Source organism: Xylocopa sonorina, chromosome 11, assembly GCF_050948175.1.
Source record: "Xylocopa sonorina isolate GNS202 chromosome 11, iyXylSono1_principal, whole genome shotgun sequence".
NCBI lineage: Eukaryota > Metazoa > Arthropoda > Insecta > Hymenoptera > Apidae > Xylocopa > Xylocopa sonorina.
In genome coordinates, this window is record NC_135203.1 from 8493044 (window position 1) to 9015715 (window position 522672).

The 522672-nt window shown below is 49.7% G+C and overlaps 19 protein-coding genes across 53 annotated transcripts; 9 read left to right on the top strand and 10 right to left on the bottom strand.

The window, feature by feature from the left end:
* Positions 1 to 657: 657 nt before the first annotated feature.
* On the top strand, positions 658 to 127946 carry LOC143429104 (irregular chiasm C-roughest protein). 2 transcript variants are annotated; one of them, XM_076904550.1, is made up of 13 exons: positions 658 to 839; positions 89785 to 90125; positions 106294 to 106526; positions 117783 to 117983; positions 118976 to 119103; positions 121161 to 121312; positions 122004 to 122320; positions 122852 to 123092; positions 124258 to 124413; positions 125090 to 125337; positions 126146 to 126384; positions 127301 to 127430; positions 127811 to 127946. In XM_076904550.1, exons 1-13 carry the CDS (start codon positions 673 to 675, stop codon positions 127907 to 127909), a joined length of 2652 nt encoding a protein of 883 aa, XP_076760665.1. In that variant the 5' UTR covers positions 658 to 672; the 3' UTR covers positions 127910 to 127946. The 2 variants fall into 2 exon arrangements, with proteins under 2 accessions (XP_076760665.1, XP_076760666.1); XM_076904551.1 differs by having other exon boundaries at positions 124270 to 124413.
* Positions 127947 to 138856: 10910 nt separating this feature from the next.
* Positions 138857 to 140085, bottom strand: LOC143429124 (GPI alpha-1,4-mannosyltransferase I, catalytic subunit-like). The gene has a single exon (XM_076904576.1). The coding sequence runs from the start codon at positions 140042 to 140044 to the stop codon at positions 138896 to 138898; it is 1149 nt and encodes a 382-aa protein (XP_076760691.1). The 5' UTR covers positions 140045 to 140085; the 3' UTR covers positions 138857 to 138895.
* A 311-nt stretch (positions 140086 to 140396) lies between these two features.
* LOC143429139 (cx9C motif-containing protein 4-like) lies at positions 140397 to 141271 on the bottom strand. Its single transcript, XM_076904601.1, has 4 exons — positions 141241 to 141271; positions 140985 to 141129; positions 140630 to 140766; positions 140397 to 140545 (listed from the first exon to the last, which is right to left on the bottom strand). The coding sequence occupies exons 2-4, from the start codon at positions 141040 to 141042 to the stop codon at positions 140528 to 140530; spliced, it is 213 nt and encodes a 70-aa protein (XP_076760716.1). The 5' UTR covers positions 141043 to 141129; positions 141241 to 141271; the 3' UTR covers positions 140397 to 140527.
* A 285-nt stretch (positions 141272 to 141556) lies between these two features.
* Emc6 (ER membrane protein complex subunit 6) lies at positions 141557 to 142639 on the top strand. The gene is made up of 5 exons (XM_076904600.1): positions 141557 to 141710; positions 141860 to 142020; positions 142118 to 142210; positions 142305 to 142324; positions 142420 to 142639. The coding sequence occupies exons 1-5, from the start codon at positions 141674 to 141676 to the stop codon at positions 142448 to 142450; spliced, it is 342 nt and encodes a 113-aa protein (XP_076760715.1). The 5' UTR covers positions 141557 to 141673; the 3' UTR covers positions 142451 to 142639.
* Positions 142640 to 142678: 39 nt separating this feature from the next.
* Positions 142679 to 145774, bottom strand: Eaat-2 (excitatory amino acid transporter 2). The gene is made up of 10 exons (XM_076904560.1): positions 145611 to 145774; positions 145154 to 145347; positions 145003 to 145090; positions 144727 to 144925; positions 144461 to 144671; positions 144122 to 144403; positions 143765 to 143998; positions 143499 to 143693; positions 143290 to 143424; positions 142679 to 143218 (listed from the first exon to the last, which is right to left on the bottom strand). The coding sequence occupies exons 2-10, from the start codon at positions 145225 to 145227 to the stop codon at positions 143008 to 143010; spliced, it is 1629 nt and encodes a 542-aa protein (XP_076760675.1). The 5' UTR covers positions 145228 to 145347; positions 145611 to 145774; the 3' UTR covers positions 142679 to 143007.
* An 8431-nt stretch (positions 145775 to 154205) lies between these two features.
* Positions 154206 to 157043, top strand: LOC143429135 (U7 snRNA-associated Sm-like protein LSm10). The gene is made up of 3 exons (XM_076904595.1): positions 154206 to 154391; positions 154473 to 154590; positions 156629 to 157043. Exons 1-3 carry the CDS (start codon positions 154219 to 154221, stop codon positions 156821 to 156823), a joined length of 486 nt encoding a protein of 161 aa, XP_076760710.1. The 5' UTR covers positions 154206 to 154218; the 3' UTR covers positions 156824 to 157043.
* On the top strand, positions 154826 to 156622 carry Nt5a (5' nucleotidase A). The gene has a single exon (XM_076904562.1). The coding sequence runs from the start codon at positions 154997 to 154999 to the stop codon at positions 156500 to 156502; it is 1506 nt and encodes a 501-aa protein (XP_076760677.1). The 5' UTR covers positions 154826 to 154996; the 3' UTR covers positions 156503 to 156622.
* A 130-nt stretch (positions 157044 to 157173) lies between the features above and the next one.
* Positions 157174 to 159750, bottom strand: Acat2 (Acetyl-CoA acetyltransferase 2). Its single transcript, XM_076904570.1, has 8 exons — positions 159597 to 159750; positions 159033 to 159154; positions 158729 to 158841; positions 158364 to 158563; positions 158062 to 158291; positions 157807 to 157995; positions 157575 to 157737; positions 157174 to 157500 (listed from the first exon to the last, which is right to left on the bottom strand). Exons 1-8 carry the CDS (start codon positions 159643 to 159645, stop codon positions 157382 to 157384), a joined length of 1185 nt encoding a protein of 394 aa, XP_076760685.1. The 5' UTR covers positions 159646 to 159750; the 3' UTR covers positions 157174 to 157381.
* Positions 159751 to 160089: 339 nt separating this feature from the next.
* LOC143429101 (uncharacterized) lies at positions 160090 to 303168 on the top strand. 25 transcript variants are annotated; one of them, XM_076904540.1, is made up of 18 exons: positions 167349 to 167502; positions 168088 to 168160; positions 281573 to 281641; positions 287360 to 287419; positions 288452 to 288520; positions 289043 to 289232; positions 289981 to 290342; positions 292091 to 292273; positions 293852 to 294286; positions 295844 to 296023; positions 296498 to 296805; positions 297329 to 297527; positions 297622 to 297743; positions 297833 to 298074; positions 298167 to 298290; positions 298421 to 298752; positions 302300 to 302556; positions 302642 to 303168. In XM_076904540.1, the coding sequence occupies exons 2-18, from the start codon at positions 168118 to 168120 to the stop codon at positions 302653 to 302655; spliced, it is 3189 nt and encodes a 1062-aa protein (XP_076760655.1). In that variant the 5' UTR covers positions 167349 to 167502; positions 168088 to 168117; the 3' UTR covers positions 302656 to 303168. The 25 variants fall into 25 exon arrangements, with proteins under 25 accessions (XP_076760654.1, XP_076760660.1, XP_076760657.1 ...); XM_076904525.1 differs by lacking the exons at positions 167349 to 167502; positions 168088 to 168160 and adding exons at positions 258338 to 258659; positions 259452 to 259714 and having other exon boundaries at positions 302357 to 302556; XM_076904523.1 differs by lacking the exons at positions 167349 to 167502; positions 168088 to 168160 and adding exons at positions 258339 to 258659; positions 259452 to 259714 and having other exon boundaries at positions 297332 to 297527.
* A 12666-nt stretch (positions 303169 to 315834) lies between these two features.
* Positions 315835 to 433002, top strand: LOC143428787 (protein Fe65 homolog). 8 transcript variants are annotated; one of them, XM_076903913.1, is made up of 15 exons: positions 315835 to 316164; positions 329860 to 329916; positions 343078 to 343430; positions 390471 to 390777; positions 426651 to 426803; positions 428383 to 428612; positions 428702 to 428853; positions 428928 to 429040; positions 429124 to 429322; positions 429437 to 429558; positions 429759 to 430021; positions 430089 to 430291; positions 430366 to 430542; positions 430636 to 430806; positions 430975 to 433002. In XM_076903913.1, exons 3-14 carry the CDS (start codon positions 343139 to 343141, stop codon positions 430783 to 430785), a joined length of 2361 nt encoding a protein of 786 aa, XP_076760028.1. In that variant the 5' UTR covers positions 315835 to 316164; positions 329860 to 329916; positions 343078 to 343138; the 3' UTR covers positions 430786 to 430806; positions 430975 to 433002. The 8 variants fall into 8 exon arrangements, with proteins under 8 accessions (XP_076760028.1, XP_076760026.1, XP_076760033.1 ...); XM_076903911.1 differs by having other exon boundaries at positions 430636 to 430774; XM_076903918.1 differs by having other exon boundaries at positions 428735 to 428853.
* On the bottom strand, positions 327919 to 329480 carry LOC143428937 (cytochrome P450 6j1-like). Its single transcript, XM_076904218.1, has one exon. It carries the CDS (start codon positions 329445 to 329447, stop codon positions 327942 to 327944), a length of 1506 nt encoding a protein of 501 aa, XP_076760333.1. The 5' UTR covers positions 329448 to 329480; the 3' UTR covers positions 327919 to 327941.
* LOC143428795 (cytochrome P450 6a2-like) lies at positions 339423 to 341003 on the bottom strand. Its single transcript, XM_076903928.1, has one exon. The coding sequence runs from the start codon at positions 340964 to 340966 to the stop codon at positions 339461 to 339463; it is 1506 nt and encodes a 501-aa protein (XP_076760043.1). The 5' UTR covers positions 340967 to 341003; the 3' UTR covers positions 339423 to 339460.
* A 3396-nt stretch (positions 433003 to 436398) lies between the features above and the next one.
* On the bottom strand, positions 436399 to 456087 carry LOC143428788 (bicaudal D-related protein homolog). The gene is made up of 5 exons (XM_076903919.1): positions 455568 to 456087; positions 441311 to 441643; positions 440076 to 440245; positions 439257 to 439575; positions 436399 to 438655 (listed from the first exon to the last, which is right to left on the bottom strand). Exons 1-5 carry the CDS (start codon positions 455805 to 455807, stop codon positions 438035 to 438037), a joined length of 1683 nt encoding a protein of 560 aa, XP_076760034.1. The 5' UTR covers positions 455808 to 456087; the 3' UTR covers positions 436399 to 438034.
* Positions 456088 to 459243: 3156 nt separating this feature from the next.
* LOC143429083 (coiled-coil domain-containing protein 63) lies at positions 459244 to 461948 on the top strand. Its single transcript, XM_076904480.1, has 6 exons — positions 459244 to 459652; positions 459732 to 460066; positions 460437 to 460660; positions 460744 to 461006; positions 461098 to 461387; positions 461496 to 461948. The coding sequence occupies exons 1-6, from the start codon at positions 459302 to 459304 to the stop codon at positions 461674 to 461676; spliced, it is 1644 nt and encodes a 547-aa protein (XP_076760595.1). The 5' UTR covers positions 459244 to 459301; the 3' UTR covers positions 461677 to 461948.
* LOC143429084 (coiled-coil domain-containing protein 42 homolog) lies at positions 461868 to 463454 on the bottom strand. 2 transcript variants are annotated; one of them, XM_076904482.1, is made up of 4 exons: positions 463201 to 463454; positions 462686 to 462974; positions 462354 to 462593; positions 461868 to 462269 (listed from the first exon to the last, which is right to left on the bottom strand). In XM_076904482.1, the coding sequence occupies exons 1-4, from the start codon at positions 463314 to 463316 to the stop codon at positions 461940 to 461942; spliced, it is 975 nt and encodes a 324-aa protein (XP_076760597.1). In that variant the 5' UTR covers positions 463317 to 463454; the 3' UTR covers positions 461868 to 461939. The 2 variants fall into 2 exon arrangements, 1 of the variants encoding a protein (XP_076760597.1); XR_013102503.1 differs by lacking the exons at positions 461868 to 462269; positions 462354 to 462593 and having other exon boundaries at positions 462860 to 462974; positions 463075 to 463314.
* Positions 463455 to 463619: 165 nt separating this feature from the next.
* On the bottom strand, positions 463620 to 465899 carry Slh (sec1 family domain containing Slh). Its single transcript, XM_076904478.1, has one exon. The coding sequence runs from the start codon at positions 465657 to 465659 to the stop codon at positions 463770 to 463772; it is 1890 nt and encodes a 629-aa protein (XP_076760593.1). The 5' UTR covers positions 465660 to 465899; the 3' UTR covers positions 463620 to 463769.
* Positions 465900 to 466125: 226 nt separating this feature from the next.
* On the top strand, positions 466126 to 469913 carry LOC143429078 (jmjC domain-containing histone demethylation protein 1). Its single transcript, XM_076904475.1, has 7 exons — positions 466126 to 466406; positions 466518 to 466797; positions 466865 to 467552; positions 467636 to 467960; positions 468086 to 468383; positions 468463 to 468758; positions 468832 to 469913. The coding sequence occupies exons 1-7, from the start codon at positions 466356 to 466358 to the stop codon at positions 469843 to 469845; spliced, it is 2952 nt and encodes a 983-aa protein (XP_076760590.1). The 5' UTR covers positions 466126 to 466355; the 3' UTR covers positions 469846 to 469913.
* A 1658-nt stretch (positions 469914 to 471571) lies between these two features.
* LOC143429082 (uncharacterized) lies at positions 471572 to 481389 on the top strand. The gene is made up of 3 exons (XM_076904479.1): positions 471572 to 471832; positions 478928 to 480310; positions 480788 to 481389. Coding segments are annotated over exons 1-3 (1641 nt in total). The 5' UTR covers positions 471572 to 471830; the 3' UTR covers positions 481044 to 481389.
* LOC143429079 (uncharacterized) lies at positions 472264 to 478179 on the bottom strand. 2 transcript variants are annotated; one of them, XM_076904476.1, is made up of 8 exons: positions 477618 to 478179; positions 475292 to 475538; positions 474664 to 474951; positions 473795 to 474114; positions 473467 to 473710; positions 472955 to 473240; positions 472607 to 472895; positions 472264 to 472532 (listed from the first exon to the last, which is right to left on the bottom strand). In XM_076904476.1, the coding sequence occupies exons 1-8, from the start codon at positions 477786 to 477788 to the stop codon at positions 472371 to 472373; spliced, it is 2007 nt and encodes a 668-aa protein (XP_076760591.1). In that variant the 5' UTR covers positions 477789 to 478179; the 3' UTR covers positions 472264 to 472370. The 2 variants fall into 2 exon arrangements, with proteins under 2 accessions (XP_076760591.1, XP_076760592.1); XM_076904477.1 differs by having other exon boundaries at positions 472955 to 473165; positions 477618 to 478176.
* Positions 481390 to 522672: the final 41283 nt, after the last annotated feature.

Here is a 522672-nt window from a genome sequence, read left to right on the forward strand (position 1 = left end):
CGTCGTTGCCTTCGTTGTCCGTCCGAGGATACACGCGTATCCTGATACGCGTCGTCGCGCGATCATCCCCCGTGGGCAGCCGACACAGCACGCGGTCCGGTCGACAGGGCGACACGCGAGTGTGCGGACGTTTTCCGTGAACGCGCGAATGCCGTGATGCTGCACGGCGGTGGCGAACGAAGATCGTCGGGGCCACTCGACATCGTCTCGATCGCTTCCTCCTGACAGTATGAGCCTCGTGCATCGTCCACGTCGATGAGATAGAGTGGTGCTCCGCTCCTGGGACGATGTCGTCACAGTGATACGCGACAGGCAACGCGCTACGGATAAGTCCCCGCGATTCTATTGCGTCCCCGTGCCCAGCGGATGGATCGGTATTACGCTCGCGGACAAGTGGCACTTTGGTGAGACGCGAACAGTGTGTCCGCGACGCGTGCAGTGAGTGATACGTAGCGGGAGAGTGTGAACCGTGGTACGTACTCTCTGTAACACGTGTGACTGTTCCCGTGAGGGGCAGATATCGGAGGTGTTCCGTCGCACGTACATCGAAGACGGTGGTTTCTGGACGCGGCCGTATCGTTTCCGTCTATCTGTCGCGGGATAATACGTATTATCCGCTGTTGTGCGATTGGTGGGTGACCGTTCTCGACACCGATCGTGGCTCCTCGAGCAATGTTGATACAGTGCTTTTCACGTTCATTTCCAGTGACGATGTTCGGATCTCTACCCGTGAACATCATGGATTTCTCTGTTTTCTACGTGGTGTCTACGCGGCGCGCCTCCACCAGGAATAACACGGATCCGGCGAGCAGTAGATCGAGGCGACGCGCGACCGGCAGGTGAGTCGGACATACGTATCTACCTTAATCGGTCGACGACTGTCACTCCGCACCGGTTCCGAGGGTTAATGACAGCTATTGTGGTCTCGAGCTGATGTCGATAGTAGTCCAGTATCTTGAACAGGATTTCCTGACCGGACAACCAGCTCCATTGATAATTTCCCGATGCTCGTCCGCGTGTAAACAGCCGCTGCGAAAACTATTTGCTCGTTTCGCGCTAGCATTTCTGCGTTGATCGGGACCAGCCGCGATCCTTCTCGATTCTTCGTGGTCGAACGCCAGAAAAATCGTCAAGCGAGACAACAAAAAATGACGCGAACTCAAGATTCGCCTTCGCTCGGGAAAATATGGCCAACGCGTAAATACTTTCTCGAGACGCATGTGTGTCGTCCCGATAAGACGTCGGGTGCTCGACGTACCCGCCGCGTGTTTACGTACACGTGTTAACGCAGCCGTGGTTGAGAAACAGAGCCAGTCGACCGCGCCTCGCGCGTCTACTTGCTCCGGTACAAAAACGACGATGACTCATTCCACTTACCGCCGCGTCGTTCGTCTGCGGATCCCGCGCAAGACGCGCGAATTTGCCCGCCGCGTTTTCCCACCGTCCGTTGAAATATTCACGCACCGATCGATAAGTCCGCGGTCGTCGCGACGCATCCACGCGAGGTTTGGACCGCTGCGAGGGCGGCGGAGGACGACGCTCGCGTCGAGGTCGCCTCGTTTTCGGCGATCGCCCCGGACGAGAGCGAGGCGAGCGAGGGGTAGCAGCGCGCGAGCGACAGGGTGGATGAATGTAAGGCACGCGTCGTTAAAGTATCGATCTCCGCCGGATAGGCGGCCGTTGCATACGGGGGCGCCGGAATTAAATGGCGCGAGAGAGAATTTAATGGCATCGGACCGCGAAGAAATTTACGCGGTCGATATGAAAACGCGTACCACGCCGTTGGATACGACACCGGCGACGCCGGCAAGGCGTGCTTTAGATCGTCGCGCCGCGGTGATTAATGATCGCGTTAATGCCCGCCGCATAATTAACGAGGGAAAGGATTTGTCGAAAGCGGTCTAGCCGATCTTCTAAATCGCGCTCGACTCCCGGCTGTTCGGGGAAACACGCGAAGTTGTGCAATTTCCAAGCGTTCTCCATTCTTGGTTAATCGTTGTACATAGGGGCGCGTAGGATTGTCGTTACTAATTAGCGAAACGTATCATCGTTTTCAGTGACAGTATCAATTTCGATATTAGAAGCCTTCGACGAGTGTCGCGGATAGAGACGCGGAAAATCTGCGGAAAACTCCGTCAGGATCGCCTTTGGATGGGAGCGAACGCGGAAGCTGGTATCTCGAGCGTTTTATTGCTCCGATAACGAAGAGACGTCGATCGTTTCAGCCGCGGCGGGAAAATCCTGATCCTTTTCCAGTCACTGGATTACAAAAGCACTCTAGCTGGGACGGTGTACGCCGCGCAGATGTTTGGCGAGGATACGCGGTGTCGATATCCGCGCCGTGGCGTTTCGAGGCTCCTTCGTAGCCGGTCAAATTTTAATTCCATCCGTATACTGCCGGCAAGATATTAAACGGAGCTCGAACGAGGGTCCCGTGTAATCTCGCCTTAAAGATACAGGATTAGGGGGCGCGCGAGCGGGCGTTGAAAAAGCCTGTGGGAGCCTTGAATAATTTCGGGACAAAAGCAACACGAAAGCCCCGGTTGTTCTCGGCTGTTCGCCGCGCGCGGACTCGAGCGTTTGCGGTACCCTTTTTGCTGCGGGGCCGCGAATGTCAATGCGTTCTCTGCGTACCGCATTTGCCTAATGCTCGAAATCCTCGTGACCCGGTGTCTCGTAATCCGAGCGTGTATTTTAATTGGCTCACCGCGGCTGCATTTTCCATGACGCGACGGTGAAATAACGTCAGGGAAGATGTAACCATGGTTTTAATTCCTTCGTTACGCGACCTCCAGTTTATTTCCCCCGCTCCAGCCCCTTCTGCTGCTCCCTCCGTAGCCATGGTTTTTGTTTTGACTTTTTGTTTCCTTCTCTTCCTTTTTTTTTCTATTTTCCTGCCACTCTTTCTCTCTCTCTCTCTCTCTCTCTCTCTTGTGTGCTATCGTTGATACGAACGTGAACGCATGCATGCGTACAGACAGACACACGGTCGAAATTCTCTTGCGCTCGTGTCTCGTAATCCTACGGTTTTAATCGCGCCGTGCGTTACGGAGGAGTTTCTCGTGGCGCCGATAACCCCTGTTGTACACCAGACTTTGCACGAGATAACAAACGAATGAAGATAACCCAATTTTCGCGGTCGCGCGTTTTGTCGACGCATTAGCTTCGCGTTTCCCGTTTTTGAACAGCGTAATGTAGACACTGGCGGGTCGACGACGAGAAACAACGGAAAGGAAAGCACAGCGGATCGCTCGTTTTCCGATACAACTTTTTTTCGACTACATACCACGTGTGCGGAAATTGATAAAGTTCGTACAACACGCGCGTACCACTATCGTCCGTAAATATTTGAAGATTCGATCAGTCGGTGGCAACGCCATACAAATGTTACCGCGTCTACAAACGATTAGTGGCAAATTAATGACAAGCAATGGCAGCGCGTGCTACTCTATCGACGAAATATAAATTTTCATTGCTAGAAAGAGGGAAAAAATTGAAATGAAAAATATAACAAACGTCCGTACCCTTCCCGCGAGGCAGCAGACGCAGGTGAAATGACGATCGGATCGAAATAAACTGTACTTTCTGAGCCAGTAACGAGGGGATGATACCTACCGATAAGTATTATCCGTTCGTTATCCCTTCAAAAATCGTCCATCGTATTTTCAGTGTATTTCGGCAAAACGGGAAACTGGACGAAACGTTTGCCCGTCGCGTAGCAACCAGAGGCGGGATTATTATTCGCTTTTATCTGGAAATAATGAATTGTGCTGTATGCTGCGCGAAAATCAACGCAAGCTCGCGAGCGATGGACGCCAACCTCTCTCGGCGAGCATCAATATTTTCATTTTCAATCGAGCCGATTCGACTGGCCGCGGCATCGAATTTTTTTCCTGTTTTGAATGGAATTAGAACAAATAAAAAATGGAGGAAAAACGAAAATAGGAAGAGATAGAGAGAGAGAGAGAGAGAGAGAAAGGGGTGGAAGAGACAGGGTAGAGCAAACGATAGGATAGGCAAGAGAGTCGGTATGGAAGAACGAACGTTATATGCAAAGGGAATGGGATATTACTGGGACATTTTAACGGCCAACAAAGACCCGTCTGCGCTGAAAATTCGAACTTGGATACGATCCTCTCGTTTCGCGAAAGTGCACCCTGCCCCACGCGCGCTGCTTCGAATACGATCGCGAGGAACGATACGGCGCGCTTGAATTACTACACCAAAGCTCGAGCTCCGCGAACCGTAGCAATTTCGAATCGAAAATAATCCTTTTATTCCCCCGCCGCCCGCTGGCTATGAATATTCCCTCGAGCACTTTCAGCGGGCAAAACCAAATCTTTTCACGGTGTCTCTTCGCGGATTAAGTTGAAACTAGAAAAAAAGGCAAATACAGCAAGAGACGGCGGACAGTGGGAACGTGGAAACGCGCGAAGGCACGAAGGTTCGCGCCGCGATACGAGCGAAGGGAAAATCCGTCGCGACGTTCTCGACCAGCCTGAAAGTTTGACCCGGTTTCACGAAATTATCCTCCCATTTGGCAGCGACGCAGTCAGAGGCTTCCGTTGCGCCGTAAAACGAACGAAAAGAAGGATGGCGGAAGCGCGACGCTCCACGGGGGCCGCACTTCGCCTGGCTCTAGAACGGACGGAATCGTAAAGAAGCATACGTCGCCGTAAAGCTAACGTAATGCGGTGGTGTGCCAATTTTTTTCGGTTCAGACCGACGGCGTCTGCCGGCGCGTTCTTATTTCGCGGCGCCATTTTTACTGCGTCGCCGGGGCACCGACCGCGCCGTTCCCGTCTATCATCGCTCGCGAATCGATATCGATGGGATCCGGATCCGCGTTATCGCCGTTGCGCCGCGCCGATTCGAATTAGCAAACCGTGCGCTGGCGCGTTATTAACGCGGCTCTAACTCGCCTTAACGCATTGCGTTCCAGACGCGCGCGTGTTTTCGCCGCGTTGGATTCCGGGGATGGATGATAGAGAGGGTTGAATGGCGGAGACGCGGCATAGCTGCGAAACGTTTCATCGGACCGGCCGGATGTATCGGTGCATTTAACGCGTTGCAAACTCGCACGAATTATGCGCGGATTCGAATGATACCGATGGACGCAGCGTTGGTAAGAGAAGTTGTTGAAAGTTTCAAACCGCCGTCCGCGATCGAGCTCCCAGTGGAAGCGGTGGGTTGTTTCACGGGGAAGGGAAAGAGAGAGAGAAAGAGAGAGAGTATGATCGAGTGTATATAGGAAAACGTTCGCTATGTTATTTTCGGTCAGCGGATTTGTAGAGCAGTTTTCAATCGGTCACGATTAAACACCGCTAAACGATGTTTCGAACTCTAACGCGATCTTCCAAGCTGCTAACTTTAATTTCATTCCGGAAATTGTTTCGATTTCGCGCGCCGTATCGAACGAACCAACATCGCCAGTGTTTTCCCGTCCAGCTTCTTCTCGTTCAGATATTCTCTATCGTTCCGCATTCGATCTTCCCTCGTACGTGTAATAATTACTCGTGCGCTTACTACAGCCCCTGAAATCTACGAATAGAAAAGAGAAACGAGCCGCGCAGAGAAGTAGATCGGCAGTTCTGTCGCAGAGATTGACAAAAACGGCACTATTGGAGCGAACATTGTAATTCGTCGGTTAGAGAGCGGCGGGGGTGGCGAACCGTGTAACCTCGAGCACGGAGGAACAGCCGAAGAGAAAAGGAAAATCGGTGGCGATGTTCGAGCCGATTTGTCGGCGCGAATTCACGGCCTCGAAGGAAGTGGATGATGATATAACGTTCGAGAAACGAAAGACCAGGCTCGAACCAGCGAGGCAGCACGTAACTCTTCGGTTCGCTCTGGCAGGGTTGGCTGCGAACCCAGCGGCAACCACTCCTTCCTCCACCCCTTGACCCAGCGCCACGGCTCTTCTCCGTCTACCCGTGGTCGATCGATTCGTTAAAAGTAAATAAAATTCACCCCCTTCGATCGACGGGCCCGGGTGGCAGACCCTGCTGGTGTAAGTGTCACTGTTCGGTGTAATGCAATAAATCAAGGCGTCAACGGGTAGCCGGAAGTCATCAAGCAAAGTCGGCCCACATAATTCTCCGTTTCGCTTCCGTGCTCCCTCCCTCGGCTAAGAGCTAGCCTTCCGGGTCTTCCTGCTCCGAGTCTTCGTCCGACGTCGCAGTTATCGCTGATTCCCCCCTCGCGAGATCGAACGAACGTAAAAAGGATCCATTGAAATGGATCGGTATGCTCGAGTTGACCCGGCTCGTTAAGGGGTCCATTTAAAGATGTTTGCCGTTGCGAGACGTTCTCCTTCGTGCCGCTTTACCGCTTTGCGATTGAAGAGGCGACGGTTGTTGATGGTTGTTACGTACCGTCGCCTTTAGTCGAGCAAAGTTGTTTCGATGCGACGGTTAGGCTTAAGAGACTACGAATTCGTCGATGGCCTAGATGAGTCAATTGGTCGTAGCAATTGTTCGGTGATGGTACCATGTTTCAATCTAATGATTTAACCGATTATACTCTTCGCGTGTCTATCTTTTTTTTTTGGTCCACGTGAGCGGTGGTATCACGTTCGACGCAATATTGCGTTCTCCAGCAACTTTTCTTTCGATGTCGTGTCTCTAAGTAACCAGTTTATCCAAGTTACACGGCGATGCGATTTAGTCTCGGTGGATTGTGTTTTAAACTTGATTACCGCCCCGACAGGCAGTCTCGCGCGCTCGTGAAATAACAGTCGTTCAACAAGTCGGCTTTACGGGGCGAATTCGTTTAGCGCGCGGCGAAAACACGTGGACTACGGCGGACAGCTAATAAGGAACCGCTTTATCGTTTCTGCTTGCGAACGAGGTGCGGCCAGCTCCTCTGTTTGGTTTAATATCCGCGAATTTCGCGGCTGCTCGATTTCCGGGCTCGTTTGAAACGTCGGATAGCGGAGAACGCGTCGAGCCCGCCCTGGATGCGATTCACACGGTAGCCGAGAAGACGAACGTTTGTTTCTTTCAACCCTTCGGGTTGTTATTCTTTCGCGGCGACAACCCGCACCGTGGCAGATATCGCGGCCAGTATTCCCGTCGATAAATCAGACCGCGAAACGAAAAGTCGAGAGTATCGCCGGGAACAACGAACCGTCGCGATCCTGTATCACGCTGGATGGTGCGAATAGAGTGGACAACCAAGAAATGGAAAAGTCGAGGCGAGAAAATAAGATGTCGCGATCATTGTCAGTGGTCGTGGAGGCGTTAAATCGAACGATGAGAAAGGGAGTGAAAGAGAGAGGGAGAGAGAGGGAGAGAGGGAGAGAGAGAAAGAGAGAGAGAGAGAGAGAGAGAGATGAGGGGTAGGAAAAAAATAAGGGCTGTCATTTGGAGCGAGGCGTGCCCTCGAACGTGGAACAGACGGGTCGACAACTCGTTCGGTTTTTCTGCCGTCCCCACAGAGCAGCTTGATCGCAGTTTGATCGCACCTTCCACGAGACATTCCAACGAAATTGAATCGATATTTGACGAGGGAGCGATTACACCAGGGATTGCCGCGACCGTTCAGATGTTTTGGACAAGATAACCCTTTGACGCGCGGTGGCTTTAAACTCGGGGGCCGCTAATCGCGTCTTTTTGTTGCGTATCTGGGACGACAGACTAGGAAATTACTTGCCTTCCGGATCGATCGTTTCGAGACGTTCATTGTGTAATTGAAATTCCGAAAAATTAAAGGTCTCTCTCCTCGCTCGAGACGAGTTACGTGACGCTCGCGTAAGAAAAGATCCGCGTTCGTATTAGACGTGCAGGTTGTTGTGTAACAGGTGGTTTCTCATAGAATGAAATAAAATTAATTTTTGCGGTCGAAGCCAGCGGCGGCGGACCATCCGCACAGTTCGTCACTGTCGGTGTTAATGGAATTACGGTCGCGGAATGCCGGCAATCGGGGGTTTGGTCGATTTCTTTTCGACCAGGGGAAAGGGGACAGCTCGTTGAAATTAGTTCCCCGCAATACGATAAATTGCAATAAAAGATTGATGGTGCGGCGACCGGAAAAACCGTCACCCCGAAAACCTATTGAGATCGATAGCCCGGCAAATATTTGCCAGCGCGATAAGACTAATACGATATCGCTTCGTTCTTTCCCTCTGACACTCCACGCTCTCGACGCGATAAGAAATTTCTGCTTCTTCTATTCGCGCGAGCGGGTCGAAAATATAAATTCATCCTGCGGTCGCATCGATCGACGAAAGGGTGACGGGAATTACCAATCCTCGCTCGAGCCGGCCGGTCAAAGGAGAGAGGCATGGCGACTCGAGGAGCAGCGGGTTCGCGTCCTTCCCTTACGCAGCGTTTCAATCGAGAAAAATTCAGCGTCACGAACGGTCTTCGAGCAACGAGATGCAAATGTGCCTGCAGCCAGGACGGAGAACTCGTAAGTCGAGCTCTCGAGAAGCGCGGCTCACGGTCGAAGAGGTAAAAGTCATCGAACGCGGCCGAGCTAACTCGATTCCACCCCCAAAGAGGAAAACTTGACCGAGGGGCGCACGGTTTGATATTCGTGGAGATTCGATTCGCGTCCTGCGATCGACTCACCTGGAGAGACTCTGGCCTGACTGCGTCTCCGTGTGACGGTCGAATGTGTGCTTTGAACGGTGGTTAAAGGGACCAGCGTCGAGGGGTTGAAAGCGTCGGCCGCGCGGATGGGTTTTTCGTCCGGGCAACGAGAGGATTCTACGCGGTTAAACGAGCCCACGTGCTTTTTAACGCGGTGCGAAACGACCGAGGGACTCGAGGAAGGAAAGAAATGTCTGTAATGGAAACGTAGCTAAAGGGAGGACGTCGGATAAAATTGACGTTCATTAATTTAATAATTAAGCCTGGTGCTACTGGTTCTAATTAAGCGGCGCGGGCGAGAGAGGCGGGCGAGCTTAGCCGCGTATCATCGCGCTATTCCGCGCAGACCTTCCTTTTAATATCGCTTTAATGTCTCCGCGTTTATGTTCATTAATTTCGTCTGTACGAGAGGGCATATTTTTCCGGTGATTAGCGAGTCGAAATGAACCGGGCCGTTCATCGGGACGGAGTCAATCTTCTCTTGACGGGGTGCCAGCTTTACGATCAACCCGGACTCTCCAACGTTGGATGACAACTAATTGTAATCGATTAATTTGCGAATACCAAATGTTCCCGCTACCACCCGTTATGCCCTCCTCATTCCTGCCCGCGCTCACGACCGCGCGAACAGCTCGCCCGCGTGCTCGTCCATCACTTCGTCCGGCCGCAAATTAATTATCTCGTAAGCATTATTTTAATTAACGCGACCGCCTCGAAAGCCCGCCGCGGCTTTTCTAGCTCGACCACGGTCCCCCTTTTTCCGCCGTACTCTCATTTCTTATTTTTTTTTGTACCCACCCTCTATTCCTCGTTCGCTCTCGATGGCTTGTGGGTGGTATGATCGAGCGATTTTCCCTCAGGTGTTTTTTTTTTCCTTTTTTTTGGCCCATTCTTTCTCGCGATACACGGTAAACGCGTATAAAAAGCAATTGAAAGGAGTGCGAAGGAAAGAAGAAATCAGGAGAACCGCCCAAGGATACGAGGACGACTGCTGCTGTTTGTAGATCGTGATACACGGTTTACGCGTAAACTGTATTATTCTTTTCTCTTGCCGCTGTAAACGTACAAACGGAATTACGCGAAGATAAAATTGACAGTAGCTGGGTAATCCGCGATGAAGCGCGAACGTACGCGCTTTATCGTTGCGAACCGTTCCCTCTCGGCTGCAAAGAGAATGATAATAGTTAAACGAAATCAAATAAAGCGGCCTGCACGTGTAACTCGGTCGTACTGTTGTCCCTCCTCGTTCGTCCTCCTCTTTTCCTCGTTCGTCCACTTCCGCTTCGCAGAGCGGAGGGACATCGCAGAGAGAAAGCACGGAGCACGCGTACGGCGCAGCCTCTCTCTGTGTCTCGTCATTAGAAGACGCTAATTGCGAGTTAGACACGAGGATCCTCCATCTCTGAGAACGACGTCGCTTTATCGTCGTGAAAGGAAAGAAAAGAAGAAGGTCGGCGAATCGCGAGCGTTTCGCGTGGACGATGACTTTGCGACGATTTACACGAGCAGAAAGGGGGGGGACGGGGCTGTGAAAGAATAGCAGAGTATGACGACCCGTTTTACAGAAGCGTGTCTATACGTAATACCGTAGCTACGCAATCTGTATTTCCCGCGAACCGTATAATATTACGATACACTCGCGTGTATTAATTGCAAGATACAACCGCAACGGCAGAAATAGATTCCATCTACGGTTATTCCATCGCTCCATCTCTTCGTTACTTTAATTATCAATATTTTTAATCCACTGATAATTATCGTGACTCGCGGCGCCAGCACGCAATCGATTATGCATATTAAACGAGCACGCTTAATTGAACGCAATTAGGATGAATGGAAACGGAGAGAGAGAGAGAGAGAGAGACAGAGGGGAAAGAATCCATCCTCTACCAGCGCGCGGTATTGTTGCAGGAATAATTCCCCTTAACGATACTAACCGCGGCTCGGGACAAGCGGCGGGGGTAAAATGGCGGAGGACAAGGGTGGTTAAAGGTTAAGGCTACCCTCGAAACAGAAATAAATGTTTGTACGGGCTATTTGCATAAACATACATTTTCTCATCGTACATTCCGGTAGTTTGCATAAATAACGAACCGGGAAATACGGAATGTAAAATGGCCCGGACACATAGTTTCCTCTGGCCGTGCCAGAACTCGCCGGTTAAGGGACATGACTCTGAATTAATCGTAAAGCCGCGGAGGAACTAACAGGGATTTCGCTTTCGCCGCGTCCTCGCGCGGCGTCCCGCTTTCGTTCGCCGTTCTTCCTCCTTTCCGGGCCGATTGATCCGGACGCGAAACGTTTATTGAATGCCCGCTTAGGGGTGGATCGAGCCGCGTTCGAGGACGCGTACACGTATAACGAGCATTGAATCAGCTCGCCGTTAACGTCGTAATCGCGACGCGGCTTTCGAGCAGAGACCTATTCGCAATTAGTGATTACCAGCGAATTAGATTATTGACTTGCCGTCGATTACTGTCTCTCTGCGCGGCTGTAATGCCTCGCTCGACATTCGAATGGAAATTCGTGCGTACAGCCGGCACCGACGCCACGTTACTTCCACGAATAATTCTCTGCGGAGCTTCTAACCACTGGGATAATTTCGTAGCTTCTACAACTGGATGCTATACAGACATAACGTACGATTAAACGCACTGCAGAACGTTTTTTCCCTCGACAACTGATCAACGCTTCCGATCGATAGGAAATTTCGATCTCTGTATCGACGTAATAAGATAACAGACCGTTGACAAGCAGCCGAGTTCCAGCTCGCTCGACTATTAACGCTTGGCGGATGGTTAAACAAGGGTAATTCGCAAGAACCCGAGGACCAATTACCACCCTACCGTCACCCAGGCGGTACATCGACGAAGACGGTTCGAGGTCGCGGCCAGGGTATAATTTTCCGACGGGAAAAAGAAAAATGAGAGGCGGTGTTGTTCTAAAAGTTGTTCGCAAGTCGCTCGGGGGTGGCACGCAGCCGGTGCTCCGATTCGATGGCGGCCGTCGATAGGGTCGCGAACCGTGGCCGTTCTCCCGGTGTTCCTGGAAAATAACGACGCCGCGGGAAAGTTGCACGATCGCGACTGGATGGCAATTACCGGAAAGCCGGTCGGAAAAAGCGAGCGGGGGCCAGCGTGGCGGGTCGTTTGAAACCAGCCCGCGGTAAAGTAACCGTTCTCGTTGGGGCGCGATAAATGGCGACCGTTTAAGCGTCCACTTTTTCCCTTCCTTCCGGCCGCGACGATAAATGGCCGAGCGTTTCGAGCGTCTTAGCATCGGTTTGCATTTCCGGCCGGGCAAGCTTAAGATCGCGAGACCCGACGGGCATCGAGGCAGCCCGTTCTTTTTTTTCAACGCGGCACGCCTCTTCCCACGCTTTCGACCTCCGGACGTCGTTCAATCCCTGGCTAATCCGCGACACTTATTACTCTCTTTCCAGCCCCCCGTCTTTGGATAGATCGATCGTCTCCCGGCGAATATTCATTTCACGAACACGGGTTCGAATAATCGCCACCATCCCCTCGATGGTGTTCTTGTCCGTTGTTTACCTCGTTTAAACACACCGCTCGTTTTCTCTCACCCTCTCCGGGTCTCTTTAAATATCTATTACGCTGCGTAATACTTGAGAACTTCGCGAACTGTACCGTTCTTTGGTTTTACCGTTGCATCATCGCCTGGCAATTTATTCGTTACCGTGCTTTCCTGTTCAAATGGAATATCCAGGCCAATCATAACCTTTTTCCCTCTATTTGCGCGTGTGTGGGAAAAATGCCGGTTACAGAGGGAACGCGAAGATACGCCGTTCGTTTTAACGGAACCGTACGGTTTATTTTAACAAAATCGAAAATAAAGTGAACAGCACGGAGGGAAAATTTGTTTTGAATCGTTTCGTGCTTTTATACGCATATTTGAAGTGTAATTTGCGCACTCGCGTTGGCTAATTATTGACGATCGACGTGATTTCGTATCGTTTATTCAAAAAAAAGAAAAAAACGAAACGATGAAAATTTACTTTTTCCTCGGCAACGTTTTCCCTTTCGCTGTTTAATTTCGTATACCCACTTTCCATTTCGAGAGAATTTTCTCCCGCTGGGGGTGCGGTATATCAACGCGCGCCGCGAGCCGACTTCTAAGGTCCGTCTTATCGTGGCAGCTCGCGTGCTCAGACGCGTTCGGGTAAATCGATCAATTGCCGTGAATTGGCCCTTTCGTAGTAATATCGCGGCTGGGTCGTTAATCAACTGGCAACTGCCACCCGGCCGGTGCACCCTGGTAATTTCGAGGGGACGGAGCGCCGCGATGGTCGCGCACACCGGCAGAACGCTCGCGAGCATTTCCAGCCGTTTCGTAAAACGAAGCTTGATTATTTTTTTGGCCCGACAGCAGCACGGGTCGATCGTTAAATTTCTCGCCCCCTCGTTCCGCGATTCGCTCGTTCCCCGCGCGTCGATACAGAGGTCGAATCGATTCGAGTCGTCGCTGGTCTACACACACGTAGACACGCGCATTCGCACGTGTGCACGGAATTTTCGACGCTTCGCGGGCGAACCGACGCCGATCGTCGTCGAAGCAACGTCTTCCGTTCTTTTATTCTCTTGCCGCCAGAACCGCTCGAAACCACCCCCCTCGCTGGCCGCCTCTTTTATCGTACTCACCCCGTGGCTCGCTTTCAACGGACGTATACGCCCGTCGATAATTCATTGGCCGTCGATACGCTACAACAGGTTTCCACGCAGTGGCCGCGACAGATCAATACGCTTTTACAATCGTAGCATGGAACGATAATTATTGCTACACGCGCGATAATTCACGATGATGTCCCGCGGTAGCCGCCAGCAAGCTACTATGCACGCCGAACGAGACGCAAAGAGGAAGCAAATTACAGAGTGCTTGGCCGCACGTACACACTGCACAGCTCTGCTCCTGCGGAGAGCTCCGGTGAATTCTATTTTATTAACGTCGACGTACTAACGCGACGCTGCTATCGATGCGACTGACGCTCTCGAATTTTGCGACATAATCTCCAGACCGAATTACCACTGCGTTACCCGGAGATCACCTCACCCCCAACGACCCTCGAGAGCTCGAGGGTGCTGGGAATTTGCGAGCTCGATTCTCTAACCAAATTTTAATATCGCTAATCCCACGTATTACAGCGAATTCCGCAGGATTTCGCGCGATCGTAATCGAGTTTCGCGCTGTCTCGCGGTTACCGGAAAATTTGCGATTAAAAGTTCGGACGTATTAGAGCAGTGGGTGTACGCGAGCTTAATCGAAGCTGCTACGTAAATGCTGGATCTTATCGGGGGTTCGTTTAACGGGGATTAATGTCCCTCGCCCGCTGCGAGGCTCGTTCCGCGCGTCAATAATCGAATCCTCGTTCGCGGATGACGATCGTCGCCGCGTCTTTTCGCGCAAACGGGAAACGAACGAGCCGTTTCGCTGATAATGTCCCCGCGATAAAGGCAAACGAAGATCCTTCCTCCCCGTAGACCGGCAGCAAACGGTGATTTATCAGGATGTACGAAAGGAAGGCGAGGGCCGTGCATTCTCCGGCAGGCCCCTTCGGTCTTATCCGTTTCACCGCGACGCCTTCCCCTTCGTAATCGACGAACGATTTACCCGTTCAGTCTCGATCGTGGTAACAAATTCCACGATCCATGTTTCGTTTACATCGCCGCGCGAACAGTTACAAGGCCCTACGTCCATTCCGTACGTAGCCAAGAGAAACGATCCAGTCGCTATCTAATCATTTGTATTCAATGCGAACCGGTCAAGTTGATTCTTGGATTAACGGCTCGGTTCTCGAAGGGTAATTATGATTCCCCACTGGCTCACTCTTCTCTTCCTCGTTCCTTCTTCCTCTCTCCCTCTCTTGGATCGTTTAACGGGTCGGTTTGTCGATTATTTCCCGTTTTCACCTCGCCAGGTAGTTTTTCACGGGACGTCGACGTCGCGAGGAATTATAACCGAGCACCATTCCACGTTAGATTGCGCCAGAGCTGGCGTATTTATGGCGCGGATCGGAAGAAAGTATTGCGGCGTTGCATGCGCGGCCAATATGCATATCGCGGTGAACGTATAATTAACAAGCTCCTGGAAACGGGATTTCAGTGCGGTAATCGAATTACCCGGTTCCATTTGAGGAACCGTGGCGAACACCTGCTAGTCGATAGACTATAGGACGTCATCGTGGCTCTCGATCGACTTTGCGACCGCTCGTCGCTGCTTCAGCTATCGGGCGACCTATCTATGCACCTTGCCGGGAAGAAAAAAAAGCGCACGTCGGCCAAGAGTTTGTAGGTCAGACTGTTCGTCCAGTCGACAAGAATTTGGCGCGACGAGCTCCACGAATTGTTTCTCTCGCGACAGGCAAACATCATGTTTTCCCATCGATCGTGTAATGATCGTCGATCGAGTGGCTTACGCGTCGATATCTTAGCGATTAATCGTGGCGATAGCGCCGATCCGGACGTAGCCACGAATCAAGCGGCAACGGTAATGCTGGTTAAGCGTTCAGCATCGCCGTGCAAATTAGATGTATCGAGGCAAAACGGCCTTGATCATCCTGCACAATTAGCTCGTCGGATCATCCTGGTTCCACAGCTCGCCCAAGTTATATCGAGTGCCATTGACGGTTTTTAAACACGCACGAAGTGAACTTGGGTAATTAGCATCGAAGGAGGGCTTGGCATTGAAACGGCAACGATCGAATCGCGCGTATAATTGGACAGCTTCTCGAGCCACTCCTATGTTATTAATCCACGACAGGCGATAACAGATAACGCTCGTGTAACGGGAAACATCTCGTCCAGCAACCGTTCGAATCACACGCGATTCCAAGCGCAACGCGGCCTCGTTTCGTTCGATTCTCGCCACGCGATACGCAAGTCCTCGGGCGCAGGAAACGCGGGCCTCTCGCGCTCGACGATCGATCGGTTCGATCGAACGGAAAGCAGAAAAGATGCGAACGGAAACGGACAGAGACAGAGCAAACGGTGCTCGCGTGGTAGAAAACGAGCAAAATTGCACGAATGGTTCTCCAGAAGTAAGGCGAACCGGAGGAGGCTAATCGTCGAGTGCGTGGAACGCGTTTTCACGATTGATTGGCTCTCGTCCGGTAATCCAGACCGTCGAACGAGAGCCACTTGGTGGCCGCAAATCTCTGGAGATGCCGAGCCACAGAGTAACGGACCAATTAATGCCGGATTAATGCGAATCAAAGTTAGTGTACGCATCAATTTCTACGCGGTTACCACGCTCGACGAGGGGGATGCGCCGTTGTTAATTACACGCCGTTAATTACACAGATATCCGCGGTGCACCGTGATATCGTGGAAGACGGTTCGACCGGGAGCAGAGTGGAACGTGCAGACGAACGGAACGCATTCGTTGCCACCGTCGTCCGATTATCCGTCCGCTTTTGTACAAGTGGAACTGGTTATGCCACGGGTTCAGACTCGCCGCACGTCTCCGGTACGCGATGTCCTCGGGGTGTGCCGTCTGTTTCTGGTTGTTTGATTTGCCTGCGAGACGGTCGAGAATCGGATGGCACCGGGCCCGGAAATGTATCCTACGATTATGGCCCTCCGTCCTCGTCTGCTCGGTATTAAGCCAGAGATGCCAGGGACAAACTGATCCGAGGGGCGAATGGTTCATGTAACTCGACGTTACCGGAATGGGATCCATCTCGGAGTGGTTCGTTCCAAGTTGCTGATTGTTTCGACCAAGTTGTTTTATTCGACTCTCTCTACATCTATTTATCTATGAAGGAACTTTATTGGCGTTTTGAATACCATTTACTGGAACGAGATTTTAGTTTCCAAGCTCCGTATATGGAGCTTCTTTTTTGTCGTTGCAACGTGTAATTGCTGCAAATTCATTCCGCACGAAATGCGTTTCGCGTCACGTTGTGCAAACCTCAGCTTCGCTCGTAGCCTGAAGAACTATTTCAAGTCGAACAAAACAACGAGTTCGCATGAGCAAAGTGGTTTCAAGCGAACACTTGTCACACGAGCCGTTTATCCCGCAACGTGTTCAGATAAATGGAGTTCTACGACTCTTCGAAAAAAGCACGCTTACCCTCTGCATCTCCCCTCGCACGGGGCTCCGCGGAATCGCATCGAACGGCGCATTCTACGCCGGCTGAATCCGATCTTATCGTCCCGTTCTCGTGCACGAGGAGAGCGATCGTCACATCCACCGGAGCAAAGGCAAAGCCGACGTCGCGTATCGCGTTTTCGCGAGAGTTCTCGAGTCCACTCGCGGCGGAAGAAGCGCGCGTCTTTTCGCAGCAAGGGTTGGCGGCGAGACAGGGAGAGGGACAACGCCGCGAAACTAAGCGGACGTCAGTTCCACCCGACGTACCCCGAGGATATTCGATAGCCCGATTGTGGAGCTAGTTTCTAGACGTGGAATAAATAGGGAACACGTCTGCACGCCGCTGGAACTCTCTGTCTGAAGATACACCGTACACGTACATCCACGTAGGTACGTGCGCCGCGAAAATTCGGCGAAAGTTCAGCACGCTGGTGTCTATCGACCTAGTGTCGCAGCGGCGTCGATAATTTCCAGGGAGCCCATCCCTCGAGTTCCCGCTAAGAGATCCCACGCAGGGGTCAAACGGAAAAAGGAACGAGTCGAAAGAAACGAGAGACACCGGATAATTAGTCGTCTAACGAATGAGAGGAGGTTTATTAGCGAGAAACCGTGGATGGTTCGATCGTCCAGCCTTATTTAGTTATACTATGCGCGTTCTTCTCGTCCCGGATAGGCGAGACCAGTTTTTTCCACGGCCACAGTCGTCTTCGATCATGGAACAACTAATGAGAGCGTCTCCAACCGATAAAGATAAGATATTCTCGTATTCGTAAGACGTCCTCCTTGTCCCATCCGCGGTCTCCTCGCGATCCTGGTCTTCTCCACCGATCCCGTGGGAAGACGGTTCTTCTCGGAGCTGTTCCTCGCCTTTCCCTCTTCCCAGGGACCGGCACCGGTTACTCATTGGCGAAAGTGGAAAGCCTCGAAGGCGCGCTGTGCGCGGGCAAAGGATACGGCCGCGAAACCGAGCGTAAAAACGCGAACTCCATTACGCGTCCCAGCGGACATATCCGCGTTTGGCCCGCGGGGAGGATCCAACGGCGGTTCGTCATAAAACACTCTAAGCGGGACACGTCGCAGAGTTTTTTTCTCGCCGTCGACGAGAACAGACCGGCGGAACGCGTTCGAGTTGGTTGACCAACTGGAAATTTATCGGCGCGAGACGCCGCGACGCCAGACCACTTCGCGTTCGCTGCTCTCTTCCTCTCGAGACAGCTTTACACGGCGCCGCGATGCCAACGCGACGACGCGCCGCGTTCCTTTGCCAAACTGCACCGGCAGATACATTTTTATCGTTGGGATAGAGAGCTGGGCGTGTTCGTCTCAGCCAATTTCGCAGTGTCACGGAGGGAAAGAATTGCGACTGTTTTAACATGGGTTTAATAGAGCAAATCGTACTTGTGCGAAGTTCGCGAGGGCACGAACAAAGCTCGCGAGAATCGAGAAATTAGTCGACAGGCGGCCAAGGTCCACCACCCCCCAACCCTCTCGCTTCTCCTCTTTCAGGCTGCGATCCATTTTCGTCCCTTTGTCGAGGCTCGTCCGATAAAATCTCGTCGAACGAGATCCGGTCGACGCGTTTCCTTTGATCCACTCGCAAGTCTTTTACCGGGAACTCCGCTGGAAAATGGGATACGTTTCCGGCGCCCGACCGCTGTCAAGACCGTGTCGCGCGCATTTTTATCATATCCCGCGGTGTTGGTTCGTCCGCGCGAACATTCCGCCACCGGACTCTCTCACAGGCCAAGCCAGCCGAACGAGGGAACGGCCTGCACGCCAGTTGAGTGCATCCTCATTATGGCCACGCTCGTGTAACCCTCGACCGTGTCGCCGAGAATGTGAAATTTTCACATCGGACTACGTCCACGTCACGGTTCCTACGTTCATTCAGGAATGTCTGACGGCTCGTTGGGACCCGCGTGGATTACGACAGAATTAAGTGAATGCTATGAAAACCACCCTCGTTGAATCCAATCTTCCGATCTACCATCTACTGGCTTAAGATTTAGTCGAGCGACATGGCTGAGAATATTTTTGGAACTCTGCATTATCGACTTCTTTTCTCTTCTCAAACTGATAGCAGGTAGTCTGCGTGTATATATATATACCTTCCACTATCAGTTTATAAAGTTTAATCGAAATCTGACACGGCTACCCCCGTCGATATTTCTTTTAGTAATTTCGCATACGCCCTTGGCGAAGTATCCTCATCTGTTTGGGCACGTCTACGTCGATTCAGGTTTCGCGGGCGAAAAAGTGTGTGGAAAATATTTGAAAGGTAATGCAGAGACGAGCGTCGCGTTCTCGTGTCGCAACAATCCGCTCGGCTCTCTTCAGCCAACGCGAATTCGTACGTCGCGAGGTTCGTGACGCGATCGAACGTATTCGAACGCATTCTTATTATTCATAGCGGTGCACTCGGAGCAGTCACCCGCTTGTACGAGCGAACGCGTGAAATTTTCACACCGTACTCGGCTTGCCGGGCGGTTCCGCCGCCCCTCTGCATCCCTCTCTCCGACGCGCGCTTCCACCGCCCATATCCGATTCTATTCCGTACGCCGGATGTTCCTGGCTAGCAACGCCAGATATCATTCGCCTTATTTTAGTCCCTCGACTACCTGCCATGAATTTCCACTGCGAAACGAAACCCCGCCTCGCCCCTCCGTCTAATGCGCCCCGTCCATCCGCCTCCGCTTTCCACGATATTCGCGAGCATCGAAACGCGGCGGTCAGAATCGGTCAAAGAGAGCGTCGATCGATTCGAGCCTTCATTATCCGTTCGCGCGACGGGTTCACCGTCACGGCCAGCCACGATTGCGTGAAATTTTCACCGCCGCTGCTTCCTCGTCCTCTGTTTCCCGCGTCGGATCGGTTCCTCCGCGCCCCGACGATACAGCCTCGCATCGGAATACGAGCGAATTCTCTTTGCCACAGCTGCCCGTCTCACCCCTATCCGCGTAATATCGACTTTTCGAGCGTGTGCTTTTGGTTAATGCGTCCGACGACACCTTGGCATTTCGCGCAGACACACACACACACACACACACACTCACTCTCGTTCTCTCTCTCTCTGTCTCTAGAAGCGTTTCTCGACAGCAACTCGTTACAGGTGCGATCCATTTGCGTCACCGTACCACGGGAAGCCCTCCTTGCAATCACGATCCTGTCACTCGAGAGGACGTTGCACGGGTTCCCAGGAAGAAATCCTTTACCATGCGATTGGTCAGGATGATCGAACGCGACCTCGATCGAGGGGTAAACCGATCATCGTTACGTCTTCCTCCTTCGTTACGTAATAACGATGCATTGTCTGGTCTTCCGAAGCATATCTGCTGAGAGCTTTTGTTAGCCCTCTTCCTTTTGTTTACCCTCGCAGGATTACATAACAATGATATCTCATCAATGCTCGACCTGCACACGTCACAGCCACGGCTTCATCGAGTGTCCGCGACATCGTTAAAAATTTCGCCGGCAATTTCACTCGATAACTCCTACAAAAATTAAAAGTATTTTGCCGGCCATGAAATTCGAAACCTATCCGCATCGCGTTTACCAACCGCTGGACCGTTCGCGAACATTTCTGGCTCTCGACAACTCGCCAGAACCATTACACCAATATATACATATGTCATCGTCGAAAAACTTCATTTGTTACGCTCGTTACACCGTCCTGGTAGTCCTCGTACACTGATAATTGGTTCCCCTGAATGCTCGCGGGGAACGTGATCCACCGACTGTTCCCATTGTACAGCCGCGGAGAGCTCGCTGCCAATCATCGTCGACCAGTGTGACACGCTGGCGAACGTGCACCGTTCGAACCGCGGCGCGAACCGTCTCGGATCGATCAGTCGAACCGTGTCACCGCGTCAAGACGAGCACCGTGGCTGTAACAAACGGGGCTAAAAACAATTACCGTGCCGCGGCGGGGAAACGGGCCGACCGCGTCGCAACCCTGCACCGTTGATCACGGACGATCGTAATTGCCCGCCGCGGCAATTAATAGTCAGACCCGGCCAGTTATGCGGGACGCGAGCAAACGGGCGAAAGGTAAATATAATTACAGTTGTATTATCCCTGTAAAATCGAGTCGACGCGCCGCGTTACGCTCCGGAGGATGGGTTAGGGGTACGGTTTCAGGGGGCGGCGCGGAGGGTGGCGAGGTCAGAGGGGGTACGAAACGTGAGCGGGTCCTCGAAAATTATGAGCCACCGCGTTTCCCGTAACCACCTTTCCACCCCGTCACTTCTCACCCCCTGAGCGGCCGTTCTTCATTCGAGCTGTGCCACCGCGCGATGCATTCACGCGTCGCCCGGCCGCGCGAGCGACTGCAACGCAGCTTCCCCTACTTTTCTACCACCGACCGTGTGGCATTGTGCTCTCTTTTTCGCGAATTTTTCTCAACCCCCTTTCGTCGTTTCTCTCTCTTTTCTCTCTTTTCCGGCGCGAAACCTTCTTTCGTCGCTGGCGCCTCTGCGGGGCCAGGTTTAACTCTTTTCGAGCGAGTAATTGCGCTTGGGTTGGCGCGAGGTATCGTACGGGTATTGCTTTTATCGGGGCTGCTCCGGTTCTTTGTACGGTTCCCGTTCGCGTGATTAATGTTTTCGGGCGTAGACGCTAGGCGCGCGCGAATAACTCGCCGACGAAAGTGGACGACGGCTATTTGACATTCGCTTCGAAGAATGACGCGCGAAAATGAAGTCGTTAAACGGGACAACCTGTAGGTTTCGAATGGCAGGCGGCCATATTTCTGCGGTTCGAAAGGCGAGGCGAGACGATGGCGTGTTAACGAAGTTCGCAACGTAGCACGGCAACGTTATCGCGACTCGTTACAAGGGAATTAAAACCGCGAGATAAACGAGTCACCTGCACGTACGCTCGGCTCTATAGAGTGTATCCCGGACGTTCTCCTCGGCAACCAACCCTCCGTTAATTCCGTGTAATTAAACCTTTCGATTTCGTACGTGGCCCCGATCCGACGAATTCCCCTGTCTCCTTCCTCTCTCTTTCTCTCTCTCTCACTCTTTCTCTCGTCCTCGCTGGGAAAGCCGCCGGTGAAATCAATCTCGCGACTTTTCTTCTCGTTCTGGGACGCGACGCGATTCGCCGCCGGATACGGGGAACTGCGGAGGCTCTCCGGTTGAACAACGACCACTAGAAAACCGGTGCTCTCGGTCTGATTACTGCTGTATCGCGAAAACTTTACCCTCGTTCCATCGAGCCAGCGTCGTCGCTGTTGCACCGCCGCGAAATTGCTGCGTACGAGCCGTTCGCGATCCGGTTCCGCGGGCCGACCGGTTATCAGGGTTGGAAGTTAAGCCCCGTTCGCACCGTACACGCACAGCCGTCGGAACTGTCGCGCGGGCAACATACCGCGATCGCAGATAGAAGCGTAATCGAGGGATCTTGAAAAGCAGCGAAACGACAGTCGAGAGAAATGAATTCCTCTCTGTTGATACGCGAGCGAGCGGAGCCGGTTTTCCGCGGCGCGCATAAACGCAGTACGGCTTTATTAATTAATTGCGACGGAAAGAAACTTTTAATGGTTTGTCCCGGTTTAATAATGAATAAATTAAGCGGCGTTGTTTGTCTAGCGAACGGGAGACGGACGTTAAATGTCGCGAGTTCCAAACTACAATACGGGGCCGTATTTTATGAATTCGAATAGAGAATTCAGAGCGGATACGCGGTGGAACGAAACGGTGAATGATACGAAAATTGATTGTAATACCCTCGTTACGTAGAACTTTTGCTCTCACCTGAATGGCGCAAAAAGACTGTTGCAAGTTTCATTGAGGCACGTTTGAAGAACCCAGGTTTCTATACTTGGAGTAGTCGATCGTTCATACTCGAAACGATTGCCACCCACCGTGAATAGCACGGAGAAGGGAACAGTTATCGGTCGCGTGAGTGTTACAGATCGCTTTAGAGCGGCACAATTCCCGAACACTCGAATCCCAGGGTCCAGAACTTTCGAGTCTGCTTCAAGTCCGCGTGGAATTATCAGAAAAGTTGGACCTCTCGGAATTTATACCACTTTTTTTTCCTTCGACCTTCCTCTCTCTCTCTCTCTCTCTCTCCCTCAGAACCCCTCCAACGGAAGCCCTGGGACATTATTACCAGCAAGGGTGAGACGAAAAGCATCCAATCCGGACCGAACCTCAACGGGATTTCTCGCAGCTGGTAAGACTAACCGTGGCGATTTTTCATCGCATTCTACGGCGTCTCGGTTAATGGCGGGGCGTCGTATAAATGAAACGGCCGGACGATTTCGCTGATTAACAGCAGGCAGTACGTCTCGGAACTTTGGTCGCGAGAACTTGCCCGGTTCCAAGAGTCTGTGTACACTTCGACATTCAGACCGCCGGAGCGGACCGTGGAGGCGGTCTGGCTCGCTTTCGTTCCCATTTCTTCCGGCCTGTACGTGACTTTTCACGTCCCAACAATGGTGCAAGCTGTGTTTCCGCAGTGGCACGTGAGTCGAAAGCGTTACGAAGCGCGTTCGAGTTCCGAGTGGCGAACACTGCGCGACCCGGCGACCGCTAATTCACCACGCGAGCGAAGAAGTTCCGCGCGCGGAACTCGCGGACGTCTACCCAGGCTGCGAAACACGCTACAGGACCGCTTATCTTCCTAACCTTTTTTCCCCGGCTCTGTCACCTCTGTTCTGGTTTTCTTCCCCTTCCGACCATCGCCGCCGCTGCGTTGTTTCCTCCGGTTACGGCGGGCCACTTCCTTCCGTGAAGCCGGATGTTGGCACTTGTTGCAGAAATTACGAGTTAATCCGATAATTAGCCGCGCAGGACCTTGCACTTCCGCTCATCCTTTCCCGTGCTCTTTGCCACGTCACCTACGCGTTCCTCCGCGTCCCAGGCCGCGCTGTTTCATCCGTGCCTCGTACACGTCTCGTGACCATTTTTCAAACGATCAACGACGCGATCTCACGGCGAGTCACGGAATACTGTCGCCACAGTACCACGCGGACTTTGCTCTTGCACGCTCGACATAATTTGCGAATCGTATCCTGGCATCCAACGCTGACTCTCGCGCGATAGAAACACTATCCTCTTTCCTGAACCCTCTCACCTATTGTTAGCTCTATCCGGCGCTGCTGGCTCGATCCTGCGCTACTTCCCAGCGTTACGTTTCTAATAACGATTGCGTTACGGCGGTCGTCAAGTTTCCCGTCTTATGGGCGAGCATTATCGGTTAAACTTCTCGTCCATTGCGGTGGAAACCTTCTTGAACCGCGCCACTGTATCCCACCTGGTCTGTAATCTTACTCTTCCGTTCTCTTATCTTCGAAATCTTTCGCGTCGAATTAGTTCGTACGTCGATACCGGGCGTCTCTATCGACGGACGCGAACTCTATCAAAAATCCATTTAACCCCGCGATATCGTATCGATGTGGCGTACCAATGGGCGTAACAGATGTTTCCTCGATTCGACTACTGTTTTCGTACGTACGTACGCTCCAGGCAGCTTTATCCGTCCTGGTAATCGGTACACGGGGCTGAACGCCAGGGGCAGAAATAAGGCCGCTGAATATCGGTCAGACTTACGGTCGACGATCCGTTTTCGTACGGCATTGAGAGATCCAGACGAGCACAATCGGAGCAATTTGCCACGGCGTAACCGATCCGATCCGATCAGCGGGCCCCCGTCCAAACGGTTACAGAAGTAGTCCGGCTTAATTAAGATCCGCGATTGCCAATTACCGCACAAAGGCCAGCCGATATTATTGGCATTATCGGGTAGAAATTGTGACGCGAGTCGCGGGGGGTAGCCGCAGGCTTCCTAACACGCCGATCCCTGGCCTCCTCGAGGAACCCTCGCGACCACGCTTATCAACGCTCCCTCCGCCGTAATTGGATCGTTTCGTCGCAGTTGGCGCGCGACCGGATGAACCGGAAAGCTCGTTCGAACGAACCTCTGCTTACTCCACCGCCGCCGTCCATCTCCCTTCTCCAACGAGCTGCTACGGTTTTTTTTAATTACGGTCTCGTTCGAAGTTGAGCGCGGAGCCAACTTCGGCGAGGACGGCTCAAGTTTTTCAGTAAACGTTACTGGGGAACGTCGCGGTAATCGAATCACCCGTCGTAGTAATTGATTTCGATTGGCAGCCATCTTCGTTCGTTTTCTTCTGCCGCTAACATTTCACGCGCCCTCGATGGAAGTTCGGATACGCCGCGGAACCTTTGCGCTGCGTTACGAGCGGTCTAATTTGTTTGTCTTGGAAGTAGTCGAGAGAAAAGCGCTTCGAGTAGTCTCGTTTCTCTTGCATCCTCTGAAAGTTAAGGCGATCAAAGTCGAGGAGAGCGCTTTCGAACGGAAGCCGTAGGAAGCGCCGGCAATTATCGCGATCCCGATTCGTCTCGATGCGAAACCTGGCGGCCGCGAAACGCGACGCGGTGTTAATCGCGCCGCGTGAAAGTTTACCGGCGCGTGGCAAGAACTCGCGGCCACGATCGAGGGGTGCGCGCGGTCGAGGGCCAATTAAAATTACAAAGAGGATCCGATGGGCGCGCGGGACGACGGCGGAGCATTAACTGAGCGAGACCTAATTCACCAGCCCGAAAGCCGGCATGTTCCGTTCGATTAAGCATATCCTCGTTTTCAGCTAGTTAAATTCCGCCGGATTTCTGGCTCGCAAAGGGCATTCCATCGGCCGTTTTCGATCCAGCTGATCCGCGAGTGGAAAGGGAATCGGCGTCCGTTCACCGGCGACGAGCCTCTCTCCTTTCCGCGGTAATAAAGCGATCTTGCACTCTAATTATCCCGGTTTCTTCGCAACCAAAAAGAAAAACCGGCGAGATGCCAGGTTCTGGTAAGAACATTCTGAACCTGATTCCTTCCTACCAACGGCAGCGGAATAAATCGCGTCGACGACTCTGTTTTCCAACGACGACCTTACCCTTAATCATCGCCAGTCGTGCACTGGCGTGCCCCGATCGATTCGAGCGCGGGAGGCTCGAATCAAATTCATTTCTATCTTATCGAACTTGCCAGCGAATTTCCTCCGTCGGGGAGTCGAATCGATTCATTTCTACCGGAGATAAATCGTCCAAAGCGGGAAATAAAATCACGACGGTGGACTGGCGCGGAGACCGAGCGCTCGTAAGTTGGAACTAATTTTTAATGCCCTCCCGCGGGAGAGGGAAGCGTCTCCGCGCGCGACTTTCTCGGTGCTCGTGTCTGGCATGATTTATTCAGTCCCGGCGTACGTGAATAAATAGCGGCTGGTGGCTCGCGAGAACGGCTTCGCGAGATCCGCTCGACGAATAAAAACACGTTGGAATTTCATAAACAACGAAGCGCAGCTCGAGCAGTTGGACGAGAAGCAACCCCCGTCTTCGGGTCCCGTATCGATTGCGCGGCAGGTAATACTCGTCGCGCTTGTTCAACGTAGGACCTGTGTTCGCAGCCGCTCGAGGAGATACTAAATTCAATTACGCGTTTATCGGGAAAAAGGAACGGGCCTGGATACGGTCCGTCGACGGGGAAGACGCCCGGGTAAATCCGCGAACCAGCTCGCGTCTTCGATGCATTATATCGACGTAATTTTCGGCGGAGTCCGCTGAATCGGCGAGAAATGAGGAAGATCAGGCGAAACGAAAGAGGGAGGAACGCGGTGGTATAAATAAAGTAGGCTTTCCGCTGGCTTCGCTGGAAATTGTTTCGGGACGAAAATCGTTGCGCGGGTACGTTGGTGTCGTCCGTGTTTAATTTTGGTTTTAACGGGAACGCGCGCGCCGGTTTTTGCGGATACAATGTTTCGAGTAACGCTGGCGCGTTGAACGGTAATTTACTGCTACGATTCGACGGTTCCTTCCCTCTTGTTGTTCGCCCGATAATGTAACGATATAAAATTTCAATAATGACGCGAATAATAAATGAAAATCGCGCGAATAAAAAGTAATTATTTCGGTGCCGGGAATGGCCGATCGAAGTACCGAGCGGCGAATTTATACGACGATATCGTATCGCGCGTACATAAGATAACAAAATTATTCGGTTCGTTGGTCAGGCGCGGGGATAATTTTAATGAACTCGGTAGAATATGAAAATCGAAAGGTCTTCGACGGACCGGAGTCGATAAGAACGATATTTACGAAACGATTCACCTCCCCAACGATCTAAGCGTACGCTCGGCTGATTCAACCCCTCGATAACTACCAGCAACGGGTCGCGTTTAAAGGGGATCCGCGCGATCCAACGGCGTCCCTTTTCGCGCGTTGGACGTTGCCCGGATTTATTCCCCGGTGCGTCGGGTTTAACTACAACTAGAAAACCGCCGCGATTTTTTATTCCCGTATCCGCGCGACTCGCGACACCGGCTCGTTGCTTTCGATAATAAAAATTTAGTGCAGTTACCGCAAACGCGAGCACCATTGTTGCCGCCGCGCGGACGTTCGCGCGAAATTGCATTCGATTCGGTTGACCCCCTAACCCCTCCCGTACAGGCCACCACGAAAACGGTGCACGCGATGTGTTTGCAGGTGTATTTTACGCCCGAAGGCCTGGCAGAGCCCGACCAATAACCGTGCACGCGCGAAACCCTTCGTTTATACAACGTTCGTTACTTTAAACGATAAACTTGAATTAATTCGTAGATACAGAAGTCGAACGTTCGAGTTTTCGGGGCTGTTTCCAAGCGTTCTCGAAGAAATTTAATAATCCTGGTACGTTATTCCACTCTATCGTTCAGCATCGAGATGGCCAGAAACTAGAAACTCCCAAAACCACACCTCGAGAAGCAATCATCCGGCGAACGAGAGACACCGAATCTGCTGTCCGCCATTGGATCGTGATGTCTGTCCCCGCATATATCGCGCGATCGGTTAACTTCTCCCTCCGGTGTGCACGGCTAGATATCGTTGTCTATACGTAGTGAGTTGCGGGGAAACTTGGCGCGAACAGGACTCCCGCGAGCTGAACGAAGTTTTCCACGCAGCCTCGCCGCGGACGCGTTTAAACGATACGGGATATACAGAGCCGACAGCGATACGACGCGCACCGCCGGTAAATACGATAATAGACAATGTCGGTGAGACAAGCTGCGCCGCTGTCGAGCCATAAATTTCACCAAGTTAGTGGCAGTTAAGAATTTATATACGCGCCCCCTCTCCCGCCCCCTGTCACGGATGCTTTGTTCCCCTGGTCCCGTCGATCGTTCCACGGAACCGATCCAGGAAGCTATGAAACTTGCAAAAATTAATCCTGAGGATGCTACGGTTTCACCGAGGATAGCTTCACTTCCTCCCGGATGCGGATATGCATCCTTGCGATTTTTACATATAGAAGATCCTAGCTCGATACGCTGGGAATAATTTAATGATCATTCGAGAGGACCGATTTCCTGATAGCGACTTTTTCATTTACATAATTGAACCGAAAGTTGTTCGTTGTTTGCCAGTAAGGTTATACCCGGGCGATGGATTCGAAAATCCAGTCTCCATAAATTTCTGGCGATCGATCGGCCGTTGGAAATACCATCCGGAGGATCAAGAATTGGTGCGTGTCCTGCGCGCACGTACACACACGTCGCGTCCCCTCCGGCCCGTGGCGATGAAGCTAATTGCAAGACGGATCGCGTGGTAGCCGTAGCTTCCGATGTAACCCCGCCGGTCGGCAGGGGCAGGGCGTTTGATCGAGCAACCGGCCGGCTCGCAAATCAGCGAGCGACCGGGTTAAATGTATGCATGAGTCCCGGTAAACTCGTTCCAGCCTGGTCCGGTGCGTCCGCGCCGCTGCTTAATTCAAGAGGCCATTTCGCCGTGGCGCGAAACACGCGTGATTGCTCTCCCCGGTTCACAGAATCGCGACTCCCACCGATTTCGTCGTGTACGAGCGTGCACCGCGTCGCCGTCTGGACGCTGATAACTTACTGACGCCGAGGGCACGTACAGAAGGATATCGAGCCACTCCGTAGCGAGATCGATCGACTTCCGACGAAAGTCGATAGCTGCGTGTGTCTGTAAAACGAAGATTACGGAGTCTGGCAAGTTTCAGAAGTTCGCGCGGACAACGTCGATTAATTAGACCCGACAAGCCACTCGCGTAGGGCTACTTGCAAAACGTAGTCGAACGGTTTTCCGATCTCTGGCCGCAGGTGTGTAAAGGTGCATGTCGAGATTTGTATCGCGATACATTAGACGCGAGGGGTCTAACGAGACGTGACGAGGATCGATTCGAAAGTACACGCGCCTGCTGAAAGGTCCGTCGTCGAGAGTGAAATGGCGGGGAAAAAAAAGAGGTTAAGAGAGACGGAGAGTGGAGCGTGCTTCGAGGTTGAGCGTAGGGAAGATCGACGAATCAACGACACGTCTTTGAGGATACCGGTCGAGAATGTCGCGAATGACCGTGGATCTTCGGCTGGTTCGAAAGAAACTCGGTCGACAGGTGAACGGGTTCGGAATAACCGGCGTGTCTTTGCCCTTCTTCCACGATCGAAGGACCCGGTGGTACATGTTGCATCGCCGGGCCACGGTCAAAGCGTAGCCGAAGCTTTGTCGAGGCTTTTGCGGGGCTTTTCCCGAGCCGGGCTTTTAATTAAGGCGAGATATCGGGCTTTTTCCTTTTTCCTACGGCCGGTCAGCTCGGCCGTTCCGGTGTTCGATAAATCGAGCACGGGGGTGGGCGCCACGGTCTTTCTCGCTCCCGACCAGGAATTTGTTACGTCCAGGGACAACGATAAATTTCATCGAGGCAAAAACAGCACGTGCTTCGTAAATCGCGAAGTGGTCAGAGAACCGGGAACGCGAAGCGTGTATGCATACCCCCGCGAGGGTGTGTACTCAGGTAGAACATGTTTCTATATTTCCTCTTGCGAGTATTGAAACAAAACGAGACTAGAGAAAGGGGAACAAGAAATGATGGCAACGCGGCTCGATCCACGTTTCCATTTCGTCTGAACGACGGGAAATTAACGCTAGCCGCGCACGATCGATGGATCAATTGGAAATACCCACCGCGAAGTGTACACCGTTTCCTTCCCTTTTCTTCCAGTCGTTTCACCCGTTCTTTTCTTTTTCTCTTCATTTCCACCTGCCTTGCTGTCCCATCGAATCGTTTCGCGGTAAAATTAGCAATGTCCCAGCCTCGTTTCTCTGCTCCTTTTTATTCCATGTCCATCTTTTCAACGAGGTATTCTTGCCCGCTCCGATGGTCCCTTTTTTCTTCCCCTGCCTTTGTCCGAGCCCAGGACAAAAGGAGAATGTAATTTCTCCAGCTTGCGTTATTTCTACGACCCTCTGGGCGCTCGCGACGAAAAGAGACCGCCTGATCCCTCTCTCGCACTCTTTCAACCACCGTGCACCCCACCCACCCCCTTCCTCTTTCCCTCGTTACCTACTCGATCCGCTCCCTCGTTTTCTTTTTTTCTTCGCCCCACCCTCCTCCTCTTTTTTCTTCACTCTCCATCTCTCTTCTCTTTTTGTTTCATCCCCCTTCTCTGCGCAGACGGGGTTGTTGTTGTCTCGGCTATTACCGTGCTCGTCGTTGTCGATGTCAAGATTCACGGAATCACTGGCGTCAAACGTTTCATGCTGCGGTGGACGACTTTTATTTCAGCCCGTCGACGGCTCCGGCTTCGTGTTCCGAAAGAAATCGCCCCCCGTCCCCATCCCCCGCTGCCTTTATCCGCGACTTGAGCCCTCTTTTTTTCCGCCTGCCTCTCCTTTAGCAGCGCCGAGACGGACCGTTAGAAAATATACCACCGCGTCTGTGTTTCGACTTTCGCGTAGATTCCACCAATCGTGAATCACTCGAGAATACATAACGGCGTCTTCGAGGCGCTCACCGTGGTGGTAGCTTTCAGTCTGGTTACATGAATGGCCAACTCGGCGATTCTCTGACAAATTCGACGGGAGGAGTGGGGGAGAAAAAAAAATGGGGAGACGCATTCAGGAGGAAATGAAAGGAATGATGTTTTCTGTCCGCACCTGAGACGCGAACCAAGGAAACAGACGTGTAAGAATCGTCTGGCGAGTGCATATTTCTCTCTCGCGTTTCAATATGTTCGCGTGATCGCGTTGAAAGCCTCGAAACGCGAGCCCTTTCGTTGTATCGCGATGAATGCGGCTCGATCGTATTACCATTACAATTCATCGTATCGACATTGATAGTCGTCGGTATTCAATGATGTCTTGCTTCGGTTACCAAGTGGATCATTGTTCATTTTTTTACCAATACACCCCGTGTCCTTCGATGTTTAACAAACGAATAGAAATAAAAAGACCTCCTCGCAAACCAGAGAAGTGAAATTCCAAGACTGCTAGGTAATCGACGTAGCATAAAATAACGTTAAGAATGTTCATCGAGAGCAGGATTTTTTCTACTCCACCTTTCAGTTTCTTGGAACACGATCACTTTTACTGTCCCGCAGATGTTTCATTATCTCACGCGTGGCGGGCGTTACGAAATTCCGCGTTCAAGCTTGACTGATCATGCACGACGCGTCTGATTGGCAAGTTGTTGCTCGCGGGACTAATTGGGTTTGGAAAGGCGTTTACCGTGACGCAATATCGTTCCTTCGCGTTCACGAGCGTAGCCACGCTCGAACCAGGCTTCTTTTGAGTTCCATTGAAAAAGAGAGAAAAAAGGAAAGAGAGGAGAAGGGGAAAACGCGGGCTGGTTGAAAAATGACGGGAATAAAGTTTGATACCGGTCGTTTCGGTCTCGCCACGCTCTCTACGCGGCCTCCTCCGCGCTCTGTATTTTATTTCGTCTACCCTGTCATCGATCAAGGCCCGCTTCTCCACTCGAGGCGGGGCGGAGAGCCTGGCAAAAGAGTAAACCTCTTGTACCGGAGGAGGAAATCGAGCGGAGAGAATAAATTTACACAATTTGCGAGCCTGGATCCCCAGTGCCGCGTGATTCATTAATCATCGCCGAGAATTCGAACCGGGATCCACCAATAACGCCATCCAGCTTGACAAATCCTTTCCCCCCTTGGAACCGTCCGTGATCGAAGTAGGTTGCGCGTTACCTGGCACATCGCTCACCTCCGACCAGCTAAGACCTTTTTTCCTCTCGTGATCCTGGACAGAATCCTGAAAATCACGTCGTTCGAAAGAACCCCGGGGGTGGCGTTTCTTTTTTCACCGCTGGAACCGTGGCTTCCGCTCCCGTGTTCCCTGTGACTGGCCGCCCGCAATCTTGACCACCGATATATAATCGTTCGCCCCCGGCCAGAAGGAACCGGGAACAGAGGGAAGTCAAAGGGAGAGCGTAGTCTCCTAACGAACGTAATCGATCCGAGAGGCAACGATGTCCCGAGGAGCCATCGTCGCCGTTGCCGCCGTTTCCTGTCCCCGCGTTTATCCTTCGAACGGATGTCGGCTACGCTTGTAAAAGGGCTGCAGCATCTGCTGCTGCGAAGAGGAGGCGAGGGGAACAGACGGGGTTTCAGCTGCACGCTTTCCCGCCTTTAACGGTGCTCGTAAAACATTTTACAACAGCCTCCTCGGGATCCGATTTTCCCTCGTAAGGACCCGTCAACGCGTCGCGCGCTGCCTGTTTTCTTTTCCAACCCCCTACCCGTGAGGACCACCGGCAGTTTCACCGGGGATGCGACGGGAATTGTCGCGCTCCGTCCACGGTAATGCGGCTGTCACGTAGCTTTCACGGCACACGTTTCCACAGTTTCTTCGGGGGTTGGTTAGGCGTTAATGCGGGAACAAAATTGTAAGCCGTGCGGAGAGGGTAAACTGCGTTGCAGTCAAAGTATGCACGCGCTTCGCTTTCAGGTTCGTTCGGTCGATCGTGTTGCTCGACCGAATTAAACCGTGCACGCTTTTACACGGTCCTTAGTCGGTTACTCGGAATTCAGTTTTAGCGCGGCAGTAAAAACGTTTTCAGACGACGCGAAAGATGCGCCGGGGATGCGATACTTTGCTGGAAATATAAAATTTGAGAGAGGTAAACAACGGGATATCTCTGGATGTTATGAGAACTCGTAGGGTCCGGCTAATTCAAGCCGGGCATCTATTTTACGCCAACAGGGGCTTATTCCGTGGATTCAGCCGTGCGGGAACAGGAAAAAATGTGCCGTTTCATTTGCATTCGTTTCAGCGTTCAACGCCTCCTCTTCGCGGCACGGAAAATAAACGTCCTCCGGCGACCCTTTCATCCGCCTGTAACGCGATTACGCGCAAGGCTCCGGTTAATCCTCCGGAGACCGCGCCGGGTTGTTAATCAAACTGGCCTACACTTTTAATTCGTTGACTCACCACGTCCGAACGCCGGCTGAAATCAAGTTATTCCGCGGATAATGAACGTGAAATTATGGCAATCCCGACGTCTGCAATTGAACAGGAGTCAACCGTCTACTACAGAGAGAGAGAGCGCGCGCGCACGCGAGAAAAAACCACCCCGTAATTGACGCGCGCAAAGCGAGCCGACTCAGAGTAACGTCCGGTAGTTGGACCGATAATTCCTCGCTGTCTCATTCCTCCGTGGCGGGCATTCTCCCCCTCCCTCTTTGAACGAATTAGCTGTCGAGAAAGCAGACGATATTTGTTCACCTGCGGGGTCGCGGGCCGTGACCAATCTGTGGTAACGAATCGATCGAGCAGAGAGTGTCTCGTTGCTCGTGGGAGGATTAAGACGCGGCTGGAGTAAAAATGCCGCGAATCCGTGGAGCTCTCGTGGAGAAATGGGGAACGATTGCACGGTCGTTAGGGATTGGGCTACGGCTGGTTAATTAACGGTAATCCTGGACTTAACCGGTCGCAGTCGAGACCGTTCGTGAAACGGTCTCCGTTACGCGACATTTCTAGACGATGTTTCCTATTTCCATCGCACTTGCGGTGGTTATGGTAACACGGGATATTTGTGCGGGGCAAAGAGCTTTGGATCGCGCGCTGGGTTAGAACAACGTGTCGCCAAGCTGGTCCAGGACGTCTCCGAGTTATGCGCTGGCTATTCGAGATGTTGGCCGGGGATAGGAAAAGAATCAGGTCGATTGAATTGTTGGGATCGGGGATTCCGAGCCCCGGATTTTTCGACTGCTCTAACAATCGCGCCACGCGTATGGAGGTCGCCGGGAGATTCCTTCTGGTCGAAGTGGATATTTGAGGAGGGAAGGTTACTATGGGACAAATAGGTTAGATTGCTCGGATCTATTGAATCGGTTGATATTTGCTCCTCTGATTCTTGATTTTATTTGCGCCGAGCGTGAGTAAAGGATTCGACGACGGCTACAGTAAAGTGCACGCAGCTGGCCGAGCGAAACGAAATAACGTTGAATAACCATAGGTCGTGGGATGAACTAGGAATTACACGGATATCGGTGCGTGTTACACGTGGTATCGGCGGGACTGCGTGAAAACTTAATGCGCGGTCGGGAATTGAATTTTTCACCGGCCCGTACGAATCAATCGATCACTCGTTCGTATGATTCGGCAAACACGATCAAGTGTTTGTTAGTTTCGTGTACATATTTCTCCATTTTTCAAACCACATTTGTATAATCTCGAAATTACGCTTCTACGATCGTAGAGCTCGATTTAACGGCAGATCGGTAGCGATAGAACGCTTGAAATAGAAGTAGAAGTTACTGGGTCAGACAGACCGGGCGACTGCTATTTCGCTAATAGACGATCTATTACAACGTTGAAACGCGGAGAAATACTAAACCTGGATCATCAGTATTATCCAGACTGGCGAGTGCAAACTCGAAATTTATCCTTCGATGACCCCTTGCCCTCGTGTAGGGACTCCAAAGACAAATCGAACGTCGATTCGATGAGAGAGCGATGCATTGCAGGGAATGACGAACGAGTTAAAACAAAGATCGAACAAATTCGAGGGCAGAATGGGAAGAGAAACAGAGGGATAGTAGCGCGCGGAGCTCGAGCACGAAGCGGAATCGAGTTAAGGTCAGTAACGTGGTTACAATTATGTCGATCTGATGGTAATTCATTGGGAGCAGCCGGGTGCGCTGCGGCACGTTTACGAGTGTGTCGAATATCGAGAACAGGGCTCGAAGACAGGCAGTTGTCATGAATGACCTGGTAATGACGATAATTCATCGCGTTCTATGTACGGCACGCTTATGAAAAGCTCGAATATCGAGAGGGTGCCGGCTGGTCCCCGTGGCGCGACGCGTACAACGTGCGCCGGAGTCGCGTACACTGAAAGGGTGAACCGAACGAGGGTGAACGGGGGAGAAAGAGAGGGGAGTGGCGAACAGTAGAAAGAGAGAGAGAGATACGTGGAGCCATCGACTCGGCCGGGCTCGTAACGAAATATCCAGCTCCCGAGGGCGAAATAAAAGCAAGATCGTTTCCTCGATGGAATACGATCGAAGGTGGAAAAGGAGCCTCGAAACGAACGGAAAAGCTGGCATTTGGAAATCGATACTTCCGATGTCGTTCAGAGACCGATACCTTCGTACCAACTTACTTCCTACCACGACCACCCGTCGCGAAAATTTTCCCGCCCACTCTGCTCTCCCAAAATTAACTACTTCCGCGCGTCACTGCCGCTCCAGGTTCTCTCAAAACTCGTCGAATCGAGGAACCGATGAACCTCCCTTGTTTCCCTGTCCTCTGTCTCTGCATCACTACTTCTCTCTCTCTCTCTTTCTCTTTCTACGTTACCCCAGAAAGTTTTCCTTCCTCGACTTCACGGACTTCCTCCAGCCTCGATACACATTGTTTCACCCCATTCTGCTTGGTTATTCTTCTCGATTTCTCGATCGACGACGCTGATACTCTTCTCGATGTAACTCGGGTCCCGTGATGCACAGCGAAGTACCAGACGTACCAGAGTCCGCGAGGAGTAAGGGAGAAAGATTGGTCCTAAATGGACGCGACGAAACTGGGTTACTCTCGGCGCGCTGCGCTCCGGAGGATCGTACAGATTTAAGTTATCGCCACGGGGACCTCCCAAGACAATACATCAGTTTCGATCTATTGTGATTCGGTCTTTTATTACCGTCTGTTCCCGACCGACTTCCCGACAGTCTCGACGCAACGGTACCCCGGCGACGCGTTCATCCTTTTACGGTCCGCCTCCCAGTAAAGCGACAGGTGTTAAAATTTCCCGACCCTCGACTCGTTGACCAGGCATCTGTTCAAGGTCTGTTTGCACGCGCTCGCGACCGTGAATGTCCTTGACAAACTTGTCCAACTGGTTTTTAAAAACAGCTCTCTCGCTGCACCCCTCCGATGTCCTTCTTCGTATCGAACGATTTCCAGGCGATCGGACCTTCGTTACGCCTTCTAAATTTAGTCGCCTCGCCGCGAGATGGTCCCTTCCGGTCCGTCTTCATCCGAATAATTCTTAATTCAATTCTACGTCTCATTATCGTCTCCTGTCTTCACGAGGAATATCAGTCTCTACCTGTTTATTCATTTGCGAGTACGAGCTCACCGCGATACGCGGAGTTGGTACCCATACCGGGGGAGGTAAATTAATACCACTTATAAAGCGAACGATAACATTAACAACTTCCGTAGAATCTCTTCAAACTTCCCATTAGAATTCTCGGTTACGTTTCAATTTCTCTCTCTCTCTCTCTCTCTCTCTCTCTCTCTCTCTCTACATATATATACCGTGCTCATTTCCCTCGATTCCCTCGAACAGCGTCCCGTTCCTTGGCGCGTTCTACGAATTCGTGACTCTCGCCTCGATCTCAGGCATAGATGAGCGTCTAGCGCGCGGCGCACGCTCGATGCGATCGATACGCCTGCCGTCCCTTAATAATACACGCGGCCCGATTTATACAGGCGGTTCGCGCCGCGCAGGTATGCCGTTTGATAACATTGTCGGTGAATATCTAATTCGGCCCGCGTTTCTATCTCGGCCATTGCGTTCGATCGCGACGCGATGCGACGCGAGGCGACGTCTGCGCGAGGCCTCGCGAACCCCGATAAGAATTCCGCACACCGACGCACACGCGTCCGATGTTAATTACGCGACGTCGGATTCCCGTGGTTCAATTATCATCGATAGATCTCGAGGGGGAGATCGAGGAGAAAATTCGTGGCGCATCGAGGCGAGACGCTCGAGTTGGTTTCGAACTCTCGAGCTGATTTAATGAGTCGAGTGGTCGCGAGACAAGAGGTGGTTTCGTTGCGCTTTCCCAGCAGCGTCGAGCGACTCGAGGATGCTGCGGGAAATGAAGAAAATCGAGGGAACTCGAGACACGGACGGTTCGCCGTGGAGCGTCGTCGTTTTGTTTTCCTACCGTGGCGTTCGAGTGAAATTCGTCGTCGAATGTAGGGCGCGGATCGAAGAAAATCAGCGAACGAGACGCGAGGCTTCCGGGAAATCTCTCTCTATCGCGATAACCGACGATGTTCGCTTTTGTAACCGAGAACGCTTGCCCACTAACTGGGCTAACGGAATAATCGGGCGTACTTGACAGGTTAATCCGATGGATAATGAGGACAAAAGTTGAGAGAGAGAGAGAGAGAGAGTCTGCTCAAACCGATGTTAGGCGAATAATTCAGCGTGGCGGGTGTCTGGCATCGTTATTGACGTGGCAGTAACGCAGTAATGGATTCTTACTTAGTAATGAGGCTAACGCTCGGATTTCTTTCTGACCGCGAATATCAATTCCACACGAGTTCCTTTACCCGTTCGGAACAATCGTACGGAAATTATGGTGGGACTGGACTGAAAGAGTCGTTTTCGAATGATTAGCCGGAATGCAATGTCAGTCGGGCGTAGGTACCTCTTGTGAAACCATAAACCGAGCTTTGGTCGGACGGCAGCGTATAATCGATCGGGGGCATTTCCCAATTATCGAATTAGCGTTTTCCTTGTTCCTCGCACGATCAGTCTCTCCTTCTCTCTCCGCGTGGAAATTCCCAAAATTAGTCGTCCCTGTATCCTCCAGTCGTCTGTACTCGTTCTCTTTCAATTCGCCTCTATCAATTACAGGCCGGAATTTCTGCCAAGTTTCCACGCTCGCCCCCTGTACGTATCTCGCACACGTACCCAGCCGCACTGTCTCCTCGAAGATTCTCGATTCGCCCCTCGCCAGGAGAAAATGGTGGAAAAAGTTTCCCATGCCCGTAGAAGCTAAAGACCTATTCACGGGGACTCGTAAAACGAAAGAAAAGAAGAACGGAAGTAGGGAAAGATGGATAGAGAGGGGTCGTTCGCGTTTTACAGCCGTCGAGGGGGTGCGTGCCGTCGCAGCGTAATCCAGCCTGATAAAATTTATCGCACGCCGGGTGTTTCGTGGAAACAAATCGAAAGGAGCGCGATTAAAAGAGCGAGCCGAGGTGGCTTTCCCGGCGCGGTGTCTATTCGCGCGCTAATTCACTCGCGAGGCGAGGGTGGTACGCGCGGCGGTGTCGACGGGCCTCCGACAATTGCCCCGGGAATGTTCTAATTGAAAGGAAATAATCCCGACGACGGTTTTTGTCCGCGGTCCCGCGCTCCCCCGACGGCGCGCGACCTGTTCTCACGCTTCGCAGAGACACATGGGATCTCTATTTAGATTGAGACGCCCTGTCCCATTCCGACGCGTCGCGCGGGACCGCTGCTCCAGCCTGCGCCCACCGGCGTCGACTCGAGCGAAGCCTGCGAGGTCGACGCGCACCTTCAGCTGCTTTTAATTCGAACACCATGAGCGGCTGTCTCAAAGCCGAAAGAGGGGAGGGGGGAAAGGTTGAGAGATCAACGCGTGTGCGTTCACGAAAGGGTGGCGAGGAATATTCAGGAAACAAATTGCTTTTTGTGCCGTATACGCGTCCGGTGAATGGGGAGAGGGATGAACGAGGAGGAAGAAGCGCGACGCCCAGCCTCGGTGTCTTTCGAAAACGCTTTTAATTTACCGTCACCCGTCACGGAACGCTCGCGCGTGTCGTCGCCGCGTAATGTTCGCCCGTGGACGTGCTTATTTTTCGCGTCGAACAACGTTTTAACCAGGCGGTTTTTATACCGCGGTAAAAAGCCTCGTAGAGACTTGAAAAGGGTTGCTTCGTGTTCCCCGGAGCTTTTTCTCTTCCTAGCGAAATGGGGGGGAGTAAAGGAGGAGGGAGAGAGCGAGAGGGTGCTGTTGGGGCCGTCGTCTGTGAAGGCTCGCGTGCGCGCGTTTATGCGCTTGCAAACAATTTTTATTCGTCCAGTAATTAAAAAAAGAGAAGAAAAAGAGCGGGGGTGGGGCGAGAAGGAAATTCGGGAGGGAAGAAAAATAACGCGACGCGTAGTTCGGAGCACCGCGAAGGGTAGTTTGCGTCGCGGAAATCGTTTCGTCGCGAGAGCTCGACAACGAATGGAAAAAAAGGAGAGGGTGGAGGATGGGGTTGGGCAGGGCGCGAGGCAGAGTGCCAGTGAGCGGAGCGTCGTATTTCGCGGCGAACCGACCCCTCGACAATCGATACTCGACGCCGGTCTCTCACTCTCTCTCTTTCTCTCACTTTCTCTCATTTTCTCTCTACGCCTATGCGGACCGCGATTTCTGCCCGCTGCCGACGCGTCTGGCCAAAAATACTCTCGGCTCGTTCGCGCGGTTGTTGATCCTGCAGACGCGTCGGAGATCGCGCGATTACACGGTCTGTGCCCGCGTCCGGCCGCGGTCTGCAACGCGTGCAGACGCGCGCGTAAGATTTCCGTTACCCGGGGTGTCGAGTGCCGCGAGGGCAACGCAAAAACCGGCCGGGATCCCAGATTTTCTAGGGTGCTCCAACGAAATTACGTTCGAGAGCCCGAGCCGGCACCACGTACGCGCGCGATAATTGGAGAACTCCGCGCCGTCTGGCAACCCCAGACTTTACCTCCTGTCTACGAATTTTTCGTACCCGATGGCTTCTCCATCGATCGTCGCGCCGATGCTCCGAAATCGACAAGCAGAGCGAATTGTCGCGCCGCTCCTATTTACGGAAATTGCTGCTGCGATAAAATATGAATTCATCGCGTGAGGTACCTATCTGTTCTATCGTCTCGCTGGTTTTTTAGATACGATCGTGTTCTATCTGTACTCCGATGGAATTCCATTCCGATCGGATAGGTAGTCACCACTTTGTTGCTCGTTATTAGTCGTCGTTAAATATAAGCTAGGAGACAATGAAGATTTCAATCGCGGATACTGCGAGTCCGATTTTCTCGTTCGCGCGATTTACTCGAGGCTCGCGTCAGCTCGCGTTTGCCTCCGTCGAAGGGAAAATGCAGAATTGTACATTACCCCGAGCGGGATTGATAAAATCTGCAATCTCGGGACGGCTCTTCGCGATTCACCCTTCATCAATCTCCTCTTAATAGTCGAAACTTTACGGAAGTCACATTTCCACCTCGCGATCCTTCACGGTCGATATATTGCGCCGCGTTACATTTATTGCTGATTTTTCCAGACTCGACAGCGTCGATTGTATCGCGGCTCGTTCGTCACGGCGCACGTATTCGCGGTGCCTTCGTTTGCTCGCCCCCTTCTTCTGCTTATTGATTCGCACTCGTCGCGGCGCAGGCCGTGCCGTAATAAACCAGACACCGTTATCGTATTTACTGCCGTTTTGATTGAATATCGTTCTTGTCGCGCGGACGCGCCCAACAAACCGCATTCCCCTAATCTTCTGACGCATTGTTATTGCCAGGCATAAATACCAACTAACTTTATATCCGTTTCGAAATCCCCGGGAGTAAGCGGTCGCGAGTTGCCCGAGGAAAGTCGGGCAAAGCCACCAAAAGACACCAAGCACCAACGTCGCGTGCACACCGTACACTCGATCCAACGAAAGACACTTCTCAACGTTCCGCGAGTGAGGGCATTTCTCGCGTCTTTAAAACCGCGGCGCTCTCCCAGGATTTTTTCCACCTGGTCGCACCCTCGATCTCTCGTCTCGAGACGAGGCGGCGAGCGGCAGCCCCTCGGCCTTCGCGTTTCATTTTCCGTTCCGGGAACGACGGATCTTCGAATCAGGATTAAATTGGCTCGAATTGGCTGCGCGGTGGCCGAGTCTCGCGCTCGGTGCGATCGGCTGATTCTTCTTTCAGACCTGGCGCGACGCGGCGGTCGAAGTAGCTGTTCCGAAGGAAGGAAAAGGGCCTCGGGGCAAAGCCCCTATAATCCGTTTACGCAGGGGTGGGGGGGATCGGGTGGGACGGGCACCCTGGGTGGAGCAGCAAGGAGAAAGCTAATAATCGTGCACTTTTCATCCGACTAGTCGCTGCGCTTGCAAAACGCGGATCTCTCCTCCTCTCTGTCCTTCCTCCTCTCTCGTTGGCCCGTTCATCCGTCCCTCCTCTTCGGTTCCGTCTTTATCCCACGGTTGTCTCTCTTCTCCCGCCGCTCTGGTTTATATTTAAAACGGCGGCCGTGCGTCCACGGAGGATCTTTCGTCGCGGTCCCTTTTAACGCGTAATTGGCTTACACCCTCGCATAATAGGCGGGAATTACTCGTAATTATTAGATGTAAACTGATTAGCCGGGGAATTCGAGTCGCGGCGCAAACCAGAAAAAGGAGGACGGGACGGTGCCCAGGGGCGGTCTTCGAGAAGATCGCAGAAACGAGGCTAACGAAGATCGACCAGACCTCGATGCCGTGTTACGGGGACAGGTAAGCCGATAGATTCCCCAGGGAGCGAACCAACGATATACCGGAACCGGTGGTGAAGAAAAACGTGGAAAATTCACCGTGTCGCGTTTTACTTAGCTCGAGTTGAACACGGTTAACGTGATTCGCGTTACGTCTGCGCGGAGGGGTGGCTTTCGAATTGGGGTGCTCGATAGGCAGGGTCCATCGATAACAAATTTATGATGCATCATGCCTGGCAAACGTGCACGCATGCACACGCGTACGCGAACGCACGGTAAACATATGCTGGATACGTTCGACACCGGTTATAGCGCCGGGCTGACGATGAATACGCAATAATATCATTAATCGACGGTGTTACACTTTATTATTCCGGCAGTAAATGAAACCGGCCTGTCAAGCTTATCGACGCCACCCCTATTTTACGGATTCACCCATAACTGCTTCTTTTACGAGCGATGGCTCGTAAACTTTATAAACACCCATCAAGCTTGTATTCATGGACGACAGAGAGGGAGGAGAAAAAACATCAGGTGGTTACCGGCTTATTCTTTAGTACCATCCGGTTGGATAATCGAAACGTAATAACGCGATCGCGATTTCGTAATCGCATTATCCACTTTCTTCGAAGGACCCGGTCCAATTCGAAAGTAGAATCGATCGATTTCTATTAGCATCGCGTTGGGATCCTTGTTATCGCGTTACCATTCTCAACGGCCCCGATGTAATAGTTATTTGCTCGGCACACAACAGTTAACGATCCAACGTTTCCTTTGAGAAGAACCGGAACAGCAGCTCGTTACCAATAATCGAGCGTGCAGAAGCGGAAGTCCGAGCGGGCCGCTGGTAATCAGCTTCTGATAAATAATTAACCGGTTCGAGAGCGGGGTTCTTTTCGAGCCGGGTCATAATGGCGCCGAGGGGCCGCGGGGGCGTCCGGGGAGGGTCACGAATTCAGTTTGTCCGGTTGAAAGGCAATTAACGGAGATTGTTCAGCTGCGTTTACCGTCGCCATTCATCCGGAATTTCGAATACGGGCCGCAAGGTGGCCGCACGAAAATGGCCAGAAAGTCAATACCCCTCGCGAACCGAGCGGTCGCGTGAAAGATTGATGAAAGTCCCGGAAACTTCTCCGGGAACATTTGTCCGCGGCCGTTTCGTTCGCGTTTCTTGAAACCTGTCTCCGCTGAACGAAGACCGTCCCCGTCCCCGGGTCGTTCACGAGCCACGTCCGAAAAACGAACGAGGATCCGCGAGTCTGTTCGGACTGTGAACACGCCTCGGCGTCAGGAGGGGCGAGAGACGAGAGGACGAGAGGACGAGCCCGTTAGCAGGGCTCTTTCGAGGCGACAAATGAACGAACGTCCCTGCCACGAACCGACGCCGGCCATTGTCTCGTCCAGGGACTTCCGGTCCGCTAGCCCGGCGCCATTGATTTTTCTTCGCTTTCATGCGAGCGGAGAGTAGTGTCCCGTAAGACACGCGGCAAATCGACCAGCATCTTGTTCCTGGCTTTTGTTCAGCGCCCGTTCGTACGCCCGTCAGGTTCGAATCGTACGATAAATCGTCGCGGTGACTTTTTGCTCTCGAATCTATCGAATCGCGCGATCTATTGTACGAGGCGGGGTGGGAGGGTTGCTTTGTTACGCATAGCGGATCGAAGGGAGCGCAGTCGAGGTTCTAAATTAGAGCACGGATTTACAATGAATCGGGTAGCTCGCGCGGTTTTCGTATTTATTCGCCGTAACACGATGGCGAGGATTTATCGTTTGTCGTTTAAAGAAGAAAACGGGGGATGCGCGGGAGGGTTGTAAATCGTCGAACGGTGTCGAACGGTGTCGAACGAACTCCAACGAAAGCTCGAGGAATTCGGTCGTATATACGTGCGAGCTGTTCCTTTTCTTTCCAGTTCCGTCTCTTCTCCTCGTTCGACCGAGTCGACTCCCTTGGCTCGGTCTCGCCGCATTATCGATGCAATCGCGGCGAGACTGCAGCTTGGTCGTTGCACTTTTCCACGAAGACACGTAACCGCGACCGTCGAAAACTTTCTTCGGAAACGTCCCGCTTCGAACGTCGAAACGGCACGACGGAGAATGCGGACGGGCGAAATACCGACCGTCCGTCCCGTACGTACGATTTTCAATGCTAATTTCAGACACAACTAGCTGCTTCGCTGGCGGGTTGCTCCAGTTACCTGTGAAATGGTATACTCGCTGGCATCGTACAATTTCCGTACAATGGATGTCTGTTGCCACTCGATTCAGGAGAGATATCCACGGTACGTAGAGACGGATACGTGGTTCGCCTTCGCGGGAGAAAATTTTCGTTTCCGTCGCCATCGTTCTATTTAACCAACGGTTGCAATCCTTATTTTTCAACGCTATTTGCACGTTGTTAATACATTACGTTCCGCTGTTTAGTCTGACGGCTGGGTAAAAGAAAACGCATTTCCCTAGGAAGGAAACGAGACAGGAACGGGGTCCTAGAAAAGCTTCAGGTGGCTAAGGAAATATTCTGTTTCGGTTGTGTTAGTAATTTCAACGCGGACAGTCGACTTTGGACTAGAAAAGAGGCGAGTCAAGGGGATTACCACGACTCGTTGCTTTTGTTCGTCGTTTTTTTTCCTTTTTTCTCTCTCTCTCTCTCTCTCCTCTTCCTCGGCCACCCCTCGATTTCTACCCCCGCTTTCGAGGTTTCTCCACTCCTTTCCTACCTTGCCTCTTTCTCCTCTGATATTTTTCTTCTTTTTTAATTTGTACGCTACTGTAATATCGCGGCTCGCGCGCAGCCAGAGCGGCGTAAAACCGACTTCCCCGTGGCAGAAAATCTTTTAAGGAAACTCGAGGCGCGACGGCTAAAATCAGCGGAGGAAAAGCGTTAAATTAAACCTCCGGGTGCACTCGAGTCACCGCAACGTCCGACTTAGACACAGTTTACTCTTTCTAATAACGAATCCCCCATCCCGTGTTCTCTTTCATTCCCTCGTCAAATCCGCCACCGCCGCCGCGTTCCTTCGCACCGGTGTTTTCCCTCTTCGTGCGTCTAGAAGGCGATATTTCACGTCGAAAGGAACAACGTTGTCGTTGGTCTCGTTTGAAGTCGACAATACGACGGGTATACAAAGCGGTGCGTGGTTCTGGAAAATACTTGGGAAATGGCACGTGAAAACCGTCGTTCCCGTGAGTTGCATCTGATTACGCGTCTCCGTTTGTGCGCTCGCTGTTTTATTCGTTCGTTTTGTTTCAGCGCGGGCCCTGTTATGGGCTACGCGAGAAGGGAGAAGCGAACCAATTAATTCTGGCTAACGACGGCATTAGTAGCGATCGATAATGAAAATAACAATGAAGTTATAGTAATAGTAACGAACGCGATGAAATAACAGGGACAGGCCGATGTGAAAAATGGCACGGCGAGAAAAACGGAGAAATATTCGCGCGATATTTTTTGCTTGCCGGCAATTTAAAAATGAAATTTCGCCGGCGGAGCAGTTATTGATCGTTTTTAAAATTCATCGACGGACTTGAATGCCCCGCGAATTCTCGTATTGGCACATTTATGGAGATCGGGTGCGCCGTTTTTTTTCTCTCTCTCTCTCTCTCTCTCTCTCTCTCTTTTCGCGCTCGTCCTCGTGCGCATTAAACTCTTATTAAGGCACAACGAGACAATAAGACACCGCTGACGCGATTCCCTCCCTCGCGGTGCTCTCCGTGTACATCGAGGCGAGCGGGGGAGTCGCGACGATCCGATTACCCCTGGAACGAGGATAGACATTTCTTGTCAGCGGAGAGTTTTTTATCCGGCGCTCATTTACCCGCTCCGAGCATCGCCGGCTCGAGAAATATTTCCAGTAATGCCACGCAGGATTAAATCGACTGCGAATAATTGCGATACCTGGCCGTTGTCGCTCGAAAAACCGTCGCACAGACGCAGACGGGAATGGGGTCGTCTAAAGAGGCTACGGGGGTGGGATTGAGACCGAGTGGGAGAGGAGAGAGAGAAAGATACATATTATTCCGACGATAAGAGCATTTTACGTGAGCCGTCGTTGTTCCTCCTTTTCATTCTTTTCTTCCTTTATTTACCCTCGGCCGTTCCAAAGAATAATTTCCTGCGCGGAACTACACGCTCCCCCTCGTCCCAGACGCCTTCTCGGCTACCCCCGCGCCGCGGACCCGGCGATCGATATATTCAAAAGGAACGCCGGCACAATGCGTGGATTCACGTGTATCGCCGTGACCAGTTCAGCGAACTTTATTTTTCCGGCGAACTAGTTCCCGTAATTGCGCCATCCGGCTCGGATGAAAAACGTATCAGCCCCATTCGAAAGAGCGCGGCCAGACCGCTCGTGAATATGTGGAAACGAGCTACGGAATTAAATTGAGTTTCCCTACCAGAGGTCCTGTATACGTACGGGTAGGTGTACGTGTCCCGGCTCGTTCTTAAGTTTAATACCATGTCGTTGGTTCACGTGAAAGACCGGCCGTGAGAGAGAGAGCGGAAACGAGGAGGGATTCCACCCTGATATTAAAGGGATCTAACGCCCGTTCGGATTTTGTACCGATGATATATGATGGGACACGGGACCAGAAAAATTTCAACGCCTACTCACGGCTGTTCCGTGTTTAGCGTCGGATCGGCTGTCTTGAGGAGAATTTTCGTTGGTATCGAGCTTTCCATGCTTGGGTACAACGAGTACTCGTTCGAATTTCCATTCGACGCGTGGCTCGCGTTTCGCGCGCCGCGACTCGAAACCCAACGCGCACGGGACTTTTCCGGATCCGCGTGAGAGCGGGCAAAGTGAAAAATGAAACATCTGTTTTCCTCGCGATTCGTTTAATAGAGCTGCGTTTTTCATCCTTGTACACGTACGGTCTTCATTGCGTGTGAAAATGCAGTTACTGGGAAACAAGTAGCGGACTTTTAACTTCACGCGACACTATCCCGTCCTCTGCGTAATTTTAAATTAAAATTCGGAGGGTCGCGAGAGCCCTGCGATACCCGTGGAAAGTTCAATCGTTTCCCTAAATGAAAAAATATTGATAAAAGTTCGAAACGCGAGGGTATTGTTTCGAAAGCTCGTCGCGCCATCCGGAACACGATTTTAAACACTTTATGGTTGGCAGTCGATGATCGCGTAAACACGGAAAACCGATAGCGAGGCGACGGGAACGCGTCGAAGCTGCGATTCGTATCGGCTGCGAGTCGCAGATGGTGTCACTCCCGTCGTTACGAGCAAACACGATGTTTCCCGTTGGATGTCTGCACGCTAGACGCTGTCACGATTAATGTCGCGCCCTAGGCGCGCCCAGGGCACGGTGTGCGTGTACACCTTCACGAACGGGGGTCGTGTACGTCCGTGGACAAGCGGACCGTTTAATGGAATAAAAAAAAAAAACAAAATTGGCCGTAGGCGGTTTCCGGGACAGGGAGGATCGCGATCCATGATTAAACGATGGTACTCGATCCGGTCGCGTAACGATAATTGTTTGGCCCCCTTCCAAACGGGAAGAGCACCGGAGGCAAACGATACGTTGTTACTGCCTTAAACCGTCCAATAAGGCTCGAGTCGGAGGTTCGTTAATATTAAGCGACAAAGGGGGGTTGGAAGAAAGAGTAGGCGAAATGGAATAACGGTTGGCAGAGTTTAAAGAAGGGAGCAGGGCGCAGGATGGCCAGGCTTGTTCCCCGGCTGGAAGAGGGCGGGAGGCGGGCGAAGTTAGCGTCCGCGGGCGTCTTGCCGCTTACACGATTGGAACCTTGTCGACACACTTAATCCGGTATGCTCCCGACGTCGTTATCCTGCGGGGCTTGATGTACATACGATCCGGAGGATATCCCGTCGTATATCTGCGTAACCGGCGCATAATCGTCTTACTGGCTATACATCAAGGCGGGGTAGAGATGAAGGCGGCCAATGGGTTCAAAGGGACTAGCCGATGCGTTTTCGCGAACGGTACCTACCTGCTCAAAGCACCGGCGCGGTGCAGAGAGTACGGGTCGTGTACATGATCTCGACATTCCTGGCGCCGTACAGCTGGCTAAATGGAGTGGCGTTAGCGCTGGTGCAGCCACGTGGTGCGGGTTACTGGTCTAGAGGGGGTGGCAGACGAGCGGAGAAAGAGGAAGGAGCTGGGCCGCGATGAGGGACGGAGGGCGAAGGCTACGCTAGGGTAAACGAGAGAGAGGACGAGGTTGGAGGAGACGCGGGCCAGGCGACGGTGGTCGGAGAGAGAAGTCGGTCAGAGGAAGTAGGGAATAGAGGTCGAAAGGGTGCAAGACAGAGAGGGTTGAACTCGTTTGGGTGAACATAGCTGCGAGTAGAGCGCTATAACACTCCCTAGAGGTGGTTCGTAGTGTGGGTGGATGATGGTAGGCAGGGTGGGTCGGGCAGCGAAGGGGTAGAAGGGGTACGGTTGAAGCGAAAGGTGGGGTTGCCGCTCGATACCACTGCGGCATGGCTAAAGTTGAAGCTATACCGCTACGTCTGTCCCTCTCTCTTTCTCGCAACCCTCTTCGCCACCCTCTGTCTCTGCCTCCCGTCTCCGAACCGCGCCGTTTTCTCTTTCTCACCTGATTTCACCGTCCCTCTCTCGCTGTGTATATTTACCTTTTCGCTTCTCTTTCCCTCCGTCCCGGTCGCTCGTTCTCTCCCGGCCGGCTCCTCTTTCTCACGACTCCCTCGCCTTTCCACGTACACACGAGGCGCTATAGTAAACGGCCTACAGCCTTTGCCCGGTATCTATCTCCAAAATCTACCCTCCGCCGCCGCTCCGTCTCTCCTCTAGCGCTCGCGACCGCCCGTCCCATCCCTTCGAATCCCTCGAGGGGTTCTACCGACTGCGCTCTTTAAACAACGAGACACCTTTCCCTCGGCTACGTCTCAATTCTCGCCCGGAAGAGGCCCGATCTGCCTCCTCTTCCGGGTAACCTACACACACCTACACACGCGCGGAATCCGTTCCCCGTGTACAACCATCGCGATGTCGAATCTCTCCCTCTCGCACGCACTCCGCTTCGGTCCTCCCTTCCTTCCTCGATCACGATCTCTGGCTCTTCGTCGCGACGGCTGTTCGCCCTCGTCCTTTATTCCTTTTCGATCCTCGCGAGCTGTCCTTTCCGTGCAGTTCCTACGGAAGAGATCGATCTCCCGTAATTTCGAAAGCGAGCATCGTCTCGAGCACCTCGTTTATCCCGTTTCGCCACGGATCCCTTTGTTCGTCAAACAGCGACACCGATGATATCTCGCGTGTTCAGCTTCTTCCGGTTTCACTTGTCCCGTGCAATGACAGGAACGCGGAAGAACGTCGGAGACGACTTCGAACTTCGAGATCCACGTCGAATGTGACTAATGGGATTGAAGCTCGAAAGAACGGAACGTTTCCAACTCTTCGCTACGTCGCAGACAATCAGTCGACGAACCGTGTCCGCGCGGTAGCGTGGAAATCCCAGCAGAACAATGACGTTTGACGCACTGTAAACGCGAGCGTTGGAAAGGGCCACGCGTCTAAATGCGACACGGCCGACCGCCAACTCACCGTGCCTGAAACAGGTCGGTGTTTGCGCGGACTCGTTTGTTTGGGAACGGCTGTTTGCCCGGTGACGATCAATAATTTGATTGGCCGCCACATTTTCGTATAAATTAAACATATTTACAACGCAACGCGCCGCTGCGAAGCCATAAAATCGAAGGTATTAATCATTGGCCCGCGGCGGCCGCAACTTCCATCGTGGATCCTTTTCCGGTCCCTCGTTCCCTTTCGCGCGCGAACATTCTCCGCCCTCCCCCTCTTTCTCTCTGGGTCGCCAAATTTATCGGGAATTTATATTTGGGGAGTGTAAATTATACCTATGGCGTCAGGTGTTCGATTATTTTTTTTTTTTTTTTCTCTCGCAACCAGCAGTTTCGCCCCTGACCGTAAAGCTCGCCCTATTTTTCACGGACACCCTTCCCATTGCCGTTTCGAAATCGTACGCTCTATGCGCGCACCCGCTGCCGCTCGCTCGCGATTATTTCTGGCACAGAAACTAATAGGGGTAAAACTCTGCTAATGAAATTCTCACGAATTAACCAGAAATTGCCGGATCGACGTACAAATTCGGTATACCTAACCGGAAGCTTTAACAAATCTCGTTTAATGCGTCGCGATCGAATCCCCCCGTGGAATTCGCTGTTACAACATTTACGCGTTACAAACGAGCCTCCGCTTTCCCATCGTCCCTCTCTAGCCGCCTCTGTCTGACCCGCGCCGCCCCAGCCACCGCACATTTTTTTCCCGGCCGTCTCGCGCACGTTCACCCTCGCTTTTGCTTACTCTCACTCGAATTCTGCTTCGATCACCCCCTCCATCCCTTTCACTCTCTTTCGCCCACTCGCGTTCTTTCACCTCCTGGCCGCAACCGGTTCTCTTTCCTCGCCTTTCCCTGTCTCAGCCACTCTCCGCGGATCCCTTTATTCCTGCCAGCAGCGTCAAAAGGTCCGAGAGCCCACCCACTCGTTTTCGTGGACGTACAACGGCACCGGGTTCTCCCTTTGTTACGCATCCGGAACCGCGATTCCTCGACTCTGGCCAGTTGCTTCCTTCCTCGACGCCCACCCTGCGGCTCAGCGAACGTGCATGCACGCACGCTAATTATACGTCGCGATTCGCACAGAGTACCTGGTTAATTCCATTCGCAGGCGAAGCACACGGGCCTCACGACGTATGCAATAAAGCGGACACTGCGATCAAACAGCCCTTAGGTATCCTCGAGGGATCCGTGTGACCCGACGACAAGTTCAAGGAGCACGCACCATGCGCTTTCGAGAGAAACGCGATGAAAACGAGATACAGGGTGGGGGAGGGGGAGGTGAAAACATAGTCTCTGATGGCATGTGAATCGTTTCAGCCCGCTGTAACCGCGCATTAAGCCCCCTAATTGGTTATTAACCCTTTCGCCACCGCTGCAACCGGCAGAAGTGGCATCCAGCGGTGGAGTTACACGAGACGCGCTGGTTAACGATTTTTCCGATTGAAACTCGTCGATGGTAATTATGTATAATTACGGTAATTAGGTATTATTTGGTAAAATTTCCGTTGAATATTTGGTGTTCCAATGGCGCGCGTGTTATACATCGATCGTTCGTATTTGCCCGCGGTCTACAGCGATCGCGTCACAAAAAGCAATTATAATTCCACCCTGCTTAGTTTAATTGTCCTAATATTTGGGATGTTCGAGCGCAACGGCCGTGTGCATCGATAAAACCGTCCGTGGAATAATCAGGTCGCATAAATCGATCTGCTTCCAGAGCCTTGGGAAGCTTTCCGTTCAACGGGATATTCTTATCCTAGAAAAGCCCTGGAGCTCTGAATATGGATACCACGTGTCGCGAAACGATTCGAAAACTATAACCAAACAAAACTGGATCCGTGTACACCGGGTCTTCTCGACCATAGCCGAGCCCATCCGTCTGTAGATGAAATCATTCTGTCGCGCATAAAAAATGAACGATAATCCGTCGCGCGGAATCAACGATGCGTCTGAATCGAATGAATCATAGATCCTCGGAAAGCGGAGCCCCGATGCACGCGCAAATTCGAACTGCCGCGCGATTTATTTCGCGGCGCAACAAAATCGTCGGACACACCGCTGCCAGAGCGGTCGATTGTTTCATTTTTGTTTTATTCCCCCTCCTTTTTTTTTTACGCGCGAGCACGGCTGTTTCACTTGCCGGAACAAAGCGAGGGAAACAAAAGCGACTAGCATTTTGCTGGCAAAGGTAAAGGGGTGAAACGGTGGTAGCGGCCAGCGTTGTTTTCTTGCTCGTTATATTTCCAAGCGCTTTACGCGTCTGCTCTCTCTCTCTCCCTCTCTCTCTCTCTCTATCTCTCTCTCTATTACTCGCGCGAACGATAGTCCACCTACTCCTTCGTTCCACGGCCTACGACGGCTCGATGGCGATTAATAATTTTTTCATCGCGCTTCACCCGGCCAACGGATCTCAAAGGGAGATAACGCCCAGTCGTGGCCGCGCTGGGAAAACCGCTGGAGCAAGGGTGTGTTTCAGCGCGACTCTGCGGAAAATCTTGCAGAGTGTTTCCTCGTTGAGGCCACCGTTACTCGGGGTGAAAATGTTTTTTCCGCTCGATAGAGGGCGGGTTGGAGTGCTTGCCGCGGGAACTCGATTACGAGTACGCGAATAGTTGTTTGTACTCCGTGAAAAGAGTCCTTCTGGTTTCTTCTGTTTGTTAAGATTGCGTTTAATGTTACTGGACCGAGGCAGACCAACAGCGTTCGCGCTCGCGTCGAAGCTCTAGATCCATTTAAAAGACCATCGATAAATGTGCTTAAAAATATGCGCACGGAGTGGAATAATTTTCAGAAGAGCTCGAAGAATATGGTAAGTCATCTACAATAGCCGTGGAACTCCGTTTCAGAATGAACCCCGAGCGAGGTCGCAGAATCACCAAGTCCTCCATCCAACTCTCTCGTCGGAGAACGTTCGCCAATCAAGTTCTCCAAATTATTCACAGCATCGATCTTACCCGAGGGCGTTCGGTTCGAGCAGCCGCGCGATATTTCGCCGGAAATTCCTATCGTATTTTTCTTCCCCCGATCCGTTCGCGCGAAAGATGATGGAACGATCGTGTCACGAAGTAAATCACTGGCTGCCGCGGTAGAAGTTGGCCGGTTCCGGTGATCGATCACTCAAGGCTGGCCGGGGAAGGTGGCCGAAAACGTTCTTGAAATATGCAGCCGGACAAATATGAAATCGTCGCCGTGATCAATGCGGTGGGGAACGGTTCGCGTGGCGTAGCGCGCGCGCCTTGTTAGCGGTGCTCGTCGAACCGTTTAAACGCCGTTTTCGGCCCAAAGGCCCGGGGTGCGCGTGACACGCGCGCCCACCGCCGACGTGTTCCATTACGGTGACAGTGCGCCTATGGACATCGCATTGCCGCTCGTTTCCACCGACTTTGTATCCAACAACCGGCTTCCGTCAATCCGTGTCACGAACACTCGCTAAGGTCGCGCGAAATTGCTCGATCGCCGAGCCTGCCTGGCCCGCTGGAAGAAATATGACGGGTTTTGCGAAACTGGCGTCGAAGTTGACACGCTCGAGGGTCACGGTTGAGGAAATTGATGGAACTCTTAGGAGGCAGAGACGCGTAACCTCGACCACCGCTTTTGGACCTTGGTGGGATCCAGCTAACTGTATTTCGAGGGGGCGTGAAACACCGCGGACGAACCTAATCTAACCCAGCACTGCTCGTTTCGACGCTTCGATCGGTTACAGTTCTCGATTCGAAAACGTAATCGTAATGAAAGGCTCGATGAGGGGGCATAATTGATCGCGTTTGCCACCGGCTATTACCGTTCTCTCGCACGCACCCCCGTTATAATCCCAAAGGTCATAAATTTATTAAAAAGAGGGCAAATATTTTTTTTAGCAGCAAAGATATGACCCACCATGTATCATGATACGCTCGTGGCCGTAAAGAAGCGAATAAAAATTAATTCCGGCTGGGTGGAGAGCTCCTACCTCGCTATTTTCGTTCCACCAATTATACACGGGCGCGCGTTCGTTCCCCCGTTCCATTCTTCGGACCGAGGGAAATTTCTGCGAGCATCCTGTTCGCGGGATTTCCAAGCATCAGCAACACTTCAGCCGGCGTAAAGAAGAGAGTCGACCGTGCGTGGGTGTTTTCGCGCGAGGAACAGCGTGGGAGAGAAACGCGCTCGAGCTGGGAACGGGTGAAATATCGACAAATATTTAAATAAGCCGACGAAGACGGATTCTATTTTACTCTCTGTCGCGCAGCTCCCTACGGACCGTCTGTCTTCCAAATATATTTACAGTTTATCTAACCTTACCCAACCTAACCCCTAAATAACACGTGTTTATAAAATGGGCCAGAGTGCCTCGTGAGAGCGACGAGGGATGCGGCCGCTTTTACGTGAAAAACTAAACTGCGACGAAATATGGCGGGGATGGAGGGCCGCTTGGAATCTTCTTAGACGTGTAAGCTAGTGAACACTTGCTTCAGACATCCTGGATGCACTGTGGCGGACGCGTGCCTTTGAGCTCGCATCCCAAGTTTCGCTTGTCAATTTTCCGTCAAACTGTTAGCTCATTCAGAGGATCCACTTGTTCGTCGCTGTCTTGTTTGATCGCACGTATACACGTGGTATGCACTTACTTTTAGTCGAGCTACGTTAAAGCTGGTTCGTTAAACTTGCATCAAGTTTAAATGAAATAATATATTGGTTTAATTCAGAGTAGCCGTACAAACGTTCTTTTACTTATAGTCTATTATAGGAAACTTTTCATTGGTTCACTGGTACGACTTCGTTCGAAGAGTTCTTTTTTAATTTATAGCAAAGGAATAATCGATTTATCGAGCTCGCATTTGGGAACAGTTTTTTCGTATTAAATCGTCGAGAGTGTTTAAAATTTTATCCACTAATTCAATTCACGTGACGCTCCTGTCCGATTTTGAAGTATCGACAGTTTAACAGAACGCTCATTTATAATGTCACAGGGATTACGGATATAAACTAGCTCCTTTTTTTTTCAATGAGAGACGCTAGTTCGCGATTTCACATCGGCAGAAAGAAGAGGGGTCGATCGTAAACGTCGCCGAGATCCTCGTCATCTTTCGAAACGTTTTACGATGTCGTCTCAACGATCCGACTCGGCTCGGTGCTCGACTAAACGAAGCTTTTTGCCGCTGCGCCTCGCTCGCCAAGATCGAAGTGCACTTTAATAATCCAAAAATTAGCAGCTGTTCCTCGGTTACCTCCGTATCGATTTTCCTCGTTTAACGCTTGGGCTAGTTTCGAGGTCACAACTTTCAATCCACCCTAATCGGTCCGCGGGAACTATCCAGCCAATTATTAATCCACCGATCACTCGAGCTGATATTCTTGAGGAATTACGTTGCCAGGTTCCATCGTTTCGATTCAGGGAGCATCCACTGTACTCGTTCGAGAGTCACCTCGTTCATTACGCGAGATGAACCTACTCGAACGAACAATACCGAAATCCCAGCTTGTTTGGCAATACTTCCAATTTATCCGGCAATTCCCACTCCCCTCCAAGTGTACTATTTTATTTGCAGCTGGCAGTTAAGTAAGCTCCTCGCTTTCACATTAATTTTTCCTGGAAAATGAATCGCTCTCCCGTTGCGCGGTGTATCGAAAGATTCATCGCCTTGAAATCATGAATAAATCAATCCGTCCATCTACGCCTCTCTCTCCCGTTGTACGGAGAAATTTATCGCGTTGGCATCGCTAACGAACCAGTATTATTATTAATTAATACCGATAAACTCGGCTTTCCTTCGATCCCGTACAATATTCACGACGAGCAGCAAATCGGAAGGTATTCCGTGCGATCTAATAACGCCGGACTCGCAGTTACGAGAAAATGCAGAGGTTATATGGCCGGTGAAATGGGAAGGGAAGAGAGAAGAAGGAAAAAAAAATAGAGGAAAGCGCGGGAAAAGGGAACGGAGGAGAAGCGAGTAGGACGAAATAGCGAATTCTTCGATTTCCCGGTTGAAAGGGCAGATTTCTCCCCGGGCTCTATTCTATTTTTACACGACGACCCCCGCCCCCAACTCCCCCAGCCCCTGTAGAACTTTGGACGCATTGTGCATTGTTCAGCAAGTTCGCCGCGGCTCATTTCGAGCAAGTTTTCACGGCTTATTGGATTCGCGGGTCGCGCGTCGCGACTCCGCTTCGCGTTCCGCCGCTCGCGTAGCCCGGAGGAATAAAATTTCCGGTGGAACGAGGCGGAACACGGCGTCGAAACTGAAAACGGTGTCCATGTGGGACAGTTAATTCCCCGAATCGTCTGGACGACAATGGGCGATTTACAATAAGCTGTGATACTTTCGAAAGCTTTCGCGACTCCGCTTCCATCTTTGCAATCGGAAAAATTTAACGATTCCTCGCGTTCTGTACGAGATCTCACGAAAAACCGAGCGTCTCGTTTAATTCGCGAGGTGGATCGTTCGTTCACCCCCCCGTCCATTGATATTCCGTCGATTGGGAACAAGCGGCGGTACAATTCGGTCGTTTAATTAACCCCTAACGATCTTCAGCGGCTACGGTGCCCGCGGCGTAAATCTTCCCCCGTTGATTGCCCAGGTTCGAGCTCCCGAACTTTCGCGCTTCCGGTACAGGAAAAACAGGAGGAGAAGAAACCACCGTGGAATTTAGGGGCGGGTAAAACATTTCGCCGGCGCGAGTTGAAGCCTCCGAGTGTTCGCAGAAACAGAATGAAATGTGAAATGTCAAGTCTACGGTATATATCTGGTCTACTGTGATCCAACCGGCTGTCCAATAATAGACATCGTTCTGTACGGGCCGCCTCGAGAATTCGCAGGATGGCGGGGCCAGAAATACGCGGCTCTGCCGAGCCCCCTGATAAAGATTGTCGCGGTTTGCATAATTTATCGGGCGCCTACGTTCGGATTACCCGGGACTATATACGCCGCGAGAAAAACCACGGCGAGCGCCGTCGCTCGAACAATACTTCCTCGTCCACCCTTTGCCAGAGCCGGGACACTGGTACAAAAGAAAATGGACTACGAGCCAGTCCGCGGTGTCTCTCTCGTCCCGTTGACTCTCGTGCCCTTTTCAAACATTATGAAGTTCCTAGTTTGTAAAAAATTCAAAATCCAGCCGAGTTCTCCGCCGTCGTCTAACCGCCCCCTACTCGCTTCCCCAGGCCTCGCCTCGAACGTTGTTCTCCACAAGTCGCGGCTGTGGTCGTCAGGTTTCTCGCACGTCGCTGCTCGAACGTCGCCGTCGAGGAAACGAATTTCCGAATTCCGATCCGACTGCGACCGGGTTTCACGGTGGTACGCGCGCAGCGTGTCGAGTGTGCACGTGCCGCGTGTGACGGTGGCGTCTTGTAACGCGAGTCCTGAATCCGGGTTAAAAGCTGTGTACACCTCTCGCGCGCGAGCTGTGCACAGAGTCTGGCGAGGGAACGGAGAGAACGAAGGAGCTTCTAGACAAAGAATTCGCGAGAGGAAAAAGGGAGGAAATGAGGCGCGGCGGGGAGGTAGGTAGGACGGGACGGAAAATCCGTGAAAAGGGGAGAAGAGAGGCGCGACCTCCGGCTGGATCTCGCGGAGAGTGGCGACATGCGGGGATCGAGAAACAGAGCAAAAGGAGGCTGGCGAGTTTTTTGAGAAAACGAGAGAACGCGGCGGGGTTTCCTCCGCGACGATGGGACTGAGACGTCGGGGGTGAGATTAAAAAAGACGGCGAGAAAGAGGCCAGGAAGGCTCGAAGAGCGGAAAGCAGAGGATTAATAGAGGGTGAAGAGGAGGCTGGTTCAGACGGGGCGAACGCGAGGAACACACGGCATCTGTGCCGCTGGAGCACTCGAGCACTTTTCCCCGACTTGGCTGGCAAACGTTTCGGGACTCGCGCAGAAAATGTTTACCGGCGGAAGGCGGACTCGCGCGAGTGCCTGGATCACTCCTCGCCCTCTCCTCTCCCTGGTCCCCTTCCTGCCCCGTGCGCCGCGCAGGTTTAATACCGAGAGACGCGAAACGAGAAAAGTGCGGGAACGAAAAGTGCAAAACTGCAACCGATCCGCGGCCGACTCGGCTCGACTCGGTTAGAAGTGTGTTGATATTCCGGCCGTAATGAGCTCGTCGAACTTCTGCGTCTGGTTACGCTGTTCGTATGTGGGTTAGAGCCGTAGCTACGTGTTTAGGAGGTGGGACGTGGCGGATCGGGAGGGGTGTGGGCGCGTTGCGTTCGTACCTACATCCACTTCGTCGAAATCCATGGGATAAGCCTGCGACGACCGAGGCGTTTCCGTGGTTGTGAGTACCGCCGCTGTGAAATTAACAGAATTTCCCTCGCCAAACCCCGCCGCCTCCTCCCCGTGCAACGTCTCAGCCTCCGTCGCTAATTTAACCCCTCCAACCCCCCTCCTTTCTTCATTAACCCTCCACTGTGTTTCTCTAATTCGTTTTACGGGGTAATGAAAACTACGGCTGAAATTGCGCGACGTGACGCTTTGTCTTGGCACCCCCGAAAACCGAGCACCGAACCCGAAGTTACGAACCATTTCGCCGCTGCATCGTAACGCGAGAACGACCACACCTCCCCCCGTGCCCGCCCCGTCCCCTCGAGCGCGGCCATTTCGGTTCACGAGGAGTTCCTCGAGGTGTTGCTCGTAACGAACCTCTTTGAGGCGGTTCGACGTTATCGGATGGAGCCCCTTGGAAGCACAGGCACCGCGGCAACAATTTTATGCCCGCCTGATTTGTGGAAATATTTAGGTTAAACTGCCTGCGGTTAATTTTCGTACGGTGGGGTTTACTCTTGGTAGCAGGAGTACCGTGAGATGCGAGGGAGCACAGGGAAAATGATACAGTTTATTTTCTCAAGCGTGGCAACGTAGAATGCGGGAAACTTTCGCAGCAGTAGAAACGGAATAACGCGCGTTCCGAAAATATCGTATGAATTATAAATGTAAATTAATTAGACGCCGGTACTTTAGCCGGTTGCGTTACAGCTGTCTGAGAGGGAACTTCCTCTCTGTAATTTACAGCTTGGACAGCAAGACCCTCTTATCGCGTGTCCCAAAAAACTAGGATGCGTGGAATGCAAACCGTTTCCCACTCGACCGTTCAATTGTCCCGCGTCCATTCCGTGGCGTCTGAAACTAAATTTAACCGACCTCCTTCCCCTCGCGGTTTCCTTGGCGTAAACGCGCGCGTTGTAAAATTCCTCTCGCAGGGCCATTTTCCACGAAACGCGAGCGGGGGTCACCGACGCGCCGATGCATTCTTTTCGTTCGGTCCGTCGCGCTCGTTTCACGTATCGCGGACGCGTCCCGCGCCGCCAGCCACCCTTAATTTCCTCCTTTTGTGGCGCGAATGAAATCGCGCGGCGTGACATTCAACGCTGGCTGTGGTAGGGGCCGCGGGTCATCTCCGGGTTCTGTTTAGAATACGCCGCGTTTCTTTTGCCCCGCGAGCGAGCTGGAATTTTTACGAGTGGAATTCCGAAGCCCCGACTGCCGATGCTCCCCTCCGTGGAAGACCTGCCGCTTTTGTCTCCGCGCGTCGTTAATTATAGTCTGACCACGTACGCGGGACGTTCCACTGCGGTCGAGCCGCGGAGAGGAAGAAAAAAGCGTAGTAAACGAACCAGTAAGAAGAATAGCGATGCCTCCACTTTTTTCCTCCTTTTCCTCCTTTTCAGAACGTTATTTTCGTGGAACGCTCGCGTCGAGCAATCTCGAAATTTCCACGCTCGGCGTTATTCTCCTTGCGTCATATTCGTCCCGCGGAAAATTGGTGTCACCTAGTTTTCGGTGACACGTCGTTCGATATGTTAGAAACTATCTTCTGGGACGTGCTGTTAAAAATATTCCCCGAAAGGAACAGTCGAGCCGACGCCAGGAAGGAAGATCTCCCGTTGTTCGATTTATTATTGAGACGTATCGCTTGCTGATGCAATAAATATCGATTTATTCAAATTATACGGGCACGTCGTGACATTAAACGTGTTCAACGCTTCATTTGACAGCGTACTATCAATCCGTGTTGCATTTCGAGCAGTTAAATCAGCGTGAACAAGAGAATGTCTCGCTTATTATTGATACGTGTCGCTTAAGACCGTGGTAAAGATCTATTGGTACCGATTCCACGGTGATAAACCGATACACTGGCGAACAAACAGTGAAAACGGACGTAACATCTCGTCTAGCTCGTCCTCGTAGGTGGCTCAGTCTGATTTGACGAAATATCGTAGCAAGTAGAAGGCTGGGGAGAACGTTCGATGCGAGGGATCGCTTGGCTGGCTCAACGTGTCGATATCGGTCGGCACCTTTTCAATTAAATCGACACCGGCGGCAGACACAAAAGTACACCTATCATCGGCACCGAGACACCTCTAAATCCTCCAGGAGAGACAGGAGGAAAGGAGGCGTGAAAGAGAAACATAGAAAAGGGTGGCCTTTATGTACGCGCGCGTGCACCTATGTACATATTCCTATGTATCTGTACGAACGCGTACGTGTATCTACATACACGCGCAGCGTGAGAGTGGAGGAGATAAATCGTTTAACGGCAGAGACACCCGTCGCGAGCGGATCTTCGCGATTCATGGGGATCGAGCCGCGTTTCCGCTCGGCTCGTCTGCTCTTCTCTTCGATAAAATATACTTAAACGACGCTCCGTCGAGCCTCTCTCTCTCTCTCTCTCTCTCTCCCTCTCGTCCTCGCTCTCTATCGGTTGGATCGTGTCGCGAGAAATATATATATATATCGCTATTGGCCCAGCAAACACAGAAGGGAAAGAAAGACAGCGGAGCAGACCTGGGCTGGCAAAGTTTACCGTGCAGGATCGTGTGTGTGTTCCGGCCGCCCCCGGGCCGTAGCCGGTCGCGCGGAATTTTCTTCGAGTCGGCTGAGGAAATTGAGGGCGAGCCGACGTCATATCCCCGGCGGAGCGGCGCAATAAATATCCATCGGACGGGCCAGGTGTTAAGAAAATGGATCAACTTAGCGTCGCGGATAAAATTGAGTGCAGCCGGCGAGTGCGTTTGATTTATAGCCCGATCCGTGGGATATTACTCACTCGACGCTGACGCGCGTCTTTTGCCTGACCTTACGACGCCTCTTCCTTCTCCCTTTTCTACTCCGTTCCATCCGGCCGCCACTGGCTCTTTCCTTTCTTCTTCCGCTTGCCTTTCTCGCGAGGCGCGTTATTATCACCGTCAGCGCCTCCAGAAGGAAATAACGCGGTTTCTTTCGCACGTCCCGCTCGAAGCGCAGACGTCCCTGCGCCTCCGATAATTTATCGCGCGTGGAACTCGCGCCCATGGTATTGCTAGGCGCCGCGTTATTGCTTTCTTTCGCGACAGCTAGACGACGGTTTCAAAGCGCCGCTGCGAGTCGCGACCGCGAACGCCGTGGATAATTCGCTCGTATAAACCAACCACTGCCCAGCGATCGTTGCAAACGACCAGGCGCTGCAGAGCGCGCGCGTCGAAGCGCGCCGCGCGAGGAATTAGCGACAAAATGGCAGGTAATTACGGACGGCGGCCTGAAAAAAAAGTACGCCGCTCGGTCCGCCGTTCTGGTTATTATTCCAAGGGTGAACCGAGCGGCGTGATTAAATCAGAGCCACGGCACGGCGCGCCTGCTTTTGGAAACACAACGAGAGCCGATGTGTCGCAGGCTCCCTTTGAATTCGTCGTTAAATCATACGCGACCCCGTTGTTCGTTCCACGGAGATTAACCGAGTTTGATGACATTTTTTGTCCGCCACGGTGGATACAGTTTGAGGATAACAAAAGGAGCAAAAAATCGTGGACTTTGCTCGAAAAATTAGCTATCCCAAATAGACGAAAGTTTATAGAAAGCTTTTTTTTCCAATCGATAGTCTGTTCGTCGTAAGAAAGATTGATTGCACGCGTTACGTAGTAATTTCCCTCTCGTCAAACTCGTCGGTACGATACGTGCAAGGTTCCCTTGGGCTGTGTAAATAACGTAAACCGTGTACTATAGACGAACACGCTCGTTTAGTAATAATAATGGCGAAATTGGTCAATTTAAAGCTGATTTTGATTTCATTGAAAAGATCCATATTTAGAGTTTATTCATCCAAACGCCGGGAGGGTAGAGACTGTAATTACGAAATTGTGAATAACACACGTTGCACCGGCATGAATCTCTGGCTGTTTGCTTTCATTCTTATAATTCCTGCGCGCGCGCGTTAAAACATGACAAACGAGCGCGCCATTCGTCACCGCGATCGTTTCGGGGTAATCACTTTTTCAGAGCGAAAGAATAAAAATTGTCCCCGCCCCCGTCTGCTGCTCAACGCTTCGTAACTAGACGTCGACGATGTATCTCCTGGTGGCACGAGCTGAGCCAGACGTCGAAAGAAAATTTCTATCGATCGCGACCCTCGCGGAGTGGCTCGAGTGCCCTCTTAGCGGGGGTGTCAAGTCGCCCGGGGTCGTCCCTGGGCGGCGTGTAAAGGCGTCCCTGTGCAAACACGCGTGTTTTTACCGTGTCTGATATGTCCTGACGGTTACAGGCTCGTCGCGCGGAACGTGACGCTGTAACAATCGTTGTAATCACCCCTCGGTCTGCGGCCTCGTTCTTCGACGGGGAGGACGCGGCCGCGACGTCCTCCCCTGTTTTTTTTTTTTCCTCCACCGACCACCCCTAATCCCCTAAGCGTGTCTCGTCGAGTAGTTCTCATTGCTCATTCATTTCGGTGCTCCCCGCGACACGCGCGTGAGGAATCTCGCCGGCGAATTCCGGCGTGCTCGAGACACGTTTCTCTCCACTTTCATTCTCCTTTCGTTTGCGAATTCCCGCGGTTCGAAAAGAGAAACGAGCACTCGAGAGAGAAAGAGAGAGAGGAGAAGAAACAGAACCCTCGTCGAGGACAGAAATTGAGACGCTCGGGCTTTCGAACCAGCGAGTATATTCGCGATGGTTACAAATCGGCTTTAACCTCGCCGGGAATCGGATCCGCCGTCCAAGTAGTTCAGACTTGTTTCAGTCAGACCCGGAATTATAGAGAATTTCCGGGGCTCTTTGAAGATCCACCAAAGCCCCTATCTCTCTGTCCACGTTAGATAGCGGGAGAAATGCTAATTTAGGACGTTTTCTCCTTCGATCACGTATCCCCTAATTGCATTCGAGTGTCATCGACTTACAGAGCCTGCTGTCGACTGTCGTGTTATCGTCTTATTATCAGAGCCGGATAAGACGAAGCAGTGGTCGATCGTTCGTTATCCGCTTCGCTCTGCGAGGAACGAACCAAACCACGATTTCGAGTCCTTGTCCTTTCCCAGCTCTCGATCCGAAGGTCTCCTCGCTCGGCGCGGAGAATCGTCGGAAAACAGAAAGAAGAAAGAGGAGGGAAAAAATAAAGATTAGTTCCGCGGCGCGGAAAGGAGTTAGCGTTCTCGGTTCAAAGGATACCCTTTGACCGTTAGAGGGTCGTTCTGAAGAACGTGACGCTTTAACAATCGGCTAGGTGACCCCTCTCCCTCGGCGGTGTCCTTTTTCGAAGAGGAAAATTGCGACGTGTCCTGGCGGGGACGTGACGGGCACTCCTGCGACCCTTTTCGTTTCTCTTACGGGTGCCGGGCACGATCCTAGCTGCGTAACCCTGTCGTTTCTTTATTCCGGCTACGTAGTGTCTCGAGAGAGCCGGTTACACTAAATGTTTCTTCTGATATCGACTGTCTCGATAACGACGGAACGAGTGTCGTTCGCACGCGACTCAAATGGAATTCACTTTGGTGGGCGAGTGACCCCCCCTCGACAGCGGGGATCGGCAAGTGGCTTCCTCGCGAGACTGCTAATAACAGGTTCGTAGCTTCGACGTGTGTATCTCGGGACGCGGCATGCGCGATGATGAGTAGCCTGTCATCTTTGAGAATTGACTGCAGCCGCCATTTGAAACGAGCGCCAAGGATCACTGCTACTCCACAGGATGTGATTACCTTTCCAGAACCCTCCTGTACGCGTTGCACAAACGCGAGCAATGATTTGGTCCCCATTCAGGCTCGTCGGTACCATCCTTATCCCGGTACCATCGTCGATTCGTTTGATGGCTTCGGTGTGTATAGCTCGTCGTAAATTATTCCTCTCCTCCGTTGTCCTCCTCAGAGATCTCGTAACGCGTTTAGCTTTCAAAAATTGCGATCTCCTCCACAGAGTCGAGTCGGAAACGGCGACGAATCAAAAATTCCTTTTCCACCAGGCAGACCGTGCCAAGCCCGATAACCTCCGAGCATATTTTAACCATTACGGAGTAGCTTGGCACGTTTTAACGTAGAGAGCAGGTCTCCTCGAACGAGAAAATTGCGTCCCATCGCGAACGTGACGCGTCCTACACCACGTTCTTAGCCTCGCCTGTCCCGTTCGCTTCTTCTGCTCCCATCGGAGGGAATGAAAATCCCTGCGCGTCGTGTGTCAACTCGCAGACAGGCACGCGAGCCTGCTCAACATCTACTCGACGGCCTCGTTCAGCCGCTGGCCAAACGCCGGCTGAATTTGAGTAATTAAACGGGAACGGGCCGATGTTATTGGACGGGCCAGCCGGAACGGCTTATCCAAACGGCGGAACAACCCGCGAAGAACGTGTAACCTTGGCAGCGAGTGCCACCACCCCACCGGGTCGGCACGAATCTCGTAAATTTTCGCCGGCTGGATTATTAAATATACTCCTCGCTCCTGGCTCGCTTGCCAGGACGTTATTTCGACCTTGAACCCCCCGCAGACGTGCTTCGCGAACAATTCTCGGGGGATGTTTAGCGAGAACCGCGCCCTTTAATGTAACGTACGTTTGAAACCGCCTCGCGGATGGTAGAGAGGTTTAATTAATGGTACGCGATTCCAATTTTGGGCTCTGGCTTGTGTGTCTCGAACGGAATCATTGTGCTCGAGGACACGAGGAGTTGCTGCAACGATATCTGAGCTAATTACTTCGGAAAAATATTACTAAGATCGTGGATTCTTTCAAAGGAGCTCGTAATTCGCTTCGATGTCAGATGATTCGAGCACTCGAGAGATAGGAGCGCGAAACAAATTTAAGGAAACAATCTTCGGTTAAGCCCCTTCCCCGAATGACCATTTCACTTATGCTTCAGTCAACATCCCTCCAGTATTGACACTGTTTCCCAACATTACGTATGTACTTTGAAGGGTCGGAGTCCCCAAGCTAAACCCTAACTCGAATCTCTGTAGATCCTACCCTGCTCCGCGCGGGCGGTCCAATCAAACTTGCGAGCCGTCGAGAGAAACGGCGTGGCCTCTTAGCGTTAGCTCTTCCGCTAACCAAAGCAAGATCCACCGAGAGTCATTGGGAACGGTTAATTGAACTCTTTTCCAGCTTGGAACACGCGTCTCGCAGCTGTTAGCTCGCTTCGACGCACTCTGGCGAACGGAAACTACCAGCTGCGTGCACGGACTCTGAAATATTCAGCCATCAATTAATCGGCTAGAATAGATCGCTATCAGAAACCGCCAAGAGCGTTCGCTTCCGTTCGAGACGCTTCCGCCAAGCGAGCGTTACCCGAAAGGAGCTCTCCTCTTCATCCAACATTCATCCGTGATTCATTTTCGTCGCTTACCCGTTTTCTCGCATGAATTCGTAATTCTTCCAGCCTGGGATTCTCCGACAACGCCAGGCGAGCAAACAAACCCTCTCCGTTTCACGGATTCCGCCCTGATGCCCGCGAGACCGCAGCGATTTCTCAGAGCCGCGTTATTCCCTGCTGAAAAGGCAGGCCGCGTCGCGGCCGTTTCCGACGATAAATCGACGGCCAAAGAGACGCTCGCGGGCTGAAACATCCGGTTTCCCCGGGTGGCGCCAACTACGCCCGGAGGCTGGGAAGAGCGCGAGACACGATCGAAATCCGTTAGCCGGCGCGAATCGAAATTCAACGGCGGTCCACGCGCACGATTCGCGTAATTAAATGCTCGCCGCGTCGCGAGCGAACCAATCTTTTTTTTTTTTTTTTTATTATTTCCTCCATCGAGGCGTGTGAAAGTCGAGCGTGAGCGCGTAACGCGATGGTCCGCCAATCTTGCAGGCGTTATTTTCGTTGATCGATTTTCACGATTTTCTCGTGCCCTCGGTGCGAGTACGAACCTAGAAAAGCAGCGTACGTGCGCGTAGAATCGATACGCGGAATCGCCGCTTGATTTCCATAAAATATCCGCGAACTCGCACGAAGACCGTAACACGGAGAAAGCATCGCCCACCGGTCGAGCGTGGCGACGATTGAATTAAAAAGCGAAACCGCGGAGACGCGCGCCGCGTAACGGCGATACGCGAGCGGGAAAAATCACCCTCGTCACCGGATATCTTTACGGTCCCCATCTGGCCGCGAGGTGCTTTCGCGGACGCCTTTACGACCACCGCGAACGACGCTATCCGTTCTCGCGATACCGCGCGGCGAATAGGATCGCGTGTCGCGTGGTGGAAGCCACTTCTCGCGAAGCGGAATAGCGAGCGTCCTCGGCCGGGGTACTCGAGGCGCGTCTTAAAAGCCATCCGGCCCGAAAACAACGCCGCTGGATGCATCGCGACGTGCTAATTTTCCCGTTGCACCCTTCAATGGCGCGCGGCCAGGCTCGTAACGGAGTTTTACGGTGTTGATGGCCCACGGTAAAGGAATGTTATTACCCGGGTACGTGATTCGGTTATCACTTAGCAATTTCTCGGTGATAAAAATGCTCGTCGCGTTTGTTCCGCTTCAGAGGGCTCGCGAGGGCCGCTCGAAATGTAAAACGAGCGTGATAAACGATCTGTATTTAAACGCATAATGGAACAACGACCCTGTTACAGCGGCGTGTAAAAATATTTGTACGCCAGTGCATTTATTTCAGAATTTACCTACCGATTAATCATGTCCAAGTAGATTAAATTTCCTCTCGTTTAACAGAGGGCAGAGAAGTTCGTGAAAATCGGATGCAAAAGGCGAACGTACGCGTTTCACGCGTGCGCGCGCGTGTTTTGTTATTAACCTCTTTATTACACACCCGGAAAAGAGGATCGAATGAAAGTAGAGCGCGGAATAGGACGCGTAATGGCAAGTTGCAGCCGGCGTACTGTCGTGACCCACCTCGCCCCTGGCCAGTGCTATAAAAAGTAAACCCGTGCATGTTTTTTCTAACCGTTCCGTATTAATTAATACTTTCCGCGAATCGCACATTCGTAACAAGGGAATCTCTCGAAAACGAGTGAATAACTGGAGCCCCGGTCAGTGTTGTTTATCAAACGGGAGATAGCGCGTACGGGGTTGGTTGCATTCCACGTCGAGTATACCATGAAGCATTCAGCGGGCCGCGAGCAGACGCAAAGCTTTTAATAACAGCGATCATCGGGCACTGGGTTGGTATTCGGAGGAATTTTTAACGAGCTGCGAAACAGGGCTATGCGCGCGGGCGGAAATTTATAGCGCGTTCGTTTATTAACACTGAACAAGATTTCCCCAGGCTGCGATCATTGTTTATGCAAAAGACGGCCGCAGAATGTTCGCGCGGCGGCGGCGGCGGCTGCTGCCTCGTTGTCGGCGCGCGTCGGAGGGCTGCAGGCGTTTTCGAGGCCCAATTAACGGCGTGTCGTGCGGTCCGCAAACGAGTTTTCGCCGCGTGGAGAGAAGCGTCAAAAGGTGGCCGGCTTGTCCGTTCAGCCCTGTAACGTAGTTACGCGTTAATTGCGAAAACCGCTCGGAACGGGTTAAGAATTACCAGCCCTGCCTCGAATCGATGGAGCCGGTGTGTTGATCGACCACGCGAGCTTCCGCATTCAGTGTTGACTCGACGACCGTTTCTGAAGAGACTCCTTTCCTGCAGCAATCGAAAGATCGGTTAACTCCATCCCTCGAAGGGAATAAACTGGGTGTCTACCCCTAAATATTTCGTTTCGCGGACTCGTTCCGCGATTTCATCGTGGATAACTGCTTTTCGCGCTCGTCGAAATTGGTGTGCCGGCTGTTTCAAGATTTATGGATCGCGCTCTGCTCTCTCGTCCCGCTTGGCTTTATCGGAGAGAATCTCTCTACTCGAGAATCCGATCCGATTTACGTCAAAGTGAAGCTTATACATAAGAGGACGCATTGTTAATCGGTGAACAAAAACGACGATACGCCCGCTTTATGCGCTGCTGGCTCTTGTAATCCGGAGTGCATCAACTGGATGCTTGAGGGGAGCGCGAGGATATTCGACTCCAGGGTTCCGTAAATTGTTTGAACGCGGATAGCCCTGCGCTTAACGAATCAACGTAGAACGAGTAAAACTCGACTCTGAATGCACCAGCTTCTTAATCCAGTCTTGGATTTCACCGTGAAAAATTAATAACTTTGCCATCTGTTAAGCTTGATTGAGGAGGAACGGAAAAAGATTTGTGGCGGAATTTATTAACACCGTTTCACTTTAAAGCGGGTAATTGCATGTCATTGAACGACGAGACGCGGGACAGTGGCGAAGTAGACACTCGTTATCACAGCGAATTACCTTCCGTCGACGTACTCGCCAGCGAATGACGTGTACCGCGCGACAGCCGCGGCTCAGGATTGGCAGCGCAACAATTTCTCGTCCCGGGTCGTTAACCAACCCCACCGACGAGAGTCCATGGTTTTCACGTTGACAGACGACTATGGCAACGGCGGGGGCGCGAGGATGACGAGGACGAGGGTCGGTTTGAGAGTACGCGCGTACGCTGAAAGATTCATCGTCGTGAGGGAAACGGCCGGGAAAAGGGAGACCGGGCGGGCGCGGAAAAATGGTGGAACCAAAGAGTTCCGCTGACGGATTCAGCCGTGCTCTGGGCGCAAACTCGGGGCGGTCGTCGAATCGCTCGGGTGTCTTCAAGAATTCAAGTAAAGTGTCAGTCTCGACATCACTACGGAGTCGTGAACATTTCCAATGTCCCTGAGAAATTCATTCGCTACGCTTCAAGTTCCCCGCGTGTTTAATGTTGCATCGATGTTCTCGAGCCCTCGCTGGCGGACGGAAGCCCAACCGAGCAACGTCCGCCAAGGCGAATATAAGTATTCCAAGTAACGACCCGGTTCTAGCTAATTTAGCCGGTCGCGATAACAAGAATAACGGTCGATAATAAAACTCGAAGTCATAACTCAGCCGTGTCACGGCATAATAACCATTACGAGACCCTCGTGGAAGTCGCGAGACTCCGCGTCCACGGTTTCTCTCTTGTCCCGCATAGAAACACCGTAAGTGGTAACGTTCTCCACCGGTTTCGTGGTCCTCCTAGGCGGACGAGTCGAAGGGCTGATCCGTCCTGCGTCCTGCGTGGGGAAGCGCAAACGTCCCGGATCCTCGGGGTGTGTAGTGTTTGCTCGCGTTACACGAGCACTCGTATCGGCCTCGGACGGGGTAATGGGGTTCGAGACGGCGCGGCAATCCGGAATTCCCTTTTCCACCCTTCGACCTACCCCGCCAACCCCTCTGGGACTCTCCCACAGCCGGCAGACGTCTCTGCTGCTTTCCAAGCTGGTTAGTTTGCCCGCGATAGATTGCGAAAAAGGAGAGGTCTCGACGCGGGTCTCGCCGTCCGAGGGATTACCGCCGATGGAACTTTGGATCGTGTCTGAGCGCGGCTAGTTTGCCGGGCTCTGCGGTCGTTCAGTGATTTATCGACCAGCGGAGGGTTCTTAACGATACGATGTTCCAGCGTTTAGCCTGTTTTTCAGCCCCCCCATCCGTGTTTGCCATTACAACACGGAGGGACGAATCAATTAGATCGCAGTCGGAGACGTTCACGTGAAAGAGACACAATTTTACGGGCCAGCTGTCCCGCACGATTCGCCGCAGTTCTCAAATTCCTGATGCGCCATCTGTCACGTAACACCACAACGCTTAGGGTTAATTTCGACGATGGTCCGATTTTATCTCGAGACACGCCGCGCCCAACGAAGCGTGGTTCCGTGAATTTCCAAGCAAGCATCGATCAGGCTAATTCAGAAGCCACGGCTGTCGCCATTCCAATCGACTGTTGCGGATCCCTGTTGACGCAGTCGGCGCAATCGTCGCAGTTTGCACGGAGCAGCAGCTACCACGGCTGACTAGTGCCGTGGCGAACTACTGGAGTTCGTACGGGTCGCTTAGGGCTTCGTTGGTACGCGTTACAACGTGCGAGTCGAACGAGCGGTGGCCTCGACCATTGTTCAAAAAGCATCCGTAGAGAAATCAAGGGTTTTCGGTAGCATCGACGGAGAGGGGGTAGGAGAAAAAAAGGAGAGACGAGAGCGGATAGAGAAGGTCGAGAGAAACAGACACACGGGATCGCGCATGGAGAGACAGAGAGGATAGCGGCAGCGCGCGTTTCATCCCGAAAAAAGCGTAGGCAGCCGCAATGCGTCGAATAATGCACCGATGAGGAAAAAAAGCGGCGGAGAAAGGGGAAGAAGAGCGAATGTCACGCTCCGCGAACTGCTAGCTCTTTTTACTCGTTGCACGCGAATGCATTCCTGTCAAGCATACCGTGCGCGTGTGTGTTATGTGTTCGAATAAATTTGAATACGAATGAGCGCGATGAAAAAGAACAGAGGGGGCGAGAGAGGGTAGAGATTGTGGGTGGGGAGTGGTAGTTAGAGGAAGGTGGACGAAGAGGGAACGAGAATCGGAACGTGGAAAGAGAGAGAGAGAGAGAGAGAGAGAGAGAGAGAGAGAGAGAGAGAGAAATGACGAAGCGGGAACCGGGAAAAGGAAAGGAGAAGAATATATCATTGGTGGAAGGAAGGGAAAAAAGTGCGAGATATCGAGTGGTTGTTTCTTCCCAAACCAGTGGCCGCTATCTTTCCTACCTTCGGGGAAAATTAAAATAAATCGCGGCACACTTGGAAATCGACAGTCGAAACCGGCAGCTGCCAATTAACCGACTGCCCGATTCTTTGCGTTCCGGGCTCCCCGCTTGCCGGATTTCTATATTTTAATTGGCGGTAGACACCGTCCCCGGACAGGATTAGCCGTTACTCCAGACTATGAAAGATCAATAAAGCCTAGCCTGCTCGTGGCACACTCGAAACCTCGCTATCTTCCGGCTGGCCGTGGTATTGCTCGACTTCCTGCAAGATTGCGTCCGGTGTACGTCAATATTTTTCTGTGCCACGAAAACGCCGCGGGAGGGTGCAAAGGGGTGGCAAAGTAAATGGACGAGAGGGTAATGGCTGTTCTTCGTTTTTTGACCGAGCGTCGCGCGGAAAGTTTCGACACCTAATAAGACTCTGTTTTCCGTCCGAGGCAGTCGAAAATCATCCCCGTTTGAAACATTTTATCCGCCAACGTCTCGTAAACAGAAGCGTCGAGTAGTTTCGAAGTGAACCGGTACGCGATAACGCGCGAAACGAAAAGCGCATCGGGGGATGAAGAGGAGGCTGAACGCGGACTAGTGAACTGTCAAAAGGGGGGTAATTGCTCGCAGCGGAAAGGACGAAAAATGGGCGTTGCATTTAAATGCCAAAGCGAAGAGTGATAAATTAATCGACGCCGGGAGAGCGAGTTAATTGTTCCCCCCGGCGGTAACAAATGGGAATGCGGAGGGCATTATCGTTAGGCCGGAAAAAATATCGCCCGGATAAAACTGTGCGCGGCCGGATTATAGAGATATATATTTAATTAGCGGCAAACGCGCGGCCTCGATCCGCCGGCAACGAGACCGGGGGACTCTCGTTCCATTCTTACCGCAGACCCTTCTGTTTCACGCTGTTCCACGTAACAAACACGCGCGTGCACGCACGAAGGGGGTTGTTAGGTATCGTCGGGGCTACGAGGGTGAGAGACCACCATATTGCGAATGTGCGTGAAGGGTGATGTATACCTGAACACGTTGTTTCCATTTCGTTCGACAAAACAGACCGTCCCCTCGCGCTAACACGACTGTGTACACCGCCAATTGGAGACTCTTCGTCTCGCATAAACGCAGCTACACCGCGGAGAATTGACGATCCAGAATCTTCTTGGCTATCGAATACCGATAGAATAACGACACCTTGCCGGAGGTGCGTTTCTACTCCTCCGGCTTATCCCTCGTATTTTCGTATCGTTCGATAGACCATCGATGCTATCCCCGTTAGAAACTCTCGTAAGATATCGTGTATTTTCGCCCGAGTATTTTCTTCCCAACTACCCTCGTTATCCTTTCTCCCCGTCCCCGGTGAATTTCAGGGCGCACACGTTTTCGAAACGAGCCCTCATTTCGTATGCATACGAGGGAACTAATTAGGCGTCTACCTTAGTCGCGAACCGGTCTGGACTTCTAGCCGGAATTCGCTCGACTTCGCAGGTCCTGATTCGCGTCGAAGATCACTGGCGACTGATCAACGATTCCCAGAGTACGCGCGCGGTGCTGTCTTTTAATTAACCAACGGCATCCTTGCCGCGATTTGCATACGCGCATACAATCGCGTGCACGTTACCAGGTTGCGCATAATCTTCAAACGAAGGAGGAACTTCTCGAGGAACTATGAAAGGATAGCGTTCAAAGGGGAATCGGATGCTACGAACGTTTAAGAAGAATGTAAGAATGGGAGGAAAGTGGTAGGAACAGTTGTAGGCGCCACGTACGATTCAGGGAAGCGGTTCGTTCGTGCCGAAAACAGGGATGTCCCGAGGATCGATGCGAGGAACGCATAGGAGGAGCCTCTGGCACACGGGTCACCAGCGGCACAGGAAACCGGTGAAGGATCGTCGAATGAAATCGCGCCGCGTGCGACGATGCAGAAAACTTTGGACTCCTTAACCTTAAGCGGCAGGAAGGCACATTCTGCCGGCGGAGGGATCCAGTTGCGAGCAGCTCGTGCGTTAGAACTTCCGAGGGGGTAGGGCGGTCCTTTGAACGGCGAAACGATTGCTCCCGGACAGGTGAATGGATTCTTGGCGCGTGACGAACTATTTTTCATCGCTGGTACAGGGTAGGGTACGAGCATCGAAGGGCTAATCGAATAGAACGATCCGAGCTGGGGGCAATATTTTCGAGTCGAGCCGAATTCTCGCGGTTGGTGACGGATACGGCGAATTAATCGGGTTACACGAATGCCTGGAAACCGTGCGGCGAAGTTAGTCGGAAGTTCCGGTGGTCCCGCCGCCGCGGCTGTTCCATTCGAGATAAATTATTTGATCGCGCGACGGGTTTAATGGATCGACGGAATTTTTCGTCTCGATAAGCCCCGAACGAGCCCCGCTTGTAATTCCGCCCGAAGAAGAAGGGCAATCGAAATTTTCGAGCGATGTAATTCCGTGGGCGGGGCGGCGATCTCCTTCCACCGTTTCGAACGATCGTGTGTCCTGGCTGTCGATGGAAGTGCTCGTGGACAAAACGCGAAGGAATTCCCTTACTTCTCTCTGTGCTCGAATTGGGCAGACGAATTATCTGGCCTCGCGTATATACGTATATACACGCTCGTGCACGGCACAGGAAACTGGAGTAAAGGGACGTGTTCGAATTCGACGTCCTACCTTATATAACGTGTACGTATATAGCCTCGATCTGGATACGAGAATACGAAACTGGTATGGTAAAATACGTGCGGTCAAGTGTAGCTTCGAGTTTAGAATTGTCGGAGCGGAATCGCTATGCATTCCGCGTCCCTCGCAACGGGAGTAACGTTGAAACACACCGGGCTGTATCGGGGACGGGAATAAAAATGTATTAGGAAACGTATATCCGCGAGGACGGAAGGGCAGCCAGGCACGACGATGGAGAAGACAAAAGCTGAAAAGGAGGTGGAGGCGGCTGCGGCGGCGGATTTCTCAAAAGGATCCATATACCGAGTTTATTCGCGAAAGCCACGATGAGCTCACGTCCCATCGGATTCTATGGCGCACGGTACACAAAAACCGCTGTCCTGTTTGCACAGCTCCTTCGCAGTGGAACCATTTCCTATCTGGTGCCGCCGCAGCGCGTCGTCCTTCGTACGGCTGCGACCGCGTCGTCCGTTCGCGGCCGTCTGCGTACCACGGCTCCACCTTTGCCGGACGGCCGGTATACGAAATTAGAAAATGCCGTCACGCCTGCGAGCGGAAACAATTATTTCGCGCCGAAGTCTCATGAAGTACGTGCGATGACTCGGGAAACGTGGCGGCACCGCCAACCCGCGCAGCTCCGAATAGCTTTCCTATTGCTTCCTGTTTCCCTCGCGCGACGTTTCCTCCCCCTCAGCCCACGCTGTTCGGCTTGTATCACGGTTGAAAAGGTAGCGGGGGCGAGCGCCGCCGGAGCATTTACGAATTCCTTGCCCGGGACATCTCAAAGACCGTGGAGGAAACAGGAAGAGCCGGCGACTTTCCTGTGTCCTCCGCGTCGCGCTCTCCCGCGCGGCGACTTCCCACGCCCGAAGAGTTTACGAATTCTGTTGAAACAATCGGACCCACGCGATCCAACTACGACTGCATCAGCTCGTAGACGAGTTTAAGTTGCCTCTTCGAGCGAGTCCTTTGACCCTTCGCTTTGCTCGCATTCCCTTTCGTTCGCTATGCATAAATATTGAACTCCATCCACCGCTGTCTGTTGGAACGAGACCGATTGACAGGTCGTCTAGGTCGTCGGGTCGAAGCTCGTGCTTGGCGTCTCGCGGTGTTTAAAACGAGCAGCTCGTGCGATTTCAATGAACGAGTGGACGCCGGTCCACGGCGATGTTCGAAGGTGATAGCGCGAGCAGGCACGCGGCGGGGTTCCGTGAAACATATCGAATCCCTGACCACAACGGGTTTTAATGGCAATCTCGAATATACGATCTTCATGCGAACTTCTCCTTTTCACGTGGTTACGTAATGGAGACGCCGCGTAACACGGCCCCGGTTGGGTTTATTTTAATAGGGAGCCCCGCGAGTTAAAACTTTCATCGATAACATTGCCTGTTCCAGCGGACGGTTATAAAGTAGTTAAGTCCCGGGCTGGTGTGATTTATGGTCGACACAGCAAATCTCATTTCGCCCCTCCACCCTTCTACCCGGCACTCTTTCTCTTTCTCCGTTCCTATCTTTTTATTTCCCGTTTATTCGTTTCCTTCTTCTTCTCCTCCTTCTTCCTCTTTCTTTTTCCCTCCTCCCGGCTCTTCCCGTCGCTGTTACTCTCCTCTCTTTGTTCCTGTTTCCATTCCCGCGCGCGCACCGATACGAGCAATACGCGCGGCAATTTGCCGAGCAACGCTCCGGCGGGAGCTCAATTTGGTAGCCGGGATAGATTATCAATCATTAAACAATTCCCCCTCCGGGCAGCGCGCGAAATCATAGACGAAATACCTCGACGGAACAGGACCTCATTAATCTTTCGACCGACCGCGCGAGATAAAAACGTTCCCGGGGCGCATCCTCCTCGCGCCGCGACCGGACGCGCGCGGCTATCCGCGTGCATCCGAGTTCATCGCGTTTCCCGGTCGAACCCGTGAATACCAAAGCAGCATGTTCATTATCGCTTCTCTGGACGCGTGAGCGCTCTTCGAGCAAATAAAATATTACCAAGTCGAGGGGGGTAAAAATCAGGGGTGGCTCGAGTTCTGTAAAACATCCGCGGGTTCAGCATTTTCTGCAAATGAAATTGAAACTTGTTAGCAACGAGTGGCTCGATAGGGGCAGCCATGTATTTCAGACGATAAAGTTGCATCAATTAGGAACGACCGTGTGTCCACGTTGGCCGCAGAGGACGCGGGCGTTCCGCGTTTTACGGCTTAATATCTCGCTTCGAAGTTGCGCGAAGTAAAAGAACGAAACGAGACACGCTCGCCAGGCTCGGTGCACGCTGGACGTCGCGACGTTATTTCTGATCCGGAATAATGGGGAGCCTGTCTCTGGGACCGTCTACGCGTAGACGGCGTGGAAGACGGAATTAGCGGCGAGCGTGGAAAGAGCGACGGTCGTCGGGCGCAGTGGAAACGGTCCGCGCGTTGTCAGACGGGAACGTCTACACCGAATCTGCCGCTATTCTTGGAGACCCTCGAGCGTCTAGTCGCGTTGCCCCGCTCGTATATCGTGCGCAGAGATTCCCGCGGTATCCTTTGTCCGAATTTACACGATGCAATCGCGAACAAAGCCGGGGGATGATCGCGTTTTCGTGCGATTCGTAAAATGGTCCATCGGCGCTCTGGTTTAATAAATCGCCGGAGCGCGGCTGTCGGCTGAAGTCGCGTGATAAACTCTCGTTAAACCGGTGGTTCCATTTTCGAGTTGGAAACGTTTCACGCTCGTTCGCCGTCTCCGTTCGGACGAAGATCGTGTTCATCCAAGTCAATGAGGCCATTATTTCCGCGGATCAATCGAACGGGTTTTCACCCAGCGTCGGGCAAAAATGATCGAGCGGCGCGGGCGATTTCGCGGCTCGAATGTCACCAGACACAGAGACAAACCGGGAATATATTTCGCCGCGGTCGTTTACCCGTTCGCGCTACTTTCTTTCGTACCCGCGTTCGTTAAAGGAATGCTCCCGTGGTCGATGACCGGTAACCATTTGATTTCCAATGTCTCGCTCATGATTTATTCATGCCGGCTGGGTCAGAGGCGCCTCTGGGGTGTTACGCGATACGTTAAATATTTGTAAATATTCATCGTAACCGAATGCAATACTTGCTTGATCTCCCCGCGGGGTTATCCGTGTTAGCAGCCAGCCGGGGGAGGCGAATTATCCACGGACATCAAAGCTGACGCCGGACACGGGAGGCGTACGACCGCGAGGATCAATTAAATATTCAACGATATCGTAGCTGAGTCTCGTGACCTAGAAACGGGCGATTGACGCGGTGGTAGAGCGACCGGGTGCAACTAGTCGTTGTCGCTCTCCTTTTTTCCCACCCCCGCACGTGGACTCGTTTCAGCGGAATTACGCGCGGTACACATTGCATCAAATTTCGTATTCACCATCGTCGAGTTCCGCCAGGCGAAAAAAAGAATGGACACTCCTCTGTGTCCACGGGCTTATTTTTAATCACTCTCGTAATAGAACGGGCGCGGACGAGAAAAGGGACGGAAGAAAGGGGCGAGCGAGAGGGGACCGGGGTGAAACTGCGAAAACTGGCGAGAGGAAAGGCAGCCGTGACGCGGGCTGACGTAATCTTCCGAAAGTCCACGAATTATATTTTTTAATTCCCGCGGCCTGTCCGATTATGTCCAGGGATACACGTACATACCGTTGTCCCGTGTTCGTTTCGAATTTTATTCGCGTTTCTGTCACGAGCTCCCGTCTGAATGTACCCCCGCCAGTTTTCGACGTTCGAGCACAGGTTACAGCCGCAAAATGGTGACTCGACGAGAGTTCCGCTAAGAGTCTCGCCGAGAAAATTCCCTTTGGGCCGGGTATCCTAAAGGAGGCGACGGCAGTATACTTCGTTCATCCTCTGGAGATTGTAAACAGTATAATAATGACTGGTCTTATTACCAAACCGGCAACAGGAGACGAGAGTTTCGCGGAAACTTGCTAAGATCCGCGGAGCAGTTCGCGCCAGCGCGGGTGAACGGGGCGGAGAGCATTTCTAATTAGCAATGCTAACGAAAATTGGCGAAATAATGAAGGCCGAAATCCGTATCGAATTAAGTACCGTTGGATGCGCGAACGCGTTATGAGTGTCAGCACGAGTTGCTCGAGATTTCGTTTAACTCTCTCAGGAACACGAGGATCAGGCCCCCCTTTCTCCCGCGTCCCCCTTTCCCACGTTCCTCGTACCCTCCTTTCCCGCTGTCTATCGCGTTCGCCTCGACGAACGCGGCTTCGACCGCCGGAAGGAACAAGAAATTAATAGTAGTGGCTGCTAAGCAAAATTGTGCGCGGTATTACCTTCTTTAAAAGGTGCGCTGATTAAGAACACTCTCGACCTACTTAGCTCTTTTCCCCAGAATAAAATAATCGTGAAATTAAACTCGCGATGACTGGGCTATTTGAAAGTTAAATCCGCGCCTTGACGAGCCAGAAGGGCAATCGTGTAACGTAGCTAAATGTTCCCTTTTTCCTCCTCGTTCCATCCACCCGTCAACCGCGACCCTCTCTTTACCTCTTTAGCCATCCTTCGGGTGGCCTTCTTCTCTTTTCCGCTGCGAGGTTCATTGACGCGAGGGGACGCTTTTTACGCGGCCGCGTTTCTTCTACGAGGTCATAACATCCGCGGAAGGAAGACGAAGCGGAAACAAAGTTCCCGCGTCCCCGTGTTGAGTGCTCGCACGGCCGTTATTGTTCGCATAAATAAATACAGTATGGATAATAGAAGTGCCTAGCCATCTTCGATAATGGAAGCCTATTTATCTCGCTCTTCTTACACGATCCGCCACGCCGTCGGCCGAGAGGAGTTCTTTCGCTTTGTCCCGCCGCTTTTTGTCCCCTCTTGTCCTCCGGATGAGGCGTTAATTTATTACCCGGTAACAGGATTAGCCTCGCCGTTCAACGAAAGAACAATCATTCGCATCGCGTTCGCTTTTAACCGGGTACACGCGTACCAACCCCCGCTAATCGCTTCGCAGGGAGAAAACGCTGCTTCACGAGCGTCCTGGGAACCAGAAATTGCGATTAATTACCCAGGGCCGGATCTTTGATAAGTTTTAACGAGGAATCCTTTTTAATCGCCGCGCGGAAAGTCGTTACTCGAGCGGAGATTAGCGGTCGCGATCCGTCGAGACGGCGTCCTCGCGAACGGGCTTACGAGTCGAGGACCTTCGCGAGGCCAGTAAAGCGTGCTTTCGCGGCCTGCTGCCTGGCGCGAACAAGATTATCGGCCCACCGATTGTTCCACTTACCGATGTAACGATGTTATTGTTTGATCAATCGTTGTTTGAACAGCGGCGACGCTGCCCCATCGAAATCGCCGTCCTACCTTCACGAGCAGCCCTCGTCGATCCTTCGTCCTTCACCTACTTCGTTCGAGCTGCTCGGTTCGTTATCGAGCTCGTTAAATATCTTGAAAACCGCTGAACCCGCGGATCGATCGGGACACTCGAACAGGGTAGAGCTCGCAGGTGATTCGTTCGTTCCACGGGAAATGAAACGGAACGAAGAGAACGACGCGTTAATTCGCGGGCACCTGCAGTTGATTAAGTGCCAGACAGAATGAGAGGGAGAAAGAGAGAGAGAGAGAGAGAGAGAAAGCGAGAGATCGATTTCATCCGAGATTATGTGAAAATTGAAACGCGCTGAAAAATTGTGACAAATATCCTGCGACGCAGGAGCATAGGTTCGCAGCGGTGTTGCGAGGATCACGACCCTTATATATTAGAAAATAACACGTTGGAGCATGGCGACACGTCACGAAATCACTCAGGTTAATACGCAACCCTCGTACGGGGTAAGGCTGAAAGTTATTCTTTTCAAGATTCTTAAGTCAACCACAATAAAGGATTTCCACGCGGCAAGGGTGCGCCCCGATAGTTTGTCTCAACCTTCCATCATTACGATCCGACGTAAGCTCCTTACGTCGGCGTAGGGTGGGCGCGATTGTTCGTAGATATCCGCCTCTAGGCTGCTAGACGCCGCAAAATTGTATAACCGGTCATGCGTCAGACTTCGGGTCACGAGACGCCAATCTCCTGGACGCTTAATTAATCGACGATTTAATATAATTAGCCTGTATCGTGGCGTGGTTCAGAGTCGACGATCGAAACGTCAGTCACAGAAAGGACATCCAGCCGACTGGATCGCCGCTTAATCAGACCCACTTGCGTGTCGATACTCGTTGATTATGCTATCGAAACGACGGCAAACAGAATCCAGAGTTCAGTATTTGGCTCGGGAATTTCGCAAACAGCTCCGATTGATTCGACTTACACCTGGGACCCCAAACAGCGACGCGACAGCAAGGAACCCGAATCCTCGACACGACGAATCGCGATAGTTACGAGAAAGCCGCAGCGATACGGTAAAATAATTAGCGACGTAAATGGTGGTGCGCGGATCGTAATGGAATAACGAAGCGGCAGCTACGATAATGGAGTATAAAGGTAACACCAGACGGGTGAGCGTGACGCGCGCCGCGCGGCCGTTTAAGCAGCGAGCAATATAACGTTGGACGTGCAATAATTTTATTCCGCACGCAGAACTATTTCATAGTTCCGGGTACGGATAAGGGGCGGACGCGGGTCGCTCGCGTCCCCCCTCGCCAGGCGCCGCGTTAAATTTTCATCCCGCTAAGAGAATTACTCGCAACGAGACGTTGTCTCTGTTTCTATTCAACCCCCGCGTTTATGAAAATCACGGAAAGACGGTGTAATTATCTCGGGACAGCTTCCTCGGGCCATACAAAAAACGAGGACCGAGACCATCCTCTATTCTCTCTCTCTTTTTTTTTTCTTCCCACCCCTGGCACTTTCCCGACCTTTTCCCTCCGGCTACCTTCGTCGCGTACATCCGCGTATATACGCGTACGTGTCCACGCGTATACGTACATCGCGTACGGTAATCTCGCATAAATCACTTCTCTCGCGGACGACGCGCCGCGCGCCAGTCATAGACAATCTCCCATTTTTCCGGTCTCCTCTCCCGAATTCACGACGCGCGCGCACCCCGAAACGCGCGCCCTCACCGCCACTGGCGAACGCAGCTGGGGCCGAACGGCGAACGAGACGCGTCCGGCTGTTTTTCGGCGAGGAAATTTATGTACGCGCGAGCCGAGGTGGCAGCGCGCGGCCGTAATGAGGAAATATCGTTTCACGATATCGATCCGCGCGGCGAAAGGTCAACCCTAGAAGGGGCTGCCGGCTGACAAACCCTCGGGCGCACGGCCGCGCACGTACACGCGAGGGGAGGCCGTGTGCGCGTCTGTCGCCCCCTGCCACATACGCGATACACGTACCTACGCTCCGATACGGCCGCGTCTCTCACGGATATTTTGATTCTCTTAATGAGTCAGCCTTCAGGTGATTAAAGCGAAAGCACGGTGACAAGTGCTCGCTGGCAGATCCGCGTTTTCTCTCTTTTATTCTCTCTCTCTCTCTCTCTCTTTTTATTTCTGGTCTCTCTCGCTCTCGTTCGAGCCAGGTTTCGCGCCAGACGATGCCGCCGTTTAAATATGAATTAACCGATCGATCGTCGACGGGTGAGCGCGGTGTACGGAGCCCGAAACGCGTGGAAGAGGATTTCGCGTACTCGTCCAAGTCGAGGGGACATGAAAATTCAAGGCGTCAGCCTGATGTGTGCTCTGGATATCAAGGGAGTGTTTCATTTTACACACATCGAATATTCGATATCATGTGTCATGTTCAGCTAAAAGTCCGTATACAACTACATTTTCGAGCTAAAACATCTCGAGATACTTTATTACGTGTCGCTTGAACTTGCTTCCCTAAACGATCCTATATCAGAAGTGAAATCATTAATAGAATTCGCAGTAAATTACAGTTCTCGGGAATTTAACTTTTCTCGCGGTAATTGGTACGATGTATGTCGACTGAACGTGAACGATATGGTTCTCGATTATCCAGCCGTACGAAACCGGTATGCGCGCGGCTATCCGGGACGTTTTCGCGACGAGACAGTCTACCGTTTGGAAACTGTACAGAGCACTCCATCACGGGAACTGTCATCTTCGTTGGTAGGAAGCCTCCCTTAAGTGTCCGGCTATGGTTCCCCCCGCAGGATGATCATTCCATCGCAGCGCAAATATTGAATTTACATGGTCGTCGTCTCGTTTCTGCATTGCAGATGTATGGGCTCCGGGGATGTGAGCCGCGTGCATACGTACGTACACGCGTACACGGGCATGTACCGTGCGATCGTGCATGTGCAGGCTGAGCGCGCGTAGAGAGGCTCGCGAAGCGCAGAGGGATAGAGACCGTAGGGGGTACTGCAGCGGCGTTTACTGCCTCTTTGCGACGAGGTCTCGCGGTCTCGTTGTATCAACTTGTGTCTAATGAAATCTGATTCGCGGAACGAATCCCTCGCCGGTTCCGTTGCGATTCCATTTCATTGCAAAGCGTCCTCGACGAGCCGGCGACCGTTCCTTGAGTGGCCCCGTTTGTAATATCACTCCGCGTTGTTGCTTCTCGCCCTTCGATAACGACGACATTCACGGGATGCCGGTAATTTCCGAGCACGTTCGCGCTCTGAAACGACATTTCAGACGCTCGTCCGCCGCCGAGCCCGCTCGTAGACGCGTCTCGTCGCCCGCGCGTTTCAAATAAGTAGGCGCGCGGGCGGGGCGTAAACGCTAATTGATTAGTTTGTGATACCAGAAACGGGAAGATTGATCAATTGGATTGATAGGCCGCGGGGTTGCGCCAGAGGCCCCGGGTATTTCGTTTGCCTAACGACCAAGCTGCAGGAATAGAGCCAGGTTATCTGGGTCACCGACTGGTTGCCCTTTCCTCTCCGGTGAATATTCGAAAATTGCAGCCGCCTCCTATAATTTGGAATATTAAACTCGGAAAAGGGGGAGAGTCTAGCGACGCGGCTTGAATAACCCCCATTAGTCGGCCTTTTCGCCACGCGCGGCCGTTCTAGTTAGAGGAACGGAAAATCTTCGGAAAAACTGCGCTCGTGCATTACTCGCGCGTGCATTACACGCTCCCCTTGTGTTTATTCCGTACTGAAACAAGCTGCGTCGTCCCGGCGCTTTTGTGCACCCTGGAGTATTTCAACCTTTCGAGCTTATAGACACTCCACCCTTTCGGATACATCATTTCCGAGAGTCGCTAAATTAAATTAATCTCGCGTCATCCCCCAGCGATCGTTGCACTCGCTGCAGGTGTCTGGACGTGGTATCTTAAATTCTCTGAAGGTAGACCTTTTAAATTAGAAAAGAGCGAATCAGAATTCGCGTAGATGGAAAATGGTCGAGCAATATGGAAAACAATGGGAGCGTTCAAGTCTGGAGGCAGTGGAACAGTGGAAAGTGGCGTGCGTCTATGAAACGATCGATATCCGCTTCGCGAGTTCACGATCTTAAATCACCGAGCGCAGCTCGAGCCCGGACAGGCGCAAGGATTCCCTTATTGTGAGGCAGCGAGCGTACTGTCACGGTGCATAACTTCGATATTATATGTGTCCGGGACGGTCGCTCGCTTTACCTCGCGACTCTCCCCCGTTTTCCTGTAACGCGGCTCGGCCCTGTCGAATGACGACGGCCAAGAAAAGGATACGGTTAGCAGCCACGGGATGTTTTCCCGTGCATAAAAGGGACACGTAACGCGCTTAAGCTCCCGACATACGCGCGGTATGGGCCACGGAATCCGGGCCGCATTGTCCCGAGGCCTGTGGAGCGTCTTGTCAAGTGTCTCGTTCCAGAGCACGGGGACATGTAAACGGCAGCGCGAATAAAATACCCGGCCGTGGATTTAATTCTTCTTCTGGCCTGCGTTCAATTCCGCGCAGCAACGAAGGCGAAGCGGGCTCGCGCGTTTTCTTGCTGGCATTTCTTCACGGTCCAACGTTTTTAACCCTCCCGCAAACAATGCGACCGCCACCGACAAATTATCATGTCGCATGGAACTGGGACAGACGGCTCACCTTTTGACGAGAAGAATATGAAAGTTCGCTCGACCGCGTCGCGGCGAAGATTTAATTTCCACGAAGCGTTTCGTTTCACTAGCGGAGCGTGTTACTCCGTGGATATTTTTGGTTGGGGTCCCTCGTATATTTTTTCCTCTTGCCTTAATAGGGGTTATTTTAACGCCATGAATGGAGCATGTGACATTTACTCGTGCCCGGGGCGACTAAAGGGTCAGGGGGTAATTCTTGAAAGGGCAGACTAAACCTGTCGATCGCCGATAAAACGGCGCACCCCCGATCTCGTACGTACCAATGAACCGTGTCCCGTACCCTGTGTCGCTCCATATAAAATCACCGATAGGAAAACAAAGCTGTCATTAAGAAGGGAATTCGAGCGAGAATCGTTGCACGGTCGATCGTCCCCGGGAACGGTGTCAACGGAAAGAAAGCTCGCGGGGAGAAAGGTCAATAAAAAGGAACTCGGTCGTGGCGCGGTCGCGTCTCGGGACAAACGAGACCCTCGAGCCAGCCGCCGTTTTTCCGCTCGTTCTTTTCACCCGCCGTGCTAATTCGTGGCACGGTTAGGCCGCTCGAGCGAAGATCGAACGCGCGCATCTTCCGTCCGCTCTGCTCTCCCGCCAGAAATCGCGCGAACCGTGTGTCACGCGCGGTACCATCGCCAGCGGAAGCGAAGTCAGGCGAAGGGTGAACACCGGCGTTTCGAGTTTCGTCGAATGTTTATGGACACCATAAAAATAGTACGCAGCCGGTGAAACCGGTGTCGGGTCCCATGCGTGTTTGTACAACATAGTCGTCGTTTAAATAAACAACGAGGCCGGTCTGTGTAGCGATAGCCGATGTAAGGTACCGCGCCACTTCCGGCGCAGTTGCATCGCGCCTTGCGGAATATGGCTGCTGGTCTCGACCTTAATTAAAACGGAATCGAATGGGGCTAGCAGAGAATTCTCCGAGGAGAACATCGAACTCTGCGACGCCAGCGTCGTTTTTACGAATCGAGAAGCTTGCATCTTGTTCCCGTTGAGATTAAGAACGAAAAAATCTCAACGCTTTCTAACCTGTAGCAACTGTCGATGCAACTTGCTGTGCGCACACCTCTCTCGGTCACCAGAGATTGTGTCTCGAGTTTTCGCGCAGAAACCCCCGGTGATATCGGCATTTCCCATGTACAAGGCAGAGGTATATGGAAGTACACGGGGTTGGCGTACAGGGACGGGCGTCAATTTGGCATTGTGGGGCCCGTATGCAACGGCGGGCCGCACACGGCCAATGTTGATTGTTGTGTGAGCACACAATGCATCCCCCGGTTGCAACAGCCAGCCGCATCTAGCAAGCCTGCGTACGGCCAGGCCTGACAGTTTTCGTTGTGCCATGAATACTGATACGGACAAACAGGGTTGCCGGAAAACGGTTACGCGATAATAAATCAATTTTCCGGCGACACGTGCGCCTTGGGAACCGGTTGAGAGTGGAAAAAAAAGGACACCGTAGCCACGAAACCATGCTGAAGCGATGATGTCGCGACGATGCTCGCTAATTCGAAACGTTTCTATCCTTCGCCCCTTTTTCGAGTCATCCGTCAAAACGGTAGGCGGCTAATAGATATTTAATCGGAATTCGTCGAACCGATTACGGGTTATCGCTCGAAGGAGGGGGCCTCGTACGCCTCAATAAAAATGATATATTCGAGCCGGTTCCTGGAGCTGGTTCGCCAGTTTTTCTGGCGTCAGCTGGTAGCCGGCGCGAGTGGCCATTTTCAGAGTTCGCCGGAAATCGGCCAGCCCGCCGAGTTAAGAAAGTACTAATGGCTTCGTTAATGCCCGCGCAATCGTCAGGGGAATAGAGCCGGAATTTTCAGCCACCCCGCGAGACCGTGATCCTTGCCGCGTAATATCGGTGTTCGTGTTTGCGTGCACGCTCGCGGATGCGGTTTAAGCACACGGGTACTCCCGAAGCAGTTCCAAAAATTAGAGACGATACACGCCGGCTCGGGAGCGTCTCGCGGGGGGTGAACGCGCCCCCGTTCCACGGACGATGCGGAGGCAACGCGTTGCGACTGCAACGGACTGTATGGTCGGGCAAATTTATTCATCGGATTATTCAAATTGAAAGAGGCGTACACGGCAGAGATATTGCGGTTTCGTAGTTATCTGCGGTTGGCGAGCCGAAGCCGAATCAAAATAGAAGGGGAGGCGAAGGATACACTGTTGCGGACAATGAATCGATGCGTTCGAAGGGTCTGCTGTACGCTGATTAGAGTTCGGGATCCGCTGTGCAAATTTTACAGGAGATACTTCCTACGAACGGGGACAGGCTATCCTCTGCCGAGTATTAAACAGTTCGCTTCCCAATGAACATCGTTCGAAGCTAATCGTACGCCCGACACGTTGCCCTGAGTAACATTAGGTGTTGCCGTCATTTAGCGCGTCTTGCTTAAGATACATTTTCACCGCGGATATGGTGTGACCCAGTTTCGCTGGAAAATTATAGGATACTCTATGTAGCATAGAGTAGCAACTGCTGTGATCACTAGCCGGGGGACCCATAGTTTCAGATGAACTCCAGACCACTAATGCCAATAGCGCGCGAACTTCCCAGATGATCACCCATTTAGGTACTACTAACGGTGGCCGAACGTGGTCCAACTTCGATGATCAAACGAGAATCGAAGTTGTTAGCTAATACAGTGCCGCTGAAAAACGGGCACGCCAAGACGTCCGTGGAAATCCCATCTGTGGACGAGCCGTCGATGATAGACGCGCTTTGCTCGGCTGGCTAGTGTCAATCCACAGTTTAGCAGCCGCGATAAAAAAAAAAAGACAGATCGATCGTTGTATCATCGTTTCGCCGTTACAGAGTGCTCGAGCGAAGTGGGAGGAATCGAGCGATCGAGCTCAACTGGTATATTACTAACGCGTTTCTGTCTATCCTCCGACCATCGCGAGCTGTCCGATCGGTGCTCCCCTGTTGCAGGCCAAACCGAACGTTCCCAGAAACACTGACCCGTGGGACTCGTACCTTTGATTCTGGGTCACGCGATGACAAATTGATCAGAGCCGTAGGTGTCTCCGTAGGACGACTCGAGGACGGCCACGGCCGCGTATCCGGTGACCCGTTCAACCCTCCGGCTGACCTCCATTTCCAGCCGTCAGACGCAGCCGCCGCGTTCGCCCGTGTGTATATACGCGGTGCATTTTTCCAGGCGGAAAAACGCGTCGCCATTATCGAGACACGGCGAGATTACATAATTTCCGTGGCGAGAGTGGCGTTCTCCGGCTTGTTCCGGGGGACCACTCGATCGCGCGCGTTGCACCAGACGCGGGCCTGTGTTCGTCGCTGCTGCTGCTGGTGGACGGACGGGAAAAAAGGTACGGCAGGAGTTGATAAAAATTTCGATGACGCGCGTAAGCAGCCGGGTGACAAACGAGTGCGTTTGTTTGACGGCGAGCGACGTTCCTGCCGCGCGCTGATAATTGCCGGCGGCATTCAGGTGTAATTGTCCGGATGAGCAGCGGCCAATTAATTATCGGGAAGCTCCGACGTGAGCTGCCCTGTTTTATCGCCGGTGCATGATCTACGAATATACGGCCTGGCACGATACGCAGAGGGATCGTGTTTGCTCGTACAGCAGGCTACTGGGAAATGAATGACCCCCGGTATTACCATCTTAAAATCATTATCGCTTCCGCGCTCCTTGTCCAATTAGGGAGCATCGATTAGGATCCGCGTTCCAATGTCCTGGGAATGACAATGTTTATTTCGATTATCTTCAGCCCGGTGATTTCTGTCGGGGATCCTGCGACAACGTTCGAGTTTACGACGACACGTACGAAACTAATCGCACTGCATCATTTCGAGAACGGTAGCTTCTCTGCTGGCGCAAAGCTCGTCGAGAACGATGAACAATCGTCGCCGTAATTACGCGGCGAATCCCCCCACGTTCCGATCGGTCATTTATTTCTCGGGGAACCTAGCGGTAATTGCACGGTGCGGGGCTAGAAAAAGCAAGAGGCGGACCACTGGGCGCGTGTCCCGTATAAACCGCGCGAAATTTTAACGCGAGCCAGCGATATATAAAACAAGGGGGCGTGTGATTGAATCCCATCGATAACGGCAGATTGCCGCGCGCACGCTACTCGTTTCGATTCAACAACGTACAATCGTCGACGGATCGTGTTTCGATAGATTTGAAATCCACACTCGACTTTTGTAAGCACTCCCCGCTGATGTATAGCATTATCCTCGTTACGCGTCGCGTCGAAACTTTTAATTACCTTTCAGGGAAACGTCGCGTGGTCTAACGAGTGTCGCGCATTTTTCCGCCCAACCGTTTCATCTTTTTACTCCCATTTCTCTCGCGTGCACATCGGGCCAGTAATTTATTTCGCAAAGTCCCAGGACTTCATTAGCGACTCGACGATCCATAGGTTCCCGGCGGGACGCGATCAAAACTCGCGAACGCAACGGAGCCACTGTGTGTCGACGCTCGTGTTCATGGATGGTTATCTGCAACAGGAGAAAATCGTTGATTTGCGAGCCATCGTTTCCACAGATTGGGACATCGACGGAACGAACGCAGCGCGCCCGTTTACGCCGACAAGAAATAGTAGTCGGGAGACGATAAATATCGTACAATTTTTACCACTGCCGATGATTATTTATCACGCCATCGAGATGCGACGCAGCCCCTGAATTATAATGCCCCGTCTGTTAAATAACGATCTGCCGTCGTTGCCAACGATACCTGCTCGGATCCCGATTGAGATTAATTAAAAATACGGACCGCAATTATAACGAATAAAACGGGGCGGTCCGGTGATCGACTTTCGAGGGCCGGAATGTAACTTCAAACTCCGGTTATAACGGCTTAGTATCGATTCGCAAGAAATTCGATACCAATTAAAATCCGAATCATCCCCCGAATTTCACGTTAACACCGGCAATCGAATCGGCGATGCGGACCGTTCGAGCCTGCGCCGCGACGAAGGCGGACCCCCGTCCGCGTTGGAAAAATGAGCGCTCGTAACGGCGCGATGCGGTCTTTCAATATTCAATATCAGACAGCGCTCGTATGGCTGTCGGTTCAATCCAAATTTCATCAATTTCAATATCAACAAACAAAAAAAAAAAAAAAAGAAAAAAAAACACCCACACACGCGAATTTTCCCCCGATATTTCGTTAACAGACTATTTCGCGACTCGCCTACAGGCTGATTCGTGGCCAAGTGGGACGAGTTTATTTCCCAGCGTCAAAATAACCGTTCGAACGTTCCATACGGGGGAAAAAAAAAGTAAAAAACAGTCGCCTCTCGATTTCGAGAGATTCGACATCCTCGCGAACTCTTTTGTCCCCTAGCGTGCAGGCTCCGTTACCAGGTGCAATCAATTTGTGTTCCTCTCATTTTCTTCTTCCTTTTGTCCGCGTTTCACGCTTCCTCTCCCCTGTTCGAGGGTAGAACTACAAAGTTCCAGACACGGTGGCTGTCTCGCGCGATATTTTCATTCCTCGCGACAAGACCCGCGGATACGTAGGAATCTCGACGAACGCTTTAAAGTGCCGCCTATCGATTCGAGCTGCAAAGCCGCAGCCGATCCGGGCATTTGTCAACGACGACAGGAAACGTGGCCCACATAGGGCGCGTCGCCGTTTGTCCGGACGCGTTTCAGAGTTCCGTGGCGCGCACGGAACCGGGCAGCGACCAGCAACGGCAGTAAAAGTGGGCACAAGCGCAATTATTATTACGTCCATTAGCCGTGTATTCCATTGAAACGGTGTTCGACCGGTAGCGACCAGCCGAGGTTATTATCCTATTGAGCTCGTAAGAAGCAACCGGCCACGCGATGTCGTACGACCGTCTTACGACATCCTCTCTCGGTTGGGCGAGGGAACATGGCGCGACAAGAACCAGAGCTGTCTCCTCGTCGCATTGTTCAACTTCGCGTCCGTGAGGCTAACAAGCGAGACGTGTCGCGCGCGGGAACGAGAGGGAGCGTGTACCTCTCGAAGGGTGCGTGCATCGCGATTCGCGGAAGGACGATTCGTAGGATCGAGAGCTGTGTGCAGTGGAGTTGTGGTATCGCGATCAGACGCGACGAGACGATCGATAAATAACGATCGTACACCGTTTGGAATCATACCGATCGACGGTCGATCGGCGATCGCAATCTAGTGCGTTCAGTGCGCGAAACAACGAGCGTCTCGTGATGAAGAGGCGGACGATGCAGACGCGACGTGGCACGATTCGAGCGTAAGCCGACCGAATGAAAGTTAATTGAGAGGTCGATGAAACGATTAAGCGGACGGTTCATTGGCTGACTGATGCGCTTCTTACTCGAGTACGCGACCACGTTCGACGCTATCGTGTTGCTCGAGGAAGAACCGGACGGGGGTTGGAGGGGCTGCGGAATTGCCGCGTAGATTGCAACGCGAGGAACGTGCTCGCGTGCGTTATTAAACGGATAGACGTTCGATGTCGCGATGCGACGGTGGCTGTCTATGAACACCTCTATTCGATTCGAGGGGAACGAGTGAACCTTCCCGCCGATTCGGTGGAGACCCGGGCATTCGCGATGAAGAATTTCAATATCGATTACATTCGTCGCCTCGAGCTATGAATGTAATTGTTGCAGCGACGGTTGAACGGGAGGGAGAGGGTGAATTGATCGAGTTTTATTAAAGTATCTTTCGATCGTTTAACGTGTATCGCTCCTGGCTCCCTCCTTTTCCCTGCGAGATCGTCCCCTTTGTCGTCGTAAAGGGGCCGTCGCGCAATAATTGCCAACAGCGGGTGCATTTTTTTCCGCTGCAACGACGAAACGGTATTACCCTCGTAAAGGAAGCAAAATAAAAAAGGAAAAACAGGAGATGGAAAGGGGGAGGGTAGGGGTACGAGAAAAACTGGCAAGGGAAAACGTCTCTGGCAGTCATAATGGCGGCATCACGTGCGCGACCGGCTATACGCCTCTAAGAGCGCAATAATAAATTGCTGTACAGGTTATAGTTTTATCGTTCCATTTACGGGCGGCGACTCCTTGGCCTGTGCTCTCCCGTTTCCAAAACCGATGGGACTATAAAGATAAATAAGGACGGCTCGAAGGTAAACGGTCGAGGTGGCGTACAACCGTCTGCAAGGTCGTTAAACAAGGCTTCTGCTGGTGAACGGGGCGGCCCGCGAGAGAGTCGGGTGACGCCGGTCGAACGAGTGAAAAAGGCGGCGAACGGAAGAAAAGTTAAATAACGAACTCCACGCCTTTACTTTTTAACGACAACCCATCCAGCCGGAATATTATTGCGCCGCTGTAAGTGCGTTACGAGCCCCGCGCGCCGTTAGTGCCGCCCTTATTTCGCCTTCCGATCCATAATTCGGACATTGACTTTCCCCTCCCGCGATCCACTCGAAGCGATAATTCAGGACGCCTCGGTTTCGCGCGATCACTCGTAGCGCAGCGTAACGCGGCGTACGTCGCCGCGGCTGGGGTTCCGACAACGATGAGGGTTCAATTTATGACGCATAACAGGGAAACGCAATATGTGGGCACGTGGCCGTTAAGTTGATTTGGCCAGCCACAATTACTGGAATTCAACCACGCGCTTCGTTCGCCAATCGGTTATTTACCATTCCACGACGACAGCTGCGATTAACCATCGTTCCATTTTTCATTTTCCAGCACGAGGACAAGGGTCACCGCACGATCAACGCCGTCTATAATCTGGCTATCGTTGCTACTGACACTGGGAACGAGGACGACGTCGTCGGCGACGAACATGACGAACGTGTCACCGCTCGCCTCCACTGTGAAGCCGATCACGACCACGGAAGTAGTTTATCAGCGATTCGCGATCGAGCCGATGGATCAGACCGCGGTGATTGGCAGCCGAGTGACGCTTCCTTGCCGGGTCCTCGACCAGAAGGGACCTATTCAATGGACAAAGGATGATTTCGGCCTAGGCGCCGTCAGGAACCTCACGGGATACGAACGTTACGCCATGATCGGCAGCGACGAGGAGGGTAAGTGAAATTTACATTAGTTAAGCAGATAATTAGAGCGAAAACGCATGGGTCGCAGCGTATACAGAATCCAAGGGTTGAAATTATTTTTTGGTAGCTGCAGTGGCGAACATTCCTCTAGGATCCTTCGCCTTTTCTCCCTGCCTTTTACACTAGCGCAACTTTTAATCTGGTGCTTCAATCGACTCGAGAATGCATATTTCCCGGGACCGTCCGTAAAAAGGAAGGGTAGGGAGTGTTCCATTTTCCGACGTGTTCGTTGCGTTTAAATTACACGGTGTCCTTAAGGAGAGCCCGGGCTCCTTCGTAGGCATTCGCGAAATTGCTTTCCCCTTTGTCGCCGGCTAGGAGACGGGAAGGAACAGCGATATTGGAAAATGCTTATGTGCACGAACAAATTGGAACTTCGTATTTGCAAGCAAACGGGACAAGAGAACGGCCTGGCCACCGTTCCCTCGCCTCTTTTATTTTCGCGTCGTACACCGGGGATCTTTCCGGTTTAAGCTAAACTCACTTCTGCGGGGCGGCGTGTTTAAAGTTTCTCGGATACCGAGCCAGCCGCTGGGACCCACCTAATTCCGAATTTCACGGAGCCGTGATAAACCCCGCCGAAGTCTAAACTCGTTCCGCCGGTCGGGCGGAAAGCTTCGTTGAAATAATGACCACCCTAACGAACTGCCCCGTGGAATTAACCGCGGGATCGGCGGGGCGGGCCAGCAGAATTCTCGATATAATCGAGGTGAACGCGTGCATACAGATAGCTGGAGAATGAAAAAATGGGAAGGAGAAGAGTGGAGAGAAGAAAAAGAAAGAATGGAAAACGCGCAGACTCTTTTCATCCATCACGTTCAATCGACGTTCGCGGCGGAGGGGAACGAGTGGGAATAGATATCCAGCTGGATGACCGGGAACAGACGTACCCGGGTGCAAAGGGTTGAACATATTTTCACAGGCGGGCTAGAAATCGAATGAATCTCGATGGAGGCTCGGTCGCGTTCGACCGACAGCGCTATTTCCTTCGCCGCTCGTTTTCCCTTTTTCCACCCCCGGCCGCCGCGTTCGCCAGCGGCGGACACGCAGCTGCGATGCACGGCGCGCCAGTTTGCGCGGGCCAAATTCAATTTCCTGCGGCCACCTATTGATTTTTTTGCACCTTTTCCCTCCTTCTCACTTTGTTGCGTCGTCCAACTGCAGAAAAAGGAACAAATTCGGGAACTAACCAGCCGGGGGAAGAAAAGTACGGAGTAAATGGCTGCGTTTCAGAGCGTCGCCCAATCATCCCACGAAATTCGTACGCCGTTGGCAGCGAACGATCGGACAGAAAAAATCTCGCGAACAAATTCGCCTGAATAAACGTCGCCTTTTGAACTGATGAACGTACGGTGACTTATGGACGGGGACGAGGGTATCGGAGAAACCGGTTGGTAAAATGGGGGAAAAAGAAGGAAAAAATGCTGCGAAAGAGAGGGAAAACGAGAACTCGATGAGGTGTCGGTGGGTAAAAAAAAAAAAAAAAGAAAAAGAAAATCAAATGGAGGCCCTCGGGGCGTTATTTAGAATAACGGTGTGCTCGCGAGGCCGAAGTTCGAAGCCAGAAAGTCGCGGGGAGTCGATAACGCGGTCGTATTAATGGGCCGCGAGCGGCAAGTTAAATTGCCTTTCTAACGAGTTCCGAAAAATGTGTGCTCCACTGACGTAACATTTGCTCGTCGGTGTTCGACGGCTCGCCCGGTGCTAGCCTGGAGCCTGAACGTGGCATCGACGAACGCAGTCATCAGCAGCGAAAGGAGGGCCGAAGGGTGGCCGGGCGAGAAAGGGTGGAATTAACGCCGATTCACGGGCAAAAGTTTTCTTTCGCCGCGGCGTTCGTGAGATCGCAGTAAATCGGTGAAATTGAAAGGGGCCCCCGGGTTTTTTCTCCTCTTGTTTCCCCTTTTCTCTTTCTTTTCCGTTCTTTTTCCCGAAAAGCCGTGTTCCCCGCGAAAGCGAACGGGGAATTGGCCAGGGTCGCGCCACAGGGCCGGCCAGAGGATGAACCGGCTCGTTTATTCTATTACCTGCCAATTAACCGGCGCGCGCGCACCGCAAAGAATTCCTTTGGCAGAACACGGGAACGGGGCGACCTAATCGATTCACAGCCGCAGGCTATTTTGCGCGGCGTTGGCCCGTGCCGTCCCGTGGATTTAGCAATTTCTCCGTGACCGACGCGCGGCCGCGAATCTATGTCATCGCGTCGACTGTCGCGTCGATACGTAATATCATAATATCGCGGGGTGAACGGCAGCAATACGGGAGCAACATCGCAGCCGTACGCTCGCTGTTTAACGAGCGAGCACGCCGCGCTGCGTTTCGTTCAACTCTTTCGTCTCTACCACCCCGAGCCGGCAGGGTGGAAAATTCGCGCCCCGCTTCTCTCTCTACCCTGCCTCGTGTCCGTGTCTAATGCCGCGAAAAGCGCGGCTGCAAAAAGCTGGCAGCGTTTCGAGGTTTATCCAGTGAAAAATTTCCACGTTCCAGCGCGATAAAACATCGGCTGGCCGGTCGGTACAGTGTATACGCGTATTGCGGGGAGGGTAGAAGAGAGCTTTAGCCGCGCAGCTACGGCTCTTCCACATACGCTCACCTTTCCCGTCTATTTGCACGGGGGTGCGGCACGTTTCGCGCGACGAGGATTAGCCCGACAGCCGATTCTACGATACACCGTGTACATACCGTATCGATATATTATATAACCGTTGCGCGCGTGCAGCTTGGAAAACCGGTGGCGCGGTATATACGCGCGTAGCTACCCTCGTGCAGCGAGAACGCGGGGGCGAACCGCGGGCGAAAGCCTCGGCGTATTCGGCACGCTACGAAGCCGGCCACGCTCTCGTAACAATCAGCCCGGCTCGAAACGATAAGATTCGCGGCAGGCGAGAGGCAATTTAAACCAACGGCCCTCCTGCACCCCCTCCCGCGATGCACGGGGTGTACCACTGCTAACTCTATTACTCGAGCCGTTTCCTTCGCTTTTCGAGTTTCGAGACGCGGCGAGCGCACGCCGGGGCTGCGATTCGCGGAAGTTGCGTGCGTGGCCCAGTTGCACGGCGACCGATAAAAACGTTTCCGTTTCCAGCGTGCCACTTAGAGCCGATGTATCGGGGTCAGCGTCGTTTCACTTCTCGTTCGCGTCGCGTTCCCTTCCGGTCGAAAAGAATCTGCTGGCTCGTGAGTGATAGGATTAAACGAACGCTCGAAGCCTCCCGGTTTTCGATTCGTAGAATAACGTCGCGCTAATTGGTAGGGAGCGTCGCTGGGAGCGTTGTTATTAGCATAAAAATGCGACCAGCCGGGACTCCGCTCCAAGAGTTATAGATCGTACGGCTGGTACTAAAAATTCCATCGCGCGCTCCTGCATGGGAGATGGAAGATTTCCATTCGATCGCTGCAAAAATACTCGAGACTATAAGGCCAGCTGTGACATTCTATTCTTTTTTCGCTCGCCGCTAGATTCCGTTAGCTACGAGAGTATCGGTGTTATATACGTTCAGTCTCCATGGCACGATATTGCGTGCGATGAACGCACACGTGCACAGCGAAATCCGCGTCTCGTTGCGCGCTGCACATCTTGGACGATCGAGTCCCATTGCTCAAAGGCGACGTCCACCAAGTGCCATGCCCGCAAAATCGACAAGGGTTCACCAGCAAAGTTTTCACCGTTTAATCCCCCTTTAATTCCGTCGGGATTAATTAATTGAGAAGTATTTCGTTGCAACGAGGGAAGAACTGTCGAGATTCGGCGGCGTGAATTCCCGATAGAAACACCGTGGAACCGAATCGACCGTAAATTGCGACGCGTTCTATTTGTTTTCCCCAACCAACACGCGGACCCGCGATACCGTGTATGCTTCCGCAGGCACGGAATCGTGCCTCTGTCGGGGAAAGGAACCGCGGAGAAGGGAATTTCTGCAAAATAGGTTCCATCGAGCATAGAAATCCCGATTTGTTCTGCAAATCGTACGATACAGTGACCGAAACATCCTGGCTCCTCGACTCGAAACTTCCTATCAAACCGGTAGAGACGCGGGAACAAATATTTTCCCCGCGTCTCAGCGCGCTAGCTATTTACCCGCTGGCATACTAGTCTCCCAGCGGCGGGTATCGAGATTTCGGGATCTGTCGATACAAGCGTCGCATCCGGAAGTCGATTTCGGTTAGTCGAAGGCGCGCGATACGAGAAATCGTCCCCGTCTGTCGCTCGATACCGAGCCAGTTGTAATCAGACACTCTTACGGATGCAAACATCCTTACGCTCGAAGGCGCGACGGAACTTCCGGCGGCTAGAATCGTGGCAGGACCTTCTCGCGACGTGCCCGCGACACCAGTTCACAGAACAATGGACTCTGAATCGTACTTACGCTCGAGTTGCTCTCAATTTGTGTCTGCCCCGTGGATCGGTAAACAAGTGCAGTCGCACGCGAGTCGAAGCGACGTCGAAACTTGCCCGGCGAAGTAGCAGCGGGCGGTCGACTAACAAGTCGATGCATCGACGCGATCGCGGCCGTTCGCCACGGTGGCTGGCTTTCTGGCTCGTCACCCGGGTGCGACGCGGGATCAGGCGTCGTGTACGTGTCCCCGCTTTTAATTGGCGGATTCGCACGTATCCGAGGATACAGGCGACGTCCGCCGCAAAGTCTCTTTAAAAGGACACGGGGCGCGTGTCGCGCGACCGCGCCGCGCCAACTTTAAATTAGTTCCGTAACATTTGCCACCGCACGGCTAATGCCCGGCCGCAATCGAGATCGATAGGGTGGATCGAGAGCGTTCGAAACGACCGCGTTACAGAGCCGTGAGACGCGTTAATCGCTTGGCAGCCGCGTCGATCCGCAACCGGTTGCCCCACCGGATGTCCCCCCGATGTGTCTCTGAACTGGGATTAAGCGAGGCAGGACGATCGGGAATATAGGGACGGGTAATAGCTTGACCGAGCAAAAGTGAAGTTTCTGAGAGGAGTTGCGGTCGCGGATAGTGGGATTTGTAAGACACTCTGCCGGGCGATAGGTAGTTTAAAGGGTGAAGAATACAGGAAATGACCGCGATGTTTTGATGGAATAGTTCAGCGGAGCTACATTTTACAACGTTAACAGTAATTTGTTTCCATAAAGGATAGCGTAAAGTGATCTATAAGTCTTCTGCCACGCTGGTACTAACAAAGACGACGATCGTGCGCGCTGCGAGAGCTCAATTAAATGTATACGGTATCCTCGACGTGTCTTACTCGGCGGATAATTAGCTGATAATTTCCATGCAACATGCACAGGTTTCGTGATCGTTTCTCTGGTCTCGTCTAAAGAGCTTTGGAACAGGGACTCGATCGAACTCGTATCGGGTTTAACGCAAGAACAGATTCCTCCGCAGCGGCCTCGCAACAGGATGCGAAACCTGCACGACCGGATTCGTCGCTTTTCGCGGAGATTGGCGAGAAACGATCGAAGAGGGCCGCTATTGCGCCCGTTCGTGGAACGATGCGAAAATACGAACAAATATGGAGCAACATCCCTCTCGCTGAAGCTGTTTCACGGGTGATGAGACTGGGAGGAGCGATCTTCCCCGGCCACTTATCCTCTCGATCGTCGTTTATTTATTAAACGAGACCCGCGGATAGTCGGATCATCGAATGCTCTTCAATAAAATAAGAAGCCTGGAAATCGCAATTTCCTATAAATAAAACAGTCGCCGCTCGTTAATTTCCTGGAGCCCCGGCGTGCTCACGCCCGTATTCGACTTTGTATCGATCAAGCCCCATTAAATACGTTTGATTAACAGCAACATCTTCGCGTGCGCCCGGTTAACAGTAGGATTTGTGGCCGACGCGGGCAATCTGCAAAGGCGACCCGGCGCGGGCATAAATTCTCCGCATCTGGCACGCATATTAATCGGTGGCTCCCGGTAGCCTTAACGCGGTAATCCGGGGATTTTTCGATCGACCGATTGCGGTATCAATTATACGCGGTCCCGAGCAGCTCAGACAGTGGCAGGGCAGGCGCGAGCGCTGGCAGAAACGGCAGCAACGTCCTCCTCGACTGGGTAGGTGCCAGCCGGTTGCAGGTCGCGCGCAACCTGCACGACCGGCTCCGCCCGCTTTTGCAACCGACTCGATTAATCGGCCTTACCGGTTTTCACCGCGCGCCTCTCCACTCGCCGGCGGCTCTCTCGACAGGTATCGCATCCGCGCGCTGCGCCTTACACGTTTAAATCACGATCTTTCTCGTCCTGTCCCGCCTCCCCTTCTCCCCACGGCCGCTATACGAGCAGCGAGGAAAATTATACGGAGAGCCGGTATGAAACAGGTGTAGAAAATAAAAAGTATCCCCCAGCGTTGTTTAAATCGCCATTTTCTTTCGCCGCGCCGATGTTTTCTTCTTGCTGGTCCGTGGCTAACGAGGAAAACGATATCCACAAGGAAAAACCCTGGACAGATGAAACAATAAGAACTGATTGGGTTCCTGCGTCATTTAACCGGCACTCTCGATCTCCTTTCGCAGCCGTCATGAAATATACAGTCAGTCGTCTAAGTAATGAATTACGGCCAGGCTTTTAGACCTGGGCGCGAGCAAGATATTCAAATGAATTTAGCAGCAACAGGCTTTATTAAGATGGAAGCAGCGATTAATCGAAAAATATCCAGACTGCGAAGCGAGGAATTACCGTGATACGAATCCAACAGGTTTTAATGGTAAAATTGCATCAAAAAAGATGGAAGGGTGAAGTGCAACGCTGACCGATCCGGTCGTTCGACTTGCTCTCGATCTCGTCTAGCAATAAAGCTGACGATAAACAAGTCGCGTGTTTATTGCTAACGTTTAATACCCGCCGCGGTGGAGAGTCACGTTCGCGTATCGCGGTTCATCCAAATACCATTAAGTCGTTAACAAATATCTCTCTCGAATCACCGCGATCTTCTTTCTTATCCGACCCATTCATTTGTTCTATTTAACCGAGCGCCAGCGAGGTTTGTTTCTAATAAAACTCGAGGCAACGATCCCGCGGTTAATTCAGTTTCAGATTCAAAACCACCCGATTCGAAATAATATCCCCACTCGAGCGTTTGAGGGGATGGAGCGTGCTCGGGGCGAGACAAAAGCTCCATTTAAGCGTTTCAACGCAATTTCGTGACTAGGCCGGGAAATAAAACGTGAGAGGGGTTGGGAAACGGCGGCGGATAAGGGTGTCTCGTTTTCGAGATCTCAACGACGGCTCGCGGCAGAGGAGGCGGGTGAATTCCGTCGCGACTCCACCGCGATTAATCGCGGAATCTCTTGGCGGAGGTGTGGGTGGGATGCTGCCGGGTGACGAAGAACGAGCCGAAAAACAAGGAATTGCGAGCTGCAACAATTGGTCCCGCGTATAATGGGTCCGCGACGTCGTTCTCGCAGATTCGCCGCGATAAAGCGTCGTTGGATGTCGAGCGGTTATGGCGCCTTTCCGCGCCGCTTCTATGAACGTTCGCGGCCCACTTGCAACGCGATTTCATCGAGATCTCCATGCATGCCCCAATAGTCGGAAGGTGTTCGACACTCAGTGACCGTGACGACCATTTTTCCGCGTCCGCCCTGTACAAATTCCGTGGACATAAATCGGCGGCGATAAGGGAGGCGCAGATTGGTATTGCAGTCAGGTACGATTCGTGGCTCTAATTATCCGTTATCACGAGCGTCATAAATCTCCGGACAATGTCCAGCAGCGACGAAGCCTGATCTTCAGAAGGCATCCGTTATTAGATACACCGCGGCTGGCAATATTCCGGCAGCGTAACCGTAGCGCGCGCCTGGTACGATATCTGATTAATATCGCACGTACCCGAATATGGCACGTGTTCGCTGGTGGCAACAATATTTGGACACCCGATAGATATCGGCTACAAGCGGATGGTATAATTGCCGGCAGCCGACACGTGTCACGTTCACGATCGAACATTGCATGGATCCGTCGACAAAGGGGGAGGGTGGTCGATGACGGCGGCACGTGAGAAGGAGCAGATTTTATCATCGTTCGAAAGGAGACAAAAAAAAAAAGAAATTAGATTCGAAAGAAATGAAATTCAGAAAAATATGTAGACGCACGGAGAGTTTGAGTATAGACGACTCTGGGTTCTATAAAACCTCCCCCGAATTCACGCCACAAATCTCGCGCGGCGGCAATGGCCAGTGTTTTTACCAGGCGAGCAGCTCGGAATCGGTAGGCAACGTTATCTGAATTTCCATTACTTTCGCGTAAGTTATCCCATCGACGTTGGTCGGGATTAAAAAACCATCGCGGTGGATCGACGTTCCGGGGGATCGTTTAACGGGGCAGGAGAAACGGATGTCTTTATCTAACGTTCGCCGCGAGAAGTTACCGGAAGAAATGGGGCAAAGCCGGGGGAAGCCTTTAATCGCCGGGCGGCCGCGCGGCACCGTTTCCAATTCCCGATTTTCAGGGTTCGATGCACGACGATGATCGGATCGACAACCGCGTTTAGCAGCCGGGGCTCGTGTCGTCGTGTCGGCGATCAACTACCCTCCTCCCGGCGAAGCGCGCGTACCTCGTTGCGTTCCAAGTACAGAGAGCTATGCCAACCGTGCTTTCCTGAAATTTACAGACGCGATTAATGTCACGGCCCGCACGACTCCGTTCCAGCGGTGGCTTGCTCGGCTAACAGCCGCCTGTAGGCCTAACCGTTACTAATTTCGATCGCGAACGCTGCGGCCACGTTGCGCGGTCGTTTCATCGATACGGAAGGAGGGTGGTTTCACGGTTCCTCTCCAAACGCCAAGCCATACACTTTTCGCTTCGTGGATTCATAAATTCATGGTCTCGTACTCCTAAAGTTTCCTATTATAAAATGTTCAAATTTTCATACCCTTAAACTCGCACGGCCGTTCTAATTTCCCGTGCATCGAACTTCTAAATTTTTAAATTCGTTAAATTCGAATACAAATGTTGAAACTTTTGAAATTCAAATTGAAACTTTTCAACTATCAAACGGGGCAAATTCAAAGCTGGTTCGGTAATTTGAAATTCGTATAGGGGGGAGCACGTCTCGGCGGTATGGCTGGCGGAGTTTAGCATCTTTTTCAAGCTCGCATCGATCTCGAGCTGCGAAAATAATGCATGCATCGAAAGCTACCAGGGAAAATACGACGGGCACGATCGACGGTTAGGGTGTTCGTCGTGGACAGGAAAAGTAGAGACGGATTGTCCATTGTCTGACGCACTTCCCTCGCGAGGTAAGAAGGGCCCGTGTCTGGCTGATTCTACTGCATGCATTATTTAAGGACCGTTTCGTGTAACGCTTATAATGCGCGGGCGTACGACGTCGGCATGAATATTTCGCAGGGCCTGTCATACAGTAGGGAATTTCGTATTATACGTAAAATGATAAACTTCGAATGAAGTTGCTGATAAATTTATGCCCCTTATTCAGGATGCATTAATCCCCGTAACATATTCTCAGATTCATTTTTAAACCAAAATACACACCCGCAACGTTTTGTTAAAACGTAGCGAGGAGGGCGCGTCATTAATTTCGTGTATTTTAACACAAGCGAGTTATAAAAAAGTTATGGGCCAAAGGAGAAACGGAATATTATAGCGGGGTATTATATTCGTAGTCAGACTCCACCTAAAATGAAGATTTTAAGGATTATAAATCCGAAACTTTTGACGCGTGCTCGAGTAAAACTAATTCAGATTAATAATTCATTAATTTTAAATTCCATTTAAAGTTCGCGTACAGAGAGAGAGAGAGAGAGAGAGAGAGAGAGAGAGAGAACACGCGCGCCCCTGGTTGCCCTCTTATACGAGAAGGCCTGAAAACGGTACCAGCCAACGTTAAATGGAAAATCGCAACGATAGCGCGTACGCATCCGTGAAAGGCTGCTTGTAACCGGGTTAATGAAAGAGCCTGTACACGCCATTAACATGCAACCTGCCTGGGGATCTTTCGCGATGCATTATCAACGGTTCGCTGATTTGTTCTCGCTGGTAAACGGTAGCGCCGCGTCGGGTCCGACGCCGCGTATGTTGTAATTATTGCGCGGTTCTAGCTTCGGAACTCTCGATGCGCCGGATAACGTCGCCGATGAAACAGTTAGAGAGAGAGAGCCGGGGCTGCCTTTTAATCTGCCGGTTAAATCGCGATGCGATCGGTTAGCCGCGAAATTAGCCACCGATCGATCCTCCCGTCTATTCTCGCGATGCTAAATTCACGCGATAACCAGCGTGAAAAAAGTTATGCAACGTTGACTTTAACCTCCCCAGGCCGGGCGAGTAGCGAGGGTGGAAATGGCGAAAGCAGAATTATCGATTTCACGTGGACGCTCGTAGGCCAAGAAATTATCGTGGCGAAATTTACGACACGAACCTGCTCCTTATAGGTAAGGTCAACTGTGCATTATCGAGATCCGTTTGATTTACAGTAGCAATAAAGGCTACGCGTAGTACGTACACCACCGCTGGTATAGACGTTGTTTGCCCAGTTGTGGCACCAAACGGTCGACGATTGTGCCAGCCCGGCCAGAACTACGTTCCTGATTAAAGGATTAGTGGGTTTGCGCCAAGAGATTCCTGATTACACACCGTGATATCGGAGATTTCGAGCGGGTTATCGACTGCCGGCGAACACCCGCGACATATGCGGGGGCCGATTCGATCATTTCTTCGCGCTTCCCAGTAGTAAAAACTACCGTTCGAGCGACCATCGATTACGGCTTCGCGGTTACCACGTTGACAGAAATTTAATGGACATCGTCGGTTCGATCGACTCGTTGCGTACCTCATTTCCTGTGTAACGCGAGCTATATCGCGATACAGCCGTGAGAATATTAGCATTTCATAACGACTAATTGTCGATCGCTGAAGGAGTTGCGAAGAAACCGGCCGCTTAACAGGTCGTTAAGGAAACACGCGATGTTACTGTTTCGTTTAACAGCGTTGGTAACTCCGCGACGCTCTTATACGCGTCTAACGGGTGTACATCGCTCGCAGTTTCATCAGCGTCGACCGACGAGATAGCCGAAATGAATTTTCCGTTACTCTATTAAGTATTCGTCGGTTAGCGTTCTTTCTTTTTTTCCTTTCTTTCCTTGCTTTTTTTTCGTTCCGCGGCGTTCCATTTTATTTTAATGGAACGCTGACGATGTAATTATACCTGGCGGCGGAAAAATCTGAAATAGTGTAGAAAAAAGTGTCGGGGGTAAAAATAATAGAAAAAATGGGGACACGTGCAATAAAGAAGGAAAGGGACGGGAAACCAGGCGGCGGCCGCGACGCGACACTGCGGTTTCGTTCACCGTGGCGAGATTCGAAACGATAATGCCATATAATTCCCGGTGTACGCGAATGTAACGGGAAATTGCGATCCAATTAACCGAAATAATAATGGCGGTAATAGCTGCGCTGATTGACATACCGCCACGGTAAATCTGGATTATTAGTATTCGTATACATATATATATATATATAAAATCTCCCGCGTATTGGTAGTCGCGTACGAGCGCATCCACCCCCCGCGTCATGCACGCTGACTCGCGCACGTCCGCTGCGGAGAAAACGCGCGTCGCGCGACTCGTTCGTTTTCGACGTATATTAAAATTTTCCGTTTTCCGATTATTGTCCCGTGCCATCGAAATCTGACCAGGTAAAGTGGCCTGATTTCGGATTCGACGTTTCCGGATATTGTGCGCCGGACCCGCGCGCGCGTTGTTCGTTTCCCGCCCGGGTAAAAGAACGGTCGACCTTTCACCTCGCCGTGAGGCGCCGTCGTACAATTCCTGCTGGAAATTCGCCCCATTTCAGGCAAATCGAAGACCACGGAGGAAAGATATGGAAACGTGACCCGGGGAAAACCGGTGAATGCTGCCCAATCGTCTTTCGGCAGCGTTTTAAAGTGCTCGTCGCGTTTTAAACGATCTCGAGTTTGAAACGATCCAACCCTCCCCACCCACCGTTCAAGCTTGAGAAAAGGGAATCGTCCGTGATTGGTTTCCTGGACAAGAGAGCTCTAACCAATTGAGCAATCTGGACGGTGGATGGATTTCTTGGTCGTAAACCTTATATTCCGAATGACCTGGCTCGGTGATTCCTCGGACGAGTTAATTTTATCGATTTTCTGGACGACTCGACGGTAATTGGTCGCAATTACGGTCAGATCGTGGGCCAACGGGAGAATCGTGAGCAAACCCTGGCATCATCAAGTGGCTGGTGTATTAATGTAATTACTGTTTCAAAAACGATCCCTTTCTCAAGACTCTCGAGTGCTGCTCTCGAGCTTCCGAGCGCGATCCTGCGGGATTGAAATAACACCGTTCGCGAACGTAACCCCGTGCTATTCGATTAACCGATCCGCGTGTCACTTCGCTCCGTCTACGTACACCCCATCCAACTCGATAATGGATGTCGCTCGTAAAACCTGGGGGATACGGTTGAAAACAACGTTGACAGCACGACTAGCGAACTATTAAGACGCGTGGGTTAACCCAAACGCGGAACATCGTCGCGGTACGTTCGCCAGGATCCAGCCAGAGCTATCTATTCGTTCCAGCCTGACGATGCGCAATTAATCATAGTTGTCTGTAGTGGAGTGCTCGTTACCTGTTCCGTGTAATTAAAATTAATTATGCCCGTTTGTAACATCACCGACCGCGCACGGACTAACTAATTGTTCCTGATGCATTGTGTCGCCGCATCCAGTTAGTCGTTAAACCTCTTCTCCAGTGCCTCCCCTTCGCAAAGGGTTGCCGCGTCTCTCCCGCTTAATGCACGTCTCCATTCGCCAGATCCCCTCTGCTTCCCTCCCGCGCTCTTTCTGCCCTTTATCCAAACACTTGGTCGGAAATTTCTGGAATTGCGTCCCTTGGAATTCAGAATTCCTCCACCTCTCTCGGTTCCCCGTTCGCCTACATCGAGAAGTCGCCCATTCCACGCCGCGCCTACGAATAGCCTGCGCTCCGCCAAGGCGTCAAACTTCCGCCGGCAAGCGTACTCCGGGTTTAAGACGCGGCCAGAGGGAACCGCGAGGATATTGCTCTCCGCCACGAGCAGCAAACCGCATAACGATACTCGCGATCCCCTCTTTTCTTTTTTACCGTCGACTCACGCTGGCAAATAAGGAGCGACATTCCCTGCTCCGAGAAGTTGCATCCCCGTCGGAGATTCCTGCGAGACTTCCGACCGCTCCAGTGGCCGCCAGTTTTGTTTACGAGGAAGTTACGCGAGTCGCGGCAACTTCTAGCCCCGGTTCCTTCGTGTCATTGGCCTTCGTCGTGGTCGTTCGTGAGGAACGCGAGACCCGCGTGCGCGCACAACTATACGTAATTACCGAAGCAGGCGGAGAGAGACGCGCGTCGCGGCAACGGTGCCCGCGCATCCTGCCCACCAGGAGTTGCCAAAAGTTCGCTGAATGGGCTACGGAGGAGCGCTAATTATTGTTCCTCCATAATGCAACGGAATCCCTTCGAGCCGCACTCGTGACGCCGGTGTTATTTTTGTCTTCCGCCTCGGGAGAACGTTGCAGTACGAGGAAAGGGTGGCGCGCCACCCGTGAATTCTCGAGAAGGGGATGCTCTAACTTTCCACCGTCGAATCGATTGCATTTCTGGGCTCCGACGGCGACGGCGGAATACCCCGCCGGCATGAATAGCGAAGGTAAAGCAAATAAACGGCGATAATGAAGGAAAATGAGAAAGCAACTCGTGTTTGTTTCCCGCGGTGAGGTCTCTCGTCTGTGTGCGCAGTAAAACGGGCGTCTTTATCGTCGCAATGATACGTTTCTGCGACCAATTTACAGCGTTATTGCCAGGCTTGGCCGTCCGCGAAACAACCTCGCGCCTGAAACCACCCCTTTCCTTCCACCGGCGCTACGCTAATACGGATCTCGCGACGAAGCGTACAAGGTGTACGGGACGCGACATTTATTACCTCTTTGACTCGCAAGCTCTCCGTAACCCTTGCGAAATTTACGTTTCGTGGAATAAAGGAGGCGAGCGTGTCGGATGATCCACTTTCAGTGAATTCTTTGCGTCTACTTAGAGGGATGTTACGATCTTGAGAATAGGATGCTGTTTGGCACGGTTAATATCGTATGAGGGTTTTGAAAATGCGAAACACGCGACTCTCGTTGGGAGGAAACGCGCCGGAACGTTGCTGAATCATTCACGAGATCGTCTGGTTTGAGAAAGAACGAGGGGAACGTATTGTCTCGCGTATAAACTTGTTTGACATCTCCTTACATCCTTTAAGGATGGTTCGCAAGAGTTGCCCCGGAGAGTTCGACTTCTAGGGCGGCCCAAGGTTATCCTCCCCAAAAAGGGAAACGCTCGCGGCCGAGAAGATACGAGTCCCTCAAGACCACCATCCGCGCGCCACGAATATTCAAACTTTCGACGGAGAACAAATTACAAACGATGTTCTTGCCCCGGTACACCCATCGATTTCTAAATGTGTACGGGGTATAGCTGTCGAAAATCCCTTAATCGTTCCTGATTAACGAGCCCCGCCGACTTCTCGTCACAAAACTGGCATTGTCGATTTGCACATCGACAAAGGTTCCATTCGCGCGAGAATCATGGGGAGACGATCGCCGACGCCGGACAAAAGCGAAACTACGAGAGCGAAAGTTTGTTAGCAAGGACGCGATTTATCGTCGAAACGATCGCTCTGTGCTGCGTACGAGTGAGACGATACCATTTTTCCATTCGCAGCTGGCCATCAGCAGCCTTGTTCGCCGCAGCGTTCCACCACCCCGTACCACGCGCGAACGTCAACCCCCATCTCCGTTTCCGGATCGACGTCCGCTCGGCAGATCGTCCGGTTGTACGTTCGTTCGTTTCGGTTTCATCCGTTCGTTGGAGCCAAAGCACAATTGCTTCGTCGCGCATGCCGCGGAGAGAAGTGGCTCGTGAAAGTTACATGAATGGAATGAAAGAAACGCCGGGGCGAGGGAGAGAATTGGACGGACAGACGAGACAGAGGGGTCAGGATAGGTGGGAGGGTTAGACAGAATGATAGATGTCTAGATGGATAGACAGATGAGTGGTAGGGGTGCGGTCGCGGCAAATAAATCACGCGGCAGACGAATTTACTTGGACGCGATCGGTCGTTGCTGGCGGCGATAATCGGCGCCAGGGGTACTTCGCGCGGAGGAAATTCGAACGCTTCCAGACTTGGACGCGAATCCTCCTCCTGATTCGATCGAGCCACCTGGAACGGATCGGGGGATGACGGTGCGATAACAGCAGGAGGGATCAACGGGTGAAACGACGGATGAAACGACGGGTGAAAGAACGAACCGTGAAAGGGAGAGAAACGGTACAACGGTGATGCAACCGGCGCGGCGACGGGCCGTTCTAATTCCCGTCGATTCGCGCGCTTCATAGTCGCAGCATTGTTCCTGACAGCTTACACGTATACGCGGAGATTTCAAAATAAAACCGTCAGTCGGAGAAATTTCCTATGTGCGGGCTGGCGCGATACGATCGAGCAGACGCTCGTAAACCGTTAGTTTCAATCAACGGGGGTAAATGGTTTTCTATCCGCTCGCGCACCAACCCCCCAGCGGTCCTGCTGTTACCTTCTGCGCTATTTCTCGTCCGTACTACCACCGACGTTGCTGATACTCTCGTTCGCGTATAAAGTGAAAATCTCCGGCCGGTTCAATTTACTCGCGGCGACCACCTCTCCGAAGCGTTCGAATTCCGCGCGCGCACCCTGACGCCCTGGCTAAAAATTCATCGCGCCCGACGTGTGCCGACTGGACAGCTCGATTAGGTACCGGTCAGTCGAAGAAATGGATTTCGGTTCGGGTTACGCGAGTACACGCGTGTCGGATCTTCGTTACGCTTACATCGTACCTCTATTTCCACACCGTTTTCCCACCCCCCTTTGTCAGGCAAATGGAAGTGCGTTCAATTAACGCGCGAAGATCGTTCGAACGTTGAACGAAGGTTAGAGTAAAAGAATGACAGTACGTCTAACGGCATGTTTCGCATATTTTATCCGTGCAGACGTTCATGTACCATCATAAAATCCACTTAACTCCAACGGTTCGTTCATGGTTCGCTTGAACAACCCTTATCTATATGTATAAGTCGCATTAAGAGTGATGTAGTGTACAGGAAGTGAAGAACATCGGGTCTTTCTCGTGTTCCAGGTGATTTCTCGTTGCACATCTATCCAGTGGAGTTGGAGGACGATGGCACTTACCAGTGCCAGGCCTCGCCTACGAACGACGGCCAGCCGGCGTTGCGCTCGAGATTCGCCAAGCTGAGCGTGCTGGTTCCGCCTCAGAAACCCAAGATCCTTCAGGGCGACTTCCTTATCACCACCGAGGACCGGGAATTGGTGATCGAGTGCGTCAGCGTGGCTGGCAAACCGCCTGCGGAGGTAAGGCTCCCTTTTCTCTTTTGCTTTGAATATCGATTCGACCGAATAAGTAAGAACCGGAAGATTGCACGAGGATTTGCGAACGCTGCCAGAGCGAGCAGTTTGTCGGGGAAGATAAAAGGGAATCTGATAGAAGGTCAAACGTTCTATCTTGCCAGGCATCGAAACGAGCAACGGTGTGTATAGTATAGCTGTTCGGAATAAGAGAAAGCTTTCCAACCGAAAACCGAACCGTGGAGGATGTTAGCCGTTACTCGGATCGAAACACCTTCCGTTCTCCCGCGATAGTATCCTTAACGAACGCTCGGAGCTCGTATAAAATTTACGCATTCCACGAAAAAATTCGCATAAATCCCCTTAGAGGTTGCGAAGCCTCTGGCGAGGAAGCCAAGGAACCCGTGACCCCGGGACCATAAAATGAGAACTAATTTAAAAACGGAAAGAGAACGCTCGGCAACGTAAACGCGTACACAGGAGCCGCAATAACGCGTTAAACCGCATTACGTCGGACGCATAATTACCGGGACAAAGGGTTTTTCCGTTCCCCGAGCGAGCTTCACAGAGAACGGGTTCTTTGTACCGCGAGCACCGTGGGCACCGAAAAATCTTCTCATAATCGCCGCGGGGGTGGAAGTCTTGCCCGTGGCTGACTCCGCTCCGGTTGTACAGTCAGTCAGAGGCCGCGATACCTTTTTTCGCGATGGATATGTTTTGGCGTTCGTCTCGCGGCGATGACGCGAGGGAGAGGCCGTCGGAACGCTTTTAAACGGGAAGCGGCTACGACGATATGGAGGCTTGACCGACTTCGGATTCGCTTCGAGGCTCGAACAGTCGTCGTGCTCCCCGGATCACGTTAAAGGGGGGGAGAGAAAAAAAAGGAGAAAATAAAAGGAGAACGCGAACGGGATCTTTGAGGGTTGATGCAGCAAGGCCGCGTGCATCGCGGTGGAGGGTTGAAGGAAAAAGGAAAACCGGCGCGCGAACTAAAAACTGCGGGAGAAAAAGCGGCCACCGCGTTTCGAGCCGTCCGTCTTTTTTCTATTTACTTTGACGGTGGTGTTTTTTTGCTCGCGTGCGTGCGCGTTACTGAAAACGGTGCCGTTGCAAAGAGATACCCTTTCGATTCCGCGTAGACGCGATGACGGTCGAATAATGGTATCATTAATCCCTCGGCGAGCTAGCGGCGCACGTACGGTGCTGTGCACTGAGGCGGTGACGGTTGCTACGATCGAATTATCGAATTATCGGGTACGCGAGCAGGAAAGACGATTTGATGGGTGCTACTACTCTATAGGATTCCGAAGCTGAGCTTTTTGGTCGTCGCAGGGGTATTAAAAATTGGATATAGAAAATGGGACGTGCTATCCGAGAGTCCCGATTTTCACTCCCGTTTCAACGAACACCAGTCTCTGCAAACGTGTACGAATTTTACTGTAAAACAAGTTTGCATTAGCCAGACAAAAGTAACTTGAACGCGGGGCGTTTTATCGGCCATGTCGCTGCAAAAACTATGCGTACTACGCGAAGTGGAGAGTGATATAACAAAGCTTTCGAGCACCGTATTTAACATACATATTTCGCTCGTTAAAAGTTACAAATATTCAAACGTTTCGGAGATAGCTAGTCGTAACGAAAGCTCGACGAGGTCCAATTTAATCCGGAAGCTTATTGAAACTGTGTCGTAATAAAGATTCGGCGCGGGACGGGGGGGCTGGAATATCGATGATGCGACGATAATGCGCCGACCGATTCGCGACACCGCGAACAATTTCGCGGCGGGCCATCCTCACCGCTAATTCACCGTTCGTTCGGCTGCTTTCGGCCGCGACTGCGAGCGTGTTAATGCAGGAATCCGCTTTTGATCGCGTCCGCTCCTTTCCGCCTAGATAAATAACGAGTCGCGACGATTGTCAACAACCGTCGGTGAATCGAATCGCGAACGACGCGAGCCGCTGAAAAATTAATTAAATTCAGCTGGCGACCGCGCGCCCACGGTTTTTAATTAAAATTACGCGAACCCTCTGATTAACGCCGTTACGCGTAGATTCGCGGAACGACGCCGACGGAGATACGACGCTCGAACGCTCGCAAACATTTGCCGCCGTTCTCCAACGTTCTGACCGGCCGTTCGAAATTCGACGATTCACCGATTTAGCAGTCGCAGAAAGTTCCAGCGTCGAAAACGAATCGGCCACCGGGCAAGATATATTCGCGTCTCGCGAATATCTCGCTGCGAGAACTCGATACGTGAATAGGATTCAATTATCGCCGACTGCCGCGTAACCGTTTCGCCGCGGCCATTCGATCGGTGTCTGTACGGTTTTCGTAAACATTATCGTCCCGCGAACGAGGAAAACGCTGGTACCGGTGGTAGCTACGGCGTGCCCCGATACGATCGCCGATGCGATGACTCTTGTTGTTCGACGTGCTCGAAATTGCCTCGTTACCAACGAGATCGGCGGAATTTCGAAACTGACGCCGGAACGGAGCCCCTCGGCCTGCGATCGGCTGCGGCGTTACGTGCTACGTAAATTGAGAAGGCGATCGAACTTGCGGTCCGTGGATCCGTTAGACGGTGGTTGTGGTGTATCTGGTGCAAACGGTAGAGTGTCGGCTGGAATGATTGTTTCCGCCTGTTTTCAATCGGCAGACTCTTGGCCCTCGATTACGATCAGAGAATAATTGCGAAACGCTACTCATTCTCCTCTTTTCTTTTTAAGCGCACTCTTACCATTGATGCGCATCGCAGTGAATTGTCTCGAGTCGCAAAAATCCGCGAAGAGTCGAGTACCGTAATCGCGGCGCCAAGATGACGGTTTGTTCTCTCGCGACGCCGGAAACTTGCCGATCCATGGACGGCGATTGTCGCTCGCGTCGAATGGTCCTCCGGAATAGCCGCGCGTGTAATAAAAAACTCGAAAAAGAAGATCGAGGGGTGGGAAACGAGCCCGTTCGGTCTCTGTTGGCCGAACAATCGCGATTACAAATAATGCCCGTACAGCAAAGAGCGCGTGGCATCGATTACTGGCTAGGTAGATTCTACTGATATCCGGGAACAATTTGCGTGCTACAGCTCGAACGACCTCGTGAATTATTTTAACTTGGCTGCGATAAGGTCTTCCGTAATGGCGAAGGAATTCACGACTGGGCGGTGAAGGGGGTTAGAACGAATTGGAAGAGGGAAGGTTATACGGTGGAGGGAAACCAGTTTCCTGTACGAAGATCACCGGTATAATTAAAAATAACCGGTTCGTATTCAGCCGATAGCAATGAAAATTATTCATTCGAACCAGTCCTTTTACGTCGAGAAACTACGCTAACGCGTCGACTTGATGTAATGGCCGCGTCCATATAAAGGCGATAATAGCTATTAGTCGGTACAAAATGCCATCGCTACGAAGAAGGAATCTCGACGATTATTTATAGTGGTAGGTTGTTTCTGCAAATAGACTAGCGCTGTTCGGTAGTCCTCGATCTTGAATATATAAAGAGCGTATAATTTACAAATTATTTCGAGTAACTCGCCTTGATGGGATTCCAACAATGTATCCCATCGCGATTCATATTGCAATTTAACGAGCGTTCTCGTGTTTTCAAGCAATCCGGACGCGAGTTCCGTCGATAAACGCTTCATCGGGGGAACGAACGCTCGACAGAGTCGATAAAAGTTCCACGAATTTCCCCGCCAGGCCTCGACAATTTTTTTCATCAAACTCGTCTCGCCAAGTCGTCGAGAGGCGACGCGATAAAAATTTAACCCCCGAGTTCGCGAGAAACGCGCTCCGATCTCTCCTGGAAGCAACGTTCGCGTGCCCGTTAATTAGCTATTCTGGTGCAGCCCGCGATTAGAATATGCAACCGCGTACAACATATTTCGCTGGAATCTAACCGGTGTGCAATTTACAAATTACCAGCGGATAAATAAAACGAGCGAACGTTCGAGCGTTCATCTTCGTCGTCCGCGTAATTTCGAAATTAATATCGAGCAGCTGCTCGTATTTTAACCGTTCCGTCGACTCGCCGTGATTCCGGTGCAGTTTCAATTATCGCGTGGCGCTCCCGCGACTTTTCCAACCGGCGCCAACGGCGTTCTCGAACCAAGCAAACCGGCGCCCGCCACCGGCTCCTCGACCGTTCTTCTCCCTCGGCTCGAGAGCTGGCCTCGACTCTTCTCTTTCATTTCCCCGTAACTTCTTAGTTTCCGAAGTTTCTTTCATATTGTTGCGGAAAGTTGCCGCGAGAAGCATTGCCGAGTTTCCCCTCGAAACAAAATTTTAATATCGCTGTCGCGCTCTTAATTCTATTACGGAAGGGGAGAGGAGGGTGGAGCGGGGCGGGATCAAAGGAAACGTTTTCTCGGCGACCTCTCGACACCCCCTCCGATCCCATGCAAATAGGACGAATTTAAGGAAAGAAAAACACCGCGGAAGCTGATGCATACATTCATAAGGGACCGCGACGGTGGTTTCATTAGATGGAATACCGGTCCCGAGAGCGAGAAGCCTGATAAAAATTAGCCGACCCCGGCTGCGATACCGGCGGGGCTAAACGAACGTGATTCGTCCGAGCCCTGGACGCAAGCCAATTGCACCCCGCGAAATGAACGCGATATTTGTTCGCCACCGTTCGAACGAGGACATTATGCGTAACGCTGCAGCGGATATGTCGCGGTTAAATGTTGGAATATGTTAGGCGTTCGAGGTATGTCTGTATGTTTGCTGAATTCCACGGGGTTGAACTAATATCAGCGATTCGTTGGGACAAACGTGTAATTGTAAGTTTGGCGTTTTTCAAATCGTTGGTAGAGAAAAATTGCCACCCGAGAAGCCGTGCCACTGATAAACGATGTTATACTACTTTGTCTGACTTATATCGCTTGTACTCCTTTCTGTGTTACCGTAGTTGTACTACTTTCCGTAGTTATACTACTTGCGCGCCTTTCTGTGTTATACTACTGGCGACACTTTCGTTCCAGTTGAGCACTTCATTATACGTATCGTGCCAAAAGACGTGCTGAAAACGAAGAAGGATTTAGGAATATTAGAACAGGAAAACTTCGATTATCGATGTCCGATCTCCATTTCGTTCCTCGATCGACCCAGTCGACGAGGCCAGGGGGTAAGAAATATTTCCTTAAAAGCGGAACGCATTAACGTCGAGCAAAAACCGTGGCCCATCTATAATCAACAACGATCACCTCATCTTTCGAGGGGAAAATGGAGGTCAAAAACGGGGAGGGTGAGAAGACAAGAAAAAGGAGGATTAGCGAGGGAGGAAAAAAGTGAAATCAAACACAGACTGAAGCTCGCGATTTCCCGCGAGACGGTCGGGATTTTTTCTTTTTTTTTTTTTATTACGCTCGCTCGCGCTCGGGCGCGTAATGCATTTTTACAATAATCCGAGGAGAAATCTGGAGCAGCGGAGTGCTGGAGCGCGGCGGGTGACGTTCGGCAAACTGTCGCGCGAGTTTAGCGTTGCACACTCGCCGCGGTGGCTCGTGCCGTGCTCTCCACACGACCGATCCGTGTGTGCCGTGTGTCGTCGCGTTAGCGAACTTCTTGCCACGGCTTTTACCGCTAAGGCGGACTCGGCGAATTCATGGGAAAAACCCGTTTCCATTCGGGGCTGTCGTCGCTGGGTGATGTCAAGCGCACACGCGCGCACTCGACGCGCGATGGTGTCGTTTCCCGGCCAGGGAGACAATTAAGCACGCGCGTCCCAAAGACGATGGGTGATTATACACAGCGTGACACGCGTGTGTCGCTCGATGAGGTCCGGCTGGATAATTAATGCCGTTAAGAAAGACTGGACAGTAATTTTTCCGTGGAATAAGTGATTTCTTTTTCTTCTTCACGTCTTTGTCACTGATGGCCTCGCTTCCTCGTATCCATCTAATGAAACTCGATGAGATTCATTCGTTCGTAGGACGGCTGGTCGCGTTCTGTTATCCCGCGATTGGTTAATGAGGCGACATCGTCCCGGCACGGTTGGGAAAATGCGCGCTGTTGATTCGGTGGGAAGTACGCCCGTGTCGGAGCCCGTCCGAAAAAACCGCGGGTGAAACATGGAAATGCGGCCGCGGACAAACTATGGCCGCATGCATTTCCATAAAATTCGCAACGTTCCGACAGCTGGGTCGATCTGTCGGGTCGCCGAAAGCAACCCCTCCAGCCGAAAGTTCTAATTCGCCAACTGTTGAAGTAGAAAGCTGCTCGTTAGGAAGCGACGCAGAGCCAATTTATTCGATCGAATTAGTCGGCGGGGCGCAATTAAACGCAAAGCCGTCTGAGGCTGGACCGGGCAGAAGGGGTTAGGGGTAACGGCGAGGATCGTCGCCTCTGTTACCAGCTGTTCGTTCGATTCGACTTTGTCCGTTGTTCGTGATTCGAGCATCGGCATCGAGCATCCTTGATTACGAGCCACCTATCATCGATTGTATTTATTCGCTGATTTATTCAACGCGTCGACACCAGCGGGATCTATCGCGAATGATATCGCGGGATACTCCAGTCGATTCTGCTTGTTCGTTGGACCGCCTGGCTAATAATTTCCCGTGGGTGTCCGGGAGCAAACAACGATCCAAGAACGAACCGGAAATCGGGTTACGCGCGCACGCGCGATCGAAATAGACGGGATCACCGGTTTCCCTTGTCGCGACTATTTAATTATCGGTCGACGACGCTGAGCGGCTTGGCGAGGAAGAATGAAAGGCGAAGAAAGAGGCTCGTACTGGGTGGTCTTTGAATTGCTGGTGGGATCGCGCCACCCCGTGCTTTGGTTTTCCAATTAATGTCGATAAGGTTGACGAGCGACGTAGCTTCGTACGGATGCACGTGACACTTGAGCGTCGCTAATTCGACGTTTCCGACTGGTGAACAGCTGACGGGAGTAACTTCGTCTCGTCGTGAATTGGTAACTCTTGTTTACGGCAAATTGTTTGAATAAAAGCTATAGCTCGGCGCTGTTGGTGCGTCGGAACAGTCGCGGTTGAAACGTAATGGCATTTCGATAGTTTAAAGCGCAAACACTGCGGATTCACTTTTCGTTAAAATCACTCTGCACTCTATTTATCTTTATTGTATGATATTTCCATTTTTGTTCAATTTACTCTGAGCGTATTCTATTTCTACTTACCCTCTCAACTGTTTGTTTATACTGTAATGTACATAGCTCACAGAATGGACATTTTTAGACGCCTACATATTTTTTTAACAAATCGATTTACGATACGGTAGAATAAATATTGCGAATATGGATGTGTAATAAATATAGATGAAGTTATTTAAATATAACTTGGGGTTCGCACAAAATTAATTCGATATTAATTTGATATTAATTTAATTGAACGTCCGGCGTGCTCGCCGAATCCAAATCCATTGGAAAATAGAGTATAATGGTCGGACATATTTATGCAAATAATCGCCAATCTCCAAACGTTTCCGAGTTGGCGAAGAAACTTTGCCAAACACGATTAAAGGCTGATACGATTAAAATTTTTGATAATCGCGATTCTACTAGAATTACACTGCGCATCTACCGCGCGAGGCACGCTGAATATTTTAGTTTGTTACATGCCTCCATATTCATTATTATTCAACTACAATCGAATCATGGAGTTCGAGTGTTTCGCGAACGCTAACAGCCAGCATACAATATTTCCATTCCCAGCCATCGATTTGTATTCCACGTACGATGCGACCGACATATCGCGTGTGGCCCCCTTCTTCCGCGTCCTCAAATATTCAAAAGCCAAGGAAACGCAACCGATTCCACCGAATCCTCCCTCTCATTGTGGCGAGCTTGCTCTACGCACTCCTCTTTCCCGGTTCTTAATTAATTCCACAAAGGAGCATAAAGCACCCCTTAACGAACCGGCGCGAGAACATTAGACGAGATTACTCGGTTAAGCGGAATTATAAAAATATAGAAGCGTTAAGGGTGGCTTGGCTGGGAATAAACGGGAGGAGCCAAGGTTACGGTGCGGCGCGAAGCCACCGTTTCGCAAAAAGGGGGACGCGATCGGCTTGGCGGCGTTCAACGCGATATTTAGGTCGTGAAAATTCGCCGGACGGAAGAATCGGTGAACGGGACGAGCGGCACGACAGGGTTCACGGTGCATTTATTCGGGGTCGGAGTGATCGATCGACCGACGCGACAGAGAGCGGCCGTTTATAATCGCGATCGCGCGCGCGTTCCCCTGGGGTGTGGTGCGGGTTTTCTTCGAACGCCTCCGCGGATGGAATATGCGCGGCAATTCGAATCGCATCGACGCTCGGTACAATGGGGAACAGTGGCACGCCCCACGGATCCGTGGAACTTCTAATTAGAACGAATGAAATCGATTTACCCGCGAATGTCGCTCAGAAACGCGGCGTTAACCCATCGGCGTATCTAAATGAAGAGACGAGCGACGATTTTCACCGTCGCCCAAGTAACCCCGCATCGAACGATCGTCGTCAGAGAAGAAGGGAGCTTAGAGGGAAGACAAGCGACGGTTCTCGTGCGAGCTCGACTTTTGTTAGGGGGGAATTAGTCTTGTCGCATGGCCCCGTTGCAGTCTGTGCCATCGGACGGGAATAAGGACGGTGTCCTATTATTTTTCCCGCGCGACGCTTCGCGCTGCTATTGTTCGCGTAAGGACAGGGATATTCATCGGAGGGATGGCCACTCTGGCGCGATCGCCGACGTAGCTGGAATTAAGTCGGCGACCGTCCTCGAGGAAGTCGTACGTAAGGGCGCGAGGCGAGAGTACGTATATATTCCCCGGTCGGAGATGCAAGAAAAGTTCCTTTGCCAAGAGGTGGAGCCTCCTCATCGAATATTCATCGGGCGAGGAAGGAAATTTCAAAGAGCGTTCATCCAGTCCTAAGGATCTCGCGTCGTTATTTCTTTATTTCCCCAGTTTCTTCTACGCCCGTTTCTTTTTCCCCCCAGCATCTCGCTCACGCCTCCCTTTATTCTCACCCCCCCCCCCCGACCCGCGACCTCTTGGATGTAATTGCACCCGCGTTTATTAAAATTATAACTCGGCTTAACAGCCGGCCAGCCGTGCGCACGATCGCGGTGCAAGTGTCGTAAATAGTGTCGGCAGTGGAGCGGGTCGGAACTCGCCGGTGATATGAGAGTGCAGGAGCACTGATGCAGCATGCCTAATTATAGACGATACGATCGATTCGCGTCGGTGCAGCCACGGCTACCAGCGACGGTACAGCAGCCGCTACGGTGCACGGAGACACGCGCAAATACGAGGGTGAGCGCGAGCTAACGCGGCTGCATACACGCCTAGTCGTGTTCGATCGAATCACCTAGACGAGTAATGGGGGAGAGCCCGTGGAAAACTGTGCATCGATGCCCGTCGAGCAGGCAATAGCGGGATTTTTTCGCCCCCGGCTTCTCCGGTGAGCACACTTTTATTATCTAGATAGCCGAACGACCGTCTCGGCGCCAGATTGCGTGCACCTACATTTTTCCGAGTTTCCCCCCCGTCCCCTATCTGCGAAACTGCTCGAAACTAGTGCAGGTTTACGATTTCCTTCGCAATTTTCTACCGTTTTAATCGCGTCTACTCGTTAACCGCTAATTACTCGCTGACACGTGGTTGATGAAAGTTCAACATCCAAGGAATCGTCGGTCTGCTTCGCCTCGCGGCAACCGGTAATCGTTTGAAATTTCCTCTATCCGCTGTTAACGTAGAAAAAATCGTACGAAAAAAGATCCGCCCCGGTGCATCGAGCCTTTAAAATTTACTGTTAAATTAGCGCGGAAGAAATCTCATTTGTGGAAATGAAATTTTTTACCGCGATTTGCGGTTAATAAAGTATTATTTTTCCACAAACATTTAAAATCCGACGAGCTTCAGCCATCCTCTCACTGAATCACCGTTTTAATAACGAATACGCCCGGCTCCGCGGACAAGAAAGCGCACGCATACATAATAAACCGTACGGTTTCAAGAATATCAGCCGGAAGCTAGGAATCCGACCACGAAATCCTAGATTAGCATCGATTACGCGAAACTGCGGAGTAGCGGTTCTGACCGGAAACATCGGTATCGGTGTCGAGCCGCGTTACACCGGAACCGCGAAACTTCTAATTAGGACCGTTTAGAACGCATGCCTCGCGCACGATATCCGAGCCAGGACCGCCTCGCGGAATCGAGAAATCGAGCAAAAGAATAAAGTTCGATCGTGAAGAAAAAGAGAAAGTGACAGAGTCGTCATCGTTCGATATATCTTTGCGCCTTGGTGAGATCGCACAAGGAGTGCGATCGTAGCGAAGGTTTTCAATCCAGCGACTTGCTAGACGAATTAATTCCTGGGAAAATTCGGAAGTTTGGGGAACGAATACCGTTCCAGCGGATAAAGCTGGAAGGCCAGCAGGAAGCTAAAGCCACGAAGATCGAACTAGCTGCCGGCTCGTTCGAAACCCGATCGCGGAGATCGATCGTACTCGAATTATTGAATAAGATATGACAGGCTTCCGTTATAATGAATTAACTTCCGACATGCGGTGAGTTCGCCCCGGCTCCTCTAATGCATTCTTCGTCCCGGGGCCCCTGGTAGGCTGCTCGCGATGGGAAATTCGAGGGATCTCTTTCGGCGGAGCGTAGACGGCTTCTTTAAATTAAGGATAAAATAGCAGAATATATAGTGGCGGTAACCGTTCGTTATCAAAGAAGTGGACGCGGAGTTTGAAATGAGGAAAGTTTGAAACAGAGAACTGCTGGTTTTTTTAAAGGCCGTCCGCTGCGGTCGAATCAGGATTGAGGGGTGGCCCGTCGACGGCTCGACGGCTAATGAGATATCTCGATTGTCGGTTCGGGTAGGCATAATTGCCCAGAAATAAATGAATAAACGAAAGTTAATTGCGTGAAATTGAAAGCACATTAATACGATAAATGCTTAGTATGTTAACGGGGATTTACGATCTGCATTTAATAACTGGCGAATTACGCGAACACTTGTAAATTACATTCGGTGGAAATTTAATTAATTCAATAACACGTCGCAAAGAAAAAAACGATTACAATTGAGGTGGGAATATTAAAAGGGAGAGGGGTAAGGGTAATGCGCGAAAACATTCCGGCGTTCGCGTCACTCGGAAAAATGTTCCAAGGACCCGTTAGCGTTCCCCCCCATTACAATATCACTTTGTAACTGCCACCCTTCCAGCTGTAATTCATCATCATTAAAGTAGTTACCACACAGTGTACGTAACACACCGTCTCTAGCTGCACTTATCGCCATTTAATTGCAGATCACGTGGATCGATGGCCTCGGGAACGTGCTGCACAGGGGCATCAAGACGACGAAGGAGCTCTTCGACAGCGGCCCTCTCTACACGGTGAAGTCTGTGCTAAGGGTGATGCCGCGGAAGGACCACGACAACACGACGTTCACGTGCCAAAGTCAGAACGCGGCCGACCGCACGCCGCAGAACGCGAAATTGCGCGTCGAGGTGAGTGGGAAACGAAAGAGAAACCGGAAAATTGGGCCATCAGCCGGCGTCGGGACGAGGCAGTTAAGACGGCCGGATGCCTTGGCTTTTTGCTCCATTCTTTTTTCCGTCGACTCATCCTCGAACAGGACGAACGAGATTAACAGAGACGGCGCGCGAACTCGGCCAGAAACGCGGTAACGAGCCGAAGAATAATTAATGTCGCGTCCTCGAGGAACTGTTCCGCGACGTAATCGTCGCGGAAGGGAGGCCCTGGCCCCCTCCCGCCTGCTGTCTGCGCTTTTGCTTTCTTTCCCGCGGACAATGGGTCTTCGTTTCGCGACTCCGCTAAAAGGGTGGAGAACCGAGAGACGCCGCGGGTAGAAAAGAAAGGGGAAGATCGCTTGGTCGTCGCTATCTCGAGGATGTTAATGATTTACGATCGCTAGGTCTCCATTTTGCGAGGGGGTAGCGCGTAGAGATGGGATCAAGTGCGAGTGTAACGAACCAAGTATTTAGCTCAAGTATTCGTAAAAAATGTTCCGTCTACTTCGTAGTACTGTCTTCAATTTTCAAGCTAAGCTACATTTACAAAGCGCTCGATCCAGTATCCCGTCTGGCCTCATCGAATCGCTTCCCTCGAAGTATTCCTGAACTGTACGGAACAATCCGGTCTCGTTTAAACCTACTTGCGCCAAACTTGATCCCATCGCTAAGAGCGGAGCTCCAGCACGGGGCACGGTACCGAGCGACGTCGCATCGCGTCGCGATTCGCTGTCCGGGACATCGTTTACTTACCGGCTTGTCAGCGCGCGATATTAATTGCCGCGAAATTACGTCCGACGACGGGAAATAAAGTGCAACGACGCCGGTGGTATTCCGTTAGTCACGCGAGCCGATCGATCGAGCGGATGGTCATGAAAGTTTGAGCATCGGCTCGCGTGACGTTTCGAGCATCCGGCCCGGCAGCGGTGTTTCATTGGCTTGTAAGCATGCACATCCCCCTGTTCCAGGTTCGCTACGCGCCGAAAGTGTCTCTGAGAATCCGCTCGGGCCAAGGGAAGAACGGGCGCATCGTCGAGGGCAGCGAGCTGCGCTTCAAATGTCGCGCCGAGGCGAACCCGCCGAACGTCGAGTACAGGTGAGCAGGAACGCGGCTGTTGCCCGCGATGATCGATACTCCGGCACGGGAACGCCTCGCGAATTCGGCACGTCGTTGTTGGTGCACGATCCAGGGTATCGGTTTCACGGTTGCGTGTCTGTCGACGATGAGTCGGTACACAAGGAACACGGACGAGTTGCAAGTGGAAGGTGCTCTTTCTCTGATGGGTCGCTGGGGTTTCATGCGAATTGCCGGGCTTGAAATGGACATTCTTGCTTTGGATGGCGTTTCGCAATGCGAGACTTGGCCAAGTGGTCCGTGATGATAAACAGAGGTCGACTGTTTAGAGAGAGAGTTTGTAAACGAATACTGTCAAAGGGGTACAATCGTCGAAGATGCCATTCTTTTGATTGGTACTTTCGCCAATTCCTCGTACGCTCGCGATGTACCCCTAAAAGAGTCGAATCGAGAGGCCGAGGAATCGAGGAGCCGAGAATCACTTTCGAAACGATCCTGCAAGCCATAATATTTGCCCCAACGATTCGACCGTTCTCTTTTCATCGATCGACCCTTTGTTAAAACCCCCCTTCTCAAATCGGCAGGGAATTGTTCCTTTTTCGAGCTGTCGTCCCATGCATTCTAATCCAGGCTGTTTCACGCGAGGAACAGAGAACGGCTCCCTCCGCTATTGGTCGAAATCGAGTAGAACGCGGACAAAAAGGCGCGCGTGTACGCGGTCACAGATTTGCTGGCTCGGAGAATGTTTAATTCGTAGGTTTTTAGCGAGGGGCAGAGAGAAAGAGAGAAATAGAGAACGGGAGGATTGAAGAGGAGGAGAGAAGTGGCGCTTTATCGAACTGCGGAGCAGGCTGGCACACGCGGGGACAAAAGGAGAATTAGCAAGCAATCAGCCGTGCCACGGAGCAAGCGAATAATTGATGCTCGTTACAAAGAGGGGACAATGCAAAGTTTAGGACAATGTTAGCCGGTCGTGCGTTGCATTACGCGTTGTCTTGTTGCACGCCTCGATAGCTTCGCGATCCCTCTCTTTCTCTCTCTCTCTCTCTCTGTACGCGGTCGAGTACGCAAACGTTTGCGTACGTGCATCAATCGTTACTGTTTGCCTGGCGAGTTCGATAAAAGAGAGATCGCGAAACGAAAGCGAAAGCGAAAGCGGACCACCGCGTCAACGGGTTGCTTTAGCTTTCGTGTCCCGCGTACGGCTCGAGTATCGTGGACAGGCCGATCCAACGGAGGCTTTGAATAGTTTAATTTAAGGTGTAACTCTCGACCGAACGACCACCTGTATTCGCGTGAAATCGGAACCGTAAAAGCCGAGGTAGCACAGCACGGCACGGCTCTTTGGTCTGTTTACGATGGAAGTTTCTACGACGTGTAATTTCGCGAAAATAATAAAACGAACGCGTACAGCCACCGAGGGGGATGCAGAGTGCTATTAGCGACACGACTTTGATGAGGCCGGAACGTGACCCCCCAGCACACGTAGCTAACAGAAAAAGAGTCGAGGTGGGATCCTTTCCAAGATTCACGAGCTCGCCAAGTTTCGTGCCCGTTCCATTCAGTCTCCTCTGTTCGTTGCCTCCTCCGTAACGTATGTGAGCACGCGATTCGGCCGGCTGAAAGAGCCTCCTCTCCCGTTTATTGCCATCCGAACCGATCCTCGCGGCTCTTCCCATCGATTGTAACAGCGAACAAGGATAAATCTTGCGACACGAGCTTCAGAGAACGAACATAAACCGCACTGTCCCGAGAAGCGCCGTTTCCTAGAGGACTCGCGGCTAATTCGACGGACGTTATCGTCCTTTGTGCCTCGGCTGAGAGCTCGTATCGATCGTGCCACGGAAACCGACCGTAGGAAAACTGTGACCGCGTGTAACGCGAGGAAAACGAGCGCCGCGAAAGAAATGGGGGGACGAGACGGTGAAAGAAGAGTGAATTTTTGAAAACGCACGATTATCCTCCAGCGTTTTTCGGTCGAGTCGGTCGATCGATGCTAGACTGGTTTTTACGGAACGCTCGCGCAAATTGCACGGCAATTACACGCTCGTCAACTCTCTACTCGTTTTGTCCGACAGGTGGTTCATCAACGAGAAGACGGTGATCGGCGACTACACCACGGAGATGATCATACACAACGCGACCCGCGATCTTCACGACGCGATCATCAAATGCGAGGTGCACAACGACGTCGGGAAGAGCGAGGACACCGAGACCCTGGACATCACGTGTGAGTATCCGAGGGGGTTCGCTTGCGCTTGCATTCACCGAGAAAATGCAGCTGGTTTTATAGACATTCTTCTTGGAATCCAAGCAGAGTAGAACAGCTCGTTAACGCGTGTTCCTTCTGCCAAAGAAAAGTTTTAAAGGCTAATAAACGCGCTTCCGTTATAGAGTACAGGCTCTGACAGCTGAATAGTTGCGCGACTAACAGTTGCGACCTCGAATTTTTCCTTCCCCGAAGCAAACCTTAGACTTGAAGCTACAGCCAAGATCGCGAGTGCAAGAGTACGCCTTAATATTCGCTGACTCGACCCCTCTTTATCCCGTTCGCTCGAGCAGAAGAGCGTCCGGACGCCCGTGACGTTTCGTCGCGTTATTTAGCCAAGATCTGGTCGACATCAGCGAAATTCCGGATAACGGTTGTCAAAATCCGTGGCGTGGGATAAATTGGACTTCTCAGAGGGGCATTTTTCTGGCATATTTTTCGAGTTGATCCTTCCCCGGACGTGGTCTCGATTTATGACTCTCCTCTCTCCCCGTGGCGTGAGTGGCAAGCGTGATCCCGCGGCGAACGGCCGTTCGGTAAATGGGACGGTCTCGCGGCGCTTAGAGTCCGAACAATTCTTTCCGTAGCCCTTTTGCCCCGGTTGTCGTATCAATCTCGTGGCATTGTCCGAGGTCAAAATTGAATTTCACAGACGGGCCGCAGTTCCGGCACCCGCCAGTCTCCGTCGAGACGCAGTACGGGGCCACGGAGATCTTGCAATGCGACGTCGACGGGAACCCGACGCCGGAGATACGCTGGTACCATTCGGTGGAGGACTCGGAGCGACAGGTAGCCAGCACGCCCAACATCAGCGTGGCGGTGAACCACGAGACGGCTGGACGGTACTTCTGCAAGGCCCACGTGCCTGGTTTCCCAGAGCTGACGGGCTACGCGAACATCTACATCCGGGCACCGCCTAGCATCGAGTCGCAGAAGGTGCAATATGTTCCTGACGAGGGTGTCGTCAAGGTACGTGTCTCTCGATCGCGAGTTTCCACATTTCTGTTAATCGTCACCACCGATATTTGCTCGTTCGATTCTCGCACGATTTATACCAGTGGTAACTGTTACGTTTCGCGACACGAAGCGAAGCATTTATCGGGAACACCCGAGAACCACGGTTAGACGGCGAAAATCCGCCAGTCCCGAAGTCGTCTGCGTAACAAATGGTTTAGAATAGCCATGCGAAGCGACGGCTATTTTTCGAGGGAATCGCAAACCAGCTCGATGAATACCTATAGACTGAACGCAACCATCGACTAACCGCGTTCCAGTCCTTTCTACTTTTTTTTTTTTTCTTCTCGTCCACCAGACCTATTCTTCATTTTTCCCGCCATCTCTCCCCCTCGTCGATATACAAACGCGACGCGGCACGGTTTGGGAAAATGGAAAAGAAAGAAAAAACGGGACACGGAATATCGGTCGATTCCGGTGATAGGGGCAAGCGACGAACCAGAGAGGCCTTTTTTTATTCGACTGTGCTACTCCTCGATTTCGCAGGTGAAGTGTACCGCGATATCTGTGCCAAAAGCGGACTCGGTGGTATGGAGCTTCGCCGGTCGCGAGCTTAATTTCTCGTCGAACAATACGCCGTTCTACGTGCAGGAGGAATACACCGGCGAGAGGGTCGTCAGCACTGTCACGCTGCTCGATCCTATATCCACGTACTTCGGGGATTACAACTGTACAGTCACGAATAGCTTCGGCACGGATTCCGTCATAATCAAGCTGACGGCACACAGTAAGTTCATATCCATTATAACAGGCCGTCATTTCTCTCTTTTTCCATCTTTCCTTCATTTTTGCTACCTATTTCTCTCTCTCTCTCTCTCTGTATCTCTCTCTTTTCTCTCTCCCTTTCCCTCCTACTCTCGTTCTCGCTATATCTCTCTTCATCTTTCGGACTATGCATTTTTTCCGTCTCGCGATTTCGCGTCCTCGCAAAATTGTCACGTTTCCGGCCTCCTGAAAACGCCGGAGGTATTCGTAGAGCGGATTCTCCACGGACGGAGAAAAATGTTCCGTTTACCGAAAAATCGGATCTCGCGCGGTGATGAAATTACTCGCGCGTTCATCCCGCGTTCCGGAAACCACCTCGAGATCGACGGGATGGGATACGCGGACCGGGCCGCTGTTCCGGTGAAATCACGACGCGTGCGAAAATAGCAATAACGGGGGCGTCGCGTGAAACGAGCGGCGGTGATTTTGCATTTTTTGAAAAACACGTGTCAGTATCTGATGCGTCCGATCGGTTTCGTCCTGCCGCGTTGACAAGACGAACCGTCGATCCGCCTGTCGCCCGGACGGGGCCGTAGTAAAATACGAGTCGAAATATATTTTTTCCGTTTCGAACACGGCCGGCCGGTAACGAACGTAACGAAAACAAATGGCGCTCTAAGTCTCAATATTTTCGCGATACCCGTCGGCCGCGTAACTTTCGGTCGAGGCTTGCCAATTTTTCCGCCATAATTCGCATCGATCTTCCAACAGGCCGCTTGGCGATCCATCTGCTCGTCGACGTTCCGCCGCGCTAATTCCGCCGGCTGGTTTTCTGCATTCCGCGTCCGGCACGCAACGTGTCCGGGCCGCGTTGTAAATCCCGCGGGATTCAATTAACCGGCGCCTCCGCGGGCGAACGCGCGCATTTTCCAACGTTTTCCTCCTCGTCGTTAAGCAGTCGCGCGCATTCGTGGTCGCCAATTTTATTTTCGCCACGGCCGCGGGTATTGATCGTCGCGCAATTTCCAGAGGAGAGAACGCGGGAATATCTTCTGTTAACGTTTACCCGTGATAGCGATTCGGGAGAGGTAAGAGAAAACGAGTCGAAAAAGAAAGAAATGAGAGCGACCACGTTTTCACTCGCCGTGTTTTAAACAGCCGAGATTTTAACCAGCCGTGACGCTTAGCGTTGATTCCAGTCGATTGGCAACTGATACTGATCATCGGTGGACTGATCCTCTGCTTGGTCCTGCTCGTCGTGATCATTGTACTCATTCTGCAGTGCCGCGATCGCATCAAACAGCCGCGGCCCAGGACTGCCCAGACCCAGGAGACTGATATGCGTGAGTGAAATTAACCTCAGGTTCGAGTGAATTAGAACGTCGTCGGTTGACCATGCCGCGCGTTTCCCATTGTTTCTGCCGTTTTCTCGTCACTGCCAGTTTCGTAATAATTACCAACCACCAACCGAGGCGGCGAATTCTTCGTGGCGACGGACGAGACGCGAGCCTTATCGTTCGGCATCGGTATCGTTAACGACGCGGAAAAGCACGTGGACGCGCATGAAGGATAGCTCATTGAATGCAAACGAGCCAGACACGCACCAGCTGGTCTTGGACCGATCACAGGGTGGAGTCGAAGCGCGACATCCAGTGCCCCTTCAACGCCTTTCTAAACCGTTTGTTTACGGTCGAGCCCAGCTGGTTCTTTTCTGCATCGATTACACGCTTTGTAGTTTCGCGACGAAATTATCTGCCACCATTATACGCGTTCGGTTCGATTGTGCCTCCGCGATAACGATCGACTCCACCCAGTTGATTATTATTCGCCAGCACTCCGTTTCGCATTCTACGCGCGTAAAAATTCGAAACAATGGAGAACGGCGGCGAGATAGGGGATGCAGTTTCCGCCTGCGGTCTCTCCGATGTTCGCCCGAGTTGTATGATTTTTATTTTCGTATTTTTATTTTGTTTGTTTCTTTTTTTTTTGTTGGTTCTGTTCCGTTTCGCCCAACGACAGAAGAAACAGACTCGAACGCGGATCGATATCGCGAGAGCGACAGAAGCAGCAACCTCTCGGATGTCAAAGCGGATATACGAGCGGGATCCAGTGTCAGCAACGCGGAAAGCGTGACAGCGCTTGACAGCGAGGGCGAAGGAAGCACGAGAGGGGTGAACGCTTTGGCGCTGGCCGGACCCGTCCCGAATCCCCTGGGCTACCGTTACAGCGCCGACTACACGGAACCTTCGTTCCCGCCGAAGAATAACGTAAGTGGTAGAACCGTCCTACTGTCCGACGTAGCTGGCAGTGTACAGCCAACACCGAAACCTCGTACGTGTGCGCTAAAATTTCTCTGTTCGCAAGTTCGCGTTTTACGCGCCCAGGATGCCAAGAGCCGGAGCCAGAGCTTAATCTAGTTTATTGCAAGGAGGAACCAGCCAGCTCCAAGAGTGCATATTAAAGCGCAATCTCTCCCCCTCTCTCTCTCTCTCTCTCTCTCTTGCTCCTCTCCATTTCTCTCTCGCTCTCTTTCTCTCCGGAGCGTGCGCTCTGTAGGACCGTGTAGATTTAATTTGCAGTTTTTAAGAATTTCCCAACCCTTCTTCCAAATCCGGATACCCACGCAGACTTTACCGGGGAGGGGGGGTCGGAACATTTGGAATTCGACCACGTCTTAGACTTTACCTTCCGCCGTGATAATCCGTAGCGATCCTAATTTCTGTACACGCTGAACGAATTATAATGTTGAGATCCGGGAAAATTGCCGGGTCGCTGAACCGCGGCAACCCCGACCGTGCACGAACATCTCACGGGTCGATGCGGCGCGCCCTTATATCGTGTCGGAAGAATTAATTTCGCGCTCCACGTTCCGGTCCTGGTGTTCTCTACGTATCGCGGAAAGGTAAACCGGGCAGCGCACGGTTCCCGTTAAATTGTTGCGCGTATAATTCCGATCGCAGCAACGAGGAAGCCGCGCTCGCAGAGAGGGCGAACCCAACCCCCCGTAGGAATTCCCGCCGATATCGATTTGAACTTGTCTCTAACGTTGGACGGTGTTCCGTTTTCCTGTTGCAGGACGGCAGTAACAATAACGGTTACGTGCCGTACGTAGACTACACCCGCGACTATATGCCGCCCACGACGCAAGGAGTGGGCGCGTCACGGGAATCCTTAAGCAGGATACCATCGGGCGGCATACTAGCCTCGAAGAAGATCGGTCTGAGTTCCGCGAATTTGGGCACCACCACTCCGCAGACCACCCCAGCGTCGATCGACCCGCGTTTCTCCGCAACGTATGGAAACCCCTACCTCAGGTAAACTTCTCGGGGTCTTGCTCGACCGCCTCCGCAGCCGCGTCCGTATCAATAGGAGCCCGCGTCGCCTCTGTCATCGAGACCGCAATCCAGTTCAGACACGCCGGATAACAGAGGAACCTTTGGCCAACTGTAATTGTGTTTTAGCACAGTGATCCTAAAGAGACGCGCGCGGATCGCCGTACAGGCTCGAGGATTGAATTATCGCCGGGACAGTGAGACGCGGTGCCCCGTCAATTGATACCAGACAGAATAGGATCCGAGCGGAAGGACGCTTCGACGGGGCTGATCGAGTAAATCGTAGAAACGCGTTCCCGGAATGTTCGCGTGGAATTACGCGCGAGTAACAACGAATGCAGTTTATAAAATTCCATCCAATGAAACGAAATTTCAGTTTGTTGCTGGTTAATTAAATTGTTGCCCGATCGGCTGCGGGGTGACACAGCCGCGCGAAATATCGTAAATAATGGACCATAGAATCGGTGAATTTTTATTCGACGAACTGGCCCGATTACTTGGACAGTTTGTCCAGCTGCGACGAGTAAAAATCGTATACGGCACGGGTACCGATATACGGGACAAGTGTGCGCGATTTCGTGAATTTCCAACAACACCGCAAAACGGCGCGCAGTGTTAGCGTAGCAATATTTACGACGTATTGATCAACGGTTTTACCGTACCGCGCGCGGAATCGTTTCTAACGAATTAATTATATACCGTGTAAATTATGAATCGTCCGTCTTGAATATTTATAACGTCGGTACGCGCGGAATCCGCGTCCCGTTTCAGTATTAATTAAGCAAATCCGCGGCGTCCCGAGAGCGGAGGTGGCCCGGCTCGGTCGCGCGCTCGCTCGCGACGCTCGCGCGATCGATTGTCCTGATCGTTTCTTTATTTCCTCTGTTCCGAACAATAGAATGTCAGCGGCGGAGCAACTGAGACACGCGCCGCACACGGCTGTGCCTGGAGTAACGCCGGCACCACCGCCCTACACGCAAGCAATGAGAATGAATAGCTTGAATACCTTGAACGGCGCTGGACCGCAGGTTAGTACAATGACAGTGAATGTGTGTCAAATTCCTAGGCGCAGTTACGACATCCCAGGTACATTCCTGCGCTCACCTCAACTAGTTCCGATCTTGCTCGAGATAGTTTCGCAATCAATTGATTCTAATCGGGCTGATTAAACCGTAACAATTTTTCGCTTCGTTATACACCGCCTACCGTCGTTCTCGAGCGGTGGGTGTTACGCTGGAAAATTCTTGTCGTTCGTAAAGGTGGAACCGTCGACCTTACGTGGGCGCAGCTAGACAACTAGAGACTGTCCAATAAATCTAGATACGCGAGAATGTAAAATATATCGCTACTGAAAGTACGCGAGTAATAATTGTGGCTAATCTCCAATCGATTTTAAATGATCTTGCAGGCTCCACTGTCGGCGCACTACATCACAGGGGGGCCAAACGGAGGAGTGGCGACGGTAAAGCGCACCTCGGCGGTCGGGACGTTAGCGACGCACGTATGAGGCCAGGAGGTCTATCCGAACTAGAACCATCGACGTTCGGGCCTAACTAGTACCGCCTTCGAACACCGTCGAGCCGTCGAAGGTGCTCGCGACTCGACCCCGCGATCGAGCACGCTGAGGTCGTGCGAGGCGTTCCTCGCTGAGACCTCGCCGAGGAGCAGCTGTTACCGAAGCTGCCACGACACAAAAGTAAAGAGTCACCACGGTGGTCGACAAACTTCCACGATGGCGTACGAGGCGGAAGTCGAGCGATTGCTCGAGGAGCCAAAGTCCAGACACGAAACGAAGAAGTTCCGCGTGAAGGGCAGAGCGCAACGGATGGCTGAAAACGGAGAGGCGCTTAGGTACATCGAGATGGTGTTGCGACAGCTACGGAGGGCGAGCAGAGACCATCGACAGCTCGTGGAGCAGCGTCATCGGGTGCCGTTACCCGCGACGTCTGACGAGCATCTTCCGGACGAGCTGGACAGCCAAAGTTTCGCGATTCCACGCGGGCAACGTGTTTTCGAGGAGGACCGTATCGTTCGCGACTCTCCGGGGACAGTCGAGAGGTTGCGAGAAGTTGAAACGGCCGAAGAGCTGGTCGAGTACCCGAGCGTGGACGTGGCGACCAAACTGCTGACGAAGAGGAAGACGTACTCCAGAGGCGTTCACCTGTTGGAGACGATGCCCAAGAGGATCCACGAGAGGATGACCGTGGCCAGCAGGCAGGGTCTGCGATACGTTCCTGCGTACGAAGGAATTGACACTACGATTATTCAATGAATGCCAGCTGGACGTAGCTAAAGTTTAACCGTGAACGTAGACGCGTGAGATATACCTGGCGAGCATCAAGACTGCTCGCAAGAAGCCGTGCTCGTTGCAGCTGGACGTAATTCGACGGATACGGCAAGATCCAGCGGTGATCGCGAGGGATGCTGTCGATGTTCGAGGAATTGCTAATACGGAAGCGGACATCGAGTAATAAGGAAGAACAAGAGTAACCGGTTAAACTCGTCGCGATGGATCGTCCAGCGTCGCTATCCGTAAAGGGCGCAAGATTCCTTTCCACCGACTCTGGTACGGGCAGTGCATTTTTCTCATTCGTTGGAAGTAGTCGAGTTCGCGCACCAAAAAGTCTGGCACGAACGGTGAACAGTGTCGTCATGAAAGTCAAAGCAACGTGCTCGTCTTTCGCTGAATGCAGATTAGTCCAGGAAGAAGGAAGATCGCGGAGGGGTAAAAAGAGATCGGATCAGAAACGCCGATGGTGATGATTCGACGGTTCGCGTGGGACGAAGGACGGTGGTTAGGTTCGTAAATCGAAGGAGCTCTTCGGAACGAGAACAGACCACTCGGTATCGACAATCTTTTATTCGCATACTTTAAATAGATCTCGATAAGCATTTAACGTTCGTTCGAAGGCGTAACGAAAGTGGGAAACAAATCTCGTCGCGGGTTGTCGCTGTCGTAGTAGCAGTCTCCTTAACGAGGGGGTGGAACGTCACAGGGTGTACGACGAAACGGGGACATCGAATAATATGTACATAATTGTGCAAACGCGACGGAATTTTCGACGGTTATTTCGCTTTTCGAGCATGTGATATACGTAGACGGATGTCCGGTCGTCGGAGTAACGGGACGTGATTATTGATTTCCGTCGCCGTTAACGGACGGACAACGTCTCGGCTGCTACTTCGACGTTACTGCGTCGCGCTGCATTTTTTGTTTTTTTTTTTTTTTAATTTGTAGAAAAGAGAAACGTTAATAATTAAACGGGAGCGAAACGAGATTCTCGTCGATCGCACGGCTTGTCTGACAAGGTCGATCGCGATCTCGCGCGTCTCCTTCCGGTTCGTGGACTTTCGATCGGTTTCCAGCGATCGACGAGCTCCACGGGCCGACCACGTTGTAAAATAGATAGCTAAAATGATTAGGTATATTATATATATATATAAAAATATATAAATATATTATACACCTGTTGTCAATACGAACATAGGGCCTATAGTTTAGTGGCGCTACGAGAGCAAAACTCTATCGAAATAAGTTGATTCGTGGATGGAACAGCTTCGTGTAAATAACATATTGACGATATTAACGAACAGACGATCGAGCAGTGGAAGCAGCGTGGTTAAATGTTAATTGGTCGCGCGTTTCGTTTCGAGGGAAATGAATGGCCAGCGCGGCTTAAAAGGGGAAGAAAGAACAAAAAAAATTGAGAATAATTCTTCGCTTAATTACGCTCGTTATTGAGTTGTCCTCGTTTTTCCTCGAAAGCGTATCGGTTCGTTCTTTTTCCGTTCGTTCGCAATATCTGTAGCTCATTGGACGAGGATCGGGAAACGAAACAGAGGTCTATCGAATTTTCCTCGGCGATGATCTACAGAACGGCCTCGAGTTAAAGAATCCTCGGGTTTAAAATGAGAGAAAAGAAAGAAACGCGACAATGAAAGAAAAAGCGAAACTAACAAATGCACCGCTGGCTTACGCCGCGATAATGTACAGCGAGCATAATACCATTGATTACGATAACGAAACAGGGTAGCCTATCAATTATTAAAACGATTTCGAAAGAGAAGGCTGCACACTATACGAACTGAACGGGGGAAAAGGAGAAAGAAGGAGAAGAAGAAAGAATAGAACGGAGCACGGAGGAAAACGTGTCGGTGGCGACAAAGGGATTCGAACGAACGATGACGAGCGATCGTCGCGCGTTCAGAATTTAAGAGAACGAATATACATACATTTGTATCGTCGAGAAGATAGATATCTTTATATTGAGACGTCTGTAACATAATTTCTGTAAATAACTGGAATTATTGCTCACCGTATCTCGTAAGATTTAGTTAGTTTTGTAACTGTGAAAAAAGAAAGCAAAGAAAAAAGAAAACACTATGTGCATATCCGATTCCGCGCGGGCAAGCTTCGCGGGCGGACAGTTCCATCCTCGTGAAGTTCCCGGGCCTGTCGTCGTAGATCGAATGAAAAATGAGAGAAATCAGTATTCGTAACGTAAACACTTCCTTCCTATCGAGCACTCGTTCGCACATTCCACGATCGACCGCGATCGTGCGCGGTTCGTCGTCAAGAAACGATCAGTTCCTCTGTTCGCGCTCGAATCGTCGCGTCGTGGTGAACGCGCTGATCGAACCTCGAAAACGAGATTGCACAGCGTAATATTTGACGGTGCTCTCGAACATCCTCGATTCTCCCGTGATGTTCGAGCGCGCGTTCGTCTCGTCGCGACACCATCGACCAGCCATCTCGACGGAGTCCTCCGTTTCCGGGCTCGTGGAACTGTCCGCCGTGCAAGTCCCCAGCTTTATTGTACATCAATCATTCTGTACAATGTTCATCCTGATGTTACTGTTAACTACTTAAAAGAATGGGAGCGCGAGCGAGAGTGAGTGAGTGCGAGAGTGAGCGAGAGAGAGCGAGAACGAGAATTTTTCGAGACTTTTCATTCGAAACGCGCAACAAATCGAAGTCCTGCGCGCCCGCGCTCGCGCCAGACGGATCGAACGGGATCCGGAAACGGCGCCTGCGCTTGCGCGCACGATCGCACACACGTCACGTGTACATGTATAAATGCTTGGTGGAATTTCGAACTCTGTACAGATTTAACGGGGGGTGAGAAAAAGGAAGAAAAAAAGACAAAGGGGGAAAACGTAGGTACACGTGTAAAACACGCCTCGGTGAAGCTCTTTGTCCGGGACGAGCTGATCCGCGGTAAAACGAATATCGCGGTACGCGATGTTCACAGAGACGGCACGAGGCCGAGAGAGAAAGAGAGAAAGAGAGAGAAAGAGATCTATACATACAGACACACATGATTTCTATTGTAACAGAGACGTAGGCTAACAAAGTATACTGCGGGAAGTAATTACAATCAATGTACTGGATGGTCCGTGGCGATGTTAAAATTAGAAAAGTTTATGTCGTTTGAACCTTAGGAATTTACGCCTTCTTGCCACGGGGCCGTCCTATACGTATTAATTGGTTATCTGTCAATTATTAATTAAATTATATCGATTTCTTCGCCTTTAGTCAAGGAAAGGAACGAGAGAGCCGTCGCGAAGTTTCCCCCTCGGCCGTCCTCGATCGATCCTGTCGCGCGAGCTGCACTACCGGGCAAACATTCTCGTACAAAGACTGTTTCTCTTTTTCTTCCTCCTACCAGCTCGATTGGAGATACCGAAAAATCCAGTAAAACCCACTAAAAACTTTCTATGTCCGGAGCTGATTTGCGCGGTAATGTGCCATCGCACTCGAGATGTCGCCGCGCGAACTCTCCACGCGAAGCCTCCCAACGCTTCAATTCCGGTCTAACGGGACGCTCGCGGTGGAGAACAATTACCGATGACTTCGAATAGTTTATTTTTCTATAGTGCAATCATTTCGTTCAGTGTGCAATTTATCGGCGTCGTTGTTTTTCATCGAAAGTTTATGATATAAATATTATATATAAATGTATATTTATATCATTTGACGAGCGGCTCGACGGGAAAACTTGGCGCATCCGGCTCGGTCACGCTGTGCATTGTAAAGCGCGAAATTCTTAGGCAATCTGTGACGTGTCCTCCGACGTACGATCTGTAACTACGCGCGGAAATGAAAGAAAGAGAGAGAGAGAGAGAGAGCGAGAGTGAGAGAGAGAAAGATGAAAAGGGGTAATAGAAAGGGGAGAGAAGATATTGCCTAACGGGGTGAGCGAGGGAAGTTTTTCAAATTTGTTGATACATTTCATACTTTACGATTAGGGATTATATGGCCTATTACTAACTATTTCGCAAAGTTTATCCGGCGACTCGATCGTTTTTTTCTTTCTTTTATCGGATCGCGCTAGGCGACGATGCGAGCCGCGGTGATTTACTCGGGACAGTAGAGCCCCGTTTCGAAGGGGGACGAGAAATGGATACGGGATGGAAAAGGAGCAACGTTTCGATTCAATGGGACTGGTGCCATACTATTATTCATCGTGTAAATAACGCTTTCACGCTCTCACAGGTTTGATGAGGAGAACGCCGCTCGCGTACGAGCGAGAGGACGCGGCGGGGGATGGATCGTGTCTATCGATCGTAGAACGTCGAACGTGAATCACCGTACGGAGTGTACGATAAACGCGTATCTTGGAAACAATCGAGTCGTCCGCCCACGCGTTTCGTGAAACGGAAAGTGACTTTTTAGAAAATGAACACTTTTTCGCGTGCTATCCGTGAAAGCTGCGTTTAAACGCGTCGCATCGATAACTGAGTACAGAAACGAGAGAAGAGAGTGAAAGAGAGAGAGAGAGAGAGAGAGAGAGAGAGAGAGAAAAAAAATGATATGAAACTATTTCGAATTCGACTGAGCGACATATAGGAGATACGATATATACCCCCATATTTTTCTCGATGTTAAGCTTTTTTCTCAGAAAACGCGTTACGCGGCGCGTTGATACAGCCTGCGGAGAAGGAATTCATGCGAGTCGTTGCGAATCTTTCCAATTATCGGCGTATCGTTTGTATAGCGTATGAACGGGGATGATCCGATCTGTCCGCGATCGTAGTTATCGCACGAGTATCGTAAGCAAGAGAAAAAGAAAGGAAAGAGCAGGATGGTCGGTCCGAGGCGACTTCCGGGCACTTCTGATTCGGATCGATCGACTTGCGCTTCGAACTTTGACGGGACGACGGTTTTCTATTGATCGCCGTAACGATAACCCTCTCGATCGTGTTGTCCGTTCACGGGAAACGAAGCATCTGGATAGCCTGTTACGTTTTTACAGAAACAACTTTTTCAACGTACACCGTCTGTAGTAATCTCGACCAATAATTTTTGATACGAACGCGCCAGGAATTTATTCGACTTTCGTATACAACGTCTCGAACAAAACAACGCTTGGGAACAATTTAAACGGAAACGCACTCTTCTCACATTCGCCTGTCCCACCCCTCCGATGCTAAGGTCTGTCACGCGAAATGATCTTTCTCGTCAACGTAATCGGTCCGCGCGCATCGGTAGCACCCTTCGATCCGTTTTAACAAAAATACTAGATAGACTGTTCCACCGCTACGTTACCGCATCGAGCGAAGGTAGAAGCGAACGAAAGAACGAAAAGACTGTACGATTCGAAGCACTCGTATCGAACGATCGCGATTCGTGGTAAATCCGCGCGCGAAGAGGTCGGTGCACGAGTCGCGTGACTCCGTTTCGGAGCAATCTCTCATACAGAGAACGGGAAAAGGAAGAAAAAGGGACACACGACAGAGCCGTGGTAATAATTAGGAACGTTTCGCGGTATCTGTAGAAAGATCATGTTACGACGAACACGTTATTGCCATTATTATTCTGTCGTCCGCGTTCCTCTTTTTCTTTCTCCGCCATCATTTTTCAAACGGTACTCGCGCGCGTCCGCCTCCGGCACCGCGACCTCACCACCGAGGACCCCGTTCGCCCGCCCGCCCTCCAAATGATCGTTACATGCATAATTAAACAATGGAATTTCAATTACGCCGCCGGAGGCGCGACGAAAACTTTCTTCCAACACCGGTCACGACCGGCTAACGAACTCTCGTAAAAGTTTGAAAAAGTACGCGAAACGTCCTCCCATCCCGCGGCGGAGTTGCGTTTCGTGGCGGATGACCGCCATGGCCAATTACCCTGATAATGTGTGCTCGTGCGCGCGTTAATTACGAGAAACGATCGACTCGCAGCCGATGAGAGTGGGTGAAGATTGACTCTGGCGAAGGGTAACTCGATCAGAAAGAAATGCACCAGGAACTCGAGGAACAGCTTCGTAACGCGATCAAACGCAACAACTTTTGTCGCGAGCCCATTAAAGTCTCGAACGCGAATACCGCGCGTCGAATTGGCAAAGTTCACGACTCGAATCGCGCCACGGATCAAGTCCTCTCGAAACGCAATTCCGCCTACTATCTACGATATCAACGATCCCCTCGAACCCTGTTCGATAACTACTTTTTATCGATCCGTTAACGCGTTTTCCCCAACTCGATCGACGATACGGCGTTTGATCGGACGAAAGAGAAGGAGAACAGTGACGGTGGGTTCGCGTACGCGCGTTTTACAAGCCGATACTCGGTGCGTTGATACTTCGTCAGCGAATCGATCGTGTTCATCGATGCTCCTTCGACGGGGCGAAGCGGAAGTACGCCAAACGGACTGTAGAATAAATTCGCGATGGGCGAAGGAAGGGTGAAGAACGGTACACGTGTAAATATTTGGTGAAGAAAAAAGAAAAGGAAAAAAAACACTAGAGATTTGACTATGAGCAGCGAAAACATCCTTTTTAGTGTACATTACTTTGTATGATAATAGCCTAACGAAAAACGTTTAGCTAGACACTTTTTTGAGATCTCCTTAAAAAGACGAGCGAAGGGAAGGGAATAAGAGAATCGCCGTTTCTGGGGTTTAGGTTCAAACGATCGATCCATCGATCTTTCTATCGCGCTGCCCGACTGAGAATCGAATCGCCCGCGAACGCGATACGGAAATGGACGGGTTCAATTCAATTCGGCGGTAAATTTCGCAGCTTCGGTTCTCGCGATCAAAGGGGATCACTTCGTCCCTTTTTATTACACATTTAGAGGGGGCAGAGTCCCTCTTTTAGCATAACAGAACTCGTCGTACGAAGAGCCTTGGCGCACAAACTTAACGTTATCCTCACTGTAACGATCGTATCGCGATTTTCGCAGCGAGTCCTCCGAATTGAATGAAAAGCTTATCTAGGCGGGGAGGATATCTTGGGAAAATCGGCGTACAATCGCGTCCTCCTCCACGTTCTAACAGGAATCGAGTCAATTTATCAGAATCGATACATTTTTTATAACCGCGTCGTAAGAGATTTGTAAACCGCGTATGAAGGAACGTACGCTTCGAGAATCACACGAGTTTGATCGCTAATCTCCGTATTGGTCCGATCGCGATTCGATCCCGAATTCCTCGCATGTACCTGTAGCGTTCTAAAGATCGGTCGCGGAAGCGGCGTCCACGGGAAAGACCACGCATCGTTCGCACAAGATCTTCCGTTTAGCGAGAAACAAATTTTAGTAAAGACAGAGAGAAAGAAAGTGTGTGCGTGTGTGTGTGTGTGTGTGTGTGTGTGTAAGAATGAAAGAGCGAGAGAGAAAGCAATTTAGAATGTAAGGGAGCGAGAGAAGAAAAAAAGAAGATAAACAGAGATTTTTCCTTTGAGAATCGATTAACAGTAACGCAAAAATCTACCGAGTCTTACTCTTCGATATCGACAGTGTGCCAATGAAAAACCTTTTATTCCGAGTTTAGCTAACGTCTGTCGCGTTTTTTCATTCCCTTTCGATCACTTCGTGACACGCACGCGCGATAGATATTACCGTAAGGATATGTAAGTACAAAGGAGCGAAGAGAAGAGAGAATAAGAAGAAGCTTTCAACATTTTCAATGTTTTCCGCGTCGAAGTAGCCGATAGGTATTAAACGGGTACCCTCGTAACTGGTGTACACGTGCTCGGTTAACATCGATTTTCAAATTTTCGCCAAACCCACCCTCATACGCCCGCCTGCCGCCCCTCACTAGTACCATTCACCCTTTGATCGAGTTTTTCTCCTTTTTCTTTCCTTTTTTTCTCTTTAATTTAATTCATTCATTCTTTTCCTTCCCGTGGAACTAAATTTTACGAGACGGGACACGTTCCTTTTCTTTGTTTCTTGAGTAAGATAAACGAAAAGAAATAAAAGAAAAAAAGAAACAGTACGGAGGAAAGAGAAAAGAAAAGAAACGACAAGACCAAAGAGATGTTTATTTTAATGTTGTGTATATTAATTGAGTTTATGTCGTATAAATTGATAATGCATTTATCAGTGCGTTACAACGAGTGCTTTAATTATTTTTTCTCTTTTTTTGTTTAACTATTATTAGTTATTATTATTATTATTCGTATTAAGTACGTATTCTTATACATATATATATATATATATATATTGGCATGTTTTCTTAGATAAGTATCTATCGTCTACTACCGTAATCATCGCGATCGATCGGCGTAATCTTTTTTATTTGTAAGGTGTACATTTTTGTTTACACGGACTAATCATTCATCAGACGTCATTACAACAACACCAAGAGCAACAACGATTCTTCTTCTTATTATAATTATTTATAATTAATTGATTTACGTGCTAATTAATTAAGCAGCCAGTGCCGTTTATTTTATACTTCTCGTAGAGTGTAATGTGTATCACTGCTGTTATCATATTTTATTAAATCTTTGCCATATAATAGCCCCACGTAGTCTCACGTTTTCACCCCTCATTCATGCCAGGCGATCTTCTACCGCGTCTGCCTCGCAACCCTTTCTCCACCCGCTTCAATATCCTTGCCACCTCATCTTCCTCTTGCCTCACCGTGCACCAGCACCGCACCAGGATTAAGTCCGCCTCTGAATGCATCCCTTTTGGTTTCTCACGCTCTACAGACTGTTCACTTGTGTTATCATTTTCTTTCCGTTTTTTAGCAAAGGACTTTGACTTCGCAAGAAGCCAAAACGAGAGCAAGAGAGGGCGGAATGAACAGAGAGAAAGAAAGAGAGAAAGAGAGAGAGAGAGAGAGAGAGAGAGAGAGAGAGAGAGAGAGAGAGAGAGAGAGAGAGAGATAAATGGTAGAAAGTGGAAAGGTACGGACAAGACAGAAAAATGGTCTCACATCGAGATGTATCGTTGCTTCGCAGCTCTGTAAAACGCACTCGAGCACGCATATCCTCTCGCGAGCAGTTGAAAGTCTTTCGCGAAGCCGGGATGTTCCCTTCTTTTTCCTTACTCCCTCGGAGACGCGACTTCTTCGTCTTCTGTCCAGCGTGGCAAAACCGATTGATTTCTATTCTCATGTAAAAAGAAGGAAACTAATTCTAAACCGAGATACGCGTAGCTTCCGGACCGTGGCAGCTTCGACGCGTAAACGCGAGACTTGGAACAACCGTTCAGAGACTCGTGACGATGGGTTCGGCTGAGGAAATCAGGCTGCACGGCTCGGAACCCTCGATTTCTTCCGTTACCCCTCCTTGTATTTATCGTGGCTTTCGTCCTGGCCGGGTAGGACCGACTTTGGACAAAAATCAACTCGTCTGTTCACCTCGAGGGATACAGATTGTTTCACATAGCACAGATACAGTTCGATGAGACTGTAAACAAAAGCAATGAAAGAAAATAATGCTATTTTTATATGTTGCATCGTCTGCCATGGTGACCTATAGTTGTACGAAGTGTTAATTGAGTTCACTCCTTCTTTTCTTCTGATTTGATTCGTGTGTCAATTTCGAGCCATTTCGTCTCGCATTTCGCATTTAGATACCCTACATTTCCTATATTTCGAACGTTTCTAAACGCGACTACATAGAACGCGGCATCGTATTCGGGTAATCGGACCTGAAGATACACCGTTCATTTCAGCCTGACCGTGATTCGACCGATGATATTTTTTTACACTTTGTAAATGACGTTGGTATCGTTTTTTCCGAATAACGTTAGAAATTGTGAGAAGCATTCTCTCGCGCGACTCGCCGAGGAATGTCCCGGTAAATAATAATATCATCACGTTAGCAGCTTAGAGATAAACGACGGAGATATTTCTGAAGATGATCCAAAGGATGCTCTTGCTCACAATTGATCTAGATTACTACATTAAGATTTACTATTATTGTATTATTATTACTATATCTACATTCCTTTTAAGAATCTACCACACTATTACTTTACGAAACCATCTGTAAATAAGTATTTTGTATTCCTGCAAGAATAAAATTACGAATCATTAAACAGGTTATTAATTACTCCCACCGCTGCCGTTAATCGCGCCTTGTCAACACCTCGGGTAAGGTTGGACATTACTTTCCAGGCTATAATTTTATATTTTTACGTGATGCTTTATTCAATGATCAATCGATAACATAATTTTTGATTTCATAAAGAGTTACGTACAGAGATTAAATTTAATAATTAGTAAGTTTAATTAGTTTCCTTTAATTTTTAATCAGTATTTATAATATGCGATAATGTCGTTCAGAATTTTAACATTGACGACAAAGAAGAATAAACTAGCAACCCAGATGTACGTAAAGGTGTTCAACCCTTTGAACTCCAATAAGTAAGCAGCCAGCAACCAAAGGCTCTGGCTGAGGATCCAAACGAAGCATAGACATAACGATCTACGAACGCTCAAACCGATTCGCGGGAGGCACAATGGTAGAAGGGATAAGTACCAGAAAAAGTATTGCGATGTTAGTACCGGATTGTACGTGACCATTACCATGGCTTGCGTGAACATTGCAAATGTTAACAGAGACTTGCTCGAATATCTGTACGACAGCAGCAATAACAGCATCAGCTGCGGTAAGAATGTGAAAATTTTCTGAATCAGATCAGGCGATCGATTAGCAGTCAGATAGAGCATGTAAAAATAAACGGAAAAATTGTGTTTGGTATCTTTTCGTATAACGTGATAAATAAGACTCTCGTAAAGATATTTATAACCGTATAAATAATAATTCAAAGCGGTCAAGAGCGTTATCAACGATAAGCAACTGAGTACCAATTTCAATTGATTCTTGTTTGGCATTAAATAATTATTATCGCGAAGAGAAAAGTACATCGGTATACTAAACACTATAGGATACAATCTAAAATGAACCGACAGAGCTTGCAGTAAACCTGCTAGAACGAATTGATCCTGCAGGAAGAAGTACAAAGTCAGCATAACGAGAAGGACCGCCACGCTATCTGCATTTCCTCTGGTTGAAATTACGATTACCAAAGGATTATACAGCCACGTAAAGGCGCAAACACGTTGCAATTTTTCGCTACAGCGTTGCAAAGTTAGAATTCTTTTTATCAAAATCGTTACAACGATATCGACGAAAGAGAATAAGATTTTACCGAAATTTTCATTTATAATGATATTTGGTGTCAAAAGTAAAGCTAACAATGGCGTGTAGCGGTACGTGTGACGTTCGAATGGCGATGATCCTTCTACCATGTATCTCGCAGCATCGGTGAACACGTTATAATCGACATCGGTATACGCGACGCTGAAGGTTTTATCGTGATAATTCGAGTAAAAAACTAACATTACTCGAAACAAAAAAGCGACGATGCAGTGCGTCCTGAACGATAATCCCACCATTTTTAATGATTCAAATAGGTTTCAGTATCGAATAAGATAGTTAAATAAAATTCTATCCTCTAAAGTCTCGTATTGTTGCTGGCGGCAGCTTTCATTAAACATGCCTTAAATTCATTAAATTCAATTTCACAATCATTCTTTTTCAAATTCGACTTTGCCAATACACACGCGGCATACTTAGCTCCAGATTCGTGGCATTGTGCAACGACAACTGGATATTTCCTAAATCGTTCCCTCGCCTTTCTCACCGCTTCCATGTTTTACTACAGATTAAATACATCCTGTTATTTACTACATATTAATGTATTTGTATCGGCTACTTATTGATACATTACTTGAACCAAAATAAACTACGACTTCTTCTTTCTTGGGGGAATCTCTGGCTCGTATCTTAGGGCATTTACTTCATAGGCAACATAAATCGCTATGCCTGTGACAATTATTATCTGTAGTCTCCGACCTGCCCGATCAATCATGATGTATTTATTTTTGAGCTTTTTTCTGAAATCAAAGAAACCAAATAAACCAGTATACAAGTTTAAAAATGGAACAATCGCTTAAAAGAATATTAAGTAGCATACATACATAATCTACTGTATTATGCTCGTATTTCTTGGATGTATCTATACCATCACATACTATAGATACAGCGGAATGTACAATACAGCACCGCCTAATTTCCTCTATTACTGTTTCGCAACGTGAAGGTTGATAGACGTTATCTAAAATTAGACAAATAATTGGTATTAGTTAAACAAATAACTGGTATGCAGTGAAATATTGTTGTCTATGCATCATATAATATTAATACTAGCGATTATCTTGTGATAAAACTACTTTGCTTTGGAGTTAGATATTAAAACAAAGGACAAAGGTAAATTAAAATCAATAAAAGCCAATCTTAGAACTTGAAACAAAAATACATGGAATTGTTATAGACCTTTTAAACACTGTTGCAATTTGCAGGCCAACTGTTTACACGGATCTGGTGTTGTCATGCAATCTCTGAATATCCCTGTAACGATCTCCAAATGCTAAGACTTACGTAATTTAAGGTTAGAATCCACTGTGCCGAAATTAGGTCGCTAAAACGCATAAAATTAACCATTTTAATAAAACCTGAAGGACTACAAACAACAAAAATATTAGATTCTGTTCAGATTATTACCTATGACTATATTTAGATTATTACTTACGATAAAATTCCAACATAGGCGTTGCTACTGAACGTACCACGATCATAAAGATTAAACCAGTCTTTCAGCAATTCACTTCGCTGTCGATAGCGATGTATGAGTAGTTTGAGCGTTTCCCTCAGAGATAGCGCCATAGACAAAAAATTAAGTATAATAAAACTGTAATATTTATTTTACTAATGTTCAATTTAAATGCTGTTCACGATTAACTGCCATCATTATTTACCTTATCACTTTATTTTATATAAAGTAACACGAATAATTAATACAGAGAGTTTGTAAAGTTTGTAAACTGTGCGGTAGAGAACTATTATATACCTTGTTCGTGCTGTGACACATCAGCAGAAGAATTTTCGTACATAGTTTAGTACGAATATTGTCATATTAGGTTAAATTATAGAAGCAGTTTGCTAATATCAATAAAAGTACAAGAATGTTGGGAAAAATTAAAACGAAACAGGAGAAAGGAGGTAAATCTATTAATTAATCTGTTATTCCTTCGTTATTTGTTAGAGCAGGTTATTTTAGGTTATGTTTTTTGTTTAATAACGCGCTATGTAAGGTTAACGAAGTGGACATAAAGAAAATTTTAACATTGTTCCTACGATTTATTTTTCAGAGATCATTGCATACAGTGAGGCAGCTGTGGTAAATAATGCTGCTGTAGTAGAATACTGTAGGATATCTATGGCAGCATTATCTGGCGGTACGGCTGGTCTATTAGGATTAACCGGACTATTTGGTTTTGGTTTTTACATCTTTGCTGTGTTCGGATTATGGGTAAAAAGCAGATTTAAACAATTTGCATTTAAGTTCCATTTGGGGAATTGTAACAGTCCACGACATTTAATATACTTCACGCAAATGTTTCTTATAGGGGATGTTATTATTAAAAGCTGGAGGTCAATGGAAAAAATACTTTATCAGTAGACGAAGTCTTTTGACTAGTGGGTTTTTTGGAGGCCTTTTTGTATCCTTTATAATGTAATGAAAAATTAGATTCAAGTATTAACTAATTGTTACAAGTGTTTTCCTTAACTAAAATTGTTGCAACGTTGCAACAGACATATGTACTGTTCTGGACGTATCCTTTTAAAATATTCAATTAATCCTTGTTTAAGATTTGTCAAAAATCGAACAGTTTTGTATTTCTATATTTTCTTTAATAGGAAAAATCAGATTTTTATATGGTATGGTCCATGTATACTGATAATAAGGATATTTAGGTTTAAGGGTTTATATTTTTTAACTAAACATGTCGTTAACTAATTAAATATATCACAAACAATTGCCAGTTGCTGGTCAGAGTAATAATATTGTTGAGAAAGCACTACGCGATTTATTGTATATGTATGTACATAGAATGCTGTCGAAAAATACATTTATTCCATCTGTTCCACCTGTTTGACTCCGTTCATTATTATGCTAGTCCCAAAGTGCAACTGTACATAGAGTTATTTAAAACATTAAAGCGTCTATCGTGCCGCGAGAAAGCGGCCAAAAATAATATTGCTTTGTACTCGATATGCTCACATTCTGTTGCGCCCTATACATCGATAGATGATAATTTGCTTGCAGTATTAAAAAAATGAAACAACGTATCGAATACATTTATTCGATCGAGAGTCCAAAACTTTATTGGCAGTGAAAGGATAATATTTTATTTGCCTTAGTAGTTTAGATTAGTCAGCGCGTGGGTAAGCACAATTTTCTTTTATGTTAATGTTGAAGAAATTAAAAACGGCGGAAGGACAATATTCTTATGAATCAGAGCTTCGTTTCGGAACTTTGCTCAGGATTAGGCTGCACAGTTTCGTGCTGAACACTCTCCGATAGGTCCACAAGAGGAGTTCCCGTTTCGAGAACTTCTAACTTCTTGTCTCGGTCTATTTTATCCAACTCGCCTTTGCTCAAATGATAAACTATCCCAGCCCCGTATCCATCACCCAAAACGTTGATCGAGGTCCTGATCCGGTCCCTTTGGATAACCAGAAACAAAACGTCACGGAAATATAAACACACTGTCTCGTTGCTTTAATTCGAACTTACAACATCCAATCAACCGTAAAAAGCAGAGAAACGTCGTTCGTCGGTAGGCCCAAAGCTGTGAGCACGATTAACATCGTAACCAAAGCTGTGCTGGGGATGCTAGCTGCCCCTATACTCGCCAAGGTAGCCGTCAGGCTACGTAATCGAAGAAGAATCATAAATGAATGAGAAACTTGCAGACATACTTTTCTAACATCGATTATACGAACCTGACAGTTATAATTTCGCCGATCCCTAACGAAATTCCATTCATTTGAGCGATAAAAATCGCGGCAACAGCTTCATAAAGAGCCGTCCCATCCATGTTCACCGTAGCACCCACCGCTACCACGAATCGCGTCACGCGTGGATCAATTTTGTTGTTCTCTTCGAGGCATCGGAAAGTTATTGGCAAGGTAGCGGCGCTGAAATCATCAGAAACCGTGTCGAACAATTTAGACGGTGATTAAGGATGGTGGAAGGCACGAATTATTACCTCGATGCCGTTCCCAAGGCCGTGATCCAAGCTTGCATCATGCCTCTGAAGAACACGGCGGGATTCTGTCTTGTTAAAAACCAGAATATACACGGTAGAGTTATGATAGCGTGAATCAATAAGCCCGACAAGACCGTCACCATGTACAGACCCAGCATTTGTGCGGTAATCGCCAGATTGTTGATCGACATTATTTTCCCAGCTATCAGACACATGATTCCGAACGGAGAGTACCTTCGGACATTAAGACTCCAATCTATCATCCATTTATTTTGCTCGTCGAATCGCGAACCGATCGAGGAACGAGGGGACCAAAGGGCGGGCCCGTGAAATTGATCTCCCGTCTCGATCACTCACCATATCACAATCATACTGACGAGCTTCATGATTATTTCATTCAGAACCACAAAGAAGTCGACCATCAATTTTCCCTGCGGGCCGATCTGTCCAGCGAGAAGGCCGAACGTGATGCAGAACATTATCATGCCCATCACGTTCGTCCCATCCTTGTAGATTAACGTCGGCTCTAGGATTTGATTACTTCGATTCGCGCTTCCTATGACCACGACATCCTTGGTCACGTAAGTGGTCTGCACCTGCTGGAAGCACGCCTGCACCAAATTGTCCGGGACCATGTTTCTACAAGCGATATTCGCCGATGATAGCTGACGGGACTCGTTTACTCGTCTGACGTACCTAATTATGTCGAGCATCGCGTCTAGCGTCGAAAATTTCGCGTAGCTCGTCTTCGGCGCGGTTATGGTACTTTTGATCCGTGGATCGCCAGGATGGATTATCACGACCATCGTGATGCCGACTATCACCGCGAGAATGGTCGTCACCATGTAATACACCAACGCTCTTAACCCCATCCTTCCCGAACCCCTTGGATCCAGCTGCGCCATTCCTAGAAAAGGAAGAGCTCAGAAACCAGCGATTGATTGCCTCCTACGGATAATCACCGGAGATAAGCGACGAAATGATGAGCGGTAATATGAACATCTTCAACGAGCGCATAAGGAGCTCTCCGGGGAAGCTGACGAGAATAACGACTTGAGGCGAGGGGTTGGCTAAACGGCACAGAAATCCCAAGACAAGACCCACCAAGACTCCAGCGATCGTAAAGACCAAGAGCATATTCGCTCCTATCCAATCCACCACCTGCGGTCATATTTAAAATCAATTTAAGGGGATGCTCGTGGAAGTATCGAGGGAAGAAACGTGGGGGTACGACGAACTTTTTGGAGTCTGTCGAGCGGGGTCGCCTGATTGCGAACTTTTTCCTCGTCCACGGTGGTGATCTTCTCGATCTCGTCGGAGCATGACCTAGAAATTTGCTGGTATCAGAGATCAGCCCGTAAAGAAAATGCGCAGGTTCGCAAATCTTACGTCTGTGCTTCCTTAACTTCCGGCGTGCCCCTGAGGACTGCGACGGCTCCAGATATACGGCGGCTAAGCGACATCGCGGTCGGTTTTGTAACACGTCACTTTAAGACTTCTTGAAAAGTCTTCCTCTGGGCAGGAGGAAGATCACAGAAGGCCACTTATAGTCAATCATCCCGCGGCTATCACCGCTATCGTATCTGTACAAACCACAGATCATCGCCTGTATAAATTGCCATTAACCATCGTTCACTAAGTTCTGATTGTAGAAAATTGCTTCGTTTAAACGTTCGAAGGCAATTCCAACTGAAAAGGCTTCGCGTTCTCCTCGTACGACAACGAAAATTTCGTCTGAATTCGTTTCTTAATCGAACGAAGTTGGGAAAGGAGTGCTGAAAGGCATAGCGGGAACTCGACAGCTTCTTAGAATACAGAAAAGTAGATTTCTCGCAAATGATCACACCTGAGCCTCTGGTAGTTGTTGCACCGCTTCAGTATCACTACACCGAAATGACGGAATCGTATAACAAGCTAAGCGACATTCGTAACCGTTGGTTGGTCCCGGCAGGTCTTTTACGCGCAATGGACTGCCGAGTGACTACTGTATGATCGAATACACGGGACTTGGTATCGCGTCGTTACGATCTGCCATCACGTAGATAATGTGCCCCATCCAGGAAGCTGATTAGAGTTCGCGAGGGGTCAGAGGGTGAAGAATCGTAAGAGTAAAGGGAGACAGATCAGCGAGCGACGAAGACAGTCGGGCACAGGAAGAGGGCACTCATCACAACGGGTCGCACGGCACTGAATAAGTAGAAGGGAGAAAAATGTGTACCACGCGCGTCACTTTCGTAGAAATAGACCCGTCTTTATTGAATATTTATTGGTTAAATTGTCCTGAATGGAGAACTTCGAGCGATTCATCCCTCGACGCGCAACCCCTTCGAAAAGAGATTAACATGCGTCACGATAAAGCTTTCACGTTTGTTAATTAAATGATTTTTCAGCATTTTTCTGCGTTAATAGTAGGGAAGATGTGTCCGAGAAAGTGTGTAAACAGTTAATTAAAAAGCATCCCTGCATCATAGTGAGTTAATACGATACGAGTACATATTGCAGTATACCCAAAGCAAAGGCGGGGTTGCAGGCTTATATATACGGTATAAAGCATGGGCACGTGCCACATTGAAGACTCGTTAATTTTATCGAATCAAAGGCAACAGAGTAATTTGTGCTGCATCGGTAGACTGTAAAGTAAATTACGATTATATCTATCAGAGTGGCGATATTAATTTCCCTTATTCGGATATAGTTTGATCAAGAAACTTTACTCCGTGCAGCCTTGGCCAATATGCAGAATAGTGGAAAATGCATTGATATAGAGCAAATCGTCATGTTTGTACGCGATTCTATTTATTGAATTAACATGATATTAAATTATTTCATTTTCCATTTATCCAGAGTATATATTACATCGTAGTGCACTTTGCCATTGCATCCGAATTCAGAACGGAATTGGAACTTTCGTGATGGATTATTTCGAAAGCATGTAGGATACAGGCCAATTTATAGAGCCCCTGTGTATATCCGTTGGGAGGTAACCTAATTTCTTCAGCAATAATGGCTATAAGTGACTGTATGCAGACTAATATTGGGTTCACGACGTATCGTGCAATACGTCGTGTGTCATTTCGAGGCAGTGCTCTATGTTTCGTTACCCTTACTGCGCCGAGAAATCATTCCAAAGAGTTAAAAATTTATAGTTACTGAGAAAGCCATGTATATTTTTTTCAACACGTATAATAAAAATTTTCTATCATTCTATTACCTATACGATTATCCCTAAAAATTGCTATTTTAGATCAATTTAGACCAACCAAATTTATGGCAGCCATTAACTTCGACTACTTGCTCCATAATTTGCTGCTATAGCAGCAAAATTGATTTTGTTAACTTGCGACCTTCAAGAGAGTGGGGGTGTACGGTAGTGGGGAGTGGGTGTATATACAGTGCTGGACAAAAGTATTGGCACAGCATGATTGTTATGATAAAAATGCTTATAACTATGAAACAAATTGTTAAAAAGGAAAAATTTGTTTACACGTTTATTTATTTATTATTCTAGATTATTATTTAACAGAAACAGTAATATAAATAAAGTGATATGCGAAATAATAACAAAAACATATTTATTGAGCGTTTTAAGCATGGACAAAAGTATTGGCACAAATGATTGAAAGTACTTAGAAATTAAAAATTAATATTTGGTTGGCCCTCCATTCCTCATGATAACTTCCTTCAATCGTTTTGGCATTGAAGTTACCAATTTTTTTGTAAAATCCGGCTCTATATTGTTCCATTCTTGTAAAATAATAGCTTTTAATTGGTTTTTGTTTGTTATATTATATTTTCTAATTTTTTTTTCTAATTCATTCCAAACATGTTCGATGGGATTCATGTCTGGACTCTGGGGTGGGGTATTTAATGTATGTGCGGTATTGTAAACGATCCATTGTCGTACAATATAGGCAGTATGTTTTGGATCATGGTCTTGTTGAAAATAAAAATCACGCGGGAGATTTAATTTATTAGCACTTTTAAATAAATTTTCCTTTAATATATTTAAATATACATATTTGTCCATAATCTCATCTATGAATACTAATTCGCCAACCCCAGACGCTGCAATGGAACCCCATACCATGACTCCACCTCCTCCATGTTTCACAGTGGCTTGTAAATGTTGTGGATCCATTTCCGTATTTGGCTTTCTCCAAACTAATACTCTGCCATCTGATTTAAATATATTAAATTTAGTTTCATCTGAAAATAATACGTTATTCCAGAATGTGGGATCCTTTTTTATAAATTCTTTTGCAAATTCTTTTCTCATCTTCCGATTCTTCTTGGATATGTATGGTTTCCTTCTTGCGACACACGCAGAATATCCCGCATCTTTTAACACTCTCCGTATAGTTTTCGAACTTACTTCTTTTTTATTTTCTTCATTTAACTTTGCTCTAAGTTGTGATGAGTTTAATTTACAATTTATTTTCACTTCCTTTACAATTTTCCGTTTTTCTCTAACTGTTAACTTTGAGGGACGTCCACTTCGATTCCTACTTTTGAAATCTGATTGATTCTCAAATCGTTTTACGACACTTCTAATAGTGAATCGACTTCTATTAACACTTTTTGCTATTTCACTATAAGATTTTCGCATTTTGTGCAAATTTAATATTATTTTTCTCTCTTCACTTGTAGTTTCTTTCCCTCTTCTTGACATTGTTGCTTGTTATATTTCCTATGTTGCTAATCGACTGAACTTAAGGATGACTGTTAGAAAAAATGACTATCAGGGAATCCCCTACCTATACCATCAAGTGACAATCGGATTTTTTTCGGAGAGATACAACTACACTAAATTTTGTATAATGTGCCAATACTTTTGTCCATGCTTAAAACGCTCAATAAATATGTTTTTGTTATTATTTCGCATATCACTTTATTTATATTACTGTTTCTGTTAAATAATAATCTAGAATAATAAATAAATAAACGTGTAAACAAATTTTTCCTTTTTAACAATTTGTTTCATAGTTATAAGCATTTTTATCATAACAATCATGCTGTGCCAATACTTTTGTCCAGCACTGTAAGCAGTACAAGGCTGTCAAGAGTCTTTTGGCCGTTTGGACGCCGTAGCGAGAAGGTCAGGGTGAGGATGAGGTTGGTCGCTTCTGATGGCTACCTGTGGAGAGGCTAAGGATGCTGGACACTTGTGGACACTGGTGGACACTAATGGACACTGGTGGACACTAGTGGATACTGGTCGACACTGGCGGATACTGGTCGATACTGGTGGACACTGGTGGACACTGGTGGACACTGATAGACACTGATGGACACTGGTGGACATTGGTGGACACTGGTGGATACTGGTGGATACTGGTGGATACTGGTGGATACTGGTGGATACTGGTGGGCACTGGTGGATACTGGTGGATACTGGTGGGCACTGGTGGACACTAGTGGACACTGGTGGACACTGATGGGCACTGATGGACACTGATGGACATTGGTGGACACTGATACACTCTGGTAGACACTGGTAGACACTGGTAGACATTGGTAGACACTGGTAGACACTGGTAGACACTGGTAGACACTGGTGGACAGTGGTGGACACTGGTGGACAGTGATGGAGTAGCCAAGGGTAGTGAATAATGATGAACGATTGTGGACAGCAGTGGACAGAGCTGACAACGAGTTTTGCCTGTCAACTGGTAAGTGAACAAAAAATGGGTCCCTGCGTAGTCACCTCCACGGGGTGGGCCTGGGCCCTTGGTAACGTTTTCGAGAGATTGCGCTCTCGAAAACGATATCATGCTAAGGACTACGCACGTAGATTTAAGTACTGATGTAAATTCGATACTAGAACTACCAAAGCATTTAGACTGATTGTCTTATCATATATTAATATCATATATTATCATACATTAATTGATATCATATATTAATTTTTAAAATTTTCTATAATTTTGCATCAGTTCAAATTTTCTTTTCACTTTTTATATTCTATTCTTTGCTTTCCCTTTCGAGTAGTTTTACCTTTTCGCATAACTATCATTCAACTTTGTTCGCATGAAATCGAAATACTTTTATTGCGGGTAGTTCTAATGTCGAGTTAATTGTAAAATTTGTACTGGATTGTATATTGTACAGTTAAGCTAGAGTTAAGCTAGATTTTAAGTTAAGTTAAATTAAAATTCTCGCCGATGGATCGCCGATGGATCGCCGATGGAGCGCCGATGGATCGCCGCTGGATCGCCGAGGGATTTTAATTATACATTCTTTCATTTGTTTTATATGTATGTAATTCCCCTATTCCTTTCTTATTTCCTTCTAATAAAATTGTAAAGGAATACATTTTCTTATCCGAAGTGAAAGAGCCATTTCTATAACCCATTACCGTCCGTTTATCAAAGTAGAACATAATTGTTCTCTCACAAATCGGTTCGCGTTTAGTCTATACTGATGAAAATGCGTTACATACTTCCTTGAGCATTCTTATTTTCTGCTACGTGAAATCGCTTCACGTACTTTTCTTTTATTTTCTATTCGTTCGAGATTTAGTCTTCCATAGCCACGCAGCGAAATAGTCGATGCTCAATCAAACTGATGTGGTTTTCGGAGCCCATTGAGTTTTCGCAGCCCTTGTCGATTGGTACGCCCGTTGGGTATAGGCTTACGACTTGGGTATAGGCTTAGCACATTGGACGCGCTCATCGCGGGTTCGTTCCGAGTAGCTCCTACCCCGTGTCGCTGGGGTCTTCGGACCTGCTGTAAGACGACTTGGGGCGGTCTGCGAAGTTCGTTCTCGTCGGTGGGCAATGCGTCCTACTGCTAAGCCTCGCTGAATTCTTGATGGTAGCCGCATTCACCATTGGGGAGAGCGTGGTATCAGCTGTTTCGTTGTAAGACGTGGCATAAACTTAATTTGCTCGCGATTCGCGTCGGGTATGGTTCACCTAGTGACTAGTGTTGAACCATCGCGATAGAATGCTCTCGCGAGAATGTGACGCAGGTTTATTGGTATTTGTTCGTTTCGGTCGCGTCGCGAATTTTATCTATTCTTGCTTCAACTTAGCTTCATTTATTAAATTTAACTTAATTTTCTTGGTATCAATATCTTTTTCAATAGAAACATAGAATTTAGATTATCGCATCGTATTCCCTTTTGCGAAACACTTGAATTATTCTAAAGTGTTTGTAGAGTCACTTTAGAAATTTCACTTTGGGTATGAAAATGGCAGTCCTAGTCATCCCTTTCGTAAAGTCCATACTACAATCTCTAAAATCTATGTAAGGAGAATGTATTATGGAATCCGGTTTGAAATTGATAAGTAGAGTCAGTCCTCGGTACCTTCTGTACCGAGAACACCTGAATGTAATGGAGGGTGGATGGGATTAGGGAAATTAGGGATGGGTCCCTGCGTAGTCACCTCCACGGGGTGGGCCTGGGCCCTTGGTACCATTCTCCAGAGACCGGTCTCTCGAGAATGGTACCAAGCTAAGGACTACGTGCCTAGATTTAAGTCGAAATTTTCCAAGTCCTTCTCAGGACTTTGAAAATTTCTATTGGATTGTATTTTGTAATTGTAAATTGTATAATTGGATTGTATTTTGTAATTGTAAATTGTATAATTGGATTGTATTTTGTAATTGTAAATTGTATAATTGGATTGTATTTTGTAATTGTAAATTGTATAATTGGATTGTAAAATGTATAATTGATTATGGTACAGTTTAAGTTAAGTTAAATTAGGTTTTCGCCGATGGATCGCCGTTGGAGCGCCGTTGGAGCGCCGAGGGATCGCCGCTGGATCGCCGAGGGATTTTAATTATTATATATTTATGGATTTTAATTAGATATATTTATATATTGTATATGTATGTAATTTCCCTTCATATTCCTTTCCTAATATCCTTTTCGTAAGGTCCATACTACAATCTCTAAAATCTATGTAAGGAGAATGTATTATGGAATCCGGTTTGAAATTGATAAGTAGAGTCAGTCCTCGGTACCTTCTGTACCGAGAACACCTGAATGTAATGGAGGGTGGATGGGATTAGGGAAATTAGGGATGGGTCCCTGCGTAGTCACCTCCACGGGGTGGGCCTGGGCCCTTGGTACCATTCTCCAGAGACCGGTCTCTCGAGAATGGTACCAAGCTAAGGACTACGTGCCTAGATTTAAGTCGAAATTTTCCAAGTCCTTCTCAGGACTTTGAAAATTTCTATTGGATTGTATTTTGTAATTGTAAATTGTATAATTGATTGTGGTATTGTTTAAGTTTAGTTAAATTAGGTTTTCGCCGATGGATCGCCGTTGGAGCGCCGTTGGAGCGCCGATGGAACGCCGCTGGATCGCCGAGGGATTTTAATTCGAATTATTTTTCTATATATTTTATATTATATATGTAATACCCTTCTTCCCATCTTCTCCTTAGTCATAGATATTTTTATATATATTATATATGTTTTATATTATGTATGTATATTATGTATGTATATTTTGTATGTAACACCCTTATTCCCATCTTCTCCTTTCTAATAAAATTATAAAGGAATCCATTTCCTTATCCAAAGTGAGAGAGCCATTTCTATAATCGCGTTTAGTCAGTACTGATGAACATGCGTTACATTCTCCCTTGAGTATTCTAAGTTTCTGTTACTTGAAATCGCTCCACGTAGTTTTTCTTTTCTTTTTTATTCGTTCGAGATTTAGTCTTCCATTTCCACGCAGCGAAATAGTCGATACTCAATCAAACTGATGTGGTTTTCGGAGCCCATTGAGATTTCGCAGCCCTTGTCGATTGGTACGCCCGTTGGGTACTCGACTTGGGTATAGGCTTAGCACATTGGACGCGCTCACCGCGGTTCGTTCCGAGTAGCTCCTACCCCGTGTCGCTGGGGTCTTCGGACCTGCTGTAAGACGACTTGGGGCGGTCTGCGAAGTTCGTTCTTGTCGGTGGGCAATGCGTCCTACTGCTAAGCCTCGCTGAATTCTTGATGGTAGCCGCATTCACCATTGGGGAGAGCGTGGTATCAGCTGTTTCGTTGTAAGACGTGGCATAAACTCAATTTGCTCGCGATTCGCGTAGGGTATGGTTCACCTAATGACTAGTATTGGACCATCGGGTTAGAATCCTCTCGCGAGAATCTAACGCAGGTTCGTTGGTACTTGTTCGCTTTGCTCGCGCCGCGAATTTAATCTTGCTTCGAATTAGTTTCTTTTCCTAACTTTAGTTCAATTTCAATTTTCTTCCATCTTCTTGAATATCGTACCGAAGAACACTTTAATTTTTCTAAAGTGTCTGTAGATTCATTTTAGAAATTTCACTTTGTTTAAGAGAATGGCATTTCTTATCATCCCTTTCGTAAAGTCCATACTACAATCTCTAAAATTTATGTAAGGAGAATGTATTATGGATTCCGGTTGTTTGAAAGTTAGAAGTAGAGTCAGTCCTCGGTACCTTCTGTACCGAGAACACACAGATGTAATGGAGGGTGGATGGGATTAGGGACATAGGGATGGGTCCTTGCGTAGTCACCTCCTCGTCGGTGGACCTGGGTACTTGGTAACGTTTCCGAGAGATTAATTAATTTCTCGAAAACGATATCATGCTAAGGACTACGTATTACATTTAAGTTATTTGCGATTCACTTAAAATTTTCTAAACTGTTTGCAGAGCTTGGAAACTTTACACTGGATACAAATAATAATTATTGTCTAGGTAACACCTATATTTTTTCCTCTCCAAATTGTAGAGAACACAGCAATACCTGTAAATTTTGCACGATTAATATTACTGAGCATACGATATGATGTTCCATAAAATAAGCACAGACGATATATAAGATAAACCCAATTTACCTACGTATCTCAAAGTACATCTATACGATTTTATCTATACGAAGATTATCTATACGATATTAATTATGAATATTGCAGTACATTATGTACTGAAATACTCGAATTCTTATCGTAAGAACAAAATTATTGCAATAAATCTCTTTCTTTCGAAGCAAAATTCAGCTATTGGTAGAAAGGAATATTTTAACTTACATTTCTCTGTATTTCGCTGCAAATTTACATCACGAACTAGCATAACACGTTCTGTAAGCTATATTTTAGTACTTGTTTAACAATTTAGCTATTAAAACACGTTTTATCTAACTTAAAAATGTTAAAATTGCGAAAAGAGACGCCACCGGCATGTAAGCTTGGATTAGTCTGCAAAAGTTTTGAAAGCTTAAACGTGATTAGTCGAAAATGAATAAGAAATATACAATGCTTAATTACATTGAAGTAAAAAAATATTTCTACTTAGAAGCTCTAATTGTAAAAAACTTAATTCAACTTATAATTAGTATGTTTTTATTTCTGTCTGTATATTTAATGTAACATATTATTACATGTATTTAAAAGCTATAGTTATTTTTGTCGTACTTCTGCGGTTGGCCATACTTGTCATCTGTCTCTTACGAATATTTGCGGGCATTATATGTGTTATATGTGTAAATGTGCATCTGTTATCATGACATTAGTATCAAAACAAGAACGATATTATTTCTTCAACAGCCTCGCTATTTTACTGAAAGCTGTCGAAAATGAACGAACGACCGTCGACCTTCGAAACGAAGCATCAATTTGCGGGATCGTGGAGCACGCGGATGCGTAAGTAACTTTCGTTCACGTTTACGTGTCTTATCATTATTGGCCTAGTATTAAACGAACGTTTTACTTTTTTTTTTACAGTTACATGAATGTTGTAATGAGAGATTGCGTCTTCACAGATCCTAGAGGGGACACGTACAGTTATGATATGTTCTTTGTTCAAGCGAGAAACATCCGTTTTGTTCATATTCCACCTAAAGTAAGTAATTGTTTACTATACTAGTGTGCATGGTTTTTAATTATCGATCGTAATATTACGTGCGAACTTTATTTTATACGTAAACCACGTTCTATGTGTTAACAGTGCGTTAAATAAAATAGGTTACTTTTTTAACTTAGCGTTATCTATTGCATAACACTATTTCACGCCTTTTATACGATACATTTTCAAAGTGAAAGTATTACGAGAAGTATCGTCATCGTTTGTTGTGTACGCATATCATTACGTCGTGTCTAGGTATTTTCGAATTCATAAGTTGTATTTTGTATTGTGGGTGGCTGAAATTTAAAGCGAAAGTAAAGTACAGCGAACTTCATTTTTGTATAATATTGTTTGCACGCGAATAAAATGTACATAAATATAAACATTATATGTCAAGTGTTACATGAAGATATGCACTATTGTGTATGAAATGATAAGAACTTGGCATCCACTTTATAAGTCAGTGAAAGCTTTTTTGCCAGTGCAGTGTATTTTATGGCACAAAACTAGTAAAAAAGTAAAACGTTTTACATACTTCTGGTCACCAGTAAATTTAAGATATTATAGTACAACAGTAACAATTAATCCATTAACACGAGCCAACATGAACGTATTCAAATTTCTTGATTATGATTGTATTGGATTCGACTTGGATAATACACTTTTGCGTTACAATGTGACAAACATGGTTCATTTAATGTATGAAACTTTAGCTAATTATTTAATAACTGAAAAGGGATACGATCCCCATTATTTGTCGAGACCTCTGGAGGACAAAGATTTAGACTTCATGCAGAAAGGATTAGTATTAGACTTTGAAAGAGGGAATATAGTTAGGATAAATGCTGATGGTACAATTCAAAGAGCTTGCCATGGGACTAAGTTATTAAGTATTGAAAGAATTAGAGAGATATATCCCGAACAAAGATGGGATGCTACAGATGATTTTTGTAAAGACATGTTGTCAACATGGAACGGTCCTGTATCAATGAAAATGAGAAGTTTATTAGATTATTTCGATATCCCTTCATCTCTCATTTTTGCAAGATTAATTGATACTCTTGATAAAAATCAGAAAGGACCATTGAATGCTTACAATGTTTGGCCTGACATGTTAGATGGATTGATCGAAATGTTTGATAGGGATCATTTTGAACTAGAAAAAGGACACTTCTTTCCTAGTTTGAAAAAGAATCCTCATAAATACATGCATAAATGTACTATAAATACTATAACATGGTTACGAGAACTAAAAAAGCATTGTATTACTTTTCTTATCACTGGATCAAATGCAGACTTTGTTGATTTCACTGCTTCCTATGCTATTGGAGAAGAATGGAAATCATTATTTGATATTATTATTTGCTATGCCAAGAAGCCTGGCTTTTTTACTGAGAATCGTCCATTTCTTCAAGTTATAAATTGCAGAGAGGGTGATATAGTAGAAAATAAAAATTTGAAACGAGGTGGGATGTATAGCCAAGGTAATTGGAAGGGCCTTGTGGAATTCTTTGAATATGTATCTGGAAAACAAAATCCTCGTTGTGTATATGTTGGTGATAATCTGGTACAAGATATATATGTACCAAATTCGAGTGTACAATGTGATACAGTGGCTGTGATCGAGGAACAAATGTCTGAGGGCATGATGCACCAACGTTTGTCACATCTGGATGAAAAAGTGTTAAATTCAACATTTTGGGGCTCTTATTTCTGTTTAAAAGATTCCAAAACTAATATGGACTCTTTATGGGGACATGTTATAAAGAAGCATTCGAAGCTTTGTATTCCAGAAATAGATTTAATTGCTCAAGAACCATTAGACAAGTCTTATTTATCTTTCAGTGAAGATGGAAAGAAATATGATGGATATTATCCTGCAGTACCACTTAGTATATCTGCATTTTAAATTCATAATTTTATTTTGTGATAAAGATATACTTTTCATTGAATAATAACTTTGAATTTTGTTACCATATCCGTGTATAGCAATATGGTACTACCATCTTTATGTATTATGTATTCTTAATTTAAGATACGTATAATACCAGCTATCAAGGAACAATTGCAACATTTGCTAAGGCCCAGGAAGGATTTGACAAGAACTAAAAGTACATTCAGAATAAAACGCACTGAACAAACACAACGAGAAGGGTTAGCAGCTGTGAAGAAAATTTTGGAAGAGAGAAAGATTGCAGAGCAAAGATCAAACCAAAGTGAGACCAATTAAGATTTCAATTGTTATAAACTAAGATTTTTGGAATATATTTATTTCCACAGTTTGATTTTTCAATTATACAAAAATAATGTCTATATAAACATGTATTGCACAAAATACTGTACAAGTTTATTGTAAAAGTGATTGCTTTGTATAATTGTAAGTACAATTTGTCAAATATGCTGTTAAAAATTAATACCAAGAAATAAATATAGTTAAAATAGATCTATTCAGTTATATATATTTGTGTTAGCATTTTGCTAACATATTTTATAATAATGTAAAACTGATTTTATTATAAGCGTATGTTTTTAACATATTCCATCATAATTTTGTATCATTTTTATAACAATATTATCCAATTTTTATTATAATAGTATAAAAATGTTTAATCACTCAACAGATTCATAATCAAATATTATGATATAATAGATTTTGTGACGAAATTTACAAGGATAACAAAAGTTGTACGTGGTATATCCACATACTGTTCTGTTCTAAAATAATTGCCAACAAAACTGTCACCTTTGTAGTATAAGTACATAATCTAATTACTAGGTTAAACGTTTGTTATTTTCTCTCAACAGCAATTGCTACTCCCATTCCTCCACCAACACATAAGGCAGCAACACCTTTACTTCCACTAATTCTTTCTAAGGAATGTAACAAAGTTACTAATACTCGGGCACCTGAAACAAAATATATTTAAGCATAGTACAATCATCATACATACACAGCATGCTTACAGATTTTGATGCCTTACCAGATGCACCAATAGGATGGCCTAAAGCAATAGCACCACCATTTATATTGACCTTATTAGGATCTAAACCGAGAGTTCTGATACAAGTTATCGATTGCGCCGCAAAAGCTTCATTCAATTCATACAAATCTACTTCCTCTTTCGACCATTTCGCTTTTTGCAACTAAAACATTGACATCTTTCTTATTTTATGAATATTGCAACTTATTAGTAAACCTGTTATAACACTAACCACTAATTCAACTGCTGGTATAGGACCTACACCCATAATTCTAGGTTCCACACCAGCTTGGGCAATTGCAACAATTTTAGCCATGGGGGAAAGTCCTCTTTGTGCAGCAGTCTTTCTCGACATTAAAATTACTGCTGCTGCACCATCGTTTATACCCGAAGAGTTACCAGCAGTAACTGTCCCCTCAGCCTAAAAATTGTTCATTATTATATGATTATATTTGAGTTTACAAAGAAGATATGTAACTAATCATACTTTCAGAAAGGCAGGCCTTAATTTTTGGAGATCTTCAATTGTTAATCCAAATCTTGGAAATTCGTCTTTACTCAATGTAGTAGATCCTTTTTTAGTTTGCACTGTTACAGGTATAATTTCTTTACTAAAGTAGCCCGCAGTAATTGCATTTTCTGTTTTTTGCTGAGATTTAAATGCGAACTCATCTTGTTCTTTTCTACTTATATTACAATCCTTTGAAATATTTTCAGCTATAAAACAACTATTTATATTAAAAAGATATGTATTACAAAGAAAGATGCATTGATTTATAAGTCAAATACCTGTAATTCCCATATGAATTCCAAGAAATGCATCTGTTAAGCCATCAAATATCAAACTGTCAACTAAATTGCAATTTCCCATTTTTACACCATTTCTTAGGTATGATACATGTGTAGCCTGACTCATGCTTTCTTGTCCACCAGCTACAACTATTTGACTTTCTCCAGTTTTTACCGATAGATAACCATTCATAACTGCTCTAAAAATAGAATTTTTTTGTAAAATAAATAATAATGAACTATAGTAAAAGAATTGATATTTTAAAAAAGAATAACTGATAATATTTATATTTTATATAGACGTCTAATGAACATTCTTACTTATATATCTATACATATCCAGAAGTTTCAAGTCATATATTTACTTTAAACCAGAGCCACATAACATGTTAACTAAATGAGCAGGTACAGATGTAGGAATGCCAGCCTTCATCGCTGCTTGCCTTGCTGGATTCTGTCCTTGACCAGCAGTTAATACCTGTGATAAAAAAGTTTTGTTATGCACTTTGCAATCTACAACTTCTTTGTAACTATTCAGATATGAATAACACATATAATTCTTTTTCATACATACAAAAATATACAGAAAAAAATATTTAAATGCAGGATGATGTGGTTACATTATACTATAGAGAGTATACATGGAAATAAATAGGAATTTTAAATTACCTGTCCTAATATTACTTCAGAAACATCTGCAGGTTCAATATGAGCTCTTGCAAGGCTTTCTTTAATAACAATGCTTCCCAAATCTGATGCTTTCACCGACGATAAGGAACCGCAAAATGATCCTAAAGGATAAAAATAATTTTAAGTTAATTATTCTAAGCGTTTTATGTGCTATATGCTGCATAAAAATTAAATGATAATATTTCTACCTGAAATATTTATGGATTTATAGTTTATATGAAACATTTCACATTAACTCAGGTATCTTATTTATATAAGAATGATTTAAACTATGGGTGCATGCATATCGAGGTTTTAAATGTTTATTTAATAAATAAAAGAATATGATTTATTGGCCTCTTTGATTAAAACAGCAATAATAATCCATTAACAGAACCACATATTAATGAAATGTATTGTAGTTATGTTTAACATAAGAGTTATTTTTAATTATAAATTTCATTGTTTACATGACATTTAAACTGGGTTAATACTACACTATAAAATAAATTTCTGTATTTTTTATTTTTATAAGATGCAAGCTTGCAAGCTGCCAATTCATACCTATGGGTGTCCTGACTGCTGATACGATTACAACGTCGCCGTCACTCATCTTGAATACTTGTTAAAAGAGTAACGTCTGAATCTACAGAAAACTGAACGAAGACTACCGCCACGAACCGATATAGCGGAAATAAGTTAGCAGTCGAACTGGTATATAGCGACGTGTGCCAGTAACGGCTTAACAAAGTATGTCAAATGAAGTATAGCTGCATTCTTTCGTGGACAGTACCGTGTACGATTTGTCGAGTAGATTTTAATACATTTTATTCATCATTAGATAGCAATGAATAAACTTTTCTTAATTTTAAATTTGAACAGAAAATAATCACATTGTAACAATGTGAAATTTCAATTTTGCAAACTCGTAGCAGCAGGGAAATTATTCTTGCAAGCGAATTATGCGATGAAGTTTCTATTATATTTTACATAATTATTCGTCTGAATAATGATCTCTACAGCGGGATATTCGTTGTTTCAGATGCGATACGGTCCTGACCAACGTCACCGGCTGGCTGACTTCTAATTCAGTGTACAGGTGGCGCTGAACCACCAATCGTGGTGTCGTGGTAGTGCTCGTTTGTTTTTTTACCCAGCGTGCATTGTGAACAGTGACTGGTGCTAAGATGGCCGACAACAAGGAGGAGATTTCGGAGCTCGTCGAAAAGCGAGGTATTTATTGCTGTTGTTCGATTTACTCGTTGTGATTGCCGTTTCGAATAGAAGCTCGATACACGGCGGGTCCGTCGATGATCACGAACAGGCGGTGTGATCCGTAATTGGCATAAAAATCACGCCATCTGCACGCACGGTGCCTCAGGAGGAATGATCGCGAAAACCGTCGTGAATATACTAACGAAACGGGCTCGTCTCCCGTCCCTTTCGCAATATTCACGGTACGCGCGGCTAGTTAACCTAGGTTAGATTGACAGGAACATGCCTGTCAACGCGACGTCAGTTTCGACTAGTGGCAAACATGCCACCTTTTGACAGGCTACGTGCACACTCGGTTGCACGACACCCTTGGTACGGTGTGCAGTACGTGCGAGCAGACAGAATACCGTGCTCGTTCTCGTGTGTCCGCCTAAGCGCTATGCTCGTTACTCATTAAGGTCATACGCCGACGGCCTTGCAATTCGCACCGTCGTTCAAGTAATCTCACTCGAGATTACCGTTATCTCTTACCGCGAATTTACTGCCGGCTGATTCGTCTATAACACCTATAACCCAGGTACCCCTGCTGCGCGCGTGTTGTCTACGGGTTAGGTTTTCGATCGCGATTCTCGAATATCGGCCGCGGTGGACGAACCGTGGCCAGGCGAGATACAACGCGTGCCGAGGCTATCAATCGATTATAATAGCAATAAATAACACGGCATCGCGTTAAATCGTTTTATGGCGAGAAGCGATTGCCATCTGACGTTGCGCCTCGTGGAATTTGGCACTGCGGATACACAGTGCGAATATCGCATTCAGATAATTGCGTACGTGCTTGATTCGCGAATTTCCCTACTTTCAGCTTTGATAAGAGGACGCGCGATATGTACGCTCACGTTCTACGTTCTAGCTTTTGTTTTCATGTCAGAGAAAATTACAGTATTTAGTAACACGTGGTGGTGCCCCTGTAGATTATTTTACGGTCACGTTATATGCAACAATAACCGATCGTTTGATTCGTAATCTTTGTCCAGCTGTACGTTTACTAGACCAGTGTATGTTTAACGTTGTCATTCGCGAATCTATACGTAGATTGACGAACCGATCATTTGTTCGGTCCGTGATTATCGTTCATCGGCCATCTACTGGCTTCCACCATGTACCGACTGTTGTTCCACGGGGTCGTTCGATGGGTAATACGTTTCCTTTCCGTACGAAGACGATATTTTCAACGTGAACCATGGGCCCACGGGATGCGTGATTAGCATCGCGAAGTGATCAATCGTGATTTCTGCTCGTCTCTGCTACATAATGCGATTAACTGTTCCATGCATTATGCGCCACGTTCTACGGCCGTGTGCCTCGTTGCACGTCGAACCAGTTCCCATGCGTCTTTATTAGATTTTTCTCGTCGACGTTTCTCTTCGTTTGCCCCCTTAAATACGGATCAGTGCTGGCGTGCAGGCATCTTGGCGAACACCGAAGAAGGATAATCGAGCCAATCCATTTCGGCGTGAATAGCTGGTCGAGGCGCGCCCTTGGTATCGCGTGACCGTCGGTTCAATTCTTCGCAACATTTTCCCCATTTAATATCCGTTAAATCCATTTCGATGTTCTATCGCCGTTACCTCGTTTCGACCGACGATTCTAGAAACATCCTGATGATAACGATCATATGCGGAGTAACGGATCGCTAATCTCGGTGAGCATTTCGCGTTCGTATGTCGTTTCAATGAGCTTTCCCAGTGTTTCCCGCAACACGTGCTCCGATTGTGTACACTCGATCTGCACGTTGCACTTGGTACCGTCCTTAACGGCAATTCTGTGTTGCAGTTTGAAAGTTGAATTATGGCGACAGTTATTAGTCGTTATTTAAATTTCAAATTTGCTAAGATTTATTCGCAAACATTCTTTTTTTTGCTGCTCTGGAATAAGTTAAGTTATACGCTGACCGTGAGTTTTTGCGGGAACTGAAGTTTATCGTTGCATCGTGCCGACCAGATGGCATTAGACATGCTCCGTCGAATTTTAACGGAAGGAAGTCGGCCATTTATACACGCTTCTTCGGTTTTATCCGAACCCAAACCGCCGGCTGCCCCAGTGATGCGGCTTGTCAAGCTGTCCTCGATGCCGTACCGTAAAAATCGCTTGTGTCGCACGTGGCATCGAGTGGATATTCACCTACTGTACGTTCGTGCATTGCGTAGGAAGGCCTGCGAACCGCGAGCAACTAGTTCGGAAATAAGGTCGCCGGGTTTATGAGTCGGTGGCGTTCTCAATTTTGCCCAATAGCCTAGTTAATGATCGCCACGTAAATTATCTTTTTCCGGCTCGCGCGAAGCCCACCAGGATTATTCGACTCGATAAGTTCGATAGTTTTTTCCTTTTTCCTCTCCCCGGCAAGTTCCATCTACAATCTCTAATAACGTAATTGATAGGAACGGTTAATCAGCGACTAAATAAAACGGCCAAGCTTAAATCACGGTCCAGCGATCTGATTGGCCAAATTCGTTCTTCCTAATTAGCGGTAACGAATGCAGAATTATACGCGATTAAATCATAATCCGAAATTACCATCGTGCCCGTTATCGTTGCACGGTACGCGATGAGTATCGCGCGAGGTACGTATTACAATGTAAACGTGACTCTTTTCATGCGACGATGGGGCGTCAATAAGCGAGTAGCAGAGGATAGATATTACTCCTCGATCTGCTCTATTTGCCGTTCCGTTCGCGCGCGCGGTTGGTACGTGCTGGCAATAGCAAAAACAACGCTGCGATCTCCTATATTTTCTATTAATATTTGGCGACGACGGCGTAGTTTGTACGCGACAGACGGCCTCGCGTAGACGAACGTTCGTTAGATCAGCCGTGGAACATGCTCGTCCCACGTTCCCCCGAGGTTTCGAGGTTTTCTCGTGTGTAAATAAGCTCGAGGCGGTCGCAGGATGCAACAGATGACGGAGGATACTTAAGTAGGTTGCATTTATTTATTCGTGGTGGCGTAGAACCGCGTTCGGTAACGGTACATCATTGTTTTGGCGTGGTCAGAAGCCGCGTTTTCAACGTGAGCACGACGTATAACCGCCGTTGAAACAACTTTTCTCCCTGTTTTAATCCCGTTGCCGGTGCCGTTCCTTCCTCTCCTTTTTTCCCTTCCCCCTTGTTTTTCTTTCTTTTTCCTCTTTTTTTTTTCACTCCGATTCGTCGCATCCTTAAGCGGGCAAATTATCGACTTTCGAGGGTCCGGCAAGTATGCGTGCCGCAAATGATCGCCTCGTCTCGTTCCACTTTAGCCTCGAATGATTGGTATATGTACGCGTAAGTACGTATACGGGCGGTGAATCGTTGTTAAGCAGAACCGCTGATAATCCGTTCTTTCCAACCGACATGTAAACAGACGCTTTTCATTCAGACGTCCATCGATATCTTCTTCGTATTACGTTCAGACAGTCTTCGTGGAATCGCAGACATCGGTCATTCATAAAAATTCACGGCTAATTAGCCTAGATATCTTAATATTCAGAACGAACGGGGACGCTGCGCGTCGTCCTTGCGTTTGTAACGTTCCGCCCGGTTCGCCAGGGCCACGTGGGGGATGTAATAAACAGGAAACGATGTAGAACGCTTTAAATTGGTCGGCATTTGCGCGACACAGAATCGGCAAAGGGACCAGCACCGACCGTTTAACAAATCGTCCCGTTCTATTGATAAGTGCCTAGTCAGTCCGTAGAGACGTGGCCGCAGTTCCACCCGCGTTCTTCCTGCCCTAGTGGAATCGATATTGCACCTCTCTTGGTCGTACCCCACCGTGGTTTTCACGGTTTTCTACTAGAACTTGCCTTACCACGTCCGATCTTGAGGATTACGAGATGGACGTAATGCTTTTTAACTGGTATACACGGTTCCAACTACGTGGTATATCTAGCCACATGAAATTGTAATTATATAGGGCTTAATTAATCGGTATCTAAATGTTAGATTAATTTTTATACAGAATTTACATCTTCCTGTGAATAATACGAGAAGAGTAGGCTTTCCGTACCTCTGAAGATATTCGCGATCGAAATCAGCATTTCGTTCTGGCTGCTCCGTATGTGGTGACCACTAATTACGAGTGCAACGTTGCACTATGTAATACGCACTAATTATTTTAACACCGTTACGTAATCGTTGACCGACCATCGTTTTCGATCATCGTTTCCTAGCTCGCCAGGCGGTTCGAAGATCTCTCAGCGTGGCGAGAAAAAAAGCGAAACTCCGTATAATCGCCATGCTAATTAAGGTTATGACTAGAATCGTCAATGTAGGAATAATAACGAGCTCGTTCGTTTCATGCGTTATTTCATTATCCCTGCACTCGGTGGAGTTTTAGTGCGACGACCTTTGCTCACGAACGCATGTTCCTTCAAGATTCCGTTATGCACGTCGAGTTGATATAATTCGAATTCCACAAATCGGAGCAACATTTGCATATTCTTTAATGTTTGGCAATACCGTTCTGCTTGTTTTTTTCGCGTTTCTAACCCGGTTCCATTTGCTCAGTGGCCTCGTCGGCCTTTTCGATGCCATCGCGACGAACGCCTCTGTCACGATCGCTCGATTCGATTCGAGATCCCAACGGAAATCCCTCGCGTCGCCGTCGAGTAGATATTTCGATTTTGATAGGACGAAACCAATACGTTTGCATGCTTTGAATATAAACAGCTTATTTCTGGACGAAACGATCCTCTCGGTGCTAAACGAACGCGGTCGGAGTACAGGCCTTCGTCAGTTTTGCAAAACTTCGCGTCTGGTGTCCGCTCAAACAGTTTTTGAAGCATCTTACGTAACTATTCTTACTCCCATTCGTTGCGTTCAAATACCCAAATACGTTTTACAATTGCCCGTTTAATTTTAGACGTGATCGAGTGCGTTGATTGCGTAACAGTTTGTTCGTTTATCGCGTTTAATTGCTCTCGAGTCATATCGCGGGAGCCGCGAAAGTCCGCGCTCCTGATTCGCCCCGATGTCGTCTCGTTCGCAAACAAACTTCCGGCACCAGTGTATCGCGGGCAGGTAAGATAATTATCGGCGAGCGTTTCGACGGAAAGTTGAAAGAACCGCTAGCTCCGATGCAGGAGAGGAACGGTGCCGACGATTGGCCGTTCGCACGATTTATTAGGACTTAAATTAGCGCATGCGTCACATAGAGGCGTACGTGACTAAACCGGAACTTTCCTTCCACGGTAACGCACGTGGATCACGCGGTATGCAGCCACGGATGCGATCTCTCGTTTAGCCAGGTGCCCGCGAGAAATCGGTGAAAATTTCGCAGCTCTCCCCTCCCAATTTCTGCACACACCTCACGAGAAACCTGTACGCTCACGTTTTCACGTGTCACGGCTATTAAAACGTCTCGCGATCCTGACGATTTCTGTGCCACCGATCCATTCTGTCGTTCGTTGTTCCTTCCTACAAACCGATTGCGAGCCGAAAGATCCGTGAAAGTTCGCTTCTACGTTTCGATGCGCATGATGATTCACGATGACCACGAAAATCTTCAAGTCGCGTTCTATTTCAAGCGGAGTTACGATTAGCCGGTGCTTTATCAGACTTTGCATGAACGTGCACACCTATCGATTAATGGTAATGTAGCGTTATGAGTCACAATAAGGTGTTTACACAGATTTCTGTGTCGGTGTTGGGTCAGCTCATTTTAGCCGAGGTGTAGGAGTAGCTTTTACGGATCAATGAAATTGTAAATTTCACATTTAAATGGTTTTATCAAGCGTCTCTGAAATCTGTTTGGCCTATTCTTTCTGGTTTAAGCCACGGCGGGCCTAAATCCTGCGTGACTGTTACGATTCGGTAAGTTTGGACATCACGCGTCGCTGAAGTTAGCTACGTTACGTAAGCTGTATTTCAGGAGAGCTGAATAAGACTGGTGAATTGAACGAGTTAGCCTGCGAACCTGAGGCACGCGATAATTATAGTCGACTCGACGACCAGCCACGGTGATTGTATTTTAACCTGACTAATATTTTTTCTCTCGCGACGACGTTTTCTCTCCCATCGAAATCGATTTAAATATGTCCCACATGGTCTTACGTTTCCACGGAGGTGGACAAATACAAGGAAACGTCTTAAGGGAAGTAAATTTGACCAGATGTCACGCGTCTTAAGAACAGACCCAAGATTCGACGGCTTGTACGCGGCTTCCTGCGCGCGTTCTTGACGCATTGCTTGAATCAGTCGTTGGCACTGTGCCTGTTCAGTGTCGTCACGAGCCGTCGCAGGCCTCGTCTGAAAAAAGAGGACCCTCCTGCATCCGTGGACGGAACGCAACCTTCGTGTATACCTTGCTGCTGCACCCTTCTGCTGCCAAGTAGAGATTCCACGCGAAACGTTCCCTCTACTTCCCGTTGGTGCTCGCCTCGATCGACTTTTGCCCACCCCCTGGGAGGCGTCCAGTTCATCGCAAATCGACGTCCATCCGATTCGTTCCGGGGACTTCGCGTTGGTCTTTTGGCGAAAGTACGGCTACCTAAAAATTGCCACGCTCGGCTGGGTCTGTTCGACACGACCGTTTGACCACGAAAAAACGTAAAAGCCTCGATGTATCCGCGGCGAGCCATCGAACGGTTCATCGATCCCGGCAAAAATTCAATTACCCCAGGTCTGAGCGCGCGTACGCTGTACGCGGAGGGTCCCGATATGGTTTGCACAATCGAGCAGGAACGTACAGCGCGGGTTTTTTACTCGGATGAGCTTGAAAAAATTTCATTCCACGTTTTCGACTTATCTCTGCATGCGGAATGATCAGCCATCCCGAGTTACCTTGGGATACAATGGGGAGGAAGTGGTGAACTACCGTAGAAATTTCTTTAAGCGAAGGTAGCAATCGTTCCCGTGGCCCTTTGTGCAGCCGCTCGTGGCGTCGCGACGGCCACGTTGGTTCGTTCGCGAGGGCGGAGAAAGAATCGCGAAGGTGAAGCGGTCGGGTGGAGGGACGCAAATAGGGACCCTGGTTTGAGAGGGGGAGAGAGCGTGGTGCATCGACTCGAGGAGAGAAGGGGGTTGATTCATCGTGGAGGCCGCACTCGGCTTCACGCAGTCGTAGAACGAATCTCGTTCATCGCGATCCTGGACGAGCGGGACGGGCCAGTTACGCGTCGTCTTCCACGCGAAAGTCAAGGACGCGAGTCGACGGAATTCCGGCTACCGCATTCTCGAGACACGCGAGAGACAATCGAGAAAGTAGTCGTTCGTTGGTACGGCTCCGGTTTGGCGTTGCTTTTCTTTATTTGTTTTTTTTTTTTTTTATTTTGGCCTTTTCGATCCTGCGGTCCGCGACAGCAGAGGAAAGAGAAGACATGACGTTTCCGAATCTTTGACCCTAGACTCTTCTTTTTTTTCTCCTCTTTTTCTTTTCGACGAATCGTTTGAAAGTATCGTGCACGCGATCTAAGGTTATCGCCTTGTCAAGTTCACGACGCTTCTGAGGAGTCGTCGATGGTCGTTAGGTTGCTCGTGAATCGATTATGCATACGAAAAAGGAAAAAAAGAGCGGAGAACGTCGTGCTACGGGGCTGTAGAATCGAGCCATGGAGTTACTATGACAATGTGTTGCCCACACGTTATTCTAAGCCGATGATTCATCGTTTACATTCGAAGCGTCTAACTTTCATATTCAATTTGTCCCGGTTACCTTTTTCGGTCAACCAGTTGCTCCTCACGAGCGTCGCGTCGTCGAGATTTTCCTCGTCTTCTCTTTCCTCTCTGCGAGGCCATTCGACGGGCCGGAATAATCGAGCCACCGTTCTATTCAATTTTAAATGACGTTTGGTGTGAAACAGTTCGCCCAGGCTGGATCGTGAGTGCTCATAATGGTCGTCGCGATGCTTGCCGACTACGGGCAGCCTGATTTAGGTACGTGACACAATAACGTCCCCGTTTATCCCCGTGTAAACAGATTACCGTTTCTTTTTCTCATTAATTATCCTCTAACAAGACCCAGTTATACCATGGCGTTCCAAATTGGAGGAAACGAGCTTGAGTGGCTCACGTAATATGACGCAATTATTTTATGCACTGGAGCCACGCGATTAAATGGTGACGGGGCGGGCAAACAAATTTGAAGTTCGTCATAGAACCCATCGAAAGGAAGAATGGCACGATGGAAGTCGGCAATAACGTAATCGATCGTTCGCTGGCATCGCGATCGCGAGACACGCGGTGCTCGTTCTCTCTCGACGAGTATAGCTGGGAAATTGTTAGTTAGAAGGTAGCAAACTCCGCGCGAAGCACGTGCTTGGAAACGATCGATCCTTTCCGAGAACGCGGGCTGTTTCCCTATGCAAAATGTACTCGAACGGTTAGATTAAAAATGGGATAAGAAAGGAGGACGCCTCTCGGCCGACCGTTATTGTTCGAGTGGAAGGCTTTATATTCGCCGGCTGAAAAGCTGCCACCACGAAATTCGTCGCGGCGTATTTGCAATCCCGCAACGTTCAACCGGTCCTACGGATTATGCCGTTAAATTGCACAGAACGGGCAACGGTATAAACGAAACGAGCGTTCTCTGTCGCTTAATTCACCGGTATGATAAAAGTACACAGCGAGCTGCTTAGCTCTCGTTGGGAAACACCGTGACTCCGGTGACATTGTTACGAGCCACGAATCACTTCCAGGTACAGGGGGTCCGTTGCTACTCCGACTAATCGATTTCACGATAAAATTCTCCGTGTGTCGCTAGTTAAGAACTGGTTCCAACGAGGAACAAAGGCCACGGATGCCTGTACGCCTCTGTCCCCTTGGTATTATCGTGCTCTTTAAGGCGAGGCCGAGTCGATTTCCTCCGTTCGTTTTTAGACGCCGTTCCGCCGTTGCTTCCGTAGCTTTTAAGACCACTTTTCGAGAAACCAGCCCGTCCGTTCGAACGTGAAATCCTCGGCAAGTTGTACCGAAATAGTCTACGCGCATTCCACACAGATTCGGGTGCTCAGGTTTTCTATAAATACAGAAACATCCGCTCCGTTTTGGTCACTGCGAATAACATTTGACGAAGCGAGCCCCGATTTCCCATTGAATCATCACGGCGCGACCGCCAAGCGAACTTTTCCGCATCCCGCGATCAAACGAGACCTCGCGCGTTAAATGAATCACTTGGTCCCTGGCCCGGTGCCCTGTGGCCGCGATGACGTAGCTCTCGAATAAACTCCTAATTCAACTCCCGGCGATTGTTCGAAGGCGTCGCACGTGCCCCGCCCGATGATAAACGCAGCGCTGTCGTAACGCGTGCTCATAAACCACGGCCTAGGTCAACAACGGAAACCGTAATGTACGTATTAAAAACGTGCGCGCTTTTCTCCGGCCAGGCCCCCCTCGTCCCTGTTCGCCCCGTTTGCTCGCAGGGTACACGCGTTTCACCGCGTCATTGTTCTTGCCGCTTTTCACTGGAACGCAGCTGGCGTCTTCCTTTTCTCTTTGCGCCGGGAAAGTGAGGATTTTGGCACCGGGGAAAGCCGGAACCTAATTTGTGTTTGCGTACCATTCACGTCCCGAAGGTGTCAAAACGACTCGAGGCGAGCGGCGGTGTTTCGCCTCCGTACCACCTTATTTGACTGGCGGGGGCAAATATTTGCCCGGCGGGTTGTCACGATCCGTGGTATCGCACCTCTATCTCGGAGTTCGTAAAATTTGATAGGTGCCGCGACCGCGGACCGGACGTTCTAAAGCGTGTGCATTGTCGCTGGGCGATACACGGGGCATTGTTCGAACGGCGCTTTTCAGACGCGGCCAGAAAAGTGCAGCTGCCTTTTCCTTTTGTACGGCTGGTTCTCCCGCCGGGGTCCAAGTTCCGCGAGATCACAGATTACGCGCCCTCGAAACACCTCCGAGTGCCACCGCTCCCGCTGCGGCAACCTTAACCCTTTGGTGACTCACGGGACTTTGTTTCCGATGGTGTAAAATAAGTACCGGCTATAACTAGCCACTGGCGCGGTCCCTTGAAGCGAAAGTGCAACCCAGCAAATCCCGTTCTCCGTCGCCGAGCAACACGGTTGATTCAACAAAACTGAAAGCAACGTGTAAATTGCCGTTTAATTAAAATGCTCAATCGAGTTGAACATTGGAATAAGTCGACACAGTTTCTCCTTTCGTTTACTTCGGTTTAGCTCGCTGATTAACGAGCTGCTGATATCCAACCACTCTCACTGGTTTCTTTTCACCTCCCTCCGCGACAAAGAAAATTTAATCGAAGGCAATAATCTTTCTCGTTGGAAAAAAGAACAAAATTTTAAGCATTTTCGTATTTACTTCCTTGTAGCAGGAGAGGGTTAATTTATCCTCTTTCGGTTTCTCGTCTCCGCCAGCAACACGTTCGTCCTTTCATGTCGCGTTTACCCTCGATAAGCGATGCCTCTTTGCACGGCTCCTTTCGGAGTAAACTCTCCACCGAAAGCGCGGGTCGTTGCGGCAAACGGAGCACCGATTTAATCGGCGGTCGGGTGAAAGGTCGATGCAAACGACAACCATTTCTTGTGAATCGCCGCAGCGATGCAGCGGTTGCGTCGTTGTCGCTTTCCACTCCGTCGAGCCTCCCGATAGCAATAATTAACCGGCCCCGGATAACGTCACGGCGAAGAGAGATCGGTGTACTTCGAATTCGGTCAGGAATTAATCAGCTGGCCGTCGATTCGCGATCGTTGGACGCTCGACGAACCGTGGCTGGTCGTGGCACAGTTTCTGGCTAAAAGTCGATCGATTGATCGGCCATTCCTGCGCTTGATCGTCACCTGCCCGTTACTCCAATTGCATTTGCGTAACTGGCAACGAGCCGAAATCGTAGAAACGATCGCGAATGCGTGGCGCGAGCCTCGCCTCCGAAGGTTCGCCCCGGTGATGGGAGGATTATTGTTCGACAGCTCGTGGGGAGAACACGCGTTCCGTGGCATAATCACCGGTCCCGCGGCAGCATAATTGAATATTAAAAACGCGTATCATGGATCGCGGGGGCGGCGTAATCGCGAGTTCTTGCGATTTGCAACAAGCTGGATTGACGCGGGAAAGGTTGCCGGGTGCATAGTGTAATTGTTACCGTATCGTCGTGTCGTGACTGTCTAAACTTCTGCCTATTCTGGGAATTCACTCGCGGGGAGTAATTCAGAGTTGAATTGGACTAGTTTGTTTACGGCGGTTGGAAAAAGTATTCGCGTGTACTTGCTCGTAGTAATAAACAGTTGAATTGCGTGACGTTGCAAAATAAATGGCAAGAAGTTTCGTGCACTTGGGTCCGATTAAATAATGGGTAGGTAAAAGTTAAAAACAAATAATAACCACGTACAAAGCTACTACAGCCGCCGTTTTCCTCGACATCGATAAGTGTTACGCGTTTTCCGTGTCACGTTTAATACATGGCACCGCATATGGCGTTCCTCCACGCAAATCACGCGTTCCCTCTAACCGCGTCTTTCAACAATATTGGTAGGACATTTAGCGGAAGCCCGCGAACAATAACCCCCGGTTTACACGTCAATTTCTAGCCAGGTGTAAATCTGCATCCAATTATACCGAGTTGGAACTGAACCTCTGCGCCGCGAGAGGCGAGGAAATTTTAGAAACGCGGCGGGACGCGCGTACCTGCCTGTGAAACACGCGCCGATGTAACGAAATTCCATCGAATCCTAGTTCGCCGCGGAACACCGCGCGCTCGTCCTAATGGTTCTCCAACGAGCCACGGTTTAATTGCAGTTGCATAACCGGAGGCGTTTCTCCCTCGAATATTTGAACAGTAACAGGCGGAGAAAGGGAGGCAGGCAGGGTTCGGGAAGGTATGGAAGGTATGGAAAGTAGCCAGCAGGGAAATCTCGAACGGGTCGCTGGCCTTCGGCTTGTTTTCGATAATAAATTGATTTTACGAAGGCTGCCCTCGCGGCGGTGGCGGCGGTGGCCGCGGCTGGTCGCCGTTCGCGTTACACGGTTGACCTATTCGCCGAGCTATTTGCGTGGAACGCGCAACAAATTGCTGCGCCTCTCTCGTTAGAAGCCGACTAATTCGCCGCGAAATGCCCGCTCGTTCGCGCGTTGCATTTTTGCGTTGCATCATCCCCCGGCTCGCGATAAGACACGTAACAAGCACGAAACGCTTCGCGCTCGATTCCACTTCCTTTTTCACGGCGTTTGCTCGGGAAGATCGGTGCCGTCTATGGGAGACCTTTAAGTTCGGACGCGTTCACCGGCCGAAAGGGTTGCAAGGAAATGAGCTGTCGCGCGCGCTGCTTATGGATATCGAACGCGGAAACCGAATGAATCGAATCCTCGAGTGTGGCATACGTTCCTCTGCGAGGGTAATCCCTTCGTGGTATCCGGCGACCACCGTGAATCGTGGCGTGATACTAAACGCGCGATCTCTCGAAGCTGAATTGATACCTTGCGCGTTTACGATGGCCCGATCGCCGTGTAAGGAGCTGTGCGAGACGCGCGACGATCACGAAGATCCGCTTCGACCCGCATTCGCAGAGGCTGCATAAATTTACCCGGCGAATCGCGTTGGCCGTCTATCTGTATCGCGTTAGGCGGGTCGCGGTTGGCCTCTGAAGTCTCCGCGTAGAAATCGCGGTCACGATCACGTTAGGGTCACCGGTTGGTTTCGTGTCTGTAATGTATAATATAATAGAAAGTTCCGCGGCGGTATTATTAATTGGCGTTATCCGAGCCCGTTTTTGTACGTTTCTCATGGGCTGGTCTCTCGGGGCTTTCTAAACTTCGCGAAAGGTGTGGCGGAGCTTTATCAAGCTCGATCATCCGAGGTGGTGTTTTATGATCCGGCTGTTAGTTCGATTACTTGGGTTGGAGCTGATTATTAAGGTTAATAATGTGCCCGCCCGTCGATTTACGGGAAGCACTTTAACGTTACACGTGGTTTTTCCTAAGTGCTTGTGCATCGCGCAAATAACACCTAACTAATAAATACCTGGCCTAATCTAATAGATTACGTGCCTGGGAACGACGTGCACGGAGTCTCCCGCACGAAACAAAAGTTATTGTATTGTAAGAGACAAAGTTGTATTCGTGTAAATACCGTATACGCCACATAATTTCATCAAATATAGGAAAGAATGACATATTTACCGTGTAAATGGCGGGACGAGTGTGTTTCTTGCTAATCTCGTTTATAGCTCGAGCTAATTCAAATATACCTTGTCTATTCCAGGTAAGCAAACAGAAACATAATCTTGGAACGTCGAGACGAGTTTAACTTGCCAGCATGTGGTGAGTAGAATACCCTATTCCCCGATGACGGTCTACATCTTCTTCGTATCGTCGACTCGCGAGTTACGGTAATCCGTATCGGTTGCTACGTTCATCCTATACCAGCAACGCGATCTCTGGTTCGCTCCGAGATTCGCTAATTAAAGTTTCATCCTGGCTGGTAGTTTTTCTGTTTGTTTATACGGGAGCTCATGCTGCGTGAAGAAAATTAATGTAATTATCACGGTGCACAGCAGCTTAAGCGATCCTGGCATCGGACAGCCTGGATACTCGCAAAAAGCAACCGATGAGATTCGACGATAAGAAAAGTTTGCCCCGTCTTAATGCTTCGCTCGTGGTTACCGGAACTAAACCTGTGCCGTACTAATTTCATACGATGTTTACATCCGTTACGCGACGGATTGAACGCGACGAAAAGATGGATCGTTTTTTTCTCACTTGTTTCGTGAGCGTATGAAACGTAGCAACATCAGAAGATACTTCGTTCTCGTGTTATGGACAATTCGCGAGGATTAATTCCAAGTCGATCGTACGATAGATGGGTCGAAACTGATAGAACCGTAAAGGGGTTAACGAACGCAATTTGCAAGCGTCTCGCTGCGGTTTTTTGAGGCTATGGGATAGGCGTGTACACGGACGAGACTTATGGGCGCGTGACAGTGCGTACAAGCTGCAGTGGAAGGCTTTAATTCCCGGGATAGTTTCTCACGACACACCGGAGGTGGGTCACCGAAGGTGCGTTCGTATCAATGATCGCAGAATCCGTGCCTGGGGAAAACGGCACAGACTGGCTGGTTATGCTCGCCCAGTAATTTCGTGCAGCTCCCACGTGTATTAATCGTATCCTATTTGTGTCTTGATATTGATCGTTAGCGCTGAAAATTCATCACAATTGCCTCTGTCCGTTGATCAGGCCGCCGTGCTCGACAGTGAATTATGGGGAATGAAAATTGGCGAAAGCCGACGCGCGGTGGAACGGTATCCTAATCAATTTGTTCGATTGGAATGGCTACGCGCGTAATTCACCTGTATATCGCCCGTAAATTAGAGCTATCAAGACGCTTGAGATATCGTGTAAACACCTTGAACGATTTGTCTGTGTACTGTTCCTGCGGCTGTAGAGTGTCCCGGCTACCGTAAATGTTCTCCAGGCCTCCGAAGTGAACGTCTTGATATTATCATCACGCTATGTTGTGAAATTTCTAGTCATTTTTTTTATCTATCAACGTTTTGAAATTCCATGGCAAAAGCTGTGTTACCTCCTGTAGCTGTGGATCGGTAATTCGAAGGAGTTGGTTTCATACGGGGTGTTATGAATGACGAAGGCCCGCGTACGCTCGTACCCATTGACTTTTCTAAGGGACCGTAAGAGCACGTAATAGTTGTACGAAGAACGATCTCTTGTTAAACCGCGTTCGCGAAACGCGAGCGAGTCACGCGGCCAGGAATCGCATTAAGAGGCGCAGCAAGCCGTTTCGGGCACTGATTAGCATCCGCGAATGAAACGGCTTTAATTATTCCCATCTCGAACGATTTATAATTCACCGTGACGTGTTCACGTGTAAGCGCGCCGCGAGAGGTACGTGCTCGCGAGAGAAACGGGTGGTCGATCGCCGATGGAATTCTTCGATTTCGTGGTAGAGTGGTATTAAGCTCCCCGCGGAAACGATGAGCTTCCTTGAGCGTGTCCGACTAATTTTCTGATTCGTATTCTCCGCTCGACGATAAGGGGCTCGTTAAATTCCGTTTAATTGCACGCCCAACTAAAATGGCTCTCGTACTTTTCCTCGACCTGGCCCGGTGTTTGAAGGCAGGTTCGTAGGGTCGCTACTTCGCGAATAGGACAGGCCTACCGTCGGCCCACGGGGTTTAATTAGCATTGGCACGGACGCGCGCTCTTTACCACTTGTTCCGCGGGCCTATTTTCATTTAATGACACGCCGCAATAATTGTAGCCACGTCGGGAATTAATTAGAGTGTCTCTGAAGATAGGAGATAACCGGTCGAACGACGTGTCCGTTTATAATCCGCTTTCCCAGATCGCGGTCCCCGATAGGGTGTCGGTTATAATTCTAATTAGCCATTCGGCAATTCGAAACAACACGGTCCCGTTGATGGACACGTTAACGGTGCCGCGTTTTTGCCAGCTCGTTCCAACCAGAAAACACATGTAACGATAGCGTTTAAATTGTGCGCAACTGGATTTAATCGCTATGTCCCGTACCATTCATCGGATCCTTTCGTTTTTGTCCCGTTCCACGCTCAGGATTTTTGCCCTCCCCGATTCAGTAGTCTGTCACGTGTCAGATCGAAGATAACAGTTTCGTAATTTGTAACACTTTGAGGTCCCATTGACGCTTAAGTACGAGATTATCGACGTCCTAAGACATTGTTCAGCCGTTGAAACGGCTAAACAGGTATCGATGAATTCACGATTGGTCTGTCGATAATCGACGAGAGCCGTGAATAAACGTTCGCTCGATAGCACAGGCCATCTAATTCTCGAGCCAGCTGGGTCCCGAGATTCCGAAACCACCCACGTGTACGCGAACTTGCCTCGAGGCTTTCTCCTCGACGGACCCTTGTGCAATCGTCATCGCGGATCAAACGCTGACAAACGAGGAAACCCCGGGGAACGCTTTCCGGTAACGATTCGTCTGGGTCGTTCACCTTCGCGGACTACCATTGTGCCGGGCGATATTACTTATTCAGTAACGTGGACAGAATGCGATTAAACTGTTTCTGAAACGACGCTGTGCTCGATCTGCGAGACCACTTTTGTTTGACCAACACTTTCATCGCGGTACTAACAGTCCTGGTGCATTCTACATTAACATATTGCATTCGATCGACAACGAGGATAAGGTGCGAGATACAGCGTTCTAAAGGAATCGACTCGAGAGTAGAAACGAAGCGGCAATGAGAGTCTGGTGTTGTACGTGACATCCAGGGCACGAGAACCGTGCCAATCGAGCGAGCGTTCGCAATCATCGGTGTTCGTCACGAGGGTTTTTCACGCGTCGGCCAGAACGAATCCATCAGGCGTCGATCGGCGTTCACGCTCGCTCTTCCCGTTCTCCGTTCGGTCGAAAGACGCGAGGAAAGGCAGGATGGACGACCTCGCCCACGTTCCATTACTCGATTACATAAACCTGGCGGAGCTCCGTGGAACGGCTGGAACGAGCGAGTTACTCAGCCGGCCGACGCTGCGACGTGTGGAGGCCAGCGATGTTAAATGCAAAGGCCTACTTAACGTCACTTTAGTTAGCTGGGTGTGACTGCCTCCGCCATAGCCACGATCCTTCAACCTATGCACCTCGATGTCAATGAGCGACATGCTAATTTGCCTCGGGCACTACTCTGGCCCTTTTCATTCCGTTCGCCGTCGAACGGCTATTTCCATTCCATCGCTGATTTTCTATGCGCTCTTTTCCTCTCCGTGATCTACGACGATCGCGGTTGCATCGTGCATCGATCTTCCACGAATTCCTGTTGCAACGCTGGGAAAAGTTTGCGTTTGGAACGTGACCGAGCGATGTAAGTGCGTTGCGTGGAAACGCAGAGATAAGAGTCTGCCGTGTCTCGTATTTTTCCGATTATAATCTGAGTAAAAGTATCAGCGGACATCGCCCGATCGACTGGCGTCCAATCGTCTTCCAACGATCGGTCACCGGAGTTACTCGTAAAATTGGCTTGTTACACTTTGTTGGTACCGCTTTGTTGGCTCCGCTGCCGTATCCGAACATCGTTAATCATACGGACACGTTGCATGCGGTGTCCGATAAAAAAGTATATGGACCATGGGCAGACGTTGCTCGAGCGGGAAAGGGCCGTGCGAACGGTGCTTTCGTGGACCGATCGCGGCGTTAATTACTCGTCCAGATTCAGCTCCCATTCGACTTGTTTGTCCGGTTTATGGGTGGTCTTCCGTGAGTTAGACACGAAGCTTCGTGTATCGTATCGCGAGGGTAACTCGACTCTTCGCGGGCACTTGTTCGATCCCGTGAAAAGTTGACGCGCGTCTCCTTCTCCGTCCCTCCATGAGAGCGAGCGTTCTTTTACTGCTAAAGTCTGCGTTTTATCCAGTTATGCTGTCTGCCTACAAGCATAATCGATGACATAACCGAGAATGAATATATTCAGCGTAAAAGGGTATCCCCGTACAAATCTAGCGCTGGCTGGAAATAATCGGAAACTTTCTGATTTATAACCATGAGTCACGCTTATCTCCTGTCCGTTTATTTTGACTGAGAGTACCCTCTGCGTATCAGTCGAGGTTCTTTCGCGCGGTTTATAGCGGTAGCTCGATAACGTATCAGTACGAAGTTGTTAGAAATCGTGCTGGTCATTTCTTGCCCGTTCTCGATCTGGCACTGGCAGACTCGCGGGATTCTCTTTGCCGATGCTCAGGCGAACGGAAACATTGGCGCAGGAGAGGCAACCTCCCGTTCAGCTTCGTAGAGATGCCCGTTTTCGGTGACTGGTTGACGTCGAGGAGGTGAAGGTCGCTAAGCAATCGAGCCATTGAAACGCGTAAAAGTTCCCGGTGGCCCTGAACGTGGAATCCGGCCGGGCGAGTGTGACTCGAAAGCCAATGCCTGACGATGCTAGGGGTCCATGAAAGTTAAACAGAACTTCGTCTCGATTGGCGTGTTTCGAGCGAGCGTAGATAAGAAATGTTGTCGGATGGCTCTGGTCGGATGGATAATTAGTTAGGCGCACCGTGGATAATTAATAATTACGGGAAGTTGTCGCAACTCGGTTCGACGGTAAGATTAAGCGTTGGGTAATAACGATTCAATCAACGACGTGCAAGCGTTATCTTCGTAACATGTATTTAAAGTAACTGTTGGCGATTACATGATAAGCTAGGGGAAAAAACGAATCGATCACGGTGTCGGAGATCAATCGGATTCTCTCGTCGTTTTTCTGCGGCTGGTGTGCTTGACTGGTAAATGCGATGATAATTAGAACTATGGCTGTGAAACGCGGACAATATAGGTTACACGTGTTATTAAGTTTCATGTATTCGAAGTCGGTTGCACGGGAGATGTATCGAATAGCTGCTTCGAATTGCTGAGATGATCGAAAACGATTGGAGGAGTTGCTAAGGAGGATGATGATACGTGACACAGCGAACGATAGGACATGTTGGCGTTACGCAAACAGCACCGATCAAAGCCAAGGAAAAGACACCGATGAGACTTGGTTCGCGACGATGACGTGTACGCGATAAAATGTTTCCACTTACGTAACCGCGGAAATCGTGCATTATACTTGTGCACGCGGCTAGTCGAACAGACTCGCGGCAGGTAAAGGCTCTCCACGTCTGTCCGTCCGGTTCACCTTTGCTAGGACGGTCGGTGCTCTTCAAGGTCGAGGTGAAGGCCTCTCGTAACCCGTCGTCTCGGCACTCGGTCTAGGTCGTCGGACCGGATGGACGAACCGTGTTTTAGCCACGTTCTTCTACTTCGAGTGCCATCCGTTGCTCCTTTTCCACGTTGTCTGAAGATGTTCCTCGATTCGGTCTCATTATAAAACAGGAGGACACCCGGCCGAAAACGTTTCTCACCGTTTAAACAAATTTAGAGTGGCTTGGTGCTTTCTAGAAACTGCCTCCTTCGTCTGTCTTAGCTTCTTTTCGGATGACTCTGTTTACTCGCAGTCCTAAGTTAACAGATGCTACACAGAAATGCAGACGAGGCATTTTAATGCCGCGATCAGAATGCGCGATGGTAGCCAAAGCGATATCGACATTATTCCTCGTAAATTGGATTAAGTTCGCCAAAGTGTGAAAGTCTTTTACGTAACGTTGTTCTATATCCGCTTGTTCTAAATAACGCTTATCGAGAGATCGGCATTCCGTTGAATCGATCCTACGTTCCATTATGCAGATGTTAGTCCTGGTTTTCTTCCAGTTCCACCTCGTTCTTCTGATTCCACCTGGCTACGATTCGCGATCCAGCCATATCGATTGGAAGCGTAGAACGCTAGACCGGAGGAGTTGTTTTGTCCCTGTTCGGTTTTTATCTATCGCGGCCGATCGACCGATAAATCTCTTTGTTAAGATTCTCGAGCCACTCGATCGGAGGTGCCCCGTGTACCACCTGACGTGTTCGCCACGCTGCCTTTCGTGTCTTTTCTTATAGAGACCCGAGAGGTCGACGCAACAAAGATCTCGAGTTTCCAGTAGTCATCGACGTGATGCATTCCTCCAAGAGGTATCGCAATGACGCGTACCCACAAAGCTCTTCGTTCGACAAGTTGAAATATCCTTCCACGTGTTGCGGGTAATTCAAGTCGAATCGCCCCGATGGATTTCCTGGTTTATGAGAAATTTCAGCCAGAAGAAGCATGATTGGTCGACGACGAAATTTTTACGCTTGAACGGTGTTGAAGGTGCGACAACGAGACAGGCATGGAAACATGAAATTATGTCGTGTATCGCGTACGGTAAGAAGCAAACTTCTTCCGTGGCATAACCGAATCGGATCGCGTAGTAACAGGGTACTCGTGCGCGAACCGAGAAAAATCTCAGCCAACGGAGATAGTCGAGACGAATTCTTTTACGTGCGGCTCGAAATAATCACGCCCGCGAAGAGAAACTGTAACTATGTTGAACGAGCCGGCTACCGCGAGTACTGGGCGTGACTGGTGCAACGTTACCCGATCCCAAGGACGTCTGTCGTTAATTCAATTCAGTTTTCCCATCCACCGTCATCGACGTTGCTTCGTGCCCATTTTTCTTCACGGTCCATTAACTATCGTTCAACGTTCGTTCCACCCGGCGAAAAAAGTTTCCCCTCTCGCCATTTCACCGCGACGAAATAAATTACTGGCAAATGTGAGCGTCGGGTATTTAAAGAACGGGAAATCCAATAATCGCTGGCCGTTTGACATTCTCGAGCGTCGCGAGGTGAAATTGGTATCGGATCCGGCGGAATGCGCGATTTGACAAGCAACAAGCGGCAGCCTCGCGAGCCCCGACCTTTTCGAGCCGACCGTTTCGACGAATAATAAATGGTTATCGCCACTATCGAATAGCATTAAAGGATTATGAAACGCGGCATTAGGCCGTGCATCGATATATCAGTCGCGCGGAGAAAGCGTGGAAAATTTTTTCCAGCAACGCCGTCACCTCGGCTCGCAACTCTCGTTTAATTTATCCTGAAAATAGTTTGACGAACGGCCTGCAACGGTCGTGTCTCTCTTTCGTTCCACGGGGCCGTGAACGCGTCGGGGTTCCGCCGCGTTTGATCGAAGGGGTTGTTCGCCCGCGCCATCGCGCGTCAGGGGCCATTCATAGGAAATTTATATCGCCAAGCGAATTTTTTTCCGTCTACCCCCGCGAACAATGTTCCCTCGTCTGGTGATGAAAACCGGTTGCACACGCCAGCCACTAGATCACTGTCGGGCATTAAAGCTATTCTCGAGATTACGAACAATTTGAACGCGGCGAGTTTGTCTTTGTACTTTCACTTTGACTCTTTACTGTTATGGCCCCGGGAAAAATCGATTGGTCACGCCTGTACGAATCGAAATAATTTTTTTTTTTACGCCAGCTCCGACATTGGTTGATGGTTTTTGTACGTGAAACGTTCCTCTTTCGGTTGTTTTTTGTTCAGGGTGCGAACGAAAGGGGGCATCGAACAAGGTATTCCGGCTAATGAAACGTTCTAATTAATTAATGGGTTCGCCAACGCGTTGGATGCGTGGCGGGTATAACGTATGTAGATTAAATATAGCTCCGGTTTCATAATGAACTGGTTGAACTGTGATACTTGGATTATCGTCCGCGGGAGACGTTGAAATCGTGCTCGAGTCCACCTGATTCCGTCATCTGAAACGATTCTGACTGCAAGAATTTATGTAGGAACATCGCGTTCTCTTCGCTGGACGTTCAATAAGATATACGATCGATTTCACGCAGTTGCTCCGCGATACCCTTATCGATCGCTATGTAATTTATAATTATCTCTGAACAGCTCCTGTTATCGTCGTTCTATCGCGTTTTAATCCGACGAAGAATTCCTCCACGCACTGGGGAGACTCGTTTCCATCGTAGTTACTAGAACGTTCGTCGAAAATGTATCTCTGTTTCTTGTTACGATGAAACCCTGAGCAGTCGGAAGAAAAACTCGTTCGCATAAATACATGACAGGTTATTGAAAACAAATGAAATTTTTAAACCAACATCCATGCCTCGTTGTGGATCAGCCTCTGGGCTCTGTTCTTCTTCGATCGAAATGAGATAGCACCGAGAATAGCTTGGTTCACTTCATCGGTGTACAGAGTGTTCACTTTTAGACTTCTATTTAGGCTGAATCAAGACGATAGATGTTTTAAACGTTGCTACGGTACAGTGTACAAAAATATAATTATCTTAGAAACTCTCATTAAATTCGTATCTGAGGTTCGTGAAGATAATGGTACTTCAAGGCCGGGGCCACTAGATTTTACCATAAAAACGTGGATTTCATTGAAAAAAACAAGGTTAACACTTGAGCAACGAGACCCTGACGCCTCCATCTATCTTTATCTTCCATCAACTCTATCTTTAACTCGATGTATTCCCCAAGAACGAGCCACTCCGCCCACAGAAATATTACGCGTCCCGACAGTTTCTTCTCATTCTAACCCCATCTTATCGCGGATGAAGTTCACGCTGCGCCTCGTTCAGAAAGTCATCGCCAGGCCGGCGGCGTCGAAAACTGTATCGCGGTTAATTCTTTCCGTTCTTCTTAGCGAGGGGGCCTCGAAAGGAACGTAGGCCGCCGGAGTCAGGTTCTGGAAAGCCCAGACGCGAAAATAGCCGACACGCGGGCGAATCGCGTTGCCTTCCACCGAGAGTCCCCGCGTCGTGTTCGCGAGGTTCACCATCGCCGGGACGCTCGGGAGTCAGCCTCGAGTCGACTCGAGCGTAATTCCGCGGCGCGGTATGCGCTCGTCTCCCCAGCAACGTGGCTCTCAAGGTGCACCCGCAAAAGAAACTCGGCTGTTTCTTTCACTCCGACAATTCGATGTAATCGGCCGCGTTTACGCTAATAATATAACGAGGCCGTTTAGAAGCTGCCTCCGCGGTTTCGATTATCCAACGAACGAACCGGTCACGTCCCTCCCGCGATCAATTACCCTTTTTACGGAAGACGCCTCTCATTCCTTTTAATTGTCGCCTGTTCCTGTTTGCCTCAGGGGCTCGGCTATTCGATAATAGAAAAATTACGAGAATAATGCGCGTGTTCCGCTACAATGTTGAGAGCAACCTGTTTAAACAAGACGGATTAGAACCGCTTGTTGCCCCCGTCTAATAACAATCTATCGATACCGCCACAGGTTTAGCAAGCTAGGTCGCCATTGGCAGGAAATAAGACGAGCGATTCCCGGAGCGAGGGATAAATCATGGTAAACGACCGTGATCCAAGAATAAGACTTTATCGCGACACCGGCTAGCGGGATCGGAAAAGCCCTGGGACCGGTAGCCAGGTTGTAACTCGGCGTAACAGTAATGACGATTTACGAACGATAATTACCTCGTCGAACGGCTTCCACGATGAGGCGCGCGCGTTCTGGCCGACGATCGGATCGACACGCGAACTCTTATTGTTCGTCAAATCGGGCCCGCTGATCGTGGACGGAGCAACGGCTGCGTCTCTTTGTTGCTCTTGCTCCGTTTTCGCCCGTTTAATCCCAGCCCCGTGCTCGCGGTCAGAGGGAAGTATTTTTAAGAGGGACGATCGAAACGGAACAAGAACAAATCGATCCGCGTGCTTCGACTTAGCTGCTTAGCCGGAGATATTAGCGGCGCATCGCGCGAGCGCGTCCGAATGTATATCGCGGACGTGTAACACGCGTTGAACATCTCGAAACGCGCGCTCGCGCCTCCTCCTGCTCGCGCCTCTGCACTCTTTATCCGCGAGTTCCGCGTGTTTCCGCGCATAACAACCATGCTCGTTCCTCGCATGAGATATCACACGAGCGGGTACGCGGGCGCGCGTACACACGCACACCAGCCGACTTTGTTGTAGCCTGTGTCGGCGAGGAACGCTGGGCACCGCGATCAAACTATGCGCGCGTCCTCCCGGTATATTTAGCCCCGGTGAACGATCCGCCCGGAATTTTGTCAGATAGCTGCCTTTCGAAATCGCGAGACTTCCCGGTGGACGAATCCCACCAGCCGTTTAGAACGTTGGAATTTTCTCGGGGAAGTTGTCGTACGTGCGGCTGGTTAGGTGGCCAGCGACAAGAACGACGTTTTATTTTACGGAAAAAGATACGAAACGAGCCCCGCACGGTTAACGCGGCCGCTCTAGTCGTTTGTTTTGCCTCTCGCGAGCTGCTATCGAGGTGAGAACCTGGTTGATTCGACTAAATCGAAAGCAAAGCGAACAGTGAAAATTACTCAATCAAACTGTTCAATTAAATCATTTTGCTTTTTATATTATGTTACGTACATTGAATCAATCGCATTTACACAAGGCAGCCTGCGTTCGTTAACGCGTTCTCATTCACACTCGTGCTCCGTTGGCTACCGGCCGTCTCACTTCACGGTCATGTAAGACACGCCGAATTTCAATTAGCATTATCCGCGAATTCCTCCTTTTCCCACACCGAGTTCCGCCTCCGTTGCAGTTTCAACGACCTCAGTCGATGGCTTTCCACTCGGGGCGCCATGGAAATAGAAACGCGAGCCCCGTAATTGACGCCCAGCCCTCCCCTTAACTTAATTAGTCCTCCTCCGTCAGTTTTTCCGTCGTTCCTGCGGTTCGAGCTCTTCCTAGAATTCTTTCGCGTGGGTTCTACCGAGAGAAGCCTACTCGCGTCCAGCCACGCTCGTCCACGTTCCATCGTCGTCCGTTTGGCCATTCCTCGCCACTCGATTGTCTTATCGACGTATCGCAGGACTGCACGCGGCCGTATCGTTCCCTCGCGACCGCTTTCCACGCGTCTGGTCCACTTTTAGCCCGGTACCAACGCGGAGCTGTCCGTACGAAACGGCCAGTGAACGCACCTAGAATCCTCGCTGGCAGGATAGGTTAGGTCGAGCTAAGGGATATCGTTTCCTTGGAGGTATCGACGCGGCGCGTATCCGTAGAAGGGGACACGCGCTCGAGGATTTTGGCACGGGGATAATTACGCCCGGATCCACCGGGTGCAATAAATTAGCCGGACCCCTGGCCACGTCCGCGTACCCGTGGAATTCACCGGGATACCGCGTCTTCTGTTTTTCTTTATTTTCGTCGGGCCAGGTCCGCCGGTCCACTCGCTTGCAAACCCGTAATTTGCCCGTTTAATCCGGCCACGGTGCAGAAGCGGCGTCGTGTTACGCTGCTCGCGTTCCTGGCCCTCCGTGTTCAACGCTCTGTATCCTTTTAGTACCGTGAAACTTTGCACGCGTACGAAATTACCAGTCGACTCCAGTTCTTTCGTTGTGCGCCGGGGTAACATTCTCGATTAGAATCGAGGAGCGGAAATTGTAAATAGGAACTGGATCGATGCGACCTACCTTTTGCGCGCGTTGCATCGAGCGAAGGTGTTACAAGCAACTAGCCAAGATAAACGCAACTCGAAACACGCCAGGTTGTACGTCGACGTACAACCCTGGCATTGTTAGGGACGTGTTGCAACGTTGTTCTACGCGTTAGTGAAGCATTTCGATGCTATCAATTGCATGATACCAACCTGTGTTAACCCTGTAGACAAGGAACGCTGTCGGAAGATAAACAAGATTTCTTTTCCCGTCGTTGGATCCTGAAGTTGCATCCACATCACCTGCTACGTGCTAGAAGATCGAGCGTACGTTCTCGTTTACGAAATCTCATGTGTTTCATACGGACGATTTTAAACTCGAGCCCGGGGAAAAATAATGGGCTGCGGCCTTCGTAACCCGCGTAATCGATAACCGAGGGAATGGAAAGTAATGGAACACGGTAGGGCAGAGAGTGGATCGGTTGTATAAAAGGACTCTGAAAGGACGCTGGTGCGTTCACCTCGTCTCTCTCTCCTGGACAGTCGATCTGTCGCGTCCACGTGCTTTTATGGTATTTCGCGTTTCCTCTCCCTGCCCTTATGGAATCTAGCGTAGCCCGTCCCCAGCTTTTTCTCCTTCCATCCCTCGATATTTACGTCCGCAAATACGTACGCTTCATCCGCGGCAATCTCGACTATTAACGTCTGCAAAGCGTTCCGTTTGATAGCAAAAGCGAAAGAAACACCCCTCGATTCGAGCATGCCGGCTCTCAAACGGCATTCTCCGGCTGTCTTTTATCAGGGAACCGGCGTTGCCGCGTGTCTCTTTTAAATTACATTCCTCGCCTGGCCGCTTCCGCGAGTTCGAGAGGCGAACGATTAGATTTTGATGGCACGTCGAACGCGAGGGAAATCGAAGGGATTTTTATCAGGCGTTATCTTATTAGCGGCCGTGGGACGAGGATCGGAGCGGAGCTCGCGTGAATTGAACGAGTCGTATTCCTAGCGGTCGTCGATGATTCGCCAACGAGGATCCATCGGGAAGCCACGAGGTCGAACACATAAATCGATCGATGGACGTGGCAGCGTCGTGTCTCGAGGCCCCTGGGGTGTACTCGTTGGAGCACCCCGCATATACGAACAGATTAGCCCTAAAAGCAAACCACGGGCCGAGGTTAATATCGACTTTGCACGCTCGACTCTTGCCACCTCGGGAATTCCAATCGGCGCTTCTAATTACTCTTATATCGGATCTCTTATGCGATCGTTAACATTTTTGGAACCGATAGAGAAAGCAACTGCATGCTCGAATACTTCGTGGCACGAGTAATACCAGTGAACAATTCCTAAGGAGTAACTTGTATCGTGCAAAGCGTTGCATGTAGCTGAGTTATCGGGTTGAATTTATAGTCTCGTACATAGGCTCCCTTATGAATTCTAAACCCTGGGGCTGCCGCTGGTACACGTCCGTCCATATACAACCAACCAACCCCATTCGATCTGTACAATTCACGGAAAGTTCTCGATGATAAGAAAGGAAATCGATGCCCCCGTGCCACGCCACGAAGATCTTATTGACGTCACAAAGATGGCGACAGCCGTGACGTTAAAGGTATAAACCGGGAGGAAGGTAAAACGGCAGGAAGCGATGCCTGGAGGCCCTCGTGGCTGCCGCATGGTCAGCCTTACCAACCCTCGAGCAACACCATCTTCAGGTTTCCCATAGGAACCTGGCAGTGGTACCGCCGTGGAAACGGAGAATGCCAACCACCCACCGATGTGTCTATCGACCACAGACGCCATTTGCCGGCGCCGTGCTCCGTCGCGACGCCAAGTTCACTGCGCTCCCCCTTTCGACCGACAGCCGGACTGTGTGCGTTTCCACGCACGAACCGCGACACGATCTCCACGCCTCTGGTTCATTCTCGATAAAAATTCCGTCCGACTATCCTCTCGAGCGACCGATTTCCCCTCCTGGTACGGTCGAAAATCGTCGCTGCGGCATGTGGTGTTGTAAGAGGCTCGATGCCTCCGATTGGCCTGTCACCACCATCGTCCGAGGTAACGCTTCCTTTTTGCACGTCGCCTCTAACTTGGCCACTTCTTTCCGCTCGGCAACTCGCATTGTCCGAGGCGAGCTTTTCACCAAAACGCTTTTATTTCTCCTCCGGCTTCCACGCTCTCTCTCTCTCTCTCTGTCTACAGCAGTCTCTAACTCTTTTCATGCCCCGGTCCGTCCCTTCGCGGGGCGTTCTTGGACTTTGACAAATATCCGTTCGCACGAACGAAGCGCTTCGTTTACTAAAATTCTCGTATCGTTCGAGGAGCTTCTCGCGAATGCTTCTTGCTTTCCACGGGGTGCGTTCTCTTGCTGCTATCGTCGCCACGCTCGGTCAAAGTCGCGAATCTAGGATAAGTTCTGTCGCGTTCCATTATCGAACGTATGCAAGTGTCACGGGTGAAATTGTGAATGGGGAGGAAAACGTTGGGACATTGAAAACGAGCCGGGAATACAAGTTTATAGTCGGAATTAGCGTGGTTCTATCGATCGGTGGGAACAGCTACACGCTGCTGGAGGAACGTCCGCAAAAACAAGTCGTTCGACAGCTAAAAACTTAATGCGGCTCCGTTCGATCTTGCGGCAAACGAAGCCCTATAGGCAACCCCGGAAAACGTTCGGTTAATCGCATCGTTCGTCCTAATTGCTTCATTCGATTTAATTCCACTTGTGATGCAATGCGCAAGGCGTTGTATACTGCTGGTTTCCCCTGTAATTTCCGTAATCTCTCGCTAATCTTTCATTGTTCGCTTGCGTATACGTATACGCGTTCGTCTAGCGTGTGCAACAGATTTCCAGCAACATTGGAATTGAATAATTAATGTGATTTTAAGAGACTCGAATGGTGTGTGCCGCGTACATTCAGTATACGCAAAATTAATCGTGAACCGTTTGCGGTTAAAGGTTAGGTAACACTATCTGAAATCCACAGACGACGTAACGCGTATCTCGTTCAAAAATAGTCCATGCGAATGGTAACACCGACACGTATCGAGTTTTGTCATTCATGAATTCATTGAATTGGAGGAAAGAAATTTTCTCACTCCATTCGAAATGCAAATAACTTCGTTCTCGACACGTGATCCTGTTTTCCTCCAATTGGACAGATGGTGCAAAGGTTCTAAACCAAAGTGCAGTTCCAAATGTAGCGAGTGCTCGCGTGACCAGCAGCGTAAAGCAGTAGGCCAGACAAACTATTCAATTTTCCATCGGAATATGAAAATCGTAGAACCAGTGGCAATCCTGTTCGTTCTCCACTCTTTTCATCGACTCGAACCCATTGATATTAAAATATTCCACCGGCTGGTGTCACGTTTTGCAATCGGAGCTTCTCGCCGTTTCCTTCGTCTCTGGAAAGAGCTCGAAGCTCTACGAACCAACCTCGTAAACCGTAGCTACCGCATTTAAATCGACCAGACATCTGGGACGCACTTTTGGTGGGCTCTGAGACTGTTTTTACCGCCGTTGGGAAGAAAAGCCAGCGATGGTCGCGCCAGTCACTCCTCTGAGTCACCGTTCGACGACTGACGCAAGAACAGTGCCTCGTTGTTGCGCTCGTGCATCTTCTTTGTCACCAATTCCCGGACGATTATGTTCCTCGTAGAGATTCCTCGACCACCGCGCATCGTGGATGAACCTCCTACCGGGTAGCCTGGCGATGGATAATTTATGAGGCATGCCCCTGGCGCACGAAATGAAAATTGAACGCCAAGACGGGTGGTATCGATCGCGGGCGGTGCAAATTCGAGGTGACTCACGCTGCTCCTCCGCGTTCACAATAATGTGACGCGTGTCATTGAGACATTAAATTGACACACTTCTGCGTATTCGCCAATGGTCAATTACATCGGACGTGGCCGGTTGCATCGGGCGTAATTGGATGAAGACGTACCTCGGTAGTCTGCGAGTTCTCGAGACGTTCGCGTTAAAAGCGTGCTCGAGTTTCTTGCACTTGCCTTCCTGGCCAAGTTCGACTTCTGCAGGGGATGGAAACTCCTTTGGCATCGTCCACTTTCTATCCCTGACAACGCGGTTAACAGGATTTCCAGGAAATTCGAATGGATGTCACGGAATACAAATGTTTGATCGCAAGAGATTGGCTTGCGGGCTCGAAATGGGGCGTAAAACGTGCGATTATGCGGCACTGCTGAATTTTGCCTTCGATCCAGTCTTTCTGCGTTCCCATTCCGAACGGATGCTACCTTCGAAGAGAGGGGCGATGGAAAGAATGGAAGAGAAAAAGAACAGAAGAGTGGCATAGCTCGAGGATAGGATATGTAGAGCGTTAAAGATGGTCGTTGAACATACCTGAAGGAGCGGAGAGCAAAAGTCACGGTGCAGCCATGAAGGCTTTCATTGATTCGCGCTGGCGTGAATCCTCGCGGCGCGGCTCGCGCGTAGGGAAAAGAAACGTCGCGGTAAAAATAACGACTTCCGTTACGAGCCGGTAAAAGTATTTGGCACGCCAGTGACGTCATGTCCGTCGTCTGAAGGCGATGCCATTTTTCACGCTCGCCGGGGTTATTTTTGATCGACGAACGCGATGGCGCCACTCGTCGACCGAGCTGTATTGTTTAAATAAAATTGATTGTTGCATAACTTCTCGTACCTTTGCTCGATCTTCGATCGTTGATCGTGCCCGAATAGAATAATGAAATCGGAGCGCATAAAATCGCCGTCCATTTATAAAAACTTTTGCGTCATATGTCTAAAAACGAGGATCGATTTATCGCGCGATTAAATTCCGCGAATATTGAATAGGAAGTTGATATATTGCAACATCGAAATCAAATTTGCTCGGGTACCCGCGCATGCTTGTCCATCGGATAAACGCCGACATTCATATTCGAACAATCTGCTCGTCCGATTGGAACGAAGTCTCAGCTCGATAGGATTCGATCCGATACGCTCCTCGAGGATCTCGTTGAAGGCGTCGTGACTCGGGCCTGGCTACCGTTCCCCGTGAACTGGCTCTGATCTATAGCGAAATCTTTATCACGTACCAGATATCGTTGCCCACGTGTTCCAGCCACGGCTCTTTGAGAACGGACTTTACAAGGTTTCTATGCAGATATACCCGCGTGCCCGCCTACAATGCGCTGTTCTATTCATTGTACGCGTCTCGTTGCGTACACGATCGATAGATTTCTACATTCTGCCTCGATCCTGTGCCTCGGCCAGCCGAGCCGCCTTTATGGGACACCTTTTTCTCGTTCCGCTCGTTCCGGGCCTAACTGTCCCCTTATCTCGTTTCTTACGCTACTCTTGACACTATTGGACAGTTACTCGCTTCAGATATTATCCTGTCCTTACGCTATTTGCATCTTATTACCGTATCGTAAATGATAATTACCGGCTCCTTTTCATATTAAGTACGGAAGTTCTAATGAGTCGCAACGCTCTGACTCATCCGTGATCAAACAGAACGTTCGCCCAAAGAAACGTGAAACCATGCGTTTCCAGCTCGAATTGTTGGAAAACACCGTTTCTTGTAGCTTTATTTTAAAAGTCCCGTTCTAATCTTATCTGCCGACGAAATGGCTAAGAGAAAACCGTGCCCGTTTACGTATGCCACGGTAGTTCAACGTACACGTATCCCGGATCCGTTTTTCATTGCCACGCGGCGTGATTCTCGTTGCTCGCGGAGCCATCAGAAGAAACGCGTCGAAATCCCATCGTTTCTTCGTTCATTGTTCCACGGATCATCGGTAACGGTGGAAAATAAAACGCGTCGCGAGTCACGGAGAAAATGGAGCACGGTGCGCACCGTGGTGCACGCTCGCGAGACGTTATCCAGCACTTGGCGATACCGGACGGATCGATCGTGCGAGTTCACGAGCGTCGCGGTGTCTACCTTGTTCACGGACACGTAATAATAATTACATCGTGACAACGCGGGAAAGATCGAGGTCGTCGGTAGACAGAACGATCCCTCGAAACGTCGCTCATGCCATATCGGTGCCTCGATCGTGGAAATGCGATTCATCGTCGACGATCGTCGAAAAGACCCGCGGAAGGTGATCGTCCGCGGATCTTGTAAACTCGGATCGATCCCGTAGTTTCGCGATGAACGAACCGCTAAAGACCGTAATTAACGTCGATCGGTGGCCGATAGCTGTTTCCTAGCATCGATCTCAGATATCTTCCTATTTGAGCTAACATCGAGGCACATAATCGAATCGATTTCCAAACGATACCCCTCGGACTTTTACTCTTATTTAGTTTTATTTAGTATCGGCGAAATACTAAGGGGTCGTAATTATTGCCACGTTTCTGGCCAGGCGAATTTATAGCCTATACACGTGTTCCATTCAGACGGAACAATTTCTCAAAGCACACACACTCCCGGGTACGTATCGAATTGGATGTCGTTTCGAAAGCCGGGATAATGATACGGTTCAGTGAAACACGAGGAAGGAGAATCGAAAGCGTTGCACGGCTAGCGTTGCCCGTTCCCATGATAAGTCCCGCGGGGTGGCACGCCAGCTTTGACCAGGCCGGATGAAAGGTCCTGTCTAACGCGTAATTGTGCGGTTAACGGAGGAGTAACGACCGGTTTGTAATTAGACCGCTAATGAGTAAGGTTACCACCCTGGCTTTCCGATCGCTTCCTTCCTCTCGCGCGATCTGTCGCAATCCGTTCCTCGAACCGCTGCCACTGATGTAAGACTCTCCAGGCCTCGCGTTCGAAACCCATGGAAACTGGCAAAGGCGCGCACGCGGATTCAATTTCTTGCCCAATGGCGGTTCTCTTATTTTGCAAATGTATCTCGCAACAACGTACTCTTGTGTCCAACGCGGCATCTTCGGACGAACGTTTTAAGGGGAACAGTAGACCGTGAAAGAGCGTTGCAGAGGATACGTAAAAGTTCTGCTCGACGCTGTTGGAAACCGGTAGACGCAAAGTCGGTTCGGTGGTTAAATTATGCAAACGCAACCGTTTCCGATAGGAAACAACCGAATGCACTCAGCGCGCTGTCCGATTAGTATAATCGGGCCCAGAAAACGGCTACGCGATTATGGTTAATTAAGCTGACCCCGAGGATGCCGGGTCATTACGGGCGCACACGCGCTGTCACGATTCCGGCAATAATCGTTAGAAGGTAGAAGGAAGGCTCCTCGTACGTATCGGAATCGATGCGAACGTTCATTTCTTTTTTGCTCGCTCGTTTACGCTTCGGGCCAGTTCTCACGTCGCTCCCTCGCGTACGCGACGGGACCCGGTGCTTTAATTGTTCTCGCTTAACCGGCGAGAGCCGCTGCATGTCTAATTAAAATAGCGATCGCGCCAGACAGGCGTTATTACGGGTAGAGGGAAAAGAAGGTTTTAATCGCGGTGGTAAATCTCGCCGCGGACAAGGATGAGGACCGAACGACGCGGACGACTGCCCGCCCGGCTCGTAGCATACTTTTCGAAAGTGAAGCAGGAAAAAGGTCAGTTCGTGGCTGGCTCGAAGGATCGTGTCGCGTCATACCCCGTCGAGGCTTATTGAGGGTCCGCGCTTTTACAACCGTTAATTACCACGGTTTGCGCTCGTATTTCGTTCCCTTTCTCCTCGAGCCGTTACGTCCGTCTTTCTCTTGGCTCGCGTTGCGCATTTTCCATCCATTGTGCAGTCGTTGCGCTACGAGTAATTGCCCTCCTAACTCGCGCCACGGCATTAGAATTCGCCTCGTCCTCGCGCGGCCAGACGACCGCTCGGCGTTAGGTAATAGTCGCGAGCGACTGTCGCCGCAACTTAGGCGCTTTACGTGTTCCTCGGATCCAGAAAGGTTTCCTCTCCGCTCGCCGAGCGGGTTTTAAAGCGGGCTTTTCGTTCGATGGAATCGATGCATCGCAATCGTTCTCCGCGCAGTCGAGGCAGTTTCGCTGTAACGCGATCGGAGAGCGCGATTTACGAGCTTGATTCGCTTAAGTCCAGTTTTTGAACCAATTCCTGACACATGATCGCGGTACACGCGTCTATGTATTTATTTAAACCGCCTTCGTTCACGTTGGTTGCCCGCTAGAAGAACCGTCGGCTACTAAATCCACAACCGGGTCACTCTGCGGACGTGTATACCAGAGTTTAACAGATTTAATCATAGAACGGTAAATGGAGCGTCGCGTTACTCGAGGAATTCCATTCTCTTCACTCTCTAATTTCGTTCAGACTCAAAATTCTCGGTGTCTACAGGCGAGAAGTTCTAAAGCAACGCATCCGACGAGGATCGCGGTTATACTCGCGTCTCTTCTCACAAAGGAACTCAATTCCCTGCATCGAGACTCGTTAAACTCTCCGTCGAGTGATCTCGATGAACGACCCTGTTAAAAGTTAAATGCCTCCGTCCCCGGTCCGTGTGGTAAACAAAAGCACGGTGAGCCGAGGGTCTTCGAGGCAGGGACCCGCCGGAGGAATAGGATAAACGAAGGGAACGCGAATCTCGCGGGGCATGTGGCGGTTCTAATTTTACGTACGGGTGGGTACGCCTCTCTCGATTTCACCCGACAACGGCCACTCTAAAAGCGGCCTTTTGGGCCGAGGCGTGACTACGCGCCACGGTATTCAAATGCGCGAGCAGCTTCGCGTTTTTTCCGCCACTCCGACATGTGGCGTCCTGTTCAAGGCGCCAGGCCACGCCGACAAACTGGAGGCGCTCGAAGTTGCTTTGCGGATGGTTGCCCCGACTGTCGGTATGGAAGATCACCAACGTATCGACAAGTGTTCTACCGGTGCTAATCGGCAATTAACCGCAGCGCCGTACCCGTTTATCGAAAGGGTTATCGTCCGGTACCCGGAGCTTTTGATCTCACCGCGGGAAAACAATGCCCCTGATATGAATTTCGAATCGTGGGCGCTTCACGATTTTTTCTCAACTTTCGAAACGAATCACTGTAACGAGCACAATGCTCCATTGATCCAAACTTTGCCCACTCGAAGGAATTTTCGCTGAACAATACTCTACAATATCTCGTCTGTGATTATACTTTTAATTATTTCATTACGGGAATGGCTAATGGCCATTGAATGGATAAATTGCGAAATTCAAGATTAATTAACGGCCTCGAGGATTGGCAGGAAGCATTTTATTGGTACCACACGCGCACCCTACGATCCACGCGTTCGTTACCTGATCGTCGCAATATATTTGTTCAAAACCGTAAAAACAGGGACGATATCGCGCGTTCGACGATTCGAACCGTATGTTTTTCCACGGTAACAAGTAATTCCGCCACGACGATCGGTGGACCACGACACTATAAACATAGCGGTTTTCCAGCCAGTTTACGATTGACGAGTGTCCACAAACGATTCAATTAAATTTCCCTTCAGAGGAGGAGGATGCAGTCCGGCGATTTGCGGGTGTATCATCGTCGATCGCAAAAGGGACGTGCTCCTCCTCTTTCGTTCTGTTCGACTGGCTCCGTTGCGATCGGCAAACATCGAAAAGAAACGACGCGCGAAATTGTTGGTCGCGTTCGTTTACTTCCTCGTGTCCCATCGTGACCAGGACTATTCGCCGATCCGACAGATCGTAGAAGCGCTCGTTCGAAACTCCCATTTAGCTACTAATCGCTCCAACAACTCGAAGTCCTCGGATAAACTAACTTTCGCCTTTCCCTTTTGTCTTTTTTGTTGCAGGTGAGTCTTCGCGGTATCGAAACGATCGATCATACGTTCACTGTAAACGGAACACGTCTGTCCAGGAGTCAGGTATAAAACCGACGTAAATTCCGAACGCGCGTTCATCTTAGACATTGAGCAAACAACTTAATCGGACGGGCAGGCTACCACGCGTGTTATTATCGTTCCGGCTTGGAAAAAGTAAAAGGGATTTGCATCCACGATCGCGCGCTTTCACCGTGGATCCCTCGACGTTCAGAGACGCGTCGGCGAGGATGCCGTCGGAGAAAATAGCTACGGGGCCGTTTGACATTTACGCGTTTCATCCTAATAAGCGTAACGCAATAAATACCCCGCCGCAATGAAACCCACCGATGGAAACGAATTGCAAAACCTGCGTATACGACTCTTCTTCATCCTCGCGTTCAGCTGCCCCCTAGCCTTTGCAGGGCGGAAAGCTGTTACGAAGATCACCCGTAACCGTGAAATAATGGCCCCTTCTCTTTGGTAACGCGAAATCGCTACGTGACTTCTAGTTTCTTCCTCGTCCAAGCCGGATTCCATTCGTCTGGCGAGAGGTGATCATGAACAGATTCGACGATTAACCGGATGAAAATAGATTTGGCTTGGATTCGCGGGCGAACGCGGGTTGTTACGCGCGTCACGTTCTTCCTATTCCGTCAGCATTCGAGAATACGTGGAAAGCACACGTTCAACGCACTCGCCGTAAGTTTTCCTTGGGTTTAATTAGTACATCGCGAACTTTTCCTTTTAATGCCATTCCAACGTGCCACGGTTGAAATTCCAAGTAAATCACATCTTAACGTTCTTTAATTACACGCTGCTGTTGCTCGCGCGTTACGAATTAAATGCTCGTACATTAAGAACGATAATTTGTGATCGGTAGCGAGCGTTCCTTGTTACTCGCCACCTTTTTCCACTTTTTTCCGACATAGATGTTCGATATCGGGATAGTAATCGCGTCAGAGGGTCAAGAAAGAAAGCGAGCGAGCGGCCCGTTAATCACAAGTCTGGTAATTAAGGTCACATGGTATCATTGGACGGAATTCCGCGGATTATTCATCGAGACGGATACGCGACGCTTTCTTCTGGCCGTTTCGCGCGACTCACGGGAGCGTCGCAGTTTTTAGAAAACGCGCGTTACGTTTTCGATCGCCGTATAAATTTTATGCGTGCCTGGAAAAAGCGACTTTCTCCGCCGGCCCAGATAAAAAATGCGATCCCTACTTTTTGTCGTTAATAATAAAACGAACCCCCTACCACGTCGAACGGAGCCACGGTGTAGCCGAGGAGCCGTCGTACGCGGTTAATTATCACCGTGCTACGGAGAAACGGTTAACGCGATTCGAGGCGACTAATTAACCTTAATTACGTTCGTTAATTGCCGCGTTAACCGACGCAGAACGATTATATTCGCCAGCGTAACGTCTGAGCCCGCTGTTTCCGCGAATATCGATGCGCGCGCTCGGCCCTTCGTTCGGTCCTCGCGTCGAGCTGTTTGCTCTTGCCTTCGCTTCGCCCGATTTCCCCGTGGATTCGTCGTCCGCGGTTTACCGCGCTCTGATTCGAATGATCGAAGCGCTAGGGGAAATTGCATCGATCGCGCGAGCCAGCCGATCCACCGAGTTCTTTTGTAGTCGCGCGTCTGTTTGGATTGCGAGAAAGCGAACCGTTTTTCTACCTCGGCGTCCTCGATTCGAGTTTAATCGTCTCCTCTCGCCACCGGCCAGCGCCGATCGAAACGGATTTCGTTCGTTAAAAAGATGCTCCCTGTTCGAGTCGACACGGAGGATACCCGTTCTCACGGTCAATGTCGTTTCGTTTAATTAATTTTACGATTCAATTTACGTGATCCGGGAGCATCGCGCGATGCCACTGATCTTTTCTTAACGAGGAAGTCCGTATTTACAGGAAATCCACCGAGTACAGTGTTAATCAGTTCGATCAATTCGATACGTCCCTGTCTCGGCGTTTATAAAACAGTCTATGTCGAAGCGGTGAAACGTTATCGTACTCGCGCAAACTTCTGTTGGTATTTAATAACAGACTCATTGTACGAGACTGCATCGTTTGCATCGCCGAACAAACAGTTTGCCAATATACAGCCGCTCGTAGAATGTTACCTTGCGCAAAGCACGCTCGACGATTCAATTAAATCGCGCGGTATCGCCTTCGCCGTCGTGGAATTCCGAGCTGGTGGTACGATTTTTATATCAGTTTGCGAAACTCCGCGCAACGAGGCGCGAAAGGGATGGGAAACGTCGGACGCGAGTACAGGAAAAGGGAAATTAGAGAAGGAGCACCGCGCTGGCTGGAGGATGGCACAGCGTCGTGAAATAGAGACGCTCGGCTGTCGAACCGGTCGATTGTTCGGTCGAGGGCAGAGGGCGAGCGTCGATCCGTCGTGGCGAACTCGCGCCATAAATTTCGAACGGTTCTCTCGCGTCCTTTTCCTCGCTGTAAGTGTGACAAAAGATCGGACGGTTCGCGCGCGAAGTTTCTCCTGACGGGGTTGCACGGCTCGCGGATTCAGGCCCGTAAATCACCGCTCGAGATCGTAATCGATCGATGCCGGGCAACCCGCGGCGGACGGAACAAATTGACCTACTTAACGATCGCCAGGTTTCAGCGATACCGATCCTCGGGAAATCGCAGCCCCCTGGAAGTTGCTCGATTTTATTGAGACGTCGCGGCTCGTCTCGCGCTCGTCACGTTGGGAGACGGCCGTGAAGTAGTGTGGCGCGGTCAAGGAAAATAGAGATTTGCTTCGTAACAGCGTAGTCACGTCTCTGATTAATGGGTCCCGCTGGTAGTTTCTAGACCTCTCGTTTCGCGTACCTTTGAAATATTTAATCGACCCCCTTTCCAACTTTTTCGCTCGTCGCGTCTTGTCGTTACGGTTAAGGACCGTCGTGCATACCGTAGATTCCCGAGCCTCTCTCTGTCTCCTGGTTCCGCTCGTCAATTCGGACGTGCGCGTTTGACGTGTCACGTGTCCGTCGACCCGAAGCGACGGTAATAACGAGACTCTCTTAAGTAAACCGTCATAATGAACCCTCCACGTGTGACGAGTGTCACGTGAAATCAGGTCAGTCCTTCTGTGCAATCACAGAGGAATCGAATATAGCTTCGGGGACACAGCGACGTGGAATTGCGTCTGGCTCGTTCGAATATTTGCACCGAGCTCGACGGAAAGGAATCGAGAGAGACTACGTGGAAAGATTTGCGTATTTTCCGAGTCGCTGGTGCGCACGTGGCGTCAGTTACGTTCGGATTACTCGGTGCACACGTCTCCGTTGGCTACGCAATGGCGATCTATTAAGGGACAGCCGAGTAACTAAAAGTCAGGTGCAATCGATAACAGGCGGTATTCTTGTTACGATCTCTTAATTGCACATGCGCCATAAAAGCTTTGGAGAGATAGGTCACGGTTTCCATACGCGCGTCGCAATTGTGCGGTTCGCTCCTTTGAGCGGTACTACGACTCGACCAAACTAAATCAATTCCATTCCGAGGCTGTCCGCAAACGACGCCGTACGTGCCAACTTCTGACGAGAATACCCTCCGACTCGTCGCGTGAATTTCATACCAACGATACCGCGCGATACTCTCTTCGCGAAGTTCCCTTTCCCGTGAATTTATTCCAAGGGGAGCTATTTGGAAGTTGATTTCAAGGTCAACGGATGCATTGCGCTAATTTGCGCGCGACGTTGAAAAAAAAAGCCATTCGCGTTTGTGTACCCTCGTGTCGCGTAATTGATCGATGCCATTTCGCACGTACGTACGCTTCGAGCAACCGCGAGACGGCAAGCTGTCGTGTGAAACGCGCGCGAGCCGCGTTCTCTCTTTTTGCTTCGACACGCATTCCACGAATGTGTTCCAATGAAATTTTTCTTCGGCCAGCACCTGTACGAGTCTGTTTTTATCGGACGAGCACGAGCATCGGCGTTGTGCTTCGAGCGCCGGTCGAACGCAAGTTTTTTACTCTCTCGAGCTACTTTTTTCCTCTGGTACTGGATCTACTTAAAATCGATGGAATCTCGTTCGACTCGCGGAACAACGACAAGGGGAGCTATCGTGACTCTCCGGGTGCACGATCCGATGGTACATTGTTACGTCGCGCGCCAACTTTCGAAACCGTCTAATTAGTTACACTTTCAGCGAGGCGTCGTAACTAGGGCGGTGTAGCATGGGCAGGCATGGGCACAGGGTTTTGGGGGGTTGCGCACTTGGCACGTGCACCGACGGAAATCTTATTCCATCCGTCTCTTTGTTGGCCTTTCGTTTCGATTGCGTCTCACGTTCGAAAGAAAGTTACGCTGCGTTATCGTGTACGTGACGCTTCTCGAAACTGGGCCGCGCGCAGCATCGATTGAGAAGTACCTCGAGGAGACTTAATTCTCCCTTGTCCAAGATAAAAATGTTCTCGTGGTAACGACGAATGTAAACTTTTCTTTACTATCCGTAGACCCTTCACTGTTCCCCTAGTGCGATTCGTGTTCGTTCACGTGTCAATTTCGCCGTAGTATAACATATTATACAGCTTACTACCCCTCGAAGCAGCCCCTAGAGAGGGTGACTCACCAAATTCCCAAAACTGATCTAATCCAATCCCCATTCCCGTAAGATAGCCATTTCCGCCTGCAGGATCCACCGAATTTCTCCCTGCTCGTCTGACTCATGCATCGCCACATCTACTTGCGCCGTCGCGCCACCAGTCCGGTCGTTTATAGTTCTCCAAACGCGCCATGTCTCGTTGCTGGTTTCTTATGCATAAACGCTCGAGGCGAGATCGTTGCCACCCAACACAGATGCTTGTTAACCATACCGTAGACGTCGGAACTCGCGGTTATCTGCGGGCTAACGAATGGCTGTTCTCGGTTTAATTGTTGAACCGTGATTCGTTGCTCCAGTGTACGCTCTCCAACGATTTCCAACGGTAGTCGCCTCTCCTTTTTCTTCCCGTCGTGTTTTTTTCTTTCCCTTTTTTTCGTCACGAGCTAAATCTTGACCTCCGCGTTTATCGTACGCCAGGAACAAACGAACGTTGATCACACGGGTACAGGCGGTCGGTCGATGGTTCGGCACGACCAGGCATTGTTCTCGACCTTGCGTTCTTTCAGCGACATTTTTCCAGCGTGCCGCGCGAATAGCGTCCCGCAGGTGGATCTAGGATATATTTCCTTCGAACGGAGACAGACCGCGATCGGTATCGCGGCTCTGTTCGCGTTTTATCTGACCTTAAATCCGGGGCCTCCCCGTGGCCAAACGTTTCTAGACGATCCGGTTGGGTATCGGGCCTGGTAGCGTTCTACTTCGTAGGATCGTTTCGAAGAGAAAGTCAGCGGCGATCGTTTATTCTATATGTATAAAATTAGCTGTTTCTTAGCTCTGCCCCACCTACGGAACAATGGGGGTCCAGGTTGTCGGGACGACAATGGGGGACACCGGCGAAATCCGGGATAGATACCGGATCGACGGTGTCAATAAAGTCGGATATTATCTTCGTGCTTCCTCGTGGTCGTAACAATGCCTTCGGTCCCGCTGGTCGTTAGGCGCATTTCGCGGGTTACTGGGACGTGCCGCGGTCGTAAAAGCTGTGCACGATCGGTACTTCCGCCGCGATTAGCCGGATCTTGTCTTGAATTGCAAAAATTACTCGGTTCGTGGCTCGTTTGCGCAACAAATACGTTTCACCTGCCGTTGTTTCGCTCGATGCACCGTCCTCTCTCCATCCTGGTTTCGCGCTCGCAATTCGACCCGAGCTCTCCTACAGACGCAATCCGACAGTCTTCACCGAAGCGGACAAAGCGTCGCGTTACTCCAGCGCAATCGCAGATTACCCGCACAGTCGAGTAGTTTCCTTCCGCTGTTGTAACGCGTCCACGCTCCACTTTGGTCTCGATCTGAAATTTACATCGATTGGATCAGAAGATCTGTTTTTTTCCATAGTACTCGCCTCGAAACGATGGAGTTTGAAGTGCCTGTCAAACTGTAAACTTGCTCTTCTAATATTTCTTGTAATCCCCCAGAGGATTACACGTAGCACACAGCTCTTCAGACTCGTACACTCGTGTCAGAGTTAATCTCTGTACGAGAGCGTAAAAAATCGGTGCCAACGCGACTCTATAGTTTTCTATTCGAAAGACGTTCCGCAAATATAACCGTTCGTTGGAGGGTCGCCGGTTTGCCGCATGCAGTCGTCGTTACGCCCGACCGTGGAGCAACCTCGGTGGCTAAGATAAATTCAGGAAACCCTCCTCCGTCCTCAAGGATACGCCCGCGAGTAAACAAACGTTCTCGATGGGCGAAAACGCCGGTCCCACCGTGGACGAGCGGAGCGGATTGGTGACGTCGACGCGGTCGTATCGACCCTCCTGGGTCGGGCGCCGGGTGCCGTCACCCTGGCAACCCCTCGCCCGTTTCCTTTTGCATAGCGAAGCCCGCGCGTCGCCAAGACGTGCGGCGCCACGCGGCCACGGGATCTTCTCTCTTGATAGCTTCCCTTCATTAGCGCTGGGACTATCTGGCCCGCTCGAGCACGCTCTCCCGACTTCCGTGCCGGCGTTATCGCGGCCACTCGAGGGTACATCGGCTTTCGCGTCTTTCAGGAAGCTGCGACGAACGGTTGTTGCGCGTTTCTTCAATCCTCTGCTTTCCTCTGTACTTTCCTCTTCCACCTCTTTCTCTCCCTCTCACTCTCTCTCTCTTTCTCTTACTCGTTCTTTATCGTAGCGAGTAATTAAAAGTCGAGATCCCAAGGTATAGGCTGCTCTTTCGTAGTCGTATTCTGGGTCACGATCAGATCGGTAAGAGAAATGATATTTCTAGAGAATGTACCTCCACCAAGTCGCTGATGCGGAGAGATGCAGCGATAGCGATAACGAATCTGAACAAATCGCCGGGAATGGTAGATTATAGAGAGCGCATATTTCCGTTCCACCGCGATCCCAGCCGGAGTAAAAGGAAAAGAGTCCGTAATTCGAGCCCGGTAGTGACTAATACCCCGGACCAGCCGGCGAATGTGTAACGCGCGGTGAAACGCGAATTCCTTATCACCGTGGGTGAAGCGCGAATCAGCGTATCAGCCGGTTTCGCTCGCTTTCCGCGTGGCGAGCGATCGAACGGGGCTAAGTTGAGTCGAGTAACGATCATCGCAATTTGCCACGAGGAACGCGGGGAGACCCGCTCGATGATCCCTCTAATTGAGTCTGGACTTCGCGGGCGACCCGTGTAATCTGATTGGTTATTTATCGTCGACCCATGAGGTAGCAGAAAGCGTCGGCTCCGCCGAGGGCAAGGCGTGCGTCTCGAGGCCGGCGTTAGACGGGATCCATTATTCACGATATTCCAGCTCGATCTACGCGCGCACTTCGAACGCGCCTGTATAATAAGTTCCTCGCTAATCGCCTGCAACCTCGCGCGAACTTGTCCATAAACTTAGTCGGGAATGTTTCGCTGGATACTATTCTCACTGGCTCGTACGTCTCTCGTAAGTGCTCGTAGAATGATGCTCGTATCGAAAAGATGGAGGGAAAGGTCAGAAAGAACCGGGTCACTGACTTCCAGAGAGATTTCCCGTTCGATGGCAAATCAGAAATATGAAGTAGACACGCGTTCGCGTATCCGTGGTCTCTCGAAGCTGGTGAGCCAACGAAACGTTACAATAGTCCGCGTGGATTTTCACCATAGACGCGGATCAAAGTAGGTCGTTGTTTCCTCCTCTTTGGGCATTCGACGCGATCGAGGATGTAATTTAGAACGATGCTCCTAATTGCTTCCGATTAGGCTGTCTCGTAGTCGCGGGAGCCCAGCCCAGATAGAAAGATGGGAATTAACATGCCTCGGACTTAACGCAGGTGCAGCAGGAAGTCGATGAAGCGAGCAGCGCCGGTGCGGATCGGGTTCGAGCGTGGAACCTGGGTTCGCACGGTCCACGACAGGGTCGAGTCAATTTATGCGACGGTCACCAGCGACGCTTTGCGGGGCAAGCGTTCTCATCTAGGCCGCGTGCATTGTTAACGATAACATCGATCGACCCTCGAAACGTCACGCGAGATACCCGTCCGAGTGGCCCTCCTGGAGTGCGCTTCTGGTTAATATTCGCTCCTCGAGTTGTTTATCTCGAGCAGCTAGATAGCTGCTCCGAGATGCGTCAAGGTGTATCGATTTATCTGAGCGCGCTCGAATTTGAATTGAAAAATGGTCGATTCGTTCGACCGGATGCGAGAGTGATCGGTGATTCGTTGGGAAAACAGTGTCACGGACGCCGCGAGGGCGCGAAACGCCTCCGCGCGAGCGAGACGAATGTCAGGAACGCGCGATGATCGAGCGTTACTTTTAATAGAATCGGACGCGCATCGGCGCGTGCGAAGCGGGAAATCGATGGCGACGTGCACACGCGGCTGGAAAATTTATGGTAATCCCCCGTCACTTTTCGCCACGCTTCGACTTTTTTTTTCACCCTTGTGTACCGTGCTGCGCGACCTTGTCGTATTGAATCTTTAATACGAGTACTTGGAACCACTTCCCTCCGAGATCCTCAATTTTATCGTTGCCATACAACCGTACCGTTTGTCGAGACACGTTTTCATTCTACCCATGAAAACGATGAACGGAAAGCTGAGGCTGAGAGCACGAATCTCTTTCGTTGGAAAGTAAGATCGTGTGTCTGGTCAGTGACAGGAATGATCTACTCGGAGGCGACGTGTGTCCAGCGTCATCGTCGAGGGAATTCACTCGAACGGCCGACGCGATTCGAATAACACGAGAAATGGCCAGGAAACGACAAAGTATTGAAGCAGAGCAATTCGTATAACGAGCCACTTGAGAAGGAGTTTCTTAGAGCTGGCTGCACACGTGAAACACGCATCCTCTCGTCTAACAATGATGCGCAGTGTGCTTTGACCCGGTGAAGTGGTTGATGGGAAGCCCCCCACGTGTAAGGCCTGAACTGGAATGCAGCTTGAGTAGCTGTGCACGTACGCGGCCGCTTGTCAACCTTAATCCGTTTACCAGCGTCCAATTTCCCGTGTACTTGGGAGGAACGACGTCCAGCGACCATTGGAACGTGGTCCCAGGATGGAATCGTGGAAGTTCGCGAGTATCGGCGAGATCAGGCATTCCTGAAGAAGCAGCGAAGCACCGAAAAGAAGCCCGCGGAGACACACGTGGCGTTAATTAAGCCGCGACGAGTGAATCTCGCCTGAGGCGCGACGCACGAAACCCAAGGAAAGCCATAGCTTCGTCTCACGTGCTGAAATGCAAACGCGAGGCGAGAGAGTCACCGTACCGTCCGCTCGAGACATCTCGTCTCGAGATCGGACCGTGCCCTCTCGTCTCGCTTTTCGAAGAACTCCGTGTGGGCCTCGACGCGTCGGCCAGCTTTCACTGGGTCTCCCTTTCGCGCTTGAAACAATCCTTTCGTTGTATCCACGCGACTACTTCTTCCCGTCCACTAAAACGTATGGTAGCTAATTTGCAATTTCGTTTCTCCCTTCTATTTTTTGATGTATGAGAGTACTGCGCCGTCGTTTTCGTAGTATTCTCGACAGTTTTGATGCATCGCTCATTCGAACGAAACCCAGACGTTAAATCAATAGCCTCGACGTCCATAAAGATCGCTTCGACGATTCCACGATGCTCGTAACAATATACATTAAAAGCGATTGGATATTTTAGCGAAACAAGCGACCATGGAACGACGTCGACTCGCGGAGAAGAAGCAACACTGTAGTTCGCTCGACGAAGCGCGTAATCCGCATCTTTCCACGGGAGTCGCATCGATCTCTCGGCGCAGCAAACACACAGGACGAGTCGAAGCCACGGTCACGTTTCTCGCTTCCTTTTTTTCTTCTTCTCTTCCCCCTGCCCCGTCTTCCTCGCTGCCCTCTACTTTCCGTAGGCGTTAAACGCGAGCCAAAGGATGCCGTCGATCGATCGAACCTATCATCTGGGTCAGCCTCGCGCCGCTTCCCCACGTGTACGCGTCCCTTTTTATTATCCTTTCCGCTCGAACCTGTCCGAGGATTCCATGGTCGCCTTCCGTTCGCTGCTTCCAACCGCGCTAACGAACCCGCCCGGAGATACGGTGAGCGATTAATCGACGAACACGTGGAATTCGCGTCGATTACCCTCTAATTAACGACGGCTCGCGTTATCCCGCAGTCGGGACGCGTACTCGCTTCCGTTCTCGCGGCGAGCGATCGATCCGATTTTCGCGTCGACGATCAACGATTTCGTTGGAAAACCGTGTGCGTCCCGTGGTGCTGCAAGAAAAGCTTCCTCCTATATCGGCGATATAATCACGCGAAGGAACGGTTCTCCGAGAAGGTGAAAGCCTAAAAAGGGTAGCCAACCTCCGTCACGCCTACATCCTGCCCGGAATGTTTGCGGTTTAGCAAATTATTCCATGCGGCTCGCGTGCATCCGGAAAGATAAGCCTCCGAGAATCCGCGCCGGCGAATATTTCGAGCGAGAGACTCTCTGTCTGTCCCCCTCTCGAATCTCCCCGGAACGATCCCACATTTTTTTTCCGAACCGCGGAAACACGCGTCGCGTTTCTTCGCCCGTGGCGAGCGAGTTTTTCTATCGAGACGCGGCAGGACGTTTCAGAGTGGAACACGGGAGCGAGGCTGAAGGGGTTGTTTCCCAGCGATAAAAGCAGAGCGAACGGAGCAATTTAATCAAGAAGATGGAACTGGCTGCCACGTCCGTACAATCCTTTAGTCTCTGCTGGAAGGAAAGTGGAACGGAGGCGGGTCCTTGTTAAGAATTAAATGGAGATCTTCCATCGGTACGACGCGATTCCAGTGGCCACCGTTACGTCGTAACCGTGTATATAGTCGAGATTTACGTGGATCATTACCGATCGGACCTGGGTAGTCGCAGTTGTCGTCACTTTGTCAACTCTGTTATCGATTAACCACCCCGACGACTGTTTCAAAGCTGTTTTCAAAGCGAGCGATAAAAAGCATAATTCAGTTCTCCTTTGAGCCGTGTAATCGAACGTAGCACGAGAATGGAAAGTTGATCGATGCTTTCGATTCAGGTTAAAGACTCTCCTAGGTTGTTTGCCGGTTATTTATCGAGGCAGTTCCGCCGTCTAGTCCCCGCGTGCCGCGGACGCCGGACAATTTTCCGTCCATTTGCTCCCGCGGCGATAATCGCGACGGAACCTCGCGCCTCGTCGACGAATCGACTTTCGAGAGCAACGAGACACCGCCAGGCCGCTGACCGGATGAGATGCGATACCGTGTGGATTAATTCCTCGAGATTAAAGACACAGGGACGATTGTCCGTGGTCTCCACCCTCGTTGCGTTTCTAAGAAGGAAACGCGTCTCTGCTGGACGTCAATTTTTTACTTTCTTTTTTTCTTCTTTTTTTTTTGGTGAAACGAGAAACTGTAACGTAGCCGCGGGCAAATCCGTTGAGATTAGACCGCGTGGACGAGAGGAAAGAGAACTGTTCACGCTATCAGGAGCCAGTTGAATTTGACAGGAGACCAAGAGTGTCTCCGTTTGCAAACCAAATTCCAGGAGCCTCGACATTATCGTCGCCCCTGTCCTTGATCCAACCACCTCCACGCGCGCAGACTCATTTAAATTCCTCGAGCTTTCGTTCGCCGCGCAAGTTTGCCCAAGAGGTAGAGAGAAGTTGGACGAACGTGAACGTCGATCCCGTTTCGTTTAGCCCGTGAAAAGGATTCTTATTCGCGGCGCACACCTCCCTATAAACCGAGACAGAGAGGTGGAAGGTCGCGTTCGATCGTGAGTGGAAATCGGGAGAGTAGATTTCGCGCCACCACCCCGGAATTTTTCATCCCCTCGCGAGCGTTCTCCATTCTTCGACGCCGTGTCGCTTATATCCGGCGGGGCTCGCGCAACACCGCTTATCCTCGCGATCTTCCAGCTGGTGTTACTCGCGAGCCTCCGCCTCGTTCCTCGCCGGAAGATCGTTTTTCCTTGGTCCTGGCTGCCGCTGCTCCACTTTCGCCCGACCACGACCGGTCGTTTAATTTGCAGAGAGGCAAGAACTCGGTGCTCGCGGAAGCTATCGCGCTCGAAGGCGAGAAAAGGAAGGAGACGTAAACGCGAGGCAACGGGAAGGGGTAAAAGAAAGAAAAAAAAAAGGGAAAAAAGGAAAGGTGCCTTTGTGCCCTCCTCGCTCGAGATATTTATTACAGCGGAACGAAGTTATTGTCCGTCGATACCCCGGCAACGATCGTAAGAATGGAATTATTCGCGTACCTTTCGCGCCTTCCAGGAATCGACACGGCTCGACCTACATTCCTCTAGACGGAGGAGCGCCATTTCGCCTGGCTGGGTCTGTTTTCGGTCAGCTCGGGAATTCGCGAACGATCGGGTATAAAAGGGTGCGTGTGTCAAAGGATCGATCGTAACGGGATCGGATAACGTTTGAGTTAACTCCCTGTAATCCAGATTAGCAGCACCGGACGCTATGGCGAGCGTTAGTGGGGCGTATAGAACCGTGCCAATTCGGTCGGTTCTCGCGATCATCCGAAGACAAATGGGCCGATGTTGTGTTCGATAAAACTGGGTCGCCCATCGATTCCTTTCGCTCCGCCTGTTCGTTCTCGAATTTCCTCTGCGCGATTCACGCGGAAATGTTCGCGCCTTCGTGCGCGTCGATTAGCAATGGAAATCGCTCCGGCTACCAGAACGCGCTTAGTTCACCGTTCTGACAAACTCCTCGCCGGATCTCGCGAGCCTCTTTTCCCTCGCGCAACGCCGCGAGATTGACTCATTTATCACCGGGTAGCGGAGAAAAGTGCGGCTGGCTGACGACTTATCTGTTCCGTCCCGCGAATAATCGCATCGTAGATTGCGTATCACCCCGTTGCCACTGGAAAACGGTTCTGCTCGCTTTCACCGCGTGCCATCTGCTCCGCGAGACGAGATCGCGGTTACCCGCGCGGCGGGCGGCCCTCGTCTTCTTTTATTTTAATTATTTTCGCGTCAACCTTGATTGCTCGCGCCATTGGAAAATCGTACGCTGGCAACGCGATGGAACGGCACGGGTCGGGACGCGGTGGCGAACGCGGGACCAGTTCGCGATTGCCGTTGGATTCTAATCCGAATGGACGCGGATTGCCACAGAGCTCCGGAAAGGATCCCGGGTTGCGCGGTTTTCAAGGTACCGCCGCCTTTTTTACGCGATGCATCGACCGTCACGTGTACAGACAACGAGTCGGGTTGCGAAACAGCCCGTGGAAAGCGGACGCAGTTGGAAACGCGCGGTTGTGACACATCCTCGGGTAGAAAACGAGCGAGTGTTATTAAAACGTTCGCGGTTACGAATCGGTGTTCGTTCGTTAAACGATCGTTCGCTAGGAGAAAGTTACGTGACGTAAGTTTTCGTAGGACCTGCTTCTGGTTCGTGTGCGCGACGCGGAAGGGGACGTTTTTCCTCGCGTTTCCCTCTTTCGGACGGTGTGTTACGCGCGGTCGCTCGTACGGGGACCACGAATCGAATCGAACGGGCAGCCTGTTCTCCGCTCGCAGGGGAGATCGATTTTTGCGCCAGATGTACGCTCGTAAAAACGCTGGTAACTAATCCGAACGGTACACGAGGAGCTACTTTTGGCTCGACGTGTCCTCGTGGATTGCCGTCACGTCCCCGTGGTCCCTTTTCTGGCTGATCGCGTACCGGGCATCGCAATGCCGTAATATCGAAGACGGGACCGCGAAGTAACGGGCATCCGCGTGGCGCGTCGATTTAGCGATGATTTAATCCACCGCGCGGGAACTTCTCTACGTAGCCCGTTCCTTTCGTTTACACCTCTGTGTACCAGAGCCTTGGCACGATCGTCGTTTTACCGCGTTCACCTATAGCAGCAGCTATGAAAGTTCCAATACGCGGCTTTCTCCTAAGATTTTGAGCTCCCGTCAATCTCTTTACTGCCAGCAATTCGGGCCACGAGTCGACTCGCCCTTTTAATCGTATCATTTCCAACTCATCGAACCAAAGATCACTCTAATTAATATTAGCAAAGCGTCATAAAGACGTCATTGGTGTATTAAAGATCGCTCGAAAGTGAGCGGGGGGATCATCGAGGTTACATTGCGTGGGTTTAAGGTCGTTCAAAAGGTCTGGGAAGTCATCGAGGTCGTGTTATCGATCGATCGGTTGCTCGTTTGAGTCGGGTCGTCCAAGTTCACGGTCATTCGGTGGCAGATAGAGTGGAAACTGTAATAGAGCCGATTTCGACTACAATTCGTCTTGTCCCATACCCTAGACGGACCTCTCAGCCGCGGTACCATAAATTAGAGAACGAAGAAGACGTCCGTCGATCAATTGGCATCTGTCGGTGGCTCGTGCGTTTGGTTCGAGCCATCTACGAGGCCGCCTCGTGTCAGACGAGTCGACTGCCGGACTTGGCGTATTAGTACCCGTAAAGGGGCATCGATCGCCATTCCAGCGACTTCGTACGCGAGGCACGCACGCGGAAGATCAAGCCGCAAGAAGCGCCACCGCCGCGCGGGTAACAGTATACGAGCGATGGAACTTGGGTAGGAGACGCGAAGCACGGCGGTTTGACTTCTCGGTCGATACTTTTTCCGATTTCCACGAGGCGTCCCTCGAGGGAGGCCTCAGAGTGTTTTCAACCAGTCGCGGATACATATTCATGCCCCAGCTAACCCTGGCTCCCGTTTCAGGCACCAGGTTAACTCTCGGTAGTTTCGCGCGACGAAACTTTTACGCTCGAACAACTCCGCGACCGAATTAATCGAGTTCGATATACCTGAAATCTCGGCTAGACGGCTCTCCACGGGCGGGTTCTAACGCGATTGCGGACGAGTCGATTAATCGACGACCAGGTAGAACGGACGTTGTGTTCTCAGCCTTCAATTGTCTCTCGGATAATAGGATTATCAAGTATTCGCTACCTGAACGAATTCCATGGAACGCTGCTACATAACCGCTCTGGTGCGAAGCTATTCCCTATCGGGACGATCGTTGCGGCTAACGCATTCGTTTGCACGTTTGAAACGTTTCGCGGATAGCGCGAGCCGTTTCTCGTTACGGGGGGGTAGTTTCCGGCGCAGCATCGCGAAACATTCTCCGGCCGTAAAAGCGAGCTTCTCGCAAATTGCTTACCGCGGCGAGCTTCTCACTCGACTGGCTTTCCTTCGCCGCCACGCTTGCTTTATCTTCGTCGAGGAAATCGTTGCCTGCCTCGGCGGATTTGATCGATCGGTCGAAACCGTTCGCCATGTTGTCGCGACCCGATAAGGGAGCGCAATAAAAAGTTGTCGGAATATTTTGGTGGCCAGTATCGATCCGTGTACAGCTCTCAGACTGCTCAAGTGAAAGTTGGAATATTGTGAATTTTATCGAGGTAATTTTTATTACGATATCGTTGAAAACCGTAATGGCGGACGTTCGAGCGAATCTATTGTAAAACGCATCAGACATACTTGGAGCAAGTGTGTTTAACGGTTCCGTTTCTAATGTGTGTAGTCCTAGAAACGAATTCTATTACGATTTGATATATTTTTCCATCGGGTCAGCGAGCTTGACTATACACTGGTTGCGTTTGTTGTATGAATATGTATTCGCGCGGTGGTGTACGCGTGTTAAATCGCACACTAATGGCCTCAACTTTGAGATCGCTTCCCTCGCTATTAAGTATCTTGATACAGCAAACGGCTATAATTACCGTTTAACTGTAATTCCATCCACAAGTAATTGCCATTTATCCGTGCGTAGAATAATGTTACGATCATTCTCTTTTTTACGACACCGTTAAATCCCCCGACCGTGCGCTTACATTGTTAAGTCGGACAATCGATGCGAGGAAATCAGATTACTCGCAGTTTAACAATTGGAAAGCCTGAAAAACCGTCGATTCCTGAACAGAAGGGTTGAAAAATTTCAGCTCGCGGTGGATCGCCGAAGGGTGAGGCGAGTCTCGGATGGACGATGAACGGTGTCGGTTTCATAACACTGTACAAAGCTTGGAATTGTCTTATTGATACGAACGGATCGTAGGCGGCGGTCAGTTTGCAGCAGGAAATTTAGCAATTATCGGAGCACCTCGCTCGATACAGCAGCCTGGTTTAGTAAGAGGATTCCCTTTGAAATCAACTCGCCCATTGAATTTGGTCTCTCATTTTTCGCGTTGCGTCGCAGTCGTTTATCCGCACTACTTCGAGGTTGGCCGTGCAGAGGAGCAAGTAGATTCTAGGCGATCGCGTTCAAACACAGTGCTCAGGGATACGCGTCGGTGGGAATTATTTGGAGTAGACGGGACCGCGACTCGCCTCTCGGACCCTGAACAAACGAAAAATCCATGTGTGTTCGCCGCGCGACCATCGAATGGTGCGTTCCGGTGCTCGGGAATTTCCGCCACCCCTCGGGCATGGCTCGCGAGCGCGTCGCGACGCGGCGTCATTCAGTCGTACGCTGACCGCCACGCGCAAAGGATCGCGTTACGTTCGATACCCGCGCCTCGCCACGAGTCACTCCCGGCTGTCAGCTCAGCTGTCGTCGTTCTGACAGCGAGAGTCGCGTCTCGCGTTTCGGTGTTTACGATACGCGCAGTGAATCAACCGGTACGCCCGTCGATCGATCGTGCTTCGCTTAACAATTCGGCCTCGATTCCCGCTCGAATCGACTCTGGACTCGATCGTACGCTCGTTCGCTCGCTCGCTCTTCTGGCGAACACTCGCGAGCTCCTTTTGCGAGAACACGTGCTCGCTAGGCGAGTCGCATCGTCCGGTGCTTTGCTCTTCGACTGTGTTAGCAAACATACGGGATCTCGCACAGGGAATACAACATCAGAGAAGAAGTCAAAGGTCGCCTGTGTCTTCGATGGACTGTGTGTCGAGTGCACGGAACAGTGTCGACGATCGTGTCGAACAGTAAACATCGTTGCCGTACAGCTCTCTTGGAGGCATCCGAACGAAGCTGCCGCTCCACCCGCCTTGGAACGAATCGAACGAGGCCACTCGTGTACGCGCGTGGTTAATTCGTAGCAGCCCGCGTGGAGGGTCCACGCGTCCCGCTCGTCTCCTTGCTTCCAGCAGGGTTGACTGACCGAGCGACTCGCGAGATCGCACCGCTCCGTTCTGTCGCGACGCGGCACGCTCTATCCGGCAAGTGAAAAAAACCGGGCCGACCGATACGAACCCGCGGGGCTGAACAGGGTTTCAAGGCTGCCCACGCGAATCCATCGGACCGTTCGAACCGCGCCAGCCGAGACGATACGCAATTAGCGATCGACAATACCGCTTGCCCGGTAATTAGCGTCGTATTAATTGGACCGCGAAAGCAGCTCGCGCCGGCGGACGCGATGAAAGAGAAGAGGAACGCCGCGAGGAAGAGAGGCTCGCTCGAATAACCGCACCGCGTGGCTTTCTCGCTCCAGGGGTCCCTCGTCGCAGACGAAATATTTACCAACCGAACTGTCAGTGACCTCTCTGCTCTTCTCCCGTAGGACTCGCATCCATCCTCGGAAATAGACTCTGTTTAGTTCCCGTGTAACGTGAACCGAGTCCCCTATCAGTGTCGATTCTTCGAGCCAACAACAGAGAACGAGCGACTGACGTATACGAACCCTCTGCAACCGTGAGAACAAAAAATCCACTGGAAACTGAACTTTGAAACAATCGAACGATCTCGTTAGTGCGTTACGCTCTAATTCCTGTTGATCAATTATCAACGGAATCGGAGGAGAGACGGATTGAAAGGTTAAAGGCGAGGGGTGGTGTTGTTTGGGGTGGTCGGTCGGTCGCGTGCAAAAGGGTGCCCGGCGGTGGTCAGCGTGTCGGGGATCGGGTCGGAGGATGCGCCGTCGCGCGGCAACGCGATATTCGGCGAACGCGGGGATAGGATGTTGACGGCCCGCTCTGGGCCTCTTGGGCTCGGCGTCCCGCGAACCCTGGGGCCCGCGGAGGGGAGCGACCACCTCTTCCTGCTGCCGGAGAGGGCATTGATCATGGACAGCACCCACTTGAGACAGGACCTGGCCGGTCTCGACTTCAACTTGCACCTGAACCTGCTCCGCACCGCGCCTCGCGGCAACGTCTGGCTATGTGAGTCCCCTGCCTCGCCACTAGGTCACTGTCTAACCAACCCGACGAATCAGAGCCCCGCTTTTTCCCGTGCAGCGGAAACACGCGGGGAGAGATTCCGGTTCGATGGGCCTCTCCGTTGTCGTGTCTCTTTCTCTCTGCCATTCTTGAAGGGAATCGCGTGGACACGAATTCGCAGACACGCTCGCGGTTCGATTGTAAACAATTTTTGCTTCTTCGATTTTCTGATAATTGTTCTTTTTTTTATTGTTTCGTCTAATCAGATACGCTCGGTTAGATTTCGCGATAAACAACGATACGGATCGATATAGTTAATGGCTTCGATTTACGACACGTTTGTCACGCGAGGAATGGTAGGGTGGCTCTTTTGTTCTTCGTGTTTACTCCATTCTGCTCGTCTTTTCGAGAGGATTTCACTGCGCGCTGTGTAATCAAGCTACGCTTGTTCGAATTGCTGCGTTTTTTGTTCGAACAAATGACACGTTTGTGGTAGCTGAAACGGGGTGTCGGTTCGAACAGACGGTCTTTGAATCGCGAGCGAACGTTTCTAGCTGCTCGTTCCAGATGTAGCTGTTAAGAACGAACCACGAAAGAGCGTACTGGTTGTAGAGAATTCTTACTCGTTCAGATTATAAATAATACCGTTAATGAGACGTTCGCAGGTACTCTCGTTATCAATCGATACAGTCTCATTCATTCTGAAAGTCGATTTAATCGCGTCCGTCTTAGGATGTCAATTTTTAGTTTAGCTTCTGGTTATTTGTCAGGAGCAAAGAGGCCTCTTTCATCCAAAGGACATCCTTCTTTTTCTCAAGCTTCTTTTGCTCGAACGAAGTAGTCAAAGGGTGTTTGCCTCGTATCCCCCTCGTAATTCTTGCCACTTCATTACCTTGACGAAGGCGCTGGTCGATACCAGATGTCGGGGAAAGATATATCCCAAATGGCCGGCCTTTGCTTCTCCTTTAACGACGGATGACACGTTGGATCCCTCGTGACCATTTTTCATTAATTTCCGTTTCGTTACGCCGTAGATATCGTTATCGAGGCATTATAAAAGTGGTTCGTTACGATATTTTATCGGTTTCCACGTAGATCCGCGATATTGTTAATGGCAATCGAGCGTATCCACTGGTGGAAACCTCGCAGCGGATGATTCACCTTTCAGAACGGCCCGTCGGTTTTTAATTTTTGCTCGTTTCGCTCGACCACCTGGCTAGAATAAAGGAACACGACGCCAGGCAACGGGTGCTCGAAAATGAAAAACCTCGCGTTGGCGCTTGCGAGAGCACTGGAAAACAAGGATGCGCGTTACTGGTCCATGAAAGTAGTCGCGCAGAGACGAAGAACTCTCGTGTTTCGCGATCCCTCGAAACTTGTCTTTATCGCGCGTATACCCGACTATAATCTCGCCAGAATCTTCTACGAAATCCAAACGGTGTATGGATTTTATTACGATCGAGAAATAACGAGCTTTTAAACGGTTACAACAGGTACGTTAATCACCAGCAGCGTAAGTAGGTGAACCTCTATTGCGAGCACTTCGCAGCCAAAACGTGCTCGTAAAATTCAACACGTTTTCATCGGTGGTGCTCGTTAGGACGCTATCATTTGTATTCATCGCCGGCGACCCCGTGGCGTGCTGCCTATAATAGTTTTCGCCCCGACATTCGTTCGCGGTGTTACCATCAACGCCTGTCAGCATTGATAATTACCGCTGCCATAAACGCGCTCCACTTCTTTCCTCGTCGCGTTAACAGAACGCGCTGCCGTTGGACTATTTCCTCGTTGGACCCCTCTCGCGGGTACAGTTAAATCGCTTATCGTACTGTGACAATCTGGCCGTTTTTAATAGCTCGCATCGCGACGCTGCCCAGGTGGCCGATGCTGTTCCAGGAACTCGCAATCTGGCTTAACTGCAGCCAGCAATTTCAGCTCGCGCTCTTCTAATAACTATTAACGCTCGATTCGTCACGTATCGACAAGGGGATCGAAGACACAAGAAAACAGTAGCGTGGACTTTCGAACGGCGAGTTAATTTCAGTTGTGTGGCGTGTTTTACATCATACCGCGCGCGTCACGAAGAACGTACGCCGCCTTCGGCGTGCTCTACCGCTTTTTCGATCAATGCCACGTTCTCGAGTGATTTCCATTTTTCCCGGCGACGCGGCGCGCGGAACAGCGCGCGTGGAATTCGCGCGAAACGCGGTTACGAAAGTCGATTCGGTGCTCGTTTCTGGCTTTTTCCCTTGTTAAACACGATCGAAATTCGATACGCGTGATATATCGGACGTGAAAAATCTCTCGAACCTGTTCACGCGTTTCTAGCAATTCCGACGAAATTAATCGCAATATTTTGAAACTGTTGCATGCCGCTCGATGGACTGTGCCGCAGCGCATGCCAATCCACGGCTCGACTCGATTACAGATAACTCGCCCGTGCAACCGTTCTTTTCCTTATGTAACGCGAGAAAGGTGAAAAGCAGTCGACGGTTTTTCTCTCCTTTCTTTTTTCACATCGCTTCTCACCGATCGCAAATAAACCGTTCAGCTGTGACGCATCGTAGGAATGTCTCGATAAAGAACGCGTCGCTCTGGAAACGTGAAATCGACCAAGACTGTCCATCTGTCACAGCTGTGTATCTCTTCCGATGTCGCGCATTTTTCTTTCTCCTCAACGCGAGAATTCGCAACAATAGCGCGAACAACGACACCCGATAAGGTTCTCACGATAAAAAAACTTTATCTCTCGTTACTCTATCAACTTTGTCTCTCGCTCTCGTTTCACACGGAACGTCCGATCGGCACCGCGCGAATTAATTCCCCCCACGTCCATTTCCACGATTTTCACCGACGAAATCGCTGGTGGTAATCGATCCGACGTTAATGCGCTGCTCGCCGAATTCCATCGAGACAGCCGCAGATATTAAACCGAGCGATGCGTAATCGTAACAAAAAGGGGGGAACGTTATTATTCCGTCGTCAGAGAGAGAGCGCGCGGGTGGCGTGACATCGCCGATCGGTGGACGAGCGGCGTGGGAGCGCGATAATTATTAACAAAGGCTCGTTATTAGCCGCGCTTTGGCCGCGCGAAACGAAGTTAACCGAGCGCGGAGTACAAAGGCTCGTGCCAAAGTACCGAGATACCGTGTTTTCCGTAGCACGGACACGGCTACGATGCCTCGTAATCGCACATTTTTAATGGACGGACTCGACTTTGAACTCCGTTCGCGCTCGTCCCCGCGGATACGAACGCGAGCTCCCCTGATTTCGGGCTTAGAACCGGTTCACGATCGAGCTCCACGGTGTAACCTCGTTAAAAACTGGCGTCATCTGTTTTATTCACTTATGCGACGGTCAGTACGTTGGATCACGTGGAGAACCGTAATCCCGTGCAATTGCCACGCGAGGCGTACCGAGAAATACCAGGTGGATACGTAACGTTGATCCTTCGCGAAGAACAGCAGTTGAATCATCGTATTTATCGAAGTCTAATCGAAGCCGAGCAGCGAGATTATTCACCGTGTCGATTTCCGTTATCTTGGTCAGTTATCTTAACCGTGTTTGCCTCGTTGTCTGCGATGCAGTGTCCTAGTATTCTTTCGAATGTCGAAATTCGCGTTTAAAAGTTGAATTCGTCGAACAGCGCGTATCGAAACCGTGCGCGAATAGGGGTAGTTTAGCGTCGAGACTCCGGGGGCAATTAACGCGACGAATCCCCGTGAATATTCGTCACGAACTGCTCTCGATCCGCAAATACAGACGAATGTCTGCGAAGTCTGGCTAAGCTGGGATTTTACTACTTACGTGATATCTCTCTCTCTTTCTCTCTCTCTCTTTCCATCGCAGAACTGTAGAACTTCCTCGAGCGATTAATCCCCAGCGAAATACGGATATTTGGACCTCGTTTACTTATCCTCGCTGTATCCATTACTTTGGACGTCGAGCGGGGCCCGCTGGCCCTATAAATCGTCCAACTTCCTCGAAGAGTTACCTGGAATCACCGCTATTATCAGTCTCTTCCCGATACTTGCTACGCGAACTGTTTATTTCAACCCCCAAAGCATCGTGAATTCGCGTACGCGCGCTAAAAGCGTAGAGACGCGAAGGGAGAGGATAATGTCAATTGGATAGGCTTAATTAAAGGCGTGACCTTAACTCGAGACTTGGTACGGGTTACGATGTAACAGGTTTAACACGCGCTCTAGCTATTCATCGAAGAAATTCCGTGTCCTTTGTCGTTTATCCCAGCCGATTGATCGCGCGCGATGGATCGTGTCCCAGTCGTTGCTAATCCAATCGCTCCTACAGTTATTCACTGGCTGGGTGCGACTGTCGATTATGCTCGTTTGTCGCCGGTTCTCCTGGTCGATTCGCGTACATCTCGGAAATGTAGTTGGCTGACGGAAACTCGATGGCGTTTCTATACCGCGGAACGCGAGGCTAGATAAATTTCAAGAACTGGGCTAAATTGGTTCTGCTTCCGAGAGTGAGCCACGATTCCTCACGTGAGAAATTGGTAAGAATTTCATCCTTTTAGTAGCTGCAAGTTCCCGGTACGCTCTGAATGTTCCGAGCGGAAGACAAGCCCGCGTTTAATTGGATTAATTTCGAACACGATACCCGTTCGCCGCGGGCGTGTACACGCCGGAAGAGCACGAAACGTACGGCCTTCGACGACACTTTTCAACGACCAATTTTCACGCGAAAAATAGTCGAGTCGCCAGAGTGAATCGAGTGAAACTTTGCTCGCGATATGTTCCACGTAACCAGATCTCGATTCGCGTCAATGCTAAATTGCAGGTTGCGACCCAGATGTTTGCATCTCTCGGGATAATTAGCGAATCATCCATTAAAGACTGCTTCGTTTATCGATAGACGAACGATTAAGTATACTCGAGGTAATCGATGAGCTGAAATGGTCGAGGCGGTTCGAAAATCTGTAGTAATTCCATTATTCCAACAATCTCTCTCTCTCTCTCTCTTCGATGGAATAATTTTGTAGCAAACCGCGGTTAAAACAAATCGTAACCAATTCCCCCGTTTTTGTTTCAGGTGAGTATCCTTCCGAACAGCACGGCACGTCGGGTACGTGAGTATCTGGTCCGTTCGTCTCGCATCAGTCGGCGTAAAAGAAACCAAGGTCCATCGAATTTTCAGCTATCGTAAAACGTAACGAAGCACGCCGGCACGGACGCGCGGATTCCTTGTGCGCGTCGAGTATATCGACCTGGTCCTTCGCCTCGGTCGCAATTAACGCGCGCAAGGGGTCAAACGCGATAACAACGCCGGCCGAATTCCGTGGCTAACGATGTTAATGAACGTATCCACCGATCCGGCCACGCCCCAATTTACCCAGCCTCGATTTCGACGACGGAAATACGCGGCTGATGATCGATGAGTTCGTTTCGGTATCCTTGAAACGTTCCGTCGCCGTTACACAATCTCGCGTTACGTGCGCGCGCGGTATCTCGGCCGGAACCGGCGAGGCGCGGTTACCGAAATGATCGATCCAACGCGGGAACGGGGCATTCCTCTTAATCGGTCGGGAAATCGCTGATCGCCCGATTATTACCTGCGTTATCGCGAATCTATATCCGTGGAAAGCGCTGGTGGGTTACACTCTCGTTCGGCTCGGAAACACCGATCTGGACGCGTGGGACGGCCTCGAGACGGAACGATCCACGGTACTGACACTTCATCGCGATGGAATTCTCATTAAACTCGCCCGCGATACGATCGTATCGCTTCGAGTTTCACGAGCAGATGCTCCGCGAAGAAACCATCGGAGATTGGCGAACTTAACGAACTCGTTCGTTCCGCGTGCGGTTGTGCAGAGTTACGCGGAGAGACGAAACGAGGAGGACCTTGGTTTCCCTCGAAAGTATTCTTCTATCCCATTTCGCACGAAAACATCGAACGTAACCGAAATGGCGTCTGGTTTAATTCCATCCACGATTCGAACATCCATTGCTCTCGAACGACACCAACGTCGTCTCTCGAATCCTTCCGGTCGAGCTGTCGATCTAATGAAATTCTCGATACCTCCGACCTCTTTGGGGCGTCGATCACCGCGCTGTCAGGGTTTATTCAACGAGATTGATAAATACCTCCTATGGAGGAGTCGAGGGGTATTGTCAATGGGAAACGTGCGCGACTCGGTGGATTTAATCGGCCAGCCTCTTCCATCGGCGAATTCTTGACGAGTCAAGTGGCCAGACGTTTTCGCCTGGCGACGATAGAACCGCGATGATAAAACACACCGCTGTTCGACTTGGTATCCCGCGCGGCTGTCTCGGTGACATTTCGTATTCGCTTTTTAATGGCAGTGCGCGACTCCTCGAAACGTGATCGAGAGGAGCGGAGTCGGTATCTAGCCGAGGATCGTCCACGTATTTCCATGGCGCGCGCGCTCGTCGATCGGCGTTCCACAGGAACGAGGGAGTAATTCGTTTAATTATTCGCGAACGAGTGATCGAACGTGCCGATCGAAGGACGAATGGCAGGAGCATCGATGTTAATTACGAAGAGGCGACGCGATGCACCGCGTCGATGCGGCGAGAGTGTGTTAATGGCGGCTTTTGAGAAATCCGGGGATTTGGAAGCGGCTGTCGGAAATATCGATCGAGTTCGCGATTGGCCCGGCTTAACTCGAGCGAGGTCTATAAAATTGCTCGGCGAACAAGAGCGATTTTTCGTTTCCCTCTGTTCCCGGCAAATTGATTGTTTTCGAGAACCAGAGAACGGCTGGGTGTATCTTTTAAATTTCAATTGAAACGCGGGAACCGAGGCGATTGTTACGGGGATTGATGGAAACGCTCCGCGGCGGCCATTTTGGTCTCAATTGCTCGCTGCTCGGCGGACGCACGGGTGTGATTATGAGAATAGTAATACAGATGGACGCAAGGAGCAATAATAATGGCTATTTCAACAGAAATAATAATAGCTAGCTCAACTTTACTTTCACAATTCTCAAAACTGCCTTTCACAACTCCAAGGAAATACAGAGTTGCGTAAACGTCGTATACTTTTATGCCTCCGCGTTCTCTCTTTCCTCGCTTCAACTGCTCGTCTCTCGGATGCACGCTGATGCATCCTTGGATGGACCAAAACCTTGGATTCTCGCGTGCACTCTCTTTTCGTGCTCTAATCTTAAACTATTCGGTCCAGATGCTCTGTTTTCACGTACGTAACACTCGAAACTCAATGGGCTAGTAGTGAGCGTTCGCGCAATACCCTCGTCTCCGCAATTTCAACGACACACGGGTACGCACTTGCACCGCAGAGGCATATATATTTGAAAATTACCGCAGATGGGACCTCGAGATTCGCTAATCCTCGTAACAAGCCAAAATAGTTGAATCTCGTCCCACTCTCGAGGGATATTTATTATACGAAAGATGCACTCATCGCGATAGGCTCGCTGAACTGCCAACCATCGTGGATTCCCTTGCTACCCTCGTACAACCAGGAATATATTTCTCTACGTCGAGTCGCTTTTAAACGCTGCGTATGCGATGCGTAGCCTGATTTATAGATCAGAATTTGGGCGAGGCGAGTCAGCTGGTTGGATCAATACCTTTTCACGTCGCCGTCGTTCCCAAGATTCTCTCGAGTATCGAAGTGTTCAACCCGGAAAATAAGAAAAGAGGACGCTTCTGCGTCGTCCCACTTATGCGTAATAGGATTTCGAGACGTCGCGTCGATAGTGGTCTCTTATTTTACCAGAAGCTTGCTTAACGCGTTGTCCACGTTGCTTTCTCCAGTTTCATCCCCTTCTCATCGAAGACTATGAATACCAACGCTGCTTGAAATCACATATTTCCACCATCATCCTCAAAATGAAGTACGATTCTCCATCGGATGTGTAGCTGTTCGATTGCTCATCGAATGACGAGCGATTAGATGAATCGTCTCAGTGGTCTCAGCGCATCGATTCAATCGAACTGATTTATCCAGGAGCAATGTACACACTAATGTTAAATGGCGGAGAAGTCGGTCGATCGTTTGGAGACTCGAATGCCGCGCAAATAGGAACGGCGAGAGTGGCCAAGTGGAAACGGCTCGCACGTAGCCAGACACGGCACGCTCGTTCGTTCCGTTTGGCGCCGTAAAGAATTCCGTGTACGAATCGCGCCTCGTAGCGCGGCGTATACGCTATTCTTCGCTGCGAATCCTCGATGCATCGACAATGAGCCATGAAGCCGGTGACTCACTCTCGGGTATAATAACTGCGTTAATAAAACTTCCATCTGGCAATGGTTTTAGGAGCGGTGGAGTTGTTTCATTTAACAGGGGCGAGGGGTGAAAAGGGGGTTGATTTTGTTTAAGGCGTCCTTTCGTGTTTGATTCGGTTCTACGCGATCAGTACTGTGCAATCAAAGGGGAAACACAGAGGATAGGAATTGATTAAAGTTTACTTTGCTGGGGATAGACAAATCTAATCGCGCGGACACTTTTCTTCTTTCATCCAATTTGTCCGCTCGCTTTGATCAGTCCCCATTGCTTTCAATTGTGTTACAGTTAGAGAGGACTTTTTTCAACACTTTCGAAAGTCCCTTTCGTTCGTCATTTTCACTACGATTTCACTCTCTCTCTCTCTCTCTCTAGTCCTCAGGATCCGTCCACGTCGCGAGAGAAACCGAGCGATTTTCTTGCTTTCGGCATTCCCGCGACGAGCATAAAAATCAGGATCGTAAATTCGGAAATGGAACCAGGTCGGTCTACCATCGGTGGTCACGGTAAATGTTTCACGTGTACTTGCACGAAAACTCGTCCTACCCCCTGTACGAATTCCAAATTAGAGGATGCGGGTCGTCTGAAAGTTTCACGACACAATTGCCCCGGTAACGTCTGCGTAAAGTAGCAGAGAAACAGAGAGATTCTCTAGTCACGCATAGCTCGTCCTAACGAAAGATAGGCTGCAATATAGCTAATTCTTGGCTGACACACATCCACGGTCCACGATGTTAAATCAAGAAGCTCGCCGCCAGTTACGATAAATCGCACGAGACCACCCAACAGTTGATCCGTCTCGCCAATCGCTATCCTTTGACTTCGCCCGGACGAAAAAGGCACTCGATAAATCCTCCATTAAGAAAGCCACTCGGCACCCTGCCAGGTCCCCGCGCTGGCACCGCACTCTCTTTGCGACCGACGATCTCGAAACCCCTCGACGCGTAGCTAACCTTGATCTACCAATTCCGCGTACCACGGTTATCGATTACTACCGTACGCGAGGCCACCCCTCTAATCGTTCCCCTCCGGTTCGTTCCTCCCCGTAACGTTGGCCAGCTCGGTTTTTCATCGCGAAACCGGTCGAAAGTGGCGTGGCACCGCGTCGTCGACAGCGTTTCTAACCTGGACGGATGGAATACCGTTCCTTTCGGGTTCTCTCGTCGCTTCGAAACGAGTTTGCCCGCGTTCTTTGTCTCCCCCCCGTGAGGATTCCTTTTTCTTACGCGAGCGCGCGCAAACAATTTACGCGGAATCCACGGGGTCGGATCCACCGTCGCGGAATTTCCCTCGTAACTCTCCTCGCCTTCGCTTTTTCCCGGCTTCTTTGTTCCCGTGAAACGTTGCCGAGTTGAGGTTTCTACCCTCGACGCGGAGGTCGTTAATGGGCCACCGTTTTCTCGAAATTCGCCCATCGATCCGCGTCCCCCCTCGGATGCCTCGAGCGATACTCGACTCGTGCTCGTTCAACCCCCAGCGGCTCGAAAGCATCGCCACCCTCCTCGATTGTCTCGATCGGGGCTGCGAAGAACGGGACGACCCGTGCTCGCCTTTGTTTCTTTCGTTTCACGAGATTCGTTTCCCGTGCATTATGCGGAATATCGTTGGACTCGATCGAGAGAGGGAGAGAAAGAGTCGATTTCAGTTATGATCAGTACCCCGAGGAGATTCGCGGCGCTTGTATGTTTTCCGTGAACTTCTGCAGAGTTCAGTTGAATTATAATTACCTCTTCAGATCTATATCTGTTTCGAGCATCGTTGGACGTATTGGACGTAGCAATTATTTCTGCGGAGACTCGGTCTCTTTTTTTTCATTTTTTTCCGCGAAACCTTGGAGCATCGTATAGCATAGCGTTCAAAGTTTGCTTGAAAAATAACACAATTATCCGCGGTGATTCGCAGCGTTCGAGCGTTCTCCAAGAATTCCGTTGAACATTGTGCGAGTCCTGAAAGATTGAAGCCAATTTATTTGCGGTTTCCCAATACGACGCTCAACGAAATATCACGAAGACCGGGCTGGTCGACGAGCAGCGGTAAAAACACTCTTACCGTTTTCCTCTATAACTGCGGAGAAGCCCAGCAAAAAACGACACGGCTAATGCCAAGTCCGCGAGTATCGTGGAAAAATCCAAGCGTCGATTCGCGAACCGTCCTCCGTGCACGTGGTAATCCGTGCTTCTCCGCCAGTCGAATATTTTCGCTTTTTCCAACGCAGCGCAGGGGTCAGCGGAGTTTATCACAAAAGGACCGTCCTCGAATTTGGCCGGCGGACTTGGTTTTGCGGTCGGAAATCGTATTGTGAGGGTCCAAACTGGCGTTCTCTTTCTCCACTCGGGAAAATTTGCTCTGATTGGGTGGCAGGTAGAGACGACTACGCGGAGCCTATGCGCGTACCCTTTCTCGTTCGTTTCCTCTGTGTACGCGCGCCTGTGTACCAGCGATCGTGAATGGGTGCTCGTGGGTGTCGAATCGATACCACTTTGTGTAATACACCGTGGATAAAGCTCGAACCGTTTCAGGTTACCTGCGGAATCAAATGGAACCTCTGGCGATGTCAGAGCGTATTAATCGCGAATTACTCGCGTACCGTCGAATCAATCGATTAATTCGTTTGGCGAAAGCGTTGGATCTTGCGCGCGAGTGGAGACGGAACCGAACGCCTCTGTCGCGTTCCCTCTTCAACGTGGAATCGAGGATGTTTCGTACTTGCGATGCTTGCACATGCTCGACGTATCGGGAATTTTTCCGTCCTGCTTGATTCACGCTCAATGCGAAAATGGAAATTCTCTTTCGAACGGGACTTCGCGATCATTTGCAGAGCTCGTACGCATTCAACCGCTGTTCAGCAGCCGTCATCCTTGAATCGAGCATCGGGAAACGTGCAATCGTGCGTCAGTGTACGGTTGTCCGATGCGTGCGTCTGGATTCGCTGATTATAGGGACTGGTTTCAATGCATTCATACGTTTTAATCAGGATTTAACGGAGGATCATTTAGAGAAGTAATTCTGTTACTCGACAGTCGGTGATATCTTTGAGGAGTTCTACGGTCACTGTTCTACGAAACGACGCGATGTATGTATGTCGACGGCTCCTGAGATATGCCTCCGTCACGTACGTGTTAACATCACAAATTACCCGAAAGTAAACGCAGTCGAAGCTCTAGCCGTCGAACGTTAATTGGACCGTAACGAACGGGCTTTTTCAATACAGCCGATAATTAAGTCGACGCGTTAAAATGACCCATTTCCATCGACAGGCCGCGATACAGTCGCGACTCGTTGCGGGATCTACGATCCTCTTTTCCCTCTTTCTTTTTCTTTTTTCACCCCAAACCACGTATCCATCCAACGTTTGAACCGCGGTACCAGCCTGCTCGCCTGTGACCTCTCGATTCAACGAGGCTCTGCGCGAAGCGGCTACCCTTCGCGCGCCCTAATTGAAAAAAATCTCTATCCCGCCTCGTATTAACCCCGCATTTTCCCTGCGAAACATTTTCCATCCAGCTGCGCTTTGATCGCTGGCAACAGCTACGGCGTGTGTTCCGACCGAGCGAAGCCTGGATCGGTCGTTATGTAATCCGTCGTTGAAAAACGTACGCGAGGTCGTACGTGCACCGCTCGGCGTCCGGCGATGTGTAATTTCGTTTTTCTGCGCAAAAGCGGCCCGGCACGACGACGATAATTCGTCGGGGATCGATCGTGAACCCGGACTGTGGGATAAAAACGATGCTCGCTCGAGTGGTGAATCGAGAACCGGTTTGCGAACGGGCCCAGCACGTGCCCGGATGACGAGGCGTGCATGTCTCCCCAGGAGACCTTCCCAATTTATTCCGTTCCCTCGTTTCGACGAACACGAAACACCAGACTAACCGCACACACGCGTGTGCGATCGAAAATAAGCGTGTCTCTCTCTCTCTCTCTCTCTCTCTCTCTCTCTCTCTCTTTTCTCTCTCTATCTCCCTTTCGCTCTACGTCAGGGTTAGATCACGATTATGTCTGGGTAGTCGCGCAAGGTGGAATCGCTGGGAGAGAAGAGAAGAGGAGGTGGTAGAAGCGAAGACCGAAAGGGCTTCTTCTTCGTCTTCCTCTTCTTCTTCCTCTTCGACTTGGAATTGTGCTGTTTTAGCTGCGGGGGCGAGACAGTCCGCCCACGTCGTTACACGACTCGTTCGTCTCTTTGCGCCGTATATTATGCGCTTTCGCGTTGCCTTTATCGCGGCGTTCCCGTCTGACCGGAGATTAAAAGCTTCGTGGAAATTGCTAGAGTAAATCGAGAGGAAAGAGGCTGGCACTGGCTGGTTTATGAATAAAGGCTTGGCTAGAGCGGATGGTATGTGATAGACGGGCGTAACCTATAACTGTACGATCCGCTCGCATATTTTTGGCAAACGGTGTCTTCTCGCCGATTGTATCCATTCTTTACGGAAGTAGCGATTTCCAGAGAAGCATTTGACTCTCGAAATTGATTTCCAGGGTCGGTAAGTCGACAAAGTAGTTCCCTGCAATGTTTTTTACCTCATCTTCTGCACCATTGGATGCTGGTAACTCTGCTCTCGTATTTACTTGTAGTAGGCAACTATTCCTTAGAATGTGCTGTTTGTAGGTAAGGCAGAACTTTCAGAATACGCGGTACCGACAACCAGGAAGTAGCATCCCATAATTAATCATTATTACCCGAGGTATAAGTAGGTTGGTATCAACTTCCGCATCTACCAACCGCTGCCATCGCATCGCGTCGCAATTACGCGTACCACTGCAGCTCCGTCGCGTGAAACGATCACGTACGAAACCATCGAGCAGACCATTGGTCCCAAAGCAACCTTTTCAATTAATACCAGAACATAAAAACCCCGAATATGTGTCAAAGAATGCGCGCCGATGTCCCCGTTTCGTTTCTGCCAGCTTGCGCAATCGTTCCTCTTCTTCATTATGCATAATCCACGTCAACGAGCTAATTAACTGTAATTAGCGAGCGTCTCCGTTACCAGGCCGCCTGACCTCGAGTTTCTGGGTGGTCCCCGTTTTCCTCCCTCGATCTGCTTCTCTTCTCAAGCGAAACCGCGTCACGAGCCTTCCATTTTCCATGCTCGCGTTCCGCGTCTCCGGTTTTTCGTTAATTTCTTCCGCGATCTTCAGCTTCGACGCCGTTCCCCAGTTCGCGATCGCGAGGTATTTTAAGAAAATTAACGCGCTAGCTCGCCTCGATCTCGTTAGCGACGCGAGGGATATTAATGGTATTAAAATTGTGCACGTAACCGCGATTCGTTATTCATTCCCGCGGCCAGGGTTCTTTTGTCGACGGGGACGTCTCTCCTCCGCGGAAGTCTTCCCCGCCTCTTCCACCTTTCTTATTGTTCCCAGGGAGAACTGTGCCTCTCGACGACCCGTGAGGCCGCAGAACTCTCGGAACCACCCCGACGAACACGCGAGAAACAGCCGTCCGACTCTGCCAGGGGAATTTCCCAGCCGATCCGCGCATCAACGGCACAGACACGCGTTCGCCGTGACTGGCTCGATATCATCGAATTAAAATCCGACGCGCAAATGTAATTTCGCTCACCTCCCCTTCTCCGTTCGATTTCCCAGCCTTGTCAATTTACCTGGTTCACCAGCACGTAGTTTATCGACACTCGAAGGGCCGTTCTCCATTAACGCGTACCATTCCCGGTGGCCGAGAAACGAGGGCTTCGATGGAACGTTTGATTCGACTGATAGAGTTGCATCGAGACATCTAGTTGGGGAAGAACGATTCCTTCGTGCTTGGATTTGATTTTTCCTCGAGCAGTTGCTTCTTTTTTTTAGATAAGGCGCGATCTACGGTAGGTGTGAAGGGTATGCTATATCTGTCAGCTGCGCAGGTTCAATATTTGCAGATCTCACGCGGGAGTTGACAAGATCGAGGCTACGTCGTATATTCTCGATTTTATAGTACTTTCACCGCATCGGACGTTGAATGCCAAGTTGATACTATATCAGCGAATATAAACGCGCGTCATCGAGGAAATATGCGCAGGTGAGCAGTAGCAGCAGCAGCGCACGTGGCCTTCGAAGGCACGTAGAACGCGCGCCCGCAGACACGCACGTCCGCAATTTTCATTCCACGCGACCGAAAGGCATCTACATAATTATCCAGTCGCGAGCCGGACGAATTACCATTGAAAAATAGCGTACGAGGGAAAAGAAATAGGAAACCAGTCCTCGAGAGCGATAAACCGCTGGCTGGTCGCATTCGAGCGCTGGCTCGCGGTCTGAGGAGCCCGTGGAGAACGTTTCCGGCGGGCGAAGCCGGGCTTTTCCGTTCGCCGCGGGGCCGGGAGACGCACGCACCGTGTGCAGCGGCGAGGTTGACCCACATTCCGCGCAAAGCTTCGCTCTGCTCTCGAGCACCATCACCTGGCCTCTATGCTGCATCACGTGGCGCTCAGAGAACGGGCAAAGGTAAAGAGAGAGACAGAGACAGAGAGACCAGAAACGAAGAGCTCGCGTTGGTTGCTCGATTGTTCGCCACTGCAGCTTTTGCTCGCCACGCGAGACCCGAGAGCGAATTGGAAAAAAATCGCGAAACACTTCTCAACGTCGAAGTGGCTTCTCTCGAGCCCGTTCTTCAATGCCTGTTCGTTGCCGCATCGATAAGCAAAGCCGCGTTCCTCCGCCATCCGGTTAAATCGTCGCTGGTAACGAGGTTGTTCGTGCGGATTGATCCAACGATGATTGCGGTCGTGGTTTTGTTAGTATTTCCGATAAAAGAAAAGAAACAGCGTCGAGAGACGTGCATTTACATCACGTTCCAGTCGCGCAACGTAACATTATGGACGCTCGAGCAGGAAGTCGTCTTCGACAATGTCGAGGCACTCAGGCTTCAGAGCGGGAAACGCAAGGCTGCTTCCGGGACGACGATTCGCTGATTGTTGCGTCACGGAGAAAATTGGAGGCTCCCAGGCTTTCAAGGAGAGAAGGTCGAGGAAAAAAGGCACACCCGCGGCTTGCTGTCAGCGTTCTCAGAAGTTGGTAACGCGATAGTAGGTTGTCGAAGTTGTAAGAACGATCGTCGTAATCCAATGCGAGCTCGAAGACATTTAAACCGCAGCGATTCTGTTCCACCCGGCCATTTTTCTTGCTCTTCGCTATACCACCCATCATTAATACCCACCAACTGTCATTTCTTCCACCCTAAACCCCCTCGCAGCCCCTCCACCTGTTCCTTTCCTACTGGTTCCCTCCATAAGATCGCAGACAAAGTTATTAATTATAGACTGGCTGGTTGATCCTGACCTTCCTCTGAAACCAATCTTGTATCGGTTACAGACCAGTGTTAATGGATCCGTTTCGATGGCTGCCATGCGCGGTATCGTGAAATTTGTATCGCAATCGCGAAATCACTAGAAATAGAACATTCCTCGCGCGAATGACGCCGAGGATGACTTCCGTTGGAGCAATACGCGACGCTCTACCCTCGCGAGGGTTGGTAGTCACCCTTCTTGTTCCAATTCCAACAATGTTAACCAGTGGCCTTAGCATTCGTGGCGATCTTAAGAAAATTGTTAAAGAAGCATTGAAGATGCTGAAATAGTTTTTGGTTACACGCTTCAAGCCTTCGTTTTCAGCGCGATGGATCGCTTGCAAATATAAATTCCATCTTGATTTTCTTCAGCAGCCTTTCATCTTGGCGAGAGAAAAGTCGATCGATTATGCATACCAGCGGAAAGGAAGGCATCAGGGGAGACCTCGGCGCGAGCCATCTTCGCATACTTTTTATTTCTCCCGACTCGTCCAGCGATGCGGAATCGATGATTTTCCGTGAAATTGATTTCAGCAAGCTGACAAAAATTTCTTCCGGTGTTCAACCCTTCGAGAACGCGGTAAAGGCCTTTATCCACGCCTCGTGGATTAAAACGAGAGAGTAGCTCGCGAATCTGTTAGCGTCTTACAACTCGGTTGGTTAATATTTGAGGAGCCGTGAAACTTGCGCGAGTACTCGGCCCAAAATTCACGCTTGCCTTTAAACTTGCAACTCGAAATCGACCCTGCTGCTGGTACCGAAGTTCCGCTCGGCGGAGATTTCAACCCTTGTCGTCTCGCGTTGTTAATTTTCGCGACAACGAGGCGAGCACGCTTCGTCACCGCTGCGATCAAACGCAACCAATTACCATCCGTGTTTTCGCCCACCAGTCCGCCGGTAATCGCCGGCGAGTAATTAGTTGATCGCGAGCGTTAACGATCGAAAACTCGCTCGCCACCAGCTGATCGCGTAATCGATGGGGTCCCCGTTTTGATGCTCGTCCCAATCAAATCTGTTACACTTGTTGAGGGCACGAGGTTTGATTGATAGCAGGCTAAACGACGCAGGATAATCGAGTCGTACGTTATTGGTTGTGAATAATTCATGCAACAATTTCACGTTATATTAATTCGATAAATTGTATATGTATTAGCACGAGTAGTATTTCAATGCTTCCGTTACGGGCTGTGGATATTATCGGATAAAGATCGCCGACCTAATAAGCTGAACTCATTGCATTGCTTGCTTACTTTGCATTAAATCGCGAAGCATTTGGATAAAGCAGAAGCAGATATCTTAAGTAATCCGATTCCATCGTTTTCGAACTCGTTTCGCTTGGTCAAGCAGAGCCCAATTTCCCGCCACGGGGTTTCCGAAATCGAGCTCGAAGTTATCGTTCCACGCGTCTCGTAGATCGAGGCTCGGTCTCCGTAAATAACACGCTCGGTTAGAAGCGTGGCCAGGGTTTCGAGAAGCAGCTTCCGTTTCCAGCCATCCAGACACGCGTTTGTGTCTATCGACAGGTTGGACGTGCCTCGTGCCTGAACGACTCGCTCGTGTCCGTTGCACATGCACCAGCCACTTTCCAAAGATGTTACCGATTTCGTCGGAAAAAGGAGTCGTTCACTTCATTGCAGAGAGGATCGACGATACTCGCTTTCCCGCGGTAATGACTCACGATGGAAGGAGAGACGTAAATCTTCGCTGCGTTCGAAGAAAACGGTGATAATTCATGAATGTTCGTAGAACGTTAATCATAGTTTTTCTAATTACCACTCGGAGAAGAGGCGATCGAAAGACTCTACAAACGAAGCGTCGATTGTGAAACACTCTCGTGAATCACGCGGAAATCGACGCGGTTGATCGCGTCGAGGAAACCAGGACGAGCCTCGTGCAAGTACCGTCTGCCCCGTACGTATTCGTCTTAAGTGCCTGATATAGCTACGCGACGGAGTCAATTGACCGTGGCGATCGACGAATACATCACTTTTCCACTCTGTCACGTTTAAATAAAACACCGCACGAATTCGTGGAACTCTCCATCAGTCGTTCGACCATTTTTTTCCTTCTGCTGTTTTAATCGATCGATCGAACCCCACGTTACAATCTGTTACTTTCCGTTCGAGTTACGCTGCCACGCGTGCAGGGGTTGCAAGTACGAGGAAAGTCGATCGAGAAACGACCGGAGATGGAAGTCGAAGGCGGTGCTACCGAGAAAACCTTAAACCGCCCGTAGCCACTTAGGAAGACGACTCCGTTGGTTACGGAGCCTTAACGCAATTAGGCGGATCCCGTGCGTCCCCGCAACGGCTTCCGATTCTTCTCGACCTTTCGCAACTACCGAGGTCCATGGAAACCGTGTCTCGGTTGCCTTACAGCCCCGAGAGGTTCACCCAGTTCCGCAGACGTTCGTCGCCTTGTATTACGTAGACTCCTCGCGCGGAATGAACGATCAACACTTTTCCACTTCTGCTAGTAAATTACTAGGTCACTTGAATCTACTCGCGACGAAGACTCGAAAGCTAATCGTCGGTTTAATTTTCGTCGCGACGCGATTTCATCCCCTAAATCATCCCCTTTCGAACGAAATCATCCCCCCAGAAAACGTTCGCTAATCTCGAATCGAATATCCCGAAATGTTCAGTTGGAAATATATCTGGGGTCGACGAAATATCAGTCGCGGAAACGAACGCGCAAAGAGCAACATTTAAACAGCGTCGTTTCCTGTGCCTCGAGTCGGAACAAAAAGTATCGGAGGAACCGGTGCCTGCGAAAAGGGTAGCGAACGGCCGGAGAAGAGTGGAAACGCGCATCGAATTGAAGGTTTCCGCGTGGCAGGAACATCTGACGGATTACTGGTTGCACAGCTAGCCGGTTCGAGGAGTCCTCGAACAATGAGAACTCCGGAAATACACCGGGCTAGTCCGGTGACTATTAAAACTCAGCCCTGTGCCGCGTACCCTGCGGAAAGTTTAGCTTTATATCGCGTCCGTTTGCGATTTCATTCAAACGGCACGGATACCGACAATTTTTCTCCCCCATTCTTCTCTCTCTTCACTCCCATTTTTTTTTTTTTTGTTTTTTTTTTCAATGATTTTTCAGATGGATTCGTCGGAGGAAGCATATCGTCGCGTTTCAAACACACATATCGGCGATTCTAGATTTGGGAAATAAATAGCTGTCCGGGTTGGCAGGATGGTGCACAATTACGAGCGATCGATTCGCACGAGCTGGTTGAATTTTACGCGGAACCGTATATTTCCCCATTTTTTTCCGAGCGTGAAAATATGCACGGTTTCAATTAGCGTCCAATTTCAGCGGCTGCTAAATCGGGGATTGCTTGCGAAATTTAATATCCCCATTTGTAGTGTCTTCGATGTGTAACGGCGACGCGTGTAGGCACGCGTAATCGAATCGCGGGCTCCTGGTGAAAACGGAGCTTCAAGCAACGCGGAATTCCATCGTTTCGCCATTCGAACGTGATGGACGCGGAGCGCGAGAACGATACTCATCGGCGAGCGTCGATGTCTTTTCAGAGAGTTGCTCGCGTGCAGTTTCACGCGTTTGTCCTCGACGCGGTATTTAGTAACGGGTGAGTAGAACTTCAGCGAGCCGAGCTTTTGCCATCAGCATCGCGTCACGCGCGGTCTCAATTAAAAAAGTGTCGCTGGTGTCTCTGGTTGTCGATCACGCGCGAGCTACCACCGCGATTATGTCGATCCGTACGCGACAATGGAACGCGTTCTGTCCTACTTCTTTTACAACGTCGATCCTTTTGTTTGGGACCACACTGGAAGAAACTTTTCATTTCCTAAATTCAATCTGTAGGGCGCTCTTAATATTATCAATCGACCGTGAAAACGCTTGAGAACCGATTACATAACATCGCGAAGTAGCGCAGTAACATCGATCCGAGGTTAATCACGGCTGCTGGGTCGAGTCGCGTTAGAAAGCTCGTATCCCATGCACTTTTCAATTACCAGCCTCTAGGTCAGCCGAAAAAAAGCTCGCACAAAGCGCGCAAGAGTGCGACCCTCTCGCGTACCACCCTATTAACGAACCTTTTACGCGCCGCTGGTAGATGCGAGCCCTGGTCGGCGATGTCTTTGCGACGATTCGACGTTTCGCGGGCGAAAGGTGGTTTAACGGCGAAAGGGTTGTGAATATCACGCCTCAGGACTTTAATCGCAGCTGCGGTTACGTTTACTTTCGCGAAAGCAGTTCCGATCGCTGTGATAAATTTCGACGGCAGATTTATAGGGTATCTACATTGTTAGCGACAGAACTCTCCGTGACAAGCCGTCAGCAGCTCGTTCCGCGGCGAGTTTATTTTCTCAGAGGCACGCTCGAGCGAAAGGGTTAATATCGTACGCCGCGTTGCGCGATGGCTACCGTCGCCAGGAACCCCGACGAGATTCCATAGTAATCGCAGAGCTCCGTTATCTCGCGTTTCGTTATTCAGAATAAAAGATCGCCTTTGCGATCTCCTGTTGCTCTTCTGTCGATCGGCTACGTCCGCTACCGCGTTCTCGCTCGATTTATTAGCTTTCACGGTTATTACGATTTAACTGACCCGCGCGTATCCGCGCGAGCTTTTCCGCGGGAACGAAAAAGGCGACTCTGAGAGGGAGAGGGCGAGATAGTGGCAGATTTTCGAGAGGAAAATTTGCATAGTTACTCAATTTCCTCCGCCGCTATTACCCGAGATTGTCACTCAGCGTTTACTTAATCCGATTCCAGGATTATTTCTCCGGGGCTGGAACTTGTCTCGAGAGATCGCCACCTTTAAGTAGATCCCTCCTTCCGATACGCTCGCGCACAGAAATGTCGCCAGTGGGATCCAACGCGCAATGGTTGGGTTCTACCTCTTAACAGGGTCTCAATCGACGATTCTCCAAGATAAATACCGCGATCGTAAAATCGAACGATTCCATCGCGAGAGAGCTAGTTACTCATCGCTTCCGCCATTAAGAATCGCATCGCTGTTGGAAGGTTCTCTCGAAAACAAGACACGTCCAATTTACGCTGTTTGTTCTTCGAGAATTGTCGCATGGATCGCGCTCGTCGTCGTGCTTCCTAATTACTACTACCAACACTTGCACTCTTTAACTCTGCGTGCGAATGGAGTGTCAATCTAGAGTGCAGATAAGAAGTTCCACAGATCTCGAGGCTCGATTCGGACGCAAGATCGTCACGGTATAGTCGTGAGAACTCGACAGCTGATTTGCACCTCTTACTTTCCAGCTACAATGAACCCGATACCCTTCGAATTCGCGATCTCCTAGTTTCTCTACGACAGGGCCGCGTTGACGCATCGGGCATAACGCGTCGCTGATCAACCGCGTGAATCAGGTCGATTGTGTAACCGGCTCTCATAGTTCCCTCGACGTGTCGTTTCGTTTTAAATCGTCCAGCGCTTACGTAAAACGGCGAGGGTACGAGAAAAATACGAACGCGCCAGGCGTAACTCTCTGCAATTTCCTGACGTCATCCACGCCGTTCCTTCTTTTGCTCTCTCTCTCTCTCTCTCTCTCTCGTCTCGTACACACCGTTTACGATCGGTCTCGCGACCGGTCGAACAAAAGTTTCACGAAATCGCTCACGGAATGCGACGCGCGCGGAGCGTCTGACCAACGCCGATCGTTTTCACTTTCTTGCGTTACCACCTCGCGGGAACGACATTCTTTATTTGGCGGCCCGTGTTCCAGCGATCCCAGAACTGGTTCCACGTCGTTCCTCTCAGCTACCTCATTCGCCGTTCGCCTTCGTTTCTCGTAAGAAAGAAAAAAATAAAGAACCGACGTTGAATACGCCACGGTGGCAATTAAACTTGGCGGTAACGAAATAACGATCTGCAAGGGAAGATTAACCGGCGAACGGGTTACCGAGTGGACTTTCCACTCGTCACTCTCCTATTTTCTTGACACGGAATCGTTTGACTCTTGGCCCCGGTGGTATGCAAACGAGAACTGCGTTGACGTTAGGATCACGGCCGAGGGAATCCGCATACGGGCGCGTACCTCGATTGCCAGAGCAGCCGCTTGGCAAACAAAAGGTTCCGGGCACCCGTCCCGGTCCAGTAATTCTTACGAGCCATTAGTGTCACGTTTATACGTAATGAGCAGCGTGTATAACACCGCTACCAGCGTTATTCGCCGGCTCGTCGAGTGTTTCCACCGCGTTCGCGGACACTCCTCTAGATGGATTCCCCGCGACTACCTCCGGCTCCTTGTTTTCCCTGTTTTCGACGGCACGGTTTTAATTTACAACAGTTTTAACGTCGCGCCTCGTTGTACGCGTGCCTTTTTGCAGAAATAAAATTCGTTCTGGCGGAGATCGATGCGCGGATGTGAAAAGTGCGAAGAAGTAGACTGACGGGTTACAGTTGCCGACAAGGATGCGCTTCGAACTCTCGGCTATGCAAAACGCTTCACCGTGGCGCACGCCTAAACGCGGATAATAACCGGATCGTATCGTTCGACGCGTGACGTGCACGTAGCCCGTCGAGTTATCGGAAATTGAATAATAACCCGTCGCTAACTAACCCCCCAGCGGTAGCTCGTTTCTTCGCGGCATATTTTTTCCGTTCTCCACCCCGACTGGGCCCGGATCTCGTTCGAGCTTTCCCCGACAGCTCGCGAGAATCCCTGGGATCGCCTCTGGACATTTATTAAACGAGCGGTTTTAATCGCCTGGCGTGGTAAGCCGTTCGAGGGCCGGTTAAAAATTCACCTGGGTTGGGTCTTTGGTCTGCTAACAATGGGGAGAGGTTTATTTTAACCGAGAGTTTAAGGGTTCCGCTCGAGTCCGACGCTCTCGAGCCGAGCGTGGAGAAATTTTCTGCTCTTGAATGCCCGGTGCATCGAGCAGTCGATTGATGTTAAAATTGACCACGGTCAGGGGAGGATCGTAAAAATTGGGAAGGTAATGGCTAGGTGAGCGCTTAATCGGTGAACAGCTGTGTTACTCTCGCGTTCGTTTCCTGTATTCAAATTGGCTGCGAGGACTATTCCATGCAGGAAACGTCCCTCCCTGTAATAATTACAGGCAGGAATGGCGCCGACTCGTTAATCAGAATGACTGCTCTATTTACATCGACGCGATGCTATGTATTTTCGTTCTACGATGCGAACGAACGCTGAGGAAAGAAGCGGACGAAGAATCGTTTCGGTTTCCGCGCTGACCGCGGGGTTGTTCGAAAACTTGGACGAAGCGATTAGGAATAACTCCGATTCCGTAATCAGGAAACTTTCCATTCGACTCTGATTCCATTTCGCTCGGAGCGGCTCTCGACCCGACTCTCGCAGCGTAGAAGTAAATTTTTATGGTGAACGATCCTCGTGAAAACTCGAGGCGCTCGAGGCGCGCGATAATATTCGTCCGGGGTCGAGTTCCCCGCGAAGTTGAGAGTTAAGAACGGGTACCATTCGCTGGCGATCGTTCTGAAACAACAACAGGACGAAAACAGTCGCGGATTAGAATTTTAAATGCCGCGATATCGGCGATCCGTGAAAACGAGGATTAAGGACTGATGGTAGGGGTTGGTAGCCACCCTCCGGGGCATGAAACTTCCTAATGGGTCTTCCACGAACTTCCCGGCAGCCGATGGATCTCTCTAAGTTCACACTTAACCCGAGCCACGGTAGCGTGCTACGATTTTTCGGCTCCTTGGTAATTACCTTGATGGCCTTTTGTCACCGTTCCAACCGAATTTCCCCGGGACCATTAGCATCTTCCGCGAGAACAATTCCACCGGTAAATAGTGATAGACTCCGCCTACCGACTCGTCGACGAATGTAAAACATCACGTTTCTTATTCTCGTGTGATGGGGAAGAAGGAAAGAAAAAAATTCTTTCAATGGAGCTTATCGCTTGGCAAGCTTGAAAGGCACTCGGTTCTCGCGGGAAGCGTATTCTAATCGCGGGACAATCTTGGAAATAATCTCGTGTCGATAATGATCCCGTGATCAGAGGTCGAGGATAAAAGGAAGGAAGGAAGGAAGGAAGGAAGGATGGAAGGCGGGGTGGGTTTCCTTGGTCGCGTCCATGGTCCGGCCACAAAGGCCGGATGCCAATCGGCGATGTCCGCGCGGCGCGCAGGTGGACGCGGTTCTAATGCCGGGGACGCTTTGCATCGCGCGCGGCATTGCAAGGCCAGCCAGCCGCAAGTAGTAATCGTCCGGGAATACCGGACGAGGCGACCAGTTTCCGAGCCGTAGAAATCGACGTAGTCTCGAGACGGTTCCCGGGTGTTGCGTAACCGCGCCGATTCTCATCTGGCCCCGTCAACCTGTCAGCCAACCGCCGCCGTGCGAGACCGCCCGGTATTCTTTCCGCCGACGATAATACCTCCGGCAGCCGGAAACAGAGACGATTCTGTCTGCCCCGCGGTTACGTAATTACTCGTCCGCGGTAATTGTTTTCCCGCGCGTACGGAGGGCATTCAATTCCAATGGAAGACGGCGATAAAGGTTTTATCGCGCCGCGATTCAGCTCGTAATCGAGGCTAATCCTCGATAGCTCGCCGATACTCGCGAATACCTGGCGAGTAAAAGGAATACGCGGAACAGCGATCGGTTTGGAAGTCTAGCGGTTATTAATTGATATAAATTGGCTGGGTCGACGCGGGTATAGGAGTTGTTCCAACTCTGACGTTTGATAAATACCAGCAATTTAGTTGGTGAAAGGAGAATCCACCGACGCGTAGGGATTCTTTGGGGGAAAAAAATCTCTTGCGCAACGCGACGATGAAAGGGCGATGTAAAAACAGGTTCTAAAATCTGTCTTTCCAGCTTCTCGGCCGCGGAGAACGAGGAAATTTCTCTCTTTTCTAAAACGTAGCTCGCTCCTCTGGTAGAAAGTCAGCCGCAAAAAAGCGTGTCTTGTCGCCTCGGCCGGTGCTCGATTTCCTCCGCGTGTTTCCACCCGGCCTCGAGGACGCTCACGGCGAGACGAGCCTCCGCAAAAGATTTCTGCGACACGGGAAAATCGCCGGCAGGTTTTGCCAGCTGAATGAAAAACGGGGTCAGCTCCTCGAAGCGCTGCCTTTTCAGTCCGCGAACAGCTCGCCGCGAGTTTCTTAGCTCGTCGCCCCTCGACGTTACACGAGTCCTTCCATTTCAGGCGGTACCACTTCTTTCGCGCTGCCGTGTCTCATGGTCATTAACATCGAACGAGGAGAACCCGTCGCCTAGTGTTTTTATAACGCCGTATCGAACCGATCGCATCAACCTTTACTCCGTCGCGAGCTGCAACCGGATCGTCACCGTTATTTACCTAATTACGAGGTAATTGGTCACGACGCTTCGTCCACCGTTCGAATCCTCACCTGTCGAACCGTCGAGACTCGAACGTCCGCGTTCGAAGTCGTTCCCAAGCCGGATTATTTACAGTTGATCCGCGTTCATGGATGATTTCCGATTTCCACGCATCGACGCACCCGTCTCGCGCGCCATCCTGGCGAACATCGTCCGAGCTTCCATCCCGCGCCGCGGAGGTTATCGCGCCTCTGGCTCCTCCGCGTGGAAAACGACTAACCCGGAAATTGGTTGGTAATTTTCGCGGGATTAGAAAACGCGGAGTAATCGACGGTTACCGTCGAAGCCCACCGTCTCGACCGTGAACGTCGAGGATTACGAATTGCACCCCTATCCAGCCATTGTACAGATAGCAGTAGCCTGCCAATGGGGAGGGAATGAAAAGAAAAGAGGCAGTACGACCTCGCTTCCGTTCTTGTTTATGGGGGTCAGGGGGCGATGGTTGCTTATGGTCGATTCGCGTTTTACGGATGATTTCCGATGTTCACGGTCCGATGCGTTACTTGTGTGCGACGCGATTATCCGGGGATATCGGTCTGGCCACCACGACGCGATCCTGCGAACCGTCTATTGTCAGGGGTCGTGCGCAGGCTGTGGTTTATGAAGATTGGCTTAATTGCTTGTTAATCGCGATACCCCCACGGTGTGAACGACAGCGAGCGTGGGTAATTACGGAGCCGGGCTCGACTCGGTTCGCGCTCGTCCCGTTCGTGTCTACCAAGTGAAAGTCGAGGAAAAGTAACGATTTTTCTCGCGATTTCAAAGTCGACCAGGATACATCGAGGAGCGCAACATCGATGCCACGCGTTATGCCTGGAAAGCTATTGGCGCGTCGCCTCTGTGGAACCTCGCGATTGCCAAAGCTAATTAACGATCGCCACGACGCCGATTTCTCGCTGAGAATTACCATACCCCTCTCTATTCATTCGCATCGAGCAACGCTCCGTCCGCCGAGGTCGCCTCTTAAATCGAGCGGTTACACTTTTCCACGACGGTTTGCCAGCTTCTTTACGAGCCACGATCGTGTTTATCCAACCGAAGAGATGCAGCTCGTTCAAAGGATTTACCGAGAGGGAACCAGTTATTTGCCATCGGGGTGGTTCGAGGATCGTTTCGTATCGCGATACGCCGTAAACGATACAACCCGGGCTCCGCGAGGTACACCTCGTTCTCCGTGGCCGTCAATAGCGATGAAAAGGAAAACTCGGTTGACTTTTCAGCTGTCTCGCTCCACTCGGGCCGCGAGAACCGCCGCGAATTCGCCTCGTTATCGTTGCCTCGAGGACGGGAACCGTCGCGTAATCAAGAAAGGCTAGAACGGCCGAGAAACGTCGAGGTAATTTGAATATTCGAGGCGAGGCTCGACCGCGTCATCTCTTTTTATCGACTCGCGAGGTTAACCGTGGATAATGAGCCATGGATCGATGGAATATTCATTGACGCTCCGTTTCGTCTATTTTTAAATGCCTAGAGCGCCGCGTACGCGACTGATCACTCACGGAGAGTGATCTACTGTTTGCTCTGAACTGGATCGCGATCGTTTCTCGAATGAAGACGCTCGAGAACGCGAGATAAAATAGATTTAACGAGCAAGTTGCCGTTCATCGAGTAGAGACTGGGGTGCTTCGCTCATTTGCAGCCTTAATCTCGACGTCGAAGTAGTTGCCGCGGTGGCAACGGAAAATTGCTTCACGGATAAAAGAGGAATATTATTTCTCGCAGTTCGTTCCGTCGCTCGACAATGGCCCCTAATGGAAATATCCCCGAAGCAAACGCGGCTAGTTATACAACCGCCTTCCGATATATACGATTGTTTATGCAGCGCGCGAGCGTAAAAATATTAGCGAGGCGGATGCCATTACGAGACGATAGAAACGTCGCAAGTTCCCCACTACGGGGAATGGCAACGACGACGATAAGCGTGAACGGCAGACAGACGGCACGCTGTCGAAGGTGTACGGAGAGCCGACAACTGTCCGTCGTCGAATCGGACCGATAGAGAGTGGGAGAGGCTCGAGGAAGGAGCAAGAAAGACTTGCGAGCAAGGAAGGGACCTGTGGCTTCGCGAGCAAGTCAGTCACACGGTCGAGCATGTTCCACGGGGACGTCCGTTCGTTACCGCGATCGCGACTCCGTTTGAAAATCGATACCAGTCCGCGGTACCGCGTTCCCAACGACGCGTATCCCTCGTTCTCGATCGATTCGTGCCGGCTACTCGATTTTTCCTCGATCAGACGAAATCGGAGCAACGATACTACTCCAACGAGAGAGTCACGTGGCTGTTTCGATGTTTACCTCCGTGAGCACGTGTGCCCGCGTGTGTGTGCACGGCCCCGAGGGATCGAAACGAGGTGGACGGTCACGGTGAGTCGCGTGCCAGCCGGCGTTTCCTTCTCCTCCTCGTGTGAAAACTGCGCCCACGGAATTTCCGAGGAGAAAGGCGCTTTCTAGCAGCCGCGGCGAGGACGGTGGCGATTTTCCGACGGGACAGCCGGATCGATAGCTCCCGCCTGCGACCCCCCGCGCGCGTGCACCAAGCTGCGCTCGCACGCGACCTTTAACGCGAGCCATCAGCCGCTAAACAGCCGATTAAATTTACATGGTGACGCAACGGCAGCCACCGCTGCTCGTCGACGACGGGCTATGAAGAAGCCAGTCGCGAGCCTCGCGGCGAAAAGAGGCGGCTCTTTTGCGCGACAATCCCGCGTCGCTCGGCTGGCTTATTCGCAGCGAGCGATCGTGCCACTGTTCTTCGATTCTTCGATAGTTTCCCTTCTTGCCGCGTAGTTACTGTCAAATTTCAAAGGAGAGTGCGATTCCGTGTGTAACAGTTCAGTATCCGGTTGGTTTAGTCGCTGTTGGAGATCGGGTCGCTTCGCTCCGTCGAAGCGCGCCAAGCATCTCCGTCCTCTACGAACTGTACACGGGTGTAATCCGTTTGAAGAGAGAACGATATGCGAATGTTTGGTGATCGTTTCTATCGTTCGTGCGAGAGTTAACGAACATTGGTCAGTGATGAGACTCGGATGACATGGGAGCCAGCGACATGAACAGAGACATTCCGAGCAGCACCCTCGCCACGCTCAGGGGGATCCTGGTGAGCTCGCTGTCGAGGGAGAACCTGGGACCGCACGATCTTACCCTGCAGGAGAACGGAAGGCATCGACCGTACAGGAAGGTGCACTTTCGCGAAGGTACATTCTGAGGTTGCGTCCGCCCGACCGGTAGTCGATGATCATTTAAATATAAATGGAGGAAGCGGCGCGCCCATCGGGCTTCCATCGAGGCCTCGCGTCGTTGTTGCTCGATTATCGAACGTGTACGGGGGTGGCGTATCCTGGAGCGGTTCGTTCTAAAGCAACGATCGCTTCTGACGGATATTCGACGCTTCTTCAACTTCAAATGGATCTTTCCTCCATTTCACGGAGAACTGGACGTTTTCACGCGGCAAAAATCATTCTCACGATTACGGCGCCCGTCGAAACTTCCGTTCAGACTGGATTGCGATAGTGCTCGATGCGGCGCGTAACACCAGAAGCGGAGCGAGTTGGAGAGAAAGTTCGACTCCGCGGTGTTTCGATCGTTCGATAGCGAAAATCTAGGGAAAATCGGACGCGTGCTCGTCGAGGTTCGCCGCGCTTCTGTCTCGACCAGCTCGTCGACGCGGTTCCTGCGATCCTTTCGAGGCACCTTCGCGCCTCTCTGCTCGTGGCGTTACTTATAGCCCCGGACTCGCCGGATTTGTCATCGTTCGATTCGTTATTCCGTCCACGACGCCAGAGTCGTCCTTACGAATCGAGGATGCCCAGCGACGAGACTTTCTAGCGAGTCGTTAAGAAACACAATCGAGGCGTGGCCGGTTGCGCAAATCTCTTGTCCTGCGGACGGAGTTCTTCGTTAGAGCGATTCGAATAAAATATCCGCGGAATCTCGTTCGTCGTACGGCCTCCATGGTCCCGATTGGGGAAGGTTCTTTAGGGTCGGAGCGAGTTTTCACGAGAAAGAGACGGATACACGCCATTAAGCGGGATTTAACTCGTTCCGGAGGTCTTAGCCTGAGCCTAGCTTAAGACACACCCACGATTACAATTCCTTTTGCTGTTTTAGTTGTTAAGAGACGGTACAACGTCTCGCGAGGGGAATCAAGGGGTTCTCTTAGAAGTGGAATAAGACGATCGTTCTTAGCCAGATGGTTTTGTCTTCTTCTCGAGGTATTGGGACGCGGTTACACGTAACCATCGATCCCCTACGATGTTATTTATTCGAACGCTTCGACGAAAGACGCTTAAGCACCGCGCGTAACGGGCCGCGAGCCAAACCGCTGGATTTTTCTCGTTAAACCTTAATGAAAGGCTTCAGGCGCGTGTAACGTCGCCTCGACATTGCCCGCCCTTACGTACAAGCGTCGTTTCCTTTCCTGTTTCGACGTAATTGCCGCACGCGGCTCATCGCTCGTCTCGTGACTAATAGATCTGCCAGCTCTGCTGATGTCACGCGTTGAAAACTCCGTCGACGCGTTCGACGCCTCTGAACGAGTGTTTGATAAACGACCGTCCTCCTCCGTTTCTCGCTGTACTTTAATAAGTGAACGGTGTTTTCCCACGGATCATTTCGATTACCCCGCTGATATTTCGATTGGTCGTCGAGGGGTGGAATCATGAGATTCCGTGCGGGACATCGCGTTTGAATCGCAGGAAAATTCAGGTTCATCCTGTCCCAGCCATCGAGAGACTGGTTCTCGCGGTCTGTTCCTCAAAGTTTGCGGCCGGTTTGATTGCTTTCGTCGACCCAGTGGCTCGCGGTTACTCCGATACCTTCTCCGACGAATCCAATCGAGATTTGATTACGCGTGAGGGTTGGGACGCTCCTTCCTTTTTTTTTTTTTTTTAGAGAGTTTTATCGGCTTCCTGCTCGAGGGAAAAAAGGTCGTCGCTACGTCACGGATTTCGATTACCATTCTTTTGGAAAATCGCCGGTGAACAAGAGAGCGGATATAAAAATATCCCCGTGGAAACGTGCATCGACGTGAACGCCCTCGTACCCGCGACCTTTCTCTCGCTTTCACCCAGATTTCCGCGCGAAAGGTTAATTGAAATTAGCAAGCTTTTATCTCTCGTTAAAATTCCATTCTCACCGCTATTAAACGACGCTCGTCCCTGCTGCGTAACGTCGTCCCGTCCGTTCGTCGACGTTCCAGCCGGAACCGTGTTAGGGGTTGAAAAGTCGGAGTCGCGTCGCGCGACGCTCCGCGAAAGGATCGAAAGAGGGGTGGTTCGCGTGACAATCGTTCGAACGAGGATGACCAGACGCGAATCGCGTGAATCAGTAACCCTGAGATGATCAATCGACGCGTGTACCGATTTATCCGGTAATGAATAATTACCATCGCGTGGTGCGACACGCGTAAGCCCCACTGCTGGGCGTGGAATACAAATATATCCTTTCGTTATCGAGTTCAACCCCTACAGGCAACTCTAACTTTCTTCTAGCTTCTCTCCCTTCTTTCTCCCATTGTTGCGCGAGCGATTAACGACCGACGCTTTCTGCAACGGAATTCTCGGCCGCGTTGCAACAAAGCTGCCTTTATCCAGCGGTGCATGCAGTCGAATGCGTAATAAAACGTGTGCCGCGTTCGCGCTCGCGCTGCGCCGACTCGCGAGGAACATTTTAATTACTGATATCGACGTTTCTTTTCTGTTACAGGTGAGTACCCCAGGCGTAAAGCGTGGCTACGCGGTCTGGCCCGGGTGGTACGTAGAGTAGAAAACGAGCCAGGGACGCCGATAAATTCCCACTCGTGGTGGAGACTATCGAGGGGGGTGACAAGTGAACCGCGACGAATGAGTTCATTATGCTCGCGCCGCGTCATCGCGTTTAATATTTAACGCCACCGCGAAATCGGGCTAATTGAGAATTTTCACCGCCCGATCCCGAGCGAACGCGTATCCGCTGGATCTCTCTTCCTGGTTGCCGGTGAAAGCTTTTTTGGCAACGCGCAACTTGTGGAGCAATCTGCATGAAATTCGACTAACGTCGAGCGAAAAGTCTATCTAACGAAGTAAAAAGAACGCGGGTAACACCTTAGGAAAGTTACCCCGCGAAAACGGTGAACACGAGGAATGCGAGTACCATCAATGAAACCGTGGCGAATCCGCGATGCTTCGCCTCGCGAGCGCAGATTCTCGAAACTGATAGCCTATAAACAAGAGTAATTGCTATTTACAATCGGATATACCAGACGGAATGTTACCGGTTGTATCTTATCTACGCGTCCGCGGAACGTCGAATACGTACAATTAGCAGTCGCGCTGGTCTCGACATCATCGGAAACGCTTTCGTCGGTGAAATTTTTCTACAGACGACGGAAGTGCCGGCGTAAATTCACCGTGTGTACGTTCCGCGACCCCTTTACTCGCCTCCAACCCCCACGGCTGGCACGTAATAACGCGTTCGCGGGAGATTGCGCCGCGGATGCAGGCGCACGCCACATTCTCGTTATATTTCGTATGCACTTTGTCATGCGGGCGAGGGGGCTCGAGATGGTACGAGAGGAACCTCGCGAGCGTGAAGAAGCGCCCTCCTCCTTGACACTTTACGCGATGGCCCCGGCTGCGGCTAAGGGTAGCTGGTCCGTGACGAGGCAATTAATTTCGCGTTCGTCGAACGTTCGACAACCGGGGCGAACGTTCCTTCAGTTCCGCCCGCAAAGCCTCTCCGTAATCCGCAGCCTGACTCGCGTTCTCTTTATTTCATTGTCGTCTCGAACGTTATCAACGTGCAAACCGTCGACTTTTAACGAAGAGGAAACGGCGAACCTCTATCGCGTGACCGCGAATTTCGCGGCGTTTAATTTCCGATAAGAGCACGCCGATAACATCGGTTCACCGACTCATCAGTCGTTAAATAGCAGCTCGCGTAATACCCGACCTGCATTTTAACCGGCACGATTTACGACGTCCGCCGTGGTAAATAATCGCGAGAGATTAAGATATACCTTATCGCTGAGTCAGGCGTTCACGATATTTCCCTCAAAGTGCTCGCGTTTTATCGACTCGATTGCTCTGTTTTCGCATCGTTTTCTGCTGCGATTACAAGCGGTAATATACATATTTGTGACGACCTATGATAAAACAGTACGTTCTTTCATCAGCGACATCTTTGCGCACACATCTCTGATGTTGGAAAAAAAACCTGATAGTTCACGCAGGGCGTAAAGTATCGCTCGATTGATTGACACATCGCGATATGTTGCGATTGGCACGATGATTGACGCCTATTCGCGAGATCAACCCCTATCCAGCGTGATCCATCGCAGAAATGGCACCCCGTTGGATGGACGCGCGATACGTGCTCCGTTGATGTCGTTATCGGGACTTGCTCGCAATAGTCGCGCATTTTTATTCAATCGACGACTCGATCGCCGAGAAGAAGACGCTCGAACGCGCCTTTTACGGACGATTTGCCAGCGAAAGTAATTTCCACGGCGGAAATTCGTCAGGAATCCAACGCGGATGAATAATTCATCGGCTGTGGGCTCGATCGCGTTCACCATCCGTGAGATCGTTCTTACCAGGCCCCGTGACAATGCGAGGTCCCATGTGTCGCGCCTCCTAGCCGCGCAATATCCGCTCCTGGCACCCATAAACCGTGGCAATTTGACCACCCTTGCGTGATTAACGTCCCGCCAGCCGAGTTTCGCATGCAAGCTGCGACACGCTCGCGACAACATTTTATGGACGGTTTTACGCGATCGTTCGCAGAGTTGCGTTGACCTTTACGAGTGTACGAACAAGAAATATGACGGGGTCTTAAGCCGCGGCACAGTGACCACCTTGATTGATGCGACGACCCTCGGGACCATACTTGCGATATTCTACTTTCTTTCGAAAACTGTCCAGCTAAGAATGTGGTACGTGGAAAGACTTGTTCAGTTAACCTGAAGACCGAATATCGAATCCTAAACTTTGAAAGTATAGCGGTGGGTGCACCCCATTGGATACTCGAACGTAAATGTAAATTCTCACCCAATCTAGCCAATTTCTCTCAACGACTGCACTCGATGAAATTTTCCCTCGAACCAGAGACCCTCGTTCAATCCCCGTATCAACGATTGATAAGGTCACGGGTTCATCTGTCCCGCTTATCGAGTCGCGATGCTCTTAATTCGGCCGCGGGAACCGAACGCTCTTAACGAACCCGTTGATTTCGCGCTATAGACCGGAAACGAAGGGTAATTCCCACGTTCGCCCCGGTGGGATGCTAGCATTATTCTTATCAGCGGGTATTGGAGCCGGGTCGCGCTGCGTGCACAGTCGGCTGGGGTGTAAGTTCATCTTGTTGAATGGTGAATGGCCCGATGGGTTCGTTTATGCATTTTAATCCGGGCATTGTTGGCGCGGCCGGAATTCGTGAATCGCAAACGAGGACACAATATCTCGCGAGACCTTCCGCGCGTTGAATCGAAATCCGCGGCATAAACGGATCAGGGAGATTATCCTGGATATTCGTCTGGCTGGGGTCGTGCCACCTCTCTCGCCATCTCGCTCTCGTCGATCCTGACACTCTCGTCTCATCCCTTCAACGGATCCGCGTCGTTCGGGACGAATCTAGTTAGTACCACTCTCTTTCTTTCCCAGTTTCTTCTCTTTCCTCTGTTTTCTTCTTCTTTTCTCTCTTTGTTGTAACCCCGTTGATGGATGGAGAAGGCTCCCAAGGTGGCCAGTGAAAGTTGTCGGTGGTCGTCGTGGCGACGGAGGCAGGGATTTAGCTTCTTCTCGGAAGCAATTTCGAAAACGATTCCGCTTTGAGAACCGTGGTAATTGAAAAGTCGACGAGGTGTCACGGTCCAACGCGTTACAGCTGTTTATAACTGTGTCGCCCCGCGGTGTCCGCGTTTCATCCGTTCAATTTCATGCTTTGGGAGTTGCGTTTAACTCGCGCGCGCGCTTTAAAGTTGGAGCACGTTTTGCATTAAACTAAGCAAACGAACGGTCGATTTTTGCCAGAGAGAATTAACACGACCCGCTTTAAAATCGGTCCCGCCTCGCATATTCGTACGTAACCGCGAGCTCGGATGGATCAAGGAATCGAATTTAAGTACAGATGGTGGAACGATAACTCGATACGCGCGAACCAGAGCGAATGTTTAATACCGCACAGGCTAGCCGTTTCCTCGACTCCTCGACAATCACGATTTCACGGAAGAGAGACTCGAATAGGAGCCACCAGCGGCGTAGAAAAGTTAGGCGATCCGCGCCGATCCGTCTTCCCGAGCGCCGCGTGTTTGGCGAACTCCACCACCTACGGAACAAAGGCGCCACTTCGGGGATAAGAAAAGTAATCGCGGTTGTAACCAGTCCGCGAAAACTTTTTGCCGCGACCACGCAAGAATCGACGCCCAACCGAGTACCTCTCCTACCCAGAAGCCGAATCGAAACGCTTCATACTTCGTGATTTCCGGTTCCTCGAGCACCGAACTTTTCCAACTCGTTACTTATCTCTCGACGTGGACATTTTTAGGGAACACGGGCGGACCGCTCGGAACTTTGCTAGCAAGACTTTTGACCTCCCTTGGAGAACGTTTAAATGCCCGCGGTGCTGGTACGAACGCGTTCTAACGTTTCGAAAGATTGCTCGACGTACGCCGCCGTGCTAATTTCCATATGTATACGCGCGCAGTCGTTCGAGCCGCGTTATAAAACCGTATCGTAACTCTCGCGGTCGTAGATAAGACCAGATATAGTAACCGCAAAACGCTTCTGCACGTTGCGCTTGGCAAACGTTTGCACTGCGCAGTGGTTCTCGTTGCAATCGTGTAATTCTCGAATAATCCGAAGTGAAATTCGCGAGTCTGTATCGCGACGGGGCGCGCACGTGCGATCGGGTGTGGTAACGCTTGAAAAGGGGGTCGGTGGTACGAGGCGGAGTAGAAAATCGGGGAGGCCAAGTATTTTGAAGACAGGCCAAATTTCTCCACGCCTGTCCGCGGCGTGTTCGCCTTGGTACACGGAAAACACGGTCCAGAACCACCGACCGTGGAGGGTAATAAAATTTTCCCTCCTCCCGGACGGGTGCAATTCCTGTCCCTCCTTTCGATTCGCCGCATGTACCAGCCGGGTTCCCGTTGGTACGATTCCAACTGGGCGCCGAAAAAGTCGCCCGACGACCGGTGGATTTACCGATGTCCCAGCGACGACTACTTTTTCGCGACTCCGTCTCTCGTGCCGTGCAACACGTACACGCTCACTCGTTGTTCATTCCGCGCACTCGATGAGGGTTACCCAAAATAAATCCGAATCAACTCCCTGGACATCGTCGCGGAACTTTCATCGAGAAAAAGCAGTGTTCCTCCGTTAATTTTTTGCTCGCGAGAGACGCGTACGATCGAGGGGAAATTTGTTCCTGGAAGCTTTGCATAACCGTTCTACACGGTATTCGATCACGCTTCGACGCGAGCACGGTGGACGTTAACGGGATCTCTCTTACTCTCGCGTTTCACTCGAAATCCTAATTACCCGTGCACCGTTTATTGACGGCGCACTTCGCGCGGATAATTAGCCCGTCGTTTCTGCCTTCGGGTTTTAGATCGCTCGGAAGCCGCGTTAGCGTTCGCCCGATACATTTCCATCCGGGGGGTAGTAAACGGGGACGGAGATTATCGATGCTCGTTACTGTTCGTTTATTAACGAAAGTCGACGGTTTCAATATCGCGGTGGGAAAAGTAATACGAGTTCTCCCTGGTAATTTCTTTTCTCTCTGGCTGATGAACGCGTAGAAAGTGGTTTCCGTGTACGTAATGCGAAGAGTCTGGAAGGAGCGTCGTCGCGGGATACTCCGCGAGGGCAAGGAATCAGGATGGATTTTAATTAATAGTCTCGAAAGCAGGAAACACGGGAGGCGAGTGGATAATAAAAGCATAATAGAAAAGTAGGAAGGGTAAGGAAACGACGAGACGTTTCGTCGATGCAATTAATCGTCTCGAATCAGGGGGTGGAAGAGATGGTGTATTGTACGTCGAACGGTGACATCGAAGCGCATCGGTGCGCTCGTTGGCTCGGGAGTCTCGCGAAGGAACGGGGAGAGCAACCGGGAGGAAGAATGCTCCCTATGCTCGATAACTCTTGACAACTGGTCGCGGGGCTTGGGTCCGCAGAATCGGCCACAATGCGCGCGAGAGAGAGAGAGGAGGAACAAAGGAGCTGCGACGTCGACATTATCTCGATCGAATAAAAATGCCCGGTAGTCCTTCGATACACTTGACATAAATCTCGCGAACGATAAAGCGGCGGGGCTGCGGTAACGAGCGATACGTTCGATCGTTAATGCCACCGCCATTCGACGGGAAATCGGAGCTCTCTGCCTGTCTACTGTGGTGGTACTCCTTGCCCATTTCGCGGGAGTATTTCGAACGGTGATTTCGAGCGAGCCGTATCGAAAGCACTCCGTGTGCGCGCTTTCCTCTTCGATTAAAGTCGACCACGGATGCCTCTCGATCTTAGCCTATGGGTTTTGCAACGAAAAACCGCGCTTGTTACAGTTGAGACGGTCTTAAAAGGAAAAGAAATGGGCACCTTGGTTTAAACCCTGAAAACGGCTCGTGCCTCGAATGCCTGGGCACTGAATCCTGAAGATTCATGTAAGAAACGGTCCATCTGAGTAATAATCCGCACCCAAGGGGTGCAACACCCCAATCTTTCACTGGAACCGATCGAAAATTTATTCGAAAAGGTTCGCGACCCAACGTAGGGCGAAGTGAGTTACAGCGAGAAGTTCGTCCAGTAACTTTTACCCTGGAACAAACCTCGTATTACCTCGTGCGCGAACGAATCGCCGCCCTTATTCGCGTTCCGAGTCTCACGGATCGATAGTCGATGATCTAGTCGAACTGTGCCAAGCGCCACGGTCCTGCTGGAAAGATTGGACCTGTAATATCGCGGAATATAGGGCCAGATCGATGGGACTAGACGGACGCGGAGACGTTTGGCTTCGAGACGGATCTGATAGCGGATCGAACCGGAGGCTTTTACCTGAAATTCGTTTATCGAGTTCATAGGGTGCCGCGTTCTATGGCGCTCGAGGTGCATACGGCTGCACCGTAAATTTCATCACGGCTCTCCTCGAATTCGTGGAACGTTCCACTGCCGTTCTGCTATCAATCGTGACGCGTGTCCCGTCGTTTTTTCCCCTTTTCCCTTTATGACAGTCTGTCGAAATCCTCCTGGTGGAATAAAGGGAGGGATCGGTGGATCGAATTGTTCGTCTGGCGCGTGCCGTCTGACGTTACCTGAACTTGTTCGGGAATTTTCAAGGAGCTCTTTTTTCCTTGCGGTTGACTACATTTCCACGTCGTTGAAGTCGATAATTAAATCGATCTTCCTAAGCGACTGGAAACATAAGAATGTACGGACCATCAACTTAAGATTCCTGGCGGAGAAAATGTAATTATAAACGCGGAACGAAAGGCAAAGTAGCTAACGACGTTTTCTCTGCCCGAGTGGTACGCGCGGCGGAGAACTCGCTATGGAGAAACCAACGTATCGCGTCGGGGCAACGGATCGTCCGTCATTCGTGTAGACAGCGTTGGCAGAGTCGTCGTGTACCGGGCGGTTTCAATTTTCTCGAGAACTCTTTTTTCGACGGGTGGGCGCGGCGCGGCGGCCGAGAAAAACGCGGCTCATCTTCGAAATATCATTCTGGCCGGCGGCCAAGGGCCGCGTCCACTTCGAGAGTGCATTTCTTTGGTCTAATCAGACCACCGTGGACGATCAATCGGCTCGAACCGGGCCAATAGGCGCGCGGGAGATAGAGGGAAGCCAAGTCGTGCGTGCGAAGCACCGTTCGGGGACGACGAGTAATAAATTTCGAGTCGCCCTGTTGTACTTTTTGTCGCGGAAATTAGTTTGAATCGTCGCTGGCCACGGTTACACCGCGTTGTGCTCGAAAGTCTGAGCGCAGCGAAGGGAGACGAAGAATTTCCAGCTCCTTTTTTTTTTTCTTCTGAAAGGAAATCGATTGCAGATGAATTCCTTCGCGTACGTATATGGGAAGGAAGGACGGAGGTTCGTCAGAGTCAGACGTCGACGAACGAGACCTTTCAAGGCGGATCACGGGAGGCATTGAGAACGGAACACGGTCGATGTGGTTCGTATCGCGGGCGGAGGGTGCCATTGAAACGGGACGTGGGTGCCAGCGTGCGCGTGCAGCTACAAAGTCGTGCCAGTTACAGAGGCTGCGAGAACTTGTCAACGCGTGGCCACGCGCAACACCGCGTGGCAAATATAGTCGCCCCAGTCTCCTGTACTAAATTCGATCGACGAAAGAGTTGTCACAGCGCGCGAAAATAAGACGCGAGGTAATGAAGCGAGTGCACGATAAATCACGGACAGCCGGTGTATACGAAACTCGTCTGGAAGCGAGGCGCGAGCCTACGAAGAAAGTATGATCACGCTGACGTAGATAACACGGTCGTAAGCCCTAATTAGAGGGATTAGAGTGATGCAGGCGGGCCGAAGGAAATGGGAAATCGATGCGCGGAAAGTGTGCGTTCGGAATACGGGATATAGCGTGCTGGAAATTACGGTAGATCCTCTGGTAGACCGTTGTACAGATAAAGTTTAAGTATCGCCGTTAAATCAGATTATTCCGGGTGTGAAAACTAAGGAACACGAAGAATACGATCGTTCAAAGCCCCTTTGAAGAGCTTGTGTACGATGATGTTCGAGAGGAGAGAAAGGGAGAGCGATCTGGGAACGATAGGAAGGAAAACGCCGTCAAGCGACATCGACTCTGTCGATTTTTCATCGAACAACCGAACAGCCTACCTAACCCTCTCCACTTCCGATTCGTACACAAGGGGATCCGATTGAGACCTCGCGGCGTGCTGCACCCCTTTCGTTCTGTCGATGTCGTACTGCCGGATAGGCGAAATTAATCCTCGATAATTAACCCCGCGCGGCTGTACTGCTCGAGCTCGAACAGCCTCGAGGCTCGAGCGTCTTCCACTCGATAGAATTTTCAGAGCGTTTAGAAGTTCTCGTGTTTTCCTGAAGAAATTTTAGATAATCGATAGCCTTCGTTTACACCGGTTCGACGTCGTCACACTTTATGTTTCACCGTGATTTCTCGACTTATACGAGCGTATTTGGAAAAGAGTTTGTAAAGTTTCGTGCAGGAACGTTTGACGAAAGGTAATTCCCCAGCTGCTGCGAGAATGTTTCCAGCGAGAACACAGTAGCCGAGGATCTCTCGCGAGCAAATATTTAAGCGGACGGAGATGAAACTAATTATTTTCGAGTACGGACGCTCGTTTGATTACGTTCCATCTCGGTTTTCTTGCTCCACTCGAGGAACACCTGGGTTCAAATCCGTTGAATTCGTTCCAGGAGAAATGATCGATAAATCGGACCCGTTGGGTGTCCTTCTGGTCGCTGTACGCGCTGCGCCGCAGCCTGCTGGATTTCGATCGGTACGGTTTCTCGAAATGGACGTCGAGAGAGAGCCTATCCAACTAGACACGCCCGGAATTTCGGCAGACCAGTGTGTGGATTCCAGTCATGTCACTCACGAGAGCAATGTGGGCGAGTGGAAGAGACGTGCTCAGGGATCGACGAACGTTTCGTCCCCCGTTGAGACGCGATACCGCGACTACGGGGTACGATTCGTAAAACGACCAAGAATTCGTTCACCTCTGAATTCGCAACGAGCGATCGCTACAACGCGAGCATTCAGAATTTTCCGCTAGTCTCCTCTTGCCAGTCGTTTTCGTTAAACGTGTTCGACTCCCAGGGTTTATTCCTTAAAAATGTCAGACGGAGGTCCGACGCTTGCGCGCAGGGTCGCAGAGCTTCCGCATCGATGGAATGTTTGTTCTCGTAGTTACTATAAATAAATCAACAAAAGGTAATGGGTATCGGAGTGCCAATTAACCGGCGCACGCGAAGGGGTTCGATCGCGTTTGCCTCGTAAATGCGGCTGTTATCGAAACGGCGGCCAGCGAATTGAAAATTTGCTCTGTCGAAACGGCTTCTATGCCTGTGTTATTATTGGACCGCTGGACTTCTCGTTTTATTTCCACTAGGAACCCTTTTTTGCCTCCGGAACACAGGCGAATTCGGTCGAACGATCTTCCAGCGTATCCTACAGTGCTGGCGCATAAATATAATCAGCCAGGAAATGTGGAAAGTGCCTTGCGTATCGTACAGGAACGATCATCCTGATGAATATTTTAGGAATTAACTTCTGACTTCAGTTAACGACGAGAGAGATCAAAGGACAGTCAGCCGTCTCAGCAGACGTTTGTCCTCTTATCGCACTCTTCTTTGCACTCGTGGCGAGCGTGGATCCACGACGGAGACGATAAACCCTCGTACGAGTACGAATCCACGCCGCATCCGACCCGTAATCTGTCAAGGGAGTCGAGAGAGTTCTCCTGGCGGATTCCACGTCGTCTTCAAGGTTATCGATCCTCGGAAACTCAACCGGAGAGAGGATCGTTGCGAGAAACGCACCAGCTACCTCCACTCCTTGTCGGGGTGAAAAGGTTCGCGCGACCCTCCCAAATTCCTGCTTCTCTTTCGCCGCTCGTTTCAAGGTCACCCCGTGCCACCACCCCCGGGTCGCTGCGAAAGTTCGACCTGAGTAAAGAGAGGGCGTGAAACTCGAGTAGGGTCTCGTTGGGAGCATGCAAAAGTGGACGTCGTTGAAAGTTTGTCGGAAAACGATGTTCGATCGGGGATCATCCGGCGAGTGCAAAGTAATTCCTGGTTCGGTGCGACGAACCGATATCCTCGGTGTGCTCCGCCGCTCAAGGTCACCAGCGCGAGTGTCCACCACCCTCGCGACACGAAAACATCCGGCTGCGGGGCGGCGTAACCGCACAATGCGGCACAATTCGTACGGTGCAACAAAAAAGCAGAGAGAAACGAAAGGAAAAGGAAACGGTGGACCGAGCGCAAACAGAGGGCGACAAGCATGAAATATAATAAAGCATCAGTTAGGATAGCAGTAGCCCTAGGGGTAGAGAGTTCGAGGGGCAACGAAGAAGATGGGCAACCGGTTCAACGAAGAGGGAGGAAGACTGGCGAGAAGGGTGGACGAAGATCAACCGACGAAACGCGGAGGTGGCTACGAGCACACGCAGTCGAGGAGCGAGAGAGCGAAAGGAACGCCGCGCTCCAGGGTAGAAGGAGTAACCTAATCGGAGGTGGAGGGTTGACCATTTCGGGAGTGTCGGAGGTGGCGGCGTACGGCTGATCGATGCAACAGCAGCGCCGCTACGAGCCAGAGAAGGGTAGGAGAGGCGTAGCGTGGTCGGTGGCAAAAGGGCAGGGGTAGCGCGTCCGCCGACGGCGTAGCCTCCCTTCTCTCTGCTCTGTGACGGCCGCCTCCGCAACCCTCCGGTTCCCACCCTCGGACCGTTGCACGCGTACTAACCGAGCGGCGCGCGTTCGACTCCGTGCACGAACCCCCACCCAGAGACCAGTCGTCCACCCGCCGCTCCTCCGCGAATTTTCAGATACGGGGGTTGCTTCGACGCGACACGATGCGCCCTCTCGCTCCGTCCTCGCCTCATCGCCGTCTATTAACTTTCTCGCTCGTCCCTCCGTTACTGTACCGACTCTGTCCCACTCCCTCTGCCGCTCCTGCGCTCAGTTCTCGCCTGAAGACCGTGCGGTGTACAGGTGATCCCGGCTCGTGCGTGTTCACGACCCTCTCTATGCCCGAGTTTGTCCGGCCGCTAGTCGGGATGACGTGCCGCGTCGCCACGAGGAAGACGCGCGCTCTGTCCTGCCGCGTCGTCGACGAGGTGCGCTCGCCGCTCTCACGCGCCCCTTTCTCACTGCTGCTGCTGCTGCCGCAGTTCCTACCTTGAGGAACACGCGTCTCGTCCTTTCTCCCTGTGCCGTGTGGTCGCGCTTCGAGGCAAATCTTTCCTCGACGGGCTCGCTCCTCGAACCCTCGCCTCGTTCGTTCGTGAGTTGCTTTTCTTTTTCTTTTTTTTTTCTTCCTTTTTTTTTTTGTCTTTCCATCTCCGTTTCCTTGCGCGTTCTTCTCGAGAGTCAGACGTATCGCTCTTCCACTCTGCGTCTGGAGGTCCTGCGACCGATGTGGTGATCGGGAAGCTGATAGGTTAAATGTGTACATATGTGAAGCGAAGTGACTGGATGTTCGAAGCCTGTCGTCCGGAAGTTAGGTCTCCTTTGATGTTTCGATCCACGGAGAACCACGGCGATTGGATTCGCTCGGGATTTCTGCGCGATGTAATAATCTGTCGGAGATGAGTTTTCGATCACGTGGGTGGACGGTCGGCGAGGTGGTACCTGCTGCGAGCTATCTCGAGAGGCTTGCGCTAGTCTTTGACGGTGTGGAGAATTTTTGCAGGCTATGCGTCTTCTTGTTGCCAAGGTGACGTTCAAGTTACTTGCTCCAGTGTTTCCTTTTAACTTTGCTTCTCGTATCGTCCGCATAATTATCAATTCTTTCTCATCGCCATCGCATCAGCCGCTTGTTCGATATTTTTTCTCGATGCACGGACGTGTATCGACACATTTTTCGTCGGAGCTGCATGGTTCTTCGATCACGTGGCCGCAATGGTGCAACGTCGTCCTCCTCTTGTCGTTCTCGCGAATTAGTGCGCTCGAGGCGTTTCTTTCGGGAGACACGCGTGATTAATATGATTGATACCCTCGCGAATTGCACGCTCGCGTATCTCAGGGCGGAATGATTTATCTCTCGCGCACGTAGCAAACGGTAAGCACCGGTATTACGGCTGCTAGGTGATTCTCACGGTACCCTCTAAATAATAGGTAGCGTTAAATTAGTTCAGGCTTATGGGATGTGGTTGCGGTAACGTCTCTGTTGTTCTACGAACACTTTTTTTTCTCTTCTTTCGTGAAACATACTCCGTCCACGTGTCTTCAAATCGATTTAACCACGAAACGAATTTAATCGTTCAGGCGACGAAACGTGTCGATGATTCGCGAAATTTTCCAGTCTTTCGACGATTCAGTCACTCGTCAGAGGATTCAGGAGACAGAGAAAGAGAGAGAGAGAGAGAGAGAGAAAAAAAAAGACAATGAGCCTTCTAAGATAACCGATGAAACCATGGCTGGAAAACCGGAATTACAAGCTATGCGCGTCACACGTCAGAAGAACGGTACCATTGTGCTCCATTTCTAAGGCTGACGGAAGCTCGATGATTCGTTCGCCGGCTGGCAAGGCCGGCTCGACGTCGATGAGCCTGCTTTTAGTCGGACGCGTAGATTAACCATGCCTCGCGAAGCGAACGAACGCTTTTCCTGCTTCTTCCACGCTCGACTCGTATCGATTCCATCGAATCCTCGCGCGAAACACTTTTATCGCTATTTCTGTCGACGTTTCAATTTACTTGGAACGTGCCCCCGCTGTCTATCCACCCCAGATACTTTCAACGATCAGTTTTACTACAGGAGGACGCTTATCTCGTTAGCCAAATTCCCACGCATCCTCGAATCTCGATGTCTGCGGTCGGATCGGCTCCCTTCGGCCGTGTCTTCGCGCAGCAGGTTACCGCGGTTACCAGCGATACTCACGTCATCGACGTCAACAGCGTCAACGTTCGTCGAAATTAGGGATCCCCATTAAACCCGCAAAGGTCACTGGCCCAACCTACCCCGCTGGATAAGGTCGTGCCAAACTCCAACGACACGAACCGTTAATCGCGGAATCTCGTTAACGTAACCACGTCGAAATGCCTACCAATCACGTCCGACAGGGTACATTGTCGCGGGACCATTTTCCAGTCATGCGTTATTCGAATCGCGTGCACCCGCATTCCTTCTCCGTCCGGCTCGCTATTAATCTGCCTCCGATTAGTCGCGCGAACTGCGAGCACGAAGATGAACTCGCGCGGAATCTCGCGCGTTTCCGAGCGAACGATTTTTCGAGGCGCCCTTAAGTAATCGTTTCGCGCGAGGGTGCTCTCGGCTGTAGAGGAAGGAGCGAGTTTCGAACAGTCAAAAGGGACGATCGATGGTTCCGTGCATTGTCTGCCGCAATGCCGGAATGGATTAAAGCGGCAATTGTCTCGAGAATTTCCGGGATACCGGTATCGGGATAGAGACAACGGACGTCATCGTCGACGCGTTCCGCGAGCGGACGATTATCGGGCATTGTAACGCGGCCCAGCTGCGTGTCGACGATTTTATCGAGCACCACCTTAATTCCCATCGGTAAATAATTCTTCCGGATCGATCGTCCCCGCTGGGGCACCGTCTCTCTTGTTTTCCATTTGTATTATCTTTGGATTATCTACCTCGAATGCGTTTCGCGTTCATTTTAGGAACATCTGGTTATTCCGCTGCGTTTGTACTCTTCGCTGCGTCTCGATTGCCAAGGTAACTACCAAAGGATTTGGTGGAGGATTACAAACTTTCCCGGTACCAGGAAAACTGTGTCGTTTTCAAAGTTTTTTTCTTTCTCGTACAACCCAGATACCGTTGCAACGGTATACGGTTCATTGTCGAAACGTCGAAAGTAGTTTGAGAACAATGACGGAAGTCGCTTTTTTCGTACGGTACCAACAACACTTTTCCCTCGTAGAGGCTCTTTGATTCCCATGATATTTGTCTGCGCGTTCGCGCACGCTTTTGAACGGGTGCGTTTCAACCCCTTCGTGCCAGTATTGATACAACCACCGCCAGTGGCGAGCTCTTCAAATATCCGCGGAACGCCGCGGATGTATATCCAGAAGCGGGAGACCTTCGCATGGAAAAAGTGCCCGACGTTCGCTCGCCATCGTCGCCTCCGGTGTTTCCAACGTTGGCGTCGAATAATTGATAACCGAACCGAAATCACCGCGATGCAAACGAGTCGATGCACTTCCGCGCAGGGTGGCGAGCCTGTCGTGCATTGTTCGAACGGTCGCGACAGCTCCCGTTCGAGGCGCTATCGTGGCCGAGGGCATCCCAGTAAATTTTCAAACGGCTGGCAGCTGGCCAGGCGTTTTTATTACGGCGTACGGCTCACGGAACGTTTCCTGGTCGTCCTCCACGCCGGCTAACTCCGTTTCCAACCCCTGCGTCGCCTGCTGCCGCTCCTTGTACGCGGCGCACGCTCGCCCTCTGCTTTATGGGTGTACGGCTCGAACTTCTCGATCGAGAGTTTCCTGGGAGCGCGCCTTAGCTTAGCACGGGGTGCACGTCGACTGGGCAGGATTTGTGGCCAGCTCGTGAGAGAGCCCCCGTGTACGTCAGGGCGCCTACGTGCGAACTTTTTTATCGAGCACCATCTTGGTGCGCGTTCTCCACTGGGCTGCCAGCCGGGTGTGTTCACCCCGCCAGTTGAAACGAATTTCCTAGCTCGCAACGCGCCGTACCGTTTAATTATTTTGAACCCGTCGCACTCCTGGGAGATAACGTTATTATCGCTGCGCATGTTAGCATTCGGAATGTAGGTTAGCTAGCGTGGATCTCGAGGAACGAGTCCATCAAGCTGAACTGGGTCGTCGAAGCGATTCCTCGAAGTCGACCACACCTCGCATCCCCGCATTTCTTTCCTCCGCCTGGTTGTGAACCCCGTCGTAAACCCTTCAGCCGTAGACGCGACGTACGAGGATGTAGTGTCGGTGGGACCGCGAGCTAGACGGGCTCCCGACGAGCAGAGAGAGAGAGAGAGAGGAATGACGATCATCACCGAGGCAACTGGCCGCGATCTGTGAACGTGCACGAGCAAAAGACTGGACGGCGTGTGTCGAGTGTCGTTCGAGGGGATCGTGGTGGACGGTGGTAGACGGTTAACGAAGAAGGGGGGTGGTCCGCAAGGGCCACGGCCATGGGGGAGGCAGCATGTTCTCCGAGCTGTGCAGGGAGACTTTGCGGAAGGCAGCCGTGTGCTACAGTTCTGGTCGTGCAGGAAGTCCATCACCATCGCCACCAACGTCTCCGCCGCCATCTCCCGCCAAAGAAGCAAAGACTACTGCCAACGTTGACCTGGCAAATGTCCGTGACGCCTGCCACGAGGCCAGAGACCCGGGGACCAGCGGCAGAAGATCGCCGCAGCAGTCTTCGTCGACGGGAATCTGCACGACGGAGTTCCGTGGCTACACCGGAAGGAGATCGCCCACCGCAGGCGACTCCAGGGAGTACGTTTACCATCGCCAACCGCGGAACGCTTGCCTGTCTGGTATAGGACGACACTTTGCGTCGATTCCGATCTCGGCTGGATTTATATTCTTGTTTACGCGGTGCGTTTTATGAACGCGGAGGGAATCAGAGCCGGGTTAGAGCGACGCGGTATAAAACACGCTCGAGTACATGGGTACTGTGCGAGAGTCCACTTGAATCCATCGAACCGGTTTCGTTACCGGACTCGTAATAGCGATCAACTTTACTTCTGACAGAGCACATCGCACGGAAGTATATATTTTTATCAATACCGTCGTTATTCAGTTGGCCATTCGTAGCTTTTATCGATTCAATGGTACTTTTTTTTTTAAATTCCGATGGAGTTATACTCTTTGGCAGACGATTGACGACTTTCGCACAGTACACAGTATCGCAGCGTAATACCGGGATAAAGCGACGAGCACGCGTACGAAAATCCTCGTCTGAAGGCAACAACGAGCGCGGGATCGAGCACGATGCGAATCTACTTCCACCTGTGTTCGCTCTAAAACAATTAGTCACGCGTCTATCGCGTTTTCGTTCTCTGATCAGCACGAAAGTTACCGAGTCGAGATCGAGTCCCGTGGTGGATCCTAGTACCGGAAATTCGATCGTTTTTTCACGGTAGCTACGGGGTTCGCGATTACCTCGCGGCTAATCCGCGTCCCTCCCCCCCCCGTTGGGAAGCTCGAGGAGCTCGTTAAACGATCGAATTTGGCCGTCCAGACGAGCGTAGACGCGTAAACGTATTCCCGTCACGGAATCCTCAGGAAGCGTTCAACGGTGCCCGGCGAGTTCGGCAAAAGATTGGTCTGCCCCGAGGCGAGAGACGGGAAGCGGGCCTCGTTTCCGGCAGACTCGAGGGACGGACGATCGGTGTCCCCCGAAAAGGGACGGCAATACGAGGAGAACAGGGGATCGAGCGGAGGATACGAGTATGGCCGGCCAGACTCGAGGATCGGTAGACTGTCCCCTGGGTCACCGGGATCGTCGCCCGAACCAGAGGACAACTCCTCAACTTCTGGCGACGAAGGTATTTTCTCAGTCGTTCATCTCTTTGCTCGTGCACGCGCGCGCGGACTTGGAGAGAATTCGGGAAATAAGCGAACCAAGGGAGACGCGTGCGGAGGGGAAAAATGTTCTCGCCGTATTTTCACCGCACGACGGTTGGTTTACGCGAACGCGTCTAAACAGCTCGCGTGTAATGCGATCGTAAAATTCGAGCGAGGAAATTAATGGGACCGATAATAGGTTTGCACAGAAACACAAGTAGTTACGCAGGACAACTTGTCCCCCGTATCCGTCGTCGGTGCCTCGTAATTAGGGACCGAAATCGAATTTGCGGGGTAGCGGCGGTCGTAATAGTTCCATCGAGGCAAATTAGCGACGCAGCGACACACGAACCGAACTCCCCGGGGTTACCAGGGACGTTGGTTACGCAATTTCAAGCGTCTTTTCTCGGGAGCCGGTTCACGTGGCGCGCGATGAATATTGGAGGACGCTGGTTGGTTACGCGCGCGGATATTTCGCGAAAAATTCCGAGCATTCGCGAGAATCTGGGCTTTGTTTGCGCTGTGTTCGTGCATTCGTCGCCGGCGCGAGAAAGCTCGCTCGAAAAATCCGACCCGACAAGGGAAGATTACCTACTCGTGGAATTGCCCTACGCTCGCGGAACTTTTCGCGATTTCGCGAAACAACGGAGGACCGCGAACGTCCACCGGCTCTTTTTAATCTGTTAATACGTTTCTTCGAGCTGGTGGTATACACGGGAGCGCTTACGTTTTACTCAGTCCCTGATCTTTCCTGCGCTTTGAGCGATTTCCTAGAATAGAAGAGCAGATCAAGAGTAGACATTTATCCTCTTATCAACTCGCCTCGTCTTTCCGTGCGTTTTTCCCTCCTCTCCGTGTGGGGACTTCGTTCGCGAGCGAGTCGAAAGTTCCTTTTCTCGCGACGCTTTCTTTGTCGGACCTCCAACGACTTTCCTCCCTTTTATCGAGCTCTTCCCCTCGGCGGTCGTGCTCGCACTGAAAATTTGTCCCGTCCCGGGAAGCGAGGAATTTCGTTCGACAAAAGTAGCCTCGATGCTACCCTTTGACCGAGTGCTCAAAGCGCTACGAGCCGCGAGTGAATCCATTATCAAGTCTCCCTGGGGCTCTCCTCCATTTGTATCGCGCGTCTTCCCGGTTTTCGATGTTTCTCCGCGACTACATCCGCTAATTAGTAACAGACTAATATCTTAAACAGCTTGTCGAGAGTTTCATCCGGCTAATTCACTGAGCGAGTGAATTTCGGGGGTGCTCGTCCGCGAGTCTCGTTTCGTTTATCGTGTTTGCGTTCAAGTTTGCGATATCTCTGGATCATTTTTGTGTGTAACTATTAAAAGGAATAGTCGTGAAAATTTGTACGCTGGAATTTCCGTGTTCGACGTTTGGTTTTCCATCGAAAATGTTCGTGAAACGAATCCACTCCCAACGCGACCGCGTTCCGTTCGCGATCAGCTCGATGAAAAAAACAGAATTGGGCCAGCTACGTGAAATTTCCTCACGCCGGACCGATACTTTGTTTGGCCTAATTTTTCCGGCGATCACTTGGCGAGTCCTCGCGGCTAGCAAACGAAACGGAAAAGTTTCGCCCCCGCAGAGGTGGTCGCGGTTCTCCGACGTTCTCGAGGATGTTCGCGGAAACACGACAAACAATTTTTTCCCGACGCCGGGACGTGTCCGCGTATCGATTTTGGCTCGTAATCTCGGCGAGGATTATGCGGAAGTGAACGATACACCGGCGTGGTGAGGGAAATCAATAATATCGTGGGCGATGATGCGCCAAGGGGTACAGCGAAATCGCTTTGTAATTGCTCGGTACGAAATGACACGGTAAAAGTTGTCGATGCAGTTTTCTGAAACGTTCGCAACGCGTTTCGTTCCGTTCTCGCGCGCTTTTAAGACGATTAAAATCACCTGCCTCTTAAATCGCACAAGGTAAAAACATTTTATTTTTTCGCGTCATCCTCCGTCTCGTTTGCTCGAGGAACGACTTTCCCCGGTGGATCGCTCGAATTTCTCGTTTCCGGACTCCCCACTGATCGTTCTCGGTCACGAACCAAAGGCAAGACACGAGAACCGCTCGGCTGTCGAGTAAATCCGTTCTTAACGCGTCAAATTAAACCGTCACCGTGTTATCCGTCGCGATACGCGACCGCAGCAGGGCCTTTGAACGTTTTTCCTGCCCTCTCGACTGCGTCGCTTAATCTCCGGAGGATTACAGAGGGTAACATCGGGGATGACCGCGCGTTCGCTCGAATCTGCCTCAGTTGTTCGCGTAGCCGTTCCGACGACCGATCCTCCTCGTTGATTCGATGCTAATTGTTTCGAAAATGAACACACACGCGGCAGATTTCCGAAGGTGTCGTGCACGCCTCGCGCGCGCACGAACACGCGGACACGTAGGGAGGAAACGGTAGTCGAACGGGGGTTGTAGAAGCCTGTGAATTATGGGCGTTACCAGGTTGGTCGGCTCGGTAATGCGGTCTCGCAATGCGGCACGATTCGCTTCCTACGATTCGCGTCGTTTAACGAACCTACTTCCGCCTGGCTCTATCGATCGGAGATTCATCATAATCCACCGGCTAGGAAGTTTGTTAAAACGCAAATGCATCCACGGCCTAGCCAACGGCCACTGAGAAACGCCACCCTTCCGCGGCGTGGAGCTGGGTCGAGCTTTGTCTTTGGAATGCAAATACGCGTTACGCACCTGGTGAATATTTATGAAATATACGTCGACGATTCGCTGGTGGATGGTTACTTTTCTTGCTCGTATCGCGTGCTATATTTCTAAGAACCTGATGAGGATGCTTGAAGAGCTTAGAGAATTTCGTCGAACCCTTCAGACTTTCGCGATACCCGTTTCCACGTGGGACTGTTAATAGCTGAACAAAATGCAAGTGGAAGTGGCTAGAGCGAAATGAATATCGATCGCCAGTAGGCGGTCTTCCTCGTAACGGTCCTGTTATTTCATCGAAGCAGCAATTTTCTGGATATTCTTTAGAGCGGGGCAATTAATGATGCCCGGCTAAAATGGAACTTTTAATTACGAAACAACACAGTACGAAATTAATATCGATCGTGGTGGGTCCCGTGGTCACGAGGAGAGCGATTAAAATCATATCCACCCACGCTCCTAACCGAAGGCGTCTGCGTCGGTTCTCCGTTCTCGACAAACAATCTCCACGTTGCCCGACACTTCGACCGTTGATTCTCGGCGCAGAGCGATTGGAGTTTCGCGGCTTGATTGAGGATCAGGGAACCCGTGGACGCGACGACCAACCGCGCTCTTTCCATGGACTTGTCGGGAATTCTATCGAAGTTCCCGCGACACGAAAGGGATTACGATTGATCACAAGCCGCGAACGTATTTCCTTCGCCTCGTTGTCCTCCTTGAAACGGAAGATCCTCGCGACCCCGTTCGCACGAAGATCGCTCGCCCCGTACAATTTTTCTCTCGTTCTCCCTTCGATTTTCCGACGACAGGCTAGGTCCGCGGAAAATCCCGATACGTTTCAGCTTGGCAAACACGCCGGGCGTCAATATCCATCGCAGCGTCACTGATACTCGTTTTTAATTGCACGCTGTATCGCGCGTAATCCTATATTAATTGCCCTAATCGCGCGCGATGAACGAGGAACACGAGGAGGAGGCGTACGGAGGGTTTCAGTGTCGCGTAATCTTGCGGCTTTACGACGAATACACAGAAATAAACTGTGGGTCCAGATGATACGGAATTTTTCCTATCGTTTTTTTTTTCCAATGGACAGAGGAACAAAGGAAGATGCGGAAGGCGTGACGATTCTCTTAATGGACAGCAGGGAGGAACGCAAGGTTAGCAGATACGGTATCGCAAAAGGATCGACCTTTTTCACGGCTCCTCGGATGATCGCTGATCGCACAGATATCCATCGTGGAAGCATTTTTCGCTACCTAAATTTCGCTCGTAGTCGCTGGGCAATTCGTCCCGCCAGTGGCGTCGAGGATCGAAACGGATATCGAAGGGTGAGCCCTCCCGCGAAGAGGGACGCGGTCTCGGGGGTCGTTTCGAACGCGACGGAAAGCAATAAGTCGGCGGTCGTTGGCGAATCGCTGACTTTGGTCTGGCTTCTTCGAGGCGGGCGAGTCCTCACGGGCTGAAGAGGGAAGCCTTTTCTTCCTCTGCTGGCACACTCCAGCCGCGAAAGTGCCGAAGCTGCCTCGCGGCTTGCCAACACGAAACACTCGAGACCCTCTTCACCGCCTTGCTTTCGTACATTCTCTCTCTTTCTCTCTCTCTCTCCTTGAACCGCGTACCCCTTCCTGTTCCGCGGTCGCGACGATTTCAGGAGAATCGTACCTGTCCGGAATAAACGGAGACCGAAATGCATGTACGCGAGCTTCCGGTCGCGCCTTATCTGTCTTCGCAGTAAATTCCCGCGGAAGTCTGAAAATGATTGGTGGCGGCTTCTGTGCGAGCTGGCCGATATGAATCACCGCGGTGAATATCTTTGGAAACGTGGAAGCGAGCGGAACATTTTCCGAATAAAAGTTGTTTCGCACAGAAAGGACTATTACGCGTTGTCCTACTAACACTAGAACTATACGATGGAGGGATTCTATTACTTTGTCATTTGCTCTTAAGTATACTACGGATGCAAGGAAAATTTAATGGATACCAAGAAAACAATTGCTCGTTCCTTGTTTCCAGGACTCTGATAATAAGCTCTCGCGAAATGGGATTGAACTTTTTGATACGAAAATCTCTATCGAGAACTGGATCAATCATTTTACTTAGAACAAGTCTAAACTGTCACCTAAATTTTGTTTTTCCTCTACTCTGTTGCAGGTGAGTATTCCACGCGAAACCGGTTAAAAGCTGCTCGCTCGATTCTCAGAAGCAACCATGTGCGGATACAACGGAACTTACGAGGCAACGAGCAAGGAAGTACATTGAACTTTCGAACAAAATTTCGTTCCACGAACTAATCGCCAGTCCAGGGAGGCCACTTGCGAATTTTCCGGGCTCCTCCGGTCATCGTGCCAATTTCAAGAGAGCCAATTTAAAGCGACTCTCGCGAGTTTCCTTCGAAGGAGACACGACGGCAGCAGCCGTCCACGCCTCCCAAAGGTTTTTAACGAAAAACGGCGCCCATTGTTCTCGCCGTGATCGTCCGTGGACGGATGTGGCGTCGTTCCATTAATTGGAGCAGGCTCGCCCGCGAGAGAGTACCAATTAAACTTATATCTCGCGACGTCTTTATCGTCGCCGGTGAATGCGGTCGCGTGCCTGAATTCCCGGCTAAATGAGTTTCCCGCTCATTGATTTGGTAACGATACCGCGGTGAAAATTCCCTCCACGCTTCGTCGTCCCTCGCGGGCGCGTTCGTTCCATCGAACGGCAAAATCGTGTCCGTTTCGCGCGGATAATCAGCTGCGGGAACGTTAATCGGGGAATTGGCACATTGGTACAGTGCTGTCTCGAAGTTTCGATTCATCGTTATCGATGAAAGTGGCACTAAACCTTTGGCATTAAAATATTAACGAAAGATGAAATTCATCGTCGTTATTTATAGCAACATAAACGATGATTCGCGAGGAAGTTAATACTTCAGCCACAGTTAAACGAGCCTCGCAATTTTGCGTTTCATCAAGATTTCCTCCTGGAAGTTTTTCCTGTTGCGCGTACCTTTATGTAACTGGCACTTCTTTTCCTCGCGCGATGAATGCATTCTTAACCAGCGTCTCGTAAACAGTGGGGCCGTGAGGGTAGCTCTCGCCACGGAATAACAGAATTCCTCCGTGCACGTCTCGAATGCTAATTAACCGTGGCAACTGCTAATTAACGATCCGTGTTACAAGCCCGGTTACAAACGCGCCCGTTAACGACTGCGCCGAAGACGTCGTTCGAGGACTTCTTGCCAGCGATCCGGATCGCTGGACTCGTTTCTTTGCTCGATTTCGTTCGCGCCCTGTTTAACCAATCGTGATGCTCGTTCTCAGCCCATTCGCGAGGAAATGGAGGTACGATGGAACGATCCTTGCCAACTGATCGCCGCGAGATTATTACAGAGTTAACTACCAGCGGAACCGGCCTGGAATACCAGCTCGTGTAATATTCGAGCAAATTGCGGAACGTAGTAAAAACCGTGAAACGTCGATGGATATCGAATTTATCCTTTCTGAATCGCGATTAATTCCGTTTATTCCCTCTGGAGGATGCTCGGCCTCGATTCCAGGTAACGCGGACTCGATCGATTTCCCGCGCTCGCATCGAGAGATCGCGTCTGCAGCTCGTGGCTAATCAAAAACAGCCGTCTCGAGTCTCCTGAATGGTGGTAATTGCTAATCGTGGATGGCTGCGCGCGGATTTCACCGGACACGGAACAGATGGTACGCGAAGGCGAGTCGCGGGGGACTTCGATCGATCGTCGTCGACGGAGGATGCATTTCGTTAATAGTTTCCTTCCCTTGGTTACCGGCATTTACGTGGAAGGGAATGACCCAGAAAGTCTCTTTTCGACTACCAGATTCCAGCGACGCTTTCAGGCTCGAGTCCTGCGAGGTTGCCCTTTCGAATACTCACGGAGTATCGATCGCGTCCTTTCCTCCATTTTTTCTCTCGCCCTCTTCTTGCACGCATTCAACCGGTGTCGCACGAAAATTGCACCACGGGTAAAAGCTTTTACGATAGCGGCTATCGCATTCCGCGACCAGGCGTATCGTTAACCCTTTCGCGTGTACGATCGATGACTCTGGTCTTCGCATTCTCTCTACTCTTTCTATTACCTTTTTCTTTTTAAAAGAGGCCTCTATTTTCGAACGACGAAGGAAGCAGGACGACTCGAAGCTCCGTCGCAGACGGAGCATCCTCTCCGCGGTGTTTTAATTAAATCCGACCGATGCACACGAGGGCGGCCGTACCCTGATACGTGCCCAACATTCCACGTGGTTCACGCTCGCGCGCCCTCTCGTCGCTCCCTGTCGAGGGCGAAGGGTGCTCGTCGCGTAGCCGTGACGGAAACGCAGCCAAGATGCAGACGTCAAAGGTGTCCTCGTGCGAGGATGACGCGTCGTTGACCGACAGACTGTGCTAGAAGTGGATCCAGTTGCGAACAGGTTGCGGTGGATGAATTTTTATTCAAACATCCCTCCCTTCCCTCTTTCTCTCACTCTCTCTCTCTCTCTCTCTCTCTCTCTCTCTTTCTCTTTCGCGCGAAATCCCTGTTCCCAATTTCCCGTCCTCGCTTTCCTCTCGAAATTGCAAATTACATCGACACCGAGGGACTCGCGTCACGATCGAGGCGTTTAATTTTCCATTAGAGGGCTATTCACGGAGCAACGATCGGCGGCGGCGCTTTCTCGAGTTATACCCGCGCTCGGTATTTCAGACACGCTTGTCTCCGTACGATCGCGCGGCGCAGGCCTTGTTAATTGCCGATCCGAGGCGACGCCCGTTGCCAAGTGATTTACAAGCAACTTTCGTGCTCATTAAAGCGGTGTAAGCACGCTCGACGACGTTGTAAACTGTCGCAGCGTCTTATTCGCGCCACGTACGATCCGACTGACGGGGAGGCGACCGGTCGCGTGCTTGCCGCTGTTTAATAAATTTTCAACGACGCTCGACCTCGATTACAGGTTGCGTAAAATGCGCGGTGGCTAATGGAGGGATAGGGCCGTGGACGATTAACGCGCGTTTTAGAAGATTTAACCCGAGACGGGACTCCTATTTACCCAAATGAGATCCGCGAAAGAAGGAGAACGAGCGTAGGCCGCAAATTTGTTCGCGCGCGAGAGAGAAACGATCGCAACAGAAAATTAAGGCCGAACGATAACTCGCGCGAGTATTCTTGAGAACCGCCTCGAGATGGCTATTCATCACTCGAGCCAGCACAATGTGCTCCCTATGATAATTACCGGCTGCTTTTCTCGTTTCCACCAGTTATCAATCATTTACGTAACGCAACAGATGCGGTAACGAACGCAAGCGTCATTAATAAAAAGTAAACCCGACGGCTGTCGAAGAAACGTACAACTCTTTTACTCACCCCGGTCGATCGCGCTGAATGCTCGAGGCTGTTTCGCAGTCCTTCGCATTTCCATCGGTTCCTCGAACGGTCTACGTCCCTGTCGCAAAGGTTCGCGTTCCATCTGGAAATCGAGATACATATTTAGGAGGAGAGTTGATCCGATTCCGCTCAGCGACGACGACGACGACGTTCGCCAGCTTTCCGGGGTTTTAATCTCGCGGCTGAGTATCGTCGACGATGGCGCATGGACGGTCGTTAACCCGGATAAACCGGGGCTTCGAAAAAAAGCTCGTTCCGCTTAATTTCGCCCCCTTTACCTTCGCCCCCTCTCGCCACCTCCCCGACTTGGCATTATTTTTGCCAAGGAGGCTACCGGCGAGCCAGTCTCTCGTCTACAAAAGATACGCCGCGGTGAAAAAGCGGTCTTATCAACCGCAATTACTCCGCCGGACTAGGGTAGAGACATGTTCGTGCAGCCTTTATTTTCTGGCACTCGAAACAACCTGAGAAGAACGCCGGTTTTTCGCGAGTCTGCTGCAGCGAATCAGATACACACCGTTGTATATGTTCGCGTAGAATTTGGAACGCGCTCTGATGGAATCGTTCGGTGAAAGTTCAAAGTAGACGAGAAAGAGTGTAATGTCGCGGATGATAGCCAACTGTATGGGGAGGATAGTCGACCGAGCACGATGGTTAAGCCAGTGGATTCTAGCTGAAAAAAATTCTGCATAATTAATGTCCCTGGAACGAGCGTGGGAGGATTTCCTCGAGCGCCCGCTCTCTGTTTGCGATCTCGCTTCCTGTTTTCCGGTTTCCACGATGCCGTTTACTCGGCGCAAGTGAATTTTCATGCGGGAAATTCGATCCCCCATTCATTTCCTCCTGACTGAATTACCGGTCGATTCGGTTTGCTAAACTTCTTGTACAACCTTCGTCTCATTTTTCTGCTTTCTTTTTCCACCTCGCGTAATATCGTTGCTCGCTCGAGGAGAATAATCTTGCTTTATACGCATAAACGGCTGAACCGACAACACGCGATATCACGGGCGGGGGAGATAAAATATGTATAACAGCAGAGCGAACGGGGCAAGATTTCTCAAGCATGAACCTTGCACGATATGTACCCAACTTCCGATTCGTGTCCTCGCAATGATCCTCGAGCTCTCATTTCGAGGGATCACGTATCCATCCGGGGTATTCGAGTTGCTCCCGATCTTCGACTGGAATCGGTCGCGTGCTTACGCTATTTTCGACCAGCGGATGGTCGAGAGCAATAATAGGCTCGCCCTCCGTTTGAAGCATTCGCAATATTGCCGGCGGAGGTAGCCGTGGCTTACATGGAACTTGTAATGAAATTCTATTGCGTAGTAACTCCCGACCGCAACCCCGGGTATCCTTTGCTCCCTCTTTCTGCTTGACATGCGTGGACACACGTGCACGGAACCGTGTACGATCCGGCGCCAGGACACGAGCGTGTCCGCTGGGTAACATGACCTAACTTGGTGCGACGCGTTGTCCGTCCTTCGGAACGAGAGGTGATCGACCGTTGCGGTCTTCCTTATAGAAACTTCGCGCCCGAATTATGCATCGAGTATTCATTCTGACCACGGAAAATATGCTTCTCCATAAATTTCATATATATTTATTCTAACGCCTTGAAGAACGTCTTAGAGATCAAACGGCAGATCATCGATATCGATGAACATTCTTGAGATCACGAGTCTCGAAAGATTCGCCAGTCAAAGGAAACCAGATTACCTCGAAGGGTTTCAGGGAAATCTCGCTACCGTTTCAACCTCGAACACCTCCTCAATCTTTACCTTGTCATCTTGTCCGCCGATCGAGCGATAGTTCCTAATTAGGTTCGCTATGCGCGAACAATGTCCGACGAGATTCTTGCCAGCGGGTATCGCTTTCGTCGACGGGAAACGCCGATGCATCGAAATCCTCCGCCCCCGTGCCGCAATCGTAGAGTATCTCTGGTTTTCCACCGTCAGTTTTCGTAACCCGTTAACGTGATTCGCGAATGCCAATCGTTTCCCGTTCGTCCAGGTTCGCACAGCCTGTCGCTGTTCCTTTTACGCGCCTCTTCCACTGGTCCGACACGTTAAGTCCGCTACCACTGGCGCGAGGTAACGCGATGAAAGGAGCTGGCTCGAACCGAGGGAACTCGATCTCCAGAACGAAGCAACGTTTTATAGGAAATCTCGTCGTTCCTTACTTTCCACGGAGGTATCCTTATTGAATTTTCACCGTTCGTAATCTCCGCTCAAATAAAATGCCCGCCCACGGGGTTGCTTTCTCGATCGAGGGTGACGCTTAAAGAATTCGAGCGATCCATCATTCCTCCCGACCGCGCGCGATTCGCCGCGACGATCGAACCGATCCGACCCTCCGCGGTGATTCCCGCTGACGGAAGCAATCGGTCGTCGATCGCGGCGAGTATCTACGGTTATTAGTATCGACACTCGGCTCTCTGGACCAAAACGATTCGAGCCAGAGTAAAAGTGGTATTGTGCCGTGGGATATTGCGAAGCAATCGTACGTAAAATCAGCCAGGGGATGGTATTCCCTGGCGCGGCTGACCGGTTCGTATCGACGCGGCGCCGGGAGCGATATCCGACGTAGGTGTCAGAGATCTCGTAAAAGTTCGCGCCGCCTGTCCCGTCTCGCCCTGAGATTTTTTTATCGGGACAAGCGGACGCGGTGCTCTCGGTGATTGGCCGTAATTTATATGTAGATCGTGTATACGACCACCAACCCCTCCACTCCCCCTATTTCTAACGAATTTTCCTCGGATACTGTGCTCTGCATATTTACAAGCCGCTTTCCACCCTCCACGTTTTTCTCGTCCGTCGTTCTTCTTCTCTCTCTCTGCTATTTTTTGTCATGGAAAACGCGAACAGCGCTTTGGAAGTTTCCCCCGCGGGTAACGACGAAGCTTGCGAGCCCTCGATACGATCAAACGTAAATGAGAGGGTAGAGAAAACGGCGGGTACGTACGAGCCACTCTGTAGCACTTCTCGTGTCGCGACATTTGTTAGGACGCTAGAGAAATTCTTCTTGGGCGGTGAATTAGGGAAATGCGACGGTGGTATGAATATTTATGGGATCGCGGCAATTTTTGTAAACCCCTCTATATAAGAAGGTGGGCTATAAAAGATAATTAGTTGCTCCAATTTACTTAATTTACAACTTTCGTTTATGGAATCCACCACCGGCTTTTTATTCAGACGTTCAGTTCGAATGAACTTAGATTATAAATACGGATGTATGAAAAATCTCTGCAGCTTCGAAGGGTTCTCGTCCATTATTCAAAAATCCCAACAGGATAGGTCCGCGGTCGGTCGAGGTCGAATTTTTCAATCCCACGGTTCCAAACCCCACGCGGGGACGATTCCTCGCGATGGAACGGCGTTCTATGGTGTTGGCCAGGGTTTGATACCATTAATCAGCCGGACGCGGACAGCAGGTGGAATGGCAGATGGACTTGGCTGGCGCTGCAGACCGTCCGACGCCTGGCGGCGCGATGCTAATGACCCGACAAATTTTCCGATTGTTCCCCATCATCGAGGCGATCTCTCGTCCCTCTTGACAAACGACCTCGAACACAATGGCTCGCGCTTCCGCCCACGGAGTAATCTACCGCTCGATTTTTCACCGCGCCTCGTTGCTGGAGTCCCTCACCCAGAATGGGAGACGGAAGGAGTCGCGATCAATTTGTGGGTCAGAGGGAAGAGCTTATCAGCTTTACGTTCCGCGCGACTTGTTTTATTGTGTAGTAATTATTGCGCTGCCGTCGCTGGCTGTTCTTTGTTGGGTCTCCAAGGATGTGCTCGTGGAACACTTGCGATTGAAGTATCGCTTCTCTCTATTGAGAAGAGACAATAGCGTCGGGGTTGAAAGAAATCCTTGACCATCTGGATTACATATTTTTTTATTCGTATCAGTTTCTGTGGAAATTCTTCGCACAGGTGGAATGCAAACGTTTATCATCCCTTATTGGGGATAGATTTATATATTTGGATAGCCATTCTTCCGAAATTTCCCCGTACACGTTGAACGCGGCATACCAACGGGCAAGTTCCGATCTCCATCAAAAGTTAGGGGTTAAACGCGCGGCTTTAGAGCGAGTACATGGGACAGAAACAATTGGCCCCGCAATTAGGGGATACAAAGGGCTTCAACCGAAGGAGAACAGCTAGGCGAACAATGCGTTTCAGAGCGTTTCAACGCAAACTCGTGACAGCTTCTTCGAACGTACCTTAGGCGCGCCTGTGCACGCTCAGTTGGTTTACACGACTTGGTACCAGAGCAAGTAACTTGGCGGGTCGCGCGATCGAACCGTGCGCCCAGACACTTGCCGAGAATACACGGTTTATTATTCCTCGTCCCCGTTGGCCATTTTTTAATCAACTGACCTAATTCCACCGTGCAGTCTGACCCGTTTTGTCTCGCGGCCGCGAGAGGAAGAAAAAAAACGCGGAGCCTCTTACGGTAGCGACTTGCCAATTGAAATCCGCGACAAAAGAAGACGGAACGCGACTGATGAAGTGAAGGAGCCGCGGAGGAAAGGGCTGCTAGGTCACCTTTGTGGGACAGGACCCAAGTAATGGACGGTCTCATCCAGAATCGCCTCTTTTTTTTTTTTTTTTTTTTTATTTCTCAAGAACCCTCTTTGAATCGAGCACGAGGACCTGGCCTTCTCCGTAACTGGAAATCGAAAGTAATAACCAAGCTTCTCAGGGTGGAAAATTAGGAACAGAGGAAGAGCCAGTCGCGGCTCGCACCGATCTGCTTTGAGACATTGTAGGCGATTCCATTCGCGTGGCGCGGTTCTCACGCGTGGATGAAAACTTTCAGCTTTGTTTTCTCTGAGTTAGAATCGCGCGGCGGTACCAGAAACAGCTGCGTTTCATCCCCGTGCAAAAGCTCCATTTCTTTGTCTCTGTTTCGCGCACCCTCGAGAACTTTCAACTCGTTTAAGGTAAATCCGTGGATATTTCGCGCGCGCGTGGCAGCTCGAGACAGGGAGGGGTGCTCTCTCTCTCTCCCTCTCTCTTCCTCTTTTTCTTTTTTTGTTTTCTTCACCGGACGGAATGTGGAACACGAGCGTACGTCTGTGTACGTGCAACTCTTTCTTCCATCGTAACTCACGCGCGACTGAGTGGGTGTTTGTGTTCGCGATTTCGTCGGGAACGCGCGAAATAGGTGGATCCGTCGCGCTGATACGTTCGGGAGATCCGAATTCGTTGGCGAGGAATATAAGCCCACCTTTGTCTCGAAATATTCAACGATACGCGGCGTAGCTTCCACGCCAGTATTTTTTCTTTTTTTCTCCCCCGTTTTTTTCTTTTTTTTTTTTTTAGCCTTTCTATATACCGTGGCTCGCGTCCCTCGCCCACCCCCCGTTTCCCGTTCACGGTTTCATTCCGTAACGAATAACTCTTCTCACGACGAAATGAAAACTGTGTGGTTCCTCACGGTTCGCGGAATTTTCATCGTCGGCTCTATCGGTCGCGAAAAATCCGGTGCCCTTGACTTTTGTCCCTCCCAGTTAAATTTTCCATTTTCCTCCCCCGGTTTTGTTCACCTCTTCGCGCATCTCTCATTGTTCCCACGTATGCGACGATTCTCGTATACTTTCTCCGCTGAAATTATTCGGTTGTACACCAAAATTACTGATCGCAGATAACGCGATAGGACTCTCCTATTCCGTTCGTTTCGTCGAGAGACGTCAGCTCGCGTCACAAGGAGTCGAGTGCTTTTTCGGATATAAATCAGCCCATATATCCCACTGTCTCGAGCAGTCGAAATCAGATGCAAACGCGTCTCGCGGCATTAATTTCAAGCTATCCACCGGTTAATACCTCGTGCATCGTGACGTCTGCGAATCCTCGCACTTGGACGCGGCCGACACTGATTCTCGATGCGAATAGACAGCCGGATCAAACGTCCGGCGACGATAGTTGCGAAATGAAATTACTCGCCGCGCTCCTCGAAGGACAATGCGTTTAGCCGTGTGACACGCAGGTGGCCAGAAGATTAAACCGAATCCAGTGCACGAGGGACTGACGTCCATTCAATTAGCACGTAATCACGCTTTACGCGGATCCGGATAGCCAACGCGTACGTCGAAATAATTTCAGCCAGACGGGGAGAACTCGTCTGCTCTAATTGAATAAATCAGTAACAATCCGGGAACACTTTGCGCAACGGCGCCGCGCGGCTGTTCCGCAAACGCGAACTTTCCTGCGGCGCGGCCGAGAAAGCGTTCAGAGAACGTTCGCCTACACGTTAAATATTTACCATCGCGTACTTTTTCCCCGACACCGCGCAGTGTCGGGGGTTCGCGCGCGTTTTTTTACCCCCGCAGTCTCTGCGGTCGTGAAAGTACTCTCTAAAACGGAGCGCACAGTGAGTTCGGACGATAAACGTCTCTTTGATTTCTTCTGCGCGCAGTGCTTCGAAACAGAAGCCAGGAGCGAACTGAAACTTTCTCTCGTGTGTAAGACGCGTTCACCTTCACTCTCCGCGAACCATTTAATTAAGAAAACTCCTCGTTTTCATTACGCGTGTACTTTCATCTTGGTTGTTAAAAGACAGCAGCGTTGGCGTTGGCCTTTCCTCTTTTTTTTTCTGCGCAAAACGCGTAGCCGTTAGCTCGCGAATTAATTCGTAATTACGGAACAATTAAGATCGAGTGGCAGTTATCCGCGACTCTATCAGCGGACGTCCAACTGTTTTTACATTAAAGTTCCGCCGCGCGGGTAGGATAGCGTGCACGAGGGGGAGAAATCGTTTGCGGATGCAGCCAGCTTTTTTCTTAGGCGTGCGCGCCTGAAAAACTTCAATCGCTTTTGTCCCGTTGCAAGGAGGAAATTTGAAATTACAATCGGTCGGGGCGGCGAAACGAGGGTCGAAAAAAATTCCGTCTTGGCGAACGGGCGTCTTGCGGTTCTTGTTCGCCGGCCATTTGTCATTGCTTCGGATGCCTGTACGCGACGATCCGTGCCCTGAGCATGGATAAATGTCACGACGACCGCTCTGCCTACGTTTTAGCTCCCCATTTATACTCCTCGAGAGAAAGAGAGAGCGAAGCTCGCGTGCGGCTGTCTGCCAGTTAAAGAGGGACAACTTGGGCGGAGCGTGCTCCGATTCTCATTACGGGCACCCACGCGTCGTTCATAACACGGAAGACAGGGCTGATCGGATCGAACGACAGATTTAATTCGGAGAGAACATTTAATCGAGGAAATAGAATCGAATAGAATTTTATTATCCTCTTGTAGAGGGAGAAAGTAGGTTCTACTTGTATTCAAAGAGTTGTACCATTACAGTCCTGACAAGAAGTTATTTCAAACGGCAAGATTGAAACTTTTATTAAAACGAGTCTACGATCCTCTTCTTCGTTGACTCTAAGAATCTCCTGCTCTCGTTGCTTGCCCAAGTAACCGGATAAGCGACTACCCTTCTTCCTCGCGACTCGTCAAGCGACTCCGATTAATGCAACCGGACAGAAGAACGCTCGCAAGCGTCGTCCCGGTTTCTCGCGATAATTACGTTACCGAAACCCATTCTGCGGTTACACCCTTACGCGTTCTCGCGTACAGATAGCGGTCACGGTCATCCGATTCCGGCCGCACGTTCGCACCTTGGAAAAATTCGGTTCGCAGAAGCTGGTTGCTCGCGTTACGATGCCTCGAGCTCGCTCATGGATTAATTATCCAAGGAACGAGCTGTGCTCGTCGATCAGCTGCGATACGCTCGTTGATTACCGTCGCGACGCTCATTCGTTCCAGTGAACAGGTCGCGTAAACGTCGTTGCCTGTTGATTAGCGACGCGCGCGAAGTTGTCGCGGTCGCCATCGTCCACCCCGAAATCCAGGTCACTCGTGTTGTTTTCGCGTTCGAAAAACCTCCGCCCAGTGAAACGGAACACGGTTTGCTCTCTGGTAACGAGCACGAAGCTTGTTTACAAAGTAGCAGCGGAGTCTGTACGTTTTAATTATTCTCACGAGCGCGTGATCGATCGAGCCAGGCGTCGATGATTTCATTCGAAGAGAACCGGATCCCGGGTCCAGCCGCTCGCGTGCACGTCCCATGGATTTGCGTGTTGCAGCTTAAGCGGCTTTTCGCGGACGGATAGGGGGCTCCGCGTCGTCGATAATTAAACGGCAGTGACGTAAAAGGCCAGCCCGACGCTTTCTTACCCGTCTCAACGTCGAGGAGTAATTAACTTCTCCCCGCGGCTATCCGGGAGGTTCGCGTCTCGATTTTGATTCCACCCTGGAAACTCCGCCTCGTCTGATACGTACAGTCCTCTTTTTCGCGTCCCGGCTCTACTTTAAAGTATCGTAATTAATCTGTGACCGGTTATTGGTGCTCGCCCAACGTGCTTTTGCAGATAACAGGAATCGCTCCCGAGAATTTCGCCGGTGGAGTACGCGATACGTTAACCGGATGATGAATTGCAAATGGTCGTGCGTCAAAAAAATTGCCGCGTAACGTCCATACACGGGCGTATATAAAGAAAGAAAAAGGGAGAAAAAAAATGTACCGCGACTTGGTCGCCGGGCGAATCGATTAATTTCCGCTGACTACGGCTCGTTAAGAGTCCCTCTTGCTTTTCCGTCCGCTGTCAGTACTTCTTCGTTCCACGAAATATGGGACGCGCGTTTAATTGAAATCAATCTCGTGCCCGCGATAAAATTGGACGGAAAAAACGTGGCTCTCTTTCTCTCTCTCTCTCTCTGCTGTGACCAATATAATCGTTCGTCTCTACGTAACAGTTTTATTGTTCAGAGAAAATATTTGCGATTGATAGAAGTATACGAGGAACGCTCGCGACTTGTTGATCGCGAATACCCGCTAAACGAGGTTCCCCTGTTTTAACTCTTGGATACGAAATCTCGCGGGATACATTTTTAAACGATAGGACAACGGATCTGTCTGGTAATACCAAGGACGTGAGGACCCAGGTCCTCGTTCAAACACGTAGGTTCATCCACGCACGTCTCGGGGATTAGCCGTCGATCACGGTTCCGCGATGTGTCCCTTCGAGGCTACAGAGTGTACACGCTGGCCAGCTGGAGCAAGTTCAGCTGACGCCCTTGCTAAACGCGTTAGCCCCTGTTTGCCAACTAGTTAAACGGTTGATATTTGCTGGCCGGTCCTTGCGACCCTATTCGAGGCATAGGTCGCGGACAAGCGGACCGTAACGGCGTGCAAATGAACTCGCCCTTTCCCAATCCGGAAATGAAACGGCGAAGAATTAACTGGTCGCTGGGACGTGTTCACATCCGCGCCCCCGCCGTTATTGGCTTCATCAACGACCCTCGTGCCCCGCCTATATGAATATTGCACGTGTGCGGTAGCCCATGCGTGCTCGAACGTTTGATAATCTTCCCAGTCAGGCTTGGAATATACGGTTCGACGGTATATCCGTAATTTTCCAATCGGTTCCGAGAATATCGGAGTTTCTATGAAGCGACGTCTCGAGAACCGAGTAATATCTTTTAAGGGATGGTAGTTTAAAACCCGATAGAAAAGAGAAGCTCTGTTGCGTGTAAGTTACAAATAGTTAACACCAGTTGAATGCCACCCAGTGGTCTCTAATCTAATCCTTGTCGACGTTCAAGTGTACACCGTGTACTACACTCATTTTTTCACACTTCTCTCCTCCGACCGCTTGTCCAGCGAGACGAATAATTGCGATCGGCTGTAAGACACGCGAGGCTCGATACGCCCGTAGAGTAGAGAGGCGTCGCGAAAGGTACGCGACGATTGCACTCGTTGGCCCCAATAAATTTCTGGCGACGCTGCGATAGCGTGCATGCGACGCTCGCGTTAACGGGCCACCGCTGCGGAACACGTTGCGACGCTCGATAGTCCGTCACGACGGTGCGGCTTCGTAAATTCGTAGGGGTTACGGATGCGGGATCGCCTCGGGTACGCCACGAGGGGATCCTTTTGCCCGCGACAAGGATTTATGGACCGCGAGCCGGTTGTCGCCGCGCGAGAATTACGAGCCCTTGGATGCTCGACCAGAAATCGCATTTGACGGACATTTACCGACCCTGCGATATTCTCGAATGCCTCGTCCTCGCGAGTCTGTTACTCTCGAAGAGATTTTTCTCTTGCGGAGGCTGTTCGCGCATTTAACCTCGCGTTCTGACGATTTTCCGATACTCGTGTTCGCTGCAAGGTGTTCGCAATTCGTTTTAATTCGTACGCTCGTAGAAACTTCGCGAGGCGTTCGAAGGGATCGACTCTATTCCTTAAATCGGACTCTTTTCACGAAAATACAGTGAGGCCGCAATTTGTCAAGTTATCGCTATGTTCGCGAGTGCACTCGACGAACGCGAGCGCACTCGAGGCTGAAAACGTCGACGAAGTTCTCCGGAACGGAACCGGAAAAATTGCGAGCCGTAAGGTGAGTGAAAATTCTTCGCGCCCTCGGGAAACATTTTAATTTTACGGAATTATTTCGGTGTCGTTAAGCATTCCAGCGCGGCTGGAATTAATGCCGAGAGGAGGACGAAGTTGGTAGCTGGTTCGCGTGCCCGCGAAAGCGGACGCCGAGCAGCAGCAAGGACGATTATTCGCGATTCGTGGGGCGAGCCAGTAAATCAGAAGATTATTTAACGCCGCGAAAGTGCATCGCCGAGGTGTTCGTACGGGTAGACGGGAGGCGGGAACGAAACGTGCTCGTTAATACGAGTGGTCCCGTCTCTCATGTTTATTCCTCTGGGTGTTTCCTTTTATCCCTCTGTGCTACAGCTACCCCTGTGCGGCTCGCGACGATCCCTTGCGACGCCTCTCGACGCGTCGCTTCCTTTATGCATTCACACGTGAAAAGCGATTTCACTTTGCTCGCCGGATTCGATTCCGTTCGATTTCCAACGTTTCGCCAGCGCGTGCACGTCCGTACAAAAGGGAAGCGATCTCCTCTGCGCCTCCAGCCACCAGTTTTATTATCAACAAGCCGTTTAACAGCGTTCGAGTGCTGTTTTTCCAAGAGTTTCGCTCCGAGCCCGATGATCGTCCCGTCGAAAACACTTCACCCGGGTACCGTTGTTTGTCCAATATCGTCTGGTCATTAGTTGCATTCCTGGCAAACTGACGACTCGACCAATAACCGATACCCAAATTGTTCGGGCGCAAATTGAACATCCGCGGACGGTCTAAAACGTGTCCGCCTCGCGTGTCGTTGTTACCTGCCAGCCTCCTCGTCCGCTCGCTCTATTCATCGGGATAATGAATGTCCCTGACGTGCGAGCCGCCGTCGTTAATTCACGGTCCCAAGGAGCGCGTCCGGACAAAGAAGAAGCGACTTGTCCCACCCTTTTATACCTCGACGTGTCGGACTGGCAACGAAACGCGGTTCCTCCGACCTAGGAGCATTCTTTCCACGGGCCACCGCTTGCGTCAGCAATCTCCTTGGTCCATCCATTGAAATTACTGCCGCGCCCCCGTCAGAATTACGGCCTCGCAGCTTTCATTATCGCGACCCGACGATCCGCGTTAGTGACGTTTTAATAGCTCGGATCTCCGACCCGGTGGAGGTGGTGGACGTAGTCCTCGGACGATTTTTCGAAGGGACGGCCAGCACTTAGCGGGTGGAACTCCTGGCTAAGGAGGGTAGCTCGATAAAACGGTGCTCCCTTAATGCAGTCTACGGTCCTCGTTGATCTCCGCTAGCCCGCCAATATCGGCCACCCGTAAATCGGGAAACTCTCGCCGCTCGGCGACCGTCCGTGGAGACCGGTGTAAATTTCAACGTCGCAGCCCGTTCCACGTAGCTACCCTCTTAATATTTAACGCGTCGAGTGTCGTGTCGTTATCGTGGCTCCTAGCGAGCTCTAATTTACGCTGAAACCGTTTACGCCCCCGTAACAGCCCTGGCGTATAAATAGTTGCAATCGTTGCGCAAGCTCCGCGCTATGGAAGCCAGGATTTCCGACAGATTTTGTCGGAACTAGCGAAGCGTTCGCTGCAGGGTATCCGTCGAGGGCGAGGGGAATTAGCAGCGCGGAAAGGAGTCGCGTTAAAGCAACCTCATCGGTTCGAGTCCTCTCAGAGGCGTCACCCTGTCTTGCGAAACGCAGGAAACGGGCAATCGCCTTGGATGACGCTATTAATCAGCCCCGTGCAACTCCCGCCACGAATTCCTCCACGGGCGATCCTTCAAGATAATATTCCGCTAAGCTCTCTCTGCCAATATCCGGCGAATCGATTTAGCCCTCGCACAAATGATCAATCTTCTTCACCGTCCACGACACAGGCGACTTCTACGCGGACGGATAATGGCGGCGGGGAATAGGCTAAAGGTGGAAACGTCCGAGTACGCGTGTCTCAACACACCTGAGCTTGAAGCCTAATCGTAGTCAGAATAATACGGTGCCTGCGCGGGAAATTAACCTGGGACCGTTCATGGTAAACGCTTATCGGCGTCCGCCATGGATTTGTTGAACGAAACTTGCAGCAGAAACGTGGCTGCACGGACGCGACCACGAGCGGAACGGAAATTAATCAATATTTAATATACATTGAATGACCCAGCAGTTATTAACGTGTGCGTGCGCGGCACGTAATCGCGTAATTAATTTCTCGCGACGAGATTCTTGCCGGTTATACGGAACGGGGCATAATGGCGGCAGTTCCGCGAACAGTCGAGATCGATTAAATTGCATCCGCGTTCATTGTGTCTCGATCAATTGACCGCCTCGCGACTTCGCTGCACGCATTGGTTAGATGCGGTGCAGTGGTAGACGGAGTATTCCTTGCGTTCTCCAAAATGGCGCGCACCGTGAATTCCATGCCGCGCCTCGTCGTTCTACCCTCTGCAGCTCTACCATATCCTGTCGTTGTTGCACAATTTTGTCGCCAACCAAATGGCAATGATATTAAACAGTATATTCACGCGTCATATGTACGTGACATATCAACTTTCAAGTGTTTTCGATTGGCACGCGTAGAAAGAATAGTCCGGGGAAAGCTAGTTCCTCGCGGTGAACAGCAAGCGACGCGAAACATCCGCGTAGACGTTAAACAACGGCTAAGTGTTTGCCAAATAAGAATTCGAGAGGTGTGCATGGCGAAGCTAGAGCAGTTGTCGATCGTCTGTCAACGGGGCTCGTAGAACGGACGAGTTAACAATGGTGGAACGCAAAGGAGAAAGCGACCAGTGAAAACTGTTACGTAGTTGGGTAACCGCTTCATCAGCCAACGATTGTACGTAAAAATGTTCCCGTGGACACCTGCACGGTTGATCTAGCGCGGTGAGCCGAATAATTGGGACGATGTCAGCGGTCTGTTTGTCGCGTATCTGAATTTCTCAGTCGATGATGCCTCTTAGACGCGCAGAGGGAGGTTAACGAAGAGACGGTTAATAAGCTTGTTAGGGAGGCGGACGAAAGACGCAGGCATCGCGATAGTTAGCCTTATATGCAGAGTCAACGGATGCGGCGGCATAAAGGGAGCGCTGTTCTCTCTGTTGTTCTCTGCCGCTTTCTCTCTCGAACAACTTTGATGAATAGTTGGTCGTCAGTGGCCGAGGCTAGACACGATACTCGGCTATATTTAGAGATACGCGACCTAACGCTGTGAAAAGGAAACGCGAATGTCAGCGAAGGGAACTTAGGTAGCCTGGCTAGTTCCTCGGAATATTCTCAATGGACCCTCTTTCTCGCTGCAAGCGGACCGTTCCATTTCTTTATTTTAACGAGCAGCGGCAAACGGAGGCGCAAGTGGATAAACGCGTTGCGTAACGGAACAAGGTACTCCGATCGCGTGTGCTACGCGTGGAACTAAAATTTGCCTTCTTTCCTGTTGCAGCTGGAGCCGCTTCTGAGGAAACTAACCAAAGGTCCAGTTCTGCACACAATCGCCACTCTCTCACGAAGGGTAAGCAGTCGAATCAGCGTCTGCGGCGTCGAAATGTAATCGTGGGCACAAGCATACCCGGCCGATCGTTTCGAACACCGCCGCGATGCTATGTCGCTTATCCTATTCTTTATCGACTCGTTTTGCACACGGCACACGCGGATATCGCGGGAAATTATGCACACCTCATGCATGGTCGTAAATAGTTGGACGCGTACCGCGCGTTGGTACAAAGTGCAGCCGGTTAGGCGGTCCTCGTATGTATGGCATGTCGACGGGAAGGCGTATCGTTTCGTTGTTCAATTTTGTCGTTGAAAACATCTGGCAAATGTTTCCCTAGTAACGCTGTTGCCGCGCAACTGCCACGGCGGGTCCTTTCTCGTTGATCAGCGGCTGTAAATTCGTGAACAAAAGCCCGCGGTTCGCTGCGAACGCGGAGAGGGATCCGGCGTAAACCTCGCGATTATTTCCCGTTAAAAATGGGGGTGGGTTCCGGATTACGAGTGTCTACAATCTACAGAAATACTCAGGTCAGTGGTTACCGCGAAACGGCGACCCTTGCTTTAATTATTCGAGAACCGAAAAAGAGACAAAGACGCGAGTTATTGTACGACACCGCCTTTTGATCGAGTCAATACCTGAATTGAAACCTGTTGGCTGTCCATCGATCGCGCGACTTCTCATCGCTACGGTGTGCAATCGAAAGGTAGAGAAGCAGAGGAAATTCGATAGAAACGATCGAACGTGAGAATCGCGCGACTCATACTCGCAGAAATTTGATAAAAGATTGACGCGCGTTGATCCTACGGATTCAAAGCCTGGAATATTTGGCTCGCGCGAGATAACGAATGCAATATCGCAGCGTGAGCTGTAAAACGACAAATGGATTTAATAACGTTTTAATTCCGTCGATCGCCCCGGGTGGCGTATCTCGGCTCGAAAAGCCAGAAGTTCGATCAACCGTAAGGGAAGAGCGTCCATGGAATTGATAATAACGCGCGGGCATTTGTCTGGAAGGATAACGAAAAATCGTTGATCGTCGAGGCCTGAAATATCCGTTCGAACGTAGAACGCCTCCATAGAGAGGCTCGAATCCGACGATGGATCGCGATCGAAACGTCCACGCGAGGTGGAAACGTGGAAGGGACTCGCGACGGTTTTTTGCGCTTTAAATGTCAACGAAGAGATTTGTAGTCGAAGCTAGGAAGCGTAGATAGTTAACCCTTCGCGGGCCGGTGGTTTCGCTGTGAATCCACCATTTCGTATTATCTGCTCTAGTGGTTCCCCGCGCTTGAAACGAAACTACTTTTACCTCGCAACTTGGAGCACTCTTTGACGATGTTCCGCAACGACTATTTCGACGGTTACTTCGGTGTATCTCTTTTAAAGGAATACAGGGATTCGTCGGAGGGCGAATGTTCACCCTCGATTATCGCGAATCGCGCAGCCCCTTTGAAACGGTTCCGTGAACGTTTCGCGAATTAGCGAAGGGAAAAATTATAGGGCAGATTCCCCGATAATGTAATTAGAGTCGTGTTTGAGAAACGTTCAGCCAGGCGTTAAGCGCGATGGCAATTATCAGAGCTCGAGGCCAGAAACGGAAACAAAGTCGCGACGGCGCGGGATCGTTGCACACGCGAGGCTCGTTCGCTCGTTAAATATTAGTAGAACACTCCGCGGTGGTGCTAGGATGAGAAACCAGGACAATTTCGATCGTCACCCGCAGACTCCCGGTCCGCCTCCATTAAAATGGAATACGAGCCACTCGACGCGCCGCGTTTAAACGGCGATGGGCCTGCTTGCCTGTGCGCCAAACGCGTACGCGTCGACGCGACGATACTAAATTCGAACTAGTGGCTACTCCACGCCATTTAAAGACTCCCGTTGGTGCTCTCAGAATTCGCGTCAATTCGCGTTCGAAACGAAATTTCAATTGGCCGCTGTCGAGCAGCGAAATGAAATGTTTGGAATTATTGCCGGATCGGCGAGGGATCGTGAAATTCAATTCGAACAATACACCGGGAACGAAACGAGCGGACGGGAGCCGCGAAAGGGAGGAGGCGTATTAAAACGTGACGGTTCTTAGCTACGCGGTGGATATCGGGGACGCGGATCGATCACGCATTCGATAATAAATCATCGATCGTATCCCCCCCGTGGACGAGCGCGGACGGCACTTGGCATTATGCATTATTCGACGGCGAATAGCGTGAATATCGTACCGATGAGCCAGAAGGGATAGGAGTAGCTGAAGGAGCAACGGATGGAGGAAGGGTGGTTTCAAGTGGAGAGGCAGTCGGCTCGAGAAGTGCCGCGAGGACAGAGAAAATAGTAAGGACGCCCGGTGCACCGTGGTAGATGGGAAGAACAGATTCCTATTGTTTTCCGACCCACTTCCTAACGCTGGAAGATTAACAGTGTCCCTTGGCTGTATCTACTGACAGATTTTTCAACGGACGGCCTGTGCGCGACGATGCTTTTTGCGACCTTGCCAACGCGAGAATAGGAACGCGCTGACCTAAAGAGAGGCGCACGTTTCAACGCGCTGCGGACCGCTGCGACCGGATTATCATTTTTTTGTTCGCATCTTCGAAAAGATATTACGTGTCCAATTCCACGATTGCGAACGACGACGGGAAACTGGGACGCTCCGCGAGTCGCACCCTTTGCGTACGAACGCCGAGTCAAAGGGTTAATGTAGTTGTTGGGAACAATTCCAGCGAAAGTATTCCATTTGCGATGATATCGCGATCAAAGATAGAACGGTGATGCAAAGAGCTTTTTGTATTCACGCACGAAGTTCCCACTTTCTGAAGAACCAAGATACACACCCGGCACGTTGTTCCACGCGGCGCATTGTAATGCAACGACCCAACGAGGCGCGTTCCTATTGGTAACAACAATAGGCTGGCCTACGGATGCTCAATTGGCAGTGTGCTCTTTGTCGCTTCTTTTCCACGGAAGAAAAGACCGCGTCTATCTGCCGCTCGGTTTAAGAACACGCGTATCACCCTTTTACTTGCACCCTTTTAAATTGTATCTCGCGTTCCAATGGTAAGCTGTGGAAATATTAAAAAGAAAGAAAATAGAGAGGCACCAATTAGGTATACCTTTTAAGAGGACTTCATTTTTCCTCCTCATCGATTGCTCCCGAGAATATTCTACCATCGACCTACTTCCGAACCTTCGTATTTTTGCGAAGAGAGCAGTTCACGATTGTTACCAGTCGATAAGGGGTTTCAATTCTCTCCCCTAAGATGACGAACGAGGAACAGAAAGATGATAACTCCGACAATCCATCGAACTTTCAAGGAACTCGGAGTCATCGATAAGGTAAAGAAACTGGCCAGTTGAAATTCAAGCGAAAGCCAGGTCGATCGAGTAACAACTGCGCCGGTAATCGTAGATTACGGGGTCTGCCGCCCATTCAACGACCGGAAGCACCCGATGAAACTCGAAATCTGCAGCGAGACGTTCCTCTCGAGATAAGAGGTGGTGCTCCAGCAATGGCTGGAAACTATCGCGGATCCAGGGCTCTCTTGGTCGACAATTGGGTTTCTTCGCGTCGAAATTTCAATTCCAACGCGGCCTACGGTATCCAGATGAAAAGGCTGGATCTCCATTGTTTTGCGATTCACGTGCAGGCGACAGAAGATTATAGCCCAGTGAACACGACGTGTGTATATCCCACCGCCGAGGGCCTCTCGACGTTTTTCGACCGTTTTCGCGGGAAACGGGTTCCCATTGTAGCTGGAGACCGATGTAATTTCAAATCAGAGTATTTTTCCCCCCAACTACTACTTTCTTCGTTCCTCCCTTCTTTTTTTTTCTACCCTCTCTTTTCTTTTTGGTTTCTCCTCATCCGCGTAATCACCTTGAAGAGGCCGCGCTCTCATTTATCCTCGTTTGTATACGTACGAGTATCCCCGACGAGTTCTTCGAATTCCAGCCCCGATGAGCCACGATGCGGCCTGCGAATGGTATTGATTCGCGTAACGCGCAATCGAGACTGCTCCTCTATCTCCTTCGCGAAAAAAGTAGAGCGTTGATATTAATTACGTGGTGCACTTATCGGGCGCCACTTTTTTCGATATGCTTTTTTTTACCTTTTCCTAATTTGCTGACGCGCGCCCCCTTGACAACCCTCCGTCCCTATTCCACGTGCCCTGCGACCGATACAACTTTGTATCCAGCAACGTCGAAACGCTTTCTATTCGCCACCCTCCCACGCGGGTTCTCCGACGCGCACCCTTTCTCTCGCCAACCCTCGTCCGCCTCGCGCCCTGCCTCGCTCTATCTCGTTCGATTCCGCATCCGCATTGCTAATGAAACGTCCAATTAACATCAACGGTTGCCACGAGGCCGTCCGTCCACCAGTCGTGTCACTCCTCTATCCCCGTCTCGCTCTCACACTTTCGCCTCCTTTCTGATATTTGCAATCACCAGCCGGAAACAACATCGGCAGCTAGACGATCTTCCTCTGACTGTCGTTCGATGGAAACGAGGTAGCAGCCTGGCGAACAGCTTGCCACTTTTATCCCCCTTTTTCGCTGGTTATCTGCTCGAGTCTTTTAAGCGGCGCGAGGTCGAGAAAGCGAGACACGCGAATCGTAAGTAATCAAACGGTGGATACAGAGAGGCCTCGGCGCAATCAATAATCGGTAATAATTCTTTCTCGTTGGCTCGTTCCTTGCGTTACCTCGATACGAAGTCGATCGGTGGATAGCGCATCGTCGGCAACAGTCAGCCTTGGGCGCACAATGCGATCCGTGAAAGCGAGGAAACAAAACGAAGGGGGATTTAAACAGTTTCCGATGGAATAATTGACCGCGCGATAACGCGAGCTCCTCGGCTTCCATTCGCAACTCTGCGGACCGTAATCGAGGTGCTATCGCTTAACCAAAGAACAGCCTCCTCCCTGCTCGCCTTCTCTAATTGCACGGCATCGCAAGCTCGACGCCTATTCAACGGACCACCGTTCGTTTTCCAATTATCAATTATTCCCGACGACGAGGCGCTGTCCCGCGTTTTTTCTCCCCTTCGCTCTGACGAGATTTGCAATCAGCCGGCGAAAACATCCGCGTCGAGGGAACACGAATCGACAGCGAGTGTTGAAAATAAGCGGGGTGGCGTGCAATTAACGACGATCGCAGCCGCGAATCACGCGACGCTGTATCGTTAGAGAAAATGGGGTGCAGTTCGGTCAGCCAGGCGAACTGCCGCGAATCTCGAACGCGCTTCCATCAGGGAAATCCGCTGGTTGATCCTTTTCATTTTTGTGACGTTATCCTTCCGTTATATGTCTGAGCTTTTTCAGAAAAATTCGTGGAATTCTGCGTCCCCGTTAAATCGTGAATTTTTGATGCGTAGGCGTCCACGACGAGGGATTAGACGGAAAGGTTGAGCTATCCCGGTTTGCGATTTTTTTAAAAGTCGAGCCTGTAGCTTTTGGTAGTTAGACGACCTTTGTCAGAGATTTTTCACGAATTCAATTAACCTCGCGTGTGCACAACTGCAAAAACAGGTGAATCGAACGGACGGTAGTCGGCGAATACTGTTTAGTGTGTCGCCTGCGAGGTCGCACGCCAGAATTGGTCTCTGTTAAATCCGATAAACACGACAATCGGGGCGCGTGTCGGGAATAGGAATTGGACGCGCGATTCGGCGCGTACGGCGAAGGGGGTGGTCTGTTTGGACAAAGAATCATGTAGGAACGAACATCGATTTTATCTTCCGCAGAGCAAACGATGCACTGGTTCGCCCAAATCGGAGGTGACGAGACCTCGCCCGATTCGTCAGGTAATAATCAGCTTGGTAAATAGACGACGGGTGGTGTGCTTTGCCGGGCCCGTCGCGATGTTTGCACGGAATTTAACGGTCTGCGTAACGAGTGCGTATTAATAGTAATCCGCCATCGAAATTGGAAATGACCGCATTCATCAGTTGCCCGAGTTCCCAGACCCTGTGTGATCTCGTATTCACGACGCGCGTCGACGGTGCACGCTCGTGACCAACCACCGTTGCGCGTTTCCCCGTTTTCAAAGCTTGGCGCCGCTTTAACCAGTTTGAGACTACTAATAAAAAGTACACGAATACTTGGACGTTAACTTCGAACTATAAACCCGGAGCGAACCGGAACGTTCGACGAAAGATACGGGAGGGAAATTTATTTTTCACGACCTTACGCTGCGGTGACACGGGGTAAGAACCGGGGGTATTCACATCGACTCGTAAAAATTGATTACCTTTGTCGCTGTAATCGAATCTACGCGATGAGATATTCCCAAAGAGGCCACGGTTTCCGACCTTTCATCCCCGTAATTACGTTTCGTTAATTTCGTTTCGACCACGCGGGAACTTGGCCGGTAAAGCAAAAGGTCAACACGCGTTTAGAACGGGGGTGGGTAGGAGTTCTGCTTCTTTATAGGCGCTCCCTTAGGACGGAAATACACTGTTCGGTTCGATCGAGCGATACGATCTATTCGACGGAACCGAAAGCGAAGTGAGTGAAACATTTCGTTCTCTCAGCTTACAGTATCGTAATTTACTCTGTCCGCTTTGCTCTCGATTTAATCGGATCCACCGTGTCGTTCGATCGAAACGAACCCAAAGATGCGATTCTCGCCCATAGACGCCACGTCGAGTGCATGACGCATGTTGTTTGAATTGTTTGAACCGTGTCGTTTAAAACGGCAGATCAGTTGCTTTGGATATTTGTACCTTTGTGGTGTGTATCCGCAGCCGCATGCTTGGCAGTGTGTCGCGTGTTCTGCCCCGTAATTACCCGAATCTCACGTGCGTACGCACATATTCTCGCTTTCTTCTCGACAGATGTGAAGCGCCGGCAAAGTCTCTACGACGAGGACTCCCTCGACGGTGATCATCCTACCGACAACGAAGGTATCACGTTTTCAAGGGCAGCGTCGAGACTAACTTCCCTTACGTCGTTTACCCCCCGAGCGGTTCAGACCTCGCGAAGAGATATCGGAACTCGGGAAGTTTTCAATCCGCTTCTAGTAGCAGAGATAAACCGATATTCGCTGATCGGCTTTGAATAGACGGGAGATTCGTTCGTTCGCGCGTGCATTCACATTTTGCAAATTTCTTTGAGAGATCTCTATACTACGTTCACGAGTGTCGAGGCGAGTCGGTAGCCGTGAGCGAAAGCGCGCAACGACCACGCGCAGTGACTACGAAAAATATTCCAATATTTAAAAATCTACTTTCTCTAGTCCCTGCGAATCCTGTCTGCCGACTCGTCTTCTCGAACGTACCATAGACGCAATATACGAGCTACCCTTCTGGCACAAAGAAAACTATCCGGAAGAAACGATTAACGATACCGTCGTATTTGATGAAAAAGAAAAACGCGAGTGGCCCGTACGGCAAGCAAATGTAATCGATCACCGCGGTTGTTCCCAGGACGGGAGTCGACGGGAAGCGCGAAAAACGTGGACAGAGCGAAGCTCGTCCGTGAGAGACAGAACGAGGAGCGGCAGCGGAAGTTGGAAGAGCTGAGACAGCAAGCCCTCGCAGCGCAGCGCTTCCGGGAGCAACGGGAGGAGGAACGCCGAAGGCGCATCGACGAGCTTAGGTCGCGCGATAACGACAGGTTTGTGCTTCCACTGTATACCAATCTTCTAATTACGAATTTAAACCCTAAATACCACGATATTCTGATTGAGCCATATTTTTTCTTTTCCTTTTTTTTTTCCCACCACTTCTCTTTTTGCTTCGATGAAATGAAATATGAACACTGAACCTACATACGCGGGAATGGGCGGTTTGAAAGAGGCGGTGCGTTTTTTAAGCCGGCTTTGCGTTTGGAAATTGGGTTATTTAATACGAGCGAGTAGGCGAACGATAGCCTGCCTCGAGGGTCCAGCTTTTTCCGACCCTATGACACGCGAATTTAAAACGACACGGAGAACCACATTGATGTGTTTAAACGCTCTTTACGAGATTACGTGCTCTCTACGAGGTTATAAGTTGACCTGGTTAATACGATGCCCGGCTAAACTGTTCCTCCGCCGCCGCCGCCGCAGAGAAGCCCGGGGAATTACCGCGACACCTGCATAAACTTCACCCGCGGTGAAACCGCTTTCCGTGACCGTCTAAAAAAAGAATAGCAGCCTATTACGTACGGAGAAAACGTACTTCCTCGTTCGTACGCGGTGCTTGTTCCCCGCGAGAAGCACCCTCTTCAACATCCATGCGCGGTTTTTTATATCACTTTCAAATCCGCGAGCCAACCGTTGCTACGACTGAAAACGCGCGGGTATCGGTATTTGAATCGAAAAAGCAGACGTGCACGTCGACGCGCGCCACTTCTGCGAGCAGTGCGGAATTACGCGTAATAGAGGGGTGCCTTTCAGACGAAACCAAGTGGAGGAGAAGAAACGGGCGCTATGCGAGGCGGAGAGGGAAAGAAGGGAGGCGATCCTCCGGAAGAACCAGGAGAGAGAGGCTCGCATCGAGGCGAAGAAGAAGAACGAGAGGTCGCACATCGTGTTCGCGTTCGGTAGCTCCACGCCGAGGATGCTGGAGCCGGCTGACACCGGTGGCTCCACTTTCTGGGGTACGCGTAGAGCAACCTCTACCACCAACGTAATGATGTTCTCGGCCGCGCAGCCATTGACGAGGAGATCCTCCGAGAGAGAGCTCGACGGTAGCAAGAAACGAGCCACTTCCGCTGGTGGACTTGACCGGAAACCTGGCGAAGGTCAGTGAACGCTTTTTCGAACTCTGGAGGATGATTTTACTCGAGGATTCGTAGACTCTCCCGGTTAAACCGTTGATACGCGCGATCACGCGTGTTTAACTGAGATATTGCGACAGTCACGACAGACGTCGACGAAATCAGGGTTGTTCGATATCGAGGAAAATTAATTGCATCACTCGCCACTTTACGCACTATTTTTACATGAATCAAAGCTACGCGATGGTATCATAAAAGAGAGTGATGTAATAAACATTCTCGGATAGCTGTGCAATTTCTTATCCGTGTCTACTATCTCTGTTAAATGTTCTTTCGATCGTTATTCGATCGAGCGATTAAAGCCTGATCGACCTCTGCCGTTCGCATTGTTAATCACCAGTCGTGACTGAACGATGAATAATAAAACTATGATCGCGAGAGCTCGTGTAAGGAAAACGTAATCGTGAATATCGTGTTGTTGGTGTGAGAATATTCCTGTTTCCACGTTGGCACCCAAACTCTTCAATTGCCGATGGTTGAGACGTGCAACGAAGGCCGCTTCTTTTCTCACTGCGTTCTTTTCCACACAGCGCTTCTAGTGGTTATAGTTGCGCAATCGATGCGCCGCAGCGCGTAACGCATGGATGCACTGGCGTTCCAGAACGATTACGCAAAAAGGGAAAAAAGAGAGAGAGAGAGGGAGAGAGGGGGGGGGGGGGGGGAATAAAAATGAAAGAACCGAACGAGATGTTTGTATTTTGCGTGCGTTGCTTGGCGCTACACCTTTTTTCAGTTATCATTTCAGATCGTTCGCGATTGCGAAAGAAATAAACACTAAAAGAAGCTAACGATCGCCACGATCGTATTCGAAGTCGAGTTAAAGTCGCGGCGCTTCATCTCCCCTCGATGAATAATTGCATATGAACGATGATATTTTTACCGCTGAACACTACACATCGACCACCAACACACGACCATAATCAACTACACGATATCTCGTCACGAAGCATGAGAGATCGATTTCTCTAGTGTCGCTTAGATCGATATAATCCGCGATCGTAATACTCTCGCAAAGTGTTTTATATATTTTTTATCCTTTTTTTTCAGGTTGTCTATATACAATGTTTATTGGTGTTGTATACTTTTCGTAGCCAGACCCACCGGTTTTAATTTCCGCCGCGTTTCTTACCGCCGATTCGTAATCAACGACGGGCGAGATTATCCGACAGATATTTTTCTTTCCTTTGCCATTACATCATGTTCTTTTGCCAACATAATTTCTGTTCATTTACACACACGAGAAGCACCTCATCTTCGCTAGCCGACTTCTCTTGTAATCCGTACACGTTTATTACAAAGTACAAGTGTCCAGAGTACATAGACAAAGAGAATATATGCCTGAGTAAATGTAATTTGACTAGAGAATTGTAATCTTGGCCAGGATAGAGATAGACACCCTCTCGTTCGGTAATCAAGATCCTTTTACATCCGCTCTATTATTTATCTCTGTACTTACTGGTGGTGGCTCTGTCAGGCGAAATGTATTGTAATTTTATTTTATTTTTTTTCAAGTACCTGTGAATCGCACTATATCTAACTCATGCTAATTTCCCCCCTACCCCTTTGTTTATCTATCGAGCAACTCCACCCTCTTGCCCACCCCTGACAAAAAAAAAAAGAAATAGTAATTTAAAAGAGATACGAAAAGAAGAAAAGAAGAGAATTCGATTGGAAAGTGCCTAATGTTGCAGCGTTCAATGGTTTGTTTGCAGATATGAGAATGTCCTCGTCCATGTACGAGGTGTTCAATTGGAATTCTAGCCCTGATCCTCCCTTAACCCCCGCCAAACATAAGAGAGCCAGCCTCTCTCTGCCTCCTACAACTGACATCTTTGCCATCGATGATAAGTCTGATAGCGACACTAGGCGTCCGACGATTCAGCGGGCTGCCAGTGGTGAGTCCTGAAGTCTCGAAAGAAAGCAAAAAAAAAGCAAAAAAAAAAAAAAAATGCGAAATTCGTCCGCAACGGGAAGATTGTTCTTGTGTCCCACGATCAGCTATCGATACCTATATTATCCTTGTCTCTCGTTCATTTGGCACATCGGGATATACCGTCTTTTGCAAAGCATGTCACTTTCGTTTAACGCCATAAAATCGTATCTGTACACTTCCGCCAACGTCGTGGAACACCGACGATCTGTTTCGCGACCTTTTTAGCGAGAGTCGCCACGTTTAATCGCGGTATCGCGGAAATTCGATGCGATTTGTCGATCGTTGAGTCAGTGTTGCACGACGCGTATCATTAGTTAGTCATTTGCATCCTAACGCTGTAAAAAAGTTTTGTACTAACGACACCAACGTTGTCCACGTGTATCTTAATTGGGCTATATACTAACGGTACTAGATAAGTGTTTTAGAAAAGATACTTTGATTTTTTTTGTTTTTTTTTTTTATTTTTGACAGCTTCCTTCCTCCTGTTTTGTAGCGTCATGTTTTATTCGGTGCGTGACGGTCTCATGAAATGGAAATTGATATCGAGAAGCTGAGGTGCCTCGATCGTCGACTGTGAATTTAAAGCGAGACAGGCAAATGTTTTAACCGTACTTTTCCACGACATTTGCCTTCTCATTATGAAAGACAAGCATACACTCATATCATCCATAAACTGATTACATCATCACATGCTGTGTTCAAGTCGAGTTTCAATTTTAATAGCCGATCGGGCTGAACATTTTTTACGAGCGTTCCAATTAGTCGAGTAAAGCGCTTGTATCGAAGATCTCACGGATCGAATCGATTTTACGAAACTCTTGGAGCTTGCATTTTTTTTTTCGCAACAGCTTCTCTCATTTCCCATTCGACGTTATGCAGATGGTATCGCGGATAGAAGTCGACGCGCCGATTCGAGTGCCACGACACGAGACACACTTTCTTTTGTATCGTTACCGAGATAATGCATGCGTAGTTTTATTATCGCTTCGCCGACTATTATCCCTTGCATGCGCCGCACCGTGTACACCGCTTTTGCAACGTCGTTCGTACACGTTCCCAGTACTGCATTGTCTTCCGTATATTATCGTAACATCCTCCCTCGATAATGTATCAAGCGTGTCGTCTGAACGACACGTGGTAGTAGCTCGAAATTTCGTTTCTGGTAGCGTAGTCGAATGACGTCTGAGTTGAGTTGTACGAGCACAAGATTTCTTCTGCCGCTTCGCACAAACGCACACGAGCACGGAGAAACGTCACCACGTATACACGAACACAGATCACACAGCATGGAGAACAGCGACCAACCGAGAGCATAGTAATCGAAAAGGGAATGCGAAACGTACTCACACACACGGTAGACATTGACAGAGACACGCGCGCACAACACACAGTTTGAATCCATGCGAGATGGAACGATTTCTTTTTATGTTTGCGATGTTCCGAGGATGTACGCGTATACGTGTTACCAAACCCCCTGTATAGTGCGCAGTCCCGTTGGTCGCTTCTCGCGCTTTCGCTTCTAAGGGAAACTCCATTGCAGGTGAAGAAAGCGACGGGACACCGGGAACCCCTAGCTCGGTTTATCTACGGGTGAACAGGAGGCGCACCGACCTGATGCCAACGATACCGTCGCCACGTGATGGACCGCCCTCGTCCGGTCGTAGCTCCAGTGCGAAGGCCTTCACACGCTCGCCAGGTAGGACTTACTCCATGTCCAGGCTGGACCAGCTGGCGCAGCCTAGGAAACGTCCGACAGAACTTAGCACACTGACGGAACAGCAAAGCCAGCCTCTGAGCGCTTCTAGCATGAGTCGCAGCATGTCACATTTAGCTGCGTCCGGAGGCAAGAGCCTCAAACGCTCAGATAACTCTCGTAGCATGGGTACATTGCCGGGCGCGGTCCCGATCCCGAGACCGACCAGGGCCGAGAGACTCCGTCGCAAGGCACGCGAGCATCAGAGCCAACAGCAGCAAGGTAAGATCGTTCTTGTGCACTCAACTCTCGCCGTGTTAATACTTTATTTAACTCTCATTTAAATTCCCGATCATCGTAGCAGAGAGAGAGAGGGAGGGAGAGAGAGAGAGAGAGAGAGAGAGAGAAAGAGAACATGTAAATAATAATTCCGTACCGCTGGCCACCGGTCTCTCGACGCCATTATCGTTCCGTTTCGTTCCGTACCGGTAACTGCTACACAAAACCTCGCAGACAGTGTTAATTGGCTTCGTACTAATTCTCGATTAACTCACGGTTACGCGGTGGATAAGAGACGTTCACGCCGATCTGTACACATATTTGCACTCCGATCGTACTGTGTAACTTGAGTTGGGTGCACATGTGCATGCGTACAAATGCAGCGAGGAGCCATTGTGAATCAATAAGACAGGAAATCGTAGCGTTCCCCGGTTATTTCTCGCGAGACGGTGGATTGAGACTCATGCTTTGGATGCTTGCACATATCGGACAAGGAAACTAACCAAACGAATTATATCAAAAGCGTCTCGCGCTTCGCACACGTTTGATTGTGTCCTCTCTTCAATTTTATTCGATTTTTTTTTTCATTTTTTTTTTATTCTCATTTGTTTATTTTTTTTTTTCTTAACAATATCGTACACGCGTGAGTGCATGGAATTCTTTTCGTGTTAATTATTGTACAAATGGAATTGATTAACAAAACGCTCCTGCTAAGAAAAACGATCTCAGATCTCACCGGCTTTTCGGTACCAGAGGTGAAGGTGCGCTCTAACGTTCTCCGGTAAGCCAGACAAAATTTTATATATAAGTATATGATATATATGTATTTTTTTACCACGTATATACACACACGTTTTACGCACGATACTAGTATCAAGACTATGTGTATAGACGAAAATTGCAATCGTATTTAGTGTGCAATACACTTATCGCCCCTCTTTTCGTTCTTTGGTTCTTTTCTTTCCCGCTGTGTTTACGAGGTATCATCAATTTATTTCGTTCCCACTTTATTTCAGCCTCTTTTTACCTAAGTTACTCTCGATGTACATACCTACATCTTCCACATACGAACACGGTCAATAATATATTTGGTGGCGGTGCTTGTTTTCTCTTTAATTTCGCTGTTTGTATCACTTAATATATCTACGTCTGTTCTCTAATGGAGACAAAACCCACCAACCAACCGTAAGCAAACAGAAAAATAAAAAAAAAAACGTATCAAACGAAAGCGAATACGATTAGCTTGTCGAAACGTACACACAATGAGTTCCCGTCAGCATTGTGCATCGCCGCGATCTGACGTGATAATCCTAGCGAATAAATACCACGGGTACTAACGAAAGAAAGAGAGAAAGAAGGAAAGAAAGAAAGAAATAAAGAAAGAAAAAGCTAGAAAAAAGAGGAAAGCGACTTCCCATTGAAATGCCGCGGCAACGCGCGACGATTGCTGCCGCGCGTTTCACGGCGGTCCTGCTTGTTTAATGTTTTAACGCGCGACAAACACACAAATGCATAAAACACGTAAATGAAGAGATGTTCACCTTGGGTGGGTACGCGTAGGCATCCGCAGCGGGGAGGTGACACCGAACAGCCCATCACGACCGCACAGCTCCATGAGTCAGCAAAGCGCCAGCAGTGTGGGCAGCAGTAACGTCAATCTGCGTCCCCGTACAGCTGCCCCGCGTCGACCGCGACCTGCTTCTATTGCCGGTACCGGTGTTTCGGTCACAGAACGTCACAGTGAGCATGCCTTCTATTTTTTCAATACCTCTCTTCTTGTTCAGAAAAGAAAAGAAAATGAAAAGAAAAGAAGAACGCGTACACGAACGGATCGCGCGGCGAGTGCTCGCATCGCACGGCGTACGGACGTGCGGATTCGAATACAGCCCGCGAACAACTCGGACGCGTCGACTCTTTCTTCGCCAACACCTTTGTTCGTTGTTTTCTTTGGAATTTTTTTTCTACTCACGACTCTCTATCGATTTATTGAGTCCGTATTTCCGTTACAGATCATATTTTCAATTCGTTGGATTAGTCACACCTGTTTTTCTTCTATTTTTTTTCTTCTTCTTTTTTTTTTTTTTTATTATTACTACGTTAGTTTTGTCTCTTCTTTTTGTTAAGTGTAATGTATAAATTGAGATTGCACATTTAAATACGCGAGTACGTGGGGATTAGCGCGAGAGTCACAAGTGTCGCTGTCGTGCCGTACAGATTTAGCGGGCGAGATAAAGTCGATGAAGGATTCGAAGCCGCCACTGCCAAAGGTCCATAGCACTCCAAAGAAACCGTCTACGCCGAAGGCGACGGAGATCAAGAAGCCGACGGAGAAGCTGGTGAAGAACGCGAAGGCGTCGCCGCGGATAACCCCGAAAGCGACGCCGTTGCAGAGCCCGGGGGCGGAGAACGCACCGTTGATACGCGGCAGCACCGGTGAGATAATAAAGACCGAGCTGAAGGAGGACATCAAGGCTGAGGACAAGCAGGAGGAGAAGAAAGACCAGGGCACCGAGAAGACACAGGTACGCGACCAATTTTCCTGCGCCCTTAAACGAACGAGATTTATTCGCTCGTGGACAGACGAACGTCTCGAATTTATCTGGCGTGGTTGAGAGAGTGTATACGCGAGTTCGAAAGGATCTAGGGTACGATGTACGATAAGGAACCGTGTGCTGAGTGAAGTGTTTGGGTCTGTATGGAAGGAAAACCGAGAGCATGTTTACTTAAAGAAATCTCGTGAGAAATGCATGGCAGCCTTTTCGAAGGAATCGGTGACGATGTGTGCGAGAGTATCGGGACGAACGCGGTGCGTGCCTCCGCAGAGTTAGTCGAGCGAGAGAAGCGAGCAGATCGACGTAGCGCGAAGTGCATTCGGACTTTCACGTAGTATTATTGCGGAATATTCGTTGCGTCACTCTCGCATTTGTACCGTACGCAGAATTTCCGTGCCACCGATTACTCGAGCGGCGGATACAAACGGTTTATGTTCAGCTTCGATCGGGTTTAGTACGCCTCTACACGTCGGTCGACTTGAATTGATTGCAGCAGGAAATAAGCGCCGCTGAACAGGGTAGCGAGGAAGTGAAGAAGCCAGCGATCGAACAATCCAAGCAAGCGAAAGACGAGACCAATTTGAACCAGGAGAATCAATCAGCCGCGCGATCTCACGAAATACCGAAAGCCGTCAAGAAGGAAGCCGAAGCGAAGTCTGAGAGCAACGTAGAAGAACAGGTCGACATGACAGGTAAACGCATCTGGAGATAGCGGAATATCGATCGAGGGGGTCGTGCGAGGATCCTGATTTTTTAATTTTTATTTTGTTTCTTCTCATTTCTCAGCCTCGATGACAGCGAAGATCCGGATCACCACGGAAGAGGAAGCTAAGGCAGCTATAGCCGAGCGTAGGAGATTAGCCAGGGAACAGGCTGAACGGGAAGCCGAACTTGAACGCCAACGACAGGTGCGGCCTCGAATGGTTCTTCTTCTGCATGCATAAAAGAGCGCATTGTTCGTGGACAGAAGAGACTTGACAAAAGAATCTTTTTGTAGGAGGAAGAAGCCCGTTTGGAGGCCGAAAGATTGCGCGCCGAGGAAGAAGAACAGCGCCGCTTGGAGGAAGAGACGCTTCGTTTGGCTAACGAGGCTCGGGAGGCCGAGGAACAGAGGCTGAGATTGGCGATCGAAGAGGCGAAGCGCCGCGAGGAGGAGGACAGGAGAAGAAGAGAGGAGGAGGCTCGTCAGAAGCAAGAGAAGGAAGAGGCTGAACGTAAGGCGAGGGAAGAAGCGGAAAGGTCGGTTGATTTCTCTGAGAGATTCAATCAGATTTTATTGGATCGAGAGAGCCGGCTGACTATTGATGAGACGCGTGATATTCTTGTTACAGACAGCGAATCGAGATGGCGGAGCGTCTTAAAAGAGAGGAGGAAGAGAGGCTTGCCAGACGTAAACGCGTCGAGGCGATCATGCTTAGAACTCGAGGCAAAAACCAGAGTAATACACCCACGAAGGTACTGTCGCTGATTCGTGTTCGTCGTTCGTTCGTTCGTTCGTTCGTTCGTTCGTTCGTTCGTTCGTTCGTTCGTATCGCGAACGTTTTATCCATGGAAAAAGGTATTTACGATTCTCTGCAATGACTAGGGCGAAGGCGGCGATGGCGATAAATTGAAAGAAGACAGTCCTAACGATGAGAATAAAACGGCACCGGGTAGCAAAACCGAAGACCTTATGACAGCCAGTCTGATATCCGAGGCGACACAACAGTTCATTAGCGGTGAACAGCGAGCACTTCACACGGAAAACAATACTACTACGGACATTGTGCACAACGGCACACACAGTAACGGCATTAACGAAAGTAAAATTGTATTGGATAATAATCAGGGTAATGTGGAAGGAGAACTGAACGGTCATCATACAAATCACGGAAACGGTATCAACAGTCAATCGATTACACTGGACAATGCCACCGTGTAAGTATATAAACTTCAAAGTTACAGATTTTGTAACGTAACATTTACATTAACATAAGAGCTGCATAACTGACGCGAACCGTATCACCATAAAACGACAAATCCAAGGTATAGCTGGATTTCGCATCGATAACAAACAGAAAGAGAGCAAAGCAACATTACTAAATAAAAAAAAAAAAGCTAAAGGTAACATCGAAGAGCATCTCAAAGAATTGTAAGTTCATTTGTTTTCTAGATCATTCGACAATAATATTATTACGAATGCCCGTGCAAAGGCTTATGCCTGACTAGCGTTATTCCGGCACTCACACATGTATACAACCACGCTATATATAGAGACATTGATGAAATTTCCTTTTAGACGTTTACCTCGGCTTTTTTCGTTTGCGATTCTTTTGAGGCGCGTCCTCTCGCTGTAGGATAAGAGATATTTTTTCAGAAACGAAACAACTTTTCCAAACCTGAAACTCGTACGAATTCCTATGATAGCAAACATTTTAGAACGTTATTTCTACTAAATGCAGATTTTATCTAGACTTTTGTGTGAATACGTATATAAATATATATAAATATATATATACATATAGATACATATACGCGATGTATATCTATTAAATGCAATTATAGTTTCTTTCAGAAGGAAAACTGTGGCTAATATAACGATGTAATTACTATAATATAAATACTTGCACAATACTAGCCATTATATACGTAAAAATATTGACTGATTTTTAGTGCCGTTCATGAATATGTACAAACGTGTTCGCCGTATAAAATATATATAAAAACATTTGTAATGTGTGTGTTGCAATCGTAAAGGAATAGATGAAAATATACGAAAAATCTAAATCAGGATACGCATCACATGTAATCACCATAATTCGTAAAACAAAAAAAAAAGGAAACGCAGATTCGTAGTTATTAAAAGAGCGGATGTACTTGTGCACATTTAGCTCGCCGCAAAAAGTAAAATAACTCTGTACTTTAAATGATTCAGGGTAATACTCTAGTCATTTATATAACGAAGGTTGTTTATAGATTCACAATGAATTGATAGACACGCACATGCAATGTGAACTATAAATGGCAACCTGTGTGTGACGTTTGTATTAATTTATTCGATTTCTAAATTACTCTCTATGATATACACCGCTTTTCATCTACATACAAATACTTAATCCCACGCTATCGTTGCTACGTTTTTAACCATTTTTTCCGCTTTTGCAAGTGGAAATTAAATCGCTGAACGAAATGGCTAGAGTGTGAGCATTGCTTTCCAAATGAATATATAATAGAATTAGAGTACGTGCCACATTAAAGATATACATAACGAGCATAATGTATGATTTTATGGCTAGAATTAAAAGAAAACATATAAAAGAAAGAAAAAATGAAGCATAGTGGAGCAGTCGTGTTTAATTGCTGAGAAAAGTAATTGAGGGAAATGCGAAAAAAAAAACAAAAATCGTGTACGTTTATTCTAAAATACGAAAGCACGTGGTATGTTGAGAATCAATCGTTAAACGTGTATATATAATGAATTTTGTTGTTTGAGATGTTTTTTGTGGTGTTCGTATGATAACGGCAAATGACATTTGATAATATATGTACGCTATTATATGTACACTATACATAGTGTTGTTTAAATAACAAAATTTATTGTGCTTTCTCGTGATTCACATCGGATCGAGTCGCTTACGAAAATCATTTCGCTCCGTAGAAATTATACCTTGTACGAACTATCCATTTCATATACACGTATATGTGAATAGTTCGTACGTATGAACTATTATTACGATGCAAATGATTTTACATATATATTGTACATTGCAAAAGTAGTCAGAGCAATGGTTGACAGATATGAAAGAAATTTTATGGCAATTAGGTATTTACCGCTACTGAAAGTTCATCTAATCGCACGATTATATCAGTAACTAACAATAAATTATATAGGACATTATTACACGATATCATCGGTAACACGAAAGGTATAAAGAATGTATATTATATTACTTATTATACTTACATATATTTTATAATTTATATTTAATCGTCTACTAGTTAAAAAGTATACTATTTTTAGGTAGACTCGTCTCTGAAGGAATAACGAAAAAGTTTAACTTATATATTGTACGGCGATTCTTTTTAGTAATATGTTAATGGCATAAAACATGTAATATGTTATACGAAGCATGGAAATGTTAAACGACTAACAGAGCTATAGCGTTAAATATCAACTAATCAATAATAAATTCAGTGTACATAATGTAAAGAAAGATAAATAGCATAAATTTAATGACTCATCTAAAAATTTTGTTCGTAATTTTATCACACAAGCTCATCAAAGATACAATCACTTCGTATGTTACTACTTTTTTTTTTCTTCTTTTTTTTGGTACTAATATAATTTCGCAACTGTGTACTATGCGTGCCATCTTTGATGAGCTACTTACTTTATCTTTCCTCCAATTAGTTTAACCATTTAAGCTGGTCGTGTGTATGCCTTAAGTACAGTTATTCATATTAACGTTTCTTCTTGCCGATTTTATTACCACCAGTGCATGTTGTGAATTAATCGTATCGATATGATGTGGCTTGTACTTTTCTTTCTTTGCTCTACTTTGTACATGTTTTCTTTTGTGTTTGTACCGTATATCATCCAGCAGTACGTGTCAACTTACTGTCTACTTTTGCTATGTACTATCAACCTTCACATACTTTCAAATTACTCTTTCGTTGTACAAAGATAATGTGTTTCACGCTATCCATTCCACAATTCCTATAGGAAGTTACCTAGACTCACTCGCTATCTACGATTAAGGAAGATTCGAAATAAAAATAAATCTACGCAGATCAAAACGATCGCTGTCGGTCTTACCGATTAAAAAACCTGCTGTATGATAGTATTATGTATATATACATATCACTCACACTACTCCAATTTTACAAAAAAAAAAAGACTCTACGCCAATTATGTTTAATATACAGTTTACGTTACGCCATAGAATTTTATATAAGTTTACAAACATATGCGAATGCTTCTTATAGCTGCTTTACAGTATCAAAGTAGCTGCCTCTCGAAACGTTAGCCCAGCAATATAGTGCTGTTGCAAGATTAACAAATGTCGTTACGAATAAAGAGTCGACTGTACGGATAAATTACCAAACGATTCTTGTCTAATTAGAATGATTTCACGTAGGACAGACAATCCGACGAGATTCAGCGAATAGCGTATAGTCGTTGATTCCTTATTTCCTCTGTCGTTCGTTCAAATTTTATAGCTGACTTAGACACTCGATGAACATGGCTTTTAAACGAAAAGTTCCGAGATAGTCAACTAACATACACGATTGTACGATTAATGTATATATTAATTTTAGTAAGATTGCGTTCGAAATATGCCTCGTCTGTGATTGGCTTACTAACCAACTTAGTAACCGTAACACCGCCGTTAGAAATTACGATACGCTGACGCAGTAGTATCATCTAGCGTTAATACTCGCCTATTATCTAGTATTTGTATATTTCCTTTCGCTGATTTTATAGCAAACAAAACAACGTGACCAACAACCTGTTAGACCTAACGGAATTCGACTCTCTCAGTAATAGCAGTAGTGGCCCGATACTTCAACTGACATCGAGCTTGGCTAACGAAGACACCCTCAACTCGAATTTAAACCCAGCGGCCATGCCGTTCACCCCGATGGCCAACGCGTTCATGCCAACCGCCGCAAACGCCAATGCGAATCCGTTCCAGGATTCTTTCATGAACAACAAACCGCAGGATAATAGTCAAGTACCAGGTACGTAACGGTGTTTACCATTCGCGACGCTAATCTACATGTGATACTACCATGTGTGTGTAACGCCATTGTTCTTCATCTGCAGATCTTTTATCATAATGCGCGTATTTAAACATTCTGGTGAAAGGAAGAGAGGAACGATTTGGATTGAGCGATACCTGCGCGTTGCTTAACGAACGAGCGATCGAATAATGGGTACAGATTAATAATCGAGATGCGGTCGTTCTATGAGATGATGTAAATAAGCGCTATCGATGTGTAGAAACGAGGAGATCTAAGTAGAGAACTGGGGGGGCACTACGTCAGAAAAAGGATAAAAAGACTACCTTGTTCTTTAACGTTGTCACGAGAAATATGTAAAATAATATATAATGTTAATTAATAATATTATGCAACAGAGAGAGGGAGAGAGAGAGAGGGAGAGAAAGGGAGAGAGAGAGAGAGGAGAGAGCAGATAGGCACTCAGTCCGTTATAGTATGCTATTAGGTATAAATCTAATCTTTTAGAGGACCTTTAAAGGGAATAAGGCCTGTTTATAACATACAGTTTAATTTGAGATACGCGCGTACATATTTTGTTGCATTAAATTTCAATAAATTAATTTTACACACGTCTACACACAGAGAGAGAAAGAGAGAGACACACAAATACACATACGTAACGTACCACGAAGTTTATGAAACGTTTTAATCCGGGGGATACGATGGAACGAGATTTTATCCGAATTTCACGCGGACACGAATCGAATCGATGCGAATACAATTTTCAACGCGTAAACGAATGCGTAAAACGGCTTGACGAACATAGCACAAGATTGCGAAATTGGTTGAAATATTTTACGAAACTTATATCTGCCAAAATGACGTAGGAGGTAAGCTCCAATGATTGTCCTTATATAAGAGATATAGTATATATATAATATTATCTTATAGAATTTGAATATAGAAAATGGATCTATATGTATAATCATATCTAGTAAGATATTTCCTGCAGATATGATGTAAAAAGAAAAAAGGAACACATTTCTTCCATACTACATTTTGGGGCGTGCGCTCACTAGTCAAGCAATTTTACTGTTTTTTATCATATTCTTCTTTCTTTTCCCCTTTTTATTTTGTTTTCTTTTTCCTATTTTTTTCTCTACTTTTTGTTGTTTTAGAAAAGCCTAATATTGGTACTTTAGGTATCCAGTAGATTTCATTACTGTTACGTTTTTCGCGGATCTAACATAAATTTTCTAGCTGTGATGACGACGATGACGAAGACGGCGATTGCTTTGTGAAATAGCCACTGCATACGTTTACGGAATAAGAGACCGATAGCTACGTTACTCTGTCTGTAAATGATGTTTCACTAGCTACGATAGACGATGAAAATGCTAATCGACACGGTTGCATGTTTCAGTCGTTAAGTCAAGTAAATTAGCGTGACGATTGCAATGGGAATTCTAGCGAGAGGAGCTTGTCAAGTATTTCGTTCGGATATCGAAAACGAAAACACGAGGAGCCAAGAACATCTAGGTCGCGTTAAGTTCTCCATTAATTAGTGGTGGCTATTCATTATATAGTGGTGTATCACATTAGTATACAGATAGAAAAAGGAAACGATAATTTAAAAACTGATGTTATCGAGGAAACATTGTAATTGGTGTCTAAGATATGAGTTATTCGTTATTATTGTGGCATACTATTATAAAATCAATATCATTAGCATGCTTTTGTGTTTAACACTTGCGCAATCGCAGGTGCATAATAATGTCTGATCTATATGGTTGTTTGTACGAAGGGTAATAAAGCATAAATCCAATTATCCTAATTTCCGAGTAGCAGAAGTTAAAAAAAGAACAAGTCGGGATCGAGGAAATTGAGATGCATGGGAAGGGATGTCACTGATTGTTACGAACTATTGTATACCGTTTGTTTTCTTTTTCTTTTTTTAATCCTTCCACGTTTGTGCTACACATTTGATATCAAGGAGTTCCCCTGACTTCTTTACGCATATTATTTTATTGGGAACGAGTTTGCGATGAATTTTACGCTGCATGCTTGGCTACCGGTTCTTTTCCTCGGAATTATTTAATTTAAGGACTTTGAGCACATATATGTATATGTACGTGTAACGCCGCAGTGTTTTATATCGCAAGATGATTTTCTATTACGCAAAACCTAAGAGTTAATATTTTAGCGAGGACAAAGGTGAAAAAGGAAAAAAAACGACATGTATTTTTATCGAGAAATTGTAGCACACTGCTGTACAGAAGAATATAATCCTAAGACACTTTAATTGCCTAAGCTTCTTAAGCGTGTAGTTCACGATACCGTGAGGGAATTCAAATCAGTTTTACGTATTAAAACTCGATAAGTCTGCAAGAATTATTTTTAACCGTTTAAACTATGGCCGTTGCTTTGTCGTGACAGAGAAATGCAATGACTATGTATCGAGGTTATTTATTCAAACTATTCTATTCGGTCTAACTAAAACTATTCTATAAGGACACGTAATTAATAATAACTATAATAATAATAATAATAGTAATAATAATAATAATGATAATAATAACAACAATAATAATAATAATAATCCCAATACATACGAACGAATGTTTCTAAACATACAAATACTGAGAATGCTAAATATCATCAGTCATGTCTAAAAATACTTCGTATTGTATAAATGCTTGTATGTAATAAATACTTAATATTGAATACAGGCATTATTCAATGACCTACAGTTACGCACGCCACGCATTCAGCCTTCTAATCCGCCATTTTAAAGGCGGCGATGAAAATATGTAAAAAATTGCAGGAACATCAAGGGCGTATTTTTCTATTCATTGCCAAAGGAACACACGCCATATCTATTTTCATTTTAAAGCGTAAGCACCGGCAGATCCGCGGGATAACGCGTATCGAAAGCAACAAGGTATGAAATATGAAGCACCTACGAGCCTGTCTGGTGGATACGGTTCGTCTCTGGGGTGCAACACTCGTAAAAAGTAACGCTCGTGTCTGCAAAAATTTTCCGTCTGCTACCCGGCCGAAGCCTGTTCGGGGAGAACGCTTGTCTCCACGCGAAGCAATCGTATCCACAGGAAAGCGTTTCCATCTTTCTTCGAAACTTACTAACTCCGACCGTATGGCACCACCACCCTCCCCTATCCTTTCTATTATTCACATCTGTCTCCGAAGCATTGTGCGCTCGCATACCTTCCCGCTTTTCCATTGCCCCGTGTCCGTTTTTATTTTCTATTTATCTTCGGAGCGTAGACGAACACGCGAGGCACACCTATTTCAGACGCCTGAACGTCCCCGGCTGAAATCCTCTCCCGTTTCAGCTTCAAAGCTCGAGGAGGATTAAGAGACTCCACGGTATGCTGTGTATTATAATTCCCTGCATTGTTCCGCCGGTGTGCAAGGTAGGCTGAAACGCTGACGCAACTCTTTCACCCCTAGGCCGTTTCGCGATACTTTCCCAAGACGGGGCCTAGCCCCGAGAAGAATGGAATCGTTCGTGGGCTTCGTAATCCAGCGTTGCGCCCGGTGTAAATTAATTAATGGAACGACGTAATACGGCGGACGCCCGCGCTCCCCCCGTGCCCCCGTTATTGCGGCCGAAAAGGGCGGAAAAGGGATCGCCGGTGGAAAATGAGGATTTTAGATACGCGCGCGTTTTCCAGCGGGCGCATAATTCCGGAAAATTAAACCGCAGCGCGAGATTACACCGAAAACTTTCCGCCTTCTACGCAGCGTAATTTTTTTCACCAACGGCTTCGTCTCCCGGCTCCCAGCCGCAGCAGCCCAGCTAACCGGGGCAACGTTTAGCGAAACTTGATTCTTTACGAACCGTCCTTTTTCACGCTGAGAAACGCGCGTTTACTCGCGCTGCGGAACGTGCTCCGCGCGCGGGTCTAATTGCCGGTTGAACCAAATTAGACCGGACCACCGATTTATCCTTATTATCGGGACAAACTTAGAAGTATCAGGTACAGCAGCCGCGTTATCCGACCGGTTAAAGTCGCGGGGGGTAGTAACTCATCGTTTCGAAAATCCGTGGCGTTAATTCTGTAACGAATATCCAGCAATTTGCGCGGGGTTGAACGGAGGAGCGCGCAAGCCGCGGGTATTGAAATTTATGAACGAAAAGATCGCGTTCGCGGAACCGTTGTACAGGAGGAATTTACATTCCGTGCTCGTCTTCGCGAAGCGGCGACGATTTATTCCCTGCGCGAAATATTTGTAGGCGAGTATTCAGGAAATAACGACTCTGGTCATTAATTTAATTTCGATCCTTAACGTGTATCCGTTTCCTAAGTGTTCCCACGATCACTCGGAATCGTCGCGACGCGTACTCCCAGCGAAAGACATTCTCGCGCGTTAGCGAGTCCCAATAATTATCTACCAAACGACAGTTAATATTCTTCTCCTTAATTTATCACGGAAACCTGGATCGTTCCGTTTTCGAGAGGGGTAGAACGGTATTCCGGCGGAAGGCCTCGCAGTCAGGGGTGTAATCCAACAGTCTTGGGCTCGCACATTCACGTGGCAGGCGAGGGCGGCAGGAGGGGTGTAATTTGCGGCTTGTAATACCGTGCCCGTCGTTTGTAACCTGTTCGGGATACGCAAGTACGGTTAAGGGGAAGAGAAGGGAAACGAAACGGGAAGGCGGAGAAGGAGGAAACCGAGGTAACCGCACCGTCTCATCGAGGGGATGTTTTCCACATCTGAAACGAGCGAAACCACTCCACGTTCGTTTCTCTGCCATCAGAAAATACATCGCTCTGTGTTCCATTGCTTTCTGTCGCTCCTTTCTATACATGTTGTTTTAATTGCTCTGTACAATAGACACTGTACACCCGCGCACGTAAAACACCATTTGTTTTCGACCATTCCCTTTAAAGAAAAGAGAAGGACGACACGAGGAGAGAGAAGAACAGTGCCACGCGAGGGAATTCTATCGGCTTTGTCCCGCGATGCAATCTCTATGTAAATATTTTTTATCAAGCTGTGGCTCTCTCCCTATTTCGGTAAAGATAAAGAATAAATAAGAAAGATAGGGGCGAAGGAAACAGCGAGAGATTCAAATGAAATTCCGTATTTCGTTTTACGGGCACGCTCGATTTAGCGTGGTAGTTCAATGGCGATGAGCCGCCGGTCGGGGATGAAAAGGATGCAACTTGCGAGGGGATGCATTCATTTTGCACGGGTCATAAGACCTCCTTGCGATGCTACAGAGACCCCGAGACTCTTCTGCCGAGGTTACCGCACTTCAGGGACGAGTTATCCTCCTCATCGACCACCAGGAATTCCCGCCGAACATTTCCCGGCGAATTCTCGAAGAAACGTACGCACCCTGAGAGGCTTCGTTGCTAAAATCGGCCGTATCTCCGTGCCAATTTATGCCTCAAACATTGATACCGCAGCGCATGCAGCGGTTTAAAGGTTGATCGCACGCGAGATCGTAATTTTTCGGGCTCATAAATAATTTCATAAATTTTATCCTTTTGCTCGTCGTTCCAACAGGAATATAGAACGAAGAGTTGTCGTTTAATAAATATCCGCTGCAGGCACACTCGACGAGCGCCGGTGACTGTTTCCCCGAATATCTATAATCGATAACGAGAGCTGGGAAAGCAAGAACTTTACGTTTCCCAAGAAAATGGAACAAACAAAATAATATCATTTTCACGTTGGTATTTATAACCTTGGAAAATAGCACGAAAATATCGCACTGAAGTATCCACTTCCTTTGACGCAGTACGGTGTGTTTGAAACAGAACAAAAAAAAAATGGGGATTGCAGAGATGAAGCTACAAAGAGCAAAATGCATCGGCGAACTTTTTCCGTTTACGCGTGGATTCATTCGTTTAATTATCTTTCCGAACGGCACCGCGGTTGGCAAAACATTAATTGTTCAGTTGATTGGAATGTCTAACGAACCCACTTCGAATTTCTCCCGCTTTACGAGCGCGTCTAAACTTTTTAATGGATCCGCATTCCATTTTCTCCTCTCATCTTTTTTCCCTTTCTCTCTTTTTTATTTTACTTCCATTTCCATCAAGGTAATAACGAGTCACAATGCTATCTCTCCTCCGTCGGGGCATCGGAAAGCGGAATTATTACGAAGGATGAACGCCGCTCGCCACCCTCCCCTGAACACGTACCCACCCACTCTCTCTCTCTCTCTCTCTCTCTTTCTCTCTCTCTGTCCAGGTCTATCGATCGTCCGGTTAAATCGGTGACAAAACAAGCGGACGCGTACCGATTCAATTTGCCGGCCGGTGGAAATATTTTAATCCGGGAATTTTCCGGGTAAATTAATTCTCAGCCACCTCACGGGTCACGGAACCTACGCTCCGTTTCTGTCTCGAGCAGCCCCGGGACGCCGTAACGGTTCCCATCGATTGTCTCGATCTGACGGATTTCCGGACAATCCACGATAACACGATCGTACGCTGGAAATCGTGGACGCGCGGGATCGTGGCAGGGAACTTAGTTGTATTGGATCGAAGCCAATCCTGGGCTACCGGCCGATTGACAATTGGCGGTGTGGGAATGATTTCCGATGAGCGGGCCGAGAGAAGGACAGCCCGGCGGAAGGCGAGTCGAGGACGGAAGAGAACAATGACGCGGAACAGCGCAGATATTAAAGGGGAAACATGAAAAGCGGCGCGGATTTACCTTCCTACGCGAACCAGACGGCTTTTTTACCGTCCCTATTTTATGCTAGAGAAAAAACTTTTCAAATAAAACTGCCTTGCAGGATATGCCCGCAGGGATGAGACCGTGAACGGTACCGGTACCAACTATTGCGGCCGCGTATTGAAAAACGTTTGTACTCGCGAGCACTTTGTTCGATTTAAACAGTGAATACGTCAACCGGGACACGAATAATAAAATGTTTAAGAGCGCGGCTCTACCGAAGACGGGATAGTCGGTCAAGTGGCGTCGGTAAGATCCGATTAACGAACGGTAAAACGGAAATGCTAATGCGACCGGAATATCAAAGGCGCCCTTTAAGCCGTGCTGGTTTTCGAACAACAGAGATAACGCGTTTGCGCCCGAGCCAATCCGCCAGTACCGGCCAGCTGACAATTGCCGGCGTGGCAATGATTTCCGATGAGCAGGTCGAGAGAAATAGAACCGCGTGAGAGGGGTGGAGGACGCTAGGGCGCGAGGGCGTGTTGGTGAAGAGGGAATTCGAGAGGGTGGAAACCGGCCAGGAGGAGAAAGACACGCGAATAAACGTACGGAAGAGAACGAGAAAGGGACCGAATATATTCGTTCGGCATTTGTGGTTAGCCGCGCACGGATTGCACCCGATTTCCCTCTTTCTACCCAATAATTTTGCAAACGGCCATTCAACCCTCGTTTGGTCTCACTCTCCGCGTTCTCCCGGCCCTCTTCGTTCATTCTCTGCTCGGGCGTGATGTTCGCGCGCGCGGTTCGCAGCCTGGCCAATGGCGAGTGCCGAGGATGAGAAAAATTCTGCGAGAAAAGCGTGGCAATCTTTTTTGTCCTCCCGCGCGCGCGCGTGTTTATAACGTGTCGCGTTCGCGTTGATACCGTAGGTGTGGTTTAAAATCGGAGATGAAAGCGGCCGCTGATGGTTTGTAAAAGATTTTTTGGTACAACGTACGGCGCGGCCGGGTAAACCGGCGCGCGGGGATTAATCAAGCGTTATTCGCGAAACGCGTGGGCGTGCTCGTCGATAAAACTGAAATATACGCTTGCTACACCTACGGATCATCTTGCGTGTTTACAATGCGCGTTTCGATTATTCTTACTGTTGCCTATTCATCATCGGGGAACGAATGAGAATAGAAATTACGTCTATTCGGTATGTAATTAGCCCCATATAGAATTTTGATCGACCATGATGAAAGAAAATTACAAAATTATCTTCGAAGCTGAGAATTACGTTGGTATGCAACCTCGGATGGGTTTGTACGCGACCGAGTAAAACGGTTATTTCTGCATTTCCATTTGGAACAGAACACTGTACGCGAGACAGGTAGATGAATCTTTAAGCGAATCCGACTCGATAAAACGTTTTAAAATGAAACGTTAAATGTATGCGGCTCGATAGTTAAGCAGGTCGCATTAGGAGCTATAGAAGGAGATCGTGAAAAACGAAGCCGTCGAACGAAACGAGCAAACTCGAATTTCGGAAAACATTGAAGTATTAAAGAAGTTCTTTTAACTCCCCAAATTTTTCCAATTCGACGGGCTTTCCAGGTAAATCCGTTTACACGGTGAAATGGATCGTCCTATGTGCGAAACACTCCTACCACTGCCGGATATTTGCTCGAGATTCGCTCGCGTAATTACACGTCTAAATCTTCCACCCTCGGTAGACGTTGGTGGTCTTTGTAACACAACGACAAAGCTCTAGTTGCGGCTGGGAATTAAAAGTGAACCGGTGGCTGGATCGTCTTTTAATTACATTTTTTCGCGTTATCTTCGTGGCCAATATAAGTCCGTCGAAATAGAATCGCTTGGAAAATGATAAATTTATATCGCAACCACTGTTGGTTACTTGCGTCGCTATGAAGGCAAGATTCGCAATTGAACTCAACGATACAATGACGAATGCTTACTGCGAAATGCCTCGAGACGTCGTTGTTACTCTCGATTGCGATTCATCGCAGACTCAAGAAGTGGAAACGCATCCAGCCTCGAATCCAAGGAACAAGTAACGTTGCATCGATCGAAGGAGAGCGGTCATAAATTCAAATGCACGCCGGTCAAATCCAGAGCCAGGGGCACCGGAAATAAATTCGAACAAAATGGCTAGGCCTGCAGGGCGAGGGAGTGGGTGGGCCAAACGACGACGATTCGGCGAAACTTTCTCGAAGGGAAAGTTAGTTTCTCACGATTAGAGTTTCACCCCCTTCCCAGTACCACTACTTTCGCTTCCGCTAGCTCTAAACCGCCTCGAGGATCTAGATAGAGGAGGTTGGTCTGGCCGAATGAAATTTTAATTTTTGATAAGCTGCTCCCTTACCAAACCCACCCCTCCACCCTTTCGGACCCTCTCTAACTCTCTCTTTCTCCCTATCCGCTTCTTGTCCGCCTTCTCTCTCATCTCCTTCTCTCGCACAAAGATTAACACGACCAGGGTTAGATATATTAAATATCACTGAAATACACGAGAGTTAGCGGTAAAGGGGTTGCCCTGGTAGACCAGAGACGCACAGACAAGCCTCTTGAATGTTTAAGACCGACTGCAGAGTAAGGAACCATCGGGTTTCGTAGTTACGCTCAAAGAAACGAGCACCCGCGAACGAATAAACGGCAGTACGTACCGAGGCACGAATGTGCCGCGAAGTTATGCAAAGTTTGCGCAAGAATTAATTGCCAAGGCTATGAGAAGATAAAGTGCGTTTAATTAAAGGAATAATCAATAATCCTTCCGGCTAGCAGTGCTTTTAATGAACAAACTTCTTGAAGTGTAGTCTGAAACGGTACAACTACCCGGAGATTTGCGTAATATTTTTCGAAATTAATAGTTCTGACCGGCTGGAAATTCCCCGACACGGAGGCGAGCATGAAGAGGCCGATCAACTGAACAGAATGCATACGTCGATCATCCTTTGAAGCATTGTTTCATCAATTTAGACGTAACGAGTCATGCCTAACAGAGGCAAATAGACGTCGATGCTCCACGAGTATCCGACGATAAACAGAATCTCTAATCTCGCCTAACACAAATGAACAACGATGAATCCCGCGTGAATCTGTGCTTATTCCATCGCACCAGCAACTCTCTTCAGTTATATCCGACAGCTATCAGTGTCACGCTTTGAACCGAAAATTCTAATCAGCAGAGAACCATCAGTCGGTGGTTGCCGGTACAGACGGTGTTGCGGTTCCACGACGATGCTGGTAGGAAGCTGAAGCCGACGCGAGAGGAAGAGCCGCGCGGACCGTTGTCTGCTAGCCTGACGGAGCGGGGAGGCAACAAGAGAGGACAAAGAGATGAAGCGTGAAGAAAAGAGCGAGGCAGCGTGGCGAGGGGCGAGAGGAACAGAGAAGAGCTTTCCGTAGTCGGCGTGGAGATACGCGTATGTTGAACGTACGAAAGCAAAATACAACGAGGGAGGCGAAGTGACGTAGAGGGGTGGTGACGGCAGAAAACGTGGTAGGGGGATGCGTTACGTCATGTGTGAAATTACAATCACCCACCCCTAATACGCTCGCCTTGACTCACCCCATTCTGTCCGCGCACGAGATCGTGTGAGCGTGCACGTACACTCGTCTGTTACAACTATTTCTATAAGTACGTGTTATTATTACACGCATACGTCAGTGGAGTCGCGTGTGTGTACGCGAATTGCACGGTCGCATTGTTCGGTATACCGTGTAATACCTGTTTATACGTATACGCGCGATAATTAACACAGTGTCTGCGGTAGAAGTGTGCGCCGTGCGATGGGAAGGTCCGGTGCATCGGCCCTGAAGAACGTTTGGTAAACTTTGACGTGAAAATCTGGACGCGACCCCGATCAGGCTGCCCTCGCTTGTACGAGCCGGCTTGAAAATATAATCGTTTAATGTCCGTGCACGCTTCCATGGTACAACCCGGCCAGGTGAACCTAATAAATTGATACACCGGACAATACAATGGCTGTTAATTTCCTGGCAAACGTACCGGCGTGTTAATTAATTTTATGCAACTTTAATGTACTCGAGTACGCGAGTTTATCTAATAGCTCGCACTTAACGTTTACCGTGCGGTAAAATGTTAGGCGTTCCGTGCCACGATCCATTTTTTATGCTCCACTGCCTGTTCGCGACGCGTGGTACCACCGGCGGTCGTGACGCATCGATCGAGGAAGTATCTTCGACGATTCAAAGATTCTCGACCAGGTAGCTTCACGGTCGATCAATAATCAGTGCAACTTTTTATCGAGAAGACTGCGTTTAATATTGCAGCTTCCGATTTCAGAATGTTCGACGCGAAATGCACGCGAAGAGCGGCCAGCGCGAATGAGATTAATAAATATTAGAGGGACAGGGATACTCGAGGGATGCGTGTGATTTAAAGAGGTCCATGCCACTGACTGTTTTAATAAATAAACGGCCACCAGAGTAGCAGTACGCAAAATTACTTGGGAAATTGTACCTTTTTTTTTACGAGTCGACGGTTAATCGTTTCTGTCCAACCTACCCACCAGGATAATTAACAAGTCTGGGATGCTCGGATATTTCTAAACGCCACGGACAGGGGAGGCCATAGATAAGGTACGTACTAGAAAAACGTGCGATATTATTTGAGATTTCAACGCGTGTCTCTTGCCAAACGTTTCCCCTTTGCGTTTCTATTTTCATTGATAAAAAGTAATTTCGAATAACCCGCCCCAGTGTATCAAACGCGCGACTTAATCCCGACGGGGCGAGGGTTGAGTGCCTCGCTCGCTGCCAACTTAAATTGCCACGAAAATAAATTTTTCGAGTAATTGCAAAACGGACGGAAAAAAGGAAAAGATGGGATCGTTTAAATTAAACCGACATGTATCATTTCGTAGTAATTACTGCGTAACATGTTTGCCCGGCGATCTGACGAAAATCTCCAATTTAACCTGACGCTTGGCGCGAACGAACGCCTGCCTCGTTATTTTTATGGTGTTTGAATTTAACGCCGTTTAACCCCACGCCCTCTCTAAAGTCTCGCGAGCGGGCTTGCTTAGCGGTTAACGGCGCGATACGCGATATCTCGAACGGCCTCCAGCACGTCGCATTTTCGCGAAATATTACACGGTGGTCCCATCCGAAAAAAGAAACGCTATGCGAGATACGCGTAAATTGCGGATACACGTAGCTGTTCGTATTGATTTTTGCACGCCTGTCGTAGGAAGCGCGTGCCACGACCCTGCGACTCACTTTTGTGACCCTCCCTTCTGGTAAGTACACAATTACACGTACCGCTCGTGCCACGCTTTCCGAGCGCATTGTACATTATAATCATTAACGGGACATCGATTATTCGGCAGAACGCCTCGCCAGTGCACACGTAAACTTTTCAATTTCCTGATTGTTCAAGACTTCATCGATTATCCGCCCTCTCATTAAATGTTCACTTCGCACTGAACGCCTCGTGCGGGTTGTCGTTTGATAATAGCGACATTCGATCACGTTGCAGCCATTACGACATATCGAAAGTTCCAACAGCATGTGTGGTATTCAATTTTCACACTGTATTGTCACGTTTCTCTCGAAAATATTGTTCGCGATATACTAGCGAAAACTACGTCGAGCGTGATGGTGCTCGTTTTAAATAAATGTATCGTTTTCGAAGAATCATGTTCGTACCAAGTAATGGAAAGAGTCTGATGTCGTGGGAACTTTCGGTATGACCCAATACCTTCGTACTCGAGATGCGATCGAATCGGAGCAACGAATAACGAAACATTTGAAATTGCTCACCCATTGATGTCTTCGGTTGTTTTCCCACCAGACGAGCAGAATGTTTCTCCCACGATGAATTTTGACCTGCTCCACATTCTGGACGCATATTTTTGTCCCAGTTGCATTCAGCCTCCTATGGTTATGTGCGAATGTAAACGGTCCTGATATCCTACAATCACAACATGTACAACAATGTTGAATTATATACTTTCATCGATCGATATTATCGTTTAAACACGAGCACATTACCTGTCCCTCCGGCGCGAAACTTTTTTTTACACGGTCACCGCCGCTTAAGCGATAAATAAAAGAAAAACCGCACCGAATATCGATCTATTGCAAACCGCGCGACCGCCATTACGATCACTAATACTCGAGTTTGACAAGTGTCTAAATATATTACAAATTTTTCCAATATTAACGATGCACGTGATTTCAACGATCGTGAACATCTTTAAAAATCGAATCAACAATTTTACAATCTATTCGTTTACATACAAAGTGTTAACCAATTAAAATCAATTCAATTAATAATACCGCGTATGACTCACGAATTGTATAGTTTGAACTTGCATCTGGTCGAAAACCAGCCGCGCGTGTAGCTCTCCTAAATAAGCATTAAAAACAGTGGTAATTGACGAGTGGTTATTTGCAACGAGTGCCATAGTACGTGAACGGAAATCGGTGTCAGAAATTTGGAAGGATCGTTCCGATAGTTGCTGCGAAGGTGATCATGGAAATTAGTGAACAGTACGGTCGAAAAACCAACATTCCGTGATGCGGCGGCGAATGGTGGGGAGGAGGGACGAGTGGCCAATAGCGTTTGCGCGGGAGAATGGCACGTAACGGGGGACCCATTCGTCGGGGGGGATCGCAGGAACGCGGTCGCATCGTCGCCCGGCAGCGCCGCGACGCCCTTGAGGCGAACTAGACGTTGTTCTCCGTGTTCTACTGCAAGCTTTTCGGCGTTTCTAACCTTGTCCTGGCGCTGTGTGTCGCTCCCTTCATTCGTACAGTGTTACATAGTGTCGTGAATTGTCTTTTTTCGCACCTCGTTCTCGCGTCCGTACTCTTTGTTTTGTGTCAACCAGTTCGAGGTGAACCGTCCATTTAGTGAGCAAAGAAGAGAAAGAGGAGTCAGCTGACGCGGGGCGACTTCCCTCTGTTCGTCCTGCGAGCGAAATACTCCAAATTAACACGGTAAGTGTCTATTTTTCATTACGTGCGAATATTTCCGAGCTTAGCCCTGTCGTTGGCAACCGATTTCAATCGCTGTCAATCGTCCAGCCTCCCGGACATTTAAACGCGATGCTCTTTAAATCGCTTCGCTCCATAGGTCCACTCGCGTGCTGCGTATTTCGCGCGAAATATTTGAAGGAAAAATTGTGGCCTTTATAGAGTTATTAATTGAGTATTAATAGAGAGCTTTATTTTGTAACCGATATTTTCCGTGTGACGTAATTTTGTTCGTTACACAATCGGAAGATCAATAAAGACATCGATGCTCGATATCACGCAAATTCGCGTTCAAACGTATTGCGATGTACGCGAATGGCGATATTTTATGGACTCTAACATGTTGTGCGTAATATTTGCGAATTCTACGATGAAACGTAGCATCTTATAAATATGACACGACTTTAACGTGCCCTGAGGTCGTTCTCTATTTTTATATCGTATACGTGGCAAAGGTAAGAAGTCAGTTGTACTTTAGAAGAACAACGTGTTTTTCTATAGCGAACGACAACATAATTTTCTGTGTATGTCCTTGACATGGTTAATTCGCCTGGATAGTCGATAAGATAAGCTGTCTACAGTTCTAAGGACACACTGGAAGTGGCAATCTTGAGTCGAGGGCCATCGCTAAGTTATTCAGAATTCTACATATTTTTGCTACGTTTGGTTTTACATCGATACGTCCGTAGTTTGTTTTGCGCAGTCGAAGATTGCACGAAACAGGGTAAACAAAATGTTCGTCCGCAGTAACCACTGAGCGGCGATCGATTCTCTTGAATAATATTTAGATAGTTTAGCATCTAAAGGTCAGCTAACTTGAGTTGGTTGTGAATTTTTCTAACACGATTTTCCCTTCTGATATTTTTCGCAATACAATGTAGATTTTACGGTTCACGTAACGAGACCTTCCACTTGATCATCGTTCGACATCGACTACATGTATACTTTAACGGTATTTCGACATTTCTCGCCAACTATCTCGCCGTGCATCCCAGAGAGCGCGAGACTAAATAAATCGTTTAGAAAAATGACTCTAATGACGATCGTGGCGCCGACAAAAGGGTAGAAGCGACAAAGGGTGTACAACCACGGTTTCACGTCTCCCACCTCTTTTTCTTTTCATTCTCTCGTTTCCATTCTCTCGAAGCGTCGAACGTGTCTCTTGCACAAACGCCAGTACCGCGCGCTCGCTCGCTCCGTGCATTATTTTTTGCTTCCACCCTTCGTTCTCGTCTTTTTCCCATCTCCCTTCTTTTTTCCTTCTTCGTGGCACCGAGGGTGGATAGACTGGCCGCGGATGTTTTTTCTTCCCCCGGCCCTTTCCCACCATTTCTTCTTCCCCGTTCTCACACTCGTTCTTGCTCCTCTTGTTTCGCCCATCTTCTTCCCTCTTAGGCCTTTCCTTTGTCTCCCTGTAAACCTTGCGGTAGTTATGCGACGTTCGGCCCAGCCGCTTCGTTGGTGGGGTTGGAAAAAGAGGGAAGGGGGTTGGACTCGAGGTTGTGTAGGTGGGGTGCTACCAGGGTTGAGGGTTCGGGAGGAGAGGATACGGTCCTGAACGTGACTTGGATGCAATATTTAAAAGCGGCACAACGTCAATACTCCACTTTCTCTCTCTCTCTCTCTCTCTCTCTCTCTCTCTCTCTATCTCTCCCCCTCTCTCCAACTTCCTCTCTCTTTTCCCTTCTCCATCTCCTTCTACTTTTGATTCTCTTGTCTGTGTTCCTTACTTCGGCGACATCTTTGCGAGCCCCTCTACGATCGGTTACAACAAGACGATCCTGAATCGGCCGCTTGGTCTGACCTTAACCCGAGATCATCCCCTTTTTCTCATGGAGAAGAACCCTTCGCTCCGACTCGAAGGGAGCCTAATGTTTCCTGAAATTCGTTACTTCGTCCCTCGACGCGTCAGTGGTCGGGTGGACGGTACCTACGAAATTTCTCCGTTTAACTTTCACATTCTTCGAAAATCTTATCCGGTCGTCCTTTGTGTCGGTGGGGCAGGAAATTAGCCGAGGGTGCGACGCAAGCAACGAGGGTTGTCGCACGGTCTCGTTCACGGTTTCATAAGGAATATAATGTACTCGCGGCTATTTCGGGCCACCCATATATTTTCATGTACGGTGCTTTTTTTTTTATCAGATTTCACATTTCACTTTCGCGACAGTAAATTCTTGTAGCCACGTGAAATTACTATATTAAACGGCAGTAAATTCAACGTACTTGAAGCAGATCAATCGATAGATATGTAAATGCAGAAATAAATACGGCAACGCACAAATACTTTTTGGGACCGTTGTAAGGATACGTGTAATTTATCGTTCAAGGTAATTCATTCGGGATGCCGCTTAAATTCTAGACCACTTCGACGTGAGAGTTATTGCCGTGCTCGAGTCCTCGCTAATATTGCCGCTTCGGGAATATTTTATCAGTTTTTGACGCTGCTCGGTAATTTATTTCTAATGTCTTCCTCTGTGGTGGTCGATGGAGGAGCGTTAAGGTGAGACCGGGGGGTGGAGCGAACGGTGTGATATAAAAGGGCGAGAAAATGCAGGAAGTTATGACAATTATGAGAGGGGAAGGAAGAAACGTCTAGATGTGCGACGGTTCGTGAAATGAAATCGGGACGAGGGACGATCGTTTATAAGTTCGACAGACGGAATTCCTCTTTTCATCCGTTTCCTTTTCCCTTATTTTTTCTGCGCCAGGCCAAAGCATCGCTTCGGTAAATGGACCTCTTATGATTCAATCAGACATTGCGAAACGGAGGACGGGGACGGAGAAATACATTCGAATGGTGGCAGTCGATTTTTCGAAATACTATTAAGGGAAACAAAAATCTTGAGGTTCATTCGATTATATCGGCGATTCGTTTTCTTTCTCGTACCTCCACCCCTTTGTCGTTCGATCAAGCGTAATGTCACGTTCTTCGACGCTAAGTCCATCGGGAAATTTTCCAGCGCCGCATGCGGGTCACGAAGAGAAAGATCCCTGTACCGTACATCTGTGTACTGTGTTCTAATTAAGAGGAAACTATAAAGTTCGTCCGTTTCATACTTGCACCTTACCTCAAGACATGAAAAGATCTTTGTCCAAATTTAGCAATTTTGCTCTATCATCAAACAGACTATTTCTCTTTCGTTTATTTCGTTCTTGTTGCACTGTTTGGGACGCGTTAGGTGAATTTTTAATAACGTCGAAGCGGATATACGTGAAACGTTGTTTCACAATGTTTGACGCACATCAAATTCAACACATACGCATGTAACACATTTTAATTTCACGGAATATTCCACGAATTACATCACGAGTGTTTGTATTACATTTTACGTATAATTTGTGACTACTCTGCCGCTCGTGACATTTAATACCCAAGCGTGATTAAAGGCAGGGCATTTCAATTTAGGCGTTAATTAATTCTACAGGATCTACGTATCCTTTATTTTCAACTGTGCAGTCGAGCATAGTTTGGTAATAATATAATTTTAGCGTTGTTATCGCGTTAATCAATATCACAGGCTCGTGGAAATGTCTAGGACGTCTTTTACTACGTTGATAGTTAACTAGGGGTTGCTAAGCTGATTATATAATGCGGCCCTGGTACGGCCAAGGTTGAGATAAATTTATGGCGACTGTTACAAGACGCAGCTTCTTAGAATTCTTAAAATTTACAGGCTTATTTCTTTAGCGTACCATTAGAGGGAGCTATTCCGTGGTAGAGAGGGTTAATGCAGCAGGTGAAACGTTACCACCCTCTGCTTGGCCTTATCCAGCACCTTTCACCCGCGCAATTCGGCATTCCCGGTAATTCTCGGCTATCGCTTTATCCGAAATTTAATCTCAATTCAAATCTCCGTATTTGCAAAGAAAACATAGGGAACGGGAAATTATTTTCAGACGGTTCCCCGGGGATATCCGAGGGATTATTTCAGAAACTTATCAAAGGCCAGGGAGCACGTAATTGGTTGCGATGCAGGAATTGCATCAAGCGAGTTATTCCGCTTCTTCCTCCCTCTCTCGACGTGTAACGGAACGTGTTCGAATTTCATCCCCCGTGTACGGTCTGTTTTTTCTTTTTCTTTACTCCGTCTTACGCCCACGCCCTTGCCCTTGACTTTCTCACCCTCGCTGTCTTCGGATACCACCTTATCCCAAGCTTAATTCGCGAAAGGAACGGTCGATGAAGGGCGTGTCTGGATGTTCAAGAAGATCAGTTAGGAGGAAAGAAAAATTTCGGGGCTGCCTAGAAGACGCCATATCTTATGATTTTCTTAATCAAACTTGAACGTTCCATTCGTAACGCGTAGGTGGCAGTCAATTTGTTACCAGCCGGCTGTATTATTATGTCTTTTTTTACATATTCACAAGGCATACTTGAACCGCGATATTACAGGTTCCCGAGTTAATGTCGGTAATGCATATTCGAACTTATTCACGACGGTTTAACCAAGGACTATCTGTAATCAATATTTGCGTACCGCTTTCACGTGCAGTACTAACTGCTATTGACCGGAATGCCACTTGGCCTGAGCGTCGTCGTTTCCTGCGATAACGACCCTATAAGGATTCCGAAAGGGATCTTCGAATCTATAGGTTTACACTTAATTCTGATACGGTGGCCACACTGGAAACCCGTTTAGATGGTAACTGCTCCGTGATGTTGGATTTATGAACTTACCGCGCTCCTATCAAATTCAATAACGGCGCTAGAAATTATGATTTACGAATGCTGAACTCGACCAAGTACCACCGCGCTGAAAAACCTATATAGCGAAGACCCGCCTCGAAAATTTAACGGGACTGTAATGTATGGAACCGGGAATAAATTCTTTTGTTCCTCATTAAGGGATCGGAGATGGGCCGCGAATAAATTCTCGGCGCCCGATCCGTGTGCACGTAGAACGCTCTCGGATGGGGCGAGTGAATTATTTATTTTAACGTTGCTCTAATTACGTATTACGGCCTGGTAGTAGGTATGTAATTTAACCGTTGAACGTACCTACGTCGCGGTAAGAGTTTACGAGCCGTACGTTTCAAGCGGCTCTCCCAAGAATACAGCAGTGAATAGCTGGCTTAAAGTGTACAACAATACGGAACAGTGGATACTACAAATCCATCTGAATGGCATGGAAATGCAAGATAACGCGGTGGTTAGAATTCGCCATAGGCGGACCGATTTCCTCTTCGGTATGCGTCGACGATACTAATTTCGCAACTTGTCTCCGAACTCGCTCCATCAACCCGTCCAGACTTTCTCTCCTTCGGATGGTTTACAGAAAGCTCTTCATGTTATGTTACCGTGGGGTGACCTAACAGAGGGTGTCTCCCGAGAACTTTCGACCTGGAAATTCAATTTCCATCGCGAGGTTCGCAGCAGTGTCTCGCGATCTTTTTCCTTCTTTCTCTTCCGCCGGTGGGTTCGCCTCCTTCTTTCACGAATCTTATCTCACCCGGGAGACGCGAAATACTTAGACGGACGATTTTTACCTCCTTTTACATCGCGCGTCAAGGCCGAGGGGGGGTCGCGAACCAAGAGGAAATACGTCTGAAAGGACGCCGCGGGGAGGAACGAAGATGCGCGTGGGCGGCGAGAACAACGAGGAAACGAAGCCACCAGGAGCATCGCGTCCGTTTCAAAAATTCAGAAACATTGCTTCTTATGGATCGCATTTTACGATTCGTTTCTAGGTAACGGCGAAAGGGGAAATCGATTTCCAGCTTGACTTTATGGTCGTGTGTAATACAAACTGGATGATAGGAGCGTTGCCACCGACAGCTGTCAGACGCATAAAATACCTTCGACTGTTGTACTCGATATGGGCGGCGTATAAAAGTTTAAAAGGCACAAGAATTCCTCGTTGCGATCGAACGTATGCTCGCGTAACAACGCGGCTTACACAGCTCGGTGATCTTTTTTGCCTCCATGCCGGATCATACCAGATAACGTTCGAGCCCCGTATCTCGACGTTAATATCCGAGCTAGATTGACCGGAAAGGGAGGTCGTGTCTCGCAGAGGGGAAGGAATACACCTGTTACGCCGTTGAATGAATGGGACCGGCCGTACGTAGGTATGCATATGCATATCCATACCTAGGTACGCATGGTTACTCGGACAGAGACACTTCTTCGACACGCTATCCTCGAATGAATAGCTGGCCGCGGGTAGCACGAGAGTGGCGGGCGCTCGCGGTCGTTCTTTTGCGGCTTCGTAAATAATTTCCGAGGTAAAAAGGTATTCCGTAGCTCGGACAATTTCGGCACCTTCATTCAGGCGAAGTCCCCATTGTAGCAGGACCGGCTTATCCTCCTTTCTTCCGACAATATTGAGGTTTGTACCATCCAGCCGGTTCAAGGGTGATGCTTAAAGGCTGATGTCCTATCGCTATCCTAGTATCTCGGCGAGACTAACTGGCGGGAAGGGTCGGTTGCTCGTCAGTGTGGCGTTGTTACGCGCGTGTGCGGGCGTGTACCATCTTTGCTAGAGAACCAGCTACAGAGGGATAACACCAGTTTATGTCCCTGGGAGGTCGTAAAGATACCAGCAGACGTGCCCTCGCCTTTTCCTTCCTCTTTCTACCGTCTCGAAGCTAACACCGAATCCATCCGGCTCGCACACGCGGCGAACCTACGTAACAAAAAATCGGGCGCAACGAAATTGCCCTATCGGCTTGTCTCTTTTCGCACGTAGCACGAAGATCGATCGATTCATTTATTAGCACTGGCCGTGGGAGGACGATAAATAAGAGAGGGAAAATGAACGGTCTATATTAGGTTTCAAATGAAACGGGATTTAGCCTCGGAACGAATTTAAAGGATATCCGCTAAGCCGCCACGATTGATTACGAATTATTCAGAGCGGACGAAAATCGCGAAGCCGTCTCTCTCCGGTTACCCTCGAGGAGTTTCTTCGATACGCGATGGCTGGGCTGAGGACGCCGCTTTATCGGTCAGGAAATACCCGGCGACTCGTGCATTGTGACTGGCCGAGATTAAAGCCATTGTTTTCGCGCTCGCTCGATTCGAATCACCTAAGGGAGGGACCAGAGAAATAGGAACTTGTTTCGAAGTAACCCCTGACCGTTCGTTCGCCGCCACATAGTGTATCGGGGCTTATGTACACCAGCTTCGTTAATTTCCGGTAATAGAACCACGCGACTTATATCAACGCGATACTCTCGTGTTATAGAACGACTACGGTCTCGCGGCGCCGATAGTATTCCATCGATGTTCAAACAGTTATCCGTTTCATCTCGTTATTGTTCGGAAGATTCGTTTCATTCTCGGTTCACCGGCCGGTCGAGTGATCGATGGTTTGCAAACTGACAACATTTGCTCGCGCGGACCCCGCTGTTATTACGAATTCCATCCCGGTCGTGTGCAAACCGAACGGCAAAACGAATAAAACGATCTCTCCATTGAAAGATACTCTCGGTTGTGTTGCGAAAGAGCAGCACGCGCGTCCACGCGAGGCTTTCGCAATGGCGGCCGTCTCGCGACCGGGCGGTTTGCGCATTTTTCAACGCTCCGGCCAGACAGGGAAATATCCACCCCTCGAACGGGAAGAGCCGAGCAATTTAACGAGGGAATCGTCACGCCGCGGATGTCGGGTGTCACTAATTCACGGATTGACAAGAACAGAAATGACTTATTCTCTATAATCTGCCAGGGATCGGCCGCGTGCTCTCGCGAAAGTTTCGCCGGCTAAATGAACCCCTAAATCACTCGGAGACGATTTATTATCGTTATTACGCGTCGTCGCGTGGTGGGAGGCTGCCGGAACCAGAAAAGCGGGCAAAAAAAGAAAGGGAAACGAGGAATAGATAGGCAGAAGGAAAGAGAGGGTGGGACACGGGATTGGCGTCAGTGTTTACCGTCCGTTCCCGCGGGAATCAACCGTTGGTAGCACTGAATGGCACTATCTGCTTCACCCCGTTCACTGGTTCGCAGCAGCAATGTTTCAAACTCTCTCTAACCTTTTTCGTTTTTTTTTTTCACGCGCACTCCACTCTACTGCCCATACCCGGGTTTCATGCGTACCCGTTTCCCCTGGCGCTGCTGGTGGAGTCCCTCCCAAAAAAAAAAAAAAAAAAATTTCCGTTACAAATCACGTTAGATATAGGAAATGAAATTTTCCATCGACCCGCGCAATTTTTGCATTATACGCGTTACCGGCGGCCTTACGCGTTACAGGTGAAAGCTCCGGCAATTTTCACACGGGAAGCTTTCTTTCCCCCGGATAAATCCTTTATCGGGTTAGCGTAATACGCTATTTAATAACCTCCGCCCCTCTATTATATTTGGAATCACAGCTTTCCGATTTCCGCAGCCGGAATGGGTGTCCAATTTTCGAGGTACAGCTCCCGGATATTTTCTATAGTCGTTACGCCGCGCCGTGTGCGCGTACGTGTCCGTGTGTCGAGAGTCGCTGACGCGGATTATAGGAAAGAGTGCGCAGGGGAGGAAATCTGTGTACGTATATATAATCGAATGAACAGCGGTAGCGGAGGGTTAAAGAAAGAGGGGGCGAGAGAAACGACGCCGAGGGGGACGGGAAGGGGGTGGATTCTAGGAGGAACACTGAAAGAGAGGGATCCTTTCCAGGGCGATGCCTAGCTCCTAATTGCATGCCAGAGAGTGACTGCATCTCCTGCCATCCCTCCTACCTCTCCTCCTCGTTTCCCTACTATTTTCACCCTCTCTATCGCGCACTCATTCTTCCTCTCCCGCGCGGTGAGAGTATTTGCAAGCCACCCACCCCGCCAACAGCACGCCACTCCGGAAACGTGGCATAAGAAACGTTATTGCGCCACTCCGTGAAATTTCCTGGTACGACCCTGTCGCTATCCCCTTTCTCCGTTCCTCACCCTCGGCGACGTGCATTCGGAAAAGGCGGCGAGCAAGTATATTACGCCCTGGCTTGACGTTCTTCCGGGTATCCTTTCAACCGAGATGCTAATATCGTCGAACAAGAGTAAAGAAAGAAATACAACGCCGTGAACGAGAACGGGACCAGGCGAGAGAAATGGTTTCGCATGGTCGTTTGAAAAATTTATCTTTCATACGTGGGGTCCCATTCGAAAGCATAGGTATGCATTACGACTCTGTTCGCGTGGAAACGTCTCCCCGGGAAGTAACCGATCGAAAGGTTATCGCTTATTTCTTTTCGCTCGTTTTTTACCGCGAAATTCAATTTCCTCCCCGAGCAATTAATATGTAACGACGACCGATGAAAGGGGTGGCAACGGGATAAGATCTAGACGTCGATACTGGACAAGTAACAAAGGCGATTAATTCATTGCCACTAGTTTTAGTTACAAACAATCGAATTCGTCGCGTACTCTGTACTATCCAGCCAGTTATATTCCATTTGAGAGGATTAGTTTGCTCCGTAATTTTCAATTTACTGCATTGCTGTTACCGCTGTCCGTTTTAATTAAATCAAGCCAAACATCCGACCCGTCTCTTCTATTTCGAATTGCAGCCAATTATACGGTGTGCTGGAAAAACGGGCTACAAAATTTCAAGGACTCGTAGCATATTTACCGACGAGATTAAAAAATGTCTGAACAATTTAGGCTCGAAACTTAATTTTATTGTAGAATTACACATTTACAAACATTTAATATCGGAAATCATTCAGTTCGCAATGTGTTTAATCTTTTGCGCTTGAAGGGCGACTCTCACTCGTCACGATGTTTCGCGTGGCAACTCGAGCGGCTGAATTTATGCTGAATTTCGTTATCTCCAGTTGATAGAAGCGAAGCAGAAGGTTCGAGAATAGATCCCTCAGGCTGTTTCTGTTTTCGGTTGGAAAGTTGACATTGTGACGTAAAAGTCCTCTACGACTGTAGTCCTCGCATCGAATACATATCCAGCGTTAGCACAGGTTCGACGATCGTAGCAAGCACACGTATCGCGTAGTTTTGCGTTACTCGATTTAAAGTTTTAATGCGAGTTTGATTTTTAATCGATCAGAAACGTATCTATCCATGATAGTGATGTAGCATCGGGTGTGAGGAGTAGAAAAATTAGAGTAATTGACAGTGAATCCAGAAGTAGCAGCGGTGGATCCACAAGATTTTAGCAATTCAGAATGTCATCGTAAGTGTTTGTATAAAACATCACACCAAACGCAACAACAGAGCTTGAACTCCGATAATTAACACTTTCGTATGTTAATTTGTATATGAATTCGTTCACGCGTGAAATCGTCTCGAGTTGTAGCCCCGTCCGACTGAAAAAGTCGCAAACATGATACAAGTGTATTCGTTCCAATGTACATATATAGAATTTTTCCAAACATAATTTTATCTCACATTTTGTCGCAACAACTATCGATTAGATTCGGTCAGTTTACATTAGTAGTATCGGCGATGGTACTTGGAGACGTTAAGGGACAGCAGTGTGGTTTCTTGACATAGCCGAGGGATACTGGCAGTCCTGTACCTGTTGATCCCGTGCTGGGGTCCTCGATCCGTTCCGTTCGTCCTTCTACATACACCTACAGCGGGGTAAATAACTGCCGGTAGGGACGGCGGGGGTGGAATTATGCTAGCTTCTCGAAAAGCAATAAAATAAATCATGCTACGCGAGGACACGCGTTGCGGCTCTGTATCAACCTGTCCTCCTCTCTCCTACCGTTTTCGATACGCAGGAAAAAAGCTGCCAAGGCGACTTCTCCCATGGGAAATCAGAGAAAGATGCACTACGACGCGGAGGCCCTTTTTCTCATCCCTCAAGCCACCCTTTCTCCTTCGTCGTGCGCTCCGCCAGTCCTCTTCTTCCTCGCCTTCTTCTTCTTCTTCTTCTTTTTCTTCCTCTATCCATAGAATGACGCCGCACATTTTCGCTTCTGGCGTGCGCGTGCCTGTTCTCTCTGTACTTTTCTTGTTTCCCGGCAAGGCGTACGCGGAACTGATCGGTCGTGAAGAAGGATAAGACAGGCCCGGAAAAAGGAATCGAAAGAAGGGAATTGAACGAAGTTGGTCGCTCGACTGCGTTATGTTTCGTCTGGAAAACGCGTCGCAAAAAGTTTCATGAATGCTCGCAGTTTCAATCATCGTGTGCATTGATAGTCGTAGAGTTAAACGAGCGCTTGAGGCCTGGACGATTGCTCGATTACTTTATGAAGAGTTAGGTCTGTTACAAAATAGTACAATTGCGATGTATTAGTACAGAGTAAGGCATTTATATCTGCCATTTAGTTATTCCAATTTGTCGCATCTTCTGTTCACGTATGACGCGCCAAATGGCATACATGTAAAATATAGAACGGGTACGTGCATACGTGCATATATATTTCGAACAGTTATGTGTGTGTATACATATATATGGCAATGGGGAACACGGGAAACCACTCAGAGAACTCGTTCGAGTCCCTACGTTCTGAGACGAGGGAGACAGATTTGCACTCGACACACACTTACGTAAATGGTATATATCACTTAATTTTTTTCCCCGTTTATCTCCATTTTATTTATTTCCCCTTGCTAAAGACGAACGATACAGATAGATATCGCTTCGCCGTTTCACACGCAAACAACTAAAATTGCGATGTCATTTTCCGTATTAATCTATTTAGATACTTCACAGCTGAAAAAATGTGTTTACATGATTGATAGCTACCAGCTATTAAACAAGCATTATATCATAATTGTACTTTATAACGTTTAAGAGCTTATCGTTTCTTTTTAATTATCAGTTCTTCGTCGATAATAAATGTCAGATATATTTACGCGTTTCAAAGTCTCGAAATATATGCCCACAGTCCACCTTTGGCAATTGATAGGAACGACGATGGCGAGATTCTCAACGGGAGCTGCGTTTTTGGCGACAATTCTAATTTGTAGTTTAACATCAAAGTAGCCAAACAAGCCTTCATCTGCAGCAAGGCCATTTTCATTCCTACGCACATCCTTGGGCCTTCGCCAAAAGGGAGGAACGCCATTTTTTCGATAGTTTGCTTCCTCTCGTTGTCGAATCGATTCGGGTCAAAATTGTCCGGATCAGGCCAGTATTTTGCGTCCCGGTGTAGACCGAAAACGGGTATAGTAATTTCAGTGCCAGGTTTCACGCGTAAACGAAGTCCATCCGATCCTTGAAGCTCGATCTCCTCCGTACATAATTTGCTCATGAAACCAAGAGCTGGATAACATCTCTGCGATTCGTTAATCACGTTATCCATGTACGTCATCTCTTTCAACGCCTCGAACGTCAGTTCGTTACCATGTTTCTCCACCGTCGACTTCACTTCGCTCCTCAGTTTCTCTTGAACATCCGGATGAGTAGCTAATTGATACCCGATAAAACTGAGGGTAATACTCGACGTTTCGTATCCGTCGATGTAGAAGGAAAGCGCGTGAGCAGCGATGGCCTCGATGTCCAACGTTTCACCTGACTTCTCGAGATCGATCATCAGTTGGATGAAGTCGTTCCTCGGTGTCGTTTCCTTTCGTCTGATCTCTAGATTCTCCGTAACGATCCTCCTGAAGTATTTGTCCACTTTTTTCGGCACGAAACCTAGCTTAAAGAGACGATTGATCTCGGGAAACAGGATTATCAATTGATTTATAAATCCCACCAACAGACTTGGCTCGAACATGGTGTGGCCGATCTGATCGAACGCAGTGGGGTGAACTTTATCCTCGAAACAGAGTCCCTCGATACCTAGACCAGCGTTCGCCACGACCTCGCCCGTGAATTTCGAAAACAAGTACTTCAGCTCGATTTCGCACTTGTTCGTCGATCTCAGCCGCTTGTCCAGGAAGTTCGTGAACTTCTTGCACACCTCGCTGACGGTCATGAAAAGTATTCGCAGCCTCACATTCGAAAACGCGTACGTCAAGCGTTTCCTTCCGACTCTCCAGTCTTCGCCGCTATTAAAAAATGGATTCTTCGCCAACAGGGGATCGGCGTCTGGTTGAATCTTGTTGCCATTGTCGCTGAAGCTAGGGAAGTTACTTTGCAACACGGTTTTCACTAAATTCGGGTCGCGTACAATTAACGTTGGCTTCATCGCTTTGTAAAACCCAACTACGCTGCGATCCTTGTGCTCGTCGTAGATTTCTGTTATCATCTCGGCGTAATTTACTTTTCCAACTAGGATAGACAGCATGTGACCCACGAATGGATAGCATCCTTTGGCAGTTGGGATTCCATTCCTCTTCCAATACGTGTATTTTATGTACAAATAGAAGCACAGCAGTAGAAATGCGCCTACGGCGAGTGTTAAAAGCGGAGAAGTCATCTGTCCTTTTAACTTATTTTACAGAACAATCGACGTCAGACGAGCACTGTTACGTCTCGCTGTCGAACTGCAACTAGTCAAATAACGATGTATGGTAGGAAGATATACAACATGTATCATGCTGATAGCCATATCGTGTTAATGCCACATGGGTATAGACGTTACTGTTTTAACTCGTACATGTCGCCGAAATTATTTTAATATAAAAACAGAGAGCAGAATCTTTGTTGTGAAAACAGTGTCAATAGGGCGCGCGTTAGATTTTCGTTACGTATGGTTGATAAAAATTGAAGCAATTGGACGTTATTAGCTACTATTTTCTACGCTGTACGTAACAACGTTTGATTTAGCAATTATTCAATTGATCCTCTTGTTCAAATTGGTCTCTAAGAGGAAGTGTTTTCTGTTACAGCTATATCCCGTTTAATGCAGTGGCCTCCTCGAAGCGCGGAACTTTATGAAAACTTTGGTAAGTACTGCGCAGATTCGTGATTTATCCGCCATTCACAATGATACACACCGGCGAAGGGGAGAGAGAAGGGAAACCGGTGCTCTCCCAGACTAATGGCTAGGCTCTGCGAACTCTGTTCGTTTTCACACTAGCGAAACTATCGGAAAACTGTTTTGTTTCCCGAGGAACTCTTACCCTGTTCCGTTTCGAGATACAGCAGCACGCGTATTATGCGAGAGATAAGGAACGAAAGTACATCCACGAGGATGCTCGAACTTTGCGAGCAATTTACCATCGGGCAACATTTTCTGTTTGATCGCGGGTGAAGTTAGACGCGAGTATCGAACGCGTTAAAACCTGACGACGAAGCGCCTCGATCGAGGCACCTGATTTCTTGAAAATTCAATATCACGCGATCGAATTAATTTCACAGTTAAGAGTATCGATTCCCCGGTGAATTTTGCATTCAAGAGAGGGCTGCTAAATGAAGCTTAGGTGTAGGTTGTTTCCGATAAGGTGTCCTCTCGCGTCTCTTTGCCTCTCCGGTCTCTGGCAAAGGCAGCCTCTGGTAATTAAGTCGAGCCCACAGCAACGTCGCTTCCATTGTACAGGGCAAATGGGCTGTTTAGCCCGGATACATGACTCCATCTCCCTGTTATTGTGCATGTACCGACGCAATCGATCACCACCCCTGCTTTATTCTCACCCCAGACCCCACCTGCCACCCACCAGCCCTACATTCCCCTCCCATTTTCTTCCTCGACTTTCCACCGTTTTTCGCGTCTCGACCCCACTTTTTCGTCATCGCTGGATGTCACGTTGGGTCTTTAATAATCGCGTTACGCTACGTAGGATCGTTTAAGCGAGCAACGCAAAAAGTAATCCGAGACTCGCGGCTGAACGTGTCTTGATACGAGAAGGGGAGGCACTACCCGTGGCCAATGACAAAAACTCCCGCTGGCAGCCTTTGCGCCGAAACCTTAGAAACATCCGGCAGAGGATTTGCGAGGGAACGAGTTTCGAGTTCGAGTCGAATCTGGCCGAATGAAACCCGATTCGCCGGTAATAATGCGACGGTGCGCGTCGCCCCTTTTTCCGGGGGTGGGTATATCCAGATAGAACCCGCGCGAAACAATCCAGACACAGATCACGCGAGTGGGAAATGAAAATATTGTTCCGCGAAGATACGTTTCGTTTGTGCAGGCTGCGTGACAGTCCGACGATCGCTTCTGTGCACGCGTCTGTACACATCATGACGGTCCACGGGTGGGTGGAACTGTACCCGGCTGGAGGATAGGAAATCCAGTTGAAACGAATTCTGGAAAATCCTCTCTGGGGAGTGGACGACGATTCGTGCCGCTTCCACGGAAGAGTTTCAGCGAACTCTTTGACACGGGACACTTTAAAAACGTGCGAGGAATATCTAAAGCACGCCACTTTAGCGGTAACTACTACCACCGGATAGAGAAGAAGCACTTCCTCGCCCTTATCGAGGCGAGATTACGTCCCCGTTGAAGAGAGATCGTCCCTTTTTCAGATCTTAATTTAAATCGTGCGTCCTGTTCCATGCATATTTATCATCGCACCGGCAGCGGTCGGGCGTCGACGAGAGTTTCCTGCGAGCACCGTTTAAACTTCGTCGAGTTCTCGCTTGGGTCGTCGACGGATTTTTTTGGAGCCGCGTTTTCGAAATTTCGCACCCTCTGCGAAACTCCGCGGAATTTGTTTGCAATTACATCTCCCGTTGTTTTGCTGGCAACTTTCAGACCGCGTCCCGAGGAAATGTAAGAATCGCGCGAGCCCTTAACTCCTGGAGCTTCGAACGAGTCTAGTTTCGCGGAAAAGTTGGGCTGTGCGGGATGAACTTTCGCGACACGCTGCGAATATTTTATGTACGTGAAAAGAATACTGGGATCGCGAAAGTGGGAGAGAGAAAGGGCGGCTACGTTGGTCGTTCTCGATGGAGAAGGGATGTATGGGCGTTGGGTCGTGGTGTTCCGTGGCTGATGACAAACGGCATCAATTACCGTCGGCCACGTACGGTCGTCTTCATGTAAGACGGATATTAGGCGCCCCATCGATGCCGCTCCTTGTCATTAAACCGCGTTTCTATCGATCAGGTGGTTTGGGAACCACCTGACGCTTCGAGGATCTGTCTCGTTCCTGAGGAATTACACGATGTTCACCGCACAGATGCAACGATCTCGTCTGTGAATAATGGCTTCCCGAATTGGGGAATCTTGTCACGAATTCTGAAACCAATGAATCAACCGAGCCGGAACTGCTACGTTTCGACATTGTTAATTCGTCAGAGAAAAAATGAACGTCGAAATAATCGTGTCGGAACGTTGAATTCATCGCGAGAGATACGACTACGCGATGACGTGCGAGATTCTTAATTAACTTCGGTTAATAAAGTCACGTGAAAAGATCGAAATCGCATATTTCATCATTAATGGAATTGTATATAAAATCTTTGATTTATCGAGGAGGGGAGGAGAGGGAATCTATTACCGAATGATTTTAATTTCCGTGATCGACGTAAAACTATTGGAAGTTTCACGCGAAGCTCTCTGTCAATCTTCCTATCACCATCGGTTCCATTTTTGGTTATGCAACGACGACAGTTTTCGATACTTCCGTTGAAGCAGTCGCCGGATAAAATATCGACTGTGAGAGTTATTTCATCATATTCCGAAACGTTGCGTTGGCTTTATTTAAAATTGACAACAAAGTCCTATCAGACTCTTTGAATTCGACGTACAAGAAAACGATAAGATGAGCAAGAATATCTGTACATAATAGTATATTAATATCGCGCAAGTATATTTATTCCGTTTAGTTATCAAAGTTGAAGCGAACGAAACCTTTGATCTTTTCATGATATTCCTGGAAAGACGGAATTATCGTAAGTTTTTATGCACAGTAAAAAACGGCGAGCAAGCGTATATGGATATGAATACGCCCGAGGAAACGTCGTTCGGAGTTTGAAAACTAACAGTTCAGGAATTAAATCGGGAAGCAGGTAGTCTAATCCTTTGATACGAGTGGCATTCGTTATGGAGAGCCACAGAACATTTAGATATACATTCGGGCAAAACGAGGTTAGTTTCGAGAGAGTTTTCGACCAGCTGGGGATTAATCTACATATTACTATTCACGTCGAGTGCATTTGCATTCCTCAGACGAATGTCTGCGGGCCCGGCATCTTCCGATGCGCGTCGACGTCGCTCGTGCGACTTCATAATGATTTCAACTACACACGTACGATTGCTTGCACGAATCGTTGCTGTACGTTACATTCGGAATGCCTTGTCAACGCTGCCTACGTGTAATATAATTAAAGGACCCACGGGGGAAAGGATCAGCGTCCATGGATAAAAATAGTAACCATTAAATTAGGAATGTGTTGTGCGAGAACCGTGTCTCTGTAGGTACGTGGAACACATTACACGTCCCAAGTATTAAAGGCAGACGTCAAAGGAAATAAATTTGATACACCGCGATCTTGGACGAGGCCACGGTTTGGCGAGCACCCTTTGGGATTTATTTCGACACGAAATCCGGCAGAGTTCCGTGACAATTTCGGGGTGGCCTCTTAGCCACGTGGGACGCACGGTAGCTGAGTTTTCTCTACGTTCGTTCCGAGAACCGTAAACTAGAACAAGCTGCCGTGCCCTCTCTGTCTTCTCTCGAGTGTGACGAAGTGGTCTAGAGTTCACTCTCCTCTCTTTGCATTCAGAAGTCTCTCTTCCTGTCCACCCTCTTCTACCGTCCCTCCTCTTATACCTCCCGCCGCGTCCTCCTTGCTCGTCGTTCACGGTTTTTAAAATTACACCGAGGTCATCTTCTCCGGAGTGGCTCGTTCTCGCAACAAGTTCCAACGCCGCTCCGAAATCGATCGGGGGTTAACTCGATGCTCCGAGGGTTACTCGAGCGTCGCTGCTAATCGTTCCTCCGCTCCGACACGATATCGAGGAGCTCGCGAATTACCCGTGCAACGATTTCAGATAGCGGATAGCCGAGTGGTAGTCGAAGAACGCGAACGTGTGGCGATTTTTAAAAAGTGCCTACACTGAAGCCAGGAAGCTAACCTCAGGAATATTAGCCGTGGCAAACAACGCGTCGTATCGCGCACAAAAGAACGGCGAGAGGTAGGGCAACGATGGCAGAGAGGGGTCAGCGCATTTTATCGGGTGCATTTTCACGGGGTGGCAACACCAGCTCGCGGCCCGACAGCATGAATGTTTGATGGAGCGAGCCAGATCGCTCGGAAGCGGTGGAGTCGACTCTCTCTCTCTCCAATATTACCCGCGATAACGTCACTCGTCGATCAAATAAAAGGTTCATCCGGCCGGGGGAGGCCGTGGGAAGAAAAAGAGGCGAAATGAATAAGTGACTGACGGAAAAAAAATACTGGCCGGGCAGACCCGTGATTTGTACGGAGGCCGTTCGGTCGTTGAAAGCTCGATGGTTTCCTTATCGAGCCGTTCTTCCTATTCACCCCGTTGGAAATCGAGGGTGGAGGCGCTGTAAATGTTAATACGGACGCGAGGACCGAGAGGAAAAAGTCAAAAGCTGGAAGGGAATTTATTCGTTCGCTCGGAGGTCTTTCTCCGTTCCTCCGCGAGCGCTTTCGATGCGTATATTTATCATTTGTGGATCGTTCGTGGAAATTACAAGTCAGAAAATTTATGCCCGAATGTCGTGCGGATAAGAAAGCGAGGACAGGTCGTGGAACGAGCCACGCGTACCTACGCGAGAGGTATATGGCTGGCTGGCGCCAGGTTGAGAGACTCTGTGCTGGCGCCAGGTTGGCTGGAACCTGACACGCGATCAATCAACCCGCTACCCTGTCCACTGGCCCCGGGTTCACCTGCTGGTTTACCTCATCGCTCGAGTTTGAATTCGCGCTCTAAATGCGCTGCATAATTTCTACCTGCAGAACGGAGCTAAACAGAAACTTTTAATTAAAATGGCGAGCAGTTCGCTTGTCCGGAAGGCGCGACGAATTTAACGAGCGTAATTGTACAACAACAACCAGCGCCAACGCCCCCTCAATTAAAAAACTCTCGCCGATGATTCCGGGGCGATAAAATGTTTCAGCGAACCATCGTTCTAACAGTGAAAAAAAAAAGAAGAAAGAAAAAGCAGGACAACGACGACGTTTCGAAGATGAAACTTTCGCCTGACGACACGTCGAATATACTCGAGTTCGTATCGACGAACCTTTAGGATTCCTCCTCACCGTCGTCGATAGCAAACTATGTAAATCCTCGTGTAAATTCTCCTTTCGTGGGGATAACCTCGACTCACTGGTAAATCCTATTGCCAACCTATCGCGGTATCAAAACCCATTTCTATGTAATCGTCTGTTGTTTGTCACCGATCGAAACGGGATACCGCCTGTTCGTGCGTCCGTCCCGTTATTGTTCATATTAATTTCGCATCACCGTATGCCGTATCGAGCAATGGATTTTGGCACCGTTCGCCTCGCTGACGCGCACGTCTCTTCAATGACGACTGACGCTACTTAAGTAGATAGGGCCACTGCTAATTGAACGGGCACTCTGAACTATATACAGAGCGGGTCAGGCATCGTTGCTCGGGTTTGCACAGGTAAGAAACGCGAAACCGCGTTCCAGAATAGCTCAGGACGCGGACCTTGTTTCCTCTTTCGCGAGTGTTCTGGTTTGCGCGTGAGAGTAAACGGGAGAAGGTCTCTGGTTTGCGTTCTCGTTAGAAAAGAATAACGTTAAATCGCGTCTGACCGTGGCGACGCTTTAAAGTGAAAACAGTGGAGTATGACGGAAGGGAAATCGCGGATGGGAACGCGGAAAAACGCGCGGCAGGTAGCGCGAACAGTTTCATTTTCATCGGGGGTGTTGTTAACGCGCCCCATTAATGAAGAAGGTGAGCAACCGTGCCCTGGGTATCCACCGTCAAGTAAAATCTCATTTGGTCGAAGGACGAAGGCCGCGTGTGCGTATGCGTGTACACGTGTGTGCGTATATGTAGGCGCGGCCAGACGGGATAAAATTACGTCGAGTTTGTCGTCTTTACGAGCTACGCTACGGCGACAGGGCGTCGTGCGACCGGTGTAACAAGCAGAAGCCAGTAAATTATGTCTTGCCTTACCTGCCTGGGCCGCCGCTGCGCACGGCGAAATCCATTTCGACCGGGCACCGTGTCCCTTGACCCGAGAGGTTCTCTGAACTTGAGATCTCGATTCGCGAGGGAACCCGCGGTGGGATCGACGCGACGCGAAATTCTAAATGAAAGAGAAACGCGCGAGCCTTACGTCCCCGTTCTGTACGCGAAGCTGATTAGAAAACTTGGCTCGGCAGAAAAAAAGCAGTAAAATGTAAGTAGCTCGCGTCACATCGCAAGTTTTTCGCCCTGGCTCCGAAAATAAGGTCTATTTCCATTTACGGCGCGAGAAATATCCCGAAAGATGGAGGGAACGGAGATACCGAGGAACCGGCAGCCTATTTGCATTCAAATCAAAAATCTTAATGACCAGATCCTTGTCGAGGCGGGACTCATCTTCGATTTAGAAGATTTCGTTTTCCCTTCGAGTTAGGGGGAGCAAATGACGTTCGCCTCTTATCGAGTCGGCTAGCTGCTCTTAGACGCGGTGTGCAGTCAGATAAAAAGTCGGTTCGATAAAAACTTTCATCTCCCCTTTTTTTCTTCTCTACCCTGTTCGACGCCTCGCGAACTGCGCAGGATATTGGACGCGCTCGAAAACGGAGCATCGCCGGCGTACAGAGCGTTCCACGTACGTTCGAACCAACATACGTTCGTACTCCAGAGTCCAGAGACTTTGATTGATACTTTCGCGAACGGTGCATGCGTCTCGAGATCTAGCCGGAGGCCTGGCCAAGTTATCAAAGGTGGAGGCGATCCCCACGGTCGAAGGGCAGGCTCGCCGTGGTCGAAATTGCCGCGATATCGAGCACGGGAATTTACCATACGTAAGCTCGACTACGTCACACGATTTCCCGGCAGGTGATATCGAGTCCCGTCGGATTTTCGCGGGAGCGCAGCTCGAGATTGGGAGCTGGTAACGACGCGTCGACGATGTTTACCCAGACACCAGCCGGGGGTTGGTACCGGGGGGATAGAACCGATCCTACAGGAATCCGTGTGTACGTGTTCGCAAGAGTGCTCACCGGGTCGTGCACCAAGAAACTCACGGCTCGTTTATATATCTATCGACCCGCGCGCGAACTTCGACTACTTTGCGAATGCGGCAAGAGTTCAACGGCCCGCGGGAATCGAACCGAGCGTGGGTAGGAGAAATTCGTAGCCGCGAACAACGCGGGCGAGTTTGAAAATTCTCGATCCCTCGACCGACTCGTCGCCCGGGGCCAGAAAATCCGGACAGTAGACACGGTGTACCAGTCGTCACGGACTCATTACGCTAAAACAATTATATCTGGAAAATTTCACCGTCTACTACAGTTTCTAGCTAGAGTAGACGCGTAGAGGAATATTTGTATTTAACGAGGACGAGGTAGTTCATCTTCCGACGATGGGACGTCAACTGTTCCGATATTGTAAAATTGATCGTCGACGAATTAGTAACAATTTTGGTATTCCGCAAGGAGAAAGTAACCGGGGCTCGCAACCATGGGGTATCAAAATACTCTCCAACGTTGTCTATCCATCGTTCCTTCTTACTATGGGGGTTAACGATCCGTGAAATCGGCTGAACGCGGGGATACCCGTTATAAATCACCGTGTATTTAGCGTTTAAAAGCGGCGTTTAAGGTCGTTTTATGAATGGCCACGAAGGTGGAACGAATATCTCGTGCCCGGCGCCCATACGTTTCGTGGTTCTGGCGCTGTGCAAGGGGTTGTTCCAGTTTTGGATAAGCCGTTGAATAAAGGGTGGTAACGGGGGTGGGGGATGGTCACGGCGCCCGTTCGTCTGCCGCTCCTGGTCGATGGCTTCCTTCAACCCCTCCTGGTTCCCCCGGTGGTTATCTGCAAACTTCTCAGTACTGGTATCGCAGTATTCGTAGCCAGTCATGATTCATTCGTACCGGTAACAGTGTAATTCGACGATCATGAACGTTACATGAATCGCGTGCAATCAAGGAAAAAGGAACCCGATCTGAACGGGGTGTTTCGACTGCGTAAGTTTTAACCCCGTTATCGATTCAGCTCGCTCGCCTCGCGCGGTTTATCAATTTTGCAGGGCTCGATCGCGAGCCACGATTGTTTCGCGCCACCACCCCTTTCCGTACCCGTTATAACGGCACATTTTATTGTTGCGACAGAAATCAATTAGCTACGTTGTTCTCTGTTTATCCATCCTCCGTTTCTCTCTCCCTCTCTCTCTCTTCATTCTTTTTCGAAGAACAACTGAAATGTTTGTTCGTGATTGTGACGTTCCGATGAGACGGTAAACATCGCACTATATATCGGCGGAGAAAATGTATTGTTAATATTTGCGCCCATCGCGCGTTGGCGTCGATCAATTTCAAACTTGTTACCCGGCTAAAATTGAAACGGCATTTAGTATGGATGATTGAAAGTCGTGGGTTTTACCTACCTGCGAGGCATTACACGCGCGCTCCGATACGGTTTTCAAATATTATTCTATTAAATACGCGTACCGAATATTCGATACTTGTATTACGGACGCGTGGCGAATTGTAATACCGTTTCAATTTCGAATACAGGAAATAAGCTGCACGGTTCATTAATCTTTAATAACGGTATCATTAAACGAATTTGCCGTACGATGCGTCATTCGGTATCGACCGGTGCCGTGGCTGGCTTTGTACGTTTCTCGAACGATACAATGGAATGAATTCTCGCGGATCGAGCCACCATCGATATTCAAGATTTTCTAACGCTCTCTCCGATAGAATATTCCGTTCGCGTGTATGCTTTTTCGCGAATCCAGCGGCCCCGTAAAAGGTCCCGTCCTCCTTCGTTGGAATTCCACCGTCTTGCAGCAGCCGTGGCGATGCGCACGTGTTTCTCGAAAATTAAATCACTTTGCTAATAGCAGCTATCTCTAACCGCCGTTATACCAGAGTGAGCATTTCCGGCGAGTTCGAAGCGCACACTCGTTCCGCAGCCTGACGTAACGTTAACGAAAGATGACCGTGAAACGAAGGGCTGGCTGTTCAGGCAATAATATCAGCTCCATATGGCACTGGTCGCGTATTCTGCAGATCGCATTACGCGTCTACAATGTTTCGATTATTTTCAGAACAGCAACGACGCGGACGGAATTGTTGCGTTCGTTTTAAATCGCTGCGCTCTATCGCTCGTTAAACATTGCCGAGTATTACCGATAAGTGTAAGAAGATAAGATATTGACGCATTGATGTGTGTTACTTCGTTTATTGGTTTTTACAATTAATTACTGTTTATGAAAATAGGAACAAACGTCGCAGATTATTTTTATCGAAGGAATATCCTACGCTGCTATGTCCGCAGTATGAATAATTAAACAGATCGTGGGAAATATTTATATAGACAAGAGTTAAGAGATTAATATATATTATAGTATAAATTGTTAGTCATCCCGTGGCTAGGTTCACAGTTTCGATATGTATACCCAGCACCCACCAATTGGCGTCGCTACCAAGGCAGTAGCAGAGAATTTTAACGGGAGTTTTGTCTTGGGCGATAACTCTAGTTTGTAGCTTCTCAGCAAACCAGCCAAGCAAGCTTTCATCTGCACCCAAGCCATTCTCATCCCTACGCACATCCTTGGACCCTCGCCAAAAGGGATGAACGCCATTTTTTCGATAGTTTGCTTCCTCTCGTCGCTGAATCGTTCCGGATCGAAAACATCCGCGTTGCTCCAATACTTTGGGTCCCGATGTAACGCGTAAACGGGTATATAGATTTCGCTGCCTGGTTTCGCACGATAACTAAGCCCATCCGACCCCTGAAGCTCGAACTCTTCCGTGCACACTTTAGACAGGAAGCCCACAACTGAATAATATCTCTGCGATTCTTTGAGCACCTGGTCCATGTACGTCATCTCTTTCAACGCCTCGTAGGTTAATTCACCGCCGTGTTTCTCGATCGTCGATTTCACCTCGTTCCTCAGCTTCTCTTGTACAGCCGGATTGGCAGCCAGCAGATGCCCGGTCAAATTAAGGGTGGCGCTCGACGTCTCGTATCCGTCCATGAAGAACGAAAACACGTAAGCCGCGGTAGCTTCGATGTCCAACGCCTCACCTGACTTCTCGAGGTCGAGCATCAATTGTAGGAAGTCGTTCCTCGGTGTCGTTTCCTTTCGTCTGATCTCCAGATTCTCCGTGACAATCTTCCTGAAGAATTGGTCTATATCCTTCTGCACGAACGGGAACTTGCATAGCTTGTTGACACCAGGGAAGAGAATGATCAGTTGACTCAATACACCTTGTATAAATGGTGGTTTAAAGATCGAATCGCCGATCTTATCGAATGAAACCGCGTGCTCTTTTTCCTCGAAACAGAATCCCTCGACACCGATGCCAGCATTCGCCACTACTTCAGCCGTGAATTTTGAAAACAGATACTTCAGCTCGACTTCGTACCTGTTGTTCGACCTCAACCGTCTCTCCAGGAAATTGTCGAATTTCTTCAGCACGTTAGTTATAGACGCGAACAGAATTTTCAACCTCGTATTCGAGAACGCGTACGTCAAACGTTTCCTTCCCGCAATCCACGCCTCTCCGTAAGTGAAGAACGGATTCTTAGCCAACAACGGATCGACCTCCGGTTCAATTTTCAATCCATTTTCGTGGAAGCTGGAGAAATTGCTTTGGAGCACAGATTTGATTAATTCAGTCTCGCGGACGATCAGCACCGGTTTAAATCCTTTGTAGAACCCAACCATGCTGCGATCTTTGTTATCGATGCTTGCCTGCGTGATGACATCGAAGGCGTGTTTTCTCGCCATCAACACGGGCAACATGTGACCCACGAATGGATAGTATCCTTTGGCAGTTGGAATTCCATGTCTCTTCCAATAGGTGAATTTCGTGTACAAGTAAAAACACAGAAGCACTAACGCGCCCGCAACAAGTGTACAAAATGCAGAAGCCATTTGTTCTTTCGTCGCACGTCGAGCGATGCTTTCACGAATCTTTTTCTACTGCGACTACATCAGTAATCTCTGCTGCGCGTTATAAATTGGACCGTAAGCGCGTGTGTGCGCCACGATAGTAATAGCCGTATCATTCTAATGCTACATAGGCGTCTACGTTAAAATGCGAAGTCACTATAATATCGTTGCAAAATTGGTCATTATTTACAAGTGAACGACAAAATTTGCATGATCATTCCCCGTACGTTTGATACACGAATTCGTTTACGTAATTGTCGCGAATCATGTACAATGTTGAAAATAACGCGACAGGGAATCGCGCGCGTAGCCGATCGTCAGAATTGTCAGGTTCCATCTAATCGTAGTGGTGCGCGATGCAGATGAAATCGTCCTCGCCAGTGGACGTTGTGCACGCCCGAAATTCCGATCGGGAATTTCTGGAACTCGAGCTGCACAACGATTTCTCGCGGCCTTCCCATGAAATATGTATGTACGTCGAAGATATGTCCGTGAATAGACGATCGGATTAACGAGGGACCATTTCCCTGGGTAGTTCTCGACTCTGATCCGTTACCATTCCCTTCGTACATCCGCGGGGAGAGAAATGCGTGGCGGTAGCCAGGCTGGTATCAACGTCAGCTATCTCGTTCCGTAGGACACTTTTCTCGATACCGTTGTTTGCGAGTCAATTTATTTTATCAACGAGCACCACTCGACGTTATCGTCTCCCTTTCACGCGCGCTACCTGCATACTTCACCTCTCCTACGAAAGTTCCTGCGCGTTCCGACTCCTTGTCTCGCCCCCTTAAATCGATTCTACGGACTCCTTTCCGCGATTCGCCGAGTGATTTACGAACGGGCAACGCGCAATCAATGGTCCGAATCGATTAAACCGATGGCGGAATGTAGGTTGCGAGAAACTCTCGATACGACAGAGCGAACGTGAGATCATCCAGCGTATCCACACCCACGCGAGTCGCACGTGACGTCAGCTCGACACGACGGGCACAGCGAGTGGCCAGCTCCAGAGGAATGTCGCCGTTCCTATTGGATCGCCTCTGGTTTTCTCCTCGTCGCCAGTCCATTTACGCCGGTCCGCTGTCACATTACCGGTTCTCTCTTAACCCGGATCGAACATCGCGGTAGGCGTTCTCCGTGAATTTCGCGCGACAGTGGCTGGCACCCGCGGTTCCTCGAACATTTCCACCGCCAGCAGGAACGGAGACGCAGCGGATCGCGGTAGCGCGCGAAAGGATGCCATCGGTGGGTTCAATTTCCGGCTGCTCGATCGATGGAGACTTTACGATCGGGACACGTGTCGCCTGGCGGAGCTGTGAAATTTCTCGCTCGATCGTGCGCGTTCCTCGATCGAATTTCGGGGGTGAAACGCGCGCGTCGTCCCTTCCGTGTGATTTTTACCAGAGTGAATCGACCAGAGTGAAACGGAGGCGTTACTCGCGTTGCGTCCGGACATTACGCTCGACGTTAACCGGTTCACATTTCATCGGCTCGTGTACGCGTGCGTGTACTCTCGCGCCTGGCCGTGCCGCGTATGGTGCATTACATTCGCGCGCATTTCACGATAATTGCGCAGAAACGTGTGAGCCGTGAATCGCATTGTTCCGTCCGGCGGCCGTGTCCAGCGTGTTATGCCAACTCTTTTGTTATGCAGATGGGTCTCGAAGTTTTGCTCTCAACGGCGCGTAACGCCTTTCGTTACGGCATATTATTCGGTTTCGCGGCCGGATCCAGAAAGAGTAACGACCTTAAGTTACGCGGCACGCCGTGGGCAATTTAACGGGCGGAGCACGTTTCGCGTGTTTCTCTTCTCTAAACGGGTGTATCGCGAGCGAGTCAGCCAACGATCGCTCCTTGCCTTTTCTCTTGCTCCGTTGATTTAAAGATCGCGCGAAAAGGCTCGATCTGAAACGGGAATAAACGGAAAACGTTCCCTTTGTGGGAGAGTTGTTAACGACAAAGCTCAAACTCTCTCTCTCTCTCTCTCTCTCACTACCTCTCTCCGCCCCCTTAGCCGTGGTTTCGAGAGTATTTTTAAAGCGACTCCATTCGAATTCTCTAACCTCGACTCCGTTTGAATCTGTTTAACGCAGCCAGTCGACATCGAGGCGCTGCCAAGGTCACGAGGGAGGAGCTGAGGTCATCGCTGCACCTATGTTGTGCGGCGAACTCCTGAACGGTGGGTTCGTCAGTACCGGCGCGGTACCGGTGGTTCCCTACGGCCTCTTAGGATTCTGGCTGCCCGGCTGTCTACGCGCGACCAGCCCTAGCTCTCTCAACTCCTCTTACCTGACCCTGCTGGCCGAACTGCTGGCCACGGGCCATCCGGACCTTCGAAGCGGGCTGATGGACCTCGCGAAGAGGAGCCATCAGGCTCCCACCAACGGCGCGGTCGACCTTGACCTCGACCTGCACGCCGACGACATCGACGAGAACGTATTCCTCGGTGAGTAATCAATCGTCGCGACTCGCGTCTCTCGCAGAAGAATGTCGTACGTGATGTCGTGCGCGAACGAGACGCGTTCACGCGTAAAAATACTTTTTTATTCCCCCCTCTCGCTCCTGCTTTCCGTCTCTTTGGTACGACTTGTCGACGTGTAATTAACACTTTCAGGTCAAGGAGAGCTTTTTTTTCCCCCATTAAACGCGGTACGTTTCTTCGCGAATGCGTGCGTTTTAATAACGCGACTGGAATATCGAGACGCGGATACTTGTAACCCGGCATTGTTATCGACTTTTTCCCGCGGAACGTTTGCCTTTGTCTTCCGCGGCCCCTTTTAATGAACACGCCTCGAGCCAGTTTTCGACACGAACGATAGGTACGTCGAGTCCCGTTTCTGCTCGACGATCGAACGCGATTCTAATCGGCTCGCTGCACACGCACGGAGGAGTTCATTTCGAAAGCGTGCAGTTTCTGGTAACCGAAGGTGTCTCGCGTTAATGATGGCGATACGCCGATGTCGAAATCGCGAAAGTGGCTGCGCGTTGGCAGCAACGAGCGGAGCAGCCAGCGAATATGTCTGGAACTCTGGATACATGCAATAGTCCTCGTTTTTCGCGCGGCCTCTTGGCACGACTCGTAGACGGATGCAGCGGAGATCCGCGCGCGTACACGGGTTTGACAAATTCCACCGAGACCAGCTTGCATATTAAGCCGCGCCAAGAGCAAGGAGATCGTCCAAATGACGCAAAATGTGTTCGCGACACGCTCGTCCACCGTCCGTTTAAATATCGACGAAACCACGGATATAGTTGCAGGTTTATTTTAGCCCGTTACATCCGCGAGTCGACTCGCGCATTTCAATCATCCCAGCGACAAAACACTCGCGACGTTCACGACGCAGCCGTATAAACGATCCGGCTTTTTGGCGATCGACCATTCAGCCCCGAAAACCTCGAAGCCTGGCCGGCGTCCAAACTCCGTTCTTCTTTCCCGACCCACCCCACTCCTCGCCATTCACCCTTCCACCCTCTAATTCGTTCCTTTCGGTCTGTTCTTCCGGGCCCGCGAGAACACAGCCTCTCCTCTAAATAATGGCCGAACGTTAACAATCTTTGCAGCTGTTTATCAAGATTTAGACCTCCAACGGGTCGTTAGGCGGACGGTACCGCGCAATCTACCCCTTCCGCGTCGAGAATTTAAGGCCGTGCTATATTAACAAGAAGCCTCCTCGACCAGACAGACCACCGTCATTCTTGCCACCAGCCTCTTCTGGTTCATTACGTCTGTCGTCGCGGCGAGCGACTTTTAACTCCCTCGATTTCTCCCCCTTGCAACGCCTCCCCTTGAATTTCCTTCGACGCACCACGAGCAGGCATCGAGAGTTACAAATCTCGAGATCTGCTCAGCAACAAGTCTAGATACAAACCAAATTTTCGTCCATTCTCCATCGCGAGATTATCCGGAAGTATTAAGCACCCCCAGGATAAGCCATTTTCTTCCGGACCAGTCATTCTTCTCGCCAGCGGGGAGAATGGAACTTCGCGACGCGACGTCCCACCGTTTCGGTTTCCCTTCTGCTCCTTGGAACCGTTCTTGGCCCGAACCTTCCTGGATCTTAATAAATCGTTTCACGATTCCATCCTATTTCACTGGTGGCCTTGGTGAGAAATGGACTATCAGCCTGAGCCCTTCGAGATCTGGAGCAGAAATTGTTGGACATCGCGCTCCGCCTTGTTCCGAGCGGTTTTAATCCGAGGGTAATTTACTCTTATCGCCTCGCCATCGGTGTAATGGCCGACGATTACGGTAATACTTTCTCGCGCCTTGGAAGGGGGACGGCAGAAATTCAGAAAAGGAGGCGGACCATTTGATCGCGGGTAATTCGACGCGAGTCGATGCTCGTTCGAGGCGTCCGAGCGTGGAAAGCGTTTCGGGGCAAAGTGAAAAAGCATCGATTAACCGTCCGAGTTAATAACCAATCTCGTTCTCGTAGAGCGCGCGAACGGGTTACGGGTCTGACGTAATTCACGTAACAAACTCGTGGCCCGTTAAGGTGAACGAAGCCCGCGATGCGATAGACGGCCCTAATTGGAATACTATTCCCCATCCGTCTTATCCGACGGAATAATGCATCGGCTGGAAGCGGTGGCTCGAGACTCGAAAGTGGATTTTCGCGGCCGTTCCGGAGCCACTTGTCCTCCCTGGCTGCAAAGTGGATGCGAGTTTGATGACAACGCCTCGTCGTCGAGCCTCGACCGCCCCACACGGCGGACCGAAAGTTGGCGAAATTGAATCGAACTTGGCTGGCTTGCGAGCCACTTTTATCGGTCACTGCTTGGCCTCCTCCCTCGGGCTGGTTCGCGTGCACAAAGGGGCGATAACCCTCGTGAACGTGACTGGCTAAAAATAATTCCAAGTCCTCGCGCAGATATTGTGTTCGCCGGAAAGGAACGGTTCTCGAACTCGTTCAGTGATTTCCGGGCTGGACGACGGGGTCGGGACGTTTTCTCATTCTCTATTTCGTTTTCTCTTCCCTCTCACTCGGTCCAGATATTTCTGGAATCATTTCCCTCGGGTGGTCAATCCGGCGGTCGCTAAATATTCTAACGTCCGCTAACACGCCTGTCGCTCTGATTCGAACGCTTCCCATCATTTTTAATAATTCAAGGAAAAAACGAAAGTGCGACGATTCGTTAAACTTCGCACTGGCACGATGCGCGATTTAAGTGTTGGAACTTGGTCTTTAACGTGGCGATAACGAGAATCTCATTAAACGAAGATCGATGGTGAAATAGTTGGATTTCCCAATTAAACCGATCGCATCTCGATATTCAGAACGGTTTCCTCGAAGCGATTGGATTAAACTTACGGATTTGTTACTCTTATCGGTCGACTGAATGACGACAGTCTCCGGACACGGTCCATGGACGTAGTAGCACGGCTATGGGAGGTTATAACAACCGGTTCATACGATACAACGGGTCACGAATGACGCAGATGTATTTCTTGGTTATCTCGCGCGGCGGATAAAGCGGTAAACACGAAACGAGCGAACCAGAAGCGGAAGAAAGAAACGGGAATGAAATGGAATCGATGCTTCCGGTAGCGTATTGAAAATTACCCGGCGAATTAATTCGCGCGACGGAGCAGTGGGTGTACCGTCTCGTTGATGTACCCGAACGACAGATTGTTCTTTTCCTATCGATCGAATAAACGTTCCAATCTATCCACCTGGTTCGTTTTGTTTCTCACGCTCCACCTCCGAGGGTGGTGACTCAATATAGCGCGAATGAAAAAAAAAAAAAAGAAAGAAATATAACCGAGCAGAGAGAACGAAAGTGAAACAAAAGCGCTGCCGCTGGTAGTCATTGATTTATAAACATATCGTTCGGGGGGTTAAATAATCGGTCGACGCGGGGCCGCGGTTGGCGGTGGGTAAAATTGAGAAACGGCACGGAATCACAGTCTTTGACGGGAATTGAAAGCGAACACGTAAACGGGATTACACGTTTTACTACAGGAGACCGATCAAAGTGAGAACGAAATACGCTCCGCTCTGGCTGATGTAGCGGAAAAATGGAAAGACGTGACATATCTCCCTCGGCGAGAGTTAATAAAACTGATTTGCTCTGTGCGATACAGCGGCGCGGGAGATGAAAGACGCGTAACCCGGTGGCATTAGATTATTTCTCGCGGTGTGGCACTCTTTTAGGGAAAAAGGTGGCGCAGGTTTCCATAGAAGCGCTAGATCCATGTTACGTATAACGAAAATACCAATTATTAGTTCTAATACAATCCACTGGACGTATATCGCAAAGACTGGGCACATCGAGCCCCTCGATAATTTGTCACTAAATTATGTCGCCTCTGTAATACGTATCACCGAGCGAACGTGCTACAGTGGACAAAAAAATTGATTTATTCGCGGGGAAAGTGTCGCGACACAAAGGGGTATTATGTCTCCCTTTCGGAGAGTCGAATAAATGCTCCAATCTGTCGCGGATACTTCTGCTCGTTCCACTTCAGAGCCGAGACTAAAATATGGGAATACGTGTGCCATTCGACGGCGGCGACGACGACGACAACAACGACGGGACAAACCAGCAAGGATGGAGAGAGACGGCGAGAGCGCAAGTGGAAAAAGATGAAGAAGGGTGCAAGAGACAGACGGCGGAGAATGGAAGAAGGGTAGAGAAAGGGGAAAGATGGAGGGGAACGATGAGAGGAGGTGAAAGAGAGCCAGCGAAACTCGACAATGGAAGAGGGCTCCTAAAACAGACCCCCGATGTTAGCGGAGAGTGAATGAAGCGAGACAGAAAAGCGAAACGGGAACAATGGCCGCGGTATTATTTTCTGTTTGCTGCGTCAGACCAACCACCCACCCTACCCGGTTAGTCGGTGTTCGTCCGTCCACCCCGTTTCTACCTTCCGTTCCCTCTACCTCTGTCCTCCCTGTTCCCTGTTTCTCCAATCCTTTTCCCGTCTGTCTTTCTGCCCGCGTTTGCTTCTTCTCGCGTCGCTGCGAACGCCACCCATCATCCCATACCAGAATCCAAGATTACGAGCCCGATATTCGGCGAATAAACGAATGAGCTAACCCTCCGCCACCCCTGGCGTCGCTGTTTCATTCGATCCGACGAATAAATCATCCAGTGCTTAATTTCTGTCGGCTCGAACGACGCGCAAGAAGGGTCGTGCTTCGTTATCGAATTTCCACGATCGTGTCGCGAACGTGTCCGTTTAATTAAACGAGATATTTATCCCGTTAATCGTCCGTGGAACTTTCCAATTCTATTCCCTCCGCCGCTGGGAAACGTCGAACGAAGATGGTTCCCCTGGGGGGTGATTGTTTCGGAGAATTTTAATCTTCCACGCGGACCACTGGCAACTGTTGAATCCGCGCGGGTCTCCGACGATACTCTTTCACGTCCACGCTCGCGATGTACATTTACGAGGACCCATGGATCCAAGGAAGCTCGTGGATAACGAACTCGATGTTTACCGAGAAAACGAACGGTAAATCTTCCCGTATCCAGATCGTTTAATCCGGAGGGGTAGGATGGCTCGTAAACTGCTCAAGTTTATCGACGAAGTTTGTCGAAACGCCTGTATCTCAAAATTAGTAATGTCTGGAGTGTTGGCGCTACTTATCGCGATCGTTAACAACAGTCAGCAAACTTGGCGCGCGTTGGATGCTTTAATCAGCCCTCGTCCCAGAAAAATTCGATTCGAACGGCGCGCGATCCTTGATATCGAAATCGCACGGCTATACCGACTAATTAAGCCGTGCCATTGAGAGAAACCGATACAGAAATGAAATTAGAGCGAAGACGAATGGCTCGCGACGACAACGAAGGCAGAAACGGACGGGGCCTGATGAATGCCACCGTGGGGCTCTCTTCGCACATAGAAAATCTGGCTTCGAGGGGGCCGCAAGCGTGGCTCTTTCCGGATCTCTCGTCAGGGTCGTTTGATATTCGCATACCGTGAGTTTTCAGGGAAACCTTATACGCCACTTCGATCCCACCCCCTTCAGCCTCCTCCTCCTCCTCCTCCTCCTCCTCCTCCTCCTACCCGGACAGGACTTTTGCGCCACGTTTCCAAAGGCCCGCGGCAAAACTGGCACGGAACGAGTCTCTTCACCGGTGTACATACCGGCTATATGTACGTACATGCCTATCCACGAGGTGCAATTTGCATGCTCGTCCTCGTTTTAAAGCCTACCGGTGATTTCCGGCGTCATAGTTTCTATACCGGCTACGAAAACTCGACCCGAATCCCACCCCTCCCAGCGCGCAACCCTCCTTCTAAGCGCGCGAGCGTCGGTCCATGGGAGAGAGATCGTTTCCGTGGAATTAATAGGATATCGACAGACGGCGGGTGTATCGTTGGAATATTTAATCCAGCGGCGCGCCGCGCTCCATTTTTCGCGAATAAACCCTCGTGTTTCGTGGAGCGAACGTCACGTAGCAATGGGGTGAACCGCGTCGATGGAACTTTCGATGGCAAACAGGCGTTCGCCTCGTTTCGTCGAGAGAATTAGGAACTGGGGTGAGAGGACTGAACGCGCTAGCAAATTATTTCCACTCTGCAATTTTTTTTAAACATTTCCACGTTCCCTTGACTGTATGAAAAACGAGAAATCTGAATTCCGTGCTCGTGGAAAGTCGTGCAGTCCTTGGTGACACTTTGAAACGAGCTGGAAGATTGCGGCGGTCAGGGTTTTCCAGGGGATATTAAAATATCGATGTCAACAGCGGAACCGAGGAAAGCGGCGGCCTACTTCGAGCCATTGATGAAAAAGGCCGTGAATTAGCCACGAAACGAGCAATGCCGGAAGCACGTGTACCGGAGAGCTTCGCAGGAAACGGAGGGGCCTTCTCTTTGAATGCGTTTAATTGCGAGAACAGTTTCGTTTCCAGGAGGGACCAGACGGACTGACGAGGACGACGGAAATGATTAACGACAAAAGGCTCCTCCGTCGAGTCCTACGCGAACAGAACGGAGACTCCCTCGAACGGAGGAAGAAATAAATCTGGAACGCGAACAAAACGAACGGGACCGTGCAATTACCCCGTGGCTTCGGAACTATCCACTGATTTCCCAGTTAGTACGGGGCAGAAACATTTAAATTATCGATCGGACGTTGATTCGTGTCCATTGTCATTCTCAGAATATCCGATTTCATTGGGAGATGTTTCAAGTGCTTGATATACACCGTTGGAAACATTTATTTACGTACTATTGATAAAACGATTCGTACTCGATTTGTCCCGATCGAAACGATGACTCGTTTGTGCTTAACGGTACCGTATTAAATCGTAACGCGTTTCTTTTCTTCGTCTTCGCGCTGAAAGCTAGTCGCCTCGGTGGATCGCGCAAAAATATCTTTAAAATCCCGACAGATATCGATCGCGGGGGTAAACCGCGTAACTCGTGAATTCCGTGTGGCTCCCGTGGAACTCGAATTGCGGCGCGAGTCGCAAATTGATGGCGCCGGAAAACAGAAGCTAATTAATGCCCCCGAAAGAAATTACCTCCGATGTAATTCGGCCGGTGTACTAGCTGTTAGTCCCGGGACGGTTGAGCGGAGCCTCGGAGAATCGAAATGGCTGGCCGTGGATAATGGAAGGAATGGAAGATTGAAAGCCTCCGTTTCCCTCTGGCCTTTTTTTTTTTCGTACTCTCTTTCTTTCATCCGCACCAGTCTTATCCTAGTCATTTGCGCCACGCTGCGAACCGGCTATCCCTCTTCGTAATTAAATATTTGTCGCTCACGGACCCGATAGGTATTTACGCTCTCGATCCGCTGGTAATTTCACCCTGCGGCCTCTCGCAAATTTATTTCCACGAAAGCGCAACCTCGGATAGCGAGACAGTCGTCCACGCTCGTGAAAGCAACGATACTCTACGATCCTCCAGCCACGGAGCGGAATTTTCGCGTGGAAAAATCGTGGAGATCACGTACGTTAGTTAAGACTTCGACAGGTTGTCGGATCTCGAGGGGATGGCGCCGGTTAAGAAGCAATTCTCGCCGGATGAATTTATGGGTGGTCGGGATTAACACGGTCGGGTGCAATAAAAGTCACGAGCTTTGGTCAGTCTTCCTTCCTCCTCTTCTTCTTCTTTTATCTAACTTTCTTCAGTTCACCTCGTTCCGTTCCTCTTTTTCTTCATTACCGCGAAGTAGACTTGGCCATCCACCACTTTTATCTCGCCTCTCCTCCGCCGTCAAGAAGTTTCGGTGTCCAAAATGGTTTTCTTCTTTATTTCCCGGCTTCTTTGTCCCGCCTCTGATCCCCTCTGGTCCCTCGAACGATGAGAACGAAGGAGGAAAGGAAGGGAAGCGAGAAATACCACCCCTCGTCTCTGTCCTCTCCCCGCGGCGAATGGACGGCACCGCCGACATTAAACCACCGGAATGTCCCTGTTTTCGAGACACTCTGCCTTCGCTCGGCGAATCTCGTCCCTTTCCTTTCACCTCCACCCTACCCTAATATCTCTCTTCAGCACTTTCTTCTTGACGCATCGGATAAAAAAGGCTCGCGGCGTAACACAATGCAGTCCTTGTGTGCAGATTGGTTTCGGTACAGCCGCGAACATTTACCGTGACAAAAGAATAAAGAACAAAGGCGAGGGGGATGATTAACGAGACGCAGCGAGGGTGGAATGAATGTATCGCAATTTACGATCGCGTTATACCTAAATGAAACGGTTTAGAACCACAAGAGAGAGAGAAAGTCGCGGGAATGTTGCGGTGAAAAATGACGACGATCGCGAAATAAAGTGTATCGATGGTACAGCGCGAGAATTAAACGGCCCTCGAAAAATAAGTAAGAGCGCAAGACCACTTTCACCGACAGCTCTGCTTTAACTCTCGATAACGATGCTCGGAACTGTATTCCCGGCCCAACCACGGGGCGTCTTACTCCGCTCTGTACATTTTCACGTTGCTCCGCTCGTTTTCGCGGTCGCCAGAGGTCCCGACGTGCCGCTAAAACCGCCGTTCACCTAGTCCACGCCGGTTCTACGCCGAAGACATTCGAATCAGCGATTTCCTAGCGGCAGTCTTGCATTCTGGTTACCTCCCCGTTCGACGTCCGCACAAATCTCCCTCCACCCCGGATCACGAGAACGTTTTATCGGCCGCCATCGAAGGCCGAGAATACCGATGCGGACGGAAATATCCAGGCCGCATTCCTCCGTATCGGTCCGCCGCTTTCCAAGAACACGAAATGGAGTCCCGAGGAGCTCTTTCTGCCGGATATATGCGACCGCGTAATAGACGTAACAGACGACCACCCCTCGCGCGCAGATAGAACAGAGGGAGACTCCTCGACGATGACGAGACGATTCGATCGGTCGAACGGATTTAAGTCGATTTGCGAAAAGTGCGATGTCCCGCATTAACATTCTGAATTCTTCCTTCTGGTCCAACGCGAACAGAATCGGATCCACGAGAACTTCTTCGTTGTTTGCCTTCCTTGGTTTCGTTCGTCTTCCGTTCCTCCATTTCGTCGAGCATTGTCTTGTTGAAGTCGCGTTTACGACGGAACAGCGGGAAATATTAGAAGACGGAAAAGGGTTAACGTCAGGTGGACAGGGGCGAGTGGCTGGGTAACCGGAACGTGTCGCCAACGTAATAACATTTCAATTCGAAGACGGAAATTGCCAGAGGGCACGGCAGCACGTCCCTCACAGTTAGGGGTGGTGACCAACCTGCTCTCGTTCTTCGCTCTTCGCGTCTGTTTTCGTCTTCTTCGTTTCAGCGGAATAGCGTCCGTGGCAACCTGTACACGCGAGTCGACCGCAGATCCTTACGTGATCGCTCGACGTTTCCTGGACGAACGTTAAGAAAAAGGAAACGAACGAAATTCAGATCGATACCGATCGATCCTCCTCCCTTAATTTATCAACGGAAATGAATGAAGGAATAGAAGTTTATTACCGTTTCGAGTTTGAACGCTGGTAGGAATTTCACGACCCGTTTAAGTCGCGGCATTAATTACGCCGCCACCCTCCGCCCGGAGTAATTCCCAAAGAAGCGTGTCACGATTTCGCCGAAGTCGCGATACGTGAACCGAGAAATAGGAAAGAGATGTGTGGGCAAGGAAACGGAAAAGGGGAACAAAAATAAGCGAAAAACAGGTTGCTCGGTGAAAACGGTAGGCCCCGAATGAACCCACCGCGTCGCGCAGCCCCGTAATTGCGTTCACCGTCGGCGTCGCTTTTAATTAATGCGACATACTTTTTTTCATCGCTAAAAAGTGCCACATCCTCGCCCCCGTCGCCCGGTTCTCGTTGCCAGCAGGGAACTACGACCGGTGGATGATCGTTAAATGGATGAAAAAAAAAAAATATGCAAACCCTCGAGGCACCCTTCCCTCTTTTTTTCACCCTCTTCGTTTCTCCATCTTTCTTTTCACCGCTCTCTTCTCGCCGTCTCTTTCTCGCTTCTTCCTACCCCTCCCCCCTCTTTTGCCGTTCGCGATTTCCCTGTGTCACCATTCCTCGGAATCCTTGCGGGCGGGAATAAATCCAATCGAATCGACGACGCTTCTTTTCTCCTTTGAGTTTTCATTCCAATTTTTTCCCCTCTCCTCTCGGTTCGCCAGTTCGCGCGCATTCTTTCCCCATGTTTTTTTGTCCTTTTTAGTCGTCTTTTCCTAACCGTCGACGCGCCGCACGACCCCATCGTCGTCGTGCTGCACTTCCTCTCGAGAGTATTAATCCGCGTAACCTACATGCGACCGGGGGGGTTGCGCGAGCGATGAAAAGGACGACGATAAAACCTCTCTGTGTGGGTGTATGCAAGGCTCAGCCGCGTCGACAACGCGTCGCGCGTGTCGTAAAAATATGATGGCCGCCGCGCTGTGATTTCTTCATTTTTCCCTCTTCTCTTCTTTTTTTTTTCTTTTCCACCCCTCCGGCTGAAGGAAAATCCGAGGCTACCTGCCTCCGAACGAGACGACGCGATCGTTTAATTCCGGAATAAGTCTACGGAGACGACTCCTTCGCGCTGCGAGGGAAAAGAGACGGGGGGTATCGCTCTTTTTGCGCCACGCGAATTAACGTGGTCGACGATCGCGCTTCACTTGTCACTTTTACTCGCGCTTCCCTCCAGGATTCGCTCTCAGCCCCTTTGAAAATCGACAAACGTCTCGGATTTCAAAGAGTCCACGCCACGGTTCAGACACAGGTTCGCTGTGTTCTAATTCGATAACTCGCGCAATTTGTTTGCCAACCGCTCGAGAAACGAACTTGTCGGTTATTACATCGGTGACGGGTGAACCAGCCGAGTTTTTCCACGGTCCCGTCGCCTGCAGACAGACGAATGCTCGTCGAATACCGGCGATACCGTTCCCAAAGTGATTTGTGCGGGCCATCAGGTAGCTGTTTTGGTCGCTACGGGACAAACAACGCGGCAGACGAAGCGAGACGTGTGCGGCAAACTCTGATTTACTTGCAGCTTGCACCTCGGTCGCTTTAGCGCTTGGCTAACGCGCGTTTCGCAGGGTGCAGTCAGATTAATCTTACTGAAGGAACGAGATACGAGGTGGAACCTGTCCCGACCATGTTTTATTTTATTACCCCGTTTATTCTCCGTTGGTCAAAGAACAGCGCCTAATTAACAATTTCCTCAGTCGTTTTTTAAGTAGTAAGGTGTTAGGAATACTACTCTTTGTTTTTTTTTTTTTTGGTTAACCCCTCTGATTGATATTTGACAATCAGTGAAACGTGCAACACCGCGTACAATAAAGCGGTGTAAATATCAGTTGCCACTCGAAATCCGTCAAAAGAGAAGGTTTCGTTATCCGCGTTAACGGGTTCACTGTTGCAGACAAACGTCAGCTTTATTACCGATGAAGCGCGATTACGTTCCTCTTTTTATCGCCGTGCCGGCGACCACTCCGCCGGGGACGTAAATTTATAACCGGCCAGCGGTCGTGCGCGCGAGAAGCTCTCGTTGAAAAATCGCGAACGTTCGCGCGGAATCCGTATCGCGTGGCGGCAACGACATCAATACGGAGCGGGGTGAAAAGAGAAAAAAAAGAAAAAAGAAGAGAGAAGGAACGAGAGAAAAAGTATAGAACAGCGAGTGGAATCTCTGGCCCGTGGAAAGGCATTCCGCATCGGTGATCCTTAATGCAACGGAACAGAAGGAGTATCGGTTGTCGAACTAACGTGTCTTCCGCAACTCGAACCGATTCGGGGTCGTCGAGATTGCTCGCGAGTAGATCACGGATTTGTTTTATGCATTTACGGAATGTTCTCCTACGCGAATGTTCACGTAGCGATGGTTTTAGCGGCTGAAAAATTTCCTCGATAGCATCCTCGGATTATTCGCAACGGTGGAATGGAAATTAATCTGTCCTCGAAAAAGAAAGAAAAAAGGAAGGGAATTAATCTCGTAATCCACGAGTTTCCCTCCGCCAGCCTTCCTCGTTTCTCATTATTTCCTGCGATATTATGGAGATCAGATTCGATCGGACGAAAAACCGATGCGATACGTTTCCAGCGGCGGAATACGCGCGACGAAAGGGTGGCGCGAACAGTGGCAGTAGAATGGGCTAGGAATTAAATTGCGGCGCACGATTATTAAGTGGTGGTACGCGCTTTTAATTACTCCTCTTTCCAGCCTGGCCGCTTTTAGCTTATCCGAGAGTCAAAGGAAGTCCATCGTGCAACGTCAGCGCCACGCCGCTGGCCTGGTTAACGGTCCCTTTCTTCCCCCGAAGAAAGCCACCCATTGACCGAGTGATACTCGCAAATGAAATGTCAAAGACAAAAAGAAAAAAAAAAGGAAAAACTGAGAAAAGAATGGAGACGAACGACTGTCTCGTTTACGCGAACCGCGACCATTCCTCCTGCCCGCAAACGTTGATTACGCGGGCACGTCGTCGTCGCCATGCGGGGGTTTAATTTGGTTTATGAGTTCGATGAATCAATTTCATTAATGCGAAAATTACGCGGTGCGTAGCGCACGGTAGTGCGCGGTTAATAACCAATAATTACGTTCTGCTTATGAACGTCAAGTTGACCATAGTGTCGGGCTGGCGTGTAACGACGTTCTGCAAAATGCACCGCGTTTCCCGTTTCGAAGACTGGTCGTCCGCGTTTCGGCCAGCCCGGTCCCAGAGTCGTTAAATTCCCAAAACGTTTCTATCTCGGCCCATAAATCGAAGTGTATCCAGCGAACGTCAATATATTGTCAGATTATACAGTTTTTGCGATGGCTATCGCGTCCAATGCCCTTAAAATAATCCCGATGATCTCTATTCACGCGATATCCCCTGTTAATAGAGTCATCGATCGTTGGATGACATTTCCCGGGGTGAGAGTAGGCGAAAGGATCGCGCGTATGCGTGAGAGAGCGAGAGCGAGCGAGAGATTGGAACTAGAGGGGGTGGAAAAGCGCGACGGTGGAGAAGAGAGATAGACATCGATACAACCAATCGCTCGTTCCTTTTTTCCCGTCCCTTTGGCCCAGTGCTACTTGCCGGAAGGACAGCTCGTTCCGTAGTCCGACCGTGGTTGTTCCGGTTCGAACCGGTGCCACGGTGAATTCGAGAAAATCGATAGTTTTCGTGGCGCGCGAGCAAACAATTATCCAACGGAAGCGGTCGTCGCATCGACTGTTCGCGGCCACGTAGCTCGTTTTATTCGCCGACTGTTTACGGGGCGGATTAACTCGCATTATTTCGCGAGGGGGATGGTGGCGCGTGGGATGAGTTACGGGCACGTACCACGGTGAAAGTCGGTCCGGGGAGGGGGGGAACGCAAATAAAAAGGGCGGGGAATGGAAAATTTTTACGACGCGAGCAAGATTTACGGGGGACTTTTTTTCGGACGCGTAAAAGTTTCCCAGTAAATTCACATCTGGCAGCGGTACCGATCGCAGTGACGGCTGAATCGTGGGTCGCGGCGCAGTTAAGGCGATATTCCGTGGAAATTTTTCGGAGGAAAACACCTACACCGTTGATTTACCACCGGCTTCCTTCCCTTCCGGCGTCACTTTTTCTCCCCCGCCCTCCTCGGCCGCCGTTCTTTGTGCCCTCGTGGAATTTCATTTCGTCTGGAACAACGCGGTCCTCGTAGCCGACACGTTGGAAAAACCAGCCCCGGGCATGGAATACAAACAGGGAAGTTTTCGGCGTTAACCCATTTCCGAGGGCCGCCGAGGAAAAATGGGGCTTGGCATGCGTTGTTGCATCGCGTCGTAATTTATAGAGGCGTCGCCACTGTGTCACGTCCCACGATCTCTTTTAAAGGGTTGAATCGAACAGTTCACCCGGTCGATGAAGACGTTTCGTTCGAGGAACGGCGCCAGCCGAGCATTCGAAGACGTTCGAACTCTTCTTCCTTCCTCGTTTTAGCCGTCGCGGCTTTCCTTCTCCTTTTTTTTCTTCTTTCTTCTCGTCCTCGTAGGTGTATAATGGTTCTCGAATGCTCTAATATCGAGGGGCCGCGAGGAAGGGGACATTGCGGAAACATCAAAGCGTAAAAGGCTCTTTTGTTCGAGGACGCGGTACGCCGGTACTTTAATCCTTCCCGCAGGATCTCGAGGATCGACAGTCCTGCCATTGCGTCACGCATCGTTCCAAGATCGAACAGACCACACGACCGTCTATCCCTACCACGAACGTCCCTCGAAGTTCCGCAAATGCACCTTCACGCCCGCCGTTCGTTCTCAAACTATGAGAACGAACCCCTGTTGAATGACGTCACCCGGCACATGATTGGCCGAGCTAACGGTCACGTGACCACTCGCTTGGCCAGTGTCTGGGGGGCTGTCGAGTGACTAAGGGAGAGGGTGGTAGCGGGAGCGAGATCGTGGTACGAACAGAGGGTGAGGAAGAGAGACGGTGGTTCGAGGCAGGGTAGTCGGAGCCAGGTGGAGAGAAGAGGGAAAAAAGAGGAACGAAAGAAGAACGACAGTTGTCGCGAAGGAACGTCGGAAAGGAAAAGATTGAACGTATGGCGGTAAAGTATAGGGCGAAGAAGAAAGAAGAAAACGGAGGAAGTTGGGAAGAAATAGTGGGAGATGAGGGAAAGGGAGAGGAAGCAGGGGGATGATATTCAGCGTGAGAAAAAGAGCGAGAAGAGAATATGGATGTATATAGATAGCGGTTGGCGTCCCCTGGTGGGAGAAGCGTGGGGATGCCAGAGGGTGAAACAGAATTGTTGGTAGGGGGTTGAAGCTGGAGGGGGTAGCCGCGAGTCTCGCCAGTCACTGCGACGACCGCGACGCCCCAACGTCTCTGGGTGCCATTTGTCCGCTACTGACCTTAAAAATCGTCGTAATTTTCGTCGACACCTACTTTACCGATTTCTGCGAGTCGATACAGGACGAACCGAGACACACGTACCGCGGTGATTCTACGAACGCGAATGAGACGCGTCGGACGGAATCGAAGTAGCCGCGCGCATTCCCGGTAACAGTGCCGAGAAGTACCTCGAGCCGCGTTTTGTTTCTCTCGCGTCCGTGTTATCGCGTCCCAATCGCGTTCCACGATAACACGCGAAGATGTGTTAGAAACGTTTCACGCCAGTTTTCTTTTTTTATTTTGCCTCGCATCCGGGACACGCGCGATCGTTAACTACCCCCCCAAACGCCGAGAGTCCGTCACTTCGCGAGGAGGAAAAATGAGCTAACCTCGTGACAGGGGTGGAAAACACCGAGTCCTTCGTGCACGAGTTTCGCTTCGGGAACCAGTGGAGCTATCGAGCTGGACAATTGTATAGTTGTGTAAATACACGACCACGATGGTCATCCACGGAGTGAATCGTAAGTTGTAACTGCGTCCCCCTATCGTCCTCCTCTCGAGCATGTTCCATGACTTTTTCTCTCTCTTCCGACCACCCGTTTCGGACACGTTCGCCTACCTACCGAGTACACGGTTCGCGCAACGGCAGGGTGCCGTTTTTTAAAAGTCATCGAATATGCTTCTCGTTCCTTCGTCCCCTTCGTCTGTCGCCGATTACCACCGAACAAAACCCATTATCGATCAGCTACCGCTCGTTAGAAAAAGAACAATATCCGTATCCCTTGACGTGTTCGCATTTAAGTGTAATCCATCCGAACGCATCCTCGACAACCCTCGAACGAACCAACCGCGTACATTCCCGTGTGCGATCGTGCACACCAACGGGGCACGATTTCCCAAGATTTATCGTCCCGATAATTACGTCCAATCACTGCCGCTCCATCGGACTAACAGGTTCCGTTTGTACGCATTCGCGCGTTGTTCTTTTTTTTTTTTTTTTTTTTTCGTCGAGAGGCTTTCGTCGAGCGCGATCAACGAGGTCTTTGACACGTACCTCGGTCCCTGCGTGTGCGCCGACCCTGACCAGGCACACGCCACGTTACTACGGCGAGAAACGGTTCACGAAAAACCGGACGCGTTCCGTCGCGTGACCGAGGGAGGCCCCGTGGCACGTCCTATTACTCGTTGCACGCGTTCGATCACGCGAGTTCGGGACGAAACGCGACGGTACCAACAACCCCGTCCAGATACGCTCTGACGAATGGGCAGAGCCCCGAAATCACGACTCGGCCGATCCATATCGCGGCCAGTTGCCATGGCCCCGCTGTGAAAGTAGCCCCCATTAAAAATGCATAACCGCGGGGACGACCTCTCGACGCGTCCACGCGAGCATCACCTCGTTCTGCCGGCGTAAAATATACACGGTATGGCGGCGATCACGAGAGATTCCACCTCTGGCTCGCCGCGGCTCGTTGGATTTCAAAGGCAGCCAGCGTTAAAAATACTCGAGAGGCTTCCTCCGTTCGCGATCGATTAACGACTGACTTTTACTAAGAATTTACGAGCCGTTGTTGAACCTGTCCGACACGCGATCCAGCCTGCCGCGCGCTCGTCTCTTTTTCATGGTTATCGATCCTCGGCTGGTACCCCAGCCGTCACACCGTGCTCCGGCCCGTGTCGCGAGACAACGGGGAAAGATCCGTGACGGAGACGGCGTGGCGAGCGTTAAACGGAAGTTTACGGGCCACGATTATCGACGGGGTTGGCCCGCGGACGTCTGGGCGAACGTATCTCCCTCGCGCTCGGTCCCGTCAGCTCGTAAAACTCGCGCGTCAAAGCGCCCATTGCGTCGCATCCGCGAACACGGTGCATTAGCTAATTGTTGCATCGATAACGGATCGATCCCTCGCCCTCCTATTCGTTCGTCGCTTCCGCTTGCCCTTCGACGTCGCGAATTCTCCGCGACCCGTTGCCAACGTAGACGGCGGGTATTTTTACACGCTGTACGAGGGGAATTTTTCAACGGTATCGACGCCGTTAACCAATCGCAGTTGCCAGAAATGATCTCTCGTTCACGAGCGAAACCGGTAACGAGCAAATATCGTTGATCGTCAACGAATCGAAAATTCGACGCCGTTCTTTCGCAATTTTCGACGCGTAACGATGGATTGATTTACCCGGAAAATTGCATTAGGCGGCCCCGTGCCCGTCGATCGATGGACACTGCCTCACAGGCTAATTATCGTCGACGTATCCCCAATTCGTGTATCATTTCCGTTCGCCTGGCGATTCGCAGCGCGAGCTGTTCCCTGACCGGAAATTGGCGTAAGTAAATTTGCCTTCGCAGCAGATATCGACCAACCGGCCTGTCTACATCGAAGGTCGGGTATTTAGAAAGCCATTTCCTCCGCGGGAAATATCGCAGACGCAATTAGACAGGCAGCAACGCGTCCCGCGTTCGCGAAAGGATTGCTAAACGGATGGAAAATAGCCGGGGAGGTGGCGAACGGGGCGCGACAAAGAAGCAGGACACCCGAGGAAGAGACACTCCGACGCGGAGAAGCTTCGCTGGCGCTTACATGCATGACAAATTAAGTTTCATTCGGAACGCAGCCCGTGTAACGTGACTCGTGGATTATCTCCTTCGTTCCTCGGCCAAGAATATGGATTACGAAATAATGCACTCTATAGGATAAAGAAGTTTCGCGTACGTAACCCAGATACGGCGAACAAGGTCACCCATCTTTCCCCCGTCTGAACGGTACCGGTATCGAAATATCGCTATGAATATCGACGTTCTCGTTACGGGGACTGTTAAACGGGCAGAGTTGAACGGTTTTAAAGAACGGTCGTTTAAAGCTCGAACGAGGAGGGTAAGACGCCCCGCCGCCGTGCTAAATTTCATCTAACCGTCGAGTCACGTATTTTCGATGGTTCCCTTTTGTTAAAAAGCTCGACGAACGAGCGGCCGTGCCTCGGTTAGCTATCCCGGTGGCTCCTTATAAAACACAATTACGAGTCTTAACCAAGTTTCGACGCACTTAATTACTTGAAAGTTAGGACGGGTACTCTCTGCTCCGGCTAGCCTTATCCTCTTCCATTCTCTCCATCCGCCGTGACATCGTCGTTCCAGCCTCGCGGTTCTGGGGCCCTTTCAGGCTACGTACAGGGCTATAATAACGAGGACACGAGAGGCGGTCTGACATACTCCGCCATCAACTATGCCTATCAACCTAGACAGCGCGCGTTCCTCTGCAACCCGTTCTATCCTCCGCGAGGCTGCCTAAAGGGTAACGGTATTAATAATATTTGCGAAAGTTTAGACGTCTGGAACGTTTATCGTCGGGAGGATAGCCGCGATATAACGACAAGCACCGGGTAATTAGTTTCCAGCCTGCCGTGGGAGCCGAGAAAATTCTCGTTAAAAGCGTTCGCGTCCGTTCGCTCCTCAGCCTCGATGGGCGAGCGTTGAATCGAGCGCACCTCGTTCGCGCGTTCAACCTTACCTTCCGCGCTTAAATACCTTCAACCTTTCTCACTCGTAATCACTCGTCTGAATTTTTCAAAAATTGGAAGCTTGCGATCGCGATTCCCTGATGTCTCGAGGTAGCATCCAGTTGCCTCGAACAACGGAAAGTAGAAAATTTCTCTGTCTCCTCGCGCCAGATGCTCCGACCACGGCGACCATTGTCGCCGTTGCGACCTTTACCTTCCACGGGTCGAGAATCCCTCTTCGGACACGACCTTCGGGCTTCGAGCTGTACATTTCCCCGTTCCACTCTCTGCAAATCGGCCGACGTAACTACGGGCATCGAGGCAACGTCACGGCCACGATACCTCCGTTGAAATACGAGCGTTGCATACAGCGAACACGCGCGTGCATGCATCAGACACGTTGTAACGCCTCGCAGAGGCTTGTGCCGCGCGTCGCACGAACGCATGCAACTCGCATTCCGTGTAATGGCAGGCGAGCGGAATCCCCGGGATGCATTCGCGATGAGCAGCAGCGATTTCGTTTGCCCCTTCGCCCCCTTCTACGCGATAAGAATCGACGAGCCGTGCGGCTGACTCGTTTAATGGAAAATTACTCGTTTAATCCCCGTGTAATTAGGTAATTAGGTTAGACGCGTTCTTCGCGAGTACGACGCTCGATACGCTTAAAAGGGGGAACGATATTTCCGCTGATGACGTTCGAATACGTTGGCTGGATCAGTTCGTTCCGAATTCATCTAAAATACCGAGGGGGGGTTACGTGGGCCGAATGCGAACAAACGTCACACATGATCGAACGACCCCGTGTTCTGCGCGCCCCCGCGGATGCATGCCAGTTGCATCACACGTAACGCAGAACAAACGAGATCCTCGAGGCGCATTCGCGATGAGCCGCCCGTCTTCCGCCCTCGCTCGTTTCGCATTAATACACTTTCGCCATTTTGTTCCGCGAAATAAAATCCGTATTTCATCCACTCGGCTTTCATAAAACTCCTACACCCCTCGACGTATATTACATTAACGATCGATTAAATCTAGCTTCCTCTCGGTGGCTCGTTCCTTTTGTGTGTGTGTGTGTGTGTATGCGAGTGTGTGCGCGCCTCCGCAGCACGCACCGAATGTCGCTCGTAAAATCTCATAAACACGAAACGTTATTCGAAATGGACGCGTGGTTTCACGATCGACGGTGGAGAAAGACGACGATGGAGGAAGATCAGAGACGCGGACCAGGGCGGGGGCGGGGGTTGAAACGACGGAGTCGTATCGTGATATATACGCGAGAGGATGGCCCGCTGAACGGCATTTTCCATTCGCAATATCCGCCCGCGGTGCAAACAAAAATCTAATACCGTGGCACGCATAACTGGCTACGGCCGCAGAAGGGTGGCGAACGGAAGGCCAGCTGCAGGGGTGGTGTCACCGAGGGCGGAGAGGTCACGGTGGCTGCCTCCCGATGCGCCACGCAGTCGAACACGCAGCCGTTCGAGCCACCGACGACATTATCGGTTTCGCATCAACTTTAGTTTACCCCGGCTCCGCGTGTCGGTCCCTTGCCCTTCACCCCTTCTATGCTTGCACGTGCGTCACTGCGGTTACGCAAACGGCCGATGCGACGCGACAGCTCTTCTTCGAGGCGTCTTATATCGCCTTCGAGACGTGCAACGTCGAAACTCGACGATGTAATAATCGAAACTCGCTTCTCTTCCGCAACGGGGCCGCGCGACTTTATTACGTATAATTGCCTGACTAATTTAGGGCGGTTGTGTCAGAATATTTCACGGCGCTGTAGCCACGGCCCGCCCCATAGCTAACTGGTTAGCCTGGTCTTTGCCTCGTCCAGGGAAGATTTCTTTTTCAAAGGGGCGAGAACTCGTGACGTTTATGCGACGTAAAGAGCGCGGAAACGATTGTATTTAAGCGTAGTTCTCGCGGGGGAAAGGTCGCGTCGTTTGCTCGCGTTACGCTTTTACGATTTCCTTTCTGCCCTTGATACGGGTGGTCGAGAGTCTCGAAACGCGAGGGGCTACTTATTCAATATGATATCCACGTACGGCGGCCCGTGTTTGCGCTCGCGAATTATATCCCGCTTTTCACGGCGCGATAAAGCACACAGGCCACGGGGGTGGAACCGCGCGTACCCTCCAGGATAATTACCACAGCCAGCTCGTCGCCGAGCCACCTATGTAACTCTGCTCGGATGAAAGGGACGTCTTTATCCGATACGTCCGCTTATCTTGGTCCCCTGTGATTCTACGTGGCCGAGCCAAGGTGAGGGTTACGCGACCCTGCACCTACCCTGCCCCTACCTTCGTTCGCGTCGCCCAACGAACAAAGCCTACGAACCATCTTGGCTATCGTCGTCGCTTCGTTACTAGAACGACGAGAATATCCTTCAGTCGCGGATGATAAGGTTGTTTTCGTCTTAACGATCTCCAGCCGAAAGGAGTAGCTCTCGTTCGACTCATTCCACTCGCGAGAAACACTCTCTCATTCCCGTTTCTCTTGAACCCGACACCGCGAACAGATAAATCCGGCGAGCTCTCGAAAAAAATCCCAGAGCCGTGTCGCTGTGATATTCGAGACGTAAAAGTGGCATAATTCGGCCGTTGCCGGCGGGGAATCGTCGACCGTTGAAACTCTCGTCGCGAGCGGCGGAAATTCGGACTGCGCCAAGAGGACGAGCAAGTAGAAAGATAGACGTGGTGGGAGGGGGAGAAAAAAAAGGAGAAAAGGAGGAAAGAAAAAAGAAGAAGAGAAACGCACGAGCGCTCGAGGTCGCTCGCAGACGAGTCGAGTATCTCGACGACTTACTCGACGGTTATTTAGAATGTGACGAGGATACGCGGTCGGGATGGGGACCGACGACGATCTTGCGAATTAACGGGGATTCGCCCGGTGAAAACAACGTTTACGTCCGTTCGCCGGTTGATTTCCGGACGCGAACTTCTTCAATTAACGAGGCAAATTGGCTAAATGAAAGAGCCTCCGCCGGGGTAACGAGTGACGGCACAATTTGTCGCCGTTTCATTCGCCGTTTCCCAGCGAATTCCGACGGCGAAAGAAATTGCAGGTGAGATCCTCCGCGTGAAAGGAGATCCAGCCACGTTAACTCGTTTGGTATTAAAGTCATCGACCGGCGGGGGTTGGGATATTTTCGAATTAATAGACTCGACTAAAGAGAGAGAGAGAGACGAAAGGAAAGGCGTCCGCTACGACGACGACGTTGGCGAAGAGTAGCAGGAGGCCGTGGAACTGGCCTGTTCATGCATAATACATGCCACGCGCGGCAATATGTCGCCCTCGCTGCTTCCCTTGTTTTATGAATCCTTCTCGTCCCTTCAGAACCGGCTATCTCGACTGCTTTCGTACGTTGCCGCAGTTTTTCAGCGCCCTAGGCCATCGGCGAGATTCGTCGACGTTGTCTCGCTCGTTCGGAAGCACGCCCCTCGAGAGATCCACTAAACCGGAACCCCGTCCCCCTCTGGAAATTATTTTTTTCGCGGCCCTCGCGCTCAGACTCTCGTTGCCCAGGTAACGCGAAAACCGGATCGAGAGTCCGTCGAGAAATACGAGATCCGCTCCGTTAATAAAGAAAACGTCAACGTTACGAGAGAAACGGGAGACGCGGACGAACGTAAAACGGAACGGGCGGGAGGCGGTGGAAGATGGGATCTTCCTACGAAGGAATCCTTGGGTCCGTTTCCACTCTCTGACCTGCCTTCTCCGACGGTTTGCCTTCTGGCCGGGGAAAATTTATGGCAAATTGTTTTAACCGTCGTTGCGGCAGCACCTGGTGCACAAAATATATATCCGGCGCGCTTCCAACCAGGCGTGGTCGCCGTGGCAGATTTTGCGAGGGCAACTCGAAACGGTGTCTCCTTTTTCCTGCGTCGCAAACGCGCCGGGGGATTCGGACGGCAGCTACAGGGGGAGGGGTGCGAGGGAGGAGTTCCTTTATTAGGCGACTTACACCTGGTATTTTCTATCTATTAAGTCCCGCCGGTTACCCCGCTCGATATCGTCGCCGGCTACGGACAATTACGAACGCCGGAGGCTGTAATCCTATTAACCGGCTTCTGCAACATTACGATCGTCGTAAAGTTAACGCTGGACGAGCCACGGAGAGAGGAAAAGGTGGCGTCCGGTTGGGCGCGGTGGGTGGCGGCGGTTGGAGAAAAATCCCGGACAAAGAAATGAGGGAAAGCCCGACGGGCTGTGCACCGGGGTACAAAAATAGTTTCCGTCTTGCGTCGCGGAAGAAAGGACCGTACGTTTCGCCACTTTATTACGAGGCTTACGTCGAGTTTCCTACCTATTAACTTTTGTGGACAGAGAGGCAGGGTGGATGAAGAGACGAAAGAGAGTCTGCATCCGGCTTCAACTTCTTTCTACTCTAGCACCCATATCTTGAAGCCTTGGCGCACGAGAGAACGAGAGAGGACCGGTTGAAACGGCGAAAAAAAATGAGAAAGAAGAGAAGAGAAAAAAAAAAACACCAACCGCGGATGAGAGCAACGAAAGTGGAGTGGGGCGGAAAAAACATGCCCGTGCGGGACCGGCGTTGTTTTTTCCCCATTTCGCTCTCGTTAGAATGCGGAACAACGCGAGCGAGTTGTTAAGCGGCACAGCCGCGGGACAAATAATTATAATTCGCGTAACGTTCGGGGAATTAATGTCGCGTGTCTATTTAAAATTCCGCCACGCGTTCCCTGCCGGTCCAGCCAGCGGAGTCGCCGAGAAATACAGCGGAACGAGCGTAAGACGGAGGGGTTGCGAACCCCTAAACGTGTCGAACGACGTCGCGAGGACGCGCCGATGTGACTTCGAACGCCATTTTTAATTACGCTGAGACGCGCTTAAACGCGGACGCGGTGAGTTTATAGCGCGCCGCGGCCATTATTCCTGAAACGGAGCAAACTTCATTGTGACACGTTTCCACGGAAACATTGCACGGGGATCGCGACGCCGCGGCGCCGTCGTTTCAATTGTTAAGACAAAAACCCGGATTCCTCGGGAGTCCGCGGCGGTATGTAAAGCTGTACGCGCGGCACGCTGAACCGTGGGAAATTGAAACGCTCCGAGGTCCTCGAATGACAAAGATTCTCGAAGAAATTGGAGCAGAAAGTGACGCAGGGATTAAACCCCGGGGACAAAGCGTGTTTAGCCTAGAAAGGACCGGCCAAGTTGCCGGATAAAATACAGAGAAAGGGAAACAGTTCCTCCCTTTTCTCTCGTAAACCGTCGACTGTATGCTCGGCCCTGGTACGTGCATACCTACGACCGCGTCTCTGATACACGATACCTCTCTCGAATATTGCGCAACGACACGCGCGGCACGATTTATACGATCGACTGAACCGACGTTAAAGGTTGATTTATAACACTTAAGAGGATAAGAGAACGCGAAGACGCCGCCAGGGGTAGGAGCGAAGAATGAAAAATGGTTCCGTGGACCGACGAAACTGCGAGGGCGGAAGGTGGAGACCTGGTCCATTAGCCGCGTGGCCTATCGCGAATAGAATGCGTGTTTTTTGGGAGGAACAGCAGCGACGTTATGCAAACTGTGTAATGAAAATGCTAGACCGCACCCTCGCGGCGGTTCCGTCGACGTCGGGATTATGCGAAGAATGCAAGCGTAGGAACGATTGCGCGGTCCACTCGTGGACCAGAGGGTGGACCGAGAGGGTGCGATCTCGAGGGCTGCGGAAAGACATCCGTGGGAGCGTATCAACGGGACAAACCTATCTCCGCGGATCATACATTATACATGTTTACGTACACGTGTACACGTATTAGTAGGAGAATTCGGTGGATTAGAGGGTGGAAATGGAGGAGCGGCTCGCGCGAGTGTGTCGGGACTCGAAATGTACCTTTCGAGGGTTAGAAGGCGACCGCAGAATATTAATAGGTCCGCCCTGGCCCCGTCCGCGTCTCTCCTTAACGGTTGGAAGTCGCTCGAGCTTTTTCCACCGGCGGGGAGAGAGACAGGGTCCCGAAATTTATGCTCGCGTACGTGGCGCGGTTCGCGCGCGGCGAAATGATAGCCGGGAATAACGATACGTCGAGCCGAACACCCCACGATCCAGCACGTCTGACTCGCGTTCTGATGAGCACGCGGAATGGAACGGGCCCGGGATAAAAGGAAATTCGTGCTCGAAAAAGGAAATTCAAATTTTCTTGCCGCTTGAGGTACAACGTTTGAAGCCGCGCTGCGTAGACGATATCTGTAATAGGACTTCGTTATCTGTAATAAGACTGTGGTTTACATCTTCAAAGAGACGGAGACCGCGACCAGGGCGGATATATCTCAGGTGGATCCAGCTTTTTCCACGTTTATTATCCCACGTCCCCGCGTGCTACCCCCGCGGATCGGACGCGTGACGTCGGGGGCCTCGGCTGAATATGCAATAAAGTCCGCGGAGGTGGTGGAACGGAAAACGCCCTCGTGACGGGAATGACATTCCGATAGGATTCTTCGCCGAGGCAACGGTCTCCTTTCTTTTCCGCTCCCGTCTCGTTCCGCGCCCCTATTTTTCGCCCTCGGTTCGCTCGCTGTTGTTCGCTCGGCCTCTTTCTCGTCTCGCGACTCCGGCCGACGCGTTCTCCCGGCTGTTCCCGGCGTCCCTCTATCCGTTCTCCATTGTCTCTGTCCCTCCCCCGCGGTTCCCGTCGGTTGTTCAGCCTCGCGCAGTTGGCACAACCCCATGCAAATGAAATTACCGCCCCACTTTTCTAGCGGCGCGGAGGGATCATCGGCCTGGGCTGCTCGTCGCCGCGCCAGTATATCGTCTCTTTCGTTCCGCTGTATAACAGAGTTCGTCACGCGCGTGGAGCGTGCTTGCACACGTGAAATGCGCGTACGCCACGTACAGCCGAGGCAGGAGAGATTCGTAGAGACAGAGAGACGGAGAGAGAGAAAGAGAGAAAGAGAAAGAGCGCGGCCGGCAAACTCACACGAAGAGGTAAAAGCTTAACACATCAAATGGAAACACGTATTTGCTCTTCGCCTGTCGCGTGCAAACAGCCACGCGTGAACGTGCCTGTAATACGCGTACGAGCGATTTGCCGCGATCTCTCTGCCATCTCTCTATCGACGATCCCTCTTCCTCCTATCCCGGACTGCTCGCGCCAGTTTCCTCGAGTTCTCGCAACTGCATCAGCCTCTCGCACGAATTATCCTGCGGTTGTCCGTGTTTCGACCTCTCCCTCCACTCTCTCTCTCTCTCTCTCTCTCTCTCTCTCTCTCTCTCTCTCTCTCTCTCTCTCTCACCCCCTCTTTTCGCCGTGATCTGATTAACCCTTGACGAAGGGCAACTCGACGAAACGCGCGTCCACGAAATCCCGAGGAGTTAGCGGGCCGGGAGATAAGACGAAGTAGGCACCTTCGTCAACTCGAAGTTCGTTCCACTCGACGGAAACTGTTTGCCCGGAGCTTCCTCGAGCCCCAGTCTCTCTTCATTTTTTACACCCCCGTGGAGGACCTTCGGCTCGTCAAAAGTTGACCGTGCGAATCGACCAAAGCATCGTTCACCCCCCCACGTAGACGTTCCACGGTTAATGAAATCGTAGAGAAACGATACGAGTATTCCTTGCGAGCCATTTATCCCGGTGAATTTGATTAAAAAACTGGAGGAGCAACGACGGTCCCATTGTCATCCCGTAATTACCATGGCATTGTCGCCGGAGCTGACACACGGGAGCGGATCCTAGTTAACGCGGGTTGGCCCGCGGGCTCCCCGGGGTCTCGGCCAAATATCGCCGAGCGTTTTAGCGTTAATTCGAGACAACCGGAATCGAGGCCATTGTTTGTTCGGCGCTAGGTCCGGGGAAGAAAACGAGGGTAGCGGACGGCCATTGCCGCGCGCTGGCCAACGTTCCTCCGGTTCATCTGGGATCGCCCGAGTCGCCTCGAGGGGTGGCAGTCTCTATTAAAGCCCGGCTAGCTCCCGCGAACCTTGTCAGCAGATCAAAACGCGGAGATCGAGCCTCGAGTAGACTGGGATCGCTGGACCTCGTGCGCCGTTGCTTCGTCAAATGAGATTGCACTACGCTCGAGAAAGGTGTCCGCTCGAACGGACGCGAGTGGTTGTTATCTGCCGGAAACGTTCGTTTTCGAAGCGACACGTGTTCGACCGCGACGTTTCTTCTTTGGTTGCGGAGAAATGGAAGAGAATCGTTTCTGATCTCGTTTCTGATAAACTTGCACCAGGTTTCAGAGTCGAAGAACCGTTTCTCGCTTTGCAGTTAGCTAAACGGGACACGGTCAAGTTGATCCCTTAATGGACGGCATCCCAGACTCACGATTAAGCTACTGTATAATAATAGCAGCGAGCGTTCTCGTTACCCACCCTCGTGGGAACGTCGAACAGGTTGCTCCCATTTGTTTGCCCCGACCGAGACCGACGCACCAAAGCAGTCTCTCTTTTCGTTCCACCAGCACCGCGCGACCGGTTTCAATGGATCGAAACTTTGTTAACGCTCTTATCGGTAATCGTTCCGGTGCTCGAGGTTAACAAGCCAGCGAGCGACCGCGTCAATCGATCCGGCGATAACCCAGAAATCAACGTATCATCCTCGAAATATCCGTTCGGCTATTTTATGAATAAATTAAACGCGAATCCACGATCGATCGCATCCGTGGCCCGCGCACTTGCCGTCTCAGCGGTTCTCTCCTCGCAATACAATTTCATCGTAACAGCAGAATCGAAGTAAAAAGGGAAAAAAGGAGAAAAAAGGAATATAGAACGTATTATCCTTTGTATAAAAATGGAGATTTCGTTTGCGCTTTATACAAGCTGATTCGCCACCCCCAGCCGGATTAAAGTAACGAGGACCAGCCTGTGCGAACTCGAAAGGAATGCATTCCTTCGCTCGGGTAACGAAGCTGGTATCGGTAGAGAAGGTTTCGAGGATTCCTGCGTTGGAGGTAGCCAGGCTGGTTCGGTGAACGATTAGGTGCTCGTTCGTAGACAAGCTCCTGCGGATTAAGAGGGTAGGTATCGCTGGTAACAAGATTATCCCGGAGAAGAAGCACGAACAGGGCGGACGGGCGTAGCGGGCTGGCACGGGGGATGAATGCTGCCGGGAGGGTGGTACACCCGCGTGCTCTAGTTGAAGCCCTATCCGTATAGGTGTCTGCCGTGGAAACGAACGCTGATCTCGTTACCGTCGAAAAAACACCAGGCAAAATCCGTAGGTGCCTTGGCGAAACCGGTAAGCCCTGCTTCCTTCTGGCTCGAAGGATCGATCCTGCGGAATTTGTCCCACCGCGGACTACGCGCGGTCTTTTTGCAGACACCGCCTGGTGTTCTTACGATCGTTCCGCAGCAGAACTTCATTTATCCGAACTCCATTTAGCGGATCGAAATTCTGCTGAGTGGATTAGCCGAATTCCTGCTGCGCGCAAAAACTATGGGTAGCGGCAATTCCCGTTGTATGAACTGCTCTCGCAATATGAACCGCAGTTTGTCTCCTCGCGCGCTCGTGCGAGTACAGTTCTACTGTAGGTTCGTGGGGCAAATAGAAAAGTTTCACGATCCAGATGGATAATTAAATATATCCAGGGAGAGATCCAGTCGCTAAGTAGAGGGTCGTAAAGATGTGGATCCGAGAGGTGCAGAATTTATTTGTCTGAGAGATTCGTAGGTGAGATTCAATGAACCCGAACAGAGTTATGACGCGAAAGTTGGCGGCAGCCGGGCGAAGTTGTTCAGTTTCCACGATTCTTCCGCCCTCGAGATGAACCACGGTTCACCGAGTTCCTGCGAGTTTAAAAATCGGAGCACCCTTATCCCGCGGCTACATAATTTATCCGTCGTCTCGACTCGGCTACAGATCCCACCGAGTGGATTAGCGAACGCGCCCGTTCAGAGTCCCTCCTATTTTTCGAACAACTTAATCCCACATCGCCCCACCACTTTTCGAACCAATTTCATCCCCCATCCGTCCGATCTAATTTACCGGTCCCACCTTATCATTTTCCCTCCCGCCTCGTATCTCGATCGACTGTCAGCCGTTCCGTGGAACGATCCCGCGTCGTTAAGAAACGACGTCCGCGAACTTCCCATCGGATACGCGTCTCGAAACACCAGCCTCCTTCGACCAGGGAAACTTCCATCCCGAACGAGAATACAAACTTTCCCCCGTGGCTGGGAAAGTTCATATCAGAAAAGGGTATCCGGCTGACCCCGAATCGCTCGCGACCCAAACTTCGAATCGACTTCAACCCCTTTGCCCAGCCGGTCTACCAACGAATTTACATGGACACTCGCGGCGTGTCCGACTCTTTTCACCCCCCTCGAGGAAACGATCTCTTTCCCCTTCCGTAAACTCTTTATTAAGCACCGCGTTCAAGACGTCGCTTCAAAGAACACTTTTTCGACGGCCGGCTCAGGGTGCTGGAAGCGGGTTTCCTTTGTCGCGAACACTCGCTTCGTTCCCTCTCGTCAAAGGACATTCGAGGCAAGCGACGTTGGAACACTTTTTCCCTCGGCCTTGTTTCTTTAATATCCCGGTTATTCCGTCCGCGGAACAATCCGCCTCTCTCGTACGCTCGCCACCGCGCGCGGCTCGTTCAACCACTCGACGGTGAAGAGGAAAGTTCTTGCTCGTTCCTCTTCCGCCGCCACTTACGCCCGAAAAACAAGCACGAGACGTGCCGGCGCAAAGATTCCTGGGAAATATTCGAGTTTCCGTTATCGCGCGTAAGAATGCTGCATCCGATTGCGCGAAACTGCCACGCGGAGTCGAGGATGGGACGGTGGAGAAATGTTTCCCGGCATTCTTACCCGACGATCGAGGAACGCGACTCGCTCGTTTTCCCAGCGTTTCTCGCCGGCGTTCGTCGGATTATAATTCCGTCGCGAGGAGCACGAGCAACGTCGTTTAAGACGTAACATCGGTCGCTTTCGCAGGAAGCTCGAGGCGCGACGAGCCTGGAAAATTGAATAAACTCGGCTGCGATCGCGTTTCCCCTGCGCCGTGAATAGTCGCGGATAAACTCGCGGGGAATTGTACGCGCAGCCATCGTCTAACTGGAAAAGTGGCCGTTTCATGGCTCGACGTTTTACCCTTTTTTCGAGTGCGATGAAAATTCTCGACGCGCGACGTTCGACTCGCTTTAGGATTCGGATCGCGCGTGGGCGTGCGCCGTTTCGAAACGCGACGGAGACTCGACGATCGCGGAATGGAATTAATTAACAACGGGAATACCTAATTTCCACGGATTTCAGTAGCACGGATTACGGAGTACGGGGACAGCCGGTTGAACGGCGTTTACCATATTTCAGTAAACATTGCACGGTGTTGCCACGGTTAACAGTGCATTACGCTCGAGTATGTGGGGCGACGCACGGTACGGTGTGCACGACCTTCGATACACGCGCGCGCGCGTTCGAGGGGCATCGGAGCAGGATCACGCTCGGGTATTGGACGAGCGTGTAAATACGAGGAGCCGTATCGGCCTTAGGCCATTTATAGGTGAGATCGAGAGTGTTACTTCGTCTCTACTTCTCCCTTTATACACCTCTATAACCCGCCGTAATTACGATACTGGCTTAGACGGCCGTAAAGACGACGCGGAGTAAGTAACGCGCCAAGGGTTCTCGTATCCGCGCCGGTGACAAATATTGACGATAAAACTCGCTACGATACCAGCCTATGATGCTCTCTGCCGGAACGTGCAATTATCCCTGGCTATCGTTTCAGAAATTCGACGCGTGGAACCGTGTCGTTTCGTTATTTCCGTACGCTCGATCTTCTCGAATCATCCCCCTCTCCGGTTACATAGCCTGACAACTTATTCATTTAGTCCCCAGAAGGGCTGCGTTTGTACGCGAGGGTTTCAATAGCGACATCAATAATGGTCGGACGGTAATCAGACCGCGGAGGCCTCGAACGAACGCGTTGATTCGGGGCGAGGGCGCGCACACCCCGCGCGCGCGGAAGAAAATTGTCCCAGCAGATTTCATCCACGGCAGGAGCGAGTCTCGCGAAATATTCACGCGCAAATTACACCGAGCGCTGCATAATCGCCGGGCGCGAAACGTCAGTGATATATCATAAACTGTGTGAATTATTAGCGGAGAAACTCGACTCGGTGAATTAACACGCGACGCAGTTATCGTTTTATTGAATTATTCATGCCGTCGAAACGATAGCGGCTAGGACGAGGCAGCACGTGATCCACCCTCCGCCGTGATATTTAACTCGGCGGTGTCTTTAACAAATTTATCTGACCGCGCGAATTCCATTAGCCAGGCCATTTCCCTTGCCTGCGCCGCGGTAGGAACCCTTTCGAGGCCATTTCGCGGTGTCCCGCAGTGGCACAGGCTTCCTACCGATTTTAATCGATCTCCCGGTCACACGTGAAAGGTATTCGTTCGATACTCCCAGGAATCGTTATCTTGGTCGAACGTTTCGAGATGTTCGACCCATTGGAACGGCGTCAAGCGACGACGGTCGAGCCATTCGAAGATTGGACAATCGAAGGATGGCCAAAGCAAACGAGCACGAGGAGGGGGTGGGCGAAATAAAAGAGCACTTTTCTTTAATGATTGGAAGGCCCGTCGATTAAAATCCTGCTTACTCACCGAGCGCTGCTGCCATTGTCCTAATTAGTCACGAATTTCTTGAGGACCACTCGTCCTTCCCCTCGTTCCACCCCTCTTTATTTTCCCACTCCCGCCATTTCTCTCTCTCCCTCCTTTTTTTTTAATCTTCTCCGAGGCTCCCTTCGCCTACAGATACGCGTCGCTGGCCAAGATAGCCTGGCAATTATTTCTTTCCTCTTCGTCTAATAGGCCTGGGACCAAATTGCTACGAATTAAAGGTATGATAATCCGGCTGAACTTGAACCGCGCCCCCTCTTCGTGGATCCGAAGGCACGCCGTCAGGAAGGGTTCGCTCGACTCGAATCAGCAAATTTAATTTCTTCCTTTTCCCTTTAACTCACTTTATCTCGAGTTGCATTAATTAGCGGTGGACCTATCTATTTTGAATGATAATTTCTCTCGTTCCCCACTCCCCTCGCTGGCCACGAACTTTCGTTTCCGCGTCTCGTCTCCGTGACGCGCTCTTCTCCCGTCGAAACGATGCTGGCTGTTCCTTTAAATCCCATCCGGGCGTGTTTCACGAGCCACGGTGCATTCTGCTCTCGTAAACGTCTCCAGCGTCCCGGTATCACTTTACGCTTTTATACTTTTATCCTCACCCTCCCTGGTCGGCCGTTGCTTTTCCATCGCGCGGCCAGCGATATTCCGCTGCGCGTCGTTAAAGCCAGCTTGTAACTGGAACTTACGGGATCCACGAGCTCGCGATGACTGTTCCGCCTGAGGGGACCAACCATCCGCCCCGTCAACTGTCTTTTAACTATTTTCGTAAATGGATTTACGCTACGGAACGTCTGGCGTCTCCATCGTCTCCATATTTAAAGCGATCGTTCGCCTGATTATTCGTGGATCTCACGTTTACACAGTCGATTCTTCCGGTTCTTTCTGTCTGCCTCGCTGGTTCTCCGCGAAATTGCAAATATTTCGCGAAAAGCGGCGACAATGCGCACAGGTCCGCGAAACTGACTCCAATGAAAAAGATTGCACTCGGCACCGGCGGCGTGTACCCCGGGGATGGAAACCGCGAGTGAAAGGGAAGTTAAAAGCGAGAAACGTCGAGAGAAAAGGCGGCTACGGGAGAGGAGGAAAGGAAGGAAAACGCGAAATACGTTTGTATTGAGATGCAACGCTAACGACGACGAACTCGTGAAAAGGAAAACGAGGGTAACGCGCCGCGGCTCCGTAGCTCGCGAAAATTCGCCAAGTCGTCCGCGTCTGGCGACGCCTCGGAACAAAGCCGCGTGCAGCTCGCTGGTATTACATTGCGGAGCGAGGGAACGCGAAAAAAATGGAACGGCCTGTGTGGACGCGAATAGGAAGCTCGTGTCGCATCGCTGGTGGTGGCACGTTTCACACGTCAGAACTTCTCAACGTCGGGACGTAAATAACCGACGCCGTGCGTCTAGCCTGGGGTGTTTAGAATTCGAACAATGTAATTGAACTCGCGAACAAAATTGCCAATTTTATTACGCTCATCGAGGGTACCTTTTACGCGGGTAAATTGTACGTTAAATTCAGTAGAAAGTTTCTTTCCTCGAGGCACCTGAGGCTCTGGCGAGAGTTGGCCATTAGTTATTCAAAAAGGGGAGAGCTTTTCCTTCCAGTGTACTATACTATTTTCAATCTTGATGCCTCGTAATCCAAGCAGGGAGGAGCGAAGATGGTTACTCGGAATTAGCCAGGAATCCGGCTCGAAAACGTTTCAACCCTCCAACCCTTCTTCGCGCGTTCGCTATATACTTTGCCTTGCGCGCAGCCCCGCCTGTTATCTGTTTATCCGTCTGCTTTTTGCCTCTCGCTCGAGGCTCCTTAAACGTTATCCTCTCGATCTATTCTTTTCGTCCACCGCTCTCAAACTGTTTACTATTCCTCTTTAATTCCTCGTCGCCTACCCCGTCGTCTTGCTTCTTTTCCGGTGCTCGTGCTCGACGGTGGAACGGCCGTGTCGGGGGTTAACCGAGCAGAAAAAGAGGTCCACGGGTGTCGCGCGGTTGAAATATTGAAATATCACCACGGGGAGAACCGCGGGGAACGTTGAACTACATTAATTCGAGTTAATTAATTACCGGCTGGCAGCGGCGCAGTTCGCTCTTACTACGCGCCGTCTGTACTTATCGGAAATAATTAATTGCTTCGCTGGCGATACCACGCCGCGATGTAACCGTTCGGCCCGGGCCCAGTTATGGCCTTCCGGCCATCGTATAAAATTCTCGATAATTAATTACCGGCACATTAACCTAACTGATTGTTATTTGCCCGGACGTAATGTCCACCCCTCGACAATTCCGCGCCCTGGCACTGCACCGAACGACGCGTCGATGTCGAACCTTCAAATTCGTTTTTAATCACTCGACAGAGACGCGGCGGTTCTCCCTGGCCACCCTATAAACTCGTCGCATCGCGTTTCAGCTACGATTACATTTTTAATTACGCGGGGCCATTCCACTGCGTCGCGGGGAACCGTGTTACCGTCGCGTTATAAGGAAATATGAAACATAAGTATCTCCCTTGCCACTACCGTCGTGGCAGTAAATTACGGGAGGGAAAAAGAAGGACGGCTGCAGGCAGGTGGGGCCACCATGGGTCGGGGCGGCAGAAAGAAAGATCTCAAGATAAATTTACGAGGAACGCCGCGAGCTCGTAGACAAGTGGCGCGTCCACCTCGTAAAATCTATGCCTCTCTTTCTTCCGACCTTCCAACGGTCCACCCGCACCCCTTTACCGCGCCCTCGCGCCCCCTTCTCGCCGCTACTTCGGAGTCCTCTCTATTTTCGACGAGCATAAAGTCCACGGTGGACCAGCGGGCCGCGTTCGCAACCCCTGGACTCGAAAGCGAAAGCCCGCACCGGTATACGTGCGCGCGCGCTCTTGGACCTGTATGCACGCTGATTAACCCCCTTGTAATTCCACCCTCGTAGTTACGTTAACGCCACGTACCACCTCCACCAGCGTCGTGCTTTTTCACCCTTCTTTCCCGTTGCGTGTGTACGCCGCGGTAGTTACCGACCGGCTTTTTTCACTCACCCCTCGCGTCTCTTCACGCGTTAACCGCGCCGATTTTTCTCCTGTATTTTCCCACCGGCCGTTTTGTGCCCTTAATACACGCGCTCTTACCCTCCCTGTGTTCCTCTTCCACCTTCGATTCAACGGGAACGATTTTTCACCGGTTCGACGCACGCCAACGACGCGCCACCTCGCTGATGATCGCGTCGGCGTTTTCACCCGCTCGCCGCGCTTTAAACTCAGCACTTTTCCCAGCAGAACCCCGCCGCGGGTTATTACCTTCCGGCGAGATACAAAATCGTCGACTAAACGCGTTCGCGTATCCGTTTAATCGCGCGTCGAGGAGACACGTCTCGCCCGAACGATTAATGACTCTTGCCTGGCGTTACAAGCGGCTGGGCGGCTGCAGTGGTTAAGCGCGGGCGGGGGTGCTGGGTGGTTGGTTCGAAGTGGATGCAAACTTTTACGAGACGCGTGGCTCCGTCGCGAATTTCCACGCCGGTCTATTAATTAACGAGCACGCTACATCGCATTTGCATATCGCTCATATTTTATTTATGACCGCGGACGCGCACGCGCGTATCCACCGGGCGACGCTCACCGCGATACGCGGCAATTTCAGGAGCGCGTATAATTCACGGTAATGCGCGAAGTTCGTTTTTCTCGAGCGAAACAGGGGCGAACAGCGTTAAGAGAGACTTACGCGCTGCGGCTGGAACGAGTGGCGGGGGGATACGCGTGCACGCTGATTACCGCCCCGGCTATTTATGTATTCCGGCGTGATTAGTATCGCGACGCGATTTATGACGGTTCGCCGCGAGAAACGAGCCCGCGCGGAGCCGCGAGCCACCCGCGGATAATTTGCGCGATGACACCGCGTTCCGTTTCGTAACGGGGTTAGGGAGGAGACCTTTGGTCGTCTTCTCTTGACCGCTTCGCCACAGCGTTGGACCAACCCTCTCGTCGTTTTCTATTTAAATTGAAGCTGTACGCGAGAAAAACGAGGCTGACGAGTTTGGAAGCCGCGGTGGTTGCGTTCTGTCGCGCAACATTCCACCGGGACGGTATTTATCACCGCCTGCAGGCGCGCAAGGAGCTTCGACACCGCATAACTATCGATCGAATCGGGAGAACGAAAAGCCGTTTCGTGACTGGCCGCGGGAAACTCACCCCGTTGCCTCCTTATTGGCGGCTGGCGGACAGCCAGCGAATCTTCTCTGCAATTTCTTTCTTCGGGCCGGGGACCAAAGGCGCAAAGTCCGTAAGTCAATTATAAGGTGGGAAAGCGGGGCGGGGGATGTGTGGCGGGGAGGGTGTCCAGGTGGCTAGCAATAACGCGAGGGAACGCGGAAATAAAAAGGTGCCGCCGCGGCTTCGTGACGTAGTTACGGAAGCTTGCCCGGAGGGTTTGCCAGGAACCATTGTCTCTGACGCGAGCTTTTTTCGACGCGTCCCTCTCGAACTCCGATACAACGACGTCGTTATGAGATCCTGGAAAGCGGAGCCGCCAAAAGGCGCCCGGCAGTTTCGTTTCGTGGCACTGTCGCGCAATTCTCTGGTCTTATTTATTTACCGAAGAGTGTAATTTGGAAATTTATAGGAGACACGTTTTTTGCGGAACTCAATCGGCTGCCAACGCTTATCCAGGTCGATCGAGATCACGTAGAAAATTATTCGACCCCGGCTTCATTGATTCGAACACGTCCGAGAAGCATTCAGCGAAACATCACAAAGCCCACAGGCGAAAGCCACTAGACCCTCGCCTACTTTTCGACGAACGATTGGCGATTTGCCAGCGATACGACCCAACGATTTCCACGGCGGCTCGTGGCGCTCGACGAAAGCCTCGAAGGGTGAAAGGTAACGCGAAGGACGACGGGTCGGATCAATTAAAAGACGCGAGCCGGGGAATTCACGGCGGAGAGAAACGGCCGGCCATGAGAAAGCATCGAGAAGGGTTGCGAGCTGGAAGAACTAAACGACTAGCAGCTAATATCGCGAGAAATACTGTTATTGCCGCTAATATTTCGCGAAAACTCCGGCGCACCGAAGTCTGCACGCCGGAGGGAAATCTCCTTATAGCCCCCCCACCGCTGCGGAAAGGATTGCGAGCGATACCGGCCGTCCACATCGCACCTCGTTCCCCGCCTCTAATGCCTGCCTTCCCTGTTTCTCGCGAGCGAAGAACAAACAGTTCCCCCAAGATTAAACGGAATATAGACGCGCGAAACTGGAGAAGTTATGCCCCGGCGAGTGTTTGCGCGAATTTTCCAACGAATTCGTTCGGTGTACGGACCCGCCATTCCGTTCGACGATCGTCCGTAATTTCCGCGTGCCGGTTTCCCCGTTTATCTTGCGAGAACTATTCATCGACTAATGAATTCCCGCTTTGTGCCGGCAAATTTCCATCGGAACTCGAGCTTTTTAATTGAAATTTTCTAATTCAGATTCGAACTTTGTTGCCTCGCGAAAATTCACCCGGTTCTGGATCACCATCCACTCGCCTCTGCTCGGATAATATTCTTTCAGGGCTCCGCTCGAATCTCGCGATCGTCCCTTTGTACCTTGGTACCTGTCCCGGTTTCCTCGATCAACAGCTAATATCGCGAGAGATACCGTTATTGCCAGCAATATTTCCGCGAGAAGCTGCAAGCGGCGAGGTCTGCGCCCGCCACGGGAAATCTCCTTATAACTGGCTCCGAGCGTGCGGAAGGGTTGCGAGCGATACCAGCCCTTGCTCCATCCGCTCTCCCACCGTAATTCACGCCGACTCTTGTTCCGAAGCTCGGCTCGGAAAATTCACGGCGAAGATCCGAGGGGGAGAATATTTTTTCGTCAAATTATTGTTGTCTCGCGGGCTGAAATTTCATAGGACGCAACCGCGTCTGGCTTTTAAACGGTACGTTCGCGGGGACGACGCGAATGTTCCCCGCGGATGTTCGCCGGATTTTAACGCGAGCTAAACTTTTCCAACTGGTTCGCCCCGAAAGAAACACAAGCACGGTTTTCGATCCCCCCGGCGTTGATTCAACGTCCCTCGGCTTTCGTTAATCGAAAAGTTTCCCTCCGAGAGATTTCTAACCAACTTTTTCCTTGGTGCAAACCGAACGTTTCGTGTCGGACGAGTAAAATTTCCGCGGAATGCCTCGAATGCCCACGGCAGAGCGTGAATTTCGCAACGATTCCGAAGCTGACCGAGGCATTAGAGAAACGACACCGGTTTAACCGTTTCGCGTGCTTGCAGACGCGTCGCGGTTTCGCCGGCGCAACCGCTACTTCCGGCCCGTGAACAATCGAATTACGATTGTATCGCGCAACAGGATCAGGCGAACGTAGCAACGATCCCCGTTTAATACGTAATGCAACGGCGTTAAAGTAGCGTGTACGAGATAATCAAAGCCTCGTTCCCGCGGGCTGTAATCCCGGATAGTTTCTTCGTCGGGGCGTTGCTACCACGCGCGATTCCCCTATAATCCTGTAATCCACCAGCTCTGGAGTCTGTTACGTTCTCTTTACATAATCTATACCATCGGTTGCTTCCTCTCTCCATCTCTCTCTCTCTCTCTCTCTATTGTAATGGTGGAGCGACCGCCTGGTACGCGTGCAAAGTGCGTTCACGCCGGGTTTATCGACCGTTCGGCGGAGCCGTATTTTCGGAACGACAGAAATTATTTCGCGGAATTGATCGTACCGGAAAATTCTCGGGGGATCGGAGGACAGGGGGATAGGTACACGGTGTCTGGGAATAAGGATGGATCGAGTCAATAAAACCGGCGTGTCGTAAACGTAACACCACGGTAGAAGTCGGTGGCCCCGCGTAGTTAAAAGGATTAGTCGAGAGACGCCATTGCGCGCGGCACCGGCGAACCAGATGCGCGCCGGTTCCAAGGTAAAAATTTCACCAGGAACCACCGCAATATCGGTTTTACGGGAGCGCGGTAAAACCGAAAGATGCGTCTAAGCCGACCGTACGAGGCGTACGTGCTGCTCGATGGGCGTTAAGGGGTTAGAAGGCGCCGAGAAGCCGGACGGGACCGATCCCTGTATCACCGCCGCTCGAAACCACCCTCCTCGCCCGATATCGGTGACTTTTCATCGACTGCTCGCTTAACCCAACCCGAATATCGAATCTCGCAATAAAAATTGCACGGCTATTGCCGCCAAGCGCGGGAAATAAAATATGTCCGGCCAACGATCGACCGTTCTCACTGTAATATTTATCAACGATACCACTTGAAGTTTTCAAATCGTGTCTCTAGTGGGGAACATCGAGGCGAGGATTGTTCTTGATCGATATCGTTATTTACTCGAATAATAGAGCGAAAGGTAGATACTTTTGATGAAGGTAAGGGGTTAAGGTACGCGATAAGTCAGACCATATTCGGACCTGCACCACTGACGTCGAAGAGAACTCTTTTAGTAATTTTAACCATGTTTTTATTGGTCTTGCGATAGAAATACACTTCTACCATTGCTCTGAAACGCAAACTATGGCTGTTTGATCGAGAACAGCGGTTCTAGTTAAAAGTTCCAAGTCACGGTAGAAAAATTCCGAATAGTACAAACGAGGCTGTTGTTTGCTCGAGTAACGAGGCGAAAATCAGACGATTTCGTGGAAGCGCACGTACCGATACACGCTCGGGGGCTTAATACGCGACACCGGGGAAGTACCGTAGGATTTCGGTACATGAAAAGTTAAAGGCGAGCTGATTTATGGCGCGCGCGGGTCTTAGGTGAAAAACGGCGATCGAGAGCACGGCCAGGAACATCGACGCCGGCTTTACCGTTCGTACGAAACGGCTCGGCCTCATGCCGCTTAAGTACATGTGCCAACACGATTCCCCGTGAACCGAGCACGATCTGAAAATGGAGAACCGCGACCACAAAGCGCGATAAAGCTCCCGGATCGCGGCGCGAGCACGCAGCCACCCTCTTCGAGCCTGTTAAAATTGCATCGCTCTCGAGATCCATCGATTTCCATCCGTTCTCGTTCCCATCGACCCGGCGTAAAGTTCATTCGCGAAATGTTAGGACGCGGTCGTTGAACGCCTCGAGGCATTAACTATAGGCGGTGCCACGAGAAAATGAAGCGGCGGGCAAAGTGAAATTCAATCGACGAGGACACAAGAAACAGTCGGAGCCAACCGAAATTGTGCTGCGCCTGGCCGCACGGGTTAGCCGGAGAAAATCTTCAGCATACTTTCTAAACGAACGGGCAGAAGTTGGCGAGACTCGTTGCTCGAAAACGGGCCGCGCGGAATTACCAAGTGGAGGTTGTACGCCGAGAGCGATCGTGACGGCACTACGGCGGGGGAAAAAAAATGATGACCAAACTTGGGTTATTACCGCGGTAGGGAGTTTAATCTAAATGCGAATCTAACGAGGACGAATCCCCCTCGCGTCCGTGTGACGGCGCACACTCCAAGTCGTCGCCCTGCAATTGTACTTCCGTCGTTTGTACCTGCGCGCGTGTATGTGTGTCGCGCCCCTTCAGACGAGGACAGTTTCCATCTCATCGTTAACATGTATAACCGTTTCTGATAACTAGCGCGACCTTTCGAACTTTCCAGACTATCTTCACCATTGGACGAACTCTCGCTCGAGCTTTCGCGTCGCGTCCCGTTTCATTCTCGCCGTGTGCGATACCAGCCGGTGGTCGACGAGCGATTTTCTTCGGCCGACGTCTTCTAAATAACGTCGCCAACGTTTCCAGAACGATGGACATTTTTCTTGGCTGTTGCACCGTAACTCACGGTTTATCGCCCCGTCTAACTGCGAATTACTGCCCTCCAGAGCGTAGCTCCCGTTGAAGAGGATGCGGGTTTAAATTATTCAACGAGAGCTACCCGGGTCCAGCTGAAAAGAAACAGAGGCAAGAGAGTCTGTAAAGGGTCCGCGCGAGCGTCTCGCCGCGCTCCGTCCGTTTCGTCATGTGAAATGTTGATGTCCGCCTCGACGGCACGATCTTCGATCCGCGGGTTGCACGGCAGACCGTCGTTAATTATTTTGCGTACGACGTTCCGCCCTTGAAATATCGATTTGCATCCAGCGGCTGGCTCTTCGAACGGTTCCAAGATGGCGGTTGACGAACGAAACAGGCCAGAAGACGCGGCCAAATTGGATTATCCCTCCGTCCTGGATTCGAGAACGTCTTTCCTCCTCGGTGTTTTATCCGGCCGCGTCTCGTGCCCGGAGAGCACGAGAGCCTCGCAAACTTGGATTTCTGACTCGCGCCGAGACGCAGCCTCGACGCTTTACCCCGACGCTCGCATAGATTTGCATAATTCGTCTTAATAGCTATCGGACGGAATACTTAACGAGACGCTACCCAACTTCCGAAGACTGCTTTCCAAACGGGGGATGGAAAAATCAACGGGGGTTATGTAAAACCAAAGACCAACTCCCGCGACGTTAAAACTTTCATAGCTGCTATTTTATTTTTAACTGCTAGTTAATGCTTATCGGTGGCTAACGCTTTGCGTGCACTCCTATCTGGATCCAAGCTTAATTTAGTAGTTCCAGCGAATATGATGAATTACGAAAACGTTGCGCTCGCTGGCTACTATTTTTACAGTATGGAACAGGACCAGAAATATCCAAGATTCCTGGACCCAGAGTAGAGACCCTCCAATCGAGCGATCTTAATTCGACGTCGAGTCGACTGTCCGATCGGTATTATCTGGCACGCGGAACCTCGGAACAAGCGCGAGACAAGGGGACCATTTAGATCGATAACTCTACCCGGCGTTACCACGACGTATGGCTTTCTGCCAGACTCGGTCACTCCGGTTTTGTTGCAGTTTTTAGTGCCGCCTGTACGCGGTTCGTACACAGAGACGCGCGCGCGTACCTTCCACCCTGCGACCCTTTCTCCCTCGCCCTTTGAGCGACACGCGCCACCGGCTATTTTTACGGGTCGTCCCTGAATCGAACGGGTGACGAAGCACCTGTCGTCGTCACGGAGAAACCCGTTTTGTCAGAGCCCCTGCGAAAGCCTTCCCATTGAATTCTCGCTACCGAAATTCCTACCCCTAGGACCCTTGCGAACCCCGTGTCACGACGCCCCCAACTATAGAAACACGAGACGCCCGATGTCCACCAAGATACGGTTGTTGACTCGTTCCTTGACCGTATGAAAACCTATCGAATATCTTTCGATTCCATCTTCCTCAAACATCGACCGCCATTGATACATATTCAACGGTACCAGTGCCGTTCGCGTAATTTCATTGTCCCTGCTGCTGAAAAGAGCGTGCGCTCCGTTCGTTAGCGCGCTTGGATAAAAGGCGCTCCGCGGGAGAACGTTCACGGACTGCGAGGCGTTTTACTCTTCATTAAATCCCGCGGTAACGCATCAGCAAATAGCAATCGGGAAAAGTAGCCGTCGCGCGGCGAGAGGTCGCGAGGAAACCGGACGCCGAAAGGCCGAGACTGAAAGAGATACCTGGCGCGCCGTCCTGTAGGTATTACTTTGCGAATTAGACTGCCACTTATTCATATTCATCGGGCTAGACCCTATTTTACACGAGCCATAAACCAGCACAGGGGTTTTAACAGCCGACCCGTGAGTCCCCAGTGGCGCTAGCCAGGTTTAAGTGAAAATGCTCGACGCCCCGTCAGTCGCGCCGCGCCTTTCAGCGTATGTCTAGCTTTCCGTTTATCCTGCACGCGTTTGTTATTGTAATTCCATCACCGCCATCGACGCGTGTTCCCTTTGCACTTTTCCTATCCGCACCACCAAAATGTTCAATTCCAATGCACCTGTAAAGCACGTCTCGCGTGTTATTAAATTCGATGCGACACGAATTTTCGAACAGATCCGGGGTCACCGCGGTTTTATTAAAAACCAGTTACCAGGACGTCCTGAGCGCCGCGTGCGCGTAGAATCGGGATGATGTATCGTCGAGCAGTCGTCGACCAGCTAGACATAAATCATCGGCCAGCCACGGTGCCCGTAGTCGAACTATCGTTGACTATCGATCGGCAATTAGCCGGTAATAACACGGTGCGCGCACCGGTCAATTTTCTTTCACGACCGATCGTTCGAACGGTCCTAGAGTCGAGAGGCCCGCGATAAGACGTTCGATAAGCAAACAGGAACACGTCCGCGGAGTTCTAATCCGACGGACGACTTTATTGGTCCACCCGTGGGCCAGGGTGACCGTTGAACGGTATCGAGAAGCCAGATAACACAGTGCGGAAGGGGTTGTCGCTGGGAACGGCCGCGGTGGTTGGAAAGGGGAGGCTAGTTGGAGGCGGTACGACGCGGCTAATAGTGTTTAAGGGTTGCGTGCGGCGCCGTAGGTGAACGGCGCCAGGACGTCTAAGCGCCAACGGGACGAGTCATACCGAAGTATGCGTGGTTCGATCGCCACGTAACCGAGGCTCGTCACTCGCGCGAGCTCGCTCGTCGTAGGGGTGGAGAAATAAGCATAAGCATCCTTCTGCGATGGCAATCCACGGAACCATCCACGGGGCCACGTTCGCGAGAGAGGGCGGAGATACCAATTGCCCTCGAACGAGATTGTTCGTAGCTTGTTCGACGAAAATGAAGGGGAGGGGAGGGGAGGGGGGGGGCGTGGAGGAGTGTTCGGGTCAGGGGAGAAAGCGGAAGCTCTTATTCTTCGATTCTCTTCTGCTCTTCTTTCTGTATCCTCTTTTCGCTCTCGTACCCTCCTCGTCTGGCTCTGTGACTTTCGTTTGAAGCGGAACGGGAACGGGGTAAAAATAGGATTGACGGTCCTCGAGCTGTTTCGTCGTTTGCATTCATTTTCGAGACCCGATAACCCCGACGGTTTACCGTTTCGCATCAGCTCGTGTGTCGACGATCCCAAATGTTTCGCCAACGATCACTTGAGAACCGTCTGGTCGGATCATTGTCGGATCGATGGAGGATTGAGGGACGGATCGATGGGACTTGGAGAGAGAGCGACAACGTCGAGCGCCATTAGCTGGAAAAAATCTTGACCTTTTCGAAGGGCCGCCAACATTTTCGGGTGATCGTAAAGCTTAACGGCCGCTTTTGAAATTGCCCCGGCCTCTCTTCGCCGTAACGAGACACGGTGCTTGGTTCTTCGCACCCCATTCTCTATGGTCTCCCGTGCGAGAGACATTTAAGGCCCGTAACTCCATTGTTATGGGGGGGTAGAGGGAAAAACCGTCGGCCGGAAAGGGTGGCAAAGTGGCGCGCGGCATCGACAGGTCGCCCCGGAGCATAATCGCTAGACCGGGCTCGAATAAACGTTCAATTCCAACGAAAGGGTGACCATGGGGCGAGAATCACTTTATTCCTTCGGCCCGTGAGGAATCTTATCGCGGTGAACCGTGAACGGGAAGAATGGGACGCGTACCTATGAATTTTCTTTCTGCCAATATTATATCGAATTGTATCACCGCGAATATCTTCGAACTCCACTTCGATACTTCGCTTCCTCGTTTTATAATTATTAGATTTACGTAATGGATTACACCGTGTCCACTGGAATTAATAGTCGACTTTCCCCGGGAACTTCCGACATTTAAATTATCGTCGACCGTAGCCGCGTCCCGCAAGAAAATTGGTTTGCATTGCGTCGTCCCGTTAAAAAATGACTACCCCCAACCCCCAGGAATACTCGACGGGGACGGCCAATCGCCTTCGGTGCTTATGAGATACGTGACCCCCGCAATTCCGAATAGCGACGGAACGGTGGCAACGGAGGCCACCCCGCGCCCATGAAAGTTAATATTCCGTGGAAAGGACTTACGTAAGGACGTCGACGGAGAGTAAGAGAGGGCCGGAGAAAGGAAGAAGGAACGAGAGACAGGGGGAAAAAAAGGAAGAGAAGAGAGGTGCTCGCCGGTGGTAAAGAGCCCCTTCGCCCCCTAGACTTCACCTAGACTCGGCCGAGGAATCGATAGGGTGACTCATCGAGGGGCGGTGACGGAGTTCTCTCCCTCCCTTGTCCCCTGTCCTCCTCGTTCAACCCGCCACACGCCCTTCTCTTCCCACTACCTTGCTTCCGGTTCTAACGCCGAAAGCGTGTCCAAACTTTCAAACTCTCGCGTACGGCCTCCGTTCCGCTTCTTCTTCTTCTTCTTATTCCTCCTCCTACTCCTTCTTCTCACCCCGTCACTGCTCTTCTTCTCCTCGAAATAACGAAATGCACTACCCCGAAGGCCTCGCGTCGATATTCACCCGTTCGCGGAATTTGCTGACTCGGCGCGCGGTGGCTTGAGAAGTTACGAAAGGAAAGCTTCCGTCTGGTCGTTTCCTCGTCCGCAGTACGGTCTCCGAACCAAGTTTTCTGAACGTTCGAAACCCCCCACCCCCAATCGGTGCTGCGTTCGCGAATTTTACCGCCTACCTTTTCCCCTCCTTGTTTTCGTTTTGTTTTCCCTCCGCTCGTCGAAAGTAGCACGAGGAGACAACGCGTAAGTGTAAAGTTCCCCGTGTTCGGTTACGCTCCCGTGGTTCATCCGGCGGAAACTTCCTCCGCGCGAGGCAACGCGAGCAGCTGCAACCACCGACTCCGTCCTACGGTCGCAGCTATAACGAGCATGCGGCAAAACGACCGCGTTACCAGCCAATTTGTCGCACACGGACCACAGATCCACCCCCTCTGCTGAGTCATCCGGCCGCCCTCTCGAATCAACGAAATCCCTCCAACTTCTCGGACCTATGCGACCTCTTGGCCACGGATCACGCGTCCCCTCTCGATCGAACCACCCGTGTGCGATCGACGAATAATTAACCCCGCGTCCAAAGATCGCGACGAGATTACGCCTACGAGATATTCAGGGGAAAGAAATTAATGGGATCTAAACGAGCGTCCGTCCATAGCGGACGTTTCCACGAATTTGCTCCTCTTCTGGTAAACTTCCGCGCGCCGTTTCTTGCCAGCGAGACGGCATCGTAAACTCGCACCGAGAACTTTCCAAGCTGTTCGTTTTGCCGACGAAACTTGGCGGCCCGTCCAGCAGCCAGCTACCGCCGGTTCTTTTCGCAGTTTCCATCGGGCTTCTTTCGAACGGAATAACGAGACGCGTCCCACCCCTGGTGGACCGAGACGGACTTTAGCTACTTCGCGACGCGTCTAACGAGCACGCGACCTCCGCACGGCCAATTTGTCGCAACGCGCACGACCAACCCTTTCTCGCTGATTCATCGGGACTTACCCCGACGCGATGCGATCGTACAACTTTCTACGAATTCCACGATAATTGTATGAACGCGGATCCGTGGAAAAATTGACGTGCCCGTTGCCGTTTCTTTCTATCGCTCGCGTTTCTACGAAGAGGGCCATAGGCGGCCTCGAGTGGCGTTCGTGGCGAAATTCGATGAAACCGTCGAGCGAACAGGGTGGATTTCATAGATGGATTTCGAGAGGCGGGGATATAGATAGAGCGAAGCGTGAAAGAACTGATTACGCTTTTTGTCCGAACCAGGGATATATGATCGCAGTCGATGGTCGGTGAATGTTGCGAGGGTCGCAACAAACGCCGAATTAACCGGGAGAGATACCATCAAAGGGGCGTGCAAACAACTATCGTCCGGGGTAATCCGATCGGTTAATTACCTCTCCTCTTGATGGCCCTATTGTTTCCTGTGGCTCGCGGAAAAAAGTGCGTGAAACAAGGATTCGCTCGCGATAAGTGGCCCGCCTCTGATTGATCGCTTCCATCGATTTACACGCTCTTTTGTAACGTTCTCCACTTGTCCGTGTTGTCGCCGTACGACTACGAAGAGCTGGGCGATATCTGTCGTCGACCTTGACAAAAGCGTGCGAACTGCTGGCACACGGATACGTACACGAACACGTACGTAGGTGTTGTGACGAACGATATTTTGGCGAGCGACTCGAGTCGAACACGAATCGCGCGTCCCTTTGACCAAAAGAAAGCTCGAGCGGCCGAAGCGGAGAGCTTAAAGCTCGCGGTTGAATCAATACCGGGAACAGGAGGGAGATAGGTAGACGTTGGAAGAGATAGGAGCGTCGAGGATAGAAGAAAGGAAGGAAGGAAGGAAGGGACAAAGGAGGCCAAGGAGATTCGTCTTAGACACCCACTCATACGTATATACCGTACATACGCGGCACAGACAGGCACACGCGTTCCCCCGGGCTATTCTCTATGTACACCACCGTGTATCTACACCGTGTATATACCGATAGCTTGTCGATAAGCGCACGGGGCTTCTTGGCAACGTCTCGCTGTTATCAGACGAGATTTTTTTAACAATATGACCGCCCCCGCGTCGCAATGGATGCGTTCTGTCGGTTTCTGTACAACGTGCTTCTAACGGCGGTCGTCTTGCTAAGGAGCATCAGTGAGTAGCGTTTTCATCGTGACTAATTTAGTGATAATGATAATAACAGCAATAATTAATAATCGTCGTGATGTTCTCTGTCTTTCTCTTTCTCTCTGTCTATCTTTCTCTTTCTCTATCTCGCTCTCTGTTTTTCTGTCACGTGCTTCAACCTAATTTCTCAACGCTTCGCAACTTCGAACCTCCGCGGACGATCGGTTGGTCAATGTTTTTAATCCTCTTTACTTCGTCGAAAAGAAGAGTTCGGACCCACCCTCTCGAGGATTCCCCAGCGTATTTCGGCCTGCGAGCTGGCCTCTTCGCGATTGATCCGCCACGTCCTTCGACGTAGTTTCGTACTTACCGCCCCGAACAGCCCTTTTATTTTCCTTTCGTTGATTCATTTCGCTCGGCGTGTATACCTTTGAATAATCGTAACGTCCGACGTGTACTTTTCCTACGTACGGCTCCGACTACAGGTATCGATCGCCAGGTTATTTCTTCCCAGGCTTTTGTCACGTTTTCCTAAAACGCAATTCTCTTTGTCTGGCTGTTCCTCTGCTTCCGCTGTTCTCGCGAGGCGCTCAAAAGGCCCCGTATTCACGTAGCGTTTCTCACGCTTCCGTAGACGTTCGTCGTACTCATTGCAAATGAGACCACAAAAGTAAACCTTGATCCACGGGTCTCGTAATCTACCGATTGTCTCTTTCTGTTCGACGACTAGTCAAATGATACAAGAATTACTTCTATTGGATACTTTTTAAAGTACTTGCTTGCTTATCTTTCGACCAAGATCGACGAGTTTCCTATCCTCGAAATACATAAGCGATTAAGAAACAATTTCTCCATCCCCAGATATAAATGGAATTTTCCTCGTATTTTCCAGAGAACGGTCTGCTCTCGTTCGAGAATCCCAACTACCACTTGGATCCAGCCCGGCTGGACGATGCTCTGAACAGCAACGAGAACGGCAGCTCCCTGTACGATGAATTATACCAGGAATTGGTCGGGAACGGTGGCAGAAGCGGCGAAGTAACCGGCGGCGGAGGAGGCGGTGGCACGAGGGTGCAAGCACGCAGAACGTACGCCACATTGGATCTGGGCAGCATGGGGGTGGACGTCACTCAAGGTCCGCTCACCCAGGACTCTGTGTCAGAGGACGCGCCTGACAACACCGACAACCATAACCTAGGGTGAGTAGACGCGCGCGGATGATCTATTAAATTCGCAACGTGTCCGTCGTTTACTACTCTCTCGAATAGATTTGCAAAAGATAGCTAGGAAGAATCGTCTCGTATAGTGGCGACAAACAAAATTCGTACCGCCATTTACTTTGCTACCAAGAGATCCGATCTCCAAATACGATCGCGGATATAATAACCGCGATTTATATTCGTCCCCGTGACCGTACGACATTTTCACCCGGAATGTCTTTATGCTTTTACTTCTGAAACATGAGCGAAGCTCACGACTATGGCTCCCGCCGAATTTCCTATATCCGTGATACCCTCGGCTCCCCGTCGAAGCCCGCGTATAAACGAGAAATCGAGGCTTCGTGAAGCGAGATCGAGAGATCGTTTCGTCGAAAGGGCCCCTTCCACGATGGTCATCCACCGGCGTAATATAAGCTCCCGCCATGCAGAGCCGTTGATAAAAGTTCCGAGTCGGACCTCATCGTGGTACCGCATAAAATTTCAATAAATCCGGACCCGGTGAAAGGGACTCTCGGACAGAAGGAACGAATGGCCGATGGTACAAGCCAGTTCGAACTTATTCCCGACTGTTACACGGGCTGAAAGGGGGGCGCCCGTTATTTGTTCGACCGCTCGAAATCCTCCTCTGCTCGAGCTCCAACATCGAACCTCCTTTGTCTATCGGGGGCCGTTGTCGAACAGTGATAAACGCGGTACGAGCCACCTTAAAGGGACTCCGTCGTCTCTGGCTCGATCATTTTTTACCGTTTAACGCGAGCGTTCCTTTTTCAATCGAAACGGGATCATTTGAAACCGCGATGAACGGAAGGCCTTTCATCGGATCCGCCAGGCCAGAAACCGTGAATCGAACGAGCTACTTCGAGGACCGACTCGAAGCTATTCCAAAGCGACTGTTACATAGACTCTCGGTGTGCGCGATGGAATTCGCGTTCCCCGCGTTTCGTTCATTCTCCGCCACCAGTTCTCAGCCCAGCGTTAAGTTCCTCCGTTTCGAGGACCTTTTGTCGGCGATGTTTGGAATTACCCGAGCCTCGCTCCGGCTCGTTAATCTCGCGAACGAGGTCCCCGGGAACTCGATCGAGTCTACCTTTCTTCGATATCGAAATTAGATTCGAGCCTTTACCCCGGATATCGTTGATCGGTTTCCAATGTCCCGCCTTACCTTTCTTCATAATTCGGCTCCAACGATCGATCCAAACATTCCTTAATCTCTTCATTAGTATCACAGTTTCTTACAAGCGCCATTCAGAAACGCTTTCACTGGCTTCTTCCGCGGTGTTCCGTCGGACACGGTTCTCTATAAATTCCTCGAACAAAAATTCCATCAACCCGACACTGCCCTCGACGAACGTCCAGCGAACTCTTTCACCCTCGAATGGATAATTATCCGAAACGGGCGGAGTTTAACGAGTCGGATGAAAATCGCAGCCGTCCCGTAACGCGCGCGCCGATCCCCCGGGTTTTCCCGCCGCGTTCAATCGAAACGTACGTTAATGGACGGTCGTCGTACTGCGAACTTCTTCCGCCAGGATAATAAACTGCTCTCTTCTCGCCGTCGGTCTTTTTTCCACCGCTGAGGAAATCCGAGCGAGCATAAAAATGCAATTAAGGAAACGGCCGGCGTCTGCCACTGGCTGCATACCACCCACCCCCTGCCCTTCGCCCCGTGCTCGTTGAAAGGTGGTCTTCTTCTTGCTCGTTCCCGACGAACTTCCCCTGTTCCGCCCTTCGTTAACCAACCCTCTTCTCCCATCGGGTCTCTGCCTAAATTCAGTCCGCGCTGTTCCGCCGGCTGGTTGAATGGCCGCGGACTCCCAGAACAGAATGGACGGAAACGCCACCGCGATACCGGACTCCGTAGCAATTAGAAAGTTCCGCGGTGAAAGGGTTCAATGGGCGATCGAGCAACGGCGGGGGATCCTTAATCGCGGCTGGTATTTTGATATCGCGTCCTTTCAACGGGCCACCGCCACCCGCCGGGATTAATTATGAACTCCGATTATAAACAGGAGAGAACGGTGAAGGGACTTCTCCCGGAAGTTTGGACGAAGTCTAAAGAACTACCTCCCCGGTGGTTCGCCGAAGATTGCAGGGTTTTGTCTGGTCCCGCGATTGTAAGCTAGATCGTAAGCTTCCTTCTGTCTGTTTCACCGCTCGCGAGCGAGGGTGAATCCAAAACCGTGCTCGCCGCGCGCGGTTTCGCGTCGGAGCGAACATTTCGGACGTTACATCGGCTCGTCGGCACAGTAAGGTAATGAAGCCATCAGCGAGCGACAATCAGTCGCGGCTGATCGAATTTTCCGGCCGTAGCAGAGTGGAAAAGCGAATTTCCCCGGCTGCAGGCCGGCCCCCGCTTTCATCGCGGTGCAACGTTAACCTCGTTTGCGCTGATGCGCCTGAAACGTACGCAGCGTTACGTTGTTAGGCACTTGACGTGCCCGAATAATTCCGAGCATCCGAGGTGGCTGCGTCGCCGGGAGAATCGGTAACCCAATAACGTACTTGATTATTTTGTCAACCGGTCGCGGGGAGGCAAATTGCCGTTCGTCGAATCTTTTACGGGCAACCTCTCCACGATGTAACCCCGTTTACGCCGCGTGGAATCACGTTAAATCAGAGAACAGCCTAAACGGATTAGTACGTACCGGATTAATCCCAGTTACACGCTGCTGTTCGAACTTCTCAAAACGTAAGACGAAAGATGTCGCTTGTCGTTTTCTGGAAATTGCAAAGCTTTCCCCCTTGATGGAAACGTTGTAGAAACGTGCGTGACAGAGCTGCGTAACCCTCTGACTAATTTAGGGCGACTGGGGAGAGAGACCAACCAACTGATCCTCGCGTATCCACGCTACCCCCCATTACGACCTACTTTTCGACGGTCTTTCTATTTTAGACACTCGCGCCCCTCGATTACGAATTAATCGGTCGCCGCACTACCCTATCGAACGATCCAAGTTTACGCTCCACTATCGGTTACCCAGACACTCGAAGCGATCTTCCCTGTTTCAACGGCAGCGCGGCACCGACGACTGGCGCAAAGTTCGAACTCTTCGCGATTACGAAAGTTCCGCCGGGGAAAGTTTGTCACCGTATCTGGCCGGAATCTGGTGGCGTTCGCCCGGCAAAAATGTGTCGGAGGACAGTCCGTGCAATTTCGAGGGTCGGCCACTTTGTCAACGGCCGGAGAAGAAAGACGAGCGCACGCTGAATGGACGAACTCGTTTCGGGACTAGAGAGAAACGGAGAGGGCTAAGATGGGCGACTGGACGACGCGATGGGTCTCCGCCTCGGAACGTCCTGATATTTCGTTTTATCCCTCGTACCCCTTAGGGTTGGATATTAGACGATAAGCCTGCGAGGAAGAGGGTCGGGTGGGAGAGCGCGACGATCGCGTGGCTCAGAGATTGAACTCAATCTAAAGTTGCGACAAACTTGGCTCGTACTGGCCCTGCTATCTCTCATACTTCTGTCGAATCCCCGTCCACGATCCTTAACCTTGTTCCGGGCTCGACGATGTCGTCGAACGAAGGGTTCAGGTGGCGGCAGCCCGGCGAGGAGCTGGTTACGTTCCTCTCGCCGGCTAGGAGGATGTCTCCGTGGCTCTTTGAAGCCAGCCCTGGAAGAGGGGGCTAGGGATTCGAGGGATATAATTCCAAAGACCTCGAGACGAGCACGAGGGAAGCTAGAGTCGAGAGAAGCCCCGGATCGTTCGTTCGGGTAGCCGGCGAAACGAGGGCTACGTGTTTCACGGCGAGGCGAGCTGAAACGATCAAAGTACAAATCAAAGGTCCGACTTGAAAGACGCCGCTCTGTTATCAATTAACGGTCCCTCGTCGTTCGCATCCGTCTCCGCGGACTTCTTACGAGGATTCTCTCTTTAACGAGCTCGCCGTTCTCCTCTTCCGTTTGGTTCTCGAACCAAAAAAGAAAGGAAAAAAAAACAGAGTAGAAAGAAACAGAGGGAAAGCGGATGAATCGGAAAGAGCGACGTGGAGGAACGGACAAACACAGGCAGAGAGGGATCCGTGAAATTCTAGTTGATGGTGGACGCGCGCGGTCGAAAGCGAGCAAATCGCGTTTGGACGCTGACGAGCCGGCGGAAAGCGGAAATTTCCAACCGAACGGAAGGAAGAGAGCCGATAGCGCGGCTGGAACGGGGTTACCAGGCTCTGGACGTGCACGACCATTCTGGATTATATATTTTCCGAAAGCGTGGGCGGTAGGCGGGCCGGTAACGCCAGGGGGAAACGAAGCGCGTCGACCATCGCTGACGCGCTTAATATATCCGCATTATTCTTCGTCCAGCGAGAGGCTAGCTGGGTCCCAGTCGGCGGTAGTCGACGCGCGGCCATGTTTACCCCGCAGTGGTAGTGGTAAGGACAGGCCAGACAGAGCTAGATTAATGCAATCCGCATCAATCTCCATCGGGGTTGAAGGGCCGTCTTCCCTCCAGGAAACCATCAGCAACGCCGTTCCTATTCACTTACGCCAGTCCGCCGTTATTATGCATCATTTTGCTCTCGTTTTCGGCCAATCATCTCATCGCCGAGCCAGCGAACCGAATGCTCCATCAAATGGACGGATTACCCTTCGAGCCGCGGCCGAAGTGGCTGCCAACCATCGATTCCCTCGCGATAATTGCTTTTTTATCGCCGTCGTTCCCGTACTCCAGTTACCGTTACGCGAGACATCGCACGGATGGCCGTCCTCCGTGAGGCGAACGCGAGGGAGAAGCGGAAAGGAGAACAGAAATCTCCTTTAACGCGGATAGTATCGTTCGCGTTAGTTTCGCGCCTGCGAGGATCCTCGCGACGCTCTTTCATTTTTATTATCGCCCCGTTATTGCGCGTCGCAGCGTGGTAACGCGTCGCGCGATACCCACGCTCGACGGCCGCTCTTTTCAACGACAGACGCACGCGGTGGCAGGGTTGAATACGCGCGCATAATCGCGGCACGGCGCACAAAGCGGCGCCATCGTTGCCGGCGCACCCGTGAATCCCTGCGAATCCTGATAAAGCTCACACCGCGGACCCGCGGCCCATTCAGGAAGCGTAAGCCCGTAAGGAACGACGACGGCCGCCATTCGCGGCAGGCTTCGCGGGTCACCTTGCGCAATATCGGCCCGACCGGAAGAGAGAGAGAGAGAGAGAGAGAGGGAAAGAGAAGAGAGGGATGATTCTCGCGGCTATAAGTTTCCTCTATCGGTCTCACCCTGCTCCGGAGTGTCGCTTCACCCCTGACCTACGTCACTTTTTATCGCGCGGTATCTCGTCGACGACACGTCCCTGGGATATTAAAAGCCTCGAGCGATCCGATATTATCCTCGTTATATTTTCCATCGACTCGCAAACGGCACGATATCTTTGGTAACCGTTGTGGGTCGAGAACGTGGAAGGGAGAGAGACGAAGGGTGGGAAGTTTTCGGACAATTCACGCGGGGGGTGTTCCGCGAGCGTTGTAAGTCACCTCGACAACACCCTCCGGAGCACTCGAAGCCGAAAGGCACACACCCGTAAGCAGGAACGAACCATTTTCGAGGGTTTCGTGAAAAAGGAAAGAGGAGGCGAGAGGGTCGGAAGACAGGGAGCCGGGGTGACGCGGCGGGTAGGGTGGAAGTGGCGGAACTCGCACCTCGCAAGGATAGGTATCTTAACGATCGTGTCTGAGGCGGGATACATTGGGCGTGAAATAAGGCGCCTTTGTTAGAGCAGCTTTTCTTTAGAGCCGGCTCCCCGCGTTCCCTCGTAGCGTTCGCCTTTAGTTTCGTTCGCCGTCCGCCCCTCGCGAGCCGCAGCCTCCGTCAGGATCACCTAGCGAAGGGTCTCTCCGACGCTCGGTGGCTTTCGCCACGCTCGTTTTTGCGGAACGAGACGACGGGGGACTCGTGAAAGACGGGTACCTTCGACGCTTTCCCGGCGTTCTTATTGTAATTTGCATCGGGAGGAGCGGCGTCCATAATCTAGATCGAAAAACGCCTTCGACGCTCCTTCTCGTTTCACGGCCAATTCGGAGCTATTGTCACCGAGGGCGGAACGCTTCTTGACCTTGAAACGAAACCTAATCGATGGTAGACGGGTCGTATCGTATGCATCCCGCGCGATCCTCGATGCATCTTGAAGCCCGTCACGTATTCGCGTTCCCCGGCACACGGCGAGGAAATTTATGATAGTCTCCGAGACGTTCTCGCGTCCTCGTAATCCTTTTACGCCGTTACTGCAACGCTGTCTCTCCCAGCCCTGCGCTCCATCTTTTCCCGTTTTCTCTCTTACTTTTCTCGAGCCCTTTCGAGAACTTCGAGCCGCGACGTTATCGTCGGTCACGCGTGGAATAAAGAACGTGGACACAGAGCGGAGTATACCTGGTCCAAGATTTCCAATTGATATCCACGAATAATCCCACCTCGATATAACAGAGAGGCTGCTTTGATCCTGGTTCCATATGTTTGCGCATTCTCCCCTCCGCTGTGTCCTTCGAGGTACACGGACGGAATCGAAATCGACCGCGTTGAAGGTAAAGATAATCTGGGTCAAAAGGATATCCCGTATATCGAAACGAAACGATCCCTGAGAGCCGCGAGAGGCGACCCGGCGCGACGCAGAGATATTCCTGTTAACGTGCCAAATACTTTTCCAAGAAGTACATTTCACGCAAATCCCGCAGAAGTCGACGATCGTCGCTTCCGACTGTTCTCTTAGCGGCGCCAGTGGTGCAGGTCGATATATAGTCGGACGGTAGACTCGAGGAAGCGCGCGCGTGCATTATCAGGAATTGGCACGCGAGCATTCTAAAACCGTCGCGACGGGCGTACGTTTCGCGAACGTCTGCGAGGCAACAATGGAAGACCGGTGTAGAAAGGGTAAACGACTCGTTGCTCTCTTAAAGTGATATATCGAGAACAGCGCTCGTAGACGTCGTCGGATAGTGGGCCGTGCTTGCTCCGGCTGTAATGTCGAACGCTTAAATAATGCAACGAATGCGCCGGTAGACCGCGCGCGCGCGGCTGCATTCGCGCGACGCGGTTTCGAATCTGCCGCGTTCCTCGCCGATGAAACATTCACGACTAACCCCGCCGATCAAACTTTTATCCCGGCTTATCGATTATCTGCCATCGCCGTAATTGGATGATTCCTCTGCTCGGGACGTTGATGTCCTTGCCACCCACTCTGCCGACAGCCCGCTTAACTACGGACGAAATTGAACTCGTTCGTCGGCCTTTTTTTCCTTCCCCCTCGAACCCCTCCTCCGGAGTTTCAATGGTGGAGCCTGGCATCACGGGTCGTTTTGATGCTCTTAAATCAAATCAAGCGACACTTCGATCGCCGTTCCATTCAACGCGATCCCGCCGCAATCCGTCCTTGCTGAGCGCGCGCCCGCGCGATACGATTCTAGAGGCGGTTTCGACATTTTCGAGAGCCAAAACGGACGAGAGGCTCCTATTTTTACCCTCCCTCCCGAATTCTCTTAGAAACGAATTTTCCCGGGAATATCCAAGTGGATCAAGAGGTTAATTGTCAGACATCTAGAAGTTTACCATCCATTCGAGGATTTCCGCATGAGAGCTCGCTGGGGGAGGGGGCGAGGTTTAGGTGAATTTGCGGGAACACGGAAATAGCGGTTACTCGAAATCGGGGTCAGATAGGGCGAAGGTTTCTAGAAACGTTCCGCTGTACGCTCCGCTGTACGCTCCGCTGATATTATAACACCGTCGAGGAGTAGCTCTCTTTCTCGTCTAGGAACGCTGCATTGCGGAACACCGTGGCATTATGGCGACGCCGCGTTCCGACGGCATTCTCCGCGTAGATACGCGCCCCGCCGCGCGATAGATTTCCTCCTACGCCTTTTGTAACGCGCCTCGCGCGCGGCGTGCCTGCCCGTCTCGCAACAGTAACCGGGGCCCGGAGTATAAATGCGTATCGATTCCACGCCCACGGAGATAAATACGACGACGTCACACGGTGCACACCGAATGCACGCGCCGTGCGGCTGATGCACACCGATACGAGCCTCAAAGCCGCCACGGGAGACGTCGATGCGTCCCGTTCGTGAGATATTTTTCCAATCAGATTTAATCTCGACGTCGCGTTCAACGGCTCGCGGTGTACGAGGCTGGCGGCGGAGCTAGGGAGAACGAAAAGAAACGAGTGTATCGCGTAACGGGATCTAGGTGTTCCCTCAGCGGCTGGGTGAGAAAGAGACGGGAATACCGTGAAAAGGTTCGGTTCCCACCTACGGGAAAAGTCTATATTCCACGAGGAAATCGATACGTGATAGCGATAATAATTTCAGCCAATGTACCGGGGGTTTCTCTCCTCCCTGCGCCAGTGGCGAACCAGATCAAATAGTCGGACGTGGAATCATGAATCACGGTCGAGAGATTCATAGGGAAGAAGAAGTTTTGCATAATCGTGGAATCAATTTATCTTGAAAGTGTCGCGGCTAAGAAGTTCGTCTGAAACCGAGCGGAATCGCGGAGACAGCTCCTGGCGCGCAAAGTACAACTCGAACTCGTTAGGATAATCGAGATTCCATTGGTTGAACGCGATGTATCTCTCCGCTGGCGGGCGAAAGAACCGACATGCCATCCTCTATCGATCTGGAGCCGGGCGAAACGTGGCCGGACGCCGCCGCCGCGCGCGTTCACGCACGAGGAGACGCGGCGGGCCGTTGAAAATTTCAATCCGCGATTTCCATTCTAACGAGAGGCCGCCGTCGCCGATCGCGGCGCACCGCCAAGAGGCTTTCAATTTCATGCAAATCGCCGGGGCATCGCTGGGAAGTGCCGCACAAACACAACCGCCGTACGTGGCGCACGTGCACGCACGACCACCCCCGCTTGCTTGCTTGCTTGTTATTAAAATGCTTACACCGACCGGTGGGTCGGTCCGGCGCGCACCGGATATTGCGGATTTTTCGAGCACCACCGCAGAGGAAACGCTCGCCCGTCCGCGAGAATTTCTGTCTCCGAATGTTGCCCTTTTTCTCTCCCGCCCCCTCGACCCCTTCCTCGAGAGCCACGAGAGCCAACGACCGCGCTCTCCCCGTTCCTCTGTTTTTATTTTCCGTCCACCGCCTCGATAAAGGGGAACGATTCGAATCGCGCGTCTCGTTCCTCTTCGTCTCCGCGTTCCTCACCCTCGAAAATTTCGACGAGTTCGTCTCGGGGTGTGTATCCGCGCGGATCTACATCCGGCTGATTTCGATCTTACAATTTCAACGGGTTACGAGAGAGGGGGATGAAACGGTGGAACAAGCGGAAGAAATTGCCAGGGCTGCTGGAGTTTCGTTACCGGTGGACAACGATAAATACTGACCTATTTTATGCAAATTAGGGGTTACAGGCGCGAAACTGACTGCCTCCCCTTCGGGGCTGCATAATCGCGCTTCCAACGCCCGTTATTAAAGCGCTTACAGGGTATCGTAGTACCGCCGAAAAGAAGCGTCCCTCTTCCTCTACCTCCTGGGAACACGGGGAATCATAACGGGTAGAAATAAGGGGCAGAGTAGGAATTTTAAACGGACCGCCGCGAACGTTTCTCCATTTACATTCCATACATTTATAATCGCGCGGTAAATTGTAGTGGAAAATATCGTGGGTTATCCGGGTTGATCTTCGGTTAGTCGGAACCCCGTGGTGAATATTTCAAGGAAACCAAGAACCATGGTCTGCCGGCACCGCGTTACGTTTCCTTATGTAAATAGAATATAAAACGGTTTATTAGAAGTGGGACAAATATCGTTAATACTTGATATCCTGTGGGGGAGAACGGGCCTGGGAACTTGCCTCGTGGAATTCAATTTCATCATTGACACACCGATACATCATCCACGGGAGTTAACCAAGAGTGGCCGCGCGATCCGTTGCGAACGAGTTAGGGAAGTTTCCGCTGTCGTTTCGGATCGTTCGGTTTCACGAGAAGGGAATAAAAGAGCAACGCGTCGAGGAACTTTTAATAAAATTGCCCGGCTCGACTCGGTTCCGCGCGCAGGAATAAAATGTACAATAGCCGGAAGGCGAACGGCCTGTCTTCGACGGGTTCCGCGACAGCGAACGCCTCGCGCCTGCCTCTCCGGGCGATAAAATGGCGGGAGCAACAACGCGGTGCATAATTGGCTGGGCAATCCCGCGGAAACGAAGCGGACGGAACGTTCTCGCAGGTAGCATCCGGTGGTATCCTTCTTTCGTATTCATCGGCAATTTTCGCCGCAGTGCGCAAAACGCCGATAAATCGCATTACCCTGGTTACGGGACGGGCGCGCGGGTCCGCGCTCGAGCATCGGGGCGCTCGTTCGGCCGCGCGTTAAACTCCCGTTAGCGCCGGTTTTTCCGCGATGGGTCCCACCTCCGGCCACCATTACACCCCGAAAGCGATATTTACGTAGCGGCGCGTTCGAAGGTGCGCTTATTAAATTTTAACGGCGCCCTGTCGACGCGTCAATAAGTCCGCGCCCGGATCGTAAAGGTAAATTGCGGACACCGAGGTAAACGCGCCTCTAAACTCGCCGCGATAAAAAGAAATCGGCTATACACACAGGCCGGATGGCTGCTGCCGCCGCGGCCCGTTCGTGAATAATTCAATCGCTACCGGTCGCACGAAATATGCGGTCCCCTTTTCCTTTTTTTCCTTCGTTCCGAGGGGCGCTGACTGGATGGCGCGAGCGCTGCCGGTGCTAATTTGGCTCGCGAAATAGCTGGCTCGCCGGGAAATTAGTTTGCCGTGGATGGGACCTCGTAAAGCGGGATTCTTGGACGGCTCCGTGTCGTGTCTGCCTCGGATTTTAAAACACGAGCGGTGGAATTTTTACTGGGTCACTTTTTAGGGAGACTTGCGAGGGGCAGCGAAATTTTGTCTCGTTGAATAGCTGCGTAGTGGTCGGAGGAAAATTTGGTCGAGATTAGAATCCTGCTCGAAGGAACAGGTCGCGATACGAACGATCCGATGAGCTACGCCACCGGCTCTTCGAGCTGTTCGTTTCGCCAGCTAATATCCGTTCTCTCGATAAAAGGGCCAGCGGAAGTAATTGGTAGCGTAAAACGAAACTGTAAGTTTCACCAGGTCTCTGTTTAACGTTCACCGGCAAGAACGAGAAGGGGAGAAGTTTAAGAACGGTACGCCGCGATTCTTCGCGCGCTCGATAGAGGATTCCGCCCTCGTCCGTCGAATTACCGCGTTTCCGGTGAACCGCAGTGGAACAGGTTCACCATTGGTCGGACGGCGCGGCAGCGTAGCGTTTCCATCGGCGTGCCTTAATTGCGATTGCGCCCACTCGTTCTTCTCGAGGGTTCTCGTCGAATTTGGCGGATAACAGGCGAACAACGCGAATATCCGGCGAACCGTCGTAAATCGAACGACGCTCCGCGGCTTCGAACCGATCCCAAAGCGTTCCCGTTCTCCTCGCGACCAAGGAGCACCCCTCGCGAACACCTGAGAGAGCATCCCCGTCGATGTTCTTTCAAACTCGAATTGCCTCTCCCGATCGCTTCTTTCCTCACCTTTCTCTGTCTATCATCTTCTCGAATCATTGGCCACTGTTTCGTTGGCGGATCGAAACGCGTTCGCGGTGCAAACATTCGTGGCGAACACACCACGGTTAAAGGGAGAGAGAAAGGGGTGAAAAAGCGAGGAAGGGTGCACTTGGCACGAATCGGTTCTCTCCTACGAGCGGCCTTAATTGCAGTTGCACTACGCTCCGGGGCTATCGTCGAATTTGCCCGTTAATGCCGATAATGGCCACGCCGACGCCCAGGGAAGTTGCGGCAAGTGAATGCACGACGACCGCCCCGCGTCTTATCGTCCTGTCCCTGCTATCTAAACGCCGCGAGATAACGGTCGATTCGAATAATTATTTTCCGTGTACAGCCATTTAACGTCTACCACCGTGAGAACTTTCGTTCAGATATCGGTCCTCGAACTACCCGCGGAACTTTCGTGGTAAACTTTTAATTGGCGAACAGTCCGTTGTTTAATCCGTGCGAATCTCGTTAATTTCTCGTTACAGCATCGCGTAATTCTCCTCTAGACCACTCCTTTTCTCCCTCTCTCTCTCTCTCTCTGTCTCTCTTCTTATCTAGTCTTGGACGAGGAGGAAAACTCGCGAGAGTCGTTGGCGGATAAACGCAGACGCTTTTTGGATCGATCGATAAACCGGCACTCGATACTCAGTCACTTCATTGGCGGCATCGAGTCGGTGCCAGAGCTTCGAAGCGCGCGAGTTCATCGGAAATTTTGCGCTCCCTACAGAAAGAAAGAGGCACGAGGGGTTTCAGGGGTTCGCGGGAAGGGCGGAGGCCGTGGGGGATGGGTAAATCGGATTTGGTCACACGTTGGCATCGTTTTCCGCGCACAATACACGGGCAATGGCGGTGATCCTTCGAACACGGGCGCATTTCCACGGGACACGTTATTTCGTCGACAAAACCGTTCGAGCTCATTGACATTCTGCCAACGGTGCCGGATTGTACCATTGCTCGCGCTACTTCCTATCCCGTTCTGCACCCCGTATCGACCATCGCATTGTACCGACTCAATTAACGACGCCATAAATGATTCATACCGATATATTACACGGGACGGAAATTACGGGAGCGGAATTGCCGAGTGCCCGTCGAACGTCTGCCCCCACCGCCGCGAAATAAATCGCCCGGAAAAGTTGCAACTAATGACGCACGGTCGCGATGAAATCGCGTGGGCCGCATCGATTTTACGAGAATCACTGTTTTCCGGTTTAACCGCGGAATAACGAAGGCAACCCGCTCGCGACGGTGAAACCTTGGACGATTTTCACCCGCCGTGGAAAATCCACGGGGGATATGTTAATCCCCCGGCGCGCACGGAGCCGATATCTGGGACACCCTGTATAATATTCCCTTTTGTATTAAAAGAAAGAAGAAAAAGTGCGGGGCTCGTAAAAATTCAAATGCTTCGAACCAGGTTCGGGAGGAAAAATCATATTCGACGTTATTTACCCGGCAGCCCCGCGTAATACCGTGTACCAGGGAAGATTTGACCGGGGCGGTTCTCCCGAATCGATACAACGCCAGGGTCGTCAGATCTCGTTTCCACGAACAAAGAGTCTACCCAAGATGTAACCATTCGAAGGCGCCGTGCGTCTCGTTGGCGCAGGGGTGGAGGAGGGTTACGTTCCGCGTGTTGCACGTGTGTGCAACACGGGCCCGAAACCCTCGTCTACGTCCATTGGCATTCACCGGACCACGGCAAATTTCATTTATATGCTAACTCGAAGCCACGCGGCGCGCGGCTCCCTGTTTCCACCTTGAGATCCCCAAGAAACGTGTCGCGCCCCGTCCCCATCCGGTACACCACTTACGAAGCCCCGTCTACGTCAGGCGCAAGTTCCTAGCAATAATTGATCGCTACCCCACCCCCTGTCCGTTCGCTTATCTGTCACGAACAGCGAGCCGTTCGAGCAATTGATCGCAGCCCTGTTTCGTTCGTTCCAGTCCCAACGAATTTCAACAACGCCAAGGGCTCGGTTTTTTAATTCGCGTACGCTCCCAATGGGGCGAGGCTCGAGCGCGGGAAATTCGAGCCGCTCCGCGGAGTCCGCGCCGTTGCGGTTGGTCCGTTGGCCGGCTTAATCGCGGCGTAATTAACATCGCGCGATAATTAAGCGACCGCGAGAACTGCCACGGGAGGACGTCGTTATAGCGCGTCGAGACGCGCGGTTTGCTCTCTCTCCGCGCACCCTCTCTGTCTCTGCCTCCCTTAAGCGCGATAATTTGTCCTGACGCAGTCGTCGTCCTTAGAGCCGTGCGTCGTCGCGAAGAAGGGACGACGCCCTAACCCCGTATAACCAACGAACGTCGACCAGGCACGGCTCGTTAGTGGGCCGACCCGTTAATTGAGAGTTAAATTTCCATTCTTCCCGGGTTTTGTTTATCGCGCGGGAGGGGCAGAAGGAGCACCGCGCGTACACGCTCGCAGGCGCGAAGAAGTGACGCGACCCGCGGAACGAGCCATCGCGTTAATTAAAATGATTACGCGACTCCGTTGCTCGCCCGTTTCACGCCTCGTTTTACCAAACTCGCCGACTGTTTCTGCCTGTTTTAATTACTGTTTCTCGCTGTTTTCGTTGATTATTCGCCACCGAAAGAGAGGGCTCGCGAGAGTAATAGGAGATTCTAGCTCATAATTGCGCGATTAAAGCTATCCGAAAGACGGCTCGGTAACGGGCAGAAATACGACCGCTTTTTTTGTAATCTCTTTTTAATATTTCCTCGCGCTACCCCCTGTCGGGGCGCAGTTACGTGCTCCACGGGGTAATGTAACGCTCGCGCGCTAAAACGGAATAAGAAACGTGGAACGAATGAGGACGGTTTATCATCTGGGACACGTGTCACGTCGTAAACTTTTCTTCCCCCGCCGTTTCCACGTTCGCTCGCTACCGAATCATCCTGCTCATCCTCGCAAAGCACTCGGGGAGGATAGCCGGCGAAAAAAGAAAGTTCACCTCCGGCCGGGAGCAACGTGTCGACGCGTGTTATGTGAACGAATCCCTCCAGGGGCGGCGTTACGTCCTAACCCCCTGAGCGCGGCTCGACGAGCGGGAAAATCGACCAAGTTTCGGACGAAATTTTGCACTCGCGAGAACGTAGAATTATGCTCTCCTCGATGGAACCATTTTTCTGAAACGTGTCCCGCGGTAAACGCGGAAACTTCCAAACTTGGCAAGCTACGCCGGGAGTAAATTCGACGGCGGGGCTGCGGCGTGTTACGCGAGAAATGAAATGAAATAACGCGAACGAGAATCTTGCGAAGCTGCGTGAATGCCATCGGTGCGTCGCTGCGACCGACCGTCGGAGGAAAAATCGACAGAGCTTGAAAAGCTCGCCAATTTCCGGAGACAAAAGTCGGTGGTGCGTGAGCGACGTCGTAAAGTCCCGTGATCCGCGCGCGCGCGCTCCGTCCGCTCGAACGGAGGGGCGTTTTCGTACGGCTACCCGTGCAAAATTAACTGCTCCATCTATTTTGCAACGTCCCACGTGGACGTGGAAACCGTTCCTGCTAAACAGCGGAGACGAAAACGCTCTGTCCGGATAAGGGGATGCACCAGCGTAAGGACAACACGAACGGAACGCTAAAACGCGTTTCAGAGAACGAGGTGAAAAAGGAACGAAGAAAAAGTGTGTAAAAAATTTCGAAGAAGCACGCAAGCACCGCCAAAGTAGAAAATAGGAAATCGCGATATCGTAGCATCGAAAGTTAATCGAAATCGAACGCAATTGACGTGGCTCGAAGGAGAGAAAGCCTTGACTTCCAGTCTGGGCGTAATCGTCGATCGTCTGGTAGGAAAGGGTGGTCGAAAATAAAGTGGCTACTGAAAGCTGCCGCGTGTGGAAGGGATGAGTTTCAACCGCAAGTAAATGCATACAGACAGCACAGGTTGATATAGCAGATGACCTGTACGAGGGGCAGAGGAGTTGATCGAGGGCCAACGAACCCTTCTTACCCTTTGACCCTTTCGTACACCTCCTAGGGGAGCCACCGGCAGGAGGATCCTCTCGACCGGAAGTGCTTTGCAATGCAAGTCGCCGCCACGAGTGCGCGGAGGTCTTTGTAGCAAGGTGCACCGCGATGCTTGCAACCAAGTGCATCAGAGGATCGATCGTCGGGGCGAAAATCGAGGGAGGGAGAGGGACAGGTCGAGTAGCTGCGACAGCCACGCGAAACGCTTTTCATACCTTCGCGTTTAAATAGAGTCGCGTCGTATAAATTCGCCCTTAAACGCAACCACGGTTACTCGGTACCACCGCGTCGTGAAACCGTGACTTCGAACTGGAACAGCAAGCTCCAAGAACTCCCATTCTACGCTTTCGTACTCTCCGCGTTTCTTTAATTTTCTTCCACCAGCGAGATCGTTCACCCCCGTGGAACGATGGAAACGTTCCGTTACAGAATTGAAAAAGGTTCGTCTCCCCTCGCGTCCGTGGACGCCACGCTGTCCCGGTTAATAAATTGCGTCGCTTAGATTGTGACTCAAATTAAAATCGCGAGAGCGCCCGGCGCACTCCAAGAGCGTCCTGCGTCTGGCTGTCTGCGCGAATTATTCGCGCGGATGTTACAGCCGGGCCGATGGTTCGCCAGCTACGGGTATTCGAAATGAAGTGCCCTCACCGCGGTCGGACAATTCGCAAAGTCTGAGTGAAGGAATCGAGTGGACGCAGACTACGGCTGAAAAAACTATGAATAAATATTCGAGCCTCGTCCACTTTTTTTCCCTCGTCTCTTTCGAAAGAGAAGAGAGAGAGAGAGAGAGAGAGAGAAAGAGAAAGAGAAAGAAAAGCACGTTCGAGTGGATCCTCGACGTGGCAGGAACCTCGTTTTCTTTTTCTTGCTCGTCGAACCGTTCGGTTCATCCCGCGAGAATCGTAACCCTGTCTTACACCAGTCGCCCTCTGTCTTCGTCTCTTTGGTTCGATTTCACGATGTCCCACCGAACGGTGAAAAGGAAAATCCAAATGGGCTTTCGAAAGTCCTGTCGTTGTTTTCTCATTCCTTCGAAAGACCATGGAATTAGTCGATCGCGAAAGAAGTAACAAACGACTCGAGTTCGACGTGGACCGGCTAAAAATTTCGCGCTCGAGAAATATTAATCGCACGATCGATGCGGTGGAGGAAATGTAGGTCGGACGAGCAGGCGTCGAGGATATTTTTACTCGTCGAACGGCTAACGAACCTACGCGTTTCAACGAGAGCCAAGCGATTCGGAAACATTCCACTTCTTGACACGCGATAAACGACGTTAAACGATTTACGTGTCATCCGTTGCTCTTACTCGTCGCTTATCTCGGAATTCCTCGTTCCAACTCTCGCTCCTCTCCCTCGCGTTCCTCTCTTTCTCTCCGCGTCTCTCTGCGTCTCGTCCCCTTCGTTGGCCAGCGCGATAACGAAATTTCAGGAGAGATCCACCGAGCCACGCCGCTTTGAGCCGCGATCACTTCCGGTTCAGCAATTTCATTGCTCACGCGAGTCTGCGCTTAGCTCCAGGATTTAATTTATCGTCTTCGTTGGAGCGCGGCTCTCGGGATCGCGTTCCGTTCGTTCTGTCCGTAATTTCTCTATCCGTCATTATGGACGCGAGCCGCGTTCTCCGCTGGTCGCTCCTTCCTCGGTACCGCGACACCCGCTACACTTCTAATAGAATACAATCACGCGTACCGTGGCCCGATGCGTTAAAATCACTGTCGTTTAAATTTACGAGACACTGGCCCGTCTGGTAAATTTGAATCACGATCAGATTAGAGGTTGTTAATTGGCGAAGTGGCGGAAAAGCCAGTCGGAACTAGCTGTAAAATTCCTACCACGAACCGTACGTATAAGTAGAACGATGGAGGGAGGCATTAAATCGACCTTGAAACGACCTTAACGTCCCCGTAATGTTGGTCGTAAAACGACGGTGGCCAGGTCGCGTTGGGGTGTGTAACGTTCGCCGAAGTGATTTCACGCGGCGACCACAAGCGGCGGAGGGTTGGAAGTTCCGTTTACTCGTTCGCGGAACGCCGAGGACGCCGACGCGACGCTGCTGGTACCGCGAAACCTAACGGGCAAAGGTGAACTTGTTTCAAAGGCGTCGATGTTAGACGGGGTGATTAGGAATTCTCCGGCAAGAGCCACGGTCGAAGACTCCGGGGAGTATCCGGGGGAATCCTTATCGAGTTTACCGCGAGTTCTAGCGCGGCGTTGGGTAATTAACTCGCGCAGTTGGGAATTATGAGACGCGGGGGCGCGTTTGGTATACGCGATGCTTTGGCGTCGTCCGCGACGCGCTGTTTGCAAGCCGTCCATCACGCGACGTCGATGATACCCGTCGTGCCTATCAACGAGCCGTCGTTCCCGCTTTCCATTAGCTTCTTAACGAAAATTTCACCGGTTCGCGAAACGGTGACACGACAATCGAACGCGCGTTCAGGTAACCCAGTTCGCCTCTCTCGAACGAAGGGAACGTCGTCGCATAAACGAAAGAATTAAATAGAGTGGCTATCAATCGCACGGCTGCGGCGGCAGGAGTCAAGGTGAATATCACGATGAAACGCCGGTATCTGCAGGCGAACAGCGAGGGGTGGTGACGAATGAATCCATAAAACTTCTCCGCCGCGGCACGATACTACGCCGTGCTCCGATACTATCTGCAATTATGCTTACGAAACGTTCCACCTATTTCACGTGGACGTTGAACGCAACCGTGGCGGATTTCTCGCCCGCTGCGGTTAGCTTCTTTTCCTTGTGGATTCGCGCGAGACGGAAATACGGCGGCGGAGAAAAATGTCGCCGATAAAAAGCGCCGTCTTCTCTAGTTGCTCGACTCGTACGTATACGTATACCCGTGTATATATATTCGCGCGAGGAACGACCGTTTCGCATGCGGTAACCTTTCTCCTTTCGTATATCGTCGTACAATTTCATTCGCGAACGAGGGAGGGAGAAGGAAATCGTTCAGAGCCACCGTGCCTCCCGTGTAATCGTCTCAATAACGAAGACCGGTTCCGTCGAGCAACAATTGCGGGCCACACGAGCATCGAAACGACGATGGACAGGGGCTGGTGGCGGAAGAACGACGAGTTCTCTCCAGTTTCGTCCCCAAAAAGAAAGGGAAACCGCGAGCGAACCGGCTATCGAGATACATATACATACATATATATATGTCTGTATATACTTTCACCCCTTGGACATATTGTTTCGGGTACAACGCTGTTATCGCGCAGAACGGTGGGTAACGGAGCCGATACGCGAGATTGCTCGTCGATGAACGGCCGTTTCTATATCGGCCGGTAATTTTACAACGGGCACGCGATAACAATTCCCCGCCCCTGGGAAGAACAGCGGAAACGATTTCTCCGTTTGGCAAAGGAGAGAAGAAGCCCTGGCCACGCGACGTACCCGGCGTTATTATCAGTTCGTCATCTTTGTCTCGATCGTTGCCAACGACCCGCAGCCACTCCCGTCCCTAGCCCCGGCACCAGGCTTCTTTTCAGCCATTCCACGGGCCAGATGAGGGTGGAGCAACCCCTCGCGCTCCGCTGCGAGGGAGAGAACCGTCGAGGACGACGACGAAGAGACGGCGCTTTGGTCACGTGGACGAGAGAATGCGGCTCGTTCGTAGAAGCGGGAATATATCCGACATCGGGAGAATGCACTCGATAATGCCGGGGCCAGTGTACTCTATTGATTGGGCTGCGGCATTCTGTGTCGAATTCTGTCCCGTAATCTCCGGCCGCGTTGCACGCACACGTGCGTATGTCCTCTCTATTCAAAAGGAATCTGTTAATTTAGCTAATCGCGGCTGTACGCGGCGAGGGAGTACGCTGGCCGCACCGCCACCCCCGATGACTCACCCGTGCGTGTTGGTTTCCCTTCAATTGTTCCGTAATCTGACCAATATTCGAAACCAAAGGATACACCTACTCGCGAAACGGAACGCGTACAATGAAAGAGCAGATATTAATTTCTATTTTTCTATTTCCTTTATTTTCCGCCACTTTTTAATCCGCGAAAGTGGTAACGGATGGGATTATAAATAACATTTAGGAACGACGTTGTTGTCCTCCCGGTTATTCCCACGCAAAATCGCTCGCTATCCCAGCTCGCTGTTTCGCCGGCTGTTTTTATTGTTTCGCTCGGGGAAATATTTAATCCCCCCTCGCCTGTTAGCGAATTCGTTGACGAGATGCGATGAATAAATAACTTGCCCGCGGACGCTTTTTTTCTCCTCCCTCCGTTCCGCCTCCCTCGATGTGCCCGGAAATATTCGTTCTCGTACGTTTCCATCCCCAATTGAACGATCGGCAATTCACGTAGCGAGCAAGGCAGCCAGCCAGAGGAGCCGTGGTTCGATCGATGCGTCATCCCGCTCGAAAGAGTTCCGAGCGTTGCACCGGGAAGAAAACCACTTCCGCTTCTCTCTCTTCTCCGGCGCCCTCGTAGCGCCGGCGATCAAAGCGCGACTACATCATCGGGTAGTCTCGTTCCTCGCGTAAACAAGCCGTTTCTGCCGTCGCCAACTTCCACCTTATCTACTCAATTAGACAAACTGCTTCGCGGGCAAACAAGCTCGCGCTTTGTTCGGTCCCGTTCCCGGACCGGTTCCTCGCGTCTCCACGTCCCTCTTCTTGTGCGTGTGCGGCTCGTATGAAACTTTCGAATTTACTTTGCCGACTTCTCGCCACTACCCGAAGGTAGCTCGCGTTTATTAACAGCGGGGGTGAAAAGTTCCGCGAAAGTAGGGGAAACGGAAGCCGCGAGATCGTTGTTCCCTGCCCTGGTGTCTCGCGCTGTTTCGCGTATTCTAGAACCACGTCGACGCTCACGACGAGGGCACTATCGAACGAAGAGAAAAATAGGTTTCGTGGAATGTTAATTTTGCGCGCAACGATTACAGTCCGGCAATTAGTTTCCATTACTCGCGAGGATCTCGTGTAAAACTCGGTACGATTAAACGAGCAAGTTCCGAGGATTATCCGTTTTTGTTATTCAACGATCCCCGAGAGGAGATTACGGTATCAAGATCGAGGTGATTCAGAATTCGCGTGATCCTGACTAATGTCACCGAGCGAGTGCCGCTCACGCACCGGCCGCTTTCGTGAAAGCGAACGGCACCGTTGTTGCATAAAAGTAAAAGAAGCGAGGAGCGCAGCTCGCGGTGGAGCCCGAGTTTGCTCGATGTTTCTGTCCGCGTCGACGGTCGCGTGTCGACCGCAATTCGGCACCGTGATATTCAGAATTTATACGAATAGTTAAAATTCGCGATAATGTTGAGCCCGTCTCTGAAAGGGGAGTAGCGTGGGTCAACCGTATAGCCGTCCACGCGAGCGGGCGGGCCTGGTTGCGGCCGTTTTAAACCCGTTCCAAGTAAGACGGAACGGGCTAATTCAAATGCCGGTTTATACACGGTGCTTTGCATTCCGGTGGGCTGCGGAAATTCGAAGAAAAGCAAGAAAGCCCTGAAGAAGTGGCGGAACACCGGCGAGTGAAAAATACATCGCGATCCACCTGCGGCGACCGCAAGGCGCCAGTAGTATGGGCACGCGATGGTACGGCAGAATGACGTCATCCCCGGTGCCGAATAACACCGAGGAGTCACGAACTTGCCCGAAATGTGCCGCCTGGTTCTCGAATAGCACTCAGTCTATCGTCGACCGTCGCGAGGTTCTGACGTTTTTGTCTCGTGTTTACTCCTTTTCGCGTTACCCTCTCTTGTTTCTCTCACCCTCCTCCCTCCGTCGTCAGCTACTCCTTTATTCGTTCCGTGTGTACACAAGCGTCTCATCCACGTCTCGATGAGTCGCTCGCGCGAACGACGCGCGGTTCCCTGTTCATTGGCTGTATCGGTGTTTGGGTGCCGGTGAAACGAACCCTCTTGTGCGCGTAATTCGAAGGACACGGTGTCGTGGCATTCGAAAGCAACCCCACTGCTGTGCTGCGACTACGACTACGACTGCGACGACTACGACAACGACGACCACGACGACGACGACGTCGGTGTCTCCCCGGCTGAATTAGGAGAAGGAGAGTATTGATTGCACGCTTCTAAATGAATAACAATCCCGGCGCGGTGGAGGTCGAGCTCGTGCCGCGACTCCCGTTGCACGCTGATCTTCGTGGCAGCTGACTGTAAGTGGTTCCGATACCCGTTTTAAAGTTCGTTGCCCCCTGTACACGTAGTGCGACGAGCTGCTCCTAGACCCGCTCGCGCCCCTCCCCTGCCCGCCAGTTTGCTCGTCGTCGTTCCCATTCGCCGCCCACCCCCATCCGTCAGTCACCCTGCCTGCCTTTATCCGCGACCGGGTGCGAGTCGGCGACGTCGAACCGTCTGGAAACGAGTGGCAGCCAGTAATCGAAGTTTAAAGTCGCTGGAAGAAATATTGATTCGCTCCACTGCCGCGCGAGCCACCACGCTCCGCTGTGGATCTCGAACGAAGGGGTGAGTTGCAGCGCGTCCCATTCCTCGACCGGACCGAGTACCGTTCTTCTTTCGTTCGCTTCCTCCGAGCGTACGTATTCTCCACGCTTTCTCTCCTTCTTATGTGTTGTATTCGCACACCGCCAGTGAAACGCAACGAGACCGCGGCAAAAATCGCGCGAACGACACCGCCGATCCCGCGGCACGCGCCGCTTCTTTCGATCGATCGATCGGAGCGTCGTAACGAGCACGATGGTGCAATCGTCGACGGCAACGCGTCCTCCGACGCACACGCTTCGCTCGTACGAGGCGTGCGTCTCCGTTGCGCGCCGCGAATTCTCCTCGGGGTGGCCCGCATTTTGCTCAGCGCACCGTGAAATGGATCCGATGCCGGAAAATATAATAGTAATTGTACTCGTTCCGAGCTGCGACGCTTTTTCACGCTGAAATTGTCCCCACGCTTTTTTCCATTTATTTGTTTGTTTATTTCATTTCCGCGTCATCGTTCTTCAGCGTGCGCCACCGCTTTCCAACGCGAGAGTTATCGAAAATTTGTAATTTCCATTTCGAGAGCGCCGCGTCGAATTAGAGACGCGTATACTCGCCGGTAGAACAGAGGGAAATCCTTATAAAAGACTACCTCTCTGTCTCGAGAGGGGAGCTCTTAAACAGAGAATGAATCACCCCCAGTCCTCGCCGCGCAGCTACGCTCCTAACCGAGCCGTAGCGATAAAAATTCTCCGAACCGCTTCTACTTACTTATCATTCACGTTCCACGTTCATATTTCTATTCCAAACAGCGCCCATCCATCAGCCAATATTTTCCCGCCCCGTTCTTCGTTTTTTTTTTTTTCTCTTCCCCTCGCCGCTCGCCAACGAAGTGCACCATCTCGTCAATTACCCCGAAGTGTAGCTCGCGCTGGAGTAGCGTACTCGCGAGGTGGTCGATAAAATTTCAAGGAACGGTCGAACGATCTCGCGCGAATTAAGGGCCAGTCGATCCGCGGCGTACCTTCGACTCGAACGTCAAGGGGAGATCGTGGTGAGTCAGGGGCAGGGGGTGAATTTAGCATCGCCTGGCCGGAAGCCTGAAAAAGAGTCTGGCTGGAAGATTCTAGGGGCGGATAGAAAGGATAGGGGGCAGGCTAGGAGTAGACGCGCGAAGGGGTGGTCGATAAAGGCTGCCCTCGCGTGGCTGCGTTATTACGTATAAAGCGGGGTTTTGCGCGCCCGATGACTGCGCTCGGCTTCTCGCGTGCACGCGCTCCGCTTCGCCTGGCGTCGCGGCGCCTCGCGGCGTCGGCTGGCTGGATCGATAACGACGATCGAACCGATTAAGCCCGGTGGTAATCTCGTAGCCGCATCGCGGCGAGGAAATTTCTCGCTGCGTCGTTGTTATGCGAATATCGATCGGACGGTTAGCGGGAACCGCGATCCCCGTTGCTTTTCTTTTGGCGCAGTCTTCGACGCGCGCGCTTCGCGGTCCGCCTCGAGGAGATTCGATCCTGGATACGTTTGAACTTTTACGGATTTTCGAACGCGACGATAAATAATCATAGCTCGTCGATAGCTCTCTTTTTTTAAGGGTGCCAGTGTTTTACTGTTTCGGTGACGTTTTCTAGCTTCGTAGGGAAATAATCTGTTTAAGCCAGACCCGGGAACGAACGTGATCCACGATTGAAATGCAAATAGCGGGAATTTATCTAACCCACTTTGCGAATAACTCGTTGCAGAGGATGTATCCGCACGGTGGGTTAAACACGTTAGCGTGACGGCTGTTTAAACCCCCTTTCGTTTATAGACTTGAGAACGAAATGAACTCCCGACGAGTATGCCAAAGTTATTCCACGCGTGCATATATTATCGAATAACGATAGATAAAACTGATCCACGGATTATCCGCTAAAATTCTTTGCGCTGTTCCATCCGTGCCCATCCTTCACCCTGAAAACGATCATCGTAACCGATGCCTCATTCGATTAGCCGCCCCTCGATAAGAACCAATTCCGTGTAATTTGCCAGATAACGAAGCCGGATACCGTCACAGCAGTCGTCGTGCGAATATTTCATTAATTCGTCTTTGAAAGTGGATTGAGAGGGACGTCGTGAAAAAAAGAAAGAGTAATGGTAGGAGAGGGTGCTTTTTTTGACATAGAAAACCATCTCGCGGGTGGGGGGGGGGGGGGGGGCACTCCACCAGACCACTTGCACGTTCCACGCCGGGTGACAATCGTTAATTAAACCCGAACGTCCTCCAGAACACTCGCACTCGCACTTGGGATCGGTTGCCGGCGATCTACGCACCCCTTCACCGTCCCACCCCGTTACACCCCTCGTTCGTCAGCTAGAGAAACGTTGAATGCCACGTTAATCGCGGCTCGCCGCCAGTGAAATGGATTTTATAACGGGGAAAGGCCGCGCGATTCGAGTATAATCGTTTTCGAGGGGGGGAGGAGGCCTATAAATAGAGGCCGCGTGGCGTTCCGGCGCGGAACGCGCGCAAATAAATTTTCGCGCGGCACTCGCCACCGCCACGCGCCGGCACGTGACGCTTTCCGGTTTCCAGCGGGGCGGCCGTTTTTACTCGTGCGAACTTGTCGTCGAGTAAATTAATTAATCGCCGTCCCCTACCGACTGCTGGGTTTCGAGTGAAATGAACAAACTGCGGTGCCCGCCTAATCCTTCCGCTCGGCGTTCCGATCGACGACCGTCGACGCGCTCCGCGTCGAATTATGCACAGAGACCCGTAACGGGCAACGATTTCCATGCGAGTCGACGAGCATCTCCCTTGTCGTTGTTTGCGGAGTACTCGTGAAAGTGGCGAACGCCTCGTAATCGTATTTCGTTGCAAGGCTGCACTCGAACGCGCTTTCGTATCATCAGCCGGCTGGCTCTGTGATCATCGAGACACACACGAGGCTCGATACACACGAGGAGTCTCTCTAAAATTAGAATCCACTTCGCCCGTCTGATCCTTCCCGTCCTTCTTCCCTTTCGGCCGCCTTTCTACCATGACTCTCTCTCTCTCTCTCTCTCTCTCTCTCTCCCTGCTGCCTAATAATCTCCCTTGCTCCTCTTTGATCGCCCCAACCCATCCCTCTTCTTTCTCTGTCGTCTCCGCACTCTCTGTGTCTCTCCAGGCAGCCTCTGACGGAAGGAACCGGTGGTGGTTGCGCGAAATTCATAAAAATCCGTGAGGATCTCAAAGAATCGACCACCCTGCGAAATTATTTTCACCTTCGAGTGTAGGTGTTATACAGATTTTTCAGTTTCGCCTGGGTGTTCGCTTTGGAGTGTTCGCGCTGTATCGCCTCTTGATTTTCAGAGAGACGCTCCCTTCTCTCGGACTGGAACTGGCTTTATCGAACAATTTTCAAAGTTTCCGTGGTTTACGGCCCACTCTTGCTCCATCAGCGAGTCACTTATTCCGCGCCCTAAAAGCTCGCCAGGCTTCTTTTCGAAACTTGCCCTTCGAAACGGTTAAAATATTCATCGCGTCGGCGCTCGTCGAGGGTCGCTCGCGTAACGCGTTAAGTTGACAACGATGGACCCTTCTAATTGCACGGGGTTCCGCCGGGCCAGCTTCCGGAAATCTAGTTTAATCGATTCCGGGCAAAGAAAGCGAGCAATTACTGAATAATTCTATTTGCGCCCGGTGTTGGAATCCACTTTGCTCGTCTAATTCCGACCGTTCCTTCGACCGTGCTCTTTCGTTACGCCATCCCCGTTTCCATTCGCCCCGGCTCTAATATCGTCCGGAAAACAGCTCGAAGAAGCTACGTAGCGATTGCCGCGGGAAACGACGCTGAATTCCGGCGCATCGCCAGGAATTTCTCCGGCGTAGCGATGAATTTTGTACGGCGAACGGAGGGAGGGCAAGCTTCGACGAACGCTCGTTTCGAATTCGATCCCGATGATGCGCACGGTAGATCTCGTTAAACGGCGAGGACCCACCGTGAAGTGCGTTTCGTTAATTGGACAGTCGGCTGGAAGGGGCGTTCCCGTTAATTTCTAGAATCAATTATAAACACGTTATTGTTATACAACGTAGTCGCAACAAATTCGATGGGCAGGCGGCGTTCAAACTTGTTAATTAAATTCCGCGCATTTTCCGTTACCCTTTGAACGTTAATGCGTAACCAATCACTATCGATAATCTAGGAATTGTACGCGTTAATTGAGACGCGCTCGATCTTCGTTAGAGTCGGATATAATTGCGGTGAATTTAATGAGGACAGGTACAAACCCGTTACCCCGACATTTTACTTCGTTCACTGCACTTTGGACGTTAATGCTGATTATCCAGACATCGACGATCTAGATAACGCGGCTTTTAATCAGCGTACACGCGTTCTAACGCGTTTCGAGCCTTGTAACACGAACGATAATAAACGTGAACTATATTTAAGAATTGTATTTCACTAATTAACACGCGTTCGGTAGGGCAAGGCTCGGCTGATTCGCCGGATGCTTGAGTTTACGGACTGCGTAATGCCCGTGGAGACGATTTCCCCCGGACCACTCGGGCCGCTTCTAACGCGTCCATTTTCCATTAACATCCGCCGGCGTTGCCCGTTCTAATGGTAATAGCGCCGCTGGTCCCGCGCTAGATAACACCAGGTGCGCATCGTTGTACCTGTTCCCAGTTAAGGAACCGTTTCCCAGAACGTTCCCGCAATTGTCCGTCCCTGTAAACGAGGATTCTGCCACCTTCCGCTGATTGCCAGGTGTAAACGAAGGGGAATGGTTAACGCGGTTAGCGATAGCGCCGCTAACGACAAATGTTAGTCGTCGTTGGCAACGGAACGTATCTCTCTGATCGTGGATACGTTCGTATCTGCCGTGGCAAGTCGAGAGAGTAGGCGATCCTTGGCAAATGTCGATAGGTCAGGATACATTAATCAACGTCGGTGGGCGTTTGATTGTAATAAAACGACTGACGCGTTGAACCGGCACAGACACGCCGGCTGTATTTGCATCGTAATCATCCTCCCGATTCGATGCAGCAGATAAATCCGAATCGTAATTGTTTCCCTTGGAATTCTCTTCTGATCACTCGGAGCGTTTATCGGCCGTCTGATCGCGGCAGCGGAATAAGATGGTGGGCGACAGACGTTCGGTGTACACCGCGACACCGCGAGCACGTTTCTTTCATCCAGCTCCGGGGAAAGCTGGCTCGTTACCTCCATCGAAACGTTTCGTCTGGCCTGCTAAAAATATATCCTTTTAAGACCCGCGATAGACGGCCCCTTGACTCGCGAGCACCGAGTATTTTCGTCTGTCCGCCGCAGACGAGCTTTTAATGGCTCGCTGGAGGCCTTCGGGGCATTGGACCACGAGCAAAAATTCACGGTAACGTGTTAACCCCGATGCGTTCCACGGTTCAATCCTCTCGAGGTAAGAAGGAAGCGGAAAAAATGAAGATCGAGAGACTCGAAACGCGTTTCAAGATGAGCGATACGCAGCGCGTGTTCCGTGCGCGTCAAACGAGCCCGTGCGATTCGAAAGATTCCTCGGCGATACGTGGTCAGCTGGGATCGTAAATCGATCATCGGACAAAGGCGGCGTTTTATCACCGTGACAAAGATCCGACGCGAAACGTTTTGCACGGTGCTATCGGGCTGTTGCATCGCAGATTACGTATTCGTCCGTTGCACCGTTCGATCGGGAGATATATTCCCATCGTTAAAACACACAGTCGCGTATATTACCCCCGCAGCCAGCAGCAGCCATTCCGCGACGTCCGCGCATCAAGTAACGCGGAACGTTCGCAGGTGCTACGTTAATGGCAACGGCGAGCCATCTCTCAAAATCTCGGAAAGTTATTGCCGAGAACGGTCTCGGTTTCCCCCGCCTCGGTTGCTCGCCAGAGAAAAACGTGACAGTTATCGATGAACGTGCCGCGTAATCCGGGAAGATTGTAATTTCCCTCGCGAAACGCGGACTTCTTCTACTGGCAGAATCGTAGAATCAGCGAAAATACCATATACGATATTCAGCAGGAACGATCGATTCGATCATTTGTCCAGCGAATCGTCTGTTCGATGTTCCAACGTCTCGTCCGACCTATCAACGGCTATACTACTGGTAACTCATCGGAGAGAGAAATCTTTTAGCGTTCGTACGTTTTACACGCCGTTTTATAGCTCCGACTTCAGGGACCAGCGAGAAGCTACCTATTCCCTTATGGACTTCCTGTGTCCCACTAAAAGACCGACAAACACGTGACAGCGAACTGCGTCAGCCACTCCAGGAAACCGTCCTTGAAACCGGGGAGATAGGCCAGTTCCTCGACGGTATTCGCTCGGTAGTTAAGCCCGTCCGACGAACAAGAGGAAGAGACAGGGTGGAAGAGGAAAAATAGACGGGGGAGAGAAGGAACGGGGCCAACGGGCGCGGGACAGCTGGTTCGCGAGCGTCCTCGTTCCGGATTTCAGTTTAGCCCGATAATCTCGCCCCGGTTGGATATCCCGGCAGGACTTTTCCCAGCGTTACTCTCTCTCTCTCTCTCTTTCTCTCTTTGTCTGTTTCCTCGCCGTGATAGCCTCCGGGACGCGTCCGTCCGTTCACGAACAGCCGGAGCATTTTGAAAGCGCGACGCCAGAGGACTTATCAAGCGGGTCGACTTCTCTGGATCACCGATTACGTCGCGCGGGCATTACGGCGAGAAAAAGCAACGATATGGGAAGAAAAAGGATCCCCGTGGGAAAACAGAGAGGCACTCGTCCCACGCGGAATTCCATCTGGAAGATTTATGGGGACCAGCCAGACGCGCGTGCATTCGCTGCCGGTAATTTCTCAACGTTGCGCGGGACGAGGTCCGCTTCCGGTTCCGGCTCTCGACGACGATGGACGCTGATGAACTCTGTCATCGACGTTGCGACGCGAAATATTGCTTTTTTTATTTCGTCCGATGAATAATTCTACGGGTTTGTTGAACATTGAACGATCGCGAAACTACCACCTCGAATGTCGACTACCCTCGTCACTATCCATCCCCTTGTTCCACACCCTTTTTTTTCCATCGTTGCACGCGTTCGAACGGTCCCTCGAACGAGTAAAAAAACGCGTACGATAAATGGATGAACGCGTAGAAGCCCTAAATATCGCCCGATAAAAAGAACCTCGAATTTCCATCAGCATGTAAACGAGCGTGTTCTCCAACAGAACGTAAAACATAGGGCGGCCGATAAAGTTGTTGAAATCATCCACTGCGCGCGCTGTTGACCGATCCCTTTTTGATCGGCGCTTCCGGGCTCGTACAGTCAGATTAAAATCTCGTTTCAGAAAGGCCAAGGCGAGAGGGAGATCGCGTCTGTGGGGTGGAACAGGCGGCGCCGGAATACCCGGGGGTGAAACGCGGGTCTCCGTCGGAGGATCGTAAAAAAGGAGAAGCTCGTAAAACAGCACGCGGGCGCGGTGCGCGCGTTCCACGAACCTAGCCGAGGTTTCCGAGGGAAAGTTTATTAACCGAGCTGTACGCGCGGATTCCGTGACGAAAGAGAATGCGCGATTTAGTGGCGCCAATCATAAAGGTTTTACGGTCGCCGGCGAAAAAGTTTTCGCGCTTTGATCGCGACTCTGCGGCTCTTGGTTCTTCGTCGTACACGCGAATGCTCGTTTATTATTACTATTCCTGTGGAGAGTATCCGGAAATCCCTATAAATTTTCGGTGCTAACGTCGACCATATTTCTCTTTAATATTTTCAGATAAGCGTAAATGTTTAAAATATTCGAGAGATACCACCGCGTAAATGGTTCCGCGTAATCCCTTGTAACCTCGAAGTTCAGCTGGTTCTCTCACCATTTTGTACGTATCGCACGGTTGAAAAATACAGATTGCGGTGCTAATTGACGGAGGGGAACAATGAATCGGGGACCAGCGGAGTTACCTTGTTCGCGAGCGTTAATAGCGTTCGGTCACGCTCGGTATTTCTCACGGGTATGAGTCACCTCTCGAACCGCGAACTTATCAAGCCGTTTGGATCGTTTTATCGGAACTTTCCGATTGCGAAACGGCCGTGACTGTACGGATCCCGGCTCGAACCCGGGACGACCTTCTTTCCATTCAGCGCGGGCCTTGGGAAAGTCCGCTTATTAATATTTCGCAACGAATAACACGTACTTGCGTAGTTTCGCTCTGACTGTTTTACTCTCGAGCCGGGTAATCAACGTGGAATCTCGCCTCGCGGCCGGAATATCGTTTCAAACTAATTACAGTTCGACGATCCGGCTCCTCGTAGGCGGGAGATGAGGAATCATCGCCGGATCTAAATTCAAACCGCGGCTTCCGACGCCGCGCGCGTTATTTATAGAATTTCATCTAAAAGGCGGCGGAGAAGATAGCCGAAGAAAGCTAGAGCCTGTTTCAGAATCCCGTCCAGCATTCCTTCCGCCGTCTTAAACTTAATTACCTCGGCTCTCTGCGGGCGGCTCTGATACCCTCTTCGAAGGGCGCAAAGGCCGCCGGGAATACGGTTCGACAGGACGCGTGTACCTACTAACTACCCTTCTGCACAGGCTACTAGACTCTGTCGATAATTCTCGAAAGCCTGTTATCCCTTTCTTGCGGTACTATAATATATTCTGAATACAAACGCGTCGCGGTCGAAGCGTTTTACTCTCCGCCGATATACTCGATACCTAACTCTCGTTTACCCTGATCCACCATCCAGAGACTCCGGCAACGACTTCATCAAACACCCCCGACGATCAACCCCGACCAAAGTCCGAACGTTTCGCCACCCTTAAAGAACTAATCCCGAACGAAGTCCAATCCCCAACGCTTGACCGTTCCCCGTGAAACGCGGCGATCAGCACGAGCATGGGACAAAGCCTGGGAAACGGGGTGAAAACACGTAGCCACGCGTCGATCCGGTACATTTTTTCCTCTCGCGGTCGCTCGCGAGAGGAGCGAGGCGAGATCGCGCGACTAAACGACACCGAGCATCTCGAGCGTCTAAACCGACGGGTAGTAGGGATCGTTCGAAATGGAATAGGCGGGGGGGGGGGGGTGAGAGGTTGGATAGGGTGTCAGGGGTGAACGAAATGGACGAGGGACGGCGTGGGACGCAGAGGGGTTGCTGGTAGTGTGTATTGATCGAGCTAGGAGAAGAGCACCCCCGACTCTACTGTACTTCCTCTACGAACGCCCACGTACGCGGTGTTTCGCTCGTGTACGACTCTCTCCTCTTATATCGTTCTTCTTCCGTTTCACGAACCTCGCCACCCTCGGCCCCGTGGCCAGGTCTCGCCTGGAACAGCGCACGAATCGCGAATCGCCACCCTTCGACTCGCCTAGATAACGGATAACACAGGAGAGGCCGCGCGCGTTCGAGGAACGGGCCGAGAGCGTAATTCTATTTGGCGTCTCCGGAATTGATGGTCCGACTGTACCGTCGGAACGGCCGAGATTGGGCTGCGGAGCCGGGAATTTTGAATCGACGCGTGATCGATCGAGAATGGTAATTAAACCGCGGCGGCTCAGCCGGGATATTAGCGAGATTGATGAAGCGGTCGATCGGTTCGTTGAAAGTTTCAAATTTCCAGCTTGTTTCGTGCCAGATTTTCCCATCGGCTGGCAAGGGGGGTGGGTCCCCTTGGAATTCGCCAACTCGAATCCACGGTCGATTAGAAATTTCCTCACGATCGTTCGAAAACTGGCTTTTTACGGGCAGCTAGAAATTCGATTTACCACGTTGCTATTTAAATAATAGACAGATTCCTTCCGATCGATACCCATTACCCTCGGTGTCTATCGGTCCACGATTTAAACGCCGCTGAAGAGGTACAGATTACCAGTCGAAATCCAGCGATTATCAGTCGGGTCACGTCGATCCTGTGGAAGAACGAGAACTCGATTGGCCGATAGGTGTTTTAGCGGGCACGCGTGGCGCGGAACGGACTGGTTAATTTCCATCCGGCCGATATCCGGCCGGTGTTCCACTGGCTGGGGGTAGAAATTGCGAAGTTGCGTATACCGTAATCATGGTTGCGGCGGACAGAGAACTTGCCGGTGTAATTTACGGTTCAGCCAGGTGCGTCAGAAGTTGCTCACCTTACGACCTAATTGGGTTTAATTACACCTAGCTGAAAGTTACGACGACGACGTGCGTCTCTGTATATATCGGGTGGGTTACAATTACGAGTCGTCGACGGCTGATTTCAGTTACCGCGATCGGTCTTATTACGCAGCCGTCTATGATTCCTCTCGTCCTCCCCTCGTTGCTCTCGCGATGTTAACCACCGATGGTTTCCATCAGAATTTTCACCAATCCCTCTCTCTCTCTCTCTCTCTCTCTCTCTTTGTACGTTTCTATTCGTCTTGCGTAACGACGCGGTTCCCCAGCTTGCAGTCGGTTCTCTGATCGTCCGTGTGTCTGAGGGTAATCACGAGCAGAGCAAATAGAGCAGCTAATCGATCATCAAGCCGGTCCCCCGACGTGACTCGATTCGCGCCTTGATTAGAGGGGTACCATTAGGAGGTCGAATCTCTTGACTCCGACGCCAAAGGTACCTCGAATGTCGCGACGGTCCTCGTGACACGCGTCTCATTACGTCTCGCTGAAATTTGCTCGTTCAATTTGATCGATATTTAAGTTGGACCGCGGCGATGGTATCTCGCGCCAGAGTGCCAACAATTTGCTTTGAACCACTGCTTTCGAAACGGACCGCCGCGCGGAAAATGCCAGCAGGCGTTTCCCTCTGCGTACAAAAGAAACCAAATATTGACGCCGACAGCCCTTGAACCGCCCACGAGCCGCGTTTCCGTGACTCGCGTTCCGCCTCGAGAACATAATAAGAGGCTCGAGGAACGGAATCTAAACGCGCGAAACCTCGCTCGCCTGAAAGTCGCCACGGGTCTCTGGCAAAGGAAAGGAACGAGTAGCGTCGCGTCAGAGCCCGATGCACCCGGAAGTACTCCGGTATTTCGACTTGTCTCGCCTGAAACACCGCGCCAGCGACTCTTGATACTTCGTTTCAACGTCTGTCTCATTCTCGCGACATAGGGAAGGTTTAGAATCGGACTTGAACGTGTCCAGCAGGGCGGCATTGTTCGCAATCAGCGTGCGAGTGGGTCGTTTCGCGATACCAGGCCAGCTACGATCGCGTCGCACAAAGGGGCTATTATTGGCCGCCGCGAAAGTTGTCGCATCGACGACAATCGATAGAGAATTCCCGCGGAGGTATTCGGTTCGATCGATCGCCATCCGCGGTTCGACCGCATTTATGCGCGCCGCCTCCTGCCCCGCAACTTCTGGCGAATTTCCAAGCTACTGTCCGTGCCTTTGCTAACCCACATACTCGTATAAAACGGTGTTATTAAGTTCTAGCCGTTGGATCGCGCGAAACATCGTGCCTTCCTCGTTCATCGTCGCGCCATTCCTCTCGGAGCTCTTTAGAAAGGAGTCTTTCTTCCACAAAATTAAAACATGAGATTACGTCGCCATTTTGTATACACATGGCGCGTGACTCAATGGGGGAAACCTAACCGATGTTTTTGCGTCCAACAGAACAGAGACCTCGCTAACCATACCGATAGCCGTGACCAGGCGCAAAGTAAAATTTTCATCCCCTAAAAGTTACAGCTGATCATTTTTCTGTCGCTTATTAAAGTTTCCTGGTCAATCGTTGGATGGTCTCGTGTCTCGAGTTCGACGTTGGGAAATTTAATATCAAGACGACGAAGACCCTGACAGTCCGCGTGATCTTAAAATATGGTCGAACTCGAGGGAGAAGAGGGATAAGTGTCATTCAGGGTCGAGCACCCGGTCGAGGATAAAGGATCGAGTTTCAGACTGTCAAAAGGGATCGCGAATCCCTCGAATAATCCATCTCTCCCTTTTCACTCGCATCTCGATACGCGGTGAATTAATAACCTATTGGCTTCTGATAACAGCTTTTATTCCCGGCGGAAGAATCGACATTGTCGGCAGGATGTCGTCCGATCCGGACCGCTTTAGCCGAGAGACAAATATTTTTCATGAATTGGGTCGATACAGTGGAACGTGTCCATGATAATGGATCACGAGTGGCCGAGGGCGTGTGCAAGAAAGTGTGCAATGCATTTTCGAGTAAGCTTTATGAACTGGCTTGGTTCGCTTCTTCGTGGCAAGAGGAGGCGCATCAACCTCGCATTCGGAAGATCGAGGAGACCGCTTTTCCTTGGCTCAGTGATGGATAACCGAAAACCGTGCGAGATGAAAACTCTATCGAAGACTGCAATATTTCCGTTCCAACAAAATATCGCCGATCCTTTGTAAAGCGTCGCAGAATTCTAAGGAACGCGCGTCAAGCCAGTGTCTCTTCGAGTGTCAATCGAGAACGAATCACTCAAAATGGCGTCGATACCAAATTCTACAGAACCAAAGTCTATTACTGGACAGGGATCAATAATCGTACGAATGCAACGCGTCAATATTCGAATGTCCCAAATTCGAAAATAGACGCGATCCGAGTCTATTCCTGATACGTGTCGCTTCGAAAGCGACTGGAGATCGATAGTCGAGAAATTTTCGAAGAATCTAACCGGCAATAAAGCTTAGCCGAGAGCTTAGACGAGACTGCTCGTAGCCGCCCGGTTCGCTGGCAATATTCGCGAGAAGATTGAGGTCCCTCTGGCGATCCGAGATTGAAAGTTGGCTACTTCGAGTTCGAAGGACTCGTCTTCCGAGCGCACGGAACGACGCTCGGGAAGAGGCGAGCGGCGTTAGTCAGCAAACCGCTCGGCTAATCCCTTAATTACTTCGACATGGTTAGCGACCCTGTACTAACCACGTCGGTGCCTGGCTCCGTTCCCCGATCGTTAATTAAAATGGCACTTCCTTGCAGCCTGCACGACAGCTGCGCACACCAGTCGCGACGGTCACTCGTGCTCGTCTTTAAAACCGTCCCACTTCGCCGTCGAGGAAATTTATATCCGTCGATACCGTTTCCTCGTCTACGCGCGGTCCCAGCCTCTCGTTACGCGCCTCCTTAACGGCTCTGTTTCCTTTTCAACGGCCGGAGAAAGTGACCGCGCCGCCATCCGCCACCGTAACAACCCCCGTAACGAGCGAAAGTTACGGTGACGCTTAATTGCTCGACCACGCCGGGGGGTGGCGATTGTTTCCGTTCCACGTGGCCGTTTCATTGGGAAAAATGGAGCACTTCTAGCAAGTATTTCTCAGCATCGTAATAAAATGTTTCCGAAGGGACTTTCCGAAGTTAGGAAATTTTCAGACGGGAGGAAAATCCAATCGAATTTTTCTACCGACCGAGGAGGGTGGAAAGTGATTGCGTCGATTCTGAGAAAACGACGTCGATTTCTGTGAATCTCGCGCAACAGGAATTTCGTTACCAGTTCTGAAATTGTTGCAGAAATTGAATTTTTCCACCACCGGTGTACGGAATTTTGTTCCCCGAAACTGACGTCATTCTCCAGTGAAATACTTTACTTTTAGCGTCGATTATGCACGTCCTGCGCAATCTATTAACGCTTCCATTCACTTACCAAAAATACAGCCGTGAAACTTCGCTAATATAAATACCATACGCCCGGTAAACGCCATTAAATCGGAGTTTAATTATGCAAAACGCGGCGAGCGAACAGTTATCCGACCCGGTCATAATTACCACCGACTCATGATTTTGTAATAGTCGGCATCCATTCTATAACACGAGCCAGACCTGATCGCGAGCACCCTTGATTTCGAAACACCCCCAGCGGGAAACTCGCGCGTTCGCGCGACGACTTCGAGCAGACTTTACGGACGAACACCTCGAACGATACGGTTAACCCTGTTATCGACCGCGTGACCCACGAGAGCCGCGTTTACAAGACAATACGGTAATCAACGGCGACTAATGGTAACTGGTATCTACTCGAACGAGATTCCGTCGCCGATATCGGGGCGATCGATCCTCTAAGTAATACGCTCGGCAACATGCTGATTCAGGTACCGCAGCGAGGGTGTTGCGGAGTCCGCTCTGGTCGACGACACCCTCAACGGAAATCCTCGATCTTCGTCGTCGTCTTCCTCGATTCTGCCTACCGTTCAGTCAGCGTCCGCGGACACGATCGACGCTGCGAACCCGACCGATCCGAGAAAGTACGTACGATAGATTTCCCACTCGTGTCGTATCAAGATTACAACCCCCCGCTGAACCAACCCCTGCCCCGTCCGAGCCCCATATAGACCGCTGCACCGTTCTTTGCTCGAAAGAACAACGTTGTTGCTTCACGTTACATTTGTTTGGTGTTCTTATATACACGTGTACGTTGTTATATTATTGTTGTTGTTGTTACTGTTTGCTAGTGCTACGCAATTACGTGATTCGAGCGCGACTCGACCGCTGGCGTATCGGCATGGCGGTTGGTAAACTCGCGCCTCGAGTGATTCGTTGGCTGCCCAGTTGCTCGTTCTCCATCTGTAATCGCTGGCTTTTGTAGGCGACGTTTACGTATCCTCGCTGCTCCGTAGGAAACTCGAGCCCGAGTTTGTTTGTTGCTTATCTTTGTACCACCCTCATCCCCGATCCAGACCCTGTACAACCCGTAGTACCGTAAAGTTGTGGCCAGCGGACACGTTTCCGCGTTGCATGCCCAGGTATTATACCGCGCAGGTTCCTAACGCGGCTGATCAATCGACCCGGGTCGAGATCTCTTTTCGCCACGTTTCGCGCGGCTCCGTTTTCGGGGGACAAATTTCAAACTGAGGCGATTTACAACGGCTCGTGAATCATATCGCGGTTTCGATCGGATTCTTGGAATTTAATACAGACGCGAGACGAACCGAACGTGACTCGTCGTATAAAAGATCTCTCTGTCTCTCTCTTCACGCTGCTCGCATTAGAAAGTAAAACTGACTTTTCACCGCGTACGATCCTACGACCGCGCCTTTGCTGCACGAGAAAGTGGGCGTCTGAATGTCGCGGCAGAAGAATGGAGATTTCATTCCAGAAATCGACTTTTCTCCCGCGAAGTAATACGTCGCGCGTGGACTGGGAACGTTTCGCCGTCGATGCACCGCTTTTACCGTGCCTCTCGAGTAGACCTCTCTTTCTCTACCCGTGCCGTATCATGCCATGCATCTTGTAGACCGTGCATTTTGCTAGCACATTGTGAAAGTACAGTAGATTACCGGGAAACGTAACAAAAAGCAGGTAGAACGTGGACACTTTCCGTGAGAGGCGTCCGATCGATTCTTTCGTGACAATTTCTATTCACACCTGGCACGCCGCGCGGTAAGTAGGCCTTGACGACGCCTGCAATCATCGACGGGGACGATTCGTCACCGTCGATGCCGCTAGCATGCGATATCGATGAAACTTTGCCAGCCAGCTCCGATCGCCGCGCGATTCCTCGTTAACTCTCTACACTCGAGGATCTCTCTTTCGATTAACAATTTGTTCGCACGGGAAAAGTTTGCGAGGCGCCCGCAAATCACTCGAACGGTCCCGTAGAGGGTTAACGAAACGATCGTCCTCGTTACGGCGAGAGAGAATTGAACGCAGAGACTCATGAAATGAACGTGGTTGCTTCGCAGCGTTGCTCTGTTCGTTTCGCTTTCGTAAGAGTCCAGAGTAAATAGCCGGCGTAAAGGGCGTAATTAGGTGCGTCCACGCGGGGCGAACAGCCGCCGTGTACGTTCGAGGTAGGTGGTAATCTTGGCTCGTGGGACGTTACAGTTATTGCGAGAAAGCGGATAACGAAACGACAGAGATGGGTGGCGTGCCGCACGTCGAGGGCGGGCTGAACAGCGAGCTGTACGCGGTGCCCGTGAAACGAAGACAGCCCAAGGATCAGAAGAACAATGCCACTCTGCAGAACAACGCCCAAGAGAAGCCGGCGGAGGTCGACGCGAACGACTCCGAGGACAAGGATGAGAATCTGCCGCCAGGATGGCAGAAGCACGAGGGTGAGTGGGAAGTCGAGGAATCGACGCGTCGCGAACCGTCGAGTGGAGGCGGACGAGTTTTCTTCAATCTGCGATACGTTCATGTTTAGATAGGACCGATAAACGATCGAACTGCCTTTCAGACGAGAACGGACCTTATTATTGGCACGTGAAAAGTGGAAATATACAGAGAGAGCCACCGGAAGCGCCGCCGCACTCCAAGAGGGAGTCGCGCAGGAGCCTCATCAAGGACAACGACAGCGTGAGTAGAAGTATCCGTCGGCGAATCTGGTGACAGCGACGAAACGTGTCCACGACCGATGTTTATCGTTGCAGATAAACAACTTCCACACTCTGAGCGGGATGGTCAACACCGTGACGCGCAGCAACACCAGCTCGGCCCTGGATCAAGAGCTGGAGAGCAAGAGGAAAGTCGAGCTGGCTCTCAAGTGAGATATCATCATCGACGCTTCCTACTCTTTTCTTTCGCGCGGACGGTCCATTTCACCCTGTGTGTTCGTCCTGTTCTCAGACGACGGAGCTACCCCGCGCGAGCGGACTCCGAGGGCAGAGACAAACCTATCAGATTCGCCGTGCGCTCGCTGGGGTGGACGGAGATCGCGGAGGAGGATCTGACGCCAGAGAGAAGCAGCAAGGCTGTCAACAAGTGTATCGTCGATCTGTCGTTGGGTAGAAACGATCTTCTGGACGTGGTTGGACGATGGGGCGACGTTAGTATCGTTCGGTGTAATAGAGTGTCGTCTAACAGTAACAGTGTATCGAATTGTTTCAGCCATCGACGCGTTCGTAAAGCGGGACTAACGAAAGATTTGTTACCTTTCCAGGGCAAAGATCTGTTCATGGACCTGGACGAAGGGGCTCTGAAACTGATCGACCCGGAGAATCTGACCGTGCTGAACACGCAGCCGATTCACACGGTGAGGGTGTGGGGTGTTGGCAGAGACCACTGTCGGTAAGCGAATCTTCGAATCCGTTGAAAAAGCTACTCGAAAACGAAAGAAACTACTTTACTAATGATCCACTTATGACTCGTTTCACGATCGCTCATCTTGGCTGACCTACGCACAGCGAGAGGTAAGAGAGAATCGAACGAGAACGCTTAAGCCTATTTCGCGACGCATTAACACGGACGTCAACGATGCTCACGCGTCTTTTCAGGGACTTCGCTTACGTGGCAAGAGACCGGTCGACGCGGAAGCACATGTGCCACGTGTTCCGCTGCGACATACCGGCCCGCACGATCGCCAACACGCTCCGCGACATCTGCAAGAAGATCATGATCGAGCGATCGCAACACCAGAACCTGGCGAAACCGGTGGACATCAACGGACGAACGAGCCTGGCCACCAGACCGACCAACCTGCCCACGGAGCATCGACGCTTCCATAGAAACGGACAGGCGCTAGTCAGTAAGTAATCGAAGAAACGGATCGGATAAAGAATCGAAAGGATTCACGTTCTGAACCGTGTTTTCAGCGCAATCGTTCCCAACGCCGATGGAGGAGCCGAAGAAGGTGTTGCGAGCGCAATATCTCGGATCCATGCAGGTTTCTCAGGCGACCGGAATGGAGGTACTCAACGACGCGATAGATCACATCGTAGCTAACACGCCTATCAATCAATGGCGGAACGTGAACGTGGCCGTCGCGCCCAGTATGATTTCCATCCTTACACCGAACGTAAGTACGATTAACAGCCGATCGATCACGCGCCTATCAATTTATACGCCTAGTTACGGGGATGCGTGTTACAGGAGGAGAAACTTATCACCGAGTGTCGAGTACGTTATCTGTCGTTCCTCGGGATCGGTCGCAACGTGAAACAGTGCGCCTTCATAATGCACACCGCGCAAGATCTCTTCATCGCACACGTCTTCAACTGCGAGCCCAGCAGCGGAGCCCTTTGCAAAACGATCGAAGCTGCTTGCAAGGTGATTACCGTTTCGACGAACAGTTTTCTTCTTTTTCATTTCACAAGTTGTCACCGTAATTCGTTGCTAAACCGGATGCGTTTAATTGCGCAGCTGAGGTACCAGAAATGCTTAGACGCACACCCGCAAGGGTTCAGAAACGCCAGCAGCCTGAACACTCCCAGCGGAAAGGGTCTCGGCGCCACCCTGAAATCGCTGGTCGGCTCTCTTACTGGACGTAGAAATAAGCAGGGTGAGTCCTGAGACGAGGCTCTCTCGCTGCAGGTAAATGATCGCCCAGAACCGTTAAACTATTACCATCCAAGAGACAGAACAGAGAAAAGTATGAGCGAGCAACCGCTACGTAGCGCATCGCGTTCCACGAACGACACGTTCGCCGATGATGGGGACGGTAACGGCGTTTAGTTGATACCTTCGCTCGTACCTTCGCAGGAACTGTGGCCGCTGCCTGCTGAGCGAGAGGTGATCAGACACAGACATCTGCAGTCGCCCCTGACCTTGAAATACTTCAGCGGATCGCCGCCTAGCGCATCTCTCAGGTCGCTCCTTTCACCCTCCCTGGACAACAGGCGCATACAGCTGGCCCGTTGGGAGAGCAACCCTTAAAGAGCGTGGAACCGGAGCCCGTGGTTCGCGCCCACTCTCGCAACGGGGACAGGAGGGAGGACCGAAGATAGGGGGGGGGAAGAAGTAACAGAGAGAGGATCGTATTCTTTACGTTAACGACTGAATCGTGAATTCTACACAGAGTGCTATATACTAATTACCACAGCTATAGTGGACTACGCTTACGTGTGTCGATATGATGTTATGTATGTTACACGCAGTGTCTGACAAAAAGATTAACAAAAAACAAAAAAACAAAAAAGATAAAGAAAAGATATAAAAAATATTACTTCGGAGAGAAAGAGACGACGCGAGCTCGTGGATCGACGCCACGAACAAACCGAAGGCAGGATTCTCTTCAAGGTAAAACATTTGCACGTACCGGCTCCGGATGACATCCGGAGCGAGAGAGGAGGCCGCGTTGTCAGGGCGTAGTATATCCTCTGATCGTGGTTGCGAGGTAACGTTCAAGGGCGGAGGGCATCCTGCGAGGATTGGGTCGAAGTTAGGACGAATATCTGTATATATATATATATATATACACATACACACACACACACAACACACACGCGGGATGATGGTAATTTATCGCGCTAAATTTAGGTAAATTTCGCTGGATTTAAAGGAAGTCCAGAGGCGGCGTGAAAGGGGAATGGTGATGCGTGATTGACCGAATGACTGAGCTAGCGTTCTAGCGTATCCACGAGGCATTCGATGGTTTACGGAAGAGACGAACAACCTATAGGGAGCTTAAATGTATAACTTACGTAATGTGTATTGTACAGATTAGCGAAGCGAGTCGGGAATGACCAGATCAGACACGAGATGAGGTACACGCGATACACGTATTATATAGAAAAAGACACGCATAGAGAGAAGATACCCGCGCGGCGAAACACACAAAAAGTACACGTATACACGCATGCACACACACAGACACGTATATATACACGTACACACGCATAAGCATAACGCGCATACGACTACACGGATACTCAGACAGGCAGGTAATAGGGAGTTTATTTTTTATGGCCAAGTGTAGAAGAGCTTGCACCTTTTTGAGATGAACGCGATATACGATAAATGCTAGCGCGACCGTCCTTTAAATCCACAGGGAGGAAGAGACCGTGGACCGTGACAGAGGAACCTACCAAGCTACCAGTACCCGATCTTGACACTCGCAATAAACAGTTATATGTATTATCGTACGCACAATCGCTGTGCAAAGTATCGCTAACGCCTACGCAAAAATAAAAAATGAAAAAAAACGACTAATACAACTTCGCTCTGTTTAAGAACGGTGTAACGAATCGTTATCGTCGTTATTGTCGTTATCGTTGTCGTCGTCGTAAAACGCGCCTCGCTGAACAAACTAATTATCGCTGAGCGTCGACGCATGTGCAGCGTAAAGAGAAGCAAACGAGGGGGGGAAAGAAAAAGGAAAGTAGCGAGAAGGGAATAATCGAAACGGAAGAACGTAAATGCCCAGTGTTTCATCCAGGGTGCTTATTCACCGGCACGACGACGCCGTTCCCTGGAACGGCTTTAGCATCGACGCTTTGAATCTCGCACGCGTGTGTCCGTCACGCGATCACAGTGGGAACTAAATAAGACAAATATATTGCGTACACGTATATATTAATCGCCAGACTCATTATTCGCACGTGCACGCAGCGTCGACTGCACTCTTTCACACGCGATGGACGTTCAAAGACACAAGAGTAGTAGAGTTAGAGCCTGCGAGACGGAACGAGACTAGGATCCTCCACTCTGTTCGAACGGAATAACGTTAACGCCAACGCGCGTGTCCTGTCATTATTGTACGCGAATCATCGTCGCGCTCGTATCCGCGAAAGCGCGGAAGACTTGGAGCTCGCCGGATGTGCGCGCTGTCCGCTTCACTTGGCCGAGCCGATCCAACGTCGTTCAAAGTGCTCTCGCGATGCCTAATGTCAATCAAGTAGCTTAGATACCCGGCGATCGATCGACCCGTGTACCATCGTGCGCGCGTTCTCCCTTCGGTTCGTTTTCTATTATATTTACCGATAGCTCTAGGCATTTTTCCAAGCGAAACATTGTACAGAGAACGAAGAAGTAAGTAAGGGTGCACTTCGTCCGATCCCCCTACCCCCCTCGATTATTTTCGTACGATAGCCACGCGATTAGACACGCGACGATGTAGCGAACCGACGTCTAATCCACGCTGTTCCGGCTAAGATCGAACGACCTGCTGAACGACCAAAGTGCACGGCTCACCGTGGACACTGGGTGCTTCTCGCTCGTTCGATATCGCGCCTCTTGCATTCAGCTGACGATGCGAACGTTCCTGACACCTGCCAGAGACGACAGGTATGCGACGATTCGCGCGACGAACGGGCGGGAAAGCGACGCCGAAACCATTCCGAGTGACTCGGAGAAGGAACGCCATTAGAGGAGGGGACACACGCGAGGAACGGCGAAACTTTCCGGTCGTTTACGTAACAACGCGTGCTACTGTCAGCAAGAAAGCTGCCTCGGCCAGCAGTAGGCCATCGTTAATGTCCTGGAACGATATTCGTTCGAGGGGAAAACGCTTCCGCGAGGCGAAATCGAGAATTTCTCTCCAGCGGTGCTGAGGGGTGGAGAGAGAGAGAGAGAGAGAGAGAGAGAGAGAGAGAGAGAGAGAGGGAGAGGAAAGTTGAACGGTTTTCCTGCTAGCAGCAGCACGCGTCTTCTCGTCGTCCTTCGAGGAAACGCGTCGTGGGAGCCATCGTCATCGCGGAAGATTAACAAAGTTGTGCGGGACCCAGAACGAAGAGATATTTCTATGTAGCGTTTAGATAAGAAGAGTGGCTGGCCAGATCAGGGAGAGAACGTTGTATGAGAACGAGAGCGTGAATGCGTAGAGGGTAAGAAAGTGGGAACGTGTGCGTGGAGTGTGCTGCTTGGCGAGGGTTGTCGTTGTACAACCCCCGTGACAATTATACGTAGGTGAGGATGCGAGCGTGGTGAGATAGAACCGCGAAGATGGTTTTCATTATTTGTACATAGGAATACGTGTTACGAGGATCACCCCGCCTTTTATCGTAGAGAGGATGAAGAGGAAGAAGATGAACAATGTAGCTACGTTAGGAAAGATATGATAACGTCGCGTTTTAAGAAGCGCGAAACGCCTCGTTTTTGGCTGAATGTTCGCGTGGAACGGGAGGAGTCCTTCAAGTGGTCAATCGTCGACCCCTTTGAGAATTCCCTTTCGATCTACCCATCGCTTCGAATTTTCCTTTCATCCGTATCTCTTTGCGTTACTTCCATTGTCTGATCACTCATTTCGCGAACAGTGATTAACGAAACGCCTCGCGACGAGGCCTCCCGTGCGACCCATGCTCCGAAGCGCTCGCAATTCCTGTACCATCACCATCCAGTCTAGCAGGAAAGAGCCCAGCGACGTTTCCTCTGCTATCGATGCATCGTTGGTACGATTTCTTGTTGTTGAATGTCTATCGTCGCGATGCGTTTTTGTTCGAGAGAGCGATCGGGGGTGGCACGAGACAGCCTCGAGGGCGCGGCGGACGTGGAGACGATGTGGTGTGGATATAAATATAATTATTGTACACTCGTCTAGAAACGTAGATGGAGGAGGATACGATCGTGAAGCTCGGGAGCTTAGGTCACCATCGTTGCACTTGTCGTCACACGTGATGGCACATTCACTCAATGAAAGAGAGGGGAAAAAAAGTATGAAACAATCAGCATGTTATTCTCAACCGCATACACTTAACGATACATACACGCATACATACATACATACATACATACATACATGTACATGCAATATACACGAGTACACGCGTTACGGATAAAGAAGAGGAACACACGTACACGTTCACGAATTGCGCGTAGCTTAACTGTCTCCTTAATATGGGTGTTGACACGTCGCCGTGTGGAATACCAAAGTATCGATGAGAGGGGAAAGTACCAACCATGGGTTAGAAAGAGGTGAAATAAAAGGAGGTGGAGGAGGGTAAAGGAGAAGGGAAGCCACTTGTAACTGACTATAGAATAGTGCAAACCTAACTAATATTTACTATGACATGTAATATCCTTAATGAAAAAAAAATGCGATCTACTTGATAGAAGAGTTGTTCTGCACAAACACGATGCTTCATTGATAATTATAGTGTCTCTCTCTCTCTATCTCTCTCTCTCTCTCTTTCTCTATCTCTCTATCTTCAAAAAAAAAAGTACATACGTACCTCTCTATACCTTATGGCAAATTTAATATATCCGACACACGATACACCGTTTCGTTCAGGCTCGAACCTCGTCGAGCGCTCATCATTCGAAACGTATCGCGCGGAGACACGCATCATCGGAATCGATCATTTGTTAATTCTATTGTTGTCACCTATCACTATTCGTCGCGTTGATATGGAGAAACGAGTACAAGCGTAGGGAATTCGCCGTCGCCGTCTTGTGGCGTAACTAATAGGGATATTCTAAAATAAGAGAGGAAAAGGAGGGAGCTATCGTTGCCACCGATTGCTATAGAAAACGCGAGAAAACACAAAGAATAGAGGAGACGAAGAGTAGAAAAAGAAAAAACAATGAACATACATATATACATTCACGCGAGGATCGGCTTCAAAGCGTCGCGCGAAATCATTGCCCGGGAGGAGGCCGACGAGATTCTACTTGGTACGTTTGGACGACGAAACTTTTCGCTCGTGTTCGTTCTTCACCGTCGAATAGAATCTCGCAGCGCGCGCGCGCGTATTTCCGAGGCGAGAACAAGTTCTAAAAGTAGCGAGGAGAGGAAGAGAAAAAAAGAAGAAGAAAAAAAGGTATGAGACGATGGAACACCGAGCGGACGCGTTTCGTAATAATCGACGCGAGTCCACGCGTCGTTTTAGAGCGTACGAGATGACAAAAAAAAAAAAAAACACTTTGTATGCACCCGCCCCCTCCCCCATTGTTCATGCCCATTTATATTGCGTAGTTGGACCGATCGATAATTATAAACGGACGTGAGAATACTATTATATATATATACGTATATATACATATTATATATATATAAATATATATATAAAAGCGACAGAAATGAAACTACTGTAACTACACCTGCCTCTTGTGAATAAATGCCTATTTGTTTCTTTTCAATCACGTTGTCAATGCGATCTTAACAGTTTCCACGCTTAAGCGACTCTCGCTTCGGATGGAAACCTCGTGTTGTCGCTGAGTCGCGATTATATCACTCAAGGAGACGGTGGATCCGTAAGACAGATTTTTATTAAATAAATATGTTGTCACAATCGTTCAGATCAGGTGGAATCACACAATTATCGTACAACCTCGACGAGCTGCTCAGCTCGCCGGTTACTGTTTTAATTTACAATGTAAGCTGCCGCACTCGCGAGCACAGGCGGCGAACGCGGTTGCGTCGAGTGATCCGCGAGCAACCGCTTCGTTGTTACTTAACACCGATCGTTGATTAAAGCTAAGCGCTCAGACTGGAAATGAAGAGAAAAAGAATGTCGAGGAACATCGTCACGGTTGACCGACGCGAACGTACGTGGAAAAAAAAAGAAAGAAAAAGAAAACAGAGAAACATGAAATTTCTGTAGCGGTGTTACATTGCACTGTCATCGTGTAAAAAGCCGTAAGGTCGCAGCTGGGTCGATCGGCTTTCACCACCGAACGGTAACATTTTCATTCCTTTTCGCCTCGTTTCTACGACTTTCGAGGTGTTCCACATAATCTCCATGGTCCACTCGATCGGACGGACGGACGGACTAACTAATGTTACAGTCATCGACGTTTCAAGATAAAATAGAAAAGACAAGACAGGCGAATGTAGGCCGTAGAAAAAGAATCTTCCGATTATATTCAGAGTTGAATTGAAATTCGCACCTCGTTTCCAATCGATCACCCTGTAGCCAATGTAACGACGATAACGCCGTCTTATATAAATTCATCGTAACAGTGATAAAATGTATACATACGTACGTGACCGTATCGCAATCAACGACTAAAGAAACTTCGCTCTGGTAAAAGCTAGCGCAAGACACACGAGTCTATCACAAACGTCTTATTTTTACTTATTTACAGCCGCGAACTGAGAAGCGATCGACGACGTCTCTTCGACAACGAGGAAGTCGGCTTTTCGCTTAAAGCTCATCGCTTGTAACAACGACAGCTTGTAACCGCGAGATCTTTACGAGGAGACGCCACTAGAGATCGTTTTTTTTGTCGTGGTAACGAGGCGTTCCGCGATTACCAGAATGACCAGACGTTCCCCGCGAACGGGGAAGAAACGTCCACGCTTCATCGTGATCTCCTTATTAAGTAATCGTTTTACTCTCCGCCGACTGGCACTTTTCTCCTTTGCTCGACGCGTCGTTCGAACGTCCACGAAGAAGAGACTTTCTTCCGTTCCATCAGAATCGAACAAGTGTCGCAATGTACCCTCAAAGATTCAAAGAAAGAGAAAAACGAAAACGAGAAGATAGTTTAAATCTATTGTCAGGAATATTCACGAAAATCTACGCTGAGAAAGATAAAAATCGTACGCAAGGTCGACGCAAGAGCTCATGATCTTGCCCCCGAAGAAACGAGCGGTGTCGTAAAACGGAACAAGAACGTACATCCTGTCGGTTTACGCAAATTGTAAAACCCGACGCGCGCAAAACGCCTTCCGTGGTGGGTTCGCCGTTCAAATCCGGATCAGGAGTCCGTCTTCAAGCTCGAAATGGAGAGACGAGCGATCTCGACTGGTCCCTAAACGCTGACGCCATGTCGAAAGAATCATCCTCTCGGGCGCAGTCTTCTTCTCTCACCGTGTTCATCGGTACCTCTTCGTTTCATCCCCGTTTCGCGTAAACAGACCTCACGCGAACAGTCACTTTCGTCAAAACAGACCGAACATCTTCTTCGACGAGCCAGTGCTCCTCTTCTTCCTCGCCGGCGCGACGATTTCCTGGTTCTCCGAGTTCGGAGACGTGATAGAGTTCGTGAGAGGCATCAATTTGGTACGCACATGCTCGTCCAAGAGCAACTGTACGTCCATTTGCCATTGCTCCAGCTGTTGGCTGAGCTCGATCTTCTGTTGGATCGCCTCCATCAGCTGGCTGTCCGCCTGGAGAACGTCTATCCTCGTCTTCGCGAGCTCCACCTCCGCCCTGTTCTTCCTGGCCACAGCCTGGTCCCTGACCTTGTACGCCTGAGCCAGAACCTCGTCCTTGGTCAACTGCGAGTGCTCCATATCGTCGCGAGCCCTGTCGCGTTCCTCCTTAACGCCGCGAAGCTCTGCCTCGCACACGCTCAGCTTGCTGGTCATGTCCAGCAACGCCTCACCGCGCCTCTTCAACTCGTCTTGCGTCTGCTTCCATTGTTCCTTCGTCTGCTCCAGCTCCTCCCGCACCCTGTGAAGCTCCACGGCCAGGCCAAGCTCGCCCGGTGCACCTCGCCCCGAGAGAGCCAAGTTGTGAACCTCCTCCACCAGCTCCAGCAAAGCACCGGGACAACTAGCCTGCGGAAAATAAAAGAGAGACCGCGTCGTACAACGAACATATGGCGAGAGGTGCTCGTCGCGAGCACAATACCGTTGGTGCTCGAATCGATCGCGGCTCAGATATCTCTGTCGTGCGCGGAGCTGCGACGATTCTTATCGGGCCGTGTTGAATTAAAGCGATCGTGCAAACAGACTTCGCAAATACCCGACGGCTGTATTAGAACGTAACGTACGAAGCATCCGTGTTTGAGCAGTTGTTGTTTTTCACGCTGGATTGTACTTGAAAACGTATTCTCTCCACGCGGCGCGCTGTTATTTCGCGATAACGATGTCGACGATCAATTGTTTTCGGATCGCACTACGATTTTTACATGGACGCACCGTGTATGGTACTCGGAAACGAGAGCGTGCGTTACGATCCGATGCAAGCGTAACTACGGAAAACATATCGGTCACGCTCGATTCGTTATCTACGATCGCAAAACGATTGTTCCGATCGTTGAACGGGGCCCACGTCCGGCTACGTTTTCGTGGGCGCTCGAGGTATTCCCCTGGTATCGGGCACGCCGCAAAACCGGAAGTGGCAGAACAAAGGGGACGGGTTACGCGGGTCCCTTACCGAGCTGGCCAGTGTCTCCTGTCCGCCGGTGTTCGTCTCCTCCGCTTCCGTGGTGTTGTTCACGATCACGAGCATGGACTCGTCGCAATCGCTCTGCAACCCTGAATCGTCCTCCCCCCGTCTCAGATGGACGCACAGCTCCTTCAGCCGCTTGGTCGCCCTGGCCACCTCCGCGCGCAGGTCCTCCTGCTCGCCCAGCGAGCTTCCGCTCTCCTCGCACTCCATCTCCGCCTGCAAGGACCTGGGTGGTTTCTGTATCGACCCGGATCTGCCTCTCCTTTCCGCCTCGATGGCCGCCAACGTCGCCGCCAGCTCGTCCCTGCGAAACACGCGTCGATCATACGATCAATCGCGCTCGACTGAATCGAACGGACCGCAGTCTACGTTTACGTATACAGCTGGATTGCTGCGAGCGGAACTCGATAACCTTCTGCGAAGTAACGAGACAGAAGAACGTTTCCCGTGCGCAAAGATCGTAAGAGACTCGAGGGTTCTGCGTTCGAGTCAAGGCGGAGGGATTAGTCGAGTTTGAAGCTTTCAAGCACAAATTGATTTTAGTTCGCAAGTAAGATGTATGTTAATTGGTTTCTCAAAGTAGTACAGTCTCAAGTTTCTACGAATTTAGGGCGGTTCAAAGGTTAGTACTAGTCTCTTCCCTGGCACGTAAGTGGCTAGAATGGAGAACAGCGACGTTCGGATACGCGAAAATTGTCTCCTAAGACTTCCATATGTTTGTAGCGAGCGGCGATAGTCGCCCAACCGTTACGTAGGCATATTACGTTATCGGAGACTATTAAATCGCGAGACAGTAAACCTCACCTCTCCTGTTCGGCCAGCTTCGCGCGATATTCTGCCTCGTGGCTGAGCCGCTCCAAGGCCGTGGCTCTATCCTCGGCTTCCTCGAGAGCAGCCATCGCTCTCGCCCTTTCCTCGCGCAGCTCCAAGGACCTTCTCTCCAATTCTGTTCTCTGCGCGGACACCAGCTGCACCTGGGAACACGCCGAGGCTATCCATAAACTGGCTTTACCTTTTATTCGATTTCGTTATATCCTCGGCCTCCTCTACCAATCGGTAAGCCGATTTGTCCGCGATTCCGTCTACTTTCCCGCGTACGTTCGCGCTTACGTCCCGTGCACGTGAGATGACCTTAGAGAGCGCGTGTTTCCGGTTCTCGCACGAAGGGAAACTGGCACGTATACACAATCGATCGCAGAATGGGACTCGGTAGTATGTTAATTAGCGAAACGAAGGCTTTGGGAATCTTTCTTGTTATTGTGCCGATTTTCTGTTACGCTGGGGCGTATCTCTCCTTTCTTTCTACGCGTCCTTGTAATGGATACGGGAAAGGGAACGCCGTTCGTTCTGTTTCATTGCTAGAAGAACCAGATTTCTCGCGACCGTTCCGCAGGGTCGTCGATTTTACGTCGAAGGTCATCCCTCGATCTCGCTGAGGGCACCTTTTCGATTGCGTCGCGTTTTCATTGAAATCGATAACGACGACGTAACGCGTGCATTACGCGAGCGACGAGCGCTTCCTGAAATTCGAGTTCTCCACGTGTAAGGGGAGAAGAAAGGGCGCGCGCGAAGGCCGGGCAGGCGAAGCCGATCCACGAGGGTCACGACTCGTCGACCTTTTCGCCATCCGTCTGGCAGAGCCGACGCGAACTTCTCACGGCTACGCGGTTTCCGTTCGCGACCCGCCACGATTTAGACGCTCGTACACGGCCCATTGATACCGTCGGGGTCATGCATATTCAGAGTTCCCCAACAGCGAACAATATCCATTAAACCGCGGTCGCAACGGTAAACGGCCGGCTCTGTTCCCAGAATAATTTGTACGCGGAAGACAAACGTCGAGTACAGATACTACAGACACGTCGAATCAAACGGAACATCGAACGAAATCGTTCGAGTGTCTCCTTTCGTTCCACGCGCGAATTTCGCGCGATCTGACACGTCCGACTTGCAGGCTAAACAGAAATAAAGAGAAACGTGCTAGCGTACGCGATTCGATGTTCGCCCGTAGAGTTCGAGCACGGAAACAATTAATTTACCTCGTCCCTGAGAACCTCCAGGCTGCTGACGTGATCCTGGAGCGTGGTACTCCTGAGGGCGCACTTTTCCCTGAGCACCTTGACCTCGATGAGCAGTTGCTCTTCCTGTTTCGCTGCCTCCCTCAACTGATCGGCCAGCCTCGTGTTCTGAGCGGTGAGCTCCGCGACAAGGGTCGCCTGGTCGCGTTCCGCCCTCCTCGCTCTCTCATTCTGCTCCTCCAATTGACTTCTGAGCGTCTCCACGTCCGCCTGCAACTCCAGGATTCTCGCCTCGTTCTCGCCCCTGGCCTCCTCGAGTCGTCGCCGTAGCAGATGCCTCTCTTGTTCCAGACTCTGCGGAAACAAACGACGGGAACGTTAAGGCTATTACGCGGGATCGATGGAAGCCAATTAGCCGACTCTGACGGCGAAACTTTTCGTCGAGGCACGTGGTGAAACACTGGAGTTAGACTCGTCTATACGCCCCGACGATAATTGGACTATCGCTCGAGAGTACTCGATCACCCACGCAACCATTCCTCTCATCGAACAACGAGTCAATTTTCAAAGACAACTGTTCCATTTGTCTTTTAAATAATACTCGATGGATGACGGAGTACTTATCAATAACGGTATACGACTGCTAATCGAACAAAAGTGAACGTCTCTGGACAGGTGTAGTGATAAAGGAGGTTCGAATAGTCGAGAAAAGCCGTGAGAAAAGAACGTCGAGGCAACGAAAGAAGGAAAAAAAAACCGGAAAACAAACTGCAACAGTGGTGAACCTCAACGCGGTATTAAAAGCCAGGCAACCCGCGAACCGCTTGACTACTTTCGACCTCGCGGCAACGCCACCGACCTACGAAGGCTACCGCAAACGTCCCTGGCTGCGATATCGAAAAAACAGAATTCTCCGCGCCGTCTCTCCTTTCTCGAAATTCTCCGCTCGTTTCACCGGCTACCGGAGTCGCCCGACGAATCTTAAAAAGGCTCGCCGTCCGGTGAGTCACGGCGAGTGAGCGAGCGACGACCAACGACGACGCTCGCCTACTTCTCCCAGGTTCACCGCTGACGCGGTTGCTCGAGACCTACGAGGATCCGGTGAAAGGACAATGTTTGGCTGTTTCGTAACTGCAGCTAAAGCTCCAGAACGGGTTTCATCATCGCGGACGCTGGAAAGGTTACGCGTCTCGATTCCTCCAGTTTGCTCCGAATCGTTCCTTTCGACCGCCCACCAACAATAAGTAATTTTACGCGTCCAAACGTTACTCTCGTTTAATTTCTAACCTGGTATCGCGTACATTACTGGCGGACAACTTTCTACTTTTCTCGTTGAAATATAATAATTTTCATTCGCGTTAATCTCATGATCGTGAAGTATGATCCAGCTCGTCGATCATTACTTAAGACACATTTCAAACGTCCATTAACACGGTTCTATCCGAAATCGATAACGATTGAATGCTGCAATCGAACGGCACGCGTTTCGATACCGATTGTTACCGTTCGATCATAAATCGTGGGCATCGAGGGTGTAGGAAGCGACCGATCGCGTGCTCTGTTATTGCATCGTTGCTCCGAGCAAACGAAAGGCAGGCTCACGTAGTGCTCGGTTAGCAGAAAAACGGTTGAATTTTAATTCGATTGCGTTCACGCAATCCCGGAATACGATTTCGCGGTGCGAATAGCGATGGGCTCGCGAGCGTCCGTAATGCAGACGCGCGCACAAACAATCGCGCGGCTGGTAGAGTTTATCGAGCTAGAAGGTGTATACACGGCCTTGGTATCCCGTGGTTACTCATCGACCGATCGTCGACGAAGCCCGACGGCTGGTGGTGTCGTTGGATCGCGAGAAGATCGTTCGAGGCCGAACGATTCGATCGTGAAATTCGTATGAATTATATATTCCCTAATTACATCCCTACCAGCTGAGTTCACGTGAAAAAGAAAGCGACAGCTTTTTAAAAACATCGAAATGCTTCCTCAATCGTCGTCCGACATTCGAGTAACAGGATGTTTCGATCGCGCGGACATTTCACCTGAATTTTATGCTTCCCACAAATTACACGTATCGTTCCTCGAGAGTGCAACTCCGTCTGAATGCGCGAAGAGGCGAGAAAGAGACGCGGAAGTGGGAAAGAGGAGAAGGGTACATGGAGACGATATGGTAAAAGTGTAAGACGCGCCTGAACCGGAGGCAGAAACTGGAAAGGCAAACGCGTGCGCGCTTTTTTCTATGAGGTAACACCGCAACCAGCGGAGATCCATGAGTCACGAATCCTCATCCCCTTCTCCGATACAACTCTTGCTCCGATTCTGCCGGTTTCGCAGTCAATCGTGATACCAACGCGCTCCAGGGAACGCCGTTGCGTTTTCTGAAACTCGTTTAATGTTTCCAAATCGACGATTCCGCGAAGAGTATCTTGGCATCGTTGCGTTTGGATTTCAATTCCATTCTTCTTCCCGCGTGCAAGAAATTTTTTTATCGCGGAAACGCCATCGATAACACCGATGTTCGCACTGTGCAAATCCTAAGCCAGATTCGCTATCAATCGTGGCTAATACCGCGAGGGATGAATCATAGATAGGCAGGCATTACGTGCACTCCATCCTCTTTGCAAACTCGAGCATCTGTTACTTTCGGCTGTGGCTACTAATCCGTGTCCACGAGCCGACCAGCACGGATAATTGCATACCGATTCCCTATCGGTGTAAAAGCGCGCGATCGACAAGCTCCGCGTATCGGTTGAGTCACGGAATCCTGTTCGATCCTCGTCTGCTCTCTCGCTCTTTCGACATCGAAGCCAACGTCTTCGTTAACGATACCACCTGGCGAAATAGTTTTATTACAGAATTAAATTAATAGCCAGGAGATGCGTGAAAGATCCTTGCCTGTTACATACGTTCTACATACATTCTACCCTTTCGCGAGGTGTCTTTAGTATCCCGAAATCGCTGTTGACACGAGCGTGCATCAAACGGATTTTTCGTCGAGGACACTCTTAGCGACCACTTTTGCCGTTTCTCACGATACGAATAATAAGACTTCCTCACGCAACAGGGAAAAACATCCACGGACAGAGAGATTATTGTAATTACACAGCCGTGGCCGGCGATACATCTTCCGGCGCCCATTATCGGACTTCCACGTTAATGGTCGGGCTCCTGTCGCTTTCTGCTCGAAGAAACAGACATCCGCCCGCTAGAAAGGGAAGTATGCAACGGAAACGAGGAAGTAAAGTGAATAGCGAGTAACGACGAGTACGAATACCCGCGGATCTTCGATTCATCGTGCCCGCGGCCGACCACGCGACATTACTCCAACCCAGAACACGCTCGCTGGTTCCCTTCGTACGGAATGACCGTCATCCATCTCGTATGCACCGTACCAGGCTCTCGTCGCTCTCTTTAACCGCAGTTTCTAAACTCCAATTCCACGGAGGAGATCGAAATGTTTGCATAATTCCGTTTCCTCTAAACGGTCACGGATTTTACGAGCTTTAACGATTAACCAATTGCGAGAATGACAAACGGCGAGCTGTTTACCGTGTGTAGCAATCCCCGCCGTTTCCTTCCTCGTTGCGGAGGCAATTTTCGTACCAGGTCTAATCTAATTACACGCGGCTACCAGTAAGAGCTTCCCGCAAAACCGTTTCCAGCAACCAACGATCCTCTGCATTCGACCAGCCTCGTGTCGCTCGTACAAACGACGAGCATCGCGACGAGAAGCTGGAAATGCCACCCCCTGGCACGTAATAAAGACGTAAAGAAACGCGAGGAGCAGAGACGCGGTTTCGTAATTGCATCCTAATTACAGGTGACTAACGAGAGCGTTGACACAAATCGCAACCGCGTACCGTTCTCTGCTAATGTTTTAAGTACGCAATAGTACAAGGCGCGTATTTTACCGTTCGAACATTTTTAGATTAACGATTCTAGATAAAGTGGCGATCGACTCGTGCACGGCTAATCGCTCGTGCATTATCGAGCAGCTTGACTGGCGTGCATATCGTAAACGTGAGTCAGGTGCGAGTTATCAAAAAATTCAACTAGCGGGCGTGTTGAACGTTCGAAGGATCGTACGAAAAAATGGAAAGATCAGCATAATGGTGGTTTAATTGGCGTTACAGTTTGCGGTGACCCAGTGGAGCTCGCCGCGACTCTGGTTCTCGGCGTTGCGCTGTTTCTCGTTCACTTTCCCTCGGTGGAAAACGATTATGCGAAGCGAGCCTTCGTCAGAGGAGGAGGAGGAGCAGGAACGGAGCAGGGAGGCTCGTAATGAAACGGCGATGGCCCGTGACGAACCCAAATGGTCGCAATGATCGGCTGGTATCGCAATAATGAGATCCATCCGCGTGTTGCGTCACGACGAAACGATAGATTAACGAACGAAAAAGTAGGAAAACAAAAAAGGATACGTAGGTATCGTTTGAAAAATCATCGCGCACCTTTCACTGTTGCGCTGCATTCGAGTGCTGTGACCTTTGGACTTGAAACGGAATGCGTGGAATACATCGTGGAGGCCCAAGTGGAACATTGGATCGAATTTTGAAAGGCACGCGATTAATATAGAAGTTATGCTATTTGGTTGTGTAAACGTGCACCAACGGTAAGGAATTCCGTGTAAAATCGGTCGCTGCGCTGTGTTTTTTTTTTTTTTTTTGGTTTCAACGAATACAAATATTTACCGGAAGGTCTTCTCGGTTTTTACGCAAGCGAACGTGCAAGGAAACAGACAGCTGCATAGATGCAATATTTCACGGTACGCGTAATGAGTCGTTTGGAAGCAACGGCATACAGATTAGTTCGTGTTTATCGTTGTTCGGTGTGTAGCCTCGAAATTTTTGTTGAATAGATAAAAGTTCTAGCGGCACCAAAAAAGCGTACGCAGCAGGAGAGCTGCGCAAACGATCGAGAAATTCAAGGAACCCGAGGAAAGTTCGTAGAAATCCTCCGAGCAAATTTTCATTAGAAAAACTGCCATTCTCCCAGATACGAAATTCAATTTAGCTGGCAACAGGTAAGAAAAGCGGAACGTTAATGTCTTCGCTTTTGGCGGAGAGCACCAACGATCGAGCAACCGCAGAGTGGGACGCGTCCACGAGCGTTACCTCGGTCGCGAGCAAAGGAAACCCGTGGCGATCGGTTTTAAGCGTTGCGTAATTTCTCCGGTGCTATTACGGTCAAGATACCGCTTCGTCGAGAAAAGAGCGGTTAATTGGATCGAGGCGTGACTCTCGTTCGATCACATTTGGCTCTGACGAGCATCTCGCCAGACTTCTTCGACTCGAGATACCTCGAATCCCTGACGGAACACCTCGCAAAGAAGTGTATCGCGCCGCGTTCACGCGACTCTAAGACGCAGATCGAACGAGCCGATGTATTTGTTCAACTATCGAGCATAAACGAACGCCTCGTGTAATTAGAGCCCCAGTGAATATTTAATCAGCTGCGATGCATCGGTCGAGCGTCATTGTTACTTCATCGATACCCGATAATCTGACTGGCAACTAGTGGCTCGCTAGACCTGTTGTGTTGCTTAATTACGCGCACAATGTACCGAATAACGGTCCAACCAACTTTGCTATCGCGTTATCGTTTTACGTAAGCGAACGTTTAACTCGATTCCACGGCTGGATCTGGATGGTTGCTCCGAGGTGCCACCGACTGGAATCATTTTCGCGATCGAACGTTCACTGGGCTCTATCGGCGAAGCGAGGTAGCGAAATCTTGCGGTACGCAAACGAGATATTGCGTAATTTTGTTATAAAACGTGTACGTGGAACACGGGTAGGCGAAGTCTGCCAGGGAAATGTGGCGACAGAGCGAGTAGCCCCTGTATCGGTACTCGATTTGGCTTCGACGACCAGTTTGTTGGCACGTGTCGAAACTGGAAATACGAGCGAAAACGTTGAGCACAGGTTTACAAGTATATATATATACCTTTGTCGACGTTGGGGAAAATGATGTTTTACAGATAGAAAGTGGATCACGAGATCGCTGCGGGAACGCGAATACAATGCGTTTATTAATGACTATCTTTAACGGTGGTGAATCTGCGGGAACAATCAGCGCCCGAGATCGCGACCGTTATTAAGTGATTTACCGAGCAGAAGGCTCCCGTTGAAATTGCGCAAAGATGCTGATAAAACGCGTGTATACATATGTATGTACATTCTGCAATTGCCGGTGGAATTGCGATCGATTATCGGTGTTCGTCCGTGGATAAAAGAAGAGGCATCGTCGGCGGCGTTCGCCGCGGTAAATCGGCGTTGTTGCTTAGGAAACGAGGCTACCAATTATCTGCTGAATCTACGAAAGTAGCAGCCAAGTACACGATTAACGAGATTAGTGGCCGATTACGGCAAGCCGAAGGCGAGGTGCTGTGCCGCAATCGCCATCGCGGAGACAGTCGCCGTCCGGCCATATTGTTTCGCGGCTACTATTATTGTTTACAAAACTTATGTGACTCACCGGCGATTAAAACGGCATTGAGCAATGAAAAAGTTCGCGGCTCGCGCGCCTTTCGAAACGTATCAAGGCTGTGCCGCGATCTGAGCAAGTACGAATGTTCTTCGTGCGGCGCGTTTTATCTTATCGTGGCAGTCGAATGACAATACGAGGTGAGTCGACCAATCGGAAGTCGAAAATTCGGCAGACTATCGTAAACGATAAACACCATGCGCCAACCTGTTTGCCGCGCGTGACTGAGAGACGATAAATTATCGTTTGGATTAATTAGAGAGGCTCGTTAAGACAATTGCGATCGCGAAACCAAGTCCACGACGGTGTAGAATATCATGTAGAAGAAGAAGAAGAAGCAAGGCGACACCTGACGCGCTTTGGTTTCTAAAATAGCACACGTCTAGTACGCGATCATCGGCAAATCGACGCTAAACTAAAACGAGACAACCGAGGTGACAATACAAAACGAAAGATGTTTTCGTCCACGGTCTGGAACCGCTTTGGCATACGATCTACTCGCCGATCGACGTGATCGGCTGAAATCGTGGGAAGCAGTCACGAGTCAGAACGGCTGTGTCACCGAGAATAATCGCCATCTTGTTTTACAATGGTCCCCCGAGCGGTAAACCGCGGCTCGAGAAACGAGCGTACCGATCTCCCGTTTCAAATCGTCATTGGACACCGACAGGTGAGAGTGCACGCACTTTATGCACGCATCGCGGCCGTGTGACTATTACGAGAGCCAAGGAAAAACCGGCGGTCCGGATTCGCGCGAGTACAATCGAATCAACGTGGAAACGTACCGCCGTGGAAGGAAAGAGGCGATTCCGTAGTGACTTGCACGCGAGTCGCTTCCCAACCGAGTCTGAGAACGTTTCTGCCTTTGCTTCTCGTTTTGCGAGACACGCTAGAACTTCAGGGTTCGCTCGAGTCGCCAATATTCTGAGATTTTCCCTCCTCAAGTTTAACGTTTCAAATACCTCGCACCTACAATCTCGACCTACTTAATGGACACGTCGATCCCTGACCACAGGTGAAACTCAAAACCTGAAGTAATAGAAAATCTGCGTTACCGAGCAACGCGCAGAGAACACTTTTTCAAGATACGATACGACGCTACTCGCACATAGCGTGGGGCGGGTAGCAACCCCTTCCTTCCTAGCGTACCGAGCATCAACCTCTATCCTGTACCAGCCGCGTTCACGGTAGCCAAATCCGTGGATCTCGTTAAAACGTCACGGTGCATTTGCGAGAGCATAGGTTCAGCGTCGAATCAATTTCACCGCGTCTCGAGTCGTTCGCGGGGAAATTGCTCGTGGAGCGGGCGCAGCCGCGCGTACATTCGCTGCTCTGTACGGGCAGTATCCATCGAGAAACCAGCCGAACAATGGGGAAAGATAACGAACGAGGTGTAACAAGATTGAAAACAAACAGTCAGAGTTTCCGTCTAACGGTACGGTGCTCCTAACTAGCCTGTTTCGTGACAAACCGCGTTCAACTTTTTCGACCGTCGACGGTCTCTTGCCCGTCCACCCGTTCAGCGTCCTGCCAGTGGTATCGCTTTTTTTGTACCACCAATTGCGTTCAATTTGTACCCTGCCAGGCCTCTAATAGGGTATAATGACACGGCTTTATGATTCGACACATAGAAACACGCCTGGCTCGCGACTGGAAATAAACGACCGACAGGAAAAAGGACAAGAATCCGTCGAACGGTTGAGCCGACGGGGTCCAGGGTCTCTGCGACGTGTTAGACGGCAATTGATCGCGTGAGATCCCCTCGGACTTGGTTGAAACCACTTGGGTTTTGTGGAGATTTAATATCGCGGCGACTGGCCTGGTTCCAGCGAAGTACATGGTTTCAGTTCCCCACTGAATTCGCCACCGCAAACGACATCGTATTTTGTACAAAAAGTTATACAGTTCTATTTGAAGGAATTAATAGCTGGATAGAAAGGGTAGAAAGAAAGAGGAAATCTTAGCTGGTTGATCGTTCCTCCTCGGGGTTAAGTTCCTAGCGCACAACGACGGTTGTTCAGTGCGCGCTGTTGAGAACACGAGTATTCTTCTGGCTCGAGTTTCCCTGGCGTCGTTAAAAGTTTTCGCTATACTGTTGCACCTCTTGCCAGGGAAAGACGTTCACAGACGCACAGCGCATGGGACCAAGGCTGCTCATTTCTCCAATGAACTTCCTGCGATAACAATTGCGAATTATCACCAGGAAGGGAACGCTGATACTCCAGCTGCGTTCACAGCGTTGAAGAAGCGAACGCAAGACGCCAAGACGTACGCAATTCGCAATTCATCTTTTTACCGATGGAAGCTGCAAACAAACCGAGGAAAGAGGGTAGAACGTGCCTCGAGGATAGCATCGTACGATTTTACACGGACTTCCGGTCTGTTTCACGTTCGTCTAGACATCGAACCGCGCTGTTGCAAGCGGCTGCTTGTTCTACAACAATTAGGCCTGACCCCGTCTGGGAACCATAACTATAATGCAAGGCAGAAATATTAATTTCCCTTTTTGTGGAAATTGTCTCGCATTGTGTCTGCCTCCCGGAATCAACCAGTTGCGTCAATTGAACGCCATTTATCCCAGAGTTCCATTGCTAATCTCCTCGATTAAGACTGGCTTCGTTCGTTTATCTCGGGCACGTTCTCACGTGCGGAGCGTTGCCAGGTATAAGAGACGAGAGTCAAACGTTCGGAAACGAGAGGGGAAATATTACGCTGCGAAGACCCGTCGACGAATTTCGTATGACTCAGAGGGGGGAGGTCTTTTGTGAAGAGCAAACTTCCCTCGGGACATTTCTAGCGAGAAACCCGCCACGGGAATCCAAACACGGGCAGGTAGGCAACCGGCTAGCCGTATTAATCTACTTGAGAATCCGATTGTGAAAAGCTGCTCGTTTCGCGTCTGGTTACCACCGACAAAGGAGAACCTGTTGGGCTCTCGAGGGAAAATGCGATAGATATTTAGAGGGAAAGGCATGGAAGACCGTGGATCCCCGGCTAATCGGCCAACAACGATCTCACGAAGGCACTTTCCTGGCAATATTAGCGACGTAGCAGGGGCTCGACGAAAGCTTCGCGTCATAGGCGCGGAACCAACCAGGAATATACTGGCTTGTTCCGCGGCAAAGTACTTTCTCACGCGGTCCCAAAGGATTGTATAATGGACCGTTGAAAGTTCTCATCGAATTCGTGAACAATAAACGTAATTGCGTTACAATGTCTGCTTGGATCATCCGAGACTTTGCTACCCGGCCATTACCACCTGCGGAGACCCGTTTCCTTGTTCCTGCGTCAACGCTTTTGCTAACAACGTCTGCAAATAACTGCGGAGCCTGGATAAATTGAACATCAGATGGAAAACATTGCCGCTCCAGGCTTTTATGCAAGAAGAAAACCGCGTTACGTACGCGTAGAACGAACGCACCGTCGTAAAAAACCTCGACAATTTTTAAACAGAAGGGTGGTGAACCCACGCCAATGTGCGTATCGCGCGCCTAATTATCCCGAGGTTAATGGGTGAACTGAATTTTTACCAAGAGGAATAAGCGCGAACCGCGCGAGCAAACAGGCAGATCGTGCAATTCACGCGCCCGAGATTCCCAGGTCGCCGGCTGCGAGGTGCTCGTGGAATCTCGGCTTTCTAGATCTCGGCTGTACCAGCCGTGTAAGTGCCGCTTTTTATTGCCGACACGGTGCCGCGATTATTCCGCCGCTGCTTTCAGACCGGCAATTATACAATAACGAGTGGCAAAATCAACGGCTCAATTTCATTCCTACTCTGACCCACATCTCCTCTCGCGCACCTTTCGACAAAAGCATCGAGTCCAAAAGCACGAGCGGGCCAAAGATTCTGAACGACTTCAGGATGCTTCGAATCCTGATCGTTCCTCATCGATTCGTGGCTACCACGGATAATCTGGAATGTTCGAAAAGTACGAAGATTGGTATAATTCTGCGCTATTGCGCAACGAACCTCTTTTACCGCGATGCAGTCTGCTCGTTATTGTGAATGAAGTAACCACGCGTTACAACATCGTTCCGCGCGAATATTAAACGGTTGGAATCCTTAAATCGAGTTTACGATGCATCGCGCGACTAACCAGAATGCATGTTGCATCTACATGAATGGAACGTTACCTCTTTACCGTTGTCGTCTGGATTGATAGCACCGGTGATTCAACGGGGATCTGTGATATCTGAATTTCACAGTTCCACATCTCTTCCGTGACTAAACGGTACCGCTTTAACGCCTGTACGCATATCCTGTTACCTCTCGTTCGCGATTACAATTTTTTTCTCCCGACCAGACGAGCTATTATGCATCTCTGCTTAATTATACTAATTAACATCGTAGAACAGCCAGCAATAAAATGAAACTAGCAGAACTATCTGTAAAACAGTTAGAACAAATAAATCACGCTGTTTCCAGAGCTCTACATAGCGCACGAGATTTCCTCGCTACGTTGGAGCCTTAACTTTGTTCAAATTTGTATGCGAAACTACAAAAATTTCAATGCAACTGGAACAAATGAAATTCGATAGGCGAATCAATGTTCAAGCGTAGAATTGTGCAGTCGTTTCAACAATATTTCTATTAAATAACCGCCACGTACTACAGCGTGAGTCAATACGATCATCCAGGAACAAGGTAACGCATAATCGACCGGCCATTTACTCGTCAGTCGATTATGCATAATTGAACGGCGAGAAATCGAAGAAAGACGAGTTGAAACTTCCAAGCTGGAAGCATCGAGGATACCGTCTGCTCCGAAATGCTTTCTACAGGCTTTACGTAACCGAATTTTAACGATACACTGCACGTGCGATAACGCCGGATACGCGAAACAGCGAAGAAAAAAAAGAAATTAACACGTACGGCTTTAATTAAACTATCCGGAAATGTAACATCGTATACCCCGTATAACCGAAGGCGCGCGGTCTTCTTTGCGCATCGCGCGAGCACCTTCTATCTGCGCGTGTTCGCGCGAGTTTGCGCATAATCAAGTATAGATTGCGAACGGGGAGACCATCGTGAAAGTGAAATTAAACGGTGCTCTCGAGAGGAAAGAGCAGATCATAAAAAAGAGGGGCGGGGAGGGGAAAAATGGAAAAGAGAGAAGGAGTGGTGCGCGAACGGATGTTTCTTCGTCGATGATGAACGTGGGTGCACTCTAATATCCTTAGTTCGTGGAATACACGTTGACGTGGATCGTTCGTAAGCATAATTAGGAAAGAATAGGCGGACAAACAAACACGAGGATATATCAACGCGATGCATCAGACCATACAGGCGATGACGGCATTTGCCCAACGCGACACTTACTGCCACGCAATTATCGGGTGAAATATAGCTCGCCACCTGTGAAACGTCGTATTTTACGTTCTCTTTTTTCTTTTCAATGTTCTGCTTCTTTGGAGAATCTATGCATCTCCGCGGAACATTCTGACGCGTGCAATGGTTCGATCCGGAAGCAAGGCGGAAGACACGTACGCGGGTTCGTTCGTTCGAAAGCCCACTCGTTTCCGGAATGCGCGGCGTGCCACCATAAAAGAGAATCGCGAACGTCGAAGAATCGTTACGATCGCGTGTTATGTCTCTCTCCCTCTCTGCCCTGTTAATTATTGTGATTTCTTCGAAACGAAATTGAAACGTAAAACGCGATTCCAATTATCAACGGAACCAAGAATATTTCTAACCCGGTGTTCGTAAAACGCGCGTCGAAACGCGAAGTAACCCAGTGAACTGGATCCCGGTTTGGAGGCGTGAACCAAGCGCCATGTGGAACCAGCATTGTGATCAAAGACAAAAGGGGAACACGGAGGGGCGCGTTCGCGGCGTGTTCCGCGGAGGTCAAAAATACGGTGACAGGCAAAACGCGGAAAGATAGACGAAGAAGCGGGTACGAGGACAGGCAGAGCGTGGTGCCGGGCATTGTCTTTGACGTTACGTTGCCTAAGTGACTTGTTTCCACGCTTTCGTGGCTCGAGTCGGCGCTGCTGCGACACGAGCGTACGTGCCAGCAGCTAACCGGTACTCTTCTTTGTTGAATTCGAAGAAAGGAACCCGATGAACCCCTCCGCGGTGTACGCGTGTCCAGAAAAACTGATATCGTTACGTGGCCCAAACGAGTTCGTTTCACGCTTTCCCGGCTCCGGGATGACGTTACGGTTCCGTATCGATTCCGCGGGTGGCAACGCTCTCGCGTGAGCCTCCTCCACGAAAAAGCATTCGTTGAAAGCCACTGCAAAAACTGCGTTAACCACTCCAGAGAATTATGAATGCACCGCCAGAAGGATTCGTAAGTTATTGCGACCGGCGAGTTTCTATTTAAAGCGTCGAAAAAAAAAGAGAAGGAAAAAACTCGGGTTTTCACCGACTATCATTTAACGAAATCGCGTTAATGAAATTTTCACGAGATCCAACGTTATATAAGAGAGCCACGAGAGTGAGTCAGCGGCGATAAAATTAGCAATGAAAACGAAGAAAAACTCATTTCCAGTGAAATTCCCAAACCAACCGCGGTGAAGTACGATGGAATGGCACATATTTCTCTTTTTTTTTTTTATGTTCTTCTGTACCGTAAAATTTGTGTCGATCGCAGCCGAACGGAACCATCGAAAGAGAAAAGTAGCGCGTTCATCCCAGAACAAAAGCGTTGTTGCCTCGAACGCGAAAGCGGCAAGGTGAAAAACGAAACCGGCGAACGTGACGACGATAACTTTTATCAATGTCAACGTTCTCATTCCGCGGCGCGGATAAATTTGCCAGCGGCCGCGGCTCCCTGGTCCCATCGCGGCCATTTTGGTACGAAAGGCATGGATTTGAAATTCTGAATCTGCGTGCCCCGTGGCCCGATTCCCGGCGAAATCTACGGTGAAACGTCCAACCACGCGAGCCACCTCGACTTTCATTTTTCTTTTTTGTTTTCGATTCACTCTTCAGATGAAAGGACGAGAACGCGAACATTTCCAGCAGGAAGGTACACGCACACGCAACGCGAATCGCCGCTCGGTAATGAATAGGCCGCCGTTCGCGGTGGGCACTCGAGCAAACCCTAATCGTTTTCACATGACCGTTTCGAGAACCTTTAATAAATCGGATGGAAAAAGCTGCGTGCGTTGCTTTTATGGTTACAACAACAGGGTCGAAGCAATGCTCGCGAGGAGAATTGTACATGGTAGGAAGGTTATATTGCGTTTTGTAGTGACTTGCACCAGGAACAACCACTCCGTGAACTTGAATACTTATTCTAATGGAGTTCGGCTCTCTTTTAAAGATTAACGCACTCGCTCGCACGCAATCGCCGCGTAATTCAACGTTATTCGTGGATCAGTTAGCGGGTTTTCGGTGCTATTAATACAGGATAACGCGGTGACTCCCTTAATGCGAGCTTTCAGCATAATGAAACGGTATGTACCGGTCCGCGTGGGAACTGTAGACGCAGACCACGCCTTCTCGATTAATCTAATAAAATCTCCCTTTACGCAATGCGAATCGCTGTCGTCAATCTTCGCGCTCGGAAACGTACACCGTCGATTTCGTTTGAAAACAAAACCCACCGCCTACCCGCCGAGTTTATCGTCCCGTATAAATTTATTTTCCTCCCGTGGAACTTGGCTACCTTAATCGCACCTGATTATCAGCTACTTTTTCTTTTATCGCCCGTGGCATAGACTGATATAACAGATAAGAAACTCTTAAGCGGCGCAAGTTTATTACTCGAAATTCGTTCCACGAAACGATATAACGACAAAAATAGAGCAACGTGTCGGGGCATAGAGCTGCGTAGATACTCACTTCTAATTTGGACGAATACTCCTCGACGAGGGCCTCGCTCTGCCTGGTCAACTCCTGGTTCCTCTCGAGGAGCGCTTTGCCCAATTCCGCGGCTAAAACCAGGTCCCTGTCTCGTTTCTTTAGAAGCTCAACTGGATCCTCGAGGTCCTCGTGGTCCAGGGAATTTCGCCGCGCCTGAATGTCGGAGATCATGTCCTCCAGAGCGTACGGCTCCGGTTGGCCGTCCTTTTTCGGCAGCATCGTGACCGCGAGTCGTTTTACGCTCGCCGTTTCTCGCTCGAGTGTCGCCGTGTCGTACAAACGGATCACTTTTATCGTCGTTCGTAACAGTGACACACGCGGTACCAGGTGGACAGCCGTCCGCGCGTCAAAACCATTTGTAAACGTTCAATGTACTGTTAACAATGCTCCGATCGGCACAGACGATCCGCGGAGAGACGCAACATGGATCGTACGTCGCGCGTCAGTCGATGCACGTGTCGCGATTGATCGACGTTAAGAAGCAAACGCATATCTCCGATGTCACAATCGAGGAATCGCGTCGCTGAAGCTCGTTTCAAATTGGTTCCTCTAGAAAGATTGATATCCACAGTCGAGTTTATATCGATTATACAGTATCGAACGATGGGAATTGTTTGAACGCACGCCTTAAATCATTCTTACTTATGAAAGGTATGTTGCGTAACGAGCACGTTGACTCGAAAAACGCTTCGAGCCTGTTAACTAAATAACAAAACGATCGATAATCCATAAGTGAGTCACGACGATCACCTTCGAATACCGTCGATATATTGTGCGACGTATATTGTACGCGATAACAAGAACCGTGTGCAAGTTCACTTTTTCCTTCGACTCGGCTCGTGCACGTAACATCGGAATCCAAACAGGTTTCCTCTCGTCGATCACTGGAAACCTCCTCACCGGAATCGATCAGCTGTGATTACGCTCACCGACATAATCCACCCTCGGGCGTGCGTTACTTTCGTACGCTCTCGTAAATTGCATTCGACACAGGAACCCGTCGCATCGCACACTCGTCCACGTAATAAAAACAAAAAACGATTCACTCGAAGCGGAGCCGATGTAGCCGCGAAACTTGCTCCGAAAATTCGACCGAATAAAATCGATTATCGTTGTCGGTCGTTCGTGAATGCAACATGTCCTACACACGGGAAACGGGGTGAACTGTTACGGGACTAATTCCGTTGTTCTGCTCCGTTTCCTCGTGACTACACGCGAACATTGAGGCAGCAACAACGATTCCAGCCACCTCGATAGAAAGTCAACAATGTAACCGCGCGTCCACACGATCAACATGAGTACAACGTACAAACCCAACCCCTCTTACCCTTCCCTGCTCGTGATCGTTCCCAGGTACGGCTAACCGCACGCAGAAACTGCGGCACTGTTCACTGCAAACGCGCGGAACAAACGTTCGCTACCGATACACGAATTACACTCGAGGGTCAGTGAAAAATTCGACGACGCACCGCGCGCCGCGGGTTCCGACTCCAGACTGGCACGTCTACGAATACACTGACGTTTTTTTGAGCGCGTTGCATTCCCTGCTCCGTTACTACGGATGCAACCTTCGCAACATAACAGGTGATATACTTGTGTTCGAGTAATCCTTGAACAAATATGACGTCAATGGTTCCCCGAGCGTTGTGCTGAAACACCACAACGAACGCACTTTGATTTTCGATCTAAACTCCGTCCAGTGCTCCCGTCGCAATGGAGTCGTCCGGACGAAAGTGATTTTCTTTTCAGAGATAGAGCCCTCCTTTGTTCTCGAATTCGCGGTCGGCTGTAGACCCTTTCTCTTCGACGGTCTTGACTGGTTTGTAGCGTCACCGTGAACTCGCTGTTTGCAAGGAACACGCGCAGAGAGAGAGACGCGGACACGCGAGGCGACCAGCTCGCCGCACCGTGGCTGGCCAGGTAGTGACTCACTGGCAGCAAGTAGAAAATAAATATTACGGAATCGTGGGCCGTACTTCTCGGCCAGGTAGAGATTCTCCCACCTTCGGGGCTAACGGCTGAAAGTAATTCGTTCTCCTGGTTTGGCTCCTGCTCTGCTCCACAAAAACGTTCACTCGCGCTGCTGAATTCGATCCGCGATGCAATTATCTTGATTTCGATCGTTCGTATCGCCGCCAATGTCTGATTCCCGAGTACGATTCCATTATTCTCAAAGCACGGGACGCTTATCTAATATCGCGGGTAGTAACGAAGGCAGAAGAGCGTGAACAAAACAAAAGTAAAAAAAAAAGAAGGCAGAAAGAGAAGCGTGAAAGAATTTCAAATTGAGGCACGAAACAAGCGACCTATCGACCTTCCCCTCTGAAGGCATACTAACCTTTCCCTTGTCTGTACCCACCACCGGCATTCTCCCCACCATTTGACCCACCTGGTCGAACCGCCACCTGACTCGATCTCACGAAATCTATGGATCGTGTTTTAAACACGATCCACCAATCCGTACTGCTGTTATCCACGTATTATGTTGAAGTAATACATTCAAATTCAGCTACGCCTCTTTTCTATACCGCTGGTGCGCTAAATGTGATTATAACAAACTTGCACGCAGCAGAAATGCAGCCGTAAATTTCGCGGGCAACATTTAACGCTAGCGCATCTCAAGATAAATTGTCTAGATTCTTTCGAGAGTTAGAAAATCCGTTTCATTCGAAACGATTCGAGTAATTTCACTGTAATTCCAGGGTGAAACCGAACGAGCGTATAAAACAACGAAAATCCGCACGAAATCTAGAAGAAAGAAAGAAACCTGCCTCGTTACACGGCACTTTACGAGACTGCACCGTAATCAATTGGGTAAAGGAAAAAAGGTGTACAATGAAATGTGACTTTTTTTTTACAGAGAGATCGTTGATCGTGACACCATTCGTGTGATTATTAACGTAAGTAATACCGCGAGGTGTTCGTCATTGAGCGCTCTAGTTAGCAATGTAATTGCATACGTGTACAATAACATTGGTTATCATTAAACGACTTGCACCATCTAGTGGTTTGCGAAGCAACTGGTTTTATCAGCGAAAATACAGACAGCTAGTTTCTGATATTCGGCGAGTCACTCCGATCTCTACGATTTTCTTGCTCAAGACGATATCTTTTCTCCATTCGATATCTCTTTTCGAACTTTTGCAACCGGTTTCTTCGTACACGTGCGATAACGGAAAAAGGCACTCGAAACATTTCGCTGACGCGCGAAACCATGATATCGTACACCCCTGAGAGGGTGCCTGGCAACCGGAAGCACCAACAAGAACAACGGTGCCACGCGTACAGCTGGTAGAGCTGTACGGGGTGGCAGATGTCTTTCTCAAATGTCGCCGTTGAACGTCATCGACATTGGAAAAGTATTTTCCTCCCCTCCGTTGATCCTCGAGATCATCTACGTGGACGGTGAGGGAGATACGCACGTGGTTGTTGCCAGCTTCCGGAAGGATCTCTAATCCATCAGAGTCGTAGCTTATTCTAAATGTTTAATAAGTAGTGAGTCGCAATAACCTATACACTAATCGATAAAAACATTCTTACGCGACAAGTAGAGAGTGTATGACTTGTAATAATTCAGGATAAGTCGGTTGTTCGATAAATAAATTTTGGAAATAATTTTTGATCGAGCGTGTAACGTCTTTTTATTTCTAAAAACGATGCTTCAACGTGCATAATTTTTGATAGGTTGTAATTGTTCAAAGTAAGACCTAAGAATGGCGCATAAATTGCAACGCGCCCCAGACGAGCTGGAGCTCGAGATGATGGCTCAAGCTGAACTTTCGAAATTGAAAAGACAGTACAGGATAATGGAGAACGACAGAGGCACTTGCGTCGAGGATGCGAGGTTACAGCTTCGCAATCAAATGAATATGATCGATCGTTTGGAGTACGAGAAGGCGGAGCTCGTTCTTCGTATCAGAACCGCGGCTTCGAAAACGTTCGCTCGTAAAGATGAGGACACGGAGGAAAAATTGAAATGTCTCTTAACGATGCGAGACACCTACGACGATATGATAAAAACCGAGAGACAAGAAATAGCGGAGCTCGATGATGAAATTCGCAAGGTTTGCTGACCGTTTATCTTGTCTTCGAACGCTGATAACCAAAAGGTATTGAAAAACGCTGTTAACGCCTTCGTTTCAGTTAACAAAAGAGAATACAATTTTGAAAAGGAACGTTCGAACGGATGCACAGCTAAAGGAAAGCGCTATACGACAGAACAGAATAATCCACATGCTGGAAAATCGACTCGAGGTAGCGACTAAGAGATTCAACCTCGCTGTCGCTGAAAATGTAAAGTGCCGAGAAGAAATCGAACAAATGCTGAAAGAAAGGGCACAGTTCACAGCGCTTTGGAATAAACTGCTGAATCAATTAAATACGGGAAAGCAGATCATAAACGATTTAATAGAGCAAGCCACTATCGCGTTTAATCAAAGAGACGAGGAACTGAACAAGATACAAGCACTTCGTGAAAGGTATACCTGAAACCGTAACGAATCTTTTATCATGAATACTACAATAAAATGAAACTGGAAACTTAGTAGCGGCACTGTCGCCACAAGTTTGATGACATTCTTTCCTATCGGATAGTCGCGAAAGTTACAAAGATTAGGTCCTTGTCCCCATTAGTCTGAGCTGTATTAACTACTTGAAAGTTATTCGTATTTCGCGTGGAATGGATTATCTGTAGTTGAGTTAGAAACTCGGAACCGAGAGTAACGATCGGAAGTCAATGGCGCGTAGTAACATCCGGCGATTTCGCTACTTGATCTATTATACAATACTTTATTTGTCGGGTCATTAATCGCTTTTCTTCCTTCCGGTAACGCTGTTTTTTCTTTAAAGGGGATTGAGAGATCTAAAGAATCACGTGTCAGAGATGTGCGAATTACAAAGGACAATGGACAATGAAATGAAACTGCAAGAGTTTCTGGGCGTGAAGGGACAGTATCGCGAAATGGCTGACTTAAATGCCAAACGGGCAGCTGAGAGGAAAGCACAATTGGAGGAGAAACAAAATAAGATCTCGTCTTATAGGCAAATTTTACAAATGATTAAAGAATTCACTGGTACATACTTACATTCGTTCGATCCGTACGAATCGAACTGTATTAATGTTATAGTTTTAACAAGACATCGTCGTGTTTCGTAGGTGAACAAGAGGTTGATAGACTCATAGCACATTTCATTAAGCAAGAGGAAGAAAACTTTGCTCTATTCAGTTATGTGAACGAGTTAAATGATGAACTGGAGGGTCTCCAGTCGAGAATGACACAATTAACAACAGCTATTGAAGAGGCACAAGCTTCGAATGAACGTAACGGTCAAGAGCAAACCGAGACTTTGGAGAAGCTCAAAAAAGAGCTCGAAGAACAAACAATACTCGCCGATGCAGCTGAAGAGAATTTGGCACAGGTGACGGTTTCACTAGTCTCATCGGATATCGAAAACCAATAAAGCAAAAGGTCGAAACTGTAAGTGATTAATCCCATACTGTTCGTTTCAGTGCGACGATGTGATAGAGAAGTTGCTAAAGGGAATAGATTCTCTGTTCAAAGCGATTCGTTGCGATAATTCGCCGATCTTGAAGCTATTGGGCGATCACGAACAAATAACGAGGAGTAACGTTATGCTGTACTTAGGAATCATTGAGAAACGTATCACGCAAATGTTCCACAAAGTATATTGGCTGGACAGAGCGACCAAAACGCAACAGCTGCGACTCGATGAAGAGAGAAGGCCCAGATTGAAAGTACCCCCTATTGAATACGTTGCACCTACCCAACCTTGTGCCTTGTAAGTCCTTTTTCATTCCGTTTACTTTTTCCCACGTCCTTTGTTAACCTTCCCTTACTCGCATCAACTTTTTGAACGTTGAACAAAAAAATTAATCAAATCGCACAGATGTGTCGAAAAAGAGGAATTGCAAATCGTATCCGAAGGTATGGAGCAACCATTGACGCGTGACGAAGCGACTAAAAAGTTGAAGGAAAGACTCGAAGAAGACTATACCGAACTACTGCACAATATATCTGGGTGTCTTTTACCGGCAGCCAGAAAAGTGATACAAAAACGATATCAATAAAACAGTAGTAGTCAGCCCGAAAGTTGGATACACGATCATTAACATTTACGAGGTAGAAGATAATCGGCTGAATCCCTGACGTAACGATACGATTCAAAAAGCTGTTTCCTCACAAATTTTCATCCCCCTCTTTTAGTTTATTGTCAAGCAACAGTAGTGAGTTAATTGTATCAGTATAAATATATTTTATTTCTTTAGAGTATCTATTTACAAATAGTCGAGCAAGTGATTTCAAGTAAAGCGTATCCCTTACGTATCCCTTATTATTTAACCGCGCGTTTCTTTGCAACCTTAATGATCCGTTTCAATTCAAGAATAGTTCGTTTAATATGGTCCAGCTGATGCTCGACATCGTCTTTACTTACAGTCACGGGAATGCTCTTTCTCTTACAGATCTGTTGATACAGATTCCAGCAACAGGTTTTTACCTGCGTATGCTCCAAATTCTTTTCCGCGGCGGTTACTTTTATTTCAGCCACGATTGTCTCCCATTTACGAGCTTGCGCGTCCGCCTTGTCGCGTCTTGCTTGTAATTGCGCCAATTTGTTATTCAATCCCATTAGTCTTTGCGACTTAAACTCTGTCATATGATGCTGTAAAGAAACACATATTCGTCCACCTCATTGTACAATTAGAAACGAAAGTATAATAAATTACGCATTAAGGAGTATCTTTACTATCTCTGTTCCTCTCTCTTCTAATATAGCAAGGTTTTTATCCTCATGCTCAGACAACATCATACGCGCTCCGATCAAGGTTTCGTAACGATTAAAGATCTCGGATATCGAATGAAATTCGCCCGTTTCGCTAACGACTCTATCCAAATAATTTTGGTACTTTTTGTATTCTTCTACGTATTTCTTCATTTTACCCCGAATTTCGTTCATATGAGCCAATTTTTCACTCAGTTCGTCGATCTGGAAAACATATCCTCTGCTGAGTAAACAGAGCTATTTTTGCAATGTTTCCTAAAGAATATTCTACTTGAATCATATTCTTCTCTTATTACTTCTTTCTGTCTTGTCATCTGGCGTTCACATTCTTCCTTAATTTTCGCCTCTGCGCGATCACGTTTCTCCTGGTTTTCTCTTACGAACTTGTTTAATTTTATGAATGATTCGCGGAGAAGCAATTCTTGATGCCTCATCTCGTTCCATTGCTCGTTCATGACATTCCGTTTCTTCTCTTGATCAACCCATTTCGCGTGTAATATCTCCTCAGCTCTTGCTAACTCACACCGCGCTCTGACTACTTCCAACGCCGGGTTTATCCTCGGTTTATCCCATTCAGGATACTTTCTAATACATAAAATACACAACTTCACATATCTTTGGAGATGCTAGCTTTCTTTTAAATTGTGCGGAAAAACGACGCGTGAAAATAAAATACTTTGACAACCTTCTTCAATAGAATTTTACATCAGTTCCCTATAATCATTATCGAACTGAAAATAAAAGAATAAGAGAATATACTTGTAGTGTATCTTAAAGAAATCATAGTAAATGACTTTTTCTGTTACGTTACTTAATGTTACGATCTTCTTGCTTCGACAAGAAGTATTCCATCACAGCCTTTTGCGGATCTGTTGTAATCACGGCTCGTCGAATAAAATCTTTTACTTCTTCCTGTATAGCAGCCATTTTCAGTACGAATAGTTCTTTTTATGCGGTATTTAATAAATTTTACAGAAATTAATGTCAGAAAATGATGTTAAGTTATATACATCCGATCCATTGATCAAACAGTTTAAAATGCAGGCTCGTTTCCTTACCATGAGAAAGTCCCTAGATTTTTGTATCTTACACTAGCTTACAAACTTCAAATACCGATTGCGCAAACAATACTTACAGAGTACTGTGCTCTGTTGATAATTGTTGATATTTAATTTCTAGTTTACTTTGATATGATAACTTCAAAATACAGTCGGTAAACGCACTTAGGAATTATATCTAAAATAATTAATCATATTTTATTTATTTTACATTTTTACAAGAAGTTAATATAACAGCAATGTGAAAAATTACCATACACTATAAGAAAGTAGGAAACAAATAGTTTTCCTTAACATTTACTGTGTGCATAGTTTGCAAAATTTATGAATGAAACTCCTGTCCTAGAAGTGAAAGTTGTTTGAGTAATTGCTTTGCGTTAATGAACGTTGTTGAACCATATGTGATTCGTTTATTAACTCCAGCACCACTTCTCTGTTTCACATAGTCTACTAGATTTTGGTATTCTATGTAATTTCCACCACCAACGATAAAGACAATAACATCCTGAAACGTGGGTCTGTTCTTTGGCATTTGTTCTGTATGCTTTAGCTGTTTCGGATCCAAATAACAATAATCATCTGTTTGAGATGATTGCCTTGATTCCATCAGTTCATCAACTATTTTAGTCACAGGCAAATTATGTTTCTTAACAACCAAGTTTTTTACCCCTTCCATCACAAAAGATGACCCTTGATTCATCAACTTTGAAAACATACTAACTGTCTTAGTCCCACCACCTTCATAACTATTTTGAATTTCTGCTATTCTAGTGTAGCTCCTTAATCTTTTTATGTATACCAGAGGATTCAAGTCACATCCAGCTGCAGATAGTGCTGCCTCAAGTTTATTATAGTCAGTGTCTGACATATTTGTACAAATGTAATATATAATAGCAAGGCGTAATTTATCCTCTGGGGTGCCACAATCTGGATCACTTATTGTTTCGAATATACTTCTATCTAACGTTTGCCTGCCCATTATTTTCTCCTCCAATTCAAAAAATGTATCAAGTCTTCTAGATTTAATGGAATTTAGAATACCTGTGGCAATTGATGTATGCATGTCTATTAGCCGTTTCATTTCTAAAAGCTGTGGTAAATTATTAACAGCACTTGTCAAACGTGCAGTATTATTAGAAACCATTGACAATGCTGCCTCGTTATCATTGTCAATACCCATGGTTGTCTTAAGTTTTTTCACATCCTCTTCAAAAGTACGGTAATGTTCTAGTTCTTCCTGTATAGCTTCAGCTACTCTAGGAAATGGACTACCTTTGTGTTGACACCAAAATCTGTCTTTATTGTCTAGTTCATAAGCCCTAGTCTTTGAACGTGTTCCTCCTGCTGGAGACCTTCCTACACTTTCTTCTACGACAAGTCTGTTTAATGCCATTTCCAAGACATCGTGTGCCAATGCTTGATAAGTCCATGTGTGATGTAACGGCGTGGCCATATCTATGTTGCGGTCCAACATGATTAGAAGCGGTCTCTGAAAACTGTAATGACCAGATGCTTCACTCTCGAATAAATTATTTCTCGCGTCCCAAACATTTTCCCTTAACTTCTTGTCGATCATTTTAGCAACCATTTCTGCTGCATTTCCTCTTGGACACCTTATAATTGGAACAGTGCCCAATGTGACAAACACAGAAAAGAGGCAATCAACTATGATTTCCATTACAGATTCCATTTCTGTATCCTTTACCTCACCACGATTAAGTGCATGGTATGATATGACATCACTGTTTTGATGTCTGAGAATAAACAGATCATCTTCCAATGATATGAAGTTTAAATATTGATCGAATACTTTGTGGATATTTGATACCACACCACCAAGCAATGCAGCAGCTGCTAGATCTTCCATTTTTTGTCTGGTTATTGGAGATATAAAATTTAAATGATAAATATCGTATAATCCATTTTGCAAATCCTGTCCAATTCTACCAAGATTTTCATCTGTTGGCGCGCAAAAATAAATGGCTGGTACCTCTGGAATAGAATCTCTGTCGGAATGTAACTGCATATGAAGCGTAATACCAAGCTCTCTGAGCTCTTTCACTGATATTAACGGCGAAATAATATCTTGCCCAAGTCTGTCATAAATTAAAAGTTTCCATACTGGTACTTGATCCTCTAATTTTTGCTCCGGTTGATTTAAATTTAACATCTGTTTCAGAGCATTTATCTGCCTGTCACGTAAGCTCATCATGATTAACCCGTTTATTGGAAGCTTTACTATTAAAAATCTCCCTTACTTTAACAAGTACTTGAAGGTTTGTAGGTATAAAAAAATTTATCGGAACTTAATGATTATCGTTTTACGTTTGTATAAAGAAAACAAACAACTTAAAACACCATATTGCAAATAAATATGTCAAAACTTTTGACTTTAATTCCAAATTGTCAAAAAAATACCCACGCAATGTGAAAGACTATACTATATAGAACTTAACACTTGTAATATAGGCCACATCAATAGTTCTTTAAAACGACAGAAAATCTCTAGATGACTGCAGAGATGTTGTATCAAATATACCTATGATTGGAAACTATATAATTATAGTAATTGAGGAAAGAAGTAGGCATCTTTACAGTATGCTGTGTGGTGCAAATATTAAGATCACGAAAATTGAAGACGAATCGTACGTAACGCAACACTACACAAAATAGTTTAAAGTTTTTTATGGTTTTTATTGGTAGCAGTGGCCGGCAACAAAATGGGGACCTCATTTTGTTGGGAAAGTAAAATCAAAGAAAAGTTCGATGTTAACATAAGGCTATCGTACGTGACATGTACATAATAAACGAGAATCCGTTTATATAACATTAACGGAACCCTTCCAACCTTCAATATACGATATACATTGAATATTCGATGAGTTTTCGGTGATACGTTTCTGACAGCATGTCCGCAATGGCCGATGACTCTACTTCTCTGCCAAAAAGGCGTCAATTGGTAAACAAACCGAACATTACTTTTTAATATAACATTAATTGTGATCATTCTGTATGAAGTTCTTGTACAATTTTGCTAAAAATTTCGTATCTGTTGTCAATTTTATTGTAGCGGGAAAGAACTCGAAAGTTATATACAGATGACTGGACTATAGGCGATGAAGAAATCGAGGGTCGTAGGACTTTCCAGCTCGATGAAAAAATCGAGTGCGAAAGATACAACCTTAACAACTTCTCCGGACTGTTTCGTGAAATGGCTGGCTCTGAACTAAATCTAGCGTATCTTCAAAAGCATGGTCTCAGCATACCGTTACTCTTCAGGGACAAGTCTGGATTGGGACTGCGGGTTCCCAGTTCGAATTTTTCTGTCAATGATGTCAGAACGTGTGTTGGTATGTCATGCATGTCATACATGTCGGAAGATACTATGTTAATAAATATTTCTTCAATGTTCATCAGGCTCGAAAAGGATATTGGATGTTATGGATGTCAACACACAAAAGAATGAAGACATGACAATGAAGGAATGGCAAAAGTATTATGAAGATCCCAACAAAGAACGGCTGTTAAATGTGATTTCGTTAGAGTTTAGTCATACCAAGTTAGAGAACTATGTACAATCACCTGAACTAGTAAGGCAGGTTGATTGGGTAGATGTCGTATGGCCAAGGCATCTAAAGGAAGCACAAGTGGAGTCTACAAATCTCTTGGAAGATATGATGTACCCAAAAGTGCAAAAATATTGTCTAATGTCTGTAAAGGGTTGTTATACAGACTTTCATGTTGACTTTGGTGGCACCAGTGTTTGGTATCATATTTTAAGAGGCGGCAAAATATTTTGGTTAATCCCTCCCACTGAAAAGAATTTGTCTCTTTACCAAGAATGGGTATTGAGTGGCAAACAATCTGATGTATTTTTTGGTGACATGGTGGACAGGTGTGGTAGGATAAGTTTAACAGCTGGCATGACCTTGTTTATCCCGACCGGATGGATTCATGCTGTGTACACTCCGCAAGATTCTTTAGTGTTTGGTGGAAATTTTCTACATAGTTTTGGCATTGAAAAGCAGTTGAAAGTTGCGCAAGTAGAAGAGCATACAAAAGTTCCACAAAAATTCAGATATCCATTTTTTACTGAAATGTTATGGTACGAATATAAAGCTATCTAAATGATTTGAAACAAATTGCTGTTATCTTATACATTTTATGGTCTTTCGTTGCTTACTACAGGTATGTTCTGGAAAGATATGTTCACGTCCTTCTAGGAAGAAGTCATTTGGACATTACTGAATCGCAACGTCAACATTCAGTTCCACAACATCATCAACATGTACATTTAACACCGTTTGAGTTGCATGGTTTGAAAGCAATAGTTATGTATCTACATTCACTACCTTCTACAAAAAAGAACGTGCCTGAGCTAATTCGTGATCCTGTTGCCTTAATTCACGATGTTCGATGTCTAGTAGAACAACACAGACACGATAATCCAGAAGCAGCTATAACAGGGAATCCTGTTTTGCCACCTCCTCCCCCCTTAACAATTGCTGAAAGAGTAAGTAACGACTTGAATTTTGAGACACTTTCTCTCTCTCTCTCTCTCTCGCTCATGTTAGGTAATTCTAATGTATTTTTCTTACTTAATGTTTTCATGTATGTCATTACATTATTATATAATAGGAGCGCTTGAGGATAACTAAAAAAAGTTTTACAAAGATACAAAGGCATCACTCGCAAGAAAAGTCTGAAAGAGCTTTCCCGCGACGAAGGCGTACTAGATGTAAAAAGTGTGAAGCATGCACAAGAACTGATTGTGGGGAATGTATGTATTGTCATGATATGGTCAAATTTGGTGGAAGTGGTCGTGCCAAACAAACGTGTTTAATGAGGCAGTGTTTGAGACCTATGCTACCAGTTACTGCAGCTTGTAAAGTTTGTCGATTAGACGGTTGGGGTCAGCCGCCTGCGCCATTAATGGGTATATATTTTTTGTTGTCTCGTTAAATTATCATCAAAGTAATAAGTAGAGGTACTACAATTGTCGGTCTTTAATACAGGAAAGCCGACACCTACAGCTCCATCGAGTTTAGTAGAGTGTTCGATATGCTTCGATATTGTACATCCGGAATGTATAGGATTGGACCCTCAGAATATAACCGTTAGTGACGATTTACCAAACAGCTGGGAATGTCCCCAGTGCTGTGAAAGCGGCCGAAATCTAGATTGTAGGCCACGTCAACCTAAGGCCCGCGCTCGAAAGCTTTCAGTATCTAGTGCAGCTTCATCGGCACCGACAACAGATTCTGAAAGGGCAACAACACCAAGTAAACGTTCAAGACCCGAACCCGGCGATGTAAGTCCCCAAATGGAATCTGAAACGGTCTAAGAATACGAAATATTCATGGTTTCTATACAAAAAATTCCAGGCATGGAATGACAGAGAACCGGCTGAGGGTGAACAGCGAACAGCTTTGCGTACACAATTAGCTGTACAATTAACAGGTTCAAGTAGTAAGTCATTGAAGAGACCCCATGTGGTGGTTAGGCCTGTTCCACTTCCGCCTGTTCAAACACCAGGGCCCGATTTTAATGGACAATCTTTAGCATATGACAAAGCAGCATTACTTGCTATTTTTAGATTTTTAAATGCAAAGGACCTGGCGAATTGTGCCTTGGTTTGCCGTACATGGGCCAGATATAGTATAGATCCTAGTTTGTGGAGAAAATTGGACATGTCCCATTCCCATCTAACAGCTTCACATTTAACTGGTATAATACGCCGCCAACCGGAAAATCTGTCCCTTGACTGGACAAATGTTACTAAAAGGCAATTAGCCTGGCTGTTAAGTAGATTGCCACAGCTCAGAACATTATCTCTGCAAGGTTGTACATGGGCTGGAGTCTGTGCTTTGAGAACTTGTACTTGTCCACCGCTGGTTACCTTAGACTTAAGTCACGTATCTGGACTGAATGATTCAAGTTTGAGAGAAGTTCTCAGCCCACCTACAGATTCGAGACCTGGTCTAATCGATAAGACTTCAAGATTGAAACATCTTAAAAATTTATCTTTGGCTGGATGTGATATAACTGATATAGCTTTGAGGTATATAGTTCAACACTTGCCGTATCTCGAAACACTAGATCTCTCTTCTTGCGGTAGAGTTACCGATGCTGGTGTAGCTCAATTAGCGACCCCACCAGCGCAATCAGTAACGAATCTAGCATCATTGAATTTGGCAAATTGTAGATTACTCACAGAAACAACGTTAGATCATTTGGCAAGATGTAAAGTGCTTAAACATTTGGATCTCAGACACACGACTCAAGTTTCAACTCAATCTGTAATTAAGTTTGCTGCAAAAAGTATTCACAATTTGCACGTAACCGACGTCAAGCTGGTGGAAGAAAAAAAGTTTAAAGTAGAAGTGAAAGCTACATGAAGAAATGTATCTGGTTGTTACGAAGATATTCGGTAAGTGTAATTCGGTTACTGTATAAAAGAAAATAACGGAAAACCGTAAAGAACGATAAACGATGAACATAATACCGGACTTTAATTAATTATTATTTATTATCATGAAAATCCATCAGCACTGTATCGCATCTTCATAATGTAAGAAAATGGACCTGACTAGTATAGGATTTCTATTTGATAATGTTCAGTTTTACCGATATCACTATGCGATCTAAACAGGAAAAAAGATACTCATATATGATTTGAAACGACCAAGGAATGTTTTATTTTTTGCTTTTTATTAAGATAGATGCTGTCTTCCTTTATGCCTGGATAGATCTGTGCATACTTCAAAAACATTTTAACGAATACAGGATATTAAATAAGTAATGCAAATTCTAAAACAAAATATGAATAACTAATACAAAGTTGTACTAGCTACATCTAAAGTATACCGAAGTATAGTATAATTCTTAGCATTCCTAATGAAGAAAATGTTGCGTTTAACTAATTGTGCAATCGACAAAATCATTACTCGCTTAATATTCAGTATTCTATTAAATTCAAACGAAATACTTACATTGATAGAGAAGTTTGTACTGGCGTACTGCCGAAAAGGCGAACGTGCAGTATTTGTTTTATAATTCTATACAGATATAAAATCACGAATGCGGGTAAGAGAAATAAATGTTAACGGCTATAGTCTATGTGAATGACTTGGCACACCAATATATCGACGTTATCAGTCGTCGATATAGTAATAAAAAAGAAGACAAAGTTATATTTATTTGTATGTTTGCGTTGGATAAATATCCAGCGTGAAAAGTACTACAAATGTCGATTATTCGAAAATCGTAAAACTAAAACAGCTTGTTGACTATGTAAACACCCATACTCAAATGATAAAATCGGAAACGCGCAATGAAACATATTCGACTATATCATTTCATAATATTAGATAGGTAAAAACATTACGCTGAAAACATGTACATTACACGAATATTTTAATTTTGACCTAAGCTATGTTGAATGTAATGTCCAGTGTTTTTATGTAAACGAATGTACATACGATTTTTTGTTTTCTCTTTTTTTTTATATATATATTATATATATATAAGTTTACTTTTCAGTTATATTTCGTTAACGTGCATATTATGTGTATATTATGTACGTAATTTGAGAGTGATAATAACAATATCGAGCAATAAGAATTTAATTACCTGCACTTGAAGCTAACTCTAGCTCACAGATTCGTTGTATATTTGAACTGACGCTATCTATCATTATCTCTACGAGAGTGTCTCCTAAGGAACACAATTTACTCGCACTAAAATTCAGCATATTTTTTCAACTTAACTGGCAGTGCAATGGTTTCAGTATACTCGTTAACGTCGAACTATTTATGACGGGTACATTTTTATAATTCAAGCAGATCTTAGGAACACACTTAAGGTACGAGTAACGTTCTAAATCCATGATACCACTGTATAGAATATGTAATCGACAGGAAACGACAGTAATATTCTGATTTTTCAAATATAATTTTAAATTTTAAAAATACCGCTGCCATTTTTACCCATTTATTTGTGACATTTCGCATGCCTTTCTTTGGTGTATTAACAGAATTGTCGAAATAGCGGAAGATGAAAAGCTATTCAACAAAACGTGTAACTATAAAACAGAAACTTTATATATTTGTTAACAACAACGATATACGCGCGTAATGTAACTTATATACGTTTGAAAATGTTGCGACGCCAATATAAGAAGCATCACTACTAGGGAATTTGTCATACGTCATGCGAGCGTTTCTTTTCAAACTACTTTAACGGGTAGATGTAGTCTTTTCAAAGTCGTAATATACATAGTTATTTATGTTATTGTGTATTCTAAATAAAATATCGTCGTTGAAAAATAAAGGTTGTACAGTCTGGAAAATCCTGCACGTCGGTTAATTTCAGTTGCAAGAGCATGTGAGTGTTATGTTGATTTTCAGTCTGTAATAACCTCTTTCGAAACTTTGTCGTCGACTAATAATGGTCTTTATTACAAAATGTTTAACAATGTGATAGCAAAAAAAGCGATATTAACAACCTTGTATAAATATTTCTCGCATCTGCAGAGAATATTGCGTATGAATATGTGATGCTTTATGTAGAAAATAACATACTTTTGTCTTTTGTTTTCATCGGTTTATACGTTTTAATGTTTTCCCTTGGCTCGGTTGCGCATGCAAAATATTTACCATAGATACTAGAGAAAACAAATTAGCGCGTTTACGAATCGACACAAAAAAAAAAGGAAGTAGTTCTCTGCTCTACAGTTGATTGAACTAAAATTCTGTTTGAGTGTAAGATTTTCTACAAAAGGCGTCTGGGTGAGTGTTTGTGTACTAGTCTGCGTGTCCGGTTTCTCAAACATAAAATTTTCTATATTTCCATATGTAATACTTATATATGTATGTATACAATTGTCCATAATAATTCTTAGATGTTTCTTTTTTACATTAACTTAACCTAATTCTGCTAACACAGAGTCAAGATCTTCTTGGAGAGTGAGACTCTCCTCTCGCTGTTTTCCTAAATCGTCTTTCAGTCTATCGACTTGTGCTTTAAGTAAATAGTTACCCTTTCTTAACGCAGCCAAACGTCCTTCGTGCTTTTTAGCTTGTTTCTGTGAAATTTTAAACGTGTACAACATAAAAGAATTATTATGTATTATCTTTACTGTTATATTTGTATATTTACCTGTAATGTATTTCTTTGATCTTCCAGAGACTGATCTTCATCTTCTGTTTCAGTTTCATCTTCTTCAGATTCTTCAGATTCTGACTCTTCGGATTCCGTTTCTTCTTCTTCTTCTTCTTCATCTTCATCTTTTTCATCCTCTTCAGCTTCTGACATTAACTTTGCCATTTTATCAACCTCTTTCTGAAGGTGCTTGAATTTCTTTTTCTCCTCTTTCAATAATTTTTGCTGCTGCTTAATCTGATCCTTTAACGCGTGCCTTTCTTTTCTGGCATTGACTGCTTTATCCCTATTCAATCAAAGGATCGTTAATAATCATATATTAAACTCTTTTACATTGTTACTCACTTGAAATTTCTAATCTTGGTTGTTAGAAGTTTGATTTCCCTCTGTAATCGTTTTTCTGCTGCCTTTGGGCTCTTTTCGTCTTCTTCCTCCGAACTTTCCTCCTCTTCCTCCTCTTCCTCTTCACTTTCGCTTAGCTCCTTTTTATCTATGCTTTTCTGAGAAGCAATCTTTGCTACATCTTTTGCACTTGGACAACCAGCCAGTGCCATTCCTGAAACATTGTACCAAGCTGCTTCGTCTCCATCATCTGCTAGCTCAATTACTGGTTCAGGCTCAAGCTCTTGCTCTGATCCCCAAAGCATTTGGTAAAGAAGCAAAATTAAGTGTAAGCATAAGCAAATTAGGTACAATCAATGAAGAACTACAATATTAGATCAGAGATTTAGTTCTCCATATAAAGTTTTTGTTATAATATGCATTGTTAAAACATTGATTAAGCTTTTGCTCATTATCGCGCTTGTAATATGCGCAAATAATTGTTAAATAGCGATAAGTTGTAATCGTTCTCTTACCGGCTTTCATACGTCTCTCTAAAGCAGCATACATTCTTCTCATCTCCTCCAATTCACTCTTCATTTTATCTCTTTCTTCTGATACGGTCATATACTCTTTTTCAAACTTAGCGGCCTCCTGCCTAGCTTGTTGAGCTTCTTTTTTCAACGATTCTGTAATTTTCTCATCGTACTTTCTTTGCTCTTGCACGCTCTTTTGGGATTTCTCGCGTTCAACTTCAGCCTCGAGATTTAAAATTCTTGCCTGTAAAGAGCATTAAAGAAAACTTCAGTAGAACGTCCAATCGATTGCTTTCGCCGATCCTGAACAACAATTCAAGGATAGTACTTGTAATCTTTTGTTCTCTCTTTCTAAAGCTTCCTTATTTCTAAGTTCAAGAGCAAGCATTTGTTTGGTACTTTGTAAGTCATCCCTCACTGCATCAATATCGTCCATGTCGTCCGAAATAGAGTCGTCGGTGGGTTCTTCGGCTTTCTGCATTTGCTCTTCTATTGTCAGTTGTCTCCGGAATTTCCTCAGGCCTTCTAGCACCGGTTTCGACCGGTCATTGGTCTGTACTTTCTTTAGCTTTACACCTTCCTGAATTTGCTTCAGTAATTGGTTATGCATGTTCGACTTTTCGGATTCGAACACAAAGTGTGCCTTCCCTAGTTAGAAATACCCAATCAGTACAACTAGCAAACATCGATCTATTACAATACAATACAACTCCTTTCCTTAACTTCGATGCAGAGTAGTCGGAGGGAGCGTAACGTTGCCAAAAGTTCATTTATTGGAGAAAGGGAGGATAGGGAAAATGGGGCAAGTCGATAAAAACCCACTAAATACGAAGACAGTTAATTTAACGATAATAATATTATTCAGCCACAGTGACTAGGGTTCCCGTGCAGGATAACGGGGTCTGAACAATAACGGCTACGTGTAACTACAAACAGGTCGCAACCACAGTCCAGAAACAAAAGCTGATTCGAATCAAAATCTCATTAACAATTTAATTAATTACACTTGTCGGGGCGTACGCGTCCCTTTTGCTCGACATTCGCAGGGTTAAAAAGAAGGGCTCGAGAGGGACGTAACAAAAGAAAAGGCTTCTCTCTACTACTAGCGACTAATCAACCAACACGGTGAAACCGGTTCCTCCTAAGAGTATCGCCCAAGGGGAATCTGGGTAGGATCGAAGTTCGATCGACGATCACCTGCTGGATCAGCTGTAACCTTGTTCACCCTCTCGATCAAAGGTGCACTCCTGTCGTTGCACTTGACATGCCTCAAGGTCCTTCCGCTTTCGACTTCCTTCATCATACTAGCCCAATCGGGACGTTTCCGTGGTCTCTGCTTAAGCATCTCCAGTTTTTGTTGTTGCGTTTCGTTCAGTGGCGGAAGATCCTTCAGGATCGTTCTTGCCGGTGGTGGTGGCGGTGGTCTCGGAGGTGGCGGTGGCGGGATCGCTGCCCTCGACGAGCTTTTCGATAATGTCGGCGCACCTATTTATAAGAAACGTTTATTTTTATCGTGTCCCAAGCGGTGTCGCAATTTTTTGTGTCTCGTGCGTTTAATGAGAGGAAATTACTGCCTCCAGGAAAAGGGGTAAGTAAATGATTGGAAATATTGTTTACGTTTGTCGATTAGACGCTGTCGTCTTGGTGTGAAACATAGAAGGTATCGATTAGAGCGTAGTTTTAGGGTAACAATTGTCAGAATCCACTTATTTGTGTGCGTTACTGAGATCGATTTTTATTTTTTAGGATTTTTGTCTGGGAACACACAGGGGGAACAATGGCTGAACGAATCGAGTCGTTTTTACGAAGTGGTTCGTGCTGTTACCTGTGCTGCTCTCGCTCTTGGAGAGAGGTATCGTGTCACCTCGAGATCGAGACCTCTCGATTCGAACCTGTCGTTCGAGCTGTGGCCTCGAATTTGGCTCTTGTCGTCCATTCTCGCGGAGCTTCGTCGGCGCCGGTTGACTGCTCTTATTCTTCTCGGCGTTGGGCTGTGATGGGATTATTGTGATCTTGCTCTGTTTTCGCGGCTGTGCATCTGTCGACGGTTTTGCTTCTGGTTTCGCTACACTCTATGAATCGAAGGACATTGAAATTAGGAAATACCGTGTTACTACATATATTCATCATTTTTTTTCCTTACAAACAATTCTATCGTGACTTTTAATTTTCTTTGTCCTTTTTCTCATTCATCATGTTTTTCAAATCTTTTTTAGGTCTGTTTTCTGATCTACTCATTGTACCAGCAACGATTTGCACAGCAGTTGTCAGCCGCCGCGTACACAATTTTTCAAACACAATCACCTCATTGTTCACGATCGAGGAACATTTACTTCTGCGGCCTCCTATCTTAAATCAGTCTGTTATGACTACTTGTAGGACTCGTTGATTCTGACGCACGCAGAAAGGGAACAAAGGAATAGTATCTTCTGTTCGATCGTTAAAGGTAATCGCGTTGAAAAATAGTTAAAATAGGAATATATATCCTTCTCTCCGTCGAACGTTCTTCTATCCTATAGAAAGAAAGTCTCGAGAATTCTCTTGGCAAGTATCGATGTGCGATTCGATCGTCTTTAAATAATCTAAACCGCACTCCCTGCTCGTTTTAAAATTAATATCTTCGATTAGTATTTTTGCAGTGCTATGCCGTTTGCTTCGAAAATTGCATTTACTCATTGGTACATCGTTTGACAAAAATGTTGATGCACGAGTGAAAACATTGTGATGGTCAGTAGAATATTTGTACGTTCGAATGTTTGGAGAAAATTTGCAAATTCATCGTAACTTATCGGTACATTTACGCGAAAGCGTAATATAAACTCGTTAAGAAACTGGCGGAAGACGCAGCTGGCAAGACATTTGAAATAGAAACTCGTGTTCTTTAAATAATCGTGACCCAGAGGCTTATATGCGAGGACCCGTGAGGCTAGCCTTCTGTCTGATCTCTCGCGTATCGAGAAAGTGAAATTAATCTAATCATTTGGTGCAACGCACATGCGCGTGCACGAATAGCTTAACGACGTTTCAATCGGCTTTCAATTATCAGTCGTACTATCAAATTTGGTAGTATTGAATTTCGACTCTTCAAAGTCTAATTGATGCTTATTCCAAATTATTCAAGAGGCTAGATAGTACTATCTATCGAGGGTAGAAAAATTTGTTCGCCATAGGCAACATGTAGGTATAGTTGAAAATATTCTAAAGCAAAAATTAATTGAATGGTTCGCAAAAGATAGACAAAGCGATATTTCCAGATATTATCTGGATTTCCCGTTTGTTGCTGAACTTTCGGTCATAAATTACGTTGCATATCCTGCAACTGTAAAATATTGATCTTAAAGTGGCGGGGCGAATGCCGTAAATCGCGATCAAATTCGTCGATGATCTAATCGCGACAGTTGTAAACAATATCGTGACGTAAAACGTTCATGACATTCGCACGTGTCTTCGGAACTTTCGAACATCACGTTTTTCGCATTTTCCTCGTATCCAGGATCCATTCCTATCCGGTAGATTGACGTGGCTCGTTGCCAAGATATCGAAAGTATGCGTTTTGGGATCGTCGCGCGTCAACGAGAAACGCAAATAAACAAAACAATGGTTTAGATTGTTTATACAAGCATAAGGGCAATTTGGGGAAGAAAAGAAAAGGGATGAAGGGAGGTAGTGCAGACTACGAATCGTTGAGTCATAAATCAAAATCTTTGTCGCTTCATGATACGTTGTTTCATCTTTCTAATAATAATTGCAGACGCGTATATAGTTCGAATGCAACGCCCTTGTAAATTTCTATTTGTCGAAATGTTCATAACGCAAACTTGTTACACGACACCCACGCGGGTTATAAATAGTAAGCTCTGGTGACTTTGAAACCTAATATCTGAATGGAAAAAGACTGCACAAGATGGGCATGATTCCTCTTCTGTGCGCGTTTCTAGTAGAATGAGTACGTATCGAATCAGACAACGCGTTAACACTCCCGAAACGTACGACAAAACGATGCAGTAACAATTCCACGTATGAGAAAAAGGATCATAATTTTTCGAACGCAAATCAAAGTAAACTTTCATAGATTAATTATTAATACCAAAAACGTTTACAATATTCTGAAATATTTTACGACAAAACATTGAGTACAAGGAAATACTCACTTTGAGGGTAACTTTGGTAAACGCAGGCGGTTCCTCGGCGGATGTTTTCGAGTCTCTCCTGGAGTTAAGAGTCCAGGGTGCTGTGGGCATCGGCAAAGGTGACGGACCATCCTTGACCCAGGGTGGCCTGAAGGTGGTCCTCTGCGGTGGTTGACCACCGGCGCCAGGCATTCTTCTTTCGTTCTGTCACAGGATTTCTCTTCTCCTATTATCTTCGACGTCCGTTCCGATTTCCACTTGTCGGGGTGACAAGGACACCTAGGTGCTAGAGTATCGGTTCTCGAGGACCGCGAGAGATCCTCTCGAGGACGTGTACGACGCTCCACTGACGGACTCCTGGACGCCGAAAATGAGAAGGTGGGGGACTCGGTTTTACGTGGGAGAGTGCCACGACCCACTTTTCTCGAGACGGTTCACACTCGGGAAATCTTCCGGATTGTCCTCGCGGTTCACTGGTCCCGTTTGATCGAGGGTAGATGTTCTCGCGGTGGTACCGGTGATGCCTTCACCGATCCGCGAACGACTCGTGCGTCGACGAGAATTGTCGGAGACCGAAGTGGCTGAGAATTTTTGAGAGTCTGGGAAAGATTGAGACCTGGACCACACATCAGGGCCACGACTGCACCTCCCTAACCGCATGGTATTTTCGTCGACGTGACGTCACAGAGAGACGCAAGCTCGAAATAGAAGACGGTCCTCTTCTTCTAGGATGGTCTCCGTTAGGTGACTCTCTCGCGGTTAAGACGCCTCTTTTCTTGATCCTACGACGTGTTGCTCACGTCTGTTTACGATGCACCCGTGCGCCGATCGACACGAAGGTCGATCGATCGTCACGCTCGTCCGTGACCAGAACATCGTCCGCTGAATCTCTTCGACCTAGTAACACTTTGGCACTTTATGCGCCGGCAGTATAATGACGGGATGACATCGTCCTTCTTATGCCAAAACTATGAATGCGCAAATTACGTTTTTCACTAAGGAAGTGGGCTGTGTCGCTTGTTTGGCTCTTAAATGCACGCTACAACGATGAAACGACGTTTCGCGGTTAAACTTAGATCAGTAGTGAGATAATTTGGACGAATGATTTAGAGTGATAATTTATAGGAAAAATGATACAAGGCATGCGACATGTGAAACAGTTCACTGTAACGTTTAAGAGTCATTACTGTTGCAAAACGAAATAGAAACATTATTGTACTCTTTTCAATGAAATATGATAACGGTTTACCCATGTTTTCACAATCCTTAAACCTCCCTTCGAATTCGAAATATTTGCAGCAGATCATCAGCGGAGCTTGTCCTTTTTAAAGGGTGGGACGATACCGGGAAAGGCAGTACCAGCGAGCAGCACAGAAGCATAACGAGGAGTTCCTCAGGTACGATTATTACCAACAAATAGCGAGATACTTCGAGCGAGAATGTCAAATCGCTAAACACTACGATTCGTGGAATTACAAGAGTCCAGATCCAAAAGGCGAAATCGAGAAAGCGAAGAAAGCAGAAAGGCTTCAAGCCAGAAGGAACAAGTTAAGAAATCTATTGAAGGAGGAGGATGAGACGTACAGAAAAGAGCTCGAGGAACGGAAAAAAGTAAAAAACCGTCGGACAGAGCCACCGTTGGAGGTCTGGTGGCAAAAGTCAAGGGAGGAACGCCCGGAACAGAGTATCTATCTTCCTAGAGCTTGTCGTAGGTACCAGTCCTACTTCGTCTACCCCAAAGAATCGAATAGTCAACGCTGGAACACTCTCAGAGATACCAATCTGCAGTATTCCCGCGTTTGCAAAGACACGACGAATTTTATTCAACAGAACGGACAAAATTTTTATCGTAGAAGCTCGAAAATGAGCGAAGACAGCGGCAAGAGTGTCCAGGAGCAGCAAAACGTGGCGAAATCGCAGGATTCGCCAAATTATTCTTCGCATCAATATAGTAGCGACAGCGGAGTGCCTAGTTCAAGGTATTCAGCTCGTTATGCTCGCAGAAGTTTGGAGAACACTAACGTGAGATACGACGATTCTGGCGATCCACCAAGCAGTCCTCAGAGTGGATCCCCTGATTCTGATTCTCCCACTGAAAAAGTCCCGCTGTCGAATGAGGAAATTCCTCTCAGCGAAGACGATAAGGAGAATAAAACAAGGGATACAAAATTAAACAGCCCACAAACCGATACATTAATCGAGAGACGTACCTCTAGCTCTATGGAAGACATAAAAAAGGACGAGTTAGATTACGCAAAGCAATCATCGATCGATCATTTGGAGGGAAACGTGGATACAGGTAGATCGGAAAGCTCGATGAGCGAACAAAGAGCCAAAGAATATCAAGTTACGACAAAGAACGACACTAGACAGTTCGAAATTGAAAAGAGCATGCCCTGGCTAAGAATGATCCCTGGCGATAAGAACCTTTCGAAACAGATGTTCCTCTACTTGACTCACAAGGAATTGAAACGCAAGATCGAGGACCTCGCCAGGAGGGAACTGCACGCTTGCAACAAGCAGTCCTGGGATGAAGCTTTGCGACTGAGGGACATGAGGAACAAGGTGGAGCTTATTCGAGAGAAGGAATTGTATAACACGGAGAATCTCGATCTGGACGAAGAATCGAGAAAGTTAGGATTTATCAACATCTATAAGAGGGAGGCGGAACTTAATGAACGAGAAAAAGCTTGCATGGACATGACGATGTACAGGTAAGCTTTAACGAGTGAAAATATTATTGTCAATGTATCACGATCGATCACACGGACAGAAATACTTAACTATTATGTAATGTTACGTGTGAGCTAATCGAGCTGATAGATATCGATCATCGAACGTATTGTTAGTTTCTTTTAATGTTTGAATTTGTTGCAATACTGCCACGTGACCGTGAGCGATGGTAAGGGTCTAGGACGACGAATGGCATACTCTCTGCTTCTCGAATTAGTCGAACTCCATCGATGTTGCAAACGAATATCGTGAGTCATTCAAGTCTTTCCTCGCGCACGCTGCACACTTGCTCGCGTTGAGCGTAACGTAAATGCGTGCCAAGACGTTCGTCATCCTGTACGGCCTACATTCGTGCTTCAATAGATCGCAAATAGTATGATGGTTTGCGATCGAATTCCTAATGAAGAGATTGTACGGGTAAAAAGGAGACGTTCATTTTTTTTCCATAATGTTTTTAGCGAAGATGCAAAGGCTATGTGGAAGAAGTGGGTGTACGAGGACGAAAGATCTGTGACCAAGGATGCGCGGCAGCAGAGGGAGAAGTTGATGAACAGTTTGGAGAAAGAATGGCAGAATCTCGCGATCCGTGATAAGGAGAAGATCGCTCAGTCGTATCAGAGCGTGATGGCCGACTCCGCTTTGCAAGAGGAACACAAACTGGCCCCTGCTATTAATGCGGCCAGGATGAAATCCGTCTCTAGTTCCTGGAAATAGACCGTAGATAGAATTTCATAAATTCGTAAGCTTGGTTTCACTGTGCCAGGCTTAATACAATCGTTTGCATTTCAATGAGTGCGCCACACTCTTTCGCAACAGTGTATATAATGTAGTAGTGTAGTACTATGGTAGTGTATACTATTACATGTATTAAAAAGAAAAAAAAGACTGTTGAGGTATATTTCTCAAACGGAATAAAATATAATGGAAAAAAAAATTAAAAGGAAAAAGTAAAAATGAAAATACATTTAATGGTTAATGACTTAAACGGTAAAAATTGTTATACGTTATTAAAGATTGATTATATAGAAAATACAACTAAAATAAATGCCAAATTCATTATTACATTCGATACTTTGGATATTCGAGTATATAATTGCAAAATTATTTAAAAATCTATTATTTAGTTCAGCGAGTTTTCGTTTATATTCTGTCGCTGCAATTTTACCATTCTAATTGTTTTTCTATTAGTATTATCACAATCTTTTGTTACCCATTAGCGTAACTAGCTTTCCCATTCAGCGTAGTTTACAATTTAATTATTAAATAATATCGCAAATATTTAATTACTCTGTGTTATATTATTATATATGGATAAAATTATCACTTCGAGAACATTTACGTTTAATTGTTTATTAAAAGTATTCATGAATTGGAAAGTGTCTATGTAATTTATAATTTGCGCGTAATATGTTGAACGATATAATTCAAATAGCCCGCAAGAGATCGTACGCCGATAACATTTGTATTTATTTTCTGCGCAGGACGCGAGATGGCACGGCGAGGCCGGTCAGTCGCTCCGCGGGAGTGGAATGGCGCGCAGTGCCCGCGTTTGTTACTGCAAAATCGTTTAATTATATTTCCCGATGGTGTCAAGACGCACACACGAGTGACATTTAGTGCACGAATCATCGATGCCTCGGAGAATACTACTGTCCATGCAGATGGTTCCATCTTCGCACGCTTCGTACAATTGTGGCGGTCCATTGAATGGTGAGTTTGTCAACCAACATTTTCTTCCTCATTTTACAAAGAATTGTATGTGATTCTCGCTGCGTACTATACACGATCGTATGTATAATTAATTATGCCACATTATTACTGCTATCACGAGAAAGATTCGATCTCTTATGACATATTATATTCTACAACCGAGCATTACGAGTTAGCTACGTGCGACACAGTACGACTCTTTGTTTCGCTATTGATAAACACAGCGTAACCTCTCGAAACATTCGCGCAGCGTCACAATTTTCGGAATATCCTTGCGAAGTGTGATAAAGTGTCGTACGTGGCTGGCAACGTATCAAAACACCCTGTCCATTCTGCGAATGCGAAAAGTGAGTCGTTTTTTCGTCGATGCGAGCGTTCGGTCGTAAGTCGTAGCTGTATAGCAAATTGAGGGTAGCAGCGTTAGCACTTAATTATTGTTCCGATGTAGTCGGAACTGTTAATTAAGGGGCCACCGTTTCGACGAACGGCGCGAAAGAATTTACGAGGAATTCGCAGCGGTATAGGCTAGGTGGTCGCCCATTAATCCTCGGGCATACTTAGCGACAACGACCAAATTAGTCGGCCTATCCGTCAAAAAGAGCATTTCCGTGGTAGGCGTGCGTTATATCCGCCGCGAACGGACCCGCCACATGGTGCTTCGCGCGCAGACACGCTTGCGCACTCATCTTCATGGTGCGCCACGAGTAATTTGTATTCATACATGGTGTGATTTAAACGTTAATAACATAAATACCGCCTTTTCTCTCGAATCTTTCGAAAAAAACAGACATTTCTATCTCAACTGATCGAAATAAAATTCATAGAGAAGCCATTCGTTCCTGCGTTTGTAGAGTATACTCGACTTTCGAAGATTTATGAAGATTTAGCTTGGAAAACTCGACTATACGCTACGTAATACTATTCCATATCATTCTTACAAAAGCATAGGCTTGAAGCGATCCGCGAACAAAATGGAGCACGTTTAACAAACTACCGTCATCGTGTGTCCCTAAGGGGCCGTACAAGATGCATTCGCGTGTTACTTTTTCATCTGTCCATCGATGTTGGTATTTCGTGTTAACATTTAAATCACATCCACGTTGTACATCCGGGCCAGAGATCAACCAGCCTCGTACGGCAGAAAGATCAAGAGAGAGAGAGGAAAGGAGAGAAAGAAATGTAGTTTGTAATGCGTGTATCGGGCGTGCAATGGCCCGTGAAAGCTGACTGTCTGCCTGGCACCCAGGAGAAGAGGGATGCAGCCACGCCAGCTATGTTAATTAAACGCGTTTCTAGCCCCCGCATAGGAAATCAGAGAAAAAAGGAGATGAGACGAGCGGTGCTCGAGGAGATGGGGCTACGTGAAAGAGGGTGCCGGCTAATAACACGTCCCGTACGACGAACGCACGCCACACGCCCGTCTTCTTCTTCTTCTTCTACTTCTTCTTCTTCTTCTTCTTCTGCTTCCTCCTCTACCTCCGTCTGAGTCTGCTTCTTCTTCTTTTCTCGTTCTCCTTTCGCCATTCTTTTTTCTCCTCGCCCCTTGCTCGTCTTCTCGACGCTAGAATATCGTGAGAGACCGGCTAACCGTTGTACGGCTATCTTTCCCGATACTTTTAAAGAAGAAACATTGTAAAGTAATGGGGAAACGTTGATTAACCGATAGTGTTCCTCACCTAGTAGATTCGCGATTCGTTTTCGACGGGAAAGATTGATTCAGAGGAATGAAAGTAATTCTGGTACGTTATAGGCGTATTCGGTAGCGTTCTTTTAACTGTTCCAATCATCGAAGCGGTTATCAGATGTAGCGCAAAAGTTTTTCCTTGCATTCTTGATAATTCTGAACAATGGTAGGTTTGGCAGGTCTTTATTATCCTGCGAGCCCCATTATCTCCAGCTCTTTATCTCGAAAAATAGTGCGTGACTTCGATAAGTTACCGTTCAAAAGCGATTAGTTTAAATCGCGATAACTTTATTCCATGTTACACGGAAATTACGCCTGTTCCGGTTTAACGCCTGCGTAAAAAGCGTGATACCGACTACGTATATATATAAAAAACGTGAGAGGGAAAGGAAAGAAACAGCCACTTTCGAGAGCCGGCTAAAGTTACAGCCAGCGACAAATTAGTCGGCCAATAACGGGTCCGAGGGGTTGCTGGGTTCCACGGAAACGCAGACACGGACCACGTGGCACCCCGTAAAGGGAAGCAATGAAGACAGCATATGTCTGACAACCGCTTAATCATCGGGGAAAATTTTCTGTCGTCGACGGATCAGCCTCTCGTGCACCGGCTCGGCTTCCAACGCGTCGCGGGTTCACGTGTTTCGCACCTTTGTTCACCCGGCTACGACCGCGATACCGTTTCTTTACGATCGCTCGATAGCAATTCGCTGCCGCGTTTCCCTGTCCCTTTTAGAAGTTTCCGCTAACTTTAATGCTTCTGAGAAGCGGCCGGCCGAACGGGGTACACCGTTCGCGTGCAATTAACCATCGATTCGCGGGCACGGCGAACGAAAGGAAAAAAGAAGAGGAGCGGAGGGGGGAAAAAAAATGACGGGTACCGAGGGAAAAATGAGGAGAGATTAAGAGGCAAATTGTGGTCGGTATAATCGTGCGGAGAATTCGAGTAAAATTTCGATCGCAATTTCGGCCACTTTAAACTCAATTTGCACGCGTCCATGGCGGCCGTGGCAGTCGAAGAACTCGCGGAAGAGTGTAACGAAACGCGTATAAAGTTGTTCGAGCATGCACGTCGATGATGCGTTAATTTTGTACATTTTTTTGCCTCCGTTACGTCTTTCCTCGTCTTCGCCTCTCTTTCTCTTCCCTCCGTTTCGCCGGTATCCTTCTCTCCCTGGCGGGCAATAACACACGCCGGGCGAAAATTGATTCGATTATTCGCGACGAAACGAAGTGAACACACCGGCGATATTATGTAAATTTTTGTTCATTCGGTGTTTCTGCCCGGAGAGTTCATTATACGCTCTATGAAACTTGGCCCAAAATGCGAACGGTAAATCGCGATTATTGTCCGCGGTATTAAATAACCGTTAAATAAAATAATATATTATAATCGACGTTTACGCGGTTCCTAGTGCTCGACGGATTTTAATCGCGTTACCGACTCGATAATCGAATGCGATAAACGAGTCCGACGAAATCGATAGAAAATGACACGGACGTGTAGCTTGTTCGTTCGACTCGACGGAAAATCGCGGTGCTCCGCGAACGGAGCTGACACGGAGTGTTGTTGGTCCGCGGAAAAACGCGAAGGGTAGCCAGGCTTTCCTTTTTTTCTTTTCCTTTTCACCTCGGTAGCGTAACAACGAGGCAGTTTTGTTCGGAAATTGGCGAATCGTTGCCAAGACCGAAGCAACGCGATAAATCTTCGCAGGGAAAGTTTACGCGCGCGGCGAGTTCCGCCGAAAATTTATTCCCTTCGTTATCGTGAAGTTTCGCGTCGGCCTTGAACGTTGATCGCATCCCTTTGACCGCGATATTGGCCCTAAAGATTAGTGGAACAACAATCGCACGTTCGAAGTCGAAGGAATTCTTCAAAATAACCGTTAGTCGCTTCGAATTTTGATTTTCATAAATTATTTCACTCAAAAATCTTTGCTTACTAGTGTATTCGACCCCCGACCCACGTTTTCCGCAAAATAAGCGTTTATTGCTTTTAACCCTTAGAGCCCTCGGCCGTTCAATGCCGCTTGTGCGTGGTACGCTGTTTACTTATTCCGATAAAGAGCGCCCTGCGTCTGAGTAGGAAGGTAATATTTCACTTGCGATGTGAAGTATATCGATTCGATCGAAATTACTTGAAAATTAAAGTGTAGGGAAGAATTACGATACCTAATGTAGATATATATCAAGGGTAAAGTAGAAAAGTAGTTTGTTGCTGCTGCTTCTATGGTGATTCTGTGATTGTCTGCAGATCCGTGCATATATGGGTTTGTAGTGCGAAATGAACAACTTTTTCGTGGCCCCTGTTCGAGGTTACAGGATTGCAGACGGTTAAACGATTCGCACAGATTAAAGTTTCGATTTTTCGTTCCCCGTTTTGACGGCAATACTTTAACAGAGGCGCTAGAAAGGGACGAAGAGGAGGGTAAAATAGACCTTTCAGTCTGTCTGAAACGATTTTCTCACGGTGTTCATGCCGAGATAATTAAAGCGTGTCTTTGAGGACGGAACGGAATGGAAATGCACGCAACGTGATTTTCGCGAAATAGTTTGCGGTCGGACCAACCAGGACGGTTCTCCGTTTCAAGCTCAAACGAGCCGACCATTTTTTTCCCCTCTTTCTCTCTCCCTCTCCGTCTATTCGTTATTATTTAGAACATTGGCCGTGTTCGTAGCCTCGGATCGTGACTATTTTCCGGCCAATGAGTTCGAGGACGATTTCGAGCGCCATTCCGAGCGATTAGTGGCCTCGCTCCCACGCGACGACACAGAGCTTTTCCGTTTCGTTCCAGGGACGAAGCGGGTTTAACGGGCACGGAGGAAAGTCAACTTTTTTTTTCATCGTCCGTACACACGGAGATTGTAATTACACCCTGCGAGCATAGAGGACATTAATTGCAGTCCGTGGATTGTGATTAATTGCCGCATCGATAATGATTCATTGTCGCATCTAACGATACCTCGCCGGTAACATCTTCCTCAGCGGTAGGGTATAATTACGGGTGAAGGACAGTGACCCGACGATTTCGAGACTCTTTTCAATTTTCAGATAAAGGCCTGTCGTACGCGCTGGTTCGCTCGAATTATCCGGTCCAACGAAAGGAGCGTTCGATTAAGCCGCGCGTGCCGGTTACGCAATTTTCTACTAAACACAATAGGTGGCTACATCCGAAAATGGTAATCGAGAAATCGATTCGATTCACTGTGGGGAGGGAAAAAATTTTCGAGCCACATACTCTACGTACGTGGTCCTTTAATGACCGAACTGGACTTTGACAAAAGCTATCCGAGGCCTGACTTAGTAGCTCGACGCAGAAACATTCCAAAGCGATATCCGCATCGATACACGTAAACGATATTACGAAATTACTTTCCCAGAGATACTTGGTACGTTATCAAAGGTAGTAGGTACGTGCAATCTCATCAACTAAAATCGTCGAAAAGCCCTGGCGCAAAAGGAACGGCGATGGTGGCCGCGCGCCTGCGAGAGAGCGAGAGGGGCAGAAAAAGAGAGAGGAGCTCAAAGAAAATATATTTATAAAATTCATGGCAGACGTCTGGCTCGGTTAATCGGTTTCCCGAGGACGTTGATCAATTTCGCCTAGAAAGAGTGGAAAGAGAAAGGGAGACAGAGGCGTACGCGCCCTCCGAAACATCCCTTTCCCACCTTCACCCTCTCTTCATCATCGCTTCTGTCCTGTCCCCCTTTTTTGGCCCGCGCCCGCGCCTCTCTCTCTCTCTCTCTCTCTCTCTCTCTCTCTCTCTCTCTCTCTCTCTCTCACTCTCCATCTCGTCTCCGTTCCCATTCGCGTTTCGTTCGCCTCCCTTTCTTTCCCCGTCGCCTCCTTTTCGAGTCGCGAAAAAAATGCCCCTTCGGGCAGCAGCAACTCTCGTAGCTTCCGTCGTTCCCGAGATGCTCGCCGCGTTCTCCCGCCTCCGCCCCGATCCCGAACGTCAATGCCGCCACCTCCGCCTTCTTTTCTCTCTCGGCTCTCTGCTCTTTCTGCTAAAGACACGCAAAAGTGAGCGCTCGCTCGGCCGTCTCTCAATGCCCGTGTGCAAAACCCGCGCGACTCCTCCGCCTCCCTTCGTACAATCTACCTGGAGAGCAATATCGGGCCGCGTGCATGCACATACGTACACACGATCGCGCGGAGGGGGGGGGGGGGGGGGCAGCGATAGATAGAAACGGACGGAGATGAAAATAGAGAGAAAAGGGACCGGGGAACGGGTACGCGGTATAATATACGTAAATACGGATGCAGCATTGCGCGCGTACGTATGCACGGTGGTGCGTACGCGCGCGAGCGAGCGAGCTTTCTTCTCTCGCTCCCGCGAGAGCCTGTTATGTGGAAAAATAAGTACATGGAGCCACCTAGGCACCCAGCGTGAAGAACACAGAGGGAGGAACCGAGAGAAAAAGGGATACGCGGATAGAAGGAAGAAAGAACGGGATACCGGAGAGAGGAGTCCTCCTGCACTCTCGGCCCGTTCACCACCTCTCTCGCGCGTTCTCTGCGTCCTCTGCCCGCGGTTCGTACGTGTGCTCGCCGCGTGTGTACCTACGTGTTTCATGTTAGTGGCCCGTACGCTCGTCTTCGTCGCCCGGCACTCGCGCCTCTGTCTGCGTGCACGTACATTAGGTACCTGCGCGTATATATAGGTACCTATCTATAGGTACCAAATGGTAAATGAGAGGGTAGACGCGAGGTCCGGACGCCCGCAGCTAGCGGCGACCCAAAGCTTCGTCTACCGCGGGGCTGTATGTGCCACCACACGTACCGGGTGATCGCGAAACCCTGTACTTTTTTCCATCCGAACGCCTCTCTCCCTGAACCACCACGCGATCGTCTTCGACCGGTCGATTTCTCGATCTTAGGGTTCGCGGAAAGAGAACGGGGACCGCGTGGCTCCGAACAGGGGTAGGCATAGAAAATGATTTCGTTGCCGTAGATTTAAAATAGGAGGATTCTTTGAGAAGTTTCCGCGTGTGTATATCGGGAATCCAACTTTTAAATAATGGTAAATATTTATTTTATCTTCTTGTTTGTCCACTGAATTCATTTCAAATTGATATCTTCGCGAATCGAGGAAACTAATTTCTCGCAATAATAATATCCAAGCCTCTCCATTTATTAATTCGAATGTTTTAATGAGTGCATGGGAAATATTTCGCGGACCAATTCGTAAAACCATACGCATTGATAGTTTATCCGCTGGCATGAGTCGTTACTGGAGGTGACGTATGAAAAATAAAGAACAACAGTGCTGGTAAGAGCGCGAGAGGCGCGGAAAATGTTGTAAAGTCCAGTTTTCGATGTATACCGCAGTCGGAGATGAAAAATTTTCTATATCGCCGTCTATTATCGTTGCTTTAACTGTATTTACCCGGCGCGCTTTTTCAGTCGCGCCGCCGGCTGTTGAGCGCATTTTGTTCGCAAATCGGAATGGAATAACGGCGACTGAGGGGGGCGGAGGAGAAAAATTGCCACGTTTGCACGAAATTTCGTATTTTCCCGCCGTACGATCGGCGATAATTCAAAGGCAGGCCGAAGGGTGCGTCGCGCCAGTAACGATAACGCAGTAATTCGAGGGAAAATGAGGTGGAAAGCGCAGTTTTAGAAACCGGTGTAAAACAGGCGGAGGGAAATTGTTTCGTCGTTACGTCGAATTGTAAAAGAACATTGCTCGTATGGAAGTATCGCGGCGACGTTTCGAGATTGGCGTGTATAATGGTTTGAATGTCTATCGGACGTTACACAAGTCCTCCGTGGGCGTTCGTATTCGCGAAGTCGTACATTCGAGGCGAAGCCCCGGAAAATTTCTGGTGGAATCGTCATTGTCGCAGTTCTCTACCCACGTGCATCTATACCGTGGGGTTTTCACGTGCGACGAATGAAACCAATGTCGAAACTGTAAGATGTAATCTGGCCGACCGATCTCTGGAATCGCTCCGGCGATTCGAATTGATTAAGTTCTCCTACTGGTTTCCTATCTGTTGTTATTCGTTATGGTAAAACGCTTTTCATTGAATTCACCGAGCGTTACTTGCGTGGAATTTATCATCCGAACCGTGAAACGTTTTCACGCAGTTATCGTTTAACTTGGTATTACGCTGAATAAAATTTAAACGTTTAAACGGGAAAAACGTAACGGGAACGTTACGCGTCGAAAACGACGACGCTTCGACGATTGTAATCGATTTGTTTTCCAAGGAGTAATTGAACCGTTGAAGCTAGCTGATTCAAAATTATTAAAAGCGCACACCCGTTGCATCGTTTTCCTTTTATCACGAGGCAGACGCGTGCGTATCGCGGTAACGATGACTCGAGTCCTTCGGCTCGGATCTTAGGCATCGTCAGGACGTTTTGCTTAGAGAGATCCTTTTTCTCGTACTTGAAACGTACGGTGCGCAGCAGCGATTAGCAGAAACTCATCACTCGCAGCTCGGCTATGACGTGCTCGCACGTGCACCTCGATTTCGCATTCCCGGCTATTCCAGCGTCGCTGATTTCAACTCCTGACGTTTTAGAATTCGAAACAATTAACGGCGTACAATAAATCTCGTCGAAGGAAAAAAGACGCTCGTCTGCACGCGCCTCCCGCTGCCCCTTCGCTATCTCAATCGCGAACATGTTCGTAAAACTTGCCAAAGAAGCGACTACCGCATCTTTCTTGTCGGCGATTACAGTTTTACTTCTTTGCTAAATGGCGTATAACAATAATTTGGAAAAATTTGGAAAAATTTGGAAAAATGTTAAGGCTCATTATCGTTCGCGGTGCGAGCAGAATATCGTTGCAACGCACGATTTGCGCGAAATCTAATATTCCGCGAAATACGGTTGGTGTTTCCGCTGAAGGCCACCAGCTGAACACCTGTTATCAGCGGTTCCACACTATTCGACGTTACACGGGCCTCTGTTATCAAATTTGATATGTACCAGAGGCTGGCCGCGTGTAATTTAAATTGGAACGGGGCGACGAAAGGCGAAACGAGCCAGCAACGACACAAAAACGGCTGTCGAAAAATTGCCGCGTTCGTTCTTCGTGCATCGATGCATTATCGTTGGGCGATTCGCGCGACGATAAAATGAACAAATTCTCGCGGAACCGAGGGAAAAATTGGGCATCGAAGTTCCAGCCGGATGCGAACAGCGAGTTAACACACTCGGAGCCCACCGTTCGTTTCGATTCTGTGAGCAAAAATTCACCGCGTGCATTATAAATCTCCATTGGTCGCGCGAATAATCGTACGGTCGGCTACGCTACCGGCGAAGAAACCAATTAACCCGCGATCTCCTATTTTCGATTCGTTCGAACTCGTTTCACCCTCTCCGTCCCAGCCTCGTGCATCGTTTCGTGATTAATTTCGATCCGTTCCCGAGGAACCGAGGAAGGGCTCGACGCGAAGAGGTCGCGGTGGAACGTTCCGGTGTCGTCCAAGGGACGGAGGAACGTGTGTGCGCGTCGATACGTGCGGTTCTCGGACGGACACCCGGTATAGAACGACCCGTGTTCCCGTCCACGAACATAGCCGAGCCAGGCCGCGGACTATATCGGTGTAAGAACGGTCGGTCGATGGGATGAGAGAGAGAGAATCGTCGTCCGGACCTCGCGTCTACCCACCGAGTTGATAGGTTGTTCGAGCGAGAGAGCAAGAACGAGAGAAGGCACGACAGAGAGGGTGAACGATGAGGGTAGGACGGAGAGCGGTGACCGCGGATGCCCTGGGTCCGAGAGAGAGGCGCAGAGAGCGCGAAACGAACGAGGCTGAGGGAAAGAGCGAGACGGCCGAGCAACGAGATAGAATTAGAGAAAGACGGAGCTACCTTTGCCTCGCCGCTGTTTCGAGGGTTGAAGCGAGAAAAAGAGAGAGGGAGAGAAAAGGGGGATGAAAGAGGGAGAGAAGTGGTGAAAGAGTGCGAGATATCTTGAAAGGGAGAGCGAGGGAGAGAGGCCGGGCGAAGGAGCGTCGGAGTAAGCGAGGAAAGAGTGGCAGCCGAGTGTGTGTATATATGCAAGAGAGGTAGGAGGTGGAGCGAATAAGAGAGAACCGTGTTTCGTTTCGTTCGGCTCCGGCTTTACCTCGGCTTTCGTTCGGCACGAAACCCAGAAGGGTGGAGAGGATGAGGTGTACGCGGTGGAAGAAAGAGAAGAAAACGAACGGAGGGATGGGCCACGTAGAAATCGTCCTACCGTACCCTGCTACTACCTGCGATCCTGCGGTGAATCCGCCTTCCAGGATCCCTTCCTTCCTTCCTTCCTTCCTTCCTGACGTGCTTCTTCCTTCTTTGCCGCTTCTCCTTCTGTTCTCTTCCTCCACTGGTTCCATCGACCAAAGATCAACGCTGCTTGCCTCGCGTCTCTATTCTCGCCTTCCTCTACCGACGTTTTCCTCTGTTTCTCTCTTCGTCTACACCACCCTCCTTCTCTTCCCGTCGTGGAAACATTTAAATTCCGCCGTCGAAAATTGAATTCCCGAAAAAAGATTTTTCCGGGAGACCGTTCCTACCTGTTCTTCGCAGCGTCCCTTTACCGTGGCTTCCTTTCATCCCCTCGTTCCTTCTACTGTTCCCCAGCTTCAAAGCTTTTAAATTCCACGCTCGCGGAACCAGGATATCCGTTTTTCGAGATTCAATTCGCCTAGCCGCCTCTTTTGCAGCATTTTCTTCGTCCACGTTACCCAACTCTCGCCCTTCGCTTCATCCACCGAGTGCCGCATTTTTCGTTGCATCTTCGCGTCGTACCCTTTGAAATCTCGTGCCGCGCGAAACCCTTTGTTCCCGGAGATTTCAGCTGGAAATAAAGCCACGGTGAAAAAATCCCCTCTTCCCCGTGAAAATAACGTTGGAAACGGCCGTTTCTCAAGCGAGATTTCGAGCCGAAACCGATTCTCATCCGCCTGTTCTCTTTACTTCTGCTGTCCGTCTCCGTTCGCATTTTTATCGACACTCTAATCTAACCCGTTCGCAGTATCGAGGACAACCCGGGTTCCAGAAAGCTTTATTAAGGACAACACGCGGGCTATATTACTTCATTTATTACGGCCTCCTTTTTTGGCTGTCCACCGCGGTCGCATACCACTCGCACCTGTCTCTGAATTTTACCAGACAGTCGGACAGTCCGCTTCCACTTAAGACCCGATGATCCGCTTTCAGCGTGCTTTCTTTTTCTCCTTGCCACGCTGCTGCACTGTCCTTTGATATCCTTTTTCAATTTAAGATCTCGATCTTTTGCGCCTTTTTCACGGTACACTCTTTTTGTCCTCGTTTACCGAACAATCGCACCGTTCAGCGACGCGTGCCAAGAATTCTCCTTTCCCTGCTGCTTCGTTACTAGTCGCCAGTTTTTCCAAACTCCCCGCGTCGGTTTTCCCGTGCACCTTTCTTCTTCAATTTTCTTGCCCCTCCCCCCCTCCCCCCCTCCCCCCTACAGCCGTGTCGTAATTGTACGTATCGCTCGAGGAGAAAAGAAGAAAGTTTCCCCCCGCCGTTTCCCCGGTTTCGAGTCCTCGTTGCTCGAACGTTCCTCCTGTCTTCGTTCGTTTGGACAGTACAATTTAAGTTTCGAATTAGATACAAGCAACCTGTTAACGTCACGGGATCGATCTTCTCGCGTTTACGAGAGCCTTTCCGAGTAAACGAGCAACCGACCGGTCCTCCCGAGAACGCGTGCCCTATTCATCGGAATACTCGGCCGTTGGATGAAAAAAGCTAAGCGGGAACAGGGAGGAGCTGCTTTGAAACGGTCTAACGTACGTTCAGTTTAAACTCCACATGCCTCCGCGCGATTAATTGTCTTCTTTTTTTCCGGCGCAACACGTCCGTGGCAGGTGAAACAAGAAACGAGAAGGTGGATCGGTTCGAAATAGTTTATACGTGGCAGCCGATCGAAAGGAATCGCGTGAAATCGAATTCGCACGCACGTACGACACGCAGGAACGCGAGGAAGGGAGCGCGACCGGGCCGGGTAGGGGTTGGGGTACACGTGAAAATAAAAACCAAGCCCCGAGGAGGGACGCCCGCGTTTCGAACGATCAAAACGCCCTCGATCCTACGGCCGAACCGGCGTAGTTCTCTCGTCCCGTGATCCTTGGTACTTGCAGAGTACCGGGATCCGTCAGTTGCCAGGATGACGAAGCTGTTGCCATCGAGGAAAGCAAATAACGCCGTCTCTTATCGAACTCTCTGCAAACGTGCATCTCGTTTGACCAATGATTTATCTGAAAAATTCATCGTCCGCGAACCAGAAACTATTCGCGTTGATCGACGAAAAAGTGTTATCATTTTTTGCCGGTCAACGGCTCGCTAATACACGGTTGTTCTTCCTTGAATAAATTGCCGGCAATATTTTACAACTTAACGCGCAACGTCACGGACGGAAGGTATGCAGTGCAGGAAATATTTATCGCATCGCCTTCCAATTTGTCCGGTAGCGTACACTTTTCGACGGGAATACGAAATTCAGTCGGCGATAGATCTCTTCTTGGTTACCGGTCCCTATCATTACGGGCTCCTCGGGGTTTGTGTAACGGAATGTCCCGCGACACGTAAAATCGTTAAGCGTAACGTCAAAGGACTCAATTATACGAGCGATGAATTTCGATAGAAGAAAAAAAAAAGAAAAAGAAAGAAAGGAAGAAAGAAAAAGGAATAGGAGCGAAAAACTTTGGTGGCGTATCGAGAAATCGATGTTTTCCAATCTGTGATCGCAAGAATGTTCGAGGCAGCAAAGGTCGCCGGCGGAACATCGTAAAGCCGATTGTCGTAAAACATCCTCCAGCTTCTTTGTGGTCTTCCTGCTGCTCCCTCGGACTCCCCCTATCCCCAATTTTTCTTTTTCTTGTCCGTCGTGTTTCCTTCACCGCCAATTTCAAGCATTGCGTAAGACGGTCGTTCGGAAAGTTAAAGGCGGCGAGGCGATAATGATAATCGTTAGCCGCAGGTCGGACCACCGAGTTCGAAAGGTAAAAGCGACAGGGGACGAGGAGGATGCGACGAGAAGATACCGCGGGGGCCCCTTGCGAATTCGCCGCGGATCGAATGGAATCTCGAATTGTGCGCGTCCAACTTCCTACTCGGTATTCGTTAATTACCGAAAAATTAGCGGACATCACCGACGTTGATGATATCGGGAGACGATCGCCAGATTCCACGGCTGATTTGATTAGAATCAGGAACACGGCAAGCGTCGTTAATTATCCGTCTTCGCTCAACGACCACTTTGACTACATGCGGTGGCAGTGTTTACATAGTTGTTTGCACGAATCGATTCGGTGGATATTTCCCTCTTTTTTCTTCCTAAGAACCGAGTAAATTTTTCACCGAGCTTCTTTATGATCTTACGTGATCCGAGTTAACCTTTATGATCTTACAACGCGTATTTACAGCCACGTTTGTAAAAAAAAAAAAAATGAAGAGGCCTCTAAAACGCACAATCCGTCTCCGTTGGTCCGTGAGGCTCGATTGGCTCGCGAAGGATAACAGATCAGTGACGCTCGATATTTATGCAAAAGTAATATCCGCTTCCTCTTCGCAAAGGGTCGATTTCCGGTATTGCATAAACTCGAGACGGTTGTTTGAAGCCCAAAGGCGTGGCGCGATGATAATATTAAATATTATTCTTCGGTCGAAGCACCAAGAGTCGATCTGCAACACGGTTGCCGGGCTCGACTCCGCGCTCGCAAAAAAAAGAAAAAAAGGAAAATTAGCTCGCTAATATTTGCTGAATCTCCCTTTGATTAAAATGCGAGCGGCTTAATTTAAAATTTCCCGAAATTATAATAAGAACCGGCGCGTATCACGATTAATTCTTTCGAGGTAGAAATGTTGATTTTTCTGGTACGCTGGAAATCGTTTCCGCTTTTCCGTTTGGCCAAAGCAGCAACGGGTATCGTTGATTTTTTAATAACGTCGGAAAATATTTTCGTTCGCCGGGATTACGCGCGGAATGCGTCGGGGAATATTAGACGGCGGCTAGGAAATGTAGAAAAATGAAAAGGAAAGGAAAAGAAAAGAAATCCGCTACCTCGGTCGTTTCCTTGGAGGACGCGGGAAAATTTCTGCGGACGACGCGACTGCGCGTCTGTTCATCGCTTCTTACGATTTTTTTCTCCTTTTTTTCACGACTCGTTGTCATACACGTTTCAATTGAACCAAGAGTGGTGCAATTAATCGATGCCATCGTCGACCGATTGTATCTTACATTCTTCGAAACGTCTTTATCCCATTAAATTAATTAACGAACGATCTTACGATTCATCGATAGGTTGCCCCGCGCGTTAAAACCGGGTACACTGGAACAATTCATTCCTCTCGCGTGTAAATAAATTCCTAACAAGTTCCACGTGTGTATGGAAACGGACTTAATGACGCCCGATAATTTCCTGTAGACACGTCGATCGATCGGATCGATATCAACGCTCCCAGGGACCGGCAGTTCTGGCTTCAACTGCCGTGAATTTTTCGAAACAATGCAACTCGCTTTCGACAAGACGGAACGCTTCACGCCTCGAATGGTATGCGGCATAGGTAATATCGTTGGCGTGCAAAACTTGATCGTTTGTCGGCGTGTGCGTACGTACCATGGCGGAACTTAAGCGCAATTCACACTCCGTCGATTGATCGCGCACGCACGCACACATCGGCTCCCTCGCCAGTCGGCATGGTTCGCTTTCTCTGTGATCGTGAAGAGTGATAATGATCGTGGCCAATTTGTTTCCACCGTGGTACGCCTCTAGACACAACGTTGCCGTAATTATGATAATGAGTTTGTCGTAAAAACCGCGACGGACGCATGATTTTTCATGAGTTACCGCCGGCAAAGGCGGGAAGGCAGGCTCTTTTGTCCGCGTTTCGGTTTTCCCTGGCTGGCTCGACTTTGTAATCGAAAGGGCCGCGGTTTAATTGAAATATCGGTGGCTTCGCGGCGTTAATTGCGAGCCTCCGCGAGGAGCGTTCATTATCAGCTATAAATGGAATTATTTATATACGCGGGAGTTACATCGACGAGATTTAATCGATCAATCAAAGGGAAGATATAATGTACACCGCGTACGCGTTCGACTGGGTCCGTACTTGTCAGCGTCGATGATCAATAGCGACAACCCTTTTCTCGATAAACGATCGTACCAGTAACCGGGAACGAAATCGGTCGTCAAACGGATCGATCGTTTGTAACATTAATTTATTCGATAATTAGAATCTCGGGTGTCGCGCGTACGCTTTTCCTAGCGTTGGGACGCGATCGCGAGCCGAAGAGCAACCGGGGGCGGCGATGCCCGAAATCAACGTTGCCCGACAGCGTTCTAAAGCGCACGCTGGGACACACGCGATTTATTTTTCACCGGTACGGTTGCACGCCGTGTCGTTTTAATTATTTCAACGATATTACAGGGAACGCATTGAGCGTTATTTAATGCAGTCGAAACCGCATAAAACGCGGCTTTGTACCTGCCAAAAGCTTCGCTTCCGAATATCGGGGAACGCGGCACCGATGGCCAGGTAGTTGGCGGAGACGGCCGCAGGAGCGGGAGGAAGGGCAGGTTATTAATAATCCTGAACGATTTATGCTGCTTCGGAAACGTTCGTGCCTACAATTTTCAATAGTTTCAAGGGGGTGTAACGCGAGTGGGGACGGGGTGTATTATCGGTGGGGCAAGCTGCTTTAGCTTAGCGCAAACAAGCAACCCGGTTGGCAAACAATGAATTCGGAGAGACACAATGGCCTGGACGAAAACTGCCGTTGAAGGAAATTCGGATTTTCGTAGCGCGACGAAATTTCGTTGCCGCGCTCGTTCGCGAGCCAGCGTTAAATCAAGGGTGGCTGGATATTCGAGACGGCCACCAGCCCAGGTCCTCGGTGCTCGTTTCGACGAATTACCGATTCATTTTCCCCAGGAAACGTGCCTAACCACCGGGCCGGGTTTAATTATTTCAACGACATCGCAACAAGTGCATTAAACGTTATTTAATCTATCTCAAAACGCGGCGCGTACGGCGTGGCCACATAAAATATCGCTTTGTAACTGCCAAAGGCCCGGCTTTCGAAACGAGGAGGGCGTTAATGATCGTGACCAATTTGTTTTCTGCATGAAACGCTTTCCCGCGGCGACTCCGCCAGCGCCGGACGGAATTTTTGTTTCTCCCGTTGCCCCGGTGCATTGTTCTACGCTCGCGTGTGTATCCTCGCCGCGCGTGCACGCCTCTCTGTATGCAGTCCTTCTCTTTGCTTGGCGAGCGTCGCGCAAACGCAAACACCGAGCACGCCTCGCTTCGCTAACACGTTATTAACTGTTAAGCGACCCGATTATGAATCTTCGGTCTACGCGAGCTACGACTTTTCAAATTCGAACACTCGAATGTTCGAAAACGCCGCCCAATTGCAGTTCCATTCCCCCTCGCGTTTCCGATACTTTCTCATCTTGAAATCCCTGCACCGCTGCTGCGCTCGTGTTGCAATGCAGACGCCACGTGCAAATTTCGCATTTTTCGAGCGTTTGGAATTCCTCTCGATCCATCGTACTTTCGCGCGACCGTTTTCTAATCACGAGTTCCAAATTCAATTGAGCGAACCCGCTAGTTTTCCCGCGGACGCACAGTCGTATCGCGTATGAATAATGCCAGCCGTACGAGGATAAATCTCGTCGTTTCTTGGAGCTGTTCACGCGCCCCCGTTTGTTCATCATTCTCGGTTTCTATGCCGGCGTTGGTTGGCGAGATCGTTCCAGGCGAGCACTGAAATACGCGTTCTTAGTTATTTATGATCTGTTTATGGTATCGCGATAAGTATGCCCGACACGTAGACCGATTTCAGACGTATTTTCCATACCCGTTGCTGAACCGATCCTAACTTCCCTTTAAACGTTACTTTCCGTGTCGCTCGTTTCTTTGTATACCGCGAATTCCACCGTGTCTGTTCTTAGCCACGGATCACGGTTGTTTAAAACAGGGTAGTCGAACGGTGGCATAAAGATGTCAGGCGACGTCGGGCGAACTTTTTCTTAGGTGCTCGACGCGCGTGGACAAGAGCTACCAGGAATTCCGGATGCGTTTCAGAACGGAGCACGGCGACACACCTAACAGTCGTTCCGATCCTAATCTCGAGACCATCTGAACCGCTCGTCTCATTCGGGTGCCTTAAACGTGTCCTGGTTCGTTGATCACGTGGGCAGGATTTATGCGTTGTTACCTTAGGCGCGAGTTTCACCGGTGGACGCGTTGCATAGAAATGCCGATCGGTTCCGACCCGGGGACCGTTTATAGATCACGACGCGTCGCTCAGTTAATAAATACCTCTATCCGAGCAATTAAAGACGCGCCGTAATTTTCGTGGCTCGAAGTTATCGGTACGAATGCAAACGAAAAAATGGCGGAGCTGTTAATTACTGTAACGGTAGCTGTGGTACAGTAGTGCTCGGTTGAATCCATTCGATGTTGGAATACGGAATAGAAGAAGCACCGTTTGTAACTTCCTGAACGAAACGAGGGCTACCAGTCATTCAGTCACCCCTGATTTTTCCCTACCGGCAACGGGCACGAAATTATATCCTTTCAGACAGGACGGACTGTCCTGCCGGCCACCCAGCGCAATTTTCTGACGGCGAATCGTCACTTCGCATTCCATTCACCGGATACGACGCAAACAGCCACGGCGATACCGCCAATGGGTACGTGTGGCGGCCTACCCTTTCCCTTCCTCTGAAACGGACGAATATATGGATTTCGTTATCTTAATGAATCCGTGTGAACAAGACCGCGTGGCACGACACGGACCCACGGTAGCATCGTCGGACGATCTTAGGAACTCGAGGCTCGCGAGCGTGTCATCCTCGATAAGATTGCGTTTCTTTATTGGCGCCATCGCCGGGCTCGGTTTAATTAATTCGACGTTAAGCAACGACAACCAGATAAACCTGTAACTCGGACTCGTGGACGATTCTTTTCCCCTCCACGGGCGTTTGCTTCCAGGTTGCCACCGACGTGAATAATTTCTCATTAGGCTCCTAGTTGGCCCCATAAAGATAACCGCGATAAACGCGCGAACACTTTGTCGGTTATCGGGGGTCGGGAGGAAGTAACACTTGTAAAATGTATTGCGAGGCCCGTTCACGCGTTCGCCGGCAGATACACCGACGGATAAACGAACGGTTGGTTTTTCTTCACGCTGGCCAGCTAAACGAGGAAAAATCATCTGGATCCCCTCGGACGTTAATCGACTTACGCAGAAGTGACGGGCGTAGTCTCGCGCGTAGGCAACTCGCTCGCGTTTGCCGACGCGCGCCGTCCGCTTTCGATTCCGCTGCATCCACGCTCGACGCGTGTGCAACACGTTGCCGCGATTCGCGGGTCTATCTGGTATCTCCAATCGTATTTATACAACGATGCGGTAATGTAATCCGACAACTGGCGTGTCTACTATGTAGAATCCCGCGGGAGCTCATCCCGCTGATAGCTACGTGCGGGAAGAACGTATCGGATTTTTTGTTCTTCGAAAGAGCTCTTCGAGGGTGTACGTCTCGATACTATCCACTCTTGGATAGCGTGGTATAATTTAAAGCGCATCGTCTTGTCCGGTTTTCCGGGATCTTAGATCTTAGTTTTTATCCCCATTTATTGCCACCGATTAATTGCCAACTTTATCTTTAGCAAGCCGAGACCATTTCGTTTTACGGTCTCTCCTTGGGAAAGGAATTCCTGGTCCGTTGCGAATAGGAGCTCGAGCGGCTCGATACGCGGTGATATCGTTCGGTGAACATGCACGCGATAATCAACCTCGTCGACGAATATGCATCCAGTGCGCTTATTACGTTATCAAAAATAGGAGGCGCGGTTGGCATAGACCGCGAGAGGGTAACGTCGTAAAAAATGAGAGAAGAGGAGCACGATGGGTAGACACTGGTAGACGCATCGGTATACGCTGTTACGTTCGCGGGTCACCGACGACGTGGACCACGATAAAAAGTCGGTTTTCGTTCCTTTCTCCCTCTCGTCGATTTGCCTCGAGTCAAAAGTTACGAACGGACTGACGGACAGGTGACGCAGACGGATGCCGCTCATTTGTCTCGCTTCGAGATGAGCGACGAGAAGAACGAGAGAAAAGGTTGCGCTCGGCGGAGCTGCGCGCGAAAGGGATGAAGGTAGACGGTGCTCGAAGCGAAGAATCGGAACGGAGAAGGACGGAAGATTTTTTGGGCAAAGAGGACTCCCCGTCGCGTTCGGCTTCCCGCTGGCAGCGGTCAATTTGCTGCTCCTTTTTTTTCTCCCTCTTTTTCTTTCATTACGCCAAACTCTCGACCGCGAGAATCTCTCTTTCTTTCCGTCTCGTTCGCCTTCTTCCACCTTCTTCCACCTTCTTCCACTACCGAGACCCTCTTTCTTTTCTTTTCTTTTCTCTTATTCCACCTTTTCCTCCGCGTTCCTCGCCCCCGTTGTCTTTTGATTTTCGCTGGATTTTTTCGAAACGAGAACACACGCCGCGCCGCCGCCGTCACGCCGGGCCCCATCGTCGCCGCTGCCCCGTAACGATAATGCAACGGTCCAACGAACGGTTAAAAAATGGATTCTTCCTCTTCTTCTTCCAACGGCAAGAAGACGGCTGTTGCCACTCCCCTAGCTGTTCTAGATTCCGCAGTCGATAATTGAGTTCGTTCGTGAATCGAACGCCTCCGATCGTTGCTACCTTTCTCGAGTTTCCCGCAGGAGAACGTCCGCTTTCGATTCGAACGGAGAATAAAACGGTCCCCGGGTTTCGGGGGCGGCGAAATACGAGCGTACCCACCGTCGCCTCGTTCGGTTCGCGTCGCTGTGTCGCCGTCGTGGAGAAAATCGCGGCGATCCGTTGTTCTTGTTCGCCGAATGAAAAAGAATCGCACCGACGCACGGAACGAGATTCTAACGGTCCGATAAGCTATGAAACTTCTCCTACGTTTTAAAAAGCCCGTCGACCATAATGTCCTTAATCCGGGCACGGGAAAACGCTTCCCTGCAGTTTCTTCTTTTCTACCCCCTCTCGAGCTCATCCTGCCGCTCCTCTCCTCCTGAATTTCCTTTCTTCCGCGCGGAACTACACGGCCGAACTTCGTCCTCATTATTGCAGTACGCCGGAAGGAACGGCTCTTTTTATTATCGCCACCTTTTCAAAGGATTCCCTAATGGCGTCTCGTCTCGCCGATAACACCCGGGCAGCGTCCTCTTGTCGCTGGAACTTTTCTCTCCCGGCTTGGCGAGGATGGAAATCTCGCGGAATTCCGAGATGGAAAAAGTCTTCCTCTCTCGGACAATGTGGAGAGCCGTCGATACGACGGAAAGTCCCTCTCGCCCGTTGAAAATAGTATCTTCGTTCCGGACGAAGTTCTGGACGCGAACACAACGACGGTGATCAATTTTCCGACGTACTATAGATGGAAAACTGTTTAACCGAGTTCAGTTTACTAAAATAATACGACGTATATTACGTAGCTGCGATTCTATTTTTTATACTTTTTGTGGAATACAGATAAAAAATGAGGTTAATTTGCAATAGCCCGTGGCTGTACTCTCCGCCCTTACGTGGCGATAATACGTCCTACTTTTTTTTCCCCCCCATGTTGCATGCTCTTTTCTGGACACGTAATTTTCTTCTCGTTCGCGGGCGTAGTCTCGAATAAAATACGCAACGCTTTTATTCCCTCCATCAGCGATTCCAGCATTAAACTGCTGACGGATCGAATCTGTTCTTATCAGGAATATCGCGTAATTTCATCGGAACTTCGTCAATGTTTTCAACGTTTCGATCACAACCTGGTGTATCCGACTGCCTCCCCTTCGTACGAATCGTACGAATCCACGATAAATTATATGCTGTTTATACTTATTACGCCGGGTTCGATCGCGTTTATCTCGGACGGATGTCGGCGGAGAACGGAAGAGTACGAAACGGAACGGCGAACAGCTACGGGTGTTCGTACAACCGGCGTGTTTCTGCTATTACGTTTGCTCACGTTTCGCTTTCTTTTTTCGCGCGATCAACGCGACTACTCACACGTGAAATCGCTCGCATAGCATCCGGCGATGATGCCTTTCGCGCGATGCACGATAAAAAGACCGCGGGCGAGTTCGCTCGGTGGGCATCGGCTCGCGGACGTTATTTCTGCTATTATGTTTACTCACACTTATCCTCGACCGGGTCCAGTCCCGGGTCCCCATGGTTCACGTGGTTACACCGCGAAGTAGGCGTTACGAGCAATCCCGTTTTCTCGAATACACACCGCGCTCGCACCACGACCAGGAAACTCGTCCCGAGATCGTCTTCGAAAACGGGTTCTCGATTCTCCTCGGTCCGTAAAGATTCTTCCCTACCATATATCTAACGCATCTGACAGAACCGCGGACGCCTTCTCTTATCGATTCCTTCGATTTCAAGCACGCCGCGCGGTACCAGATCGAGTCCCGCTCTTCTATTTCTCCGACTGGGAAAATGGTGCCTGGTATCAGGGCGCCGGTTTTATTATCACCGCGGATCGCGCGCGCAATTAGTCGCTGAAATGGATTAACGCTGGAATCCCAATGAATCATCGATCGCTGTCGATCGCCGATCGGCCCGACTCGACGGAAGCCTCGATCGTATCCTAGGCGTCGATTGGCTGTCGCGTAGCTTTCGAAAAATTGACAAATCCGTGATACGCGAGTACCATCTCTCCCCCCGTGTCTGCCCTTTCTCGTCTTTCTGCCTTTTTCTCGTGTTTCACGTCCTTCGGTCCAGCAGCGGTCCGAGGCCCAAGAGAGGAAGACCGTGGCGGCGGTCTCGTCTTTCTCTCTTCGAGCTCACTCGCTCCCACCCTACTTTTGCCCGCGCTATCTCCCTCTCTCCTTCTCTTTTTCTTGCTGGCCAAAGACTTATGGATATCCATAGCAACGAAGTCAAAGCCATTAATAACTCCGGTGGGAACGCCCATCCTCATCTCGTGCCTTTTCTTTTAAAGTCGAGCGTGTGCAACAAACGCTCGTCTCACGTGAACGCGCCCGCTCGCTCGCTCGCTCGCTCGCTCGCGCTTGCCCGTATTAAACAGACGGGAACAGAGAAATCGGAGAAAGAGAGAGACGGAGGGAGAAAGGGAAACTGGGTGCACACACAGGGGTGTGCGTGCCGTGCGAGCGAGCGAACGAGCGAAACGGCCGTGATCCGAGGGAGAAGGGACGCCGCGAGACGTAAGGTAAAAGAGAAGACGAAGAGACGAGGGAGAGAGAGAGGAGGCGCGGAACAGGTAGATACGCACCGCGGAATATATTGGAATACCTGAGAAATTTAGTGGCGGGGCACTAAATTTCACTGCCGTGACTTTGCAGGAGGCGATGCTCGCTGCAGGGCGAGAGCCACCGGACGAAAAATCCTCCGCCCCCGGTGGCGGCGGCCTCGTGGCGCGAGCACGGCCCTCCGCTCCCGCGAGCCAAACGATCCGTGCCGGACTTGTACATTTTTCCACTAATTACCTACTTTACGATTCACGATCTGCTAAACGAAACGCGACCCGATGACATAAATCACTGCCGGTTCGTACAATTTTTCTGCTACCCGAACGACCTTTCCATATCGCGTTCGATCCGCGGCAACTGGAAGTTCCTGCAAGAAGCGGACTCGAATGAACTCCTCTCATTAACAGACGTGTATTCATTTAACTTTACAGGCGTTCAAATTACCAGGATGCTCGTCCTTTTTGCCTTTCGTTATTTCAACCCCCTCTGCTCGTGGTTGTACGCACTTAATATCTGTTCGATGGAGCTAATAAATATCGGCAGTTTCTTTTTAAAATCGCTTCGTTGGCGAGGAATTTTTCGACTCGCACGGAAATTCGAAATGTCTGGGATAGAAATATCGTCTGGTCGGCGTGTCACCGACATTTTTTCTCCCTTCCCCCCGTGTTCCCCACCGTTACGGTTACGATCTTCGGGGGCGGAGTAAGTAGACGAAGTAGAAGGAGAAAAAAGAGGAAATCGGCACGGGGAAAAGGAACGAAGTAATCAACGGCGTAGAGTGAAAGGACAGCGTCGCAAGCACGGAAACGACGACGACGACGACGACGACTCGACGATGTCGAGGGGAACGAATTTTCATGGAAGCGTTTTCGCTCCGGCTCGAAATGAAAGTGGCGAGGAAGCCGGAGGTGGAGGTACGTGGGCGCGCTTGCACTCGATTACGCGTTCGATAGACGTTGATTATCGACAAAACACGTCGGTTCGACAGCCCCCTGACGATGACGAGCGGCCCTCTCTACGTGTGTTTACGTATTTTACGTGGGTGCCGATGCGTGGCGCGACTTGGCGATAAATGAAGTCGCGTTCCCCCGCGAGTCGTTATTTTCATCTCTGGTGAAATATTGTAGGAAGAAATCTCGCTGGACGTTCTCGTTATCGATAATTAGGCCATCGGAATGAGCTACTCGGCTCCCGTCAGCTAATTGGAATGGGAAAAATCTGTTCGCGTTTATCGTTACACCGATTCGAGCAGCGGTGGAATAATTCGGCACGGAAATGTATTCGAAATAACCCGTTGGACCTCCTCCGTGTAAGAAGTTACGGGACGGTTAACGTATTCGGTGTCGATACGAGGAGGCCTCGGGATGCATCCCATAAAATTATTATTACGCCGCCGGACGACATTAATCACCGATAAAACGCGTCAATCCGAGAGCAGTGACGATGACAAACGCGAACGTGGGTGCCGATGCGTCGTAGGGGGTCGACATACGGTGACGCGCGTCGTTCTTTTTATGGGGTGTCAAGACGTCTTGTCGTTGCAATCACTGCCTCGTATGGGACTCACGGGCAGGTGCACCGGGGTCTCCCACAGCCTTCGGTCGTTTCGCCCCCTTCGTTTTGCTCCTTTCGTACTCGTTCATTCTTAAATATCGCGCATAAACTCACCCGGCGACGTTTGTAGCCCCGATACCGGGCAAGCACGCTTTCAATGAAACCGTCGACGGGACCGCGTCCAGGCGACGCGCCTCGTAATTAGAGCCCTCGTAAACCGAAATATTTCATCGAATTAAGAACGTTTCATCTACGCGATACCCAAACGGCATCGATTACTGGTTATTGCTGCGTAAATGAGGACAGAGTGGCCGCAGAAAAAGACCGCCGAGAAAATCCTATGCCCCGATCCATAGGAATCTCTCGCGGAACGATCTCACTTATCGGTTAATACGATTCCGACTTGTCGCTGCGGGCCACACGGCTTGAAACGCGCCTCGACTCTTTCTCTCCCCTTCCGGGAACGCCGCGTGCACAGTGTCAAGGGGGAGAACAGGAGGAAGACGCTCGCGGTGCTCCGGTGAGGAGCGCGACGCTTTCGAGAGAGCCGCAATTCCGATTTCATTAAAAAATGAAGATGGAGCAGCACCAGCTTCCAGGTGGAGAAACGGATGGAAACAAAGAAAGAAAGGGAAAAAAAGGGTGGGCTGGAGAACGATAGAGGAGCGAACGAGCGGGGGCGGAGGGGGATTGGTAGTCCTAGGAGGCAGCGTGTGTCGTGTGGCTTGGCCTATCGTGTGTAAAGGTAGCCGGTCGTCGTCGAAAGAGCCCGCAGAAGAAGAAGAAGAGGGCTCAGAGGCCAACTGATCATCGCATGCATTTAAATTGGTTCATTAAAGCCCCACGGTCCACCCCTCTCACCCCCTCTTCTGGCCGACTAACCCCCTCCTCGTAAGCCCCTCTCGTCCCCGCGTGACGGCCAGCCTCCAACTCGCCACCGGACGACCCTATGGAAACCCACAACACACGCTTCTCTTTGCGTACTGGGCGCAGCTCTCTCCCGCTGCATCCACCGACTGCAACCACCGAAGTGCGGCATCCTACTTATCACGCCGACACCGGACGAGATGTTCCACCGTACGTGTTAAATGGTCGATGCAATTATACAGACGGCCTCTTCTTACCCTCCGCCACGCTGGATTTCGAAATAACACCAGTTTCGCAGAATCTGACGCATTGTGCCAGCGAACACCGGTACCCGGGGAGGGTGGCTTTTTTTCATATTCTATATAACACGACTCCGCAGGCGTCTTATGCGCAATTTCGATATTTGATAATCGCAGGGGGCGATGTTCGATGCCTCGCCTGATACGTCGCCACCAGAAAAGATGTACCGCGCTACGTGGTAAATTGTCGGCGCGATTACGACCACCGCGGACGTCCCTTGAATACTTAATTTCCAAGCTCCTCGTCAGAACTACAAGACTACCCCTCTTCCCCGTTTCGAGAAGAGAACCCCGTGTCGCGCACGAATTTCATTCGCGATCGACTTCGACGCGTAGCGAGCGATGATGTAAAAATCGTTCGGGCAGATTTATTTTCGCGTGTTTGCAATCTGGCAATCTGCGATCGAAAGGTTAACGCACCCCTGCCGCACGTCTGATTACCTGCTGGAAATGTGCGTGCGTGTGTCACGCCCAGCACGTGTGTTTTCCACGCGTGTGCGCGAAACACGCGCGTCACACGTGCGCGTCTCTGGTGAATTTTTTAGAAGCCCATTGGTTAAGCTCGATTCACAAGGTGCAAGCCAAAATGGTGACCGGTCGCTGATGGCTCGACGCTGCCACGATTATTCGATTCGGGGATCGTACCATCCAAAACGGTAATAATTTTAAAACGACAAACATCATTAAAGCGACACGAGATGCTCGTTCCACGTGAACGAGCGTACGCGGAACTTATTTATCGATTCGCAAGTTGTTCGTCCGCTAGAAGCATGAAGAATCGCGGGTATCGTGTCGCAGCTGAACGCCCTGATGTTCGCAAATCCGTCAGACTGCTTTGGTGCACCGGCAAAAACGGTACAAGACTTTAGACACATCCTGCTGTCGGTCAACGATTGCCCGGTGCAATTTGTTAAAGGTGGTTAAGGATGAGCGTTCTTGTACGTCCCTGCCTGCAGCTTCGTCCGCTGGTTCCCCATTAAGATTCCACGGGGATCGCCAGAACTTAGGCTTCGTCCTCTCGTACGCGTGTGTACAGACGCGTCGATGGGACGCATACACGCGTAAAGGAGGTCTAGGTGCTTCTTCAAAAACGATTACACCCGAATTGATCCTTCGATCCGGCCAAGGTCGGACATAATTCGAGTAAATTAGCATCGACTCGTTCGGTCCCTGTTCGGGAGCGGGATCGGTGCTGCGCTCCATGAATCACGTTGACATTTTGCCACGTAAAATCTTTTATATCTCCACCGTTCGGACGTTAGCATCCGTGTTAATTTCTGTTTGGATTTTCGCGTCGCAATTAATTTCCAGCCCGTTCCGAAGTTGCGCCAGGTGATTGAATCTTAATGAGAGAAACTCGTGCAAAAAAGGAAAGAATTAGGGACGGCAATCAAAGAACAAAGTGTACAGAGAGTAATTTATGACTGTACGTTGCATATTGCGGAATGAGATCCGTAAGGGTAAATATCGATCTTCGAGTTCTTCCTCGGTCGCGCGTCAGAGTGCTGCGTGAAATGACGAAACGAGAAGAAACCGTTTGCCTCCTCATCGCGGTTAATTCCCGCGGAATTGCCTTTCCGATGCAGTCAAGGTCGGCGCGTAATTCGCGTGCATTAGTCCCGAATTCACCGATCGATGACCGGCAAACGGGTCTTCGAAACTGTGTCGGCATCGATTCCCGTTGTCGTCGCGTAGATTCCCGCGACATTACCGCCAGGTGAATCGAAAAACTAGGGGAACAGGGGGTAAAAATACGATGCGACTCGCGGTAGCTACGAACGATGAGGTAAGGTTTGTACGCGGCTGCTCTCATTATCCGTACCGTAAATCGCGCAACGAATGGCCAGGTGTGTTCGCGTTCTCTCGAAAAAAGGAGAAGATCGACAGGCGTATATGTTAATGCTCGGACGAAATTGTGTTACCGGGCTCCGAAGAAGGCAGGCTTTCGATTATCGTGATTAATCGTGTCATTCGTCATCCTTGCGCGAGGTCAATGATAACATTATCGTATTACGGGAAATTCAATTTATCGCATCGCGAGTCGGTAGTCCGTTGGAAGGTGTTAGAAGTACGCTAACGGCGATTCGATGATCACGATGATCGTAATGATGAATTCTTCGTAGGGGGTAAATCTATTATCTATCATTCGGCTGGAATCGCGCGAGAATCATGCATCACGCGCCACGGCTACCATTATTGTTCGGTGAAATATCTGTTTCGTAAAACGAAACGATAGCATCGGCCGTGCCGAGGCGCAACGTCGATGCAGATGCGATAATTGATAATAATTGACAGTTTACCCATTGATCGGTACGGTGTAGCACGCATCGACGTTCTCGCGCGTTCGTTCCGTGTACCTTTCCCCCCTGGCCATACGTCATTTTGAGAAAGTACCGGAGCAACGAGACTAGATGCGCTTCCTCGGCGGAACGTCAGCCGGACAGTAAATTCAAGAATCGCGGCGATCTCCGCGGTCGCGAACAGCCGAGAGAATGGCCTGTGTTAACGTGGGTGGTTACGAATAAATGCGCTAATCTCCGCCGGCTATAAATCTGAACCGGCTACAAGCAGATCCGCCCCAACGACATGCAAACAAATAGCGTCGAGCGTGTAAGGTGTCACGTCAGAAAACGATCGCACGACAGTGGTGGTGCTGGGTGGTTGCTGGCCCAGCGGGCAGGGCAGAAGAAGACGGAGCGGGAAGGAAAGTTTTCCCAAAGAGACAGGCGCGTGACCGTGGTGTGCAGGCCGTGTGCCGTCGCGTCGGGGGCTGTCCGTCATGGCAAGCCCCAGTAGTTACCGTCACGCGGTCGTCCCTGCAATCATCCACGGATCCACCACCCCCGTCGCTATCGCCCTCTTCTCTTTCTCCCCATTATAACCAACCCCCCTGACTAATCCCATTCCCTTTTCAGAGTGACGGTTGCACGTATATAGCTAGGTGAGCACGCGATGCACGACGTTTGCACCGAGCAGCACGTGGGAAACACGAAGTGTGCTCGTATCTACCCTCTCTCTCCCTTCTTATTTGCGGTCCCTTCCTCTCCTTCCTCGAAACTCCCCGTTCGAACCCCCTCTGTGTTCCACGCGACTTTCCTCCTTTCATCTTTCTCTCTTCTTCGCGGTCTTCCACGGCCTGCCACGTTCACGGGGGCAAAACATCAACGATCAAGCTAACCACCCTAAACGAACGCGGGACCGCCACCCCTCTAGCACGAAGGACGAGGAGAAAGCGTGTAACTGCCGCGAGCTGGCCAAGTGTCGGATCGGGGGTGGATCGGCGGGCGAATGCGTGCACGGGACAGGACGCATTCCTGGCCTGCGTGGGGTTGCTCCGAGGCCGCAGGAATGGTCTTACGGTGTTTGTCGATGGCCCTTCGCTAACTTCCACCCTTCGCAATCGTGACGTGGAGTACGTATTCAGGATGTTCGTCCATGTTAGGGTCACAGGGAAAGGAAACGGCCGGCATTACGCGGAAAGACTTTGGTCGGGACAGGATCAAGTAGGTTCTTCCTAGATTCGAATCTAATTAAGGCGGTACCATAGCTTATGCTACTCCACCGACAGTAACGCGAACGCTTCCGCTGGAAGTAAGAATCCTTTTCGAAGGGGCGAACGACTCCCGGTACGGTAGTGATTAGTTTTCGTATCGTCGGATTTTGCATCCGTAATAAAGTAGTATAGCCCGCGCCAACAAGTGGGCGCCCTCTCGTTGTTACAATTCCGCAGCCGGTCGAACAATCAATTGACTCGTTCCTTTGATTCCCTCCCCGTATCAATGAGCAATGCCTGGCTCTCAATTATCGCAACAGCCCGTTCCCGGCGACCCGCACTTGCCGCTTCACGGTAACGAAAATATTAGTAAACGGGCTAAGATCGGGACGGGATGCTGGGAAAGAGAGGGAGATATTTTTGTGGGTCGATCGACGAGAGCGAGAAGGGACGAGGTGGTGCACGAGGAGGTTAAAGGGGGCTCCACACGGGACCCCTGCTGCGCAGTTTTGTACCAGAAGAGGCCCTGCGCCCGAAAGGGGAACCCCCGTAGTGATAATTAGGGGGCCAAGCGAGTGTTTCTGGCCTTCGTGAAGGTCCTTGAAGTTTCGCCGCCCTGATCTCGAAAAAACGGATCGCCAGTCATCGTGTTTCACCATCACCTTCGTTCCTCTCTTCCTCTTCCACCGATCTGCCCGCTGCCCACCACCCCATCGGCTCTCGAGGGTGGAACCAGCGCGGGAACATCAATTTTTCAGTGCCTCGTCTGACGTACGCCTCTCGGACCTCTTCCCCCCCTCCCACCTTCTTTTTCGTGGGATTTCCTAGGTCATGGCTCTGTCATCTGGTCGCCGACGTTCCGCTTCTTCTTTCTTCTACCTTTGAAGAATCGTCACGGTGGTGCACCACTCTCTGCCCGTGCCGGCACACGCCGAATAGCCCTTAGCGGCACTCCCGCTCCACCATCTGTCTTCATTCGCGAGTATCGACAGTCTGCGGTAATTTCCTCTCTTCCTGGACGTAAAACATTCCGTACCGGGGTCGAGACTGGGATTCTATGGACTGTCGGATAGAACTGTGACGCAGATGACGCTCTCCTTCGACGAAGATTGAAACTGTTACTTCTCCGAGTGAACAGATGTAAAAACGTATCGTTCCCATTGAACGTCTTACGGTGGATCCCACGTCTCGACGTCTCGAAGCAGATCGTGTCTACCGTTTGAACGATCCAGACAGCATTTCGTATTAGAAGTTGCAGAATTTCTGGGAATGGAAAATCCGTAAAACCATAAGCATCGCGACGTAATAGCAGACAGATATATCGTCAGTTCCAGGCGAAATAACAGAACAGAGAAGCAATCGTGGCACCTGCACGCTATCGCGTAGGTGCCGTCCGTCGCTCACGCAGCCAGTCTGTCTTCCGCGCCCTTTGCAATAACCGGCAGACAGTTCCACTTGATTAACCTGATTCATGCGTGCAACGGGGCCGGCGCGTAGCCCAGCGTGCCTTCTACGCCCTATAATGCACGATCGAAACCACTGTTGCGCACAAATGATGTACACTTACACGCGGCTACGCGACGAGGCGGTGCCACCAAAATGCGGCACGCACCACCGTTCTCCTATTGTCCCGCACGAGTTTTACGCTCGTTTGCCGGTGACCGACCACCGATACGCACCGGGTGTTACGAAAACAAAAGGGATCCACGCTGAACACGATCGGCCGCCACTCGTTGAAATCCAGACGAGCGACTCCTCTGAAACTCCTCCGATTTGTGCTTTCTCGTTGTTCGACTTTCTACTTTATACAAATATTCCTCGAAACTAGTGGTATCCAACGGATACCGCTATCCTTCTCGATCCCTTGTATCTTGCGATCACAACAGCCACTGCTTTCCGCACGCGTACCGTATGAATGTTACCATCGAAGGATCTCCCACTTCCGGGGAGTCGATAGTCTCTTAATATCTCCGCCACGCGGGGCGTATCTTGGTCCGCTTCGTTGCTCTGCATCGCTAACTCCGAGACCGGCGTTGCATCTGAACGAGGAATAAGTTGGAGAGCGATACCAACTACGGGGACGTGACTCCACTAACAGAATTTCTTCTTTTCACTGTCAATGCTCCACGAAACCTAGACCTTCGAATGATTTTCCCTCTTCCGAACGTGTTCGAGGAAACAGCAAAAAAACCGCTCGACTGACGGAAACGTCATCGACACGTGACTCAAGGTGACCGAGTAACCAAGCCGCGGCACGGCGAACCGGTGGACCCATTTCTTCGTTCTGTGCCATTAGTTCCAGCCGGTGCAACGGTGCGCGCCCGTAGCAGGAAGAATAATCGCGTTCACGGAAACGCGGTAGCCCGACTCGAAGAGCAGCCAGCCAGGGTGGGACGGGGATGCCGTCCACCGATGACGGTAGACGTCTTGCAGAAAATTTCCCCCAGCCGCGTTCGTTGTCTCCCGGCTGGCGACGGGGCCAGTCGAAGCTCGAAGTTTGGAAATTCGTGGGGACGATCAGTCACCAGTCGGCGAGATAAATCTGACTCATAAGTTACCGGGGAGCACCCCGTAGGCCAGGGGTGGCCGTATCTATGTGGATGCCGCGCAACGGAGGAAAAGAGAGGCGAAGAGCAAGAGGGCCACGATGTAGCCCGTATCAAGATCTCTTTGCATCTCTGCTAGGCGGACGACGGGGGTGGGCGAGTGGGCTACGGGGGTGCTTATCTCCGCGTTATTCCCGAAGGGCGAACCCCGTCAGCCTGGGACCCGGCAGATAACGTTCCCCCGTTCCGTGCTGCACCCCTGCCCTATACTGGGTGTCGAAGTCGTCGAATTGACTGCGCGCTTTCGCGCTACGTCAAAATTAAATCGAAACGAAAAAAGAGAAAGGTGAACAGAAAAAAAGCGGGAGCATCGGGAAGAAAGGAATACAGCGGCAACGAACGATTTTTCTTTCTCTTTTTCATTCTTTTTGCCTCGGAGGAACTATCGAAACCCCGTGGAAAAAGAACGTCGAAACAATGACTTCGAAAGGGTAGCGGGGTTATTGTCGTCGTAAACGTTATTGTGCGCTCTCGTTAACCTGTACGCGCTTCGTTTTCAGAAAAGGTAGCCGCCGTGAAAACGTCTCTCTGTCGCGTCGTCGATACGGTTCGCGATGAACTTTGACCGGCGAAACGTTTCGCTCGCGAAAGCGGATCGGGAAAAAAATCTCTCCCGGCTCGTACTCGAGCAATCCCCTCGCGGATATCGTTAACTTCGACAGGATGCAAGTACACCCAGTATAGGATGATCGAGTTTCACTTCTGTACCGAGTCTACGGTCCTGGCGGGTCCAAGATAAGCCACCGTCTCCGTCTCTTTTTCTCGCCTGGCCGAGAGGGACTGTTAGGAGGGGGTGGTGATGAGACGAGAGGACGGCGAAGAGCGGAGAAAGTGTGTGCAGAGAGACACACAGAGTCGAGTAGGGTGGCCGGTCGTTCGTGAAATAAGCTCCGCAGGGTTTTGGTGGTCGCGCTTTGGGGCGGCTTAGGGGCGCCTACACACTCGCCTGGAACGACTGACTGCCGTTACTCCCTTCCATCGCCCTTCTAACTTGGGCAAAAATACACCCTGAAAGGGCCCCCGCGATCCCAGCTGCCGATGATGTTTCCACATGGATACCCGCGAGGCTCGCGTGTTTTCGACGTTACCTCGATGATTTCGACTACGCGCTCCTGCCACCCTTTCTTCCGCCTCCCCTTCTTCTTCTCGTCACTGCGCTCACGTCTGGACGTTTCGTAGGATCTCGACTCGACCGACTCGCGCTGGTCGTCTCGATGTCCTCTTCCCGATCTCCGAAGATGAATTTCACGTAATTTGTCAAACTGTGGCAGGGGAGCAGGGTCGAGCACCGGGGGGAAAAAAATGCCTTCTCGGAAGAAGAGTACGCAGAGCGACTGCATTGAAAAAGTCGTCTCCTCGCGAAACATTGATCCATCGCGAGAACTGTGTCAATCCATGGTCGCGACGAGGCCCGTTTGTATATCGGGACGATCGATTATATCCCGGCGTAGATTCCTGGCCGATATACACGTGCACGGTAGCACCACCTCGGGCTCCGGAGGATCACCATAAGTGGTCCTCAACGAGACATTCAGGGGCCTTCTACACCGCGGGGGTCCAGGACACAAGATATGCATCGACACCCACTCCTTCGACACCAAGTCGAATTTCTAGCTTGGCACAAGAACTTGTCCTCCGTGGTGGCGACAAGGTGTGGTTCCAGGGACGTAACCTGCCCGTATAAACGGCCCGCCGCGCCGCGCCGCTCGACCTAAGTGGTTTCCGGCTTTTTTCGATTTATAATCGCCGGACGATTACCCGAGGTAGCGTTCCGGGGCTGGACCTGGCCGCCTACTGTTGAGCCTTTCGGCCCGAGGGGATGTTCGATTATTACCCGTTGCTCTTTCCTCCGTTGGCCCCTCCAACGATGATCTTTATGGATCAGACATCGTCTGCTAAATTAGCACCTCTTATGAGTCAAGGACAGACGGAGAGAAAATAGAGGATACGTTCTCTATCCAGGAAGTGCGTTGAAAGAATTCGTACGAGCCTCCTGAGAGGGGGCTCCTCCTCCAAGCTCCGTTCCGACCGGTACTTGGAAAACTTCGTTCTTCGTCTCGCATTTCGATCGAACGAAGAGCTTCGAGGACGTTGACTAACGTAAAGAACGTAACGTCGGAATTAGCACCGTTGGCTAATTGGATTGTCACTCGATAGCACCGATTGGACTTTTAATCGTTAGCATCGTCGATAGATTGAATTTTCAAATCGGTAATAACACGATACGTTTTATCCAACGTTATTCTTTTTCCGCTGGCGTTCGATGAACAAGACAATCTGTCCGATGTTGGCAAGGTGTGGTTTCACCGACATAACTGCCATATAAACGCCACACGGTTTCGGACGTAAGTGGTTTCCGGCTTTTTCGGTTTATAATCGGCCAGCGATTACCGAAGTAGCGTCCTGGGGCCGGTCCCTGGGTGCCTACTGTTGGACTTCTCCCTTTTCCTCCCTCCCCCCGCCGGCTCAGGCCCGACGGGGGTGTACGATTAGAGGTGTAGCTTTCCTATACAGGCCTCTTCAGCGATGATCAGATATCGGCCCGCCCGAACACCCACCTGATTCTTTATCTTTATTCTGGAACGGCGGCACTTCCGACAGGTTATCTCTGACAAATCGAGGCCGATCAGAGAGAAATATTACGTAGGTGTGTCTCCTGAAATTCGCCATTACTCACTGAGAGTACTTCGATCTGTAGTAGATACGCAAACACAGGAGACCATCGATACGTCTTCGATTTCTCGTCTCAAGCGCAGTACTCGTCCGAAATCCTTTAAAGGATTATAATCGCGGCCATTGTCACAACTCTCGTTCGTTGAAAAAGGCTTGCCATTGAATTCCATCAGGATTCTTTATCGCTATATTCTTCGGTAACTCCATCCGGCGGAGTTATCCGCGCGGTATCCCCACAATTTGTACGAGCAATCGTCGGTAAACACTGACGATGCGGACCCGATGACACTGTTCCTCCGGCGAGTAAAAATCGGTGATCACTTTGAACGATCCTGTATTTGCTTCTAGCCGCGTCCACCGTCGGTTAGCCGTGTAGGTGTACACTCGTATAGAAAGAGGTGGGGATAAAGGTCGGGGGAGGGTGGTTTAATCACGGGGGCTATCACAATCCCTAAGTGGGCTTCCTGCCCGCTTCGGAATTATAGATAATGTCAGATAATAATAACACACCCTGTAGGGGCAGGCCCCGGAGCCCACCAGAGGCAATAAGTATAAGGTAACCCGAAGAAGAAGAAAGGGGTGGGGAGGGGAGGCAACCTGGCGGTGGTGGTGGTATTAGTAGGAGGATAAGTATAGGCTGTGAGAAGGCAAGTGGGTTGAGGTGGACGGAGGAGAAACGAGAAGAAAGAGGGACCCCAGGGACTTCGCTTCTTCAGGGTTAGCCTTCTGGTAGAAGCTGGGAGTCAGGAGTCGGGCCCAGCAGTCTGGGGGCCCCATACGTGCCGGGCCATGGGGTCATCCGGGACCCCCGTTTCCCAGCACCATCCCCCGCCACCCTTGCTCGCCGACTTTTTCTTCCTCTTGCTTCGTACACCTTTCGCGACCCCACCTTTCCGACTGCAACGCGGGATATCGCATAACATACTCCCTTCGGAGACTCCGTCCCTTTCTTTCGCTCGTCCTTTTGTTTTCCCTCCCTTCGTACCCTCGCGATATTCGCTCCTCTTCGCGGCCCTCTCCCTCCTTTCTCTTTCGATCGTGGATACGAGATTTCGGCTCGCGACGCTTAGTACACGCCCGAGGCCCTTTAAGAACGTCTCTCCCGGTGAAATTTCATTCAACCAGACGCATCAATAACCTTTTCGTCGATTCGTGCGCCTTTTCGCGTCGTATCGGAAAGAGCGAACGTAAATTAGTTCGTTGGGTACGTATCGATGATTCGGTAACCACCATCGCTGTTTTCCAACCCCATTGGAATCGAATCAACCTCCTTCCATTGATCACTGCGTAGAAATGCGATTAGACAGTGGCAGCAACGTTCCATACCCCACGCGTACGCCACGTCTCGCTTCTATCGAGGATCTAACGTTTCCATAACGCAGAACAAAAGTGGCAAAGCGACCCGTTCACCCTTCAATGGAACACCCGAACCTCCGTTGACACCTGTTTCCACCTCGTTTTTTTCTCGTTCGACGAAACGACGCCCACCGCCAAATGCACGGCCGCTACGTGTCACGTTAAACGAGTTAGAATTTTCAAAGAAACGACCCCCAACGATCACACCCCCCACGGTGACCCCGTTCACCCCGTTTGAACGCGTGCCATTGCCCATCGAATGGGAGGGAAGTGTATTCAGTGGAGGGATGTAGCGTACGGGATCGCGTAGGGTGGACAGATGGGGGGCGTATCTCTGCAGACGCCTCTGCATATCTGCGGAACGCTTTTCCACCCCCGTGCACGCAACGTAAGTGCCTGTATGACCACGGTGTCTTCCTTGCCCGACCCGATTCGTTTTGTGCCCCGTGGAACACCGCCCATTCCAGTAGGGGAGCCGCTAAAAAGAAGAATTATAGTAATAACTGGTGCACCGTGTCATACGAGGTAATTGTCGCGGAGTTGGCGTTACGTTTGCGGCGGGGTGGCTGCGTAACGTATTGGCCATTATTGCGACGGGACAAGTTGCGAGCGTAAAAGTTACTTCACCACGGTTCGATCGCGTTGGCTACTTTGATATCCTCTTTGTACGGGACTGTATGGGGCACCGCGGTAACGCGTAAATCTGGCGGAGAACGGAGACTACCTACGGCGCTAGATCAGAGGAATAGTTTGGCGATCATTGTCGCAACAACGACGATGATATTCAAACGAGATTCTCATTTTCCCCGGAAATTCCGGCATCCGTTGGCCCCGGCTGATGGAATATTTTTCCAGTAGCAACCGTAAAACTGTATACCAAACTCCCGCAAACTATGTTAATCCCCCTATAAGACCTGCTAACACAATTAGGACAACGCGGAACGCAATTATCCTGGGCGGAGAGAGTCAGCCGGTGGCGCGGCATCCTGGAATTACGAATCGACGGAACACGGGCGAAAGAGAAAATGGTGGAGAGAGCCCGGGAGCCAGGGAAAGGAAAATGCATTTCGCCCCGGCAATCTAAGACGGTGTCGCGCGGTGCTCTCCCCGTGAAAAGTTTGTCGATTCCGGCGGCGCACCGGGTCGATCGAAATACATCAACGCGGTCCCACGGTTTCCGCGACAAACTCGAATATCAACGCGCGTACAATGTTTACCTAGAAACGCGCAAATAAATGGACGGTCGACATTGCAATTGCTCGACGAGAAATCAAATTATTTGACATCGAAGTTAAACGAACGGGCTGAAACATTCATTGCCCGCGCGAAATTACAAGCAAAAACGGAATATTAAACGAGAGCGAACGAATTTTTAAAAAAAGGAACAAAAAAATGGAGAGGAGGAACGAAAAATCGGAGAAAATACAAGCGAGAAATGAAGGGAATAGTTGGCGGTTGGATTTTCCCCGGCAGAAAATCGTTCACATTGTCCAGCCGAAATCTCCTTCCGAGGATTAGATCGTCGGTGATTTTCGACTACCTATCGAAAGCCCCAAGGGCGTCGAGCCGCTCACGGAATCGCGTCGTCATCGCCGATGGACCGTAATAGTACCTGTTGTTAATAAAAACACGAGGTCAAACGTGCCGTAACATCATCAGCCAGAGGAGGAGTACGGGGCGGGCGGTGGTTCGGCTCGGAGTGTGATTTCGCTGGAGTGTACTCTGTCATGCGCCAGGTGCCAGAGGATTCTCCATGGGGTGGAAACAGAGCGAGGGCGGTGCTGATTGCGACGCTCGTGGAACTTCTAACGGGTGTTACCCGAGGTTCACGGTGGATCGCGAGGAGTCAAGTGGGGCTTTCGTCAGGGCCACCACTTGTAGCGGAGCGAATATCGGAGGTGTGCGAGCCGGTTATTTTCGAGGCACCGACGTTCCACCCCAACCGGCGTTAAACCTCGCTTCGCAGCCTCACCCCGCTCTGCTACTCGGTTTCTCGACCCTTTCGCCCGTGGATTCGACCCCCGATTGAAACGGAGGCCGGGGCTGGTGGCCCGCAGAACAGCGCCCCGAATCGAGACTCTGTGGCTGCCACCGAGGACTTAAGAAGAAATATGAACGGAGATATTTTACGAATGCGTCCGGACGATAAAAAGAGCGGAGCGGCCGAACCCTCCCCGGTCCCCGGTCTGGTACACGGTTTAACGGGAACGCGCGAATGTAATATTAAAGGGAACGATATGTAAACACGGCCGCGTACAACCGGCGGATCGAATAAATAATTCGTTAGGACGGCGTAGGAAAAGGTCGATCGTCGGTGCTATGAAAGGCAGTAACTACTGGGGAGAGTTCCGCTAATCGCTGGGCTGACCTTAGAACACGGTCCAACTACTTGGCATTCTTTCGTCGCGTTGCCGCGACAAGAGATCGATGCGACGCGGAGAAAAGAGAGTGGCGATCGTCGGAACGATTTGTTGCCACCTGTTCGCTCTCGTTTGTCTTCTCCCTTTTTCGGAAATGGTCAGCACAGAGGTGGTACGAATATTCAAAGTTTTCGCGCGAGACGTGGTACGCATACGAGGGGGATGAGGGAGTCTATCGAAGAAGTCCGTGGAGAGGGTGACTGGTCGAGATTGCGTGCGTTTACAAAGCAAATGGCTTGAAAATAACCGAGCGGTATGCCCCGTAGGCTCCGCGGGGAGAAAGGCTCTCGATGGGCACAGGAGGGTGGCCGAGGGAAAGAGACAGGGTAAATCGAGAGAGGGATGGAGACACATTGTACGGCGGAGGGGGTTCGAAACCACCCACCGGTGGCAGAGAATCGAGAAGAGGCCCGTAAGGAGTGAGAGAAACGAGAAACGGAGCGAGACGGAAGCGCAATGGGGGGGTCAGGAAGGGGTGGTATAATCGATGCGGACATGTGCAGTTCCCTCGGGGGTAGCAACCCCTAACTCGCCAAACCTATTTATACAACAATACCCGGTACAACCCCCCATAAACCACCCTCACGGTGGACCGCCGTGGCTGCTGTTGCTGTTGCCGTTGCTGTTGCCGTTGCTGCACACTCCGCCACCCTTCGCCGTTATCCTTGCCTCCCCGCCTGCTGCCTTCGGTTTATAATCAACCCCTCTTTTTCTCTCGGCTCTTGTTCTCTTTCGCGCCGTCTACCCTCCTAGGATGCATGAACAGTTTATCTTGGGACCAGCGCGGCGAGGACTGGTATTTTAAATAGCAAACACTTATCTCGCTGCCGCGGTAGGGTGGAAGTACCGATAAGCAGGTCGAGAGGGGTAGATACGCGCACGCGACTACCTACAATAGGAAACGTAAGACGAGGAGGAACGCGTGACGAAACTTCGGGTTCCTCGCATTGAAATATAAAGAGGAACCGATGATTGGTATTCGTACCAGCGGTTTATCACGTTTCAAGCGGTACGCGTGTACCACGGAGGATTTCGCTACCTCCTGGTGGTGGCGCGGGTCGAAGTTTGAAAATTCCTCGCGTGCTTGAAATTCACACGCGCGCTGAGAGAGATATGCACGGGTGAATAAAGTATGCGCGGTTTGCACGCGAAATAAAGCGATCCGCGTACACGGGTGGATGTTATTTACATACGTCGCCGTGTGTCTCGGTAATGAGAATGCCATAAGAACTTCCGTTCCGCGCGGACCAGCGCGTACAGATCTCCCTGCGTGCGTGTGTGCACGTGATTCAGCAGATCTACGGATCACCGCCCCGACAATCCGGGGCAATTAGCATAAGTATATTTATGCAGATCGTTACTTCTTAAGCGGGAATGTACGAGTTCGGAAACGTTGATACGACCACTTTTCTTCGACCCACGAAATTCGTACGCCCAAGAAACAGGAGCAGGGGGGGGGGGAGAGCCTCCGATGCCCCAGAAAAAACAGCTATCGCTGTTACACGACCGTGCCCGTAAGACTGGACCAGCTGAGGCACGAGTAATCCGGATTTCGGATTAGCCTAAGCCCAGCCTGAACACCAGGAGGTCGTTCTGGACACTTCTGCTCCGTCTGTCCGGTTGAACCGAGACGAAAATAAGTCGGTCTACGCGCCACGAAAAGACACGTTTCATCCGCGCCTCGTTCCCGATCGGTGACAACGGCCCGCTAGACATTTCCATTGTACGCCCGCTCGTCGTCCCGATATTCCACGACGAATTTATATACATGCTTCCAGGAACGCTCGGTTCGCGGAAGAATCGAACCGAGCGTACGACGGTGGGTGGATTCCATCGCGCTTCTCGACAGGGGACGAATCATCCGAAGTTATACAGCGTCCGATTATTTTTTTCCTTCTTTTTCATACGAAAAGATATAAGCGACGATCGGTAGCTCGAAATTGCTGGATGGAAAGAAACTGACGCGGAGCAGGTGATTTAATTGGCGAACGATGATTTCTAGAGGAAATCACAGCGATCAAACGGCAGTGGCAGGGGTTAATTGGTAGCTTTGCCACGTTAATTCGAGCCGGTGACGGAGCGTTAGGGTTGGAACGTGCGCGGTAAGCAGGGCGTGATTTGTAAGGCCTCCTTGCATAATGATAGAAGAAGAACGAAGGGTATGCACGACAGGGGCTTGTTTCCCGACACGTGCTACGGCACGTGAGTGTTTGAAACGCTTTCGACTGTGACACGCAGCCACCCCTGTTCTGTCTTACGATCCCCTCGTTCGAGCGGTGCTGCCAAACTCGTCTCGCGTTCTCCGTTCACCCAAAATCCGACGCTTCTGAATAATTGATCGATCGATGAGGAAAGTTCTCCAGCTTTTGACGAGACTCACTGTCGCTCGTATGGCGTCCGATCGAACGCATCGGAGCGCGATCAGGACTCGATATTAGACGATCGTTGCAGGAGAATTCCTATGTCCTGGTGGTCTTCTTGCGCGAACGAGACGGGGCCAGGGGGGTAACAAGAATGATAGGACGAGGGTGTACACCGACCCGCTGGGACGGTTTGTCTCTGCAAGACTCCCGCGAGACCCCCGTGGTAGTTCCTGGGGCGCGGAGGCGGGCACGCATCTGTCGAATCTCCCGATGGATCTTCTGCTAGAGATCCGTCAGGACACGCATTACACGCTACGCTGACGCCCTTCGTCCGGCTAGTCGCTGTTACAATGTACACACGGGTGTACGGTGCCGGTACTCTATCCGGTTAAATTCCATGATAAACTCCCGCGAGGACGCGGCTAGCTAACTCGGCGGGGGATTAAAAGATTTAGCGGACGTTTTGCAGAAAAACGATCCCTCTCCGGTCTGTCGCTGTCGTTAACTTCTGGATAACTGATGTATACCGCGTTAAACGTTTTTGTTTTGGCATTCGTCTCTGAATTCCCGTATAAAATTCCTGTACGATTCCATCGAAGCATCAGATACATATAGAGGGAAAGGATAAATAAATGGTTGCTGGAAAACGGACGCGACGCAGAAACACGCGGAGAAGACAAACGGCAGCTGTAATATTAAAAGGTGTCGGGTCGCGTCTGCGGCGGCACGTTTTCGCGGCGCTGAAAAATACAGGGCTACCTGGGGACGAGGCGGTAAACTGTGACAGCAGGCCGCGAGCTTCTACGTGCGTGCTTAAAAGTGAGAGATACACTTGTAGAAGCGGTCGCTGGGGGTCGATAGCGTGTGTACACAGGCTTGTAAACGCGGGACGCACACCCGGGGATGTAGCAGCATCGTTTCCGTCCCCATCGGGACTGTCAGGGATACGGGAACGCCGTCGATGGAGCCCCGAGGAACCGTCCAACCCCCGGAGGGCAGAAACACATCAAAATCGAATTCACCAGATGTCCAGGAAAACGAATCTGCCGCACCCACTCCACGTGGAGAACGGCGTTGCACCCGTTAA

Excerpts from the sequence above, each read along its gene's own strand:
- Nt5a (XM_076904562.1), top strand. The coding sequence starts at position 154,997 with ATGAAGATATGCACTATTGTGTATGAAATGATAAGAACTTGGCATCCA.
- Slh (XM_076904478.1), bottom strand. The coding sequence starts at position 465,659 with ATGATGAGCTTACGTGACAGGCAGATAAATGCTCTGAAACAGATGTTA.
- LOC143428788 (XM_076903919.1), bottom strand. The coding sequence starts at position 455,807 with ATGCTGCCGAAAAAGGACGGCCAACCGGAGCCGTACGCTCTGGAGGAC. Across the intron at positions 440,246-441,310 it reads TGGAGGTTCTCAGGGACGAG|GTGCAGCTGGTGTCCGCGCA; the intron begins GTAAATTAATTG and ends GCGTGTTCCCAG. Across the intron at positions 438,656-439,256 it reads AGGAGACACTGGCCAGCTCG|GCTAGTTGTCCCGGTGCTTT; the intron begins GTAAGGGACCCG and ends TATTTTCCGCAG.
- LOC143429083 (XM_076904480.1), top strand. The coding sequence starts at position 459,302 with ATGGCGCATAAATTGCAACGCGCCCCAGACGAGCTGGAGCTCGAGATG. Across the intron at positions 459,653-459,731 it reads TCGATGATGAAATTCGCAAG|TTAACAAAAGAGAATACAAT; the intron begins GTTTGCTGACCG and ends CCTTCGTTTCAG. Across the intron at positions 461,007-461,097 it reads CTGAAGAGAATTTGGCACAG|TGCGACGATGTGATAGAGAA; the intron begins GTGACGGTTTCA and ends TGTTCGTTTCAG.
- LOC143429082 (XM_076904479.1), top strand. Across the intron at positions 480,311-480,787 it reads ATGGACATGACGATGTACAG|CGAAGATGCAAAGGCTATGT; the intron begins GTAAGCTTTAAC and ends TAATGTTTTTAG.
- LOC143429139 (XM_076904601.1), bottom strand. The coding sequence starts at position 141,042 with ATGACAACACCAGATCCGTGTAAACAGTTGGCCTGCAAATTGCAACAG. Across the intron at positions 140,767-140,984 it reads ATTGCAACAGTGTTTAAAAG|ATAACGTCTATCAACCTTCA; the intron begins GTCTATAACAAT and ends GTCTAATTTTAG.
- Acat2 (XM_076904570.1), bottom strand. The coding sequence starts at position 159,645 with ATGAGTGACGGCGACGTTGTAATCGTATCAGCAGTCAGGACACCCATA. Across the intron at positions 159,155-159,596 it reads AGCAGTCAGGACACCCATAG|GATCATTTTGCGGTTCCTTA; the intron begins GTATGAATTGGC and ends TTTATCCTTTAG. Across the intron at positions 157,738-157,806 it reads TACCAGCAGTTGAATTAGTG|TTGCAAAAAGCGAAATGGTC; the intron begins GTTAGTGTTATA and ends TCAATGTTTTAG.
- LOC143429101 (XM_076904522.1), top strand. The coding sequence starts at position 258,364 with ATGTTCTCCGAGCTGTGCAGGGAGACTTTGCGGAAGGCAGCCGTGTGC. Across the intron at positions 287,420-288,451 it reads GACCTCGCCCGATTCGTCAG|ATGTGAAGCGCCGGCAAAGT; the intron begins GTAATAATCAGC and ends TCTTCTCGACAG. Across the intron at positions 298,075-298,166 it reads GCGAGGGAAGAAGCGGAAAG|ACAGCGAATCGAGATGGCGG; the intron begins GTCGGTTGATTT and ends TTCTTGTTACAG.
- Eaat-2 (XM_076904560.1), bottom strand. The coding sequence starts at position 145,227 with ATGTCGCTTAGCCGCCGTATATCTGGAGCCGTCGCAGTCCTCAGGGGC. Across the intron at positions 145,091-145,153 it reads GAAGTTAAGGAAGCACAGAC|GTCATGCTCCGACGAGATCG; the intron begins GTAAGATTTGCG and ends GCAAATTTCTAG. Across the intron at positions 144,926-145,002 it reads CGCTCGACAGACTCCAAAAA|GTGGTGGATTGGATAGGAGC; the intron begins GTTCGTCGTACC and ends ATATGACCGCAG.
- LOC143429135 (XM_076904595.1), top strand. The coding sequence starts at position 154,219 with ATGTGTTATATGTGTAAATGTGCATCTGTTATCATGACATTAGTATCA. Across the intron at positions 154,392-154,472 it reads ATCGTGGAGCACGCGGATGC|TTACATGAATGTTGTAATGA; the intron begins GTAAGTAACTTT and ends TTTTTTTTACAG. Across the intron at positions 154,591-156,628 it reads TTGTTCATATTCCACCTAAA|ATACGTATAATACCAGCTAT; the intron begins GTAAGTAATTGT and ends TCTTAATTTAAG.
- LOC143429079 (XM_076904476.1), bottom strand. The coding sequence starts at position 477,788 with ATGCCTGGCGCCGGTGGTCAACCACCGCAGAGGACCACCTTCAGGCCA. Across the intron at positions 475,539-477,617 it reads TTACCAAAGTTACCCTCAAA|AGTGTAGCGAAACCAGAAGC; the intron begins GTGAGTATTTCC and ends TTCGATTCATAG. Across the intron at positions 472,896-472,954 it reads ACCAAGATTAGAAATTTCAA|GGATAAAGCAGTCAATGCCA; the intron begins GTGAGTAACAAT and ends TTGATTGAATAG.
- LOC143429078 (XM_076904475.1), top strand. The coding sequence starts at position 466,356 with ATGTCCGCAATGGCCGATGACTCTACTTCTCTGCCAAAAAGGCGTCAA. Across the intron at positions 468,384-468,462 it reads GCCGCCTGCGCCATTAATGG|GAAAGCCGACACCTACAGCT; the intron begins GTATATATTTTT and ends TCTTTAATACAG. Across the intron at positions 468,759-468,831 it reads CAAGACCCGAACCCGGCGAT|GCATGGAATGACAGAGAACC; the intron begins GTAAGTCCCCAA and ends AAAAAATTCCAG.
- LOC143428787 (XM_076903911.1), top strand. The coding sequence starts at position 343,139 with ATGTTGTGCGGCGAACTCCTGAACGGTGGGTTCGTCAGTACCGGCGCG. Across the intron at positions 343,431-390,470 it reads CGACGAGAACGTATTCCTCG|AGAACGGTCTGCTCTCGTTC; the intron begins GTGAGTAATCAA and ends CGTATTTTCCAG. Across the intron at positions 390,778-426,650 it reads ACCGACAACCATAACCTAGG|GTACCGCAGCGAGGGTGTTG; the intron begins GTGAGTAGACGC and ends ATGCTGATTCAG.
- LOC143429084 (XM_076904482.1), bottom strand. The coding sequence starts at position 463,316 with ATGGCTGCTATACAGGAAGAAGTAAAAGATTTTATTCGACGAGCCGTG. Across the intron at positions 462,975-463,200 it reads CAAGAAGATCGTAACATTAA|AAAGTATCCTGAATGGGATA; the intron begins GTAACGTAACAG and ends TTTATGTATTAG. Across the intron at positions 462,270-462,353 it reads AAGAGAGAGGAACAGAGATA|CATCATATGACAGAGTTTAA; the intron begins GTAAAGATACTC and ends GTTTCTTTACAG.
- LOC143428795 (XM_076903928.1), bottom strand. The coding sequence starts at position 340,966 with ATGGCTTCTGCATTTTGTACACTTGTTGCGGGCGCGTTAGTGCTTCTG.
- Emc6 (XM_076904600.1), top strand. The coding sequence starts at position 141,674 with ATGTTGGGAAAAATTAAAACGAAACAGGAGAAAGGAG. Across the intron at positions 141,711-141,859 it reads AACGAAACAGGAGAAAGGAG|AGATCATTGCATACAGTGAG; the intron begins GTAAATCTATTA and ends TTTATTTTTCAG. Across the intron at positions 142,021-142,117 it reads TTGCTGTGTTCGGATTATGG|GGGATGTTATTATTAAAAGC; the intron begins GTAAAAAGCAGA and ends TGTTTCTTATAG.
- LOC143428937 (XM_076904218.1), bottom strand. The coding sequence starts at position 329,447 with ATGACTTCTCCGCTTTTAACACTCGCCGTAGGCGCATTTCTACTGCTG.
- LOC143429104 (XM_076904550.1), top strand. The coding sequence starts at position 673 with ATGTTGATACAGTGCTTTTCACGTTCATTTCCAGTGACGATGTTCGGA. Across the intron at positions 121,313-122,003 it reads CGAGACCCTGGACATCACGT|ACGGGCCGCAGTTCCGGCAC; the intron begins GTGAGTATCCGA and ends TGAATTTCACAG. Across the intron at positions 124,414-125,089 it reads GACCCAGGAGACTGATATGC|AAGAAACAGACTCGAACGCG; the intron begins GTGAGTGAAATT and ends GCCCAACGACAG.
- LOC143429124 (XM_076904576.1), bottom strand. The coding sequence starts at position 140,044 with ATGGTGGGATTATCGTTCAGGACGCACTGCATCGTCGCTTTTTTGTTT.